Genomic DNA, 549983 nt, shown 5'->3' on the forward strand with positions numbered 1-549983 from the left:
TGCCATCAGGGTAGGCGTCACAAAGAAGGGATCAGCTGAGGAGTTAGGTTGAAGGGTGGGTAAGGGTTGTTGAGAAGAACAGTGAAAAATGATAATTTTTCAAGAAAAATAAATGATTCATGACATGTTAAAGACAGCAATTCAGCAAAAGTTATATATACAGTAGTTTTAGATGATTTATAGAAATTTGATTCAGTTTAGTAATACAGGGAAAGTAAAAGATTTCGGGCCAGGTGCAGTGACTCACGCCTGTAATCCCAGCATTTTGAGAGGCCAAGGCAGGTGGATCACCTGAGGTCAGGAGTTTGAGATCAGCCTGGCCAACATGGTAAAAACCCCATCTCTACTAAAAATACAAAAATTAACTGGGCGTGGTGGTGCACACCTGTAATTCCAGCTACTTGGGAGGCTGAGGCAGGAGAATTGCTTAAACCTGGGAGGCAGGGGTTGCAGTGAGCTGAGATCATGCCACTGAACTCCAGCCTGGGCGATAATTGCAAAATTCCATCTCTAAAAAAAAAAAAAAGAAGAAAGAAAAAAAGAAAGAACAAGAAAAAGAAAAAGATTAAGTATACTTACATTTACCAGTGAAAAGTGTGACATATTTCTTTATTTTATAAAGTTAGACATTATCTTCCTAAGTAAAACTTGTCATTTTCTGCACAGTTGTGTCATATTTTTTGGTCAGGAATTTGTCCTAGATGTAATATAATTTGTTTGTGTTGTGATATTACCACCTGTATTTTCTTTTCTTTTATTTTTTCTTTCTTTTCTTTTTTTTTTTTTTTTTTTTTTTTGAGATAGAGTCTCACTCTGTTGCCCAGGATGGAGTGCAGTGGTGCGATCTTGGCCCACTGCAACCTCCGTCTGCCGAGTTCAAGTGATTCTCGTGCCTCAGCATCCTGAGTAGCTGGAGCTACAGGTGTGCACCACCATGCTTGGCTAATTTTTGTATTTTTAGTAGCGATGGGATTTCATCATATTGGCCCGGCTGGTCTCAAACTCCTTGACCTCAAGCAATCCACCCTCCTCCACTTCCCAAAGTGCTGGGATTGCAAGCATGAGGCACCACGCCCAGCTGTGCACCTGTATTTTCTTACTGGATGTGTATTAGGAAGATCGGTATATATTTTGACCTCAAAGTGATTGTGCAGATGAGTGGCATGTCTGAGCAGACAAAGACAGAGACCATCACTTTTTTGTTGTTGGCATTAAAAAAAATATTTCCATAGGTGTTTGGGGAACAGGTGATATTTGGTTACATGAGTATGTTCTTTAGTGGTGATTTGTGAGCTTTTGCTGAACCCATCACCCGAGCAGTATACATTGTACCCAATTTATAGTTTTTATCACTCTTCCTCCTTCCCACTCTTTCCTCCTGAGTCCCCAAAGTCCATTGTGTCATTCTTATTATTGGGGGAACCTGCCCCCGATAATTCAATGTGGGTCCTTTTCTATTTTCCCTAAGTGTTGGCCGGTCTGAGAAATAAAGGGAAAGAGTACAAAAGAGAAATTTTAAAGCTGGGTGTCTGGGGGAGATATCACATGTCAGCAGGTTCCATGATGTCCCCCAAGCCACAAAACCAGCGAGTTTTTATTAGTGATTTTCAAAGGGGAGGGAGTGCACGAATAGAATGTGGGTCACAGAGACCACCTGCTTCACAAGGTAATAGAATATCACAAGGCAAATGGAGGCAGGGCCAGATCACAGGATCAATGTGAAATTAAAATTGCTAATGAAGTTTTGGCCATGCATTGTCATTGATAACATCTTATCAGGAGACAGGGTTTGAGAAAAGACAACTGGTCTGACCAAAATTTATTAGGCGGGAATTTCCTCATCCTAATAAGCCTGGGAGCGCTACGGGAGACCGGGGCTTATTTCATCCCTTATCTACAATCGTAAAAGACAGACGTCCCCAAAGCGGCCATTTTAGAGGCCTCCCCTTAGGGACACATTCTCTTTCTCAGGGCTGTTCCTTGCTGAGAAAAAGAATTCAGCGATATTTCTCCTATTTGCTTTTGAAAGAAGAGAAATATGGCTCTGTTCCACACAGCTCTCAGGCAGCCAGACCTAATGGTTATCTCCCTTGTCCCTGAACATCACTGTTATCCTGTTCTTTTTTCAAGGTGCCCAGAATTCATGTTGTTTAAACAATTTGTGCAGTTAACACAATCATCACAGGGTCCTGAGGCGACATACATCTTCAGCTTACGAAGATGACGGGATTAAGAGATTAAAGTAAAGACAGGCATAGGAAATCACAAGAGTATTGATTGGGGAAGTGATAAATGTCCATGAAATCTTCACAATTTATGTTCAGAGACTGCAGTAAAGACAGGTGTAAAAAATTATAAAAGTATTAATTTGGGGAACTAATAAATGTCCATGAAATCTTCACAATTTATGTTCTTCTGCCATGGCTTCAGCCGGTCCCTCCATCATTCAGGGTCTGACTTCCCGCAACACTTCTGCCTTTGCATTCTCATAGCTTAGCTCCCACTTCTTCTTTATTTATTTATTTTTTTTAGATGGAGTCTCACTCAGTCGCCCAGGCTGGAGTGCAGTGGCATGATATCAGCCCACTGAAAGCTCCGCCTCCTGGGTTCATGCCATTCTCCCGCCTCAGCCTCCTGAGCAGCTGGGACTACAGGCACCTGCCACCATGCCCGGCTAATTTGTTTGTATTTTTAGTAGAGACAGGGTTTCACCATGTTAGCCAGGATGGTCTTGATCTCCTAACCTTGTGATCTGCCCGCCTCGGCCTCCCAAAGTGCTGGGATTACAGGCATGAGCCACCACGCTCGGCCAGCTCCCACTTCTGAGTGAGAACATGCAATGTTTTCCATTCTTGAGTTACTTCATTTAGAATAAGTCTCCAATCCCATCCAGGTTGCTGCGAATGCCATTAATTCATTCCTTTTAATGCCTGAGTAGTATATCATCATATATACATTGTTTCTTTATCCACTCATTGATTTGTGGGCATTTTGGTTGCTTCCACATTTTTGCAGTTGTGAATTGTGCTGCTATAAACATGTGTGTGCAAATATAGTTTTTGTATAATGACTTCTTTTCCTCTGGGTAGATACCCAGTAGTGGGATTGCTGGATCAAATGGTAGTTCTATGTTTAGATCTTTAAAAAATCTCCACACTGCTTTCCACAGTGGTTGTACTAGTTTACATGCCCACCAGCAGTGTAGAAGTGTTCCTTTTTCACTGCATCCATGGCATCATCTATTATTTGTTGATTATGGCCATTCTTGCAGGTGGTAAGGTGGTATCTCATTGTGGTTTTGATTTGAATTTCCCTGATCGTTAGTGATGTTGAGCATTTTTTCATATGTTTCTTGGCCATTTGTATATCAATTTTTGAGAATTATCTACTCATGTCTTTAGCCCACTTTTTGATGAGATTTTTTTTTTCTTTCTAGTTTGTTTCAGTTCTTTGTAGATTCTGGATATCAGTCCTTTGTCAGATGTATAGAATGTGAAGAATTTTCCCCACTCTGTAGGTTGTCTGTTTACTCTGCTGATGTTCCTTTTGCCATGCAGCTTGCCAGTCACTGTCTGTATTCACACATCCATGTTCTGATTCTCAGACACCAATTTCATCATTCTATAAGTGATTATTTTGATTTCTTTAGTTCTTTAGCTCTTTAGTTTAATTAAGCTCTTTTTTTCTTTAGCTCTTTAGTTTAATTAAGTTCCACCTATTGAACTTTGTTTTTATTGCATATGCTTTTGGGTTCTTGGTCATGAAATCCTTGCCTAAGCCAATGTCTAGAAGAGTTTTTCTGATGTTATTTTCTATAAGTTTTACAGTTTCAGATCTTATATTTAAGTACTTGATCCATCTTGAGTTGATTTTTGCATAAAGTGAGAGATGAGGATCCAGTTTCATTCTCCTACATCTAGCTTGCCAATTATTCCAGCGCCATTTGTTGAATAGGGTGTCCTTTTCCCACTCTATATTTTTGTTTGCTTTGTTGGATATCACTTGGCTGTAAGTATTTGGGTTTATTTCTGGGTTCTCTATTCTCTTCCATTGGTCTATGTGCCTATTTTTATACGAGTGCCATGCTGTTTTAGTGACTATGACATTATAGTATAGTTTGAAATCAGGTAATGTGATGCCTCCAGATTTGTTCTTTTTGCTTAGTCTTGCTTTGGCTATGTGGGCTCTTTTTTGGTTCCATATGAATTTTAGGATTGTTTTTTCTAGTTCTGTGAAGAATGACAGAGACCGTCACTTCTTCAATGTAGCCCACATCTACACTTGTGCTAATTGCAAATGGCCCCTGGATTTCTAGACTTAAAAGGTGCTTTAGTAAATAATCTAGAATCAGGTCACTCACTTCCTTCAGACACTCTCTCCTCAAGGCATTCAGAGAGATGCTTCTCATTCAGATGTGGCATGTCACTCCCTGGCTTAAACACCTTCAGTGGCTCCTTGTTGTTTATATAAAACCTGAACCCTGTGGCCCCAGCAGCATGACCTGCAGGTTGTGGCCCCTGCACACTCCCATAGCCCATCTCACAGCCCCTCCTCCTTCTGTTGGGACTCCGGCCTCAATCACTTCTTTGTCCTGGGAAACCCTGAGCTCCAGTCCCTTCCATAGTCTCCACACCAGCTCCTCCTTTGCCTGTTGGGAGAAGATGGGCTTCAACTTGAAGTCAGAATGTAAGCTTACATTTTGTCCACGTTGTTAAAAGCAGATTATATACCACATTGTTAAAATCAGGTTACATACCAATTAAAAGCAGGACGTATACCTCTCATCACAGACATAGATTTTTTTAGACAGTGATTATCATGGAAACTTTTGAGTTATATAAATATACTGAGAATTGTCTAATGAATCCTTGGCACCCATCAGCTAGCTTTGACATCATCAGTGTGATTCATCTTGTTTAATCTTTCAACCCTTTTTACCCATCATCTTACTCCATCGCTGGATGATTTTACAGCAAATCACAAACATGATCACTAATGCCAACATTAGTGATCAGCCTTGTCCTCATTCTGGAGCCCAGAGATGCTCAGGAAGGCCTTTTTGGAAAACTGATAGCTTGAGAATCAGTCCTACATCCCTGAAGGTGTATATTGGCTTCTATGGATCAGAGGTTTGGGGACAATTCCTGTTCATTTTTGGTACCAAGACACAATCCCAAGACCCTTATTGCTGCTGCTTCCAGTGCAGGAAATGGTGACTGGTTTAGCCACAGACAGACTGTGCAGGTTACCAAGTGAGTTCTGACTGCCCAGGACCCTGAGAGTCAGGAGAGAGACACAGGGTGAGGGAGGTGGCTCAGTAAGCCAGGGGAGCAAGGCAGAGCCCTGGTCCTCCCAGTGCCATCCCTGCCTCCCTGTCTCCAGCTACTACAGGAGTTATTAATAAATAATTTTTAGGCAGCAAGAAAGGGTGAAAGTTCTTGGTGGAATTTTCTTTTAATAAAAAGCGACCCCCAAACCATTTCTTTGCTAACAGAAAGCAACAGAAAGCGGCTTGAAAAAGCAGACTGGCAAGCATTGATATGCAAATGCTGGTGGCTAGAAGCCAGGTCCACCCAGTATGGTGGCTTTCGCCCTCTTCTCCTTGTCGCCACATGTGCCAGGTGTCATGGCAGCCTCCACATAAAAGCCACATGTGCAGGACATCATGGCAACCTGAATTTGCATATTAAAAGACTAGGGTGGGAGGGCCAGTTTTTTTACAGGCTACGTGAATGACACACCTGGTCAAACAAATTCCCTGGGCCCTGTGCAAATCAGACACTGCCTCCTCCAGCCTCCCAATATAACCAGCTGCTGTCCACCGCATGTGGGGTTTTCCATTCGGAGCCCTTCTCCCTCTCTATGGGGGAGCTGTTTTTCTTCTTTCTTGCCTATTAAACTTTCCACTCCTTAAAACCACTCCACATATGTCCATCCGTGTTGCTAATTTTCTCAGAATGAGACAAAGGACCCTGGTGTTTCTCCAGTCATCAGAGCCGTATCCTTTCTGGTGCCTTGGCCGGGAATCCAAGGTACAACATTCATCGGCGTAGTGATTAGAGGAGTGAACTCAAAGTCTGTTCTGTCATTCAGAGGTTCTTGGCCTCTATTTTAAGATCAAAATCAAATCAATGATGGGCATCCATTAGCTGTCTAGATACGCTTATCATGGCTGTTGTTCTAAAGACTTGAGTGTCAGGCTTGCTGGTGAGAACATGGAGAACCCGCAATACTCACGGGTCATTGGGAATGTTGGTCATGCTTCAAATCAGTTTCTTTTCAAGGGTAAACTTAGCCATCACATGAGGCTGGGAAAAGTTCTGAAGCAACTGAGAATTTCTGGCCAGGGCACACCCTGGTGTTATTCAAAGTTTTCTGTATTGGACCCAGCCTCCAACAGCCTGCTCTGGACGTTGGTAAAGGATCCCTAGCTATCCTGTCGCAAAACTTTCTTCCTTTTCTATCCATGGTCGTTATGTCTCATACTCTGTGTGTCAAATGTGCGGGAATTTTTACAGCATAGGGAAGTAATCCTTGTAGGCAAGATCAGAAAATGCAGTAGTAACCGGGGAGATAGCTCAGGAAAATGCCATTGCAATCTTCTAGGAACAGAAGTCTTCCTTTGCCCCTCAGTGAGGTTACTCCCTAAATTTCCTCTGGTGAGCATATGGTATTTCTAAGCCAACCTAGTGGAAATAAAAATCCTCTTTATACGACACATTGCTGATCTCCGCGGTACACCACAGCTTCCCAATTTTTTCTTTTTGCACCTTTCTACTGGAAACCAGGATTTATGCTGCTCCTGTGAATGGGAAAATTCTGCTTTCAACTATTAGGAGTAAAATTCCTCTGCAGCCAAATTTGTGCCCAGATAGATACTGTCCCATCAGCAGGAAAATCGCCATTAGGTCCCCATGTTCCTTTAAGACACCTATTCTCTCTCCGATTAAAACAGTACTTAATTAGTAAGGAGATTTTAAGTCTGGAAGTTAACTGGAACCATTTTTCTAAGGGTAAATGCTTTAGCACATGCCATAATGGCAGGCAATCTAGCACATTCCCTCCATTAAAGAAGGCTTTCCTCCTATATAGTTTTTGCCAAGATCTTTTTTTTGGGGCGGGAGGAGGGGAGACACACAGATCACACAAGTCCAGGAAGTCAAAGGGAAATCATAGGCAGAGGACTAGAGCTGCTTGGGGTAGCGCGACTAGGCCCAAAAGCTTAGTTCCTCTGGTGCCATGGCTTGGAGGGTCACGCTTGCAACCGTGGGTGGCACATTTAACAGGGTGCCAGGACCTGGGTGATTCTGGAAATTAAAGGAAGGAAAGTAGACTTCCTTCTAAATACTAAAGCCAATCTCTCTCTTTTCTCCTCTCTAATCCAGGCCTCCCCTCTTCTCATAGCATTACCATAAGGAGCATCTCAGGAAAAACTCTAGTACAATATTTTTCTCAACGTTAGTTGCATTTAGGAGGACCTATTTACACATGCTTCCAAGCCATTGTCGTGATAGCTTTACTAGTTAGAAAAGCCTCCAAATTAATCCTGGGAAAGAACTTAACTGTTTACACCCCACATAATGTGGCAGGATTACTGTCCTTTAGGGGGCGCTTTTAACTAACAGCTGGTAAAGCAAGAAATACATAAGGCAGGATAAGCAGTAGTCACTCTAAACAACATCTCTCCCCAGACACAAGCACTTAATTAGCTGAACTAATAGCTCTTACGAGAACACTTCAATTAAGCAAGGGAAAGGTAGCCAACATTTACACGGACTCCAAGTATGCTTTCTTAGCTCTCCATACTCATGCTGCCATTTAAAAGGAAAGACATCCTCTTACCACTAATGGATTTCCTGTAAAATATCACCAGAAAATTAGCAGGCTATTATCCTCACTTTTTATTCCATGAGAAATAGCAGGGATGCATTATAGGAACACCAAAAGGCAACAAATAAAGTAGCCAAAGGAAATAGATTAATCAGGCAGCTAAGTCAAAGGCAAGGAAGCCTCAAGGCGTTAACACACTTCAAGCCCCTTCTAATCTAGGAATGCTCCATAACAGAAATTAAACCTCAGTATTTTCCTGCAGAAACAGAATAGGCCACTTCTCAAGGGTATGCTTTTTATCTCTCAGGATGGCTACAGCCAGAGGATGGCAAACTCCATTTGCCAGCCTCCAGCCAAGGGAAAGTTCTTAAAATCCTTCACCAAGCTTTTCACTTAGGAAAGGATAAAACTTTTCAATGTGCCCAGAGACTGTTTTCAGGCAGAAAACCTATAAATTGGTTAAGCATGTAACCTCTCTACCTCACTTCCAACAGAAATTGACACAACTGGCAGAAGCCCAACCCCAGGAAATAGAACCACCTTTATTTAACCCAGGAGATTTGGTACTAGTGAAAACTCTCACCTCTCTCTCCTTCCCTAAGTCAAGCTGCGAAGGGCCCTACACTGTTCTCTTTCAACCCCCTTGGCAGCAAAAGTTACAGGTATCAACTTCTGAATACATCATACTCAAGTCAAAGCCTGAATGCCTGAGGCAGCAACCCCTGACAGCCCAGAGGAACGTCCTGAATATCAAAGTGGAGAAATAGAAGATCTTAAGCTGAAAATCATAAAAGATAAATAACTGAGTGAGGGCTACTCATCCTACTCAGTCCCACTCCTGCCTCACCAGATGCTTTTTATTTATTTATTATTTTTGAGACAGAGTCTTGCTCTGTCACCAGGCTGGAGTGCAATGGCATGATCTCAGCTCACTGCAACCTCTGCCTCCCGGGTTCAAGCGATGCTTCTTCCTCAGCCTCCCTAGTAGCTGGGACTACAGGTGTGCACCACCACACCCAGCTAATTTTTTTTTTTTTTTTTTTTTTTTTTGAGACAGAGTCTTGCTCTGTCGCCCAGGCTGGAGTGCAGTGGTGCGATCTCGGCTCACTGCAAGCTCCACCTCCCGGGTTCACACCATTCTCCTGCCTCATCCTCCCGAGCAGCTGGGACTACAGGCGGTCTCGATCTCCTGACCTCGTGATCCACCTGTCTCGGCCTCCCAAAATTTTTTTGTATTTTTAGTAGGGATGGGGTTTCACCATGTTGGCCAGGATGGTCTCAGTCTCTTGACCTCGTGATCTGCCCACCTCAGCCTCCCAAGGCACTGGGATTACAGGTGTGAGCCACCACGCCCAGCCACTTTTTATTATTTCTACCCCTTCCTCTAAAAATTTGCCACCAAATATTAGAACTTCTTTTTTAATGCATATTTGCAGGGAGATTTTGATTATTCATAGAATTGCATTTGTAACCTTGTAGATTCCCAAAGGGAAATGTTATATCTTGGCAAGTAAAGTTTTCAGTGGAAATTATTTACTATGCCAGTCTTGTGGGAATTGTTACAGTCACACTACTATTTGCAATAGAACTATACACTATGGCACTCACAATGTGGAATTCTGGTTGTAAAATTCTAATTGCTGTAACATCTTGCCTAATTATCATCCTTATAACAGGATTAACAATTGCAGGAAAGATTTAGTCAAGGCTGTTTTGCTTATAGCAGGAGTAATAGTTATGGATATAGCACGAAAGTTTTACTATCATTAAGTTTGATAGGACTTTTTATTGAAGACTGGTTGTATGGTGCACTCTAAGCTATAGAAAGAAGGTTATAAAAGAAGGAACTTTATATAAGAAAAGATCTTGTGTGGGAAATTCTTGTCCTAAAAGGAAATGACTGGTTATTTAGAGGAAGGATGTTTAGGACAATTCAGAAAGTTTGAGTATGTTGTGAGAGAGTCTGTGAAAGTCATGAAAGAATTTAATAATTAAAGAAAAGGAATTGTCAAGATTAACACTAAAGTTAATTTAGCCACCCAATAATGTATTTCTCCCAATTATATTGCAAGTTATAAAAATGGTCTAAGCCTAAAACTATTCACTAATGGCAAGTAAAGGGGGAAATCTATGGTTTTCTCAAGGAAAAATGTCACTTTTGTATTAATCTTTCTGGTAATATTCAGTGACATCTAGTGGAGACAACCCAGTATTACAATCCATTGGTGTAACCAACAAGTATCAAACTCTGCTGTCATAGTCGTGGTCTATAGTACCCCCACTAACAGTGGTAATCTTAATACTCATATTCTAACCCTATATTTTAAACCTTCTTGTAAGATTTATCTCTTTTCACCTAGAAGCAATCAAACTCCGAATAATGCTGCAGACAGAGCCACTCATGGACACGCCATTCTTCAGAGAACCCTTAGATCAACCTCAGGAGGAGGCCCAACTACTGTCCCCCACATGACACCCCTTTCCAGCAGGAAGTAGCCAGAAAGATTGTTGTCCAACATCCCCTAACAACAGTTAGGTTTACTTCTCCCGAGGGGGAAAATAATACAGGAGTCATTAAGAAATAATTTTTAGGCAGCTAGAAATGGTGTAAGTTCTCGGTGGAATTTTCCTTTAATAAAAAGCAACCCCCAAACCATTTCTTTGCTAACAGAAAGGAGCTTGAAAAACCAGACTGGCGAGCATTGATATGCAAATGCTGGTGGCTAGGAGCCAGGTCCACCCAATATGGTGGCTTTTGCCCTCCTCTTTCTGTCACCACATGTGCCAGGTGTCATGGCAGCCTCCAGATAAAATCGACATGTGCAGGACATCATGGTGACCTGCATTTGCATATGAAAAGGCTAAGGTGGGAGGGCCAGTTTTTTTACAGGCTGCATGAGTGACACACCTGGTCTAACCAATCCCCTGGGCCCTTTGCAAATCAGACACTGCATCCTCCAGCCTCCGAATATAATCAGCTGCTTTCTGTTGCATGTGGGATTTTCCATTAGGAGCCCTCCTTCCTCTCTATGGGGGAGCTGTTTTCTTCTTTCTTGCCTATTAAACTTTCTGTTCCTTAAAACTACTTCATGTGTGTCCATGTCACTGATTTTCTCGGTGTGAGACAAAGGACACTGGTGTTTCTCCAGTCATCAGAGTCATGTCACAGCCACCTTTGCAGAGACTCAGGAGGGTGAGGAAGAGAGGGTCCAGGCCATGGTAGAGATGTATCTAGTGCTCTGCTTCCTGAGCCACATAGATTAGGGGGAACAACCCCTCTTCTCTGGTGTCTCTTAGGGGAGGGGACTCAATGAAAATCTATCCTGACCCCTGGCTGTGCCCCTCACATAATATGCTGAGTCTGGTTTTTCTTTTTGAGGAGTAGGTGGGTGGGAGCTAGGAGGGTGTGGTCAGTGATGCTCCAGGCACCCTGGGAGGACACAGCTGCTGGGCCCTGTGAATGCTAAACAGCAAATGGCAGACAGGTGTGTGGTGTTCCAACTGAGTCCTTCCATGAACTCACTTCCCAGGCTGCACAGAAATCCATGGGTCTCTCTTCCTATTTGATTCCTCACTAGATCAGCACATAAGGCAGAATGGTAGGAATTGGGGAAAATTGACTAGTATATTTGTGTGGTTCACTGGATTTGTTAGAAACAAGAGCTCAGAGTCACAAGAAAAATGAGCATTCAAACAAAGGATTTCTCAGCAAGACAAATTTACTTCTGCAGAAGGGTGCCGCTCATACTTCTGGCTGCTGTGAGAGCACACCAAATGAAGGAGGGAAGGGTTTTTCATCCCTAACGTGGTTAGTCCCTGCTTCTGTGTCCTGTCCCCACTGGCTGGAGTTGTACCGCACAATCTAAACTGACCCGATTGGCTACTGTTTAAAATTGAATATGGCTATTAGGTGGGAAGGGAGAGGCTGTCTGTTATGGTACAAGGTATGTTTGGGCAAGTCAGGGTGTGGCAAAGGCGGGAAGGGTAGTTTCGTGGGAGGGTTAGTTTACAGAATGGGTAGCCAGGAGTAAAAGAGGACTCTTTCCAAATAAGGAAGAGATGTGAGTTACAGATTGGGACTGGTGGGAGAAGTTGTTTACAGAGAAGGTAGCTTAGGAAAAGGGACAAGGAAGTTGATCTCAGGAAGAAAGAACAAGGAAGTCAGAAATTAAGCCTTTGAAGATGAACTTACTGTATCTGACAATTTCCCCCTTTTGATTTTTATAATTCTTCCTTTTCAAACCTTTTTAACATGCCTCAAATCTGTTGTTCTGCTTGGTTTTTAAAAGTGGGGGCTTATCTGAATAAGGCGGGGGGGGTGGATTTGAAAAAGGTTTTAGCAAGAGTTGTTTCAATAAGCCTTTGTAGTAGGCCTCAGGTGAGGGTATGATACAACATTCTACAAGAATAAGCAAACCTATTACTATGTCAAGAGAAGTAAAGATTGAGGACATAAGTCTTTTCCATTTGCTGAACCATTTCTCCATTAAATTAGTGAAGGGGTCGTTTATTCCTGAATTTTTAGCTAGTTCATTGGATAAAGCAGTAAGACCTTGTAATGCTTTTGTTATGGTTCCATCAGGAGCAGTATTATTAGGTATAAAAGTACAACATTGAGTTCCAATTATAACACAGACTCCACCTTTCTCTGCTAGTATCATGTCTAATGCTATTCTATTTTCCCAAACCATTTGGCTGGTGGGTCCTTACTGTTTAGCTATCCTTTTAATAGCACCTCTAGTATAGTTAACAAATCCTTGCTGGTTGTAATAGATGTAATTTATCCAATCTACATTTTTATTTACAGTCAACCACCAGAATACTATGGACTCAAACCCTGCAACTATCTTATTTTGGGCCTTAGATTCATCTGGCACTCCTCTCTGGATTCCAATGGCATCTATATAAGCATGAGAGTCAAAGGACCCATGAGGAGCATCTTTTGTTTTATGATGCTTGTCTTTATCCTTTTTGGTTGACAAAATGCCAGAGTGAAAGGGATGGCCAATTAGATCAGAGTGTAACTGCCGCTCCAGTTACTTGGAAGTGTCTAGTAATGGTCCGCGACACCACCACCATACATCTGCTCAGGGATGGATCAGGGCAGACTGATTGATCAGCTCTTGGAATGGCTTAAGCTCACTGCATCACTGCATCCCTTTAGGTCTCCAAGAAATGCTAAGTTTCCCCCTTGTCGTGAGAGACACGAGTAAAACTTGCATCAGGAGACAGAAGCTGGATGGCCCTCGGGGGCTGACCCACAGGGTGCTGGACTTCAGGAAATAGCAGAGAGAGAGCTCAGCATAATTAATTACCCCAGGCTGTGGGGTGTTGGAAGACAGCTACCATACAGTTCATGCCTGGTCGGCAGGAGGACCTTCCAAGTGGAAAGGGGACAATCAGGGCCTCTGGCCTACCATGCACACAAGTGTAACAATCGCTTTTGTTTAGAGTGTGGACAGGATATTTAATCCATTCCAGCCAGGCATTTGCATCTTTGTACCCTGTCTCTAGAGCTATAGTCTGCTTTAAATCTTTTACCTCCACAACCATTACCTTAGTTGGCTCATTCTGGAGATGGGAAGAGAATGCTGAGCCTGATATGTTTGGGGAGAGCATTGGCTCCCATAGGTTCCCTGGACTCTGGGTCTGGATTTCTTTATTGTTTTTAACCGATGGTCTAGCCAACCTCAGAGAGAAGATTTCTATGGGGTCCTGTCCTGTAACATCTGCTCCTAACCTATACCATTCGAATATGGAGGGTTCTTGGGTCATTATTTGGGGATTATCTATAATTAGCAATAAGGGGTTACACTGCAGTGACTTACAATTTGGTGGGGTGTTACCACGAATAAGTTGGAGTTTCTGTTTCAGTCCTCAGAATTGTTTGAAAAAGGGGGCCTGGCTGTCCACCCTCCATATTGGGTGGTCCACCAAACATCCGTCCAGTCACCACAGGGACTTTTTAAGGCTCTATACTTATACTTGGTTGACTCACTACGGTATGGACACAGATACTTATCTACATTTGATAGCTGCCTTTGAGCTTGTTCGTCTCTACATGAGATGACTGAACAAGTGTCGAACTGGAGGGTTAAGGGATGATTAGTTTGAGTCACACTGATGATGAGGTGACTTTCTGTTGGAAAGAAAAGGGAAAATAAACAAATGATTATTCAGCCCTTTTTAGAGTTAATTTGGTGGGGGTGGGCCCTGGGGTGATGGCCCATTTTTCTCTCGCTGTGAAAATCACTCCTTTCACTTGTGTGTGAGGTGTCCATCCCCTTTCAGGCATGTGGACAGTGATTTCTGAAGTTAGAAGCACTAGATAGGGTCCTTCCCAAGCCGGTTTGAGTTTTCCTTCTTTCCAGCTTTTGATGAGAATGTGATCCCCAGGCTGATGCTGATGTGCTGGGAGCTCCAAGAGTGGTGTTTGTGCTAAAAGGCCTTTAATTCTGAGGGAAGAGAAAGTGGAAGACAGACCAATTATACAGTTCTTGAGAAATTGATCTTTAGTTTCAAATGTAGGAATGTCAGCAGTGGAGTGTAAATAAGGCAACTCATATAGCATTTCATAAGGAGATAAGCCAATATCTTTCCGAGGGGCAGTTCAGACCCTCAATTAGGCAATAGGAAGGCATTTGGTCCATGGTAGTCGAGTCACTAAAACTAATTTGGTTAGGTGGCTTTTTAGGGTTTGGTTCATTCTTTCTACTCTTTCTGATAAAGGTGGGTGCCAGGGATATGGTATTCTCATCTTATTTCTAATACTTGGGCCAGCTTTTTAATGACATGTGCAGTGAAATAGGTTCCATTATCTGAATCAATATTTTCTATTAATCCAAACCTAGGTATAATATTTTTGATTAATGCCTTAACTACATTACTGGTGGCTGCACTTGAAAAGGGAATAGCTTCTATCCAGTGAGTAAGGTGATCCATTATTACTAGTAGATACTTCAGGCGATCTGTTGAGGCCATTTTTGTGTAATCTATCTGGATGCTTTGGAATGGCCTTAATCCTGGGTTTCTTCCTCCAAAGGGTGGTTTTCTTAGGGTTTGCTTATTAGTTTTTTTGCATATTAAACAACTATCTGTAGCTTGTTTTGCTAGAGTATAAATTCCTATACATCCATAGTCTCTAAGAACTACATCATACATAGCTTGAGGTCTCCAGTGGGTTCCTTGATGCAGCTGAGATAAAACCTCCCTCATGAGAGGTTTGGATAGCATTTCTCTTTGTTCTGGTAACACCCATTTCCCTTCTGAGTTTTCCTTGGTTCCTATTCTTATTAATTTCTCCTTTTCAGCAGGGGAGAAGATGGGAATGGCGGTTGGGGGAGAAAGGCAAGGGGTGAGGTGAAACACTGGCGTTTTGGAGGAAATGGAAGCTTGTTTGGCTATTTGGTCTGTGAGGTTATTCCCTCGGCTTTCAAAAGAAAGGTTTTGTTTTCTTTTTACTACCTCCCCAGGAGTTTTTAATTTGGGCTTGATTGGAGGAACTGTAATTTCCCCCAATTTTCTTCTTTTGACCATGTGTCAGGATGGATACGCTCTTCATCTGTGGTGGTGAGTAGGTTTAAGGAGATGAGAAATTTTCCCTGATTAATATAAAGGCCTAAGCCAAATTTTAGTATTAAATCTCTCCCAGTAGATGTGTTCCTGCCTCTGGAATTAACAGAAATTTAATATTAGCTGATCTGCTTTTATATATGACTTTTGTTTCTTTTTCCCATTCAGGACATTCTCTTTTGAAGTGACCTATTTTTTCACATTTGAAATATTTGTTTCATCCTCTTTCTCTCCCTCTGCCTCTCTTTCTCTCCCTCTCTGTCTGGCTCTCCGACTTTTCCTCCCTCTTTCTCTCTGTCTCTCTGCCTCTCTGTCTCTCCCTCCCTCTCTCTCTGTCTGCCTCTGTATCTCTCCCCGCTCTCTCCCTGGCTCCCTCTGTTCCCTCTGTCAGTCTTTCTCTCTCTTCTCCCTGCCCTTTTGTTCCCTCTATAGGCCGATATTTCCAGGTCTCTATTTTCTGTAATTTCTTCGTGATATCTGGCCAACTATTAGTAACAAAATGGAGCTTTAACATCCCCTGCCTAAGGGGATGCTTTATGTTTAAGCCTGCGTATTTTCTCATCTGTTCCTTGAGTCTGTTTAAAAACTCCACAGCTCCCTAGTCTTTTCCCTGCTGTATATTAAATGCTCAGGAAATATTTTGGGTTTGAGGCACTGATCCCTGAATCCCTTTAAATATAATTTCCCTAAGGTCTTTCATGTTTTCTCAGTGGGCTGCATTGTTATTATCCCACTGGGAGTTTTGGGACAGAAATTTTTGTTCTGCTGCAGGGGTATTTTGACCAGGAGGACATTTGCACTCCCAGGATATCATAGTAGCCCTCTGTATCACGGTTCTTTCCTCCTCCAGAAAGAGAATACTTAAGATGGACATTAGCTCAGCCTAAATGTATACTTGTGGTCCTACAAATTGGTCAATTTGATCCACGACCCCAAAAGGATAATCTAATAGTGGTTTAAGTTCTTCCCTCAGGTTTCTGACCTCTGAACTAGTTAAGGGGGCATTTCCAAAGCCAACTCCCTCTCCTCCTAGAAACACTTCCCTTAAGGGAAAAACGGTTGGGGCAGACTCTTTTGAGGAGGAGGGGAAAGGGAAGTTTTGAATATCCTTTTTACATTGTTCTATCTCACGTTGAAGCTTTCTTGGGGGAGGACATTCAGGTTGGGGACAGCCCCAAGAGTCAGGATTATAAGGAGGGAGGGTACAATGTGAGCAGGGGAAGGATCCGGGTGGCTGCTTGAGAGAAGTTAGGGGTATCTGGTGGAGGCAGATGGTCTAAGGGATCCCACATGGATTGCTTAGGGGAGAGGCCTTAGTTTCTATAGGGGATTTAGTTTCTGGCTTATTCTTACTAGTTTTAAGGGGGTAGAGGAGGACCGGCTCCTGCCACCAAGACACAGCAGAGTCTATTTCCTCTTGGGAAGCAGGACTTTTGCCATTTACATACTCTATTAAAAGTTGACAAATCCAACTCTCATTTGATCCAAACCTTGGCCAGAAAACTGAAGGTTTGAGAATAGGTTCTTTGGTCCAAATAAAACAATTCCCATATTTGATCATTTGTTGCTTTTTCTTGTGTTTAGTCCTTTCATTATCCCTCCAATATTTTAACATGAGACCTAGAAGGCTATCAGAGGGAATTGTGTTATCTCCTTTGCCCTTTGTAGTTCTTGTTTTACTAGGGCATTTCATATCCTGGAAGTTAATGGGGGCTCAATCTCTTGTATTAGAGATTTCATGCACTCCCGTCTCGGAGGTTAATGGGGGCTCAATCTCTCGTATTAAAGATTTCTTGCACCCTTTTCCCTGGAGGCTCAACCCCTGCTACTGGAGGTTTCTCGCTCTCCTTTCCCTGCTGAGTGTGTGTGGGGCTCAACCTCTCCTACTAGAGATTTCTTGCACCCTTTCCCTGGGGCTCAACCTCTTTTACTAGAGATTTCTTGCACCCTTTACTTTACTCCACACTCACTTTGCACTTAATTGTGCATCTCATTCACACATTTTCAACCTGCAGAATGTCCCAACCACCAAGGAAGTACTTCACTGCCCTAGTGGTTTTTCTTACCTTTGTGCACAGTTACCTGGTCGCCATGGTAATGGTAGGCCTTTTCTTCCTGTGTTGCTGAGAGTCTGGGTTTATTTATCATGCTGGGTGGGTCCTGATTCCTTACCCCTGAGGCCACTGCAATGAAGCAGTGGGATGCATCTCCTCCTAAGAGGTGATCAGAGGCCCTTCCCCAGAGGAGAATGGGAATCCCAGACGACCCCCTATTTTGTTAGAAACAAGAACTCGGAGTTACAAGGAAAATGAGCACTCAGACAAAAGATTTCTCAGCAAGGCAAACTTATTTCTGCAGAAGGGTGCCACTCGCACTTCTGACCACTGCAAGAGCACACCGAACAAAGGAGGGAAGCGTTTTCATCCCTAACGTGGTTAGTCCCTGCTTCTGTGTCCTGTCCCCATTGGCTGGAGTTGGACCACACAATCTACACTGACCTGATTGGCTACTGTTTAAAATTGAATATGGCTAATTAGGTGGGAAGGCAGAGGCTGTCCGTTATGGTACAAGGTATGTTTGGGCATGTCAGGGTGTGGCAAAGGCAGGAAGGGTAGTTTTGTGGGAGGGGCAGTTTACAGAATGGGTAGAAAGGAGTAAAAGAGGACTCTTTCTAAATAAGGAGGAGATGTGAGTTACAGATTGGGACTGGTGGGAGAAGTTGTTTACAGAGCAGGTAGCTTAGGAGAAGGGACAAGGAAGTTCATCTCGAGAACAAAGAACAATAAAGTCAGAAATTAAACCTTTGAAGAGGTACTTACTGTGTCTGACAGATTCACTGGAAATACAGAGAACCCTGGAAAGGAGAAGAAGAAGGTGCTGGCTGAGGTGAAAAAACAGAATCAATCAGCTTCAGCCTTCTTCAGTTCTAAGCATATCTGAGAGGTTCAAGAAAGAGATAAAAGTATGAGTGTCAACTTCAAGGACAGATGCAGAAAAAATGCCAATGAGTTTCCTGTTATAAAGCCCTTGATAATTAACTCAGGAGATTAGAGGGGAGAAGTGGGTGGTAGCAAAGGGAGAGAGAACCAAGAAGGGAATTCAGGAATCAGAGATGTGGAAGGGGAGAGGGTAAGGAGGGGCCACATTATAGGAAAGGCTGAAGGAGGTGCCTGTAAGAGTGTTGGACAGGAGCCAGAGGGAAGGTCAGGTTTGTTGTTTGTTTGCTTTTGTTTTTGCTCTCAAAGAAAGGGGAGTCTTTCCTAGCTTTGCTGCTGTCCTCCCTGGTCATCTCCCTCCATGGAGTGTGGGGTTCTTCTATCATCCAAGCTAGTAAGTTCCCTATGTCAGAGATTTCTCCTAGGTTCTTGCCTGCCAAGGGTTCTCCTTATTTTATACTAGTCTTATGGATATGTTGTTGTTTTTCTTATTATTATTAGAGACAAGGTCTCACTCTGTTACCCAGGCTCAAGTGCAGTGGCATGATCATAGCTCACTGCAGGTTTGAACTCCTGGGCTGAAGCTCTCCTCCTGCCTCAGCCTCCTTAGTACTTAGGGCTACAAGTGTACAGCACTATGCCTGGCTAATTCGTTTTTTATTATTTAAAAAAAAACTATAGAGAAAATATCTTGCTATGTTGCTTTTGGCTGGTTTCAAACCCCTGGCTTCGAGTAATCTTTTTGCCTCAGCTTCCCAAATTGCTAGGATTACACATATGAGCCTCCACTCCTGGCTGGACTTGTTATTATTCAAATATATATGTGGATTTTGTGTGGCAGGCACATGTGAGAAATGCAGAGATTGTGTCCTCACTCCAGACCCACTGAATCAGAATCTGCATTTTGTAAAATCCCCAGATAATTTGTATGCACAATAGAGTTTGGGAAGTACTGTTCTAACACATGCATAAAGACATTGACGTAGTTTTCAATATAAGTTGTTCCTCGTACCTGAATCTATTATGCTCCAGCAAACATGAGCGGGAAATTCTTGTTTCTCTATTTTCTGCATTGTGAAGTCAGGCATAATGTACTCAAGGCTTTCCATAGAAAATTGTAGGCATTTTGTTTGACTTCACTAAATCCACAGAGATGACCAGGAGCATTTTAATAATAGCCCAATATCACATCTTTGTCTGACAAGCAAACAATTTGAATTACCCCAAATTATAATTTTTCATTGGTATTCAAATAAAAATAAAATTAGCAACTACTCAAATATTTTACCCTTTCAAATAAATGGAAAACTACTTACATTAACATTAAATGACAGAGAAAAAAGATGTATAAAACCAGAGGAATGAGCACAAGGTTTGATAACCACTGTGAAAATATTGACAACAAAGATGAGAGAATGCATCCAAATGAAGAAATGTACTTCTATTGATTATCTGGGATAAGGTAGCTTTGCAGAGAACTTGGTGATTTTTAATACTTTCTGATTTCACATAATAGGCATGTATTGCTTTGAAAGTAACTCAATAAAACAAACTTTAGAAATATACAAAAGTAGAGTTTCTTCTCTTTACTCTTAGCTCAGAAAGCCCATACTTTGAAGATGCTTCTTTCTGGAGGAAATGCATTTAGCCTCAGCCTTTAGATCTGATCCAGCTGTTAGTGCTCCTTTTAGAATACAAAGCAATAAACTTCTGATTTTTTTTTGATCCAGCTCTTCCCAGATCATTCTCACATTTCCTCCACTTCAGGGCTTAAGCAGGGATAGGAATCAATTCAGATCCTTTCCTTCCCCTTTCTATGGCTGGTCCACATGTAGGCTGCCTTGAGAGCTGGTGTGCGTGATCATATGATCTTCATATCACAAGGGCCTAGGGTGGTTTATGTCTTGGTTCCTCTTCTGAGTCTGTCACTGTGCCAAGCACCACTATGGTGCAGTAAGCAATAGTACTCAGCTTTGCCTCTCAGGCTGCACACCCAAGAGTGTCTTGGCAGCTTTGCTCCCAAGGACTGAGCCTGAGAACCGGGCAGGGGTCCAGGAGTGTTTGTTACTTGCATGATAAATCAGTGTCCTGGGGGCTTGGCCAGGCTTCTGCTGCAACCAGTAAGGATAATGACCCCCATTGACTGCTCCAGTGCTGGAGCCACAGGTGAGAGTGACTGTCCCTCCTGGGGACAGAGTCAGTGAGGGTTCCTGAGTCACCACAGCCTAAGAATTCGACCCTGAAACAAAAAACAGACACATGTTAGGAATTAGAAAGGGAGACACAGGAATCCCTCCAAAGGCTGGTATTTGAAATCTCTATTAACCTGGGCAGCAAGTGAGGAGGTACAGGGGGAGAAGGAGAAGGAGAGGAGTCCAGGCCATGATGCTGATATTAGAAGGGACTCCTGGCTCCAGAGTTGGGGCTGGATTCTGATGGCTCTTTATGTCCTACTGAGCTCCCTATGTGGAGAGGGTGTGTTGTGTGGTACTTTATGCAAATCTTTACTACTTTTAGAACCACTCAGGTTCTTAGCCCTGAGAGCATCTACACTGTGAAGGGCCAGACCAGGGTGACTGTGTGCTGTGGATTTGCCGAGTGGGAGGAAGCAACTGCTCTAGCATTTTACATGAGCCAATGAGCAACTGTGCAGGGTTTATTAAGTTTGAACCTCTTGAGCTTCTTAAGATGCAGAAGACTCAGACTGCCCTGTGATGGCTTTCCTGGACTGAGAGTGCCTGGTCTTTCACTTATTTAACAAATAACAATTGATTTTTCTTTTTGACATTACCATGGTATTTCCAGGCCAATTCACACCAATTACTTGTCTATTCTTTGCTCATTCCTATTTGTACTACTTTTTCTTGCCATTGCTGAAATCCTGTCCCTGTGACTATAATTCAATTTTTGTATTACATGGTGTTATTTTTTATCTGAATGTTTTGAATGACTAAAGAAATTGTTTTAATGACCTACTGACTTTTTGAAACTGTTTATATTGAGCCTCATATTGGATAAACAGCTGTCTTAAGTGAGAATTTTAATAATAATTTACTTCAGAGAATTTTTAAAAAGAAAATAACCAAAGATTGAAGGTTTAAGTTTTATTGTTAATTCAATGGAAACTCAAGTGAGCCTTGAGGATGATCAACAAGGTCTACATAACAACCCCACTCTCACCCAGACCACCCCTTAAAAGCCCTCTGGACACCAAGCTTGGGTGAGCTTTCCTGGTTGGCTCACCCAGGAAATAGGTGTTTCATACATAGAATCACACATTGCTGTGAACAAAATGAAGCATTGTCTATTTCTCCATTGGGAGAGGATAACTGGGTGCTTGTGCTTGGAATTCTCCTGAACTCTGCCCATGTGCCTCTTTCCTTGAATTATCTTAATCTGTATTCTTTTGCTGTAAAAACTTGTATCAACAAATGTCACAGGTTTCAGGGAGTTATGTGAGTTTTTCTAGGGAATCATAAGAAGTGAACGGCTGTTGGGGAGCCCTTAGCTTACAATTAGTGTCAGAATTGAGAGTGCTCTTGGGAATCCTCAGAACTCACAGGTTCCAATATCACATTATTCTTTTTTTTTTTTTTAACTTCAAAGAAAGCTTTAATTTGGGAAGAGTTTCTCATTTTGTTAAAACTGCAAACAGACTTCTTATACAATTACACTTCTAGAGGTCTAGTAGTTTCAGAGATCTCAGTGTTCAAAGTTGTATTTCCAAATCAGTAATAGAACCAAACCCACAGCAAAAGGAAATCACTTTTAGATTGGTTTGGAATGTACTACCATTGATTTTACGTGTTCTCAGAAACAGCTTCACCACTTCTTTGGAAAACAGGTGGCATGGAGTCAGTGCCCACAGAAGAAAATGTCTTTAAATATGTTAGTTACTTGGACAAGATTATTCACTCCTTAGAAAATACAGTAAGATAACAAGTCCCAACTGGCAAGGTATGCAGTACAGCACCAGTTTTACAGAGGGATTACAAGATCTTGGGATGAGCAGTTGTTGGCTTATGGCACAGAATATAAGAGCAGTCACTGGAAGTGGAAGAAGAATGATGATGAGCAGGGTGTCTCTCACAGTCCTACTCAGCCTTTTAACTTGGTAAATGGATAGGCTATGTTCTGTAGCATCTTTGGGAGAACACTTAAGACAGTTCAAAAACAATAACAACAACAAAAGCCACCCAATATTATTCCCCAGAAAGTCCATATCTGAAAAGAAAGAAGGACCTGTTCAGGGTTCCCATGGAGGACTGTGCCCCCCATCCTCTTTTGTCTCCAGAAAATACAAGACATCAGCCAGAGTGTGCTCTACCACAGCATCCCAGCCCTTGTCACTCACAGGGCAGTAAGTGAGATTCTTTGGAGGATACTTGGAGCACAGTCCAAAGTTAATGGAAACTATGAAGCTCTTGTCCAGTGAGATGGCTGAAATTAACCCCCTAAAAATATCTTTTTAAGCCACATCTTGATTGACACCATTTTTATAAAATATTATTTTACTATGTGGAGTCTGTTTTAGACTCTTCCCTGCTTTAGCCACAAAGTCTTTTTCCACAAAATAAAAATAATTGTTGAACTTTATCAAAACCTTATCTTGGTAAGTGTCAGGCAATAACTTGGCTGTCTCTTGGGTTTTCAGGAAGATTAATATAAAATCCTGGGATGTCTCCCTGTCCATAGCTAAAACAGTAGTGTTTACCAGTGGACTGGTGGAACTTGATTCCCTTTTGCTCTGCCAAGAATAACTAAATTTATCATAACCTAAGGGAGCTTCATGGTTACCTTAGGGCTGAGATCAACCCAGTCTGGCAGTGGTGTCTGGTGGCATCTCATTCATGGTGAGTTCAAAGTACCAGGACCCTTTCCATATCCCATGAGAGGTCTGCACCATAAAGTAGACCTTCTTTCCAACCACAGTCAGCCAGCCAGTCACTGGAGATCTCTAACTGGGGAGCTTAATCATGTTGGTCTAACAAAACCTGTTCATAGAAACAGTCACTGTAGAGGTCTCCAGGAATAGGTTTTCTTGCCCAGCAGTTAATTTCAAGCTTCTGAGGACCAACTGTGTGAGGATCAGTCTAAGTTAGACTATACCAGTAGCCATCTTCATTAAATGTGTGATCCAAGGGGTGTGAGGAGGACAGCACTGAGCGGAAAACAAAAAGTCACTCTGGGCCTTCTTGGTGGTCCCTGTGGTCTCCCCATCCTGCTGTTTGCACTGAGCTCCTCTTCCTTTTTTCTGCTGCTTCCTGCTGCAGTTTCCGGACTCAGATTCCCACCGTAGACACAGCGCTGCTTTGGTTTTGGTTGTCATAAACAGGGTCAATGTTACCAAGACCTGATCCAAAAGTCCAAATCTGGGGTAGTGTTCTTTCCAGTCTTTACCCCCTGGATCCAGGTGTTCCTTTACCAAGAGCACATCTCTTTTTTTACTCATTGTTTTAACAATGTTATTCAGCCAAGTCATTTTTCCAGGTGTCTGAATGGTCATCATGCACTCCCAGTATTTATCAATAAATGGTATATCTTTATCTTTGGAGAACCTTGTCTTTGGATATTCATTCAGTGTTGGGGACTGCCATGCCTGGGTTGACCGAAGCACTAAGGGAAATTTCCTTCATGTTTGCTTGCTGCTGGATAAAATATGCCACTCTGATGGCATACTTTGCAATAAAAATTGTAGTTGATTATGACAGGTAGACAGGATGAGATTCTGTGCTAAATGTATCAACTGTGAACCATTTTGTACAAGAGCAGATGCCCCACTCCAGCTGGAGGGGCTGTTACTGCTGCCATCAGTTTCATCTCCCCCTTTTTGGCAGCTGCTGCATTTGCGGCTGCTCCTGGGCTGGGTCAGACACCCGCCACTCACATCTTGGTCACTCCCAGACTTTCTCACATTATTCTGAGTCACCTGTAATGAGGCGCTTCCAACTCTATTGGCCTCTTAAGATGCTGCAGGGCTGGCATAAAAGGAAGGGTGTCCCAAATACTCAGGCACACTCTCCTAATCCTGTATGTTTTGATTGTTCTTGGAAGAGAGACTACACTGAATATAAATCTTCCTCTTTTGGACAGTGGTAAATTATTCAAACACAAATTTCATTATTTTAACCATTTTCAAGTGTATACTTCAGTGTCATTAAGTAAATTAACACTGTTGTACAACCACAGTACGAACATTTATCTCCAGAAATTTTTCATCTTCCCAAACCAAAACTTAATACCTGGAAAACATCATTCTACTTCTTGTCTGTATGGATTTGACTACTCTGGATACCTCATGTAAGGGCAAGCAAATAACATTTGTCCTTTTGAAGCCAGCTTATTTCTGCTGGCATGATGTCTTTAAGGTTCATCAATGCCATCGCATGAATCAGAACTTTCTTTTTAAGGTTGGATACTATTCCCTTGTGTGTGTATACTATATCCCGTTTATCCATTAGATGACACTTGGGCTGCCTCCACCTTTTAGCTATTGTGAATGATGCTCTATGAACAAGGGTGTACAATCTTCTCTTTGAGATTCTACTTTCAATTATTTGAGGCACATACCCAGAACTGAAAATTCTGATAAAATGGCAATTCTATGTTTAATTTTTTTGGGGAAATGCCATAAGACCTCCACAATGCATGCATCACTTTATAGTCCCTCCAGCAATGCATAACAGTTATAATTTCTATACGTCTTTGCTAGATCTTGTTATTTTCTATTATTTTGGTAATGCCATCCTAATGAATGTGGAGTTGTATATTATTGTGGTTTGATTTTCACTGGCCTAATGATTAGTGATGCTGAACATCTTTCCATGTGCTTATTGCCCATTTGTAGATCTTCTTTGGAGTCTACTCAATATGAACTCAAGTTTTTTGCCCATATAATTCAGATTGTTTTCATTTTTGTAGTTACTCTCAAGTGGTAGGAGTTCTTTCTACAGTCTGCGTCTCTTATCATATGCAAAATTTGCAACAATCTTTCCTATTCTATGATTCAAATGTTTGCTCAGTTGATAGTGTCCTTTGATGCCCATAAGTTTTACAGTTTGATAAAATCCAATTTATCTATATATATTTTTTCTATTTTTTTCTGTGCTTTTGGTGTCATATTTAAGAAGTCATTTCCAAACCCTATATTGTGAACCTTCTCCCTAATGTTTTCTTTTAAGATTTTGACAGTTTTGGCTCTTCCATTTGGGTCTTTCATCCAGTTTTCATTCATTCATCTAGTGAATATTCTAGTGGATATTCATCTAGTGAATATTCTAGTGGATATTCATCTAGTGAATATCCAGTTTTCTCAACAGTATTTGTGAAAAAGACTGTCCTTTTCCACTAAATGGTCTTGACAACTTTGTTTAAAATTATTTGACTGTATAACTAAGAATTTTTTTCTAGGCACTCAGTTCTGTTTTATTTGTCAGTATGTCTGTCTATATGTACCACTCTGCTTTGATTAGTGTAGCTTTGTAGTATGTTTTGAAATTGGTAAGTGTGAGACCTCCAACACTGTTCTTTTTTTACAAGATGATTTTGACTATTTCGATTCTCTCAATATTATATATAAATTTTAGGATTAATTTTTTTCTATTCTTTTTGTTTGTTTGTTTGGCTTGCACTTTTTAAAAAATATATACTTCAAGTTCTGGGATATATGTGCAGACCGTGCAGGTTTGCTACATAGATATACACATGCCATGGTGGTTTGCTGTACCCGTCAACCCATCATCTACATTAGGTATTTCTCCTAATGCTATCCCTCCCCTAGCTCCCATCCCCAACAGGCCCTGGTGTGTGATGTTCCCCTCCCTGTGTCCATGTGTTCTCATTGTTCAACTCCCACTTATAAGTGAGAATATGCAGTGTTTGGTTTTCTGTTCCTGTGTTAGTTTGCTGAGAATGATGGTTTCCAGCTTTATCCATGTCCCTGCAAAGGACACGAACTCATCCTTTTTTATGGCTGCATAGTATTCCATGGTGTACATGTGCGCCATTTTCTTTATCCAGTCTATCATTGATGGGCATTTGGGTTGGTTCCAAGTCTCTTTTCTATTGTGACTAGTGCTGCAACAAACATACGTGTGCATGTGTCTTTATAGTAGAATGATTTATAATCCTTTGGATATATACCCAGTAATGGGATTGCTGGGTCAAATGGTATATCTGGTTCTAGATCCTTGAGGAATCATCACACCGTCTTCCACAATGGTTGAACTAATTTACACTTCCACCAACAGTGTAAAAGCGTTCCTATTTCTCCACATCTTCTCCAGCATCTTTTGTTTCCTGACTTTTTAATGATCTCCTTACTAACTTGGAATTTTGACAGAGAATGCGATGAATCTGTAGATTCCTTTTGGTTTGTATAGCTAGCTTAACAATATTGAGTTTTCCAATAAATGAACAAAGGATTTCTTTCCATTTATTTGTGTATTAATTTCTTTTTGCAATGTTTTATAGTTTTCAATGTACAAGTCTTTCACCATTTTGATTAATATTATTCTTAAGTATTTTACTCTTTTATCTTTATTTATTTGTTTATTTGAGACATTGTCTCACTCTGTTACCCAGGCTGGAGTACAGTGGCAGGATCTTGGCTCATTGCAACCTCTGCCTACCATACTCAAGTGATTCTTGTGCCTCACCCCCAAGCAGGTGGGATTACAGACATGTGCCACCACACCTATCTAATTTTAAATTTATTTATTTATTTATTTTAGTAGAGACAGGGTTTCACCATATTGGCCAGACTACTCTTGAACTTCTAATCTCAGATGATACCCCCAAATCAACCTCCCAAAATGGTGGGATTACAGGCATGAGCCACCATGCCCAGCCATATTTTACTCTTTTGAATGATGTTGTAATTTGATTTGTTTTCTTAATTTCATTTTGAGTTGTTTCCTGTTTGCTTGTTTAAGTATAGAAATATAAGAGATTTTCTTTCTTTCTTTCTTTTTCTTTCTTTCTCTTTCTTTCTTTCTTTCTTTTCTTTCTTTCTCTCTCTCTTTCTTTTCCTTTCTTTCTTTCTTTCTTTTTTTTTCGCTCTCTCTCTCCCCCCACTACCCCCTACCGCTTTCTTAGAGACAAGGTCTTGCTTTCTTTCCCAGGCTGTTCTTGAACTCTTGAACCCAAGAAATCCTCCCACCTCAACCTCTCAAAGTGCTGGGATTACAGGCGTGAGTCACCATGCCTAGCCATGAGATGTTTTTACGAGGTGATTATGTATTATAAAACATTACTGAATATGTTTAATCATTCTAGTAATTTTTTGTGGGACATTCAAGGGCATTTTACATATGACATTATGTCATCTGAAAACAGAGATTTTATTTTTTATTTCTAATTTTTATTCTGTTTATTTCTTTTTCTTGCCTAATTACTCTTGCCAGGTCTTCCAATACTGTTTTTAATAGAAGTGGTGAAAGTGTGCATTGTTGCTTTGTTCCTGATATTACAAAAACCTCTTTGGTCTTTTAGATTGCATATGATGTTAGCTGTGGGATTTTCATAGATGGTCTTTACTGTGTTGAGGCGGTTTCATTCTATTCCTAGTTCATTGGGTGTTTTTACCATGAAAAGATGTGGAGTTTTGTGAAATGATTTTCTGTAGCCAGGGTCTTACTGCATTACATCTGGAAGAGCCACTCTGCTCTATACCCACCCCTACCTGCTCCACTGTATACCTGGTGTTAGAGAGGAATAAGTACCTTGTGTTCACCAGGGTCCAGGGGCCACTCAACTAGACCCACAGTAGAGGTCATGTGTGTGAAGGGGTGGGGGAGCTGAAGAGGCCCTCATGGGTACAACTGTGGACTCTGCTTCAAGTCATAATAGCTGTAGATGTAGACTTCTTTGTAGATGTTGACTGGGATGGAGCTATCCCTGCTACCCTGGACTCAGACATGGGCAAGGGGTCCAGGGAAAACAGAGGCATGGACCAGAATCAGAAGCAATAAGGTGAGGGGACTAGGCTCAGGTTCCTGTGAGTAGTTGGGGGTGACTATTATAGCAAGTCACCCCATTTGCCCCAGAGTTGGTGGTTGTGTTGAAGAGTCTCTCAAGGAAGCCAGTTTCTCCCTCACTCTGACCACCTCCTGCTGATGGCCTTTCCTGTAGATTGATCAGGAATGAATCCTTCATAACTCCCAAATTTAGGAGACCAGCTAGAGTTCTATGGATGGCCCCAGAGTTTCCATTAATGAGTTTTAGATGAAAGGGAAGGATTTGGAACTCGAACTGGCTCTCCACTCACCAAGGGTGACCTAGCTATGGCCAATGCTGAGTGCCCAATTTGCCAGCAGCAGAGACCAACCCTGAGCCCTTGATATGGCACCATTCCTTGGGGTGATCAGCCAGCTATCTGGTAGAAGGTTGATTATATTGGAAATTTTCCATTATGAGAAGGGCATAGGTTTGTCCTCACTGATATAGACACTTATTCCATATATGGGTTTGCCTGTAAGACTATCATCCATGGACTCATGGAATGCCTTATTCACCATCATGGTATTCCACACAGCATTGTTCTCATCAGGGCACTCACTTTATTACAAAGAAGTGCAGCAGTGGGCTCATGCTCATAAAATTCACTGGTCTTACCATATTTCCCATCATCCTGAAGCAGCTGGATTGATAGAACAGTGGAATGGCCTTTTGAAGTCACAATTACAATGTCAACTAGGTGACAATACTTTGCAGCGCTGGGGCTAAGTTCCCCAGAAGGTGTGTATGTTCTGAGTCAGCATCCAATATATGGTACTGTTTCTCTCATAGCCAGGATTCATGAGTCTAGGAATCAAGGGGTGGAAGTGGAAGTGGCACCACTCACCATCACACCTATTGATCCACTAGCAAAATTTTTGCTTCCTGTTCCCGCGACATTATGTTCTGCTGGCTTAGAGGATTTAGTTCCAGAGGAAGGAACACTGCCACTTGGAGACACATCAATGATTCCATTAAACTGGGGAAGTTAAGATCACCACCTGGACACTGTGGCCTCCTCCTACCTTTAAGTCAACAGGCTAAGAAGGGAGTTACAGTGTTGGCTGGGGTGTTTGGGACAGACTATCAAGATGAAATCAGTTTACTACTCCATAATGGAGGTAAGGAAGAGTATGCATGGAATACAGGAGATCCATTAGGACATTTCTTAGTATTATCATGCCCTGTGATTAAGGTCCATGGAAAACTACAACAGCCCAATCCAGGTAGGACTACAAATGAATCAGATGCTTCAGGAATGAAGATTTGGATCACTTCACCTGGAAAAATATCCACAACCTGCTGAGGTGCTTGCTGAAGGCAAAGGGAATACAGAATACAGAATGGGTGGTAGAAGAAAGTAATCATCGATGCCAGCTGTGGCCAGCTGCAGAAATGAGGAGTGTAATTGTCATGAGTATTTCCTCCTTCTTTTGTTAAAAACATGTTTGTGCATGTATACCCTTGTCCTAAGAAAATATCTTCATGTTATTTCCTTTCTCCTTTATCATGTGACATAAGATTTATTGACTTCACATCAGCGTTTAAATATTGTTAACTTTATGTAACAGTATTTGGGTTGGGGATTGATGTGTTTCTGTTTGTATGAATAATAGTTGTATTATGTTAGGTGTAATTATGACCTTATTATTGTCTTTATTTGAAGATTATGTGTGATCTCAGAAGATATATATGGGTTGAAGTTGACAAGGGGTGGACTTGTGATGAGTAATACTGAGTGTCAACTGGATTGGATTGAAGGATAAAAAAGATTGATCCTGGGTGTGTCTGTGAGGGTGCTGCCAAAGGAGATTAGCATTTGAGTCAGTGGGTGGGAAATCCATGCCCACCCTTAATCTGGGTGAGAACAATCTAATCAGCTGACAGCATGGCTAGAAAATAAGCAGGCAGAAAAATATGAAAAGAGAGATGGGCCTAGCCTCCCAGCCTATGACTTTCTCCCATGCTTGATGCTTCCTGCCCTCAAACATGGAACTCCAAGTTCTTCAGTTTTGGAACTCGGACTGGCTCTCCTTTCTCCTTAGCCTGCAGACAGCCTATTGTGGGATGTTGTGATCATGCTATATATACACACATTCCATTAGTCTGTCCATCTAGAAAACCCTGACTAATGCACTAATTCACAGGAAGGAGAAAGAGGAAATTTTTCCTAAATTATTCTTTGTAGCCAGTGTCACCCTCATACCAAAATGAGGAAGGACATAACAAAACCAGAAAACTACAGAACAATATCCCTGATGAACATAGATGCAAAAATCCTAAACAAAATACTAGCTAACCAAATCCAACAGCTATCAAAAACATAGTCTACCATGTTCAAGTGGGTTTCATACCAGGGATGCAGGGATGGTTTAACATATGCAAGTCAATAAATGTGATATACCACATAAAGAGAATTAAAAACAAAAATCACATGATTATCTCAATGCATGCAGAAAAAGCACTTGGCAAAATCCAGCATCACTTCATGGTTAAAAGCCTTTGCAAAATTGACATAGAAGAGACATACCTTATGGTAAGAAAAACCCACTATTTCAAACCCATAGTCAACATTATACTGAAAGGAAAAAAGTTGGAAACAATTCCCCTGAGAACTGGAACAAGACAAGAATGCCCACTTTCACCACTTCTATTCAACATAGTACTGGAAGTCTAAGCCAGAGCAATCAGACAAGAGAGACAAATCGAGGACATCCAACTTGGTAAAGAGGAAGTGAAACTGTTGCTGTTGGCAGATAATGTGATCATATACCTAGAAAACCTTAAAGACTCATCCAAAAACTCCTAGAACTGGTAAATAAATGGCCAGGCACAGTGGCTCACGCCTGTAATCCCAGCACTTTGGGCGGCCAAGGCAGGCTGATCACAAAGTCAGGAGATCGAGACCATCCTGGCTAACACGGTGAAACCCCGTCTCAACTAAAAATACAAAAAATTAGACGGGCATGGTGGCAGGCGCCTGTAGTCCCAGCTACTCGGGAGGCTGAGGTGGGAGAATGGCATGAATCCAGGAGGTGGAGCTTGCAGTGGGCTGAGATTGCACCACTGCACTCTAGCCTGGGCGACAGAGCGAGACTCCGTCTCAAAAAAAAAAAAAAAAAAAAGAACTGGTAAATAAATACAGCAAAGTTTCAGGATACAGAAGTAAGGCACACAAATCAGTAGTTCTGTTATACAATAACAGTGAACAAGCTGAGAATCAAATCAACAACTCAATCCCTTTTACAAATAGCTGCAAAAAAATATACCTAGGAATATACCTAACCAAGGAGGTGAAAGACCTCTACAAGGAAAACTACAAAACACTGCTGAAAAAATCATATGTGATTTTTTCATCCTCTGCTCATGAATGGGTAGAATCAATATGTTGAAAATGATCATGGTGCCAAAAGCAATCCACAAATTCAATGCAGTTCCCACCAAAATATCACCATCATTCATTACAGAACTGGAAAAAACAATCCTAAAATTCATATGAAACCAAAACAGACCTGCATAGCCAAAGCAAGACTAAGCAAAAGGCACAAATCTGGAGGCATCACATCACCCAACTTCAAACTGTACTCTAGTATAGTTTGACTCTATAGTCACTAAAACTGCAAGGTACTGGTACAAAAGTGGGCACATAGACCAATGGAACAGAATACAGAATCCAGAAATGAAGCCAAATAACTGATCTTTGACAAAGCAAACAAAAACATAAAGTGGAAAAAGGACATCCTATTGAACAGATGGTGCTGGGATAATTGGCAAGCCAAATGTAGAGGAATAAATGTAGAGGAATAAAATCTTCATCTCTCACCTTATACAAAAATCAACCCAAGAAGAATCAAAGACTTAAATTTAAGGCCTGAAACTGTAAAAATTCTAGACATTACTTTAGACAAATACTTCATGACCAAGAACCCAAAAGCAAATGCAACAAGAACAAAGATAAATAGATTGGACTTAATTAAACTAAAAACCTTCTGCACAGCAAAAGAATCAGCAGAGCTAACAGACAGCACACTGAGTGGAGGCAAATCTTCACAATCTATACATCCAACAAATGACTAATGTCTATAGTCTACAAAGAACTCAAACAAATTATGAAAAAAAGCAGTCCCATCAAAAGATGGACTAAAGACATGAATAAACAATTTTCAAAAGAAGATATACAAATGGACAAAAGACATATAGAAAAATGTTTGACATTGCTAATGATCAGGGAAATGCAAATCAAAACCACAATGTGATACCACCTTACTACCACAAAAATGGCCATAATCAAAAAATAAAAATAATAATAGATGTTGGCATGGATGTGGTGAAAACAAAACACTTTTACACTGGTGGTGGGGAGGTAAACTAGTACAGTCACTACAGAAAACAGTGTGGAGATTCCTCAAGGAAATAATAATAGATGTACCCTTTGATCCAGCAATCTCATGACTAGGTACCTACCCAGAGAAAAAGAAGTCATTATACAAAAAAGATACTTGCACACGCATGTTTATAGCAGCACAATTGTAAAAGCATGGAACCAGCCCAACCGCCCATAAATCAACAGGTGGATAAAGCAAATGTGATGTATACATACACATACCATGGAATATTACCCAGCCGTAAAAGGAACAAAATAATGGCATTCACAGCGACCTGGATGGAACTGGATGCTGTTATTCTAAGTGCGGTAACTCAGGAATGGAAAACAAAACATTGTATGTTCTCACTTATCAGTGGGAGATAAGCTGTGAGAACACAAAGGCGTAACAATGATACAATGGACTTTGGGGACTCAGGAGAAAGGGTAGGAGGGGTGTGAGGAATAAAAGACTACTCATTGGGTACTGTGTACACTGTTTGGGTGATGAGTGCGCCAAAATCTCAGAAATCACCACTAAAGAACTTTTTTATGTAACAAAGCAACACTTGTCCCCCAAAAACCTATTGAAATAAAAAAATTGAAAAATAATCAAAAAGAGAAAAATCACTAAAACCCTTAAAAACCCAAATAAATCAGTAAATAAATAAATATATAAATAAATGAAAGATGAGAACCTCTTCCACTCTAGAGAGAATCAGAAGCAAGAGATGAAGAAGCAAGAATCCCGACAAGTCATCACAGACTGTCCTGTCACCTTAGATGAACATTGCCCCTAAAGTTTGACTTGGATGCACAATAAATTCAAACTTTAAAATAAATACATAAATAAAATCAGAAAAAAATGGCCTAAGGACCTTCAAAGATAGTAATGAGCCCTCTACGAGATGGGCACAATGCAGCAACAACAGCGAGAATCTCAAAAGAAGTGTGCAGACTGAAAGAAGCCTGAACAAATGGGAAGATAACGTTTGATAACACTGATACATTCCAGAAAAGAGAAACCAAACAGTAGTGACAGAGGCAGATCTGCAACTTCCAAGGAGGGTGGTGGGGGAGGGAGTGAGGTGACAAGGGTCATGAGGAGCTATTGGGGTTGGTCACAAGTTGTATGTTGTATAGCTCCCGGTGGTGGTGATGTTTTCGAGAATCCAGAGAAATGCCAAAAATTGTCTAATTCCCTATTGTAAATATGGGTGGCTTATTATATGTGCATTATTCCTACATGAAAGGAGTTTTATTAAAAAAAAGAAGAGGCTGGAGAGAAAGGAAGCACAGGGATTCACACTGAGGAGCAGGGGGAGGAAGACACCACTCTGGAAACTCCTGGAAATGGGAAAAGGAGGATGATGGCGACACAGGTTCCCCATCAGAGGTGGGTCTGTGACAACACAGCTGGACCTGCCACCTCAGCCCAGGACTTCAGTGCAGAGACCCTGTGTCCCAAGCTGCAGGGAGCAGGATGTTCTGTTTCCTGGATGTCCTGTTCCTGACTCTGAGGATGAAGGGGAGGAGGAGCCTCCATTCTCAGACAGGGCCCTGGATGCCCCTGGACCCATGAAGGAAGCTACAGCAGCAGAAGCCACAGGCCAGTCCTGAGCAGAAGCTGCTGCGGCTCACCCTCCTGGCAGAGGGGGAAGGGGGTTCTTGTGTCACTTCCCCATGGGCCTGGAGCATTGTGGGACCACTCAGGCTGTCATCCCATGCTGCACAGTAATAATCAGCCTCATCCTTGGACCGGAGCCCACTGATGGCCAGGGAGGCTGAGGTGCCAGACTTGGAGCCAGAGAATCGGTCAGGGACCCCTGAGGGCTGCTGATTATTATCATAGATGAGGTGTTTGGGGGCCGTTCCTGGGAACTGCTGGTACCAGTGTACATAATTACTTCCGATGTTGGAGCTGCTTCCAGAACAAGAGATGGTGACCCTCTGCCCGGGGGTCCCAGACGCTGAGGGTGGCTGAATCAGCACAGACTGGGCCCAGGACCCTGGAAGTGAGAGAGACACAGACATGGTGATTGACAAGAGACAAAAGGAGACAAGAGGAGAAAGCAGGGCCCCATGGGCTTCCCAGGGCCCCTCTCTTGGTCCCCATCCTGTCACCTGCACAGTGAGTGAGGAGGGTGAGGTGGAGAGGGAAGCCGGCCATGCTGGAGATTGTCCTGAGTCCTGGCTTCTCTACCCACAGCTGAAGCTGAGCTTCCCCCAGATCTCTCCCTCTCTTCATACTCTGAGAGGGGGAGAGTCCATCCATGCAAATCAGACTCCCGGTTTGTGACCCCACCCTGAGCCCTGGGTCAGGCTCCTTGGTTTGAGTATGTCAGGGGGTGGCAGGGGTGGAGCTTGGTGGTCCCAGGGGGTGGGGAGGACACAGGACACAGCTGTCAGCCCTGAGCAGAGGACATCAGGCAGGGCAGGTGCCTGGTTCTGCTCTGATTAACCCCAGTCTTCTCAGAAATGGTCCCCAAGCGCCCCCTAGTGTCCAGACTAAGGCAAACCGTTCTATGATCAGGTGACCAGAGCCTCTGAGATTCACCGCTGCCTCCACCCTGCCCCGGTTTCTGGCCACTGCCCCCACTCTCAAGTCCCGGCCCAGTAAGGTGGCACCTGTGTCTCCCTCCTGTGACCTCAGGGCAGTCTTCACGCTCTACTGGACTCCTCAGGAGTGAATCTGTCCATGGCTCTTTGGCTGTACATTGTAGAGGATTCAGGTGATGTCTACACAAAGTCCTTTTATTTCAGGATCAAGCCCAGAGCGGGGACCGGCCCCATGGACTCACTTCCCACCAGTGTTTGACACCGGGTCCTCTCCTCTCATGTGGCTTCTTCCTGGTGGCCAGGGCTCCACTTCCTCTGTGGATCCTGCTGCGCTGAGGAGAAAGGGAGCTCTTCCCTCTGGGATGTCCTGGGGAGGAATTCCCAGAGGGTGTTTCTGGTAAATCGTTGTTCTCCCTCTACTTCCCCAGATTTGCAGTCATAGTCATCTGGATACTGTGACCAGGGATCTTGCCTAGGAGTCTGTCCTCCAAGCACTGAATGCCAGTCTGTGGGGGATCTTGGCAAATGTCTTTGGAGGGTCTCACTTATGAGCAAAAAGAGCAAAGATGCTCAGTCTTTGAAGATGGGAAGAATTAAAATTTTAACTTGGTTTGACAACCAGAGTCTGTCCTCAGGTGAGTCTGATATGTGGTAGCTCTTAGCATCGAGCACCCCAACTAGGATTTCCAGGGAAATATTATGGTTCAAATTCAGTAGTGAGTGTTGTGGGGGTGGCTTGAAGATGATGGAAATTATTCATCTTTGATCTGTAATGACATCTAGAATCTAATAAACTGAAAACAATAAGCTTAAGAAAAAAGATAATTCTGTTAATCAAAATGAAAAATGAAATAATGTCTATGACTTCATGAGTTCTGGCATGATACACCCTGGGCTCTTAACAAATATTTGTTTGGGGAATTTTATGGGGATGGAGGAAAACAGCTGGATGGTTATGTTGATATTTATATACTGGTGAATGTATCATCAGGCAGTTGCAATACAATGAGATTATGTATTTATTTATTTATTTATTTATTTTGATCCGGAGTCTTGATCTGTTGCCCAGGCTGGAGTGCAGTGGCACCATCTCGGCTAAATGCAACCTCCACCTCCCAGGTTCAAGCAATTCTCCTGCCTCAGCCCTCCAAGTAGCTGGAAATACCAACGCGCGCCACCATGCCCGGCTAATTTTTGCATTTTTTTAGTAGAGACGGGGTTTCACCATGTTGGCCAGGCTGGTCTCCAACTCCTGACCTTGTGATCGGCCCACCTCGGACTCCCAAAGTGCTGGGATTACAGGCGCGAGCCACGGCGCCTGGCCACAATGAGATTTTAAATGCTCCATTTAAACAACCAAATAGTGAGATTTATTGCAGGCATTTAAATAAAACCAATCCGTATATGTAACTGAAATAAAATGGATGCTGTGTTTTGGGATTGCATTTCAAGTGTGTCAGTGTTTTAAATGTTCCTTTTAGTGTAAGCCATGTTCCTTTACATAATTTTCATAGTTTTTATAAAAAGTTTATTGTGTTTATATAACACATCAGGCATATTGTTTTATCTATTTCCAAGTAGAAATAAACTATTAGAGCTGGGTTTCACTTCCTGTTTCTTCTCATTGCTTTTTCTTTGATGATGCATAGATGTTCACAGTGAATTTTGTTTTCCTTTCCTCCCACGTTAATGAACAAGGGGTTAGCGAGACTGAGCAGAGTCTCACGTACAGGACAAGGCTGCCCATGGCCCCCTCCCTGCCCACGGATGCGCTTCCTGGTGGATGCCCCATCAGCTCTTAGGCTGAGGGCACAGAGAGGAGCAGATCCACAGCTAAGGAACCTGGACACCCAGAGGATCTGGAAGGAAGGGGCAACAGTTGCGACAGTGAGCTCTGGACAGAAGACACTGACTGTGGATTTTTTATGTGATTCTCCTCAGGGACCCTCACAGACAAACCAAACCCCAGTCTCTACGTGTCTTCGCAGTGCCGGTCCTTCCAGGTCCTCTTTTGTCACTGCCCTACGCCCCAGGCCTCCTCCTCCTATGAGTCACAATGGACAGTCTCCTCTTCAGGCTGCACCCTCCTTACCACATCTGACCCCACACCCATCTCCTCATTCCTCATAAACCATCCCCTGCTCACTTCCATTAGCATTTTTACATCATTCTAGGATCACAGCCTCCCAAGGATGTCTCTGCAGGATATCCATGTTGCAGAGAGCTCAGACCTTTGACAGGACCACTGTGCCTGGGCCACCTAAGGCTGAGCATCTCTCTTGCTTCTCTTCTACACCAGCTCTAGGCCAAGCCAGATCCAGACCTCTCAGAATGCTGAGCCCACGTTTTCTTAAGCGTCAGACTTCCTCTCTCACATATGGGTCTTGGGTCACACAGGCTGGATTCTCCTTTCTTGTCATCTTTCCCACAGTTTCAGAGCTCAGGAAATGGTCAGCACACCTGCACCAAAACGAGAGGACACCTGTGGCACCAGGCCAAATGCTCCTGGACTTCTGGGTCACACTGGCTGGATTCTTTCTTGTCATCCCCACCTCATCCACACCTACCATGTGTGGGCAGCTCCTTTTGCTTCTAGAAACAAGTTGATTCTGTTTCCATTGGGGAGACCAGTAAGAAAAGGAGTTATTGTCACTGAACCCTTGCTCTGCCTTAAGTAACACAAGTGACAGCAGAAGTCTTGGCATGAACTGGTGTTGGTCACAGGCAGGGATAAAGGAGGGATGGGGCAGAGAGGATGAGTGGGGAAGATCTTTCTCTCATTTCCACATGGAACGGGAACCCTTGGTAACATAGAGTCAGGATGCAGCTGTGTGACAGTGATAACCAGCCAGTCCTCAGGCTGGAGCGCAGAAGTTGTCCAGGAGGCTGTGGGAATAAACCCAGAGCAGGAGAATCAGGCTTGGACCCATGAGGGACAATCACTGATGTCCTAAGTCACAAAATTAGGGGCTCTTTCTGGGAGGGAATGCCCAATGTTTCTGCTGCTCCCCATGCAGAAAAAGGTGACATTTAGATGGGGGCCTTCTCAAGAGTTTCCTGGGGAGGAGTCACTTGAAGCAAACCGTATCTGTACCCAGATGTTCCACAGACTCACCACTAGAACCTGACTCAGTGAGAACCTCCAATGGTGTAATAGAGAAGAAGAGAACACAGGCCCTGAGAGATCAGGAAACCCACCCTCAGCAGTCCCCATGATCCTGAGTGGGATGAGCTGCAGGAAAGTCAAATCCATGGGACCTACTTCCCACGTGGACAAGGAGCAGCCTCAGCCTTGTCTCAGCCATGGTGGAGCCTCCCCTTGACTCTCCTCTCATGTCCTACATAGAGGTTTACTGGCCTCAGGCCCCCAGTTACCCTCAGACCTAACCCCATCTCCTGACATTGCCACTGAAATGCAGGTTCCCAGGACTGAGCCAGGTCAGCACTACATCTGGAACTCCGTGACCTGCGTCCTCATGCAGCATTTTGTATTTGAGTGCCTTGTTCCTGGGACACAGTGAGCCTCAGACAGCCCTGAGCACAGACTACTGGGGATGGAAGGGGAGGTCTCTGCTTGTTCGCTGGAAGAGCAGAGTCCATGCTGCAGGGGACTGTTCACCTGCTCGATGTCCCCAGGCTCTGACCATGATGTGAGCTAGGAAAGGCTCATTTTGCTTCTTTCAAGAACAAAAGTCCAGCTCCACAGGCACTGGTGTTAGCACATATGGACAAGCAGCCAACACTTCAGGGTCATCAGGTGCTTTGGTTTTGTTTTGTTTTACTGAGACTTCGGAAGAATGGATGGGAAATTGAGAGAAGAGCCTTTTACAACTAGAAAGTCATTTCCAAATTTAGTTTGTCCCTTGGCCGGTTATTTTAAAATTTAAAAAGTATTACAGAACAAGACCCAGATCAGGGTGAGGTTTTCATCCCACTTCCCCGTCTGTGTGTGTCACTGTGAGAAGTGCTGCTGTGCCAAATCATACAGTAATAGTCAGCCTCATCCTCAGACTGCAGCCCAGAGATGAGTAAAAGGCCTGCATTGGCCGAAGCATCTTTGGATCCAGAGAAGTGGTTGGGGACTCCAGAGCCGTGGCCCTTATCTGAGTCTGAGTAGTAGTTCAGGAGATACCGGGGAGGATTCCCTGGCTTCTGCTGGTACCAGAATATCCTGTAGCTACCAACGTTGATGCCACTGTGCAAGGTGCAGGTGAGTCTGGCTGATGCTCCAGGAGACGCTGAGAGGGAAGTTGGCTGAGTCAGCACAGGCTGCGAGAGGGAAGCTGGAAACACAGGCATTTATAGGCTTTAAGGCAGAAACCAAGGTAATATTTTTTTGGTGATCTTTGACACAAGAGTCAGAATCAGGCTGTGTGGTTGACCCTGGTCTCTGAGGCCTTTTCCTACCTGTGCAGTGAGAGAGGAACAGGAGGAGGAGAGGAGTCCAGGCCATGGTGGACACAGCCTATTACCCCGCAGTGGGACTGGACTGCTCCAGGCCTCCTTTTCTTCCCACCCTCTGCAGAGGAGGGGCGGCTCATGCAAATGTGTTTCCACCCAGGGATTGCCAGGCCCCTCCTTGAGACCTGGGGATGCAGCTCAGCTCTCTGCAGACTAAGCAGGAGGAAGCTTTGCTTTTCTTTTTGCAAGGCCCTGGGAGGAAGCACCTGTTGAGACCATACACAGTTCTCTGCTCAGGGAACTCTGCCAGGCCAGAGGGGACACAGCTGCCGAGTCTCCATCAGTGAGCGCAGGGCCCAGCCCCAAGGCCTGGATTTCTTGGAGTGAATGCTCCTTACTGAGCAGCTGTGTAGGAACCACAGGGTAGCCTCACAATATCTGATGCTGGTCCCAGGACACACACTTTCCCATGGCTCAGAGACTTCAGAACCCGCTGGTCTCTGTAGCTCTTTAGTCACTGTCTGTATTCACATATCCATGGTCTGATTCCTAGACACTGCTTCTATCATGCTATGCATTATTACCGTGATTTCTCACTCCCAGAAGTAGTCTTGGTCTGTAGGATGTGCAGCCATGTATATATATAACTTTTATAGGTGTCAGCACCCCTGCATGGCATTCTAGAAAAATCAAATTGCCCACATGTGCCATCAGGGTGGGCATCATGAAAAATGGGTCAGCTGAGGAGCTAGGTTGAAGGGCAGCTAGGGGTTGTTCAAAAGGACAGTGAATAATGAGAATTTTCCAGGAAAAATAAATGATCCAATACATGTTAAAAGCAGCAATTTAGCAAAAGTTATACATCTAATGGTTTCATATGTTTTATAGAGATTTGACTCAATTTTGTGATGTAGGAACATTAAGAGATTTTGTAGACTTTCCTTTACCAGTGAACAGTGTGACATATATCTCTGTTTTATGAGGTTAGCCATTATCTCCCTAAGTAAAACGTCACTTTCTTCACAGTTGTGTCATATTTTTTGGTAAACAATTTGTCCTAAATGTTATACAATTTGTTTGTATCTTGATATTGCCACCTTTACTTTTTTACTGGATGCTTTCAGGTTATTTGAAATATCAGTATTTATTTTACCTGCAAAGTGTTTTTGCAAGTATTGAATGCCAGAGGAGACAAAGGCAGAGACCTTTTACTCTTGTGCTAACTGTGCAAATGGCCCCTGGATTTCTAGACTCACAAGGTACTTTAGTGAATAATCTAGAATCAGGATCACTCACTTTTCTCAAGCACTCTCTCCTCAAGGCATATGGAGAGAGATCCCTCATATAGATGAGGCAGGGAAGGTACTACCTGGCTTAAACCCCTTCAGTAACTCATCATTCTTATTATAAAATCCAAATCCTGTGGCCTCTGAAGCATGCCCTTCACACTGGCCCCTGCACACACCCACAGCCCAACTCACAGCCCCACCCTTGCTTTTAGGGCTCCAGGCTCACTCACTTCTCTGTCCTGGGAAACCCTGAGCTCCTGTCTTTTCCATGTTCTCCACACCAGCCTCTCCTCTGCCTGTTGGGAGAAGATGGGCTTCTACTCAAAGTCAGAGTATAAGCTTACATTTTGTCCACATTGCACACCTGTTAAAAGCACAACAGTTACAAACAAGGATATTTTAAACACTAGTTAGCATGAAAACTTTTGAACCATACAAATATACACATACTTTTCTAATGAATTGTTTGCACCCATCAGCCAAATTTGACCATCATCAATGTGGTTCATCTTGTTTAATTTTTCAACCCATTTTACCCACCTACTTACTCCTTCGCTAGGTGATTTTTACAACAGATCAACGAAGCAGTAAAATATAATTGGTACATAAATTAACAAATATATACATTTGAAGTGTTCCATAATTTTTGTGAGTTAAAGCAACACATTCCAAGGACTCTCACATTAATTGATCTGTTTTTTAATCATCTATGTCTAAAGTTAATTTGTTGCAGTAATTGGGAAACTGAAGGAAGCACAATGAATGTTAACAATTTGCAGATGCAGGGCTCACAGCATTGCATATTGGATTAGAATAAAGTCCAGTTGGGCATCTACATTCCTAATTATTTATTGGCTGTACCCACTTCTCCTCGGGGAGAAATATCTCTTCTGTGGACACAGAGTTCACAAACCCATCATTCTTCCTTCAAGAATTTCCTCATCAAAGTCTGCTATGGGACTTGGGGTTGATGAGTGTAATGTTTGAATTGCATTGATCATATGGCTGATTTAAAGCTCTGTTACAAATATTGTGAAGGAAGGATATCTAATGTAAAGTTTCTTAGTTATATAAATATTGCCAGAAATTTTCCCAACTCACCCATATTTGCAGTTTATTTGCTCTCGAGGGTTTTCTGTCCCCAGAATTTGCTTTATGATCTAATTTTTTCCTGTGGTTTCTTTAAGCAGGACTGGAAAAGCCCATCACCTTCTCTCCAATTTCTCCACATGAACCCATGGGACCCAGCATATATGGATCCATGGCAATCAGACCATAAATGAGTGAACAGAGTCTGTGATTGGCAGCTGCAGAGACCAGCTGGGCTTTCAAGTCTCTGGGCCATGGGGAGGTATGTGTGATATATATTTACATTTTTATATCCATATCCTTCTCCTGCTAACCAAATCCAAAGGCAAAGTTCTTACTTAGTATCTTCCATTGAATGAACTTGGAATCTCAAACACAAAATATTCAGAATTTTTAAAAAAATTATTATCTTGACCTCAGATTTGTACCTCTTCCTGGGATTGCAATGTAGGTGAACTCACATATTTAATAAACGTGCATTGAGTCTGTCCTTAGTGCCAGGAAGTGTTTTCGGCAATGACAAGACAGAAAACAGCCAATAAACAATCTCATGGAGGTTGGATCTCAGCAGGGGAAACACAATGAATAGAGTCACTAACTGTAAACAAACATCTTCATGTGGATGATCCCATCCTGACAAGTTAGTCACCCTGGGGATTTGAAGCCCATTGCTGACAGCTGAGAGACATGCATTTCTATAACCCTGAAGAATGGGTTGACTTGTGCAGAAGTTGATGGTGTTTTTTTTGACCATGTGTGTTATAAATAATCCTGCATCAACAGGATGGGGTCAATCGCCTTGGCTTCACGAATGCCTGGGATCTTACTGTAAGGGAAAAATAAAACAGAACATTCCCATCCTCAGGAAGAATTCCTAAGGACAATCAGACAACTGAATGTGAAGAGGGAATTAGTCATCACATAACCTCTCTCTCTTGCTCTCTTTGTGATGGAGAAAGAGCAGCAGAGATACAACAGCCCTGGAACCCTGCCCTGGGAAGGAGACGAGGAAGAAGAGAGGTAAACAGAAATGTAAATAAGGATGCCTGGGCAGGAGCTGAACATCCATCCCTCACCCAGACACAGAATCCTGCCTGTCCACTGCTCTCCAGCTTTTCAATTGACCTTTACCCCCACACATGACTGAGGTGGTCACAAGGACCCTGGCACATAAACACACTTCAGGAATCTCTTGCCACTGCTGGGCTTCAGCCCTCACTGTCCCACACCCCCAAATCAGGGCTGCACAGACCGCAAATCAGTGTGCCCCCAAATCAGCTACTTCAGCACTGACACCTCCCCTCTCATAGTTTCTGACAGAGCTCTGGGATGTTTGATCGTGAGCTTTAACAGCAGCCCCTTGAGTGTGTATGGCATCATCCCATGTGCTCTACAGTGCTCTGTCCCAATCCTTAGTGCTTTTGCTCAAGAGAAAGTAAGCAGGTCTCTGTCCAGGTGTGAAAAGTGATGGTTCAAATAAATCTCACTGAATAAGAGGGAAGGGGAGCAATGAGTCCTGAGTCCTATGAGCTTTCCAGAAAGAAGAGGAGAGTGACATGCTTGATCACAGCTGCAGGCTGTTGTCAGGTTTCCATCACAAGGACAAGCTCAGGGCCTCAACCTAGTGACCTCTTTCCTCTAGTCCTTCTCACCATGGTGTGGGTCATGCACACTCCTCCCAGCTCAGCTGCTACATCAGATGCTAGATACCTCATCTCTCATGTGCACAACGCCACTGCTTTCTAACTGGACCTTTTGCCTTCACACTGTCCCCACTTATTTTTTGCCTTCCTTGGAGAAGCTGGGCTTTCCTCCTAAATCTCAAACAAAAGGCTGTGTCTTCCTTGCTTACAACCCACTAAAGGCATCCTATCATTCTCCCCCTTCTGGCCAGTGTCACCTCTTTGATACACCAAAATATGCCTTATTCCCATTGACTTCTTGACCGTCTCTCTTTAGTTTGGTGTCAGCCCTATGAAGATAGAAACCTTGTCTGTCTTGGTAACTCTGTATCCTGAGCCCTCCCCATAGCCTGGCACATAGTAGGTGTTCAGTAGACAATAAGGATGATTAGACCTCTGCATTAGTGCATGTGCCTGAGAGACAGCCACCTGGAGTCTGTCCCTGCCTCCCCTGACCCATCTTGGGTCTGTCCCCAGAGCAGCCTGTTCCTGGAATCAAAGGCTTTCTGATTCTTTTGAAGCAGTCTGACAACGTGTTGTTGCTAAGGGCTCCCTCTGCAGGCTGGCTCTGAGAGAACAAAGCTGCATTCTCTAGATCATTGTCCCTGACTTGAGTCCTGGGCACTGGTTACTGGCAGCAGCAGGAAACATGCACACAAATGGTAAAGAGCCCAACTGTCCTGACAGTGGGTGGTGCTGCAGGTAGCCCATACTCATTGGAAACCTGGTGTGCCTTTGTCTCACTTTCCCAGACTGCAGCACTGTGGGGACCTCGATGGAGCTGTCTAAAGCCAACAGTAGAGATCAGCCTTGTCCTAAGCCTGGAGCCCAGAGATGCTCAGCAATGCCTCCTTGCCAGACTGGTAGCCCGAGATTCAGTCCTGGATCCCTGCAGGTGGATATTCGCTGCAGGATATGGATATAAATATATGGATCCGTATATATGTATCAGAGGTTTGGGGGCACTTCCTGGTCATCGTTGGTACCAGGACACAAGCCCAAGACCCTTATTGCTGCTGCTTCCAGTGCAGTGCAGGAGATGGTGACTGGTTTAGCCACAGACAGACTGGTTAAACTATTACATTAACTATTATCTATATAAACTATTATATTGAACTCCATTTAAACTCTTGTGTCTGAAGAGTGAACTCTATTTAAATACAGGGATATTGTTTGTGGTATCCTTGCAGTGATTCGTAAGATGCAGTACACACTTACATTTATTGGCACTTTTTTTTCTCGATATCGCTGGCCTTTATATGACAATGTGCTGTAAATGAAGAGTTAGGATCATCAGCCTAGGGTTGATAACTGAGCTTGGAAAGGTGAGGAGAAACTAACAAGAGTATATTATGTGAAAAACGACTAGCACTGATGACATAAGATATTATTGAGTAGTGACAGAGCACCCCAGGAAGGACACTAAGAGGAAGAGTCCAATGTGGGGGAAAAGCAGGAGAGATCACTCAGGGCTCTTAATTGTAGGCTTTGGATCAGATCAGGCTGACTCTGACTCCAGCTCCTAGGACGCAGAGGAAGAGGGGGACTAGGATAACACTGCTGTGCCCAGGACCCCATGAGTGGAGAATCTCAGCAGCAGCCCCCAGATGCCTGGGGAGCAATTGTGTTGGGATGAGAGTAGATGGGGCCTCACAGGGAATGTATGGCCAGAGGGAGAGCTCATTGTGCTAAGCCCCTGGGTTTGGTTGTCACTTCAGGAGGGGCGGGTAAAGAAGAGGCACCTGTGTGCTGGTGGTCAGTTGTGCCACTGGTTTCACTTCTTTTTAAACTTTAAAAAATTTTTATGGTTACATAAGAGTTGCTTAAACTTTCATTTTTTGAACTTTCTCTATTCTCATTATTAACTGTGGGAAGAGGAGACTATGATGAACCTTTTTTTTTTTTTTTAATGCTGCTTTTAAAAAATAAAAATGGGATCTCAGGCTGGTCTTGAACTCTTGACCTCAAGTGATTCTCTTGCCTTGGCCTCTCAACATGCTGGGATTACAGGCATGAGCCACCACGCTTGGCCTAAAATGTTTTGATAGAAGATGTCATAATTACTTTTTCTTCCAATATTTTTTGTTATCTTAGCCTTGTATAATTTCACATATTTCTTTGCAGCTATCTTTGTGACTTTGTTTTTTGTAGAGAAGAATAAAGATAAATCATATAAGATAGGCTTGTTTCAGAGAGGAATGAAGCTTGTCTCTCTAACACTCTTACCCTGCAGACATTCTTGCCCTGTGCCATCCATGCCCCCCTCTCATCGCAGAACCTCCACTTCAGGGCCCTCAGGAGACTGTGCAGAGTCCTGCGGAGTCTCTGGAGGGAAGATGCACTGTGGCAGAGAGGCTGGCGCTTTTCTACTGTTGTGGCGCTGAGGTTTTCCTCCAGCAAACAGGGAGGCTCGGTTTTGGTACACTGGATTAAGCTGTGGAGAAAGAACCTGCATTTACTGTGTATGAAGAGTGTTAAAGTTATGTAAACTTTATGTTTTGTATTATATTTTGTAAATTAACTCAGTTCTGAGGGATTTTAAAAATTTTTAATTTTTTTTAGAATTTTCTAAAATTTGGTGAGAGGGAGATTTTTTTCATGTTTCCATTATGTTTCTTCAAAGCTTTATATGGTCCATTGCTATGTTTATCATTATACATAGGATCATTGTTGTGTTGTGTCAGTAATATCAAACTTTGCTCCTGTAATTAAATTCTGGCCTGCCTGAATCTGCGTGTGTGTATGTGTAACTTTTTATTTTGCCACTCCTATAAATAACTCATAACTGTGCAATTGATGACAGATCTTAGTATTGTGCTTTATGAACACATTGTTATAATAACATTGTGGGTTAAAAATAAACATTTTGCAGCTTAGAAGAATATATGTAACCACTTTCTCTTGGGCCCTGGAGAACCAGCGTCAGGAGCCTGTGTTAGCCAGAAGCAGCAGCAGCCTCTGTGTGAAGAAGATGGAGATGTTAGGAGCACAAGGTGAGGCTGAGCCAGGGTGTGTGTGTCTGACGTCCCCATCTCTGCATGGGGTCCCCACTTGATTCTCACACTCTGTGCTTGAAGACAAGGCTTCCCTCACCATCACAGGGGCCTAGGATGAAAATGAGGCTGAGTATTATTATGTTCTGTGGTAGAGCAAGCAACCATCTCCACAGTGACAGATGCAGATACTCTGATATATTTAAAAATATTTTCAGTATAGGTCTAGTTTTCTACTTTTTAAGGTAGGAGGGTTTATATGAAAATAACAGTATTATAAGCTGAACTTCCCTCTCCTCTCTCTTTTTTTTTTTTTCAGATTCTCCTCTGCCCCTGCAGAAAAAAAAAAAAGTGTCAAGACTTCTTACCTACGTTGGTACCTTGGCACCCAAACAAATTTATTTATTAAGAGCTTAATGGGGGAAGAGTTTATAATGTTTATATCTACAAGAATATATTTGCCCAGTGTAATCAACCAATGTAATTACCCAACGTAATATCAACCTAAAGAAACAAAGGGAAATATCAACCAAATTATCAACCAAAGAAACATAGGGAAACTGTTTAGAACTCACACACCTAAACCTGAGGAAGTAAACCAGGGATGAGTCTGAGATCCATGTCCTTAATGAGGAGGGGTCACCCTATACCTGGAAATTCAGGAGCTCCTCAAGAGTACAATCTCAAGAGAAAGAGAAACTCAACTTCCCTGAAGTTTCAGAGTTCAGGGAGTAACCAGCAAAGACTGGGCCAAGAGCAGGGACATGTATAGGCCAGGAATGGGGCCGCACATGCTGGACTTCTGCTCTAGTTGTCATCCCACCCAGCAACCTGAAAGGCTATTTGTGCTTAGGGGACAAGATGATTCTGTTAGCATTAAGAGGCCAGTAGAAAGGGAGGTATTTTCATTGAGTCTATAAACATAGACCAAGGATTGGGTATGAGAGGAGTTCAGGCAACAAGCCATGGTGGACACAGCCTCTGGACCTCACAGTCGGGCTGGGCTTCCCCAGGCTTGACTATTTTTCTTTCTGCCCCCAGGGAAAAGAAGAAGCTGTTCATGCAAATCCACTCCCTCCCTTCTGGCTAGATGAGATCCTACCTGATCACTGATTCAGGAACCCAAGAGGGGACGTGAGGACAGAGGAGGCTGAAAAAGGAGCTGCTTTGAGTGTAGGCCCAGGAGGGTCCTCGAGGGAGCAGCTGTTGGGAACAGGCACAGGACCCTGCCCAAGAGGCTTTGCTGGACCCTGAGAGCACCAGGCTGCTGAGTCTCATCAGTGAGCACAGGGAGCAGCTCAGCCTCTGCCAGCCTGTGGCCAGTGGGGCTCACCCAGCTGTGAGCAGCCCCAAGGCAGGGCCTGGGACAGTTACCCATTGCTCCTGCTGGTCGCAGCCCCATCTTTTTTGTCTACAAGGGTCCTCAGGCTTAATGCCTGGGAACTGGAGTCTGTAGTGGAGGTAGTCTCGAAAAGGGTTATTAACCTGTGAAATTTGACCTCAATCCAGGTAGTTGTCATCGGAAAGCATTGCAGAGTTATTCCACCAGAGCTCTCTCCCTGCATGTGAAGGAATTCATTCTGTGAAGGCAGTGGGGGCCTCTTTCAGAATCTCAGATACAGAGCAGGCTCACATTCTCCTATCTTCAGTGTGTGTCCATTCTCTCTTTCTAGGACAGCCAAGCAAATGCACCATGAGAGCTCTGTGCACATGGAGGTGATTGGAGATGGCTGAAGTCCACGTCAATTATGTGACCCTGTGAGTCAGGGTGAAGGCCCTGTGTCTCCAGGGAAATTGTCCATTCCCATCATTGAATAGGCAGCTCACAAATGCTGAATATGGACAAAGGTAGTGGGAGCTGGTGATGGTGATTTCCCTATAAATGCACCTGTGAGCAGCTCTACAACCTGGAAACTTAAATCCCATCAGGGGACAGGTGAGTGGCAAAAACCACAAATGTTGGTGTGCAAACTTCAATGTTTCAAAAGCTCTTGAGAAAATGTTTACACACAGGAGACATATGCTGTGAATTAGAACTCCAAAATGTCTAGGAAGGTGAAAACTTCAAATACAGGGTTAAGAGACAGCCCTCTGAAATGTGAGTCAGGCCAGTGGGAAGGAAGTGTGGACAGAGCAGATCAGCTGGGAGGTTTTTGTCTCACTTCCCCTCTGCCTGTGTCACTGTGGGTTACACGAAGTTGCTCCCACTGCCATGGTCTGCCCCACAATGGGTCACTCTCATCCTCTTCCTGGATGTTCTTGATGGTCAGGTACCGATTCAGGCCTGAGCCTGAGCCTGAGAAGCGATCAGGGATGCCATCCCCCTTGGATCCCACAATCCCACCAGTGCCCACTCGCATCACAAACCGGGGGCCCTTCCCTGGTCTCTGCTGGTACCAGTCCACTATATAATTACTGTAGCCGCTGCTCAGGGTGCAGGTGAGTGTGACCGAGGCTCCAAGGGAGGCCGATGCAGAAGGTGGCTGAGTCAGCACAGGCTGGGAGAGGGACCCTGGAAACACAGACACCCGTGAGGGCTCCTGTTGGTGGGTGGCTGATGAGCTGTTGGAGGAGGAAGAGCAGGGATGGGGAGCTGGAGGCTGGGAGGTGAGGGTCCCTTTGGGGGCCCAGCCCACTGCCCACCCTGACCTGTGAGGAGACTGAGGAGGGTGAGGAGCAGAGGAGCCCAGGCCATGGTGGAGCTGCTGCAATGCTGGGTTCTTCAGTCTCTCAGCTGAGCCCGATCCCACAAAGCCTCTTATCCCCTCAGTGAAGAGGTGGGCAGGGGCATCACATTCCATGCAAATCGGCTCCCTCCCAGGGCTAGTGATTAACAAGCGCAGGGCTCAGAGCAAGAGCTTGGGTCTCTTAGGATTCACAGAGTTTGCCTCTCCCTAGTGGCCAGGTGCTGCGTCACACTCAGGGCTCAGACAAGGCCTTCCTGGGCCCCTGCTTCACCTGGAGCCCATGTGGGTGTCCTGGAAACTTCTCAGGCTTCATTTCTAATGTCTCAGGAATCTCCACAGTGCTTCTTTCCCTCTGGGGTCCCACAGTGGGATGCAGTGACTAGATCAGTTAATCCTGGAGCCCGCCCAAGGCACCTGTTCCAACTTTCATTATGGGATGGGCGAGCCCTTCAACTGTTACTCCACACAAACTGAAGATGTGTCCACACTTGTAGATGACCACCTTCTCACTGTGTCCATTTTCTAATATCCTCCTCTTATAAGGATACCAGTCATGATCTCATTTCATCTTAATTACCCTCTGTAAGTCTCTGTCTCCAAATACAGTAACATTGGGGGTTAAGGCTTCAACGTGAATTATGGACAATTTAGTCCGTAATGATCAGTACAGTACTTTTATAATTGATGAGAATGAGTTAGAATAGGATAAATATATAAGCGTGAAAAGAAAAATTTTTGAGTATAACATTCTATATATGTTGGCATTTGAACAAGTATATTTTTAATTGTCATAAAATATATATAACATAAAATGTGCCTTTTAAATCACTTTTAACTGTAAAATTCAGTGGTGTTAAGTACATTCACAATGTGACAGAATTGCCTGGCATGGTGGCTTGCACCTGTAGTCCCAGCTACTCAGGAGTCTGAGGCAGGAGGCTTCCCTAGACCCACTTGCCTAGACCCACGAGTTCCAGGATGCCATGAGCTATCATTGCACCACTGCATTCCAGCCTGGGCAACAGAGCAAGTCACCATCTCTTACAAAAAAGCAATAGAGTCATTACCATTATCAATTTCCATAACTTTCTCATCATCCCAAGTGAAAAGTTTGTACCCTTTAAACGTTTATTTCCCCTCCCCACTCCCCTAGCCTCTGGTAACCAGTGGAGAAGAGGGGGATTGGGAAACTGGGTGAGGGAGAACTCAGGGCTCTGGGACACAGTCCAGGAAGAAGCAGAGCAGAGACAACACCCATGCTGGCTCTTGGAAGATGCTGCTTGGGCAGGTGAAAGCTTTCTGTGGCTGGGTTTCTATCCCTGGATGACCACGTTGATGCAGGCTGCCCACTGTGGGATGCAGGATCAAGTCTCGTGGGTCCCATGGCAGTGTGTCCTGTGATTCCACCTTTCTCCCCAACAATGTGTCAGAAACAAACACTGACAGCCTTTTGTTGGGGCACTTGACACATAATTCACTACCTCTTCCTATGTGCATTCTCTCCAACAGTCATGTTACGTATCCTCCAGAGACTTCAGAAATGTCCTGCTTTCAGTCCAATTCTTTCATGATGGTCAAGGGGAATTTTATCAACAGAACATGGATTCTGCTTGCCAATATGCTAAAGAGAGTTTGAATCTATGGTAAAAACAAATGAGATTGTACTATAATTTTGATATCTAATACTATTCATGTTGACTGTGTGCCATTCTTTTCTGGGATCAGAAATAACTTTGGACCATGTGCTCTCTATTTTATGTCCTTTGGAAATTTTCTTCATGTTTGCTAGCACTGTCTCACGATGCTACAGGGCTTGGACTTTTGAATGAAGATGTTTGATCATTTGATACACACATGCACACACACACACACACACACACACGAGAGAGAGAGAGAGAAAGAGAGAGAGAGATCTGTGGACAGTTGAGTTAGCATAGGCTGGCCTAGGACACAACAAGTAAGGAGAGAAGGCAGGTAGAATAACAAGACCCTCAGTGTCCTTATGTTTGCCCCTGAAGGACCTTCTTGTCCAGTGATTGAATCCATTTCTAGCACCAAGACATCAGCCAGAGTGTACTCTACCACAGCATCCCAGCCCATGTCACTCACAGGGCAGTAAGTGAGATCCTTTGGAGGATACTTGAAGCACAGTCCAATGTTCATGGAAATTATGCCATTGTTTTCCGGTAAGATTGCTGGAAAGTAAAGACCCTTGAAAATATCTTTGTAAGCCACACCTTGACTAACACCATTTTTATAAAATTTTATCTCACTGTGGGGAGTCTCTTTTAGGCTCTTCTCTGCTTTAGTCACAAGGTGTTTTTCCTCAAAACACAAATAATTCTTAAACTTTATCAAGGCCTTACCTTTGTGAGTATCAGGCAATGACCTGACTGTCTTTGTTTCTTCAGGAAGATTCATATAAAATCCCAGGATGTCTCCTTGTCTATAGCTAGAAGAGTAGTGTTTGCCAGTGGACTGGTGGAGCTTCATTCCCTTTAATTCTCCCAAGAATAGTTAAACTTATCATAAACTAAGGAAGCTTGACAGTTACCTAAAGACTGGGACCAAGCCAGTCTGGCAGCAGTGTCTGGTGGCATCTCCTCCATGGTGATGTCAAGGTAGCCCATGAGAATCCCGTACCATAGAGTAGCCCTTCTGTTCAACCACAGTCAGCCAGCAGGTCACTGGAGACTTTTAACTGGGGAGCTCAATCATGTCAGGCTAACAAAACCTGTTCATATAAGCAGCCTCTGTAGAGGTCTCCAGGAATAAGGAATTTTGCCCAGCAGTCAGGTTCAAGCTTCCGAGGACCAAGCGCGTGGGGATCAGGCTCAGCTAGAATATACTGGTAGTTATCTTTGTTCAATGGGTGCTCTAAGGTGTATGAGAGGGAAGGCACTGAGCAGAAAACCCTGGGCCTTCTTGGTGGTCCCTGTGATCTCCCCATTCAGCTGTTTGCACTGAGCTTCTTTTCCTTTTTTCTGCTGCTTCCTGTTGCTGTTCCCTCATTCAGATTCCCACTGGTAGACAAGGTATTGCTTTGTTTTTGTTGCATAAACAGGACCAATGTTACCAAGGTCCTGGTCCAAAAGTCCCAATCTAGGGTCATCTCCTTTTGGTTCTTTACTCCCTAGATCCAGTGGTTCCTTTACCAAGAATATATCACTTTCTTTACTCATTGTTTTCACAATTGTATTTCGTCAAGTCATTTTCCCAGGTGTCTGAATGATTGTTACGCACTTCCAGTATTTACAATAAATGGTATAATAACCTTATCTTTGGAAAAGGTTGTCTTTGGATATTCATCCTCTGTTTGTGACTGCCATGTCAAGTTGGCCAAAGCACTAAAGCACATTTCCTTCATGTTTGCTTGTATCTGGAGGAAATAGGTGTTCTCACTATGACTGCATATATTGCCATGAAAATATAGTTAGTCACGAAAGGTAGGCAGGATGAAGTATCTATGCCAGATATTTCAACTGTGAACCATTTTGGAAAGCAACAGATGCCCCTTTCCAGCTGAAGCAGCTGCTACCACTGCCACCAGCTTCACCTCCCCCTTTTCTGCAGCCCTTGCATTTGTGGCCACTCCTGGGCTGGGTTCGGCACCTGTGTGCTATCATTATGCCCCCACCCCACCCCAGATTTCTTCACATTATTCTGAGTCCCCTGTAATGAGGCACCTCCTGCTCTCTTGGATTGTTAGGATGCTGCAGGGCTGGCAAAAAATGAAAGATGTCCTGGGTACTTGTGCACACTCTCCTGCTACTGTATCTTTCTACTGTTCTTGGAAGTAGAGCAACTGTGCCAAATATAAATCTTCCTCTTTTTGACTGTGGTAAAATATTCAAACATAAAATTTATTATCTTCACCATTTCATGTGTACACTTCAGTGTCATTAAGTAAATCTACTTGTTGTACAATCACACTGCTACCATCCATCTTCAGAAATTTTTCATCTTCCCAAACTAAAACTTCGCAACCATTAAAGAAGAACTGCCCAGCTCGGTGTGGTGGCTCACTTCCTTAATTTCAGCACTTTGAGAGGCTGAGGTTGGTGGATCACTGGAGCCCAGGAGTTCAAGATTAGCCTGAGCAAAATGGTAAAACCCCATCTGTACTAAAAAATACCGAAAGTTAGCTGAACATGGTGGTACATGCCTGTAATCCCAGCTAATTGGGAGGCTGAGGCATGAGACTCGCTTGAACCCAGGGGGCAGAGGTTGCAGTGAGCCAAGATTGTGCCACTGCACTCCAGACTGGGTGACAGAGGGAGACTCAGTCTCAAAAACAAAACAAAGCAAAACTAAACTAAACAAAAAACAAATAACTGTCCATTCTCCCCCAACTCTCCACCCCAAGCACCTGGGAAACATCATTATACTTCTTGTCACTGTAGCTTTTACTACTCTAGGTACCTCATATAAGGGTAGTCAAACAATTTTTGTTCTTTTGAAGCCAGCTTATTTCTGCTGGCATGATGTCTTTCAGGCTTATCTGTGCCATAGCATGGGCCAGAACACTCTCTTTAAGGCTGAATACTATTCCCCTGTGTGTGTATACTATATCCCATTTATCCATTAGATGGACACTTGCACCTGGAGTGCAGGGAATAGCTAAAAGATGGACACTTTTAGCTATTGTGAACAAAGCTGCTATGAACAAGGGTGTACAAATTTCTCTTTGACACCCTGCTCTCAATTCTTTTAGGCACATACCCAGAAGTGAAAATTCTGTTAAAATGGTAATTCTATGTTTAATTTTTTGAGGAACTGCCATAAGGCTTCCACAGTGGATGCATCATTTTATAGTTTCGCCACCATTGCACTAACAGTAATAATTTCTACTCATCTTTGCTAGAACTTGTTATTTTCTATTATTTTGGTAACGCCATCCTACTGGGTGTGAAGTTGTGTATTATTGTGGTTTGATTTGCATTTCTCTAATGATTAGTGATGCTAAACATCTTTTCATGTGCTTATTGGCCATTTGTTGATCTTCTTCGGAGAAATATCTATTCAAGTCTTGGACCCATGTTTTATTCAGATTGTTTCTATTTTTTTATTCCTGTTGAGTTGTAGGAGTTCTTTCTATATCCTGGACACCTTACCAGATACAATGTTTGCAAAATATTTTCTGACTCCATGATTTGCATTTTCACTCTGTTGATAGTGTCCTTTGATGCACATAAATTTTACAATTTGATGAAATCCTATTTATCTATATTCTTCTTTTTCTTTTTTTTTTCTTGTGCTTTTGGCATCAAATACAAGAAATCATTTCCAAACCCAATGTTGTTAAACTTCTTCCTAGTGTTTTCTATTAAGATTTTTACCATTATGGCTCTTCCATTTGGGTCTTTTATCCATTTCCACATTGCATGTGCATATCCAGTTTTCTCAAAAACATTTTTTATGGAGTCTGTCCTTTCCCCACTCAATAGACTTGCTACCCTTATTTAAAATCATTTGACCATATATAACTAAGAGATTCTTTCTAGGTGCTCAATTCTATTCTATTTGTCTCTGTGTCTGTCTATCTGTACCACTCTGCTTTGATTGGTGTAGCTCTGTAGTATGTTTTGAAATCAGGAAGTGTGAAATCTCCAACACTGTTCTTCTTTTAGAAGATTATTTTGGCTATTTGGGGTCCTATGATAGTCTATGCAAATTTTAGAATTAATTTTTTCCACTTTTGCAAAAAATATTATTGGAATTTTGATAGACATTGAAATGAATCTGTAGATTTCTTTTGGTTTGTATTGATTTCTTAACAACATCAAGTTTTTCAATTCATGAACAAAGGTTTTCTTTCCTTTTATTTATGTATTCTTTAATTTCTTTTAGCAATGTTTTATAGTTTTCAGTATAGAAGGGTCCCCTTCTTGATTCTTAAGTATTTTATTCTTTCTGGTGCTGTTGTAAATTGAATTGTTTTCTTAATTTCACTTTGGGTCTTGTTGTTTCCTGTTTGGTTGATTAAGTATAGAAATATAAGAACCCTGTTTGTTTGTTTGTTTGTTTGTTTTTGAGACAGGGTCTCACTTCATTTCCCATGCTGGTCTTGAACTCTCTTGATCCTAACCAATCCTTTCACCTCAGCTTCCCCAAGAGCTGGGATTACAGGTATGAGCCTTCATGCCTGGCCATTAGATGGTTTTATGTGTTGATTTTGTACTCTGAAACATTAACAAATGTATTTAATAGTTCTAACAGTTTTTGTTTTGGTGGGACTTATTTTATTTATTTATTTATTTATTTTACTTTAAGTTCTGGGATACATGTGTGCAGAACGCGCAGGTTTGTTACAGAGGTATACAGTGGGTGATGGAATTGGTAATTTTTTTTCTGACTGGATCTCAAAATTTCTACAGACACATAACTGTCAAACGTCTCCAATTCCTTCCCTATTATTTGAATTGTAGTGTCTATTGTTATATCCTGCTCCTGCCTTATAATTATCTGTAGAGTTTTCTGGAAGGAGTTACATTATCTTTTTAGTGGACAGAACTCTGCACTGAAGAATTGAACCCAGGTGTAATCCCTGAGATGCTATGATCACCTGGGATTAATTTAGTTGAATAAATTCTAAAATTCAAATCTTATCATGATAACACAATAATATACATTGAAAGTTTCAGGAAGGGTTTGAGTGAGTTTAGCATGTGGAAAAGATGTGAAACATTAGGAGACACAAGGAATATTGAGCTACATTGTAACATTGTGCTCAGTGCATTATGCCCTTGTTTACACCCTCTATGCAAACACATTGACTATGTGCTTATCCATATGATTTAATGTGACTGACTGAACATCACAAGCATGATGCAAATAGAGGCTTGGGGAGCATTTGCATATTGGGACTTCCATTTAGAAGGTTGCCTTTTAGAAGCTGGTAGCCACATAAGGGAGCTCAGCTACATCATATGTTGCAAAATAATTACCAAATTTATTTGAATCAATATGTGAAATCATAAAAAATAATATATTGTTAATGTTTTAAGTCACTACTACATTTCAGTTTGTTATTCAGTAATAAGTTACTGTCTAACATAACTTACTCTGAGAATCAATGTTGAAATATGTTGGATACAAAGATACTCATGGCTACTATTTATTGGTATTTTCTGTGTGGTAGACATTGCATGAAGAACTTCATAAATATGATCTCAATAAATCTTTAAATCATCTCTTGAAGATGAATATTATTTACTTTAGGATAACAATTTTATACATGAGGAAATAAAGGTGTAAATTTGTATCTAAATTTATCACATTCAGAGCTAGTAATAGGTGATACAATTGGGATGTGAACCTAGGTTTATTCTAATTCCAATATCTCGGTTCTCATCTGTTTTTCAATATTACTCCAAGGATCCCAGTTTTGCATCCTGGTTGCAAAGACATAGGAAATTCTTTTCTCTTCTTTTTTTCTGGTGAGTAAACGTGTGGATCTCTTGGTTTCTGAATTGGTGAAAATTTTATTTATGCTTTTCAGAGAGTACTTCCCTTATAATTAGTAGGGGACCTTCACATAGTCAAACCTAGTGCTAAAGCTTCCTCAAACAGCATTGAATAAACCCTGGATGTGTGTTGCATCCCCTCTGTGGGTTCAGTCTGTGTCCTTGCTTACAAACGAGATGCCTATTTCCTTCTCTGCAGCCAATGCTTCCCAATACAAAGAAAATTGCAACTTCCTTCAAAAACTCTGTTTTCAAAAATGACTCTTCCAAGATAATTGGTAATTGCTTCATCTCCAGATGTGATGGTATACAAATGTTTTGGACTGATTTTGGTAAATATCCTTTTCTTTATATATCTCAAACTTCTCAGGCCAGTTTCTGATGCTGGTCATGATTGAGATAGATGAAAGAAAGATGAGAGAAGTAGGAAGCGTGGAAATTGGAGGTGGAATTGGAAAGGTTGATGTGAACTAAAATAATCAAGTTAATCTTGTTTCCCAAATATGAAGACATTTAAATACTAGAAATATCTGACTTTACAGCCCATATATTAATAAAAATCTAAATTAAAGACTAAATTAAAGTGTAATACATTTTATATTATTATAGTGGCCACTCTACCAAAAAATAAAATGCAAAAGTCTATCTATCTGTGGAAGATGGTAAGTTATCCAGAAAAGTTAAAATACACAAACGTATGCATTCTATTAAAGAAAAAGTTTATGCCAAAGACAAGTACATATATGACACCTCATATAAAATATAAAATAATATTTATATTTTGAGAACATTTTAATTTGTGTATTAAAAACTCATGTTAAAAAAGAAATTTAAAATGCTGAGGTCATATGTGACATGAAACATAGTAGAAGTATGTTCATTATTTAATGTATAACAAAGAGAATTTGTATTTAGGCAATGCCTTGCTTTAAAAAACAGTAGAAGAAATTCTCTAAAATATTATCGGGGTTACCTGCACAATTTCCAAAATACATCGGAGACTTAATTTTGGCTTCTTTCATGAGGCATAGTTTGTATTTTATTTTAATTGTCTTTATAATAAACATAGATACTGAAATACCAAGCACAATATATATCTTTTTCTTCACTTTTCAAAGTGTTTGATGTTATTTTTCTTCCATGTGTGTATGTATTTTGAGGTATTTGTAAAGCTTACATTGAAAATTGCCCCCTTGTGAAAAGTTGGCACTCAGATTTTTAGTTTTTAAGGAGTCACATTTATGCTAGTTTTAAAAAATGAAAACTCCTTATGAAATCATGTGTGAAATGATTAGCTTTGAAACAGAAGTTAATATTAGACTATCATTCAACATGTTTCAATAATGTTTATACTTTCTTTTAAAGAATGGTTGTTTGCTCTTAACTTGTGTCAATGCTCTGGTTCCACAGTTGCTTACATTTTGACTGGTTTGTTCCAAACTTATTTTTCCCTCAGGTCTTTTTATTATTAAGTGCATTATTTTGCAGAATATGATGCTGTTGGGGAATGCATACATTGCGTTAAAGCATAACTGGTTACATTTAGTTGGTTGCCTAGCATTTATAAATTGATCAACACAATTTGGTAAATGAAAAAATAAAGTGTCTCCAATCCATTGGACCTCAAATTTTAGCGTGCATCAGAATCATCAGAAATTCTTATTGAAACACAAATTACCATGGCTCTCTCCTACAACGTTCTGATTTATCGAGTCTCTGGTGAGGTCTAGAAATTTACAATTCGAACAAGTTCCCAGGTAATGCTGCTCTAGGGGGTCACATTTTGAGAACCACTGCTCTAAACCAACTGTTTATTCATTAATTCTCTGAGCTCTGCTCAGTGTAGAAGCCAAAAGATTGTAACTCATTGAGAGATAAGATGGCAGAGAGCATTCTCTTCTTTAGAATATCTAGATATATGTTTGGAAATTTCTTAACACAGAAGTATTTGAAAAGCCATAAGCTTGCTCACTGCAGAAGTGTTATTCAAAATAAACATAAAATGCAACACTTTATTAAAGTAAAAGTATCTTTACTATTAATATACAAATGGTGAAGTGTGACAAGTTTGATATACTGTAAGCCATACTTTCAATGTCTCTCATAAATACAAAACTTCAACATTTGCAGTATAATTTTTACAGTTTAGACGTATATATACAGCATTTCATTGGGACATACCATATTGAAACAATAAGAAAACATTGTGGTAGCTAACTTCAGAATATAGAATTTGAAAGGAATATATAAATTAAAGAAAATAAAAGATAGTATGTTTCAGTACATACTGAGCACAGCATACAGTTCACATACCAAAAAAGTTTTTTTTTAAAAAAAAACCTTTATTTCTAACTTTACATATTTCTAACAGGGTTTAGAGGCAAATGCTAAACCATGAATATTTCTTTAAGAGTTGGAACAAATAGGTTTGTTCTTAATAGTATCATTTCTTTTATAGTATGCATGTTGTTCTCTAAAAAAACTATTTGCAAAATTAAATCATAGATTCTATCTCTGTTAACTTTCTCCTCTGTGTTACACTGTTTTCTCCTTTGCATCAGTGTAATCAGCCATAATTTTTATCTAAGCAACGTTCCTAGTCCCTGGTCTAGCACTTCTCAAAGTCAGGTCCTTCTTAGCTATTCCAAATATAGCAATTCAGTTTGCCTTTCTAGATCCACTCATTTCTTTGTTTCTCTACTCTCCTGTGTCGGGTTGTGATTTGAAATTCTCCAACAGTGATGGTTTTGCTTACTGTCTTCCATGGGAGGCTAAAAACATATGCCAAAAGATACATGTTTTCATTTCAGAAAAGAAAAAAAAATAAGTAGCAATATTTAAATTTACATGAGCAATAATTCTGAATGTTGTGTGGCCAGAATCTCAAAAATTGTATAAAATGAAAATTTAAAGAGGTAATACCAAATAATATATGTATATTATAGATAAAATCCTAAATAAACTATTTTTCTAAGAATATTAAGTGTGTTATCAAATAAATATTTAGCATTATATATAATATAAAATTCTTTGCCTTTATATGAGAGGACATAATTAATCTATTAGCATTCTTGTATAATTGTAAATAGCTGCATCTACAGGGGTAAATTCAATTTTTCAAAAAGGAAGGGTGGGAGCTGGAAGAAAATTATGTTTGTTCAGCAACTACTATATGTGGGTCTTTTTATAAATTTCTCATTTGGACATATAATTGTTTCATCTTAAGACATTATTAAGTCCGTGAATAAAATACTTTCTTGAAAATTTTACCTTTTAAGATGAAGTATTTCATTTCTGCGACATCCATAATTTAATTTTAGCCTATGTTGATACATCCATATGCAATTTCAATGTGAGTGACTAAGTATTAATGCTTCAAAGGGTTAATAAACAGATGCAAATATTTTATCTCTAAAGATAAATAAATAATGCTAACAAACTTATTGTTAAAAATATATCCAGATACAAAGTTTGTGGAATAAGCACATTATGTGATTATGATTATGAGTATGAGTATGAAAAAACTTCATGGGGGATTTAAGTTGAATGTTTACCATATTTTCTGTGAAAAAGAACATTGTGAATCTCATAAATAATTCTAATATGCTATTCCAATATTTCCTAAATTAACTAATGGAAAATATTATTTCTACTACTTGAGCTGTACATATTTTCATCAGTGATAATCTTACTGCCAAAAATAAAGGTTGATTTATTATTCTAAATAAAATATATATATAAATGGAATAATGAAGACCCAAGAAACACCATAGTAATTTGCTTGATTTTCAAAAGTTATCTGTTGTCTTTGTCTTACAACTGGCAAAATTTAATTTCAACAATATCTAGAATGTATTTATTGTTTAGAAAAGCAATACAGAACAAATTAAGAATATTTCATGTGTGTGTATAAAAAGAATTGTTTCGACATGAATTAAAGTAAATTATACAGTATAGTTTATTATATTTAGATTTTATATTCAAGGTAAAATAGTTTGAATTGAACTTATTTACTGACTGTAAATAAGACAGCATCATTTGAGTATCTCAAATCTAAGCAAAATATACTAGTAATGATGTTAATTGTAGTTTTTTCTTTTAATAAAGCAGACTGTCATGCTAATTAAAAGGCACAGATACATCTTAATTATTTAAAATAAGAAGCATAAACAAAGGTATGATCATAAAGTTACAATTAATTGTTGGCACACAAATAAATAATTTGATTAATAAAATCTATTTATATAAATATCTAATTCAAAGACTAAGATCCATATGAAGTGTGCTGGATCAAATAGCCTTTGAAAAATGCTTTTATAGTTATTAATATTAAAAATAAAAGAAAACAAGAAACATTACATTAATGTTAGACATTAGTATCAATAGAATGATAATGTCTTAGCCCACAAAAATAATAAATAAATCTTTAAAAATACAATTCTTAATTAAATTCCTTTGACAATCATTGTAAAATATATTGACACATTAATTTGTGTCAAAATTCTGATATTACTCTTTCCTCTTATATGTTGTTGAATATAGATTGTCACTGCCTAATTGCACCTAACCTATCAAGAAATACCAAGTTTTAGGTGATATCTTTGCCTCTTGGTTTAAAATATCATAGGTTTCAAATTATTTTAACAGTACTTATATTCAGTCAGTTCTTTTGACACTTTATACTAATATTTAAGAGTACGCTCAGACAATAAAAATAACATTTATACGGTTATATGTATATGTTTAATCTAGAATAAGAATGAAACAGGTTATTTCAGTTCTACTCATATTTTACAATTTACTACAAGCCATCTTTTATTTTGAAATTTTTATAAATCATTTGGAGCATTCCATTGAAATATTAAAAAAATACTTTATCACAGTATTGCCTTGCTTCAGCATGGCATGGATTTCAAGGACAAGAGGTAAGGACCACCCGGGCAACTGAAACAGTGCACTTGAAATAGTCCGAATATAATTAGCTTCAGATTATCTGTTAATTTCAGATCATTACTCCAAATGAGTGGCAGGAAATTTAACATCATATATATATATATATGTACATATATATATATATGAAATATATGTCAATTTCTTTACAAGGAAAATCCAAATAAATGAGAGAAACAGAAATGTCAAATTGAGAAAACACAAAAATAGTTTGTTATTTATTATGATTTCTGCACTCTTGAAGTAAAGCACAAATATAACAATAGTAAACATGTGAAATGACTTTCTCAGTCATGGTAATTCTTTCCCCATCATTAGTTTAAAACCATGTGGCCCTATTTAGAAATAATTAGCATTCATGGCTATTGCTTCATGGACACTTTACTAAGCTTGTACACTTTGCACAAACAAACTAATTCAAGTATTTTGACTAGTTTTAGTACACTGGTACAAAACAAAACAAAACAAACAACAAAATAAAACACAGCAAAATAAAGCAAACTGGATGATCAGACAAACATAAACCAAATATGAACAGTCAAATCTGTCAAAGACCAGTTGGATAATCAAGTCAGTTAAAATGACCTAACTGCTTTGTTTGTTTAGACACTACTCAAATTCTTAGGTAGGCACAAGAATTCTGTTCTTTTCTTCAGAATATGCCAGACAGGAGAGCAAGGAGAGATTCCCACATTTAACCCTGCAATTTATGGCAAAGACACTGTGATGATTTGGTGCCTTCAAATGAAGATGGTCATATTCTGTCCTGCTGTAGCCAGAAAAGTGATGAATTTTATAAAATTACTTAGTTTGCTCTCCTTGGCTGAGTTTCAAGCACTTTGTAAATAAAAATATTCATGAGTTGCCTTAATTTTACATTTAATAATCATCAGGTTATCTCTACAGAGAGACACACCCAGAGCAGGTTTCTGCAATGTTAAAATTGCTCCAATATTCCTTTGGAACGCATTCCCTGTCCTGTCACTATTTGAGCTATAATACCACCTGAAACACCAAAGGTTCTGAATGTTACAGGGCCCAAGGTAACCTTTGGCTCTCAAGGTTAATAAACCTGCTCCCAAATGGTATGTATGTTTATAATCATAAATACTTTTTTAAACCTTACATGTAAGTTAAATCATGTGTCACTCTATTACCTCTGGGAGCTTGCATAGCTTGGAAGTAAAGAAGAATTTTATTCTGGTATAACCCTAACAAAAGATATTAGAAAGTTTGTGTTGAATACTTAAAGAATTTCTTCAACCAAAGTTATCAAAATCTTAAAATGACTTCTAGCTAGAACATCCAGAATAGAACACATAGTGGCATTTAATTGTTTATCATTTACACTTTTATGGCACATTAAAATGTTAAATAATTTCTTCTTAATTTGGTCAACCTTAAAATTTTAATTTTCATTAGCCAATTACATTTAATGGTGAACCTATAACAGTGGTAAAATTAGTTCTTAAAGAATATATAAAACCACGGGCTAAAAATATATCTGAGGATATGATTTGAAGTATTTGAACACTAAAGACTTGTTTTTTGATAAATTATTTTAAAAATAAACGATAATCACATATTTATAAATGTATCAAGACACCATATTGATATTGTTCCCATTTCAATTTACTTTATTTGAAGCTGAGGGCAGAAATCAATATTATTTCACTTGCAATACACTTTTTTTTGTACAATCCATTGCGAATGAATAGGACATATATAAAGAGATGAGATTTAGAAAGTCTTTCTAATCTAATTTTATATACAACTAATATTCTTTCAAATGGGTAACAATTTTGATCTGGCACTTCAGTCTATCAAAAATCAATGTTGAAAATGCACTGAATCATAACTTGAAATGAGTTCTCCAAAGTTTTCAATTTTTAATACCTGCTAAAGATAACTGGCTCTTTGAAGCCTACGTTCCCTGAAATTCCCCTGATAAAATGATTAACCATTATTAAGTGCCTTCATCTTGAAGTTGAAAGCCACTTTAAGAATCTATTTGCCCGGAATAGGACTCATACACATGCAGGGCCTTCTTATACATGTAGCTCACGTTTTTTTCCTTAATCCGTATATTTGTTGGTGGTATTAAATATAGTTCTTAATAAATAGAGCACTTTAGCCACATAATAAATTCCAGTACTTCAGTCATAGAATCAGATTGAATACCAAAGTGTTGGTGCCAGTCAGTCTTGATATTGAAATTCTTAACAAAATTAACAACAACAGCAACAACAACAACAATAACAAAAGGGAATGGATCATGGGCAGGAGTATTTGATCATATGTATATGTGTACAAGCTATTCCAAGCTAGAAGTTTCCCAAGAAATTAAGGTCAAGGGAATAGTTTTGGTCATAGGGTCACTGAAATCCAAATGCTCTTTGTAGTGTTGTTCAAGCCCCTGTAATGTTGTTGTTATGCTTTGCTGTCGTCTTCTTTTGATTGAATGATGTCGTTAGAAACTTTAATTTCTATAGCTTCTGGATTTAGAGCTTCTTTCCCATTTTCTTCCTTTAAAGGCAATTTTCTGGAAGATAAAAAATAATAAGCTTTATTTTCTGAGGTATTTAAGGAGATATACCTTAACATTTAAGTTACTGTTTTGTAAGGATAATATGCTCCAATAATATGCTAATATTTTATATATGCTAAATGAGTTACTATTTTGTAGAGAAAATGTGCTACAATAATTAGAAAGGAAAAATTAAATTTATTAACATAATATAAAATAGATTTATAAAGATCTAAAAGAGAGTAAAAACAATTACTTGGCCTTTTAAAAATGTAATGCAGAATGATGAATGAAACAATATATTTGTAGATTCAGATGCACCAAATTGTTCACTATAGGGTGGCTTAGATTTGGTAACTAGTTGTTGATCTCCAAAATATAATTACATGTTATGGAAGGTAAAATGCCAAAATATTTTTAAATGTCAATGATATGATTTATTAGCACTACATTTTCTCCGGTGAAAACGATTAATAATTGTTGCCATATTCTGTTACATAAAATTCAGAAACCAGGCTGGGCGTGGTGGCTCATGCTTGTAATCCTAGCACTTTGGGAGGCCAAGGCGGGTGGATCACTTGAGGTCAGGAGTTCAAGACCAGCCTGGCCAACACGGTGAAACCAGGTATCTACTAAAATTACAAAAATTAGATGGAAATCACTTGAACCGGGAGGTGGAGACTGCAGTGAGCTGAGATCATCCCATTGCACTTCAGCCTGGGTAACAGAGCGAGACTCCATCTCAAATAATAATAATAATAATTAAAATAAAATAAAATTCAGAAACTGAGTGAATTAACAATATTCCTTGGAACTTAATGCAAATGAACATATTTTAGGACTTGCTCACTTTTTAGTATTTATTGTATATGTTTTCTTTTGTCTCTTTTCACATTGTTTTTCTTGTCACTTTTATGTCACTTTGCAACACAGATTTTGAGTTGTTTGCAATTGTAACTTATGAAGCAATAACAACTTTATTTCTTAATATCAAGACAGCGTCACAAACCTTACTTCGATGCCAATGAATTGTGCTTTCTAGATTTTCCTAAAACTTGCAAATTCAATTGTTTACCATTGTGTACATGACATTTGGAGATGAGTTTTTCTCCCTTAACAACAAACTTTTCCCACATCAAGAAAATTAAGTTAGAAATAGTATTCCAGGCCAGGCGCCATGGCTCATGCCTCTAATCCCAGCACTTTGGGAGGCCAAGGCAGGCGGATCACATGAGGTCAGGAGTTCGAGACCAGCCTGACCAACATGGAGAAAGCCTGCCTTTACTAAAAATACAAAATTAGCTTGGTGTGGAACCATGTGCCTGTAATCCCAGCTATTCAGGAGGCTGAGACAGGAGAATCTGGGAGGTGGAGATTGAGGTGAGCTGAGATTGTGCCACTGCACTCCAGCCTGGGCAACAAGAGCGAAACTAGTCTCAAAAAGAAAAAAAAAAAAAGAAAGAAAGAAAGAAAGAAATAGTATTCCAATCCATCTCTGTGACTTTAACCTTACCATGTTATAATGGAGTGAAAGTGCATCTGGGATTTATTTGTAATTTATTTTATATTTTTCAATGAGAAGGGTAAAACATATTCTGCAGATCAAAGCTATCAGAACTAATCAAAGTAAGTAATAGGCAAAAACTAGTAATATCCATTGCTGGGAATGAAAAAAACATTAAAAAACATTGTACCAATGAGAGCAGGCTATTTTATATATGTTATAAATAGTGCAGTCTTAGTTATTCCTTTTTAGCATTCACAAGTACTGAAAATATTGACAATACAAGGTCATAAAAGCAATGTGTCACCTCAAGCATCAAACTGCAGAGAAAGAGTTCTGATTAGAGTTCTGATAGTAAGTTAGCATAATACTTAATATATCTCTTACTCATGAAATATATATTAAGTTTTTAATGACCCAGTGCTTTCACCAAATTGATAGTTTGTTTCTGGGTATAGAATTTCTCACCACTTATGTACAGGTAAAATATGTTTAAGATTACTGTTAATCATATTATTTTATATTGATGATTTATTTTCTATAATTGTGACATAGTTATTAAATTACCCTTTTTTCCCAAAATATAGCCCAGTCCAAGAGCATATTCTTAACTAGTTTTCATGTTCACCTCTTATTTCTAAAGTGGAGAATGTAGAACCCACATCTAATACAGTTAATTTGAATTTACATTGTAATAATCTCTAAATGCAATCACTAAAATTGGCCCGAGGATTTATATTACATTTTTTTCTATAGAGTAGTACTTTGCACTTGTGTAAATATTAATTATTTCAGCCCCTTGTGGGAAGATAGAGGGAATTTATGAAAATAAAATCATTTTCTTCATCTGTGACAACATTTTGTCTTTGATTTAGAATGAGAAACCTAAATCAGTTTACTCTGTAAGAAAATATTAGGTGTTATAAAAATAAATATTTGTTCTGAAAAATAATAAAATTAAAAAGTTATTTTGGTGCACAGTAAAGAAGTGTGTGATCACCATGGTTTTGTTAGTATCACATACATCCAATAGAATACTACTCTTACTACTTTGTAATAATGCCTTTGCTTTGAATTATTCTAATTGTCCTGTGCATGAATCTAGGCATATATTCATCTTTTCAGATTTTGTTATCTACTATAGTTTTAATAGAGCTATTAGAGATGCAAAATAAATAACATCAAGAATGGAAACCAAGCATCGTGTACTACATAGATATTGCAATGATAAACACTTTAATATTATTTTCTCCTCTGTACAAACATTATTTCTTTTAAAATAGCCTTGCGTATATTTCACTGATGTTTGTATACAAAGCGATGACAAATTTCCTGACATATCTTTATTTCAGTAAATATAATTATTTAATTTTGAAAGCGAAAACAACACTATCTTAAAAAGAAAGACTATTGTTGAAAATCTCAACTCTGTGAGATACTTATCTTTCTATACTCTTGCATTAAATTATAGATATATGGTTTAACCAACTTTCTCTGACATTCATACAAAGTTTTCATGAAAAATGTCTCAGTAGAAAATGGATTTTAGATATTCACATGTACTTTCATCGAAAAAGTAAAAGCACAAAATAATTAATATTTAAATATGTAATACAACAATAATAATGTGTTATCATTTTGCCAACACCCATTTGAACATAAGTAAGCACTCCAAGCCACATACTCAGGTTCTGTTAGTGGTGTGGTTTCATTTGGCTCATTTACTGGGCTCCCATCTTCGTGATTAGTAATTCTTTCATCCTCTGTTCTCATGTCCACTATTGGTTCTTTTGATCCATCTTTCCTAGAAACATAAAGAGAAACATCTCACCTGTGTAATGTAAAAATGGATGCATTATGGAAAAAACAGAGTTTAAAATCACTCAATTCTACCTTCCTCCAAATAAATCCAACTTGGTTAATTTAAGAAAACCACTGAGAAATGCTTTTCCATTTAAATTTATCTCACCATATATTATCACTCAGAAAAAAAGAAAGAAATTCCATTCTTTCTAGATGTCTTTTTCTCATCAAAATTCTATCAATTATTTTGCAAAATTGGTAAACATTTTAAATCCTATTGTACACTTTCTATTTGAAAAAAATGAAAATATTTTAATAACATGTATAGCATCAAGTAGCTTTCTTTCCCCTAAGTAGCCACATTTTAAAATATCAAAATATTTTAAAACTTTTTAAAATAATAAAAAAGAAACATATTTTACAATTTTTAAACATTTGAAATACTTCAGAAATGTTGCTTTCATTTCAAAATTTAGAAGACGAAACTTGTATGTGTTGTTTTCTTTTAAATATGTCTATCAATTTGTATGAAAGATCTTAACTGTAAAATGATTATGGACTTCTAACATATTCAAGTTTTTCAAGAAAATAGTTTAAATAAAGTAATCTTTCTAGCATACATGTATACCTTTTCATTGATAACTTCATACTCCAATGTCATCTTTATCAAATTTCAAATATATATGACAGTGAATGTAATTTTTCATAATTGATGAAAAATAGAAAACAATACAAAGTTTCATGCCTCATAACTGAACAACAACCAAAAAAGAATAACAAGGAAGTTATTTGGTGATGACAAGGAGTAAAGTGAGATAGAACACTAGGGAATGAGGTACTTCTAATAAAGATTTAAATAGGTATAGAAAAAAAAAAACTAAAGAAGGGTTGGGGACTTCAATTTGTATTCATTCAACAGTCTTCATATAAATGTGTACAGTAACACTACTTATAAATTGCCAAAAATTGTAATCAACTTGTCTTCCAATACGTGAATGGATAGTAGGTAATGGATAAATGTGCTGTGGTCCATCAGAAAAATTGAAAATTACTCATAATAAAAAAATAAATGAGCTACCTACCATGAAAATATATAGAAGAACTTTAAATATTGTTACTAAGGCAATTAAGGCAGTCTGAAATGACTAAATACTTTATAATTACAGCTATATGACATTCTGGAAATGACAAATCCATAATGACAATAATAAAGTCAGTAGTTGCCAGGGGCTAGAGGAAGGGTGGGGCATTTAGAACATTCAGGGCAGGGAAACTGTTATATTTCTTATCATAACGGTGGATATCAGACATTAAAAGTTTCTCTTAAGAAGCATGTAAACTAGGATTATGCACACAAAAAAGCAGGCAAACAACAAATCTACTATGGTCCAAAGACTGAACAGACTCTACAAATGCTAAGACTTAATAGAAAAAAAATACTAAGGCTATAAAACTCTTTTGATCAGATCACAGTTACATATTGTTGCTCTTATCTGAGTAGGTAGGTACCTCACATACACATGCATCATAATTTGAAGAATGGGTGTTGATAAGAATAGAAGAAAATCCAGAAGTGAATACACTTTTTTAGCTCTGAAAATCAGATGTCTCTAAGAGACAGTGATTCAGACCGATTTAGCAACATTCTCTGATCAGGGGCCCTAAGTAAGTAAGATCTATAGAGTTAGTAAAGATGGATGAAGAGCCCACCACCACTGGATCTTAATGTTGTTTGGTCTGTTTGTCTGTGTGTTAGTTTTTTGTTATTCTTCAATTGATTCTTTTAAAAATTTCTGCATGATGCCAGTGTTTGTGATGACATACAGGATTATACTATTTGTGGAAATGTGGCTATTGATGATTCTTAGCAAGAAAAAGATTCAAACATTTTCTTATATTAACAATTGGTACAATTGGCACAATGCAGAGAGAAGAAAGGACTAGTGAATTCTGATTTTAGTTGTTTTCCTTACTAAAAATTAATATGCAAATATATTTAAATTAAAAACAATGAAATAAATATTACTGAAAGGAAATTAAAGATTAACAAGAGAAAATGGCTAGTAGCCTTTACAATTCTTATTTTTGTTTTTGGTGATCTTTTTAATTTTAATTTTTGTTACATTAATTTTTTTCCAGAGACATTCTACACAGATATCAGCACATATGAATGAAATGCATATAGTTATTTTTACACAAATGATAATATACTAACTGTATATAATTAAGCCTTTTGAACTAACACTGAGTTTTAGCTATAATCTATAAAAGAATATTTAGAGTTGTCTCTTATTTTTTCATGTTGCACACTATGCTGTTGTATGTATGTACCGCCATATATTTAACCAGTCACCAACTGACAAACATTTAGGTTATTTTTAACTTTTGATTATAATAAATACCATAAAGTATTATCAAGTGAATATTTTACTTAACCTTTGTTGGCTATATTTGAAACACACATAATTTACATGTCGAATCTCCTATCCATTGTAAGTTTTATATATATATATAAAACATGACATGGTGGTTTGCTGTACCTATCAACCTGTCATCTAGGTTTTAATCCCTGTATGCATTAGGTATTCATCCTAATGCTCTCCTTCCCCTTGCCCCCCACCCCCAGACAGGCCCTGGTATATGATGTTTCCCTCCCTGTGTCCATGTGTTCTCATTCTTCAACTCCTACTTATGAGTGTGAACATGCAGTGTTCAATTTTCTGTTCCAGTGTTACTTTGCTGAGAATGATGGCTTTCAGCTTCATCTATGTCCCTGCAAAGCACATGAACTCATTCATTTTTATGGCGGCATAGTATTCCATAGTGTATATATGCCACATTTTCTATATTCAGTCTGTCATTGATGGCCATTTGGATTGGTTCCAAGTCGTTGCTACTGTATATAGTGCTGTAATAAACATATGTGTCCACGTGTCTTTAAGGTAGAATGATTTATAATCCTTTGGGTATATACCCAGGAATGGGATTACTGGTCTCAAATGGTATTTCTTGTTCTAGATCCTTGAGGAATCACCACACTGTCTTCCACAATGGTTGAACTAATTTACACTCCCATTGACAGAGTAAAAGCATTCCAATTTCTCCACAGCCTCTCCAGCATATGTTGTTTCCTGACTGTTTAATAATTGCCCTTCTAACTGGTGTGAGATGGTATCTCACTGTGGTTTTGATTTGCATTTCTTTAATGACCAGGGATAATGAGCTGTTTTTCATATGTTTGTTGGCCACAAAAATGTCTTCTCTTGAGAAGTGTTTGTTCATATCCTTAGCACATTTTTTGATGGGGTTGTTTGTTGATTTCTTGTAAATTTGTTTAAGTTCCTTGTAGATTCTAAATATTAGACCTTTGTCAAATGGGTAGCTTGCAAAAATTTTCTCCCATTCTGTAGGTTGCCTGTTTACTCTGATGATTGTTTCTTTTACTCTGCAGAAGCTCTTTAGTTTGATTAGATCCCATTTGTCAATTTAGCTTTTGTTGCCTTCGCATTTGGTATTTTAGTCATAAAGTATTTGCCCATACCTGTGTCCTGAATGGAATTGCCTAGGTTTTCTTCTAGGGTTTTTATGGTTTTGGGTTTTACATTTAAGTCTTTAATCCATCTTGAGTTAATTTTTGTATAAGGTATAAGGAAGTGGTCCAGTTTCTGTTTTCTGTCTATGGCCACCACTTTTCCCAGCACCACTTATTAAATAGTGAATCCTTTCCCCATTGCTTGTTTTTGTCAGGTTTGTCAAAGATCAGATGGTTGTAGATGTGTGGTGTTATTTCTAAGGTCTCTGCTCTGTACCATTGATCTATATAGCTGCTTTGGTACCAGTACCATGCTGTTTTGGTTACTGTGGCCTGGTAGTGTAATTTGAAGTCAGGTAGTGTGATGCCTCCAGCTTTGTTCTTTTTGCTTAGAATTGTCTTGGTTATCCAGGTTCTTTCTTGGGTCCACATGAAATTTAAAGTAGTTTTTTTCTATTCTGCAAAAAAAGTCAGTGGTGTCTTGATGGGAATGGCATTGAATCTATAGATTACTTTGGGCAATATGGCCATTTTCATGATATTGATTCTTCCTATTCATGAGAATAGAATGCTTTTTCATTCCTTTGTGTTCTCTCTTATTTCCTTCAGCAGTAGTTTGTAGTTCTCCTCGAAGGGGTCCTTCAAGTCTCTTGTAAGTTGTATCCTACGCATTTTATTTTCTTTGTAGCAATTGTGAATGAGGGCTCACTCATGACTTGGCTCTCTGTTTGTCTATTTCTGGTGTGTAGGAATGCTTGCGATTTTTGCACATTGATTTTTTATCCTGGGACTTTGCTGAAGTTGCTTATCAGCTTAAGGAGTTTTTGGGCTGAGATGATTGGGTTTTCTAACTATACAATCATGTCGTCTGCAAACAGAGACAATTTGACTTCCTCTCTTCCTATTCGAGTACACTTTATTTCTTTCTCTTGCCTGATTGCCCTGGCCAGAATTTCCAATACTATATTGAACAGAAGTGGTCAGAGAGGGCATCCTTGTCTTGTGGTGGTTTTCAAAGTGAATGCTTCCAGCTTTTGCCCATTCAGTATGATATTGGCTATGGGTTTGTCATAAATTCCTCTTATTATTTTGAGATATGTTCCATCAACACTTAGCTTATTGAGAGGTTTTAGGATGAAGGGAAGTTGAATTTTATCAAAGGGCTTTTCTGCATCTATTGAGATAATCATGTGGTTTTTGTCTTTAGTTCTGTTTATGCGATGGATTACATTTATTGATTTGTGTATGTTAAGCCAGACTTGCATCCCAGCGATGAAGCTGACTTGATTGTGGTGGGTAAGTTTTTTGATGTGCTGCTGGATTCAGTTTGCCAGTATTTTATTGAGGATTTTCGCATCAATGTTCATCAAGGATATGGGCCTGGAATTTTCTTCTTTTGTTGTGTCTCTGCCAGTTTTTGATATCAGGGTGATGCTAGCTTCACAAAATGAGTTAGAGAGGAGTCTCTCTTTTTGTATTCTTTGGAATAGTTTCAGAAGGAATGGTATCATCTTCTCTTTGTACCTCTGGTAGAATTCAGCTCTGAACCTGTCTTGTCCTGGGCTTTTTTTGGTGGGTAGGCTATTAATTACTGCTGCAACACCAGAACTTGTTAATGGTCTGTTCGCAGATTCAGCTTCTTCCTGATTTAGTCTTGGGAGGGTGTATGTGTCCAGGAATTTATCCTTTTTTCTAGATTTTCTAGTTTATTTGCATAGAGGTGTGTGTAGTATTCTCTGATGGTAGTTTGCATTTCTGGGAGATCAGTAGTGATATCCTCTTTATCTTTTTTATTGTGCCGATTTGAATCTTCTCTTTTTTCTTATTTATTAGTCTAGCTAGTGGTCTATGTAGTTTGTTAATCTTTTCAAAAAACCACCTCCTGGATTCATTGATTTTTTGAAGGGATTTTCACATCTCTATCTCCTTCAGCTCTACTCTGATCTCAGTTATTTCTTGTCTTCTGCTAGCTTTTGAATTTATTTGCTCTTGCTTCTATACTTCCTTTAATTATGATGTTAGGGTGTCAATTTTAGACCTTTCCCGCTTTCTGATGTGGCATTTAGTGCTATAAATTTCCCTCTACACACTGTTCTAGTTGTGTCCCAGAGATTCTGGTATGTTGTCTCTTTGTTCTCATTGGTTTCAAATAACTTCTTTATTTCTGCCTTAGTTTCATTATTTACCCAGTAGTCATTTAGGAGCAGGTTGTTCCATTTCCGTGTAGTTGTGTGGTTTTGAGTGAGTTTCTTCATCCTGAGTTCTAATTTGATTCTCAGTGGTCTGAAAGACTGTTTGTTATGATTTCCATTCTTTTGCATTCACTAAGGATGTCTTACTTCCAATTATGTGGTCGATTTTGGAATATGTGTTATGTGGCACTGAGAGGAATGTATATTCTATTGATTTGGGGTGAAGAGTCCTGTAAATATCTATAGGTCCACTGGTCCAGAGATGAGTTCATGTTCTCTCTTATTTCCTTGAGCAATGGTTGTAGTTCTCCTTGAAGAGATCCTTCACATACCTTGTAAGTTGTATTCCTAGGTATTTTATTTTCTTGTAGCAATTGGGAATGGGAGTTCACTCATGATTTGGCTCTCTGCTTGTCTAATGCTGGTGCATAGGAATAGTTGTGAATTTTTCACATTGATTTTGTATCCTGAGACTTTACTGAAGTTGCTTATCAGCTTAAGGAGCTTTGGGGCTGAGACAATGGGGTTTTCTAAGGGTGGGATATCCTTGTTCATTTTCTGTCTCATTGATCTAATATTGACAGTGGAGTGTCAAAGTCTCCCATTATTATCATCTGGGAGTCTAAGTCTCTTTGTAGGTCTCTAAGAACTTGTTTTATGAATCTGGGTGCTCCTGTATTGGGTGCATATATATTTAGCATAGTTAGTTCTTGTTGCATTGATCCCTTTACCATTATGTAATGCCTTTCTTTGTCTTTTTTGATCTTTGTTTGTTTAAAATCTGTCTTATCAGAGACTAGGATTGCAACCCCAGCTTTTTTTTTTTCTTTCCATTTGCTTGGTAAATATTCCTCCATTCCTTTATTTTGAGCCTATGTGTGTCTTTGGACATGAGATGGACTTCTGAATATACCACACCAATGGGTCTTGACTCTTTATCCAATTTGCCAGTCTGTGTCTTTTAATTGGGGCATTTAGCCCATTTACATTTAAAATTAATATTATTATGTGGGAATTTTATCCTGTCATCATGATGCTAACTGGTTATTTTACACATTACTTGATGCAGTTTCTTCATAGCATCATTGGTCTTTATATTTTGGTGTGTTTTTGCAGTGGCTGGTAGCAGTTTTTCCTTTCCATATTTAGTGCTTCCTTCAGGAGCTCTTGTAAGGTAGGCCTGTTGGTGATAAAATACCTCAGCATTTGCTTATCTGTAAAGGATTTTATTTCTCCTTCACTTATGAAGCTTAGTTTGGCTGGATATAAAATTCTGGGCTAAAAATTCTTTTCTTTAAGAAGTTGAATATTGGCCCCCACTCTCTTCTGGCTTGTAGGGTTTCTGCAGAGATATGCTCTTAGTCTGATGGGCTTCCCTTTGTAGGTAACCCGACCTTTCTCTCTGGCTCCACTTAACATTGTTTCCTTCATTTCAACCTTGGTGAATCTGATGGTTATGTGTCTTGGCTTGTTCTTCTCGAGGAGTATCTTAGTGATCTTCCTTGTATTTCCTGAATTCGAATGTTGGCCTGTCTTGCTAGGTTGGGGAATTTCTCCTCCTGGATAATATCCTGAAGTGTGTTTTCCAACGTGGTTCCATTCTCCCCGTCACTTTCAGGTACACCAATCAATTGTAAGTTTGGTCTTTTCACATAGTCCCATATTTCTTGGAGGCTTTGTTCATTTCTTTTCATGCTTTTTTGTCTTCTCTTGTCTTCACACCTATTTCAGTAAGTTGATCTTCAGTCTCTGATGTACTTTCTTCCACTGGTTTGGTTCAGCTATTGATACTTGTGTATGCTTCACGAAGTTCTGCTGTGTTTTTCAGCTCCATAAGGTTATTTATGTTTCTCTCTAAACTGATTATTCCATTTAGCTGTTCCTGTAACCTTTTATCAAGGTTCTTAGCTTCCCTTCATTGGGTTAGAACATGGTCCCTTAGCTCAGGGGAGTTTGCCATTTTGGTGGAAGTTTTATGGATTTTCTACATATGAGACTATGTCATCTGAAAACAGAGATTATTTTACCTTTTCATTTCTAATTTCTTTTCTGTTTATTTCTTTTTCTTGGCTAATTGCTCTGGCTAGGTCTTCCAATACTATTTGGAATAGAAGTGGTGAAAGTGCGCATCCTTGCCTTGTTCCTGAAATTACAGGAAATATCTTCAGTCTTTCAGATTGCACATGATGTTAGCTGTGGGAGTTTCATAGATAGGCTTTACTATGTTGAGGTAATTTCCTTCTATTCATAATTCACTGAGTGTTTTTGTCATGAGAAGTGAGGAGGGATCATTCATTCAGAATTATATCACATGTATTTCATGCTCACTGATGTGCTCACTTGAGTGTACCTTTGTTAGAGAAGCTCTGTCTTTGTAGTTAAGCCCCTAGACCCAGCATCAGTAAGGGGAAGCCTGCCCCAGCTATGCCTCTTCCAGGTTGTGACACTGTGTGGACTTGCCATATAAATTAAAGGGTACCCAGTTATGTTTATATTTAAATACACGATATTGTCTGGGAGATACATATACTGACTCTTTTTTCTGTTTCTGTTTTTGTTTTTTTTGAGTCAGAGTGTCACTCTGTTACTCCACCTGGAGGTAGTGGCCCGGTCTCAGCTCACTGCAACCTCTGCCTCTTGGGTTCAAGTGATTCTCATGCCTCAACCTCCTGAGTCACTGGGATTACAGGTATATGCCAAGAGGCCCAGCTAATTTTTGTATTTTTAGGAGACACGGGGTTTCACCACGTTGGTCAGACTTGTCTCGAACTCCTGGCCTTAAGCAATCCATCAAACTTGGCTTCCAAAAGTGCCAGGATTAAGGTGTGAGCCACGGTGCCCAGCCTACATATTGATTCTTCATCACTGTTTTACTGAATTCAAATTTAACTGACCCCCAGTGTTTACATTTGATAAATTAGAGAACGCCATCTCCAGGCCACAAACACTTCCTCTTCAATCAGGACCACTGCCTGAAAAGCAATAATCGGGCTGTTGTCATGATTACATGAAGTCACAGTCTCAGGAACTAAAAAGTTGTTTGTCAATAGTAAGGTTGTAGCTGTACTAAAGAAAACATAATGTGGTTGCCCACACAGACACAGACCCCTTTGTTTCTACACACAGACCCAGGCTGGGAGGGAACATAAGTATCAGCATCCTTGGTCACTTCAGCTGAGAGAAACCAACAGGCCAGGAGACAGGATGTAGGAAGAGGAAGTGCTTTCCATAGTTCTTATGTGGCATCTAGTTTGTGTATTACCTATTTAAAACCAAGAGAATAAAACAAAATTGCTGAATAATGACTAGAGGTGAATACGTAATAGCATAAGATGCAAGCAGGGCTGAGCATCACTGGAGAGAGAAGATTAAATGCCTACAGGACTCAATACTGTTAAGGGCCCCAGAAAATACATTGATTTTTTAAAATTCAGATAAAAAGGATTATAGGCTACTCTGGATTATATATGTGTGTATACAAATGCAGGAATGGCCATGAAAGGCAAAATGGCTAGGGATGCTCAAAGGTACTGATGAGCCCTTTATGGGATGACATGCAATTCAGCAACAACAGGGAGAATCTCAAAACAAGTGTGCAGAGTGAAAGAAGCCTCAACAAATGGCAAGAGAATGTTTGTGAACACTGATACATTCCAGAAAATGGAAACCAAATGGTAATGACAGAGGAAGATCTGTGGCTTCCTGGGAGGGCATTGGGGTAGAAAGGGAGATGACAAAGGGTCATGAGGAGCTGCTGGGGTTGGTCACAGCTTGCACAGCTTGGTGGTGGTGATGCTTTCAAGGATCCAGAAACATGCCAAAATGGGTGTCATGGTATATTATAAATATTTTCTCGTATGGGCATTATTCCTCCTTGGAAAGGGTTTTATTAAAAAGAGTAGGCTGGGGAGGAAAGAAGCCAAGGGATTCACCCTGAGGAGAAGGGACAGAAAGCCAACAGTCAGAATTTCCAGAAATCAGGAAATGAGGATGGTGGAGACACAGGCGCTGCATCAGAGGTAGGTCTGTGATGACACAGCCAGACCTGACAGCTCAGCCCAGGACTTCAGTGCAGAGACTGAAGTCCCAAGGCACAAAGAGCTGGATGTTCTGGTCCCTGGAGGTCCTGTTCCTAGGAAGGAGCTGCTGTGCATGATTCTCAGAACAGAAAAAAAGAGAATCCTCTACTCTGAGGCAGGGCCCTGGATGCCCCTGGGCCATGGGGGAAGCTGCAGCAGCAGAAGCCATAGGCCACGCCTGAGCAACATCAGCTGAGTGGTCACCCTCCTGGCAGAGGAGGAAGGGGGTTCTTGTCTCACTTCCCCCTGAGCCTGGAGCACCGTGTGAGCACTCAGGCTGCTATCCCATGCTTCACAGTAATAATCAGCCTCATCCTCAGCCTGGAGTCCAGTGATGGCCAAGGAGGCTGAGGTACCAGACTTGGAGCCAGAGAATCGGTCAGAAACCCCTGAGGGTCGCTTATTATTGTCATAGATGAGGAGTTTAGGGGCTGTTCCTGGGAGCTGCTGGTACCAGTATACATCATAACTCCCAATGTTGGAGCTGCTCCCAGTGCAGGAGATGGTGACCCTCTGCCCTGGAGCCCCAGACACTGAGGGCGGCTGCATCAGCACAGACTGAGCCCAGGACCCTGGAAGTGGGAGAGACACAGGCATCATGATTCTGCTTCTAGAGACAAGAGGAGAAAGCAAGAATCCATAGGCTTCCCAAGGCCCCTCCCCTGGACCTGTATCCAGTCACCTGTGCAGTGAGCGAGGAGAGTGAGGAGGAGAGGAGAACAGGCCATGCTGGAGATTGTCCTGAGTGCTGCCTCCTGTGCCCACAGCTGAAGCAGAGCTTCCCCAAATCTCTCCCTGCCCCTCTTCATACTTGGAGAGTGGGAGGGTCCATCCATGCAAATCAGACCCCCAGCTTTCTAATCCCACCCTGGGCCCTGGGTCAGGCCCTTATGCCTGAGGATGCCAGGGAGTGGCAGGGGTGGGGCTGTGTGGTCCCAGGGGGTGATAAGGATGCAGCTGTGAGCCCTGAGCAGAGGACACTAGGCAGGACAGGTGGCTGGTTCTGCTCTGATCAACCTGTCTTCTCAGGAATGGTCCCCAAGCGCCTCCTGGTGTCCAGACCAAGACAGACCATTCTATGACAAGGTGACCAGAGCCTCTCAGAGACACCGCTGCCTCCGCGCTGTTCTGTCCACTGCCGCCTCTCAGGGCCAGGCCAGGTGGTGCTTGTGTCTTCTCCCTGCGACCTCAGGGCAGTCCTCCCGGTTAACTGGGCTCCTCAGGAGTGAATCTATCCTTGGCACCCTCACTGTTTATTGTAGAGGACTCAGGTGGTGACTACACAATGTCCTCATAGGTCACAATCCAACCCAGAGCAGGGACCGACTTTCATGGACTCACTTTCCCACGTGTGGGGACACCGGGTCCTCTCATGTGGCTCCCTCCTGGTGGCCAGAGCTCTCCTTCCTCTGTGGATCCTGCAGTGCTGAGTAGAAAGTGAAGCTCTGCCCTCTAGGATGCCCAGGGCACATTCCCAGAGGGGTATTCTGGTCAATCTTCATTCTCTACTTCCCCAGAGTTGCAGTCATAGTCATCTGGATCTTGTGACCGGCTGAGCCGTGTCTCATATACAGGACAAGGCTGCCCATGACCCTCTCCCTGCCCAGGAATGCTCTTCCTGGTGGAGGCCCCATCAGCTCTTAGGGTGAGGGCAGAGTGAGGAACAGGTCCACAGCTACCTCTCCCAGTTCAGCCCCATCCTGGGTCCAGTATAATGTGTCCCATGTGATAAGAGGTAGGTCTCTGTCAAATAGTTACTGAGCACATATCTTTGGCTGGGCATAGAGCTCAGCGTTGGAAATGGCATGTTGATCTAGACAGCCAAATCCCTACCTTGTGCAGCTGACCCTGATGAAAACACAGGCATAAGAGGGGCACAGGAGTCCTCTCTTCCACCCCCTTAATCCCTGGGGCAGAGACTGGAGAAGTCCCTGCTGCACTCCAGGGTCTGAGAAGAGACCTCGACTAGGTGGGATCACAGGGGAAGAAGGAAGAAGGGACTATATGAGGACCAAGGGAATGTGGGCATGAACTGAAGATTCCTGGTGTTCAGGTGAAGATGTAGGGAAGTCCTCCAAGTAGATACAGATGAATAACATTTGATAAATTACAGGATTTAGGAGAAGTGGACTCCCAGGAAGGAGCGATTGGATTGAGAAAGACACCCTGGCAGGGCAAGTCCTCAGAAATCCAAGAAGATATACTTTTGTTCCCCAAGTCCAGGAGCTTGTTCACTGGTTGGGCATGGTCTGCTGGGGCTACTGGAGAGGAAGGCAGGGAGGAGCCACGTGTCAGCAGGAGAGGTGAGGAGAAGGGGAGAACATGGGCAGAAGAAGAGGAGATGCCACTTTAGGAAAGCCTGGATGGGAGGTGTGCGATAGGAATGTCTGCATGTACAGGAATATTTCTAGATATTTCATATAAGTGGGATCATGTTAATTTTTAGATTGCTGTGAGAGAAGAAGACAAACTCAAACTATCTTGCTATTATTCTAAAAGACAGTGTATCTTCAGCCAAGAAAATTTGCTTCACAGGTGCCATCCTGGTAGACTGTAAGCACTGTGTTTTACAAAGGCTTTTTAACATTTCTTTTACCATCATACTACTTTTTTTTCCCAGAAATATATATACCAATTAAAATTGATGACATAAGTTAATACTACATTTTTGTGAAAGTTATGCACTTATCTTTTTGAAATGTATACTCTGAACCTTTCAGAGGTTATTCATTGAGAAGACCAAGAACATTCACTACCTAATGTGTTCATGCTGTTGTTTCTGAGGAGTAGACTCTTGAAGCTCTGGAATTAATTTTCTTAGATCTTGGAATAATTCTTAAGAGGTAATGAAACTTCTCTTTGCTAGCCCTGTATTTATCTAAGGAACCCTCCCATCTCTCTTTTTTGTGACAATGGGCTGTAGATACGTGGTTGGCATCATTAGCTGCTGAGTGGAAAATGGACCATGACCGGGAATGAGAACAGAAGAGTGAATATAGAATTTTGGAAATCAAATAGCTCTAGACCTGAGGAAATAACATGAAATTATTTGGTAGAGGTGGCACTTTCTAGAAGGACACTGAGAAGGAGAATCTAAGGTTTGAGAAATCTAGGAGAGTTCAGTTAGGCTTTAATCATCGGCTTTGTGTTCTGAAGGGGCAGGGTCACAGCTGAACCAAAGCCAGGTTGCTGCTGATCCCAGACCCTGTGACCAGGACTGAGGGAAGACTCTCAGCAGTGACACGGCTGACGTGATGGAGCAGTCGCCTTGAGATGAGAGCAGAAGGAGGCTCCCTATGCAGTGTGTGGGCAGAAGGGGAGGTGCAGATGCTGTCCCCTGAGTCTGGTCCTCAGTTGAAAGAGGGGCAGTTGGAGGACAGGTGCCAAGGCGATGGTGATCAGTGGCTTCTAGTGTGGCTTCTTGAACTTCTTTGCCTTTTTTTTCCTCCTCTGAGCTTAGGAGGCCAACATGAGGGTGTTTATCTGCTTCTTGTCTCTCCTGAGGCTGCCTGATTCTCCTATCAACGCTTCCTTGATGAGTATGGATGTGTCTTGGCCCAGAATTGATGTGTGAAAAGAATATCAGAAATGCCAGAGAGCCCATGATGGAGGTTTGTGAATCAAGACTCTCTTGCTTGTGTCACAGCCCAGCTCTCAGTTTTCACAAGACAACACCCATCACAAACTGAAGATGAGGGTGGAGGATAGAGTGATTCACACAGTGTGGCTACTTAAGCAGAGCTCCTGGTCTTTTTCCTGTCATGTCTGGACCCCAGATCTTCCAGCCCTGAGTTCAGCATGTAAGTGTTCCCAGCTGCAATGTTAGGGACAGGCAGTGTGTGGCCCAAACCCATAAGATAGGCTCCCTATTCCCCATGATGCTGTCATGGGAGATGGCATTAATGACTTAGTTTGGTTTTCCTGAAGGCTGAGATTCCTCACCAGTGGGTGAGGGAGGGCACATCTTTCTCATTCTGGAACATTTTTTAGTGAGGATGTCTTATGTAAAACTGGGGAGCCATTTTGTTTCCAAATAGGAATTCAGCCAGGGGACAGGAGAAGTTATGGAGAAGTAACATCTTATATATCTCAGAGATAAGTTTTCCTCTCCCCATTGCCATGTGGACAGGAAAAAGTCCTGTGACACCTTTGAACAAGGCTGGGGAGCTGTTGTCTAAGTTTTCATTGTGACAATGAGCTCAAGCCTCCCTGCAGCCCCCTTGCACTTGAAGGACCCCTCAGCAGTGTGATCACTGTGCCCCACTCAGGTCCTAAGGCCGGCCTTGAGCCTCTCCCCTCACCCAGGCTTCAGTCCCTCCTCCCCAGACACTGGTGCTGAAGCTGACCACTCTCTCGCAGTGACTAGAACTGGTCCCATGGCCTTCACACTGCGTACCTCCTTGTCCATCTTCTCTGAAGCATCTGGAGTTTTCCTCACAAACTTACCTGAGATTCTGTATTCTCCTTGTCCAACCCTCTAATGGCTGCTCTACCCTCCCCCACTCAAGCTCGCCTGTCCTCACCGTGGGACACCACCTTATCACATCAATATTTTAACTTGATTCTCTTTTCCACAAGATGGTGTCAGCTAGAATATTCTAGGCTTATCTATCAGCCTTCATCCATTTTGGTATCAGTGCTGGGCTCTGCTACAAGGGCATAAGTCTTAGATGTCAGAGTCTGGGAGCTTCAGTACAATCAAAGTCCCTTGAAAGCCCCCAATTCTATTGGCTTGAGAGGGAGGCTTAGCCTCACTTCAATGCCTGAGTGGCCAATAGTCCCCAACGAATTCTTATCTGAGGAAAGGAACCTCTTCAGACTTTTTTTTATCCTATTCTTCCCGAAACTGGATCACAAGAAGAAATGAGTAGATGGCTCAGGAGATCTGGTCCACCATCTAAGCCTCAGTTTATGCCACCCCTCCTCACTTTAGTAAGAGGGTCCTCACTATTTTCTGGTCCCAGACACCTCCACCTCCTCCCTCCATCATCTGGGGGGACTGACAGGCTCTGCTGCCTGGTATAATGCCTGGAGCTTCCCTTGCCCTCTGTGGCTGCCTCCTCTTTATTTCTGTGGAAGGAGGAAGCCAGGGGGAGGCTGGGAGAGAGGAGAGAGGGGAGCCTTGGGTAGGCTTCCGATTTCTAACTCTTTCTTTTCCTCATTGTTTCACTGAGAGGTGATGAGCAGTTTGCAAGGGGTGGGGTTGGTGCCCTCTAACCCAGTCCTGGGCACATAGAAATAAATCTTTCTACAGATTCAGAGACAGCCCTTACAAAGTTTGGAAACAATGCCTGGGATGGAGGCTCTGGGCTGAGCAAGGTCCTCAAGTAGCCCTGAGCCTCACTTGGCCATAGCTACAGTGAGGAGAGTGATGGGAGGAGGGTGAAGGAAGGAGTCCTGGTCTTGGGGAGCACCTCTGCTCCTTCAGGTCTCTAGTGAAGCTCAAAGGCCCACACCTTCTCACCTCCGCCCCACACCATGGGCAGGCACAGGAAGGTCTGTGAAGACACAGTTGGACCTGCCACCTCAGCCCACGATTTCAGTGCAGAGACCCTTGTGTCCCAAGCTGCAGGAGCAGGATATTCTGTTTCCTGTTCCTCACTCTGGGGACAAAAGTGGTGGAGCCTGCACTCCTAGGCAGGGCCCTGGCTGCCTCAAGACCCATGGGGGAAGCTACAGCCACAGAAGCTACAGGTCAGGCGTGAGCAGCAGCTGCAAGTACTCACCCTCCTGGCGGAGGAAGAAGGGGGTTCTTGTCTCAGTTCCTTATTGGCCTGGAGCACTGTGCGAGCACTCAGGCTGGTATGCCATGCTAAGCAGTAATAATCGGCCTCATCCTCAGGCCGGAGTCCAGTGATGCCCAGGGTGGCTGAGGTGCCAGACTTGGAGCCAGAGAATCGGTCAGAAATCCCTGAGGGTCGCTTATTATTTTCATAGATGAGGAGTTTGGGGGCTGTTCCTGGGAGCTGTTGGTACCAGGATACTGCATAATGCCTGATGTTGGAGCTGCTTCCAGAGCACGAGATGGTGACCTTCTGTCCTGGGGCCGCAGACACTGAGGGCGGCTGCATCAACACAGACTGGGCCCAGGACCCTGGAAGCAGGAGAAACAGACATGGTGATTCTTGGTCTAGAGAGAGAAGGAGAAAGCAGGGCCTCATGGGCTTCCAGGACCCCTCCCCTGACCCTGTGTCTGGGCACCTGTGCAGTGAATGAGAAGGGCGAGGAGGAGAGGGGAGCAGGTCATGATGAAGATTGTCCTGAGTCCTGCCTTCTGTGCTCACAGCTGAAGCAGAGCTTCCCCAAGTCTCTCCCTGCCCCTCTTTATACTCTGAGAGGAGGAGGGTCCATCCATGCAAATCAGACCCTCCAGCTTTCTGATCCCACCCTGGGCCCTGGGTCAGGCTCCTCTGCCTGAGGATGTCAGGGAGTGGCAGGGGTGGGGCTATGTGGTCCCAGGGGGTGGAGAGTTGACATCTGTGAGCCCTAAGCATAGGGCACCAAGCAGGACAGGTGGCGCTGGTCCTGCTCTCATCACACCCAGTCTTCTAAGGAATGGTACCCAGCAGCCCCCTAGTGTCCATTTTGATCATTGTACACCACCATTGTATGACAAGGTGACCAGAGCCTCTCAGAGACACCCCTGCCTCCCCATTGTTCTGTCCATGGCCCCCTCCATCAGGGCCAGGCCAGTCAGCCCCCTGAGTCATTTTTTTTGTGAGCCCAGGGCAGACTTCATGTTCTACTGGTTCCTCAGCGGTGAATCTGTCCATGGCTCCTTGGCTGTTCACTGTATAGGACTCAGGTGGTGACTACACAAAGTCCTCTTATGTCAGAATGAAATTGAGAGCACTGAGCAGCCCATGGACTCATTTCCTCACCTGTGGGGACACCGGGTCCTCTCCTCTTGTGTGGCTGCTCCCTGGTGGCCAGAGCTCTCCTTCCTCTGTGGATTCTGCAGTGCTGGGTAGATAGGGAGCCCTTCCCTCCAGGATGCCTGGGGCACATTCTCAGAGGGTTATGCTGGTAAATCTTTGTTCTCTCTCTTCTTTTCCAGACTTGCAGTCATAGTCATCTGGATCCTGTGACCAGCGATCTCACCTAGGAGTCTGTTCTCCATCACTGAATGCCAGTCTGCAGGGGATCCTGGCAAATGACTTTGCAGTGTTTTGCTAAAGAGCAAAAGAAGCAAATATGCTCAGTATTTGAAGATGGAAGAGTTAAAACTTTCGCTTGTTTTGACCGGAGTCTGTACTCAGGTGAGCCTGACACGTGGTAGCTTTTAGGATCAACCATTCCAACTAGGATGTTTAGGAAATAATACTGCTCAAAATCACTAATGAGTGTTTTGGGCATGTCTGAAAGATGAGAGAAATTATTCATCTTTGATGTGTAATGAAACCTAGAAGATGATACATTAAAAACAATAAACTGAAGAAAAAAGATAACCCTATTTATTAAAATGAAAAAGATTGTATATGTGACTGCAAGAGTTCTGGCATGATACACCTTGGACTCAACAAATATTTGTTTGGGGAAATCCCATGTGGTTGGAGAACAGCAGGATAGTTATTTACTCTGGTGAATCTGTCACCAGGCAGTTGTAGTACCACGAGGTTTTAAATGCACCATTTAAACAATGTACTAGGCCGGGCATGGTGGCTCATGCCTGTAATCCCAGCACTTTGTGAGGCGGAGGTTGGTGGATCACTTGAGGTCAGGAGTTTGAGAACATCCTGGTCAACATGATGAAACCCCGTCTTGGGCCAGGTGCAGTGGCTTATGACTGTAATCCCAGCACTTTGGGAGGCCAAGGCAGGCAGATCACAAGGTAAAGAGATCAAGACCATCCTGGGCCAACATGGTGAAACCCCATCTCTATTAAAAATACAAAAATGAGCTGGGCATGGTGGCAGGTGCCTGTAGTCCCAGCTCTCGGGAGGCTGAGGCAGGACAATTGCTTGAACCCGGGAGGCGGAGGTTGCAGTGTACCAAGATTGCACCACTGCACTTCAGCCTGGCAACAGAGGGAGACTCCATCTGAAAAAAAAAAAAAAAAAAGAAGGAAAAAAATAAACCCCATCTCTACTAAAAACACAAAAATTAGCCAGGCATGGTGGTGTGTGCCTGTGGTCCCAGCTTCATGGGAGGCTGAAGCAGGATTATCACTTGAACCTGGGAGCTGGAGGTTGCAATGAGTCGAGATTGTGCCACTGCACTCCAGCCTAGGTGACAGAGCAAGACTTTATCTCAAAAACAACAAACGAGCAAACAAACAAAAATCCACAATGAAGTAGTGATATCTAATATAGACATTTAAATAAAACCAGTCAAGATATGTAACTGAAATCAAATGTATGCTGTATTTTAGGATTGCATTTCAAGAGTGTCATTATTTGAAATGTTCCTCTTTATTGTAAGCCATGTTACTTTAAATATTTTTATAGTTTTTGAAAAATGTTTGTTGTGTTTACATAACACACCAGGCACATTAAATTTTATTTTTTTAAAGTAGAAACGAATTGTAACTGGGCTTGCACTTCCTATTTTCTTGTCATTGCCTCCTCTGTGATGATGCATAGATGTTCACAGTGAATTTTGTTTATTTTTTTCTCCCACCTTCATGAACAGAGGTTCCCTCGGCCTCAGCAGTGTCCCCCATACAGGACAAGGCTGCCCATGGCCCCCTTTCTGCCAAGGGATGCTCTCCCTGTTGGAAGTCCCATCAGTTCTTAGCCTGAAAGCAGAGAGAAGAGTATTTCTACCGCTGCCTCTCCCAGTTCATCCCCATCCTGGGTTCAGTATAATGAGGCCAGCGTGATGAAATGTAGGTTTTTCTCAAATAGTTCCTGAGCACCTACCTTGCGCTGGGCACAGAGCTCAATGTTGGGAATGCCATGTTGATCTAGACAGCCTCATCCCTGCCTCACGAAGCTGACCCTGATGGCAACTCAGGGGTAGGAGTGGCAAAGAGGACCTGAGCAGTGTCTATGTCACTAAGCATCTGAGTCTCAGGTCTCCACACAGCTGTCATGCCCTAGACTCCCCTGCCCAGCCCACTGTTGCTTTACAAGACAGTGCTGGAGTTCAGCCTCCCTGAGGAGCCTCCACTGGGGACCGCAGAGCAGGAAGACCAGCAGGGACAGGGCAGTGCTTGCCTCCAAGACACCAGGAGCTGCTCGCTCTTTTCCCTCCCTGGCTGACCAGAGCCTGCTGCTAGAGGACTGGGACTTGTCCCCAGGCCCAGCCTCTCCTTCTGTGCCTTCCCCTTCCTCTCAGGTGCTCACTGAGAGATTGCAGACAGACAGACAGGTAGGTAGGTAGGTAGGTGGAAGGTAGGAAGGTAGGAAGGTAGGTGAAAATATTTGCGCATCTGAAGAATAAATTCTAGAATAATGTAAACACCAAGTGCAATTAATTAATTAATTAATTGTTTTATAGCCCCTGCCACTCCCCAACAGCCCTGGTGCATCGTGGCCCTGGCGCTCCCCCAGAATCAGGCCCTTTATGGCTTCAGGCTGTCCCAAGCATCTCTCTACCAGTCTGGCCTCCAGATTGGGTGTTGTCAGTTCCTCGACCCTTCAAGCACTCTGGCCTCCAGTATCTAAGCTTCCATCTCCTAATAGCAATGGAGTGACTTTGTATTAATCCCATTTTATCTTCCTAAAACCTTTACTAAGTGGGTATTTCCATCATTATCTCCATTTTTCAAGTGAGGAAAGAAAGAAAACTTGGGTTGCCCAAAGCCACATGGCCAGTAAATGCCAGGACACAAGCCCAAATGATTGCTTGTTTCTTTGTTTAGAGATAAAGTGTCACTCTGCCACCCAGGCTGGAGTGCAGTGGCGTGATCACAGCTCACTGTAACTTCAAACTCCTGGGTGTAAATGATCCTTCTGTCTGAGCCTTCCAAAAACTTGGGACTACAGGTGCGCACCACCATGTGTGACTTCAAGCCCAAGTCTTAAGATTCAAGATCCAATCCTCATTCTGCTTTATACTGTAAAACTTACTCTCTTTCTAGATTTAGGATTAAGCCCCAGGATTATTTCATCTAGGCCTTTCTAGACTTATCTATCAGCCATCTTCCATTTTGGTATCAGCACTGGGCTCGGCTAAGGGGGCTTATGCCTTAGATGCCAGAGTCTGGGAACTTCAGTTCTATCCAATTCCCTTGAAAGCCTCAAACTCTTTTGGCCTGAGAGCGAGGCTCAGTCTCCCCTCAACTCCTGAGTCAATCCTCTAAGGATTCTCAGCTGAGGAAAAAAAACCTCCTCAAAGACTTTTTTGTCCTATTCTTACCCAAGCTGCAACAGAAGAAAAAATGAGTAGATGGCTCAGGAGATCTGGTTCACCATCTAGGCCTCCATTTATACCAGGCCCCTCTTCGCTTTAGTAAGAGGGTCCTCACTATTCCCTGGTCCCAGACACCTCCAGCACCTCCCCACACCTTCCAGGGGGACTGCCTGGCTCTGCCGCATTGTATAATGCCTCGCCCTCCCCTTGCCCTCTGTGGCCACCTCCTTTTTATTTCTGCGGATAGAAGAAGCCAGGTGGTGGCTGGGAGAGAGGAGAGAGGGGAGCCCTGGGTAGATTCCTGATTTCTAACTGTTTCTTCTCCTCACTAGGGCCCTGACAGCTGATGAGCAGCTTGCAAGGGATTGGGTCAGTGCCCTCTAACCCTTTCCTGGGCACATAGAAATAAACATTTCTACAGTTTCAGAGACAGCCCTTACAGAGTTTAGAGACAATGCCTGGGGTGGAGGCCCTGGGCTGTGCAAGGTCCTCAAGTAGCCCTGAGCTGTCACCTGTCCATAGCTGCAGTGAGGACAGCAATGGGAGGAGGGTGAAGTAAGGAGTCCAGGTCTTGGGGAGCACCTATGCCCTTTCAGGTCCCTAGAGGGGCTCAAATGCCCACACTTGCTCACCCACCCCTTACAACATGGGCAGACACAGGACATTCTTCTAAATCTGGCCTTCTCCACTCAGCTGTGTAAGCCCCACTCTGGGCATGGAAGGTGAACCTGCTCCTGGGGGCTGGTCCTGAGAAAGCGACTTCAGGGAAGAACCCTGGATGCCCAGAGGCTCTGGAAGACACAGTAGCTGGGACCAGGAGCACTGGACAGAGGACACTGACCATAGTAGTTTTGTTATGTCATCCTCTTCAGGGACGCTCAAGAACAGACCCAAGCCCCTGTGCCTCTGTGTCTCCAGGGCTCAGGTCCTTCCAGGTTTTCTATTTGTCACTGCTCTGGGCCTTGGGACTCTTCCTCATAAGGCTCCCAAAGACAGTCTCTTCTTCAGGCTGCACCCTCCTTACCACATCTGACCCCACACCTTTTGCCTCATTCCCCCATAAACCATCCCCTGCTCACTTTAAATAGCTTTTTTGCATCATCTTTAAATTGCAGCCTCCTTAAGCATATCTCTACTAAAAACCCACATTGCAGAGAGCTCTGTCCCTTGACAGGACAGCTGTGCCTGGACCACCCAAGGCTGAGCATCTCTCTTGCTTCTCTTCTACACCAGCCATAGGCCAAGACAGAGCCAAAGCTTTCAGAATGTTGATTCCGTGTTTCCTTAAGTATCAGACTTCCACTCTCACATATGGGTCTCTGGGTCACACAGGCTGGATTCTCCTTTCCTGTCATCTCCCCAGCAGTCTCAGAGCTCAGGAAATGGCCACCATGCCTCCACCAAAGGAGAGGACACCTACAGGGCCAAGCAGAGGGCACCTGGGTCTCTGGGTCTTACAGTCTGGATTCTTCTTTCTTGTCATCCCCACCTCATCCACACCATGTGTAGCCTGCTCCTTTTGCATCTAGAAACAAATTGATTCTGTTTCCACTGGGACACAAGTAAGCAAATAGTTCTTTTCACTGAATCCATGCTCCACTTTCTGTAACACAAGTGACAGCAGAAGCCTTGGTATGAACTGGTGTTGGTCACATGCAGGGATAAAGGAGGGATGGGGAAGACAGGAGGAGTTGGGGACAAATCTTTCTCTCATTTCTCCATGGATCAGGAGCTTTTGGTGATATGGAGTCTGGATGCAGCTGGATGACACTTATAATCAGCCATGTCCTCAGCCTGGAGCCCAGAGCTGGTCATGGAGGCGATGTGGACAAAGCCAGAGCAGGAGAATGAGGCTGGGATCCCTGAAGGTCCATCACTGTTGTCCTAGGTCACAAATAGAGGGGTTCTCCCTGGGAGCCCTCAGTAGCCATTTTCATGGGACTACCCAATGTTTCTGCTACTCCCCATGCAGGAAAAGGTGATATCAAGATGTAGACCTCCTCAAGAGTTTCATGGGGAGGAGTCACTTGAAGCAAATATTGGGCAGTTTCTGTACCCAGATATTGCACTGACTAGACCCTGACTCAGTGAAAAGCTCTAATGGTGTAAGAGAAGAGAAAATAACACAGTCAGGCCCCAAGAGATCAGGAAAACCACCCTCGGAAGTCCCCGTGATTCTGAGTGGGATGAGCTGGAGGAAAGTCTCACCCATGGAACCTACTACCAATGGCCCAGGAGCAGCCTCAGCTTTGTCTAAGCCATGATGGAGACCCCCACCCCCCACCCATTTATTCTCCCATGTCCTACAGAGTGATTTGCTGGCCTCAGATCCAGTTACCCCCACACCTCATCTGCTCTCCTGACATTGAAACTGAAATGCAGGTACCCGGGACTGGGCCAGGCCAGCTTTATGTCTGGAATTCCTCCCTGACTCGTGTCCCCATGAAGCATTTTACATTTTAGTGCTTTAATCCTGGGACACAGTGAGCCATGGACAGCCCTGAGCACAGACTACTGGAAATGGAAGGGCGGGTCTCTGGTTTGAACCCTGGAAAAGCAGAATCCATAATGCAGGGGACGGTTTACCTGCTAGGATGTTCCCAGGCTCTGACTACAATGTGAGCTAGAAAAGGCGCATTTTGCTTCTCTCAAGAGAAAAAGGCCCGGCTCCACAGGCACTGGTTTTAGCACATCCACGGACAATCAGCCAACATTTTAGCATCATCAGGTGGTTTTGTTTTGCTTTTGTTTTACTCAGACTTCAAAAACAATGAATGGGAAATTGAGAGAAAAGCCTGTTACCACAAGAAAGTACTTCAAAATATACTTTGTAAATAGAAAAATTATTTTTACAAGTTGAAAATTGTCACAGAACAAGAGCGAGAGCAGGGTGAGGTTTTTGTCCCACTTCCCCATGTGTGTGCCACTGTGAGAAGTGCTGCTGTACCAAATGGCACAATAATAGTCAGCCTCATCTTCAGACTGCAGCCCAGAGATGAGTAAAAGGCCTGCATTGGCCGAAGCATCTTTGGATCCAGAGAAGCGGCTGGGGACTCCAGAGCCCTGGCCCTTATCTGAGTCTGAGTAGTACTTCAGGAGATACCAGGGAGGACTCCCTGGTTTCTGCTGGTACCAGGATATCCCGTAGTTACCAACATTGATGCCACTGCACAAGGTGCAGGTGAGTCTGGCTGATGCTCCAGGAGATGCTGAGAGGGAGGTTGGCTAAGTCAGCACAGGCTGCGAGAGGGAACCTAGAAACACAGGCATTTATGAGTGATAAGGCAGAATGGAGGGTAAAGTTTTTCAGCGATCTTTGCCAGAAGAGTCAGAATCAGACTGAGGTGCTGGCCCTGGTCTGTTAGGCCTTTTCCTACCTGTGCAGTGAGAGAGGAGCAGGAGGAGGAGAGGAGTCCAGGCCATGGTGGACACAGCCTCTTACCCTGCAGTGGGAATGGGCTGCCCCAGGCCTCCTTTTCTTCCCACCCTCTGCAGAGGAGGGGCTGCTCATGCAAATGTGTTTCCACCCAGGGACTGCCAGCCCCTCCTTGAGACCTGGGGATGCAGCTCAGCTCACTCTGCAGACTAAGCAGGAGGAAGGTTTGCCTTTCTTCTTGCAAGGCCCTGGGAGGAAGCACCTGTTGAGACCATACACAGGTCCTTGCTCAGGGATCTCTGCCAGGCCAGAGGGGACACAGCTGCCGAGTCCCCATCAGTGAGTGCAGGGCCCAGACCCAAAGCCTGGATTTCTTTGAGTGAATGGTCCTTACTGAACAACTGTGTAGCAACCACAGGGCAGCCCCACAACATCCGACGCTGGTCCCAGGGCACACACTTCCCCATGGCTCAGAGACTTCAAAACCCAGCTGGTCTCTGCTGCTCACCAGTCACTCTCTGGATTCACATATCCTTGATCTGATTCCTAGACACTTCTATTATGCTATGAATTACTACTGTGATTTCTTACTCCCAGTAGTAGTCTTGGTCTGTGAGATGTGCAGACATGTGCATATATAACTTTTACAGGTGTCAGCACCACCACAGGGCATTCTAGAAAAATCTAATTGCCCACATGTGCCATTAGGGTGGGCATTATGGAAAAGGGATCAGCTAAGGAGCTGGGTTGAAGGGTAGCTTGGGGCTGTTCAAAAGGACGGTGAATAATGAGACTTTTCCAGGAAAAATAAAAAAATTCTTGACATGTTAAAGGCAGCAATTTAGCAAAAGTTATATATGCAATGGTTTCATGTTTTATAGGGATTTGACTCAATTTAGTAATATAGGAAAATTAATAGATTTGGTAGACTTACCTTTATCAGTGAACAAGGATGTATTTCTCTATTTTATGAAGTTAGCCATTATCTCCCTAAGTAAAACTTGTCATTGTCTGCACAGTTGTGTCATATTTTTTGGTCAAGAATTTGTCCTAGATGTTATACTATTTCTTTGTAATGTGATATTGCCACATGTATTTTTTGACTGGATGTTTTCAGTTTATTAGAAAGATCAGTATGGATTTTGCCCTCAAAGTTCTCTTGCAAATGAGTTGAATGTCTGAGGAGACAAAGGCAGAGACCATCACTTCTCAAATTACCACGTCTACTCTCGTGCTAACTGTGCAAATGGCCCCTGAATTTCTAGACTCACGAGGTGCTTTAGTGAGTAATCTAGAATCAGGATCACTCACTTCCCTCAAGCACTCTCTCCTCAGGGCATTGAGAGAGATCTCTCTGATTCAGATGAGGCAGGGAAGGCACTCCCTGGCTAAAACCCCTTCAGTAACTCCTCATTTTTATAAAACCTGAGCCCTGAGGCCTCCGCAGCATGCCCTTCGCACTGTGGCCCCTGCACACTCCCACAGCCCAACTCACAGCCCCTCCTCTTAATTTGAGGGCTCCAGACTCACTCCCCTGTCTTCCCTGGGAAACCCTGAGCTCCTGTCTTTTCCATGTTCTCCACACCAGCTTCTCCTCTGCTGGTTGGGAGAAGATGGGCTTCTACTTGAAATCAAAGTGTAAGTTTGCATTTTGTCCACATTGTACACCTGTTAAAAGCAGAACACAACCATCTCATCATAAACAAGGATACTTTCAACACTGGTTATCATGGAAACTTTTGAGTCACACAAACATACTGATAATTTTCTAATGAATTGTTTGTACCCCTCAGCCAACTTTGACCATCATCAATGTGGTTCATGGTGTTTAAGTTTTCAACACCTTTTACCCATCAACTTAGCCCCTGGCTAGGTGATTTTTACAATAGACCAATGAAGAGGTAGCGCATCATTGGTATATAAATTAACCAATATATACATGTGAAGTGTTCCCTAATTTTTGTGCATTAAAGCAACAGATTTCAAGGATTCTCACATTAATTGATTTTTTTGATCATCCATGTCTAAAGTTAATTTATTGTAATAATTGGGAAATTGAAGGAAGTACAATGAATGCTAAGATTTGCAGATGCAGGACTCACAGCATTGCATATTGGATAGAATATAGTCCAGATGGGCACCTACATTCCTAATTATTTATCGGCTGTACCCAGTCCTCCTAGTGCAGAAATCTCTCTTCTGTGGACACAGAGCTCACAAACCCATCATTCTTCCTTCAAGAATTTCCTCAACAAAGTCTACTATGGGACTTCTGGTGGATGAGTTTAATGTTTGAATTGCATTGATCATATGGCTGATTTAAAGCTCTGTAATGAATATTGTGTTGAAGGATATCTAATGTAAAGTTTCTTAGTTGTATAAATATTACCAGAAATTTTCCCAATTCACCCATATCCTGCAGTTTATTTGCTCTGGAGGGATTTCTGTCCCAAGGATTTGCGTTATGATCTACTTGCTTCCTGTGGTTTTTTAAAGCAGGACTGGGAAAGCCAACCACCTTCTCTCCACTTTCTCCACATGAACCCATGGGATCCAGCATATATGGATCCATGACAATCAGACCATAAATGAGTGAACAGAGGCTGTGATTGGTAGCTGCAGAGATTGGCTGGGCTCTCAAGTCTCTGGGCCATGGGGTGGTATGTGTGATATACATGTATTTTTATATCCATATCCTTCTCCTGCTAACCAAATCCAAAGGCAGAAATTCTTGCTTAATATCTTCTATTGAATGAACTCAGAATCTGAAACACAAAATATCCAGAATTTTTTAAAAAATTATTATCTTGACCTCAGATCTGTATCTCTTTTTGGAATTCCAATGTAGGTGAACTCACATATTTAACAAACATGTACTGAGCCTGTCCTTGGTGCCAGGCAGTGTTTTTGGCCCTGTAGGTACAGCAATGACAAGATAGAAAACAGCAACAACTACAGTGAAGACTCTCATGGAGGTTGGATCTCAGCAGGGGAAACACAGTGAATAGAGTCACTAACTGTAAAGAAAGCTCTTCATGTGGCTGATCCCACCCTGACCCATTAGTCACCCTGGGGATTTGAAGCCCATTGCTGACAGCTGAGAGACATGCATTTCTATAATTCTGAAGAATGGATTGACATGCTTAGAACTTGATGGTGTTATTTGACTATGTGTGTTATAAATAATCCTGTGTAAACAGAATGTGGTCATTCTTCTTGGCCTCACAAACCACTGGGTTCTTACTGTAGGTCAGAGATAAAACAGAACATTCCCATCTTCCAGAGGAATTCCTCAGGGTAACTAGACAACTGAGTGTGAGGAGATAGCTTTGCCATCAGATAACCTCCTTACTGCTCTCTTTGTGACAGAGGAAGAGCAGCAGAGACACCACAGCCCTGGAAGCCTTCCCTGGGAAGGTGGCAAGGAAGAAGGAAGGTAAAGAGAAGAGTGAATAAGGATGCCTGGGTGGGGGCTGGACCTCCTTTCCTTGCCCAGACACAGAATCCTGCCTTTCCACTGCTCTCCAGCTTTTTAATTGACATTTACCCCCACCTATCACTGAGGAGGCTACAAGCGCCCTGCCCCATAATGACACCTTGGCAGCCGTTTGCCTGTGCCGGGCCTCAGTCCTCAGTCTCCTGCACCTGCACATACTATAAATCAGTGTGCTCCCAAATCAGCTACTTCAGCACTGACACTTCCCCTCTCATGGTTTCTGACAGAGCTCTGGGAGGTTTGATTGTGAGCTTTAACAGCAGCCCCTTGAATGTGTAGGGCATCATCCCACGAGCTCTACAAAGCTCTGTCCTGACCTTTGGGGCTTTTGCTCAATAGAAAGTAACCAGAGAGGTGGTTTGATCGCATGTGAAGTAACCACTGAGCTAAATGCAGCACACCCAGCATGGCACATGTATACATATGTAACCAACCTGTATGTTGTGCACATGTACCCTAGAACTTAAAGTATAATAAAAAAATTCAGAATACTATAAATAAAAACAGCATATATATTTTATTTGTATAAGATATATATAAATCTATGCAAGTATATATCAATACCAATATAAAATATATTTGCATATATATTACACATATATATATAAAAGAAAGTCACCAGGTCTCTTTTCAGGGGTGTAAAGTGATGGTTTACATTAATCTTATTGAATAGGAGGGAAGGGCAGCAATGAGTCCTGAGTCCTGTGAGCTTTCCAGAGAGAAGAGGAGAGTGACACACTTGATCACAGTTGCAGGCTGTTGTCAGGTTTCCATCACAAGGACATGCTGAGGACCTCAACCATTGGCCTCCTTCCTCTAGTCCTTCTCTCCATGGTGTGAGTCACACACAGTCTTCCCAGCTCAGCTGCCACATTACTTGCCAGAGGCCTCATCTCTCATGTGTACAAAGCCACCATGTCCTAACTGGACTATCTGCCTTCACTCCATGCCCTCCTTTTTCATCTTCCTTAGAGAAGCTGGACTTTGCCTCCTGAATCTCAAACCAGAGTCCGTGTCTTCCTTGCTTACAACCTCCTAATAGCTTCTTGTTGCTCACTGCCTTCTGGCCCATGTCAACCCTTTTATACCTCACAACATGCCTTATTCTCATTGACTTGTTGGCGCTCACTCTTCTGTGAGGCATTATCCCTGTAAAGGCAGGAACCCTGTCTGTCTTGTAAACTCTGTATCCTGAGCACTCTCCTGGGCCTGGCACATAGTAGGTGTTTAGTAGACAATAAGGATGGACAGACCTTTGCGTTAGTGCACATGCCTGAGGCAGACCCAGCTGGATTCTGTCCCTGCTTACCCTGACTCATCTTGAGTCTGTCCCCAGGGCAGCCTGTTCCTGGAATCAAAGACTTTCTGATTTTTTTGAGGCAGTCTGACAATGCTGTTGCTAAGGGCTTCCTCTGAGGGCTGGCTGTGAGAGAACAAAGCTGTATTCTCTAGATCACTGTCCCTGAACTAAGTCTTGGGCCCTGGTTAGTGGCAGCATCAAGAAACATCCACACAAATGGTAAACAGACCAGCTGTCCTGGTTGTGGGTGGTGCTGTTGGAAGGTCATGCTCCTAGGAGACCTGGCATGTTCCCATCTCACTTTCCCAGACTGCAGCACTGTTTGGACCTCCAGGGGGCTGTCTGAAGCCAACAGGAGTGATCAGCCTTGCCCTCAGCCTAAAGCCCAGAGATGCTTAGGAAGGCCTCCTTGTAAGACTGGTAGCCTGAGCATCTGTCCTGGATCCCTGCAGGCAGATATTTACTTCTATGAGTCAGAAGCTTGGAGGCACTTCCTGGTCGTTGTTGGCACCAGGTCACAATTCCAAGAACCTTATTGCCGCTGCTTCCAGTTCAGGAGATGGTGGCTGGTTTAGCCACAGACAGACGGTGCAGGTTACCAGATGAGCCCTGATTGCCCAGGACCCTGAGAGTGAGGAGAGAGACACAGGGTGAGGGAGGTGGCTCAGTGAGCCAGGGGAGCAAAGCAGAGCTCTGGTCCTGCCAGTGCCAGTCCCTGACTCCCTGTCTCCAGCCACCTGTGCCGTGACTGAGGAGGGTGAGGAGGAGGGAGTTCAGGCCATGTTAGAGATGTCTCTAGAGCTCTGCTTCCTGAGCCACATGGATTAGAGGGAACAGCCCCTCTTCCCTGGCCTCTCTTAATTGAGGGGACTTAATGCGAATCTATCCTGACCCCTGGCTGTGCCCCTCACATAAGATGCTGAGTCTAGTTATTCCTTTTGAGGAGCGGATAGTTGGAAGTTGGGAGAGTGTGGTCCATCACTGTCCAGGAAACCTGGAAGGACACAGCTGCTGAACCAATGAACAGTAAAGGGAAACAAGGAGACAAGTGTCTGGTTTGCAAGCTGAGGCCAGCCATGAACTCACTTCCCAGGCTGCCAGAAATCCATGGGTCTCTCTTCCCATGTGATTCCTCACTAGATCAGCACATAAGGGAGAGAGCTGGAGCTTGGGAAGAATCAGTTAGCCTATTTGTGTCATTCACTGGATTCACTGGAAATGCAGAAAACCCCAGGAATCAGGAGAAAGTGCTGGTTGAGGTAAAAAAATAAAAAGATAAATATAAAAGTATTAGCCAGCTTTGAGCTTCTTCAGAACTAAGGGTATCAGAGAGTTTGAGAAGTACACTTCTAATACATGCCTAAAGACATTGTATGTAGCTTGGGGTATAAATTGTTCCTCGTACCTGAATCTCTTATGCTCTAACATGAGCAGGAAATTTGTGTTTCTCTATTTTGCGCATTGGGAAGTCAGGAATAACGTACCCAAGGCTTTCCATGGAAAAGCACAGGCATTTCCTCTGACCTCATGAAATCCACAGAAATGACCAGGAGTGTTTTAATAACAATATCATATAACATCATTGACTAGCAAACAATTGAAATTACCAAGAAGCTAGAATACTTCACTGGTACTCAGTTCAAAATACAATGATCAACTATTAAAATATTTTAACCTTTTAAATAAATGGAACACTACTTACATTAACTTTAAATGACAAGAGCATAAAGGTGGATCAAACCAGAGGAATGAGCACAAGGTTTAATCACCATTGTGGAAATATTAAAAACAGAAATAAAAAATGCATCCAAATGAAGAAAAGTACTTATTTTGATTGCTTGGGATAAGGTAGCTTAGCAGAGAACTTGGTGATTTTTAATACTTTTTGACTTTATATAATAGTCACGTATTACTTTGAAAGTAACTCAATAAAATAAACTTTAATAATATACACATGGAGAGTTTATTCTCTTTGCTCTTAGCTCAGAAAGTCTATAGTTTGAAGAAGCTTCTGTCTGCAGGAAATGCATTTAGACTCAGCCTTTAGATCTGATCCTGCTGTTTCTGGTTTTTTTTTTCATATAAAACAAATAACTTTGGCTTTTTCTGATTCAATTACTGCAAATCACTCTCACATTTCCTCCACTTCAGGGCACAGGGAGGGATAGAAATCAATTCAGACCCTTTCCTTCCCCTCTCTATGGCTGGTCCACATGTAGGCTGCCTTGAGAGCTGGTGTGTCTGATCACGCAATCTCCACATCATAAGGGCCTAGGGAAGTTTATGTCTTGGTTCCTCTTATGAGTCTGTCACTGTGCTGAGCACCACTATAGTAGAGCGAGCAGTAATCCTCAGCATCGTCCTCAGGCTGCGCACCTGACAGTGTCAGGGCAGCTTTGCCCCCAAGGAGGGAGCCTGAGAACCGGGCAGGGGTCCAGGAGTATTTGTTGTTTGTACTATAAATCAGTGTCCTGGGGGCTTGTCCAGGTTTCTGCTGGAACCAGTTTGGATAGTGCCCACTGGTGACAGCTCCAGTGCTGGAAGCACAGGTGAGAGTGACTGTCCCTCCTGGGGACACTGTCAGTGAGGGCTCTTGAGTCACCACAGCCTGAGAATTGGACCCTGAAACAAAAAACAGACACATGTTAGAAATTAGAAGGGGAGACACAAGGATCCCTTCAAAGGCTGGTATTTGAAATCTCTCTTAACCTGGGCAGCAAATGAGGAGGAACTGGAGGAGGAGCAGAGTCCAGGCCATGGTGCTGATATTGGAAGGGACCCCTGGCGCCAGAGCTGGGGCTGGATTCTGATGGCTCTTTATCTCCTATTGAGCTCCCCACATGGAGGGGGTGTGTTGTGTGCTGCTTTATGCAAATCTCTACTGCCTTTATCACCACCTGGGTCCACAGTCCTGAGAGCAGCTACACTGTGAGGGGCCAGCCCAGGGTGGCTGTGTGCTGTGGATTTGCCCTGTGGGAGGAAGCAGCTGCTCTAACATTTACATGAGTCAGTGAGCAACTGTGCAGGGTTTATTAAATTTGGACCTCTTGAGCTTCTTATAATCCAAGAGACCCAGACCGCCCCCTGGTGGCTTTCCTGGACTGAGAATGCGTGGTCTTTCACTTGTTCCACAAATAACTATGGATTTATCTTTGGACATTGCCACAATATTTTCCAGGCCAATTCACACCCATGAATTGTCTATTCTTTGCTTATTCCTATTTGTACTATTTTCTCTTGCTGTTGCTGGAATCCTGCCCCTGTGACTATAATTCGATTTTAGTGTTACATGGTGTTCATTTTTATTTGAATGATTTCAATGGCTAAATTGTTTTAATGACCTACTGACTTAATGTAACTATTTCTGTTGAGCCTTATATTGGATAAACAGCTGGTTTAAGTGAGAATTTTTTAAATAATTTACTTTAGATGATTTTTTTTTAATGACAACGGTGGAAGGTTGAAGTTTCATTGTCAATTCCAATCGAGTGGAAACTCAGGTGAGCCATGAGGATGATCAACAGGGTCTGCATAACGATCCCACTCTCACCCACCCCACCACTCCAAAATCCTCTGGACACCAAGCCTGGGTGAGCTTTGCTGGTTGGCAATGCTTCCTACATAGAATCACACATTGTTGCCAGTGGAATGCAGCATTGTCTGTTTCTCCACTGGGAGAGGACAACTGGATGCATGTACTTGAAATTCTCCTGAACTCTGCCTGTGTGCCTCTTCCCTTGCATTATTTTAATGTGTATTATTCCACTGTAGAAAAATTATATTAATGAATATCACAGTTTTCAGTGAGTTATGTGAGTCCTTCCAGGGAATCATAAGAAGTAAAGGGCTGGTGGGGAGCCCTGAGCTGAAAATTAGCTTCAGAATTGAGAGTGCTCTTGGGAAGCCTTGGACCTCCCAGGTTCCATCTCACATTATTCTTTTTTTTTAACTTCAAAACAAGTTTTATTTGGAAAGAGTTTCTCATTTTGTTAAAGCTGCAGGTAAGCTTCTTTCACAGTTACACTTGTAGAGATCTAGTAGTTTCAGAGATCTCAGTGTTCAAAAGTATGTTTTCAAATCAATAACAAAACCAAACACACTCCAAGAGGAAATCACTTCTAGATTGCTTTGGAAGGTACAGCCATCAATTACAGGTGTTCTCAGAAACGGGCTCACCACTTCCTTGGAAAACAGAAAGCATGAAATCAGTGCCCACAGAAGGAAATGTCTTTAAATATATTAGTTATTTGGACAAGAGTATTCACTCCTTAGAAAATACAGTAAGATAAAAAGTCTCAGGTGCAAAGTATGTGGCATGGCACCAGTTTTACAGAAGGATTACAAGATCTTGGGATCTGTAGCTGTTGGCTTATGGCACAGAATATAAAAGTAGTCACTGGAAGTGGAAGAAGAATGATGATGAGCAGGGAGTCTCTGACAGTCTTACTCAGCCTTTCAAGTTACTAAATCAATAGGCTATGTTCTGTAGCAACTTTGAGAGAACATTTGAGACCATTGGAGAACAACAACACAAAAGCCATTCAGTATTATTTCCCAGAACATCTATATTTGTGAAAAACTGTCTTGTTTCCACTGAAAAGTCTGGACAACCTTGTTTAAAATTATTTGACTGTATAACTGAGTTTTTTTCTAGGCACTCAGTTCTGTTTTACTTGTCAGTATGTATGTTACATGTATACCACTCTGTTTTGATTAGTGTACCTTTGTAGTATGTTTTGAAATCAGAAAGTGTGAGACTTCCAACACTGTTCTTCTTTTACAAGATGACTTTGACTGTTTAGGTTCCCTTCACACTCTATATAAATTTTAGGTTTAATTTATTTCTATTCTTGCATAAAATATTATTGGAATGTTGATCAGAGATTGCAATGAATCTGTCGATTCCTCCTGGTTTGTTTTGCTAGCATAACAATATTGAGTTTTCCAGTACATGAACAAAGGATTTCTTTCCATTTATTTGTGTATTCTTTAATTTCTTTTAGCAATGTTTTATACTTTTCAATCTACAAGTCTTTCACCTCTTTGAACAACTTTATTCTTAAGTATTTTACTGTTTCATTTTTATTTATTTGCTTCTTTGGGCAATGTCTCACTGCCACCCAGGCTGGAGTACAGTGGCAAGATCTTGGCTCACTGCAACCTCTCCCTCCTAGGCTGAAGTGATTCTTGTGCCTCGGACCCCTGAGTAGCTGGGATTACTGGCATGTGCCACCACAGCTAGCAATTTTATTTTATTTTTTCTTGTAGGAACGAGGTTTTACCATATTGGCGTGGCTGGTCTTGAACTTCTAACCTCAGATGATCCCTCCAAATCGGCCTCCCAAAGTGCTGAGATTACAGGCATGAGCTACCGTGCCCAGCCATATTTTACTCTCTCTAATGATGTTGTAATTCGATTTGTTTTATTAATTTTGTTTTGGGTTGTTTTCTGTGTCCTTGAATAAGTATTGAAATATAAGAGATTTTCCAAGTATTGAAATATAAGAGACTTTCTTTCTTTCTTTGTCTTTCTTTCTTTCCTCTTTGTTTGTTTGTTTCTTTCTTTCTTTCTTTCCTCTTTCTTTCTTTCTTTCTTTCTTTCTTGCCCCCTCTTTTCCTCTCTTTCTCTCTCTGTTTCCCTTTCTCTTTGTTTCTCTTTCGCATTCTTCCTTTCTCTTTCTTTCTTTCTCTCCCTCTTCCTTTCTTTCTCTCTTTCTTTCTTTTTTCTTCTTGAGACAGGCTCTTGCTTTGTAGCCCAGGCTGTCCTTGAACTCTTGATCCCAAGTAATCCTCCCCCCTCAGCCTCTCCAAGTGCCAGGATTACAGGCGTGAGTCACCATGCCCAGCCATGAGATGTTTTTACATGGTGATTTTGTATTCTGAACATTACAGAATACATTTAATCATTCTGACAAAAGCTGTTTTGTGGAACTTTTAAGGGTATTCTACATATGACATTAAGTCCATTGAAAACAGAGATAATTTTACTTTTTATTTCTAATGTTATCCTGTTTATTTATTTCTCTTGCCTTATTGCTGTGGCTAGGTCTTTCAATACTGTTTTGAATAGACGTGGTGAAAGTGTACATTGTTGCTATGTTCCTGATATTACAAAAACATATCTTTGGTGTTTAAGATTGTGTATGATGTTGGCTGTGGGATTTTTATAGTTAGCCTTTACTATGTTAGGGTAATTTCTTTCTATTTCTAGTTCATTGAGTGTTTTTATCATGAAAGGGTGTGGAGGTTTGTGAAATGATTTTCTGTAGCCAGGTTCTTACTGCTTTGCATCTGGAAGAGCCACTCTGTTCTACACCCACCAAACCCCCTCCAATACATGCCTGGTGTTAGAGAGGAATAAATATTTTGTGTTCTCCTGGGACCAGTGGTCAGTGGCCACTCCACCAGACCCACAGCAGTGGTCACCTGTGTGAGGGGATCGGGGAGAAAAAGAGGCCTTCATGGGTAGAACTGTAGACTCAGCTTCAAGCCATAGTAGCTGTTACTTCTGTATAGATGATGACTGGGATGGAACTACTCCTGCTACTCTGGACTCAGACATGGGCAAGGGGTCCAGGGAAAACAGAGGCATGGACCAGAACCAGAAACAATAAGGTGAGGGGACTAGGCTCAGGCCCCTGTGAGTAGTTTGGGGTGACTGTTATAGCAAGTGCCCCATTTTCCCCAGAGTTGGTGGCTGTGTTGATGAGTCTCTCAGGGAAGCCAGTTTCTCCCTCACTCTGACCACCTGCTGCTGATGGCCCCTCATCCTGTAGATTGATCAGGAATGACTCCTTCATAACTCCCAAATTTAGGAGGCCAGCTAGACTTCTATGGGTGGCCTCAGAGTTTCCATTAATAGGTTTCAGATGAAAGGAAAGGGTGTGCAATGGTTTCTTCAAGCAAATCAGTCCCCTCTTCTTATCTCCCAACCCCTTCATAGAACCGCAGTTGAAACACTCACTGGAATACATTCCCCAGGTTGGGTGGAGAAGGCCAGGTTGATTGAATCTGGTTATCTGTGAGGACATAGCTGCTGAGCCCAGTGAGCAGTGAGCAGATGATGCAGGATGACTTCCCAGCTGTCAGCATCTGTAGACCCCTCAAGGACAACTTTATAGCACCCAGTGCTGCCCCAGTTCCAGACCTACTGAGTCCTTCAGTTTCTTCCTGCCATTGTCTATTTTCTCCTTCACCAAAGATACAACAGTGAAGGCCCCTGTTAAGCTACATTTGTACTTATTGCTCTACACAGAATTCAAGTACTGTGACATACCTTTCTGGTCTGTGCTGCTATTTTTAGTTGAATCCTGGAGTCTTGGTCTTACTGAAGGAGATTCTGTGATAGACATCACAGCGGGGAGCCCAGTTTGGTGAAGGAGAAGCCACCAGAAGAGCAGGCCTGTGCCCAGAGATGCATGCTTCTTCCACACTCGAGAGCATAGCCCCTATTCGGGCTGCCAATTCTTGTCCTGAATACTCAGAGCTCTCAGGGTGGGGCTCCTCTTGCTCTCAGCCACCCACCTTCAGAATAAAAGAACCCTGGAATTTGGTGTCTCACTGCACAGAGGGAGAGCCAGGTTGAGTTCTTCTGTCTCTTACATGTCACTTATGCACTCCTGGCTTAAGCCCCTCTGTGTGGGGACCGAGGAGCACCCTTGCATCTTGTTTTGAAAGACATATGAGGACCCTCATTCAAAATCCTGGCTGCTGCAATGTTTGGGGAGGTCTTGAGTATAGAGATTTGAAGAATAATAGAAAGAAGAATTAGAAAAGTGAGTAGGCATTATTGATTGGGCATCATATACCGTGTATTTAGTGCTAACCGATGTGCTCACTTGAGGGTAGCTGTGTTAGAGAAGCCCTGTCTTTGAGGTTCAGCTCATAGACCTGGCATCAGGAAGAGGAGACCAGCTCTAACTCTGCCTCTTCTAGGCTTTGAACCCTGTGTTCAGTTGGCAGATGAACTACAAAGTAAGTTTGTATCTCAAATGAGCAATATTGTGTGGGAGTTACACATACTAATTCTTTGTCATTGTTTTACCGAATTCAAATTTAACTGACCTTTGGTGTTTTTATTTGATAAACTGGAGAACCTTCCATCCAGGCCACAAGCACTCAGTCTCTAACCACGACCTACTGAATGAAAAGCAATCATAAAGCTGTGGTCAGGATTAAATGAGGTCACACTCTTAGGAATGCAAAAGCCGTTGGCCAATAGTAAGGTTACAGTGGTACTAAATCTTGAAAAAACCTATAAAAACCTCTGGGATACAGCAAAAGCAGTGCTATGAGGAATGTTTAGCATTAAATACGTACGTCACAAAGTCTGAAAGAGCACAAACAGACAATCTAAGGTTACACCTCATGGAAATGGAGAATCAAGAACAATGCAAACCCAAACCCAGCAGAAGAAAGGAAATAGCAATATCAGACCAGAACTAAATCAAATTGAAACAAAAAATGATAGAAAAGATAAATGAAACAAAAACCAATTCTTAGAAAAGATAAATAAAATTATGTATGCCATTAGTGAGATTAACCAAGAAAAGAAGAGAAAAGATCCACATAAGCTGGATCTTAGTGTGAATCACCTCACCTGAGGTCAGGAGTTCGAGACTAGCCTGACCAACATGGTGAAACCCCATCTACACTAAATACAAAAAATTAGTGGGGAGTGATGGTACATACCTGTAATCCCAGCTACTTGGGAGGATGAGGCAGGAGAATTGCTTGAAATCAGAGATGGAGGTTGCAGTGAGCCATGATTCTGCCATTGTACTTTAGCCTGGGCAACAAGAGTGAAACTCCATTAAAAAAAAAAAAAAACCCACAATATTGCATCCCTGGAGGGATTGCAGAGATTAGTGATACCATCAAGGACTTGAAAAACGCAGGGGTGGTGATTCCCACAACATGACCTTTCAACACTCCCATTTGGCCTGTGCAGAAGATAGATGGATCTTGGAGAATTGTAGTGGATTATCAGAAGTTTAACCAAGTGGTGACTCCAGTTGCAACTGCTGTACCAGATGTAGTTTCCTTGCTTGAGCAAATTAATGCATCTCCTGGCACCTCATATGCAGCCATTGACTTGGAAAATGCCTTTTTCTCCATTCCGGTCCATAAGGCCCACCAGAAGCAATTTGCGTTCAGCAGGCAAGGCCAGCAATATACCTTTACTGTCCTACCTCAGGGGTATATGAGCTCTCCAGCTGTGTGTCATAATCTTATTCAAAGAGATTTTGATTGCTTGTCTCTTTTGCAAGATATAACACTGGCCCATTAAATTGATGACATTGTGCTGGTTGCATCCAGTGAGCCTGAAGTAGCAAACACAGTGGACTTATTGGTGAGACATTTGCATGCAAGACGATGGGCGGTAAATCCAACTAAAATTCAAGGGCATTCTACCTCAGTAAAATTTCCAGGTGTCCAGTGGTGTGGGGCCTGTCGAGACATTCCTTCTAAGGTGAAGGATAAGTTGCTGCATTTAGCCCCTCCTACAACCAAGAAAGGCACAATGTCTGGTGGGCCTATTTGGATTTTGGAGGCAACACATTCCTCATTTGGGTGTGTTACTCCAATCCATGTATCAAGTAACCCAAAAGGCTGCCAGGTTTGAGTGGGATTCAGAACAGGAGAAGGCTCTGCAACAGGTCCAGGCTGCTGTGCAAGCTGCTCTGCCACTTGGGCCGTAGGATCCAACAGATCCAATGGTACTTGGGGTGTCAGCGGCAGATAGCAAATCTCCTTGGAGCCTTTGTCAGGCCACCATAAGTGAATCACAGTGGAGGACTCTGGGATTTTGGAGCAAGGCCCTGCCATCTTCTGCAGATAGCTACTCTCCTTTTGAGAGACAGCTCTTGGCCTATTACTGGGCTTTGGTGGAAACTGAACATTTGACTATGCATCTTAAAGTCCCCATGCAACCTGAACTGCCTGTCATGAAGTGGGTGCTTTCTAACCCATTTAGCCATAAAGTGGATCATGCACAGCAGCACTCCATCATTAAATGGAAATGGTGTATATGTGACCGGGCTGAAGGCACAAGTAAGTTACATGGGGAAGTGGCTCAAATGTCCGAGACCTCCACTCTTGCCACCCTCCCTTCTATCCTCCAGCCTACACTGGTGGTCTCAGGGGGAGTTCACTATGATCAGCTGACAGAGAAAGAAGACTAAGGCCTGGTTCACAAATGTATCTGCATGATATGCAGGCACCACCGGAAAGTGGACAGCTGCAGCTCTACAGCCCCTTTCCAGGACATTCCTGAAGTACAGCGGTGAAGGGAAATCTTCCCATTGGGCAGAACTTTGAGGAGTACACCTGGTTGTGCACTTTGCATGGAAGGAGAAATCTCCAGATGTCTGATTATATATGAATTCATAGGCTGTAGCCAACATTTTGGCTGGATGATCAGGGACTTGTTGGAGGCAGAAATAATGAGGGTCATGACCAACTCAGTATACCACTGGAGCAAGCAGCAAACTGTTCTCATGAATGCAGGTTGTTGGCAAACTGACAAACTGCATCTGCCACCAGAAGGAATGCTGAGAGCTATCATGCCCCAAGCATAGTGTTTCTTGTGATTATCTGCAGCACATCTGAAGAATGTTGTATAAAGAAAGCAATCTTGTGAACCTGTGATAAATCAAGCAGCTGACCAACCATTACCTCCTCCTCCCTGTTCTTTCTACCTAATAAATATGAAGGGCTGCAGAAGCTCAGGAACCTTGTTCACTAGAAGCAAGAAGTCCCCTGACCCCTTCTTTAAAACAGATCCCTTTGTCTTTGTCTTCATTTTTGTGTTAGTCCCCCCTCATTCAGTCCCATAGTAACTGTCACAGGGACTAAGAAGTATGATTGGAAAATTGATGACGAAGAAATTTGGGAAAGAGATATGTGGATGGACCTCTCTGAGTGGTCAAAAACTGTGAAAGTATTTGTATCCCATGTGAGCGCTCACCAACAGGTGACCTCAGCAGAGGAGGATTTTAATAATGAAGAGGATAGTATTACCCGTTCTGTGAACAAAACACAGCCTCTTTCCCCAGCCATCCCTGTCATCGCCCAATGGGCCCATGAGGGAAGTGGCCATGGTGGCAGGAATGGAGGTTACACATGGGCTCATCAACATGGACTTCCACTCACCAAAGCTGACCTAGCTACGGCCACTGCTGAGTGCCCAATTTGCCAGCAGCAGAGACTAACACTGAGCCCTCGATGTGGCACCATTCCTTGGGGTTATCAGCCAGCTACCTGGTGGCAGGTTGATTATATTGGACCTCTGTTGGGATTCACTCAGGATGGTGGCAGAAATATTAAAGGGAAATATTAGGGTAAGTTATAGGGAATAGTCACAGACCTTTTGGAAGGCTAAAATGTTACATAGCTTGTAATAATTGTACAGGCTGAGGGCAGCTGGTTCTTGCCTTAGAGCATTAGGTCATAGGATAAATGCTAGGGACAATGGAGGCTTTCCCAGTTAAGCCTGTTTACCCTACCTCCATTAACTAACCTTTGAGTCACATGGTCCTCTCGGTGGGAGGTCAACCAAGGATATTGCCCCCTAATGGTATTTACTTTAGACCAGGGTACCTGAGGTTTAATCATTCATAGAACTACTCTCTTAACCATGTTAATTATCCACAAGTGTGTTTACTCAAAGCTTCTGTTGTTAATTGTATACTAAATAAATGCCTGGAGTACCAGGTGCTCAGGGCCTGCCGCAGTGACAAACCTCTCCTGGTGTGTATGTTGTCTGACACTCAGAATCAAAGAACTCAGCAGGACTGGCCAAACAGAATATCTGTGTGTCAGTGTCCATTTTTATTCATCCATCGTTTGGGTCAGGGTCTGCGGGCAGACCCCCGTAGCTAATGCTGTTTTGTGAGGAGCAATATCTCAACTGGTGCCCCGTGTGAGGAGAAATACAACAGACCTCTTCCATCACAGGAAGGGCAGAGGTTTGTCTTAACCGAAATAGACACTTATCCTAGATATTGGTTTGCCTATGAGACTACCATCCGTGTACTCATGGAATGCCTCATTCACTGTCATCATATTCCACACAGCAATGCTCTGACAAAGGCTCTCACTTTATGACTAAAGAAGTGCAGCAGTGGGCTCAAGCTCACAAAATTCACTGGTCTTATCATGTTCCCATCATCCCGAAACAGCTGGATTGATAGAACAGTGGAATGGCTTTTGAAGTCACAATTACATTGCCAACTAGGTGACAATACTTTGCAGGGCTGGGGCAAAGTTCTCCAGATGGCTGTGTATGCTCTAAATCAGCATCCAACATATGGTACTGTTCCTCTCATAGCCAGGATTCATGGATCCAGGAATCAAGGGGTGGAAGTGGAAGTGGCACCACTCACCATCACCCCTAGTGATCCACTAGCAAATGTTCTGCTTCCTGTTCCTGAGACATCATGTTCTGCTGGCTTAAAGGATTTAGTTCCAGAGGAAGGAACACTACCACCTGGAGACACAACAATGATTCCATTAAACTGGAAGTTAAGATTGCCACCTGGACACTTTGGGCTTCTCATACCTTTAAGTCAATGGCTAAGAAGGGAGTTACAGTGTCAGCTGGGGTGATTGACCCAGACTATCAAAATGAAATCAGTTTACTACTCCACAATGGAGTTACCGAAGAATATGCATGGAATCCAGGAGATCCATTAGGGCATTTCTTACTATTACCATGCCCTGTATTAAGGTCAATGAGACCCTTCAGGAATGAAAGTTTGGGTCACTCCACCAAGAAAAAAAACACGAACTACTGAGGTGCTTTCTGAAGGCAAAGGGAATACAGAATGAATAGTAGAAGAAGGTAGTCATCAATACCAGCTACGGCCAGCTGCAGAAATGAGGAGTGTAATTGTCAAGCGTATTTCCTCCTTCTTTTGTTAAAAACATGTATGTGCATCTATAAACTCGTACTAAGAAAATATCTTCATTTTATTTCCTTTCTCCTTTATCATATAACATAAGATTTATTGACTTCACATCAGCATTTAAGTATTGTTAACTTGATGTAATAGTATTTGTGTTAGGGATTCATGCGTTCTGGTTGTATGAAGGATAATTGTGTTATGTTAGGTGTAATTATGACTTTATTATTGTCTTTATTTGAAGATTATGTATGACATCACAAGATGTATATGGGTTCATGCTGACAAGGAGTGGACTTGTGATGAGTAATGCTGAGTGTCAACTTGATTGGATTGAAGGACAAAAAGTATTGGCCGGACTCAGTGGCTCATGCCTGTAATCCCAGCACTTTGGGAGGCTAAGGCGGGCAGATCACAAAGTCAGGAGATCGAGACCTTCCTGGCTAACATGGTGAAACCCCGTCTCTACTAAAAATTGAAAAAAATTAGCCGGCCGTGGTGGTGGGCACCTGTAGTCCCAGCTACTCACGAGGCTGAGGCAAAGAATTGCTTGAACCCTGGAGGCGGAGCTTGCAGTGAGCAGAGATCGCACCACTGCACTCCAGCTTGGGCGACAGAGCAAGACTCCATCTCCAAAAAAAAAAAAAGTATTGATCCTGGCTGTGTCTGTGTCTGTGAGGGTGCTGCCAAAGGAGATTCACATTTGTGTTAGTGGGTGGGAAAGCCACACCCACCCTTAATCTGGGTGGGAACAATCTAATAAGCTGACAGCATGGCTAGAAAATAAGCAGGTAGAAAAATATGAAAAGAGAGACCGGCCTAGCCTCCCAGCCTACATCTTTCTCCCATGCTGGATGCTTCCTGCCTTCAAATATGGAACTCCAACTTCTTCAGTTTTGGAACTTGGACTGGCTCTTCTTGCTCCTCAGCCTGCAGACAGCCTATTGTTGGACCTTGTGTTCATGTGAGTTAATACTTAATAATCATATATATATAAAATATATATATATATATTCCATTATTTGTGTCCCTCTAGAGAACACTGACTAATGCATTAATCCACAGGAAGGAAAAAGAGGGAATCCTTCCTAAATTATTCTATGAAGCCAATGTCACCCTAATATCAGAATGAGGGAAGAACAGAAAAAAACAAGAATACTATAGACCAATACCCCTGATGAACATAGATGCAAAAATCCTAAACAAAATACTAGTTAACTGTATCCAACAGCTATCCAAAACATAGTCCACAATGATCAAGTGGTTTTCATACCAGAGAATGCAGGGATGGTTTAACATACACGAGTCAATAAATGTGATATACCATATAAAAAGCATTAAAAACAAAAATCACATGATTATCTCAATACATGCAGAAAAAATACTTGACAAAATCCACCATCACTTCATGATTAAAACTCTTTGCAAAATTGACATAGAAAAGACATAACTTATGTCCTCTATTAAGCCCTGTATTACAAACACACAGTCATCATTATATTAAATGGAAAAAAGGTGAAAACATTTCCCCTGAGATCTGGAACAAGACAAGAATGCCCATTTTCACCACTTCTATTCAATATAGTACTGGAAGTCTTAGCCAGAGCAATGAGACAAGAGAAACAAATCGAAGATATCCAAATTGATAAAGAGGAAGTCAAACTGTCACTATTTGCTGATAATATGAACATATACCTAGAAAACCTTAAAGACTCATCCAAAAAGCTCCTAGAACTGGTAAATAAATACAGCAAATTTCAAGATACAAAATTAAGGCACACAAATCAGTAGCTCTGTTATACAATAAGAGTGGATAAGCTGAAAATCAAATCAAGAACTCAACCCCTTTCACAAATAGCTGCAAAAAAATATACTTAGGAATATACTTAACCAAGGAGGTGAAAGACCTCTACAAGGGAAACTACAAAACACTGCTGAAAGAAATCATAGATGACACAAACAAAAACACATCCCATGCTCATGAATGGGTAGAAACAATACATTGAAAATGATCATACTGCCAAAAGCAAGTTACAAAATCAATGCAATTCCCATCAAAATATCACCATCATTCATTAGAGAATTGGAAAACAATAATCCTAAAATTCATATGGAACCAAAAAGAGCCTGCATAGACAAAGCAAGACTAAGCAAAAGGAACAAATCTGGAGGCATCGCATTACCCAACTTCAAACTCTAGTAAAGTTTGACTCCATAGTCACTAAATCTGCTTGGTACTGGTACAAAAATGGGCACAAAGACCAATGGAACAGAATAAAGAATCCAGAAATGAAGCCAAATACTTACAACCAACTGATGTTTGACAAAGTGAACAAAAACATAAAGTGGAAAAATGACACCCTATTCAACAAATGGTGCTGGGATAATTGGCAAGCCAAATGTAGAGGAATGAAACTGCATCCTCATCTCTCACCTTATACAAAAATCAACTCAAGATGAATCAAATAATTAAATCTAAGGCCTGAAACCATATAAATTCTAGAAGATAACATCGGAACAACCCTCCTAGATATTGGTTTAGGCAAATATTTCATGACCAAGAACCCAAAAGCAAATGCAACAAGAACAAAGATAAATAGATGGGACTTAATTAAACTAAAAAAAAACCTGCACAGCAAAAGAAATAATCAGCAGAGTTAACAGACAACCAACAAAGTGGAAGAAAATCTTCACAGTCTATACACCCAACAAATGACTAATATCTAGAATTTACAAAGAACTCAAATTAGCAAGAAAAAAATAAACACTTCCATCAAAAGGTGGACTAAGGACATAAATAAATAATTTTCAAAAGAAGTTCTACAAATGGCCAACAAACACATACAAAAATGTTCAACATCACTAATAATCAGGGAAATGCAAATCAATACCACAATGTGTGATACCACCTTCCTATCTCAAGAACGGCCATAATCAAAAAATCAAAAAATAATAGATGTTGGCATGGATGTGGTGAAAACAAAACACTTTTACACTAGCGGTGGGAAGGTAAACTAGTACAATCACTATGGAAAACAGTGTGGATTCCTTAAGGAAGTAAAAATTGATGTACTCTTTGATCCAGCAATCTCATGACTAGGTATCTACCCAGAGAAAAAGAAGTCATTATACAAAAAAGGATACTTGCACACGCATGTTTATAGCAGCACAATTTGCAATTGCAAAAACATGGAACTAGCTCAAATGCCCATAAATCAACAAGTAGATAAAGCAAATGCGATGTATACATACACATACCAGGGAATACTACACAGCCATAAAAATAAACAAAATAATGGCATTCACAGCAACCTGGATGGAACTGGAGACTATCATTCTAAGTGGAGTAACTCAGGAATGGAAAACAAAACAGTGTATGTTCTCACTCATAGGTGGGTGATAAGCTATGAGAACCCAAGGGCATAACAATGATACAATGGACTTTGGGGACTCGGGGGAAAGCATGGGAGGGAGGTGAGGGATGAGAGACTACTCATTGGATACAGTGTACACTGCTTGTGTGATGACTGCACCACAATCTCAGGAATCACCACTAAAGAACTTATATATGTAACCAAACAACACTTGTTCTCCAAAAACCTATTAAAATAAAATAATGAATTTTAAAAATAATTAAAAAGGGAAAATCACTAAAACCCTTAAAAACCCCCAAAATTAAATACATAAATAAATAAAAGATGAGAACCTCTCTTCCACTATAGAGAGAGCCAAGAAAAGACTAAAGAAGCAAGAATCCTGACAAGCTATCACAGACTGTCCTGTCACCTTAGATGAACATCACCCATAGAGTTTGTTTGATGAACAATACATTCAAACTTTAAAAGAAATACATGAATAAAATCAGAAAAAAATGGCCTAAGGACCCTTAAAGATAGTAATGAGCCCTCTATGGGATGGGTGCAATTCAGCGACAATAGGGATAATCTCAAAGCAAGTGTGCAGAGTGAAAGAAGCCTGAACCAATGGGAAGATAACGTTTGATAACACTGATACATTCCAGAAAAAAGAAACCAAGCAGTAGTGAGAGAGGAAGATCTGTGGCTTCCTGAGAGGCGGTTAGGGGAGGGAGGGAGGTGACAAGCGTCATGAGGAGCTGCTGGGATTGGTCACAATAGCTCCCGGGGATGGTGATGTTTTCAAGGAACCAGAAAACTGCCAAAACTTGTCTAATTTCCTATTATAAATATGGGTAGTTTATTAGATGTGCATTGTTCCTACATGAAAAAAAAGTTTTATTAAAAAAGAATAGGCTGGAGAGAAAGGAAGCACAGGGATTCACACTGAGGAGCAGGGGGAGGAAGACACCACTCTGGAAACTCCTGGAAATGGGAATAGGAGGATGATGGAGACACAGGTTCCCCACCAGAGGTGGGTCTGAGATGACACAACTGGACCTGCCACCTCAGCCCAGGACTTCAGTGCAGAGACCCTGTGTCCTAAGCTGCAGGGAGCAGGATGTTCTGTTTCCTGGACGTCCTGTTCCTGACTCTAAGGACCAAAGGGGAGGAGGAGCCTCCACCCTCAGGCAGGACCTTGGATGCGCCTGGACCCATGAAGGAAGCTGCAGCAGAAGAAGCCACAGGCCAGGCCTGAGCAGAAGCTGCTGGGGCTCACCCTCCTGGAGGAGGAGGAAGGGGGTTCTTGTCTCAGTTCCCCCTGGGCCTGGAGCACTGTGGGACCACTCAGGCTGTCATCCCATGCTGCACAGTAATAATCAGCCTCATCCTCGGACCGGAGACCAGTGATGGCCAGGGAGGCTGAGGTGCCAGACTTGGAGCCAGAGAATCGGTCAGGGACCCCTGAGGGTCGCTGATTATTACTATAGATGAGGAGTTTGGGGGCCGTTCCTGGGAGCTGCTGGTACCAGCTTACAGCATTACTTCCGATGTTGGAGCTGCTTCCAGAACAAGAGATGGTGACCCTCTGCCCAGGGGTCCCAGACGCTGAGGGTGGCTGAGTCAGCACAGACTGGGCCCAGGACCCTGGAAGTGAGAGAGACACAGACATGGTGATTGATAAGAGACAAAAGGAGACAAGAGGAGAAAGCAGGGCCCCATGGGCTTCCCAGGGCCCCTCTCTTGGTCCCCATCCTGTCACCTGCACAGTGAGTGAGGAGGGTGAGGACGAGAGGGAAGCCGGCCATGCTGGAGATTGTCCTGAGTCCTGTCTTCTCTACCCACAGCTGAAGCTGAGCTTCCCCCAGATCTCTCCCTCTCTTCATACTCTGAGAGGGGGAGAGTCCATCCATGCAAATCAAACATACACACCCCCCCCGCCCACCGGGTTTGTGACCCCACCCTTAGCCTTGGGTCAGGCTCCTTGGCTTGAGGATGTCAGGGGGTGGCAAGGGTGGAGCTCTGTGGTTCCAGAGGGTGGGGAGAACACAGTTGTGAGCCCTGAGCAGAGGACAACAGGCAAAACAGGTGGCCGGTTCTGCTCCCATCACCGCCCACCCCCGCCCCCAACGCGTCTTCTCAGTAATGGTCCCCCAGCGCCCCCTGGTGTCCAGCCAAGGTAAACCTTTCTATGATAAGGTGACCAGAGCCTCTCATTTACACCACTGCCTCCCCTCTGTTCTGTCCACTGCCCCCTCTCTCAGGTCCAGGCCAGCTCAGGTGACATCTGTGTCTCCTCGCTGTGACCTCACGGCAGTCTTCACGCTCTACTGGACTCCTCAGGAGTGAATCTGTCCATGGCTCTGTGGCCGTACATTGTAGAGGACTCAGGTGGTGTCTACACAGAGTCCTCTTATGTCAGGGTCAAGCCCAGAGCGGGGACCGGCCCCATGGACTCACTTCCCCACCTGTGTGGGACACCTGGTCCTCTCCTCTCATGTGGCTCCTTCCTGGTGGCCAGAGCTCTCCTTCCTCAGTGGATCCTGTGGCGCTGACGAGAAAGGGAGCTCTTCCCTCTAGGGTGCCCTGGGGAGACATTCCCAGAGGGTTTTTCTGGTAAATCTTTGTTCGCTCTCTACTTCCCCAGACTTGTGGTCAAAGTCATTTGGATACTGTGACCGGGGTCTTGCCTAGGAGTCTGTACACTGAAGGCCCATCTGCAGGGGATCCTGGCAAATGACTTTGGAGTGTTTTACTTATGAGCACAAAGAGCAGAGATGCTCAGTCTTTGAAGATGGGAAGAATTAAAACTTCAACTTGGTTTAACCAGCGTCTGTCCTCAGGTGAGCCTGATACGTAGCAGCTGTTACTATCGAGCCCCCAATGAGGATTTCTAGGGGAAAATTATGTTTCAAATTCAGTAGTGAGTGTTGTGGGGGTGGCTTAAAGATGATAGAAATTTTTCATCTTTGATCTGTAATGACATCTAGAATCTAATTAACTGAAAACAGCAAGCTTAACAGAAAACATAATTCTGTTGATCCAAATGAAAAATGAAACAGGTTATGTCTACGACTGCATGAGTTCTGGCATGATACATCCTGGGCTCTTAATAAATATTTGTTTAGGGAATTTTAAGGGGATACAGAAAAACAGCAAGATGGTTATGTTGATATAAGTTGCAATACAATAAGATTTTAAATGCTCCACAGCACTGCCCCTGAGTAGCTGCAGCACACACTCGCCCAGGACCTATTCAGCCCTCCCAAGGAGTGGGAAGCCTCCGGAACCTGGTGCTCTCCGAGGCACGACACGCAGGAAGCAGGGCAGGTGTCCTCCCTGGCCCCTCACCCTTCCTAGCCAGGCTGCAGCTGATCTGAGGTGGTTCCTTGATCCTGGAGTCCGAAGGGACATTGAGGGACTACCTGTGCTCCAAACAGACCAGCCCCCTTCTCATCTGCTTCACACACAGGGGTTCTGGGTAAGATTTCACTTCATTTCTTTGAAACACCACTCTGCTGGGCCAGCCAAGTCCAGTAGACCCCACCACTTGTACCCCTTGACCTCAGCAACAGGACCACAAGCTGCACCCAGCCATCCTCACCTGGACTATGAGGATGGTACTGCTCACTGGCTCTGGACAGCTGTGTGACTCCAGGGGAGCCAGCTGTGGCTGAGATCTCGGGGGTCTTGGTAAATCTGGTAAACTACTTGTGCAGTTCTAGTGAGCCCAGTGTGAGGACTGCCTGTTGGCTGGGAGCCCTAAATCTGCTTGGGTTTCATGAGGATCTTGCCCTGAGTGACCTCCAGCTGGGGAGATCACCCTCCACCTGCACCAGGGAGAGCTTGGTCATTGTCCACAGGAACCCAACTAGTCAGGATGGGCTTCCACGAGGAGACAGATTTGAAAGTATGCTCTCTTCAGGAAGCAGTAGCTTTAAACAGGACTAACTCTTATATAATGGGCACTGTGTCCCTAACAAAACCAAAATATGGTCCAATAATGGCTTCTTTGAGGGAAGCACAGGGCAGTTGGGTTGTCCAAAGCCTTCTTTGGAACTTCACAGGTTTAAAAGATGATGGTTCAAGAGGCCTCAGTATTATTCAGCCATATAAAGGAATACATAAACAAAAATGTGGCCTAGCCATACAGTGGAATATTATTCAGCCATAAAAAATAACATTCTAATACCTGCTACAACATGGAAGAACCTTGAAGCATGATGCTGAGTGAAAGAAGCCAGACACAAAAAATCACATATTATGTGATTCGACTCATATGAAATATCCAGAATAGGTCAATTCAAAGAGACAGAAGGTACATTAGAGGTTGCCAGGGGCCAGGGAAGGGAGAAGTGGGGAGTGACTGCTAACAGGTTCTGCTTTAGGATAATAAAAATGTTCTGGAATTAAACAGCGATGATGATTGCACACCATTGTGAATGTACTAAAACCAATTAATTCTACCCTTTAAAGTGGTGGATCTTATGTGAATTATATCTCAATTATATCTAAATAAATAATAATTTGTAAAGGCCTCAGGAGAAGAGCTGATAATCAGGACTTAATCCCTGACTTGGCACACTACCCTTCACCCACTGTCTCCAGTCCCTCATAATCATCAGGAGCCTTGTGCAACACCACCTTTGCACTTGAGGCTTCCTCTGCTTGGAATGCTGATCTGCCTGCCCCAGCATGTCCCATGAGCCTGCCCGGCTCAGCTCAGTGACTCTTGGCTTCTGCTCTCCTCATTCCAGGTATCACAGCTTGTATTCTGCTTTCAGAAATCAGGTAGTCAATCTTGCTGGTGCCTAGAGGACTGGCATTCTGTCACATAGAAAGAGTGGGTGACCACTGGGCATGGTGGCTCATGCCTGTAATCCCAGCGCTTTGGGAGGCCGAGGCAGGCAGATCATGAGGTCAGGAGATCGAGATCATCCTGGCTAACATGGCGAAACCCCATCTCTACTAAAAATACAAAAAAATTAGCCGGGCATGGTGGCGGGTGCCTGTAGTCCCAGTTACTTGGGAGGCTGAGGCAGGACAATGGCATGAACCCAGGAGAGCTGAGATCACGCCACTGCACTCCAGCCTGGGCAACAGAGCAAGACTCCATCTCAAAAAAAAAAAAAAAAGAAAAAGAATGGGTGACCAGCATTAGAGCATCAGGGAACACCCTCACCCAGGCACTCACCTGTGGGATGAAGCCACAGCACATTGCCATGTGGAAGCCAAACTTGGTCACATACTGAGGCTCAGCACCCTTACCTCTTCAGCCTGTTGACAGAGATCCTTGGCCTGAAGGAGCTGTTTGTCTTTCTCTTAAATGCCAGACCTCAGCAGAGCATCGGTACAAGCCTGGGCTGCACATGCTAGAATATGGGTGGTCTAAGGATGTACTACATACAGTAGCAATTAGTCAATATATGGATCTGCCAGGACACTCCTACCTGAAGCACATTGGACAGCAGGGTTGGGTATAAAAGGGGTTATTATTACCTCAAGCACACCAGACAAGAGGGCTGGGTATAAAAGGGGTCATGTGCCAATTCTACTAGCTTATCAGCTCCATCAAAATTCTTATTTAATAATGTCATTTTCATAATGTAGTGTAAAGGGAGATGGTATACAACTCAACCTATTATTGAAATGCCACCAAGAAGTACCATGAGCACCAATCTAGGGTAGACAATGTGGCTGGGTCAAGGTACCCAAAAGCAATCTGAACATACCTACTGTGTTCTCCTCCTTCAACTTCTCCCTGAGCTTCTGGTTGTAAAGGTGCAAATCTGCCATCTGGTCTCCAAGTTTTGATGCTTAATGGAGGAAAGAAGAAATGCCCCTAATTAAAATAACAAATAAACAAAAACATTATCCAGTTTGTTCCATTTTCAGAAATGTTTTAATTACATTAAAAACTACTCTCCACTCTTTAAAAAGTAAAAAATGAACCCCAGGAAATGACTCTTTCTTTTCCTATTTCTTTTTTTTTTTTTCTCTTTTTTGAGATGGGGTCTTGCTGTGTCATCCAGGGTAGAGTGCGGTAGTACAATCATGGCTTACTGCAGCCTTGACCTCCAGGCCTCAAGCAATCCTCCCACCTCAGCCTCACAACTAGCTGGGACAACATGCATGTGCCACCATTCCTTTTTTTTTTTTTAAGAGATGGAGTCTCCCTATGTTGCCCAGCTGGTCTTGAACTCCTGGGCTCAAGTGATCTTCCTGCCTTGGCCTCCCAAAATACTTAGATTACAGGTGTGAACCACTATGCCTAGCCCCGGCAGTGATGCTTTCCAAAAAATAAAATCGTGTGATCACAAAGAGGAATTAAGCAAGTGACCTTCAACAGAAGTCTTAGGAGGTACCAGGAATTAAGGGAGGAGTACTGAAAAAGTAATGATAAGTGAAAATGCAGGGTCAGGCACAGCAGCACAGTGGCTCAGGCCTATAATCCCAGCACTTTGGGAGGCTGAGGTGGGAGGACTGCATGAGACCAGGAGCTGAAGACCAGCCTGGGCAACATAGTGAGATTACATCTCTACAAAAAATTTAAAAATTAAAAAAAAAAAAGTTAGCTACAAATTTTTTGTGAAAACCAATGTAAATCACATATAGGAAAAAGACTGGGGCTGGGTGTGGTGGCTCACACCTGTAATCCCAGCACTTTGGGAGGCTGAAGGGGGTGGATCACTGAGGTCAGGAGTTTGAGGCCAGCCTGGCTAACATGGTGAAACCCTGTCTCCACTAAAAATACAAAAATTAGCTGGTTCAGATGGCAGGGTACCTGTAATCCCAGCTACTCGGGAGGCTGAGGCAGAAGAATTGCTTGAACTTGGGAGGGGGAGGTTACAGTGAGCCGAGATAGTGCCATTGCACTCCAGCTTGGGTGACAGAGCGAGACTGTCTCAAAAATCAAACTGTCTGAGCAGGGTGGCTCACACCTGTAATCCCAGCACTTTGGGAGGCTGAGGCAGGTGCATCATGAGGTCAGGAGATTGAGACCATCTTGGCTAACACGGTGAAACCCCGTCTCTACTAAAAATACAAAAAAAAAAAAAATAGCTGGGCATGGTGGTGGGCGCCTGTAGTGCTAGCTCTTAGGGAGGCTGAGGCAGGATAATGGCATGAACCCAGGAGGCGGAGCTTGCAGTGAGCCGAGATCGCGCCACTGCACTCCAGCCTGGGTGACAGCTAGACTCCGTCTCAAAAAAAAAAAAAAGAATTGCATGTTTGTTTGTTTTGAGACAGGGTCTCGCTGTCATCCAGGAAGGAGTGCAGTGGCATGATCTCGGCTCACTAGAGCCTCTGCCTTCTGGGTTCAAGCGATTCTCCTGCCTCAGCCCCGGAGTAGCTGGGATTACAGGTGTGCGCCACCACACCCTGCTGTGTTTTTGTGTTTTTACTAGAGATGGGGTTTCACCATGTTGGCCAAGCTGATCTAGAACTCCTGGCCTCAAGTGATCCACCTGCCTCAGCCTCCCAAAGTGTAGGATTGCATGTTTAAAAAAAATCAAACCTCACGAATGAGACCAAAGCGTCTACTGGCGCACAAGAAAAGAACACCCTTTACTTGAAAGTACCCCAGGGAAAACCCAGGCACAGCCTCCCCAGCCTGGCAGCCCCTGCCAGCCTGTACCTAGGGTGGGTGTGAGCGTCCACAGCTGGGAGAGCAGCCGGCACACCCCAGCCCTGCTCCCAGGGTGAGCCCCACATGCACCAGGCAGAGAACTCCTGGGCTTCGGGCTGCTAAGCCCCAGGGGCCCCAGTGTCACCTGCTCTCATGCATGGACTGAGCACCTACTGTGTGCAGGCCCTTCTCAGGGGTTGGAGGGAAGGAGTGGTCTCACCCTGCAGAGCTTTCAGGACAACTGAGGAAGTTTCCCAGGGCCCATGGGAAGTCTGAACCAAAAACTGCTTCCCAGTGAGTCGGACTCCTCACTTTGAGGGATTTGGGTTCTGAGCCAGTAGAGCAGGCAATGCAAGAGGATCCGATCCCATGCCCAGGCTGCATGGCTCTGGGATTCCTCCTGCCAGCACTCCACCAGGACCCCTGCTGCCCCTCAGAGCACCCCCCACCAGAGTATGCAGGGCCTCCTGAGCCCACTTGGGCCAGGAGGGCACCCAGGTCTCCCTTTCCCTGCCTGCCTGCTCTCAAGGCTTAAGCTAACTTTCTCCATTTGTGCTAACATTTTCCATACATTATTATTTTTTTATTTTTATTTTTTGAGACGGAGTCTTGCGCTGTCGCCCAGGCTGGAGTGCAGTGTTACCATCTCAATCTAGGCTCACTGCAACCTCTGCCTCCTGGGTTCAAGTGATTCTCTTGCCTCAGCCTCCTGAGTAGTTGGAATTACAGGCCTGCGCCACCCCTGCCCCCACTGGCTAATTATTGTATTTTTTAGTAAAGACAGGGTTTCACTGTGTTGGCCAGGCTGGTCTCAAACTCCTGATCCACCCACCTCAGCCTCCCAAAATGCTGGGATTACAGGCATGAGCCACCACACTTGGATTTCCATACATTCTGGCCATTGGGACCAGCTGTGCACCCAGGTGTCACATTGCCTGGGTAGCTTGGAGGATCACAGCCCCTCTGTTTAGGTGGTGGGACTGGGCTAGCCCATGCTGGTCTCCTGCTCCCAACACTAAACCTGGTTGTCTCCTCCACGCAGGGCCCCCACAGGACCTCCAGTCCATGCAGGGCCCCCATGAGACCTTCTGGTCTGCACAGGGCCCCCAGAGACCAGGAAGGGTCCCCTCGCTGGGATTTGAGTCCCAGCCTGAGAGTTGGGCCATTGGTGTTTGTTCTCCATGTCTGACTCTGCAAACAGCTTTCCCTCCTGGTTTCTGTATTTTTTTTTTTTTTTTTTTTTTTGAGACATGGTCTCGCTCTGTTGCCCAGGCCGGAGTGCAGTGGTGTGATCTTGGCTCACTGAAACCTCCACCTCCCGGGTTCAAGCAATTCTCCTGCCACAGCCTCCCAAGTAGCTGGGATTACAGGTGCGTGCCACCACGCCTGGCTAATTTTTTGTATTTTTAGTAGAGATGAAGTTTTGCCATGTTGACCAGGATGGTCTCAAACTCCTGACCTCAGGGGATCCACCTGCCTCAGTCTCCCAAAGTGCTGGGCTTACAGGCGTGAGCCACCGTGCCTGTCCTGGTTTCTATCTTGGGTATGGTCCCCAAACTCTTGAGCACAGCCCCACACCTGCACCCAGTCATTCACATAGACCCTGGGGTGCGTGGAGGCAGAGGGTCACCCTCAGAGGAGCTGTCCGCATGTCCATGGTGGACTCAGTGTGGCTCCTCTGCTCAGCCCAGGGCGTGGTGGTTCCATCACTGCTTTATGTGGTAGGGCTCAGGAGGAATTCTGATATAACAGGGATGTCTCCACATGTCTTCCTGCCTTAGCATCTTGGGGTGTACGTGGAAAAACCCCTGGCAGGGCTCACTCTGACAGAGTCCCAGCCTCTGACACTGAATCACCCACAGTCTCTCTAGTTTATGTGGTAGGGTTCGGGATTTATGAAAATCATATACTAAAAAATGACTTCCTTGTCTCTTTGAATTCAACTTTGATTAATGTTTGATCCTATTTATTAACTTAGACGATGAAATTCCCTCAAGTATTTTAAATGGAATTAACATACATCGCATATTTGATTTTTCTTTTCGTATATCAGTTGTTTGGCTAGCAAACAGACCTTCCAAGCATTTAAACAGTACTTGTAAATCTAATAAATTAAGCTAAAAATATGAAGCATCTTTAATTCTCTGGATTTTAATGTACTTTGTGAGCTTAGTAACATTTTTCTATTCCTCTTAAACTTTTTAAAAAAAAAATTTGAAAACTAGGCCAGGTTCAGTGGGTCATGCCTGTAATCCCAGCACTTTGGGAGGCCTAGGCAGGTGGAACACCTGAGGTCAGGAGTTCAAGACCAGCCTGGCCAACATGGTGAAACCCTGTCTCTACTAAAAATACAAAAATTAGCCAGGTGTGGTGGCACATGTGTGCTGGTAATCCCAGCTACTCCGGAGGTTGAGGCAGGAGAATTGCTCCCAGGAGGTGGAGGTTGCAGTGAGCCGAGATTGTGCCACTGCATTCTAGCCTGGGCAACAAGAGCAAAAGTCTGTCTCAAAAAAAAAAACAAAACAAAACAAAAAACAAAAAAAACCCTGGAGACTAATATTAAAGAGCACAATCTAAAGTGTATGGCTGGAATGAATGAATGAGCCCTCTAGGCGAGCAAAGCCTTTCAGGGCAGGTGTCCTTTGGTCCCGCGAGCCAGGCCTCCGGAGGCTGAGCAGTGAGTGCTGTCTGTCTGACCAGGACATCATCCACTCAGGCAGCACCCTCCTGGCCCCGGCCACCAGGGCGGCGTGGGAGCAGATCCAGCAGAGCGAGGGTGGGTGGCATGGCACAGTTGCTCCAGCACCTCGAGGGCTACTTCAGCAACGTGGCACACAACGTGCGGTGGATGTACCTGCGGCCCTTCATCATCGTCACCGCCAACATGAGTAAGGCACTGGCTGCGTTGGGGGTGGAGGCCTGTAACCCTCAGGAGTGCACCCAGGAGCTGGGTCCCCATGGGTGGAGCAGGTGGGCTCCCGGCCCCCACTTGGCCATGCTCTTAGAAAGACGATTCAGAGGCTGGGCACAGTGGCTCACACCTGTAATCCCAGCACTTTTGGAGGCCGAGACAGGCAGATCATGTGCAGTCAGGAGTTGGAGACCAGCCTGGGCAACATGGTGAAACCCTGTCTCTACTAAAAATGCAAAAAGTAGCCAGGCGTGGTGGTGCATGCCTGTAATCCCAGCTACTTGGGAGGCTGAGGCAGGAGAATCACTTGAACCTGGGAGGCAGAGGTTGCAGTGAGCCAAGATTGCACTGTTGCACTCCAGCCTGGGTGACAAGCGGAGACTCTGTCAAAAAAAAAAGAGCCGGGCGTGGTGGCTCACGCCTGTAATCCCAGCACTTTGGGAGGCTGAGGAGGGGCGGATCACAAGGTCAGGAGATCGAGACCATCCTGGCTAACATGGTGAAACCCCGTCTCTACTAAAAATACAAAAATTAGCCGGGCGTGGTAGCAGGTGCCTGTAGTCTCAGCTACTTGGGAGGCTGAGGCAGGAGAATGGCGTGAACCCGGGAGGCGGAGCTTGCAGTGAGCTGAGATGGTGCCACTGCACTCCAGCCTGGGCGATAGAGCGAGACTCCATCTCAAAAAAAAAAAAAAAAAAAAAGATTCAGCTGCAAGGCCTCCATTTCCTCATCTGTAAATGGAGCCTTTGGGAAGACAGTCTGTGATGACACACCCATGGCTACGAGGGGACAGGTCCTGGGCTTGGGAGATGTTAGGCCATGATCTTGGGGGTTTGGCAGGCCTTCCAGACCCTCAGGTGTGAGACTCTAGAAGGGTGAGTGTCGAGGGTCCTGTCTCACTTCAGGCTCACTGCAGACAGGTGTAGGTACACGTGGGATGCAGGAAGTTGGAAGTCGATTCTCTTCTAAAGATGGTTAGTCAACTGGATATGGTGGTTCACACCTGTAATCCCTGCATTGTAGGAGGCTGAGGCGGGCAGATTGCTTGAGCCCAGGAGTTCGAGACCAGCCTGGGTGCCATAGCGAGACCCCCATCTCTATTAAAAAAAAAATTAGCCAGGTGTGGTGGCATGCTCCTGTATTCCCAGCTACTCAGGAGGCTAAGGTGGGAGGATTGCTTGAGCCCAGGAGGTTGAGGCTACAGTGAGCTGAGATTGCACCACTGCACTCCAGCCTGGGTGACAGAGTGAGACCCTGTCTCAAAAAGTACATATAAATAAATAGGCTGGGCATGGTGGCTCATGCCTGTAATTCTAGCACTTTGGGAGGCCGAGGGAGGCAGATCACTTGAGGTCAAGAGTTTGAGAACAGCCTGGCCAACATGGTGAAACCCAATCTCTACCAAAAATACAAAAAATTAACCGGGTGTGGTGGTGCATGCCTGTAATCTCAGCTACTCCGGAGGCTGAGGCAGGGGAATTGCTTGAACCCAGGAGGCAGAGGTTGCAGTGAGCAGAGATCGCACCACTGCACTCCAGCCTGGGCGACACTGTGAGACACCGTTTCAAAAGAGTTAATAATAAAAAATAAATAAATAAATACATGTCTAGCCAGTGTCAGTGTGACAATTGTGGTCATTTTGAAAACAGCAAGGGTTCACGAAAGCTCTGAGAGTTATGTCTGATTAAAGGAACTGTCCCTCCAGTTCTTGCTGTTGACATCTTTGACAAGTTCATCTTCATGGGAGCCAGAGTCCCATGGTTCGACGCCATTCATGAAGAGTTCCCCACGGAGCTGGAGTCCTCCATCTCCTTCCCAGCTGACTTCTTCAAATCACCTGAAGAAAAAGGTAGAACCACTTAGAAACCTGCTACTTCCCTCGGAGTCCCCAGCATTCAGGGAGGGGAGGGCCGCCCCTGCGGACATCACAGGAGGATGAACATGCCATACTCCCTGCGCCCTGAAGATCCGGGGCTGGAGTGTTCCAAGTGTTTGCTGGCACCAAGTCCTATTGGTGACAGCGGGTTGTTTCGTCCAAGTGCTTAGGTACAGGTTGAGCATCCTAACCCTGAAATCTGAAATGCTCCAGAATCTGAACCTTCTTGAGCACCAACCTGACACTTAAAGGAAGTGCTCATTGGAGGGTAAGTATGAAATGATACTTTAAAATTTAAAAAAAATCAAAATCCAGGCCGGGCACAGTGGCTCATGCCTATAATCCCAGCGCTCTGGGAGGCCGAGGCAGGGGGATCACCTGAGGTCAGCAGTTCGAGACCACCCTGGCCAACATGGTTAAACCCCATCTTTACTAAAAAATACAAAAAATTAGCCAGCTGTGGTGGTGGGCACCTGTAATCCCAGCTACTCAGGAGGCTGAGGCATGAGAATCACTTGAGCCCAGGAGGCAGATGTTGCAGTGAGCCAAGATGTGCCAGCCTAGGCTACAGAGTGAGAATCTGTCTCAAAAGAAAAAGAATCCAGAATGTTCCTAAGCATTTCAGCTAAGGGATACTCAGCCGTGTAACTGATATTGAGAAAGAAAAGAGAACTGAAATTTGTATGTGAGCTGATTGTCTTTGATGTGCAGTGAAAAGCTGCTTCTAGCCGGGCGTGATGGTTCACACCTGTAACCCTAACACTTTGGGAGGCTGACATGGGGACGATTGCTTGAGCCCAGAAATTCAAGATCAATCTGGACAACATAGGAAAACCCCATCTATACTAAAAAGGTTTTTTTTTTAATTACCTGGGCATGGTGGCGCATGCCTGTAGTCCAACCTACTCAGGAGGCTGAGGTGGGAGGATTGCTTTAGTCCAGGAGATAAGGCTGCAGTGAGTTGTGATTATGCCTCTACAGCCCAGCCTGGGCAACAGAGCAAGAACCTGTCTGGGTGGGGGGAGGCAGGGGAAGCTGCTTCTAAATAGAAATAGAAATTTTAGAATCACCTTCCCTTCCCTGCAAGAAACAAACAAACAAACAAAAACAAACTAACAAACAAAAACAAACTAGAATGCTGTCTGTGTATGTACAAATCTTCAATCCTGGGTTGAGATTATGATACAAAACAGTTTGAACATTTTGAACTTTCTTAAGGTGCTTTTTTTTTACAGATCCGTGACAATTACTAAAAACTTCACCAAATAAAAAGGACATGAAAAGGTAAACTCCATAATGGACAGTTTAAAATTGGAAACCTTGTTAGTAAATGGATTTTGTCAGGTATATGGTGTTATCTCATGTGTCTTTTTTTTTTTTTTTTTTTTGAGATGGAGTCTCGCTCTGTCGCCCAGGCTGGAGTGCAGTGGTGTGATCTCGGCTCACTGCAAGCTCTGCCTCCCGGGTTCACACCACTTTCCTGCCTCAGCCTCCTGAGTAGCTGGGACTACAGGCACCCGCCACCATGCCCGGCTAATTTTTTGTATTTTTAGTAGAGACGGGATTTCACCGTGTTAGCCAGGATGGTCTCAATCTGCTGACCTCGTGATCTGCCCACCTCGGCCTCCCAAAGTGCTGGGATTACAGACATGAGCCACTGCGCCCAGCCCTCATGTGTCTTAAAAAGAGGGGTGACTCTGATGTGGGGTCATGCTTGAAACTGAGAGGACAAGGTCCCCGACTCTCCATTGCAGCCAGCTCTCTCTGGAACTAACAGAGTGAGAACTCGCTCATTACCAAGGGAAGGGCACCAAGCCATTCATGGGTGCCCTTCAAGGGCACCCACCCCCATGACCCAAACAACCCCAACCAGGCCCACCTCCAACCCTGATCACATTTCAACATGAGATTTGGAGGGGCTGGACATCCAAACTGCATCAGATACATTCATGTTTAAGCAGTCCATCTCCAGAACTCTTCATCCTGCAGATCTTAAACTCTAGCCCACAAAACACCAACTCCACTCCCCAGCCCCTGGTGCCCACCATTGTTTCTGTCTCTGAATTTGACTCCTCTAGGGACCTCTTATAAGTGGAATCATACAATATTTGTCCTTTTGTGATTGGCTTATTTCACTGAGCGTGATGTTCTCTAGGTTCACCTGTGTTGTAGCAAATGCCAGACTTTCCCTCCTTTTGAAGGCTGAGTAATATTCCATTGTGTGGATGGAGCATGTGTTGTTTATCCACTCACCTGTTGACCCATGCCTGGGTCGTTTCCACCTTTTGGCCTGTGTGAATGGTGCTGCTGTGAACGTGGGTGTAGACGTATCTGGGTCCCTGCTTTCAGTTCTTTTGGGTGTATACCCAGAAGTGGGCTTGCTGGGTCATGTGGTAAATCCTATTGTTGATTTTTTGAGGACCCACCGTACTGTTCTCAGTGGGACATCTGTTGGGTTTCGAGAAGCACCTGCTGGCACTGACAGCTGTCTTGGGGAACACAGGTGTTCCTGCTGGAGTCCTCATGCTCTGCTTACGTTGCAGAAGGCCCCCTGGTAAGGCCAGCCAGCCAGAGGACCACCCCACAGACCACACGCCCAGGGCCTGGCACCAAGGGGGAGGCCCCGATCAGCAGGTGAAAGCGACACCCTGATGACACTGGCCAGTTCACCTTCACTCTGGTCATCATTTACTGTACCCTGGGGCAGCTCCTGCCTGAGCCCTATGACCCCAACTGCCACAGCCTCTGGTAAGGCCTGGGTATGGGGCACATGAAGAGGGCCCATTCCAGAGGCTCCTAAGGCTTCCGCAAATCAAAATCCTGATCCTGATCAAGCACAGGTCTTCACAGTGACATTTCACTGTGACCCTGGCCCAGAGACAGAGATCACTGCCCTGTGGTGTCCCTTGAAGGAAGATTCTGGGTCTGCCACAGGACACCACACCCTGGAACATTGCACACCCTTTGCCTGGCCTTATCCCAGTGTTTCTGTCAGAAATGCCCTCTCCCCAGCGTACACCCCATCTTGTGCCCCGAGGGAGTCCGTTCTCTCCCCACACACCCGACCCAAGGCTGTTGTGGGTAGTGCCTGCTGCTGGCCCCGGGGTTAGGGCTGCCCAGCCAGTCCTGGCTGGAAAGGATGAATGTCCCAGAAGCAGCTTTGGGGCCTGCTCGGTGGGAGCAGCCCGAGGCTCTGCCCTTCCTCCTCCTGCCATTTCCCGCTTCCCTGGTTCTGGGGTCCTCGTGTTCATGTGGTTCTGTGACTGGGTGATTCACCCCCATGAGCTGTCATTATTTTGGTGTCTTTTGCTGGACATTTAAGCCATTCCTTGTGTTTCTGCCATTAGCTATTATGGGCTGTAACATCTTTGCACCTGTGCCTTCTTTCTTTTTAAATTTCTGAAGTCCCAGTTTGACCCAAAGGTGACACATCTCCCTGTGTGCCCTGTCAGTGATGAAACCTGCTGTGGGGATGAAGATGCCATGGGGCCCGCAAATCCGAGCTCTCGGAGTGTGATTCTGTCTCCCCTAGAAACACATCCATGGCATGTCCTCAGGGCATTTGTGGGTGGGATTAAGCAAATGTTTCCTAATCATGTTTGTCCCTGTGCTCTGGTGTCTTGACCTCAGGCTGCCTCACTGGCCCATCATTAATACCCCGACAGTGAGCGCACTGGTGTACAGCGAGGGGGCTCCACTTCCGAGACCCCTGGAGAGGCCCGTCCTGGTGGAGTTCACCCTGCTGGAGATGGAGAAGCAAACCAAGCCTGTCTGTGTGTTCTGGAACCATTCCCTGGCATAAGTGTGATGCCGGGAGTTCTGCATCTTCATGTGAGGGCTTTGCCAAAGCAGAGAGAACCCGCAGGGTTGGTGGCTCAGTGGCAGATCGTCCCACAGGGACAGTCTCTTGTGGTCTGTGTCTCCCCCTTCAGCCCCCTGTGGGGCAGTGAGCCTCCTGCTCTGCTTCTGTGGGTGCATCAGAGCCCCCCAGATGCCTACACACAGATGCACACAGACCTGCACATGGAGACACAGACAGCGCACACACAGGCCCACACACCAGCACGCGCTGACCTGCACGTGGAGACACAGACATGCAGGCACACAGAGAGATCCCTCAAGGCTGACACCCAGGAAGGGGCCCCTCACCTGTGGGACTCCCGAGATGCAGTGGCCAACACTAGTGTAGTGCGCAGTTCACTGCTGGATAAGACAGAGGCCTGTTCTGGTCACACATGGGAGGCAGAATCCAGAGACTGGGCCCAGGAGCCCTTCCGCTGACAGTGGGAACTCCCAGCTACATATGGGGGTCCCCATACCAGACAAAGCTCCCTGACCTTAGTCTTGCCCGAGCGGCCAACACAGCCCAGCTTTGGGGACTGGCTTTACCCCCAAGAGGCCACACCTGGCCACAGCACTGTTTATCTGGCCTGTTTCAGAAGCACTGTCAGAGTGGCGAAGGCAGGAGGTGGTGCACAAGAGTCTACGTTCTAGCATCCATTCAAGCGAGGGAAAGGCATTTCGTACTTAGAAAAATGCAAAATTAGTGATTCTCACCCACACATGAGACTGTGGATTCACCCATGCATGACATAGTGCATTCAGAGCCGCACTGTGGCTCTCATCTGCTGGGAGCCAGTAGTGTTTGTGCTTTGGTTTTGCTTTTTTAGCTGCATGGTTTATGTGAGGTGCAGACTTACTTGAGTTGCTCTGTCTTTACAGGGAGTTTGCTTTTTCTCTGCTGGTTTGTTTTCACTTTTGCTGTCTGTGTTTAGAAGAAAACATTAGAACTGGGGTGTGGTGGAAGGATGGGAACACGATCTGGGAGGGGAAGACCTGCTGTCTCTCCACATACCAGGAGGGAGTGGCAGGAAGCGGAGATGCTGTGCCCGACTCAGGGAGTCAGAGTGTGAGCAACCCCAGGCTTGAATCTGCTGAACGTTGTGCATCTGGGGGCGCCCGTGCAGCAGGAACACTCTCCCCATAACAATTCCTCTGGGCACAGTGGAAAGCCATGAGTCGGGGCTATCCTGGGGGCTGTACTATGGTGAGTAAGCCCATGGCAGGAGCCAGTTCAGCCCAGCCTCATTCTTCTTCTGCTTCTTTGCTTTCCAAGTTCTAGTTCATAAGCAAGCAGCACGGTACCTGGAATGTAATAGGTGCTTGGCTTATAAAAGAGAGAAGCAAGGAACCCCTTTTACCACGACGGACATCAGGCCCAGCTCTCTGTCCTGGGCATTCATCTTTGTTCTGGCAATTAGCTCCAGCTCTAATGACCTGCCGTCTGCTTTATTTTGCACCTATGATTTCCAGATTGTAAAGTTTGTGGCAAATGTATTAACATTCACATCCCATTTACAGATTAGCAAACTAAGGATCTGAGAGGTTATGTGATTTTCCCTGAGTCTGGCGGGGGGCAGGGCCCTGTCAGAAGCTGAGACACACCTCGTAACAGCTTGTTATTTGGGGCTTCCCATCAGTGAGGTGGGAGTCATAATGGGGCCCTGGCTTCTGGGCAATTCCCATAAAACATTGTGCCACCTGAAGATGGAAGTGTCAGAGGAAGATGAGATGTTATTTCTGAAAGCATCTACCCTCAGAAAGAGACAGGAGTGCATCGCAGCTGTGTGAACCCCGGGTGGTGGTTCCAGCAGCGGGGCACGTGGTGGACACGAGACGGCCCCGTTTGAGTTTTGCTGCTAGATGACACGTAGAACTTGAACTTCAGAGGGTGCTCCTTGGAGGCCGTGATGAGAGAGACACAGAAGGGAATGGAGACTGTTCCCATGGTCCTGCCTCTGCTGCAGCGAGGCTGCTGCTCTTGCAGCTGGGTGGCTGTTCGGTGCCGGGGGCCGGTGAGGAACACTGTGGGGAGCAGCCTGCGAGGGCGCCGGGCTTTCAGCACTCACGATACCTGCTGTTTGGTTTGGCCAGGATGGCCTGGGAGTCCCCAGGGCCAGGCAAAGACTGCCCCCAACAGACTTATGGGCAGAGGGAACCGTCTCACCCCTGCCTCTTCTCCCTTCTCCACACAGTGTCAGTGGGACGGGAAGGTGGTCTGCCCGGGGCTTCAAGCTCCTGTCCAGGAACCGGACACATGTCATATGCCAGTGCAGCCACACGGCCAGCTTCGAGGTGCTCATGGACGTCTCCAGGTGTGAGATGCGCATCTTCCTGTGGCCACTAAGCCCACTGAGCCTACCCCCAAACCTGCTCCTCCTCAAACTAAATCTTCCATTCTAAGTGCTTTGAACAAAGCAAATCAACCGATTAAAAAAATGTATTCCAGGATTGGCCAGAGTCTGTGAAGATTTCCATAACAAATCCCCGTTACAAGGGTTTTCAGAGAGCCCTGGTTGTGCATTAAACCCCAGGATGGAAGACCCGAAGCTCAGGCTCTGAGGAGCTCCTGGAGTCTGCCCCTCGCTTCAGAGATGGTCTGTGCGAGGGTGCCGCTCTCCTCCCGCTTTGATCATAAGGAAGGTGACAGCTGCTGGGGATGGTAGGCACTCTCCCTAAGGGCCACAAGCTGGGCTGGGCAGCTAATGTTTAACCTCTGGCATTTTAAGCAGCCTGGGAGTGTGAGCGGGCTGTTGTGGGCCTGCAGATGAATTGGGGAGTGGCCTGAGTGCTGTCCTGTTATCCAGCCAGGAAGTGAGTGGCAGCCAGCCTGGGAGTGGCCTATGTGGGACCCTGCTGTCTAGGAGTCAGAGCCAGAGGCCTGGGTGGCCTCCCCTGGCCCCTCCCCAGGGCTGCGCTGTAGCTCAAGGGCCCAGGCCACCATCCTTCCTGAGGGCTTTCTGATGTGAAGTGGCCCTGGTTCCTGTCACATTCTTGGAAGGGTGAGTCAGCCCTGGGGCAGGGCTGGAGGAGGGCTGTGGCTTCCTCTGCAACATGCAGGTGAAGCTGCCCCGCCTGTGCCCCCATCTCATGGGCAAATGGCACTCCCCAGCAGGATCCAGCCTGGAGGGGGGTTCAGTGATTAGTGGACTTTGTTCATATAAGGGCAGGGTTGGGGGTTGTCTCGTGGCCAGGACGCTGGGCAACATGTGGGCCAAGGAAGCTGAAATTGAGGCAGAAGGAAGGAGGCTGGAGTGGGAGTCCGAGGCTGCCAAGGCCTGGGTGCCCCAAAGCTAGCTGTCTCTGAACAGCCCCGAGCCAGTGGAGGGAGCCTGGGGTGCTGCTGCTGGCCCCAGGGATGTCCAGGGCCCGGGCATTGAAGGGATCTCAGAAGGGGCAGTTCCAGGCCCAGGGCTGTGAGCACTCGGCCTCCCCGGCCCAGCCAGGTCTTGGCTTCCCAGCTCATAGTTCCACATGGTAAGCAACACCTTCCAGAAGTTACCAGAGAACCAGAGCTTGTTGTTCCCCAAATGCAGAAACTCCCCAGGGACCTGGGTCCTGGACAAGTGTTCTGGTTTGTAAAAGCACAGGAAACACAGTAATGTGAATCTACACACTGCTGAACTGTACACTTCAAAGTGGCCAAGATGATATGTTTTATGTCATGTATATTTTAGCACAATTTTCCTTTTTTTGTTTTTTGAGACAGAGTTTTGCTCTTTTCGTCCAGGCTGGAGTGCAGTGGTGAAACTTTGGCTCACTGCAACCTCGGCTCACTGCAACCTCTGCCTCCTGTATTCAAGTGATTCTCTTGTCTTAGCCTTCCAAGTAGCTGGGATTACAGGCTGCAACCACCATGCTGAGCTAATTTTTATATCTTTAGTAGAGACGGGGTCTCACCTTGTCGGCCAGGCTGGTCTCAAACTCCTGACCTCAGGTGATCCACCTGCTTCAGCCTCCCAAAGTGCTGGGATTACAGGTGTGAGCCACTGTGCCCAGCCTGTTTTTTAAAGACATGTTCACTGCCTGTAAGAAATGCATAATAAGGTTGGGTGTGGTGGCTCACACTTGTAATCCTGGCACTTTGGGAGACCGAGGTGGGCAGATCATTTGAGCTCACAAATTTGAGACCAGCCTGGGCAACATGGCGAAACCCTGTCTCTACCAAAAATACAAAATTTAGCCAGGCATGGTGGTGCATGCCTGTAGTCCCAGCTACTTGGCAGGCTGAGGTAGGAGAATGGCTTGAGCCTAGGAGGCGGAGGCTGCAGTGAGCTGAGATTGTACCTCTGCAACAGAGCCAGACCCTGCCTCAAAAAAAAAAAAAAAAAAAAGCATAATAAGGGATCCGGAATTTAAAAAATAGGTCCATATAACAAGCTATAATAGAGACATGCGCAGCTGGCACAGGACATCCATCCACTGGTGATAATGATAGAACACGTCATATTGCACGATAAGTAGGAAAAACAGGATGCATGGGAAGGGTGCAGATGACCAGCGCCATAGCAATCTGAAGCATCGAGCCTGCCAGTCCACATAACTGAAACCTGAAGCTCTGCCCCTGCCCAGCTCCGTGACTTCTGGCAAGTTGTTTAGCTTCTTTAAGCATTGATTTTCTCACCTGGAAGATGAGGGTCGCATTCACACTCTCCTCATAGCTGTGATCTAAGGATGATACGAAACGATGCCCTTGGCAGATCTATCAGAACCCCTACCACATAATAAGTGCTCAGTAAAAGGTTTTGCTGAACAAAGGAAATTACATTCGTGTTGTATTACCACAATTACCCACTTTCTTTGTAAAGCAGGAGTAAGTCTTTCAGCCAAAAGAATAAGTCCACGATGGGATTAAGTGAAAGCCCAAGAGGTACTGCGTGCACCTGCGGTGGAGATGTGTTTATCTTTTGCATAAGCTGAGGATGTATTTGGAAGGTTTCTGCTAGCCCAGAATTTTGGGTGGACAGGCTGAGCCCCTCCCAACAGCAGGATTCACTTGTGGGCTTGGCTTTGGGTAGACAGGCTGAGCCTGCCCCATGGAACTGTAGGAGCTCATGATGGCATTTCGTTTGGGGAAGGAGCTCATCCAGGAGGACTGGGATCTCTGGTTATATGTGACTTCTGACCTCTGGGCATGGAGGTCTCGCTGCAGAGGCCCAGGCCTGGGCACGAAGGGAGAGAGGCTTCCATTGTTCCACACGGGCCTGAATGCAGACTGCGCATCCCCGATGCCTTCGGGAACCCTTCTCTGATCATCAGGATTCTCTTGGACTCTGGGTTCCTTATCCTGCTCAGGCATCCCTGCCCCCCTCTCCATGAGGGCCCTCAACACGATCTTCTCTGGACATGAGTCTGGGGACAGCCGGGTGTTGTGGGCTCCAAAGGATTGACTCCTTGCTCCTGGGCCCCACAGAGAGTCCTTGTGCTCAGTGCACTGACTGAGCTGCAAGATATCCTGGAATTCGAAGCACACAGTGCTGGCTTGCTGCGGTACCTGTGCAGTCAAATTGAAGGCAAGATCACCAGGAAGGAACACACGGCTTGCAAGATCACGGAAAACCTTCTTGGAGTTGTTTTGACACACCACTGATGCCAAGTGTCTGGGTACTTGTAGGATGGACTGCCACTCCATCCAGGGGCAGGAGCAACAGGGAGATCCCACAAGCAAAGTGAACTGGGGGATGGGGTGAGTGGGCTCCAGGCAACAGAGCCCTACTGGCAGGTCCTCGCCCTCTGGCCCGGGACAGGAATGAGGGGCACAGAGTGCCCAGGTAACCGCTCCTGGGAACAGTGGGGAACTGTCAGATGCTCGAACTCTCGAGAGCTGGCCTCTGAGCATCCTCGTGGAGCTGCCCACTCGGCCAAAGGCTAAGTGAGCAGTTTCTTCTGTTGCCGGGCAATGTGCCTTCTAAACTGGAGCGAGTGGGTGCGCATGCAAAGAACGGGCGCGAGTGACAGAGCGACCTTAACGGATTAGCGTGGCAAGGTATGCAAGCAAGTCACCTGTGGCAATTTGGGGGTGGGGAGGGGGAGGTGCGCAAAACGTACTGGAAGGAGAGGCACGCACACAAAGGATGCAGGAAGAACAGGTGTGCACAAAGGCACAATGGCTGCAGATCTGCCCGTGGATCACTGAAGATTCCTGCTCTCCGGCTGAGGTGGAGATTGCAGTGAACTAAGATCACACCATTGCACTAGAGCCTGGGCGACAGAGCAAGACTTGGTCTCAAAAAATAAATAAAATAAAATAAGTACAATAAAATAACAAAATAAAACAAAACAAAGTAAGGGGAGATGATGTCTGGTCATGTTTTACTGCCATCTGGTAAGCTAGATTCTTCCCTTTGGTTTTATTGCCAATCAGTGATTAGAAAGAAGCAATTTGCTTTTGGCTTGTTTTTCCCCTCAACTAAATGTAAGAAAAAAAAGAGTCAAAAATACTGAAGCTAATTTAAAAATGTATATATAGAGAGAGACTTGGTATTACCTTGTCATCCAGGCTGGAGTGCAGTGGTGCCATCACGGCTCAGGGTAGCCTCGACCTCATGGGCTCAGGCAATCCTTCCACCTCAGTCAACCAGATAGCTGAGACTACAAGTGTGGGACACCACACCCTGCTAATTTCTTGTATTTTTTATAGAGTCGGGGTTTCACCTTGTTGCCGAGGCTGGTCTCGAACTCCTGGGCTCAAGCAATCTTTCTGTTTCTGCCTCCCAAAGTGTTGGGATTATAGGCATGAGCCACCATGTCCCGCCTAAATATTTTTGAGATTCATAGAGATGAGTAGGTCATTATAACAGTGCACAACTTGTAGTTATATTTAATGTCTTTTAAAATTACTCGGCACCCCCATTGTAATTTAAATGATTTGTTCCTGACCTGGTTTTACTTTGTTTGTGAGGGTTGCAGATCCCTTGAACAACAACATTCCACGAATGAAGCAGTGATAATAAACCTGCAGCTGCCCCGAGGGGGCGCTGTGCGGAGGTTCACAAAGGGACCTGGTGCTCCATGGTGCGGATGTGGGGGCCGCCTCCATTCTGCGGATGTGGGGGCCGCCTCCATTCTGCTTTCTGACACCGCCACCGCGGGGCCAGGCTTGATGTGACCCCATCACTGCTCAGTTCACTACACAGTTTCATCTTTTGATATGGAAGATTTGACTCCTTCCACGTTCCTTAGGAGGTTACTGGAAATGACAGCCCTGTAAATTTCTGGATACATGAGCAGCCAACGTTTTTGGGAGCTGTCACACAACCACACCGCCCTTCCCTCTGCCTGAAAACCTTTAGGCCTGATTGACCCAGAGAAAACCCATTAAACTCAGCCCCCACTGACTTGTTCATTCCCACTCAAAAGTTTCTGACAGTCCCAACACAAGGCTTGTCCTCCAAGGGACAACTTGTAAACACTTCTAAGAGAAAGGGTTGACTGGGCCCGGTGGCTCATGCCTGTAATCCCGGCACTTTGGGAGGCCGAGGCGGGCAGATCACTTGAGGTCAAGAGTTTGAGACCAGTCCGTGATCTTGGCTTGAAGAGGCAAGACCCTATAGTTTATTGAACATTTTAAGCCCATTCCTTGATCTATGAGCTGCAGAATGGATGTTGTATTAGCAAAAATGAAAACAACATTAATCTCCTTGTAACATCATTAGAGCTCCTGGCTGACTGGTTACATTGTCAATGAGCAGTAATATTTTGAAAGGAACAGTGGGCTTAAAATGTTCGATAACTATGCTGTCAACAGATGTGCTGTCATCCAGGCTTTGTTGTTCCATTTATAGAGCACGGGCAGAGTAGATGTAGCATAACTCTTAAGGGCCCTAGGATTGTGGGACTGGTAAATGAGCATTGGCTTCCACTTAAAGTCACCAGCTGCTTAGCCCCTAATGAAAGAGACAGCCTGTCCTTTGAAGCTTTGAAGCCAGGCATTGACTTCTCTGTAGCTATGAAAGTCCTAGATGTCATCTTTTAATAGAAGGCTGTTTTATCCACATTGAAATTTGTTGTTTAGTGTGGCCACCTTCATCAGTGATTTTAGCTAGATCTTCTGGGTAACTTGCTGCAGCTTCTATATCAGCACTTGCTGCTTCACCTTGCACTTATGTTATGGAGATGGCTTCTTTCCTTCAACATTATGAGCCAACCTCTGCCAGCTTCAAACTTTTCTTCTGCAGCTTTGTCACCAAACTCAGCATTCATAGAATTGAACCAACCTCTGCTAGCTTCAAACTTTTCTTCTGCAGCTTCGTCACCAATCTCAGCATTTATAGAATTGAAGAGAGTTAGGGCCTTGCTGTGGATTCAGCTTTGGCTTAAGGGAATGCTGTAGCTGGTTTGATCTTTTATTCAAGGCAGGAAAACTTTCTCCATATCAGCAATAAGGCTGTTTTGCTATCTTATCATTTGTATATTCACTGGTGTAGCACTTTTAATTTCCTTCAAGAACTTTTGCTCTGCATTCACAACTTGGCTAACTGGCCTAGCTTTCAGCCTTTTGGCTTTTGCCATGCCTTTCTCAATCTGCTTAAGCATTTCTAGATTTTGATTTAAAGTGAAAGATGTGCGAGTCTTCCTTTTACTTGAACACTTAGAGGCCATTGTAGGGTTATTAATTGGCCTAATTTTAATATTGTTACATCTCAAGGAATAGGGAAGCCCAAGGAGAGGGAGAGAGGCAGAATGGCTAGTCAGTGGATCATTCAGAACACACACAACTTTATAGATTAAGTTCACTGTCTTATATGGGCACAGTTCATGGCACCCCAAAACAATCACTATGGTAACATCAAAGACCACTGGTAATACATCACCATAACAGTTATAATAATAATGAGAGAAAGTTTAAAATATTGCAAGAATTACCTAAATTGACCCAGAAACATTGAAGTGAGCACATGCTATTGGCAAAATGGTACCAACAGACTTGTTTGATACAGGGTAGCCACAAACCCTCAATTTGTAAAAAACGCAGCATCTATGAAGCACAAGAAGGTGAAGTACAATCTGAGGTGTATCTGTATTTTCTTCCACGTTGTTAGGTGTCTTCTTATAACCTAAGTTTTAAATTTTCCTAGACAATAACTTAAATAATTTTAGAACATTATAAATTACTTCTCCCTTGAAGGATTACTTGTGGTCAGGAGTTTGAGACCAGCTTGGACAACATAGTGAGATCTTCTCTCTACTAAAATTAAAAAAATATAGCCAGGCATGGTGGCGATCCTCCCACCTCAGCCCAGCTACTTGGAGGGCTGAAGCAGGAGGATTACTTGAGCCGGGGAGTGGAGGCTGCTGTGAGCCATTATCACACCACTGCACTCCTGCCTGGACAACAGAGCAAGATCCTGTCTCCAAAAAAAAAAAAATTATTTCCCCTTTGATTATAGAACTTTGTCATGTATCAAGTTGATTAAATGAAGATAATTCAAACATTAAGTAATTATTTAATGCCTTTTTGTGTTCTTCTAGTTTAAGTTCTATGATTCTATGATCTTAAGATATTTACCTTAATATATATAGAGACATATATATTAATTATTATATAACACAAATCAATTATTTCAATTAATAATTTGAAGTTTTTTTCCATTTACTTGGTACTTAGAATGCAGGGGGAAATATGATATAGGATGGTTAATCATACATAAGGAAAATTCTTTTTGTACACTTGACAGTCTTTGCTACAAACCCAATTCTCTGCTTTCTTACTTCCTATGGACACTTCTTTGATGATATATATGTATGGCTTGGCAGAGGCGGTTGACTTTTGTTTCCTGTGAGACAGATATCTAAGCTCCATAGATATCTGTTCCTTCCCTTTAGAAGCAAAGAGGATACTGGTTCTTTTATTTCAAGATCTGTAAGTTAAAATTGGACAGTCTGAAATGCATAATCTTTTCTTTTTTGAGATGGAGTCTCACTGTCACTCAGGCTGGAGTGCAATGGTGCAATCTCAGCTCACTGCAGCCTCCACCTCCCTCCCAGTTTCAAGTGATTCTCCTGCCTCAGCCTCCAGAGTAACTGGGATTACAGGTGCCTGCCATCATGCCTGGCTAATTTTTGTATTTTTAGTAGAGACGGGGTTTCTCCATGTTGGCCAGGCTGGTCTTGAACTCCTGACCTCAAGTGATCCACCTGCCTCAGCCTCCCAAAGTGCTGGGATTACAGGCATGAGCCACTGCACCTGGTCTGAAATGCATAATCTTTTAAAACTGAAAGCCATATCTAATAGTGCTCTAAATTTGTCAAGAATCATATAAGAAGTGCCAGCGCCCTTTCCCTGTCTAGCTATAAGTGGATGATCATGCCCATCCTTTGGAGCCAGCAGTTTTGGTTCAGTCCCTTGATCTCTGACTACTCACAGTCTGCAGGAAAGGACAGGTTGTGACACCTGACTAGCTTATGAGAGCAGAAGCTGTTATGTGACACTTAGCACATACTGCTCTCAGAGGCCCCAGATGGATCATTAATGCTTGGAACATGTGTGCTTTATGGAGAAGCCATCTAATCAACGGAGATAGATTCCCTAATACCCATATCATCTTTCATTAACTCTCTTAAGAGTCACCCTAAAATTACTGTGCTGATGATCACTGTATTTCATTAAGTATCCATTACAAAACAAGCCCTTATGAGTTTAGCTTTTATTTAACAAATACATTGTTCTCTTTTAACTTGTGCCTTTTATCATCCATTGAAGCTTTAGAATAGTAGAATATTCATGCTGAAAATGTCTTGGCATTCTGGTTTATTGTCAGGTTTACAGATCTGGGACTGAAACCCCCACAAGGATAAATGGCTGCCTCAAGGCTGTCTTGTGAGTCCAGGGCATTATGTAACCAGCTTTCAGTACTATTGCTTTAAGGGTTGGGTCTTCCTTTTTTTCTCTTTTTAAAAAATCAGTGCCTCTGTTTATACACAATTATGTTTTTAATTTAAATATGTAGCTAACTGTAATAATTTTTAAGTGCTTATCGTGAGAAGGGGTAATCGAGTTCCCATTTCCTTATCTCTAAAATTTCACTGTCCAGGGACAACCACTTAATTTTTTTAGCTGTTGTCTTTAGGGATTGATGGTACAAGATTGGTAATCCAAGAATAACCAACCAGAATAGAGAAGATGTTTACACATTCAGCAAACTTTTCTTTGGTTTTAGATTTTCTATCTATGAGCTTTGGCTGCGTTATTGTTTTCTTGCTCTGGAAAACCCTAACTGAATGTAATCAAGATGCCTCTAAAGGTTCAATTGAGAGAGCTTTATTTTGAATGAAAAATCTCATTGTTTTTTGATAAAACGCTAGACTTAGAAATGGATTGGTTAAATCTGAAGAATAATGAAACTACTTAATCTAGTACAAAATACTTCTAATAAATGAACAAAAGATTTTAGTGCTGCCTGAGGTAATTTAATCTCAGATTAACATTGAGAATGCAGTTTTATTGGGGGATGTACTTCATGAATGTGTGAGCCACTGAAGAAAAGATTGGCTGTTTCTTGCTGGAGATGAGTGGAATCAAAAGAATTAATGAGCTGGAATGGTTTAGCCGGCATATATTTGTGTGTTTTGCTTTACTTGCATTCTGAGCTTTTTTTCCTAATATAAAAGCTAATAATTTGGCCGGGTGCGGTGGCTCACGCCTGTAATCCCAGCACTTTGGGAGGCCAAGGCGGGTGGATCACGAGGTCAGGAGATCAAGACCATCCTAGTGAACACGGTGAAACCCCGTGTCTACTAAAAATACAAAAAAATTCGCGGGGTGTGGTGGCAGGTGCCTGCAGTCCCAGCTACTCGGGAGGCTGAGACAGGAGAATGGCATGAACTCGGGAGGCAGAGCTTGCAGTGAGCCGAGATCGCACCACTGCACTCCAGCCTGGGCAACAGAGCGAGACTCCGGCTCAAAAAAAAAAAAAAAAAAAAAAAGCTAATAATTTGTCAACTAGTAACCTCTGTGTCAGGTAGTGTGCTGACTATTTAAATAGAAGTTAGGAAATAAAAATAGTTTCTATTCTCAGGAAGTTTATAGACTAGTCAGTAAAAAATACATCAGTAATTAAAACTCAGTAAAGCAAAACTTTTGTTTATGGTTATAACAGAATATCAGACCAAATCTCTGATGAGACTACTGTAAAAACTGTTTAAAATACAAAAACAAATATCTTTGATGGCACTGGGGACTAACCAAGGCAGCCAGGTCAAATTTGGCAGGAGCTAAAATTGTAGAGAAAAATCCTATTGAGTTGAGCCCATATGTACCCCTGCTTTTTTCCCTTAGGGTGGTGGCTAACTCTACACATGGGGTGGAGGCCAGACAAAGCAGTGGTCCAGAGTTTATTTCATAACCGCTAAGTGGTGGGAGTAAAACTTGAATTGAGGGATTCTAAGGCAGCCAAGATTTGAGGGTCCAAGATCCTAGGAAAAAGACAACCTCAAGAGTAGTGAACTCAGCCAACATGGTGGCACATGCCTCTAGTCCCAGCTACTCAGGAGGCTGAGGCAGGAGGATTGCTTGAACCCAACAGTTCAAGGTTACAGTGAGCTTTGATCACACCACTGCACTCCAGCCTGGGCAACACAGTGAGACCCCATCTCTTTGGGAAAATAGAGAGAGAGAAAGAGGGTAGTAAACTCAACATTTGACTTAGCTTTTGCTGTTAAGGTATTTTTCAAAGTCAGAAGGAGAAATTCAGTAGAAAACTATTACCAAAGCCTAAAAAACATAAGCACAGTTTTGGTTCTCACAGGAGTAGGTTGACAAAAAAATTAGACTTCAAGGCCAGCCAAAGAGGAATGACAATGGGAAATACTCCAGGCCTTCGGCTGAGACCTCAAAAGAATTATGACCTACAAATAAAGGTTGACTAGAAGTTATCAGCTTGAAATCCAGCTTCAAAACTTTGATTGGATCAGGCTGATCAGCCCTTATTCTAGTTACCTGCCAGAAGAAACTTAGCCCCTATATTCTTTGAAACATACTATTCTGCATTCCATCAAAATACCAGGCATGGCCGGGCGCAGTGGCTCATGCCTGTAATCCTAGCACTCTGGTAGGCCAAGATGGTAGGATTACTGGAGGCCAAGAGTTCAAGACCAACCTGCCCAACATAGTGAGACCCTGTCTCTATAATTATTTAATTAACTAAATACCAGGCATGCCAATAAGCAGGATCTAGTGAATGAAAATCAAGAGAAAGAATGAGTAACAGAAAAAGAACTTGAGGTGATCCAGATACTGGAACTCTTAGATAGGCTTTTAAAATAACTGATTTATGAGTTTAAGGAAACAGATGAAGAGATAGAGAGTTTTACCAGAGAACTGGAATCTATAAACTAGAATCAAATGAACATTTTATTTTATTTTTTATTTTTTGAGATGGAGTTTCACTCTTGTCACCCAGGCTGGAGTACAATGGTAAAATCTTGGCTCACTGCAACCTCCGCCTCCCAGGTTCAAGCGATTTTCCTACCTCAGGCTCCTGAGTAGCTGGGATTACAGGCACCTGCCACCAGGCCCAGCTAATTTTTTTTTTTTTTTTGTACTTGTAGTAGAGATGGGGTTTTGCCATGTTGGCCAGGCTGGTCTTGAACTCCTGACCTCAGGTGATCCTCCCAAAGTGCTGGGATTAGAGGCGTGAGCCATGGCACCTGGCCAAATGAAAATTTTAGGACTAAAAATACATTAGCTTGAGTTAGGAACTCCTATGCATGTGTTTCACAACCACTCAACACAGAAAAGATTTGTGAATTAGAGGACTGATCAGTAAGAAATATCTACAGTGAAGCACCGAGAAATGAAAGGATGAAAAAAACATAGTGTAATGGAGACAAGGGACATAATAGAAGGGTTAAGGCACATACAATTGGGTTATACTAAGAGAAAAGAGAGGGCTAGGAGTGTCATAATAAAAGTGCTAAAAGTCAAGGACAGTGAAAAAAATCTTTAATTGATAGAGAAAAAAGATACTAGGTTAAGAGGAATAATAAGATTGGCAGCTGATTTCTCAATAGATAACAAAAAGAGGATTTGTCACCAGCAGACCCATTCTGAAAGAAAAAGGAAGTTCTTGTAGCAGAAAGAAAATAATCCCAAAGGGAAACAAAATTTCAAGAAGGAATAAAGAACAGTGGAAGAGTAAATATGAAGGTAAATATATATGAAATTGACCGCAGCGTAATAAAAATGTCTTATTTAAAGATACATGTAGGTTTAAAGTTTAAGATAAAATGGTTCAAAAGTTAGGAGGGGGACAGTAAATAATTAAGGTGTTGCAAAGTCTTTGAATTGTTCAGAAGTTTAGGAAATTAATTTGTCGTAGACTCTGAATAAGTGAAGGGTTGCACATTGTAAATCTCTAGGGCTACACGCTGCTACAGTTGACATTCACTGCACAGAGTTACTGAGAACTCAAATGTGGCTATTCTGAATTGAGATGTGCTGTGATTATAAAATAAACACCAGATTTTGAACACTTAGAAGATTTAGCATAGAAAAAAAGAATGTAAAATGCCCCATTTAAAAAATACTGATTACATGTTGAAATGATCTTTTTTTTTTTTTTTTTTTTTGAGATGTAGTCTCGCTCTGTCACGCAGGATGGAGTGCAGTGGTGCATCTCGGCTCACTGCAGGCTCCACCTCCTGGGGTCACACCATTCTGCTGCCTCAGCCTCCCGATTAGATAGGACTACAGGTGCGTGCCACCACCCCCGGCTAATTTTTTTTTTATTTTTAGTAGAGACGGGGTTCCGCCGTGTTAGCCAGGATGGTCTCAATCTCCTGACCTCGTGATCCACCCACCCCGTCCTCCCAAAGTGCTGGGATTACAGGTGTGAGCCACTGCGCCTGGCCGAAATGATCATATTTTTAATATATTTGATTAAATAAGATATATTAATATATATTTTTAACTTTTTCAATGTGGCTACTATAGTATTTAAAATCACATATTGTTAACAAAGTAATAAAAGAATGGAAAATAAGAGGCTAATAGAAGAGAAATGGAATATTAATACTTGATTCATCCAAAATAAGGCAGGAAAGGAGAGAAAAGGAACAAAGAACTAAGGGTATAGTAATAGATGTAAACCCAAATATGTAAAAATCACATTATAGGTAAATAGGCTGAATATTCTAGTTAAAAGACAAAGATTTTCAGATTAAAGACAATAGACCCAACCATAGTTTTGTACAAAAGACCCACTTTAAATAGAAATACTGCAAGTAAAAGAGTTGGAAAAGATGTACTATGCGAGCACTAACCAAAGGACTGCTGGAAGAGCTGTACTAATTTCAAAGCGTCATTTCTCAGAAAGAAATATTACTAGAGACAGAGATTGTCCGTAATAATAAAGGATTAAAACAATAACAATAGCCAAGGCACTCTTAGAAAACAATGTGGGAAGACTTCACGCTGCCCAGTAAGACTTCAGAGGCACTAAGAGCACATCGTAAATTCATATGTATCAGGTAACACAGCCCCAGAGAATATAAAGGGAAACTGATAGAACTAAATACGAAACAGGCATATTTGGAAATTTTAACACACTCCTCTCATTAACGTAGAAAAAGCAAATGAAATTTAGTAGAGCTACAGAACATGTAAATAATGCTATTAACTATTTTGTCCTGACTGATCCATAAAACACTGCACCAGACAACAGCGAATTGCACATTCCCTTTGTGTGTGTGTGTGTGTGTGTGTGTGTGTGTGTGTGTGTGTGTGTGTGTGTGTGTGTGTGATGGAGTCCTGCTCTGTCACCCAGACTGGAGGGTAGTGGCGTGATCTCGACTCACCACAACCTCTGCCGCCCGGATTCAAGCAATTCTCCTGCCTCAGCCTCCCGAGTAGCTGAGATTACAGGCATGTACCACCATGCTTGGCTAATTTTGTATTTTCAGTTGAGACGGGGTTTCTCCATGCTGGTCAGGCTGGTCTCGAACTCCTGACCTCAGGTGATCCACCCGCCTCAGCCTCCCAAAGTGCTGGGATTACAGGTGTGGGCCACCGCGCCCGGCCTGCACATTCCTTCTAGTTGGCCACAGTATATTCATCAGAATTGGCCACATGCACTCAAAAGATTTCAATGAATTAAAGTCCTTCAGAGTAAGTTCTCAAAGTGGAGGGAAAAATGTGATCTAATCAAAGTGATGAACAAAAGCATTTGATAAAATTCAACACCTGTTTATTAGTTTCCAAAAAAACCCCACAGAACAAATTTCTAACAAACTGGGAATAAAGGGACTTTTAAAAAGATGATAAAGGGCATCTACACAAAATAATATTTATAGTGGACATTAAACTTAATGGTGACATTGAAAGCTTTCTTCCAGAGATGAGGAAAGAGACAAGACCCTGCTCTCATCACTTCTATTCAGTGTTGTATGTAAAGCTCTACTGGGAGACTGAGGCAGGAGGATCTTTTGAGGCCAAGAGTTCAAGACTCACCTGGGCAACATAGTTAGATGCCTGTCTCTACAAAAAATTAAAAAATAAAGTTCTAGTCAGGGCAGAAAGGCAGAAAGAGAGATAAGAGGTATAATACTTGGAAAGAAAGAAAGAAAATTCTATTTGCAGACATGATTATGATGTAGGAAATACTAACAAAGATGCATGTAAAATATGAGAATTAATAGCAATTGAAAAAAATTTCAGGATCTAATTTTTATTAGCATTTAAAAAATAAAGTACAGTGGCCAGGCACAGTGGCTCACGCCTGTAATCCCAGCACTTTGGGATGCCAAGTTGGGTGGATCACAAGGTCAGGAGTTTGAGACCAGCCTGGCCAACATAGTGAAACCCTGTCTCTACTAAAAATACAAAAATTAGCCAGGTGTGGTGGCATGTGCCTGTAGTCCCAGCTACTTGGGAGGCTGAGGCAGGAGAATTGCTTGAACCCAGGAGGCAGAGGTTGCAGTGAGCTGAGACCGCGCCATTGTACTCCAAAATGAGCGACAGAGTGAGACTCTGTGTCAAAAATAAATAAATAAATAAAAATTGTAGCCAGGCTTTGCTATGCCTGCAGCAGATTAGACACAGAATGCCTCATTTTAAAAGCTCATAATACCAAGTGTCGGCAAGGAAGCAGAGAAACAAGAACACTTGCACCCTGCTGAGAGGGCTCTAAACTGTTCTCACCAGTTTGGAAAACGTTGGCAGTATCTGCTGAAGTTGAATAGTCTCCATAAGAGTCAAAAGCTGGAAACAACCCAAATAATCATCAAGACGTGAATGGACAAATGAATTGTGACATATAAGGTACCACAAAACAAGCAAAAAAAAGAACAAACTGTTGCAACATGCAGCAGCATGGATGAATCTCACACACATAATATTGAGTAGAAGCAGCCAGATGCACAGGAGTCTGAACTATGATTCCATTTAAATGAAGCCAAAACAGTGGTGGGAATTAATCTGTTATAATATGTCAGAATAGTGGTTATCTTTAGGGGAATTGAGGGATGCTTTCTGGGATTCTGATTACATTCTGTATCTTGATTTGGGGGAGGCAGCTACATGGTGTATTCACTTTGTGAAAATGCTTTTAGCTGTACTTATCGTTTTTGTACTTTATGTATATTATACTTCAGCAAAAATTAATAAAAAATTATTTTGGTGTTGTCAGGAATGTTGTTCCCCCAATTATCTGTGGTTTTGAGGTTTTTATGTCACATGTTTCTGATATTTTACTCTTCATTTATTCCAGATGATTTATTAAAATCCATTAGGTTCATTTTCTTTTCTATATAAAACAAATTATTTATAGTATAGTGTATTCATTTTCTATTACTATTGAAATTACTACAAATGTAGTAGCTAAAACAACACGTATTTTTCATCTTAGAATTGTGTTGGTTAGGAGTCCAACATGGCTCTTACTGGACTAAAACCAAGGTGTCAGCAGAGCTGTGTTCTTTTCTCAAGGCTTTAGGGGAGAATCTATTTCCTTGCCTTTTCCAGCTTATAGAGACAGCCATGTTTCTTGGCTTGTGGCCCCTTCCTCCATCTTCAAAGACAACAGCTGGTCAAGTCGTCACATTGCATCACTCTGACCATAGGTTATCTGCTTTTAAGGCCTTGTGTGATTTGATTGGGTCCACCTGGACAATTCAGGATCATCTTCCTGTCCTTAAAATTCTTAATCACATCTGCAAACTCTCTTGCCATGTAAGTAAACATGTTCATAGGTTCCAGAGGTTAAGACATCAATAGCTTATGGGGCTACCACAGATACTTTATAAAATTATCTCCTGAAAGTTGAGTTTCTAGGATTTAGTTGTGTTTTTTTTTTATAACTCCCATACCATACAATTCACCAAGTTGGACAGTTCATTGGTTTTTAATATATGCACAGAGATGTATAACCATCATCACAATAAATTTTAGAATATTCTCACCACCTCACAGCCCTAGGCAGCCACCATAGGTTTGCTTGTCCCAGACATTTCATGTAACAGGAATCATTTGTGGTCTTTTGTCACTGGCATCTTTCACGTACCATATTTTTGAGGTTCTTCCATGAGGCATGTGTTAGTACTTCACACCTTTCTATGGCTGAATGATTTTTTTTTTTTTTTGAGACAGAGTTTCGCTCTTGTCACCCAGGCTGGAGTGCAATGGCGCGATCTCAGCTCACTGTAACCTCCGCCTCCTGGGTTCAAGCGATTCTCCAGCCTTAGCCTCCCAACTAGCTGGGATTACAGACAGGCACCACCACACCCAGCTAATTTTTGTATATTTTTTTAGTAGAGACGGGGTTTCACCATATTGGCCAGGCTGGTCTCGATTTCCTGTCCTTGTGATCTGCCCACCTCCACCTCCCAAAGTGCTGGGATTACAGGTGTGCACCCTGATAAGTGACAAGTGCTGATTAATTGGCATTTCTCCCATTATGAGTTAGGTTGATCATCATTTTCTGTATTTTTGTGTGTGTGTGTGTGTAAATTGATTGTGTGATTCATTCATTTTGCTCATTTTTCTGTCTTTTTTTGGTCTTTTTCCCTTCAATTTTAAAGCATTTTGTATGTATTAGGGACCTTAAGCATTTATTTGTGAGATATTGCAAATATACTTTCCCAGTTTTCTGTGTTTTTAAATTCTATTTATGATGGTTTTTTCGTCATGCAGTAACATTTTCACTTTTTTAATTAAAAGGATTTTTTATTTTTAAGATTTTAATTTTTATGTAGTCACATCGATCAAGTCTTTGTTTTACAATTTCAGATTTAAAATCATAGTTAGAAAACCCTGGACTTTATATTTGATATGGTGTGAAATAGGTCTCAGCATTTATTTTTGCCCCCTTGGTGTATGCACTTGACCTAGCACTATTTGCTGGAAAACTCTTGTTTTCTGCATTGCTGCTTTGGTTATAAATCACATGTCTATAAATATACAGCTTCTTTAGAGAGTCTGTTTTACTAGTTTATTCTTATGCCAGTGCTGTATTATCTTAATTATTATAAATGCAAAGTTTGTGATTTGGTGCCCTTGTGTATATTTAACTTTGTCATTACCCAAAAGCAAATTGTAACCAGAGAAGTGTGATGAGTAATCCACGTTGACAGGACAATCTAGGGTGGTTTTCAAGGTAATTATTATCAAATGAAAGAATATTTAACTTACAGAGGAAGAAAGATTAGTTCAAAGACAATTTTACTTTTATTAGCAGGATATAAAAGAAGATTGAAAATATAAGAATATGTTGAGTTTATTTACTGGCTAAGAGAGGAGGGACAAATTGGCAGGAAAGCGGTATGACTTTCATTGTGTGACTTTTTGGCATCATAGTTGATGGCCAGTTTTTGTGAACAGAAACAAGTCTTAAAGAATATGAACAGGCCAGGCATGGTAACTCACACCTGTAATCCCAGCAGTTTGGGAGGCTGAAGCAGGTGGATCACTTGAGGCCAGGAGTTTGAGACCAGCCTGGCCAACATGGCGATACCCCATCTCTACTAAAAATACAAAAGTTAGCTGGGCATGGTGGCACACGCCTGTAGTCCAGCTACTCAGGAGGTTGAGACGGAAGAATCGCTTGAACCCAGGAGGCGGAGATCGCAGTGAGCCAAAATCATGCCACTGCACTCCAGCCTCAGTGATAGAGCGAGACTTTGTGTCAAAAAAAAAAAAAAAGAAAGAAAGAAAAAGAAAAAAGGCTAAGCACGGTGGCTCATGCCTGTAATCCCAGCACTTTGGGAGGCCGAGGTGGGTGGGTCACCTGAGATCAGGAGTTTGAGACCAGCCTGACCAACAAGGTGAAACCCCATCTCTACTAAAAATACAAAATTTAGCTGGATGTGGTGGTGCATGCCTGTAATCTCAGCTACTCAGGAGGTGGAGGCAGGAAAATCGCTTGAACCTGGGAGGTGGAGTTTGCAGTGAGCCGAGATTGCACCACTGCACTTCAGCCTGGGCGACAAGAGCGAAACTCCGTCTCAAAAAAAAAAAAAAAGAATATGAACAGTCCTTGAAATTAATGAAATTAGTGCAGTGTCTCCCTCTCTTTTTATGTATTCTAGATTTCATAATGTGACAGCCCTAAATCATAAATCACCAGAGTTGAATTCTGTTTAATTCACTGAAAATATTGACCCCTTTTCCTGCCTCTTTTTTTGGGGGGCTGGTGAGGACAGGGTCTCACTCTGTTGCCTAGGCTGGAGTACAGTGGCGTGATCACAGCTCAGTGCAGCTTTGACCTCCTTGGCTCAAGCAATCCTCTCATTTCAACCTTCCCAATAGCTGGGACTACAGGCATGTGCCACTTTGCCCAGCTAAATTTTTAAATTTTTGTAGAGACATTCTCCTTATGTTGCCCATGATGGTGTTGAACTGGGCTCAAGTGATGCACCTCGGCCTCCCAAAATGCTAAGATTACAGGCATGAGCCACTGTGCCCAGCCTTTTCTGCCTGTTCTTAACCTAATGGTACTGTATTAGAACTTTCATAATTGAACAACAGAAATACACTCCATATGGAGTCACTGACATTTAGAACTGGAAGAGACTTTAGAGATTGGTTACTTATAAACTACTTTGATTTGTAGAAATAAATTCAGTATGATTATCTGAGAGAGGGCATGGTTCCAGATAGGAGATAGTGTAAATCGGTTGGCTAACTCATGCCAAAGAGACAAAACTTTTGGGTTCTTTTTTTAAAAAGTAGTTTTTCTTTTTTTTCCCCACAGATCTTTAAGTCCCTGTGTTCCCTTCATTTCTAGAGGAAGTGAAAACGTTTTTTCACTACTTTTTAGAATAATAAATTTACAGCCAATTTATTATCCATAGTTTTTTTTAAAGCTCATATTTTAAAAATTGTCTTTATAAGATATAAATATTGCAAATGGTCTTTATCAAGTAATATGATCATTTAGACAGCATAACCCTTGCTCAAACTGTAAAGTCTCTAGTTTTTTATTAATATATTATGCATGTTTTAGAAAATACCTCCTTTCAATGGTGACTAAAATTTGACTACTACAGAATTATAAGGTAAAAAACATAAATTTCAGAATAAATTCTTTTTTTTTTTTTTTTTTGTGACAGAGTCTCACTCTGTCACCCAGGCTGGAGTGCAGTGGCGTGATCTCGGCTCACTGTAAGCTCCGCCTCCTGGGTTCATACCATTCTCCTGCCTCAGCCTCCCTAAGAGCTGGGACTACAGGCACCCACCACCACACCCGACTAATTTTTTGTATTTTTAGTAGAGACGGGTTTTCACCATGTTAGCCAGGATGGTCTCGATCTCCTGACCTCATGATCCACCCAACTCGGCCTCCCAAACTGCTGGGATTACAAGCGTGAGCCACCGCCCCCGGCCCAGAATAAATTCTTTTAGATACTGGCCTCATCATGAAATCACTTTAGAGCAATGATGATTATTTGACTCTCAATGATATCTTTCTAGAAATTGCAAGATGACACTTCCTGTGGCATTACAGGATTTTCCCAAGATAGCTCATGTGCTATCCCCCATCATCTGAATCTGGCATGTGTGGACACATCGCAGGCTTCCATAAAGTCTTTGATTACATATATGTTTTTATTGTTTTAAAAAGAAGTACGTGATTTGGCCAGCCGCGGTGGCTCACTCCTGTAATCCCAGCACTTTGGGAGGCTGAGGCAGATGGATCACAAGGTCAGGAGTTCGAGACCAGCTTGGCCAATATGGTGAAACCCCGTCTCCACTAAAAAAAAATACAAAAATTAGCTGGGTGTGGTGGTGCATGTCTGTAATCCCAGCTACTTGGGAGGCTGAGGCAGAAGAATCGCATGAACCGGGGAGGCAGAGGTTGCAATGAGCGGAGATCGTGCCACTGCACTCCAGTCTGGGCGACAGAGCCAGACTCCATCTCAAAAGAAAAAAAAAAAAGAAGAAGAAGTACGTGATTGTTTATAAACCTGTAAAGAAGTTCTGTTTCTGTAGTGCAGTATGGTGTGCTGCTTACTACCCATCAGAAAGTTTTGGTAATAGGGCTCTTGAACTCAGTATAAAAGTCATGAGCTTTGTTGAGTCTCAAAATATCTAATCTTGCTTGATCTAGTAAATTTGTTTTTATTTTCTGTTGCTTCTAGACCAAGAGCAGTGATGACTTTTGCCTGGAATGGCCGGAGGGGTAAGGGTGACTAATGGTGTTAAAGGGAAGAAAAGCACCTGCCCATCTGCAGCACTTTTGGCATCTGCCTCTGCCATGACCACCGTGGAGAACAAATCCAAGATTAGCACAGGTATCGGTGACATTCAGTCTGAGACTTCAACTGCTTTTTTTGTTTGAATAGGCAGGATGCATTGGTGTTTACAGTGTTCCATCTCATTATAGGAAATTGTAGACATACAAAAGTAGATGGATTGATATTTCAGCCCAATACACTCATCACGCTCATCACCATTATCCACTTACAGACAGTTGTAACTCCTGATACCCACTGTTCCCTCTTATTATTTTGAAGCAGATTCTGGACATCATATCATTTCATCCATAAATATTTTATTATCTTGGAAAGAGAAGGATTCTTTTAAAAATATAATCATAATACCATTATCGTCCTTAAAATAATTGATAATCATTCCTTAAATCATACCTTATTCAATGAGTATTTAAATTTCCAACAGTCTTATAAATATTTTTGTTTTATTTACTATTTTTATGTTTGGATCAGGACTCACATAGGTCCATATATAATTGGCTGATGTGGCTCTTAAATCTTCTTTTTTAAATCTATGGGTTTAACCCGATTCTTGCAGCTTAATTTTTGTGGAAGCTGGTCACATGACCTATAGAGTTTCTGAGCATGTAGATTTTTATATCACAATATCCCCATGATGTTTTTGCCCATCACCCTTTGTTGTTTGTATTTATTGTAAATAGCATTGGAGTCTTATGGGACAGATTCAGGCCCCCTGTTCCCCCAATTTGGAAAAAAAAAAACCAAAACACCATGTTGGCCAGGCTGGTGTCGAAACTTCTGACCTCAGGTGATCCGCCTGCCTTGGCCTCCCAAAGTGCTGGGATTAGAGGCATGAGCCACCGCATCATTTAAATGTACTGAAAGTCCAGGCATGGTGGTTCAGAGCTATACTCCTAGTACTTTGAGAGGATGAGACAGGCAGATCACCTGAGGTCAGGAGTTGGAGACCAGCCTGGCCAACATGGCAAAATCTTGTCTCTACAAAAAAAAAAAATTAGCCCTGCATGATGGCGCATGGCTCTAGTCCCAGTTACTTGGGAGGCTGAGGCATGAGAATCCTTTGAACCCTGGAGGCAGAGGCTGCAGTGAGTTGAGATGGCACCACTGCACTCCAGCCTTGGTGACAAAGCAAGACCCTGTCTCTAAATAAGTAAATGTTGCCGGTAATCCTAGCACTTTGGGAGGCTGAGGCAGGTGGATCACCTGAAGTCAGGAGTTCGAGACCAGCCTCACTACTATGGTGAAACCCCATCTCTACTAAAAATACAAAAATTAGCTGGGCATTATGGCATGTGTCTGTAGTCCCAGCTACTCAGGAGGCTGAGACAGGAGAATTGCTTGAACCCCGGAGGCGGAGGGTGCAATGAGCCGAGATTGAGCCACTGCACTTCAGCCTGGGCGACAGAGTGAGACTCCGTCTCAAAAAAATTAAACAAAATAAAAAATAAAAATAAATAAATGTAGTAAGATTGCAGAGTTGTGCAGTGGAAGCATGTGCTGGTCCTATCCATGTAGTGAAGGCAGATTTCATACACAAATCTCAGAAGAACTTTTAGCCCCGATTGCCTTCCAAAGAAGCAGTACGTGGACTAACGCATGGGCTGTCCCTAACAGCTCTGGAAAGATAAACAGAAAACAGAAAATGACACGCTCAACCCTTGAGGCCAAAATGCCCTTCCCCAGAGCAGCTGCCAGAAGACAGGGAGCAGGATTGGGTTGGAGGTCACTTCTGGGTGTGGGGGAGAACAGTCAGACCCGGGGCAGGGGTGTTGCAGCCTGGTCGGCCTCACTAGAACAGAAGAGAGCTGCTTCGTGATGCTCAGCTGACAGGCAGAGCCTTGCATAACCCAAGTTCTCACGGTTCAGAGAGGCCAGCCAGAGCAGGGACAAAGACAGGCACACACAGAAATGGTTTCCTGGAAGACAGCCCAGTTGCATCTCTCAAATGGGACCAGATTGGAAGGGAGACCAGCTGCTTTGGGCAACCGAGGCTGCTTCTGGGTGAGCTCCCAAACTGGATGGTGCCAAGGGCCCTGGACCTGGCAGCTGGGCTGGACATCACACGGCCCTGTATTCCGGGAAAGGGCATCTCAGTGCTTGTCTGGCCATTTCTCCAAAAGAACCATCCACAGGCCATTTTTCCATTCCCCTCCTATGCACAGACTGGGCAGGGCCTGACCAGAAACTCTCCCTTAGGGTTTTCAGTCACTGCCAAAACTTGAGCCCAGCAGTGAGGATGTGATGTTAAAATGTGACTCTGGGCCAGGCGGTGGCTCATGCTTGTCAACCCAGTGCTTTTGGGAGGCTGAGCTGGGAGGATCACTTGAGGTCAGCAGTTCAAGACCAACCTGAGGAACATAGAGCTCTACAAAAAAATAAAAATAAAAATTAGCCAGCTCTGGTGGAATGCACCTGTAGTCCCAGCTACTTGAAAGGCTGAGGTGGCTTGAGCCCATGAGTTCAAAGCTACAGCTATGATGGTGTCACTGCACTCCAGCATGAGAAACAGAGTGAGACCATGTCTTGAAAAAAGGAACAAACAAACTAGGCATAGGAGAAACATACCTGAAAATGGCCAGGCCCAGTGGCTCATGCGTGTAATCCCAGCACTTTGGGAGGTTGAGGTGGGTGGATCACCTGAGGTCAGGAGTTCTAGACCAGCCTGGCCAACATGGTGAAACCCCATCTCTATCAAAAGGACAAAAATTAGCCGGGCATGGTGGCGGGCACCTCCCAGCTACTCGGGATGCTGAGGCAGGAGAATCACTTGAACCTGGGAGGCAGAGTTTGCTGTGAGCTGAGATTGCACCATTGCACGACAGCCTGGGTGACAAGAGCCAGAATCCATCTCAAAAAAAAAAAAAACCTAGAAATAATAAAAGCTGTATACGACAAAGCCATAGCTAACCTACTACAGAATGGGGAAAAGTGAAAAGCATTTCCTCTGTAAACAGGAACAAGATGAGGATGCCCATTCTCACCACTCCTATTCAACAACACACAAACATGCAAGAGAAAAAAATAAAAGCCACTCACACTGGAAAAGAGGACATCGAATTATCTGTGTCTGATGAAGATGTGATCTTGGATCTAGAAACATGTAAAGGCTCCGCCAGAAAACTCTTGACTTGATAAATAAATTAATACAGTAATTTGCACGATACAAAACCAACATAAAAAAATCAGCAGCACTTTATACACCAATAATGGTCTAGGAAAGAAATTAAGAAGGCAATCCCATTCACAATAGCAACAAAATGAAAAATGATATGCCACAGAGGAAATTTTACCAAGGAGGTGAACGATTTCTACAAGGAAAACTACAAAACACTGATGAAAATGTTTAAGAGGATGGAAAGAAATGGATAGTCATTTCATGCTCACGGAAGGAATTCATAGCATTAAAATGATCACACTGCCCAGAGCAGTCTAGAGATTCAATACAACCCCTACCAAAATACCAGTGTCATCACTCACAGAACTGGAAAATCATAAAACTCATATGAAACCAAAAAAGAGCTCAAAGAGCCAAAGTCATCCTTGGCAAAAACAACAAAACTAGAGGCATCCCATTTCACTGCAAATTAGAACTACAAAATTTTTGACAAGTGCATGGTAACCAAAACAGCATGGTCCTAGCATAAAACTAGACACATAGATCAAGGGGATGGATGAGAGAGCCCAGAAAGACAGCCGCATAGTCTTGGGACTTGTGTCTCTCCTGCTGTACATCCATGATGGGTGCTTTACGTACAACAGGCAGACAAGAAGTCCCTGTTTCAAGTGAGGACAAAGTGTGGGAAGGCCGTGAGGGTCTGCAGTCCCAGATGGCCTTGGCCTCACCCTGCAGTGCACTCTGGCACCAGAATGCCACCTCCTTCTCCAGGTCCAGGTCTTCAGCAGTGGCCCTGGACCCCAGCTGTAAGGGAGGTGGCAGCATCAGAGGCTCCCCTTGCTGGAGTGGCAGCAGAGGAAACTTGCGTCTATGGGGCCTAGAGGCCTGGGATGTGGGGGAGCCATTCCTGGGGCCAAGTGTCTACCCTGGTGCTGCATCTGCTGCCTTTTCACACTGGGTGAGACCCCAAGAGACAACCTGAGGCCAGTCCTCACTCACTGTCTTTGAGGACCTGAGGGGCAGCCGACAGTGGGATGAGGCTGGCCCCCTCCTCTTTAGTGACAGGAAGCCTCCCGTGGAACTGTAGGAGCTTGTGATGGCATTTCGTTTGGTGCATGAGCTCGTCCAGGAGGACTGGGATCTCTGGTTATATCCGACTTCTGACCTCTGGGCATGGAGGTCTCTCTGCAGAGGCCCAGGCCTGGGCACGAAAGGAGAGAGGTCTCCATTGTCCCGCAGGGGCCAAAATGCAGACTGTGCATCCCCGGTGCCCTCGGGAACCCTTCTCTGATCATCAGGATTCTCTTGGACTCTGGGGTCCTTGTCCTGCTCAGGCATCCCTGCCCCCCTCTCCATGAGGGCCCTCAACACGAACTTCTCTGGACAGGAGTCTGGGGCACACTGGATGTTGTGGGCCCCAAAGGGGGTGACTCCCTACTCCTGGGCCCCACAGAGAGTCCTTGTGCTCAGTGCAATGGCTGAGCTGCAAGACATCCTGGAATTGGGAGCACACAGCACCGGCTTGCTGTGGTACCTGTGCATTCAAATTGAAGGCAGGATCGCCAGCAAGCAACACAGGGCTTGCAGGATCACGGAAAACCCTTGGAGTTATTTTGACACACCACTGATGCCAAGTGTCTGGGTACTTGTAGGATGGCCCTGCCATTCCATCCAGGGGCAGTGGCAACAGGGAGATCCCACAAACAAAGTGAACTGGGGGATGGGAAGAGCAGGCTCCAGGCAACTGAGCCCTACGGGGAGGCCCTTGGCCCCCAGGGCTGGGACAGGGGTGACAGACACAAAGTGCCCAGGTAACCGCTCCTGGGAGCAGTGGGGAACCATCGGATGCTTCAACTCTTGAGAGCTGGGCTCTGAGCATCCGCCTTAGCTGCCAACTTGGCCAAAGGCTATGCGAGCAGTTTCCCCTGTTGACGGGCAATGCATCTTTCCAACCTGAGCAAGTGGGTGTGCGTGTAAAGACAGTGCGAGTCACGGATCTGCGAGGGAAGAGCGACCTTAAGGGATTGGCACGGCCAGGTATGCACACAAGGCACCTGCTGGCAATGTCTTGGTGGGGAGCGGGCAGTGCACACAAGAGGTACTGGAGGGAGAGGCATGCGGGAAGAACAGGCATGCACCATGGCTGCAGATCCACCTGTGGATCACTGAAGATTCCTGCTGATGCTTAAGGCTGCTGGGCTGGAGGACTGTATGGTCCATGCATTGTAGTGTCCCCTTCTCTCCCTGGCCCGGAGCCCTAAGAGCTATCCAGACTCTGTCCAAGACCTGGTTCTGGCCCAGCAAAGAGGTCTCAGCAGGGGAGCAGGATTCCCGGCCCAGCAGCTGGCTCAGGAGGTGACAGCTTTGGGATTCGCATCTGAGCGTCCTCCTGCTCTTCTCCTAGGAACTCTGTTGGGGAGGGTTGCTCAGAACAGAACTGCCTGGGATGCCCAGATCCTGCTGGAGTGGCAGCTGGGGTGATGGCCAGGGCAGGCTGGGAGGGACATACTTTCCATAGGACCCAGTGCTTTCATCTCCATGCAATTGACTAAGAGAAACCAAACCCAAACTCCTTCCTTTACACAGACCTATTTGAGGGAGGCCGGGTATTGTTTGTGTATTTCAACCTAACAAGATTTTGAGATAGTTGGAATGCAGAAGGAGACAGGAGGACGCAAGTGTCCTCTCTTTTGCAAAAATGTCAAACGTAGCTACTCAGTCTCTTTTTTGTTTGTTTTGAAGACTATGGTTATTTTGCAAAATATGCATTATTTGAGTTTCTCTGTGTGCTATTTTTAGATAAATTAATATACTTTTTTATCAGCACATGAAACATTCTTCAAAACAGATCTGTTGTTAGTCCACAAAAGCTGTCCCTACACATTTTAAGAAATCACAATCATATCATTCCAATTATCAGACAACAGAGGAATAAAACTAGAAATGGATATCAAGGCAAACTACAGAACCTATACACATACATGAAAATTAAACCCCACCCTCCTGAATGAGCACTGATTCAATGAAGAAATTAAAATGAAAATCCGAAAATGTTTTCAAACAAATGAAAATGGAAACACAATATACCAAAAGCTTTTGGATTCAGCAAAATCAGTGCTGTGAGGGAAGTTTGTAGCAATAAATACCTACATCCAAAAAGTAGAAAGATGACAAATTAATAAACTGATGATGCACCTTAAAGAACTAGAAAAGAAAGAACTAGTAAAGCAAGAACAAAGCAAAACCAAAATTAGCCCATGAAAAAAATAATAAATATCAGAGGAGAACTACATAAAATAGGGTCTCAAAAACAACACAGAAATCAAGAAAAGGAATTACTGGTTCTTAGCGAGAAAAACACACTTTGGGTGTTTCCTTTTTTTTTCTTTTTTTTTGGAGAAAGAGTTTTGCTCTTGTTGCCCAGGCTGGAGTGCAGTGGCAAGATCGCCACTCACTGTAAGCTCCACCTTCCAGGTTTAAGTGATTCTCCTTCCTCAGTCTCCTGAGTAGCTGGGGTTACAGGTGCTCACCACCATGCCCGGCTAATATTTGTATTTTTAGTAGAGACGGGGTTTCACCATGTTGGTCAGGCTAGTCTCGAACTCCTGACCTCATGAGCTGCCCGCGTCGGCCTCCCAAAGTGCTGGGATTATAGGCATGAGCCACCATGCCCGGCCTCAAAATATTCTTTTGAGGGTCTCTTGCATATGAGCCCCAAGAGGCAGGTGCAAAAATGTCCATAGAAACACAGTAATAGAAAAAAAGAAAATCCAGACTGATTCAAACGTCCATTAACAGGAGAATGAATAAATTAGTTGGAATCTTCTTTTTTTTTCTTTTCTTTTTTCTTGAGATGGAGTTTCGCTCTTGTTGCCCAGGCTGGAGTGCAATGGCACAATCTCAGTTTACAGCAACCTCCGCCTCGGGGGTTCAAGCCATTCTCCTGCCTCAGCTCCCTGAGCAGCTGGGATCACAGGCATGCACCACTACACCCGGCTAATTTTGTATTTTTAATAGAGATGGGGTTTCTCCATGTTTGTCAGGCTGGTATCGAACTCCGGTCCTCAGGTGATCCGCCCACCTCGGCCTCCCAAAGTGCTGGGATTACAGGCGTGAGCCACCGCTCCCGGCCTTAGTTGGAATCTTCTTATACAGTGGTGAGATCGAATCAACTACAGCTTCATAACAGAATGGGTGAAGCTTAGAAGTAATGTTGGGTTTAAATGGCCAATCCCAGGCCGTTACATTTACCATTTGCAATAACAACAGGAACTAAGGTAACTGAAGAATCTAACAAAAACTAGGCAAGACCTGTACTGAAAAATTATAAAACTTGATTGAAAGACATTTAAAAAATCTAAATAAGAGAGATAATATATAATCTACTCTGTGGATTGGAAGATTCAGTATTGTAAAGTTGTCGATTCTCCCCAAATTGTTCTACAGATTTAAAGCAAATCCAACAAAAAATTCAGCAAGAAGCCGGGCGCGGTGGCTCAAGCCTGTAATCCCAGCACTTTGGGAGGCCGAGGCAGGCGGATCACAAGGTCAGGAGATCGAGACCATCCTGGCTAACATGGTGAAATCCTGTCTCTACTAAAACAATAAAAAAAATGATCTGGGCATGGTGACGGGTGCCTGTAGTCCCAGCTACTCAGGAGGCTGAGGCAGGAGAATAGCATGAACCCGGGAGGCAGAGCTTGCAGTGAGCCGAGATCGTGCCACTGCACTCCAGCCTGGGCGACAGAGCGAGACTCTGCCTCGAAAAAAAAAGAAAAATTCAGCAAGGGGTGTGTGTGTGTCTGTGTGTGTGTGTGTATGTGCAAGCCATACACAGAATACTTTTTTTTTTTTTTGAGACAGAGTCTTGCTCTGTCACCCAGGCTGGAGTGCAGTGGCTTGATCTCAGCTCACTGCAACCTCCACCTCCCAGGTTCAAGTGATTCTCCTGTCCCTGCCTCCTGTGTAGCTGGGATTACAGGTGTGCACCACCACATCTGGCAAATTTTTGTATTTTTAGTAGACACAGGGTTTCACCATGTTGGCCAGGCTAGTCTCCAACTCCTGGCCTCAAGCAATCTGCCCACTTCAGCCTCCCAAAGTGTTGGGATTATAGGCGTGAGCCACCAAGCCCAGCCAGTACACAGAATACCATTTTTTTACTTAAGTATATTAATCTAGAAGAATTCTTTAAAAATACAGTATACCATTTTTATTTATAACACTTAAAGACACTCAAAGCCAAACTATGCTGTTTCAAGATACCACATACTTAGAAAAACATCTACAAAAAGCAAGAGAAACATACAAATCAGGCCCATCTGGAGACAAGGGAGTGAAGCATTGCGCTGATACAGGGATAAATGCTGGTTGGGTAGACAGGCAGTCCTTATGCTTTTGGCTGACATAGATGTTATGTGCTATTTCATGTGTTATCACACACTCCAGTAAACACGTAACATAAGAGAATAATTAACCACCATCAAGCGTTCTCATCTTGAGACAGGAAGATGTAGAGGAAAGACCTTGATGTGGGTGTCAGTTACAAGGATGTACACCAGTGACTGACATGACTTGGTGCAAATCTTGGGTAGAGACCTATACTTAAGCTCCTCACCCCCACCTGCCGAGGCGTAAGGGCTCAGAGGGGGTTCCATGGGGTGGGCGGGAGTGGTAAGGGTCCAGGTGCAGCCACAGCCTGGTGCCCCCCACCCCATGTGCACACCCTCTCCCTCCCCCCCGCCTCTTGTGCACACCCCTTCCCACCTCATGTGCACACCCTCTCCTTCCTCCTCACTACTTCTGCACACCCTCTCCCTCCCCCACCTCATGTGCACACCCTCTCCCTCCCCCGGTCCCATGTGCACACTCTCTCCCTCCCCCAACTCATGTACACACCCTCTCCCTCCTTTCCCATCTCATGTGCACACCCTCTCCCTCCCCCACCTCATGTGCACACCCTCTCCCTCCCCTACCTCATGTGCACACCCTCTCCCTCCCCCGGTCCCATGTGCACCCTCCCCCTCCCCCACCTCATGTGCACACCCTCTCCCTCCTTTCCCATCTCATGTGCACACCCTCTCCCTCCCCCACCTCATGTGCACACCCTTTCCCTCCCCCGGTCCCATGTGCACACCCTCCCCCTCCCCCACCTCATGTGCACACCCTCTCCCTCCTTTCCCATCTCATGTGCACACCCTCTCCCTCCCCCACCTCATGTGCACACCCTCTCCCTCCCCTACCTCATGTGCACACCCTCTCCCTCCCCCGGTCCCATGTGCACCCTCCCCCTCCCCCACCTCATGTGCACACCCTCTCCCTCCTTTCCCATCTCATGTGCACACCCTCTCCCTCCCCCACCTCATGTGCACACCCTCTCCCTCCCCCACCTCATGTGCACACCCTCTCCCTCCCTCACCTCATGTGCACACCCTTTCCCTCCCCCGGTCCCATGTGCACCCTCCCCCTCCCCCACCTCATGTACACACCCTCTCCCTCCCCCACCTCATGTGCACACCCTCTCCCTCCTTTCCCATCTCATGTGCACACCCTCTCCCTCCCCCACCTCATGTGCACACCCTCTCCCTACCCTGGTCCCATGTGCACCCTCCCCCTCCCCCACCTCATGTGCACACCCTCTCCCTCCCCCACCTCATGTGCACACCCTCTCCCTCCCCCACCTCATGTGCACACCCTTTCCCTCCCCCGGTCCCATGTGCACCCTCCCCCTCCCCCACCTCATGTACATACCCTCTCCCTCCCCCACCTCATGTGCACACCCTCTCCCTCCTTTCCCATCTCATGTGCACACCCTCTCCCTCCCCCACCTCATGTGCACACCCTCTCCCTCCCCCACCTCATGTGCACACCCTCTCCCTCCCCCACCTCATGTGCACACCCTCCCCCTCCCCCACCTCATGTGCACACCCTCTCCCTCCCCCACCTCATGTGCACACCCTCTCCCTCCCCCACCTCATGTGCACCCTCCCCCTCCCCCACCTCATGTGCACACCCTCTCCCTCCCTTCCCACCTCATGTGCACACCCTCTCCCTCCCCCGGTCCCACGTGCACACCCTCTCCCTCCCCCACCTCATGTGCACACCCTCTCCCTCCCCCATCTCATGTGCACCCTCCCCCTCCCCCACCTCATGTGCACACCCTCTCCCTCCCCCACCTCATGTGCACCCTCCCCCTCCCCCACCTCATGTACACACCCTCTCCCTCCTTTCCCATCTCATGTGCACACCCTCCCCCTCCCCCACTTCATGTGCACACCCTCTCCCTCCCTTCCCACCTCATGTGCACCCTCCCCCTCCCCCACCTCATGTGCACTCCCTCTCCCTCCCTTCCCACCTCATGTGCACACCCTCTCCCTCCCCCGGTCCCATGTGCACACCCTCTCCCTGCCCCCTGCCCCTTGTGTGCACCTTCTGTACCCCCCTTCCCGCCCCAGCCTGTGTTTGCTGCAGGGTGGCTGCAGCCTTCGCCTCCCACGACTCCTCGAGGTCAGAGGGCTGGGAACCCCTTGGATGTGGCTGAGATGAGGACCCTGCCCCTCCTCAGGCATTTCTGGGCAAGGCGCACAGAGACACAGCGAGCCCAGCAACTGAGCCCCTCCTATCAGGCCACATGGGAAACTAAGGCATGAAGACAACCCCAGACTGGAAATAACAAAGCCATCATGTACTGTGTGCCTACTGAATGGCAAGCCCTATGCCCTATTCTTTAATGTCATCTTTAACGAGATGTCTTCACTCACTTCACCACGATAGTAGACAGGTATTTATGATGTGCCTACTGCATGCTGGGCACTTTTCTGGGGAGGTCAGCTCAGGGGTCTGGGAGGCAAGGTCTCCTAGAGTAGACTAAGCTGGCCGCTGCCATGGTAACACACACCCTCCCAGCCAGCCACTAGTCCTGACAGGTGAGGAAACTGAGGCTAGGTGTTTTCATGAGGCTTTTGAACCCAGAACCCAGTACCCAGTGTCCTGAGCAAAGCCCAAGCCAGACCTGCCAGCTTATGTGTACAGAGGCCCCACTATGCAGCCTGCACTCCTGGGGCCTAAAAGGACCATCACCTCCCCTTCTAAGAGGCTGGGCACAGGGGCTGGGCCCCAGCCAGGCCAACCTCCCTCCTCCTCCAAAGGCCCAGCAGCAGCTGCTCCCAGAGCAAGCAGCACAGTCACAGCAAAGGTTGGACAAGTGTCCTGTGCTCTGTGGTCTGAGCAGAGGGCCAGGGGCCGTGACCCACATGGCCCCTCCAGGACCAGCTCCAAGATGAGCCTTCCTGTCCCGACCAGTGTGTCCAGGACCTCAGGGCAGACCAGCTGTACCTGCCGGCTGCTCCTGTTCCTTGCTCTTCCTGGGGCTCCCCACCACCTTTGGGAGGCAGCTCCAAGACCCTGCTGCCTCCCTTGCTTACCCTCAGGCACCTGCTGGGTGTGCCCCCTCCCCACACAGACCCCTGAGCCAGCTTCAAAGACTCTGCCTGCATCTCTACATCCGCTCTGATGACCGTGAAGCTACAGTCACACTCTCTGCCTCCACTCCTGCCCTGCCGGGTCCCTGCAGCGCCTCTCAGAGGCCCGCATAGCCCCCTCCCACACACAGAGCTCGCATGGCCCTGAGCGCTCCCCTGGCTCCCAACTACCCTTGGGCTCTGGGACATAAAACCTCCTGCCAAGGTGGCTGCCAAGTTTTATTTAATAGCCATAGAGCACAAAAGGGATGACAATTAAGTCACACGGAGGGACTGCCCCATCGGGACCCCTGGCCAAGCTAAGCAGAGGAGCCCTGGAGTTTCCTCTGACCCCCCACTGTGAATGCATTACTGAGGGGCAAGGTGGCCAGTCGCCCACCCAGCCTACACGTCTGCATGCACAGAGCTACAGCCTGGGCCCAGGGACAGCCCTAGGAGCTGGTGGCTTCCCACAGGCACAGCCAGCCTCCCCACCCCCACCGTGCCTGGCCCCTGGCCCAGGGCACACTGAAGGGAACAGGAGGGGAAGGAGTAGGCCCTGCACTGGAGCCTCAGTCAGCTCCTCTGTGCCAGGGGCAGCTGGGGCTGGCTGAATTTGAGGAACTTCCCGGAGGAACTGGAGAGCAGACCTGTGTGCGCGCCCCGCTCTGCCACGCTCCCTGAGGGACACACTGCTTTGGCCAGCCCCCACCCCATCTCCTCTCCGCCAGTCCCCAGTGTCCACCCCAGCCCCGCTACCTATGAAGCTCAAGCCAGGGTCCCCACCATCTGCTTCATGGCCATCTCTGCACTTGAGCTCAGGGGCTCAGAGTTGTGCTGACACGCCTGCTTGTCCATCCCTCACCGACACCTCTGCGGTCCTCCTCAGGGCCCAACAGGGTCCCCAGGACCCCGCTCCCATTCTGCCCTTGCTCCTGCCAACCTGTCTTCTCTGTGCCCATGACTTTGGGACCCTCTGCCACATGTGCCAGCCCCCACATCTGTAGCCCCTGCAGGAACAAGCCCTAATCTGGACTCATTGCAAAGGCTCAGCTTCTCTTCCAGCCTGTCCATAAACCTCCAGGCAGAGATCACAAAACTAACAGCTCTTTCTGCAAATCTGGACTCTCTCCTGCACCTTCTCCACCATCCAGGCCTCCCTGTCACCCCTCCTGGGGACCTCAGAGATCTCTTCATTTCACAGGTGAAGACTTGGCTCAAAGAGGGCACAGCCCCTGGGTCACACAGCCCATCTCCAGCAGGGAAAAGAACCCAGGGCTCTCTTGTTGGCAGTGTTTTAATGACTGGGGGGAGGGAGAGAATGGCTAATGAGGCTCTAGGGATCAGTAGAGCCAGATGCTGGAGGTCCCAGAGGATGGGTGACTCAGCAGGAATGGGGGAGTCTGAGGGGTTGACAGAGTGCCCAACTCTCACCTCCTCCTGCACCTTCCAGAGAGACGGGCTGCAGGGAGTGATTGAGTGGATGAAGGTGACTAGAGGGACCCAGCCTTCTCCTCAGCAGCTGCTTGAGGACAGTATTAGCGGTCCCCTCAATCCCCCCCACCCACACATGCACATGTGCACTGACCCGCAGGGGCCAGACCCCGGTGGACCCAGGGACACAGCTTCCAGGGGCTGTCTTGCCATGTCCCTTCCCAGACCCGCCTGGATTCATGCCAGGCCACCCTCCACAATTTGCTGAGGGAGGCCCCAGGGTCCAGGGCACCCGGCCTGCTAACTAGCCCCTGGGGGTACAGGGAGAACAGCATGCTGTGTGGGGGATACTACTCTCTGCCCGTACCTAGGGCCCTGTGGCGGCCACAGGCAGCACTGCTTATGCAGAGGCACTGGGGTGAGAAGGAATAGGGTGCAGTAGTGAGGGCTCCATAGAGGGTGGAAGGGCTGCAGGGGAAGCAGGGAAGCCATGAGGGCCTCAGATGCCAGGCTGCAGAGGTGGACGGGCTGGCCAGCTCCTCTCCCCAGCCTCCTACTGTAAAATGGGAGAGGATCCCAGCCCTGCTGATTCATCCACTCACTCCACGGCAAGACAGCCACTGATAGCTGTGTCCTGGGGCCCACCCGGGCCTGGCCTCTCTGAAGGCTAGCACTCAGCATGCTTAGTGCCACACTCGGCCCAGGAGAAATGACCCAGCCCTGGGCTCAGAGACCCCACAGTGGGTGGATGGAAAACAGAGTCATTTAAATACAGGGTGCTGTGGAGGAGGGGCTCGAGGTCCCCAGTGTGGGACGGGGCGGTCATGGAACGTTTCCCTACCCAAGTGGGAAAAGTGTGAGCCACTAGGAAAATGGCAGGGGTCGGGGGGAGAGGAACTATGCAAAGACCCAGAAGGATGAAGAAGACTGTTGGATTAGAGGAGGTTAAAGACACAGACAGACTCGGACATGGTGGCTCATGCCTGTAATCCCAGCACTTTGGGAGGCCAAGACAGGAGGATCACTTGAGGCCAGGAGTTCAAGACCAACCTGGGAAACACAGTGAGACCCTATCTCTACATAAAAATAAATAAATAAAAATTAAAAAAAATTAGCCAGGCATGGTGGTGCACACTTGTAGTCCCATCTACTCAGCAGACTGAGGTGGGAGGATCGATTGAGCCCAGGAGGCAGAGGCTGCAGTGAGCTATGATTGCACCACTGCACTCCAGCCTGGGCAACACAGCAAGATCCTGTTTATAAAAACAAAACAAAACAAAAAAACCCAGCTTGAGATGGCCAGGGATTTCCAGAGGCTCTAGGGGAGCCGCCTTGGAGAGCAAGGGAGACCCTGAAGAGCTCGCATGGAAGGGCCAGCAGCTTGGGGCTGGAGATGCCACCTGGATGGATTCCTCCAGCTGTGTGGACTAGGGGACAGGGTGAGGGGATAATGGCCTGGACTACGGAAGGACGTCGCCCTGAGCCATTGAAAAGGGCTGTGGGGTCCACGACCACTCCTGGCCTTCCCTTGACTATGATGGAGACAGTAGCTTCCAGTGTAAAATGTGAGCTCAGTTCCTGACTTGTGTCTAGCGGGTGGTGCCTGGTCTTTGGCTGGCGATGCTCTATGTCACCTATGCCCAGAAACTGGGCCATGCCCACAACGTCCTCGTTCCCGCAGGGTCCCCTGGGAACCGGGCTGCCCGGGACCCCGCCCTGCAGGGGTTCCCTGCGCCCCAGGCCGGAACCCCCAGGGCTTTGGTCGTTCCCACAGCCGTCCCGCGGGCCCCCTCCACGGTGCGTCGCCTGGGCCCCAGCGGTCGCTAGGCTGCAGCCTGGGGCTCCCGGCCATCCCGGGCGCTGGTGGCGGTGGAGGCAGCAGGGCGGATGGCGGAGCCCGGCCGCCCGTGGGCCCAGGCGCGTAGTGCGTACAGAGCCACCGAGGTGCTGCGGCGCGGCCCGGGCCGCCGGCGGGACCCGGGGCCGCAATCCAATGGGCCGGGCCAGGAAGACGCCCGAGCCCCGGGCCGGCGGGCTCGCCTGCGCGGCCAGCTCTGGGCCGAAGCGGCTTTGCGGTCCGTGGTGGAGCGTGCGGGGGCCGGGGCGGCGGGCGCGGGCGCGGGCGAGAGGACCGGCGCGCACAGCCGCGGCTCCGTGTGCTCGGTATGCGGGGAGCCCCGCGGCGGGGCCACCTACCCGGCGAGGGTCCTGGAGGTGAGCGAGCGGCGGCTGCAGGAGGGCCTGGCCGCAGTGCGCGAGGAGCTGGGCGCCGGGATTGAGGCGCTGCGCGCGGAGCTTCGAGCGGAGCTGGACGCCCTGCGCGCGCTGCTGCTGCCGCCGCCGCCGTCCCCGCCTGCCCGCCGCGAGCCCCGCGCCGTCCCCCGCGCCGCGCCCCGCGGCCCGACCCTGCTGCGGACGCTCGGCACCGTGAGCGCCCTGGTCGCCGCCTCCAGGCCCTCAGACGACGCCCCGGACGGCCCAGCAGAAGGCGGAGCGCACCGAGCCCCGGCCAGGAAGAACCACAAGAAGATGCCAGTGCCGCCTGGGGCCCCGCAAGGTGGCGGGGACTGAGGGCGGCCGCACAAGGGCAGCCTAGGCGAGGTGCGGAAGGCGTCGCGCTGGCTACTCTGGTACCCCCAGGACGGGGCAAGTGAGCAGATCGGTCCCCCTCGTGGAGCGTGGCTCTGAGTCAGAAGGGTGCCCGGGTGCCGCCAGTTAGGGCTCAGGTACTGGAGGGAGGGGGTGGGCGTGGGACGGGCGGAGGGTGGGCCACGTGCGTCTGGGGAGTGCGGATGGCAGCCGGGGTCCTTGCCAGAGCCTGAGTCCGGCTAGAGAACGGGGTGGAGCCCCTTTGGACCTCAGAGCTGGGCCTTTGGGCCTTGGGTCTGGGTCAGGGCTGGGTCAGCCTCCAGGGGAACAGCCGAGACTCCCCTTCCTTGGAGTGACTGCAGGTTCTTTTTCTTTCAAGGTCTCAGTGAGGAGGCAGGGTCTCCACGCACTGGAATAGTGTCAAACCACACACAAGGGCACAGAACCCAGGGACACAGGGCGGCTGAGACACGCAGCTGGTGATGTCCCTCAGGACGGTGTCAACCAGTATGTAATCACATTCCACACGGCACCCACCTGGACAGCGGCCTCCGGTCAGCCTCACTCTGACTGCAACCCCCCTCTCACTGGACAGCATCACCTGGGCACAGAGCCTCACCTAGTCTGTGTCCCGTGGACCCAGCTTTGCTTTGGACAGTGACACCAAGAATACTCACCCCTTTACTTGGCCAGACCACAGGCAGCCACCTGGACACAAACATCTCTCCAGAGTCACCCTCCACGCAGACTCCACAGCAGAACTCCCAGGGAGGCACTGGGGCATGGCTTCGGAACACCAGGCAGCCCTCCACGGTGCCCAGCACCGGCTCAGCCAGGGCAGCCTGCAGCGGAGCCTGGAGCCAGCAGCTTCTCATCTCTTGGCCTGGGGAAATGTAGCTGGAGTCATCATTTAGCAGAGCACAGTGTCCCTGGGTTGGTCACCCAGCTTAGTTTTAAAATAAAATAATGTAATCTTGGTCTAATGGTGGAATTTCTGACTGCTACATTTTCTCCTTCCGTCTGACCGGGAGATTCAGACACAATGTATAGGATGAGGGTGGGGGCCCTTCTCCCTCTGAGAGGAACCTGGAGAGGCCCGGGTTCTGGTAAGGTAGGAGAGGGTCACTCAGAGGGCTCCCACGGAACAGACAGGCACACTGAGGCCTCAGCGGGATTAGGGCAGGAAATGCCCATCTTGCAGTGGGGGACCGCGCCAGCTCACGCACCCACCCCCTCCAGGCCACATTAGGCTAAGGTCACTCTGTGCATTATTTCATTATTTCACATGGAGGGTCGCCCACGGTTGACAGAACCACAAGCTGAGCCCCAGGCCCATCAGAGCACAGTGCACACCTGCTAGGGTGGGGGAAGAGCGGGGGTCTGCTGCGGGGACCGAGGCTCTGGGGGAGGCCAATACTGCGTGCCCCTTAAGAGGCTGCTGTGGGCCGGGCGCGGTGGCTCACGCCTGTAATCCCAGCACTTTGGGAGGCCGAGGCGGGCGGATCATGAGATCAGGAGATCGAGACCATCCTGGCTAACACGGTGAAACCCTGTCTCTACTAAAAATACAAAAAATTAGCCGGGCGTGGTGCCGGGCACCTGTAGTCCCAGCTACTCAGGAGGCTGAGGCAGGAGAATGGCGTGAACCCGGGAGGCGGAGCTTGCAGTGAGCTGAGATTCCGTCACTGCACTCCAGCCTGGGCGACAGAGCGAGACGCCGTCTCAAAAAAAAAACAAAAAACAAAAAAAAAAAAACAAGAGGCTGCTGTGGGCGGAAGTTATCCGTGAGCGGTATGGGGTGAAAGTGGGAGGGTCCAGCCTGGGGCACGGTGTGGAACAGGGTCATCTGAGGGTGCAGGGCAAAGAGATCAAAACGGGGTGGAAGAGGGGCAGCCCCTGCGGGAGGAGCCAGACAAGGCCCGGTGAGGGGTGTCGGGGGGAGGGGGGACGGTGGCTCCACCTGCACCCACCGGATGGGTATGGGGTCCTCGAAGACGGTCCAGAGCACCGCGCGCTCGCAGTCAGGCGGGGTCAGCGACCTAGCGAAGCGATAGTAGCTCGAGGTGTTCGGCCGCATCGACGCCAGCGGGAAGGTGGACATCAGATTCACTGAGATCCCCGGGCAGCGGAGGGAGGGGGATTGGAACCAGCCTCCCCGTGCCCTGCTGGCGCCATCCCCAGCAACCCCCGCTCCCCGAGCCGGAAAACGACCCGGTGGCTCCTCACCCGGCTCAGGCACCTTCCTCAAGCCTGACACTATGGCGCAGAAGTTGGTGTTGCTACAGTCCTGCTCCTGGGAGGGGCTCCAAGTGCGAGGGGTTCTGAGTGGGGGAGTCTCTGAAGAGGGAACTCGGCTGGGGTACGCTAAGCAGGAGGCTCCCAGCGGCAGGAGGCATCTGGCATCTGGGAAATGGGCTGGAGGGTTCTCGCCCCCACTGGCCCTGCCGATTCAGGCATTCCCACCGCCCCATCCTCCCACACAGATCCTATAGCCCCTAGAGATCCCCGCACAGACTCCACAGGCCTGGCCTGTCCACTTCCAGGATCCCCATGGACCCCTTTTTTGGAAACATACATAGAATCACAGCCCCGCCTTCACCGCCAGCAGCACCGCCAGCAGCACGGCCAGCACTGGAGCCCATCACCATGGTGTGGCGCCTCCTCCATGCTCTGGTACTTTGTGTTACTGTGGACCACGTGCATCTGGGGGAAGGCACAGATCGTGGGAGATACCCAGCTGCCCCCACCTTGCTCTCTCTCACCTCCGTGGGAGCACTCCGGCCACCCCACCTTGTGCCCGAGTCTACCTCCATAGCCTGGCGCTGCCTGTCCAGGCTGTGCTCCGAGTCTGCTCGCCTCGGGCCCCCCCACCAGTTGAAGTGCAGCTGCAGTGCGCGGTAGACAGGCAACAGCAGCCCAGCCTCCCAAATCTCCAGGTGGTTCTGAGGATCAGGGTCCATTCAGAGTAGCAATGAAGGGGAGGAGGCACACGACACCCTCTCTACCTCAACACCTGCCCACCTTCTGCCATTAGGGCACAGGGTATGAGCAGAGGCCCTTCTTCAGGCCAGGCTGCTCCCCAGTGGGGCCCCATTGCCTCCATGGAATGGAACCCATGGTGTCCAGGGCTCCTGCTGGTCAGCAGAGCAGAGCTCCACAGACTGCAGGGGAAACCCTCCCCCCCACACCCAGCATGGCATGGAAGAGGGCAAAGGGCAGCCCTCCTGGGGTGGGGCTCTGAGCCCAGCTGTGTGTGGTCAGGGATCCTGGCCCTGCCAGAGACCCTGACTCCTGGTCCTCAGGGGCCATGGCTGGTTGTGATTTGTAGGGTGGGACCTGGCACCTACATAGAGGGCGCATTTGGACTGCTGTGTGAGGATGCTCCTTTCATGTGAAGCTAGCCCCTGTGGAGGGTTTTTGGCCCTGTAGGGTGTCTCAGCTCCCGTGTGTAGGGGGTCCTGGTCCCTGTGTACACGCAGGAGCTCTCATGCCCTGTGTGGGGCTCCTGCCCCTGCCTAGGAGGGGTCCTGACCACAGGGTGCTGACCTGTGTGGCTGTCATTCTCCAGGGTCCAAGGGCCTGGAGGTGCTGAGTCATAGCCCTGGAAGATGAACGGCCCTAGGGTAGAGTTCCACCAGACCCTGTGAAGGTCAGTGTCGATGGGGGACTGGCCTGGGCCCCCACAGGCAGGGGCCAGCTTCTTCCAGTGGGTGGGGACTGTGGGAACAAGGACTGGGGCCTTTGGGGTGGGGTCAGGGAGGCAGCCTGGGGGTGCAGCAGAGAGTGGCCCCCATACACCCAGAGGATAGCCCAGCCTCAGGAAACCCAGCTGCCTGCTTCCCCCACACCTGAACAGGTCACAGCGCCCCCCTTCTCTTGTACCCTGCATCTGACCTATCCATCTAGTCTCCTGGTTGGCTGCCCCATGGTGAGATGAAGGCGGAAGGGTCTCCGGCACACAGTTGCACACCCACACTGGGACCTCTATCACCTGCACACACTTGGGCTGGCCACAGTAACAGGCACACCAGCCTTGACTGACTCGGGACCAGTGATCACAGCAGTCCCAGACTCACACACAGGGGGACAGTCACGCACTTGCACCTGATGCCCAGTTAGTCTACTGGGGCAGAGGACTACAGACAGAAACCTGCAAAGAGCACAGAGTGCAGGGTGCAGACTGTCTCTTGGCCACTCTTGCACCACTGGCACATGCTCTGGTGGTCCCAGGACACAGACTGATCTCACACAGCCTCACATGACACTCTGTCCTCACCGCACGTGGGGTCCTGGGAGTCGTAGCACCAGGCCCTCTAGAGACAGTGGGCAGGAGGCTGAGCTGAGGGCCAGTCATCTGGGCCCTCTCCAAGCCCCATCCCATCAGCTGGGGTCCAAGAATGAAGTAGGCCAGGGGCTTAGGCCAGGGGAGGCCAGTGAAGAACCTTCTCTCCTGTCACCCCTATCCCAGTATTTTCTCTCCCCAGTCCCTCCCCACTCCCAGTGGCAAGACCTAAGGGGTGGTGGAGCATGGCAAGAGGGTAGATTGGAGACCAGACGGGCAGAGTCCTGGTGCTCACTCTCAGAGTCTGCACCACACCAGCTGCACCACAAGGCGAGCTTGATGCCAGGGGCGCGCGTGGCTCAGTGGCAGCTGCAGCTAGGAAGGACTAGAAAGTGGCTAGACCGAGGAGCCAGGCTGCTGGGCTAGGGGCGTGGCTGTTGAGGAGAGGATGGGAGGGGTCGGTTCCCAGGCAGGGCCACCAGGAAGAGAGCGAGTGCTCCAAACTCACCCAGGTGTGCTCTGGTCCCAGGGCTGCACTGACTGCCAGCAACAATCGCTGAGGTTAATCCTGCAGGGGAGGGGTGACCTATTATTATCCCCACTTACAGTCCAGGAAGCAGAGGCTGGGGACCAGAATGACACACCAAAGCCACCAGCAAGAAAGGTCAAATAGTGAGAGCACCTTGGACCCCAGCGCCCATGACTTTCGGGGCAAGGATGGGAGGAAGGTGTAGGATGTCTCTTGCCCCACTGTGGGCCCGGAACTGCCACCCTATCCCAAGACCACAGCCTCCCTCCTACCCAGGCCCCCTGCGGATCCAGGCCAAGACGGAGCCCTGCAGGAGGTCAGAGGAGGAGACTTCTTTGCACCCCATGCCTCTTTCCAATCACCAGAGAGCAGGGCCCTACCCACATTGGGGATGGGAAGACAGCCCCTACCCAGAGGCAGGGCTCGGGGCTCTGTCCAGAGTGCTGACAGTGACCTGTGCACCTGGGACTCAACACCACCACTCCACTCCTGCCCCAGCAGATGGGATAAAAAATGAGGGGCCACATCCTTGAGGCTCCCATCCCTGCCAAGGGACTTACCAGTTCCTTTCCTAACCCTGACCCCTCTTGTGTCCGGCCGCAGGACTTCCCCCTAGTATACACACCTGGAGTGCCCCCAGAGCAGTGCATGCAATCACACTTCCTGGACCCCCACCCTCTGAGACCTAGAGATGGCACTGCTGGACATGAGCGAAGAGGCCCCAGAGGACCTAGGCTACTTTGTAACACTAGGTGGCTTGGACTGGAGGGAGGGGCTGTTTCCAGCCACCTGGATGATGAGGGGAGCTTAGAGGAAATGGGGCTGATGGCCAGGTTCCAAGCTCTGCCCTACCACCCCGTCCCATGCTAGCTCTCAGATGGTGTCAAGCAGCCCTGCCTCTATGTGGATCCTGTGCATGTCAGCAACACCTGCCAAGGCAGCAGCCAATGCCCTGAGCAGGGCTGGGTGCTGCAGGATAGCTGTAGGCAGCTCAGGGCTGCTGCTCTCCCTGCACATCCCACCTGGGGGCTCCAGGCTCAGCTCTGCCTGGTCCTCAGGGGGTTTGATGGACGCCTGCAAGGGCTGCAAACCCTAGGAGCATTCTGCTGAAAGGTGGGTACCCAGCCTCTTCCACCTTAGCCTGTGGCAGCCGTGGGGGTCACACCAAGGACTGACCATGCCTCTTCCAGAACACAAGTTTATTTGGCATTTGGATGAAATGATTCTCACAGCATCTTAAGAAAAGTTAGTGTCAACCCAACCAAAAACTAAAAACCCTTAATGAAAGGAAAACATGAAAAAACAGGCATCAAGACAATGTACAGTATCAAATCCCACCTCCACATGGCAGGTCAGAGGGCACCTGGGCTCTGAGAAACCGTGGCAAGGTGGTCCTGGGGGAGGAGGACCCCTGGAGCACAAGGTTCAGCAAGGGTGACCCCGGGACTTGCTGGTCAGACTGGGGGCTGCAGCAGGCCTTGCAAAGGGGGCATTCTGGATGGCGGTGCAAGGACAGATGAGCGAGTCCAGCTCTCCTCATGCCCCCAAGGGCCTCCTGGAACCACAGTGGCAGAGGTGTTCCAGGCAGCCCTGCCATGTGGACCTTCTGCCTGGCCCAACGTGCCAATGGCCTGAGTGCTTGTGGAGGCCCATGGGGAAGGGGCCACCCAGCAACCCCTGGCCAGCCCAAGGCCCACCCTCTGCAGCCTGCATGGTCCACTTTACCCCGTTTCCTCACTGCCCCCTACATGTCTGACCGGCCCCTAATGTTCCTCTGGTCCCCAAAGGAAGCATCCCAGTCCCACACGTCTTGTGTCAGCCACCCTGTCCCGCACACACAGTTCTGAGGCCCAGCAGGAACCCTCTGAGCTCTCAGACTCAGGCCCGTGGGGGACTCTGCTGCACGGTCCTCGGGCCCTCACTGGCCACCTGGCACCCATAATGCACGTGCCTTCTGCTCTGGAACCTGGCTGCCCTGCCCCAGTGCATGTGGGATACACAACGTGCTTCCTGCTTCGTCCTCTGCAGCCAGTGGGGGACTCTTGTGGCCAGGATTTCCTTGTTAAGTAGCAGCCCTTCTCCAAGGGGAGTACAAGCCTGCCCGCACACAGCCTCCAGCATCATGCTCCAGCAGGACAAGCTCAGGGACGGGCAATTCAGTGACAAAACTCACAGCTCTGGACAGCTCTGGCACAAAGGTCAAGTCTGTCTGTGGGCAACTCAAGATTCTCATTCCACACGGGATGGAAAAAATGGGTCTCCAGCCACACTGTGAGAATGTGTCAAGAAGTGGACTGTGCATGGAGTCCGTCCCCGAGCAGCGCCACAGAACTGCATGCTTCAGCCAGGCCTCCCAGGTGCTGCCCCTGCTGGTCTGGAAAGACTGAGCGAGACAGCACTGCCTCAGCACAGCCCAGGATGCATCGATGACCCTGGAAGAGTGGGCCCCCACTGACCTGCTAAGTCCCACGTGCCACCCTCACCTGCAGACGCTTGGCCACATACACACACAGACACACAAACATACAAAGGAAAGATCCAGACATTCAACGTAGAAAAGATATGGATGTGCTAAAAATCGCACAGAACCCGCTTAATCTCCAAACCTCAGAAATGTTAAAGGCCCTGTGTCAGGCAACAAGACCACTGCCCAGGAGCAGGCAACAGGGTCCGTCAGGCAAAAGGGTGCCAGGAAGGTCCCCCGGCCACTGCGCTGCTGAGGAGGGGCCGGGAGGTGTGCATGCGGCCGCTGGGCACTGAGGTGCAGCAGTGGAGGTGATGTAAGGAGTGGACTTTAAGTAGATAGATGCAGCCCAGGATGGTGGTTTCAGCCACCCCTCCTGCAATGAAGCAACCCTTTATGGCACAAATGGGACTGGGGCCAGGCCCAGGGGCAATTCAACAGGAGGCAAGAGCCCAGGGCTCCAGAGTAGAGAGACAGGAGGCAGCTCAGTCCCCAGACCCCAGCAGAGCATCTGGGGCCTCGGCCCCACTCCAGAGCTTCTTCCTGAGGGAGACATGCACAGCAATGCTGGGAGGGACTGACGGGGTGGGGTCAGGCCTCCTGCCGCAGAGCTGGGCTGCAGAGCCCAGATGGAAAGACACAGTGAAGAGCTCAACCTCCTTCCAAGCTCTCCTTCTCAGGGCTTCAGGTTCCAGAGCCCCAGGGGAGCTCCCAGCCAGGGGCAGGGTCACCTTGATATTCACAACTGGGCTTGTGGGGGCCATCTTTAGTGCAGCCGTTGTGGCAAAGTCAAGAGGCTGCCTCCCTGAAGCAGACCCACTGCCTACACCACACTGACAGTCCAGAGGCCCCCTCCTAAGGGCGGCCAGCAAGGGGCACCGTAGCAGCTCCCGCTGTGCCCGTCCCAGACTGGGTCAGGAGGTCTCTCTGGACAGTGCACTGCACCGAGCAGGCCCACCAAAGACGCGTCAGGTGTGGCCATGGCCCACAGTACCTTCTTCATTCCCTGCCTCTAACATGTGTGGTCTGAATGAATTTTGTCACTCTTCCGCCATTTATAAAGGAGAAGACAGTGATCCAAAGCTATGCATGTTTCTGAAGCCCTCAAGGAAGCTCGGTGCAGGCCATCACTTCTTTTGGCAGGAGGCGGGCTGTGGTCTCTATGTACACACGCATGCCCGCCAGTGATGTGCGGCAGTGTGCGGCGTCCAGGCTGGGACAGGGGCCTTTCAAGTCTCCCCAGGGACCGGTGTTTTCGACAACAGACAGGTGCTCCCAGACCGTTGGGGTACAGGCCGGGCCGTCTACACCACAGTATTGAGGGAGCTGCGGCTGTGGCGGCCGCCCCCTGGCAGTGCCTCTGCAGCTGGGATGCTCCCGCTCTGGGCAGGGTCAGGGGGCACGAGCAGGGCGCTGCTGCTATCGGCAGAGTCTTCCAGGTCTGCCAGAGAGGCCCCCGCAGTGGGCAGAGGCTGCTCCAGGCGCCGGGGTAATGCACCTTCACTCCCACCATCCCCAGGGGCTGGCAGGCTGACCTCTGCAGGCTCAAAAGCATCATCGTCTGCAGGAAGAGACAGAGGGGTGTTAGAGGCAGGTACGGGCCTGGCACAAGGGATGCAGGGGAGCTGGGCAGAACCAGGAGACACTCCTCCTGCCTGAAGGCCCCCCTGAAGCTGGGTGGTGAGCAGGACCTGGGTGGCTCTCCCGGGCCTCAGATTTTGAAGGAGGAGCCTGCCCTCCTTCATGACATGGCACCTGTTGTACCTACTGCTCCCTGTGGCTGGGAACCTGGTATATGCAAGGTGCAGGGCACATCTCAAAAAATGGCAGACACGGGCCTGTCCCACCATTGGTGTGAGGTAGGGGAGACACACTGACCAGCAGTCACTAGAACAGAGGGGCCCAAAGGGAAACCGTCTCAGACTTAGTAAGGGTGAAGACCCAGCTCAGCGGGAAGGCAGGGGCATTTGTCATCAGGGAGGCACTGGGCCCAGGTGGTTGGAAGAACATTCAGGGCTGCAGCTGGAATGTGGCAACCGGAGTGTGGGCAACAGGGCTGCAGTGAGCCACCTGGAAAACCACACAGGTGTTTGCAGGAAGCTCTGATCCAAGGCAGGCTGTGTGGCAGGGAGTCGACTTGCTTTGTTTTGCCCTATCTTTATTACTTGCTTTTTTTTTCTTTTAAGAGACAGGATCTTAAAAGATCGCACACTGGTGTGCACTGACGTGACCATGGCTCGTGACAGCCTTGAATTCCTGGGCTCAGCTGAAGCTGTAGAAGGATGGGAAGCAGGGGCATCACTTATTGGGCCAGAAGAGCCAGGTGAGAGCCAAGGACCTACGTGGTGAGAGGTCCATGCAGGCCAAGGGAGAGGAGATGTGACAGGAGCATGAGTCGGATGAGCTGGGGTCTGGAGGGAGCGGACATTGGCAGCAGAAGGTACAGAAACTGTACCCACCCCACAAAATGGCCCCAGATCCTCTGGGGCCAAAGTCCAGGGCAAGGGCTAAGGAAGTGGTCAGAGGCCATGAAACAGGGCAAAAGCAGGAAGTACACAAGGAAGAGGCTTGGCCCCTGCCTCAGTCTCTGGGCGTTTGTCTGGCTCCCCTGGGGCAGAAGACAGTTCTAGCTGGGTGGGCCTAAGCTCTGGATGCAGGGACAAAAAATTGGTGGTAATTGATGAGAGCAGAAAGACCCAGCACAGGGGTCCCAGGAGGTTCTGGTAGCAAGTCCAGACCAGTGTTCGCAGGCAAACCTCCTGCAGCCCCAGCTCCTCCCCCCACAGGAGGCCACAGGGCCGGGATTCCAGTCCCAGCACTGCCCCTGACTCAGCGGGTAACCTTGGCAACATCCCTTCCTTCTCTGGCCTCAGTTTCTCATCTCTACAGTGGGAGAATTGGTCTAGATATTTCCTAAGGACCTCCTGGTTGTGAAATAAACCCAACAGAGGCAGCTTTCAAAGATCTTCTTCCCCTTCTCCTTCCAAAGGGCTGGCAGGGAGGTTAAACCAACTTTGAGCCTCTCTCTTCTCTGCTTAAGAATTGAAGATTTCTATGAACTGGACTTTTTGATTTACAGTCCCAAGTGGTGTAGGGGGGAATAATAAGCTCTTTAGACTTGGAAGCTCCTGCAAGAAATGATGGATGTCCTCAAGGAAACGTACATCCAGGAAGGTGTCCCCAAACTCCCAGCAGGAATCAATCTCCCTGTCCCCTGAATGCTCGACATCTCCCTAATAGCATTTTCTACCTTGTGTTTTGTGCAGCTGCTTGTGTGTCTCATATCCCCCAACTAGGTCACAAGCTCCCTGAGGTCAGTGACTGTGCACCTTGGGCTCTCGGGCAAGATTCATGGCATGGCTGCTGACCGGCTGGACAGATGGGACTTCTCTGATTTTTAACCAAGCATTCTTCCTGAAGATGAAAGTGTCCCACGTCATCTTGTTGGGATGATGTACCAGGATCTGTGCTGCTTTAAAAATGCACAAAATCCCTGGTACTTTGGAGTTCTTTGCAAGTAGAAAAAAAAAAATTGATGGAGGGTGGAGCCCAAGTGGAAGTTGGAATGAGACCCCTGGAAGCTTTGTTGCTTGTATCTGAGGTCCTGACTCTGTTGACACTACAGCACAGACCTCTGAAGACTGGGCCTCCCAGAAGCCTACTTGCCACTTTCTAGTATTGCAGGTCCCCCAAGAGCTGGGACCTGGTGGCATCATATGCTAAATAAGAAAAATAATCATTAACAGCGAGCTTACTTTTTTGCAAAGCCTGCTAAGCCCTTTAGCCACTGGTCCTCATTACAGCCCTATGATGGCAGAAACTATTGTCATCCCCAATACACAGATAAGGAAACTGAGGTCCAAAACCACACAACCAGGGACATTTTTCCTCTGACTCCTCACCTGGGTCCTCCTCATTCCCGAGGCCTCTCTTTGAGCATCACTTCCTCGGTCTGGCCTTTTTCACCACCCTCAGTCAAGAGGCTTTTGGCAGCCTCATCATTCTGTATCAGAGGTCATCAAACTTGAGCATGCACCTGAGCCACCTGGAGGGCTTGTTACGGCACAGGTTGTTGCCCCACTCACCCTAGAGTTTCTGACTCAGTAGGTCTGGGGTGGAACCTGAGAACTCACATTTCTTTAGTTTTTAAGTTATAATTTGTGTGGGTACATAAAAGGTGTTCATATTAATGGGGCATGTAGGATATTTTGATACAGGCACACAATGTATAATAGTCACATCAGGGTAAATGGGTATCTGTCACCTCAAGCCCCATCCTGTGTTAAAAACAATTCAATTATACTCTTTCAGTTATTTTTAAATGTACAATTAAATTATTATTGACTATAGTCACTCTGTTGTGCTTTCAAATACTAGATCTTATGCATTCTTTCTATTTTTTCTTTTGTACCCAGAACTTGCACTTCTAACGTGCTCCCAGATGATGTCGAAGCTGTTGGTCCGGGGACCACACTTCAAGAACCATTGCTCATAGCACTCCATTGATTTCCTTTAAAACACTAATCAGAGTCTGTAATTATTTAATTTGTTGATTTGCTTAATTGATTATTGTCTCTTCCACCAGATTGCACGTTTCGGGAGGACAAGGACAGTACCTGTTTTGTTCAGTTCGCTATTGCTAGCTCCCAGCACAGTACCTGGCACATAATAGGTACTCAATAATATTTCTTGAATGAATGAGCACAGTGGTGGAGCTGAGACTAGGCCCAAGCCAAGCCTGCCTGACTGCAGAGTCTGTGCTCCAAACACACCTCAGGACTGTGTCCCTGGATTTTAAAACCTCCAGTGGGGCTGCCTCATTAAGAGGTAAATGGACACCAAATCTTTCATTGTGGCCAAAGTGAGAGTTCCGCCACAGTCCAGTCATGTGTCTCCTGGAGACCACCCTAGAGAGACCAGGTGAGCAGTATGTGAGGTCCTGTGAGAGGCAAGGCCTTTGATTTCTGGAGTCCATGTGTGCCAGGGCAGCTAAGCAGCTAAGGGCCCAGGGTGAAGTGACTCCCACCCTCCCACATCATCAGCCCATCTGGTTCTGCTGAGGCTGTGCAGACACAGCCCAGGAGGCCCCAGGTACCCAGGTCTGACCACGGAGAACAAGCTGATGGCATCTGATGCTTGGCTACACGTTCAGGAAACATCCTTGCAGATGTTTCCTCCTGAAGAGGAAGGCACAGGAGAAGAAAAAGGAGAGGAAGGACAAAAAAGAATATAATAAAATAAAATTGCTTGCTGTGCCTCTTTTTGGCAAACTAAACCCTCGTTGAAATTAAGATAAGCTTGACAGGCTTTCGTTAGCAGTTTTTTGGGGCCTATCTGAGACTATCTTGCCTTGAGAGACTTCTATTAGAACCGGCTCCACAACTAATAATGTGGTCTCTGTCACTTAACTCAAAAGTCCCTACTGGACTCGTACAGTGAAGCATTAAGGAAACGAAATCTTTTTTCTTTTTTTCTTTTCTTTTCTTTTTTCTTTCTTCTTCTTCTTCTTTTTTTTTTTTTTAACATGTACAGCAAAGTTTGATTTGTTGAGAACATTTCTTCAACTGACAAGTTACAAGCCATGTCTGAGAGGCCCACCGGGAACTTTCAAAATTTGAGCAGCAGTTTCTAATCACTGACGATCATTAGCATTTTAGCGAATAGATTTTTGATAAGAAAAATCTTTGCTCTGTGAGAAGAAAAAAAAACCCTGACATTTGATAATGCAAACAGAGTAGCAATTTTAATTAGGCCTCCAACCCTCCTTGGCATAGCAAACATTGCACAAGATCCAGATGTTTCCCACCTTGTAGGATGTGAACTTAAGGCTGCGTCAAGGTCATTGGTACCAGGTATTATGCCACTGATTGAATCTCCGAGGCAAACAATAATAACCATTATTTCCTGAGCACTTACTATGTGCCAGATGTTCTGCTATGTCACATGCATTATCTCAACTGATCCTCATCTCAGTCTTAAGAGAGCTACCATTTTTATCATTCCCATTTTACAGATGGGAAAATTAAGCTCAGAATGGTTTGCTAATCCAAAGTTCCCCAGCTTATTAGTGGTGAAGACACTAACCCAGGTTTGTGTGTGACTCCAGAGTTTCCACATTGAGCTTTACTGCCTCCCAGATGCCATTCAAATGGGGACAGGCTGAGTGACCAGGGAGGAGCATTAAGACCTCACCCTGGCTCTGTCACTGAGTGTGCGACGAATCATGTGATCTCTCCTGGCCTCAGCCTCCTTGTCTGTAGACTGGGGATACTATCAGACATATCTCCTTCACTAGACTCTTGTGGGGCTCTGGGGAAGGTCTAATTGTGCTTTGGAGGATGTTCTTTCCTCTCATGAAACCAGACCCAGACACCATCTTCTTTCCGTTGATCTTAGCACCACCCTTTGGGGCTACCCAGAAGAACTCTGGTTCCTTGCCCTGAGATCTTCAGGAATTTATAATCAACTCTTGAGTCTTCTCAGTTTTATATTCTCCAGATCAAACATCTCTGATTCCTTCAACCAGTCTCCATATGCCATGACATTGAGTTTCAACACCTCCTATAGCAGAGATCTGTCATCAGCCCAGTGGGGATAATAATGGTCATTGTGAAGATTAAATGAATAAATGTATGATGCTCTGAGAACAAGGTCTGGCATCCTAATATTCATTCTCCCCTTTTACTTAGTGATGGAGCCATGATATTATTTGGAGCATCTTTAGGACATTATTACCTGGCTTTCCTTGCTGATAGAGGCTGACCCATGAGGTATAATTTACATACAATGAACTGTTCAGATCTTAAATCTGTCTCATCAGTTTTCATGAAAGTAGATTAAATCAGAACTTTTTCAGGCAATCCTCACCCTCACCCCAAAACAACCATGAATCTAAGTTATACTACTACAGGATAGTTTTGCCTATCTTAGAATAAGTGGAATCACACGTTATACACGTTCTGAGTCTGGCTTCTTCCCTCATCATAATATTTTTGAGATTCATCCATATTGTTGCCTGTGTCTGTATCATGAGGATACCACTGGAAGACAATACTGTAGCTTACTTAGTTATTCTCCTGTTCATAGACATCTAGGCTGTTTCCATTCTTTAACTACTGTGGATACAATTTCTATGACAATTCTCCTACCAGCCTTTTTGTGGACATAGGTTTTTATTTCTCAGGTGAATAGCTAGAAATGAAATTTCTGAGTCATAGGGTAGATATATGTTTAGATTTCAAGAAATTATGAAACTGTTTTCAAAAGTGGTTATACTATATTACATTCCAAATTGCACTATATGTGAATTACGACTTTTCTACATTCTCTCCAATGTCTCGTGTTGTCAGCTTTTAGCATCTTAGCCATTCTAGACAGTAAGTAGTGATCTCTCATTGTCACTTGCATCTTCCTGATGACCAATGATGCTAAGTGACTTCTTGTACACTTATTAGCCACTTATATATCTTCTTTTGTAAAATGTCTGCTCAAGTCTTTTATCTTTTTTAAAATAAATTCTGCTGCCTGTCTTTATTACTGAGTTGTGGGAGTTTATATATTCTGCATACAAGTCTTTTGTCAGATAATTGTGGTGTTAATATTTTCTTTCATTCTGTAACTTCCTGATTTATTTTCTTGATGGTACTTTTTAATGAGCAGAAGTTTTAGTTTTGATCAAATTCATTTTCTCACCTTTTTCCTTTTATGATTTATGCTTTCTGTGTCTTTTCTAAGGAATCTTTGCTTACCCCAAGGTCACAAAGATATTCTGTTTTCCTTTAAGAACTTTATTGTTTTCACTTTTACCTTTAGGTCTGTAATTCAGCTTGAATTTATTTTTGTGTGTGGTGTGAGATGGGGCCAAGATTCTTTGTTTTCATATGGATTTCCATTTATTCCAGCACTATCTGCCAAAGACATTTTTCTTTCCCATTTAACTGTGTTGGCTTCCTTGTTAAAAATCAAGTGACAATATATGTGTGGACCTATGTCTGAATCCTCCATCCTGTTCCATTGATTTATTTGTCTATGCTTTCACCAAAGCCACACTGTTTTGATGGTTATAGCTTTATAGTAAGTCTTGAAATCTGATAGCATAAGTCTCCTCATTTTGTAATTAATTTTCAAGATTGTTTTGGCTATTATTGGTCTTTTGCCTTTCCAAATAAATTTTAAAATCTTTTGGACTGGGATTAAATTGGTATTTAGATCAATTTATGGAAAATTGATGCTATAATAATATTGTCTTTCAATCATGATTTTAAAATTTAATTGTTAATTTCCTTAATTTATTTATGTCTTTTAAATTCCTTTCAGCATTGTTTTATAGTTTCAGTGTAGAAGGTCTTCATCTTTTAAGCTTCTCCTTAAGCATTTGATGTTTTTGAATGCTTTTATACATAGTATTTATTTTTAATATAATTTTCTAATTGTTCACTCCTAATGTACAGAAATACAATTGATTTTTATATTTATTTTGTATATCGATTTATTCTAAATGGATTTATTAGTTCTAGTAGGTTTTTTGGGGGTAGATTCTTTAGGATCTCCTATGAACAATCATGTCATTTGAAAACAAAGACAACTTTAATTCTTCCTTTGTAATCTACATGCCTTTTAATTTATTTTGCTTGTATTATTGCACCAGGTAGGCTTTTTCTCTTTAATGCATCTCAAGACACTCTTGATTTTGGTACAAGTCAGTCTTTGCACAGGTCTCAGGTTTTTCTCCTTCCTAAGAAAGCACAATCAATCAGTTGCCAAAATCCATTTTCCCTAAAAAGTTGGTGTTTTTCCAGATGTAAGGACACACTCAAGGATTTGGCTTTAATTTTTCTTCTTGGCATGGGATGAACTTCAACTTGCATAGTAGTTTTTAGTTCTGTTTGTGAAGTATTGCCAGTCCTCTCCATTTTCTGGGCACAGAAGATTTGCAATTCCTGGATGCCTTTTGGGTAAGTGGGCCTGTATGATTGGTTTTGGCCAAAAAGTAAGCCCTGAAACGATACATCACCTCTGCACCAAGGAATTGAACTACTGATAATGCAAGAGTTTCCAGAACTCTCTTTTCCTCTAGCACATTTACCTGTGATGTTTGAGGTGAAAGCTACTTCCTCTGCCTGGGTCTCTGAATGAGCACAACACTCATTCAGAGTCACAAAGAGGGGCAGATAACATGCCTGTCCTGGGAAGCCCAGAACAAGTTGCCTTATTACTAGGGGAGTGAGAAAGGCTGCTTATAAGAGGTAGTGCTTGGGCCAGGCCTAGAAGGACAGGAAGAACTCTCACAGGTGGGTGTTCTTCTGCCTGGGTCTACAATGAGCATAACACTCCCCTCAGCTCCTGCTGACCCACAACAGACATATGGCTTGAGGTGGAAATAAAATGCTGTCTTAAGGCACTGAGATTTTGGGATTATTTGTTACAGCAGCATTACCTAGTCTGATGTAACTTATGTGAATTTCCAAAAGAGCGGTGGCCAAGCAAAACACTAAGTGGAGGCAATGTAAGATTACATATTGTTTTCTTCTCTGGATGAGACAAAGGGCATACACCCTCAGAGAAATCAGTGGCGAGCTAAGGCCCAGAATCTTATGCAGATCTTCCCCATTGCCCAGCACGTAGTAGACATTCCAAAAAAAACATGCTTATATTCAGTTAAGCCAGAGTTCTCCTTTCCTCTTGAGGTCTGTGTAAGTAGAAGCACAGTACTTCTCTCACTCTCTCCTAGTATCTCCTCCGTGCCTGCAAATGGGAATGACAAAAACAACTTGTCCTCGAGAACTGTTGGGAGAAATTGTGCTGATTACAAAACACTGCAAAATGTAAAATCCTATCTAAGTGGCAATTTTCTCCATTGCTCTGCCAATTGTAATAAATAAATATTGTTTTTTAGAACTGGCTCCTGGCTTGCTTTCCCGCGGCCATCCCATCAAACACTCCAGCACGCCTGGGGTTATTGTCCACTCTGGATTTGCATGTGTGTGCGCGCATGGTGCTTATGTAATGCTATTTACTGAGGAGTTGAGTAAGCCCATCTTGTAGCAGTAAAACTCGAGAACTATGTCATACCCCATTGGAGAGGTGATGGGTCAGAACAACTCACTCATGACAACTGTACTATTTGCTCCCAAGGGCAGGGGGGCTTGTTTCAGTCATTTCTGCAGCCCTAGTATGCCTGGATTAGGGAATATCCTTTGTGGTTATTAAAATTTTTTAATTCTTGACCCAGCTTGGATTGGGGCCCTAGGTTTCTGGCTCATGTTATAGCCATGGGTAGAGTCCAGGAACTCCTATAAACTGCACCTGCCGATGGTTAAATTCATGTTTGCTGACCACTTACTGTGACTATATGTGAGGAACAATGAAGGATATAAAGATCACTGACAGTCCCTGACCCCAGCAAGCTGCCATTTAGTACGGGGCTGGGGGAGCCTTTCATTTATTCATTCATATACCTATTCCGTCATTGACTCTACCAACAGTGATTCCACTAATTTTGACTGGTGTTTCAGGTGCCATTCTAGCTACAAAACAAAGTCTCAGGCTTCAGGGAGCATATGTTCTAATAGGAGGTTACAGGCATTAATCAAATACTTTTAATAGTAATAAATATTTTACCATAATATGCAATAAGTACTGTTGAAAAAGAGTTTAGAATGCTGTGAACACAAGAAATCAAGGGGAAGAGACTTTTTCAGGGGGAGGCAGCTAAGGAAGGCTTCTCTGGGCAAGTAACCTTTGAGTTGAGACCTAAAAGATAAAATTAAGAATCACCCAGTCTGGAGACAGGATGGAGGTAGAGAGAGCAAGTCAGGCAAAAGAAACAATACATTTAATACAAGACAGACTATATGATAAGTCACAAAGAAGGGCAGATAACATGCCTGTCCTAGGAGGCCCAGAACAAGTTGCCTTATTACTAGGGGAGTGAGGGAGGCTGCTTATAAGAGGCAGTGCATGGGCCAGGCCTAGGACAGGAGGGACTCTCACAGGTAGGTGTTCCAGAGGAAGGAGGAGGAACAGCACAAACAAAGACCCAGAGGTAGGAAAGAGAGGATGAGGAATTCAGGGCAGACTGTGAAGAGTATAGACTGCTAGGCTAAGGAGTCTGGACTATTCCCCACTGATAGTAGGGAGTAATTGGAGGCTTTTGAACAGGAGAGTGATGCGATCAGAGCACTTGAATGAAAGAGACTCCTTTGTCCCTCTTGGAAACAGTCTTGTGCATAACCCAAAAACATCTCAGAGCCTCTGGCCCCCCTTGAGCCTAAAGAGGACTTCCAGTGGTCTGGAAATTTCCTCTGCCCACAAGAAGAAACACCAAGACCCTGAGAAGACAGTGCAGGAGAGGCAGGAAGGGACACAGGGGCCTGTTACTGGGGCCTTCTTCCCCAGTGATGAAAGAATGTGTGTGTGAGCTTTGTACCCAAAGTGTCTCAGAGGAGGGGGCTGTGTACATGCCAACTATTGTGTAAAATAGGCAGACAGAAGGAAAGGCATTGTACTTGTTTTGGAACTTCTTTCAGGTACAAGGGGGGAAAAAATCCCAAATCAATCTAAAAAATAGAATAAAGAGAATTAATTGGCCCATGACCCTGGGTACATCCAGGGGATGGCACTGGCTTCAGACACGGCTGAATCTAGGGCCTAAACCAAGTGATCGGGTTTCTCTTTCTCTCTCCATTTCTTGGGTTTGCTTCCATTTGTATATTGACCTCATTATTTCTCATTGCTATTGAGTTTCCTCAGTGCAGATAAAGAAAAGAGCCTTTGAAAGCTCTAGCCTGGCATTGCAGCAGGAAGAAGGAGTTTCTGTGTATATAAGACCCAGGGAAGCACTCTGATTGGTCTTGATGGATCACATGCCCATGCCCATCTCTTGGACCAATCACTGTTGCCAGAGGGAAGAGGTACTATGGGTGGCCAGGCTTGTCCTGAGACTGACTGGCAGTTCTAGCTAAATCACAGACAGTGAAGGAGAACAGAGCACCAGTGGAAGCAAATCTGAGCTAACAAAAATAACCCAAGAGCCTTATGGTCCTTTTCTCAGGCTGTCCACTGTACAAGAAATGATCCATGGGGGAGTGTTTATAAATCAGAGTCTTCATCCCAGAAATCTGGGAGCCCAGGTCATTTCAAGAAATAATAATAATAAATATATAAAAATATATTTTAATGAGCTTTTGAAAACAGTCATGGTCATTTATTTTATATGACAAGATTAATTAAAGCTGAGGAATTCTGTTTTCAGTGGGGATCCAATTGCTCCCCCATAGGGTTTTGACACCAAGGGGACAGTGGTTCTGCTATGTTGCGGGAAGAGCCCTGGTGGGAAGTCATGTGACCTGGGCTTTTGCTCTGGGCCTGCCTCTGGCTCACTCTGTGATCTTGGGCAACTCCTTTCCTCTCCCTGGACCTCAGTTGACCTATCTTTACTGTGAGAAGGGTGATGTCTGCTGGTAGACCTCATGGTCTTTGACCCACTCCTATAGTACTGGCTCTCTCTTAGTTAAGTCTCTTTGCAGGAGACATTCACTGTCCCCACAAGCCCTGGATGCCCCTACAAGGAACAGGTGAGTTCTGTCCCCACCAGCTTTCTTCTGAGGACTGCCGGGGCATATCATTTGTGCTAAGGTTAGGAATAAACTAAAATTCAGTGTTCCTGGAAGTTCCCAGCCCTGGCCCCACTAACAGGAACCCACAAAAAGGGCGATTACCAGCTATGATTTCTAAGAAGCAGATGCATAGGGTCAGAGACCTGGGCTGGAAGGTCCTAAGTGGTTCCTGAGCCAAGGCTCCCATCCTATGCTAGAGGCTCCTCCCCAACTCCAGGAGAGTGCTCCTCCAGTCGCTGTTGTAAACCGCTGCCCATGACACTGGGCTCACCTCCATCCTTGGACTCCTTGACAGTCCAATTTACCTGTGACATTTCCCTACAGGTCCCATTGCACAGAAGGGGATCCCAGGCAGAGGGGATATTGTGTGCCAAGGCCCCAGTGTTAGGGGTGAAGGAGAGGAGAGAGAGATAGAGAGAGCTCAGAGGGAGCTAAAAGCTCAGTGGCAGGAGCAGGAAAAAAATAGGCAAGATCTCAAAGGCTGAAAAGGAGCCTGAATTCTGTGCCTCTGAAGGGAGTCAGGGGAGAAGCTTTGCCCCTTGGAAGGTCACCCAGGTGTGGTGTGGAGGAGAACTGTAAGCCCGAAGGAGGTGAGAGATGTCTGCGCTGGGGAGTTGATGGGGGATAGACAGGTGGGAAGGCTGAAAGGTGGGCTGTGCTGCCTTTGGTGACACATTAGGTACAGGATATGCTCAAGTTGGAAGGTGGGGCTGCAGGTGCTGCTGGCTGGGATGGGGAGCCCAGGGAGGCTCTGGGAAGGAGCTATGTTCACTTGGGCACCTGGGGACATGGGATGTGCGGGGAGCCTTCTGGAGGTTTCAGGTAGTAGAGGTGGGAGTTTCAGACCAACCTTCCAAATTCACGCCAGGGCCAACAGAGGCCTCAGCAATGTCTTACAGGCCCTGGGCCTCTGAAAGAAAGAGTTTGCCCCACTCTAGTCGGTGCCACCATTTCTGAGCAGGCATCCTGTTTAAAACAGGAATTTCATGAGCATTTTGGGAGGCTGAGGCAGGTGGGTCGCTTGAGCCCAAGAGTTTGAAGACCAGCCTGGGCAACATGGTGAAACCTCAACTCTACCAAAAAAACAAAACAAAACAACAACAACAACAACAAAAACATTGGCCAGGTGTGGTGGTGTGTGCCTGTAGTCCCAGGTACTCAGGGGTGGGGAGGCTGAGGCTGGAGGATTGCTTGAGCCCAGGAAGTCAAGGCTGCAGTGAGCCAAAATTGTGCCCCTGCACTCCAGCCTTGGTGGAGACAGAGCAAAATCCTGTCAAAAAAGAAAGAAAGAAGAAAGAGAAAGAAGGAAAGAAAGAAGAAAGAAAGAAAGAAAGAAAGAAAGAAAGAAAGGAAAGGAAAAAAGAAAAAAGAAAGAAAAGAAGAGGAGGAAGGGAGGGAGGGAGGAAGGAAGGAAGGAAAAAGAAAGAAAGAGGGAAAGAAAGAAGGAAGGGAGAAAGAAAGAGAAGGAGAGAGGAGGGAGGGAGGAAGGAACCCAAACAAACAAAAAACAAGGACTTCACTTCATTGTGGATCTTCCTCTGGAAACGGTCTGGATCATGGGGTCCTGGGGGGCAGTAGGACCTGTGGAGTGTGGCCAGCTGGGGACCTAGGCAGCCCAGAGTCGTCCCTGACTCTCTGGGGACAGAAAGATACCCTGCCAGTTCCCTTCCTCTGAGGCAGCTCCAGGCCAGCTTGGAGGGTGGGGTTTGGAGGCTGGAAAGGGAGGGTGGCTGAGGTGCCAGCTTCCCTTGTGTAGTCTGCCCAGTGGACAGGGCTGGCCACCAGCACGATCTGTGAGCATTCATTCCTCGTTTACTAAACATTCCTGGTGGAACATTTCTCATGGGCAAGGGGCCACCTGAGAGAATATTAGCACCTACCTCTGCTTGGAAACAGAGACAAGCTCCTTGGGTCTGAATGAAATGAAATCAGAGTTAAGGCCCTTTAAAGGGCTTAGGAACTGCCAAGAGGGGGAAAAGAACAGATCTGAAGGCTGTAAAAGTGAGTTTACATAAAAAGAGAAAAAGATGTAAAATTATCAGGCAAGCAAAACATTATTTTATTTGTGAATGAGAAAGTGTAATGTGGACCAGGTATGGTGGCTCACGCCTGTAATCCCAGCACTTCGGGAGGCTGAGGCGGGAGGGTTGCTTGAGTCTGGGGAGTTCAAAGTCAGTCTGGGCAACACAAGATCTCCCTGTCTCTACCAAAGGAGAAAAGGAGAGCACGTAGGTCACGGCCTCCCGCTTCCCTTTAGGCTTGGGGCAGGGAGGGGACTGGGTTCCCCACCCTGGTCTAGGAGGCCCAGCCGAGGAGGCCCCCCGGGGAGGGAGGCTGGCCCCCAGCTGGCAGGCCTGACGCTCTCTCGCCTTGGCCTTGGGCCGCCTCCTCCGGAAAATGGGACGAGGGGAGGCACCAGCAGGAACGGAGTAATGGGGGTGTTGCTGGCAGAGGGAGTAGCGGGGGCCGGGCTGGTGACGACATAGAGCAGGGACGAGGGAGCTGCTGGAAGCTGGTAATTAATAAATGAAATGCCCTGGGACTACTGCCGAGCCACCTCAGATGACATATCTGTCGCGGGCTCGGCAAACCATTAAATGACCATTTTCTGACAGAACGACTTCCCTGCCGCTGCGAGCTGCCAGGACTCGCCGGGACTCATTTTCTCTCTCTCTCTCTCTCTCTCTGCTCTCTCCCTCTCTCTCCCTCTCTCTCTCTCCCTCTCTCTCCCTCTCTCTCCCTCTCTCTCCCTCTCTCTCTCTCCCTCTCTCTCTCCCTCTCTCTCTCTCCCTCTCTCTCTCCCTCTCTCTCTCTCCCTCTCTCTCTCCCTCTCTCTCTCTCCCTCTCTCTCTCCCTCTCTCTCTCTCTCTCCCTCTCTCTCTCTCTCTCTCTCCCTCTCTCTCTCTCTCTCTCCCTCTCTCTCCCTCTCTCTCCCTCTCTCTCTCTCTCCCTCTCTCTCCCTCTCTCTCTCCCTCTCTCTCTCTCTCTCTCTCTCTCCCTCTCTCTCTCTCTCTCTCTCTGCTCTCCCCTCCCCCCCACCAGCTTTTCTGTGTCTGGCTCAGCCTCCCCCTCCCCGCGTCCCCCCTCCCCGGCTGCCTGACGGCTCCAGTTCATTTCTGCCTGTTTAATTGGGCCCCGGATGAGTTTGGTCGACAGGGCCATTCATCATGTGGCCGCGGCTGGTGGCAGAGCCTGGGGGAGCGGAGCTGACAGCTCAACAAGGCTGGGATGCGGCCTGCGTCGGGAAGTTCACATATTTGGGCATTAGTGCAGCTATTAGTTTAACAAGCTTCGTTTATCCTTGTCACTACCACTTCAGCTTCCCATGTAATCATTTGAAATGTAGATTACAGCCAAATGGGACAGCGCAGGACGCGCAGGGTGGAGGGAGTGACACGCAGCAGCTCGTTAGGGCCGCCTTCCCAGTCCCATCCCTTCTCAAGCAAGGCTTTGATTAGCTTAATATTCGCATGATTTCAGTGGGAAGCTCCTGTCACCTATGCCGGTGGAGGTGCCTGGGGTGCGTCCAGGTGAGGGTTCAGGTCCTGCCAGGGTGAGGTCCAGTGGATCCAAAGGCCCCCCCAGCCCTGCAAGGAAACACGTGGGTGGCCAGGGCCTGCCCCCGGAATCCCTTCTGAAGGGGTCTTCCTTCCAGGACGAGGTGGCTTCAGCCCCTGGTTATTTCCTTTCTCTTCTCCCTGATCCCAGTATGCTGCCTCTCTGTGTGACCTGAGCAAGATCTGGCCCTTTCTGGGCCTTGTGTCCCCGTCCAGAAAATGGGGGTTCAGATTCACTCGTGTAGGTTCACTTCCCCCATTCGGCTGGCGAGCTCACCATACCTTAGTTCCTCCGAAGGAGTCACCTGCCTCCTGCCCGATTTCTATTCCCCACGCTGTGGAAAAAGGGCTCTTTTACAAATGTAAATCTGGCTGTGTCCAAAGGCCCTCTGGCCCTGAAGATAAAGACAGAACCCCTTAGTGGGGCTTGGGGTGGGGCAGGGAGGGCTGCAGTCCCCGGTGCCCCCTTCACAGCTTTCTCTCCCCGACCCCTCCCCTGTGAATGCACTTCAGCTCCCTGGTCCCCGGGCAGGGGGGACAGCTGTCAAATGCCCCCACCCCGTACTCCTGATCTGGCTCACCTCTAGGGGTTTGTACCTGCTGTTTCCTCTGCCAGAAACACCACTGTCCCTGCCTCGCTCCCCCAACTCCTTTTCTCGGACATCTCTTTCCCGTCCTTCAGATTCTCAGTTTGGTTGTTTCTTCCTCTTGGCCCCTCCACCCAGCGCCTCTCCTCCTCTGCTGCTCAAAGCCCTGTGCCTCCCACAATAGCACCTAACCCCTGACTGTAAACTCCATGAGGACAGCGCCTGCCTAGCATGGAAACGGGCCCCTGGAAGCCACCCAGCCAAGGCTTGTTAAAGGAATAGAGGAAGCACGTGCAGCATCATGCTGCAGAAGCCTCCTCCACAGGGGCAGCCGTGCATCAACATTTCTCACGGAGCATTTGCACGATGCCCCAGCTCCCGTTTCCATCCCTGACAGGCACACAGCCCTGGGAGGATCAGGCTCCTCTGAGTCAGTGCCTCTCAGGAGAAAATGGTCAGCCTACTCAAAGAGTTAAAGGGAGGAGAGTTTAACGATGAGACAGTGTATCGTGGTGCAAACTGGCAGGGCCCAGGAACCCACTATGGGAGGGTGCAGCCCCAGCGGGGAGCTGCGACCACCCTGAGGCCTGAAGGACAAGAGGATGGAATGTTGTTGCCAGAACCTGGAGGAAGACCGGGAGCCGTGGAAGAGGGCCTGCAAGAGGATGTAACTCCTGAAGACAGCCACTGTCAGAACTGGGGTGAGGCAAGGAGGGAGTGGGGAAAAATTATCCGACCTCTCACTCCCTTCTCTCCAGTCTTCTGCTGCCTCCCATTGGCTGGATCCATCCCACCAGAAGCTAGAGGGCCAGGGAGTCGGGGTGAGGTGGTCTGCAGAGATCAACCTCCTGAGATGCAGAGCAGGGCTGAGGAGAGCCATGGAGCTGGTGGGGTTGGGGGCAGATGGAAAATACCCAGCACGCCAGTCCCCTCAGAGGGAGGCCGTGACCTCTTCAGAAGAGCCATGGAAAACATATCTCAGGACCAAACGGAGATGCGTCTACAGAGGGCTCTGATGGTGTGGACACAATCACCACTGCCTTTTGTATTCGTCCCCTCACTGTCACATCTCCCTGCCCAACCCAGCTGGGCAAGAGCAGTCCTGCGCTCCGAGCTTCTTTCTTCACCTCTCCTCCTGCTGAGGAGCTTGTCTCCGTTTCCTTCCTGACACCTTCTGAATAATGACACCAGACCTTGAAACCAACCAGTCGTGAATCAAAGTGGCTTCTTGCTATCATAAAAGAGATGTTCTAAACCCCAAACATAAAGATCGTTTTATCTTTATTAATAGTTTAATGCATCTGAGAAAGCTATTTGACATTTTTTACACCTCCAACTCTTTCCTTCATGCATTGCTGGTCAGATTACACCAGGGTTCAGCCACTTAAATCCACTTAATAACTGACTAAATTCTACACTGAATTTACATTGAGCTACAAGCTGATTCTAGGATACAGATGAGTTTTCTAGTGGGAAAAAAAAACCACCCAACACCTGACTCCAAAGTTGTAAATCTGTTCTAATAATGAAAAAGGAATTAGTCAATCTATTGGGATTGATGTGGTGTTTAACGGCACTTGGTGAGGAGGACTCTGCCGCACAGAGTGAAGGGATGGGCCTTGATGAATAATTGGGAGTGAGACATTTTCTTCACCTACATAATTAAAGCACCACACGTGGAAACACACACGTGAAATTAATTGAAAACACATGGAATTTGGGGCATGGAGAACAATTTGACCCTTCCCAGCTGCTGGCAGGCCCCACACACGTGCGTGCCTGACATTGTGAGGAGAGAGGCTTGGTCATTGATGACATCTGAATTAGAATAACACCACACACACACACACACACACACCCCACCACCATCACATCACAAACATGTATCTAATACATAGCACTATACCTAACATGTTCATGTCCACACACTGTAGCCCAGTGCCCCCACACAAACATGTAACCCCACAGCCTGCACACACACATTCACGTGTTTTCTCAATAAGAGAGGCACACGCATGGGCCCATATGATGCTCACACATACTTTCAGGCAAGACTTAGTGGGAAAAAAGGGAAAAACGTGTTCTCTGCCTCTCCCCAACTTCCCAGAAAGAAAAAAATCGTAATTGTCAGAAATGTGATAGGACTGTCAAAGACATATGGAAGAAACCCAGACAAACCATGGAACTTGTGAAACATAAATCCCAATTCTATTTGTTCTACGACAGTGTATAAACCACACATTTTTCATCAAGATAGAAAATTAAAACCCTCACCAGGCTCAGCATTGCTGGGGAAGTTGGACAGAAACCCTAGTGTCCTGGCAGAAGGAGAAGCAGCTGCTGGCTGGCCTGGGACTGAAAGATGCTTCTGAACCATGGACCAGACCGCAGAGTTTAGCTGCCTCCCTGTCTCTACATTTTAGTTCTGCTGTGACTGTGTCCACACACCCACAGCTGTGATTAGCCAAACATCCCATGGGCATAGTCCCTATTTTGAAAGTCCCTTGATAAAACATAGGTTCAGCTTCTGGGGCTCTCCCGAGCAGCCTTAATGTCCACGTGGCTCCTGAACTGTGTCTTCTACTCCTCCAAGCCCATAGCTTGGAGTTCTTTTTCCCCCACTGAAGCTCACCTGATTCACTTCAGACCTCCAAGTAGCCTGGCAGCCCCTCCAGAGCCTTACTTAATTCCGATGGGCTTAACTCCTTTCTCACAAGAAATTCTCCCTAAAAACTACCAAATATTAATTAAAACCAGTTAATTCCAGTCTCTAGAGAATTAGATAATGCTACTGTTTTCTATTCAGAGAAAAGTCTATTTTCCCCTACTTTGGGCTTTTCTTTCCCTAAGCCAGTGTGTTAATCATGAGGAAATGTCCCAAGACTTCTTGAAAAATGCTATGTTTTTAGTGGATTTCTGGGGGAATGTCTACAAAGGCATTTGAAGACTAAATAATAACATCTTTTGGTTTATTCTCATTCAGACATCATTCTTCCTCAAAGCCTCCCGGATCAGGCAGGCAGGCTTCTCTTTGCAGAAGCCACACTCCTTCCTCCATAGTTTGGACCTTATGAACCCGCAAGTTACCATTTTTTATAGTTCCCCTTTGGAAAACTTCTGTTGACAGGCAGTCTGCTGTATTTTACTTTCTGCCTAGCCTTTGGGTGGATGCTAGTGTTCACTGAGACCTAGCTCTTTGGCTCAGCAGAATAATGTGCCTGGGGGCTTCAGATGGCCTTTTGAGGGATGAGGGTCACCACAGGGAAGCCCAGCTCCAAGGGGCCCTTGATGTCTTTGATCTCTCACCTTTGACTTTCAGGCTTCATAATGAATGCTTGGTCCCTTGACTATGAGTCATTTAGAACCACACACTCATTGAGATTTTGAGATGGAAGGACTGGAAATCATGTGGCTCAAACTCATGTCTCTGGCCCCATTGCTCAGATGGAAAGACCAAGTCCTAGGTGAGGGCCTTCTGATATAGGTATGAGAGTAAACAGGCAAGGTGATAATAGTTCTCTCTAGGGCTCGAGGCCGGTGGTCTTAGCTGGTCCCTTGTGAATTTTTGAAGCAGATCTGGGTCCTCTGTTATCTCCACACAAGTCCCTCCTTCTGCCATCTCCCTTTAATTCAACAAACATTTATTCGATAGCAATTGGTTGAATAAATGAAGAAATGTGTGTCTACTCTGACCAACTGGGCAATGGAGATAGAACAGAAACTGCTACTCACAATCCAATATCCAGTCTCTCCTTTTCCCAGAATAACAGAATTTGTAGCTGGACAAACAGGGCCACTCAGAGTAGAGATCCCCTTTCCCAGCCTTCCTTGCTGGCAGATATAGCCTCAGGATGCGCTTCTGGTCCATGACATACATGCAGAAGTGCCAGGTGCCAGCCTCCTGGAACCTTACTCAGAGACAGCAGGTTCTCTTTCCTTTGTCTCCTCTGTCTTGCTGTCTGGAATTCTCATGCTGCCATCTTGGGCCTTGGGGCTGAGGGACACAGCCTCAGGAGGGCCACAGATGACTGAGTCTGGTCCGTGTGGGCCTCCTCGGCCAAGTTGCTGTATCAGCCATGGATCACTGGCCTCCAGACTCTGAATGTGAGAGAAGATAATCTGTCCTGTTTTAGCCACTGCTGTTCTGGATTTTTCAGTCATTCATAGCTGATCTAATTCTGACTACTACAGGCAGTAAAATAAATATTTAACATGGGTTTGAAAAAGAATACTATTCTTTCTAGCTTTGCCAAGAAAAAGTTGGACTTCCTCAAAATGCAATTTTACAAAGAAACGAGACTCTGAGAATATTTTAAATAAAGAGATATGTGTATATACACACATACCCGCAATATCTCTATGTATATGTATATATAACATATGCATCAATTATCTCTGGAAGAACACACAGAGACTACAGTCATGGAAAAGAGACCTGGGAGCCTCGGGGTTGGAATGGAAGTGATATCCACTGCCTATTTTTTTTGTTCTGTTTGAATTTTGTTTTTTTGAGACAGAGTCTCGCACTGTCACCCAGGCTGGAGTGCAATGGTGTGATCTCGGCTCACTGCAACCTCTACCTCCTGGGTTCAAGCGATTCTCCTGCCTCAGCCTCCTGAGTAGCTGGGATTACAGGTGCCCACCACCACACCTGGCTAATTTTTTTGATTTTTAGTAGAGATTGGGTTCCACTACATTGGCCAGGCTGGTTTCGAACTCCTGACCTTGTGATCTGCCCACGCTGGCCTCCCAAAGTGCTGTGATTACAGGCGTGAACCACTGCACCTGGCCTCTGTTTGAATTTTTTAACTGTGTGTGTGTGTATGATGTTTTTTTAAAAATACCAAAATTTAATACCAAAATGAAAACCCATTCTACACATAGAGGCCCACAGTCCAATCTTTATCAGATGAGACTTTTTGGTGTTGCCAAGTAAACATCCAGCTCTGGCTTGGGCTTCTTAGTGACAGGGTGCTCACTTCCTCCCCAGACAGCTTGATCTGAACCCATTTCCTCATCTGGGGAACATACAGATGCTCCTTGCAGGACTGTGGGAAGAGCACATCCTACCTGCTCAGGAAAGGTGCTGGTTACCAGTGACACACCACCATTCCCGTGTGGTCCAGTAGAGCCTGTCATTCCCACCAGACCCACAGTGTCTACCTCCTGAGATACTGCTCATAGACTCACAGATCTGCTGTACGGCTATGGATTTGCTCCCCCGCCCCACCACATGGGGCACTCCCTGAGGGCAGGGACCATGCCTGTTCCTCTTTGTTCCTGGGGTCCCTGTGCCTAGCCGAGACCCTAGCATGGAACAGATATCCAGGAGTGTTTATGGCCAAAAGAAGGAGAAGACAGCCGGCAATTCATTCTAAAATGCAGATGCTGACAGCAGTTTCAAGTCATCCCAGTTGATCCATGATTTTTACTGGAATTTTAGTTTTTCCTGGATTTGACTTCCAGCTGCATCAGAGCTGCCTAGGTGAGGCACAGTAGGAGAAGAGCCCTGGAGACTCTGCCTGGAGGTGTCACCAGCCAGTGCCTTTCTTGTGAAGGGTAAGAAAATGCCCTGCCATCTCCACTGAGCCTTCACTACCTGCTGCAGGGCCCAGATGCTGGGAGTTTGTGGGCTGAATGGGCAGCAGCAACTCTTGGGGACCCTCAACTTGGGGTCACACACAGCCTGGCTTCAAGTCTTGGCCATGGCTTGCCAGCTGTGTGACCTAGAGTGAGACAGCTGGGCTTTTCAGCCTGAGTCTCTCCACCCATAAAAGTGAGGATGGTAATAATTGTCAGGACCTCATAGTGTTCTTGTAAGGAGTAAGTGAGATCCTGCATGTGAAGTCCATTTTATAAAGGGGTCTTAATTCTTTGGGGTGTAAATATGACATAAGTTAATTTCCCCACCCCCCCCTCCCCCCCAGCTGTGCTACATGGAACTATCCTCCTTCTCGAATTTCTGGTAGCGTGGTGGCACCTTTATTGAAATCTTGGTCAGATTCCAGAACATTTGAATAACTTTCAGTTATTAGAACAGTTTCATTTTGGTATTTAACAGTCTGTCCTGTTCTTTTTGAAATTTCCATCTCAAACATAATCCAAAGCCGGAGTTCTCTGCCATCACCTGGGGATGACTGGCCCTTGCTGTGGCTCTGGCAGCCTGTGGAGAAACTACATTGGTTTTCTGCTGCTCCATAACAAGTTACCAGAAACCCAGTGGCTGGAGACAACGTGCGTTGATTATTTCAGCTTCTGTGGGGTAGGAGTTGGGGTGTGACTTATCTGGGTCCTCTCCCTGGGGTCTTACAAGGCTGCATCAAAGTGCCAGCTGGGGCTGTCCTCTCACTTAAGGCTAGGGTCCTCTTCCACATTCCCTGCGTGTTGACAGAACTTGGGTCCTTGTGGTTAGACAGCTGAAGCCCTCAGCTCCTAGGGGGCTGCCCGCCAATCCCTGCTGTGTGGTCCTCTCCACAGCCTGATCCTCTGCTTCTTCAAGGCCAAAGGGAAGGAATCTGTTCTCTGACTGCTAGACCTTCTTTTAAAGAGATCACCTGATTAGGTCAGGCCCACTCAGGATCGTTTCCCTTTTGATTAACTTAAACTTAGCTGATTGGGGGCTCTCATGACGTCTACAGGATGTGTTGTCTTTGTTCTCATTTGGTAATCCCATGTGCCTGCCCTCTTTGACCCCTGCAGGCAGGTCCTGGATGGTGGGAGACGTGGCTCTGTTCCTTCTCCCAACCCTCATCAAAGACCATCCACCGCACAGCTTCCAGATGTTCCTGGTCCAGGGAGAGGCTTTTGGGGTGGGGTTCCCGCTGGGCAGTGGGAGGGTGGCTCTCATCAATGGTGTCCTACAGCTCACAAGGCACATGCATATCTTTACCCATTCTCCTTTCCCCTGTTTCAGGAAATGTAAGGGCAGGTCACCAAATCTGTTGGCCAAGCAGATGCCCATACAGACGGTAAAATCTCAGGCTCCCCTTTTTGAAGGTACCTCCAAACTTCCCAGGGAGTCTCTTAAAGCCATTGACCCCTGGCTTTGGACAGAGGAAACAGCAGCCCTGCCCACTAGTCTCTCTCCTGAATCTGCATCTTCCTCAAGCTGATGTCTCTTCCTCTCTCAGTCTTTACTTGTGTGGTGATGGTGGTGGTGGGGTGAGTAGGGGGTGTTATTGAGTGGTCAAGTTCATTCTCTGAATTGTCACCTCCCCACCCTGCAGGAGGTGACTGGACCCAACTATTGGAGGCTCTGTGAAATTACAGTTCTCAGCTTTGGCCTTGGCTGTGCAATTCTGGGACAATGGGAAAATTTTCACTAAGCATCAGTGCCTGGCAGATAGTTATAATTAGTGCTCAGTAAATGCTAACTGACATTCTTGCTCACAACTCAACCCAAATAGTCCTATGTTTAGAAGCAAGGCAGAAGATCAGAGTAGACCAAGAGCAGGGCTGATGATGACAAGCCCTGGGACTCCCTTCAGTTCTTTCAGGCCAGGAATGTGCTTGTTCTCCAAGCCTGGGGTCAGCGTGAGTTCACGCGAGAGCAGGACAAAGGTGAGGAGCAGGGGGCTGAGCTGGGTCAGGCATGTGCATGCCATTGTTTTGCATCAACTTATTCTGCCTTCCACTGCCCCAGAGTTGGTAGAAAAGAACTGAGCAAAGCTGGGGTCGAAATTCTGGAATTCATGAGTGTCATGAAAATACTGCTTGGCTAGCTGTCCCACAGACCCATGTCCTCGTCTTCCTCAGCACAGAACTAGACTGCATTTCTCAGCCTCCTTGCAGTTGGGTAGGGCCACAGTACTGGGTTCTGGTCACTAGAATGTGAATGGAAATGATGTCTACCACTTCAGCCCTGCCCATGAACACTCTCCAGTGGCTGATCCTCCGTGCTCTCCTTTTTTGCAGGCCTGATGCAGACAAATGAGGTAAACTTGGAAGCCATAAGGTTGAAGATGGCAGAGCCAAAACAAGAAAGGAGGCTGGATCCCCGAGTCACCTTGTGGAAGGCTGCCTGCCTACCAGGAATGCTACATTTAACATGGGGTAAGACTTATGTGGGTCCTCTCCTTGGGGTCTCACAAGGCTGACACGTGAGTGAGAAACAGATGTTTATTGTGTTAAGACGTTGAAGTTACGGGATATGTTTCTTACATCAGTTGATATCACCTTAACCAATACACCAGTTTGCACTGTGAATGAGAAAATGAGTCTGCATCCACAATGTCCATGCTTTAAGAGCTTCTAGGAGTTTTAGAAGTTTATTTGCCATGCTCTGTAAAGTCTGCACAATGTTTTAATTCCATTTCACAGAAAGGTTTTCTTTCCAAACCCTCTTCAGGGGCCTTCCCTATTAAAAAAGCCCATTTATAGAAACTACTACATAGCATTTTTAGAACTTGTTATCCTATTCAGCAGAGTCTAAGTCAGGAGGCTTTGAACTCGGACAATTACTGCTCTTGATTAACAACAAGAACTGATGAGTTGGCCTTTCCAGTGTGCTAAGCAAACTCAGCCAAGCAGAAAATATCACTGAAGGGGAAACAACCGGAAGTGATTTTCTTGGTTGCATTACACGCCGTCACAATATTTACACGTTTGTGGATAATGTGGGAACCTCTGCTGCTTGCATGCCCTTCCAGATGATACCACTGGGCTGTAAATGTCATCCTGTGACTGCAGGCAGCCAGCCCAGGGAAAAACCACAGCACTGGGGGTGGTCAGGCCCCCTGCAGGATCCCCACTCCAACCCTTTCAAGTCCTAGCCCCTCCAGGTAACCTGGGGCCAAGCACCTAGGCCTAGAGATTTGTTTGTTTGTTTGTTTGTTTTTTAGAGATAGGGTCTTGCTGTGTTGCCCTGGCTGATCTGAAACTCCTGGCCTCAAGCAATCCACTCACCTTAGCCTCCTGAGTAGCTGGGATCACAGGCATGAACCACCCTACCCAGCTGGGGTTAGAGAGTAACAGCAGCCTTGGCCTCATATTGTAAGACAGCTCAGTGGCCAGATAGAGGGGTGTTCATTTCTTCTCACCCTCGCCAGCACTAGGTATTTTTAAAAAATGATTTTTGTGAAGTCAAATAGTGTTTTCAGTGTTGGATTGAACATTGTGCTCATTTATGAGTGTTCTGTGGATACCTTTACCCATGTCTCTATTGAGGGTGGTAGGATTTTTCATAAAATTGTGTGCACATTTTTCATGTATTAAAGGCATTATACCTTTTCACATTTCTTAGATTTTTCCAACTTCTTTATCTTTGTATTTTGTTAAATGATTTTGGATATATAAAACTAAAAAAAGCAAATCATAAGATTAAATGTTTCAATTTTGTCCTTTGAGACTTTTCCATCTTTTTAAGCTTATAAAGTCCTATTTCATATAGAAATTTGAAATATATTCATCTATAACCCCATTCATTTTATTTAAAACTTTTTAAAGAAACTCTTGGCTCCACTAGGAATTATTTGGATGGAAGGCATGAGGTAAAGATCTTCCTGGGGGCCACATTTGGGAGTTGAGATCTGAGGGGCAGAAGCCTCTGGCTTTGGACAAACAGGGGCAGATGTCGCTGGTTAGGGGTGGCATAGCACGGGCAGAGGTAGTGTTGATGGGTGAAGAGCAGATCCCAGCTGGGACTGCTCTCGGGATCTGGGGGTCTCTTTCTTCTCAAATGGTGTTATGGACTAAATTGTGTCACCCCAACATTTATATGTTGACGTCCTAACCCTCAGTACCTTAGAATGTGACTATGTTTGGAGACTGGGTCTTTGAGAGGTAATGAAGTTAAAATGAGGTCTTTAGGGTGGGCCCTAATCCAGGGTGACTGATGCCTGTGTAAGAAGAGATTAGGACACAGACGCATCCAGAGGGAAGGGGGTGTGAAGACACAGAGAGAAGGCTAAGTAACCAACCCTGCCTGACACCTTCATCTTAGACTTCTAGCCCCAGAATTTCGAGAAAATAAATTGTTTCAGCCACCCAGTGTGTGTTCCTGTCCTCTGTACCCTAACAGACTCACACAGGCAGGTTCTTTGCTAAACGTCCTCAGAGCTGGTCTGTAGTGGATCTTGCAGAGGCCCCCATCACTATCTGCTGGGAAGACCAAGCAAGGAGAGCAACATCAACTTTTAAAAATTATCTTCAAATTGTGTGTAATGCATGTGCACTGAAGAAAAATCAGGACACGTAGATGAATAAATCACTAAGATCACCTGGGGTGCTAAAGGCCCCAGTGGTCTAAAATCATAGCAGCTGTGTCTCCTGCAGAGTGGACCTCCTAGTGATAGCCTCCGCCTGAGTGTCTTTGCAGGCCAGGCATCCCTCCCAGAGACAGCTATTGAGGCAGTGTGCTCAGTCGGCCAGAAGGGTCCCCTTCCCCACATCACCACACAGCTGGCCAAGAGGCTCCACAGCTATTGGATCTGGAGCAGGGCTGGAAATCCATCTGGTCCCACCCCCATCTGAAACACGCTCCTCTCCGCTGCCTCCTAAGGAAGATGTCAGCCTCTGATTGCATTTGCCACCTCCTCTCCTCCTTGAGCAACCCGATCTGCTTGGAAATGACGTGAGCCTAGGCTAGCCCTAACCTTTGATCCAGAACCCAGGCTACCCTTTACCTTCAACCTGGTGGCACCCACAGAGCCTCAGAAGGTAGGCTTGGGGAAAAGGTCACAGTGCCTGGTTAACTCAGAGGTAAACGGTTCAGTATCTCCTCCCAACACACCCGTTTTCCCATCTGTGGCGCTTTGTTCACACTGTTACCTGTGCCTGGAATGCCATCCCTTCCTGTCCTCTCTAAAATTTCCTGTTAAAATTCTGCCCACCCTTCACAGCTCAGCTCAAAAGCCATCTCTTCCAGGAAGCCTTCTCTGACTACCCCTCCCACAACTGAAAGGAACCCCTCCTGAGACCACACCTCCCTGCCTGCTCCAGCTGTAGGTGATACTGGCCGTGTGATGCCTAGAATTAAAATACACACATCACCTGCCCCCAGAGAGCAGGCTCCTGGTTGGTTATTTCTGCATTGTACCCTCCTTCTGTACCCAGCACAGAGGAGGTTCTGACTAGAATTTGACCTTGGGGTGTAAAATTTTGACTTCCTTACAGTGGAGAAGACATCCTGGCAAAACTCCCATTTGTCATTTGGAAAAACTTTTACACAATGCATAACACTTGTTTCTCATAACACTCTTGAGGTAAGTATTATCAGGTTTATACCCATTACACAGCTGAAGAAATCAAGGCTTCTCGAAGTTAAGAGACTGCTTGTATCAGCAAACTGACCACCAAAACCTGGAATTGAGACTCCCAGGCATGGCTTGCGGGAGGCTTGATCTTTCTGCCCTGCAGCAGTCTCACTCCCCTAGGGGTTTCTTCTGTCCCCAGCACCCAGCATGGGGCTTGGCTCCCCGGGGAGTTCGAGGAACCCCTCCCATGGCACATCTCACTCTGTCTCTGCTCCTCTTTCACTGTCCCTGAGTGCAGAGGGGCTGCTGGAGGCTGCCTGAGGCTGTCAGGGTTGGTACTTCCACCTCCATACCTGGAGGCCTTGACCACTGCCTCCATTCTGCTGTCGTGTGGGGGCTGCACATGCCCTGCTTACTGCAGAGACTGGTGCCCTCTTTCTGGGGAGGGCAGGTCTGAGGCTTCTGTCCCCAGAAAACCAAGGACAGAGCCACAGTGTCAGGAAACGAAGCACCTGCCCTGCCTCGCCAGTTCATAGGTTTGGGGTCCGATTTCAGTTAAAAAACACGCCTACTTCTCTTTGAAGTTTGTGCTGTAAGTCAGGAGCACTGAGAAGGGAGGAGCCAGGCCAGCACTCTGCCGTGCCTCACTGTCTCTCCCTCAGGAGTCACCTTCACCACCATCCATTGCAGAAATGAATGGAGGCCGTGCAGCTGCTTTCTTAAATATGAATGAGTTGCTGTCCACGGCCCCCACGCGGTCGTTCGCCCACTCCATCTCTGGCATTACTGAGTTGCACACACTGTGCCAACGGGCACAGCGGTCCCTGCCTGCCCTTGCACACTCTGACATCCCCCGGCAGGGGCAAGGCTCAAGTCTGCAGCTGCCTTACCCGCTGATGAAAAGCCACCTCTGGGCTCCTTTGCACCTGAAATTTTCAGTTCCAAAGGCTTAAGGACAGGACAGAAGGATTGTGGACTCTTGCTCTCCGAGGTCTGACTGGATATGGCCTGTGGCTTTGGGGCCCAAAGGCGAGGTCTTCTGGTGTGAATGGCTTCTGAGTTCTGTCTGGTTCCAGGAGGCTCGACAGGATCAAAGTGAAAAGCACGTATGGGATGGGGGCGGTGGCTCATGCCTGTAATTCCAGCACTTTGGGGGTGCTGATGCAGGAGGAAAGCTTAAGGCCAGGAGTTTGAAATCAGCCTGGGCAACATAGTGAGAGCCTGTTTCTACAAAAAGTTTTTAAAAATTAGCTGATAATATGTTAGTTTGTAAGTAGGGAAAAATTATTTAAAAAACTGGCTGGGCCTGGTGGTGAACGCCTGTAGTCCTAGCTACTTGAGAGGCTGAGGCAAGAGGGTGGCTTGAACCCAGGAGTTCAAGGTTGCAGTGAGCTATGATTGTGCCACTGGTAGCACAGTCCTTGTTGGCCCTGTTCACTTCTGTGTCCCCAGTGCTGGGGACAGAATAGATGCTCGATCAGTATGTGCTGAATGAATGAATGAGGTGGGAATTACCATTTGGGAACTGAAGAAGTTGACATTAAATCACAGCTAGGAGCCAAACCCAGAGTGGAGGCTCACCCATGACTCAACCTGCCAAGCCTGGGGACATCTCAACGGTGGATTCTGTGCCTGCTGCCCCCTGCCCAGGGCAGAGCCCAATTCTGCAACATGGATTTGTTTTGACAAAACAATCAAATCCATGCATGACTATGGTACAGTCAAAGTTGTCAAAGATCATCCTCAAACTAGTAAAAACAAACAAGATCAAATTCTTTTTCTGAACCTAAAAAATTACTTTTATTTTAGGAACGAATAAAATTATGGGAAATATTTACAAATAATTATCTCACATAAAGGTCACATAAAATCAATTCTTCACAAGTAACAGCCACTCATGAAAAGACACACAGATATTGAAACTACGCCAATCTTATTGCATGTTTCTCCAACTAATCTAAAATAAAGGTGTTGCAGTCAACCATTTAATTTAAAAGGAAGCCACAAATTTCAGGTTTGACGGGGAAAAAAAGGTAAAAAAAAAAAAAATAAATAAACAAAAACCCCACCCCTATTTTCTCCCAAGTCCCACCCTTAGCCCTGCCCTCCTCCCCAAAAAGAAAAATATGTCCAACATCTTTGGCAAATTGGCACTGCTGTAATTACATTCAAATATTATTACACACAAAAGCAACACACGTCACTAAGAAAAAAACCACCAATATTTCAATCAGTTATTTTCTACTAGAAAAAAGGAATACAAAACATACACGTTTTTTAAGAAGAATTTTTTTTTTCAATCCGTTGGAGACAGATCATCTCCCACTTTCAAAGGCAATTCAATTGTGGTTTTTGTTGTTGGTTTTTTTGTATTTTTTTTTTACAAGCAAGTGTCTATGCAGGCATCACAAACTTTGGTGGATACAGTAGATATGTATTTCTTTGATGCTGAAAGGTCAGTCCCTAAGACAAAATCAAATGTCTCAAAGAATTAAAAGCAAAATCCATGTGTCTTCCTGGCAAAGGTTTCCAATACAATTGCCATGTTTCAGCAGGCCCTCAGTAGAGATGGGGTTTCTCCATGTTGGTCACGCTGTTCTCGAACTCCTGACTTCAGGTGATCCACCCGCCTCAGCCTCCCAAAGTGCTGGGATTACAAGGGTGAGCCACCGCACCTGGCCATTTCCATATTTTTAGTAGAGACGGAGTTTCACCATGTTGGCCAGGCTGGTCTCAAACTCCTGACCTCAAGTATTCTGCCAGTCTCGGCCTCCCAAAGTGCTAGGATTACAGGCGAGAGCCACCACACCCGGCCTAGCCGCCACGCCTGGCCCATTTATTTCTAAATAGACAATACATTTGTATATTTCAAAATTCGGAAGGCACCATCTCAACCCCGTCCCTATTCCTGTAGTTTCTCAGATACAACCAAATAGATTTAGTTTCTTGGTATCTTTCTAGAGCTAGTTTATGAATATAAACAAATATCCAAATAAACAAATATGTTCTTTTGCTTTTTTTTATACAAATGGTACCTTATCGTACCTATTGATCTGTTCCTTTCTCTTTCTTTCTTTTTATAATTTTATTTTACTTTATTTTTTGAGAGAAGGTCTTGCTCTGTGGCCTAAGCTGGAGTATAGTTGTGCAATCTGGGCTCACTGCAGCCTTGACCTCCCAGGCTCAAGCAATCCTCCCACCTCAGCCTCCCGAATAGCTGGGACTACAGGGACATGCTACCAAGCCCGGCTAACTTTTTGTATATGTTGTAAAGGCAGAGTTTCACCGTGTTGCCCAGGCTGGTCTCAAACTCTTGGGCTCCCGCGATCTGCACAGGTAGGCCTCCCAAAGTGCTGGGATTACAGGCATGAGCCACCACGCCCAGCCTCCACCTCTTACAGTGGACCTGATATTATAATGCCCACTTCCTATGATGAAAAGGAACTGAATGAGTGTGGAATCTCTAGGACCACGCTGGCATATAATGGGCCCTTGGGGTTTAGTTTAGTAGCAAATTAAAAGGTGCCCATTCCTCAAAACCTTCTATAGACATCTTTCAGGAAACTGCCATGGATAAATATCTGCAAATCAAAGCAAAACTTTAGGGACAAACTACATCAGTCTTCACTCGTGAATTTTGCATCTGTGATGCAAATGACATCCCTCTAAGGTGTTACCCTTCTGCAGTACACTACCTTTGCAACTGTCCTCAGCAAAGAGGGAGTAATCTGCAGTAACTGAGTGGTGGCTGCCCCCTTTACAGAGGCATAAGTTCTCAACTTGCCACAGTCTGCACCATTCCGCTTTGTGCTGTGCCTGGCCCATTTTACTCACTGATATTACCCAACCTCTGAAGGTGTTTAAGTTTGACCATTGATCTCTCATTTCACAGTGAACCTCAGAGAGGTGAAAGGATTCACCCAAGATCACTCAGCAAGTGTGCAGTGTCAGCAAGTTAGCAGTAAGTCAACACTAGGCCTTAAGGCTCTTGTCATTTCAGAGCAGGACTCTTACTGCCATGCAGCTACCTCCCTCACCAGATGGTCCAAGGCATTTGGTTGTCTCTCGCTCTGGTGGTTGTGGGAGGGGTGGATCAGAGATGCCCTGGGTCATGTTATGGCTCTAGGCCACACGCAAGCAAGCTGGAAACTGAATTGCCTCTGCAGCTGCAGAAGACTAATTTCTATATTGATATGTGGAAAAACTAAAAGCTAGAAAACACCATTCTACTCATTTTTAAAAGTAAGATCATATTAAATGATGTTACATGCATCATTTATATATTGCTTGCAGCGCCAGCATCCTCAAATATGGTTTTAATTTTGGTAGATATCTTGCTAGGGGGAGCACATTTCTAAGTTATCCAGATATAGGGCCCTCTTTCCTTCTCTTTCTGTCCACATGCAACCAGATGCTTTGTGGAGTTAAAGTTGACATTTATTTAAATGCTACTTGGTGTCTGGTTTTTTCACCTTTAATTTAGGGTTTTCTATCTGGGATGTAAAAGAATCACTTGGAGAGATTTTTCAAAATACCAATGGCCAGGCCACTAGCCAGTCAATCAGAAGCAAAATCTCCTTGGATGGGACCTAGAAGTCTTTACAGTTTTCCAGCATTTTAATGAATATCCCTGATTAAGAACCACCGGGTCTTAAGAGTGTGGTATATGTATTTTTCAAGTTCTTAGAGGCTCTCCAAAACAGAAAAAAAAAGAAATCTGCTTTATTCTCTGCTTGGTGTTGATGGATCAGTCTCTTTAGCCATTAGTCTGATCCTGGAAATTTATGGTCATAATTTGTTGAGCAACCTTGGGAATGGCTTCTTCTTTTGCTTTTTTCGTTTTGAGACAGAGTCTCACTCTGTCGACCAGGCTGCAGTGTAGTGGCGTGATCTCCGCTCACTGCAGCCTCCACCCCAATACTTTCATTGTTAAATATTATTTATGGAATCCAGATTTGCATAAGATGGACTGGGTCAATGGCCATGCCCTTTATAAATCAATATTCTTAAGTTCTGCAAATTCAGTTTCCTAAAGAGCCAAATCACATCCTACTCATCAGCAAGGCGGGTAGACATCATCTTCACAATCACTTCTAATTTTTGACCATTGTAAAAAAAATGAAATATGTAATCACTTTCTTATTGTAAAATAAACAATTTACTTTTGCAGGACCTACTGCCTCCCTGCTCCCTTTTTTTTTTATTTCAAACAATCTTGAACCCTTTGTCATGGGTCAGTTGGCAAGAGAAGCCTGTTTGTTGGTTTGACAGCAGTTCATGCAGACAGAGACCACTTCCTCTGAGAATTCATTTGCTTCCCCAGGATGGAATCCGGCTGGGCCCCTGACCTTGCTGGTCACGTGGGCCGGGGCCTCCATCAGTCATACCCTGGACTCCTATCTGTGTCTAAACACCACGCCCCACCCCGAACTGCATGGCAGCCACTTGCATAGCACTCTGGGAGGGCTCTGGGCATGAGCAGCCAGGACTCCATCAGCAGCTCCTCAAAATAAGCCCTGCTAATGAGGGTGGCTTGAGAAGTGGCTTTGATGTGCTCCTAAATCCAGTTGCAAAACAGAACTAAAGTTAAGGCCTCAGCACAGCACTAACTTTGAAGTATTCTTACTCTAGTGTCCTGTGTGGTGGTACTGGAATTGTCCATTGCTAAGACTCAGAGGAGAAAAGCACTTAGCATCACAGGACTTGGAGCACTGGTGCTGAGGCAACCCTTCATTCATTCGTCAGATGTTTGTTAAGGCCTAGGCCTAGGGCAGGGGTCAGGGATTCTCCTCTCACACAGCCTGTAGGTGGCAGGACCAATACCGGGTCTGATCTCCCAGCTGGGGGCACAGGCTGCTAACCTCAGGCCTGGAATCTGTCAGATGCCCTTCCTGTGCTGACTTGACTTAGACAGGCCTCCTGACCTTCCTGCAAAGATCATGTGTGATTCACAGGGGTTCTGGCCGCTTGAAAGGTTCCTGAGAAAGTACATGCAATGAGGACAGAGCTTGCAGAGGGAGGACAGGCATGCAGAAGGCTCTGTGTGCAGCCCCAGACCTGGGTACCTTCGTCACCGTCCTCACCCCGCCTCCGGGTGTGCAGATAGGGAGCAGGTCTCCTGTGCTATGGCCCAAGCAGGGCTGTTGGGACACTGAGAACATTCCCTCCTCCCGCAGGAGAGAGAGGTCCAAGGTGCCCTACATCACGCGCCAGTGTGTGGAGGAGATCGAGCGCCGAGGCATGGAGGAGGTGGGCATCTACCGCGTGTCCGGAGTGGCCGCAGACATCCAGGCACTGAAGGCAGCCTTCAACGTCAGTGAGTGTCGGCCTGCACAGGACGGGATGGAGGTGTGGGCAGTGGTGTCCACGATGAGACCTTAGAGTGCTCCATGGCCCAGGCATGTCACATCCTTCTGTGTGTCTTTTCTTCATTTACTGTTTTATTATTTTTAAAAAAGAGAAAACAAGAGTTGTACAAACAGCTTCTATAGAAGCCAGTTTTTCTGCCTCCATCTCACCAACCCTCACAGGCTTTGAAGGACCCGGATATGCCTCAAATGCCAGGGGAGGGCACTGAGACCCCAGAGGGTCCTTCCCAGCATCTTCAAAGTGACAGGATTTTGTGCCTGCAGACCCTTCTTTGCAGCACACACCACCCACCCTGACCAGGACCCCTAGAATGCCCAGCATCCCTGGGAGGGCCCTGTGGTAGTTTCAGCTCCCTCTGGGGGCCCAGAATGGACCTGGCCTGTGGTAGGGAGGTAAGTACCAGTGGCCAATTGGGTCCAAAGGAAGACACCGGTTCAAACACTAAACCAGTCAGATTCTCCCCCGGCCTTCCTGCTATGGGAAGACACTGGTGCAGGGGTGGTTGCTGTGTACAGGGCAGAGCCACCCAATCCCCACACAGGCGCTGTGTCCTGCCACGCTGGCCTCCTCCTGGCCATCACATCGGGCCAAGCAGGGGAGGGGAATCGGAATGCCCACGCACCCCTATCAATTCTGCAGACACAGAACCATGCACAGCTCTTGGGAGGAGTCACATGAGCTGCTCAAAGCCTGGGAGGGACCACACAGTGGTCAGCGTGGCAGGGACGATGCTTTAGCCAAGGCAGGGATGGCGGGCGACTCACTCAGGATCCTCAAGGAGGCTGCTGCATTTCTGTGCTCTTTCCAGATAACAAGGACGTGTCGGTGATGATGAGTGAGATGGACGTGAACGCCATTGCAGGCACGCTGAAGCTATACTTCCGTGAGCTGCCCGGGCCCCTCTTCACTGACGAGTTCTACCCCAAATTCGCAGAGGGCATCAGTGAGCACTAGAGGCCTTGGCCTCGTGGGAGACGTCTCCTCCACGTGCACTGCTGCCCTTGGAGGCTGTGAAAAGTGAGGTGTGGGAAACCGAGCTATGCCCCCTCTGCCATGGTCGGGGACCCTGCTGCTGCTGACCCCTGCGAGGTACAGAAAAGGTGATCAGGTGGTTCACACCCCACACAGGTGCCCCTCACAGGGTCCTCACTGGTGGCCAGCGCTGTGGGTGTGATGATGATGATGAGCCTAAACTGCGCAAGGACTCGTGTCCCGGGCGCTCCATGTGACCATCTCGGGAGAGGTCTCCGGCTTGTTGTAACCCAGAGGAGTAACCCACTGCCTCCTGCAGCTCTTTCAGACCCAGTTGCAAAGAAGAGCTGCATGCTCAACCTGCTGTTGTCCCTGCCGGAGGCCAACCTGCTCACCTTCCTTTTCCTTCTAGACCACCTGGAAAGGTAGCCCAGCTCTCTTGTGGCTGCCCAGGACTCCAGGTCTCCAGGCCGTGGGGTGCCCCTCTGCTCCCACCAGACCCCCAGCACCAAGGACCTTTTCCTCTGACCCCCATCTGCAATAACTCACTGCTTCTAAGGACTAGCACCGCTGCCACCCCCGCCCCTGTCTCTCCTCTTTGCCACCCTCCTCCCTCTGCACTGTGGCCTTAACAAAGAGCTCAGAGCTTTGGCCATGGCCAGCAGTGCACTTGTACCCCCCTCTTCCCTCCCAGTCACATCAAGGTGGAGACCTCCCCACCAGCCCAGAGTTGGCCCCTTGTCCTGGGCCACTGAGATCCAGAAGTACCAAGGCTGGAGTCAGCTTGCAGCACAGCCAGGGTCGAGGTCACTCCCTCCCTGAGGACTCTAGCACAGCACAGCCCCTCTGCCTCTCTCCTGGTGGTGGCGTTGAAACAGCACCCTCTGCTTCGGTCCTCTACAGGGTGGCAGAGAAGGAGGCAGTCAATAAGATGTCCCTGCACAACCTTGCCACTGTCTTTGGCCCCACGCTGCTCCAGCCCTCCGAGAAAGAGAGCAAGCTCCCTGCCAATCCAAGCCATCACCATGACTGACAGCAGGTCCTTGGAGGTCATGTCCCAGGTATGGGAAGATAGTCTAGCCAATGCCACCCCAGCCTGACAGAGGTGGCCTCTGCCTGCCCCACCCCCAGTCCTGCCCATTTTCCGACTTGCATTGTATGTGGTGGTGGCTGAGATTCAGAGAGAGGGACTTGCCTAGGTTTGCACGGATGGGAGTGATAGGGGGTGCACAGGCCACCTCCTGGTCCTGCTGGTGCACCTTCCTGGGGGCTTAAAATCACCCCAAGTGTTCGGGTGTGGTGGCTCATGCCTGTAATCACAGCACTTTGAGAGGCCGATGCAGGACAACCGAACCCAGGTGTTTGAGACCAGTCTGGGCAATGTAGCAAACCCCATCTCTAGAAAAAAATACAAAGAAAAATTAGTCAGGCATTGTGGCACACACCTGTAATCCTAGGTATCTGGGAGGCTGACACAGGAGGATTGCTTGAGCCCAGGAGTTAGAGGCTGCAGTGATCCATGATGGAGCCACTGTACTCCAGCCTGGGGGACAGAGCAAGGCCCTGGGCATCTCTAAAATAAATAACCACCCCCCACCCAACAAGTCATGCCTTGTCAGGACCCCACCCCACCCCCATCTCACTGTAAGGGGTTCATGACACTAGCGGGGGTTTCTAGCACCTGAGGTGGACTTGGGGGCTTGGGCCCCAAAGACCTCCCCACCAGCAGCCGTGAGCCCCCCTCTGAGCCACTCTCCTCTTCCCCACTCTGCCCGGGCAGGTCCAGGTACTTCCTGCAGCTGGAGGCCATCCCTGCCCTGGACAGCAAGACAGAGCATCCTGTTCTCCACCAATGTCTAAAGGTCCCAATCCATCTCCTGGAGGCGGACAGGCAGCCTGGAAACCTCTGGCTAATCGGGCCATCTGTAGAGTGGGAATCAAGATTTTCTGAGGCATCCTTGGGCCACTCCCAAGTGTCAGGCCATCTGCCAAGAGACAGCGGCCCAAAGCAGAAGGACAGGTGGCCTGGGCAGATCCTGCCCAGGTCTGAAAGCCCCAGGCTGGCCTCAGACTGTGGGTTTTTATGTGGCCACCTGAGGGTGCCCCAAGCCAGTTCATCTCGGAGTCCAGGCCTGGCCCTGGGAGACAGGGTGAAAGGAGTGGTTTTTATGAACTGAACTTATAGAGTCTAAAAGATTTCTACTGGATCACTTGTCAAGAAGCGCCATCTCTGAGGAGAAGGGAACATGACCGGATTCCCTCATTGTTGTATCTTGAATAAATGCTGCTGCTTCATCCTGTGGGGGCCATGGCCTGTGTGGGTGGGGCCTCTTCCCTTTCCCTGACTTAGAAACCACACTCCACTTAGAATAGGGTTTGAGAGGCTTAGTCAGCACTGGGTAGCGTTTTGACTCCATTCTTGGCTTTCTTCTTTTTCTTTCCAGAAGGATTTTTGTGCAGAAATGGGTCTTTTGTTGCCATGTTTGTCCTCTTTGGAAGGCAGCTCAGAAGCCCCGTGAAATGTCGGGGGACAGGACCCCCAGGGAGGGAATCCCAGGCTATGCACTTTAGGGATCCTTCTCCAGGGAGAGCAACCTCGTCCCCTGATCCTGACCGCCCTTCCGGCCCACGCTCTCCTGTTTGGCTTCCACAGGCCTGGACTTCTCTGGCTTCTCTGCCCACACACTCCCTGCCCCAAGTGTTCCTGACCCTGCCGCAGCACAGGTGACTTCATTTCTGTCCTCTCAGCTCAGTGGACTCGCTCAGCTTTTGTATAAGTCTCCACTTGGTGGTAGCAGCTTGCTGATGACTTGTTTTAAAACTTTCATCCTAAATAACCTTTTGATGCTTGAATATTTTTAAGTTTTATACATACTTTCTAATTTTTTTCCCAACAGATCCAAATACCTAATAAGATGCTGGAATGTAATCCCTGGACAATCCGTGTCCTGGCAGCATTTGGTCTTCCTCTGAGCACCTGGCTCCGCTGTTCTCAGGAGTGGGTTCCGAAGTCTCTGGAGAACAGGATACGTGGAGGGTTAGGAAGGGGCCAGGCCTAGAGATGGGAGACTCCCTCCCAGAGCAGGTGGAGGCACAGGACCATTTGCTACCCCATCTGCTGGCACCTGTGGGGGAGCCCAGGCATTCTTTGTAAACCATCCTGACCACCTGGCTCAAAGAAAACAGAAGCGTGGAGGCCGCCAAGTGTTTTCGAGAAATAACCCCATGAACATTGCATCACTTTTTTAGAAAGAGGGGCTTGGGGCAGGCAGAGGAGAGAAGGGAGAGCAAACTGAGAGCCAAGTTTCCAGATGGTCCTGCAGGAAGAGAGGATGCAGCTGCCCAGAAGGAAGCAGGATCACATTTATGGAAGTGTGTGGGGTCCCTGGATGACACCAGCACCCAGTGTGGCTCTGTCTGGCAACCGCTCCCAAGGTGGAAGGAGTGGGTGTCCCCTGTGTGTCAGTGGGCAGCTCCTGCTGAGCCAGCAGCTCATCAGGGAGCCTGACAGAGGGGCCATGCGCCTGACACTCCTCTCTGCTTGTGGACCTGGTGAGGCAGGGAGCAGAAAACAGAGCCACTTGAAGGCTTTCTGTCTGCGTCTGTGTGTGGTGTGGATTTAGTTGTGCTTTTTTCTTGCTGGGAGAGCACAGCCACCATTTACAAGCAGTGTCACCCTCATGGGTGGTGATGACAGAACAGGAGCCTCTGCTCTCTGTACCTATCTGGGCCAGGTGGGCTCCCATGCCCTGGCTTCCATCTCTGTCTCAGCGACCATTCAGCCCTGCACAGGAACACATGTTGCTTAGAAAAGCCAAATCCAGCCCTTGTCTCAGTCTCCTCTGGTCTCATGATGTGCATCTGTTACCTGGAAACTGGAAACCAGTCTATCAATGTCTGTGCCAATTTTTTATTCCCTCCCCAACCTCCTTCCCCATACGACTTTTTATTTATGTAGGATGTGTGCTGTCTAATGATGGGATGACCACACTTTTCCATGTTCTAAAAGTGCTCCTCTCCCGCAGGGTCCCAGGGCTGATGGTTGCTTTGGGCCTACAGCTACGTCTTACCTGCCTCCTGCCTCAAAAGCCTGTGTGGTGGCAAAGCCGGTGTGGGGCTGGGGAACGAAGCGTTCTCCAGGAGGGGGACCCGCCTCTCCTTCTGCAATGCAGGCGAAGGCCTAGATGCCAGTGTGACCTCCCACAAGGCATGGCTTCCAGACTCCCCGACCAGAAATGATGCTTTTCTGCCTCGGGCCCGGGGTTTGAAGCAGCCTGGCTTTCTCTCGGTAAGTGGCTGGTGTCTTAGCAGCTGCAATCTGAGCTCAGCCACCTACACACCACCGTGGGGGAAAGAACTGCTGAGACTTTCATTAAAAAGTTTCCTGAGACGACTTGAATGCGTGTTGATTTCATGATCTGCGCCACTGGGAAGAACCCCTGAGCCGGTGAGGTGGGGCTAGAAGCAGCAGGTGCAGTGATGGGGCTGGGTGCCCAGGAAGCCTCAGTGCTCAATCAGGCCAAGGTGGCCTAGCCCAGGCTGCAGGGAAGGCCAGCCTGGGGGGTGTGGGGTGAGCACAGGCAGGCGCCAGCTGGGCAGTGTTAGGATGCTGGAGCAGCATCCCTAACTCCACTGAGTCGGGTAGTCTGGTTGGGGCAGGGACCACTGTTGCTTTGGCAGAGAGAGATGATCCCCACTGGGGAGAGGCTGTTCTGACTCTGCAGGTGGGTCAGGGACAGATGGCCACCAGGGTGACCCAGCTGGTCTTCCTTTGCTATGCTAAGCCCTGGGACATGGAGGATTCCCGCCACACATAGCCTGGGCCCGGGTTCTTACCTGTGGCCACCGCTCTGGCACGAGTCCCTCAGTCTTGGGTGGTTTCTGTCTGGTCCGGGATTTGGTGTTGCTGCTGAGTCCAGCCTTTCCATCACCTCCGCATGGGCCGTGGGTGTTGTCAGCCGCCTCCCGCCTTGGCTTCAGTAGCTCACCCAGCTTACAGGGGAGCTGCCCTGGGCTGGAGATGGGCGTGCACCCTGGGTCCTACTTGAATGAATGCAGCTTGAGGAGACCCAGCCATATCCACTGGGCCACAGGTTACCCTCGGCAATGCCCACATCAGCCGTCAGCCTGAGCTTCCCCAGGAGAGCAAGGCTCACACGACAAAGGCTGCCCGTGGCCAGTGAGGTGGCTGAGCCCAGCCAGGACCTTTCTCAGACTTCTGGGATGTGGCTCTGCTCATGAGCTGCCTGGTCAGCTCTCTCGGGGTGAGAGGGGCTTGTCACACGGGCCCCTGCCTGCAGTGTGACTCTTCTCAGCTCCTCTCAGCAGCCCTGCCTGCGGAGTGTCACCGTCACCATGATCATTTCCCTGACACTGCGAGGGTGTGGGGATGTCCTGGGTAGAGACAGGGCCCATGGCAGCAGCAGGCTCAGGGGCGCCCTGCACTGGCGGGCTAGGGACATGGTGGAGACCACACCAAGGGCTGGACAAGGGGACAAGCCTCCATCCTGGCCTCTGCAGGCCTCAGCAGCCCCTCCCACAGGCAGAAGGGTTCATGCTGGGTTCTGCCCTCACTGCAATAGCTGCCAGTGCCACGTGCTGTTCTGCCCAACTTGGTGTCTGCAGGTGAGGAAAGGGCTGCCGCTGGCCCATTTCTGAGTGTTCAGCACCTAAGGGTGACAGCACTGTCTGTCCCTACCCTCCGAGTCCTGTTTGAAAATCAAACCCATGCTCGCAGGCCGATTTTTTTTTTCTTTTAGAGACAGGGTCTCACTTTGTCACCCAAGCTGGAGTGCCGTTGTGCAGACCCGGGGCAGGGGTGTTGGAGCCTGGTTGGCCTCACTGGAACAGAAGAGAGCTGCTTCATGATGCGCAGCTGACAGGCAGAGCCTCACATAACCCAAGTTCTCACAGTTCAGAGAGGCCAGCTAGCGCGGGGACAAAGACAGGCACGCACTGAAATGGTTTCCTGGAAGACAGGGCCCAGTTGCATCTCTCAAATGGGGCCAGATTGGAAGGGAAACCAGCTGCTTTGGGCAAATGAGGCCACTTCTGAATAAGCTCCCAAACTAGATGGTGCCGAGGGCCCTGGACCTGGTAGCTGGGCTGGACATCGCACGGCCCTGTATTCCAGGAAACGGCATCTCAGTGCTTGTCTGGCCATATCTCCAAAAGAACCATCCACAGGCCATTTTTCCATTCCCCTCCTATGCACAGACGGGGCCGGGCCTGACCAGAAACTCTCCCTTAGCGTTTTCTGTCACTGCCAAAACCTGAGCGCAGCAGTGAGGATGTGATGTTAAAATGTGACTCTGGGCCAGGCAGTGGCTCGTGCTCGTCAACCCAGTGCTTTTGGAAGGCTGAGTTGGGAGGATCAGTTGAGACCAACAGTTCAAGGCCAACCTGAGGAACATAGATCTCTACAAAAAATAAAAACTAGCCAACTCTGGTGACATGCACTGGTAGTCTCAGCTACTCAGACGGCTGAAGTGCCTTCAGCCCAGGAGTTCAAAGCTGCAGCTATGATCGTGCCACTGTATTCCAACACGAAATACAGAGTGAGACCATATCTTGAAAAAAGGAACAAATAAACTAGGTATAGAAGAAACATACCTGAAAATGGCAGGGCTGTGTGCAGTGGCTCATGCGTGTAATCCCAGCACTTTGGGAAGCTGAGGTGGGTGGATCACTTGATGTCAGCAGTTTGAGACCAGCCTGGCCAACATGGTGAAACCCTATCTCTACTAAAAGTACAAAAATTAGCCGGGCGTGGTGGCAGGCACCTGTAATCCCAGCTACTCAGGAGGCTGAGGCAGGAGAATCGCTTGAACCCAGGAGGCGGAGGTAGCAGTGAGCCAAGATCACAACATTGCACTCCAGCCTGGGTGGCAAGAGCAAGACTCTCTCTCAAAAAACACAAACAAACAAAACAACATTACTGAAAATAATCAAAGCTGATACAACGAAGCCATAGCTAACCTATTATAGAATGGGGGAAAGTTGAAAGCATTTCCTCTGTAAACAGGAACAAGACAAGGATGCCGTTCTCACCACTCCTATTCGACATCACACAATCAGGCAAGAGAAAACAATAAAAGGCTTCCACACTGGAAAAGAGGACATCGAATTATCCTTGTCTGATGAAGATGTGATCTTGGATCTAGAAACATGTCAAGGCTCCACCAGAAAACCCCTAAACTTGATAAATAAATTAATACAGTCATTTGCAGGATACAGAATCAACAACAACAACAAAAAAATCAGCAGCATTTCTATACACCAATAATGGTCTGGTTGGGAAATAAATTAAGAAGGCAATCCCATTTACAATAGCAACAACATGGAAAGATGTATGCCACAGAAGAAATTTTACCAAGGAGGTGAAAGATTTCTACAAGGAAAACTACAAAACGCTGATGAAAATGTTTAAGAGGACACAAAGAAATGGACAATCATTTCATGCTCGTGGAAGGAATTCATAGCATTAAAATGACCATACTGCCCGAAGCAGTCTAGAGATTCAATACAACCCCTACCAAAATACCAATGTCATCACTCACGGAACTGGAAAGTCCTAAAATTCATAAAAAAGAACCAAAAAAGAGCTCAAAGACCCAAAGTCATGCTCAGCAAAAACAACAAAACTAGAGGCATCCCATTTCACTGCAAATTAGACTACAAAATTTTTGACAAGTGCATAGTAACCAAAATAGTATAATCCTAGCATAAAACTAGACACTTAGATCAATGGGACAGATGAGAGAACCCAGAAAGACAGACACATATTCACAGCCAATTGATCTTTGACAGAGCCGACAGAAACACACACTGGGGAAAGGACACCCTCTTCAATGAATGGCACTGGGAGGGTTGGATAGCCACATGCAGAAGAATGAAACTGGACCTTTATCTCTCAGCATATAGAAAAATCACCTCGAGATAGATTCAAGACGGAAATGTGAATGCTAAGATACGAAACTACAAAAATATTGGAAGGAAACATAGACACAACTCTTCTGGACCTCACTCTAGGAATTTATTGGATTTTATGATGGGCTCAAAAGCCCGACGTGGAGAAGGATGAGCTGGAGGATGGCGCATTGGACCTGTGTCCAGCAGAACTCCTGACAGCGCATGAGGGAACCTTAGAAGCCAGGTTCCTCCTTGCTGTGCCCACGCGGGAAGTGGAGTTGCTAGGGTCAGAGGATGGCCCAGACTTGCACGTGCAGCCTGCCTTGTTTGCAGTGGCACTGGATCCCCGACTTGCAATTGCAGGCGTTGGTTTAAATGGTCCCCCAGGGATGTGATGGAAAGTAAAGACAGAAGTGCCACCCAACAGAAGTTGCTCCCCGTGCCAGGTCCCACGGTCACCATGGAAGTGCTCTGCCTGGGGGGCCCCCTGGGTGTTCAGGCCCCCTCATGCCCTATTTCCTTTGGTCCTTTCTCTTAAAAGATTTTCTTCTGACGGAATGCAGACGTGGATCCAACTCTACTCCGAATTACCGTGGGTGCGGCTGTAGGGCTGCAACTGGCTCCAGAAGTGCCAGGCTGTGGGCTTCTCATGCTTCCGTCCATGCTTGCAGCTGGGAAGGGGGCAGGAATCTGCCACATGACCTGGGCTGAGTACCAGAAGTACCATTAGTAGAAAAAGGTGGTAGGAGGGGGATATGAGGAGGAGAACGTGAGGGGGCCTGGTGGTCTGTGCTCCATGCCAAACACAGGAGCTGTAGAGGGGGCCCCTGCAGCAGAAGCTAGGGGGGCCACTGGGCCCAGGCGGTCTTGGGACTTGTGTCTCTCCTGCTGTGCATCCATACTGGGTGCTTTAGAGACAGTGGGCACACAAGAAGCCCCTGTTGCAAGTGAGGACAAAGTGTGGGAAGGCCATGAGGGTGTACAGTCCGAGATGGCCTTGGCCTCAGCCTACAGTTCACTGTTGATGCGCTGGAATGCCGCCTCCTTCTCCAGGTCCAGGTCTTCAGCAGTGACCCGGAACCCCAGCTCCAAAGGAGGTGGCAGCATCAAAGGCTCCCCTCGCCTGCGTGGCAGCAGGGGAAACTTGCGTCTACGTGGCCTGTCGGCCTGGGATCTGGGGGAGCCACTCCTGGTGGCCAGTGTCTGCCCTGGTGCTATATCCGCCGTCTTTTCACAGTGGGTGTGACCCGAAGAGACAGCCTGAGGTTTGTCCTCACTCACTGTCTTTGAGGAACTGAGGGTCACCTGGCAGTGGGGTGAAGCTGGCCCCCTCCTCCGCTTTAGCCCCGGGAGACCTCCCGTAGAGCTGTAGGAACTCGAGATGGCATTTCGCTTGGTGCACGAGCTCGTCCAGGAGGTCTGGGATCTCTGGTTATATCTGACTTCTGACCTCTGGGCACCTGCTTCAGCCGTGGCTGCGGCCCAGAAATGTGAAGGGCCTCCATCCACTCCATTCAGTAGTGACCCCGACATGGGGTTCAAAGTGGAGGGGGGAGGGGCTGCTGCGGCAGCTGCAGGAGCAGAAGTGCCAGGCCTTGTTCTTCTGATGCCCACATCCATGCTTGCAGCTGGGAAGGGGGCAGGAATCAGCGAGGTGACCTGGGCTGAGTCCCGGGAGTGGGAAGAGGTGGCAGGAAGGGGATCTGAGGAGGAGAACAGGGGGCCTGGTGGTCTGTGCTTCTTCCCAGACACAGGAGCTGTAGAGGGGACCTCTGCAGCAGAAGCTACGGGGGCCACTGGGCCCAGGCAGTCTTGGGACTTGTGTTTCTCCTGCTGTGCATCCATACTGGGTGCTTTAGAGACAGTGGGCACACCAGAAGTCCCTGTAGCAAGTGAGGACAAAGTGTGGGAAGGCCATGAGGGTTTACAGTCCGAGATGGCCTTGGCCTCAGCCCGCAGTTCACTGTTGATGCGCTGGAATGCCGCCTCCTTCTCCAGGGCCAGGTCTTCGGCAGTGACCCGGAACACCAGCTCTAAGGGAGGTGGCAGCATCAGAGGATCCCCTTGCCTGCGTGGCGGCAGGGGAAGCTTGCGTTTACGGGGCCTAGAGGCCTGGGATCTGGGGGAGCCATTCCTGAGGGCCAGTGTGTGCCCTGGTAATATATCTGCCGTCTTTTCACACTGGGTGTGACCCGAAGAGACAGCCTGAGGTCCGTCCTCACTCACTGTCTTTGAGGAACTGAGGGCCAGCTGGCAGTGGGATGAGGCTGGCCCCCTCCTCTGCTTTAGCCCCGGGAGGCCTCCCGTAGAGCTGTCGGAGCTCGAGATGGCATTTCCTTCAGGGCACGAGCTCGTCCAGGAGGTCTGGGATCTCTGGTTATATCTGACTTCTGACCTCTGGGCACCTGCTTCAGCTGTGGCTGAGGCCCAGAAATGTGAAGGGCCTCCATCCACTCCATTCAGTAGTGACCCCGATGTGGGGTTCAATGTGGAGGGGGGAGGGGCTGCTGCAGCAGCTGCAGGAGCAGAAGTGTCAGGCCTTGTTCTTCTGATGCCCACATCCATGCTTGCAGATGGGAAGGGGGCAGGAATCAGCGAGGTGACCTGGGCTGAGTCCCGGGAGTGGGAAGAGGTGGCAGGAAGGGGATCTGAGGAGGAGAACAGGGGGCCTGGTGGTCTGTGCTTCTTCCCAGACACAGGAGCTGTAGAGGGGACCTCTGCAGCAGAAGCTAGGGGGGCCACTGGGCCCAGGCAGTCTTGGGACTTGTGTCTCTCCTGCTGTGCATCCATACTGGGTGCTTTACAGACAGCAGGCACACCAGAAGCCCCTGTTGCAAGTGAGGACAAAGTGTGGGAAAGCCGTGAGGGTGTACAGTCCGAGATGGCCTTGGCCTCAGCCCGCAGTTCACTGTCGATGCGCTGGAATGCCGCCTCCTTCTCCAGGTCCAGGTCTTCGGCAGTGACCCGGAATCCCAGCTCTAAGGGAGGTGGCGGCATCAGAGGATCCTCTTGCCTGTGTTGCGGCAGGGGAAGCTTGCGTTTACGGGGCCTAGAGGTCTGGGATCTGGGCGAGCCATTCCTGAGGGCCAGTGTCTGCCCTGGTGCTATATCTGCCGTCTTTTCACACTGAGTGTGACCCGAAGAGACAGCCTGAGGTCCGTCCTCACTCACTGTCTTTGAGGAACTGAGGGCCAGCTGGCAGTGGGATGAGGCTGGCCCCCTCCTCTGCTTTAGCCCCAGGAGGCCTCCCGTAGAGCTGTGGGAGCTCGAGATGGCATTTTGTTTGGGGCACGAGCTCGTCCAGGAGGTCTGGGATCTCTGGTTATATCTGACTTCTGACCTCTGGGCACCTGCTGCAGCCGTGGCTGCGGCCCAGAAATGTGAAGGGCCTCCATCCACTCCATTCAGTAGTGACCCCAATGTGGGGTTCAATGTGGAGAGGGGAGGGGCTGCTGCGGCAGCTGCAGGAGCAGAAGTGCCAGGCCTTTTTCTTCTGATGCCTGCATCCATGCTTGCAGCTGGGAAGGGGGCAGGAATCAGCGAGGTGACCTGGGCTGAGTCCCGGGAGTGGGAAGAGATGGCAGGAATGGGATCTGAGGAGGAGAACAGGGGGCCTGGTGGTCTGTGCTTCTTCCCAGACACAGGAGCTGTAGAGGGGACCTCTGCAGCAGAAGCTAGGGGGGCCACTGGGCCCAGGCAGTCTTGGGACTTGTGTCTCTCCTGCTGTGCATCCATACTGGGTGCTTTAGAGGCAGTGGGCACACCAGAAGCCCGTGTTGCAAGTGAGGACAAAGTGTGGGAAGACCGTGAGGGTCTACAGTCCGAGATGGCCTTGGCCTCAGCCCGCAGTTCACTGTTGATGCGCTGGAATGCCGCCTCCTTCTCCAGGTCCAGGTCTTCGGCAGTGACCCGGAACCCCAGCTCTAAGGGAGGTGGCAGTATCAGAGGATCCTCTTGCCTGTGTTGCGGCAGGGGAAGCTTGCGTTTATGGGGCCTAGAGGCCTGGGATCTGGGGGAGCCATTCCTGAGGGCCAGTGTCCGCCCTGGTGCTATATCTGCCGTCTTTTCACACTGGGTGTGACCCGAAGAGACAGCCTGAGGTCCGTCCTCACTCACTGTCTTTGAGGAACTGAGGGCCAGCTGGCAGTGGGATGAGGCTGGCCCCCTCCTCTGCTTTAGCCCCGGGAGGCCTCCCGTAGAGCTGTGGGAGCTCGAGATGGCATTTTGTTCAGGGCACGAGCTCGTCCAGGAGGTCTGGGATCTTTGGTTATATCTGACTTCTGACCTCTGGGCATGGAGGTCTCTCTGCAGAGTCCCGGGCCTGGGCACAAAGGGAGAGAGGCCTCTGTTGTCCCGCAGGGGCCGAAATGCAGACCGTGCATCCCCGGTGACCTCGGGGACCCTTCTCTGATCGTCAGGATTCTCTTGGACTCTAGGGTCCTTGTCCTGCTCAGGCATCCCTGCCCCGCTCTCCTTGAGGGCCCTCAATACTATCTTCCCTGGCCACAAGTCTGGGGACAGCCAGGTGTTGTGGGCCCCAAATGGGTGGCTACCTGCTCCTGGGTCCCACAGAGATTCCTTGTGCTCAGTGTAGTGGCTGAGCTGGAGGACGCCCTGGAATTTGGCGCACACAGCACTGGCTTGCTGTGGTACCTGTGCAATCAAATTGAAGGCAGAATCACCGGGAAGGAACACAGGTCTTGCAGGATCACAAAAAACCTTCTTAGAATTGTCTTGACACCACTGATGCCAAGTTCCCGGGTGCTGGTAGGATGGCCTGCCACTCAGTCCAGGGGCAGGAGCAACGGGGAGATCCCACAAGCAAAGTGAACTGGGGGATGGGCTGAACGGACTCCAGGCAACTGAGCCCTACTAGCAGGTCCTCAGCCTGGGCCCCAACAGGAATGAGGGGCACAGAGTGCCCAGGTAACCGCTCTTCGGAGGAGTGGGGAACCGTCGGATACTTGAACGCTGGAGAGCTGGACTCTGAGCGTCCTCGTGGAGCTGCCAACTCGGCCAAAGGCTAAGCCAGCAGTTCCTTCTGTTGCCGAGCAACGCGCCTTCTAAACCTGAGGGAGTGTGTGCGTGAGCTCATAATGGCCCCAGAGACGGAGTGACCTTAAGGGATTAATAAGCGCAGCAAGGTACCCGCGCAAAGCACTTGCTGGCAATGGCGGGAGGCGGATGTGGGGGGGCATGCAATAGGTACTGGAAGGGGAGACATGGGCACAAAAGTCACGGGAAGAACAGGTGCCCACAATGGCTGCAGATCTGCCCGTGGATCACTGAAGATTCCTGCTCTCCTGCAGAGGTGGAGATTACAGTGAGCTGAGATCGCACCATTGCACTCCAGCCGGGGCAACAGGAGCAAAACTCCGTCTCAAAATAAAAAAAAAGAAAAAGAAAAAAAAGAGGCCGGGCGTGGTGGCTTATGCCTATAATCCTAGCACTTTGGGAGGTCGGGGCGGACGGATCAGGAGATCAGGAGTTGGAGACCAGCATGGCCAACATAGTGAAACCCCGTCTCTAGTAAAAATACAAATTTAGTCAGACATGATGGCACGCGCCTGTAGTCCCAGCTACTCGGGTGGCTGAGACAGGAGAATCACTTGAACCCGGGGGCAGGGCAGGGATTGTGACGCCACTGCACTCCAGCCTGGGTAACAGAGCCAGATTCTGTCTTTTTTTTTTGAGACGGAGTCTCCCTCTGTCACCCAGGCTGGATTCCAGTGGCCTGAACTGGGCTCACCGCAAGCTCCGCCTACCGGGTTCAGGCCATTCTTCTGCCTTAGCCTCTGGAGTAGCTGGGACTACAGGCGCCCGCCACCACACCTGGCTAATTCTTTGTATTTTTAGTAGAGACGGGGTTTCACCGTGTTAACCAGGATGGTCTCGATCTCCTGACCTCGTGATCAGCCCGCCTCGGCCTCCCAAAGTGCTAGGACTAAAGGCGTGAGCCACCGCGCCCGGCTGAGACTCTGTCTTAAAAAGAAAGGCCGGGCGCGGTGGCACTTTGGGAGGCGGAGGCGGGCGGATCACGAGGTCAGGAGTTAGAGACCAGCCTGGCCAACATAGCGAAACCCCATCTCTACTAAAACTACAAAAAATTAGCCGGGCATGGTGGCGGGCGCCTGTAGTCCCAGCTACTCTGGAGGCTGAGGCAGGAGAATGGCGTGAACTCGGGAGACGAAGCTTGCAGTGACCCGAGATCTCGCCACTGCACTCCAGCCTGGGTGACAGTGTGAATCTGCCTCTCAAAAAAAAAAAAAAAAAAAAAAAAAAAAGAGAGAGAGAGAGAGACAGAGAGAAAAAGGTTTATTTATTTAACGCACTTTTATGCTTGTGTTCTTCAATTTGCTTAGGAAACACCCATAAGAGAGCTGGGACTGTGGCCCTGATTGTGGACATGAAATATATGGTTTCTTGCAAAAAATGGACACTGAATAATTACGATTTAGTTGAGCTAGAAATCCATTTGGTTTCTTCCATATGTTTCCAAAATTTTCATCCTTTTCTTTTAATTTTGAGATGGAGTTTCGCTCTTGTCCCCCAGGCTGGAGTGCAATGGCGCGATCTCAGCACCTGCTGGCAATGGCGGGAGGCTGCGGGACGCTCGCGCGATAGGTACTGGAAGGAGAGGCACCCGCACAAAAGTCATGGGAAGACCAGGAGCCCACAATGGCTGCAGATCCGCCAGTGGATCGCTGAAGATTCCTGCTCTCCTGCTGAGGCAGGGGTTGTAGTAAACTGAGATCGCACCATTGCACTCTAGCCTGGGCAACAAGAGCGAAACTCCATCTCACACACACACACACCAAAAAAAACCACACACACACAAAGAAAAGGAAAAGTAGTGGCCAGGCGTGGGGGCTCACGCATCCCAGCACTTTGGGAGGTCGGGGCAGGCGGATCACGAGATCAGGAGCTGGAGACTAGCCTGGCCAACATAGTGAAATCCTGTCTCCACTAAAACTACAAAAATGAGCTGGGCATGGTGGCACGCACCTGTAGTCCCAGCTACTGGTGCGGCCGAGGCAGGAGAATCACTTGAACCCAGGAGGCGGAGGTTGTGGTGGGCCGAGATGGCGCCACTGCACTCCAGCCTGGGCAATAGAGTGAGACTCCGTCTTAAAACAAATTTTTTAAAAAGAGGGTTATTAATTTAATGCACTTTTATGCCTGTGTCTTCAATTTGCTTAGGAACTAGAAATCCATTTGGTTTCTTCCATATTTTTCCAAATTTTTCATCCTTTTTTCTTTTTTTGAGACGGAGTTTTGCTCTTGTCCCCCAGCCTGGAGTGCAATGGCACGATCTCAGCTCACTGCAACCTCCGCCTCCTGGGTTCAAGCGACTCTCCTGCCTCAGCCTCCTGTAATCCCAGCCACTCAGGAGGCTGAGGCAGGGGAATTGCTTGAACCCAGGAGATGGAGGTTGTGCTGAGCCGAGATTGCACCATTGTATTCCAGCCTGGGCAACAAGAGTGAAACTCCGTCTCAAAACAAAACAAAACAAAAATTAGCTGGGTGTGGTGGCAGGTGCCTGTAATCCCAGCTACTAGGGAGGTTGAGGCATGAGAATCGCTTGAACCTGGGAGGTGGAGGTCACAGTGAGCCAAGATCAGGCCACTGCACTCCAGCGTGGGTGACAGAGTGAGACTCAATCTCAATAAATAAATAAATAATGTTAAGACAAAAATCATAAAGACATTACATAAACCATGTTATGCCAGTGATTTTTGAAAATATCAAAACAGTTTTATAGAAAACTATAACTCAGGCCTGGTGGGGTGGCTAGCGCCTATAATCCCAGCACTTTAGGAGGCCAAGGTTGGTGGATCACCTGATGTCAGGAGTTCGAGACCAGCCTGGCCAATATAGTAAAACCCCAACTCTACTAAAAATACAAAAATTAGCTGGGCCTGGTGGCACATGTGTGTAATCCCAGCTATTCCGGAGCCTGAGGCGGGAGAATCACTTGAACCTGGGAGGCGGAGGTTGCAGTGAGCTGAGATCGGGTGACTGCAGTCTAGCCTGGGCATCGGAGAAATTCCGTCTCAAAAGAAAAATATGACTTCATAAAAATGAAGTAGGAAGAAACAGAAAATTTTGTCTAGATCTAGAACCATTAAAGGAATTGAATGTTTATTTTAAAATCTGTATCCCATCCCGTCAAAAATCTCACAAAAAACAAAACCAAAGGAAAGCACCTGGCCCAGATGATTTATACATAAGTCCAGCAAACATTAAAAAAAACAGAAAGTCTTTATCTTCTACAGAATTTTTTTAAAAATAATTAATTAATGTATTTATTTCTGAGAGGAAGTCTCCCTCTGTAGCCCAGACTGGAGTGCAGTGGCGTGATCTCCGCTCACCGCAAACTCTGCCTCCCAGGTTCAAGCGATTCTCCTGCTTCAGCCTCTACAGTAGCTGGGATTACAGGTGTGCCTGGCTAATTTTTTGTAGTTTTAGTAGAGACGGGGTTTCACCACCCTAGCCAGGGTGTTCTTGAACTCCTGACCTCAGGTAATCCGCCGCCTCGGCCTCCCAAAGTGAATAAGCCACAGTGCGCGGCCTACATAATCTTTTTTTTTTTTTTTTTTTTTGAGACGGAGTCTCGCTCTGTCACCCAGGCTGGAGTGCAGTGGCGCGATCTGGGCTCACTGCAAGCTCCGCCTCCCGGGTTCACGCCATTCTGCTGCCTCAGCCTCCTGAGTAGCTGGGACTACAAGCACCCGCCACCAAGCCCGGCTAATTTTTTGTATTTTTAGTAGAGACAGGGTTTCACCGTGTTAGCCAGCATGGTCTCGATCTCCTGACCTCGTGATCCGCCCGCCTTGGCCTCCCAAAGTGCTGGGATTACAGGCATCAGCCACCGCGCCCAGCCCCGGCCTACATAATCGTCCAGAAAAAGAAGCAAATGGAATTCTCCCCAACCCATTGTGAATTTATTATAAGCTTAATACCAAATCAGACATAAATATACAAGGAGGCAAAAGTATAGACTAACTTCTTATGGATATATATGCAAAAATGCTAAATAAAATATTAGCAAATAATCCAGCAATGGATTAAACATGTATCACGACCAAGTTGGGTTTTCCTAGGAGACTAAGATGATGTAATAAAAGAAAAAACTATTAAAGTAGTACAAACTATCAAAGGAAAAAACCTGTATGATCATTGCAACGGGTTCATTTGCGACATAATATAACTTTTTTCTTTTTTTTTTTTTTAAGTCTTTTTGGCTGTAAGTTTATTCAATGCAAAATAATCCTCTCCAATTTTACTGAGGCGGCTGACCACATCCACGACGAAATCTGCCTCTAAACTGGAATTCAGTAGCTGACCCAGCCCCAGCCTCGGCTTTCTTGTCGGCACCAGGGGGCACAGCACTCCCTCTGTAGGTATCTCTGTCGGCTTCCGCTCTTGTGAGTCTTGCAGGTCGCTCACCCTTCAGACCTTTAGACCGAGGCCTGCCAGTCCCTGGACGGCTGCAGCGTAGGGTGGCAGGCAGAATCTCCAGGGGCAGATGAAGGTAATTCCGGAGATACTGGATACCCTCATTGGTAAGGTACGAGTAGACATGTCTCCAGGCAAATTGTTCCTTCACGTAGTAGCCTCGGGACTACATGACAAGAAGGTTGGGCATATTTTTTTTTTTTTTTTGAGACGAGTCTCACTCTGTCGCCCAGGCTGGAGTGCAGGGGCGCGATCTGGGCTCACTGCAACCTCCATCCCCTGGGTTCAAGCGACCTCCGTCCCCTGGGTTCAAGCGATTCTCCTGCCTCAGCCTCCTGACTAGCTGGGATTACAGGGAACAGTGTTTTCTTTTGTCAAAAGAGCCTCTTAAGCCATTGATAATATTTCCCAAGCTTATAACAGATACAAGCCTTTAAAGAATGACATTTGCAGTCACCTAGTAAGACATATCTTGAGATGAAATCAGAGTTGCAGGCTTTGTAGACAACAGCAGTCATTTCTGGTGGCTTCCGGGAGTGGAGGGGGACTGCAGTTTCAGCAACATAGGTGATACCAAAAAGACTACAGTAATTTTTTCTTAGTAATTAAAAACCAGGCTGGGCGCAGTGGCTCGTGCCTGTAATCCCGGCACTTTGGGAGGCTGGGGTGGGCGGATCACCTGAAATCAGGAGTTCGAGACCACCCTGACCAACATGGTGAAATCCTATCTCTACTAAAAATACAAAAATTAGCCGGGCGTGGTGGCGCATGCCTGTAATCCCAGCTACTGAGGAGGGTGAGGCAGGAGAATCGCTTGAATCCAGGATGCAGAGGTTGTAGTGAGCCAAGATCGTGCCATCACACTTCAGCCTGGGGGACAAGAGCGAGACTTTGTCTCAAAAAATAAAAATAAAAAAGTATACCAGCACTGATGACAACATGGGACAAGTAGACAAATCTAGAAGGGGCAGATTGAGCTGTGTAGTTTTAGTGTTCTTACAGTTTGTTTATATGTTGTGAAATATTCATTGAGATCAAAATCTGGCATTCCTAACTTGTGTTGTGTGTGTATTGGAGGCCATATAGAGTGGCAGTAGTGAAGTGGGGTTTGAATTCAGACCGTTGTTCCTCAAGAATGAATTGACCTGGAGAGAATTACTTGCAATCTCTGATCTTTAGTTCCTTCATCTAGACATACCCACCTGGGATCACGTGAAGATTCAGTGAACTGTACAAGGTACTGCACAGGACATCGCGCTTGCTGCCTGGGAGAGGCTCAAGGCCTTCAGTGCCTTTCCCTGTTATTTTGGAAGCATTGCATCTATTTTGGTGTGTTTTAAGAAACACTGTTTGACAAATACACGAGGCATACTTCATGGACTATTGCTGTTTCAGATTATTCTTAGAACACAGAGGCAGGATCCACAATGTTTTTATGAGGAGAGCTACTTTTTATTCCCCCAAACCTTGACTTTCCTGGACTAGAGGTCTCAGTGATGTGTGCTGATGTGACACCCTTGAGCAAAGTTGGAGAAGAGATAGTGGTAATTTCCACCACTTCCCCTTCTCCAAGACACTGGAAGTGCTGTGAACTGTGCTCCTCCGCTCCTCTGCTCTGTAATCTCTGCCTGGGGGCTCTAGAGGGGCTCTAGGGAGGAGTGTCAGCCAGTGATTCCTCCGTCTCGACCAGGCGGGGACCCAGGATCTTCTGGTGAATTCTGATTTTTTACTTAAGGTAAACCTCTACTTACAGCTTAAACTATGAATGTGGAAATGTCTCCCATATTGTTAAGTAAAATTAAGTAAAATATACAAGATAAAACGATCTATGTTTTTAATGTTAATATTCTCTGTTAAGTGTATTCAATTCAACAATGTTTACTGGTTACCCAATATGTGTGAAACACTATGTAGGGGTTAGAGACAAAACAAAGAACAAAGTCCTTCTACTTATAAAGCTCATATTCTAGTGAATCTGTGGCTCGGACTTCGGGAAATGTCCTAAGTCAGACCATGATGTGTCAGTGTGGGACAGCCCATGCCCCTGTCAACAGGGGTGGTGTTTGTCATGTCAAGATATCCTTGGATGTGGTCAATCTTAAAATGTTCTTGAGGTCAATCTGAGAGTCGGATATGAGACTTTAGAAAGTGTGGCTAAGAGTAAAATGAAGAAACTGTATACTCTTTTTCTTCCACTAGGAGTCAGTTGAGCCCAGACTCTGGGCCTAAATATACCTAGAAGATTTTAGTGATATTGATGACTGTCCTGAGACATGAGAAGAGCCTCAGAGAAGTAGCTTCTAAAAGACACAAGGATAGCTCTGGGCTGGGAAAGGGTCATAGTTACCCTGTGTGCTGTGTTTTTCTTCTTCTATCCCTGGAGCTCAACAAAACCTTGTGAAAAGTTAAGAGTCTGAGAGATCATGGAGTAAGTCTGTGAAGTGGTACAGGCTGCATAATATCCTGAGCACAAGCAGTGCCCTTGGCTAGGGTCAAAGTGATTGTGCCAAGAAGTGGGAAATCTCAAAAAAAAAAAAAAAAACAAAAAAAGGCTGTGGCAAGAGCATGGGCTTCACAAGCCGGTGGGGGCAAAGAGACATGAGATATTGGTTCACGAGAGGTCCAAGAACATGATCACATATGGGGAGTAGGAAAGACACTGAGTGGGGCTCGTTCCAGTGATAAAGCCAGAGTGGGCTCAGGCCTTCAAAGAAGACTGGACAGACAGATGTGCTAGAATTTAAGCTATGGCTATCTCAGGGAGCTTTTTATGAGTGCTTTTCATTTTCCTCTTTTTATTTGTTCATGTTTCCCAAATTCCAAATTACAAAAAGCAAATTAGAGTTATTGCTTTTAAAGAATCCAAAATGTTTTAAGAAAATTGTGTACATTATAAGTAACTACATGTGACATTTGACTCCTGTCCCTAGGCAGGGGCTGCTGAAACATCTACCAACCAATATCCATATTCAAACTTCCAATATCCAAACAACCAATATCCAATATCCCAGGAAGACTTGGTGGATCAGTTCGTGAGGGCCAAGGGTTCACTGATGGTGCTACCAGAAGTAAGAATAAAGATGGGGTGCACCCATCACTTCTCACACAAGAAGCCCATGACTATCCAGACACACCCGTGTTCACGGATGAACCCCAGCAGAGGAAGAGGTGAATGTCGTATTTGCTAAAACAAATGAGTAAGCCTCAGTCCTTTGAAAACCAGACACTCCCTCTTCCTATGGGCATTCAGTAGAAGCAAAATGCTACTGATGCCTGGCAGATCCCTTCCAAGATTTGGTTTAAATCAAAAGAGCAGTTATTACCCGAAAATAACACAAATCACAATCTGAGCATGTGCCTCCTGTGAAATGGAGATAATCAGAATTCAACATGGTGCGCATAATGTACTGTAATGGGCCTCAAAGCCCAGGTATTAGTGAGCACAGCAGGAAGCAGGAATTCTGGATAATTCAAGAGGCCCCAATCACTTGAATTTAATATAGCTGCAAAATTAAAAAAAAAAAAAAAAGCATTTTAGTCTTAGTAGACTTGCAGCCTCCCTCACTTAAAGGGGAATTTTCAAAATTTGAAAATCACATCAGATGTTACAACTGAGGATTTTAGACTCATTATTTTTAAAAGGGTGACCTTTTACTGTACAGCAGGAACCTGTCTGTGTGGTTTGGGACAAATGACAATGAAGAGATGGATATGTTCCTAGGATCATATTTAGGCTATAAAACATCTATCTGTGCCCTTATCACACTTTTTGTACCGCTGTAGTTAGCATCTCCTATCATTATTAGCTGTGATAAAAGAAAATGCTTCATGAAATATGACATACAAATAGAATAAGCAGCATTGTTCTCAACTGAAATATAGGAGGGGGAAAACAACTCATTCCTCATCTGGGAAATAAGAAATATCATGTTATCTTTAATAAAAGATAAAGGGATCTGACTTTTCAGACAGCTCTTACACAACTATCTTTGGCCCCTTCTGGGTAACAGGTAAAATCGTACATTTCTCTGTCATTTTCTGAGTGGCTACCCTGATGAATAGGCATATCCTTAGATGATATCTTCTGCTCTAGGCCTTATTAGCTTTATCCAGTGCTTTTTACTTTTCTTTTCTTCTATTCTTCTTCCCTTCTTCCTTTTTTAGGAAAGTTACTTATGTCTTATTTCTTTGCCAAACAAAATTCAAGTCGGCTTATAAAAGGAACACATATATGCAGAAAGGAAAGTGAGGCTCTAAAAAGAAGAAGAAAGCAAAGAGGCCAGCCAGTTACTGGAAGAATCAGACAATGCCACAGGACAATTGTGCATTGTCCATTTGGTCTGTATAGCAAGCTTCATTTTTGTTTTTTCTAGTGGATAGTGTAGAAATATCAAGCTCTGCTGTAATAGGAGATGTTCCTATGTGTAATTAAACACATCTTCAAATGTCCATTGAACTCTGGCCTCATTATGTTTGTTCAAGTTCTACAAGATAAAAGACAGAAATTCTAATTAGATTTCCAGCTGCCTTTTGTATTTTCCTTAATAGCTGACAACTCTAATAAACAATATATAGTTAAAAAGCCAATCAGATAAAAATGAGAGAGGTCACAAAACTCTGGGACTGGCATTTATAGATGCATGTGCTGTCCAGCAAAAACCAAAAATGGAATTAGGACAGACAGAGCACCTACTGGTCTCTAACAAACGTACTGTGTTGGCATGATGCCGACACACCAGGTATGAATCCCAGCTCTGCTCCTCAGTTCTGCTGGGAGTCTTAGGGGCTTCATCTGTGAAGTGAAGCTGACATCCCTCACCTGGAGCAGTGTTCATGCTTTTAAATCAAATGTATCTGGGTTTGAATACTGGTTATCTCTCCTATTCGCTTCATGATCTGAGACTTACATTTTTCAATGTACAGTCTATTTCTTCAAATTTTCTTTCTTTTCTCTTGGAGTTCAGAATAACATATATCAAGTTCTCAACATGATGTTCAGCACATAGTTGATGCTCAGTAAATGTGAGCTTTCTTGCCCCCTTCCTACTTACAAGAACTAAATGAGAGGAAAACATCCAGCATGGTACCTGGGGGGGACCCAACTGATTAATGCTCATGTGTGATAGTTCTTTTTTGCTGTAACTGCAATATAGTGATAGAGGTGGGAAGTGAAGGCAGCCAGAAACTCAAACCTGAAAAAGCCTTTATCAACGGGAAAGATGGTCTGAAATAATGGCAGACATCCTGGGGGAAATACCCCCTACTTTGGCAATGAAAACTTCAACGTATGGCCTTCATGAAGACCTTTCAGTACATTCTAGGTTTGGGGACTTTGTTGTGCAGAGCAATTGGATAATTATACAAGTCAGTGGAAACAGTCACTTGTTGCATTACAGAATGCAGTATTTAAATGCAAATGCAACACCAAAAACAAATAAGGTGAGGAGTAAAAGAAGAGTGTGGCTAGCTTCTAGGTTAAATAAGACAGTTGGTCCCAACAGGTTGGATGTGACAGGACTGCGCTGGATGGCACTGATCACTTTGAATGGCAGACGTCATAGAGGAACATGTGCAGACTTCTCACTTTCTGTATACTAGAGCATTCCCAAGGGGCAAGGGGCCGCCAAAAGAGAGATTCCTGGTGTTATTAAATATGTAAGATATGCCAGGCACAGTGGCTTACGCCTGTAATCCCAGCACTTTGGGAGGCCGTGGCGGGTGGATTACTCGAGGTCAGGAGTTCAAGACCAGCCTGGCCAACATGGTGAAACCCCATCTCTACTAAAAGACAAAAACTAGCATGGTGGTGTGCCCCTGTAATCCCAGCTACACAGGAGGCTGAGACAGGAGAATTGCTTGAACCCGGGGGCAGAGGTTGCAGTGAGCTGATATTGCACCACTGCACTCCAGCCTGGATGATAGAGGGAGATTCCGTCTCAAAACAAAATAAAATAAATAAATAAATAAAATAAAAATAAATGTACAAGATACCATAATTTTGGTGGATCTGCTGTAGACTGAATGTCTGTATCACCCCCAAATTCATACGGGAGGTGATTAGGTAATGAGGGCACGGCCCTTATGAATGGAGTTAGTGCTTTTATAAAAGAGGCTCCAGAGAGCTCGCTCTCCCCTTCTGCCATGTGAGGCCACAGCGAGAAGACAGCCATCCATGAACCAGAACGCAGACCCTCAGCAGACACAAAGGCATGAGCATCTTGACCTCGGACTTCCCAGCTTCCCAAACTGTGAGAAATAAATCTTCCTGTTGTTTGAGCCACTCAGTCTACTGCATTCTGTTATAGTACCCTGAATGAACATAGATAGGGTACCAACAGAATATAGGCAAAAATAAATTCCTCCCTTCTAAAGAAAAGCTCCTAACACACTGAAATGAATACACAAAGAAAACTATAGTTCTTGCTCCTCTCACATGAAATAAGTAGAACTACATATAAGATTCCCCATGTACACAGCTATGAAGCTCTGGCTGCAGTAGCCAGGGTGTGGGATGAGAGCAGGTACCCAAAGATATGAGGACTTTGTTTCTTAAGCATTATTTATAATATAAAATGCACGTTTGCAAGATGAATGCTTGGGTAATATCTATTATCTTGAAACTAGGCCAAATCAATCAATCTTGTTAGATTTATACTTAATGGCTCCAAACTATGACTTCTTGCATATTATCATCAGAGTGTTAAATATATCTCAGAAACCTAGAATGTTTTTATATAGTGGTTTACTAGCACTGGAACAATAATAAAGTGGTCATTTTTATTTATTTCCTATGGACATGACAGCTTGCTCAGTGGACAATAAAATATATATTTTATAGGTTTATAGGTTTGTAAGGGTCTTAATGGTTATTTGCAAGGGATATTTTAAATGCTTCTACCCCTTCCCTCTACTGAAGCAAGATTGTTGTTTGAAACAATTTGAAGAGCATACAGAAAAGATGTTTTTATTGACCTGTAATATACGAGTTGAAATACATAGGAAATTGCTCTAACAAAATGGTGTACCCAGAATGCAACAGGTAAATATAATATCAAATCCAAGGAAATACAATACTTTATTCCAAAAGACATTATGTAATGTGCCTTTGGGTCAGTTGCGTCCATGCCTCTCTTATGGTTGCCCGCCATTTACGCAAAAGCAGAATCCAGCTCTGAAATAGTTGTTCAAAAAGGTGCAGGAGTCTGCTGCAGTGGCTCATACCTGTAATCCCAGCACCTTGAGAGAGATCCCTTGAGACCAGAGTTTGAGGCCAGCCTGGGCAACAACCCCGCCTCTCAAAAAAAAAAAAAAAAAAAAAAAAAATTAAAATCAAATAACTAAACGAATAAATATCAGCTGAGTGTGGTGATACATGCCTGTGGTCCCAGCTATTCAGGAAGCTTAAGCGGGAGGATCACCTGGGCCTGGGAGGTCAAGGCTGCAGTGGGCCCTGATTGTGCCACGGCACTCCAGCCTGGACAACAGGAGAAAGACTCCAAATAAAAAAAAAAAAAAAAAAAAAAGGAGCCGACACACAGCATAGAGGTTGTACCTACTGTGCTTTTATTTCAAGGTTTTTGTGTGACTTTAGATATTCACAAGTTTCTCTCCTGTTAATTTTCCGGTTGTAAATTGATGAGATGTCTGCCTGGCTACCTCATGATATTGATATGATAATCAAATAAAATAATCTAATTAAGGCTGGGGCCCATGGTTCACGCCTGTATTCCAGCGCTTTGGGAGGCAGAGGAGGGTGGATCACCTGAGGTCAGGAGTTTGAGACCAACTTGGCCAACATGGTGAAACCCTGTCTCTACTAAAAATACAAAAATTAGCCAGGAGTGGTGGCTAATCCCAGCTACTCAGAAGGCTGAGGCAGGAGAATTACTTGAACCCGGGAGGCTGAGGTTGCAGTGAGCCGAGATCACGCCACTGCACTCTAGCCTGGGTGACAGAGCAAGACAGACTCTCAAAAAAAAAAAAAAAAAAAAAAAAAAATCTAATTAAATGATTTGGAAAAGCATAAGACAGTTTGTAAGTCCAAAACATTATCAAAGATAACAGAGACATTCCTTTTTTTTTTTTTTTTTTTTTTGAGACGTAGTCTCGCTCTGTCGCCCAGGCTGGAGTGCAGTGGCGCAATCTCGGCTCACTGCAAGCTCCGCCTCCCAGATACATGCCATTCTCCTACCTCAGCCTCCAAAGTAGCTGGGACTACAGGCACCCGCCACTGTGCCCGGCTAATTTTTTTTTGTAGTTTTAGTAGAGACGGGGTTTCACTGTGGTCTCGATCTCCTGACCTTGTGATCCACCCGCCTCAGCCTCCCAAAGTGCTGGGATTACAGGGGTAAGCCACTATGCCCGGCCAGAGACATTCTTTACTTTCTCAGTTCTGATGCACCCTCACGTTCCTTGGGCTGTAATTTCATTGGCAGTTTAACTAAATTCCTGGAATACAAAGGCCATTTGTAATGGAGTTTTATTAAATTAATTAACAAGATTTAGAGCACTTTCTTCTTCAGAAGACTTGTGGCAGGCTTGGGAGGCAGATGACAGACTCTATATAATGGTGTGCACAATGGATTGATTTAATTAATTCAGTGATAATTAAGTTACTTGATCCAGTTGTTTGATGGTGTGTAAGCAAAACATCTGGTTGATTTGCCTGAATCTTGATTTTCACTGGTATTTTTACAACAGATATTGCTTCTAGAGGAAGAAACTTTGCAGGTATTTGTCATTAAGTTTTTATCCTAGATAAATTATATTTATCCTTAATCTTATTCTTCTATCTGCATTTTAAGCCATTTTATTTACACTGGGTTTTGTTTAGATAAAGAACAATTCATTTAAAATTTCTTTCTGTTCACTTTCTCACATCCATTTAAGAGAGCACAAACTGAATCATCAGCTACCATAAATCTGATGCCACTTCAGTGAATTCCCATTAATCAAAAAAACAAGTGATTATTGAGAATTGATTGACTGTGGCACTTCATTTGATGGCTGGAGAGGGTTTCTGTCCTCTGCCATTATGTTGCTTAGATTCAACTGAAGTGATGAGACCAACATACATAAAACAAAAAATAAAAGATAATTAAACTAAGCAACAGATGAAGTAGTATCAAATGCAAATATTCTTTCAGCTCATGGCAAAGAAAAGCCACTGGGGGCTGAATTATGGAAGAAAGGCTCATGGAATAGGCTGTATTTGAAGACTAGTATAAAAATTGTATGCATTTAAAAAAATTCCATTCAGTTAAATGTGCTTGCACATATTCAGAGTTTTAAAAATTTGGCCTACATAAAAATACAATTAAGATTCTGGCCCACTTGCATGTTGATTCTTTTAAGTATCACAAAACATGGTATTAAAAGCACTTTTCAGAGGAAGGAAAAAAAAAAAAAACCCAGAGAAATTAATTTGCCCAATGCCTGTAACCAGTAAGTGCTTGAAACAGGATTGAAGCTCAAGCATGTCTGCAAAGCTCATGACCCTCTTCAATGCCAGGATTCCTCTCAAGGAATGCTGAAAACTCAAGAAGCAAGGGATGATGGAGAGAAGGAAAAAAGATGGAGCAAACAGCTGCCACTCAAAGAACACAGAAATGCGGCCGGGCACGGTGGCGACACCTGTAATCCCAGCATTTTGGGAGGCCGAGGCAGGCGGATCATGAAGTCAAGAGATTGAGACCATCCTGGCCAACATGGTGAAACCCCATCTCTACTAAAAATACAAAAATTAGCTGGGCATGGTGGCGTGCGCCTGCAGTCTCAGCTACTCAGGAGGCTGAGGCAGGAGAATAGCTTGAACCTGGGAGGCGGAGGTTGCAGCAAGCCAAGATCACGCCACTTCACTCCAGCCTAGGCAACGGAGCAAGACTTCGTCTAAAAAAAAAAAAGAACACATAAATGCATAACGTTCCTTGATACCCAGGAGTGACAGCAAGACTCATTTCAAATACTCCACCAGCAGGCAGGAGGCAGGGCCACGTGCCCAACAACCTACATTATCAATTTCTACTTCTACTTATGCATTCTATTTTTTTTCTTAATTTCCAAAGGTTTTTGGGGAACACATGGTGTTTGGTTATATGAGTAAGATTTTTAATGGTGATTTGTGAAATTTTCGTGCACCCATCACCTGAGCAGTATACACTGAACCCAACTTGTAGTCTTTTATCCCTCACCTTCCTCCCACCCTTTCAGCCTCCCTGACTCGCCAAAGTCCATTGTATTATTCTTAAGCCTTTACATCCTCATAGCTTGGCTCCCTCTTATGAGTGAGAACATACGACATTTGGCTTTCCATTCCTGAGTTATTTCACTTAGATAATAGTCCCCAGTCCCATCCAGTTTGCAGTGAATGCCATTAATTCATTCCTTTTTATGGCTAAGTAGCATTTCATCATCATCATATGATCATATGTCATACTTCCTTTATCCACTTGTTGACTGATGAGTATTTTGGGCTGGCTCCATATTTTTGCAATTGCAAATTGTGCTGCTATAAAAATGCATGTGCAAGGATCTCTTTCCTCCATGAGGCATGAGACACTTGGGTAGATCAGGGTGGAGACGATTCTCATTTGTTAAGAAAAAAAAAAAAAAAGTCCAGAAAAGATGAAAGAGCCTTATTCCAAAGATTCTTAAGATCTGAAGCAGAGTTTTCTCCAACCAAGCTAAATAATGTGAAGAACCACCCCATTCCAAAATAGGTATGGGATTGAACCAAGTGATTTGTATTTTTAAAGCTCCCTTGGAAAAATCAGATGATCATGCAGACTTCAGAACAACCAGACCAAGCGGCACATGAATACCAGATTTTCCAGGCTCCCCAGGATGGAAAGTGTGATTTCCATGGGTAAAAAGAGAAAATAGAAGGATGGGCACAGCGGCTCACACCCGTAATTCCAGCACTTTGGGAGTCCCAGGCAGGAGAATCGGTTGAGGCCAGGAGTTTGAGACCAGCCTGGGCAACACAGTGAAACCCTGTATCTATAAAAAATTAAAAAATTAGTCAGCCCTGGTTTTGCCAGCCTATAGTCCTAGCTATTCGGGAGGCTGAGGTGGGAGGATTCTTATGAATATATTCTTTTAATAAGAATTTTAAAATTAAAAATTTTTAAAGAGCCAATAGAAAAACAACACATCAAATCAAATCAGACTCTTCAGACTGGCAAAATTTTTTAATGTGCCCGGACACAAGGTTTCTTTTTTCATCATTTTGATAAAAATGTTTTGAAACATGAGGGAAGTGGTGGTTGAGCAACACTGTGAATGGACTAAATGCCACTGAATTTTTCACTTTAAAATGATTATATTATGTGAATTTCACCTCAATAAAAAAGACATATTTAATATTAAATAAAAGAGAATGAGAGATGTATCACCAAGAAATCCCCAGTGGATGTTCTCTTTAACTTTCACTCCGGAACCAGAGACACCATAAGCAGATCAGAGTTATGGGGCATGTCCAATCAATGAACTAATTTCCTTTCTGCTTAGGGAATTATATTCCCTCGTTAGTCTGGGTGACAGATACCACAGTAAAGAGGGTTAGAAAGAATGTCAACCGACAGGGACACACGCAGCACACCTGGGGTTCTTAACCACTTTAAGCCATGAATAAAAACGACTCACCCGCACAATGATGCCCATACGTTTGCTTTCATAGGTGAAAGGAAGATCTGCAGGACAGTGAAGTTCAGGATCTGGTCACCAGGGGTCCTCAGCTGCATGGAAGACTGGTCCCGGCCCACCAGGCTTAAGCCCACACTTTCGGTCCACTGTACCAGGGCCACCTAAACGTCACACAGGGTCGAAGGTCAGATGCACAGCCAAGAATCTGGGTTCACAGGCTGTGCCATGAACACAAAGGCAGAAGGGGAATCACAGTAGTCACTGCCCTTAGGGACGCCAAGTGCTCTGTGCTGGCCCATGACAGTGTCTGTTCCTCTGGGTTTATGAGGGCTCCCACACTGAAAGCTGCCCCTCTATAAGGCACAATTCACCTTTTCTAGGCTCAGAGCAGGCTGCACACCAGAGGCATGGCGGAAAGAGACGGCAAAGGATTAAGAGTGATTGCAACTGGGTGCAGTGGCTCAGGCCTGTAATCCCAGCATTTTGGGAGGCCGAGGTGGGTGGATCACATGAGGTCAGGAGTTCAAGACCAGCCTGGCCAATATGGTGAAACCCCGTCTTTACTAAAAATACAAAAATTAGCCAGGCATGGTGGCGGACACCTGTAATCCCAGCTAGTCAGAAGGCTGAGGCAGGAAAATCACTTGAACCCAGGAGGCGGAGATGCAGTGAGCTGAGATCACGCCATTGCACTCCAGCCTGGGTGACAGAGCGAGACTCTGTCCCCGTCCCCCCCCCGCCCCCCGAAAAAAAGAGCGATTGGCACAATTATGGATCACTCCTGAAAGTATCTGCAACAAGCTAAACAACAAAAAAAGAAGGAAGAGAATGCTGACTGACACAGCCCTTCACCTTCAGACTCTCCTTTCAGCCTCACGCACTGCACTGGGGGAGCGTTTTCAGTGGTTCTCAACTGGGTGATTCTGTCCCCCAGGGGACCTGCGGCAACATCTGGGGGAATTTGTACTTGTCACAACTGGAAGGAGGTAATGCTGGTATCCAGTGGGCAGAGGCCAGGGATGCTACAAAACATCCCGTAACACACAAGACAGACCCCACCAGAGAATGATCTGGCCCCAAATGTCAATAGTACTGATGTGGAGAACACGGGTCCACACAGAAGAGGAAACTGAGGCTCAGAGCAGTTAATGAAGTTGCCCAAGGTGACAGCGCTGGCATGTGGCAAAGCTAGGCCAGGCTGGCACCTGGATCTGCCTGGTGTAAAGTTCCACAGCACACACTCTTCCCTTCCAGGAGGCATCGCGTGGGTGTCGAGTCAGAACCTTCTCATGGCCTCAGCCAGACGTACTCAGCTTAAGGTCAAAGGCATGAGGGTTGCAAACTCCAAGACAGGAGCCAGAGTGTTGATGCAAATAGCAAAGAGGGCTGAGTGGGGGCTGTGGCAAGCAGGAGCCCAGCCCCAGCCAAAGGGGCTGCTGCCACTATACACACAGGTGGCGGTTACTGCCCTGCAGGGACGATGGCCAGGGTGGATGGAGCTTCCAGTTTCTCAAGAAAAAACAGAAATTTAGACTTCTCCCCGAGACAGTCCAACTTTTAAATGTAAGCAATTGGCCAGGTGCCGTGACTCACACTTTTAATCCCACCACTTGGGGAGGTTGACGCAGAAGGATCACTTGAGCCCAGGAGTTTGAGACAAGCCTAGGTAACACAAGGAGACCCCATCTCTAAAAAATTTTTTTTTAATTATTAGGGTGGTGGCTCATGCCTGTAATCCCAGAACTTTGGGAGGCTGAGGCAGGCAGATCACTTGAGGTCAGGAGTTCGAGACCAGCCTGGCCAACATGGTGAAATCCAGTCTCTACTAAAAATACAAAAATTAGCCGGAGGCGGTGGCATGTGCCTGTAATCCCAGCTACTCAGGAGGCTGAGGGAGGAGAATCTCTTGAACCTGGAAGGTAGAAGTTGCAGTGAGTAGAGATCGCGCCACCCCACTCCAGCCTGGGCCACAAAGCGAGACTGTATCTCAAAAAAAAAATTATTATTAGGGTGGGATGGTGCATGTCTGTCGTCTCAGTTACTCAAGAGGTTGAGGTGGGAGGATCACGATCTGGGAGATGGAGGCTACAGTGAGCCATAATGGTGCCACGGTACTCCCACCTGAACAACAGAGTAAGACCCTGTCTCAAAAAAATAATAACAGAGCCGGGCGCGGTGGCTCACACCTATAATCTCAGCACTTTGGGAGGCTGAGGTGAGTGGATCACCTGAGGTCAGGAGTTCGAGACCAGCCTGGCCAACATAGTGAAACCCCATCTCTGCGAAAAAATACAAAAAATAAGCTGGGCGTGGTGGCAGGCACCTGTAATCCCAGCTACTAGGGAGGCTGAGGCAGGAGAATCACTCGAACCCAGGAGGCAGAGGTTGCAGTGAGCCGAGGTCGCGCCATTGCACTCCAGCCTGGGCAACAAGAGCGAAACTCCATCTCAAAAGAACAAAAAAAAGAAGAAGATAACCAAACACTTCCAGTGGAGGTGACGCCTTCCGAGTACCCCTCTCCCTATCACCTACCCACAGCCCCTGTCAACACCCTCCTAAAACCTGCCTCCCCTACTCCCCCTAAAGATTAAGCTTTATGAGAGGAAAGTGGGAGGGCCTTCCTTTTCTTCTTTCTTGATTTTTTGTGGACACTCTACCTTTGGACTTGGATGGGAATAAAGTGACAGCTTGTTTGGCATTGAAGTTGGAAGCCCTCCTGTATTCCTTCCCTGTTGTTGCTGTATCAAATTACTGTGCATCTGTTTTTTGTTTTGTTTGTTTTGTTTTCGTGATGGAGTCTCACTCTTGTCACCCAGGCTGGAGTGCAGTGGTGCGATCTTGGCTCATTGCAACCTCCACCTCCCGGGTTCAAGCAATTCTCCTGCATTAGCCTCCCAAGTAGCTGGGATTACAGGTACCTGCCACTACATCTGCCTAATTTTTGTAATTTTAATAGAGATGGGATTTCACCATGTTGGCCAGATTGGTCTCAAACTCCTGATCTCAAGTGATCCACCTGCTTCAACCTCCCAAAGTTCTGGGATTACAGCCGTGGGCCACCGCACCGGCCAGCATCTGTTTTAAAATGAAATGAAACAAATAGATTTTCTTACAGTTCTACAGATCAGGGGTGACACGGGACGAGGGTCTCACTGAGACAGGATCAAGGTCACTTGATTACCATTGCTGCGTTGCTGCTGAGGCTCTAGGGGAGCACCTGTAGTCCCAGCTACTGGAGAGGCTGAGATGGGAAGATTGATTGAGCCTGGGAGGCAGAGGCTACAGTAAGCTGAGACCATGCCACTGCACTCTAGCCTGGGTGACAGAGTGAGACTCTGTCTCAAAAAAAAAAAAAAAAAAACAACCTGGGGTTCCTCTTGAGTTCCTGTTCCTTTTACCAAGAGAGCTCTGCAGAAGCCACGAGGCAAAGGTATGCAGCGCTCCACCCCCAGTCCTTTCTTTCTCTGGAACCCCTGGATGTCATCTTGGCTGGCCTGCTATACCCTGAAGAAGAGATCAAGCTGGAGCTCAAAACTGGGGTTCCAGTCCCCGCTCTGCCACCAGCCCCCAGCCCCCACAGACCTCTGCAAAATAAAGATCTTGGAGTAGATGACTATTTCTCATTTCTGCTCCAGCTCTGAAAATGCATCTTTATGCATCCTTAGTCTACTATGCTCAGATATCGAATTCAATTTCTGTTGCTTCTATTAACTAAATTTACATTAGCAAGAAATCATTTTTCAAGACTCTCCCTTATTTAAGTTCAAGTCATAATGAGTCAGCCAGCACGAACTAGCTTTGAGCTTTGACCAATGGAAGAAACTGTCATCCTGACCTCTACCTTTCAAAGAAAGGACCAATCAAGTAGTGGGTTTTTCTGTTTTTTGTGTGTGTTTTTTTAGTTTTAGTTTTTGGCTACTGGCCTGCCTAAGTCGTTGAAAACTCATTCACTTAGTCATTTGTTGAATTTAATGGCTGTGCTATAGACAATGTTTATGTCCCTAAAATTCATGTGTTGAAACCTAATCCCCAATGTGATAGCAGTTGGAAATGGGGCCTCTGGGAGGTGATTAAGTCCTGGGGGTGGGGTTCCTCATGAGCGAATGAGTGCCTTTATAAAAGAAACCCCAGAGAGCTCCCTCGCTCCTTCTGCCGTGAGAGACGGAGTGAAAAGAGGGCCTTTTATCAGCCAGGAAGCAGGCCCTCACCAGACACCAAATCTGCCAGTATGCTGATACAGGACTTCCCAGCCTCCAGAACTAGGAGAAATAACTACTGTTGTTTACATGATACCCAGCTGATGGTATTTTGTTATAGCAGGCCAAACAGACTAAGACACTCTAACTTTCAGTATAGCCCTGTTTTGTCTGCTAACAATTGTCTTCCAAAGTTTAAAATTAACAAATCAGTAATGATTCGCAAATATAAAATCATACCAGCCAGGCGCAGTAGCTCATGTCTGTAATCCCAGCACTTTGGGAGGCCGAGGCAGGAGGATCACCTGAGGTCAGGAGTTCAAGACCCAGTCTGGTCAACATAGTGAAACCCCATCTCTACAAAAATACAAAAATTAGCCAGGCATAATGGCAGATGCCTGTAATCCCAGCTACTTGGAAGGCTGAGGCAGGAGAATCACGTGAACCCCAGAGGCAGAGGTTGCAGTGACCTGGGATGGCGCCATTGCACTTCAGCCTGGGCGACAGAACAAGACTCCGCCTCAAAAATAAATAAATAAATAAAAATAAGAAAAAAAATCATCCCATCTATGTAAAAAAGCTTGGGTGCAGTGTAAAAATGTTTATAGAGTGATACACATGGAGAGAATTACTTCTAGCTTTTTTTTTTTTTTTTTTTTTTTTGAGACGGAGTCTCACTCTGTTGCCCAGGCTGGAGTGCAGTGGCGCAATCTTGGCTCACTGCAAACTCCACCTCCTGGGTTCATGCCATTCTCCTGCCTCAGCCTCCCGAGTAGCTGGTGCCCGCCACCACACCCGGCTAATTTTTTTTTTTTTGTATGTTTAGTAGAGACAGGTTTCACCGTGTTAGTCAGGACGGTCTCGATCTCCTGACCTCGTGATCTGCCCACCTCGGCCTCCCAAAGTGCTGGGATTACAGGCATGGGCCATGGCGCCCGGCCACTTCTAGCTTTCTATACCACTGAAATGTTTCAAACATGTATATGTATTTCTTTTATGTTTAACTTTAATTAAATAAACATCCCAATATAATTCAAATATTACAAATACCTAGTTCTGTACAAGCTAAAAACCCTGACTAAATTTATATCCTTCCTTATATACCTATTTAGTAATAAAGTAAAAAAAAAAAATTATTCTTCAGGTACTTTCGACACTTATGGAAATGATTTTTTTATTCCTATTCTCAAGCAGCTATTACTTCACCTGTTAATTGTCCTGAAAAGATGTGAAAAGTCTGTGATACTGGGCTTCCAAGAGATACATTAATTCCCCAAAAGACTGCTCTTAACTTCAATCGAGAAAGAACCTGTAACTCCAGAACCAGAAGAGGCTTCCAGGGCTGGGCAGCAGAATCGGCCAGCTCAGCATGCCCAGCTACAGACCCCACAGGCCCATGTTAGTGGAAATGTTGAATAACTATAACCTGAAATGATCAGAAATGACAAACACTTTTGAGGAAAGATCAATTACAGCTGTATGTAAACATCTTTTAGCCTTGCTTTCTTCTAGAGCAAGCCTCTCAGTGGAGCTTAGGAGCCTACGACAGCTATCTCTGTAGCCGTTCCCCACCCCTGGGATCCACCATCCTAGTCAAAACCTCTAAAGGGTCTGGTGAGGTGGCTCAAACCTGTAATCCCAGCCTTTGGGAGGCCAAGGCGGGCAGATCACCTGAGGTCAGGAGTTTGAGACCAGCCTGGCCAACATGGTGAAACCCCGTCTCTACTAAAGATACAAAAATTAGCCAGGCGTGGTGGCAGGCACCTATAATCCCAGCTTCTCAGGAGGCTGAGGCAGGAGAATCACTTGAACCCGGGAGGTGGAGGTTGCAGAAAGCTGAGATTGCACCACTGCATTCCATCCTGGGCGACAGAGAAAGACTGTCTCAAAAACAAAACAAAACAAAACCAAACAAGAACGTTCTCAGTCTCTTTGGGAGCTGATTCCAACAGGATCTGAGCCCTGCAGGAAGTCTTTCCTTCTCCCTTTCCACTCTCCTCCACTTTAGCTTAAGTCAGTGTTAATTTAAAGCTACTTTCTAACAGGACACATAACATCCCCCAGAGTCCTACTCAGGGAAGACCAGTTTAGAAGCGGGGTACTCACTAACACCTCTCGATTGCGGGCCAGACAAACATCTGGGGAGTGAGCTGAGATAACTGCATTCCCTCCCAAAACACAGTGATATACAACAAGGTTACTTTAGTAACACTCTGGCTTCTGTTCAAAGAAATCACCCCTTAACACACAAGATAGAGGATTTCAGGGGCTTGCATCTCACTGCTGTTAACAGCCTCAGTTAGGGTCTCAATAACTGCAGGTCAGGCCAGTAGCAGAAAACGCAACCTCGTTAAGGTGGATGAATGAACAGATACATTAGACGCGAGCTGGATAAAATGCTGGAAAGGTAGAAAGGGCGGGGAGGGGATCCTGTCTCAGGAGTCTGTTGTGTTTTCTCCTCTGGGTGACAAGAAACCAAAGGGGCAGAGCCCACACCTTTCCCTTCCTCAAATGCCCATGTGAGGGACTCAGGCCAGAAACCATCCGTGAAAGGGCTTTTTCATCATTTCTTGGTCAGCAATAAATCACCTGTGACAAGTTTTTAAAGTTTTCTCTTTGTACCTGGGATGCTGTGCTTGGGAAATAAGTCAGATCATGTTCAGTAGTCTTGAATTCTTGTCAAAAGCGGGATACATACCAAATCATCAGAGCACGTATGATACGAGGCGGGAATGTGACATCTGATAAAAGGGGTTATTTGGTGGCATTCAATAAGATAAATACTCAAGCTCACAAAGAGTCACCGGTCAGCCCTAATCCAGCCTTTCAAAATTATAAATCTATCCACAGACCCACGGTTTTCTTCACTCAATACGAAAATACATTCAAATGCACCAGGCAGTGGTTGCAGGTTCAAATGCCGACAGGGGTTGGGAGACGAGCAGACAGGAGCAGGGCAGGGCCATGTGGGGGTCAGAAGAAAACTGAGGCAGCAGCTGCCCAGCTTGGCCAACCACTGCCAGGTAGAAGTTGGGCCCACTATTTCCAGACCTGATCTTTCTTGAGTAAAACTAATTTTGATATAAAATCAAGTGATTTTTAAATACTGCTTCAATTTTTTCTTTTAACATAGCATGAAACAAACAAAACACAGCCTGCTAGGAATCAGCGGAAGAGACAGTGGCATAAAAGGTCACTTCTTGCCGGGTGCAGTGGCTCATGCCTGTAATCCCAACACCTTGGGAGGTTGAAGTGGGTGAATCACCTCAGGTATGGAGCTCAAGACCAGCCTGGCCAACATAATGAAAACCCATCTCTACTAAAAAAAGTACAAAACATTCGCTGGGCCGGTGGGTGCCTGTAATCCCAGCTACTCGGGAGGCTGAGGCAGCGGAATTGCTTGAACCCAGGAGGTGGAGGTTGCAGTGAGCTGAGATCACACCACTGCACTCCAGCCTGGGCAACAGAGCAAGACTCTGTCTCAAATAAATAAATAAATAAATAGTCACTTCTTGATCCAAATGTCTTGTACTTGAAATTGAACTTCCTATCACTTGACTGATAAAAATAAATACTTAAGAAGAAAGAACAGCATCATCTTCCTAAAACGTGATCATTAAGAAATCACTATTTATGGGCCAGGCACGGTGGCTCACACCTGTAATCCCAGCACTTTGTGGGGCCAAGGATGGTGGATCACTTGAGGTAAGGAGTTCAAGACCAGCCTAGCCAACATGGTGAAACCCCGTCTCTACTAAAAATACAAAAAAATTAGCCAGGCGTGGTGGTGCACGCCTGTAATCCCAGCTCCTCAGGAGGCTGAGGCAGGAGAATCACTTAAACCCGGGAGGCGGAGGTTGCAGTGAGCTGAGATTGTGGCACTGCACTCCAGCCTGGGCAACAGAGCAAGACTTCATCTCAAAACAAACAAATAAACTAAAAATACAAAATTAGCCAGGCATGGTGGCATGTGCCTGTAGTCCCAGCTACCTAGGAGGCTGAGGCGGGAGAATAGCTGGAACCCAGGAGGTGGAGGTTGTAGTGAGCCAAGATTGCACCACTGCACTCCAGCCTGGGCAACAGAGCAAGACTCTGTCTCAAAAAAGAAAAAGAAAAAAAAAAGAAATGACTATATATTAACTCTATTCTGAGCCAACACTAATATTACACAGGACAGAGCTTTTGCCTCTATGGCCCATGGATAAGCTAACACTAAGGGAGGCACACCTGACAGTTTCCTACAGTGTCTGTAAAACACTGTCCAGCCCTGCTCAAACTGCCCCCGCTGTCTTCTTCTGAACAACCACAGTCCTGTTTTGAGACCCCACTTCGGTGGCTAATCAATAACTGGATGGAAGAGCTCCCCTATAGCTCCTGACCTCTGTTCTCTGACCTTACCCCCTGGGTCCAAGGTCATGGCAACGTGGCGGTAAAACTCCAACACCCTCCTAAATCTTTCTGCTTCACACTCCGAGCTCATTTGTGTACACGTCTGAATGCTGTCATTGTCTGGACCTGAGGCTGAGGCTCAGGCTATGCCCAGGCATTGAGGAGAACTGCATACATCTTATGGTTCACCAAGAATGCGCTCATAAAAAAACAAACCAACCAAACTCGTAGCCGCAGAAGGACCGCGAGATTGTCTGCCCTCCCCAGCGCCATGTACTTGAGCTCTCTGGCAGTTTTTACACTCACGTTCAGCAACAGGGTTAGGACGAGGCAAAAGGAGACAACTGGAACCTTTTACACACATGGTCAAAGATGTGCAGACAGAACATGGAAGGCAACTCATCGTGGAATGATTTATGATAGCCAAAAGGGGGAAACCTCCTAAGTGGTAAGCTTGGGAGATAGAACAAATACTCTGTGGTGTACGTAGGCAGAAGAATATTGTATAGCCATTAAAAATCCTCTTATTGGCCCAATGCAGTGCTTATGCCTGTAATTCCAGCACTCTGGGAGGCTGAGGCAGGACAATTGCTTGAGTTCTGGAGTTTGAGATTGGCCTGGGCAACATAGCAAGACCCCCATTGCTACAATAAAATACAAAAATTTATCCAGGTGTGGTAGTGTGTGCCTCTCATCCCAGCTACTTGGGAGGCTGAGGCGGGAGGACCACTTGAGGCCAGGAGGTCAAGGCTGCAGTGAGCCAAGACTGCACCACTATATTCCAGCCTGGACAATACAGCAAGATCCTATCTCAAAAAAATAAGCAAAACACATTAAAAAAGAAAGAAATTCTCTGACTTGCAGCAACATAGATGGAACTGGAAGTTGTTAAGTGAAACATGCTCATTTTAATTTTCCTTTCTAAGGGATGAATCCTAATGAGGTGGGTGGTAAAGGCAAGATACTCAGAAGGTAGGCTGCCAGGGTCTGGCAGAAAAAAGCTTATTTTCACCAAGCTCGGAAGCTTCCCCAGATGAGAAAAGAGGGAAGAGACCAAAAAATAAAAAATAAAAAATAAAAATTCCACTGCACTTGGGAGATGCAGAGTGTCTGAACATTACCTCCAAACAGGGTACCCTGTTTGGCTAAAAATAGCCAGAGACTGTAGAACTTCATCCAGTATCAGCCCTGAGTCTCCCAAACAGGCATCTTCACTCTCTGGAGCGCTTCAGGAGTTTACAAAGCACTTTCAAGCCATCATCCCCCGGGGAGGAAAGTGGTATTGTGCGTTGCATAGTCCAGACTCTAGGCGTGGGCTGTCTGGTTTTAATCTTCCCAGCTATGTGACCGTGGGAACTTTCCTTAGCCAACTTACACTTCATCTGCAAAATGGGCACAATCGTTGTGACTCTATCATAAGAGGGGCTCACAGCCCAGGGCCTGGCACAGAGCAGGTATTCAATAGGTGGTCATTTCTCACTGCCGTCAGTACCACTGTTATCACCATTACTAAATCATCTTTAGCAAGGACCTGTGAGGTCAATGGCCCTAGCCCCTCTTTACCTTTGAGGAGGCTGAGGTGCAGCAATGATTTCCTTAAAATCGCACAGCTAGGCCAGGTGCGGTAGATCACGCCTGTAATCCCAGCACTGTGGGAGGCCAAGGCGGGCAGATCACTTGAGGTCAGGAGTTCGAGACCAGCCTGGCCAACATGGTGAAACCTCGTCTCTACTAAAAATTCAAAATTAGCCGGGCGTGGTGGCAGATGCCTGTAGTCCCAGCTACTTGTGAGGTGAGGCAAGAGAATCGCTTGAACCTGGGAGGTGGAGGTTGAAGTGAGCCAAGATCGTATCACTGCACTCTAGCCTGGGCAGCAGAGCAAGAATTCGTCTCAAAAAAAAAAAAAAAAAAAAAAAAAATCACACAGCTGATTGAATTGAAAGTTACAAGTGAAACATGGCCAGCAATTGCACTGCAGAAGCAGGGAAGGCCAATGTGATGCCCTCACCTTCCATGAAAGTGAGTAGACAGGGTCTTGAAATACAGACATGTGTTTATGCCACTGGGAGGCTACAGGAACCCACGGCAGATGTTTCAGTAAAACTCAGCCCTCTGCTGAGGTCACAGTGCAATGATATTCCATGTCCTGGCACATTTGTAAAAACAGAGCTACTAAAAGCAAAGTGCAAAACTGCATCTGTAATTTACAGTTGTGCTTTTAAATTTTAAAAATACTTTAATAGGCTGGGTGCGGTGGCTCATGCCTGTACTCCCAGCACTTTGGGAGGCCAAGGTGGGTGAGTCACAAGGTCAGGAATTTGAGACCAGCCTGGCCAATATGGTGAAACCCCGTCTCTACTAAAAATACAAAAATTAGCTGGGCATGGTGGTGTGCACTTGTAGTCCCAGCTGCTCGGGAGGCCAAGGCAGGAGAATCACTTGAACCCAGGAGGCAGAGGTTGCAGTGAGCCAAGATCGTGCCACTGCACTCCAGCCTGGGTGACAGAATGAGACTCCATCTCAAAAAAATAAATAAATAATAAAAAATATATATATATATATTTTAATGAAGCGTGAGGGTAATTCTAATACATGCAAAGAATTATCTCTGCAAGTATACTCAGATATTAATAACAGTGGGTGCCGCAGAGGAAGGAGCCTGGGAGAATGGAAGTCAGGGAAGGAGAGTGACAGGCTTCTCACTCTGTGCCATGAGCATGTGCTAGCCATGCAGACACTCTGCATGTTACGTAGAACTGCTGATTCATTGCTCTGGAATTACTCAGCTATTCAAGGCCCAGTGAAATACAGCAAGCAGCTTTCATTCATACACGCACATGTGCATCCATGTGCACACACATACTAACATGGCACACGGGCAAATACATCACACACACACACACACACACACACACACACGTATACCTGCACACAAGCGTAAGTCCTACAGAAATGTGAAAGTCATGTGACTTTCTTTTTTTTTTTTAATTTATTTTTTTGCGACAGTCTCGCTCTGTTGCCCAGGCTCGGGTGCAGTGGTGCAATCTCGGAAAGCCATATGACTTTCTAAAGGAAGTTACTTAATTCACCCTCCTTCCTGTTCAATTATATGTACTACAGCATGATTCTGTACTCATCCTCTCTCTCTCTCTCTCTCTCCATATATACATATATATATACACACACAAAGTAAATATTATTTTATATATTTATACATTATGTGAATATTTAAATTATTTACATAATATATATTTACATATTTATTTATATAATATATTTTACATAATATATATTTTACATAATATATAAATTTTACATAATATATATTATATAATATATATTTATAATTAATATATATTTTATAATTAATACATAAAATATATATTTTATAATTAAATATATATTATATAATATATATTTACATAATATATATTTATTTACATAATATATATTTGTTTACAGAACATATTTATAATATGTAAATATTTACATATTATATAAATATAAATGTGTATATCTTATATAAATACACATAAAAATATATATATATATATTTAAATATGCATACATTTAGAAGGAGTCTGAGAAAATCTATACCAGAACATAAACAGTAGAGTTATCGCCAGGTGGTAAGAATCACAGGTTATTTTTTATCTTCTTTTTGATTCTACAATTTCTCCCTTTTCTGTAGTGAAGACAATAGTACTTGTGATTTTAAAAGCTTTTTTGGCCGGGAGTGGTGGTTCACGCTTGTAATCCTAGCACTTTGGGAGGCCGAGGTAGGTGGATCATTTGAGGTTAGGAGTTTGAGACCAGCCTGGCCAACATGGTGAAACCCTGTCTCTACTAAAAATACAAAAACTAACCAGGCATGGTGGTGGGCACCTGTAGTCCCAGCTACTCAGGAGGCTGAGGCAGGAGAACGGTTTGAACCCAGGAGGCAGAGGTTGCAGTAAGCCAAGATCACACCACTGCACTCCAGCCTGGGCGACAGAGCGAGACTCTGTCTCAAAAGCGCCTAGCCAAAAAAAGAAAAAAAGTTTTTTAAATATGAAAAATTCATGGAAAAGACAAGTGAATGAGCCATGGACAGAGCTGATCCTAGCTGCTTGCAGGACAGCACCTCCTGGCTCAAACCAAGAAACAAAGGCTTGGAAAGCTGCATTATCACCACGGCCCCACTCCCACTCCCCACCACCCACTCTCGACACTGGAACATCCTGGAAACGGTGGGATGCTGTCAGGGCTGAGGCCTGCTCGCTCCAGCATCTGAGCAGCGCTCCGCTCCTCCGGGTCCGATCGTATCTATTTCATTTCCTCCATGAGTTACTGTAGGGTGGCAGGGAGGGCCCAGAGCCCCCAGGCTGTAATCGATAGCTGAATAAAGACACTTCAAGGTTCCCCAACTGGAATGTGCACAGGAAACAAATTTAGGAAATCCTGCTTTCTGTTACAGGAAATGAATCCTACGCCAACTGGTAGAAATTACTCCAGCAGCTCCCAAGTAAAATGCATACTGGTTTCTATACGTGTTCCATAAACTGATCTTGCCTAGGCTAGCAATGTTTTATTGATATTGAATTTCAAAGGCACGATTCTAGAGCCAGCCAAGTCTATGTGGAATCCTACAGGGACCTGGAAACAGTACGGCTTTCTGAAAGATTTCACCTGAACTAGATTTAGCCTCCTTTGAGCCTCATGAGGCATTTATACAAACCTATTCATATTTGGCGGTAGGCGGCCTCTGAAGCAGTTTAGAAGGCTGATCAGGAAGACTTTAACAATGACTATACCTTTAGTAAGATTATGGGTTACTTTTTACTTTTCTGATCAATGCATTCATGTGTTCTACTATAGACAAAAAATAACTGCAATACAAAATAATAAAAGTTGGAAAAAAAAAAACACAGCAAGGCTAGTCGCGGTGGCTCACGCCTGTAATCCCAACACTTTGGGAGGCCAAGGTGGGCGGATCACGAGGTCAGGAGATCGAGACCAACCTGGCTAACACGGTGAAACCCCATCTCTACTAAAAATACAAAAAAATTAGCCGGGCATGGCAGCGTGTGCCTGTAGTCTCAGCTGCTGGGGAGACTGAGGCAGAAGAATGTTGTGAACCCGGGAGGCGGAGCTTGCAGTGAGCCGAGATCACGCCACTGCACTCCAGCCTGGGTGACAGAGCAAGACTCCATCTTAAAAAAAAAAAAAAAGAAAAAACCACAGCAAAACGGTAACACTGGCTTCTGAAGACACCAAAGGCCAAAGGAAAGTAGTTCTTTTTTTTTTCTCAGTCATGATTCAGAATCTTAGAAAAACAAGACAAATCTGAATTCAAGTGCAATTCATCCACAGAAGAGATAAAGTACCATTCACTTTAAGAAAAAGGGGCCGAGAAGTGCAAAGCATTCCATGAAAGATTTACCCTCATGGAAAAATCTTTGCACAGCCCTAAAACAAACACACCAAAGTCCAGTGGGAGCAGAGGAGTGGGCGACAGGCATTAAAGCCTGCAGAGATGCCAACAGGAGCATCAAGGGCCTCAGGCAGGACTTGCTTCTCAGATCATCAGCATTTGGGGCTTGCTCAAATTTGAATTCCGCTGAGTGCGGTGGTTACGCCTGTAACCCCAGCACTTTAGGAGGCCGAGGCAGGCAGATCACTTAAGCTCAGGAGTTTGAGACCAGCCTGGCTATCATGGTGAAAACCCTGTCTCTACTAAAAATACAAAAATTAGCCAGGCATGGTGGCGCACTTCTGTAATCCCAACTACTTGGGAAGCTGAGGCACAAGAATCACTTGAACCCAGAAGGTGGAGGTTGCAGTGAGCCGAGATCATACCACTGCACTCCAGCCTGGGCGACAGAGCAAGGAAAAAAAAAAAAAAAAAAAGGCCTGGCACAGTGGCTCACGCCTGTAGTCCCAGCACTATGGGAGGCTGAAGGATCACTTGAGGTCAGGAGCTCAAACAAAATAAAATAAATTTGAATTCCATCAAATACCCACAGGTTACTAGTTCCCAGTCCATAGCTACCAAAAATATGGCCCTCTCTGACATCGCTATTCCACAGTATCATTCCCAAAGGGAAAAACAGACTAAACCTGCCAAGCCACAGAAAGAAGAAATGATGATAAACCTGAAATTGTCACTTACTATGGCACAATCCAAGTAGATCAGGACAATCACCCAAACCTACCCTCCCTCCCCCTCTCTCTTTCTGCACACAATTCCCATCTCAGAAGCTGGCCAGGGGGCTGCAACATTTTTCACTCCTAAAAAGCCTGGTTCAAATGTCAACAGTCATGGATGAACTAGGTTTTATAGCTTGAGCTGTTCCACAAACACCCTGCAGGCTGGAAGGAGGAGTCTCTCAGGTGACAAATTCCACCGCAAAAATTCCACCGCCTAAAAAAGGGAGAAAGAAGCACCAGGACAGAGAAGATGACACTCAAGCGTTCTTTCATTTGTGAACTTTGGGAAAGATTTTCATTGTGCCATCCCCCAACCGCCGGGAACCACAGGCTCACTGATACTTGCAAATTGGTCCAGAACTTTAGGAGCCCCATTCTTCCTAAAATGGATTAAAAAAAAAAATTGGGATTCCTCCCAATGTTGGTAGAAGAGTTAAATGTTTAAAAAAAAAAAAAAAATTCTGGGAAGCACTTTGGCCATAGTTACCATGAGCATTATACTCATTAAAAGCTGGGCATGGTGGCACACGCCTGTAGTCCTGACTACTCAGGAGGCTGAGGTGGGAGGATGGCTCGTGTCCAGGAGTTCAAGGCTGCAGCGAGCCATGATTGCACCTATCAAGAGCTGCTGCACTACTCCAGCCTGGGCAACATAGTGAGACCCCATCTCTAAAAAAATACTCATTCAATTTGACCCACAAGATATACTGACTGCCTACTTGGGGCTTCACAACAGCCCCACTGTGGGGGTTCCATGGCACAGATCTGGAGGCACAGCAAGCATAAGTAACTGCCCAAGTGTGGAGCTGGATCCCGGGAGTGAGTCACACACTACACTGTGTCACACAAGCCTCCTCCCTAGGGGCCTGGGGCTGTCTTGTTAGCACTAATATCACAGTGTTAGTCTACTCAAAAGTATCTCTTAAATTCATAAACCCAATCACACCACTTCTAGAATTATAAGGTGTAAGGATGTTCATTGCAAAATACTTATAAATATCATTGCTAAAAATTAGGAATAACCTAAGTTCCTACAGTATGAGAAGTTCCAATTATGAGAACAGTTAGGATATTAGGGCACATGCATAGGTAGCAATTCTTAAAGAAAGTTTTTAATAATATTCGAGATGATTAGAAAACAGAAATGATAAAATAGTAAGTGAAAAAAGGAGGATACAAACTATATCAATAGGAAAATTCACGTTTTAAAAAGTAAATTAAAAGATATTGAAAGGTGGCCGGGCGCTGTGGCTCACACCTAAAATCCCAGCACTCTGGGAGATGGAGCTGGGAAGATCGTGCCACTGCACTCCAGCCTGGGCGACAGAGCAAAACAAAAACAAACAACAAAAAGAAAAACAGACAAAGTAAAAATGGGTAAAGGATATGGATAAAACATTTTTCCAAAGAAGATAAACAAATGGCCAAAAAGCATACGAAAAGATGCTCAACATTAGGAGCCATCCGGAAAACACAAATCAAAACCACAATGGGATACCGCTCCACACTGACTAGAACGTCCAGAATCCAAAGAACTGACAATAACAAGTATTGACCAAGATGTGGAGAAACGGAAGCTGTCATACGTTGCTGGTAGATACGTAAAATAGTGCAGACACTTTTGGAAAACAGACAGTTCCTCAAAAGGTTAACTATAGAGTCACCATATGACATTGCCAACCCACTCCTAGGTATATACCCAAGAGAAACAGGAATCTACACCCACTCAAATACTTGTACACAACTGTCCATAGCAGCATTATCTATATAGACAAAAAAAAACCCCAAACGTGCATTAATTGATGAATGGATAAATAAAAGGTAATATATCCATAAACAGATTATTATTCAGTTATAAAAAGGAATGAAGCATTGATGCATGAATATGCATGGATGAATCTTGAAAACATTACACTAAGTAAAACAGGCCAATCACAAAAGGCCACCTATTGTATGGTTCCAGTTGTTTGGAGTGTCTGTCATAGGCAAATCTATAGAGGTAGAAAGTAGATTAGTGGGTGCTTTAGGGCTGGAGGAATGAGGAAGAGAAGGAGGTACAGCAGGAAAGTGGGTATAGAATTTCCTTTGGGGTGATAAAAATATCCTAATTTGATTGTGATGATGGATGCCAAAAAAAAAAAAAAATCCCAAAATATACTAACTATATTAAGAAGCCATACTCACCAACGCAGTGGCTCACACCTGTAATCCCAACACTGTGGGAGGCCAAGGCGGGTGGATCACCTGAGGTCAGGAGTTCGAGACCAGCCTGGCCAATATGGTGAAACCCCATCTCTATTAAAAATACAAAAAATTAGCCGGGCGTGGTGGTGGGCGCCTGTAATCCCAGCTATTCAGGAGGCTGAGGCAGGAGAATCGCTCGAACCCCAGTGGGAGGTTATAGTGAGCCGAGATCACGCCACTGCACTCCAGCCTGGGCGACACAGTGAGACTGTATCTCGGGGAAAAAATAAAAATAAAAAAGTCATACTTTAAATGGGTAGACTGTATGGAATGTGGAGTTTATCTTAATTAAGATCTTAATTATTTACATCTTTTTTAAAGTACGTGGTTTAAATGGGACCTTGTGCCCTGTTATGCTGGCCTCTTGAGTTACAAAACAAAATCTCTAACTTTCCTAATTCAGGCTATACCTCAAGTCCAAGGCTACTCTTTTTAGAGGAAGAGCGGTTCTTTCTTGTATTTGAAAACACGTCTCCCAGCAGCCCTGCACCATCCTGGCTCCTGTCTGCCCTGACACATTGCTTCCTTAGAAAATGCCTAATTCCAGCACAGAGAAAACAACTAGGGCCTCCCCACGCCTTGCCACACCTGCCCAGGTTTACCTCATCGGGGCTGGATGCCTGGTACACGCGGCAGGAGTCTTCGTACTGCTTCTCGGCCTCAGCCTGATCGGTCACACCGTTGGACTCAAACACAGGAGTCACGTTGTGGCAGAGCGCGATGGCCTTCACGGCTTCGTGCACGCGGCTGCTCATGGTCCGCCGGACCTTAGTGGTGAGCGTCGGGCCCTTCTGAGCTGGTGGGTCCTGGGATTGCTACAGGAAGGAGAAATGAACAAGGAAGATGACCAGAGGCAGGAATGATTTGGAGAGTGTGGAAGAACAGCCGTGCAGCTATTGCTTTTCTTCTACTGTTCCAACACACAGAACTCTTAGATATATCTACAATGATGTTGCAAATAAATGACATGCAATTTTCAGGGTTTGTCATTTATGCTCGGCAAAAAAAAAAAAAAGAAAAAGAAACAGAGGAAAAAATTACAATTTAATGAACGAGAATGATTCTACCTGCAGACTGAGTGAATCTATCTTCCCTGGGGCTTTTGACAGAATGAGGACCCCACTGCACTGAAAGGGATCCCGGTAGTTCAGAGCGGGGCTTCCCAACTTGGGTACTCCTATGTTGGGGGACATTATAGGGTGTTCAGCAGCATCCCTGTCCTCCAGCCACCAGATGTGCTGGATGCCAGCAGCTGTCCCCTAGTTGTGACAAGAGATGTCACCAAATGTCCAATGGAGGCCAAAATCACCCTCGGCTTAGAACCACTGTTTAAGCTCACAATCTTCTCGGTTTACAACAGAAGGCAACAACTTCATTGGGTACCCTATGCAAGTAACAACCATCAACAACAAGCAACCCAGGGCAGTCCAGCAAGGCGTCAGGAACAGCTGGAGGAAACCCTGTCCGGACGGGACTCACTGCAAAATGGCACCTGGCCCTCCACTGAAGCTAGACTTTCAGGTGTAATGGTAACTGCGCTCAAGTTTTGCCTTGCAGGCTGACTTTAGACCCCAGCTCTTGCCTGAGAGGCAGCTCCATGGCATACACTGGCCTTCTCCATCCTTCCTTTACAACTGGCAACACAGCTGAGCCTCTGAAGGGCTGGGAATGGGTTAAGTCTTGGAAAAATGGTTTTGAGCAACATGGTAAAAAGAGCACTGAAGGGGAACCAAAGCTGAGCCTTATTCTTGGATGGGTGGTAAGCAGCTAGGAGACCTGCAGCAAGTGGTGTCTGTTCTCTGAGCCCGTTTCCTGTCAATGAGAGGAGTGAACTGGAGGTGGTTTTTAATCCATGCTCCACACTGAGCCCCAGGAATCCTGAGAAACCCACTCAGCAGGATGGGAGATGCAGCCTGCAGCTCCGTTCCTCTGTCACACATCAGGTGCTACCTATGCTTCCTTTTTTTTTTTTTTTTTTTTTGAGACATGAGTCTTACTCTGTCACCCAGGCTGGAGTGCAGTGGCGTTAGCTCACTGCAATGTCTGCCTCCTGGGTTCAAGTGATTCTCCTGCCTCAGCCTCCCCAGTAGCTGGCATTACAGGAGCCCACCACCAAGCCCTGCTAATTCTTGTATTTTTAGTAGAGATGGGGTTTCACCATGTTGACCAGGCTGGTCTCGAACTCCTGACCTCCAGCGATCCACCCACCTCGGCCTCCCAAAGTGCTGGGATTACAGGCATGAGCCACCGTGCCCGGCCCCCACCTAGGCTTCCTTTGAAGAAAGGGTTCTACTGCTTTAGAATATAATGAAAATTAAGACCACTGGGGGGGAAAAAGGCACTTGTTAACAATCTACGGCTCATTGTTCAACACAAGCCAAATGCCCTCGCATCTGATCAGCACCTGCCTGCATCTCCAGCTGTCCCTCAGGCCATCTTCCTCCTGTTCCCCTCTGCTCCAGCCATGCTGGCCTTTCTGTTCTTTGGGCACTGCCAAGCTTCTTTCTGCCTGAGGGCCTCTGCACTTGCCGTGCCCTCTGCCTGGAACCCCATCCCCCAGCTCACTGCAGGGCTGGCTTGCTCAGTCTCATCATTCAGGCCTCAATTCAACTTTACCTCCTCAAAGAGGCTCTTCCTGGGCCCCCCAATTCATGGCACTCCGCTTGCCTTCCCATTGCAAGTCACATTTCGGCAACACCCTGTGTGTTACTCTCTTCATTGTCTAAATTGGCCTATTTACCTGACGGTTCCCTCTCATTAGACCATAGGAACAGAAGGCTCACCTGAGTGAGTTACTCATCACTGTATTCCTAGTACCCAGGGCAGTGTCTGGTATGTAACAGATATTTGCTGAACAATTAAATTAATAACTTAATATTCCCAAGGTGGTGGTAGGGAGTCTTCAACTGACATGATTTTTTTTTCATTTTCAAGAAGAAACAACTATGAAATCAACATCAGTTTCAGATTTTAAATCACAGATTTAAACAAGGGGTCACCTACAACAGTCTTATTGAATCCACAGCTAACTGAATCGTGGGGGCTAGAAATGTGTATGGAGTTACCAGAGTCTACATTCTATTAAAAACATATTTATCCAACAGGAGAGAAGTGATCTGATCCTTTAAAATGAGTCGCACTTTACACCCATGACACCCGATTGCCCAAAATAGAGAACAGATGGGTTACAAGAAACAAGAAAATGACTTTCATTTAATTTTTTAATACTATTTTTAGTAGTAGCATTAGACTCCTCAGGTAATTAGACAATTACTAAATTATTCTGGTCACTGCGGGGACACAGTGCTCTAGCTTCCTGCTCTGTTAACCTCTGGTGTCAGGAGCACATGAGTTTCACTTCCAGGCCAAAGGGCTCTGCATGGTAACAATAATTAGAGTAATGAATCAGAACTCCGGTTTAAATGAATCATTATTTGCCAAGTGCTTTTAATTATAAAGAATTTAACTCTAAAATTATTAAGAAAAGATTTACAGAAAGGTTCTCTATTGGAGAGACTAAATCGAGAACCTTTTTTTTTTTCAATTCTATAATTTATGTTCTAGCCACGAACACGTGTCTTCATTTCTGTCCGCATTCCTCAGCACCTGGACCAAATGGTTATTTAACATTAGATGCAATAACAAGACCTTTGACAAAGTAATTACTGTGGTTGGCAAGTTTCAGTAACCATGGATTTAAATGAAAAGCTGTACTGAGGGCATCCTTCATGAACTTCTGGATTTTGTAAAGCAATCTGCTTTCATATCTACAAAAGTCAAATGCTTCTACTAATATTTCAAACATGGGATAACACAGAGCCACGGGATTTTGTATTCCAGGCGAAACAATTCCCAAGCAAGGCAAAAAGAGAACCACAGACGGTCAGATGTTCGCGAAGGCCTCATAGCTCAGGGCACCATCTGACAATGAATGAATTGGAAGACAACTACGATAGCCTGACCAACATCACAGGCCACAGGTTCAATGCCTCCACCCACATATCTTTATTTCTCTCTTAAATTAATACTTTCCCACCTTTCCTACTAAAATGTTCCAGGAAGGAGAGGAAATACTCATTGGTGCTGAAACTGCTTCTTTTAATTGTTAAATAAAGTCTCATTTGCACACCAAATGGTCATGCGCGTACATCCTTAAGGCACTGAAACTGACCAGGGGCTGTGTTTGGATGATGCCTGTCTTAGGCCTGGTCTTCAAACATCCTCACATTCCCCATATGGAAGAGTTTCACATTGTACAGTGTTTATCTCTAACCTCCTCCCCATAGGCCCTTTAACCTACACACATTTCTTCTTACTTAAAAAATACCAGGGGAAAACAAAAACAGATGTGGCATCCACAGAGGCAGGTTATGACTCTTTTTGCCCTGGGGAAAAACCACTGGGGTCCCCTTATGGAGGGAGGGAGGGCAGAACAGCTCCACACGAGGTCAGAAGTGACTTCAGAACCAAGCACAGGTCACTACTGGGAGAGGAATTAAGATCTCCAAATACAAAGGGCCCTGACTTGGGCCCCTGGGCGGGTGTCTCAAATCCTATAAAGCCCCTGAGTCATTTATAGCATCCCAGCCAATAAATGAGACACCAAGGCAGGGAAAATAGGCTTCCCTTTCCCATTAGTAATCCACGGCTAGGGCCATTTCCCGACAAGAACTACAGCCTGTTATTACAGAAAAGATTAATACAAAAATTAAACGTTGAGTCACCAGGAATGCCAATTTTCTTTCCAAATGCAGTTAAAACTTCACCACATATGGGCATTCATACTACTAATGGATACCAGGAATGGGTTGCAGTTGACTGAAATACACTTTTTTTTTTAAGACAGGGTCTCACTCTGTTGCCCAGGCTGGAGTGAAGTGGCATGATCACAGCTCACTGCAGCCTCAACCTTCTGGGCTCAAGTAATCCTCCCACCTCAGCCTTCTGAATATCGGGACCACAGGCGTGTGCCACCATGCCCAGCTTTTTTTTTTTTTTTGGTAGAGACAAGGTCTCCCTCTATTGCCCAGGCTGTTTTCTAACTCCCAGGCTCAAGTCAACCTCCCGCCTCGGTCTCCCAAAGTGCTGGGATTACAGGTGTGAGCCACTGCGCCCAGCCAGAAATACACTATTAAAGATAAAGAATTTCTGTTATGATAACCCTAACTAACCTGCCACCTCAAAAAAGCTCAGAGCTGATGACTCATTCACCTCAAAGGGCCACCATCAAAGAGACAGGCTCAGAGCTGCTACCTCCAAATGAATCAGCTGAGCTACAGGCTGATTAAGTGACTGAGGAAATCCAATGTTTACTGTTTTAGAGCAGACATCATCATGCAACACAAAGTCAATAAATTTTAATGTACCCATATATCATCATCATTCTCAACTTCGATGATTTTGCCCCTCATTTGGTCATGTCTGGAGACATAACTGGTTGTCACAAATGTGAGGGGACAGGGGTGCTATAGGAATCTGTAGCGTGCTGCTTAACCTCCTACAAGGCACAGGACAGCCTCCCATGACAAAGAATAATCCAGCCCCAATACGTCAATAATGAGAAGCCTGATAGCCACTGAAACTATAAACCCAGGAATAGGACCAGGGTGAGTTAGCAGAGCTGAACTGTGCTAGCCCAAGGTTGGACCTTGCCTTCATTTAAAATCTCAGTATTTCATTCTTCATGAATGTCTTACACTTGAGTTTTTAAAATATTGCACCATGCCGGCTGCGGTAGCTCACGCCTGTAATCCCAGCACTTTGGGGGAAGACAAGTGGATCACCTGAGGTCAGGAGCTCGAGACCAGCCTGGCCAACAGAGTGAAACCCCGTCTCTACTAAAAAATACAAAAATTAGCCAGGCATGGTGGCAGGTGCCTGTAATCCCAGCTACTCGGGAGCCTGAGGCAGAATTGCTAGAACCGCGGAGGTGGAGGTTGCAGTGAGCTGAGATCGTGCCACTGCACTCCAGCCTGGTTAACAGAGCAAGACTCTGTCTCAAAAAAAAAAAAAAAAAAAAATTCACCAAAATATGATTTGCTTTTTTTTTTTTGGCACCTGGTTAAATTTGCTATGTGAGTTCCTCACTTGTCTTACTCTAGTCTGGACTGTGTTATGAAACCATTAAAAACCTTGACATGAGTGAAAAGAAGGAAGTTAAATAGTGTTATTCTGGCAGTGGTTCTTAACCAGGAAGGCTTCTCAGAATAACCAATTAAGATTTTTTAAAATATACACACCGGGCACAGTGGCTCACACCTGTAATCCCAGCACTTTGGGAGGCTGAGGCGGGCAGATCACCTGAGGTCAGGAGTTCGAGATCAGCCTGGCCAACATGGTGGAACCCCGTTTCTACTAAAAATACAAAAATTAGCTGGCATGGTGGCAGGCACCTGGAATCCCAGCTACTCAGGAAGCTGAGGCAGGAGAATCGCTTGAACCCATGAGGCAGAGGTTGCAGTGAGCCAAGATCACACCACTGCACTCCAGCCTGGGCAGTAAGAGCTAAAACTCCATCTCAAAAAAAAAGATTTTTAAAATATACATACTTAAGATCCAGACCCAAAGAATGCAGTAGAGCCCAGGCATATATTTGTATTTATATTTTTTAAACTTTACAGGCAATTCTGGTGATCAACTCTAGTTAAAAAAGAAAGGAATATGATGGGTTCTCATTGAAAAGAAAACAGAGACAGAGAGAAATAAATAACACATCTATCCAGACACACAAAGGCAGAGCCTTTGGCATTTTATCCACCCAGGTGTTAATACTGGTTACTGCCGAATGATATGAATACAGGTGAATTCAATGTTTTGTCTTTCTGTTTAGCTGTATGATTTATTTTTTCTGCAAAAAAATTTTCATAAATACCAGCAAGTTTTTCAATGAGTAAAAAATGAAGTAGGTTCCATGTCCCGGAGAAAACCACACCAACAAAAAAAATTCTTCCTCAAGAGAATGTAAACTTGGTGGCTCATGCCTGTAATCCCAGCACTTTGGGAGGCCGAGGCAGGCGGATCACGAGGTCAGGAGATCAAGACCATCCTGGCTAACATGGTGAAACCCCGTCTCTACCAAAAATACAAAAAATTAGCCGGGCATGGTGGCAGGCGCCTGTAATCCCAGCTACTTAGGAGGCTGAGGCAGGAGAATGGCGTGAACTCGGGAGGTGGAGCTTGCAGTGAGCAGAGATCGCACCACTGCACACCAGCTTGGGAAACAGAGCGAGACTCCATCTCAAAAAAAAAAAAAGAGAACATAAACTGAACTTTGTATCTGTTTTCTGTGGATGCAGAAAGAAAGAAGAACGCTCTCTGGCAATCAGTACTGATGAACTGAGTGCATCCTGTGCATATATGTTGTGTGTAGAAAAATAAATCATAAACTCACACGCTCATAAAAAAAAAAACCTCAGTAAATGAAAAATGACAGTTCACAGACCAAAGTATGTGGAATAATCCCAATTATGGTTTGAGACCGTCTTGCTCTGTCACCCAGGCTAGGTGCAGTGGCACGATCTCAGCTCACTGCAACCTCTACCTCCTGAGTTCAAGCAAGTCTCCTGCCTCAGCCTCCGGAATAGCTGGGATTACAGGCGCCCGCCACCACGCCTGGCTACATTTTGTTTTTTGTTTGTTTGTTTGTTTGTTTGAGACAGAGTCTCGCTCTGTCGCCCAGGCTGGAGTGCAGTGGCACAAGCTTGGCTCACTACAACCTCCACCGCCCGGTTCAAGCAATTCTCCTGCCTCAGCCTCCCACGTAGCTGCGACTACAGGCGCGTGCCACCATGCCCAGCTAAGTTTTTGTATTTTTTCAGTAGAGACAGGGTTTCACAATGTTAACCAGGATGGGCTCGATCTCCTGACCTTGTGATCCACCCGCCTCGGCCTCCCAAAGTGCTGGGATTGCAGGCATGAGCCACCACACCCGGCCTAATTTTTCCATTTTTAGTAGAGACAGGATTTCGCCATGTTAGCCAGGCTGGTCTCGAACTCCTGACCTCAAGTGATCCACCCACCTTGGCTTCCCAAAGTGCTGTGATTACAGGTATGGGCCACTGAGCCCGGCCCCAATTATGGTTTAAAATATGAATTTATGTGTACAAAGCAGGCTAGAGAAACAGGCGGACGTGCTGGCCACGTGTCTCTGGGCAGGGCACCACAAGGCTCCCATTTTCTGTAGTCCTTCATGTTTTCCTCAGATGCATCTATTAACAAGAATTCAAGATATTTCCACTTGCTGGGAAGAGTAAAATAAACTACCACAAGCTCTAGGTAATACAGACTAGTTGTCTTGAAATATTTTGATCATGTAACATATTGGGAAAAGTTTTTCTTTTTTTTTTTTTTGTGAGATGGAGTTTCGCTCTTGTTGCCCAGGCTGGAGTACAATGGCACCATCTCGGCTCACTGCAACCTCCGCCTCCCAGGTTCAAGTGATTCTCCTGCCTCAGCCTCCCGAGTAGCTGGGATTACAGGTATGCACCACCACGCCCGGCTAATTTTGTATTTTTAATAGAGACAGGGTTTCTCCATGTTCTCAGGCTGGTCTTGAACTCCCGATCTCAGGTGATCCGCTCACCTCGGCCTCCCAAAATGCTGGGATTACAGGCATGAGCTACCATGCCAGGCAGGAAAAGTTTTTCAAGTACCTTCCATCTATATATATTGATCTTTGTATAAATACTGTACTACTGAACATTATAAAACAAGAAAAAAATTCTAAAGTCCTATGATAAAAATGAAAAACAGGGCTGGCTGCAGTGGCTCATGCCTGTAATTCCAGCACTTTGGGAGGCTGAGGTGGGCTAATTGCTGGAGCCCAAGAGTTCGAGACCAGCCTGGGCAAATGGTAACACACCCTCTCTACAAAAAATACAAAAATTAGCCAGGTATGGTGACACATGCCTGTGGTCCCAGCTACTTGGGAGGCTGGGGTGGGAGGATCACCTGAGCCTGGGAGGTCAAGGCTACAGTGAGCTGTGATGGCACCATTGCACTGTAGTCTGGGTAAGAGAGTAAGACTCTGTCTCAAAAAACTAAAAATAAAAATGAATAAGAAAACAAAATGGAAAACAGCATTTCTCACACAATTAGCTAATATCTCAAAATAACATATACTCGGGGTAAGGAGCACTGAGAATTATAGATTTAAACTTAAATTTCTTTTTTTTTCCTTTTGAGAGGAGTCTCGCTCTGTCACCCAGGTTGAAGTGCAGTGGCGTGATCTCGGCTCACTTCAACCTCTGCCTGCCGGGTTCAAGCTATTCTCCTGCCTCAGCCTCCTGAGTAGCTGGGATTACAGGTGCCGGCCACCACCCCTGGTTAATTTTTTTTTTTTTTTTGTATTTTTAGTAGAGATGGGGTTTCACCATGTTGGTCAGGCTGGTCTCAAACTCCCGATCTCGTGATCTGCCCGCCTCGGCCTCCCAAAGTGCTGGGATTACAGGCGTGAGCCACCGCACCCAGCCTAAATTTAAATTTCAAATCGTCATACCTGTTATTCAGCTACAAAGAAGAATAAAGTACATACACCTGCTACAACCAGGAAGAACCTTGCAAATACTCTGCTAAACGGAAGACTGGCCAGACACAAAAGGTCACATATTGTTTGATTCTATTTATAGGCAATGTTCAGAACAGGCAAATCCAGAGACAGAAAGTAGACTGACAGCTGGGGGGATAGAGCAGGGGGGGTTGGGAGCTCAAGGGATGTGGGCTTTCTTTTTAGGGGTGATAAAAATGTTCTAAAATTAGACAGTACCAATATCTGCACAGTGTTGTGAACATATTAAAAACTACAGAATCATATGCTTAAAAGAGCAAATTTTATGGTTTTTAAATTGTATCTCCTTTTTCCATTAAAAGTACTAGTAAATGGCCAGACGTGGTGGTTCAAGCCTGTAATCCCAGCACTTTGGGAGGCCGAGGCAGGTGGATCATCTGAGATCAGGAGTTCGAGGCCAGCCTGGCCAACATGGTGAAACCCCGTCTCTACCAAAAATACAAAAAAAAATTAGCCAGGTGTGTTGGCACATGCCTGTGATCCCAGCTACTAGGGAGGCTGAGGCAGGAGAATCTCTTGAACCCAGGAGGCAGAGTTTGCGGTAAGCCAAGATAGCACCACTACACTCCAAGATGGGGCGACAGAGTGAGACTTTGTCTCAAAAAAAAAAAAAAAACAGTACCAGTAAATGAATAACCCAGGGGAAAAATCATCACAAGTCCTTAGCTGGTTACAGTTTTCTCTCCTAATGTGTTGGCCATTTTCTTACTTGGCCTTGTATTAATAATCTGAAGCTTTCCTGCAGGAATCTTTTCAAACCACCTGCTCTCTTTATGAGGCCAGTTTAGTTCAACCACATCCTTAGAACAAGTCACCTGGACACTCATAAACTGCGGCCTACATTTCAACACTGGGAAAATAAACAACTGTGGAATTCCAGCCCCTTCCGCAGGACACCTCAAGGACCGGACCTGACAAGTACCTGTCTGATACATGGAGTGAGGGCCCCTGGGTCAACCTCAATAGTATTAGTAAGATTTTAATTTTGCATTAATTTTGGAGATGAAACTGAAATATAAAGAGGTGCTTCCTGTACCCCAGTGGGTCATCTTGCAAACTCTTCCTTGGAGTCCACAGGTTTAGATACCCATGCTCTGAACAGGGATGAAGCTCAGTTTCACAGCAGCTGTTCTCCAACACTACTGTACTCTGGAAACACCTGGTTCACCTGTTAAAACTGCAGGTCTGGGCACCACTCCTTGTGCTTCTGACCCTGGCCCAAGTGATCTAGCCCAGGGGTTCCAAAGGCTGTACTTTAAGAAACACTGGGCCGGGCATGGTGACTCACGTCTGTAATCCCAGCACTTTGAGAAGCCAAGGCGGACGGATCACCTGAGGTCAGGAGTTTGAGACCAGCCAGGCCAACATGGTGAAACCCTGTCTCTACTAAAATACAAAAATTAGCTGGGCATGGTGGCAGGTGCCTGTAATCCCAGCTACTAGAAAGGCTGAGGCAGAGAATTGCTTGAACCCGGGAGGTGGAGGTTGCAGTGAGCCGAGATCGCACCCCTGCACCTCAGCCTGGACAACAGAGTAAGACTGTGTCTCAAAAAAAAAAGAAAGAAAGAAAGAAAAAGAAGAAAGAACCACTGGTATGAGAACCCCTTACGAAGCTCTAAGTTGGGAGGAGTGACTGCAATGGGAGCAGGGGTGGTGGGCATATTCTAAGATCAGATATTTGGGATGGTTCCACAGCTGTAAATTTACTAAAAGTCACCACACTGTGTATTCAACATGGCTGAACTTTCAGGTATGTAAATCATCCCTCAATAAAACTGGGTTTAAAAAAGCATGCAAAAGCTTCCATATGTCCCATCACACACGTGTTCCTGTGCTTATGCCAGGATTTTTAGACATCACGAGAGAAAGATGCACACAGCCTCACTTGGGTAGATCTGTACTGGAATTCTGAGCTCACCCCAGCCTCGCACAGCTAACCCTAACCCCACAACACACAGCTATGTGAGACTCAAGGCCGGAATGGGCAAATTGATTTATGAGCTTCCCCTAAGGAAGGAGTATGAGGTGGGGTTCACGGTAAGAAGTGTGGTTTTCTGAATTCCAACACTTTACAGAGTGTTATCTGTGCTAAGCCAAAAATGAACCATAAAAGCTAAAATACACAAACATCCTGAGATGGGACGGCTTCTGTAAACACCAGGAGCTCTTAAAAATACCAGCAACATGGCATGGGTGTAACTCCCACCAGATGCACACACCGCCACCTGTGAAGTTGTCTAATATAACCATCAAGAGTCAGCGCAGCCGACAGGGGGCTGGGAGCTATACAGGCATGCAGCTGGGTGCTGATATGCATGACAATCCAATCAATGAGCCCCCCAAGAAGGAGCCTGGTGGGCATTTGGGGTTGGTGGCTCCAAGGGAAGGGTCTAATTTAAGACACAGAAATGAGGCAGCTCACCCTGCCTGGAAGGCTGAACTGCGGGAAAGGGGAGGGGATGAAGACCAAGGCTAGACCCCACTGGAAGTCTCAGACTCCACCACGGAGCTGATGGTATGGAGAGGCTCCTGAGAAGAGGGCAAGAAGGAAAGCTGGGCAGCTTTCCTGTGCAGGGGGTCACAGCAGACAGGCGAGGGAGGGGGTCACCTTGCTGAGTGAATAAGAAGGGATGAAGACGAAAGGCCAAAGGTGGCTGGGTGCAGTGGCTCATGCCTGTAATCCCAACACTTTGGGAAGCCTTTGGGAGGTGAGGGGATCACTTGAGCCCAGGAGTTAAAGTCCAGCCTGGGCAACACAGTGAGACCTTGTCTCTATAAAAAATAAACCAAATTAGCCAGGTGTGATGGTGCATACCCAGTACACACTTGTAGTCCCAGCTACTTGGGAGGCTGAGATGGGAGGATCGCTTGAGCCCAGAAGTTTGAGGCTGCAGTGAGTTATGATTGCACCACTGCACTCCAGCCTGGGTGACAGAGCGAGACCCTGTTACAAAAGAAGGAAGGGAGGTAGGGAGCGGAGGGGAGGGGAGAGGATGGGAGGGGAGGGGAGGGGAGGGGGGAGGGGCTGGGGGAGGGAAGGGAGGGGAAGGGAAGGAAGGGAAGAAAGGGAGAAGAAAAAAAAAAAAGGCCGAAGGGGTGATCTAGTGATTGGGTGGGAGCAGGTACTGGAGAAGGGGCAGTGGCTGTCAGCTGGGGTGACGAGGGTACCAGGATGGAGGGCGTGGTGTGCACTGAGACAAGGAGCCCTGGGAGAGAATAAGTTTAGGAGATGAGGGAAGAAAGTCAGGAGGGGTCCCAGGTACGGCATCCTTATGAGCCACATGCAGCAATGCCAAACATTCGGCTACATTATAATCCAAAGCTCCAGGTCAGGCCTAGAGATGGAGATGGAGACAGAGCCATCAGCATCCACAGAGCGATGGAAGCAGGGTGAGGGGCCATCCGGGAGCAACATTACAAGAGTCCAGCACCGAGCCCCAGAGACACCAACCCCAAATCACCACGCAGAGGAAGACGGTCAAAGACACAGAAAGGAAACGGGGGCTGTGCGGCACATCCTCCCCGTTCAGGGAAGCTCCTCGTGATTTCTTAATGGTGCTAACGTACATCTTTGAAAAAGGTCCACGGATCCATTTGGAGACCAGCCATGACGCTTCCCCATGGAGCCTGGAACAGCAACAAGGGCTTTGTTGCTGGTTGTAGATGATGACAAGAACTGTGTCAAGTCAGCTGTTCTAACTTAACATCCACTCCCACTGTCACACTGTCCCCTGTTCTGCCATTTTCAGGAGACAGCCTGGAAATCCAGCCCACTGACTAATGTTCCAGAAAATTAAATGTCAATTATGACCGTATCAAGAAGTATTCAGGGATTCTGCCTTTAACCTATATACAGAGATAATTCATTCATATTTCTTACTGGTCTTCTGACTATGGGAATGTTCTCTATTTCGACGAATTTAAGCAAAATATGACCTCCTTATTCTCTTGTTATCACCAAACAAGTGCTGCAAAATGGAGCTGGTCTAATGCAGTCTGGCTCAGCCTTGGATGTGCCTCAGAATTAGCAAGGGGTGTGTTTGTCTTACTTTTAAAACCCAAAGCCACGCCCTGCCCTAAGTCTTAATGAGTAAGAATCTCCAGGGTATCAAGCCCAAATAAATGTCTCGTTTTTGTTCTGTTTTGTTTTGAAACACCACCAGCAATTCTGACACACAGCCAAGATGGGGACCCACAAGTCTAACACTTTAGGAATATTAGGCTATTTGCCAGTAATACTTTCTCTGAAAAGTGACTGGTTTTGGGAAACTTGGTAGGAAAAATAAAGGTAGGAACAGATAAACTGCAAGTCATCTCTGATGAACTAATTTCTTCTTCATGATTGTTGAGTTGAATGTAGATGAGAAACTAAAGGTAATCAATAACGTCATGATTATTTCATAAGCAGACCATTTGTTATTGGTGCTCCGGCTCATAGCCAGGGAAAGGGAAAACATCAACATGGTTGTAAACTTGAAGTATAATCAACCAGCAGGTTCCTTCTGGTTCTGTTTATTGGGCATATAATTTTCTCACAGGTTTTTCCTAATGTCCATCCGCACTTCAGAGGAGCAGATTAGCACTGAAGATGAGGAAGATGGGGAAGGACCCCAACTGCAATTTTATTCAAAGTGTAAAGGAAGTGTGGATGTCATGGGTATAGAAGGTAGGTAGTGGGGAGTGACTGCTGATGGGTAGAGGGCTTCTTTTTGGGGTAAACATAAAATCGATTGCAGTGACAGTTGCTCAACTCTGAATATGCTTAAAAAAAAAACAATGAATTGTACTCTTGAAAGGGTGAATTGTACGGTATTGTGAATTATATCTCAATATAGCTGTTAAAAAAAATGTCAAGGAATTGTTTTGGGTGTTGAAACGGAAGGCTTTACCTGGGTGTAAATGCTGAAGATGTGGCTTTGTACTTCATCCATTGAGTCGAGGCCATAGGCTACTGTTCCAAGATGGAGCCGTTTGAAAATCATCTCGCTCTGGGTAAGAGTGCCTAAAACGTGAGACAAATGAGTGGCCGGCCTGTCTCTCAGGATGTCTGTTACTATTAACAGTAATGACAGTTGCCGTCTTTGGAGAGTTTGCTGTATGTCACACACTGCAGTCAGTACTGTCCCTGCTGGGGTAGACACCTGCAGTGTTTTGCCTGCCTAGAATCCCATTCCCCTTTTGAAAATGGCTTCCTAGCTTTCCCAGGGGAAATTAACCACACCATGCCCATTCCCTAAGGTGGCCCAAGAGGACTGTCAATCAGGGGCCTGGCCCATTCCGTTGGCCAAGAGGGTGACAAATGACATACACTAGAGCAATCAGATTCTATCTTGAAGGATTCTGACCCTTGAGTAGAAAGATACATCCCTAATGGCAGAGCCCTGCAGAGAGCACCTGGAGGGTCCTAATGCTGACTTGTCCAGAACTTTCCTGGTTGCTCTCCTTCCAGAACCTCATTTTTCTCTGATTTGGTGAGCCGCCCAGGATCTTTGCATTATCTTCCCTTCTACCCCATGGACATTAAGTGGTAGAGATAAGGCTTAAACTAGATCTTCCCCCTCCCAATCCTTGCTCTTCACCACTCTGATAGCCTAATGCCTGGACAGGCATTAAGCTGTGTAGCAGTATCAGGGTGTGGTCAGAGATCAGGCCTGACTGCCTGAGTTAAAGCTTGCTTTGGCTACTGTGAGCCCATGACAAGTCACTTACCCTCTCTGGGCCACATTTCCTCATCTGTGGAAGGGGGACAGAAACACTACCTAACTCACAAGGTTCGGGTGAGGACTGAAGGAATGACCGCACTGAAACTCCCCAGAATTGTATTCTGCACATAATTCACCCTCAGTAAGGGTTTGCTGCTGTTATCATCATCTTCATCACCAAAGAATCTTCATCAAAAGATGAAGAGAATAAAATAGCAGCAACACGCATCTCTCATATGTCCAGCGAGAGCCCAAGAGTTTCAGCCAAAGCCCTCAGGCATCTTCTCTCACCGGGAATCCTGTGTAGGTCCCAGAAAGCAGCTCACCTGTCTTGTCTGTGAGTAAGTACGAAATCCTGCCCAGCTGCTCGGGAATCGTGCTGGAGCGAACCATGGTCCCGGGGATTTTCGAGTCCCTTCGAATCACCCAGCTGTACACGATCTTGCCCATGTCCAGGTTCACGCGCAAACTAGTCACAAAACCAGAGCAAACAGGTTAACAGGAAAGATGTAAGGCTCCTTGTATCTTTATAAAAACATGGACTGTAAACACATTTGTGCCATCGCATCTGGACTCACTGCCTGCAGAAGCACACTGCTGGAGCTGAACGCACAGACTCAGCAAGAGCCAGCACCACCATCAAGTCACACACGGAACAAATCCATTATTGTCACAAAGCTCATGTTATGGACTGAAGTCACTTAAAATACAGAGAGGGTAGTGGTTTCCATCTCACCTTTTAGAAAAATTACTGATCCCTTAAGCTAATATATTTTTGATGCTATATTCATTTTTTTAATTGCGGTAAAATATACATAACAGGAAATTTACCATTCTATAGTACTGAGTACATTCACATTGTTATCAGCCATCAGCATCATCTACCTCCGTAATTCTTTCATCTTCCCAAACTGAAATTCCACACCCATTCAACAATAACTCCCCATCCCTCACCAACCCTAGCCCTGGCAGCCCCTGGCAACCAGCACTCTACTTACATTTCTATGAATTTGACTACTTTTTTTTTTTTTTTTTTTTTTTTGAGACGAAGTCTCACTCTGTTGTTCAGGCTGGAGTGCAGTGGTGCTTTTTCAGCTCACCACAACCTTTGCCTCCTGGGTTCAAGCGATTCTCACACCTCAGCCTCCAGAGTAGATGGGATTACAGGTATGTGCCACCATGCCCGGCTAATTTTTTGTATTTTTAGTAGAGATGGGGTTTCACCATGTAGCCCAGGCTGGTCTCAAACTCCTGGGCTCAAGCGATCCACCCGTCTTGGCCTCCCAAAGTGCTGGGATTACAGACGTGAGCCACCGTGCCTGGCCAGAATTTAACTACCTTAGACACTGCATGTAAGTTGAATCATACACTTTTTCTGACTTTTTGGGGGGCTTATTTTTCTGGCTTATTTTGCTTAGCATAAAGTTCTCAAGGTTCACCCACACTGTAAGGTGCATTAGAATTTCCTTCTTTTTGAAGGCTGAAGAGTATTCCATTGTATGTATTATATTCATTTTGAACTTTAATTTTATTGCACAAAGTAAATAGAAGTCTTCACATTAATTCAACATCCTATAAACTAATCAAATTGCTTGCCATTTTACTGGCTAGCCCTGGGACAAATGAAGAGTCGACTCACCAATTTTTTATCATGTTACAGGTAGAACTTTGAAGGCTACCACGTCACTTAGATCGAATACTTGTTTTGCTAGCAGTCAAGTCACTAAAGTGGAGGTATTTATCCTCTGAATCCACTATCCAGAGCATGCTGACTTGGGCACAATCCCCCTGTCCTTGTCACACTATCTTACACAAAACGACAATCTCTGTCCCCAGAAAAACACAAATTCTCACCAAGATGATCTAAATATGCAAAATAGCAAGACAAAATATAAGATAATATGTCAAGTATAAGAGAGAGTATAAGCACTGAAAGTTTCAGGGAAAAAAATATGTAGTTTAATATTTACTAATTATTATGGGGAAAAAGTAGAAGCAAACAGAACAATATGGGGAAAAGTAGACTGCTAACCCACATCACAGAGAAGCTCTAAAAAATGATGGGACACACATACAAGTGATGTGAAAAGTTATTCAAAACACACTGCTCCAATTTTTTTGTAAAGGCAGATTTTAGTAGACAAAACTCCCCTTTTTCTAAAATCAAAAGCACTCTAGAAAAAAGCATATCCCAAAGTATTAACAATGATTATCCCTTGGTAGTGAGAGCAGAGGTGATTTATATTTTATTCTTTTGCTAATATGGGCTTTCATTTTTTTCTACTATGAAAATCTATTATTTATATCACTTTAAAAAACCAGGCCAGGCGCAGTAGCTCACACCTGTAACCCCAGCACTTTGGGAGGCTGAGGCGGGTGGATCACTTGAGGTCAGGAGTTCCAGACCAGCCTGGCCAACATGGTGAAACCCCAACTCTACTAAAAATACAAAAATTAGCCAGGCGTGGTGGCAGAAGCCTGTAATTCCAGCTACTCGGGAGACTGAGGCAGAAGAATCACTTGAACCCAGGGTGTATAGGCTGCAGTGAGCTGAGATCGCACCACTGCACTCCAGCCTGGGGGACAGAGTGAGACTGCATCTCAAAAATAAATAAATAACCATTTATTCAACCTCCAAATCAGGTAGGCAAATGATTGGCATGTGCCACCAAGCTTTCATTGCACACCTACAGCAGACACTGCTGTCAATCACAACACCATTTCCCTTTGAGCCCAGATGCAGGCTCAGAATCCTTCTCAACACAGCAGTCCCGACAGCCACTATCAACCTTGCAGAGCTGGCTGATGACAGGAGATCTAAATGGCATCCCTAGCATAGGGAGACAAGGCAAGGAAAGATCTCTGATTCAAGAAAGGATGGCTTGTGGAGGAATGTGATCTTCTGGTGCTAGAGACTCAGTGTGGTTCACACTCCTGACTCTGATTGCTCTTGGTCCTCACTCTACAAACAGATCTGCTCCTTCTAAAAGCCGATGGGCGCGGTGGCTCACACCTACAATCCCAGTACCTTGGGAGGCCGAGTCAGGCAGATCACCTGAGGTCAGGAGTTCAAGACAAACCTGGCGAACATGGTGAAACCCCATCTCTACTAAAAATACAAAAATTAGCCGGGTGTGGTGGTACATGCCTGTAATCCCAGCTACTTAGGAGGCTGAGACAGGAGAATCACTTGAACCTGAGAGGTGGAGGTTGCAGTGAGCCAAGATCGCACCACTGCCCTCCAGCCTGGGCGACAAGAGCAAAACTCCATCTCAAAAAACAATAATAATAATAAAAGCCACAGAACCATCATCTTTGAATGAGTAAAGAGAAGAAGGAGTCACAGCAGCCAAACTCAAGCTCGTCGCCTGCTTACCTAATGGGGATGATGTTGGAAAACAAGAGGAGGAAGCGGATGATCTGCAGGTACCAACGACCTGCAAAGTGCTGAAGGGCAACCATGACCAGCGAGACCACCACCAGGGCACCAAAGAGGATCTTGGTGAGGCAGTTCACTTCCAAGTCGAACAGGCCGATCTGTGGGACAAAGCACAAACCAGGGCTTGAGATTAGCTGGTGCAACTCACAGCTTGCCGGAGAGCTGCTCCTTCCCCTGCAAACACCTCTACCCCAGGTAGGACAGTGGGATCCATCGATCCTCATATCTTTGGTCTAAGAACACTGTGCTTCCATGGGCTGGAGTTCATAACAGGCATCCAAGGGAACTCAAAGAATTCTGAAAATTCAAAAAAATGTTTACAACTAAAGAAGATTTACACTTGGAAATGTATCAGCGAGTTACCGCTGTGCTGGCTGGGTTGTGCACTGCATAGCCTCCACCACCCTGCAGAGTGCCCCTGGCCTTGTAAAATGACTCAGATCCTAAACTCTTAGCACCCTACCCGACACCAACTCGGTAGTGCCTGAAAGTCTGGGGCGCACACCAGTGGTGGCACCTGATTTTTAGGTGGTGCATTAATGGACATTATTTTATTATTTATTTATTTAGAGATGGAGTCTCGCTTTGTCACCCAGGCTGGAGTGCAAGGGCACAATCTTGGCTCACACCTCCTGGGTTCGAGCGATTCTCCTACCTCAGCCTCCTGATAAGCTGGGATTATGGCGCCTGCCACCACACCCAGCTAATTTTTGTATTTTTAGTAGAGACAGGGTTTCACCATGTTGGCCAGGCTGGTCTCAATTCCTGGCCTCAGGTGATCCACCTGCCTCGGCCTCCCAAAGTGCTGAGATTACAGGTGTGAGCCACCGTGCCCAGCCCTGGACATTATTATTTTAATAATAATACATTTATTTTCATGTGTAGTCTTTTAAAAAGTAGCAAATCATATCCATAACTTCATAGAAATATGCCCCAGGATAAGGCTAAAACATTAAACAAACAATTTTATAGTTGTAATGATGGCTATAACGTCTAATGGTGGAGCGACCACGACTGAAGTTTAGGAGACACAGCATTCTTTCCTGCTACTGACAAAAGACATTATTCTGTAACGTTCTGACTCTTAAAAATTGGAGGAGGGGTAAGCTGGGACAGCGGGTCACAGTTTGAATCACATGGGCCTGCCCCGTCCTCACTGTGTAGCCTGGACAGGGCACAGTGCTTCCTGAAGCCATTTCTCATGGATAAAGGAAGCACTGCACTCACAGGGCTGTTATGAGGATGAAATGAGATGCATGTGAAGGGTGAAACACAAGGCGTGCAAATGGTACGTGCTCCATAGTTGAACCTAAAAGCACAAAAAATGCTGGGCGCCATGGCTCATGCCTGTAATCCCAGCACTTTGGGAGGCCGAGGAGGGAGGAACACTTGATGTCTGGAGCTTGAGACCAGCCTGGCCAACATGGTGAAACCCCATCTCTAATAAAAATACAAAAATTAGCCAGGCATGGTGGTATGTGCCTATAGTCCCAGCTACTCAGGAGGTGGAATTGGGAGGATTGCTTGAGCCCGGGAGGCAGAGGTTACAGTGAGCCAAAATCGAGCCACTGTATTCCTGCCTGAGCAACAAAGCAAGACCCTGTCTCAAAAAAAAAAAAGAAAAAAAAAAGGCACAAAAAATGTCATATATCCACAAACATGTGACTACGTATTTATGTACTGTATTACATATGTGTATGTATATGTATTTATTGTATACACACACACACATGCATATGCATAAAAAGATAGGATGTCTGTATAAATATCACTCTTAGGTGTTCCTATTTTAATATCTCGTCACTCACCCACCAGAACCAACCAGCCCACAGCCGGTCAATGTACCCCATGACCTCGTACACACCTTACTTTGGGGATTTGAGGTATTCATGACACTCCGGAGTTCTCTGCCAGTGTAAAGAACAACACCCACAACAGTACCTAAAATGGAAAAAAAAAAAAAGAAAAGAAAAGAAATATTAATACAGACAGGCAGGCTTGCAAATAGAAGAGTCTGATCTTCTTGAGAGACTCAGTTCTTTTTTTTCTTTTTCTTTTTCTTTTTTTTTTTGAGACAGAGTCTCGCTCTGTTGCCCAGGCTGGAGTCTGGAGTGCAGTGGCACAACACAGGCTCACTGAAAGCCTCCCACCAGGTTCAAGCGATTCTCCTGCCTTAGCCTCCTGAATAACTGGGATTACAGGCGTGCACCACCATGCCTGGCTAACTTTTGGTTTTGTTTCGTTTTGAGATGGAGTTTTACTCTTGTTGCCCAGACTGGAGTGCAATGGCACGATCTCGGCTTACTGCAACCTCTACCTCCTGGCTTCAAGCAATTCTCCTGCCTCAGCTTCCCGAGTAGCTTGGATTACAGGCACCTGCCACCATACCCGGCTGATTTTTGTATTTTAAGTAGAGACAGGGTTTCACCATGTTGGCCAGGCTGGTTTTGAACTCCTGACTTCAACTGATCCATCCGCCTCGGCCTCCCAAAGTGCTGGGATTACAGGCATGAGCCACTGCGCCCAGCCTCAATTTTTGTATTTTTAGTTCAGATGGGGTTTCACCATATTGGCCAGGCTGGTCTTGAACTCCTGACTTCAACTGATCCATCTGCCTCAGCCTCCCAAAGTTCTGGGATTACAGGCATGAGCCACCACACCCAGTCTCTTTTTTTTTTTTTTTTTTGAGAGAGGGTCTTACTCTGTTGCCCAGGCTAGAGTGCAGTGGGACAATCATATTAATAGCTCACTGCAGCCTCAACATCCTGGGCTCAAGCGATCCTCCCACTTCGGCCTCCCAAGTAGCTGGGACCACAGGCACATGCCACCATGCTTGGCTAATTTTTGTGTTTTTTGTAGAAATGAGGTTTCACTATGTTGCCCAGACTGGTCTTGAATTCCTGGATTCAAGGGATCCTCCCACCTTGGCCTCCCAAAGTGCTTGGATTACAGGCATGAGCCACCTCGCCTGACCCAACAGCCACACTATGAGAACATCAGAGGTTTTTTACATTAGGGCCAAACCAATGATCTGTGGCTATACTGACCAATAGAACAGCCACTAACCACTGAAAACCCTTTAAGTTTAAATACAGTTAAATTAAATACAGCGCCTACCCTCCCTAGCCCTATTTCATAGCCACATGAGCTTGTAGCTACCTCATGGAACAGTGAACACCCAGAGCCTTCTCCTTTTACCGCAAAACTTGTACTGGTAAATGCTGGTCTACGAGGCCCAGCAGCTTCTAACGGAAGGAGACTGGGGAAAGGGGTGGCTTGCCGTTTGTGCCCCTGGTCATACAGGCTTCCAGAGGTGCCTAGAACATTCCTACCTTCATTAATTATTATGGAAACTTGGAAACAGATGCTTCTTTTTAGAGCACATTCTTCCTGTGAAGTCTGATCCCGTTCAGTCTAACTTGCCCATTTGGGGGATGTCTGTCCCAAGGACAACTCTTTCCTAAGAACTCCCCCACCCCTTCTATCCTCCAGACACAATAAGAAAAGGCATGAATCCTTCGAAAGTCAACAATTTACTCAAGAAATAAACATGGCCAGTGAACAAGAGGAAAATGCTCAATCTAGTAAATAATCAAAAAATGCAAAATAAACCATTTTTATCCCAATTAGATTGGCAAAAATTTAAAAAACTGAGAACAACCAGGGTTAGCCAATAGCAGAGAAAGCAAATCCTGTGGTACACACTGCTGGCCGACTGGTGTGATCTATTTTGGAGAGAAATTTGGCAGTATCTGTCAAAATTTCACTTCTCTCCCCTTCTCAGTGTGTGCCAAGAAAATCAACACAGCAGGAAAGATAGAGAATAAAGAAGGAAACCAAGAAACACGGCATCACAGGGAGTGAGCAGCACTAGGCTGAAAGTCAAGTCAAGTGGAGAAACAGACAGGACCGGGTAGCGGGGCCGGGGGCAGGGGGTGGTGGGGGGCAGGCAGTTTGTACTGTCTCCATTCACGTCATCTGAGCTGTAACTTGGAACACGAAGGAGCCAGCCCTGCCAAGCTCTCAGGGAAGATCCCAGGAATACAAGCAATTTGGTCTCTGCTGGAAAGAGAAAACACCTCCTTCTCTGTGCTCTCTCCCTCTCACTCTCAGGAATGCCACTGACAGGAGATACAAAAATCCAAAGAGGCTGAAGCACATCTGCGGTAAAGAGCCCGCCCCCAAACGCAGCGCTGGGACCACATCCTGGACAAAGAGCCCTAGGAGGAGGCACTGAAGTCCTTCCAGGGTCTAACACACTCAGCCAGGCAAACAATGTTCTCCAGCACAATGCAGTTCCCTTCCAGGGAGGCTCCCGGCAGATGGCAGGCCAGGGAGAGCTTGCGGTGGCTTCTTGGCAGATGGCAGGCTCCTGTGAACACAGGTAGTCCCTCCCTTCAGGCCCCTGTCACCACAGCAGATGGCTGGACAGTGGGAACTGAGCCTGGGCTGAGCTTGGAATGACCACACCACCACTGCATCCACTCCTATGCAGATGCAGCTCAGCCTCAATCCCCAGAGCCCAGGGTTAGAGAGGGCCCCAGTAACAAGGAGGACCCCAAAGGGAGTATCCCCCACACCTGGCCTAGCCAAACTTGATGCCATCAAATGCTGCTGAAAATGGCCTTTCCCATCCCATGCCTTCTTGTGCTCAGGACACAGGCTCTGCCTCCACAAGATCCAAACCCCAGCCTCATCCTCAGTGAGACCACCAACCGGAGAGGATGCACACACCGGATGTGTCTTGGCTTGGTCTGCACGGTGCTTTCAAGGTTCTGAATAACTGGCCACTTTTAAATTCAGGAGCTTGCCTATCTAGAAAAAATAAAAAAATAAAAAAATAAATGAAGCCTGGCACAGTGGCTCATGCCTGTAATCCCATCACTTTGGGAGGCTGAGGCAGGCGGATCACCTGAGGTCAGGAGTTTGAGACCAGCCTGGCCAACGTGGCGAAACACCGTCTCTACTAAAAATATAAAAATCAGCCGGGCATGGTGGCTCATGCCTGTAATCCCAGCTACTTGGGAGGCTGAGGCAGGACAATTGCTTGAACCCGGGAGGTGGAGGTTGCAGTGAGCCGAGATCATGCCACTGCACTCCAGCCTGGGTGACAGAATGAGACTCTGTCAAGAAAAAAAAATTCTAAAAAAAAGAGATCTCTGGCTTTTCCTGGAAGAGTGGAAGATCTGATGACACCGAGTCCACGTTCCTCATGCTACACTCAGGGAGTGTTGAGGAACAACCACCTCTTAGACAGGCACATGCTCTGAGCTCACCATGGTCCCCATCCGCCACTATCCACTCCTTTAAATCCTCTGCCCAATTTGTAACTGTTGACCCGAAAGTATCCACCCCCAGGCCTCTGATCCCCTCCTTCCCCTGCTGTCACCTCTGCAGCCCCTCCTTGCTCTCAAGGTTCTCTTCACTCCCACCCTCTGCAGCCTGCAGGCCACGCAGCCCTTTCCATTCTCCCAGCCAGTGTCCATCTGGTTTCTCCAAAAGGCCAAGAGGTCATGGTCAGGCATTTCACGGAGTTCTAACTGACTCTCTGGAACAGTGTGGTGCTGCCAGAGGTCAGGGCTACTCTGTGACCCCTTTGTTCCTCATCCACAACAAAATAAATGCTGAACCCGAGAATCAGGGTTTGGAAATTTTTACAGCAATTAAATATTGCTGCAATATTCGAGCATGTGATCAGAGCAGTCGTCTCATCAAATGGGGTATAGACCATGGAGGCACCATCAAACTGTTGTGGGCCAGGCACGGTGTCTCACGCCTGTATTCCCAGCACTTTGGGAGGCTGAGGCGGGTGGATCACTTGAGGTCAGAAGTTCGAGACCAGCCTGGCCAACATGGTGAAATCCCATCTCCACTAAAAATATAAAAAGTATACAGGCGTGGTGATGGGCGCCTGTAATCCCAGCTACTGGGGAGGCCGACGCAGAAGAACAGCTTGAACCCAGGAGGTGGAGGTTGCAGTGAACCAAGATCGCACCACTGCACTCCAGCCTGAGCGACAGAGTGAGACTCTGTCTTACAAAAAAAAAAAAAAAAAAAAAAAAAAACTTGTGGCAAGGTGCACATAGTGTGGCTGCTTATTACTCATGCACAGAGGCAGGACCACAAATTGATCTTCTACACATTAGGGGGAAAACCCAACAAACTGGTTCCTCTCCACTAAAAGTTTGACAAGAACTGGGCTGGAGCACCAGTTCTTCTCACCTTCTAAGAGGTGGCTGTTCCTCAACCTGGGCTCTGTAACATCCAGGCCACCTTCTCTGCCAAGTCCCTGGTCCTCCTCCATCCCTTCCCTTATCCATCACTCTTGTGCTGCCTCAGCCTTGCAGCCCTGCATTGGCTACCATGGCAACCACATCTTCTACAGATTAATGCCAGCTGATGCAGCCGGACCTCAGCACTGCCTGGCAAGCTTTTTTATTTTTTTTAAACTTCCAACAGATAACAGCAGACCTGTTAACCGAGAGGCAGGAGTTACAGCCTATAGGGAACACAGAAGTGAAATCTCACATAATTAAGATGACTCTTGCTGGCTGTTCCTTGCGTTAAGAACTAGAAGGAAATGGCTTGTGTTTATGTTAGAATCAGAGGGCAATTAGATGTCTACTCAGTGAGATGCAGGGGAAACTGAGGCCAATTAAGGAAGCAGTCAATGCCCAGCTGCTCATACTGACTCCAAATCATACACCCACTAAGGGGCAGGGCAGGCAATGCCATCAGATCACTGCTGTGCTCTCCCTCCCCTACCGCACCCCCCACTAAAATAACCAAGCACACAGAGAGGAATTCAGACAAGGGAAAACGTATCTTTAACTCCACAAGGCATCTCCCATGAACTGTCTGAAATACCTTTCTTCTTCAAGATGCCAATATGCCTTCCACTCTCCTCCTCCCAGGAGATGACCTCTCCAAGGCATGTGACCTTGAACAAGCTGCTTAACCTGAGACTCAGTGCCTCATCCCATTAAATGTCCTCATGTAATGTTACGAGACCAAAGTAAGAGAATGGCAGCAAAACACTTTGTCAATTAAAAGTAAGTGATAAGTGAAGACTTAATTAGCATTGCTCATCTCTGAGACTAAGACTGACAAGCCCTTCCAACATTGCTCCTTCCACCTCAGATTTCTCTGCATTTGCAGCTCAGCTCAACTGTTTTCCTTTTTACTGATTTTGGAGGAAATACATAAAACTCTCTCCCATTTCCTCTATAGCCCATCCTAAATTTTTTTTTGAGGAGTCTCACTCTGTCGCCCAGGCTGGAGTGCAGTGGTGCAATTTCGGCTCATTGCAACCTCCGCCTCCCAGGTTCAAGCAATTCTCCTGCCTCAGCCTCCCAAGTAGCTGGGACTACAGGTGCGTGCTACCACACCCAGCTCATTTTTGTATTTTTAGTAGAGATGGGGTTTCACCATGTTGGTCAGGCTGGTCTCGAACTCCTGACCTCAAGTGATCCACTCGCCTCAGCCTCCCAAAGTACTGGGATTACAGGCGTGAGCCACCGTGCCCGGCCTCCATCCGAAACTTCTAATAAACTATAAATCCCATGTTGTAGGCACACGCATCTGTCTCCTAAGGCACTACCATAGCACTGGGACCAGCAATGGACCTCAGCACCGAACAGGTGTGCTCTTGCTGCATGAAAAGGAGGAAGGAAGGAGAGAAGAAAATCACCAGAATGAAAAACAAACAGGCATATGAAAATGCATTTATTACTGAAACGCTAACATTTTCAGTAGCCAAGGTGGTGGTTACCCTTGGGCGGGTGTGGGGCAGCTAGAAGGGAGTGGAGGGAGCTTTTTCGGGGGTAGGGGGTGATAATATCCTGTTTCTTGATCTGGGTGCTAGTCACACAAATGTGTTGCCTGTGTTAAAATCCATCAAGCACAGGGTGGAAGGAGGGTGAGGATCAGAAAACACTACCTATTGGGTACTATGCTTACTGCCCGGGTGACAACATCATCTGTACACTAAACCCCCGCAGCATGCAATTTGCCCGTGTAACAAACCTGCACATGTACCCCCAAACCTAAAATAAAGCTGGAAAGAAAAAAAAATAAATCCACCAAGCACTATGTTTAGGATTTTCTGTGTATGTACTATCCTTCCACAAAAGGTTTAGAAAAGAAGAAGAAATGGTGAACTGTCCACAAAAAATGAAGTACACCCTATTCACGTGGCTGTCTAGTAAGGAGACGGGCACATGACAGGTAGTCATGAATTTCCAGCCCTGCCTATGCCAGATGCAACAGGACATGACAACTTTAACCTCATCTTTCTCATTGCTTTTAACGCCTCTTTATTCCACTCAAAGAGAAAAGCATTTGACACAGACATCCTCTGCTCTAAAGTGTGTTGCTTTTCATTGTATCTTTTTTTTTTTTTTTTTTGAGACAGAGTTTCCCTCTTGTGGCCCAGGCTTGGGGTGCAATGGTGCAATCCTGGCTCACTGCAACTTCTGCCTCCCGGGTTCAAGTGATTCTCCTGCCTCAGCCTCCTGAGTAACTGAGATCTCAGGCACGCACCACCACACCTGGCTAATTTTTTGTATTTTTAGTAGAGACAGGGTTTTACCACGTTGGCCAGGCTAATCTCGAACTCCTGACCTCAGGTGATCCAGCCGCATTGGCCTCCCAAAGTGCTGGGATTACAGGCCTGAGTCACCGCATTCAAGACCAGCCTGACCAACATGGTAAAACCTCATCTTTACTAAAAATACAAAAAATTAGCCAGGTGTGGTGGTGCACGCCTGTAATCCCAGCTACTCAGAAGGCTGAGGCAGGAGAATCGCTTGAACCCAGGAGGCGGAGGTTGCAATGAGCAGAGATTGCACCATTGCACTCCAGCCTGGGGGACAAGAGCGAAACTTTTTCTCAAAAAAAAAATAATAATAAATAGAGTCTTTCTCTGTCACCCAAACTGGAGTACACTGGTGATCACAGCTGACTGCAGCCTTGACCTCCAAGCTCAAGCAATCTTCCCACCTCAGCTTCCTGTATAGTTAGGACCAAAGGCATACAACACAACACCTGGATGTTTGTTTGTTTGTTTGTTTTTGAGACAGAATCTTGCTCTGTCACCCAGGATGGACTGCAGTGGCGCGATCTCAGCTCACTGCAACCTCCGCTTCCCAGATTCAAGCGATTCTCCTGCCTCAGCCTCCCGAGTAGCTGGGATTAGAGGTGCCCGCCACCACGTCCAGCTGATTATTATTATTATTATTATTATTATTATTATTATTATTATTTTGTACTTTTAGTAGAGACGGGGTTCACTGTGTTAGCCAGGATGGTCTCGATCTCCTGACATTGTGATCCACCCGCCTCAGCCTCCCAAAGTGCTGGGATTACAGGCATGAGCCACCGCACCCGGCCATGTTTTTATTTTTTGTAGAGATGGGTTTTCACTATGTTGCCTAGGCTGGTCTCAAACTCCTGGACTCAAGCGATCCTCCTGCCTTGGTCTCCCAAAGTACTAGGATTACAGGTGTGAGCTAATGCGCCCAACCTCGTTTTACACTTTCACTCCCCATAAGGCTGCTTGTTCACACGGGGCCAGAAATGCTGACTGGGCCTAAGGGTCTGGAGCCTGGAGTCTGACCTGAGGTAATATTCCCATGCCAGTTAGTTCTCCTAACTCTATTCCTTAAAGCAAGTATTTTAATGTAAGACTATATAAACACTCCAAAAAGAGTCAGTGGATATTTTTATAATTTTAGAGCAGGGAAAATTTTCTTAGCACGACACAAACAACAGAAACCATAAAGAAACAAAAGATCCCAGCCTGGGCAACATGGCAAAACCCCATCTCTACAAAAAATACAAAAACTTAGCCAGGCGTGGTGAGGTGCGCCTATACTCCCAGCTACTCAGGAGGCTGAGGTGGGAGAATCATTTGAACCCAGAAGGTCGAGGCTGCAGTGAGCCCTGATCATGTCTCTGCACAACAACCTGGGTGACAGATCAAGACCCAGTCTTGAAAAGAAAAAAGATCAATAGGTCTGACTAGATAACAACTGCAAACTTTAGTTCCAAAAAACAAATGAGATCAAGTGAAACAGTCATTGCAATTAAGGCAACAAAGATTAATATTCTTATGACATAAACAATTCTTACAAATTATTTTTTAAAAACCAACTCATAAGCAGAAAAAACCAGCACAGGACACAAACTGGTCATTCACACATATATTTAAGAAAATACGGCCAGGCGCGGTGGCTCATGCCTGTAATCCCAGCACTTTGGGAGGCTGAGGCGGGTGGATCACGAGGTCAGGAGATCGAGACCATCCTGGCTAACACAGTGAAACTCCATCTCTACTAAAAATACAAAAAATTAGCCAGGCGCAGTGGCGGGCGCCTGTAGTCCCAGCCACTGGGGAGGCTAAGGCAGGAGAATGGCGTGAACCCGGGAGGCAGAGCTTGCAGTGAGCCGAGATCGCGCCACTGCACTCCAGCCTGGGTGAAACAGCGAGACTCTGTCTCAAAAAAAAAAAAAAAAGAAAGAAAAAAGAAAATACAGGCTGGGCGCGGTGGCTCACTCCTGTAATCCCAGCACTTTGGGAGGCTGAGACAGGTGGATCACGAGGTCAGGAGATCGAGACCATCCTGGCTAACACGGTGAAACCCCGTCTCTACTAAAAATACAAAAAAAATTAGCCGGGCGTAGTGGTGGGCGCCTGTAGTCCCAGCTACTAGGGAGGCTGAGGAAGGAGAATGGCATGAACCCAGGAGGCGGAGCTTGCAGTGAGCCAAGATTGTGCCACTGCCCTCTAGCCTGGGCGACTGAGCGAGACTCTGTCTCCAAAAAAAAATTAAAAAAAAAAAAAAACAAATAAATAGTAAACTTAAAGGAAGATGTTTGCACAAATAATTTTTCTAAAGGCAAATCAATATGCTAAAATTTGTTCAATGTCTATCACATGGGCAAAAATTAGAAAGCCAAACACACTGCTGGTTAGGTACACATATAAGTCAAGATTATCAGGAGCATGAAGAAGAAGAGGCAAGTTTCCTGGGTGAATCAAACCATAAAATATATATGGCCTTCCAACAGTCATCCTGTTTTCATGAAAACATAGGTACACGCCTGTAATCCCTAGCACTTTAAGAGACTGAGGCGGGTGGATCATGAGGTCAGGAGTTTGAGACCAGCCTGGACAACATGATGAAACCCCAACTCTACTAAAAATACAAAAAAATTAGCTGGGCATGGTGGCAGGCCCCTATAATCCCAGCTACTCGGGAGGCTGAGGCAGGAGAATCACTTGAACCTGGGAAGGTGGAGGTTGCAGTGAGTCGAGATCACAACACTGCACTCCAGCCTGGGAAACAAGAACCAGACTCAGTCTCAAAAAACAAAAAAAAAAAAAAAAAGAAAGAAAAAGAAAAAAGAAAAGAAAAGAAAAACAGACACAAAAAAATGCTCATCATCCCTGGCCATCAGAGAAATGCAAATCACAACCACAATGAGATACCATCTCACACCAGTTAGAATGGTGATCATTAAAAACTCAGGAAACAACAGGTGCCGGAGAGGATGTGCAGAAATAGGAACACTTTTACACTGTTGGTGGGACTGTAAACTAGTTCAACCATTGTGGAAGACAGTGTGGTAATTCCTCCAGGATCTAGAACTAGAAATACCATTTGACCCAGCCATCCCATTACTGGGTATATACCAAAAGATTATAAATCATGCTGCTATAAAGACACATGCACATGTATGTTTATTGCGGCACTATTCACAATAGCAAAGACTTGGAACCAACCCAAATGTCCATCAATGATAGACTGGATCAAGCAAATGAATAAAATACTATGCATAGAATACTATGCAGCCATAAAAAAGGATGAGTTCATATCCTTTGCAGGGACATGGATGAAACTGGAAACCATCATTCTCAGCAAACTATCGCAAGGAAAGAAAACCAAACACCGCACGTTCTCACTCATAGGTGGGAACTGAACAGTGAGAACACTTGGACACAGGATGGGGAACATCACACACCGGGGCCTGTCGTGGGGTGGGGGAGGTGGGAGGGATAGCATTAGGAGATATACCTAATGTAAATGACGAGTTAATGGGCGCAGCACACAAACATAGCACATGTATACATATGTAACAAACCTGCACGTTGTGCACATGTACCCTTATAATTAAAGCATAATTTAAAAAAAAAAGAAAATGTAGGCAATAAAAAAATTTTAAATTTCTATATGGTAAAAGAAAATAAAGCCCAACACAAACACAAAAGACAAACAAAAAACTGAAAAAATATTTCTAACCCACAAGTGAAAGTTTGATATTCTTTCCTCTATAAAGCATTCTAACAAAGTAATGAGAAAAAGAAGAACCACAAAGGAAGGTAGATAGACCAGAATATTAAGAATTAGCTGACAGGTAGAAAGACATTCAACTATATTTGCAATTAAGTCAAAATTAAAACAGTAGGCTGGGTGCGGTGGCTCATGCCCGTAACCCCAGCACTCTGGGAGGCCGAGGCAGGTGGATCACATGAGGTCAGGAGTTCGAGACCAGCCTGGCCAACATGGTGAAATCCCGTCTTTACTGAAAATACAAAAATTAGCCAGGGGTGGTTGCACACACCTGTAATCCCAGCTACTGGAGAGGCTGAGGCAGGAGAATCACTTGAACCTGGGAGGCGGAGGTTGCAGTGAGCCAAGATGGTACCACTGCACTCCAGCCTGGGCGACAGAGAGACTCTTTTTTTTTTTTAAGCCAACTAATAACTTACAAAGAAACAAAACCGGCAGATGCAAATATGACCACCTGCCAGGTAATCTAGGAAATTCAAACTGAATGAGATAATTATTTTTCAGTCAAATTATCAAAGAATAAAAAGAGTAATTAATTATTTGTTAATAAATTACTTGAAAGCAGGAAAAAATTGGTTCAGATGACATGGGTGGAAAGTGGCGAGGAGGGGCAGGATGTGACCGTCCGCATGCTGCGTGCCCTGGGTGGCTGTGCCCAGGCGTGGCCCAGGCATGACCATGCAGAATTTCTCGCTCTTTAGTCATCGGGGGACTGAGAGACGTACCAAAGTATGATGAAAATAAAGGCAGGCAGTGGAAATGAAATGTAGCAAAAAAAACCTCAAGGGAGAGTGCACCTCTGCCTATTTGTATTAAGTAGTGCACATGTGGATGGTGACACATGGTACTCCAGGGATAGTTTGTGCTGCTTCATTCCCTCTCCTTGCCACACAGGATCCTAATCGAGCGTCTACTACTGTACTAGAGAGCGACAAAAAAGGAAAAGGCAAGGTGGTTTACACCCATGATCCCAGCATTTTGGCTGAAGCAGAAGGATCACTTGAGTCTGAGAGTCTGAGACCAGCCTGGGCAAGAGTGAGACTCCCATCTCTAAAAAAGTATTTAGAAATTAGCTGGGCATGGTGGCATGCACTTGTAGTCCCAATGTTTGGGAGGCTGAGACAGGAGGACTGCTTGAGCCCAGGAGTTCGAGGCTGCAGTGAGCCATGATTGCACCCCTGCACTCCAGCCTGGGCAACAGAATGAGACCCTGTCTCAAAAAAAAAAAAAAAGAAAGAAAGAATGAATGAATGAATGAAAGAGAGAAGCAACCAGCAGAGGAAAATGGCTTGATGGTGGGGAGTGGAGAATACTATGTTTGAAGAGAGGAAAAAAAATTGATTCCTCTAATAGTAAAGACAGAAAGTCACCAGCAGTAGAATTATAATACTAATTATACTATTAAGTTAATAATATCACAAAATGTAAGAAAATGATGGCTACACAGTAAGTTCTGTTTCTGGAGCAAAATGCCTAGGTTCAAGTTCCAACTCTGCCTTTTACCTGCTGTGTGACCTTGGAGCAAGTTACTTAACCTCACTCAGCCTCAGTTCCGTCATCTGCAGAATGGGCATAATACGAATAATAGTATCTACCCTCATGGTGCCGTTAGGAGGGTGGGTTAAGTGCAGTGTGTAACACACATAAGCACCCAGCACAGGGTCTGACACATGGGCTGCATGCCGCTGATGTTAACCACTGCTATCGGGGGTCATATTCAGCCCATGCAGTCCTGATCACTGTCATCCCAGCACTGAAAGACACCAATGGGCCAGGTGCAGTGGCTCACATCTGTAATCCCAGCACTTAGGGAGGCTGAGATGGGTGGATCACTTGAGGTCAGAAGTTTGAGACCAGCCTGGCCAACATGGTGAAACCCCGTCTCTACTAAAAATACAAAAATTAGCCAGCGTGGTGGTGCGGGCCTATAATCCCAGCTACTTGGGAGACTGAGACACAAGAATCATTTGAACCCGGGGGGCGGAGGCCAAGATTGTGCCACTGTACTCCAGCCTAGGTGACAGAGTAAGACCTTGTCTCAAAAAAAGAGAAAAGAAAAAAAAAGAGAAAAAGAAAAAGAAAGGCACCAATATCCACTTCCTCTTGGTGTTTAAACACAGAAGCTCCAGCTCAAGCCCATGCCCTTTCCTAGGGCTCCGGTGCTGGCAGTCCCAGCGCGACATTCCCTGCAAACACAACCTCCAGCCAGAACATCCAGGCTGCCTCCCGCTGTGGTACAGATTAGAATGTCAATCTGAAGAGGCAATCAGAGCTATTCCCAGCATGGACGCTGCAGAAAGGTCCACAGGCCACGCTGGCTTCTCCTCCAGGTGTCTCTAAGTGTCCCAGCTGCAATTAGATGTCAGTTTAATTCCCTGGAGGTGTCGGAACAAGTGGAAAATGCCATTTGACTGAGCACTCATTTTTCCAACTGACAGATGATTATTCTAATTACAAAAGGATTTTCTTTCCTTTTCAAATTGCTACCACATTCCTCAAAATGGCGCCTCACCTGATGCGACCACAGTGCCAGCCCACAGCGTGTTCTCTATGCTCAGGCTCTCGCTGATCGGGGGGTCGCTGTCTTCCTGGAAAAGACCAAACGGACACACGTTCACCCCCCAAAGCTTCCCCAGAATCCACAGGCTGCTTCTAGCCTGGTCCGCTCGAGACAGAAAGAGAGGCTCCCCCTGATGAAACTGGAGGCCCAGTTTGGAAGCCGACGGCTCCACCACAAGGGGAGGGCCGAGCTCTTCCACTACTGCCCTTGGGGTTTTCATCTCCCACAGAAATACGTGAAAAAGTTGGCCTGTGATTTAAGAAGCGCAGGCCTCTTAGCACTGAAAAATATTTTATGAGGTAAGAATCAAAACATAAAAGCAAACCAGTCAGGCTGTCTGCAGGCCAGCTTTGTTTGTGTCTTATAGAAAGAGAATGTGGACAATGTAATGTGGGTTCTAGAAACCTGTTGACCCATATTCCTAAAATAATTTTTTTTTTTTTTGAGACGGAGTCTTGCTCTGCCGCCCAGGCTGGAGTGCAGTGGCGCGATCCTGGCTCACTGCAACCTCCACCTCCCAGGTTCAAGCAATTCTCCTGACCTCAGGAGATCCGCTCACCTCAGCCTCCCAAAGTGCTGGGATTACAGGTGTGAGCCACCACGCCAGGCCTCCTAAAACAAATTAAATCCAAATTAAATTTCTCTTCTGAAAGATCTGGAAGGGGCTTAAAAATTATGAAAATGGCAGATACGACTTGTATGAATAAAAGAGGACAAAGTCAGGTGCGGTAGCTCACACCTGTAATCCCAGCACTTTGGGAGGTCAAGGTGGGTGGATCACCTGAGGTCAGGAGTTCAAGACTAGCCTGGCCAACATGGTGAAACCCCGTCTCTACTAAAAATACAAAAAATTAGCCAGGCGTGGTGATGCACGCCTGTAATCCCAGCTACTCAGGAAGCTTAGACAGGAGAATCACTTGAACCTGGGAGGCAGAGGTTCCAACGAGCCGAGATCGCACCACTGCACTCCAGCCTAGGCGACAGGAGGAGACTGTCTCAAAAAAAAAAAAAAAAAAAAAAAAAAGGCCAGGTACGGCGGCTCATGCCTGTAATCCCAGCACTTTGGGAGGCTGAGGCGGGTGGATCACAAGGTCAGGGGATCGAGACCATCCTGGCTAACATGGTGAAAACCTGTCTCTACTAAAAATACAAAAAATTAGCCGGGCGTGATGGCGGGCGCCTGTAGTCCCAGCTACTTGGGAGGCTGAGGCAGGAGAATGGCGTGAACCCGGGAGGCGGAGCTTGCAGTGAGCCAAGATCGTGCCGCTGCACTCCAGCCTGGGCGACAGAGCGAGACTCCGTCTCAAAAAAAAACAACAGAGGACACAGATCCATCTGAAGGACAGAGAAAGAAAAACTCTTTCAGATGCCAGCGTTCACGTGAATTACAGCAAATGCTTGCTCTAAGTTGTCGGGTCAGTCAAGCTGTTCCAAGGCCGGGAGAAAATTCCAGTTTTGCCGACCTTACTGAGAAACAATATGCTGGCTTTCAAGGTGGTGCCTTCTTTATGTCCCCACCCGGCATAAAACTACTTCCTGACAAAGAACTGTCAGTACTTCTCGGCCTTCATCCCTTACACACTCCCGGACCCGGTGTGAAGGAAACTCACTTACTCGGGTAAAAGTTCCCATGAGGTTGTGAATGTCAATATTTGGCTCTTCTGCATACACATACGATCGAATCTGAGGAAGGTCCTGTTCAACAGAAGTCACATTTGGGAGTCAAAGTCAGTTCACAATGCAAGACTTCAGGAGGCATCCACTATGTTTCCAAAGCAACTATATTTCCCACACACAGCAAATGGCCCCTCAAAATTACAGGGAAGGTGGAAAGAAGAGGAAAGTCCTCTGTTAAGTAAGTTGAGGAGTCGCTGCATACAGTATCTCAAGGCACCCTGACAGAATCTACAGTGAAGACCCCGTGTTTCTGTTTACTCAGCACTTTCCAGACTTGATGGGGTGATGCTACACACCTACAAATACCCTGGAAAGTGGCAGATCCTCCTCTGCTAAATTCTGGCTTGCAAGACTTGTTTGTACCATTGAAAATACTCATTCAGGCCAGGTGCAGTGGCTCATGCCTGTAATCCCAGCACTTTGGGAGGCCGAAATGGGCGGCTCACTTGAGGCCAGGAGTTTGAGACCAGCATGGCCAACTTGTTGAAACCCCATCTCTACTAAAAATACAAAAAAATTAGCCGGGTGTGGTGGCGGGCACCTGTAGTCCCAGCTACTTGGGAGGCTGAGGCAGGAGAATGGCGTGAACCCGGGAGGCGGAGCTTGCAGTGAGCCGAGATCGCGCCACTGCACTCCAGCCTGGGCGACAGAGCAAGACTCCGTCTCAAAAAAAAAAAAAAAAAAAAAAAAAAATTAGCCGGGCATGGTGGTGTGTGCCTGTAATCGCAGCTACTCAGGACGCTGAGGCAGGAGAATCGCTTGAACCCGGGAGGTGAAGGTTGCAGTAAGCTGAGATCGCGCCACTGCACTCCAGCCTGAGCGACAGAGCGAGACTCCGTCTCAAAAAAGAAAAGAAAATACTCATTCAACAAATGGTTACTGGGCATCTACTCTGTATAAACCTCTGGGAAGAGCTGAAAAAAGTAAGAACGCCTCCCACCCGTAAGGATGGCTGCTATCAAAACAAAAACAAGTGTGATGAAGATGTGGAGAATCTGGAGGCCCTGTGCACTGTTGCTGGGAATGCAAGATGGTGCAGCAGCTATGGAAACAGCACTTCCTCAAAAAATTAATCAGAAAACTACCAATAATCCAGCAATTCCACCTCCGACTATATACCCAAAAGAACTGAAAGCAGGGACTTGAAGTGATCATCTGTCCACCCATGTACGTAGCAGCATTATTCACAACAGACAAGAAGTGGAAGCAACTCAAACAAGCATCAGTGGATGAATGGATAAACAAAGTGTGGTCTGTCCATACAATGGAATATTACTCAGCCTTAAAAAGGAAGAAGTTCTGACACATGCTACAATACGGATGAACCTTGAAGACATTATGCTAAGTGAAATAAACCGGTCACAAAAAGACAAAAACTAGGTGATTCCACTTACAGGAGGAACTTAGAGTAGTTTAATTCATAGAGACAGAAAACAGAAAGATGCTTGCCAGGGGCTGGGCCGAGGGGGGAATGAAGTTACTGCTTAATGAGTCCAGAGTTCCAGTTTTGAAAGATGAAAAAAGTTCCGAAGATGAACACGGCTGATGCCTGCATAACAAGGTCAATGGACTTCATGCCACTGAGCTGTACACTTAAAAACGGTTACGATGGTAGATTTTATGTTATGTGTCTTTTAGCGCGATTTTTTAAAAAGCAAACAAGAAGTCAACCTTAGGTGATAAGAAAGCCCAAAAGTGAAAGCTCTTGGCAAAAACTACATTTCAAAGCAGCATATATGAAGTGGCGTAAGACAGGTAGTCAGGGGGAGCAGCAGTCACTGTTAGAACAGTGAGTTTCTAACTACTGGCTAGGAGCCCCTGGGGACTTGTAGCAGTCACCATCATGTGAAGTGGGGCCGGAGGGGGAGCGTGGGGTCCTGGAGAGCCCCTGGGAGGTGGTGGCTCATGCCTGTAACCCCAGCACTTTGGGAAGCTGAGGCGGGTGGATCAATTGAGGCCAGGAGTTTGAGACCAGCCTGGCCAACACGGTGAAACCGTGTCTCTACTAAAAATACAAATATTAGCCAGGCGTGATGGCGGGTGCCTGTAATCCCAGCTACTCAGGAGGCTGAGGCAGGAAAATTGCTTGAACTCAGGAGGTGGAGGGAGGTTGCAGTGAGCCAAGATCATGCCACTGCACTCCAGCCTGGGTGACAGATAAAGATTCCGTCTCATAAATAAATAAATAATAAAATAAAATTCCCGGTTTAAAATTAACAGTAATAATGGTGTTATTTCACTTTTTATTAGCCATGAAAAATCATTCATAGAGTGGCTACATTTCTTGTTATGTCAATCCCGCCAAGATATGGAACTTTCCTCCTCCCTCAGGGGACACAGTAAGGAGTGGCTTCGATCCATGTGACATGAGCACAGGGAAACTTCTGTGTTCCACTTCATCCTTCCAGACCACAGTGGGGCATGCCACTCACTGGGCACTGAAGTTACACATGGCCAACTACTGTGGCCATCCTCTCAGCGAGGACCTGCACCCCGTCATACACACTGGGGATACGGCAGAGAACACAACAGGCAGAACCCACCCGCAGGGACACTGCCTGGAAGTGAGTGAAGCAGGGATGCAGGGAGAGGTGGGCAGAAAGAGCCTCTCCGATAAGGAGACTCGTGAGCAAAAACTCAGTGGAGTGTGCAGATGCCCTGCCAGGCAGATTCGCCAGGGATCAGAGGGCTCCCAGTGGAGCAAATGGCAACAGTAAACATCCAGGGACAGAATGACAGACCCGACAGGCTGGCAGGCAGAGGAGAGAGGGTCAGGCACTGAGGTCGGAGCCTCAGCAGAGAGACAAATGGGAAGGAGCTGAAGACGACAGCAAGCACCGCAGAACTGATTCTCAGTAAGGTAAGAAATCTTTGGAGGGTTTTTTTTTTTTTTTATGGTTATTACTTTTATTAGATACAGGTGTCACTACGCTGACCAGGCTGGAGTGCAGTTGCTATTCCCAGGCACAATCATGGCTCACTGCAGCCTCGAACCCACAGGCTTAAGCAATCCTCCCGACTCAGCCTCTTGAGAAGCTGGGACTACAGGTGCATGCTGCTGAGCCCTGGCCTACCTTCGTAGGTTTTGAGCAGAGGAGTGACATGCTCTGGCTTACCTTTTCAATTTTGGTGAGGCCCCTTGGCAAGGCTCCTTATGGTTTTCAGCTTCCCACGGGAGAGCTCACTCCCCGCACTCAGGGTCTGCTTTTGGCCATGTCAGGGAAGCCAACTAGTCCCAGGGGCGCTCCAGGACCCCATGCTCCCCTACCGGCCCCACTTCACAGTTGCCATCCCATGCCAAGGGACGGCCCCCAAGGTATCTGGGTTTGAGAACCCTGCTAAGACAGGTTGCCCGCATGGGCTTCTGCAGGGAAAGCTACTCATGGCGGCCGTGGGGAGCCTCTGCATGCAGGCCACGGGAAGCCGCAGCTTCCAGTCCGTCTCCCCATCCAGCTGATCCGTCCGCAAGAAGCATGACCCTGTGGAAGGAAGTCGGGTGCCATCACCTGCACCTCAAGCACCCTTCCCTCGGCAGCTCTGGGCAGCGTCTGCTCTGGTCCTTATAAAAACAGCCAACCAATGGCCAGAGACCACAAGGGAAAATACATATCCTATCTCCCATTTCTTCCATAATAAGCTCGGGGGTCAGAAAGCTCAGAGTTCAAATCCTCACTCTGCCACTCTCTCTGAGTGGAATCCCCAGCTAGTTTCTTGGACTTGTCAAGCTTTAGTGTCTGTAAAATGTGGAGAAACATAGACTTCGCAAGCTTGCTGTAAAGATTCAATGGGGAGATAGAACGGGGACGAGCACAGGGTGACCAGCATTCCGAACCGTCTGGCCAGGCATCGCCAGCACCTTCTCAGGACCCAAACCACCTGAGTGCGGGTCCAGGCTCTGCCACGTAATAGCTTTGTGCCCTGAGAGTTGCCTATCCTCTCTGAGCCTCAGTTTCCTTGTGTGTAAAAGTAGAGATAGGAACAGCACTGACCCTGTAGAGACGCTGTGACAATTAAAGAGCTGATTCGTACACAGAGTTCAGAACAGGACTGATCGATCCAGGCAAGCACTAGGTCATTATGGGCTGGCATATTTCAGAGGTGTATCTTTCAGTCTGACATACAGATCCATGCAAGTAGTCAGCTGTATACTCCATCAGACACAGAACATACCCCATTCACTGACACTGCAGTTCAGTCTTTGAGAACTATTAAAGTAGAACACTCATAATTTTGGTGTTTTTGGTTTTTTTTTTTTTTTCAAGAAAAAAAGAGCATGTCAGAGGCCCTACTCCATAATGCTCTGTTTTCACTAAATAGCGCACAAGAACGAATTTAAAGACAAAGCTGCAGTTTTTCAAAGGCTGTTTTAATCTAGTGCCTTTTACCTCCTGTCCTGATTACATATTAGTATAAAATTTTACTTGTACTTTAATTCTATTCATAATGAAATACATTGCAGCATCCTCAAAGGAATACAAATGTAACTTTTTCACGTGTTCAAAAACCTCCGATCATGCCAGATAAGAGAAAAACAGCCTTATTTCCTCAGAACAGCTTAAATAACAAAAATTAAAAGTAAGGCCATTTTGGCCAGCTGTGGCGGCTCACACCTGTAATTCCAGCACTTTGGGAGGCCAATGGGATCACTTGAAGTCAGGAGTTCAAGACTAGCCTGGCCAACACGGTGAAACCCCGTCTCTACTAAAAATACAAAAATTAGCCGGGCATGGTGGTGCACAGGAGGCTGAAGCAGGAGAATGGCTTGAACCCAGGAGGCAGAGGTTGAGGTAAGCCGAGATCGTACCACTACACTCCAGCCTGGGCGACAGAGCAAGACCCGGTCTCAAGGAAAAAAAAAAAAAAAAAACTAAGGCAATTTTAGTAGACTGATAGGGTGGGCAGGCAACGGCAGCTGCCACCCTAGGGAACAACCGCAAGGAGTTAAGGGCCTTGTAGGAGACTTCAGAGATTCCCACCCCGCAAACTCAGGCTACAACAAATAAATCAATAGGTGCTATGGGCAAGGTCCCCCAACTCATGAACAAAGGGCAGAAAAGACGCCCACCTCTCCCCAGTTTCTGTACTGCCCCCACTCATGACACATCTGCTGGTATCAGCTTAGGAGAGAGAGGATTTCTGTTTACTTCTACATGGTAGAGACACTTCCTCGTCCCAACTCCTGAGGTTGAGCTTAACAGCCCGGAGAGGAAATCCAAGGCCACTGTACGCGTGACTTTACCAGCTGTGAGTCAGCCGGTGTTCCACAAACTGTATTTTTTAATGATCACAATCTATTGACTTTTAAAACACCAACAACACTGTTTTAAAAGAATGGTCTATTTAAAAAGATGCTTTTGATTTCCCTCCATGGCTCCAAAATGATAATCTACTTTGTGACATTTTCAAATGATTATTCTGCCAAATTACCACTGAAAGGTTAATGGTTATTTTCCAAATTGATCTCAGATGTTTACCATTTTTTTCTGATGTCCTCAGGAAGATCATGTCGGCAGGGACCCGCTGGTTCTGTGTTACGAAAAGAAAGACTGTTACTGTGAATGAATGACCATGTGCTGGGCAGCGGGGAGGGGGGGTGGGACTGAAACTCACAGCCTCTTTTACGTTTCTGCCTTTGTCAAAGACAGATTTGGGGATTTATTTTGTTTTGAATCTGAAAAATCTTGCACACTGCTGCTACTTTACTAATCCCCTATCAAAATCTTATCTTGGAAAGAGAGCTTCTAGTTTTCTGGCACATTCAACCATTACCTCCCCAAATCCCAAAAGCCTGCCTCCCCAGCTGGCTCTCTTCCAGTCTGTCTGCTGAGACTCAAGACAGACCCGCCGCTCTCGCTTTCTGCTTCTACCAACTTCCCAGCTTGATGTTTGGCTTTTAGTGGATTTTAATAAGCAAGGAAAGTAGTAAGAAGCAACAAAAGCCATTCTCAAAAAAACTAGGGGGGTGCGGGGAGCCAGTAGCCCCCATTTAATTATGAACAGAAAAGTATGTGATAACATAGAGGGGGTTGTGTGGTTCTTCTGAGCTGCCACCCAAAAGAGTTTCACTTTACCTTAAAGCAGCTCTGAGTTCTTGGATTTAATCCTTTTAAAAGAGCATAGCTCAATTTCTACAGAAACAAGTTAAGACACAACCCTTTTCTGATCAAATATTATTCCAAGCCTCTCCAGAGCCACCCCCCAAAATCCAATACCTTCCAAATATACACACTAGAAAAAGATATGAGTGTTTGCTAAAGTAACAAACATACTGACACGGCTATTTTTTAAAATGTATTTTTGGTCTTTTTACTGTTCTCAAGTTACACTTAACCCCTGCTCCCCATAAAATAATAGACAAGCACAATGGTTAAGTCAGGAAATGCAAGCTAAATGGCTCAAAAGGTAAATTAGATAAATATTTTAAGTGTCTATGTAGTAAGCAGACTTCTAGGAAAGATTTTATGATATTTTTTATCCCAAAATAATAAGCACATCGAACAGGAAATCAAAACTTGTACTTGTATTTGTAAGCAGGATTTCTGGCTAACCAACACATATAAACCTTGAAAAAATATGTGTGTGTGTGTGTGTGTGTGTGTGTGGGTGTGTGTATGTGTGTGTGTGTCTCACAGGAAAGAGATTTTCCTCCCCAGGCAAAGTTTTTGGATAGAATCCCAAAATGCATCACTCACTTCGTCTACCAGATACACAAATGACACGTTAGGACCCATGAAGTGGTATTCACACACAAGCTTCTAGATTCTGCTCACCTTTTCAACGATGATAAGGTCTCCAACTTGGATGTTAGAACTCTTCACCTTCACTGTGCCTGCAAAGCAACAGGTTCAAGATACATCACCATCTTAATTCATTTCAATTCAACGTGTCTTTACAGAGTGCCCAGCCTGCAAACACACAATACACCCAGAAGTACATGCTCCCACACACGGTTGCCAGTGACTCCAGCACCGTTATTTCCTGCCTCTCCAGGAAAGGGCTCAACCGCTGCAGAGGCCGTTGCAGAAATAAATGCCCACTTCACGGGGCACTGGAATAACTTAAGCCCTTCATGAAAGATCATTTATTTGCCTTCAGAGTGACTTAGATGGAAAGTACTGGGGGAAAAAAGTCTTAATTTTCAACACCACTTAACAGTGACTTAGATGCAAAGTACTGGGGGAAAAAAGTCTTAATTTTCAACACCACCAAAAAGAAAGAAGCTAACTAATTCCAAATGACTGATTTACTTTTTAATTTATAACTGCTATATGCTTTGATTTATAGGATTATGATCAGACTATATAATTTTTGCTGGATGTTTAGATAAACAGTAAAAGCTAACATTAAATGCTAATTCTGTGCTCAGAACTGTACAGATCTTGATGGTTTCATTTAAGCTTCACAATAGCCCTCAGAAGAAGGTAGTTCCATCTCCAGCTTTCAGACAAGGAAAGGAGACTCAGGATGTCCCACCTTCCCCCAAAGTCTCAGAGTTAGAACAAGCCAGTGCTGGGATTCACATCTGCATCTGACTCCAGAGTACAGAATAAAAGCAGTGAGTTCCATTCAACCCAAAAAACATGACTGGGCCAGGCACAGTGGCTCACATCTGTAGTCCCAGGACTTTGGAAGGCCGAAGCAGGCAGATGGCTTGAGCCCAGGAGTTCCAAACCAGCCTGGCCACATGTCAAAACCCTGTCTCTACCAAAAATATAAAAATTAGCTGGGTGTGTTGGCACATGCCTGTAGTCCCGGCTATTCGAGAGGCTGATGTGTGGGAGGATCGCTTGTGCCCAGGAGATAGAGGCTGCAGTGAGCCGTGATCATGTCACTCCAGCCTGGGCAACAGTGAGACCCTGTCTCAACAGCCAGACAGCATTTACTGAACACCTGCTGTATGCCAGGCGTTCTAAGGGCTGGGGATACGTGAAACTCAATTCCAGTGGAGGGGAGGAGGCAATAAACAAATAATGGATGAAAGGGGTTGGAGAATCAGAGGGGTGGCTGTCAACAAACTCTCTGTCGGAGAGCTGAGGCCAGAATTAGACAGACGAAGGACACTGTGTTTACCAGTAACTGACAAAAGGCACCCTGAGATGTGAGAAAATGGGACAGGTGAATAAGCTAACAGCATGCACACAGCCAAAGGCCAGAACTCCCTCAGCAAGACATGAAGCATCAGGAAAGCAGGGAATAGCGAGAGATCAAAGTGGAAGGGGCCAGTTGGGGCCAGGTGGCCCCACACCATGAGTGAGCCCAGAGAGGAAGAGAGAATTTATTCTGGTGATAGGTGAAATTCACATACGGGAGCAACACCACAAAATCTTTATGATGCTGCTATCTTGTAACAAGCCCATGTAACTTACAAATGTTCAGCTAAGAGAGAGATAAAAAGTAATTACAGGCCGGGCACCACGGTGGCTCCCCACGTCTGTAATCCCAGCACTTTGGGAGGCCGAGGCAGGTAGATCACCTGAGGTCAGGAGTTCAAGACCAGCCTGGCCAACATGGTGAAATATTGTCTCTACTAAAAATACAAAACTTAGCCAGGCATGGTGACAGGGACGTGTAATCTCAGCTACTGAGGCAGGAGAAACACTTGAACCCGGGAGGTGGAGGTTGCAGTGAGCCAAGATCTCACCCTTGCACTCCAGCCTGGGCAACACAAGCAAAACTCCATCTCAAAAAAAAAAAAAAAAAAAAAAAAGAACTTAAAGACTTAAAAGACACGAAATAATATAAGTGCACAACTCTGGATTTTTAGTGTCTCACATATTTTACATTTTAATATAATTTAATATCATTTATTTTTTAAGTATTTCACTACCATTGAGATTTTTCAGAGCATTCCAATGTTTTCCTATTGAAACAACTCTCTTTAATCAGTTCCATAAGGTTTGTTTTTAACTAATTTTTGTATGTCGTTAAATCTTGTCATTAAACAATAAGTAGAACTGGCATCAAAAGGTCTGATATAAACACTACTGACTTCTTTTTTTTTCTTTTTTAGACGGAGTCTCGCTCTGTCACCCAGGCTGGAGTGCAGTGGCATGATCTCCTCGGCTCACTGCAACCTCCACCTCCTGGATTCAAGCGATTCTTCTGCCTCAGCCTCCAGAGTAGCTGGGACTACAGGCACCCACCACCACGACTGGCTAATTTTTGTAGTTTTAGTAGAGACGGGGTTTCACCATATTGGCCAGGCTGTTCTCGAACTCCTGACCTCGTGATCCACCCGCCTCAGCCTTCCAAAGTGCAGGGATTACAGGCATGAGCCACCACGCCCGGCCAACACTACTGACTTCTAGAAAGCACCCAACTAACAATGGCAAGCTGAACTAACCCTCGATTGCTGGTAAGACTTCTGGACTCTCCTAGTGTGAGTATTTCACCCTACTAAGTGAGCATCTAGCATCTAATGGTACCTCATTTTCATAAAATGTGATGCTAAACTCAATCCAATGACCGGAGCCCTGGCCTGCTAGAGAGAGATCCACTGGCCTCCTTTCATTACGTCTTGGGCTTTGGTCAATACATTTACAGAGAAACTGGAGAACATCCAAGCAGATGATTAGAAATGGGTAAAGAGGCCAGACGCAGTGACTCACACCTGTAATCTCAGCACTTTGGGAGGCTGAGACAGGTGGATCGCTTGAGCCTATTAGTTCAAGACCAGCTTAGGCAATGTGGCAAGACCCTGTCTCTACAACAAACACAAAAGTTAGCCAGGTGTAGTGATGTGCGCCTGTAGTCCCAGCTACTTGGGAGACTGAGGTGGGAGGAATGCTTGAGCCCAGGCGGTCAAGGCTGCTGTGAGCCGAGATTGTGCCACTGTACTGCAGCCTAGGCAAAAGAACAAGACCCTGCCTCAAAAAAAGAGAGAGAGAGAGAGAGAAAGAGCGCCGGGCGTGGTGGCTCACACCTGTAATCTCAGCACTTTGGGAGGCCGAGGTGGGTGGATCACCTGAGGTCAGGAGTTTGAGACCAGCCTCACCAACATGGAGAAACTCCATCTCTACTAATATTAGCCGGATGTGGTGGCACATGCCTGTAATCCCAGCTACTCGTGAGGCTGAAGCAGGAGAATCGCTTGAAGCCGGGAGGCGGAGGTTGCAGTGAGCCCAGTTCGCACCATTGCACTCCAACCTGGGCAACAAGATCGAAACTCTGTCTCAAAAAAAAAGAAAACAGGGAGCGAAAGAAAGAGAGAAATGGGTAAAGAGAGGGTCTAACTGGCAGAACGATTTCATGGCCTGAACCACTCTTCTTGCTCCACTAGGGGGCAAAAGGGAAAACAGACACAGACGTGTCGTTTTTCTGGGAGCTCAGGAAGGTATTACTTGAAAGAAGACCGTAAATTCAATATGGCCCTCAGCGCCAATGAACTTTTCCTTCACCTGAGCTTGCCCCAACTTTCCCAAACATAAATTTACACATTGTCTTTGGTTTTATTACTAAAATTTATGCTGCTGGCCTGGCCCAAATGATCACACCTGGGTTCAGATCTTCAAGCTCTAGTTACAGGTTCCCTCTTAAAATCTAACTCATAGAAGAGCATATGTTTTCATTCTTATTAAATAATAATCGCCTATGTACATGTGTGTACGTTAGCAGGACAGAGGACAAAATCAGGGAGATTCTACTAAAAGGATCGGCAGGGCTTTCTCTGGCACATATATTTTCCAAATTTTTCACATGAATTGTTTTTCCATTAAGCATAAGGTTGCTTTCCTAAGAAGAAAAAAAAATAATTAAAATTAGCTCAAAGTTTTAAGTGACCAGACCCAGATTTTTCCCTTCTGCAAGTGAGTCCTGATTTATGATCCATTCATTTGAACTCTGTCTCTCTCTGTGCATCTGTTCTGCCTCAACAAAAACCCCTTTAATCCTCTGTGTTTGCAGAGCAGTTTCTGAGTAACCCCAGCAGGCCAATCCTTCATGCAAACACACCTACTGTACCCAACTGTCCGTCAGCCAACAGGGCTCTTGCTCCACCTCTAAGGGAGGAAGCAGGAGCCACACCATCATGAGGTCACTTGGGATTTTTAGCCACGGCCATTCATTAGCATTGCAGTGTTTTGGGGGATGAGCCTCAGATCTGCAGCTTGAACAAACACAGATTCCCAGACTCTCCCCTTCTGTTGAGCCACTGCAGAGTGCTGTCAATTTGCCCCATGTTGCCTGTTCTTTTGGTGATCAAAAACATGTAGTCTGGCTGGGCACAGTGGCTCCCAATCCTAGCACTTTGGGAGGCCAAGGCGGGTGGATTGCTTGAGCCCAGGAGTTTGAGACCAGCCTGGGCAGCATGGCAAAACCCTGTCTCTATTTTTTAAAAAAAGTTAAATTAGGCCAGGCGTGGTGGCTCACACCTGTAATCCCAGCACTTTGGGAGGCCGAGGCGGGTGGATCATGAGGTCAGGCGTGCGATATCAGCCCGGCCAACATAGTGAAACCCCGTCTCCACTCAAAATATACAAAATTAGCCGGGCATGGTGGCAGGCGCCTGTAATCCCAGCTACTTAGGAGGCTGAGGCAGGAGAATCGCTTGAACCTGCAAAGGCGGAAGTTGCAGTGAGCAAAGACCATGCCACAGCCCGGGCGACAGTGCGAGACTCTGTCTCAAAAAAAAAAATTAAATATCTGTAGGTACATAGTTTGGGACTTCATGCTTCATGGTGTGTGTGTGTGTGCGTGTGTGTGTGCATGTAATGAGAGAAAATACAAATAAAACCAGAATGAAAAGGAGAAAAAGCAGCAAGAAAAGAAATAAAAAAGCAGATACTGTTATTTATATTCCCATATTTACTAGGAGTTTTCCACCAGCCAGGCCCTAGGCTTGGCTGTCAGTATTTGACTAAAATGTCCCTCTCTAATGGAGCTCTCAAGTTGGTAGGGAGAAAGAGGGAGAAAAGAGAGACCAAAGTCAGAAGTGAGGAATCACTGGGCATTCAGTGGTCAGAACTGACTCCCAGAATGAAAAAATTGGCAAGGGTGTGGAAAGGGCTCAAAACACATGATTTTTCTAACTTCACAGCAACCACTGTTCTGAGTCTTTTACGAACATTGTTGCAAAAAAGGGGAAGAACAAGATACGGAGAAGCAACCTGACAGAAAGGTTCTTGTCTTCCTAAGAAAGTAACAGGAGAAAGAAAAAATAGCACATTGATAGCAATTGTTACCAATCTCAAAAAAGGGCAGGAATTCTCCCTACCGTTGATCTGACAGGAAACAAAATGCCCTCCCAACAGGCCTCCGGCAGGCACACTTCCCAAGCGCTCCTTGGTTTTTTTGTTGTTGTTGTTTTGTTTTGGTCTCATCTTCCCCAGAGACTCCTAAGATGGAAAAGGGACCAATACACAGAGCTCCCAGCTTGGGCGATGCTTCACTGTTAATGTCTTAAAATTCTTGGTCAGTTTTGTGTTTTTTTAAACTCAAGATCTAACCACCTGATCTTAATACTTTTTGAACAACCCCACCTCCCACCGCAATTTTCATTTTTCACTGGTTCCCACAAATTATGTAGCTGGTCCAGAAGTGAAGTAAAAACACCCAATATCTTCTTCATCAAGTGCACAGGAAAACCTGGCCCTGTCCTAAGAACCGAGGCCACAGAACTCTGAACTTCTCCTGTAACACCCCATCTCCAATATCGAGGCTCTAAGATTTTTAAACGCATTTGCAGAAATTCTACAAAAGGTAAGAGATTTTTGCAAAAGTTAAGCGGAAAATTCTCTGCCTGCCACATCCTAAATCATTGAAAGTCTTCTAATAAATCTATCCCTTTCAGCTTTCGCCACTTCACCCAAGTCGTCTCTCAATCAGAGTTTATAACGGGGAACAAACTTCCAATTATTAGAGCTGTTTATTTCTGTAGCGATGGACCCCCAAGCCTTTCATAAGCAAACCTATTGAGCCCAAACCATGCCTTTCATGGATGACAGCTTCAGAATAAGAGCAGTTTGTCTACATTGCAGGGAGAAACCAGATGTTTCCCTTGAGTCGAAACAAGCAAATGACAATTCAGTCAAACTGCAGAATATCCTACCAAAAAAATTTTTTAATAAATTCCAGGGCAGTAGTATGTGCGGGCCTATTTTTTGATCCTGAACACCTCCAACTATAACTTGTATTTTTCATTGTTCATGCAGGACATTGATTGCTTTTGTAGATCTCTAACAACAGTCTCCATGCACTAACCCTGGTTAATGTATTACTCTTTAACTCACACTCTAATCTAACCGTGACAGTGATGAGTTGTAAATTCTGCTTCATGTGTACATTTCCTGGGGTTGACATGAAAACGCCTCTGCAGACCCAGCAGAGTTCAGAGTTTTAAAGTTGAAATTTTCATATTCAAATAGAGTTGTCTGCATTCCCCAAAGCCAAAGAAAAGACTTATTTGAAAACAGGCAAAGAGTTGAAAGGATTATTATAAATAATCACTACCACTTCCTGGGGCTTTTGTTTAAATAGTGGGAACTTAAAAAAAAAAAAAAAAAAAAGGCTGCAGTTTAAATGTAACAAGTTTATACCCAACAGTGGCTTTTAAAATAAATATATAAATGGTCTTGCCGGTTTATGGTGCCCAGAAATGATGACGCAGACGAACACCCTTACAGGGAGAAATAAATACCTTTTGGGAATAACAGTGCAATTTGCAAGTTTGAGTTTTTGGTGTTTTTTGGTTTTTTTAATTAAACAATAGATCAGTTCACCAATGACTTGTACTAAAATGAAATTGAGTACTTTGAAAGGAAAATCTGAACTTTGTGGATCTTAAATAACTTTATATCTGGGCCGGGCGCAGTGGCTCAGGCCTGTAATCCCAGCACTTTGGGAGGCTGAAGCAGGCAGATCACCTGTGGTCGGGAGTTCAAGACCAGCCTGACTCACATGGAGAAACACCGTCTCTACTAAAAATACAAAATTAGCTGGGCATGGTGGCGCATGCCTGTAATCCCAGCTACTCAGGAGGCTGAGGCAGGAGAATCGCTTGCACCCAGAAGGCAGAGGTTGTGGTAAGCCGAGATCGCGCCATTGCACTCTAGCCTGGGCAACAAAAGTGAAACTCCATCTCAAAAAAAAAAAAAAAAAAAAAAAAAACAACAACTTTATATCTGTACCAGGCAGTATGAAAAAGTATTCAGCAAAATCTGTTATAAATAAGACTCACTCGTACCTGCTGATGCTCTGAATCTTAGACAAGGGAAGTTTGGGAAGGGAATTCTTTGCTCACTGAATTGTCTTTGAGGTCCTTAGTGAAGGATCTTTGCAGCAGTTTTGCTGCAGTAACATTGAAAAGTCTATCAATACCATTCTCTTCTTTAAAAAAAATCATAATGCATATCTTAGTGTTCTCCATGTCTGGACAGAGTTTATACTTTGAAACATAAGTAGTACTTGTGTTTAGGAATATAAAGTTTCAATTTAGTTAATTATTGGCTAAACAATTCCCCATTAATGAATGTACCTTCCCTACATTATTATACCTTCTGATTAACCACAATGACATACAACTCCAAAAGAGAAAAAGGTGCATTCTTAGGTCTTGAAATTTAAGTCACATTAATTGCAATCCTAGATAATGGTACAACATGGGTTTTGTGCTACACTGAAAAAATTGTTGTCTCTTGTTACTCAAGAGATCCTTGAGGTTACAGGTGATTCTGTAAATGAGAAAGAGTAAGCAGAGAGCATTGCTCAACTATCTAAAAAGAAGTGGAAAAGGAAAGATAATCAGGTCGATTTTTTATACCACATATGTAGGAGAAAGCTGAAGATATGCAAAAGAGCATAGACCTTTGGCTTATGACTTATGGTCAGCCTGCCCAGATGTCCCCAGCAGGAAAGAAGCATCAGCAATTGTGTTAATTATGCCTCTGTTTGCACTTCTTTCAAGGCTAATTGTCCGCTTGCTTCACTTAGCCGTTGATCAGAAGTTAGTCTGGGAAAGCATTCCTGGTATGAACACCCATGGAATTCATCTTGTGAAAATGCAAAACCCATTTCCCTCACCACCTGTGATAATCGAGGCAACCCCCCACCCCCATTAAACTTTTGGTTTGGGGAAGGCAAGTATAAAGAGAAATAATTCCTTCACTAATTATTCTTTTCCAATCCAACCCAATTCTCTTGAGTAACAAAACCAAGTTTTGCTGGGTCTGCTACATCTCCAAGATCTTCTCCTTTCTGGCTTTATTTCCAGTGCCACTGAATGCTATTAATTTAGGAAGACAGCTCTATAATTAAAACCATAAAAACTCATAAAGGTCTAAGAACTGCTCTTAAGTCTCTGATGTTTAAATGTGAATTTTTAAGTAGGAGGAAAGGGATGCTTGTTTATCCAAAAGCACTACCCCATGTGGCTGTCAACAGTTTGTCCATCTGACAATGAGGCTAGACTGATAGGTTTCTTTGGACTCAGAGATATGTTTTAAAATGACTCAAATCTTAAAAGCACCTCTGTAGCATATGTATTAAGGCTGAACACTGTAGCAATTGTTGAGATATTATATGCAAAAGTGCTGAGCTCAGCTCCTGGCACATAGTAGGTACCTTGACTTAAAGGCTAAGGTTTTACATGTAAACAAGCCTGGGTTCACATCCCAGCTCTGCCCTTTGCTAGCTCATCATCCCAGACAGGATGCTTTTCCTCTCTTTTGTTATAGGGGCCCTCAGCCATGAACCTACCAATGAGTGAGAGAAAGAAATTTTTTCATTCCCTACATCCACACCCATAAAAGCTACCTTCACAGGGCTATCTAGAAGACTACAGATTAGGCTGGGCACGTTGGCTCATGCCTGTAATCCCAACACTTTGGGAAGCCAAGGCAGGAGGATCACTTGAGCCCAGGAGTTCGAGACCAGCCTGGGCAACCTCATCTCTACAAAGAATTAAAAAGTTAGCCAGGTATAGTGACATGCAACTATGGTCCCAGTTACTTGAGAGGCTGAAGTGGGAGAATCACTTAAGCCTGGACAGTAGAGACTGCAGTGAACTGTGACTGTGCCACTGTACTCCAGCCTGGGTGACAGAGTGAGATCCCATTTCAAAAATAAAGAACAAAAAGAAACTACAGACTAAACCTTATCTAGCACCTGGCTAGCTGATGGCAGGTAGCCTTTCTTCATTTTTTCTCCTGCTTCTTAATTTGAACAGCAGTTTTTCAAACAGCTCAGTGCCACCTTTTTCCTATAGCATGCCTGTACTGTATATGAATTCTTGAAACACAGAATCAACCATAGCCTCAGGTTCTCACTGGCCTGTGTGGTCTTTTCTGGAGAGGCTCAAGAAACTTAGCCTAATTGGGAACAGCAACCTGGTATTGGAACCTGAGGTTCTGTAGCCTGCCACCCCAGCTGTCACAGGCTGCAGCTTTGCATTCGACTTGATGCTCTTTTTGGAGAACTCTTTACCAAGGCATGCCATCTGAGTCCTGGCCTGAGTTCCATGTTCAGGAGGGTCCCGTACTTGGTCTAATGCCCTGCTGTTGCCATCTTGAGATTCTTAATAATTTCTGAATAAGGGTCCCACATGTTCATTTGCATTGGGTCCCACAAATCATGTAGCCAGTCCTGCTCTCTTCCTTCCTCTAAGACTCAAGATGAAGGTCACCTCTTCTGGAAAGACATCACCAGATTCTCTCTGATGGACTCCCATCACCCCTGGCTCATACCTCCATTAATCCACCCACTGACACTTAAGAAATGCCTGCTTCAATACCATCCACACTGGCCTCTCTCCACAATGCCAAGTCCCAAGGCACAGTGCTGAGCCCTTCCCATGCAAGAGCTTCACTTACAGCAACCCTCTAAGGTAGGTGCTATCATTTTCCCTGATGTAGATTCATTTACTGAGAACTTAAAGGATCTACCCAGGTGGAAGCAGGACTCCTGAACCCTGGCACAGCAAGTTTGGAGCCACTACTTTCAAATCCTGGGAACAATGCTCAGAACCGAGAATGCAGTGGACAGAAAGGGGACATTCCTTATGAGGATCACCACACTCATACCACTTTTTGTAATTATCTGTCTACAGGCCTGAATACCTCACTGGATTATAACTTCCTGGGACCCCAGGCTCTCACGTTCATCTCTGTGATGCAGAAACCTAGCATAGACTTGGTACATGATGAAGTCTCAACTGTGCGTGTGCGCGTGTGTGTGTGTGTGTGTGTGTAGCGTGTATTTTAGAGATGGAGTCTGGCTCTGTCCCCCAGTCTAGAGTACGGTGATGTGATCATGGCTCACTGCAGTGTTCAACTCCTGGCCTCAAGCAATCCTCCTACCTCAGCCTCCCAAAGTGCTGGCATTACAGGCATGAGTCACTGTGCCCAACCAAATATTTCCTAAAATAATGACTAAAAGGTCATTTCCATGTAGATAGCTAATTTGATTATCAAAGTACTTCAAATACATTTTATTAAGCCATGGCAGTTGTATCAAAAATTAATCCAATTGATGTTGTTCGAGATACACCTTGGCTGGGCACAGTGGCTCACACCTGTAATCCCAGCACTTTGGGAGGGTGAGGTGGGTGCCATCACTTGAGCTCAGAAGTTCGAAACCAGCCTGGGCAACATGGCAAAACCCCATCTCCAAGATTAAAAAAAAAAAAAAAAAAAGATATACCTTGATTGAAATAAGATTATCTAAAATGTTGAAAACTAAAACAAAGCAACAACAATAAAAAAAAAAACCTGTCATCCATTTTTCCTCCCAATAATGAGTTCCTATTAATGAGGATTTTAATTCAGCTGTTTAAAATTACTAGCCAGGCGTGGTGGCTCACACCTGTAATCCCAGACCTTTGGGAGGCTGAGGTGGGCGGGTCACTTGAGCCTAGGAGCTCGAGACCAGCCTGGCCAATATGGCGAAACCTCGTCTCTATTAAAAATACAAAAATTAGCCAGGCATGGTGGCACACACCCGTAATCCCAGCTACTTGAGTGGCCGAGGCAGGGAGAGAACTGCTTGAATCCAGGAGGTGGAGGTTGCAGTGAGCTGAGATCACACTACTGCACTCTAGCCTGGGCGACACAGCAAGACTCTGTCTCAATAAATAAACAAATAAATAAATAAATAAATCTAGTTTTGAGGCCACATCCAACAAATACAAATGGAGGGACAGGACACAAAGTAACTGCTTTGAAACCGGCCTGTCCTCTTCGAAATGTCAAGATCATGAAAGACAAAGAAAACCAAGGAGCTCTGCCAGGCTAGAGGAGACCAAGGAGAGAGGACAACTAAATATAACTGACAAACCTGGTCTGTTCCTGAACTAAGAAAAAAATGCTATCAAAGGACATTTTATGGACAAATGGCAAAATTTTAAAAAGGATTGTAAATTAGATTAATAGCAATATATTGATGCTCAATTTATTTGATTTTGGTAATTGTACATAACTGTGTTATATAAGAGAAACGTCCTTTAAGGAATTAAGCACTTAAGTATTTAGGCACAAAAGGGAATGTCTGCAACTTGTCTCAAATGACCCCAGATATATCTATATGTATATGGACATGGGGGGAAACAAAGTATTAAAAAGCAACTGTGGCCAGGCACAGTGGCTCACACCTGTAATCCCAACACTTTGGGAGGCTGAGGTGGGCGGACTGCCTGAGGTCAGGAGTTCAAGACCAGCCTGGCTAACATGGTGAAAACCCGTCTCTACTGAAAATACAAAAATTAGCAGGGCATGGTGGTGCACACCTGTAATCCCAGCTACTCGGGAGGCTCAGGCAGGAGAATTGCTTCAACCCAGGAGGCAGAAGTTGCAGTGAGCGGAGATCGCGCCATTGCATTCCAGCCTGCGCAAGGGGGTTCGGTGGGGAAGAAAAAAAGCAACTGTGCAGCCTGGGCAACATGGCAACCCCATCTCTACAAATAAAAAATAGAAATTTAGCAGGGCATGGTGGTGTGCACCTGTAGTCCCAACTACTCAGAGGCTGAAGTGAGAAGACTGCTTGAGCCTGGAAGGCGGAGGTTGCAGTGAGTCCAGATCCCACCACTGCACTCCAACCCGGATGACACAGTGAGATCCTGTCTCTAAATAAATAAACAACTGTGGTGAAATATCACAATTCATGAATCTGGGTTAAGGGCATATTGGAATTCTCCATACAATTCTTGCAAATTTTTTGCTTGTTAGGATTTATTGCAAAAACAAATTTTAAAATTTAACTATAATAATACAAGTACTGCTATTATTATTCATCATAAAAAGATGTAGCAGGTAGGTAAACACCATGGCCTATAGATTCTGACTCCTGGCCATTTTCACCCCACAAAATACTGTTGAAAAGAACATTTTAAGACCTCATGTGAGGCCAGGCGCAGTGGCTCACACCTGTAATCCCAGTACTCTGGGAGGCTGAGGCAGGTGGATCACCTGAGGCCAGGAGTTCAAGACCAGCGCAGCCAACATGGTGAAACCCCATCTCTACTAAAAATACAAAAAAATTAGCTGGGCGTGATAGCGGGCGCCTGTAATCCCAGCCAGGAGGCTGAGGCAGGAGAATCGCTTAAACCCGGGAGGTGGAGGTTGCAGTGAGCCGAGATCACGAAATTGCACTCCAGCTTGGGCAACAAGAGCGAAACTACATCTTAAAAAAAAAAAGACTTCATGTGATAGAAAGAAAACAGTCCATCATGAATATACTCATACATACTTATTTCATTTTGCTTTGGAACTTACTAAGTGAAGATGGTGAAGTTTTGCTCAAGGAAATATTATGAAGGAATTCGACAGGAAAGTCAAAAAAGGCTTCTTTTTCTCCCTCTTCCCTGCAATCTCCCAGTTTAGGTTTGCTACCCTGGCCGTCCCCGCAAAGCGTATCAAATAACTAAACTCGCCTCATCACTTTCCAAGCTGACAGTTTCTTCAGTGTTTTCTTGGGCTTTCACAACAAACTGCAGTGCTAGGGTCTGGGTTAATATTCAGAACTGTGCTCTGTTTTCCCTACAGTGGCATTGGCATGACAATGGACACCAGGGGCCACAAAGGGAGACCCACAAAGGAGACAAGTTTTTAATGCTAGAGCCATCTGCCAATTCTCCTTAGGATCTTTTCAAGAGCTGAGTGAAGTTAAAGTAAGAGCTGCGAAGGGGTGTGCAGTGGAGGGCAGAAAAATCATTCACGGGAAAAGCAATTGCAATATGAAAAGAACCAAAGGAGGGTCGAAGCCTGGATGGATGAATGAATGGAATCCAAAGGCCTCTTCTCTTGAGCTCTAAAGAGATCCACCGCACTCTCTCCGATGGGGCTTTTGTTGGTTGCCAAGCATTTTAAATGTCATAGTAAGAATATGTTATTAAAGGAGGATTTAATATACACGAACCACACACAAAAAAAGCCCTCCAGAAGGGTCTTCTGACTACTCACGCGGAAAGCCCAAGCCACCTGCCTCTGCAAAGATTACACTGATTCTTTTTCTTTTGGTAGCAACATGTCCTAAATACAGTAGTTTAGCATGAATAAAGAATTTCTTTACCAACTCTAAATTCCCCCTTCTCCCAGAGACGTGCATATTTTTAAGACCACCAACTATGACAATGTATTCAAATACACTAAAACAAAGTATTTTCATACCCTTGGGAAATATAATTAAAATCTGCATTTTTTTTTAGCCCAAAACATACACCTCTGACATTTTTCCCAAAAAGGAAAACTCTACTGAAAACCCTGAAGGAACCGTGTGGATGGACTGCTTCCTTGGAAGCATAAAGCACTTAACAGCAGTTCAGACCTTGACTCAGGTGCTAAGTCCCTTGGCATCTAACCATCTTCTCTCTTTCCAAATTCTCAATTTCCTGAAGGCAAGGCACAGCCTTTATTCCCCTCCACCTCTTTAAACAGCATTAATCCCTGAATGGGATCAGTCATCTTAGGGGACAATCGAATAGACTTTCCTTGGCCAGATTAGCAAACTTTAGGTAACATTCTCTCATTTCTGAATGCAACCTTACAGTAAATCTATTGTAGTCAGAAACAGACGTCAACACTGGCTGGGCTGTTTCGCGGCCTTTTCACCGTGTGTTTGAGTGGGTTTTTAAGTTCTAGCATTTAAAATGCACATATCTTGCGGGGGCGGGGGAGGGGGTCAGTGATTAAAGGATTTTCATATCCCTGGGAAATGTTATTAAAATTTCAATTTCAATTTTTTTTTCTTTTTTTTTTTGAGATGGAGTTTCCCTCTTGTCACCCAGGCTGGAGTGCAATGGCATGATCTTGGCTCACTGCAGCCTCCGCCTCCCAGATTCAAGTGAGTCTCCTGCCTCAGCCTCCGGAGTAGCTGGGATTACAGATGTATGCAACCACGCCCAGCTAATTTTTTTTGTATTTTTAGTAGAGACAGGGTTTCACCGTGTTAGCCAGGATGGTCTCAATCTCCAGACCTCGTGATCCGCCCTCCTCAGCCTCCCTAAGTGCTGGGATTACAGGCGTGAGCCACTGTACTGGGCCAAAATTTCAATTTTTTGTTTTTGAGCCCAAAACATATAACTCTGACATACACAACTAGTCATTTATTTTTGGATCAGACTCCATGCTCTGCAGGCCTCAATTTCCAGAATTTATAAAATGCCTTCAAAGAAATCTTCACGGATGCAGTTATTTACCTAAATCGGTTGCCTTTCTAAAAAGTAAACTAGCAACAGTTTAATCACTGCTGAAAGAGTATCTTTGAAAACGGTTTGCAGCCTCCCATGTGAACAGCAGGGGCGCCCTCCTCCCCGCTTCAGCCGGCCGGCAGAAAGGGAAAGGGATTAGCCAGCCGGGATGCCAGCACACAAAATGTAATTCCAGGTTGATGACACGTAGTTATTTGACAAGACCAACACCAAGAGGCCTGTGGATGCCGCCAGGGCCTGGTGGGACCCCGTCAACCTGTCATCCAGGGCAGATGGAGGCCTCCCTGGTGCTGGAGTAACCAAGCGACTGTTCGGCCACGTGGCATTCCCACACCCGCGGCCCGGGCCTTGAACTCTTCTCCCCTGACTGTCAACGGCCCGTGATTGAGCTGCAACCCTGTGGCCCAGGAGCCAGAAGGCTGACCTCGTGCTGTGAGCCGGCTGTAGACCTGGGAGTTGACTTCCTTGTCCCACACGTAGCATTGGATCTCCTCCACCGCCTCACGGATGACAGTGATGGCCAGCACGAAACCCTGCAGAGAGACGACATGAGTCTTGCTACAGGCAGTGAGCCCTGCTGCAGCCAACCATCCCCTCCTGGTGCCAGGGGCAGAAAAGGCGAGAGGCCACTTGAGAGGGCAGGGGGGCAGGACCTGTGAATTATTCCAAATGCACACGCCGCTGCAAGCCCCCCTCTCTGAATCTGTCTTAGGGAACACGCACTCCCGAACACAACCTGGAGAAACACTATCCTAGAGAAACACTCACTGCCACACACGCACAAGCAAGTCCATATTCACCACCTCAGGGAGAGGGTGACACACACAGGAACACTCAAACTGTCCCTCCACAAGCAAGCAATGGTGACCGCTAACACTGTCTCTCACCCACCATGTGCTGGGCACTATTGGAAGTGCACTTCATCCTCACAACAACCCTGAGATATGCTCCTATAACTGAGATCCCCATGCAGATGAGGAAACTGAGGCACAGAGAGGCTGAGTAATCTTGCCCAAAGACATAAAGCTACTAAGTGATAAATGGGAACTGAAATGTAGGAAATCTTAATCTTTACTGACACTGTATCTAGAGAAACTTAGGTGGATGGAGCCAGTAAGAGGGACCACCAGGCAACAGTTAAACAGAATAAGATACATCCATTGCATTCACAGAGCCAAGTGGAAAAAATCCATCTTTCAGGACATACACTAGAACCCCATTCATATAAATAGCAACAAAGATTCTATACAATTAAATGTTTTCCAATTTCCTTAACTACAGGTTAGATTTCTCTACCAGGAAGGAGACTAGAATCAGGACAGGGAGGGACTGAAAGGAGCTTCAGCCTATCTGTAATGTCCTCAGATTTTTGTTTTGTTTGTTTGTTGGAGTCTCACTCTGTCGCCAGGCTGGAGTGCAGTGGCTCGATCTCGGCTCACTGCATCCTCCACCTCCCGGGTTCAAGTGATTCTCCTGCCTCAGCCTCTCGAGTAGCTGGGACTACAGATGCACACCACCATGCCCAGCTAATTTTTGTCTTTTTAGTAGAGACCAGGTTTCACCATATTGGCCAGGATGGTCTCGATCTCTTGACCTTGTGATCCGCCCACCTCGGCCTCCCAAAGTGCTGGGATTACAGGGTTTTTTTGTTTGTTTTGAGATAGGGTCTCGTTCTGTCACCCAGGCAGGAGTGCAGTAGCATGACCTTGGCTCACTGCAATCTCCACCTCCCGGGCTCAAGAGATCCTCCTGCCTCAGCCTCCGGAGTAGCTGGGACCACAGGTGTGTGTGCCACCATGCCTGGCTAATTTTTGTATTTTTGGTAGAGATGGTTTGTTGTTGTTGTTGTTGTTGTCGTTGTTACAGAGTCTCACTCTGCTACCCAGGATGGAATGCAGTGGCACCATCTCGGCTCACTGCAACCTCCGCCTCCTGGGCTCAAGCGATTCTCTTGCCTCAGCCTCCCTAGTAGCTGGTATTACAGGTACCCACCACCATGCCCAGCTAATTTTTGTATTTTTACTAGAGACAGGGTTTCACCATGTTGGCCAGGCTGGTCTTGAACTCCTGACCTCAGGTGATCCACCCGCCTCGGCCTCCCAAAGTGCTGGGATTACAGGCGTGAGCCACCACGCCCAGCAGAGATGGGTTTTTGCCATGTTGCCCAGGCTGGTCCTGAACTCCTGAGCTCACGCAATTCACCCACCTCAGCCTCCCAAAATGCTGGGATTACAGGCATGGGCCACTGCGCCCAGCTGTTTTAAGTTTTTATAAGGAAACTCTATTAAAGTATTAATTGCATAAGTAGAAACTAATAAAAATTTAAAACTTCCCCAACCTTCCTCTGAGTTGGGAACCCCAACTCATAAAATCTGGTTGGGTGGAGGGAGTCACCCATAGCAGAATCTACTTCCAATCTAGATTTTTTTCCTCTTGTAATCAATAAAGCCAAAATCATTCATTCATTTTACTTATGTGCTTACAGTCATTCATTTTCCTTGTCATCCCTCCCCCATCCCCTTTTAAAGCTTGCCAGGACAGTTATTTTTTAAATACGGTCAGCATAACCACCCAAGGGTTAGCAGTTGTGGTTCTTGGAGAATTTCACTTTCATACTGTTTACCCTGTGAAATATATTAACTTTGATTCAAAGGACTTTAAATCTCTTATGTAAATCTATCCAGAGATGTGCTGCTTTATGAAACTCCTCCCAACACCCATACATCTTTACAATCAAAGGATTACTCCTGTTTCCAATCAGATGTAAAGTACACACTGCAGCCAAAAGAAACTGGTACATATCAGAATCAAAGCATAACCAGACCACATAGGGAGTGAGAGAAAACCTGTTCTGCGAGGAGCACAGACCCGGTGTGCAGGGCTGCTATTTTGTTGTTCTGTGCCAAAACCCAAGTTGTTGTTGTTGTTTGTTTTTTCGAATGTTCCAGTTTCGATTTCTCTCTGCGTGGGCCTGGCTAAATCCCATTGATGTTCATGGAAAGTGTGTGCTCATACAAAGACAGGAGCCGCTCACTAACCTCCCTGCTGCAAATAAATACCATCTCCTAAATTATCACGTCTCCCACCACATATACACACACAGTTCTCATTAATCCTAGTGGCCATGCCATGCCTTAGTATTTTTACTAGAGACAGGGTTTCATCATGTTGGCCAGGCTGGTGAAATTGCTTTACAAAGAGATGCAAATGAACCATCCAGTTTAGGAGGTCCTTAATATCCATTCACAGATATTTAGAAAGAAGCTTTAATGGGCGGGGGAAGGGGGGCCGCTGAAGGAGGCAGCTGTCGGAGCTGGTGAAGAATCATAGGCAGTGACAACTCAGACAAGCAACTCTGAAAGTGCAAGCCTCTTTTGTTAAGTTGTACCTCAAAAATAAATTCACTAAAGCAAAGCTAATCTATGGGAGATAGAAATCAGAAAAGCGGTTGCCTGGGGTGGTGGGGGTGGGTGGGGTGATAGGAACAGGCACTGGGGAACTTCCTGGGGTGATGGAAATGTTCCATATCTTGATTGAGGTGGTATTTATGTGGAGGCTGACAAATGTCAAAACTCAATGAATTGAAAACTGAAGATCTGTGTATTTTATGGGTATACAGATTATATCTCAATACAAAAATACCCTACATTTATTTGGTCATCATATAATGTTATAGATTATTTCTGCTCTCCTGAGTTACTTCTCCCCTAATATATTAGTACCAAGAAAAAACTTATTAAAAGCTAAAACATGGCTGCGTGTGGTGGCTCACACCTATAATCCCAGCATTTGGGGAGGCTGAGGCGGGAAGATCACTTGAGCCCAGGAGTTTGAGACCAGCCTGGGCAACATAGGGAGACCCCATCTTTACAAAACTACAAAAAGAATTAGCCGGTTTCTACAAAAGAAAATAGAAACCTGAAACTGAAAAAAATAAAATAAAAATAGCCGGGCATGGTGGCTCGTGCTATGGTCCCAGCTACTCAGGAGGCTGAGGCGGGAGGATTGTCTGAGCCCAGGAGGCAGAGGTTGTTGCAGTGAGCAGAGATTGAGCCACTACACTCCAGCCTGGGCGACAGAATGAGACTCTGTCTCAGGGGGAAAAAAATTAAAACTTACTCTGAACAATGAAAAACATGTCATTAGTGGCAGAATTTAAAAATTCAAATCAGAATGTTTCCTGAGAATTCTATACAGCCACATGAAGCATTTTTACTTGCAGTAATTCATTTAAACCTCCCAACAAACGAAGGCAGTAGAAAGGGTCATTCCTTTTTACAGATGACAAAACTGCGGCTCAGAAAAGTAGCCTTGGTTCAAATTACACGACTTCTCAGAGCGCAATTAAGAGCTAAACCAGGTCAGCTGTCGTGGCTCACACCTGTAATCCCAGTACTTCGGGAGGCCGAGGTGGGCAGATCACCTGAGGTCAGGAGTTCGAGATCACCCTAGCCAACATGGTGAAACCCCTGTCTCTATTAAAAACACAAAAATTAGCCAGGTGTGGTGGGCACCTGTAATCCCAGCTCCTCAGGAGGCTGAGGCAGGAGAATCGCTTGAACCTGAAAGGCAGAAGTTACAGTGAGCTGAGATCTCACCACTGCACTCCAGCCTGGGCGACAGAGCAAGACTCTGTCTCAAAAAAAAAAAAAAAAAAAAAAAAGAGCTAAACCCAAACCACTTGGCTCCACAGCCCTCATTCAGAACTGCTGCACTTAAGAGCTGGGTTTGAAATGAGGCAACTTTCAGAGTGGGAAATGTCTTCTAGCCAAGAACTGAAAATTGACTCTCTACATAAAAATCTATTAAGGAAATCAGCTATGGTCACCTAGAAGTAGATGCTAATTTATTTTTCACCCCAAACCCTTTTTTCTGTAGTTCTTGGAAAGAGAGGAAAAATACAAGACAAATATCCCCCAACTTAGCCATCACAGGAAAAGCTGACTAAAAAGGGCCTACAACGTGGAGACCGACTGCTAGAAGCGCCAAAACCTAGAAACAAGCTATATTAATATACCTATTAATAGCTATAGTCAAAGGGAATAGCTATAGTCAAAGGGAAAACAGGCCAGTCAGGAGACAGCAGAGGTGGGGGCAGAGAAGGCCTCAGTGGAAATAAATTTTTTAAAAAATCATAATTGCCGGGTGTGGAGGCTCATTCCTGTAATCCCAGCACTTTGGGAGGCTGGGGCAGGTAGATCACAAGGTCAGGAGTTCAAGACCATCCTGGCCAACATGGTGAAACCGCGTATCCACTAAAAATACAAAACTTAGCCAGGCATGGTGGTGCATGCCCGTAATCCCAGCTACTTGGGGAGCTGAGGCAGGAGAATCACTTGAACCCGGGAGGTGGAGGCTGCAGTGAGCCGAGATCACGCCATTGCACTCCAGCCTGGGTGACAGAGCGAGACTCCGTCTTAAAAAAAAAAAAAAAAAAGAGAGAAAGAAAGAAAAGGAAAAATGTATGCCAAACATGGCTAAGGTCTCCTCCCAACATGCATGCCAATTATAGTGTAAATGAGGCTGCAGGGCTGCTCATGTCTGTACTCCCAGGAGCTGCTCACATGTGGAATTCTACTGCAGCCAGGGCAATGGATAAGGGGAGGTGGCAGAGACCAGACTACACATCACGCTTGAGATATAAAAAGCAGGGAGACGGAGAGACACGTGGCTGCCTTCGAGGACACCTTGGGATCCCAAATCTATAAAACATGCATCTGCAGAATATATATGATTTAATGTAAGGTATGTTATAGTGTACATAAAATACATGCATAAGTAAGAAGGCACTGGAAGGAAACACACCAGAATCATAAATGGGATATTTTAGGGTAGTAGCTACACAGGTGATTTTCATCACCCTATATGTGTGTGTGGGTTTTGTTTGTTTGTTTGTTTTGGTGCTTTAAATATTTCTCCAATATCATGCGATCTTTTCTATTTGAAAAAAGAACAGTGAACAGGAGCAGCTTTGGAGGGGTAGGGGGCAGAGAGAATGGCAGGATCTGGCTTTTAAGATAATTCAATAGATGTGGCTTGAGTCGAGCGCTCACACCTGTAATCCCAGCACTTTGGGAGGCCAAGGTGGGCGGATCACATAAGGCCAGGAGTTCGAGACCAGCCTGGCCAACAGGTGAAACCCCGTCTCTAAAACTACAAAAGTTAGCCAGGTGTGGTGGCACACATCTGTAATCCCAGCTACTCGGGAGATGGAGGCAGGAGAATCACTTGAGCCTGGAAAGCGGAGGTTGCAGTGGGCCGAGATCGTGCCACTGCATTCCAGCCTGGGCAACAGAGCAAGACCCCATCTCAAAAAAAAAAAAAAAAAAGAGGCCGGGCGCAGTAGCTCATGCCTGTAATCCCAGCACTTTAGGAGGCTGAGGCAGGTGGATCACAAGGTCAGGAGTTCGAGACCAGCCTGACCAACATGATGAAACCCCATCTCTACTAAAAATACAAAAATTAGCCGGGCTTGGTGGCGCACACCTGAAATTCCAGCTACTCAGGAGGCTGAGGCAGGAGTATCACCTGAACCCAGGAGGCAGAGGTTGCAGTGAACTGAGATTGCACCACTGCACTCCAGCCTGGGCGACAGAGTGAGACTCTGTCTCAAAAAAAAAAGAGAGAGATGTGGCTTGAGAGATGGCGTCTGGAGCATTCCTTGCTGGGGGCCAGGGAGGGGCCTCCTGAGCTCAGAAGCACAGGGGTGAGGTAATATGAAAGCCCCTCACCTTCAACAAGAGCAGAGAGGACAAGGGACAGCCTGAACATACAGACCACAAGGAAAAGGGATGGGTCCAATTCACATACTGCTTTTAATTGTTATTAATGAGTTGTTGATGTTTAAAAATCAAGAGAAAAATATACTAAAAATTTTTAAAAATGATTAAAAACTATGTGTATCTTATTTTTTTCCTAAAAAGAAACATGAGCCAGGTGCAGTGGCTCACGCCTGTAATCCCAGCACTTTGGGAGGCCGAGATGGGCGGATCAAGAGGTCAAGAGATCGAGACCATCCTGGCCAACATGGTGAAACCCCGTCTCTACTAAAAATACAAAAATTAGCTGGGCATGGTGGCACGCACCTGTAGTCCCAGCTACTTGGGAGGCTGAGGCAGGAGAATCGCTTGAACCCAGGAGGCAGAGGTTGCAGTGAGCCAAGATCGCACCACTGCACTCCAGCCTGGCAACAGATCAAGACTCTGTCTCAAAAAAAAAAAAGAAGAAGAAGAAACGGGCTGGGCACAGTGGCTCATGCCTATAATCCCAATACTTTGGGAGGCCAAGGCAAAAAGATCACTTAAGGTCAGGAGTTCAAGACCAGCCTGGCCAAAAATGGTGAAACCCCCATCTCTACTAAAAATACAAAAATTAACTGGGCGTGATGGCACACGCCTGTAATCCCAGTTACTCAGGAGACTGAGGCAGAGGAGAATCACTTGAACCCGAGAGGCAGAGGTTGCGGTTAGCCCAGATCATGTCACTGCACCAGCCTGGGTGACAGTGAGTGAGACTCTGAATGAGTCAATCAATAAAAAGAAAGTTGTAAGAATTTTTATTCATTGTACTTTGTTCATAAAGCAACTCTGGAGGGAAGGACAAGAAATGAAAGCAAAACTGGATGGAAGTAGACTCTTCAAAAGGAACATTTGTATATTTCTTGAGTCATGTGAATGTACTACCTTTCAAATAACTACACTTCAAAAAGATAACCAATAAAAGGCAATATGATGAACGATATTTTATATACATTGTAGACTAACTTTGTTAAAGTAACTTATGGTTTGATTTTTATATAAGTATATAGTAAACAGTTATGGAACTAAAAAACTAAAATGAAGTTAGAGTATTTCACATAAAACTATAGAGTTTGTAACTCTTGGGTCTGGCAACTCCTGGTCCCTGTTTGTACCTGACTGGGCGGAGTAGCCGACAGGAGCTCCTCATTCTCCCATGACTTTACTGCATCAGCCCAGCTCTAGGGCATCTCAGTTTATAAGGTAAAGCCAACAGTTTCCTAGGCCTAGTGCAGTGGCTCACACCTGTCATCTCAGCTTTGGGAGGTCAAGGTGGGCGGATCACTTGAGGTCAGGAGTTCGAGAGCAGCGTGGCCACCGTGGTGAAACCTCGTCTCTACTAAAAATACAAAAATTAGCCGGGTGTGGTAATGGGTGCCTGTAATCCCCGTTACTCAGGAGGCTGAGGCATGAGAATCGCTTGAACCCGGGAGGTGACGGCTACAGTAAGCTGATATTGCGCCATTGCACTCCAATCTAGGCGACACAGTGAGACTCTGTCTCACAAAAAAACAAAAACAAAAATCGTTTCCTGATGATCACAATATCAGTGCTTAAAGGCGCAGGCATCACCTGGCACTTGGTTAAGCATGCCACCTGACACAGGCAGGAATGTCTGTTATCAGAGGGGGAGGGATGCTTGGATGAAGGGCCGCTCTAGCTCTTAGGATGCTACTTCACCCCAAAATGACTCAGAGCAGAAAAGAACTATTCTTGTCATTCCAGAAGCACCTGCATTGCTTGTGTGGAAGAAATGACCTCCCTTCCCCTCTTCTCAGGGCAAGAGCTGTTGGCGTCACTTGTCTGATAATGTGGCACATACGGCATATGCACACCCACTCCCTGGTCCCTGAGCATCTGGCTTCCTCCGCTCCATAAGCACCTCTACACCAAATCTTTATCATCCCTCACCTGCTGCCCACAGCAAAAAGGCTTATTGTTTTTGTTTCTTTAAGGAGAGCCTAAATCTTTTTTATGTTTACAACTTTCTCTTAGTCAAAAAAATTTAATAAGTTGGGCATGTCGGCTCATATCTGTAATCCTAGCACCTTGGAAGGCCCAGGTAAGTGGATTCCTGAGCCCAGGAGTTGGAGATGAGTCTGTGCCACATAATGAGATCCCGTCTCTACATAAAACTTTAAAATTAGCCAAGAGCATCATTCTTCACAGAATTAGAAAAAACAATTCTTGGGCCAGGCGCGGTGGCTCATGCCTGTAATCCCAGCACTTTGGGAGGCCAAGGTGGGTGGATCATGAGGTCAGGAGATCGAGACCATCCTGGCTAACACAGGTGAAACCCCGTCTCTACTAAAAATAAAAAAAAAAATTAGCCAGGCATGGTGGCAGGCGCCTGTAGTCCCAGCTACTCGGGAGGCTGAGGCAGGAGAATGGCATGAACCTGGGAGGCGGAGCTTACAGTGAGCCAAGATCACACGACTACACTCCAGCCTGGGTGACAGAGCGAGACTCCATCTGAAAAAAAAAAAAGAAAAAGAAAAAAGAAAAAACAATTCTAAAATTCATATGGAACCAAAAAAGAGCCTGCACAGTGAAAGCAAGACTAAGCAAAAAGAACAAATCTAGAGGTATCACACTACCTGATTTCAAACTATACTATAAGGCCATAGTCATCAAAACAGCATGGTACGGGTATAAAAATAGGCACATAGACCAATGGAACAGAAGAGAGAACCCAGAAATAAACCCAAGTACTTACAGCCGACTGCTCTTCAACAAAACAAACAAAAACTTAAAGTGGGGGAAAGGACACCCTTTTCTACAAATGTGCTGGGATAACTGGCTAGCCACATGTAAGAGAATGAAACTGGATCCTCATCTCTCATCTTATACAAAAAATCAACTCAAGATGGATTAAGGACTTAAATCTAAGTCCTGAAACTATAAAAATTCTAGAAGATAACATTGGAAAAACCCTTCTAGACATTGGCTTAGGCAAGGATTTCATGACCAAGAACCCAAAAGCAAATGCAATAAAAACAAAGATAAATAGTTCGGACTTAACTAAACTAAAGAGCTTTTACACAGCAAGAGGAACAGTCAGCAGAGTAAACAGACAACCCACAAAGTGGGAGAAATCTATACAATCTATACATCTGACAAAGGACTAACATCCAGAATCTACAAAGAACTCAAACAAATCAGTAAGAAAAAAACAAACAATCCCATCAAAAAGTGGGCTAAGGACATGAATAGACAATTTTCAAAAGAAGATACACAAATGGCCAACAAATATATGAAAAAATGCTCAACATCACTAATGGTCAGGGAAATGCAAATCAAAACCACAATGCGATATACCACCTTACTCCTGCAAGAATGGCCATAATCTAAAAATCAAAAAACAGTAGATGTTGGTGTGAACAGGGAACACTTCTACACTGCTGGTGGGAATGTAAATACAACCACTATGGAAAACAGTGTGGAGATTCCTTAAAGAACTAAAAGTAGAACTACCATTGATCCACCAATCCCACTATTGGGTTCTACCCAGAGGAAAAGAAGTCATTATACAAAAAAGATACTTGCACACACATGTTTATAGTGGCACAATTCACAATTGCAAAATCGTGGAACCAACCCAAGTAGTTGGGATTACAGGTGCCCGCCACCATGCCCAGCTAATTTTTTGTATTTTTAGTAGAGATTGAGGCCCATCAATTGACCAGTGGATAAATAAACTGTGGTATATATATTCAACGGACTACTCCTCACCCATAAAAAGGAATGAATTAACAGCATTTGCAGTGACCTGGATGAGACTGGAGACTATTATTTGAAGTGAAGTAACTCAGGAATGGAAAACCAAACTTCATATGTTCTCACTCTTATGTGGGAGCTCAGCTATGAGGACGCAAAGGCGTATGAATGATGCAATGGATTTTGGGGACTTGGGGGAAAGAGTGGGTGGGGGGCAAGGGATAAAACACAACAAATAGGGTTCAGCGTATACTGCTCGGGTGATGAGTGTGCCAAAATCTCACAAATCACCACTGAAGAACTTACTCATGTAACAACATACCACCTGTACCCCAATAACCTATAGGAAAAAAAATGAATTAAAAAAAATTATCCAGGCATGGTGGCATGCACCTGTAGTCCCAGCCACACAGGGGGCTGAGGCAGGAGGATTCCTTTAGCACAGGAATTCAAGGCTACAGTGAGTTATGATTGCACACTGCACTACAGCCTGGCCAAAAGCAAATTCCTTTTTTTTTTTTTTTTGAGATGGAGTCTCGTTCTGTTGACCAGGCTGGAGCGCAGTGGCGCTCACTGCCACCTCTGCCTCCCGGATTCAAGTAATTCTCCTGCCTCAGCCTCCTGAGTAGCTGGGACTACAGGCTCTCGCCACCACGCCCAGCTAATTTTTGTATTTTTAATAGAGACGGGGTTTCACCATGTTGGCCAGGATGGTCTCGATCTCTTGACCTCTTGATCCACCCATCTCGGCCTCCCAAAGTGCTGGAATTACAGGTGTGAGCCACCGTGCCTGGCCTAAAAGCAAATTCTTTAATTAAAAATAAAAATAGAGCCAGGCGCGGTGTCTCATGCCTATAATCCCAGCACTTTGGGAGGCCGAGGCAGGTGGATTGCCTGAGGTCAGTAGTTTGAGACCAACCTGGCCAACAGAGTGAAACCCTATCTCTACTAAAAATACAAAAAATTAGCTGGGCATGGTGGCGGGCGCCTGTAATCCCAGCTACTTGGGAGGCTGAGGCAGGAGAATCGCTTGAACCCAGGAGGCGGAGGTTGAGATGAGCCGAAATTGTGCCATTGCACTCCAGCCTGGGCAACGAAAGCGAAACTCCATATCAAAAATAAATAAATAAATAAATAAATAAAAATAAAAATGTTAATGAGATTTATGAACAGAGAATCCAAGTGTTCCCCCTGGGTCCCACTTGTTGAGAATATAAACAGCAACTGCATTTCATAATACCTCAGTTTGGAGAAAACAGGGTATCCATTCTGCCCTCTCCACAGCTCAGTTACATTGGACCTCTTTCTGTTTCTCAAATGCTCTAAAAGCACATGCCTGCTACAGGGCCTTTGCATCGCTGCCCCCTAGAATATTCTCCTCCTTCTCATCACACCTCAGGAGGCCTTTCACAGCCACACAGGCTAAGGCTGCCCCTTCACATCTCCTACCCTTCACCTTCATTCATGCAAAAAAATACTAAACGTATCTGGGATACCCCATCTGTCCTACGACCTTATTCTGTTAACTTCAGAGCACTTTTCACAATTTGTAACAATTTCGTTTATTGGTTTATTGTCTATCCCCTCTGAATGTCAGCCCCACAGGGCAGAAATATTTGTCTACTCTGTTCATTGCTGCACCCCCAGAACCCAGCACAGGGCCTGGCACACAGCAGGTGCTCAACCACCATCTGCCAAATCAATGGAGAAAGAAAAGGAGGCGAGGGAAGGAACAGAGGGGCTGCTTGGTTCTGCTACACATCACATGCACAAAAGCATAGATTCTGCTACTTTTCCAACCCCTCACACTCAAATACTCTACACTGGATAAAAAGAAAATGTGATCCCAGGAAACAATTCAAATACAAGGTGAGCATCCCTGAGGCAGAACGTTTGGGAGCCGAAGTGTTTGAGATTGCAGATGTTTTCAGATTGGGGGACATCTGCGCCATCCTTACCAGCTGAGCATCTCAAATCCGAAAATCTGAAATCCAAAATGCTCCAGTGAGCAGTTCCTTTGAGTCCCATGTTAGTGCTCAAAAGTTTTAGATTTTAGATTTATTTATTTGGAATTTTTTGTTTTTGTTTTTGTTTTGAGGCAGGTCTCTCTCCATCACCCAGGCTGGAGTGCAGTGGCGTGATGTCAACTTACTGCAACCTCTGCCTCTCAGGTTCAAGCGATTCTCCTGCCTCAGCCTCACAAGTAGTTGGGACTACAGGCGCATGCCACCACACCCCACTAATTTTTATATTTTTAGTAGAGATGGGTTTCACCATGTTGCCCAGGCTGGTCTCAAAACTCCTGGCCTCAGGCAATCCTCCCACCTCGGCCTCCCAAAGTGCTAGCACTACAGGCATGAGCCACCATGCCTGGTCAGATTTTAGACCATTTGAGATTTTGGATTTGGGATGCTCAACCTGTGATATAATCCATGAGGACAGGGGATTTGTCTTTCTCATTTGCCACTGTGTTCCCAGAGTCTAGACTTGTGCCATATACAATAAACATACAATAAATCCTTGTTGAGATAATGCAAGACCCAACAGCTAAATGAATAAATGAATGGCACAGGCTTTGCTATAGTTTGATCCAGGCGATATATGAAATGGAGCTTCAACGTTAAAGTCCCAGAGACTCCCAATGTGTTGGCCTAAGGGCATCCTTTCCCTTACAAGGCCACCATCCCATTCCAGATGCCTGAGTGAGAGAAACAAAGAACTTTCTGTTTCCAAATCTCTAAGGTTACTGAACAAACAATGCCAATTAACTTACCAGGGGAACCCAGTAGGTATAGAGTGCACCAAGTCTCATTTCGGGAACAAACTGAGAGCAGGCAAGAAGTAAGAAATAGAGGCTGAAAAAGTATTTGAACTGGTTGAACAGCACCTGGAATGGAGGGAGACAACAGAGAAAGACACTCAGGGCTTGTCTGATGAGATCTGGAACATTTGGCGGGAAATGAATAACATTTAAAAACATTCCTGCGGCCAGGCGTGGTGGTTCACACCTATAATCCCAGAACTTTGGGAGGCCGAGGCGGGCAGATCACCTGAGGTCAGGAGTTCGAGACCAGCCTGACCAACATGGAGAAACCCTGTCTCTACTAAAAATACAAAAATTAGCCAGGCGTGGTGGCAGGCACCTACAATCCCAGCTACTCAGGAGGCTGAGGCAGAAGAATTGCTTGAATCTGGGAGGAGGAAGTTGCGGATCGTACCATTGCACTCCAGCCTGGGCAACAAGAGCGAAACTCTGCCTCGAAAATTAAAAAAAATAAAATAAAAATAAAAATTCCTGCTTTAGAATACAATTTACATGATACTTTTCACATAGAGCTTAAACACTTCCATATGTCGTTTAGAAAAACATACATGGGTAATAAAAGTATCATTTGTAAAAGAAAGAGTAAATAATTTATACATGGAAATTGTAAACACCAAATTCAGAAGAGTAGTTACTTCCTGGGGAAGGAGTAAAATCTAACATGGAGGGGCACACAGGGGCATCAACTATGTTATGTGTGTTTTGGGGTTTGGTTTTGCTTTTTGAGACCAGGTCTTGCTCGGTCACCCGGCTGGAGTCCAGTGGCGTGATCGTAGCTCACTGCAGCCTCGAACTCCTGGGCTCAGGCAATCCTCCTGTCACAGCCTCCCAAGTAGCTGAAACCACAAGCATGCACCACCATGCCCAGTTAAATTTTTTGCTATTTGTAGAGACAGGGTCTCCTCCTATGTTGCCCAGGCTGGCCTTGAACTCCTGGGCTCAAGCGATCCTCCCACTTCAGCCTCCCAAAGTGTTGGGATTACAGACCTGAGCCACTGCGTCCAGACTGTGTTATTTCTTTTTTCTTTGTTTCTTTTTTTGAGATGGAGTCTTGCTTTGTTGTTTAGGAGGAGGTTTTTGTGGAAAATGCTTATGCTATAAGGTTGAGTGCAAAAAGAAAGATAAAAAGTTATGTCCAGCCAGGCGCAGAGGCTCACACCTGTAATCCCAGCACTTTGGGAGGCTGAGGCAGGCGGATCATGAGGTCAGGATATCAAGACCATCCTGCCCAACAAGGTGAAACCCCGTCTCTACAAAAATAAAAAAAATTAGCCAGGCACCTGTAGGCTACTCAGGAGGCTGAGGCAAGAGAATCGCTTGAACACAAGAGGCAGACATTGCAGTGAGCTGAGATCGCGCCACTACACTCCAGCCTGGGTGACAGAGCAAAACTCCATCTCAAAAAAAAAAAAAGTTACATCCACGTCATGTCCAGACGTGGTGGTACGTGCCTGTAATCCCAGCACTTTGGGAAGCTGAGGTTGGCAGATTGCTTGAGCTCAAGAGTTCGAGACCAGCCATGGCAACATGGTAAAACCCCATCACTACAAAAAATACAAATATTAGCCAAGAGTGGTGGCATGCACCTGCAGTCCCAGCTACTCAGGAGGCTGAAGTGGGAGGATCAATTGAGCCCAGGAGGTGGAGATAGTAGTGAGCCGAGATCATGTCACTGCACTCCCACCTGGGTGACAGTGAGTCCCCCACCTCAAAAAATAAAGTGAAACCCCATCTCAAAAAATAAAATAAAATAAAAAATAATTTTTAAAAAGTTACATGGCCGCACACAGTGGCTCACGCCTGTAATCCCAGCACTTTGGGAAGCCGAGGCGGACGAATCACGAGGTCAGGAGTTCAAGACCAGCCTGACCAACATGGTGAAACCCCGTCTCTACTAAAAAATAAAAACAGTAGCCGGATGTGGGGGCACGCGCCTGTAATCCCAGCTACTCAGGAGGCTGAGGCAGGAGAATGGCTTAAACCCAGGAGGTGGAGGTCGCAGTGAGCTGAGATCACACCATTGTGCACCAGCCTGGGCAACAGAGGGAGACTCTGTCTCAAAAAAAAAAAAAGTTATGTCCACAATATGACCTCAATTCCATAAAATAACACAGTCAAATCTTCCCCTGAGGAGCAGCTGGGTGCTAGTGTGGTTCTGACCATTGGCATGCACCCGAGAGTCAGACTGACACCACATGACTAGTTTGGGCCAATAGGTAATGAATGGAAGTACTGTGTCTCCTTGAGGCTAAGGCAGCTAAGAGCCATTGGTGCCTCTTGCGCCACCCTGGTGACTTTGGTGGCCACATATTCCAGGTGGCATAGCCAGGAAATGGAGGAGTGTGGCCCAGTCTGCATCAGACTTTCCATGAATGAGAATAAACCTATTCCTCACTTAAGGTACTGAGAGTTGGGGAGAGTTGAGGAAACTGGCAATGAGTATAGTCAAAATCAACCTTAAAAACATTCATGGCTGGTCACATTCATGGCAATGAATATAGTCAAAATCACCCTTAAAAACATTCATGGCTGGGCACCTATAATCCCAGCACTTTGGAAGGCCAAGGTGGGTGGATAACCTGAGGTCAGGAGTTCGAGACCAGCCTGGGCAACATGGTGAAACCCTGTCTCTACTAAAAATACAAAAAATTAGCCAGGTGTGGTGGTGGGTGCCTGTGATCCCAGCTACTTGGGAGGCTGAGGCAGGAGAATTGCTCAAACCCGGGAGGCGCAGTTACAGTGAGCCAAGATGGCTCGCTGTGCTCCAGCCTGGGCGACAGAGTGAGACTCCATCTCAAAAAAAAAAAAAAAAAAAAATTCAAATTGCTGTTTGGGAGGCTGAGAGAGGAGCATGGCTTGAGCCCAGGAGTCTGAGGCTGCAATAAGCTCTGATCATGCCACTGCACTCCAGCCCAGGCAAGACAGTGAGATCTGGTCTCTAAAAAAAAAAAATTCCAATTGACCTTGAACCCGACTATGTAATAGATTTGTGCGTCTGTACTACCACTCAATATCTAACACTGCCATTATGTTCCTTTCTGTTTTGGAGCTGATTGCTACTGTTGCTTCTCAAAGTCAAGTGGTGTGTGTTTGGAGGCCGTGCTGGATAAAAATAGATATTTAATTTATGTGCATGTTGGGGGAAAGGTTTGCTGAGTACATGTCTATGGATTAGTGTAAGTTAACGTGGAAGTGTTATGCCACCAGAAACATTTATTATTAGCAAAAATATTAATGAAAATTCTCTCTATAGATGGCAAAATTAAAATGCCATCTTTATTTTTTCTCCTCTAAGCTATTATCTCCCAACTTGCCAATACTGACTACATGTGTCATGGTGGGGGGAAATTTAAGCACTGCTGACATTCTTTTCTGCTGTTTTGGTCATAATGCTAGGTCCCCAGAATGTCTTTTTCATTCTTAGGCTTAGCACACCAAATACATATGAAGTTACTCTAACTGAGCAGGTGGGGTCACACAGCCTTGCAGACAGAAGGCAGGTGCCCCCTCCACCCCACCCCACCTCCAACCCCGCCACTACCCAGTGCTGAACCCAGGGAAGATGAACAACCAGGGACTAAGGTGGCACAGAAAAGTCACCGACATCTGCCACAGGGAACTCAGTCTTTTAAGACTGTACTGGCGGGCAAGGTGGCTCACATCTGTAATCCCAGCACTTTGGGAGGCTGAAGTGGGTGGATCACCTGAAGTCAGGAGTTCAAGACCAGCCTGGCCAACATGGTGAAACCCCATCTCTACTAAAAATACAAAAATTAGCCAGGCATGGTGGCACATGCCTGTAATCCCAGCTATTCGGGAGGCTGAGGCAGGAGAATCGCTTGAATTCAGGAGGCGGAGGTTGCAGTGAGCCAAGATTGCGCCACTGCAGTCCAGCCTGGGTGATAGAGTGAGACTCTGTCTAAAAAATAATATGACATGACATGACATAACATCTGTACCAACGCATGTATTTGTGATTGAAAAAAGAAAAGAACATGGTCCCTGCCTGCACGTACCCCAGGAAGAAAGGCGAAGAAATTGTACTTCTGATTGTTGATGACATTTCGAGGATACCTCTGGTCTCTCTTCTCGGGGTGCCCCAGCCAGACAGTGCGGGGCCTGGCCTCCCCTCCACCGCAGCATCTCAGCCACTTCCAGCACCTGTGGGAAAGAAAGACCCATGCATCAAGGCCACGCCCACACATCAAGGCTGTGCTCATGTCTGTCCACTCTTCACAGAATGCTTTTCTCTACAGCATCTTCTCTGGCTCAGGACCACAGCCATATTTGAGGCTTCATCTTTCAGTGAAACAAGAAAACAGAGCAGAAGCTCCCATGAAGCTGTGGTCCAAATAAAAGATGCTTCGTCCCGGCCAGGCGCGGTAGCTCACGCCCGTAATCCCAGCACTTTGGGAGGCCGAGGCGGGCGGATCACAAGGTCAAGAAATCACCACCCTGGCCGACATGGTGAAATCCCCTCTGTACTAAAAACACAAAAATAAGCCAGGCATCGTGGCATGTGCCTGTAATCCCAGCTACTCAGGGGGCTGAGGGAGGATAATCGCTTGAGACCGAGAGGCGGAGGTCACAGTGAGCCAAGATCGCACCACTGCACTCCAGCCTGGCGAAAAAGTGAGACTTTGTCTCAAAAAATAAGTAAATAAATAAATAAAAAGATGCTTTGTCCCCAATCGCAAATTATTTACAGTCATGCATTGTTAAGCGACAGGGATACGCTCTAAGAAACTCATTAGGCTGTTTCGGCACTGTGGGAACATTCTAGAGTGACTTACACAACCTGGATGCTATCACCTGCTATGCACTAGGCTGGATGGTACAGCCTATTATTCCTCAGCTACAAATCTGCACAGGATGAGACTGTACTGAATAAGACAGGCAGTGGTAGCACAACGGTAAGTACTTGTGTCTCTAAACATATCTAAACATAGAAAAAATACAGTAAAAATACAGTATTCTAATCTGATGGGGCCACTGTTATATATGTGGTCTGTGGTTGATATGTCATTATGTGGCACAAGACTGTGTTCCAAAAAGTAGGATTCGGCCAGCCACGGTGGTTTATGCCTGTAATCCCAACACTTTGGGAGACCAAGGCGAGAGGATCATTTGGGGCCAGGAGATTGACACCAGCCTGGGCAACAAAGTGAGACACTCATCTCTGATAAAAATTAAATTTTTTAGCCAGGCACGGTGGCTCATGCCTGTAATCTCAGCACTTTGGGAGGCCGAGGCAGGCGGATCATGAGGTCAGGAGTTCGAGATCAGCCTCACCAAGATGGTGAAACGCCGTCTCTGCTGAAAATACAAAAATTAGCCGGGCATGGTGGCAGGCGTCTATAATCCCAGCTACTCAGGAGGCTGAGGCAGGAGAATCGCTTGAGCGCAGTAGGCGGAGGTTGCAGTGAGCTATTGCCACTGCACTCCAGCCTGGGCGACAGAGCGAGACTCTGTCTCAAATAAACAAATAAATAAAAATAATAATAATTTTTTTAAAGGTAGGCTTTATTTTAGAATAAAAGGATTTAAGAAAATAAATATATCACAATAAGTACTATTATTACATCTATGCTTCAAAGATAAGAGAGAAGCTTGGGCCAGGCGAGGTGGCTCGTGCCTGTAATCCCAGCACTTTGGGAGGCCGAGGCAGGTAGAGTACCTGAGGCCAGGAGTTCAAGACCAGCCTGGCCAACATGGTGAAACCCCGTCCCTACTAGAATTACAAAAATTAGCCAGGCGTGGTGGCGGACGCCTATAATCCCAGTTACCCGGGAGGCTCAGGCAGGAGAATAGCTTGAACCCAGGAGGCGGAGGTTGCAGTGAGCCGAGATCATGCCACTGCACTCCAGCCTGGGTGACAGAGGGAGACTCCATCTCCAAAAAAAAAAAGAAGAGAGAGAAGCTTGGAACAGCTAAAGCACCCAAGTTTTCAGAGACGTGAGAAACAGCTGGGTCTGGCCTTGAACTGTGTCAGCCTTGTTCCAAAGCCTAGTGTCTTTTCCCCACCCCATGCTGTCACAGCTGCTGGTTTCACCAAGATTGCTATATAAAGGGAAAGGGGGAGCGGGGGAATCTCCTCTCCACCCCTGGCTTTCCTTTTCAGCAACACATTAGAGGAGCAAGCCACAAAGATGATGTCTCAGAGCTCGATATAACCTGGAGAGATGCCAGCACACCAGCTGTCGGCAGAACGACCCCAAGGGCACCCCCAACATGGTTTTCCCAACAAGGCAGCTCATTGGTGCCAACATCAGCACCCCACTCCCAGGTCACCCTCCCACGAGGCAAAGGAACACCTAGGAATCTGGGCTGCTCTGGCAAAACAAGGTGCCCTGAGGACCCCAAAAAGGGCAGCTTGTCCTTCAGGAGAGCTTTATTAAATAAGGCATTCTGAGAAGTGCAAGCTCCCAAAAAACTGCAACAAAAACGTCCCTCACTGGACCGCTCACCTCACTGCCCCAGCACTCAAAGGCTGAGGCAAGGTCCCAGCCCTGCCAGCCCCCTGGGATGTCGCCAGCTGAGGTGAAACCAACAACTCACATATTACTCGTCCACCACAGACCTTCCTTCCTCCCTTCTTGCCACAGAGCAGGACCTGGTGGGTGCTGGGGTACAGAGCTAAGAAAACACAGCCTCTGTCCATCAGGACCTTAAAGATGAGTGAGCCAGCAGGCTGCCTGCTCAGATGCTCAAAATTTCCATGATGAAACACAATGCTCTTTCTTAAAAATAGCATCCTCATTCCAGTAAACCAGCATTCATGGTGGAGTGTGGCTCTGCTAAGGTTTCACTTCTAGTAACTCATTCTTGTTGGCCCCTTTCTAAGTTGTCCAAAAGCCAGAGACGCACAAAGAAGCCTCAAGGAGTCCAACCACTCTCGCCACTCCTGCTCCCAAGCGCAAATCGCCCATGCTGGCCATCAGTGGACACTCAAACTGAATACATTTTGAATGAATGGAGGAAGCAAAGAGGGAGGGGGAGAGGAAAGTGATGGGAGAAAAAAGGGAAGGAGGAGAGGATGGAAGGAAGATTCATTTGACAGAAAGCGCATCACTGTATTTGCAGAAACCTTACTGGATGGTGAAGACTAACTCCTCTATGAGCCAGTAATTCTCCCCCTATCCTATAATAATCTAGTAATGACTGTTTTCATAGTTGTATGGTTCTAATGAAAGATGAAAAATGAATTTAAGAGAATCACAAACTGTCAGGTTAACTGTATACAAAATTTTTGTTCTGTTTTAGCAGAAGTTTCCACACATCAAGCTATCCGGTTACAGTTAAGCTATTTATTAATTACTTAGCCTATCACCTTTGTGCATTTGCACAAAGTACAGGTCACTCACTGCACAGTGGGAGCAAGAGATTGGAAACAAATCTAACCATTTGTTTCAGTCCCTTCCTGCTACTATAACAAAATACCTTAGACTATGTAATTTACAAACAAGGAAATGTATTGCTTATAGTTCTGGAGGCTGCAAAGTCCAAGATGGAGACACCAGTAGATTCAGTATCTGGTAAGGCCCATTCCTTATGCCCTTTTTTTTTTTTTTTTTTTTTTTTGTTTCCAGACAGAGTCTAATTCTGTTGCCCAGGCTGGAGAACAGTGGCATGATCTCCACTCACTGCAACCTCTGCCTACTGGATTCAAGCCATTCTCCTGCCTTAGCCTCCTGAGTAGCTGGGATTACAGGCATGTGCCACCATGCCCGGCTAATTTTTGTATTTTTAAGTACAGATGCGGTTTCACCATCTTGGTCAGACTGGTCTTGAACTCCTGACCTCATCATGATCTGCCTGCCTTGGCCTCCTAAAGTGCTGGGATTACAGGCGTGAGCCACTGTAGCTGGCCTTTTTTTTTTTTTTTAATTAAAAAATCACTGTATTACCCAGGCTGGTGTACAGTGGTACAATCACAGCTCACTGTAGCCTCAAACTCCTGGGCTGAAGCAATCCTCTTACCTTAGCCTCCCAAGTATACGGGACTAAATGCATGTGCCACCATGCCTGGCTAATTTTTTAATATTTTGTAGAGTCAGGGTCTCACTGTGATGTCCAGGGTGGTCTCAAACACCTGGCCTCAGGGATCTTGCATTTCCATATGAATTTAATACTACCATGTCAATTTCTACCCAAAGAGCACTGCTCTTTTAATTGGTATTGTGTTGAATCTACAGACCAATTTAAAAGACTACTACAAGATATTAACAATATTGAGTATTCCAATCTATAAATGACATCACTTTCTATTTATTCAATTTTTCTCAGCAATATTTTATTGTTTTCATTGCACAGGTTGTGCATACATTTCATTATATTTATTGCTAAGTATTTCAATCTCCAATTATTCATGCTAATATACAGAAAAACAAATAACTTTTGTATAGGACCTCGTGTAAACCTTGACACTGCTCAACTCAAAAAGCTTTTATGTGGACTCCTTAGGATTTTCTACATAAATGATCATGTTATCTGCAAATAATGACAGTTTTACTTTACCCTTTCCAAACTTGTATGCTGTCTTTTCTTTCTTTTTTTTTTTTTTTTTTGGTCTTATGCAATTGCACAGGGTAAGAGCTCCAGCAAAATGCTGAACAAAAGTGGTGAGAGTGGGTATCCTTACCTTGCTCCTGATCCTGGTGGGAAAGCATTCAGTCTCCAGATTAAGTATGATGCTAGCTGTGGAGTTCCCACAGGTCTCCTTCTACTTCTAGTTTGCTAAAGAGTTTTACTATGAATGGGTGTAAAATTTTGTCAAATAGTTTTCTAAAGATGTTGAGATTAATGTTGTTTTTTTTTTAATTTTTTTTTCCTCTTTTATTGTGTTGAGGTAAATTTTAACCTTGCACCCCTGGGATACATCACACTTGGTAATGATGGATTATCGTTTTTATATATTGCTGGATTCAGTTTTGTTAATGTGTGCTTTTATATTGCATCTATAACCATCTATAATCATGAGGAATACTGGCTAGCCGTTTTCTTTTTTTGCAATGTCTTTGTCTGGTTTTGCTATCAGACAATGCTAGCTTCCTAAAATGAACTGGAAAGTCCTTCTACTCTTCTGTTTTCTGAAAGACTGTATAAAATTGGAATTATTTCTTCCGCAAAGGATTGATTCAATTAACTAGTAAAACCACCTGGGCCTAGAGTTTTCTATGTGGGAAGCCTTTTTATTTTAAACTTTTATTCTGAAACACGTATGGATTCCCAGGAAGTTGTAAAGACAGTACAGCAAAGTCCCATATACTCCTCATTCACTTTCCCCCAACTGTCTGTGGATAATGAATTCCCTCAGCTTTTATTTGCCTAAAAAATTTTAATTTTACTTTTTTTTTTTTTTTTAAATACACAGAATTCTAAGTTGACAGGGTTTTTCTTTCACATTTGAAGATGCCATTTTGGGCTGGGCACAGTGGCTCACTTTGGGAGGCCGAGGAAGGTGAATCACCTGAGTCCAGGAATTTGAGACAAGCCTGGGCAACATGGAGAAACCCCATCTCTACTAAAAATACAAAAATTAGCCGGGCGCCATGGCATGCACCTGTAGTCCCAGCTACTCAGGAGGCTGAGGCAGGAGAAGAATCACTTGAATCCAGGAGGCAGAGGTTGCAGTGAGCCAAGGTCATGCCACTGCATTCCAGCCTGGGCGACAGAACTAGACTCCATCTCAAAAAAAAAAAAAAAACCCAACCATTTTGTTGTCTTCTGACTTGCACAGTTTCTAACTAGAAGTCTGTGATCATTCTCACCTGCCTGTCCTTAAGAGTTTCTTATCACTGTTTGTCACCAATGCCTTAATGGGCATGGGGATGAGGGTGTTTGTATATTTATATATGCTTATCTTGCTTTAGCTTCCTGATTTTCTTGGATCTATGAGTATATAATTTCCATCAAATTTGGATGGATTTTGGCTATTATTTCCTCAAAAAAAAATTTTTTTTAAAGATGGAGTCTCCCTGTGTCACCCAGGCTGGAGTGCAGTGGTGCAATCTCAGCTCACTGCAACCTCTGCCTCCCGGGTTAAAGTGATTCTCCTGCCCCAGCCTCCCAAGTAGCTGGGACTACAGGCACACACCACCATGCCTGCCTAATTTTTTGTAATTTTAGTAAAGACGGGGTTTCGCCATGTTGCCCAGGCTGGTTTCAAACTCCTGAGCTCAGGTGATCTGCCCACATCGGCCTCCCAAAGTGCTGGGATTACAGGCGTGAGCCACTGCGTCCAGCCTATTTCTTCAAATGTTTTTTCAGACACACTTCCCACTCTGCCCCCTGACCCGCCTTTTTTTCTTGGGCTCCAATTTCAGGTATGTAGGACCACTTAATTTCATCCCACAAGTCAGGGGTTCAGTTCATTTTTTTCCCCAGTCTTTTTACCTCTCTGTTACTCATTATGGACAGATTCTACTGCTATGTCCTCAAACATACTCATCTTTTCCTCTATTTTTTTTTTTTTTTTTTTTTTTTTTTTGAGACGGAGTCCTGCTCTGTCGCCCAGGCTGGAGTGCAATGGCACAATCTCAGCTCATTGCAACCTCCGCCTCCTGGGTTCAAGCAATTCTCCTGCCTCAGCCTCCTGAGTAGCTGGGATTACAGGCACACACCACTGTGCCTGGCTAATTTTTTTGTAGTTTTAGTAGAGATGGGGTTTCGCCATGGTGGCCAGGCTGGTCTTGAACTCCTGAACTCAGGTGATCCACCTGCCTTGGCCTCCCAAAGTGCTGGGATTACAGGCATGAGCCACCGCACCTGGCCTCCTCTATTCTTTTTCATATCTTTCACTTCTCTCTTCATCTGTGCATGCTTCCCTTTACATACTTAAGCAGAGATCATATTTACATCGATGCATGCTAATCCTATCATTTCTATCCGTTCTAGATCTGCATCTATTGACTGATTTTTCCCCTGGTTATAGGTGACATTTTCCTGCTTCTTCATTGTCTAGTAATTTTTTATTGCATGCCAGATTATGATGGAGTCTTATATTTTGCTGTATTCCTTTAAAAATTATTACTTTGGCAAATAAGTACGCTACTGTATTAGTTACCTATGCTGCATGACAAATTACTTCAAATCTTTAGTGGCTTAAAACAATCCATTTATGATCTCATAGTTTCTGTGGGTCAGAAAGCTTAGCGGAGTGCCTCTGGCTCAAGGTCTAGCACGAGGAGGCAATCAAGTTGTCAGCAGGGCTGCAGTTATCTCGAGGATCGAAGATCTGCTTCCAAGCTCATCTACATGGCTGCTGGCAAGCTTCAGAAGATCTGTTCCCACACTTCCTAATGTGGGCCTCTCTGCAGGGCTGGCTCACAACATGGGAACTGGGATTCCCCGGAGTAGGTGGCTCTAAGTGATAGCAAGAGGAGCATTCAAGGCAGAAGCAAAGCTTTTCGTAACTATTTTAGCAGTGATAACCTTATCCCACCACTTCTTTTGCTTTGCCATATTCACTGGAAGCAAATCACGAGCTGCAGCCAACACTCAACAGGAGCAAATTACACAAGGAGCAACTACCACCAATTGGGAATCGCTGGGGAACATTTTAGAGGCTGCCTACTATAGCTACTTAAGGATCTCCTTGGTCCTTCTGCATCTTATTTTTAAAGATCTTTTACGGCAAATCTAGAATACTATTTACTCTGAGGGTATTTAGTTCTATGATACTTTCAGGTGTGGTCCTTTAGGAGTCTATAATGAATGCCATCTATTCAAAGAGGTGTCCCACAGTGGCTGGTGGGAACTCAAATGATTTCCTGCCCTAGGTGAACTACCAGAAGTGTTTGCCTGATAGCTCCCTGTTCCTGGAAATTGTTCCTGGAAAATTATTCTTGCGGGGCTGTTCCTGGAAAATTATCCTTGTGGGGTTTCACCCAATGCAGGTACAGGTTGGTATTCAGGCAGACTCAAAGGGATGCCTGTGCAGATTTCTATGCTCCTTTCTCTATGCAGCTCCCTCCTCCCAGTATCTGCCCTGCAAATTCGAGCAGTCGCCTTCTCCTTGAATGTTGATTTGTGTTTACTCAGATCCAATTGGTTTTCTCTTCCCTGCTCCATGTAGGTTCATCTTCCCTGCACCACCACCTGGAAATTGCCTCCGGGAAAAGACTGTGGGCCACAGTAGGACTTACCTCATTTTAAAATTTTTGTTCAGGGGTCACAGTTACGTACAATGTCTGAAAATAATTGCTTCTTATATTTTGTCCATCTTTCTATTAATAGTTGTTTGTGATGGCAGAATAATCCAGCCTGTTACTCCCACATAGCTAGGAGTAGAATTCCTACCCAGAGAGTTTTGAAAAATGAACAATCCCAATCTTAGGCCCCAGTCCCCAGAGATTATGATTTACCAGGATGAGGTCTGGGAATTTTACGTGTTTAAAAACTCTCCACATGATTTTTATATACGATTAGGTTTGAGAAGCACTGTACTAACTAATCATGTACTAAAAAGCTACTGAATGTAGCTTATAAGTATTAGCTTTTTGCAACTTGTAGAAATATTTTTCACCTCCTATCTTTACAAAGATTTACAAAGTGATGCCTCGTACATTAAACGTCAACTGATAAACACCACTTAAAGAAAGTTCATCTTATTTGAAGTTTATTACATTTGGCATCTTTATTTTGCTTTTATCTATATTTTCAGAATTTTAGATGAAGTTTGATTAATAGGGAGCACATAAAAAAGCATTAAATCAGCTGCGCACAGTGGCTCACGCCTGTAATCCCAGCACTTTGGAAGGCTGAAGAGGGCAGATTGCTTGAGGTCAGGAATTTGAGACCAGCTTGGCCAACATGGTTAATACCATCTCTACTAAAAATACAAAAATTAGCTGGGTGTGGTGGTGCACACCTGTAATCCTGGCTACTTGGAGGCTGAGGCATGAGAATCACTTGAACCCAGGAGGTGGAGGTTGCAGTGAGCCGAAATCATGCCACTTCATTCCAGCCTGGGCAACAGAGTGAGACTCTGTCTCAAAAAAAAAAAAGGTCATTACATGGTGGAACAGTATTCCCTTCCCTTCTTTTTAAATTACGACATGATGTCAGGCATGGTAGTTCATGCCTGTAATCCCAGCACTTTGGGAGGACCAGGCAGGTGGATTACCTGAGCTCAGGAGCTCAAGACCAGCCTGGGCAATGTGGCAGAACCCTGTCTTTACCAAAAACACAGAAAATAGCTGGGCATGGTGGTGCACGCCTGTGGTCCCAGCTACTTGGGAGGCTGAGGTGGGAGGACTGGTTGGGCCTGGGAGGCAGAGGTTGTGCAGTGAGCCGAGATCATGCAACTACACTCCAATCTGGGTGACAGTGAGACCCCGTTTCGGGGGAGGAAAAAAAAAAAAGACATAACATCTTGTATATACATGCAAATACAAAGCCACGAACTCACAATATAAATGCAGAGGGAGTACACTAGTAAACACAGCACAAATGTCTCAACTCGAAATGAAAATGCTCCCCAACACCATTATTTTAGGGAAGAGGTGCAGCCAGGGCTACCCTTTATCACAGGATAATGAGGTTTAGGCAATGTTTCCTTTGGCTACTCTCACCTATGTGGAAATACTCCGCCTCAACTATACTGTCCAAAAGCGGCTAAATAAAATGCACAATGAGCGGCCTCTTGAGCACTACTGAATAGCCCTCTGCCCCGCTTCTCAACTGCATTCCACAATGGCATGGAGGAGCAACTTTTAAACTTGTTTCTAATGTATCAATAATGACCTGTGCCGGACCGGTTACAAAACAGCCCTCATGAATCACGCTTCTCTGAATTCATGCCTTGTGCACCCCTTCCACTCTGAATCGCAGCTGCCCTGTGACTTGCTTGGATTAAAATAGCAGGACAGAAGTGTCACTGTCCAAGTTCCAAGCTTAGGTCTTCAGAAGCTTTGCTAACTTCCATTTTCAGTCTCTTGGAGCTGGAGATAACCATGCTGTGAAGGAGCCTGAGAAGACAAATCACATGAAGAAAGCGGCCCAGGAATCCTGTTGAGCCCAGGCCCTATCCCACCTTCTCTATGAATTCAACTGCAGGAATGAGCCCAGGAAAGCCAGCAAAGAATTGCCTAGTCAACTCAGAGAAATGTGAAAACTAACAGAACTGTTCTTTCAAGCCACTAAGTTCTGAAGTGATTTGCTATGCAGTAAAGGCTGAGACATGGCAACCACATATTCTACTCAAGAGACACCTCTGTGTCTTAGTGCAGTGACTAAAGTCACTGAATCCAGACAGCCTAGCTCTGAACCCCCACTCTACCACTTAATTGCACGAACCTCGGCAAGTTACTTAACTTTTCTGGGCCTCAGTAACCACATGTGAAAAATACAGATAAGAACAGTACCTAATACCCAAGAGTTGTAAGGATTAAATGAGTTAACATTATAAAGCATTCAGAACAGTGTAGAACACATAGCAAGTGTTCAATTGTTGCTATCATTATTAGAGTCTATCAGAATAATACAATTTACACTTATATAATTTATCTCTATTAAAGATACTTACAGTATTTTAGGAAACAAATTCTAGATACATCCCTGCTGAGGTAGTCATTTACCCAACTAATACAGGTGTATATGACTGTGAAGAAAAGGCTTCAACTTTCAGATTCTGAGGCCCTAAGAGCCTCCTGTGGTTCCAGGCACTCACCTGCATAGGGGACACAGCTGCTGCAGGAGGGGTTTTCATAGGACTTGGGCTCAGGGGTGTTCGAGGAATTGCAGCTGCAGCAGGGTTTGGTACTACAAAAACAACAAACGGAAATAACGTCACTGTACAGTGGAAGCTTAACTGGTCTCCACTTAAGGACTCGCCTGATTACCCAATGCTCTCAAACCCTGCTGGACACTGTCTTGGCTGACGTCTAGCCTCTGCTGAACATCTGTAGCCGTGTCTTAGCACACAGGTGCTTTTCCTCCCATCAGGTGAATTATTTGCATCCGTAGAGTAGTCATGCTTATTTCTAACCCTTGTTATGGCAGTCATTTTGTTTTTGTTATTTAATTATGTTATGTAGTTAAAGTGCTCCATAAAGCAATGAAATTCAAGTAGTAAAACCCAAGAGGAGTATTTACATAACTATATCAGGTAAGAAGCCTGGCAGGTAAAGGATGTTCAACAGTTGCATATTAAACAAAAGAATGAGGAACTCCTGCTTGTCTTTCCTCAATTCCTCCTGCAGAGTCCATCACTTCACATATATTTTCTGATTTGTATTTAACGCAGGGATGTGGAATCACTTGTTGGCATATCAGTCTCTCTCTCTCTATAATAAACTGCTGAAAAGTAGTTTATGTTTTTAGAATTTATTAATTTCCAGACAGTTGAGCATAGCACAGATTCTGGTAAAGGCTGCAAAAATGATTATTCATTTGATGCTGAATTAAATTAAAAATGGGATACAAACACACAGTGTGGAAAGATGAAGCAGATCACTGTGGACTTTTTTAATGCAGCCAATATAAACATGAATATATTTACTTACATTTAGAATTGATATCTTTAGATGTATTCTCACGTACTAAGACAAAATTCACAAAACATAAAGTTAACCGTTTAAAAATGTGCAGTTCAGTGGCATTTAGTGCATTCACGATATTACGCAACCATCACCTCTACCTAGTTACAAAACATTTCATCATTCCAAAAGAAAACCTAGTATCCCAATAGTCACTTCCCATCCACTGTCCTGCCAGCATCTGGCAATCTGCTTTCTGTCTCTATGGACTGACCTAGTGTGAATATTTAACATAAATGGAATCTTACAATATGTGACCTGTTGTATCTGGCTTCCTTCAATAAACATAATGTTGTAAAGATTCATCCATGTTAAAGTATGTGTTACTACTTCATTCCTTCTTGTGGCTGAATAATATTCCATTGTATGAATATACCACATTTTGTTTATCCATTCATCCAATGCATGGATACTTGGGTTGCTTTCATCTATTAGCTATTGTGAGCAGAGCTGCTACGAACATTTAAGTACAAGCACAGATGCTTCTCGATTTATGATGGAGTTACGTCCTGATAAACCCATCATAAGCAAGTCAAAAATGCATTTAATACACCTAACCTCCCAAACATCCCAGCTTAACCTTGCCTACCTTAAACAAGATCAAAACATTACATTAGCCTACAGTTAGGCAAAATCATCTAACATGAAGCCTATTTTATAATAAATGGCTATGTTGAATAACTCATTTAAATTACTGAATGCTGTACTGAATGTGTATCACTGGCACTACTGTAAAGTCAAAAAATCAAAAGTTAAAGTATCGTTAAGTCAGGGACTGTATTTGTCTGATTATCTATTTCAGTTCTTTTGAATATATAATTAGAAGTAGAATTGCTGGGTCATTTACATATATTTTATTATAAAATAACATGAGGCTTTTTAAAAACATTAGTATGAAGCAGTTTTGTGCATTAAAGCATGCTTTACTAACATTTTGAATAGGTGTATAATTTTAATTTAATGTAGACATTCCATTATCAATTTGATTTTCAAAGCATATATATATTTTATTCTTTAGAGACAGAGTCTTGCTCTGTTGTCCAGGCTAGAGTACAGTGGCTATTAACAGGTGCGGTGATAGCATGTTACCGCCTCGTCCTCGTAAGTAGTTGGAACTACAGGCACTTGTCAGCTCAAAGCATATATATTTTAAAGTTCTCCTTTCATCTTACCCCATCATATTACCCAGAGGTGGCCACTAACAACAGTTCTGGGTACATCTTTCTTGCACTTTAAATGCAAAAACATTTAGTTATCTAAGTACCTTAAAAAAACAAGACCACACACACTATATATGTACACACACACATATAGGTATATATAGATATATACACACATATATATATGTACTGGCCTGCAACTTACTATAAAGGATTGCAGCGCACAGAGCCACTGCTCTGGTGGCACACTTGAATAAAGGACCACAGACATGTTTTAACATCAGTACTTTGAGATCTATGTCATCCTTATTAAAATATGCATAGTATTTTACTGTATTAATTGGTCATAACTGTCTTAATCCTTTTAGTAGGTGTTTAAGCAATTTCTAGGTGTTCCATTTTTCCAAACAATGCTATACTGAAAACTCTGTATATGTATACATATGTATACATACACATATACAGAGTTTTTCATACATAATACTATCTTTATACATAATACTTGTGCCAGTACTAAGTATAACAACTTCAGAGTCTGTAAAGATAGTATTATACATAATACTATCTTGTATTATACATAATACATATAAAGATGGTATTATACATAATACCATCTTTATGCATAATACTTGTGCCAGTACTAAGTATAACAACTTCAGAGTCTATGAATATGGCATTTTAAACTGGAAGGTGTTGCCTAACAGTCCTCCAGAATGTCTACACCAACAGTGTGTAGGAGTATACATGTGGCTTTTGCTCTGCTTTTAAAGTCAATGAAAACTCATTTGTGTATAATCACAGAATACAGATTCTAGTAGCCTGTTAATAAAGTTTAAAGAATTTCTAGATAAAAATTTGAGCTTCAGGACATATTACAATTAACTGTTTGAAAAAACCACAACGCTTTTCCTTTCCCAGAGCTGAGGAAGTTAGATGAAAAAAAGTCAGTCATTTGAAAGTGGGAAGAGTAAGCCTCTAGAGCTTGTATGAAAGAAAGCCCGGCTTGATTCAGAACCTGAAGTGCCGTGTAGGACTACAGTGAGTGAGGGAAGAGTGGTTCAACTGAGGCAAAGAGTAGGCAGGGGTCAGACCATGGAGGCATTTGGGAATCTGAATTTCATTTCAACTATAATAAGCAACTGAAGGACTTTAAACAAGAAAAGATATTTTTATCACGGGATGAAACAGGGAGATTAATTTGGAGGTTACTGAAATTACTGGTTGATGGTGGCTTGAACTAAAGCTTGTGCCACTAGAGATGGAGAGAAGACAAAGCAAAGATATCCATGATGTAGGCTGTATCAACAGAATTTGCTAGTAATGGACTAGATGTAGTGGTAAGAAAGAACAAGAATTTAAGGAAGATCCCCAGACTTTTGGCTTAAGTAACTGGGTAGAGTGATGCTGCCATTGATGCATGGGGAGGAGGCTGAAGATGGCAGACAAGAGTTTGGTTTTTGGATGTCAGATGTCCAGGAGACACCTGAGGGTCCATGTCAAGTAGGCATCTGGATAGACATGACTGAGGAGTTTAGAGGAAGGGAAGAGCTAAAGTTATACATCTGGAAGTTCTTAGGCATAGAAAACCTACTTAAAGTAACAGGAATGTGTGTGATCCACCGAGGGTGAGAAGACACATCTCTGCTTGGGATTAAGGCTTCTGTCTAAGACTAACACCTCTGAAGCTGAAGAGATCTCAAACCTTCTATTAAATATCACCTTCTGTTAAGTCTAGTGCATTAATACTATATGAAAGTTAATGGGACTAAGAGTAAGACAGTAAAGAATACCAAATCAGACCAGAGAATATAAGGTAAGTAAACACAACCGCATGCAGTAGGCACAATGTAGGAGAAATTAATTACCTTGAGATGCACTGTCAAAGGACTTGATGAGGGTTTTTACTGTAGGAGTTGGCTCTGAGGAAGTCGAGGACCTTCTACTCAGTCCCATTCCCTGCCTTAAGGCTGCCAAATCTCTCTCAACGGCATTCATGTAATTGTATACCCAGCCTCGCTCCTCCTCTTGCCTGAAAATAATATTGAAATCAGAGCATTTTTACATAGGTACTAGAACATACACACTTTCCCTGCCCAGCTGAAAGGCACTAAAAACTATCAGTTTAATGGCCGGGCGCGGTGGCTCACACCTGTAATCACAGCACTTTGGGAGGCCAAGGCAGGAGGATCACGAGGTCAGGAGATCAAGACCATCTTGGCTAACACAGTGAAACCCCGTCTCTACTAAAGATACAAAAAATTAGCCAGGCGCGGTGGCAGGCGCCTGTAGTCCCAGCTACTTGGGAGGCTGAGGCAGGAGAATGGCGTGAACCCATGAGGCAGAGCTTGCAGTGAGCCGAGATAGTGCCACTGCAGTCCGGCCTGGGTGAAAGAGCGAGACTCCATCTCAAAAAAAAAAAAACTATCAGTTTAAAAAAATTGTATCAGTTGAGCTTAGTAAATTACCTGGTCTAATGTTCTCATTTGCTTGGTAAATACCAGGAAATGATGCTGAAATTTTTATATCAGGTTATCCTAAGTAAGTTAAGCAACCATCAAATTCCATTTTCATCTGAGTAAGTGTAAGGTAAGGACATCAGTAATCAATTAGCAGTAAAATAGGAGGTAGACTGGCTCAGAGCTGAGACTCCCCAGGTCCTGTGCTGCCGAGAAGGCCCTTCTCAGGAGTCTGGAGGTTCACCAGTACCTGATACTGTATAATATTAATTTATACTGGTATAATATTAATCTATACTGGCTCTAGCTAATACATCATGCTTAGCCCACACTCTTTAAAAAAATAAAAATAAAAACGAGGCAAGTGGTGTAGACTTCAAATAGAATTCTACAAAAAAAAAAAAAGCCCAGACCCATATTAGTAACATGAGTCCCCTAGAAGCTCAGTGTGATGCATCCTGAGTCATCTGAAAAAATCAATTCCATTTCATTTCTGGCACATTCTAAATTCACTATGCTGACTAACACAGAATTCTTTCATCTGGAATGAGATTACAATTGCAGAGTTTGTACATGTCATATAACTATCAAGTACGTGAATAAAAATTAAGCCAGTCCTTAGGAAAAATCCGTCTTTGGTGGCCATTTGGCCTTCTGACAGTATTTTGCCTCAAGATGTACCACAGGCTCTTAAGGTCATTTAGCTGTCATGATTACAACTTTCTTTTCTTTTTTTTGAGATGGAGTTTCGCTCTTGTTGCCCAGGCTGGAGTGCAGCGGCGCATCTCAGCTCACCACAACCTCCGCCTCCCAGGTTCAAGTGATTCTCCTGCCTCAGTCTCCCGAGTAGCTGGGATTACAGGCATGTGCCACCACGCCCGGCTAATTTTGTATTTTTAGTAGAGACTGGGTTTCTCCATGTTGGTCAGGCTGGTCTCAAACTCCTGACCTCAAATGATAACGCCCACCTAGGCCTCCCAAAGTGCTGGGACTACACGCATGAGCCACTGCGCCCGGCTGATTAGAACTTTTAATAAAAAATCTATAACAGTGATTATCAAACTTTTTGATCTTAGAGCCCCTTTCTACTCCTAAAAATGAGTAAGGACCCCAAAAAGCTTTTGTTTATAATAGCTGTCTTCCATTAAAACTAAAAATACATAAAAATATTTAATCATCTAAAAATAAAAATAAATACAGGGCTAATATATTTTTATGAAAAATAACTATGTTTTCCAAAACCAAAAAAAAATTAGTAAGGAGAGTAACAGGGCTTTGCATTTTTAAATCATCTCTTTAATGTCTGGCTTAAGAGTAAACAGCTAAACTCTCATTTCTTCTGTATTCAACCTATTTTGATATGAAAAAAAGCAAGTCTTACATAGATAAGGCAGGTGGAAAAGGGAAGATTTTAATAGCCCTTTTAGATAACTGTAGCTGTTCTTCTTTGATAACTGCACTAAAATGCAACAAGTAGTAACTTAAAAGTTAGCTCCAATGTGGAATCTGCAACCATATAAGTGAACTTTTCCTATTCTGCCCATTAAAATCCACTGGTCAATCTTGTTTAACATCACAGACTGGCTGTAAGGAAAATATTAGTTCACTGAATTACACAGATTTTCTAAATTCTGTCATTATACATTTTTTTAAGTCGCAATGATCTCATCAGAAGACACCTTATGGGAAGCTGCCAAACTCACCAATGGTAAATTACAAGTTTTCCAAAATCCTAACATTCACTTCAAAGCCCACATTTTATCACTGGCAACGAATACTGTCAGTTGTTTTCCTTTAAGTGATAGGCTGTCTTAATTGTTTTCACAAAATATCCACCAAATAACACCAAAGTCTGAATGATGCACAGTTTGTCTGTCATTCTCAAGTAAAAAAATGGCATTCCATGAAAAAAGAAAGCAGTTCAAACTAACCACAGCACTTTCCTCAACGTGACCTCACTCTTCAGTATAGTCTTGAGTTTAGCAGATAAAGCACAAGTGCTTTTTCTGTACTTCCCATTTTGTCACACAGAATGCTAAAGAGTGTACTCAAGGACCAGGATTTAGTAAAATTAATAATTTACTGTTTTACCAAGGACATCTTTAAGTGAAACCTACATTAAAAAAAAACTGCAAGTATGTGGTGGTGAAGAGTATAATGACTATGAGTGCAATTTATTGCCAAGACCTTGGTTAATCAACAGTTTACACTTGCTTTTCACTAACAGTTTAGAAGTCAACACAGTGAAAAGGGCAAACAATGTGATGGTATTATGAAGACAGTTTGACCTCACAGAGTCCTTAAAGGGCCTTAGGGACACCCAGCAATCTGCAGGCCTCACTCTGAGAACCACTGCCCTACAAGATGCTACCTCTTTCAGAAAGCATTTTAAAAACATGTGTCTTAAAGTCTTATGAATTTTTGAGATCCAAAGGAATGAAACTTTAACAGTAGAATTTCATTCACTCAGGATAACTACAGAATGAAGCATTTCTGATACGTTATTCGTTTAATAATATAAAGAAAAAAAGTAACGTAATACATGTTTTATACTAGTAGAGAAACAATAATCTGTCTCATTCCATGTTCTGCTTAAGGAATCCAATGAAAAATGCTTAGCAATACTTTTCTCTGACCCATTTACTAGAGCAAGGCAATAATAAGACCATTTTTTAAAGATATACTGTTAGTTTTCTAAATTTCTTCCTATGCCCACTTAATAATTACTCAAACTAAGGAATAATCAAATTCTTAGTAATAACCTCAAACACAAAAATACTATCCCCTACTCTTAGATGGAGTCTCACTGTGGAGCTCACATGTCACGACTGTCATTTCATCTAATAATTTTCATCAGTTTCCAATGATGTCTATGTTACATGGGGGAAAAAAACCTACTGCGGAGATTCATGTGATTATAAGATAAAACAAGTGAAAATTCCTCAAGTAAGTGATAGAGAGAAACTCACTTTGCATTCTTTACTTGGGTCTCCAAAAATACCAGCTAAAGTATACTGATCATTGGCCTGAGCACTTGGCAGGCATTATCTTATTTAATCCTTATGACAACACTGTAAGGCAGGTAGTATTGTGTCATTTTCAAGATGAGAAAACTGAGGCTCAGGGAAGTCAAGACTTCTGACCAAGATTACAGCTAGTAAGAGGCAGAGCTGGACATGAGCCAAGAATATCTGTCTCCAGAGTCCACATCCTTAATCATGAGGCTACACAATCTAAAGAAAATTAATAGGGCTGGACTGTGGGGCTGGGGGAAAGGAGAATCATGTGAGAGACCATCCTGGCTCCCTCCAGAGTTGTGGATCACTGATACTGACAACTCTGAAAGATCCACATAGACGGTACTAGTTTACATGTGCCATAAAATGAGGCCCAGAAAAGCTGAGTAACTTCCATCAGATCCAAACTCAGTAAGTATCAAACTCCACATTTTTTCCATAGCACCACATCAAAAATTGGGATTTAAGTGTTCTCTACTGAAACATAAGTACACAACAGGTTTCTCAGAACTTACTTGCGTGACTTTATTTCCTCCAATTCTTTTGTGAGTTTCTCATTTTTTTCTTGAGCCTCATGTAACCAGCGCTTCAGATCACCAATCTCCTCTTGGGCTTCAGATTTAATGTCATTTGCAATGACTACTGCAGTCTGGAGATCAGCCTGAAACTGCCGCCATTCCACAGATTCTTCCTATATTAAAAAACTAACTTTTTATGTCCAAAAGAGAGCAATCAAGATTTATTTAAAAGCAATAAAATTTGTTTATGATTGGATTGCTATAACGCACTAATGCTTCCAAATGATGATTAATTTTTTTAATCCCAGAGAACTGCTATTATCTAACAGGCAATGCAACTATTATTAGTGAACTTGTTCTTAATAAAGAAGATTTTCCAGCTGATCTGCCTACTGAGGCATCAAGTACTCAGAGTGCTCAACAGATATTAATGATAATAATGTCAAGCTTCCCTTCTTCATCAAGTTTCAAAGCAAGTCTTATGAAAATAAACATCATCCAGAATTTATGGATCTTTACCTCTGAAAAGCACAAGAAGGTATATAATGGTATGTGAACCATACAGTGAAAAACTATAAATACCCTGACATCAAAACCTAACAGGAAAAAAAAAAAAAAAATCAAAAGAAAAGGAAGAGGAAGAGGAAGCCAGAAGAAAAACACTAAACTCAATATAGGCAGGCAAAATTATACAAAGAGGCAGTAAGGAACTACGTGGTCTGTTGCTTCCCACAGTCATGGAGGATGCGGGTGTGTCCGGGTGGGGAAGTCTCCCTGGGACTCACCTCCATCAGAGCCATAGCTGGGGCATGCCTGAGCCCCATGCCCCCCATACCTGTAAAGCAATTTTCTTACACCATGAAAGCAGCCTGAGCAACTGTGGTATGACCCAAACGACTGAGTAGCTTTCTCCCTACTCCCTGCAGCATGGCTGCATTGCTGTTGGCAAGATGGATCATGGCCACAAAATGAAGAAAACTTGTATGAAAACAGACTAGTTTGGGGCACCTTATAACCAAAAGCTAATAATCTTTCTTACACTTTTTCCCCAAATCTGTCTTTCTAAAATTACTACCCATAAATTTCTACAGGTCGAGTATCACTTATCCAAAACCATTTCAGATTTAAGATTCTTTGGATTTTGGAATATTTGCACTATACTTAACAGCTAAGCATCCCAAATCTGAAAATCCGAAATCCAAAATGCTCCAATAAGCATTTCCTTTGAGTATCATGCCATCACTCCAAGAGTTGCAAATTTTGGAATATTTTAGATTTCAGAATGTCTGGTTAGGGATACTCAACCTATAGTACATTCTTCTACCCAAAATCTAGCACCAATCCCAATTTGAAATGATAGCATTTGCTTTCTGCCCAAAGCCCAATGGGGCCAGTATTATCACTGTATCCAAAACTTAAGATGAATGATAACATGGTCAATGACTACACCTCAGATTTCAGAAAACTGTTTTCTAACAAGACAATACATGAAGATTTATCCTACCCGAAGTCTTCTGTGGAGTGTCTTTATTTCTCTTTCCATGTCGTGCTTTTGATCCTGGAGTTTTTTAACTGTATCTGAAAAGATCACCAAAGTTTAAATATCTATTCTCACAACAATCTTCAGAGTAATAATACAAAGAAAAGGGGTACTTAAATATGACATTCAAAAAAACTTATCCTGTCCAAAGACTATAAAAAATTTTAATACAAAACTTTAACAGAAAAAATGTTAAATCCAAGTAATAACCAATATTACTTTCCTTGGAAAATATCAAGTTAAAAATCACAATTTCTAAATCACTTCCTTCCACAGTATCTTAATTTTGAAACAAAAAGTAAAACCGTTAGAAATTCACTTTGTTGGTACATAACCAATCAAAACAATATTGACTGTGACTACAATATGAACTTTTAATCATAAGTATTATTAATCTGCAGTATTTATATAAGCATATCTTTCCTTATACACTGGAATAAATTCCAGAAAAGAAGTGAATTAGTAAAATCAAAATTAGTAAAAAATATAATACCCAGGGTAGCTGCTGTTTCAATTAATCCTATAAAAATCTTCTTAAAAAATAAAGAATATATTTATAAAGTAAATCAATAATTCCTCGAATTATTTATCCCATAATGTGAATTTTCTTAGAAAAATTTCATTCACTCTAAAAACATTCAATGAGCACCAATAAGATGCAAAGTACCATTCTAGATAGAGTGAGGATACAAGGATGAAAGTGTAGCACAGGCTAGTCTCCCTGGAACCAGAAACGTAAAGGGAAGTCACCTTCTCTTTGGAGGTTCTACTCTAAAATCCATGCATAAGAGATAATGCTTTAGGAGGGTGCTATGCTGATAGCTGCCACTAAGTAAACCGCTCACGGCTGGTTACTTTGACAGCTCAGGAACCAATCACTTTTTGGTTAAGGGCAAGAAAGGGTACTTACACAACTGGTGGCAAATCCTTTACCCTGATTTACTTACAGCCCCACCCCAGTAGATCCCTGGCTGTTGTGTGTGTGTTCCAAGTGTGTCTTACACAGCCTTGTACCATGTTGCCGCCAATATTACCACATCTCGACACATCTGTCTCAACCATTAGACTAAAAACACTTCAAAGGCAGAAGCCATGTGATGACCTCACAGACTCAGTAGTTGGAACATGGTATCTTTAAAATGGAATAAATTTATAAATGTGCCCGCTAATGGTAGCAGTAATAAAAAGTAATGCTGAAATCATTACCTAGGGTTTTTTTTTTTGTTTTTTTTTTTAATAATTATCCTATTGACAGAACTTAACGATTTATCATTAGGGACAACATAACTATAGACATTAGTGTTTCTGGGTAAATAACATTCTCTCCCATTCCTTATACTTAGTAGCAGGAATTCAGGCATAGTGAACACCTGCTTGCAATGACACATGTAATCAAAAAATTATTCCTCTAGCTAATACTTTATTGGCTTTTAATCAGGACCCTAAAGTATGAGTATGCTGATGTTTTTTCTTAGATGGCTCATCATCTTCTTTATCCCTGTTCCACTAGAATCTTCTCTTCTAAAACTTTTTTGCCATTATGCTTTACATTTGATGTTGGTATATGTGTGTTCTGATTTTTTTTTTTTTGAGACGGAGTCTCAATCTGTTGCCCAGGCTGGAGTGCAGTGGTGTGATTTCAGCTCACTGCAACCTCTGCCCCCTGGGTTCAAGCGATTCTCCTGCCTCAGCCTCCTGTGGAGATGGGATTACAGGTGCCTGCCACCATGTCCAGCTAATTTTTGTATTTTTAGTACAGACGGGGTTTCACCATCTTGGCCAGGCTGGTCTTGAACTGCTGACCTCATGATTCACCCGCCTCGGCCTCCCAAAGTGCTAGGATTACAAGCATGAGCCACTGCACCCGGCCAGTGTTCTGGTATTTCTAAATGGCATAAATTCACTTTAACAACATAGAGCCTACAATATTTACAACAATTATATGTGGAATAATAATTACTACAAATAAATAATAATGCTGTATTTTCTAAAGCTGGATCAGAAATAAATGGGATAAAACGTTGGTGGCAGGGGCAATTCTGGTAGCCAGTAGTTAACTTGCTCTCATTCATTGCCCCAAAACTGTGTAACAAAGTCAGGTCCTGTGAAATAAAAAGGTTCAAAATTTACTCTTTAATTCGATAAATGTGTCATATGTACCAACTTTGTACCAGGCTTTTTTCTAAGTGCTTAAGATGTAAAGGAAAGGAAAAAGATATAATCTTCATCCTCTTAGAGACAGAAAGGCTAGTCTTGTGTTGAGACAACAAAGGTAGATGACTTCATAAGCAAAAGATTAAACTTTAAAGCCTGTCTCACATATAAGCTACTTCAGACTCAACCTGCAAACTAAGAGTCAAACAGACCATCTAATCTGGTTTGGGTAAAGCAGACACCAAGCTGAGTAGACGAGTCTAATGCCCTGATCCTTATCTCTGGAGGCAAGGATGGCTCTGGAATCAGCAAGGGAACTTGGTTCCTTGCGACCTCACACATAGACAAATTCAGGGTTTTGGACATAGACGAGGAGTAAGGACAGAAGCTGAAAAATTTCTAATGTTGAAAACACTGGGAGTTACACCTTTCATTTACATTGTATCAATTTATATGCAAGAAATATTTCATAATCAAAACAGGCGGTCAGGCGTGGTGGCACAGGTCTGTAATATCTGCCGATCACCTGAGGTCAGGAGTTCGAGACCAGCCTGGCCAACGTGGTGAAACCCTGTCTCTACTAAAAATAAAAAATTAGCCGGGTGTGGTGGTGGGCGCCTGTAATTCCAGCTACGCAGGAGGCTGAAGCAGGAGAATCGCTTGAACCCGGGGGGCAGAGGTTGCAGTGAGCCAACACGGTACCATTGCACTCTGGCCTGGGCACCAAGAACGAAACTCCATCCCAAAAAAGCAAACAAACAGCAAAAAACAGGCAAGCAAACAAAAAATGTTAGGAGTGTAAGTTCTCTTGAAATTTGCTAAAAATTGTTTTCTTTTTCTTGTCACAAAGGACATGACACAGCTACTTATTGTTAAACATAATACACACAAGACAAATGACAGCAAATCTCAGGACAGCTCACTTTTAACATTTGGCATTTTGATTCTCAGGCGACATTTTAAGCTACCTGGTCATCTTAGACTGATCATAAATTCTCAAGTTGCATTCATTCCTTTGCTCTTTTTCTCTTTATTGACCTTTTTTCATTCATGGCCACAGAATTCACATAATCACTGTTCTTTAAAAGGTGTTTTTCTGCTCCCTGGCACTACATTTTTATTATTGTCACCTCTTAAAAATAAATAAATAATCCTTTTAAATAAAAGGGAAAGTGGCAGCCAGTGGAAATATTCAGACAGAATAAAGTGCACTAAAAGTGTCTGTAGGGATTTGATTTAAACTTTACAATCTTTACAATCATGACTACGTTTTTACTCTGAAATGGAATGTATTTTTTTTTCCTGGAAACAAAGGAATTTGTGCTTAAGTTCTTGTTGTGAAGACTAGTTTGCAAAACTGCCATCTAGCACTATTTGTGGTCACACAAGAAAGCAGCATTACTCTTCGACTCTCAAACCTCTAACAGCAGTTTCCTTCCTCTTCAGTGTTCCTACTGTGAGGGACACTGCCATCTACTGTCTTCAACTCAAAAGCAACATTCAAGTCTACCAAGGAAAAGAACTACTACTATGATCTTCCTATTTTTAAATTACAAATTATAACTCAATTTTTACAATGTTATTTTTATTCTAGAGATCAGGCAAACTGCTGTTCTCAATGTTATTAGACCAACTTTGTTCTGAACAACTCTGGGCACTGCCCTACTCATTTAACAATGGGTTCATAACTTTTGAGTCCCATTATTGATTATGAACCCCATGATTCTCTGACAAAAAATAATCCATTCTCGGTCTGGTTATATCCCCATCAATCATGCTGATATTGCCAGGCAGTTACCATGGACACAGGATCAACCTGTGACTTTTTCTTTTCTGTTCTGAGATAAAGTGTCACTCTGTCGCCCAGGCTTGACTGCACTGGCACAATCTCAGCTCACTGCAGCCTCCACCTCTTGGGTTCAAGCGATCCTCCCACCTCAGCCTCCCAAGTAGCTGGGATTACAGGCACCTGCCACCACACCCGGCTAATGTTTGTATTTTTAGTAGATATGGGGTTTTACCATGTTGGCCAGGCTGGTCTCAAACTCCTGAACTCAAGTGATCTGCCTGCCTTGGCCTCCCAAGGTACTGGGACTACAGGCGTGAGCCACTGCGCCCAGCCTGGTTCGGTTTTGAACTCCCAAAGTGCTGGAATTACAGGCATGAGCCACCGTGCCCAGCCCTATTTTATTACTAAATGCAAATTATCCCCACATGTTTAAAAGAGTAGGACAAAAAAGAATGAAAAGTTATCACTTACGCTCTAGATCAGAAATAATGAGGTTGTCATGAAGTTTCACAGCACGATGTTGTTCTACTTCATCTTCAAGTTCAAAGATGGTTTCTTTCATGTCACTCCTTTCTGTTTCTTTTTCATCCAGGTCTGATCTTAATTTTTCTAACGTCATATTCAAATCTTCAATTTGTTTCTTAGCTTCTTCTTGGAAGGCTCGGTATTCATCCTCTACCTATGTAAAATTGATGATGCAGATTTAGAAAAGTTAAGAGTTGTTCTAAGGTAAGTTCCAGAATTGAGGTACACACAGTTTCCAAGGGGAGCTAAGTATGAGGCACTATGGATAAACTAAAACAACCTGTGTAATAACTGTTAAAAAGTATGAAAAAGCACTCCATGGTAAGATTTTATATAATACACTTAAACATAAACTGTTGCTGTAACACTGACTGAAATTATATTGATGTATCATTGAACTTAACCAGATTATTTACAAGGAAACTTTGGAAATTTTCGTTTCTCCAAAGTTTGGACTGAAAGCATGTACGTTTGATTAATGATTAACATGTTGTCCTAACAAAAATGATGTCATATTTGTGACGGTTCCAGTATCAAACTGAAATAGGGAAAACAATTCTCAAATAGTGTTTTTACGAAATTATTAGTTCACAGTAGCCTCTCAACATATATGTGCCAAGAAATAATACAAATCTCCTAAACCGTAACTTTAAAAGTGATCACTAAAAAAACCCTAAAATCTAAATTACTCAAATTGTGGCCAAAGATATATTAAAATTTATTTTAAAATCATTGCACTAAAATAACAAATAAATAAAATGTAAGCTAGAATAACTAGTATAACTAGAATAACTCATGGAAATAAACAGTTCATCAGCAACCACATGGGGTATAGATCCCTGGCCAGAATGCCAGGGGCCCTGGGTAGCAGTTCCAACTGAGTCCTCACTATTATGCTGGAGGCATGTAAAACAAGGGGCTGGACTGATAATTGCTAAGGTCCCTGCCAGCAATAAATCACAAGCCTCTGAGAAACAGGTGCCTCTATATGCCAAAAATATTTTTTAACTCTCAACAGATCTCTATTTGAAAAACTATTACTATAGCAAGATAAGAGGAAACATGCACTGCTGATGCTACAGACTGGAATACTGACTCTCCACCTATATTACACCAAAACAGATTTGAGATGAGGTGGGGGGAGGTAAAATTTCATGACCCACTCCATAGGCATACTCAGAACTAGGGACAAATTCTGGTTTTAGCTGTAATACCAGCCACATCGTCTCACAGGCAGGAAAACAGAACAAGTGAGAGAAAGTGACATTATCTTAAGAACACTTTTCACTCTATTCCAATAAAAGGAAACCATTCTCAAGTTTTAAAAATATGTTTTAAAAAAAAGCTAATAACACACCAAACCAAACCAGTGACCCAGGTTCTCAGTAAACACTGTGCACGGCAGCTGCCTAATGCTGTCCGGAACATTTTAATCTATTTAAACAATACCTTAGCAATGGCATCCTGTAATCGATTGGCATCATTTGGGGTATGAGCCAGATCTTCCTGCAAGCTACTAGCCAAAGTCTCTGCTTTTTCTTTGTCCAGCCTGACACTCTCCAGGAGGTCCTGAATATCAGATTTGTCTCCAGAGTTATGGATAGAATACAGCTCTGCCACTTTCTGCTTTTCATTCTCCAGCTGGGCCTTCAGGCGATTCATCTCTATCTGGTCACTGGCCACTGTGGCTTTGTACTCCTCTAACGTGGCTGCCAAGGCTGCTTTCTCTTTCTGCTCAGACTCAATAATTCGCTCCATATGGTGACTGCGTTCTTTGAGTGCCCCTATCATTTCTTGAGCTTCCTTATTGTCTTGTTCTGCCATTTTCAAAGTATTGCTTAAATGCTGCTGGACACCAAGAAGCTGCTCCCGTTCACAACGGGCATTCTCAGCGAGGTCCATGTAACGTTGTTCTAATTCCATATAGCGCCCACTTTTTACATCTTCATCTATGACGTAAGAAATGTGATGCTCATCTAGAAGAGAGCGGAAGTATTCAATCTGTCGACTAAAGTGTTCCAACTTATCACTCTGCTGACATAAAGACTCCATCAGAATAACCTTCTCTTCTCCAAGCCTTTCGTTTTCACTATTCAGTTCCTGGGTAATCTGCTGTAAATCAGCTAGCTCTTGCAGGGTTGCCTGGAGTTCCTCACTTGTACTGTGCTGGTTCTCTTCCATCTGGTGTATCCGTTCAGTCAGGCAAGCCACGGACACTTCACTGGCGTTCCCGCTGCTCCCCTTCCGGGAGCGCTCTATGCTGGGGATGCCTTCCGACTCTGAGGAGGATGGTACATCCAGCGCATCATCGCTCGATGTGAGGGGCTGGTAGACCTCACTGCACTCACTGTCTAAATTGTCCATGGAGTTACTGTGCTGATGGTCCATTAGCGTATTTTCATCCTGACTCAAGAGATCCTCCACTGAGCCAGGGGCAGAGCCTTCCACTGAAGAAGTCAGAGTTCCTCCTCCATCGCTCTGGTTACCAGGGGTGATTTCTGGGCTCAGGGACTGATAGCCAAACAGTTTTTCAGAATTGTCTAACCTCTGCTCTAGGGAAAAGCCCAATGCATTCAACCTGTCCTTTAATATTCTGTTTTCATTTTTCAGCTGGTTGAGTTCTTCACGGATGGCAGTATTCTGTTCCTGCAACTGCAATAAAGTGGACTCCACATCAGTCGGCTGGTGAGCCATAATAGTTTCCTTCTCAGATTTTTCATCACCCTCAGAATGATCCTCATTAATGCCCAGCTGGGCACGCATGTCTCGCAGTTCATTTCTCAAATGTAAAATTTCTACGTCTTTGGTTTTTGCCAGTGTGAGAAGATCCTTCACTTTGGCCTCCAAAGCAGCTCTGTCAGTGATCTGATTGTCTGACTTAGACTTGCTCATACGAACGTCACATTCTGTAGCAGTTCGACTGTGGGAACGTTTGGCCAATGCCATGTCATTAGCTCCCTGACCTGCAGAAGGTAGTTTTTTGCTCTGGTTTAATCGGGTACGTTCACGTAATCTTTCTCTAGTAGAACTGGATTCTTTATTACCTGTAGAAGTGCTCCGCTTGGTTGAAGAAGCTGTGCCTATGTGTTTAATACAAAAAATGTAAGGCAAAAATGTCAGCAATAAAAGGCTACATAGAATACACAGTTCCTGCCCCAGGTGTAATGAGATGAAATCCAGGATCTACACAATGATTTATATCTACAATAATCTTGCCTTAGAGTCTGTTACTTTAAAGTTCAATTTCTTCAATACCAGAAGATCATTCATCTTTTAATTATCAAGGAGAAATAAGTTATACACTTTGTTTTACACGTTTTTAAGAGAGTAAATTTTATGGAATGTGAATTACATCTCTATAAAGCTGTTACTGAAATGATATACATTAACTTGAATCCAGAAGCAGGGTTTTAACCAGTTCGCCAGAGGCATAATATTCTAGGGCAAGACAGGCGAAGGTAACTCCAGGATTAGCCAGTCGGTGGTAAACTAACTGCACACAGATAGTGAAGGGAGATCATAGGTGGGCAAGAAGGGAAAAGCAGTCTCTGAGCAAACCAAAAATCTAAGCTACCTACTAGAAACACAAAAATTTTACTCTGACCAAAGTAAATGCAAAAAAGTTTTAACACCATAAAATGCCACATAAATAGTAACAATTATAACAATAGCTAACGCATACCTAGCACTTGGTTATACAAATACATTAACACTTCACATACATTAACTTATATAAGCCTCATTAAACACTTGAGATAGGTGCTATTATCACCTTGTTTTACAGATGAAGAAACTCAGACACAGATGTTAAGTAATTTGCCAACATGTCACAGGTAATAAATAGATGAGCCAAAATTGAAACCCAGGCAGTCTGGTTCCAGATTTTGCACCTTAACCAGTATGTTATACTGTCTCTCTAAATGTAAAAAACGAAGCACTAATGTTAAATAATGATGATGTGTCAATCAAATCTACGTGAATCACATGATTACTTAACTACTAAAATTTTAAACCTGTGAAAACTGACACAATCATTTGTTTAATACAAAAACAACAGGAAGTTTTTTTTGTTTGTTTGTTTTTTGAGATGGAGTCTCTCTAGACCGTCACCCAGGCTATAGTGCAGTAGAGCGATTTCGGCTCACTGCAACCTCTGACTCCCAGGTTCAAGCGATTCTCCTTCCTCGGCCTCCCAAGTAGCTGGGATTACAGGCACGTGCCACCATGCCTGGCTAATTTTTTTGTATTTTTAGTAGAGACAGGGTTTCACCACGTTGGCCAGGCTGGTCTCAAACTCCTGACCTCAAATGATCTGCCCGCGTCGGTCTCCCAACGTGCTGGGATTACAGGTGTGAGCCACCGCACCTGGCCAGGAATATGTTTAAATACCTGTAAATACTTAAGAAATACTGAATTTTTATGTTAAAAAATAAGATCCACATCTAATCAATAAGTATTTTTAAAGACCCTGCTGGTTCATTAGGTGGTGGGATCTAGGCTGTAGAGGTAAACAGGGAGCAAATGATCTCCACAGATAGAGGGAGATAGCCACTAACAGAACAGGTGTACAGGAGGATGCGGAATTCAGGCTGGCAAAAAGACAGACAAGGAAAGGAAGCAGAAGTGAACATGGCACACAGAAAGGAAAAGTACAGTCACACAGTTAACGGAAGTTGCTGGGGAATGTTCATACAGAGTCCCAAAAGATAGGCAGAATTCAGTGAGTCACACTAAGTCAATAAATGATCCTGAGTAGGAAAGAAATGTAAGGAAAAGTACATTTTATGAAAATTAATCTAGAGGATACTAATATGGTTTGGCTGCGTCCCCACCCAAATCTCATCTTGAACTGTAGTTCCCATAATCCCTATGTGTTTCGAGAGGGACCTGTTGGGAGGTAATTTAATCATGGAAGCAGTTACCCTCACGCTGTTCTCGTGATAGTGAGTTCTCATGACAGCCGATGGTAAGGGGCTTCCCCTTTGCTTGGCTCTCATTCTTCTCCTTCCTGCCACTATGTGGAGGAGGACATGTCTGCTACCCCTTCCACCATAATTCTAAGTTTCCAGAGGCTTCCCCATCTCTGTGGACCTGTGAGTAAATTAAACCTCTTTTCTTTATAAATTACTCAGTCTGGGGCAGTTCTTTACAGCAGCATGAGAATGGACTAATACAGATACTCAGTGGAATACATAAGGAAGAAAGCAGAGCAGCAGAGGAGGAATGTGGGCAGGTAGACCAATGAGGTAAAAGAGGTCCTACATTCAGGGGTGGCAGTAAGAACACAGAAGAGGCAAGAAATCTGTGACAGATATGAAAGGCAAAAGTAATCAGACTGGGAGAAACAACTGTATACGGAGGCCAAAAATGGAAAAAGATGGCATAACTCTTTTTTTTTTTTTTGAGGCTCTGTCACCCAGGCTAGAGTGCAGTTGTGCCATCACAGATCACGGCAACTCTACCTCCCAGGCTCAGGTGATCCTCCCACCTCAGCCTCCTCAGTAGCTAGGACGACAAGCACACGCCACCATACCCAGCTAATTTTTGTATTTTTTGTAGAGACGGGGGCTTCACCACGTTGGGCATGTTGCCCAAGCTGGTCTTGAACTCCTAGGCTCAAGTGATCCGCCCACCTTGGCCTCCCAAAGTGCTGGGATTACAGGCGTGCACCATCGCACCTGGCTGGGGTAACTTTTTTCCCCAACATTAATTCCTTTCCCTAGTTCTGTAAGTGGTACCGCATCCTTATCTAAATCAAAAATCCTTACAAAAAAGAAAATCTGTTCATGTTTGAAAGATAAAAGAAGAAAAATTCCTCTCTGGATTACTGTAATGAGTAGACAGAATAATCTGAGGTAAAGACAAGTGAATTGATACACGGAAATCAAACAGTCTTAGGAAAGTCACTGGAGGAGGTAAAGGTAGAGCAGATGAACTGAAGAATAAGGATGTTGTTATAGGCTGAACTGTGCTCCCACAAAACACACAAAATTAATATGTTGAAGCCCTAACCCCAAAACCTCAAATGTGACCGCACCTGGAGACAGGATAATGAAGTTAAAGAGGTAATTAAGGTAAGATGAAGTCATTAGGGTGGGCCCTAATCCAACACGACTGGTGTTCTTGTAAGAGGAGGAGATGAGGACACACACACATAGAGGGACGAACCAGTGAAGACACAGAGAAGGCAGCCATCTGCAAGACAAAAAAGATATCTCAGGAGAAAGTAAATCTGCTAACACCCCCATCTCAGACTTCTGGCCTCCAGATTTGAGAAAATAAATTTCTGTGGTTTAAGCCATCCAGTCTGTGGTATTTTGTTATGACATCCCCAGCAAAATAAAATAAACGTACAAAGCCATACTGGGGCAGCTAATCCAGAGAGGTGATAACTGAATCCTGAGGTCAGGTAGCATCAGTCAGCAAGAAACTAAGTATATAAACACATGGAATCTCTCCCAGTACAATTCTAAAGGCAGGAAACAGGAAGACATGCAAATGGCAAGAGTATTTAATTTCCTTCCTACCACATAAGCTACAATGGTAAATGTGGTGATGACCCCAGGCTTGGGAGTAAAGACCTTGCCTCACCACCAGCCTTGTGGCCTTGTCAAAACACATCCCCAATAAATATTTACTGAGCAAATGAATGCACGGCCTTGGCCAAGACACTTAAGCTTTCTCATCTCTAAAATGAGGATACTAGTTCTCACAGGGCTACAGTGAGGATAAAATGAAATCATGCCTGTAAATCACAAAGCAAGGACTTCAATATTCCTTCTTGTTAATCACACCTATTATCATTAACAGGGGGGCCCAATCTGAAATGGAAGGAAGAATCTGCATAAAGCCAAAGCAAAAATGAAGACAGTAGGTAATCCTGGGCTAGAAGAGTCTAATACACACAAGAGGGGCTAAGAGCCTAAATTATGATGACAGAAAAGGATCTGATGTAATTTTTACAATTTGCCTTCATAAGCTTTATTACAAACACTTGATCTTATGTTTACTAGAAGTTTTAAAGTTCTTTTTCTATAAATGTAAGAAGTAAAATATGAGAGAATTACTCCTTGGACTGTAGGATAAATTAATTTATCAACTCCATCAATCTAAAAACAAATACCTGTTACTGAATGAAGAAAGATGGCAGAATTAGAATGAATGGATCTAGGCACTGATCATCAGAGGCTTCTAACATCATTTGAAGAGGGACAATCAGAAACTATGTGTTTCCTGATGGGTGGACACACCACCACCTATGAAGGAGTCTTGTATTTTGGTTGTTTTGTTTTCAAAATAGGGGGACAGGGGACCTGAATCTGTCCCATAAGGCTCCAATGCCATTTACAATAAATACAGACAATAAAGGGTGATGGGAAAAAACATCATGGGGATATTGCGATATAAAAATCCACATACTCAGAACTCTACAGCTCATATGACCAGCTTCCACAAAAATTAAACTGCAAGAATCAGGATAAACCCATAGATTTTAAAAAAGAAGATTTAAGAGACACATCAGCCAATTATATATGGACCTACATGAGTCCTGATCCAAATATAAAAATAGACAGTAAATAAAACAAAAATATTTATAAGACTCTTGGAAATTTAAATACTCATTGAATAAGTTATGATTTAAGGAATGATTATCGGTTATTTCAAGGACTGATAATGGTATTATGATTATATTTTTAAAACAATCCTTCTCTGGCCGGGCGCGGGGGCTCATGCCTGTAATACCAGCACTTTGGGAGGCTGAGGCGGGCGGATCACGAGGTCAGGAGATCGAGACCATCCTGGCTAACACGGTGAAACTCTGTCTCTACTAAAAATACAAAAAACAAAATTAGGTGGGCTTGGTGATGGGCGCCTGTAGTCCTAACTACTCGGGAGGCTGAGGCAGGAGAATGGCATCAACCCAGGAGGCGAAGGTTGCAGTTAGCCGAGATCGTGCCATTGCACTCCAGTCTGGGTGATAGAGCAAGACTCCATCTCAAAAAAAAAAAAAAATCCTTCTCCTAGGCCCGTTGTGGTGGCTCATGACTGTAATCCCAACACTTTGGGAGGCCGAGGCACACAGACCACGAGGTCAGGAGTTCGAGACCAGTCTGACCAACATGGTGAAACCCCATCTTTACTAAAAATACAAAAATTAGCCAGGCATGGTGGCGCATGCCTGTAATCCCAGCTACTCAGGAGGCTGAGGCAGGAGAATTGCTTGAACCTGGGAGGCGAAGGTTGCGATGAGCCAAGATCAGGCCATTGCACTTCAGCCTGCATGACTAAGACTCCGTCTCAAAAAAAAAAAAAAAAAAAGAATCTTTCTCTTTCCAAGATAATAAAGTATTTATGGATGAAATGATATGATGTCCAGAATCTGCTTCAAAATAATAAGAGGGAACAGTGGGTATCAGGAGTTACAACTGGCTGTGAGTTGATAATGGTGATGAGCGTATTGGGCTGAAATATCAATCCATCTACTTTTGTATGTCTACAATTTCCTATAATGAGATGGAACACTGTAAACACCAATGCATCCTGCCTATTCAAACAAAAAAGAAGTTGAAGTCTCAGACTGAATGTCACCAATACCTGTGCTAATCTTGGATTTGTTCTCCACGGTGGTCATGGCAGGGGCAGATGCTGAAGGTGCTGCAGATGGGCAGGTGCTTTTCTTTCCTTTAACACCATTAGTCACCGTTACCCCTCCGGCCATTCCAGCTAAAAGGTCATCACTGCTCTTGGTCTAGAAGCAACAGAAAATAAAAACAAATTTACTAGATCAAGCTAGATTAGATATTTTGGGACTCGACAAAGCTCATGACTTTTATACTAAGTTCAAGAGCCCTATTACCAAAACTATCTGACAGGTAGTAAGCAGCACACCATACTGTGCTACAGAAACAGAACTTCTTTATAGGTTTATAAACAATCACGTACTTCTTTTTAAAATAATAAAATTGTACATGTAATCAAAGACTTTATGGAAGCCTGCTATGTGTCCACATATGCCGGATTCAGATGATGGGGGATAGCACATGATATCTTGGGAAAGTCCTATAATGCCACAGGAAGTGTCATCTTGCAATTTCTAGAAAGAAATATCATTGAGAGTCAAATAATCTTCACTGCTCTAAAGTGATTCCATGATGAGGCCAGTATCTAAAAGAATTTATTCTGAAATTTATCTTTTTAACCTTATAATTCTGTAGTAATCAAATTTTAGTCACAATTGAAAGGAGGTATTTTCTAAAACATGCATAATATATTAATAAAAAACTAAAGACTTTACAGTTTGAGAAAGGGTTCTGCTATCTAAATGATCGTTATTACGTGAGAAAGACCATCTGCAATACTTATATTTTATAAAGACAATTTTAAAAACATGAGCCTTAAAAAAACACTATGGATAATAAATCGGCTGTAAATTTATTATTCTAAAAAGTAGTGAAGAAACGTTTTTACTTCTCCTAGAAATGAAGGGAACACAGAGCAGTTAAAGATATGTGGGGGAAAAAAAGAGAAAAACTACTTTTTAACAAAAGAACCCAAAAGTTTTCTCTCTTTGGCATGAGTTAGCCGACTGATTTACACTATCTTCTATCTGGAACCATGCCCTCTCTCAGATAATGATACTGAATTCATTTCTACTAGTTAAGATAGTTCATAAGTAACTAATCTCTAAAGTCTCTTCCAGTTCTAAATGTCAGTGACTCCATATGGAGCATATTTCTGTTATTCAATTATCAAAGTTCTAATACAGTACCATTAGGTTAAAAAGAGGCAGAAAAGGCTGGGCACAGTGGCTCATGCCTGTAATCTTAGCATTTTGGGAGGCCGAGGTGGATCACTTGAGCCCAGGAGTTCAACACCAGCCTGGGCAACATAGGGAGATTTCCGTTTCTACAAAAAATTTAAAAACTAATTACCTGGGCAAAGTGGCACATGCCTGTAGTCCCAGTTATTGGGAAGGATGAAGTGAGAGGATCGCTTGAGCCCAGGAGGTCAAAGCTGCACTGAGCTGTGATCACACCACTGTACTCCAGCCTAGGCAACAGAGTGAGACCCTGTCCCCACCCACCCCCCAAAAAAAGAGGCAGAAAAAGGAATAAATATTTTCAATGAATTAAACAGAATTCAACTCTGGTAATTAAGGGCTGTTACATTATGAAATCTAGAATACATAAAAAGAGAGGGAAACACTGCATTAATTTCAAGGACTGTTCATATTTTTTTTTTTTTTTTTTGAGACAAAGTCTCACTCTGTCACTGAGGCTGGAGTGCACTGGCATGATCTCGGCTCACTGCAATCTCCACCTCCCGGGGACTAGTGATTCTCCCACCTCAGCCTCCTGAGTAGCTAGGACTACAGGCATGCGCCACCATGCTCAGCTAATTTTTATATTCTTAGTAGAGATGGGGTATTGCCACGTTGGCCAAGCTGGTCTCGAACTCCTGGCCTTCAAGTGATCTGCCCACCTCGGCCTCCCAAACTGCTGGGATTACAAGTGTGAGCTACCATGCCTGGCCTGTTCATACTTTTAAGACTTGTTTCTGTTCACAAAAACTGGCCATCAACTATGATGCCGAAGTCACACAATGAAAGTCATGCCACTTTCCTGGCAATTTGTCCCTCCTCTATTAGCCAGTAAATAGCCAGTAAATAAACTCAACACATTCTTACATTTTCAGTCTTCTTTTGTATCCTGCTAATAAAAGTAAAATTATCTTTGAACTAATCTTTCTTCCTCCATAAGTTAAATTCTTCCATTTGACAATAATTACATTGAAAACCACCCTACATTGTCATGTCAAAGTGGACTACTCATCACACTTCTCTGGTTACAATTTGCCTTTGGCTAATGACAAAGTTAAATATACATAAGGGCACCAAATCATAAACTTTGCACTTATAATAATTAAGACAGTACAGTGCTGGAACAAGAATAAACTAGTGAAACAGAGTCCATAAGGAAACTGCATATTTATAGACACTTGATTTATAACCAAGGCAGCAAGGGAGAAAACAAGAGTTTTCCAGAAAATGGTGCTAGGTCAAGTGCATACACCAAGGGGGCAAAAATAAATGCTGAGACCTATTTCACACCATATCAAACATAAAGTCCAAGGTTTTCTAACTATGATTTTAAATCTAAAATTGTAAAACAAAGATTTGATCGATGTGACTACATAAAAATTAAAATCTTAAAAATAAAAAATCCTTTTAATTAAAAAAACGTTAAAATGTTTTGTACGACCAAAAAACCATCATAAATAGAATTTTAGAACATAAAAAACTGGGAAAGTATATTTGCAATATCTCACAAACAAATGGTTAAGGTCCCTAACACAGAATGCTTTAAAATTGAGGGGGAAAAGACGAAAAAAAGACAGAAAAATGAACAAAATGAATGAATCACACCATCAGTTTACACACACACATACACAGAGAGAGAGAGAGAGAGAAAATGATGATCAACCTAACTCATAATGAGAGAAATGCAAATTAAGCAGCACTTGTCACTTGACAGATTGGTACACATGCTCTTTTGGGAGGAATATGGGGAAACAGGCACTCTCCTTAGTTGCTGACGGGATGCACCTTGACATAAGCCTTATGAAAGGAATCATGCAATATCTAACAAAGTTACACATGTATTTACCTTCTCCCCAGCAACTTCACTTCTAGGAATTTAACCTGAAGATACACCTCCAATAATACAAAAATACATATGCACATGGCTAATTATTCACTGCAGCATTGTTTTTTATTGCAAAATACTGGTACGCCTTAAATGCCTATATATACGCAGGAAAGCATATGAAGTACACTTTAGTGAATACAATGAGGTATTAAACAGCAACAAAAAATAAGAAAGACTGCTACCAATTGGTATGGAGAGAGATTTCTAGAGTACATTAAGTGAAAAGATTAACAGAGTGCAAAAGAATATATTTTGCCACCTTGTGTAAAAAAGGATGTAAAAAATGTGTATTTGCTCATTTATGCAAAAAGAAACATGAGAAGAATAAACAAAAACTAAATTGCCTGTTAACCTCTGGGATGGGTGGGAACTGAGTAAGAGGGAACAGGGGAGGGGAGGGGCACTTTTCTGAACATATCTTCTCATATAGTTCTGACTCGTGGAGCCATGCTAGTGTTTCATATGCTGAAAATAAACAAATAAATAAAGATAGGAGAAACCTAAAATGGAATAGGATAGGAACAAACAGACTAACCGTATTTCAAATGAACAACACAACCCAAGTATTTTTTCAACACGGTAGTATTTTGACCATAAATCCTCAAACTGTCAAGCCAAAGACAAAAGTATGCAAATACTGAACTTCAGGCCAGTCACAGTGGCTCACGCCTGTAATCCCAGCACTTTGGGAGGACGAGGTGGGTAGATCACGAGGTCAGGAGTTCAAGACCAGCCTGGCCAACATGGTGAAACCCCATCTCTACTAAAAATACAAAAATTAGCTGGGTGTGGCAGCATGTGCCCATAATCCCAGTTACTCAGGAGCCTGAGGCAGGAGAATCGCTTGAACCCGGGAGGCGGAGGTTGCAGTGAGCCGAGATCTCGCCGCTGTACTCCAGCCTGGCAACAGAGCTAGACTCTCAAAAAAAAAAAAAAAAAAAAAAATTGAACTTCAGTTGATAAATTGTTTTTCACAGTTGTACAGATAATTCTAAAACTATTTTCTGTACATTCTAGAGTGGAGAAAATAAGTAAATATAGACTGTAGAAGCCAGGTGTTTCAGTGTTGGATAAATGGATTACAATTATAGGATGTGGAAAGGCTGTTATGAACCTTTTAAGTCAATGGAATTGGAAATATCAGTGTGAACTCACACATTTTAATAGATACAGCTACAGAAATTGACACAGATATGTGTGTGTGTGTGTGTGTGTGTGTGTGTCCCAAAAGCAATGAACACATCTAACCTCCAGGTCTTGGTTTTTAAGTACTATCCTCCACTAAAAAGAACAAGGCCTCCTTGAAGAAATGGCTGATTCTAGGGCTGGGACTGAAAAGGTACAAAACTTATTGTGCCAGAAATGAAGGAAGTGCTCAAAGAGTAATAGGAACATGTCAAAAGGACACAGGAACCAGCTTGATGGGGCTCCCAGTGGACAAATCAGGGATAATCTAGGCATAAAACTAAATGATCCTAATAATTTATACCCCACTAAGAATCTATGAATTTACAGTAATATAAATGAATATATAAACCAAGGGAAAGTGAAAACTCTTCCTTGTAGCAGAATGCCAACTAACACATGTAGAAGGAATGACGGAATTAGAAAATTGCCATGTGGCAAAAATCACAATACTAACTGATTTGGGAAAGAACTATCCAAAAAAATGCTAAAACCAGGGTGAAAAGTCTAGTGAAAAAAAGGATAGATATATGTACAAAGTTTCAAAGTATCTCTGACAAGCTACTTATTAATTACAAGAGGGAACACAGTAACCTGACAGTGGAGAAGCCTAGCCAAAGGAAGTTAACATCCCCCACAATGGAAAACATGGAAGCCTTTCGCTCTTTAGAAATGTCAAGGTGATAAAAGACAGAGTGAGAAACTATTCCAAATTTAAAGAGTATGAGGAGCATAACAACTAAATGCAATACATAATCCTGGATTGGATCCTGGGCCAGAAAACAGATTTTTTTTTCCTCTTTTGCTGTATCTGAAATTAGCACAACTGGCGAAATTTAATGAAAGGTTATACATTAGATACTAGCATCCTATCAATGTTATTACTATGGTTATAAAAAAGAATGTCCTTATTTTTCTGGAAATACACACTGAAATATTCAGCAGTAAAGGAGCATTATGTCTATAGTTCATGCTGAAACAGCCCCCCCACCCCCAAAAAAACTATGTGTGTATACATGGTATATACAGGAAAGTGATAATCATGACAGGTTAACATATGAGGAATATTGATAGAGTATACTGGAATTCTTTGTACTAGTCCTTCAGCTTTTCTGTAAGTCTAAAATTATTTCAAAATAAAAAGATTTTACATGATTATTTCCAGACAGATTGAGGATCTAAACAGGAAATTTAGAAAAACACTTTTAGAAAAAAAAAAATAGGGGCCAGGCATGGTGGCTCACACCTATAATCCCAAGGCTTTGGGAGGGTGAGGCAGAAGGATCTCCTGCAATCAGGAGATTGAGACAAGCCTGGGCAACATAGTGAGACCTTGTTTCTACAAAAAGAAAAAGAAAAAAACATAGGCAACTATTTCATTTGACCTAGGGATGGGTTAAGATTTCTTAAACAAAACACATACACATATACACGTACATACATACACACATACACACTCACATATACACACAGACACACATACCCCATAAAGAAAAGATTAACAAATTGGGCTACATTAAAATAAATAACTGCTGTTCATGAAGATACCTTTAAAGGTATCATACCTTTATGAAGTGGAGGGGAGGGGAGGGGAGGGGAGAGAAGAGAGAGAAAGCAAGGCAGAGTGGGGGAATATACGTGCAGCATGTATAAATGATAAAGGGCTCACATCTGGAAGAGGTAAAGAACCACAAATCAGTGCAAAATGACACTGTACCCTCTCACACCCACTAGAATGGATACTATCAAAAAACAAAATAACAACTATTGCAGAGGACGTGAAAAAATTGGAACCCTTATGTACTGCAAATGGTGTAGCTGCTAGCAGTGAGAAACAATAGGCAGTTCCTTAAAGAATTAAAAATGGACTTGCCATATGATGTAGCAATTCCACCCATGGGTATATACCCCCCCAAAATTGAAAGCAGGGCCTTGAAGAGATCTTTGTACACTCATATTTATAGCAGCACTATCCACAGTAGCCAAAAGGTGGAAGCAACCCAAGTGTTCACTGACAGATGAATGGATAAACAAAATATAGCATATACATACAATGAACACCATTGAGCCTTAAAAATGGAAGGAATTCTGACACATGCTACAACATGGATGAACCTTGAGGACATGACGCTAAGTTAAATAAGCCAGACACAAAACAAGTGGTGTATGATTCCACTTATATAAGGTAGCTAGAGCAGTGAAATTCACAGAGATAGAAAGTAGAATGGTGGTTGTCAGGTGTTGGAGAGAAGAGGGAATGTGGAGTCATTATATAATGGGTACAGAGATTCAGTTTAGCAAGATGACAAGTTCTGGAGATGGATGGTGATGACGGTTGCACAACAATGTGAATGTATTTAATGGAACTGAACTGCACACTTAAAAACTGTTAAGATGGCTGGGCACAGTGGCTCACACCTAAAATCCCACCTTCACAGGAGAATTACTTGAGGCCAAGGAGTTAGAGACCAGCCAGGGTAAAAAAGTGAGACACTGCCTCTAAAAAAATTTTTGTTTTGATTAGCTGGGTATGGTGACACACATCTGTAATTCCAGCTACACAGGACGCTGAAGCCTGAAGACTGCTTGAGCCCAGGAGTTCAAGGCTGCAGTGAGCTAGGATCACGCCACTGCACTCCAGCCTGGGCAGGCAACAGAGTGAGACTCCATCTCTTAAAAAAATTAAAAAATTAAAATTAAAAATTAAAAGGCCAAGGTGATGAATGTTGTATGCATTTTTCCACAATAAAAAAAAAAAAAAGTTCGGAAAAAAAAAAGACAACAGAAAAATGGGCAAGTGACTTGAACAGGCACTTCATAGAAGTGGGTCTAAATGTCCACTGAGCACATAAAAAATGTATAAGGCCGGGTGCAGTGGCTCATGCCTGTAATTCCAGCACTTTGGGAGGCCAAGGTGGGCAGATCACCTGAGGTCGGCAGTTCAAGACCAGCCTGACCAACATGGAGAAACCCCGTCTCTACTAAAAATACAAAAAATTAGCCAGGCGTGGTGGCACATGCCTGTAATCCCAGCTACTCGGGAGGCTGAGGCAGGAGAATCACTTGAACCCGGGAGGTGGAGATGGCGCCATTGCACTCCAGCCTGGGCAACAAGAGTGAAACTCCATCTCAAAAAAAAAAAAAGATCGTATGAAAAAAAAAAAAAAGATCGTATGAAAAGGTATTCAATCTTACTGGTAACGATGCAAATTAATGCCACTGCTCCATCCCTTTATACATCCGTGAGTGCTTAACATGAAAGGAATAACAATTTAAGTACAGGAGAGAATGTGAAGTAACCAGGAGTGTAAACTGGTAACCACCTTGAGAAATGATTTTCTTCTATCTATAATATTAAAGCTGAACATAGGTATACTCTATGGTCCAGTAATTTCACTCCTCGTTCTAGAACCAACACAAATGGGTGCACATGTGTATTAATACACACGTATAAGAATGTTCATAACAATAATACTCATAGCCACAGAGAAGAAACTCTAAAAGTCTGCCAATAGTAGTAAAAGTCTGCCAATAGTACAAGAGATGAACAAACTGTGGTATATTCATCCCATGGATTACTAACCAGCAATGAAAAGGAAGTGACCACTGCTAGATGCAACAGTACGGATAAGAAACCAGACATACATAAAAAGAACACAGTGTATGACTACGTTCCTGTAAAGATCAAAAACTGGCAAAAATCATCTCTGGTGCTAGAAGTTAGAATGGTAGTTACTTTTGGGGAGGACAGGAAGGGCAATGATTAAGCAGAGGCACGGTGGAAGCTTCTGAGGGGCACGTATGTTCTGTTTCTTTAACTAGGTGGTGACTGCAGGGTATGTTTCATTTTGTGATGATTCACTAAGCTCAACACCTATGCTTTGTGGACTTTGCTGTACATATGTTTTACTTCAACAAAAAAAGTAAAAACAAAACAAAACACAACTCTGCATTTTCCAACTTACCTTTTACCATAAGCTACTAGCAGGCTCTCTGCTATTTTTCCCTATTTCTTTTAATTTTTGCTACAAAATTCTGTAAAGGCATGTGCATTCCCACACATAAACATCCCCCATCGGTAAGTCTAAAAACATGAAACTGATGAAGGAATAAATATTCAGCCTACTCTTTGTAACTGATGCAAAATGCAAATAATTTGGTACAAGCATTCTGGACACAAATAATGAAATACTACAACCAGGTACATATACTTCTCAAGGTCAAGCCCAAGTTTCACATGTATCTTTCTCTCAAATTTGAAGATTTGTTATCAAATTTTACCTTTCAAGTTTCAGAGGTGGATTGTACATACTATTAACAAACGTTTACACTGTATGACCACAAATAATCATGGAGAGTTATCAATTATAGATTCTAACTGAAGCTTATTAATTCATGTCTGTAATTTTTAGAAAAAATTATCATCGGTATAATGGAAAAGTATATTACTTCAAAAGAACTAATCATGAACACCTGAACAGTAAGTGAACCCTGCAAAGTGTAGGCATGCAGGAAACCCTCTCTACATGGAAAATAATCCTCTCCACTGACTGTGACAAAGGAGAATTAAGCATACAAAGGCTGCAAGCCCAATGACACAGCTCCTGACAGAAGTGGGAATAATGTCCCCAAAACTCACTGTGAGCAGCAGTAGTGTTTTGTATTTACAAAAGCTCCAACCAGCAGTGAAGTGTTCTGGATCAAAAGAGTCCTTCCCCTTAACCCTCAACTACATCTAGCCTCAAACAATACTTGAAATGAGAGGTGAAGAAATGCATATCCTGTACCCTATCACTACAAGAAGAGAGTCATGAGAATATTGTGCAGTGACAGACACACAGGTGTGGGTGTCCATAAATGAATGGGTGTGTGCACATGCTGTCTCAATAATTAAGCCAAACACTTCATTCATCTGGCTAATCATCAATGCTCCATGACAGTTAAAGGAATTCAAATTGTAGGAAGTATCTAGATGCCAGAGAAGCACAGGAAAAAAAAATGTTAGAAAAATAAAATAACACTGTGGGGTCTCAAAGCCCTTCAATGTTTTCCTTTTTTTTTCACTATTTTCTTCTTTCCTTCTCTGTTTTTACTTTAATCTCCATTTAATGACTTTTTCCTTCCCCTCTCTTAGGTGAAGGCAATTGCTCCACTCCAGGAAAAGTGTTGCCAAATAGCTTTACCTCTGCCCTGACCTTCCTGCTATACACACACACACACACACACACACACACACAGACACCCCCTACTTAAACAAACTTGTCAACGCAGCAGAGCCAAAGCTATGGACAGCTGGCATGTGCTGGCAAGAGTAAGTGTACAGTTTTGCTTTACAGTGGAAAAGTACTCACTGTTCAAGACCAAATTCCCAGCAACTCCAGATCCAAGACTCAGAAGATGTAACATGCCTGCTCAGTGCACATTCCATAGTAAACCTCCAAAGACACTGCCTGCCTCTGACGAAGAGGCCACAGAAGGAAGGCAGCAGTGCACATCTAATGCCAACATTTCAACCTGTTCTTCCAGTCACATACATAACAGGTCACCTAGTCACACAGGCACTCCACGCCAAAGAGAGCCCCAGCAACTGAATAACCAGTTAGGTCAGAAAATGCCACCTGTCTTACACCAAAGAGCAGCAGCACTGCCACCAACAAAATGATTCAGTGTGTTCACTGAGACAATGGAAGCTGGGCAAGGGTCTATTCCTGGTACCATCCTCCAGGTCACAGAATGATACCTAACAATTCATCAGGGCCATAGCAAGGAGAAAATCTGTGTGCATCTCCGAGCCAAGGGAATAAGCCTGGGTTCAGTTCCAACAACCTTAGAATAGAAAAACCAGCATTTCCTGTTAGATCTTTCTACACATATCAGGAAGTTCCTCATTGGCTGTTCCTGAGTTCCTTCTTAAAATAATTAAGCCATGATCTATCAGGGCCCTGCCTAGAATGAACAGATCATGTTTCCAGTTGTGCATGCATACGCACACCCCTAGTCCAGCTATTTGAGAGGCTGAGGCAGGAGGATCCACTGAACCCAGGAGACCAGCCTGGGCAACACAGAACTCATCTATTTAAAAAAAAAAAATGGTAATAGTAATAATAATATCTCATCTCTTTTTAAAAAAATGGTAATAATAATAATAATCATCATCATCGTGGACCAGCTGCCAGAAGAACAGCAATTTGTGGTGGTGAAGGTGAGGGAGACAGGCAGATAAAAACACCCGTCTAGGGGTCACAGGACTGCCAGACTTGACTCACATGACCTTTTCATAAAACCTTCCCAGGCTTGAAACAATATTTACTTACCTGAAACTGTTCACAATGCTTTACTGCTCTCCCAGGGTATCTGACATTCTCCCTGGGTATTTTCATTATTCATGTTTGTGCCTTGCCTCCATCCTTTCCTCCACAAGCTCCCTGAAGGCAGACTGTACCTCCAGCTCACACAATCACAGCATCCTGCACAAGGCAGGTGCTCAATTATTGTTTCATGAACAAGCCTATTGTCTGGTTTCATTCAAAAAGACAGATCAAAAACAGCAATTAGGTCCACCCCACTGTAAGCTCTGTTCAAAGGCCAAGTGTTCCCAGCACCAGAAGAGGGCACACCCCTAAGAATGCTCATTTAATATATTAAACATCATATTTAAATTCAGTCCTCCAAAAACCCATCATGTATTCAAACATCACATGAATACCTTTGACAATGATGCTGCTGTTCCAGGTTTTACAAGTTTGCCTCCCGTAGATGCTGAAGAGCTGTTTTCAGGTTTAATTTTTTCTGCTGTTTGCGTTTTACTTACTGCAGACACTTTAGGCACTGAGCCAACACTCCTGCTTGCTTTCTTCATTCTGAGCTGCCTCTTCGTGATGCATTTACAAGCAAATCTGTGGGAAAAAATGGTATTACACTGAGAACATAACTGGAAGGAAGTGCTTTAGAAGTTTGTTTCTGAAGAATTTTACCATGTGATAAAACTGAAAGCTAGATGTCACTACAGAAAAGTTGAAAAATTCTTTTTTTTTTGAGACGGAGTCTCGCTCTGTCGCCCAGGCTGGAGCGCAGTGGCGCGATCTCGGCTCGGCTCACTGCAAGCTCCGCCTCCTGGGTTCACACCATTCTCCTGCCTCAGCCTCCCGAGTAGTTGGGACTACAGGCGCCCACCACCACGCCCGGCTAATTTTTTGTATTTTTAGTAGAGACGGGGTTTCACCATGTTACCCAGGATGGTCTCGATCTCCTGACATGATCCGCCCGCCCCGGCCTCCCAAAGTGCTGGGATTATAGGCGTGAGCCACTGTGCCCAGCCCTGACATATCTTATAATACGGGTGAACCTTGAAAACAATACATAGATGACCCCGACTTACTATTTTTAAACTTTACAATGTTTCAACTTTACAATGATGTGAAAGCAATAAACCTTTAGAAACCACACTTTAGAGTACCCATACAACCATTGTTTTTCACTGTCAGTACTGTACTCAATAAACTACATAAGATATTCAACACGTTATTATAAAATAGGCTTTGTGTTAGATGATTCTGTCTAACTGTAGACTAATTTAAGTGTTCCAACCATGTTTAAGGTAGGTTAGGCTAAGCTACGATGTTCAGTATGTTAGGTACAATAAATGCATTTTCAACACATGACATTGTCAACTTATGAGGGGTTTATAGGATGTAACCCCATGTTAAATAAAGGAGCATCTGCACCAAGTAAAAGAAGACCACGTAAATGTCTTCTTTTGAGAAGTGTCTGTTCACATCCTTTGCCCAATTTTTGATGGGGTTGTTTTCTTCTTGTAAATTTGTTTAAGTTACTTGTAAATTCTGGATATTAGACATTTGTTAGATGGGTAGATTGCAAAAGTTTCTCCCATTCTGTAGGTTGCCTGTTTGCTCTGATGATAGTTTCTTTTGCTGTGCAGAAGCTCTTTAGTTTACTTAGATCCCATTTGTCAATTTTGGTTTTTGTTGCAATTGCTTTTGGTGTTTTTGTCATGAAAGTCTTTGCCCGTGCCTATGTCCTGAATGGTATTGCCTAAGTTTTCTTCTAGGATTTTTATGGTTTTGGGTTTTACATTTAAGTCTTTAATCCAGCTTGAGTTAATTTTTTATAAGGTGTAAGGAAGGAGTCCAGTTTCAGTTTTCTGCATACAGCTACCCAGTTTTCCCAGTACCACTTAATGAATAGAAAATCCTTTCCCTATTGCTTATTTTTGTCAGGTTTGTTGAAGATGAGATGGTTGTAGATGTGTGGTGTTATTTCTGAGGTCTCTGTTCTGTTCCATTGGTCTATATATCAACATCACTGTTCTGTTCTATTGGTCTATATATCAACATCACTGATCATCTGAGAAATGCAAATCAAAACCACAATGAGATAACATCTCATGCCAGTCAGAATTGCAATGATTAAAAAGTCAAGAAACAGCAGATGCTGGCAAGGCTGTGGAGAAATAGGAATGCTTTTACACTGTTGGTGGAAATGTAAATTACTTCAACTATTGTGGAAGACAGTATGGTGATTCCTCAAGGATCTAGAACCAGAAATACCCCAGCAATCCCATTATTGGGTAGACACTCAAAGGAATACAAATCGTTCTACTATAAAGATACATGCACACGGTATGTTTATTGCAGCACTGTTTACAATAGCAAAGACATGGAACCAACCCAAATGCCTGTCAATGATAGACTGGATGAAGAAAATGTGGTACATATACACCATGGAATACTATGCAGCTATAAGAAGGAATGAGATCATGTCCTTTGGAGGGACATGGATGAAGCTGGAAGCCATCATCCTCAGCAAACACAGGAACAGAAAACCAAACACTGCATGTTCTTGCTCATAAGTGGAGTTGAACAATGAGAATACAAGGACACAGAGAAGGGAACAACACACAACAGGGCCTGTTGTGGGGTGGGGAACGAGGGGAGAGAACTTAGAGGATGGGTCAATAGGTGCAGCAAACCACCATGGCACACGTATACCTATGTAACAAACCTGCATGTTCTGCACATGTATCCTGTTGTTTTTTTTAAAATAAAGAACAAAAAAACACAAAGGCCACAAAGGACCATGTATTATATGATTCCATTTGTACAAATTATCTAGCAGAAACAAATCCATAGAGATAAAAAGAATATGAGTGATTGCCAGGGGTTGGGATAGGGAGTATAGAGGCTGGCTACTAATGGATACAGGGTTTCTTTTTGGAGTGATGCAAAGTTCTAACATTAGATCACGGTGATAGTTGCACAATCCTGTGAATATATTGAAAACCACTAAGTTTTACACTTTAAATAAGTGCATTGTATGACATATAAATTACATATCATTAGAGCTAAAATTTAAAAAAAACAACCGTAAGTTTTTCCTAAACTTATGATGAAATAACATTGTAAGTCGAACAAGGACTTCTGGAAAATATATCCCAACGCTGTAAAATATGTGATAAAGAGAAAGATTATGGTTTTGCAGAGGTCCAAGAGGAGAAAAGAAACACAGTCAAAGCTTTAAAGATGCTGAGATGCAGACTGTTCAAGGAGGCTGGCAGCTTGAGATCACTTAGACTGCTGGTTCTTAGCCATATCAGACCCAAATACCCACTGCGCACCTTTTTTTTAAGACAGGGTCTTACTCTGTCACCCATGCTGGAGTGCAGTGGTGCAGTCACGGCTCACTGCAGCCTTGACCTTCCAAGCTCAATGGATCCTGCCACCTCAGCCTCCCGAATAGCTGGGATTACAAGTGTGAACCACCATGCCTCACCCCCGTTCTTTAAAGACTATTAAAAATATACCTTTACTATCCTGAAATAAAATTCAGAAATAACTTATGACATATATATTCCAAAAATATCTACTTAACACAGCAACTATAATATAAAAACAATTTTTAATAAAATAAATATAAATTTCAATATGTAAATTTTCAGGCAGAAGGGTCAGAAATCCACATCTCTAAGTTGAATCACTGAATTTCACAGCTACAAATACTCTTCACTTGGGTATGTCATTTTGGCAACTCAGATACCACACTACCTATCATGAATGCTATCAATAATGTGATTGATTCTTCATTTACCTAAAAAGGTAAATCACTCTTAGTGTGATGGTTAATTTATGTGTCAATCTGACTGCATCATGGAGTGCCCAGACATTTGGTCAAATATTACTCTGGGTGTCTCTCTGAGGGTGTTTCTGGATGAAATCAATGTTTTACTCAATGGACTGTCTAAAGCAGATTAACTTCCCTAATGTGGGTGGGCCTCATCTTATCAACTGTAGACCTGAATAGAACAGAAAGGCTAAGTAAGAGGGAACCCCTCCCGCCTGACTGCTGAGCTGGGACATCTCTACTTGCCGTCTGACTCAAACTGAAACAAACATTGGTTTTCCTTGGGTCTAAAGCCTGCTGGATTTCAGACAGAAACTTACATCAGTGGCTCTCCTGGTTTTCAGGCCTTCAGAACCAGATCAGAATGACACCATCAGCTCTCCTGGATCTCTAGCTGGCCAACTGCAGATCTTGGGACTTCTCGGCCTCCATAATTGCATGAGCCAATTCCTTTAATAAGGATCTTGTTATAGATAGAATGCTTCCCCCCTTTATCCGAGGGGGATATGTTTCAAGAACCCCTACGGATGCCTAAAAATGCAGATATTGCCCAACTCCATATATACTATGTTTTTGCCTATACATATAGATGCTCCTCAACTTATGATGGAATAAAAATATCCTAAGTTGAAAATATCACAAGTCAAAAATGCATTTAATACACTTTACCTATTGAACGTCATAGCTTACCTAGCCTATCTTAAACATGCTCAGACCACTTACATTAACCTATAGGTGGACAAAAATCATCTAACACGAAGCCTATTTTATAATAAAGTATTGAACACCTCATGTAATTTATTGAATATTATACATTACATTAAAAATGTGACAGTTTCACGCCGTCATAAAGTTGAAAAATCTTAGGTTGAACCACAGTAAGTTGGGGACCATGTATATACATACCACCTGTGATAAAGTTAAGTTGATAAATTAGGCACAGTAGGAGATTAACAACAATAACTAATAATAAAAGCAGCAATTATACAATATGCTAGCATCACTACTCCTGCACTGTGGGTCCATTAGTAAGTGAAATAAGGGTAATAAGCACTATGATACCAGACAGTTAATCTGATAACCAAGACTAACGGTCTATTGGGCAGGCAGCACACACAGCATGGATACATCGGACAAAGTGAGGACTCATCTTCCAGGTGTGACAGTGAGACTGCACAAGATTTCATCATGTCATTCAAACAGTCCACAATTTAAAACTTGCCAACTGTTTGTTTCAGGAATTTTTCCATTCAATATTTTCGGACCGTGGTTGACCATGAGGTATTCAAAGCATGGAAAGCAAAACCATAGATAAAGGGCAACTGCTGAATACTTATATTTTCTCCAGAGAAACAGAACCAATAGGATGCGTGTGATACAATCATACATATTGGTTAAATATAGTTAAATATACTATATATACAAACATATCTCACTCTCTCTTTCCTACTGGAGACATATGTACAGAGAGAGACATACATATATATATATATATATATATATATATATATATCGGTTCTGTTTCTTGAGAGAACCAAGACTAGTAATACACTTAGTAAAACTAAGAACAAGATGAGATAATTTCCCTTCAAAGTCTAGACTAATTCCATTTCCTGAAATTTCCATTTATACTAAATTACATTTAAAAAAATCCTTTATGTAAAATGGAATTCAGTTATACGTTCAGCCTTAAACAGTTTTTTTCTATCTACATAAATTATTCAGCAAGATATTCTAGGCCAGGCACAGTGGCTCATGCTTGTAATCCCAGCACTTTGGGAGGCCGAGGTGGATGGATCACCTGAGGTCAGGAGTTGGAGAACAGCCTGGTCAACATGGTGAAACTCCGCCTCTACTAAAAATACAAAAATTAGCCGAGCGTGGTGGCACATCTCTTAATTCCAGCTACTTGGGAAGCTGAGGCAGGACAGTCGCTTGAACCCAGGTTGCAGTGAGCTGGGATCACACCACTACACTCTGTCCTGGGTGACAGAGTAAGACTCAGTCTCAGAAAAAAAAAAAAAAAAAAGATATTCTAAAGCTGTGCAGATCATAGGAAAAGTTCTATTTTACAGAACTGTCACCACACTAAGCCTTGAATTCCATGGGCCCTACCTATTAAATAAATGCCTATAGCACCCACCAACCATTGAGACAATCACAAATGCTTCCACAAATTCTTAAAATGACCCTCAGGCTCAAAAAAAAAAACAAATCAGAATTCACCAGAAGATCCTGGGTCCCCACCTGGTCGAGAAGGAGGAATCACTGGCTGACACTCCTCCCTAGAGCCCCTCTAGAGCCCCCAGGCAGAGATTACAGAGCAGAGGAGCGAAGGAGCACAGTTCACAGCACTTCCAGTGTCTTGGAGAAGGGGAAGTGGTGGAAATTACCACTATCTCTTCTCCAACTTTGCTCAAGGGTGTCACATCAGCACACACCACTGAGACCTCTAGTCCAGGAAAGTCAAGGTTTGGGGGAATAAAAAGTAGCTCTCCTCATAAAAACATTGTGGATCCTGAAACAACAATAGTCCATGAAGTATGCCCCATGTATTTGTCAAACAGTGTTTCTTAAGAACATCAAATAGATGCACTACTCCCAAAATAACAGGGATAGGCACTGAAGGCCTTGAGCCTCTCCCAGGCAGCAAGCACCATGTCCTGTGCAGTACCTTGTACAGTTCACTGAATCCTCACATGATCCCAGGTGGGTATGTCTAGATGAAGGAACTAAGGATCAGAGATTGCAAGTAATTCTCTCCAGGTCAATTCATTCTTGAGGAACAACGGTCTGAATTCAAACCCCACTTCACTTCTGCCACTCCATATGGCCTCCAATACTCACATAACACAAGTTGGGAATGCCAGATTTTGATCTCAATGAATATTTCACAACATATAAACAAACTGTGACAACACTAAAACTACACAGCTCAATCTGCCCCTTCTAGATTTGTCTACTTGTCCAATGTTGTCATCAGTGCTGGTATACTTTTTGTTTTTGAGACCAAGTCTTGCTCTTCTCCCCCAGTCTGGAGTGCGACGGCACGATCTTGGCTCACTGCAACCTCTGCCTCCCGGGTCAAGCGATTCTCCTCCCTCAGCCTCCCGAGTACCTGGGATTACGGGTGCCTGCCACCACGCCTGGCTAATTTTTGTATTTTTCGTAGAGACAGGTTTCACCAGGTTGGCCAGGCTGGTCTCGAACTCCTGACCTCAGATGATCCGCCCTCGGCCTCCCAAAGTGCTGAGATTACAATTGTGAGCCACTGGGCCCGTGCTGGTATTCTTAATCAAAATTTTTTATTTTGATTATTTAACATAAAACCTTTCTTAGAGCAGAATATCTATTGCCAGGTCTAGATCAATATGTATTAAATTAGAGCTGTAAAAGTAAAATTCTTAGTTGTAATCATACTAATTGGAAGAAGGGAATGAAGGATGGGCATGAGTTGAAAAACTATGCTCACTACCTGGGTGACGGGATCTGTATCCCAAACCTCAGCATCGTGCAACATACCCATGCAACAAACCTGTGTGTGTACCCCTTGAGTCTAAAATAAATTATTGAAATGTACTAAAATTACTTTTTTAAACAATTATTGAAATTATTTTAAAAATCATACTAATTTATATATATCTACTTTTAAATTTAAAATATTTGTCATAATTGAATATTAAAATATCATTTGGGTGAGACACAAACCACTCTCATTAGAGAAATAAACCCTTCATTTATGAGGCTGCAATCTGGGTGGCCTGAACGCTCACTAGAATGTCCCAGTGCTCCTCAGGACAGGGTTCACAGCTCTGGGAGCCCTGTCCAAAGCTAATTACACATTCACAGCCACAGAGGAAGCTCCAGAGTTTCCTTTAGTTCTACAAGGACATCACATAATTAAAACCTCCTGAGGAAAACAAAGGGCTATCTCTTACCTTCCACATAAGGTAGACATAATACTATTTAAAAATCAACTCACAGATTCTTTACTAGAAATGAAAAATATCTCGGAAGCCATTTTACAGGAAACTCTATGTGCAACATCGACAAAAAAATACTCTTGTAGTTACAAGTCTACTGTGCTAGGATCCTGACTACTAAAAAGTTATGAGGCAAGTCATTGTGGGCACATTTATTTATCAATAAATGTTTATTCCGTGTCCAGGCAAGCCAAGCACCAATTCTCTGGGAACCTAGTCAAGGAGGGCTCAAATATATGGGCATATGAAGACTAGGACAGGCCAGCCACAGTGGCTCATGCCTCTAATCCCAGCACTTTGGGAGGCCGAGGCAGGTGGATCACTTGAGGTCAGAAGTTTGAGACCAGCCTAGCCAACATGGTGAAACCCTGTCTCTACCAAAAATATAAAAAATTAGCTGGGTGTGGTGGTGCGTGCCTGTAATCCCATCTAATCGGGAGGCTGAGGCAGGAGAATTGCTTGAACCCGGGAGGCAGAGGTTGCAATGAGCCGATATCGTGCCACTGCACTCCAGCCTGGGCGACAGAGCGAGACTCCATCTCAAAAGGACTAGGACAAAAATATCTACTTTCAAGGAGTTCACAGTCTACAGGAATAAACAGGACATGTAAATGAACAAAACAGGTCCCCATCCTTTATAAATCTACTTTAAAAACAAAACACAGGGCAAGTATATGTACAGGACACAATGGAAGCAGAAAGATCCCCAATTCTGCCTTACTTTGGGCAACAAAGTAGGAGGTACACCTCAAAGGTATGAGAGTAAACACAGGTTCAACTGAAGAACTCTAATGACTTGGCTAGAATACAGTATGGCTACAATACAGACATGTCAAAATGAGGACTGGTCGGCAAGGGCCAGAAGACCAGTCAAGCCCCGGACTTCATGTGACACAGGACGGTGAATAAAAGCCGTGCAGTCCTATAACTTGACTTGCAGTTCCCAAAGACTAACCTGCGCTGCTGTACTGAAGATACAGAATGGGAGGGTCAGGGATGAGGAAAACAGAATAGGCATCTAATTCCCTGTAATGTCTTTGCTCTCCCTTAATCTAAGCTTTATATTCAAAATAAAAGTACCACTCTTACTCCACAACTCCCCCAATATCTGAAGACCACCATGGAGCTTCCCTAAATTGGCCCTTCTTCCAAGTCAGCACCACACATTCCCCATCCACTCCTCCAGATTTCAGTACCCTGTATCCACTGGCATCAAAGTACAACAGGCATCAAAGTATAACAAAGTATAACCTCGGAAGTGGGCACAGATACAAGACAGATCTGATCTGGCAAGCACAGAACTCAGCAAGACTATTATTTCCCTCCATCTAGAAACTGAGCTGCTACCTTAATCTAAGAAAAAAAAAATCTGCTTTTCTAGGAGCTTCCAGAGGCTCATAAGTTCATGGTTATCTACTATTTTCAAGTCTTTTACCACACAAACTGTTGCTAAGCTACTTTTCTCTTTTATCCCCCTCTTATTTTTTGTTTTGGAGATGGAGTCTCGCTCTGTCGCCAGGCTGGAGTACAGTGGCACGATCTTGGCTCACTGCAACCTCCGCCTCCCGGGTTCAAGCAATTCTCCTGCCTCAGCCTCCCAAGTAGCTGGGACTACAGGCGCGTGCCACCATGCCCCGTTAATTTTTGTACTTTTAGTAGAGATGAGGTTTCACTATGTTGGCCAGGATAGTCTCGATCTCCTGACCTCGTGATCCGACTGCCTCGGCCTCCCAAAGTGCTGAGATTATAGGCATGAGCCACCATGCCCAGCCTCCCCTAACGTTTTATTATGAAATTTTACAAACATGCAGAAATGTTGAAAAACTGTACAGTAAGCAACATCCCACTTCTTTCCTTTTCTTCTTAATTTTTTTTCTCTATAATAGCACATTACAGCCTGAGCTCCGCCTCAGCCTCCCAAGTTGCTGGGATTACAGGAGCAAACCACCATGCCCAGCGTTTCCTCTTCAGTGCTGTGTAATCTGTATTCTAAAAAATCTAAACCTTTATCTGTTAAAATTCGTATTTGGTAAATCAACACCCAAGGTTCCAGCCTTTAGGATACTTTTAAATTCTGACTTTCACTCAAAACCCATTAGTCTTCCTTCTAACAAGTGCTGTCTTCAATCTAAGTCACTTGGCCACCCAGTATTCTCATCTACAATAAAAAGGAAGTTGGATTCTAAGGCACCTCTACGACACCTTCTGACTCTTGTAATGTCAGATAATTCACATAACTGATGATGTTACATAGGACAAAGCAATGGTAAGGCTATGTGACACACCAAAAGAATCTCCTTCCAGGTCTCCCATACAGTGAGTAGAGAACTGAACTTAAAGGTCAAGAGACCTGGGTTCAAGCTCCAGTTCTGCCATCCAAGTTGGGTGACTCTGGACAAATCACTTAATCACTTTATGTATCTGCAAATCTGTTTCTTCTCCTATAAAAAACTGATAAAATCTAGTTTATAGAGTTCTTTTAAAAAATAACATGTGTAAACCAACAAGAACATAACTCCTGATATCCCACTTCCACAAGTTATTTCATCACAGATCAAAGGTCAAAGGAAAAATGGTATAACAGTCCAAGGTCAGGGATGGCAACTTATTTCAGTGGTTCAGAAACCCCACCCTCACCAACCATCCACCCATGAAAAACACACCAATCAAGTTTCAGAAATATGCCAAAAGGACATTATAAATTTATCTTACTGTCATACTGCATCCAGAAGGATCCACCCTGATTAGAGGACAACACAAATTGTCCTGGAAACCACAAGGGAGCTCCAAGGCCGTTCCCTGGCTGAGAAGCACCTTCAGCCCTGGCACAGGGTGGGACACGAACCCTTCTTGGCAACTACAGGGGCAGTCCCCAATCTCTCCATTCTGTAGTCACACCAGGATCTTGATTGCTGTCACTACTTTCTTCTTTCAGTTCCTCCTATTCACCTCCATTAGAATCTTTTCCCCTCAATGTTTCCAAAACGTACTGCTATTTAAAACCATTTAAATTTCCTATTTAATTAATAATTCTCTGTGCTTATTCAAAAACAACAACAAAAAGAAAACACTACTATCCAGGAGACTGCCCAACCACGTATGATCAAATCTGTATCCTTCTGTATCCTTGGGTAAGTTAACCTCTCTGAAATCTGTTTCTTCATTGTAAAAGGGAGCTGGTAATACTATGTACCTTCCTTATAAGGATGTTGAGAGGATTCAATGAAATAATGAACCTAAAGTGGTTAGCAGGTTGGCAGCCCACAGTAAAGACCAGATAACATGGGCTATCATAATTTACAGAAGAATATACTGCATGCCCCATGTATGAATACTGCCTTATTAAAATAAAAGCAGCAATTCAAAAGACACTTTGTAAAAGAAACCCTTTATAAGGAATGACTAAAGATTGTTTTTACCTACTACTTATATTAGATTATATACCATGGCCCATAGATGTCAACAAACAACATTAGCTTCTGGGTTTTTCCCACTGAAAATTACATATTATGAAAATATATAGTATGGAGTCCACTGGAACAATAATCAAGAGACCTGGATTGCGGTCCCAGGTCTGGCACCATCTATGTGACCTTGTGCAAGTCACCCACACTCTGTGAGCCTTGTTTATAAAGGAGAGTGGATTAGTAGCTTTCAGAAGTTTGAAAATTTCATTTCATAATCTGTACTTTTAGAACATGGAATCAAACAATTTCAAAGGAACTGCTTATTAATTATGACTTTCTATGCCTATCAATACCCACTGAAAATCCAAAAAGGGTTTTTAACCTCAGCAATCTAAATATATTTATCTCTCTTATTTCACAGACTTCATTTTCAAAATGTAGAGATCATATTAAAATTGCAAATTAAGAACAGACTTAAAACACTGAGAAGAAAGAATCACACAGTCAAGGGAAACTGTAACTCAGGGAAAGGGCCACTTCAGAGTCAGAAAGTGAATGTTGCTAAATGAAGCAAAATCAACAATCAATTTGATAAAAACATGTGTCTTACCAAAAGCCAATCAAAACTTTCAAAAGAAACCCAGTAAGAAGTGTTTAAATCAAATAAATCATAATGTAATGGATTGATCCTATATTCTTCCACATATACATAACCTTTCTTATGGTGAATTATGACACACATTCAGAAAGGTGCATTTTATGTACACATTTTAAAGACTTGGAGTGAGACTCCACTGAAAAAGTCAAGGAAAGTCTGAGCCTTGTCATGTCAAAAAACTGCACATGTGCAAGTCGGCATATATTCAAGGTGCATGAAACAGACAGGAGGGAGAGAGAAGCAGGGGTAAGATGCCTTCAGATATTTGATTCTCTGCTCAGTCTGAATCCAGACAGAAGTCCAGTACTGCTCAAAAAACTTCAATGCTTACTGACTGAGGAGGCAAAACTTTTAAATGCTTGTTTTATAAGACAGTACTTTCTTAATTTTTAAAGACAGATTTTATACTACGCCTAAAATTGTTAACATGTAGTACATTTAACAGGGTAGTTTCCCATTTCCAGGAATCAACGATATTGATTATGACTTATGAGGAAAGATGGCATCCAGATCTACCTCCCCTGTTTCTACCTCCAACTCCAAGACGAAAGAAACTGTACTCTATGTCCTCTCCCCACTCCAGGTAGGCACTCCCTCTTAAACACCCTCATGGCCACGGAAGGAAAATGCAGCTCCTTTCTGCTTTAATCCAGTTCTTCTCACAATTCCCTCCTTTCTGCCTGTCCAACCAGTTAAGGAAGTCTCAAGGTGAATCCACAGGAGAAAGACTGCTCAGTCATGCCTGAGTGGCCACTTTAATCAAGATAAGGAGGTGATGGTGAGCAGGGCCAACGAAGCCCCAGTGAAGGGATGGAGGCCAAGTCATGCTGCAGTGGAGTGGAATAAAAAGCTGAGTAGGAAAGAAAAGGATAAAGAACTTCTCAAAAATGTGTGAAGGGGAGAGAGCCAGGGGGTAATGAGGAGGCAGAGACACTTTGTTGATGTTGCCATTGTCGTTTAACTATGAAAGTAAGCTGCCTGGAAAGCACCAGCCAGACAATGTGGAAAGCCCACACTGCACAAATACTAGGGCACTGATTCTCATAATTACCCCACGTGGACGGAAAGGAAAAACAAATTTTGGTTAGAGAGAAAAGCAAGCACAACTACATATAGGATGCTACACCAACCACAACTACACATAGGATGCTAAAAAAAAAAAGGAGGTAGTTATCAGTAATACCAATTCAAACGGCCACTAAACAGCACAACTGTATTCCCACTTGTTTTGGCCAACGAAAAGCTTACTCACACTAACTTATGATTTATATTATTCTATGAAGCTTAACACAAGAAAATAATTAGAAACGATTAGAAGCTTCCTGGATTTTTTAAACTTAGAACCACATAAGTCTTCTCCTTCTTTCTACTTTTTGAAAAATAAAGAAATGAAAGTCCTAATCTTATGCCAAGATCTCTTCAGATCCATTTCTGGAGATCTTCTCTCACTTTAATGCAAGCTGCTGGAAAGGACGTTAAACTACTGACAACACTTAACATTCCAGACAAGTGACAAGCCTGGAAAAGGACAGCCTAAAAGAATGTCTGGCAACAGTACATAAGTGATTTTTCCAGATTTAGTCGAAAACACATTGGTTCCCACAGTTCAAACTGCCAGAATGCAACAAATTTTGCGTCTCCTCTGGCCACTACCTCCTTAGCCAAAGTTTCTGAATATTTACAAAAAGAAAACGTTTATTCAGGATCCTTTCAAACCACAGCTTTATGCTCAGACTCTTGGCAGGCAAGTTAAAACTTGCACAATTTGGTATCGATAAAATTAACTGTCGGCCATAGTTTTAATTCAAAACATCAATCTATTTGTACATTTGTAACAACCTCTGATGTGAAATACTAAATGAAACATTTCATTTTGCACTTCATTAATGGTTCAAGTATAACAATGTAAAAAATCCTTTCTAAAAAGCTTATAATTTGCCGGGAGCAGTGGCTCATGCCTGTAATCCCAGCACTTTGGGAGGCCAAGGCGGGTGGATCACAAGGTCAGGAGTTCAAGACCAGCCTGACCAACATGGTGAAAACCCGTCTCTACTAAAAATACAAAAATTAGCCGAGTGTGGTGGCAGACACCTGTAATTCCAGCTACTGAGGAAGCTGAGGCAGGAGAATCGCTTGAACCCCGGAGGCAGAAGTTGCAGTGAGCCGAGATCACGCCATTGCACTCCAGCCTGGGCGACAGAGCAAGGCTATGTCCCCCACAAAAAAAAAAAAAAAAAAAAAAAAGCTTAAAATTTTGGATTTGAGAAGTCTTTCTAAACTAAATAAGTTAAAATAGAATTCAAATTCAGTGTAGTAAAAACTAAGTCTTTTTTTCAACAAGCATTTCGCTGGTTAGGTTAAAAAGAAATTAATAAAAAATGCTAACAAGTTCTTTTTCCCTGTGTCTAGTGAGCATAAAGCAGCGGTACCTAATGAGGGGTAGGGGAAAATTTTGTACCCTGGGGGATATTTGGCACTGCCTGTACACATTATTCGTTGTCACAACTGGGTGGGAGGCAAGGTGCTACAGACAGTGAGTGTGTAAGAGGCCAGGAATCCTAGTAAACTCCCTACAACACACTGGACAGCCCCCCACAAAGAATTATACAGCCTAAAATATCAATACAGCCAAGGTTGGGAAACCTTGGTATAAGGGGACTGGTTAAACTTGGAAGGAAGGCTTTGTCTTTCTGTAAACCATCCCATAAATAAGGTCTCATGTGTACAGACAATCTGCTAAGAAAGCCACAGTTCTGGCAGCTGGTAGAGCTGAAAGAGAAGGGAAAATCTATGCACAGGGCCCTTGGATTTCCACCCATATTCCCCAGGAAAGGATACAGTTCCAGGAAGGGCTCTCTCTGATCTCCCGGAATGAAATCTGAGAATGAACCACAGGGCCTCATTGCTTACCTGTACCTCCTTTTTGTAGTCTCCAGCTGGCCTGGCACAGTCTGACAACCCCAAATGGACGGTCGAAATCCACTGTTCTCCAGTCCCTCTCAAACCTCACTGGCAAGAAGGAAAGAAACTAAACCCCGAGGGCCCATTATATTCCAGTGGGGTCCTAGGGATTCCACACTCATTCAGCTCCTTTTCATCATAAGAAGTGGGTATTATAATATCAGATCCACTATAAAAGGTGATCCCAAAGCAAATGGGAGAGCAGGAGTCTGAATAGGGGTACATCCAAAAGCCACACCCATCCACCACAGCTCCCAGGGGTTTCTTTCTAATCTCAAAGGTGGCCTATACCCTGGGACTATAGAGGGCCTTGGTGTGCTAAATCTTCACAGACATTTTTAAACGGTCAAGACGCCTCTTGGCGGCTGGAGGAAGTTCCTGACCTCGCGGCATTCCCTCCTTCCCATCCCCACTACCACACCAATCCTATGCCAACCTGTCTGTGTCAGGGAAGAAGTCCAGCTGGACAACTCTGGCAGCCTCCTGCCGCCCTCCCCTGCCAGCAATCCTTCTGTGCCACAGCTGTGTGTCCACACTCTAAAGCACACATCCCACCAGGCCACTGTCCTGTAAAATAATGCCTCACTGTCCCAGACCAAATACCCCAGCGCCGATACCTGCTTCTTCAAATCCAGGCTGCAACCCATCCCTCCATCTCATTTCCATTCTACGTGCACACGTAGTCATACACTTTCACATACCCACACTTTGGCTCCTACTGTTCCTACCCCTGAAAACCCCTTACCACTTTCTTCCCTGAGAAATAACTGCTCGTGCGTCACTTCAGGACTCAGCTCCACCGCCGTGTCCTTAGTGATACCTTCCCTTGTCTCTAGTTGGTTGGCCCCCCATCCCTCTTACCTTTCTGGCCACAGCACTCACCTAAGTGTCTTTTATCCAGACAACATTTAGGGTATACTTATACCAAAAAAGTCATCACTATTTATCTGAAATTCACATTTAGTTATTTTTAATTTTCATTTTTCTGGAGACAGAGTCTCGCTCTTTAGCCCAGGCTGGAGTGCAGTGGTGCGATCTCAGCTCACTGTAACCTCTGCTTGCAGGGTTCAAGTGATTCTTCTGCCTCAGCCTCTTACTTGAAAAACAGACAAAAGCAAAGCTATGATGTGAATAGCCTGAATTACTGCAAACAGTACATGAACGTCAGAAGTAAATCCTAACTCTTACTAGATAGGTCAGTTAATCAGTGACACAGTTCATGGCCTGTTATTAAGATATCCTATAACTGAGTCTAGAACTTTGCTCACTTCTTAGTGGTAGGACAAAGATATAAGACAGAAAAAGAGGAAAGCAGTAAAAAGTACTTCCTTTCAAATTCAAAATGTCATGGTCCATACTTCCTTGTTAAAATGCCGAAACACACCATATGACTCAATTATTAATACACTAATTTTGCTGTTACCAACCTAGGATAAGCTTCACCTATGTCTTTATCTCAGGAGCAATGTATTGCAAGTTCAAGCAATAAAGTGTAATTACATGCGAGAATGTCAATATAACATAACTAATCAGGTACTAAAAAAACAGAACATGTAAAATAACTATGATGTTTCTTCCCAATATTTCATTCTCATTTTTAAAAAGTAAACTTTCAGAACAATATTGTGTGACATAAGCAAACTTTGACTTTCAGTAAAAGGTTACTACTAACGGCAAGTGTCAAGAACAGACTACCATGCAGATTTCAATGCAGCTTACCCCCACTTTATCAGATGGAAGTCTTAAATCTAAGCCTTCGAAACTATATTCTAGGTTACAAACATCACCAAAAAATCACCAAAGCCCTACACACATATACATGCCTCTGAGAATGTTGCCTGTCGAATGTGATTTACTGAATAAATGAGTAACGATTATTTTAGTTTAAATAAACAATCCCTTCTAAGGACTTCAAAACACAAAATCAAGATTTTCTTTTTAAAAAAGAACAGCGTGCCAGGCGCGGTAGCTCACGCCTGTAATCCCAGAACTTTGGGAGGCTGAGGCGGGCGGATCATGAGGTCAGGAGTTCGAGATTAGCCTGGCCAACATAGTGAAACCCCGTCTCTACTAAAAATACAAAAATTAGCCAGGCGTGGTGGCGGGTGCCTGTAATCCCAGCTACTTGAGAGGCTGAGGCAGGAGAATCACTTGAACCCAGGAAGCGGAAGTCGCAGTGAGCTGAGACCGTGACACTGCACTCCAGCCTGGGCGACAGAGCAAGACTCTGTCTCAAAAAAACAAAACAAAACAAAACAAAACAGAACAAAACAAAACAAAAAAACAGTGGTATTGTTTTAGGTCATAACACTTAACATAGACCACGTGATACACAGAAGGCAGCTCTTTGAATACGAGCAGCCTGGTACATTTGCTAGCTTGTATTCGTGAATTTACATACCAAGTGGAAAGAACTCAGACTGTGGTTGGGTAGAATACGTGTTCAAATGCTAACAACTCCACCACTTATTAGTTATCTGGCTCTGGGCATATTACTCATCTCCAAACTTCAGTCTTTCATCTTTAAGCAGAAACAGCTAACACATAGGATGCTATAAGAACCACATCAAACGATGTGTGGAAACTAACAAGGAAAATGCTCAGCCCACAGAATTACAGTAGGCATCCATCTCCTTTCCTTCCCACTACAACCAGAAGGACAAATTTCCCTTTATTCTAAACTTACTTTCTTCTATCTCATCATAGTACTAGTAGACATATAGCTCTCCCTTTCCACTACAATCCCCCAGGGCTGCTTCCACTCCGACTTAAGCAGAGAAACTTCAGAGGTTCTTCTGGACCGCTACAAACTTTGTCACTCCAATCTAAGTGTGTGCCACCCTCTTCCAATCCTAACCACCACAGCTTTGATCACTCTAGAGTTTAATTCAACACAGCTTTCTTTTACCTTCCTCCATCTTCCTCATTCAATCAACTACAAACTTACACTTACTTTTCCTTTGATTGTCCCTGGTGACTATGTGTCTCTCCCCTTCTCTTCTCATCCACTCCCTCTACTCTGCATGAGTCACTCCACTGGCCTTTTATCAGGCTTTCTTGACTGACACAGATCTCTCTGATCCTTTCTGTATTCTTTCAAATTGTCCTCCTTCTTTCTGAACTGTTGCTTTTTAAAGATCGGATAATAGTATTGTGGTGGTTTTTTTTTTAAAAGATTCTCAGCTGGGTGTTGTGGTTCACGCATGTAATCCCAGCACTTTCAGAGGCCAAGGCTGGCGGATCACGAGGTCAGGAGATCAAGACCATCCTGGCTAATGCGGTGAAATCCCGTCTCTACTAAAAATACAAAAAAATTAGCCGGATGTGGTGGTGGGTGCCTGTAGTCCCAGCTACTCGGGAGGCTGAGGCAGGAGAATGGCGTGAACCCGGAAGGCGGAGCTTGCAGTGAGCCGAGATCACGCCACTGCACTCCAGCCTGGGCGACAGAGCAAGACTCTGTCTCAAAAAATAAATAAATAAATAAAAGATTCTCTATTAATGAAATTACAAAATAATGCAATATCTCTGGAAAATTCCAAAATACTCACGAACTCACATACTTCTAAATCTATGAACTAAAGAAGAAACCAAAAGGGAAATCAGAATGTGTTTTGAACTTAAAATGAAAACATAACATATCAAAATTTGTGGGCTACCCTTAAAGCAGTAAAGGGAAATTTATAACACTAAATACCTATGTTGGAAAAGAAGAAGACTCAAATCAGCTCCTACTTTAAGAAACAAGAAAAAGAAGAGCAATGAAACACAAAGTATGGAGAAGAAAAGAATAAACATCTAAGTAAAAATCAATCAAATAGAAAACGTAAAATAGAGATCAATGAAACAAAAAATGGGTTGAGAAGATCAAGAAAACTGATAAACCTCTAGCCACACTCATAAAAAAGAGAGGACACAAATTACCAGCATTAAGAATGGAAAGGCTAACAACACTACAGATTCTACAGCTATCAGAGGAAAATAAGAGACTATCAGGAACCACTTTATGCCAGTAAATTCAACAACTTGGATAAAATAAATGAATTTCTTGAAAGACAAACTATCATAAAATAAGTGAATTTCTTGAAAGACAAACTATCGAAGCTCAAACAGTGATAAATAACTTGAATAGCTCTATATTTATTGAAGACATTGGATTTGTAGTTAAAAACTTTCCTACAATGAAAACCCCAGGCGTAGATGGATTCACTCAGGAATTCCACTAAAGAAGAAATAAAACAAATTGTTTACAAACTCTTCCAGAAAACTGAGAAGAATATTTCCCAACTCATTCTATGAAGCCAGCATTACTTTGATACCAAAATCTGACAGACATTACAAAAAAAGAAAACTACAGACCCATATCTCTTGTGAAAATAAATGTAAAAATTACAAGCAAAATTTTAGCAAACTGAGTCTAACAATCTAGAAAAAAAGGATAATATATCATAACCAAGTAGGGTTTATCCCACAAATGCAAGGTTAGTTTAACATTCAAAAATCGGCCAGGCAGGCTGGGTGTGGTGGCTCACGCCTCTAATCCCAGCACTTTGGGAGACCGAGGTGGGCGGATCACCAGGTCAGGAGATCGAGACCATCCTGGCTAACACAGTGAAACCCCACATCTACTAAAAAGACAAAAAATTAGCCGGGCATGGTGGCCAGCGCCAGTAGTCCCAGCTACTCTGGAGGCTGAGGCAGGAGAATGGCGTGAACCCAGGAGGAGGAGCTTGCAGTGAGCCGAGGTAGAACTACTGCACTCCAGCCTGGGCGGCAGTACAAGACTCCATCTCAGAAAAAAAAAAAAAAAAAATCGGCCAGGCACAGTGACTCATGCCTGTAATCCCAGCACTTTGGGAGGCTGAGGTGGGTGGATCACCTGAGGTCAGTAGTTTGAGACCAGCCTGGCCAACATGCTGAAACCCCGCCTCTACTAAAAATACAAAAATTAGTCAGGCATGGTGGTGCACACCTGTAATCACAGCTATTTGGGAGGCTAAGGCAGGAGAATTGCTTGAATCCAGGAGGCGGAGGTTGCAGTAAGCCAGGATTACGCCACTGCACTCCAGCCTGGGTGACAGGGTGCGACCCCGTCTTAAAAAAAAAAAAAAAAAAAGAAAAAAAATTGAAAACTCAATGTAACTCACCACATTGTAAACTAAAACAGAAAAGCCATATGATCTTCTCAATACACACAGAAAAACACTGAACAAAACCCAACATTCATTCCTTATTTAAAAAAATGCAAAACTCCACACAGAGGATAACCTACTAAACCTGATAAACAGCATATATGAAATATCTGTAGCTAATATCATGCTGAATGACCTAAGACTGAATATTTTCCCCATAAGATCAAAAATGAGACAAGGAAATCCACTTTTACCACGATTGAAACTGCCTTTGCAAAATTATGACTGAGACAGTGAGAGATCTAACTTAACCGACTCCATCTTGCTTCTAACCTCCAAGTTGTCCTTGCTCATTCCTGGGTGTAGACTGAACTAACTTCGGGAGAAACTTAGTTTATAGTTGATAGTTTAAAACAAAGACGGTAACAGCCCTTTCCCAAAGCAGACCTCCTTCTTGCCTGGGCACCAGACTGCCTTCGTAGGACTCACATTAGCCACAAGATTAGAAATTATGGTTTAGGAGTCATGCAGCTGAAGGCTAAAGATTCTGACCCTCCCTAAACTGCTCTTAAGATCAGTGCTTGAGAAATTTTGCAGACCCTGCACTTGATGGATCAGCTGGCACCATCCAGATCGATTAACTGGCTCATCTGATCTTGTGGCCCCCACCCAGGAACTGACTCAGCTCAAGAAGAAAGCTTCAACTCCCTTTGATTTCATCCCTGACCAATCAGCACTCCTGGCCCATTGGCTTCCCCCCACCTGCCAAGCTGTCCTTAAAAACTCTGCTCCTTAAATGCTCAGGGAGACTGATTTGAGTAATAATAAAACTCCGGTCTCCCACCCAGCAGGCTCTGCCTGAATTACTCTTTCTCTATCGCAATTCCCATCTTGATGATTCGGCTCTGTCTAGGAAGTGGGCAAGGTGAACCCATTGGGCAGTTACACGTCTATTCATTATGTACTTAGAAGTTCTAGCCAGTGCAGTAAAGGAAGCAAAAATAAATAAAAGGCATTCAGAGTGGGAAGAAAAAAGTACAACTGTCTTTATTCACAGACAATATTGAAAGAATAGCCAATGGAATCCACAAAAAAGCTTTGAAAATGAATTACATTAAGGTCTCAGGATACAAGATTAATATACAAAAACCAAGTATTATTTTTATATATTAGCAATGAATAATGGGAAGCTGAAATTCACAGTATCAAAATATATGAAATAGGAGTAAATCTGACCACATCCCTTCAAAAAACTGGAAAGATCTGTACACTGAAAACTACAAAATATTGTTGAGAAAAATTAAAGAAAAACTAAATAAATTGCGAAGTATACCATGGTCATGGGTTAGGAGACTTAATTTTATTAAGAAGTCAATTCTTCCCCTGAAATTATCTACAGACTCAAAACAATCCCAACAGAAATTCCAGGAGCTTTTTTGTAGAATGTGACAAGTTGATTCTAAAACACAGAAATGCAAAGGACCTACGACTGATAATTGTTGAAGGTAGGTGATACATACATCACTTGGTATTTCATTACATTTTTCTCTCTACTTTGTAAATGTTTGAAATTTTCCATAGTGAAAATGTGTTGTGAATAAAAACTCAGATGCTTCCAGGAACACATATAAATACAAAACATCCTTCCTTTAAAATTTTCATTACATTACAAAAATGGTTTCCTCTTTCATACTACTTTAAGTCTAACTCCCTGGCTTGGTTTCCCAGGCCCTATAACCAGTCCTCTCTGCTTCCTGTTCTTCTATGACAGGGGTCAACAAACCACAATCCGGGGCCAAATATGACCCATCACTTGTCTTTTTTCGGCCCAAAAACTAAGAATGTTTTGCACTTTTAAATGGTTGGGGGAAAAAAAATCAAAAGACTATTTTGGGCTGGACACTGCTCATACCTGTAATCCCAACACTTTCGGTGGCTGAGTAGGGTGCACAGCGTGAGCCCAGAAGTTCAGGGGTTCAAGACCAGCCTGGCCAACATGGTGAAACCCCGCCTCTACAAAAAATACAAAAATTAGTGGGGCGTGGTGGTGTGTGCCTGTAGTCCCAGCTACTTGGAAGGCTGAGGTGGAAGGAGCACTTGAGCCTAGGAAGTCAGGGCTGCAATAAGCTGTGATCATACTGCTGCCCTCCAGCCTCAATAACAGAGTGACACTGTCTCAAAAAAAAAGAAGAAAATGTTATTGAAACATAGTCACATTCATTCACATCTGTAGCATCTGTGGTTACTTTTGCACTACAATGATGGAGTTGATTAGTTGCAACAGAGACCTTAAGGTCTTCAATGACTAAAACATGTACTGTATGGCCCTTTACAGACAGTCTGTCAATCCCTAATTTATTATATGCCTTCTTCCCCCTCAGCTAACTAATTGCCTCACCCCAGGAATGTTCATTACTACCTCTTCTTTGTTCAAGCCCCAGCTACTCCTCAAAACCCAAAATTCCCTTCTTCCCCTTTCCCAAATCTTAACCATATCAGCAGTTTGTGTGGAAGTAGGTAAGCAAAACACCATTCGTTATTATGTAAAGCAAGGCATTGGAGATGCAGTCCCTACATGTACAAGGGGAGGCTGATTACCCCCCCGATTCATTTCCAATTTCTCAAAGCAGGTTGGCAGGCTAGCACCTAGGAAGGAGAGAGCGAGCAGACGATGCAGATAGAGCACTGAGAAATTCCTCAGTAACGCATGAGAGTTCATGTGTCAGTCCCGTTGTCTGCTATGTCATCCTTTAAACACCAATTCAAGACAGCAAACTTCGAAAAAGAAATCAGGAAGAAAAAGGTGATGAGGGGCAGAAGGAAAAGAGAGGAGAACTTGTCACTTCACAATGTAGAGACTGTCACAAACTGTGGTGAATGGAAAACTATTCCGTTCACCTGGGCATGGTGGCTCACGCCTGTAATCCCAGCACTTTGGGAGGCTGAGGCGGGCAGATCACTTGAGGTCAGAAGTGCAAGACCAGCCTGACCAACATGGTGAAACCCCGTCTCTACTAAAAATACAAAAAATTAGCCGGGCATGGTGGCACATGCCTGTAATCCCAGCTACTTGGAAGGCTGAGGCATGAAAATCGCTTGAACCCAGGAGGCGGAGGTTGCACTGAGCCAAGATCATGCCGCAGCCTGGGTGACAGAGTGAGACTCCGTCTCCGAAAAAAAAAAAAAAGAAAAGAAAACTATAGAGACTCTAGCAAGCAAAGAGGTAGTCCTCCATCACTGGGAGGCCCAAGCAAAACAGCCTATGAAGGAGGGGGCATAGCAGAGCTTTACCTTGAACATCTCAACTCATCAGGTGTCCTGATCTGTTGAGTTAGCACACAAAATGAAGTGGCAAAATCTGCTGGCTTAACACTCAGGGATTACTACCTTCCTTGCGTGCCATTTGGAAACAAATATTTTTGTTTGTTTGTTTGTTTGTTTTGAAACAAGGTCTCACTCTGTCACTCAGGTTGGAGCACAGTGGTGCAATCACAACTCACTGCAGCCTCAATCTCCCAGACTCAAGGGATACTCCCACCTCAGCCTCCTGAGCAGCTGGGATCACAGGCGAGTGCCACCATGCCCAACTAAATTTTTTATTTTTAGTAGAGACGAGGTCTCACTATGTTGCCCGAGATGGTCTTGAACTCCTGGGCTCAAGCAATCCTCCCTCCTTGGCCTCCCAAAGTGCTGGGATTACAGGTGTGAGCCACTGCACCCAGCCTGGAAACAAAAAAATGAATTTCTGTAACTGAAGTCCCAAATAGGAACGCCTGAGCTTTTGGGGATACTTAATTTTTTCATCTCCTAAAATTTAAAGTGGCAAATGAGGATGGTCATGGTGGCTCTGGCCTGTAATCCCAGCACTTTGGAAGGCCAAAGTCAGGAGTTCGAAACCAGCCTGGTCAACATGGTGAAACCCCCATCTCTACTAAAAATATAAAAATTAGCTGGGTGTGGTAGCGCTTGCCTGTGATCCCAGCTACTCAGGAGGCTGAGGCAGGTGAATCACTTGAACCTAGGAGGCGGAGGCTGCAGTGAGCCGAGATCGTGCCACTGAACTACAGCCTGGGCAACAGAGTGAGACTCCATCTCAAAAAATAAATAAACAAAGTGGCAAATGAGAGAGGAAGCAGGTTTTGGAAGTGCATAGATGCCTCAAAGGTCAGCATTTGATCTTACTGCCTATGAGTTCCCAGTAAAACCAGAACATCTGAAAGGACTCTGAGGCACAAAAATACAGTTGGATAGTCCTGGGCAGGCAAGAGGAAAGTTGAGTAAATGTGTGTCTAAAACGTGCATTTCTAGGCTGGGCACAGTGGCTTACACATATAATCCTAGCACTTTAGGAGACTGAGGCAGGAGAATCACTCCAGCCCAGGAGTGCGAGATCAGCTTGGGCAACATAGTGAGACCCTGTCTCTACAGAAATAAAAATTAGCTGTGGTGACGAGTACCTGTAGTCTTAACTACTCAGGATCCTGAGGCAGGAAAATCACTTGAGCACAGGAGATGGAGGCTGCAGTGAGCTGTGATTGCACCATTGTTGCCCTCCAACCTGGGCAACAGAGCTAGACCCGTTTCTAAAATAATAATAATAATAATAATAATAATAATAATAAAATGTACATTTCTAACTTCATTTCAAAGTTAAGGCCAGGTGCAGTGGCTCATGCCTGTAATCCCAGCATTTGGGAGGCCGAGGCAAGGGGACCACTTGAGCCCAGGAATCCGAGACCAGCCTGTGCAAAATAGTGAAACCTTGTCTATAAATTAAAATAAAATAAAAGGTAAACAAAGTCAATTTTTTTTTTTTTTAATCAGAACAGAAATGTTTAACTGCATTACTTCTATGCCCAACAGAGCCGGGGTTAGCACAGGCGCAACCAGGTTGCATATCTACATACAATCTGCCCTGGCAGGAAGGACATCCTTTTCTTCCAGGCTTAACCACTCTAGGTGACCCAGATTATTTTAAATTATAGCGTCAATAATTTAAAGCAGGTTTTACTGTAAGGCACAATCTCAATAATTAATAGGGCAATATAATAAATACATAAAAGCTCAGGGAGAAAACAAGACTCTTGAATGGGCCTGGAAGTTTTGCCACGTCCCCCAAAAATACTCTCAGTTGCATCCTTCGGAACCTTTCAACACATACACATATACCTCCCTCATCCTTTTGTGAAGAGTGTCTATTAATCACTAGATTAAGAGGATTTGGATAAAATTTAGAAATCTACAAACTTTGCTACCAAGGACTGACACATTTACTTTTCTAGCTCATCAGTTTATGTACTAGAAAAACTCCAGATCCACATTAACCAGCTGTTTTCTATTTTTCATTTTATGATGCTGTTTCCACTTTCACCTGCAAAGTGAGTAACAGTAATACTTATTACAGTAATTTAAGTAACACCATTTAGAGTAATTTCGTCTTTAGTACTGTATTTATACTACTAAGAAAGCTGCCAACGATTCAAGCTGCACTCACTGGTGAAATCCTATGCTATATATGTAATTAATTTATTTCCTAAATTCTTACCTCCCTCCACCCCCTCCATTGGAAAATAAACTCTAAGAATGAAACGTTTTTGTGTGTTTTTGTTTAACACTTAGAGCAGTGCCTGGCACCTAACAGTCAATATCTGCTAACTTTGACGAATGAATGGTATATCTATATTATGCAATATTACTATGAAGCCATGAAACACAATGAGTTAGAGTAGTACCAACTAATTTAATGGAATTTCCAGAAGTATGAAACTAAGAAAACAAGAAAAGTGTCAAAAATATCATCCCACTTTTTTTTTCTTCCCTGAAACGGCGTCTTCCTCTGACACCCAGGCTACAGTATAGTGCTGCCATCATGGCTCACTGCAACCTCAGACTTCTGGGCTCAGGGAATCCTTCCACCTCAGCCTCCCAAGTAGCTGGGACTACAGGTGTGTGCCACAATGCCCAGCTAATTTATTTTAAATTATTTTTCGTAGAGACAGGGTCTCCCTATGTTGCCCAGGCTGGTCTCAAACTACTGGGCTCAAGTGATCCTCCCACCTCAGCTTCCCAAAGTGTTGGGATTACAGGTGTGAGCCACTGTGCCCAGCCTAATCCCACTTTGTAAAAAGTACACCCCCAAATCCATACACTGGTGAGGAAGTGGAGAACGTGGAATCCTCATACACAGAATGTAAAATGGTACAGCTCTGGAAAACATTTTAGCAGTTTCTCAAAATGTTTAACATAGCTACTACACGACCCAGCAATTCAACTCCCAGATATACACCTAAGAGAATTGAAAGGATATGTCCACACAAAAATTTGCAGAGGAACTTGTACACACTTCACAGTAGCGTTATTCATAATAGACCAAAGTGGCAAAAACGCAAATGTTCATCAACTGATGGACAAATAAAGTATGAACTATCATTCAGCCATATAAGAAATGAAGTGCTAATACATGCTACAACAGGGATAGACCTTGACAACATTTTGCTAAATGAAAAAAGTCAAACAAAAGGTCACATGTTGTATGATTCCATTTACATAAAAATACCTAGACTAGGCAAATCCATAGAGACACAAAGATCAGTGACTGCCCAGAGCCAGAGGGAGTGGTGAATGTGAAATGACTACTAATGAGTACAGACTTCTTTTTGAGGTATTGAACATGTTATGGAATCAGATGGTGGTGATCAATGCATAACTTTGTGAACATACCAAAAACCACATGAAAGGTACACTTTAAAAAGCCTGAATTTTAAGGTATGTGAATTATATCTCCATAAACCTATGATTTTGTTAATATACGCTTATTTGCAAATGAATACATGGATAATGAGGAATAATATGAAAGGTTAATGACAACCTTGGTGATAGGGTACACGAGACTGGGAGAGGAAGATAAGTGTTGAGGTAGAAGAAGACAAAAAATAAAAGACTAAAACAATAATCCAGGGCCAGAGGCCATGAGTTGGGAGATGGAGCAAGACGAAGTGTACAAAGAAACGAGCATAAATCATAAAAAGGAGGGAACTAGGGTTGAAAAATCCAGCAAGTAGTTTGTAATGGGGGAGACGAAGCAAACCTAAGTAACTGCAGTGATTCAACGGAATTTGCAGAAAATGCAGAAGGGCGAGAAAAACAATGAAAAGATGGATCAGAAGATTTAAAATTGGCTCTACCCCACCAAAGTTTTAAAAAGCAAGCAAGAAGAAAATTCAGTTGCTCCTGGGCAAGAATTCTTGGGCCCAGTGGGGTAGAATCAAACCATGATAAGGAGACACCAGTGTTTTGTAAGCAAGAGAATACATTAAAGAGAGAAAAGGGGCATTTATTGGGAGAAAAGGTCTCACTGTGATTGTTCTGGAATAAAGTAGCCCCATCAGACTGCCTCAGGAACTCACGGTGGAAGAGGTGCCACTGGAAAATGGCTTCGTCAGGATCTTCCCCAAGAACACTAGAAGAGAGAGAGGAAGAATAGAACAGCTTTAAATTTTAGCAGATATTTCTTTTTCTTAATTAAAATAAACGTTATTGACCTAATATTTTTGAGACTGGGCTCTTGCAATGCTGCCCAAGCTGAACTCAAACTCCTAGGCTCAAGAGATTCTCCCACTTCAGCCTCCTGAAAAGCTGGCACTACAGGTGTGCACCACTGGGCCCAGTATAATGGCAATTTCTTGACAAATCTTGACAATGCCACCAGTATGTTTTTCTTTAGAGACAGAGTCTCTCTTTGTAGCCCAGGCTGGAGAACAGCGGTGTGATCCTAGCTCACTGCAGCCTCAAACACCTGGACTCAGGAGATCCCCCTGCCTCAGCCTCTCAAGTAGCTGAGACTACAGGTACGCACCACCACACCTGGCTAATTTTATTTTATTTTTTTATTATACTTTAAGTTCTAGGGTACATACACCTGGCTAATTATAAAATGTTTATTTGTACAGACCGGGTCTCGTTATGTTGCCCAGGCTGGTCTCAAACTCTCAGCCTCAAGCAATCCTCTCCTCTTCACCTCCCAAAGCCCTGAAATATGCCCACATCCAGTCTGCCACCAGTTTCTTTGCATACTTCTTTCCTAGGCTTGACCAAGACCTTTACTTTCTTCTGTGTACAGCTCAGCATTAAAAAAAAAAAAAAAAAAAGTTTAGGCTGGGCACAATGGGTCACGCCTGTAATCCCAACACTTAGGGTGGCCAAGGCGGGAGGTTTGCTTGAACCCAGGAGTTCCACACCAGCCTAGGCAAGATGGCAAGACCACATCTCTCCAAAACAATTTTTGTAAAATTAGCCAGGTGTGCTGGCACGGGCCTGCAGTCTCAGCTAGTGAGAAGACTAAGGCAAGAGGAACGCTTGAACCCAGGAGTTCAAGGCTACGGTGAGCTGTGATCACCTCTCCAGCCTGGGTGATAGGGTGAGACCCAGTCTCTGAAAACAATTAAAAATTTAAAAAGTTGAATAATGAGTCTTCTTTTTAGAGGCAATGCATTTTTCCTCTTTAACTTTTTGTTTTCCTTAGGCTATATGCACAATAGACAAAGTTGAAATTTAATCTTAATCTCTTAAACCCTTACTGTCCAAACACATCAAACTCAAAAAAAAAAAAAAACCAAAAAAGGTGAAAGGTGTACAAGAGAAAAAAGGGAAGTAATCTGTGCCAAATGTACATTCCTTCCACAATTTGGGACAAAAATGATGCCTACCTGGTCTCTGGGTGCCAAAATAAGACATCAGAGACACTCCCCTCCTTCAAGAAATAAAATTGGAATCAGACACTAAGATACAATTAAACAGACTTTGAAAGTTGGTATGCACTACTGGGAGGTGTCTCACAGCTGGCAGGGTCAATTGCAACTAGAATAAAAGCTCCTAAGGGCAGAAACTAAGTGGCTCACTTCCTCTGTAACACTGCCGTGCCCAGCACTGTACCAGCACCCCAGCAGAGTCAACAACTTTCCGTCAAGCCACACACTTAACGGTCTCATCCAGTGGAGGCCGCAGACGAGATATAGTGTGCCAAATCCCAAATGCACAGGGTGCCAGACAAGTCTGCAGGAGGCAGGAGGACTAGGGAAGCCTTCCAGGCAAGGTGATGCCTGAGCTGAGTTGTTTTTCTTTTGAGTTTGGAACATTAATTTAATTGGAGAAAAACAAGGGACATGAAAAGGGCAAGGAAATAAGAAAATGAGCTGAGTTTTGAAGGCAATCATCAGATGAAGTGAGAGAAGAATATTCCAGCAGAGGGAAACACGGAGACTGCAGAGATTTTAAGGGGCCAAGAGCTGTTTGGTGCAGCTCAGTGAAGCACCTAAACAGAGGTGGGGGAAGGAGAACAGGGGTCAAAGCCCAGTATTGAAGTGTTCTGGATACCAAGCTAAGGAGACCTTATTAGAAAGGTAGTGGTGCTGTTGAAGGGTTTAAATGGGAGAGTGATTTTGAACAGATTAATAGTTTGGAAAGATACAGGCAGAAGTAAACCTCTGGATTTAACCAAAAAATAAAGGACAGAACCACAATGAAGATGTTGGAAAAGATCAGGAAAAACACTGTTAAAAGATATTCACTCTCTTCTCTTATTTACAGATTTCCTTTATGGAATTACCAAATTATTCTTTGAAAATAGAGAACTCAGAAGTGGCTGAGAGCAGTCAGTCAGTCAGTCTTCAGAATCTAAAAACTACTATTCTGAAGAAGTAGATATTACATTATTAATTTCATTTCAAGATGCTTTAAAAATGTGCCTTTTGATACACTGCAGGATTTTTAAGAGTATGTCACAATAACTCTAAATCTTACTTGAAATTAACAGAAGAAGAGCACTATAAATTTTAAAGGCTTCACAGACACAGGGATCATCTGTTATGTTCACTTTGGAACAGATCATAACTGTCCCTCCCCCTCAACATACCCAAGATACATTGTTTAAGGCTACTTTCTTAATGGTCATGTTATTTCACAGTAAAAGACTGAGGTCACAATGATTTCTGAGCTGATAGAAAACCCCATGGGGGTTCTTTACCTGGCAGCTAGTCTATTCAGTACTAACAATTCCAACCACCGGAAGGAATTTCCCTGCCTAGGCTTATTTGTTGGCACAACACAAAAAAATCTCCTGGGGCCCGGTGAGGTGGCTAGTGTCTGTAATCCCAGCACTTTGGGAGGCCAAGGCAGGTGGATCACCTGAGGTCGGAAGTTCCAGACCAGCCTGACCAACATGGAGAAACCCTGTCTCTACTAAAAATACAAAATCAGCCAGGGGTGGTGGCACATGCCTGTAATCCCAGCTACCTGGGAGGCTGAGGCAGGAGAATCGCTTGAACCTGGGAGGCGGAGGTTGCAGTGAGCCAAGATCATGCCATTAGACTACAGCCTGGGCAACAAGAGCAAAACTCTGTCTCAAAACAAAATATCTCCTGACATTTTATATCTAATAAGAAAAGATCTATTTAACAGATCAGAATAGGAACATCTTTAATGCCACGCAAATTTAACAGCTTTCTCAGTGGATTTCTCAGTAGACTGTGACAAATGACCTCAAAATAAACTCATATTTACTCTTAAGAAATATTCTATATTTGAATCTTCTTAACAGCAAAAGCCCCAGGAACTTTTTCCTGAACTCCCTAACAGCAGCAGCAAAACGAGATTCTCGGTTCTTTTTATTTTTACAAATCACAATAACTACCCTTGAATTTACTATTTACGTTTACCATATATCACCATTTACTATCACCATCATTTCATAAGAGAAGCTTTATTTTAACACCAAGAAAGCAGAACTTTTTTAAAGAAAGGATAGTCCTTCAATCAAACAAATTGAATTGTATAAGACTCCCAATATTGTCCTTTTTTTCTTATTTCTGTTCCCTTACTGAGCTGAGCAGTTTGTGTAATACCACACACAGGTTAGTCATGTGATTTAAATATGTATATGATAGTAATTTTGATACTATCACTTAAGTCATTTGAAATATCAGATGCACTGCGTGTCAAGTCAATTATAGAGAACCACTGCTTCAGAGAAATCACATCTGAGGAGGAAACACCGCAGATACACCCCCTAAAAGTTCACCTTTGAAACAGAAATTTTGATACAAACTTCACTTTAACTACAACTGTAATTGTAATTATTACAGTTATTCTCCACTCACTAGATACTGTACTTGACACTCAACGTTATTTGGTTGGCTACCAACGTGCACCAGTGATAAAGCTTTCCTATGGCACAACATTCACTTTCTTACTGAAAATGTCAAGAAAACCCCTACACACCTGCAACCCTTAGGAAGCATTCTCCAGCTATCAAAAAAGTCACTGAGTCGGCTAAGCGACTCTGTGTGGTGTACACTAAATCAAAGGGGAAAAGGTGTTTTTATGGAGGAAAAAATACTGGATCAGCCATTTATTCATAGAAACAATTTTACCCACAACAATACTTCTCCTTTCACTATACACCCTTCTATATTGGTTTGGTTATTTTACAACATACATGTATATTGTAATAGCTCTTTTTTTGTTTGTTTATTTTTGAGACAGAGTCTCACTCTGTCGCCCAGGCTGGAGTGCGGCGCAGTGGCGAGACCTCGGTTCACACCCTCCGCCTCCTAAGCAATTCTCCTGCCTCGGCCTCCCGAGCCGCTGGGATCACAAGCGTGTGCCACCACGCCCGGCTAATTTTTATATTTTTTGTAGAGACCTGGTTTCACCATGTTGGCCAGGCTGGTATCGAACTCCTGACCTCAGATGATCCGCCCGCCTAGGCCTCCCAAATTACTGAGATTACAGGCGTGAGCCAGGGTGCTCGGCCTTTGTTGTCTGGTTTTTGTTTTTTTTGAGATGGAGCCTCGCTCTGTCGCCCAGGCTGGAGTACAGTGGCGCGAACTTGGCTCACTGCAACCTCCGCCTCCTGGGTTCAAGCGATTCTCCTGCCTCACCCTCCTGAGTAGCTGGGATTACAGGAGCGCGCTTTTTGTATTTTTAGTAGAGACAGGATGTCACCATGTTGGTCAGGCTGGTCTTGAACTCCTGACTTGAGGTGATCCGCCCGCCCCGGCCTCCCAATGTGCTGGGATTACAGGCATGAGGCACCGCGCCTGGCCTGGTTTTTAATTACGAAGAAAAAATTACTATAGTCCCTTTGGTATCACCCACATTGGCAAAACTGCAGTCCCCCGCCACTCCCCGAAGCCACCAGAAATGACTGCTGTTGTCTACAAAGCCTACAGCTCTGATTTCATCTCAAGATGTGTCCTACTGGGTGACAGCAAATGTCATTTTTTAAAGGCTTGTATCTGTTATAAGCTTGGGAAATATTATCAAAGGCTTAAGAGGCTCTTTTGACAAAAGAAAACACTGTTCCCTGAAATCACCTGGGCTGTATTCACGGAATCTTTTCCTCGCCCTTCGGGTACTTCGGACAAATGATCAAGGACATCAACAAATCACGGTTCCCTGCATTTGAATGATCACAGAATTTTTGCATGTTCTGTAAATGGGCTAAAACTACTGGAAACTGATTTCTTTTCGTCATCTCCAGGGCAGCTTGCCCAACGTGCCGTGACTATGATGTCTTAGACTTAACTACTTAAGGTAATATAATTACCAAATTCCTGGAAACGCAAAACGTCCTCAGACAGGTACCGGATTATTCACATCCAACCTGATGCAATTAACCACGTCTCAAGAAGAAAGGACGTTCCGTCTGCCTCGGGCGCCGGCCACAGCAGAAGCAGCACCCGCAGCAGGCCCGGGTCCGCCGCCTGTGGCCCCTGCTCCTCTGCGCTGCGCCCTCGGGGCCACCGAACAACGCTGTCCCCGCCCCAGGCAAGGGACCCGGACGATGGGGCGGTAGCCCAGCCTCTACCGGAGCACCGGAAAGGCAAGCACGAGGGTCGCACCCGGCCTGTCTGCACACAGACAAGCCACAAGCAGGATCCCAAAACCAGCTGAACCCCAACATCAACGGACGAAGGCCCGTGGGTCTCGGCGGCGAAGCCTGCGGGTTGTCCCAGGAGCCCCGAAGCCCAGAACGAGGACGGCGCGGGAACGGAAAGGCACAGGCGCGGGACACACTGGAGGGGCCCAGGAGCAGGGACGGCGTAGGCGCCGGGCCTGCCGGGGTCTGCCGGGGTCTGCCGGGGTCTGCGGGGACGCCCGGGCGCAGCGCGCGGGCGGCGCTGAGGCGATAAACCAACCCGCCAGCGAACACTGCGGGAACCCGGCCGTGGCTCTTACCGCGCGGCACCGCATCGCTCCCTCACAGTCTCCTCGTTTGAGCTGGGCGGTGAGCTCACCCGCTGGCTTAGCCGAGACCCGTTGAGTCCGGCCTCAGGGAAGCAGCCAGGCCCGCCGTGCCGCTTGCCGGCCCCCGCCCTTGGCCAGCCCCTTCGCGCCCAGCAGGGCTGCGGCCGTCTGCGCAGGCGCCGTGGCCGTCTGCGCAGGCGCCGTGGCCGTCTGCGCAGGCGCCGTGGCCGTCTGCGCAGGCGCCGTGGCCGTCTGCGCAGGCGCCGCCTACATTCCTTCACTGCGCAGGCGCCGCTGTCCCCCCCCACCACCACCACCCCCTTCCCCCCCACCACCACCACCACCCCCTCCCCCCCCACCACCACGCCCTCCCCTTCCCCCATCTCCAGCTCCCGTCAGTCTGGGCACTGGGTCGCACAGGCGCCGTGTCACTTGGCCGGTCAACAAAAAAGTAGCCGGCCAGCCGGTGCGCATGCGTTAGGCCTTGGGCTAGAGCCTGGCAAGGCGGGTCCCTTCAGAGGCCCCACTGGGCCCAGCGGAATGATGCTCAGAGTCCGCTAGTCCCAAGATTCTCCTCAGCGTGTTTACCGTGTGCCAAGGACTGTGCTCTGCATGAGCCAGACAGTGGTGAGGAAAACACAAATCCCTGTCCTCCTGGCACTCCCGGTACATAAGAGAACAGACAAAAAAATAGGCGAGCAACATATATATATGTATATACACACATATATACATATATATGTGTGTGTATAGATATGTGTGTGTGTATATATGTATATATATAAAATATTAAAGAAATTCTGGTGGAGTTCGAGTTCCATCGGCCCCCATCCGGGCCACCCTGCCGCCTTAGTGGCTGCTCCTCCCCAGAATGCTGATGCCTAAGAAAAACCGGATTGCCATTTATGAACTCCTTTTTAAAGAGGAAGTCACAGTGGTCAAGAAGGATGTCCACGTGCCTAAGCACCTGGAGCTGGCAGACAAGAATGTGCCCGGCCAGGCAGGCGCGGTGGCTTACACCTGTAATCCCAGCACTTTGGGAGGCTGAGGCGGGCGGATCACGAGGTCAGGAGTTCAAGACCAGCCGGGCCAAGATGGTGAAACCCCGTGTCTACTAAAAATACAAAAATATTAGCCAGGCGCGGTGGCAGACACCTGTAATCCCAGCTAGTCGGGAGGCCGAGGTAGGAGAATTGCTTGAACCCAGGGGGCGGAGGTTGCAGTGAGACAAGATCGCGCCCCTGCACTCCAGTCTGGGCGACAGAGTGAGACTCATCTCAAAAAAAAAAAAAAGAATGTGCCCAGCCTTCATGTCGTGTAGTCCCGAGGCTACTACGTGAAGGAACAGTTTGCCTGGAGACTTTTCCACTGGTACCTTACCAATGAGGGTATCCAGTATCTCCGTGATTACCTTCATCTGCCCCTGGAGATTGTGCCTGCCACCCTACGCCGCAGCCATCCAGGGACTGGCAGGCCTTGGTCTAAAGGTCTGGAAGGTGAGCGACCTGCAAGACTCACAAGAGGGGAAGCCAACAGAGATACCTACAGAGGGAGTGCTGTGCCCCCTGGTGCCGACAAGAAAGCCGAGGCTGGGGCTGGGTCAGCAACCGAATTCCAGTTTAGAGGCAGATGTGGTCGTGGACGCCATCAGCCACCTCAGTAAAATTGGAGAGGATTATTTTGCATTGAATAAACTTACAGCCAAAAAGACTTAAAAAAAAAAAGAAAAAAAATTGTATTATGTCGCAAATGAACCCGTTGCAATGATCATACAGGTTTTTTCCTTTGATAGTTTGTACTACTTTAATAGTTTTTTCTTTTATTACATCATCTTAGTCTCCTAGGAAAACCCCAACTTGGTCATGATACATATTTAATCCATTGCTGGATTATTTGCTAATATTTTATTTAGCATTTTTGCATATATATCCATAAGAAGTTAGTCTATACTTTTGCCTCCTTGTACTATTTATGTCTGGTTTGGTTTTAAGCTTATACTAAATTCACAGTGAGTTGGGGAGAATTCCATTTGCTTCTTTTTCTGGAAGATTATGTAGGCTGGGGTCGTGTGCGGTGCCTTATGTCTGTAATCCCAGCACTTTAGGAGGCCAAGGTGGGTGAATCATGAGGACAGGCGTTGAGACCACCCTGGCTAACACGGTGAAACCCCGTCTCTACTAAAAATACAAAAAATTAGCCGAGCGTGGTGGCGGGCGCCTGTAGTCTCAGCTACTCGGGAGGCTGAGGCAGCAGAATGGTGTGAACTCGGGAGGCGGAGCTTGCAGTGAGCCGAGATCGCGCCACTGCACTCCAGCCTGGATGACAGAGCGAGACTCCATCACCAAAAAAAAAAAAAAAAAAAAAGATTATGTAGGCCGGGCACTGTGGGTCGTGCTTGTAATCCTAGCACATTGGGAGGCCGAGGTGGGCAGATTACCTGAGGTCAAGAGTACGAGAACACCCTGGCTAACGTGGTGAAATCCCGTCTCTACTAAAAATACAAAAAGTTAGCCAGGCACACCTGTAATCCTAGCTACTGTGGAGGCTGAGGCAGGAGAACCGCTCGAACCTGGGAGGCAGAGTTTGCGGTGAGCAGAGGTCAGGCCACTGCGCTCCAGTCTGGGCTACAGAGGGAGACTTCCTCTCAAAAATAAATAAATAAATAAATTATATTTAAAAAATTCTGTGGAAGATAAAGACTTTCTGTTCTTTTTAATGTTTCCTGGACTTATCTATAAAATCATCTGGGCCAGGTGCTTTTCTTTGGTTTTGTTTTTTGTGAGATTTTTGACGGGATGGGATACAGATTTCAAAATAAACATTCAATTCCTTTAACGGTTCTAGATCTAGACAAACTTTTCTGTTTCTTCCTACTTCGTTTTTATGAAGTTATATTTTTCTTTTGAGACGAAATTTCTCTGTTGCCCAGGCTAGACTGCAATCACCCCATCTCGGCTCACTGAAATCTCCGCCTCCCAGGTTCAAGTGATTCTTCCGCCTCAGGCTCCCGAGCAGCTGGGTTTACAGGTGTGTGCCACCACACCCAGCTAATTTTCGTATTTTTAGTAGAGTTGGGGTTTTACTATGTTGGCCAGGCTGGTCTCGAACTCCTGACATCGGGTGGTTCGCCAACCTCGGCCTCCCAAATTGCTGGGATTATAGGCGTTAGCCACCCCACCTGGCCTGAGTTATATTTTTCTATAAAACTGTTTTGATATTTTAAAAAATCACTGGCATAACATGGTTTATGTAATGTCCTTGTGATTTTTGTCTTAATATTGTGTATTTATTTATTTATTGAGATTGAGTCTCACTCTGTCGCCCAGGCTGGAGTGCAGTGGCCTGATCTTGGCTCACTGTGACCTCCACCTCCCGGGTTCAAGCGATTCTCATGCCTCAGCCTCCCCAATAGCTGGGATTACAGGCACCTGCCACCACACCCAGCTAATTTTTGTTTCATTTTGTTTTGAGACGGAGTTCCGCTCTTGTTGCCCAGGTTGGAGTAGAATGGCACAATCTCAGCTCAGCACAACTTCCAACTCCTGGGTTCAAGCAATTCTCCTGCCTCAGCCTCCTGAGTGGCTGGGATTACAGGCATGCGCCACTAGGCCAGGCTAATTTTGTATTTTTAGTAGAGATGGGATTTCTCCATGTTGGTCACTCTGGTCTCGAACTCCCGACCTCAGGTGATCTGCCTGCCTCAGCCTCCCAAAGTGCTGGGATTACAGAGGTGAGCCACCACGCCTGGCCATTTTTGTATTTTTAGTAGAGACGGAGTTTCTACTAAACTCCGTCTTGACGTTAGGAGTCCGAGGCCAGCCTGTGCAAGATGGCGAAACCCCGTCTGTATTAAAAACACAAAAATTAGCCAGACCTGGTGGCTCATGCCTGTAATCCCAGCTACTAAGGAGGCTGAGGCAGGAGAGTCGCTTGAACCCAGGAGGCGGAGGTTGCAGTGAGCTGAGATCGTGCCATTGCACTCCAGCCTGGGGGACAAGAGGAAAACTCTGTCTCAAAAAAAGAAAAAAGGATGAAAAACTTGGAGAAATATGGAAGAAACCAAATGGATTTCTAGTTCCTAAGCAAATTGAAGACACAGGCATAAAAGTGCATTAAATTAATAACCCTCTTTTTTAAAATTTGTTTTAAGACGGAGTCTCGCTCTGTTGCCAAGTCTGGAGTGCAGTGGCGCCATCTCGGCCCACCACAACCACCGCCTCCTGGGTTCAAGTGATTCTCCTGCCTCGGCCACACGAGTAGCTGGGACTACAGGCGCAAGCCACCATATCTGGCTAATTTTTGTATTTTTAGTAGAGACAGGATTTCACTGTGTTGGCCAGGCTGGTCTCCAGCTCCTGATCTCGTGATCCGCCTGCCCCGACCTCCCAAAGTGCTGGGATGCGTGAGCCCCCACGCCTGGCCACTACTTTTCCTTTTCTTTGTGTGTGTGTGGTTTTTTTTGGTGTGTGTGTATGTGTGAGATGGAGTTTCGCTCTTGTTGCCCAGGCTAGAGTGCAATGGTGCGATCTCAGTTTACTACAACCCCTGCCTCAGCAGGAGAGCAGGAATCTTCAGCGATCCACTGGCAGATCTGCAGCCATTGTGGGCTCCTGGTCTTCCCATGACTTTTGTGCGGGTGCCTCTCCTTCCAGTACCTATCCCGCGAGCGTCCCCCAGCCTCCTGCCATTGCCAGCAGGTGCTGTGATCGCGCCATTGCACTCCAGCCTGGGGGACAAGAGCGAAACTCCATCTCAAAATTAAAAGAAAAGGATGAAAATTTTGGAAACATATGGAAGAAACCAAATGGATTTCTAGCTCAACTAAATCGTAATTATTCAGTGTCTATTTTTTGCAAGAAACCATATATTTCATGTCCACAATCAGGGCCACAGTCCCAGCTCTCTTGTGGGTGTTTCCTAAGCAAATTAAAGAACACAGGCGTAAAAGTGCATTAAATTAATAAATCGTTTTCTCTCTGTCTCTCTCTCTCTCTTTCTCTCTTTTTGAGACGGAGGTTCGCACTGTCACCCCGGGTGGAGTGCAGTGGCGAGATCTCGGGTCCCTGCAAGCTTCGCCTCCCACGTTCACGCCATTCTCCTGCCTCAGCCTCCGGAGTAGCTGGGACTACAGGCGCCCGCCACCACGCCCGGCTAATTTTTTCTAGTTTTAGTAGAGACGGGGTTTCGCTACATTGGCCAGGCTGGTCTCCAACTCCTGATCTCCTGATCCGTCCACCCCGACCTCCCAAAGTGCTAGGATTATAGGCATAAGCCACCACGCCCGGCCTCTTTTTTTTCTTTTTCTTTTTTTTTATTTTGAGACGGAGTTTTGCTCTTGTTGCCCCAGCTGGAGTGCAATGGTGCAATCTCAGCTCACTGCAATCTCCACCTCTGCAGGAGAGCAGGAATCTTCAGTGATCCACGGGCAGATCTGCAGCCATTGTGGGCACCTGTTCTTCCCGCGACCTTTGTGCCTCGGTCTCAGCACATGCTGAGATCGCGCCATTGCACTCCAGCCTGGGGGACAAGAGCGAAACTCCATCTCAATGGAACCCTTAAGGTCACTCCATCACTGGGGCCATTATGAGCTCACGCACCCACTCCCTCAGGTTTAGAAGGTGCGTTGCCCGGCAACAGAAGGAACTGCTGGCTTAGCCTTTGGCCGAGTTGGCAGCTCCACGAGGACGCTCAGAGTCCAGCTCTCCAGCGTTCAAGTATCTGACGGTTCCCCACTCCTCCGAAGAGCGGTTACCTGGGCAATCTGTGCCCCTCATTCCTGTCGGGGCCCAGGCTGAGGACCTGCTAGTAGGGCTCAGTTGCCTGGAGTCCGTTCAGCCCATCCCCCAGTTCACTTTGCTTGTGGGATCTCCCCATTGCTCCTGCCCCTGGACTGACTGGCAGGCCATCCTACAAGCACCCGGACACTTGGCATCAGTGGTGTCAAGACAACTCTAAGAAGGTTTTCTGTGATCCTGCAAGACCTGTGTTCCTTCCCGGTGATTCTGCCTTCAATTCGATTGCACAGGTACCACAGCAAGCCAGTGCTGTGTGCCCCGAATTCCAGGGCGTCCTCCAGCTCAGCCACTACACTGAGCACAAGGAATCTCTGTGGGACCCAGGAGCAGGTAGCCACCCATTTGGGGCCCACAACACCTGGCTGTCCCCAGACTTGTGGCCAGGGAAGATAGTATTGAGGGACCTCAAGGAGAGCGGGGCAGGGATGCCTGAGCAGGACAAGGACCCTAGAGTCCAAGAGAATCTGGACGATCAGAGAAGGGTCCCCGAGGTCACCGGGGATGCACGGTCTGCATTTCGGCCCCTGTGGGACAACGGAGGCCTCTCTCCCTTTGTGCCCAGGCCCGGGACTCTGCAGAGAGACCTCCATGCCCAGAGGTCAGAAGTCAGATATAACCAGAGATCCCAGACCCCTTGGACGAGCTCGTGCCCCGAACAAAATGCCATCTCGAGCTCCCACAGCTCTACGGGAGGCCTCCCGGGGCTAAAGCAGAGGAGGGGGCCAGCCTCATCCCACTGCCAGCTGGCCCTCAGTTCCTCAAAGACAGTGAGTGAGGACGGACCTCAGGCTGTCTCTTCGGGTCACACCCAGTGTGAAAAGACGGCAGATATAGCACCAGGGCAGACACTGGCCCTCAGGAATGGCTCCCCCAGATCCCAGGCCTCTAGGCCCCGTAAACGCAAGCTTCCCCTGCCGCCACGCAGGCAAGAGGATCCTCTGATGCTGCCACCTCCCTTAGAGCTGGGATTCCGGGTCACTGCCAAAGACCTGGACCTGGAGAAGGAGGCGGCATTCCAGCGCATCAACAGTGAACTGCGGGCTGAGGCCAAGGCCATCTCGGACTGTAGACACTCACGGCCTTCCCACACTTTGTCCTCACTTGCAACATGGGTTTCTGGTGTGCCCGCTGCCTCTAAAGCACCCAGTATGGATGCACAGCAGGAGAGACACAAGTCCCAAGACGGCCTGGGCCCAGTGGCCTCCCTAGCTTCTGCTGCAGAGGTCCCCTCTACAGCTCCTGTGTCTGGGAAGAAGCACAGACCACCAGGCCCCCTGTTCTCCTCATCAGATCCCCTTCCTGCCACCTCTTCCCACTCCCGGGACTCAGCCCAGGTCACCTCGCTGATTCCTGCCCGCTTCCCAGCTGCAAGCATGGATGCGGGCATCAGAAGAACAAGGCCTGGCACTTCTGCTCCTGCAGCTGCCGCAGCAGCCCCTCCCCCCTCCATATTGAACCCCACATCGGGGTCACTACTGAATGGAGTGGATGGAGGCCCTTCACATTTCTGGGCCGCAGCCACGGCTGAAGCAGGTGCCCAGAGGTCAGAAGTCAGATATAACCGGAGATCCCAGACCTCCTGTACGAGCTCGTGCACCAAGCGAAATGCCATCTCGAGTTCCTACAGCTCTACGGGAGGTCTCCCGGGGCTAAAGCGGATGAGGGGGCCAGCTTCATCCCACTGCCAGCTGACCCTCAGTTCCTCAAAGACAGTGAGTGAGGACGGACCTCAGGCTGTCTCTTCGGGTCACACCCACTGTGAAAAGACGGCAGATGTAGCACCAGGGCAGACACTCACCACCAGGAATGGCTCCCCCAGATCCCAGGCCGACAGGCCGCGTAGACGCAAGTTTCCCCTGCTGCCACGCAGGCGAGGGGAGCCTTTGATGCTGCCACCTCCTTTGGAGCTGGGTTTCCGGGTCACTGCTGAAGATCTGGACCTGGAGAAGGAGGCGGCATTCCAGCGCATCAACAGTGAACTGCGGGCTGAGGCCAAGGCCATCTCGGACTGTACACCCTCACGGCCTTCCCACACTTTGTCCTCACTTGCAACAGGGGCTTCTTGTGTGCCCACTGTCTCTAAAGCACCCAGTAGGGATGCACAGCAGGAGAGACACAAGTCCCAAGACCACCTGGGCCCAGTGGCCCCCCTAGCTTCTGCTGCAGGGGCCCCCTCTACAGCTCCTGTGTTTGGCAGGGAGCACAGTCCACCAGGCCCCCTCACGTTCTCCTCCTCATATCCCCCTCCTACGACCTTTTTCTACTAATGGTACTTCTGGTACTCAGCCCAGGTCATGTGGCAGATTCCTTCCCCCTTCCCAGCTGCAAGCATGGACGGAAGCATGAGAAGCCCACAGCCTGGCACTTCTGGAGCCAGTTGCAGCCCTACAGCCGCACCCACGGTAATTCGGATTAGAGTCGGATCCACGTCTGCATTCCGTCAGAAGAAAATCTTTAAGATAAAGGACCAAAGGAAATAGGGCATGAGGGGGCCTGAACACCCAGGGGGCCCCCCAGGCAGAGCACTTCCATGGTGACCGTGGGACCTGGCACGGGGAGCAACTCTGTTGGGTGGCACTTCTGTCTTTACTTTCCATCACATCCCTGGGGGACCATTTAAACCAACACCTGCAATTGCAAGTCGGGGATCCAGTGCCACTGCAAACAAGGCAGGCTTCACGTGCAAGTCTGGGCCGGCCTCTGACCCTAGCAACTCCACTTCCCGCATAGGCACAGCAAGGAGGAACCTGGCTTCTAAGGCTCCCTCATGCGCTGTCAGGAGTTCTGCTGGACACAGGTCCAATGCGCCATCCTCCAGCTCATCCTTCTCCACGTCGGGCTTTTGAGCCCATCATAAAATCCAATAAATTCCTAGAGTGAGGTCCAGAAGAGTTGTGTCTATGTTTCCTTCCAATATTTTTGTAGTTTCGTACCTTAACATTCACATTTCCATCTTGAATCTATCTCGAGGTGATTTTTCTATATGCTGAGAGATAAGGGTCCAGTTTCATTCTTCTGCATGTGGCTATCCAACCCTCCCAGTGCCATTCATTGAAGAGGGTGTCCTTTCCCCAGTGTGTGTTTCTGTCGGCTCTGTCAAAGATCAATTGGCTGTGAATATGTGTCTGTCTTTCTGGGTTCTCTCATCTGTCCCATTGATCTAAGTGTCTAGTTTTATGCTAGGATTATACTATTTTGGTTACTATGCACTTGTCAAAAATTTTGTAGTCTAATTTGCAGTGAAATGGGATGCCTCTAGTTTTGTTGTTTTTGCTGAGCATGACTTTGGGTCTTTGAGCTCTTTTTTGGTTCTTTTTTATGAATTTTAGGACTTTCCAGTTCCGTGAGTGATGACATTGGTATTTTGGTAGGGGTTGTATTGAATCTCTAGACTGCTTCGGGCAGTATGGTCATTTTAATGCTATGAATTCCTTCCACGAGCATGAAATGATTGTCCATTTCTTTGTGTCCTCTTAAACATTTTCATCAGCGTTTTGTAGTTTTCCTTGTAGAAATCTTTTACCTCCTTGGTAAAATTTCTTCTGTGGCATACATCTTTCCATGTTGTTGCTATTGTAAATGGGATTGCCTTCTTAATTTATTTCCCAACCAGACCATTATTAGTGTATAGAAATGCTGTTGATTTTTTTGTTGTTGTTGTTGATTCTGTATCCTGCAAATGACTGTATTAATTTATTTATCAAGTTTAGGGGTTTTCTGGTGGAGCCTTGACATGTTTCTAGATCCAAGATCACATCTTCATCAGACAAGGATAATTCGATGTCCTCTTTTCCAGTGTGGATGCCTTTTATTGTTTTCTCTTGCCTGATTGTGTGATGTCGAATAGGAGTGGTGAGAACGGGCATCCTCGTCTTGTTCCTGTTTACAGAGGAAATGCTTTCAACTTTCCCCCATTCTATAATAGGTTAGCTATGGCTTTGTTGTATCAGCTTTTATTATTTTCAGTAATGTTGTTTTGTTTGTTTGTGTTTTTTGAGACAGAGTCTTGCTCTTGCCACCCAGGCTGGAGTGCAATGTTGTGATCTTGGCTCACTGCTACCTCCGCCTCCTGGGTTCAAGCGATTCTCCTGCCTCAGCCTCCTGGGTAGCTGGGATTACAGGTGCCTGCCACCACGCCCGGCTAATTTTTGTACTTTTAGTAGAGATAGGGTTTCACCATGTTGGCCAGGCTGGTCTCGAACTCCTGACATCAAGTGATCCACCAACCTCAGCTTCCCAAAGTGCTGGGATTACACGCATGAGCCACTGCACACAGCCCTGCCATTTTCAGGTATGTTTCTTCTATACCTAGTTTATTTGTTCCTTTTTTCAAGATATAGTCTCACTCTGTATTTCGTGTTGGAATACAGTGGCACGATCATAGCTGCAGCTTTGAACTCCTGGGCTGAAGCCACTTCAGCCTTCTGAGTAGCTGAGACTACCAGTGCATGTCACCAGAGTTGGCTAGTTTTTATTTTTTGTAGAGATCTATGTTCCTCAGGTTGGCCTTGAACTGTTGATCTCAACTGATCCTCCCAACTCAGCCTTCCAAAAGCACTGGGTTGACGAGCACGAGCCACTGCCTGGCCCAGAGTCACATTTTAACATCACATCCTCACTGCTGCGCTCAAGTTTTGGCAGTGACTGAAAACGCTAAGGGAGAGTTTCTGGTCAGGCCCGGCCCCGTCTGTGCATAGGAGGGGAATGGAAAAATGGACTGTGGATGGTTCTTTTGCAGAAATGGCCAGACAAGCACTGAGATGCCGTTTCCTGGAATACAGGGCCGTGCGATGTCCAGCCTAGCTGCCAGGTCCAGGGCCCTCGGCACCATCTAGTTTGGGAGCTTATTCAGAAGTGGCCTCATTTGCCCAAAGCAGCTGGTTTCCCTTCCAATCTGGCCCCATTTGAGAGATGCAACTGGGCCCTGTCTTCCAGGAAACCACTTCAGTGCGTGCCTGTCTTTGTCCCCGCGCTGGCTGGCCTCTCTGAACTGTGAGAACTTGGGTTATGTGAGGCTCTGCCTGTCAGCTGAGCATCATGAAGCAACTCTCTTCTATTCCAGTGAGGCCAACGAAGCTCCAACACCCCTGCCCCGGGTCTGCACAACAGCACTCCAGCCTGGGTGACAAAGTGAGACCCTGTCTCTAAAAGAAAAAAAAATCGGCCTGCGAGCATGGGTTTGATTTTCAAACAGGACTCGGAGGGTAGGGACAGACAGTGCTGTCACCCTTAGGTGCTGAACACTCAGAAATGGGCCAGCGGCAGCCCTTTCCTCACCTGCAGACACCAGATTGGGCAGAACAGCACGTGGCACTGGCAGCTCTTGCAGTGAGGGCAGAACCCAGCATGAACCCTTCTGCCTGTGGAAGGGGCTGCTGAGGCCTGCAGAGGCCAGGATGGAGGCTTGTCCCCTTGTCCAGCCCTTGGTGTGGTCTCCATCAGGTCCCCAGCCTGCCAGTGCAGGGCGCCCCTGAGCCTGCTGCTGCCATGGGCCCTGTCTCTACCCAGGACATCCCCACACCCTCGCAGTGTCAGGGAAATGATCATGGTGACGGTGACACTCCGCAGGCAGGGCTGCTGAGAGAAGCTGAGAAGAGTCACACTGCAGGCAGGGGCCCGTGTGACAAGCCCCTCTCACCCCGAGAGAGCTGACCAGGCAGCTCATGAGCAGAGTCACATCCCAGAAGTCCGAGAAAGGTCCTGGCTGGGCTCAGCCACCTCACTGGCCATGGGCAGCCTTTGTCGTGTGAGCCTTGCTCTCCTGGGGAAGCTCAGGCTGATGGCTGATGTGGGCATTGCCGAGGGTAACCTGTGGCCCAGTGGATATGGCTGGGTCTCCTCAAGCTGCATTCATTCAAGTAGGACCCAGGGTGCACGCCCATCTCCAGCCCAGGGCAGCTCCCCTGTAAGCTGGGTGAGCTACTGAAGCCAAGGTGGGAGGCGGCTGACAACACCCACGGCCCATGCGGAGGTGATGGAAAGGCTGGACTCAGCAGCAACACCAAATCCCGGACCAGACAGTAACCACCCAAGACTGAGGGGCTCATGCCAGAGCGGTGGCCACAGGTAAGAACCCGGGCCCAGGCTGTGTGTGGTGGCAATCCTCCATGTCCCAGGGCTTAGCATAGCAAAGGAAGACCAGCCGGGTCACCCTGGTGGCCATCTGTCCCTGTCCCACCTGCAGAGTCAGAACAGCCTCTCCCCAGTGGGGATCATCTCTCTCTGACAAAGCAACAGTGGTCCCTGCCCCAACCAGACTACCTGACTCAGTGGAGTTATGGATGCTGCTCCAGCATCCTAACACTGCCCAGCTGACGCCTGCCTGTGCTCACCCACACCCCCCAGGCCGGCCTTCCCTGCAGCCTGGGCTAGGCCACCTTGGCCTGATTGAGCACTGAGGCCTCCTGGGCACCCAGCCCCATCACTGCACCTGCTGCTTCTAGCCCCACCTCACCGGCTCAGGGGTTCTTCCCAGTGGCGCTGATCATGAAATCAACACGCACGCAAGTCGTCTCAGGAAACTTTTTAATGAAAGTCTCAGCAGTTCTTTCCCCCACGGTGGTGTGTAGGTGGCTGAGCTCAGATTGCAGCTGCTAAGACACCAGCCACTTACCGAGAGAAAGCCAGGCTGCTTCAAACCCCGGGCCCGAGGCAAAAAGGCATCATTTCTGGTTGGGGAGTCTGGAAGCCATGCCTTGTGGGAGGTCACACTGGCATCTAGGCCTTCGCCTGCATTACAGAAGGAGAGCCGGGTCCCCCTCCTGGAGAACGCTGCGTTCCCCAGCCCCACACCGGCTTTGCCACCACACAGGCTTTTGAGGCAGGAGGTGGGTAAGACGTAGCTGTAGGCCCAAAGCAACCATCAGCCCTGGGACCCTGCGGGAGAGGAGCACTTTTAGAACATGGAAAAGTGTGGTAATCCCATCATTAGACAGCACATATCCTACATAAATAAAAAGTCGTATGGGGAAGGAGGTTGGGGAGGGAATAAAAAATTGGCACAGACATTGATAGACTGGTTTCCAGTTTCCAGGTAACAGATGCACATCATGAGACCAGAGGAGACCGAGACAAGGGCTGGATTTGGCTTTTCTAAGCAACATGTGTTCCTGTGCAGGGCTGAATGGTCGCTGAGACAGAGATGGAAGCCAGGGCATGGGAGCCCACCTGGCCCAGATACGTACAGAGAGCAGAGGCTCCTGTTCTGTCCCCGCCACCCATGAGGGTGACACTGCTTGTAAATGGTGGCTGTGCTCTCCCAGCAAGAAAAAAGCACAACTAAATCCACACCACACACAGACGCAGACAGAAAGCCTTCAAGTGGCTCTGTTTTCTGCTCCCTGCCTCACCAGGTCCACAAGCAGAGAGGAGTGTCAGGTGCATGGCCCCGCTGTCACGCTCCCCAGTGAGCTGAGGGCTCAGCAGGAGCTGCCCACTGACACACAGGGGACACCCACTCCTCCCACCTTGGGAGCGGTTGCCAGACAGAGCCGCACTGGGTGCTGGTGTCATCCAGGGACCCCACACACTTCCATAAATGTGATCCTGCTTCCCTCTGGGCAGCTGCATCCTCTCCTCCTGCAGGACCATCTGGAAATTTGGCTCTCAGTTTGCTCTCCCTTCTCTCCTCTGCCTGCCCCAAGCCCCTTTTTCTAAAAAAGTGATGCAATGTTCATGGGGTTATTTCTTGAAAATACTTGGCGGCCTCCACGCTTCTGTTTTCTTTGAGCCAGGTGGTCAGGATTGTTTACAACGAATGCCTGGGCTCCCCCACAGGTGCCAGCAGATGGGGTAGCAAATGGTCCTGTGCCTCCACCTGCTCTGGGAGGGAGTCTCCCATCTCTAGGCGTGGCCCCTTCCTAAACCTCCACGTATCCTGTTCTCCAGAGACTTCGGAACCCACTCCTGAGAACAGTGAAGCCAGGTGCTTAGAGGAAGACCAAATGCTGCCAGGACACGGATTGTCCAGGGATTACATTCCAGCATCTTATTAGGTATCTGGATCTGTTGGGAAAAAAATTAGAAAGTATGTATAAAATTTAAAAATATTCAAGTATCAAAAGGTTATTTAGGAAGAAAGTTTTAAAACAAGTCATCAGCAAGCTGCTACCACCAAGTGGAGACTTATACAAAAGCTGAGTGAGTCCACTGAGCTGAGAGGACAGAAATGAAGTCACCTGTGCTGCGGCAGGGGCAGGGACACTTGGGGCAGGGAGTGTGTGGGCAGAGAAGCCAGAGAAGTCCAGGCCTGTGGAAGCCAAACAGGAGAGCGTGGGCCGGAAGGGTGGTCAGGATCGGGGGACGAGGTCACTCTCCCTGGAGAAGGAACCCTAAAGTGCATAGCCTGGGATTCCCTCCCTGGGGGTCCTGTCCCCCGACATTTCACGGGCCTTCTGAGCTGCCTTCCAAGGAGGACAAACACGGCAACAAAAGACCCATTTCTGCACAAAAATCCTTCTGGAAAGAAAAAGAAGAAAGCCAAGAATGGAGTCAAAACGCTACCCAGTGCTGACTAAGCCTCTCAAACCCTGTTCTAAGTGGAGTGTGGTTTCTAAGTCAGGGAAAGGGAGGCCCCACCCACACAGGCCATGGCCCCCACAGGATGAAGCAGCAGCGTTTATTCAAGATACAACAGTGAGGGAATCCGGTCACGTTCCCTTCTCCCCAGAGACGGCGCTTCTTGACAAGCCATTCAGTAGAAATCTTTTAGACTCTATAAGTTCAGTTCATAAAAACCACTCCTTTCACCCTGTCTCCCAGGGCCAGGCCTGGACTCCGAGATGAACTGGCTTGGGGTGCCCTCGGGTGGCCACATAAAAACCCACAGTCTGAGGCCAGCCTGGGACTTTCAGACCTGGGCGGGATCTGCCCAGGCCACCTGTCCTTCTGCTTTGGGCCGCTGTCTCTTGGCAGATGGCCTGACACTTGGGAGTGGCCCAAGAATGCCTCAGAAAATCTTGATTCCCACTCTACAGATGGCCCGATTAGCCAGAGGTTTCCAGGCTGCCTATCCACCTCCAGGAGATGGATTGGGACCTTTAGACATTGGTGGAGAACAGGATGCTCTGTCTCTTGCTGTCCAGGGCAGGGATGGCCTCCAGCCGCAGGAAGCACCTGGACCTGCCCGGGCAGAGTGGGGAAGAGGAGAGTGGCTCAGAGGGGGGCTCACGGCTGCTGGTGGGGAGGTCTTTGGGCCCCAAGCCCCCAAGTCCACCTCAGGTGCTAGAAACCCCTGCTAGTGTCATGAACCCCTTACAGTGAGATGGGGGTGGGGTGGGGTCCTGACAAGGCATGACTTGTTGGGTGGGGGGTGGTTATTTATTTTAGAGATGCCCAGGGCCTTGCTCTGTCCCCCAGGCTGGAGTACAGTGACTCCATCATGGATCACTGCAGCCTCTAACTCCTGGGCTCAAGCAATCCTCCTGTGTCAGCCTCCCAGATACCTAGGATTACAGGTGTGTGCCACAATGCCTGACTAATTTTTCTTTGTATTTTTTTCTAGAGATGGGGTTTGCTACATTGCCCAGACTGGTCTCAAACACCTGGGTTCGGTCGTCCTGCCTCGGCCTCCCAAAGTGCTGTGATTACAGGCATGAGCCACCACACCCGAACACTTGGGGTGATTTTAAGCCCCCAGGAAGGTGCACCAGCAGGACCAGGAGGTGGCCTGTGCACCCCCTATCACTCCCATCCGTGCAAACCTAGGCAAGTCCCTCTCTCTGAATCTCAGCCACCACCACATACAATGCAAGTCAGAAGATGGGCAGGACTGGGGGTGGGGCAGGCAGAGGCCACCTCTGTCAGGCTGGGGTGGCATTGGCTAGAGACTATCTTCCCATACCTGGGACATGACCTCCAAGGACCTGCTGTCAGTCATGGTGATGGCTTGGATTGGCAGGGAGCTTGCTCTCTTTCTCGGAGGGCTGGAGCAGCATGGGGTCAAAGACAGTGGCAAGGTTGTGCAGGGACATCTTATTGACTGCCTCCTTCTCTGCCACCCTGTAGAGGACTGAAGCAGAGGGTGCTGTTTCAACGCCACCACCAGGAGAGAGGCAGAGGGGCTGTGCTGTGCTAGAGTCCTCAGGGAGGGAGTGACCTCGACCCTGGCTGTGCTGCAAGCTGACTCCAGCCTTGGTACTTCTGGATCTCAGTGGCCCAGGACAAGGGGCCAACTCTGGGCTGGTGGGGAGGTCTCCACCTTGATGTGACTGGGAGGGAAGAGGGGTGTCCAAGTGCACTGCTGGCCATGGCCAAAGCTCTGAGCTCTTTGTTAAGGCCACAGTGCAGAGGGAGGAGGGTGGCAAAGAGGAGAGGCAGGGGCGGGGTTGGCAGCGGTGCTAGTCCTTAGAAGCAGTGAGTTATTGCAGATGGGGGTCGGGGGAAAAGGTCCTTGGTGCTGGGGGTCTGGTGGGAGCAGAGGGGCACCCCACGGCCTGGAGACCTGGAGTCCTGGGCAGCCACAAGAGAGCTGGGCTACCTTTCCAGGTGGTCTAGAAGGAAAAGGAAGGTGAGCAGGTTGGCCTCCGGCAGGGACAACAGCAGGTTGAGCATGCAGCTCTTCTTTGCAACTGGGTCTGAAAGAGCTGCAGGAGGCAGTGGGTTACTCCTCTGGGTTACAGCAAGCCGGAGACATCTCAGAGGTGGTCACATGGAGCACCTGGGACATGAGTCCTTGCGCAGTTTAGGCTCATCATCATCATCACACCCACAGCACTGGCCACCAGTGAGGACCCTGTGAGGGGCACCTGTGTGGGGTGTGAACCACCTGATCACCTTTTCTGTACCTCGCAGGGGTCAGCAGCAGCAGGGTACCCGAACATGGCAGAGGGGGCATAGCTCGGTTTCCCACACCTCACTTTTCACAGCCTCCAAGGGCAGCAGTGCACGTGGAGGAGACGTCTCCCACAAGGCCAAGGCCTCTAGTGCTCACCGATGCCCTCTGTGAAGTTGGGGTAGAACTCGTCAGTGAAGAGGGGCCTGGGCAGCTCACAGAAGTATAGCTTCAGCGTGCCTGCAATGGCGTTCACGTCCATCTCACTCATCATCACCGACACGTCCTTGTTATCTGGAAAGAGCACAGAAATGCAGCAGCCTCCTTGAGGATCCTGAGTGAGTCGCCTGCCATCCCTGCCTTGGCTAAAGCATCGTCCCTGCCACGCTGACCACTGTGTGGTCCCTCCCAGGCTTTGAGCAGTTCACGTGACTCCTCCCAAGAGCTGTGCATGGTTCTGTGTCTGCAGAATTGATAGTGGTGCGTGGGCATTCCCATTCCTCTCCCCTGCTTGGCCCGATGTGATGGCCAGGAGGAGGCCAGCGTGGCAGGACACAGCGCCTGCGTGGGGATTGGGTGGCTCTGCCCTGTACACAGCAACCACCCCTGCACCAGTGTCTTCCCATAGCAGGAAGGCCGGGGGAGAATCTGACTGGTTTCAGTGTTTGAACCGGTGTCTTCCTTTGGACCCAATTGGCCATTGGTGCTTACATCCTCACCACAGGCCAGGTCCATTCTGGGCCCCCAGAGGGAGCTGAAACTACCACAGGGCCCTCCCAGGGATGCTGGGCATTCTAGGGGTCCTGGTCAGGGTGGGTGGTGTGTGCTGCAAAGAAGGGTCTGCAGGCACAAAATCCTGTTGCTTTGAAGATGCTGGGAAGGACCCTCTGGGGTCTCAGTGCCCTCCCCTGGCATTTGAGGCACATCCGGGTCCTTCAAAGCCTGTGAGGGTTGGTGAGATGGAGGCAGAAAAACTGGCTTCTATAGAAGTTGTTTGTACAACTCTTGTTTTCTCTCTTTTAAAAATAATAAAACAGTAAATGAAGAAAAGACACACAGAAGGATGTGACATGCCTGGGCCATGGAGCGCTTTAAGGTCTCATCGCGGACACCACTGCCCACACCTCCATCCCGTCCTGCGCAGGCCGACATTCACTGACCTTGAAGGCTGCCTTCAGTGCCTGGATGTCTGCGGCCACTCCGGACACGCGGTAGATGCCCACCTCCTCCATGCCTCGGCGCTCGATCTCCACACACTGGCGCGTGATGTAGGGCACCTTGGACCTCTCTCTCCTGCAGGAGGAGGGAATGTTCTCAGTGTCCCAACAGCCCTGCTTGGGCCATAACACAGGAGACCTGCTCCCTATCTGCACACCCAGAGGCGGGGTGAGGACGGTGACGAAGGTACCCAGGTCTGGGGCTGCACACAGAGCCTTCTGCATGCCTGTCCTCCCTCTGCAAGCTCTGTCCTCATTGCATGTACCTTCTCAGGAACGTTTCAAGTGGCCAGAACCCCTGTGAATCACACATGATCTTTCCGGGAAGGTCAGGAGGCCTGTCTAAGTCAAGTCAGCACAGGAAGGGCATCTGACAGATTCCAGGCCTGAGGTTAGCAGCCTGTGCCCCCAGCTGGGAGATCAGACCCGGTATTGGTCCTGCCACCTACGTGCTGTGTGAGAGGAGAATCCCTGACCCCTGCCCTAGGCCTAGGCCTTAACAAACATCTGACGAATGAATGAAGGGTTGCCTCAGCACCAGTGCTCCAAGTCCTGTGATGCTAAGTGCTTTTCTCCTCTGAGTCTTAGCAATGGACAATTCCAGTACCACCACACAGGACACTAGAGTAAGAATACATCAAAGTTAGTGCTGTGCTGAGGCCTTAACTTTAGTTCTGTTTTGCAACTGGATTTAGGAGCACATCAAAGCCACTTCTCAAGCCACACTCATTAGCAGGGCTTATTTGGAGGAGCTGCTGATGTAGTCCTCGCTGCTCATGCCCAGGGCCCTCCCAGAGTGCTATGCAAGTGGCTGCCATGCAGTTCAGGGTGGGGCGTGGTGTTTAGACACAGATAGGAGTCCAGGGTATGACTGATGGAGGCCCCGGCCCACGTGACCAGCAAGGTCAGGGGCCCAGCCGGATTCCATCCTGGGGAAGCAAATGAATTCTCAGAGGAAGTGGTCTCTGTCTGCATGAACTGCTCTCAAACCAACAAACAGGCTTCTCTTGCCAACTGACCCATGACAAAGGGTTCAAGATTGTTTGAAATAAAAAAAAAGGGAGCAGGGAGGCAGTAGGTCCTGCAAAAGTAAATTGTTTATTTTACAATAAGAAAGTGATTACATATTTCATTTTTTTTACAATGGTCAAAAATTAGAAGTGATTGTGAAGATGATGTCTACCTGCCTTGCTGATGAGTAGGATGTGATTTGGCTCTTTAGGAAACTGAATTTGCAGAACTTAAGAATATTGATTTATAAAGGGCATGGCCATTGACCCAGTCCATCTTATGCAAATCTGGATTCCATAAATAATATTTAAAAATGAAAGTATTGGGGTGGAGGTTGCAGTGAGTGGAGACCGTGCCACTACACTGCAGCCTGGTCGACAGAGTGAGACTCTGTCTCAAAATGAAAAAAGAAAAAGAAGAAGCCATTCCCAACGTTGCTCATCAAATTATGACCATAAATTTCCAGGATCAGACTAACGGCTAAAGAGACTGATCCATCAACACCAAGCAGAGAATAAAGCAGATTTCTTTTTTTTTTTCTGTTTTGGAGAGCCTCTAGGAACTTGAAAAATACATATACCACACTCTTAAGACCCGGTGGTTCTTAATCAGGGATGTTCATTAAAATGCTGGAAAACTGTAAAGACTTCTAGGTCCCATCCAAGGAGATTTTGCTTCTGATTGACTGGCTAGTGGCCTGGCCATTGGTATTTTGAAAAATCCCTCCAAGTGATTCTTTTACATCCCAGATAGAAAACCCTAAATTAAAGGTGAAAAAACCAGACACCAAGTAGCATTTAAATAAATGTCAACTTTAACTCCACAAAGCATCTGGTTGCATGTGGACAGAAAGAGAAGGAAAGAGGGTCCTATATCTGGATAACTTAGAAATGTGCTCCCCCTAGCAAGATGTCTACCAAAATTAAAACCATATTTGAGGATGCTGGCGCTGTGAGCAATATATAAATGATGCATGTAACGTCATTTAATATGATCTTACTTTTAAAAATGAGTAGAATGGTGTTTTCTAGCTGTTAGTTTTTCCACATATCAATATAGAAATTAGTCTTCTGCAGCTGCAGAGGCAATTCAGTTTCCAGCTTGCTTGCGTGTGGCCTAGAGCCATAACATGGCCCAGGGCATCTCTGATCCACCCCTCCCACAACCACCAAAGCCAGAGACAACCAAATGCCTTGGACCATCTGGTGAGGGAGGTAGCTGCATGGCAGTAAGAGTCCTGCTCTGAAATGACAAGAGCCTTAAGGCCTAGTGTTGACTTACTGCTAACTTGCTGACACTGCACACTTGCTGAGTGATCTTGGGTGAATCCTTTTACCTCTCTGAGGTTCACTGTGAAATGAGAGGTCAATGGTCAAACTTAAACACCTTCAGAGGTTGGGTAATATCAGCGAGTAAAATGGACCAGGCACAGCACAAACCGGAATGGTGCAGACTGTGGCAAGTTGAGAACTTATGCCTCTGTAAAGGTGGCAGCCACCACTCAGTTACTGCAGATTACTCCCTCTTTGCTGAGGACAGTTGCACAGGTAGTGCACTGCAGAAGGGTAACACCTTAGAGGGGTGTCATTTGCATCACAGATGCAAAATTCACAGGTGAAGACTGATGTAGTTTGTCCCTAAAGTTTTGCTTTGATTTGCAGATATTTATCCATGGCAGTTTCCTGAAAGATGTCTATAGAAGGTTTTGAGGAATGGGCACCTTTTAATTTGCTACTAAACTAAACCCCAAGGGCCCATTATATGCCAGCGTGGTCCTAGAGATTCCACACTCATTCAGTTCCTTTTCATCATAGGAAGTGGGCATTGTAATATCAGGTCCACTGTAAGAGGTGGAGGCTGGGCGTGGTGGCTCATGCCTGTAATCCCAGCACTTTGGGAGGCCTACCTGTGCAGATCGCGGGAGCCCAAGAGTTTGAGACCAGCCTGGGCAACACGGTGAAACTCTGCCTTTACAACATATACAAAAAGTTAGTCGGGCTTGGTGGCATGTCCCTGTAGCCCCAGCTAATCGGGAGGCTGAGGTGGGAGGATTGCTTGAGCCTGGGAGGTCAAGGCTGCAGTGAGCCCAGATTGCACAACTATACTCCAGCTTAGGCCACAGAGCTTCTCTCAAAAAATAAAATAAAATAAAATTATAAAAAGAAAGAAAGAGAAAGGAACAGATCAATAGGTACGATAAGGTACCATTTGTATAAAAAAAAGCAAAAGAACATATTTGTTTATTTGGATATTTGTTTATATTCATAAACTAGCTCTAGAAAGATACCAAGAAACTAAATCTATTTGGTTGTATCTGAGAAACTACAGGAATAGGGACGGGGTTGAGATGGTGCCTTCTGAATTTTGAAATATACAAATGTATTGTCTATTTAGAAATAAATGGGCCAGGCGTGGTGGCTAGGCCGGGTGTGGTGGCTCTCGCCTGTAATCCTAGCACTTTGGGAGGCCGAGACTGGCAGAACACTTGAGGTCAGGAGTTTGAGACCAGCCTGGCCAACATGGTGAAACTCCGTCTCTACTAAAAATATGGAAATGGCCAGGTGCGGTGGCTCACCCTTGTAATCCCAGCACTTTGGGAGGCTGAGGCGGGTGGATCACCTGAGGTCAGGAGTTCGAGAACAGCGTGACCAACATGGAGAAACCCCATCTCTACTGAGGGCCTGCTGAAACATGGCAATTGTATTGGAAACCTTTGCCAGGAAGACACATGGATTTTGCTTTTAATTCTTTGAGACATTTGATTTTGTCTTAGGGACTGACCTTTCAGCATCAAAGAAATACATATCTACTGTATCCACCAAAGTTTGTGATGCCTGCATAGACACTTGCTTGTAAAAAAAAATACCAAAAAACCAACAACAAAAACCACAATTGAATTGCCTTTGAAAGTGGGAAATGATCTGTCTCCAACGGATTGAAAAGAAAAATGCTTCTTAAAAAATGTGTATGTTTTGTATTCTTTTTTTCTAGTAGAAAATAACTGATTGAAATATTGGTGGTTTTTTTCTTAGTGACATGTGTTGCTTTTGTGTGTAATAATATTTGAATGTAATTACAGCAGTGCCAATTTGCCAAAGATGTTGGACATATTTTTCTTTTTTGGGGAGGAGGGCAGGGCTAAGGGTGGGACTTGGGAGAAAATAGGGGTGGGGTTTTTGTTTATTTATTTATTTTTTTTACCTTTTTTTCCCCGTCAAACCTGAAATTTGTGGCTTCCTTTTAAATTAAATGGTTGACTGCAACACCTTTATTTTAGATTAGTTGGAGAAACATGCAATAAGATTGGCATAGTTTCAATATCTGTGTGTCTTTTCATGAGTGGCTGTTACTTGTGAAGAACTGATTTTATGTAACCTTTATGTGAGATAATTATTTGTAAATATTTCCCATAATTTTATTTGTTCCTAAAATAAAAGTAATTTTTTAAGTTCAGAAAAAGAATTTGATCTTGTTTGTTTTTACTAGTTTGAGGATGATCTTTGACAACTTTGACTGTACCGTAGTCATGCATGGATTTGATTGTTTTGTCAAAACAAATCCATGTTGCAGAATTGGGCTCTGCCCTGGGCAGGGGGCAGCAGGCACAGAATCCACCGTTGAGATGTCCCCAGGCTTGGCAGGTTGAGTCATGGGTGAGCCTCCACTCTGGGTTTGACTCCTAGCTGTGATTTAATGTCAACTTCTTCAGTTCCCAAATGGTAATTCCCACCTCATTCATTCATTCAGCACATACTGATCGAGCATCTATTCTGTCCCCAGCACTGGGGACACAGAAGTGAACAGGGCCAACAAGGACTGTGCTACCAGTGGCACAATCATAGCTCACTGCAACCTTGAACTCCTGGGTTCAAGCCACCCTCTTGCCTCAGCCTCTCAAGTAGCTAGGACTACAGGCGTTCACCACCAAGCCCAGCTAGTTTTTTAAATAATTTTTCCCTACTTACAAACTAACATATTATCAGCTAATTTTTAAAAACTTTTTGTAGAAACAGGCTCTCACTATGTTGCCCAGGCTGATTTCAAACTCCTGGCCTTAAGCCTTCCTCCTGCATCAGCACCCCCAAAGTGCTGGAATTACAGGCATGAGCCACCGCCCCCATCCCATACGTGCTTTTCACTTTGATCCTGTCGAGCCTCCTGGAACCAGACAGAACTCAGAAGCCATTCACACCAGGAGACCTCGCCTTTGGGCCCCAAAGCCACAGGCCATATCCAGTCAGACCTCGGAGAGCAAGAGTCCACAATCCTTCTGTCCTGTCCTTAAGCCTTTGGAACTGAAAATTTCAGGTGCAAAGGAGCCCAGAGGTGGCTTTTCATCAGCGGGTAAGGCAGCTGCAGACTTGAGCCTTGCCCCTGCTGGGGGATGTCAGTGTGCAAGGGCAGGCAGGGACCGCTGTGCCCGTTGGCACAGTGTGTGCAACTCAGTAATTGCCAGAGATGGAGTGGGCCAATGACCACGTGGGGGCCATGGACAGCAACTCATTCATATTTAAGAAAGCAGCTGCACGGCCTCCATTCATTTCTGCAATGGATGGTGGTGAAGGTGACTCCTGAGGGAGAGAGAGTGAGGCACGGCAGAGTGCTGGCCTGGCTCCTCCCTTCTCAGTGCTCCTGACTTACAGCACAAACTTCAAAGAGAAGTAGGCGTGTTTTTTAACTGAAATCGGACCCCAAACCTATGAACTGGCGAGGCAGGGCAGGTGCTTCGTTTCCTGACACTGTGGCTCTGTCCTTGGTTTTCTGGGGACAGAAGCCTCAGACCTGCCCTCCCCAGAAACAGGGCACCAGTCTCTGCAGTAAGCAGGGCATGTGCAGCCCCCACACGACAGCAGAATGGAGGCAGTGGGCAAGGCCTCCAGGTATGGAGGTGGAAGTACCAACCCTGACAGCCTCAGGCAGCCTCCAGCAGCCCCTCTGCACTCAGGGACAGTGAAAGAGGAGCAGAGACAGAGTGAGATGTGCCATGGGAGGGGGTTCCTCGAACTCCCCGGGGAGCCAAGCCCCATGCTGGGTGCTGGGGACAGAAGAAACCCCTAGGGGAGTGAGACTGCTGCAGGGCAGAAAGATCAAGCCTCCCGCAAGCCATGCCTGGGAGTCTCAATTCCAGGTTTTGGTGGTCAGTTTGCTGATACAAGCAGTCTCTTAACTTCTAGAAGCCTTGATTTCTTCAGCTGTGTAATGGGTATAAACCTGATAATACTTACCTCAAGAGTGTTATGAGAAACAAGTGTTATGCATTGTGTAAAAGTTTTTCCAAATGACAAATGGGAGTTTTGCCAGGATGTCTTCTCCACTGTAAGGAAGTCAAAATTTTACACCCCAAGGTCAAATTCTAGTCAGAACCTCCTCTGTGCTGGGTACAGAAGGAGGGTACAATGCAGAAATGAACCAACCAGGAGCCTGCTCTCTGGGGGCAGGTGATGTGTGTATTTTAATTCTAGGCATCACATGGCCAGTATCACCTACAGCTGGAGCAGGCAGGGAGGTGTGGTCTTAGGAGGGGTTCCTTTCAGTTGTGGGAGGGGTAGTCAGAGAAGGCTTCCTGGAAGAGATGGCTTTTGAGCTGAGCTGTGAAGGGTGGGCAGAATTTTAACAGGAAATTTTAGAGAGGACAGGAAGGGACGGCATTCCAGGCACAGGTAAGAGTGTGAACAAAGCCCCACAGATGGGAAAACGGGTGTGTTGGGAGGAGATACTGAACCATTTACCTCTGAGTTAACCAGGCACTGTGGCCTTTTCCCCAAGCCTACCTTCTGAGGATCTGTGGGTGCCACCAGGTCAAAGGTAAGGGGTAGCTTGGGTTCTGGATCAAAGGTGAGAGCTAGCCTAGGCTCACGTCATTTCCTAGCAGATCGGGTTGCTCAAGGAGGAGAGGAGGTGGCAAATGCAAGCAGAGGCTGACATCTTCCTTAGGAGGCAGCGAAGAGGAGCGTGTTTCAGATGGGGGTGGGAGCAGATGGATTTCCAGCCCTGCTCCAGATCCAATAGCTGTGGAGCCTCTTGGCCAGCTGTGTGGTGATGTGGGGAAGGGGACCCTTCTGGCCGACTGAGCACTGCTGTGGCCTCCTGAGCACACTGCCTCAATAGCTGTCTCTGGGAGGGATGCCTGGCCTGCAAAGACCCTCAGGCGGAGGCTATCACTAGGAGGTCCGCTCTGCAGGAGACACAGCTGCTATGATTTTAGACCACTGAGGCCTTTAGCACCCCAGGTGATCTTAGTGATTTATTTATCTACATGTCCTGATTTTTCTTCAGTGCACATGCATTACACACAATTTGAAGATAATTTTTAAAAGTTGACGTTGCTCTCCTTGCTTGGTCTTCCCAGCAGATAGTGATGGGGGCCTCTGCAAGCTCCACTACAGACCAGCTCTGAGGACATTTAGCAAAGAACCTGCCTGTGTGAGTCTGTTAGGGTACAGAGGACAGGAACACACACTGGGTGGCTGAAACTATTTATTTTCTCAAAATTCTGGGGCTAGAAGTCTAAGATGAAGGTGTCAGGCAGGTGTCAGGTGTTACTTCTCAGCCTTCTCTCTGTGTCTTCACACCCTCTTCCCTCTGGATGCGTCTGTGTCCTAATCTCTTCTTATACAGGCATCAGTCACCCTGGATTAGGGCCCACCCTAAAGACCTCATTTAACTTCATTATCTCTCAAAGACCCAGTCTCCAAACATAGTCACATTCTAAGGTACTGAGGGTTAGGACGTCAACATATAAATGTTGGGGTGACACAATTTAGTCCATAACACCATTTGAGAAGAAAGAGACCCCCAGATCCCGAGAGCAGTCCCAGCTGGGATCTGCTCTTCACCCATCAACACTACCTCTGCCCGTGCTATGCCACCCCTAACCAGCGACATCTGCCCCTGTTTGTCTGAAGCCAGAGGCTTCTGCCCCTCAGATCTCAACTCCCAAATGTGGCCCCCAGGGAGATCTTTACCTCATACCTTCCGTCCAAAAAAATTCCTAGTGGAGCCAAGAGTTTCTTTAAAAAGTTTTAAATAAAATGAATGGGGTTATAGATGAATATATTTCAAATTTCTATATGAAATAGGACTTTATAAGCTTAAAAAGATGGAAAAGTCTCAAAGGACAAAATTGAAATATTTAATCTTATGATTTGCTTTTTTTAGTTTTATGTATCCAAAAACATTTAACAAAATACAAAGATAAAGAAGTTGGAAAAATCTAAGAAATGTGAAAAGGTATAATGCCTTTAATACATGAAAAATGTGCACACAATTTTATGAAAAATCCTACCACCCTCAATAGAGACATGGGTAAAGGTATCCACAGAACACTCATAAATGAGCACAATGTTCAATCCAACACTGAAAACACTATTTGACTTCACAAAAATCATTTTTTAAAAATACCTAGTGCTGGCGAGGGCGAGAAGAAATGAACACCCCTCTATCTGGCCACTGAGCTGTCTTACAATATGAGGCCAAGGCTGCTGTTACTCTCTAACCCCAGCTGGGTAGGGTGGTTCATGCCTGTGATCCCAGCTACTCAGGAGGCTAAGGTGAGTGGATTACTTGAGCCCAGGAGTTCAAGACCAGCCTGTGCAACACTGTGAGACCCTGGTCTTTACAAAAAGCAATTAGCTGGGCATGGTGCTGTGTGTCTGTAGTCCCAGCTACTCAGGAGGCTGAGGCAGGAGGATCACTTGAGCCTAGGAATTTGAGGCTGCAATGAGCCATGATAGCACCATTGTACTCCAGCCTGGGCAAGGAGCAAGACCTTGTCTCTAAAATAAAAAAGAAAAAGAAAATTACTAACCTTTGCTTCCTGCTCCTACCACCACTTACTGCCCTCCCATAGTTAAGCTGGAGAATTCCAGAGATTTATAGTAAATCTTCCCTATATTCCCGTTCTTCCAGGACACACTCAGCTACCACGCCTACCCATACTTTACCTGGAAGAAGGATGAGTGCGAAAGCACCATTCATGTTTCTGATTGCATTTTAACCTAACACTCATGATATACAGAGTTTGACCAGTCAAAGATGTAAATCATTCCCAAATGTGCTGGGTTCCTGTGTTTAATGAGAATTATAGGACTTGCTATCCACCTTGAGGTCTGCTGGAGATAAACCAAAGAAAAATATGAGCAACAGCTCTTTTTCATGAATAGGTTGAAAGCTTGCCCAATATTTCTTGGCAGTTCTAGGACAAGACCCAATTTTCTACTTGCAGCCTTGTTTGAGGTCCCAGGTTGAAAAAATTAAAAATCAGATACTGAAGCACCCCACCACCTTGATTCACAAATGCAGTTTCTATGTGTTACAACCAGAATCAGGATGCGAGAAACTTCAGGACAAGAAAACCGGACTTTGTCCAAAGTGTGATTTTGTCAGAGGTTAATGCTTCTGTTCCCAATACCAAGTAAGAAATTGATTGGTTCAGATCTACAGAATAAGAATGAGGAGGCACTGATGCTGCTGAGAACTCAGTGCATTGCATGTCACACCTAAAGCACACGTTTATTTTTAAAGATCTCAACTCAATCATTCTATTTGCCAGGCACTGGGCTGTGAGCTTTCTGTGAAGTATTTTAATTAATCCTTAACACACACTTTGTTATGTGGGGGCTATCATTTTACACATGAGGAAACAGCTAGTGTATCCAAAGCTAGAACACACCCCAACACTGGGCTATTTGCAAAAAGTTAGAAAAAGTGCGTACCTGGGGACAACTCCTTCCTTCTCCCCTATGCCTTTATGGTCAGGAGTATTTCTATGAGAGGTGGTCCTGTGAGTGTATGATGAAAACTTAAAAACAAACTGTAAAGCTCCTTTTAGTGTGTTCAGAAGTGAAAATGTTTTCTGTGTTACTAGACTCCAATTCACAGAATTTTTTTTTTTTTTTTTTTTTGAGACAGAGTCCCGAATTGTCACCCAAGCTGGAGTTCAGTGGCACGATCTCGGCTCACTGCAACCTCCGCCTCCCAGGTTCAAGTGATTCTCCTGCTTCACCCTCCTGAGTAGCTGGGATTACAGGCCCCCACTACCATGCTTGGCTAATTTTTTGTATTTTTTGTAGAGACACAGTTTCAATATGTTGGCCAGGCTGATCTCGAATGTCTGACCTCGTGATCCACCAGCCTTGGCCTCTCAAAGCACTGGGATTACAGGTATAAGCCACTGTTTCCGGCTCACAGAAAATCTTAGAAGGGAGATATATGAGAAAAGAGAAGGAATCCTTGTCTCCTATTACACATTGGAAGCATATAACATTCTCTAGCATTTTTATATCGTAACTGAAAGCAAAGCTCAGAAGTCAGTGGTGGGAGATGAGTTCGCTGCTGCAGTGTAGATACTTCAGCCATCACAGATTTGGATGGGACTTGTCTGGTTCTCTGAGTGACAGCTTCCTTGGTCAAGGCTCCATGAATAGCCTCCCGGGACTCCACACATACAGAAGAGTTCAACCACTGCAGAGGGAAGACCAGGCTTTATTCCAAGGTTTATGAGTTGTTGCAGGCCTCAAGATGCCTGGAGACTAGGAAGGGGAGTGGACATCTGTGTCAATGCCAATGCCATAATGCTAGCCAGACCATGATAAATACCATAAAAGGGCACTAGGGAAATACAAGCATTCACAGAAAGGAGTGTGCAGAGCGACGGTGGAGGGAAATCCACCACAGAGCAGGGAGAGGGGCTTCAGCTGTCACTCAGAGTTAAACCTGGGAAAATCAGATGTCTACGAAGACTGAACTTTATTTAGCGATGGGAGCAGCAATAGTTGGGGAGGGGGAAAAAGCATTGCAGGAAAAAGGAACAGCTACAATCAAACACATCAAGACGGAATGTACGGGACAAGTGCAGAGGCCCATTTAGCTAAGAATAGTGAACGAATAAGAACGGCTAAAAATTTAAAGAGCAGTGATTCTTTCTGCAAGTAATTTACATGCAGTATCTTATTTGGTCTGCTATAAAGTAGGTGCTATCAGTATAAGGCAAGAACTATCACTACAGCCACTTTACAAATAGGACCTCAGACTTAACACCTTTCTATGAGAGGAGGTCCTGTGAGTGTATGATGAACACTTAAGTCAACTGGCTAATGTGCCTAGACAGTAACAGAGCAGATGCAGCCTGCTCCCAGGTCCCCTTTGTTATTATGACTTCCTTTAAAGTACAATATGGGAGATAAGGTTGTGAAGGGGAGTTGTGGCCAGAAGTCAAGAGTCCTGGAACATTATCCTAAGATAGGATTGAGAAGCATAGAAAGCCTTGAAAGTGTTCAACAGGAGTTAGATATGATCAGAGCTGAGCTTTGGAAAGACCGAAGCTACCCAGGACATTGTTTTAAAAACTGAGTTACTGGTTTGCTTGCTTGTTTAAGCCCCCACTTCAAGGATGAAGGGAAAAGTGCTAATAGTTATTTCTGAGTCAGTGTCTTCTGAGCCAGAATCCTCAAGCTCATTTCCTCACTCCCTCTAGACTCATTTCAGTTGCCTAGAAGAGTTTTATCAAGTTTTCTAATTGGCTGAGGATCCTAAACCCAGAAACAATAAATGAAAGTCTGAGATTTGGGCTCAATCAATGTCACAGGAAACAAGGCACTGGGGCTTATATTTTTACCTAAAGATGCTGCATTTGGGGTAGTCAAAGCTCACACATTCTGCAGTCACCCCGTTACAGGAAATGGTGGGCCTTGGATATGGCTGACTATAACATTAGCTTTATGAGGAAACAGACTCTGCTCTGAAGACTTATGACCCGAGGGAAAGATGGACAAACAGAAGACCGAGGCCTCATGGTGGGCTCCTCTGATAGCCTCCTGTGCTGCTTTCCTCTTCAGAAATACTGAGGTTGGACGTGAGGCACTCTTCAGCAAAAGGACATTTCTGCCTTTCCAGCACTAAAATGGCCATGAGTAAAATTGATATGTCACCATCTCACCAAAGAAGTGAAAAACTGAAGAGGGCTCCTAAGGCCATGCATGGAATGAAACTGTTTATGCAAGAAGCATTTGCTGAGCACCTGGTGTGTGCTCTGCTTGATTGATGTGGATGAGAATCATGAATGATATGAACAAGTGCCCTGCCCTCAAGGGTCTTACATTCTAGTGCAGGAGGAAAGACAACTATAACAATCAAGAGATAATAAAATGCCTGTGAGAGCAAAATCAGATCAGGTCATAAAGTAACAGAGCAGTAGGCTACTCCACAGAGCTTGCCAAGGAAGGCCTCCCTGAAGAGGTGATGTGTGAGCAGACACCAGAGTGACGAGAAGAAGCCAGCGTGCAAAGGGTCAGGCAAGCGCATCTGATGGAGACAGTTCAGCAAGTATAAAAGCCTCAAGGCAGAGAATGTGTTTCCCATGTTCAAGGAAAATAAGGAACAGGAGCCTGGAGCCTAGACAGGAATGGCGTGTACAACAGAAAATGGAAGTAAAGGGGGCCCCACTGGCCAGATCATCTAGGGCCATATTTATAAATTTGGGCTTTATTGTAAATATAAGAAGCCCCTTGAAGGTTATAAACAGTGATGTAATTAATGGTATTAGTAGTATTAAAATAGCACTGTGCATGTTGAGTGCAGAATGAATAGCACAGAAGCAAATGTGGAGACAGAACACTCAACTGGGTACTGCAGAAGTTCAGGTGAAAAAGCCTGGTGGTTTTGAATAAAGGTGGCAATGGGGAGGTAGAGGAATGAGCAGATTCAAGATACATTTTTGGAGACAAAGACAACAAGACTTCCTAGGCGACTGAAAGGGAGGTGGGAATGGAGGAAGAGAGAGTGATTAAAGCCAATTACTAGGTCTTAGTCTTAAGCTTAAACAACTGATTGGAGAGTGTCATTTGCTGAGTTAGGGAAAAGTGGGGAGGAAAAGGAGGGTCGAGAAAAATCCAGAGGTCCAATTGAGTTGCCTTATGTTTGAGATGCTTACTGGTAAAAAGACAGATATGTGAATTAGGTAGTTGGATACATAAGTCAAGAGCCTAGGACAGGAAAGGCATGGTGGCTCATTCCTGTAAGCCCAGCACTTTGGAAGGCCAAGGCAGGAGGATTGCTCAAGGCCAGGAGTTCAAGAAAAGCCTGGGCAATATAGTGAGACCCTATCTCTACAAAAAAGATAGAAAAAAATTAGTTGGGTGTGGTTACAGGCATCTGTAGTCCCAGCTACTTGAGAGACTGAGGCAGGAGGATAACTTGAGCCCAGGAGTTTGAGATTGCAATAAGCTATGATGCTGTCACTACACTCCACCCTGGGCAACAAAGCAAGACCCTGTCTCTAAAAAAATTAAAAAGTAAAAAAGAAAAAAGAAAAAAGATTCTAGGAGACAGTTGAGATTGTTGAGGGTTAGAGATATAAATTTGGGAATCATAAAAACTTGGATGCATTTGAAGCCATAGAACCAGCTGTGACCACTCAGAGAGAGATTAAACATAGAGAAACAACCAGGCCCCAAGAGCAAACCCAGGGAGTTCATTCAGCACCTGTAGGTTCGTAGAAGGTGAACAGTCAGCAAGGGCCCAGAAAGTAGAAGGAAAACCAAAAGTGTACAAGAACACAGAAGCCAAGAAAAGAAAGTGTTGTTTAAGGAAGGAGGACATGGTCAACAGGGTAGAGAGAGTGATTAAAGCCAATTACTAGGTGACATGTGGCCTAAGATAAAGGCAGTTTTGAGCTCCTCCAAAGGTATCTGTTTCCTTTGTTTTGATATTGTTTCCAAAAACTACATATCAGGTTTGATACGATACCAGAATCCAGTTAAAACGTAATCAGTTTATTTACCCAAGATGCATGGGATTATAGAAACATTTTATCAATTACCATTTCCATTTATAACTTGTGCATCAGTTATAGATCCTATTGTAAGATTGATATGCGGCCAAACTGTGCTATATACCTTCAATGTTCACTGTGTAAGATACTAAAGGGCTTATTACACTGTAGCCCAGCCTCAAGACACATGCTAATTATCTTCCATCATGGTGCCTGCACTGGCTGTACTTCTACTGAACTATAAGCTGTATCATGGTGGGCATGTGCCTGATATGTTCAATCAAACAATAGTTTAATGTTTAGTAGTTTTGTTTTTTGTTTTTTGTTTTTTGAGACAGAGTCTCACTCTGTGGCCCAGACTGGAGTTCAGTGGCGCAATATCGACCCCCTAGAAACTCCACCCCCAGGTTCAAGTAATTCTCCTGCCTCAGCCTCCCAAGTAGCTGGGACTACAGGCATGCACCACCATGCCCAGCTAATTTTTTTGTGCATTTTCAATAGGGACGGGGTTTCACCATGTTGGCCAGGCTGGTCTCGAACTCTTGACCTCAAGTGATCCTTCCACCTCACCCCCCAAAGTGCTGGGATTCCAGGTGTGAGCCACCAGGCAGATTTTTAAAACTTTGGCTGATAAAGTGATTTAATCATTAATCAGTCAGTGTTAAGAGATTAGCCCTCCCATTTGACATGCTGAAAAAAGGCAGCTGGTGACTAAGCAAAGTCTCACAGGCAGAACACCTCCACTAAATCACAGTCTAGCTCCAAGGACCCTTTGTTATTCATAATATTTACTGCATATTTAGTCCCCACAAGCACATGATTAATTACTGTACAGATTCAGATGGACAACATGTGACCTACAGTTTCCCTCTGCACAGTAATTGTAGAGGGAAATGTAATAATACCCAGTCAATCTAAAAAGCCTGTTAGTCCAATTCTCCACAAAATTCCATGAAAATATAACATCACAGCCTGTTGACTTCCAAGAAATAGTTTACCAAGAGTTTCCATAAACATTAGTACATTTTAGTTTTAGTGATAGGGTACTTGGCAAATATACATAAAATCATACACACGAGGCACTTTGATAGGCACTGAAAAATATAAGACATACTTCCTGATCTTAAAGAATCCTAAAATCTAGTTCGGTAGATGCTTTTCATAACATGAGAAGCTAACTAATAGTTAGACATTGAAATGAGAAAAACAAAATGTTATGAGGTTCTATAGAATTGACAGCTATTGATGTGGGCCAGGTATGAGGTGGATATGAATCTTTAGTGGAATCTTTGATAAACACAGAAAGTGGGCTGGGCGCGGTGGCTCACACCTATAAACCCAGCACTTTGGGAGGCCAAGGCGGGCGGATCACGAGGTCAGATCCAGACCATCATGGCTAACACAGTGAAACCCTGTCTCTACTAAAAATACAAAAAATTAGCCAGGCCTGGTGGTGGGTACCTGTAGTCTCAGTTACTTGGGAGGCTGAGGCAGGAGAATGGCGTGAACCCAGGAGGCAGAGATTGCAGTGAGCCGAGATTGCACCACTGCACTCCAGCCTGGGCAACAGAATGAGACTCCATCTCAAAAAAAACCAAAAAACAAAACAAAACAACAACAACAAAAAAAACACAGAAAGTGAAGGATAAACAGAGTAACATAAAGTGTGTGTGTGTTTTGTTCTTCCTCAAAATAAAAAATTATCAGTCCTAGATTATTTTATGTGAGAAACCCACCTTGACACCTGTTTCTCATTGTATGGCAACTACAAAGAAGTATAATGCTGAACAGTGGATCTCTAGAGAACAGCTTCCATGTGGGACAGTGTTTCCAAACAGAGAATACATTTTCTATTCCTGTAATTACTCTTCTATTATAGTAAGATGTCCTTTGACACATAGAATGGCATTGTAGAGGAGCACTAGATCAAGAGTCAAAGGGTTTCAGAACTCCTGACTCCGCTGTGAATTTGATGTGTGTCCTTGCCATGGATAGGACAGCAGGGCATGTGAGTCAAGAGCTCTCCAGACATACCTGTCATTCACTATTTGTGTGATTGTAGGCAAGGCATTTCGGCTTTCTCAGACTTTATTTCATCATCTATAAATTGGGAAGAACAGTGTCTCCGGAAACTCAAATGCATGTTAGTAAGTGAAGGAAGCCAATCCGAAAAGGCTACATACTGTATGATTCCAACTACATAACATTCTGGATAAAGGCAAAAATATGGAGACAATAAAATGATTAGTGGTTGTCAGGGGTTAGAGGAGAGGGATGGATGAATCGGCAGAGCACAGAGGATTTTTAAGGCAATGAAACTACCTCATATGATTCTATAACAGTGGACACACATCAGTATAAATTTGCCCAAACTATAGAATGTACAACACCAAGAGGGAACCCTAATGTAAACCATGGACCTTGGGTGATAATGATGCCTCTATGTAGGTTCATTAATTGAAAAAAGTGTACCTCTCTGGTGGAGTATGTTGTTAATGGGGGAGATTATGTACATATACGGATACGGGGTATAGGAGAAATCTTTATAACTTATCCTGAATTTTATCGTGATCTTAAAATTGCTCTAAAAAATAAAATACATTTAAAACAATCATAAAAGAACAGTACTTCAGCCATAGAGTAGTAATAATTAAATGCAATAAATATGTAAAGGACAGCACAGAGCCCCCTAAATAGTCAATGTTCAATAAATGCCAGCTATTACTCTGATCCTGTTTCTTAGCCTACAGCAGATCAAAAGCTGCTGATTGGAATTAAAGGTCAGAGCTGCTAGAAGTTATACTGATGGTGGCCAGATGTTACAGGAGGATACAGAAGAATGCTAGGAAGGAAGCATCAGAACTCAGGAAACGTTTCTTCCAAGGCTATACAGGGAGGGAGCAAATAATGGTCTCTTTGTTTTTTGTTTTAGACACTGGTTCTGGCTCTGTCACCCGGGCTGGAGTGCAGTGGCACGATTATGACTCACTGCAACCTCCACCTCCTGGGCTCTAACAATCCTCCCACCTCAGCCTCCCAAGTAGCTGGGACTACAGGTGCACACCACTATGCCGAGCTAATTTTTTAAATTTTTCTGTAGAGACAGGGTCTTGCTTTGCTGCCCAGGCTAGTCTCAAATTCCTGGCCTCCAACAATCTTCCTGCCCCCCAAAGTGCTGGAATTACAGACGTGAGCCATTCCTGGCCTGCTCTCTATCTTAACAGATCAGGAAGCATTAGTACACTGCAGAGCCACAACCTATAGCATTGTGATGTAAGAAAAGCAGGAACATTTGCCTAAGAAGGGTTGGGTTGGAATTCTTGCCCTCTGTTGGCCCCGTGCTAATTTTGGGTCCTTGACTAAGTCCATTAATGTCCCTGAACTGGGTCCCTGCCATCACCATGTGCAATAGGCACAGCTCAGCTACTGTCCACTCTACCTTAGCAGACAGGACTAGGACTTTTCTGGCTCAGCCCATCCTGTTGTAAATAACTAAGCATGCCCCATAGGACTCCAAAGAATAAAAAATCATACTCCATTTGTCACAGCTGTGATAATCACTCACTTTAACTCTAAAAATGGAGACAGTATGCACCTCACCAGGCAACTGAGAGAATTGAATGAAGTCATGGCTTACAAAGCATTTGGGACACACAACCCCCAGCTCCATCAATGTTAGTGTGACTATGAATGTTTTCTAAATGATAATTCACACGCTCAGGTGCCAGCATAGAGCTATACTTGCTACTATTCTGACCTGGGTATTGTGTCTCCATTCTGAAAATTGAGTATTCATCCCGTTCCTGAGCCTTAGTTTTTCCAGGTCTTATGAACTGGCTTCTTCCTAACCCAGCATCTCACACTTTTTTTTTTTTGAGACGGAGTCTCGCTCTGTCACCAGGCTGGAGTGCAGTGACGCGATCTCAGCTCAGTACAACCTCCGCCTTGCGGGTTCCAGTGATTCTCCTGCCTCAGCCTCCCAAGTAGCTGTGATTACAGGCACATGCTACCACACCGGCCTAATTTTTCGGTTTTTGTTTGTTTGTTTGTTTTAGTAGAGATGGGGTTTCACCATGTTGGCCAGGCTGGTCTCGAACTCCTGACCTCAGATGATCCACCCACCTCAGCCTCCCAAACAGCTTTTTTTTTTTTTCTTAAAGAAAGAATGGAAAAATGCATACATACCGTGCTCTGGTCCACATTTACTTGCTTTCATTTTGGTAATCCTCTGGGTTCTGCTGTGTGCTTGCTAGTCCCTTATCCAGAGCCTGAAGCCCAGACTCAGAACAGAGTCTGCTGGCTGGGTTCTTCTCCTCATTAGAGATCTCCCAAATACCACTCCCATCGCTTGGACATACAAGTAGACCATGTCCCACCTCTCAATCCTTGAACTTTGTTCTTATGGTAAGATACCCTATTACACTATTTCTTCTGAAAATTTCCATTACTAATTGTTTCCCTGCATCAATGATTGCAGTATGATTTGGTTGCGTGCCTATCTGTGGCACTCAATTTCCACTATCAGCACCTGCAAAAGGCTCAGCTCAGTCACCACGTGCTCCATCTGAACAGGCAGGACTAGAACCTTTCTGGCCTGGGCCATACTATTGCAAATAACTAAACAGGCCCTGTAGATAGCCAAAGTACAATAAATCATGCTCTGTCTCACAGCTGACATGACCCCTGGAATTCAACAGTCTAGATATATCAAGTAGATGGGTGGGTCAGGTCTACAAGAAGTCTATCTACATATACATGGTATTGAAAAGTCTCCTGTGCGGAAAAATCACTCTCAAAGAAAAAGGAGTCAAACTGGGTCAAGCACAAAACTTACACTACAGAGAAGAGACATGCTTCTATGAGTTCAAATCTGTTTTCCAGTCTAGGCCTCCCACATATTCCCAACTGAATTCTAGTAAGAGAGTAAGAGAAAGAGGCTCTATGTAGTAAAACAGTGGAATGCACTGCAGGGCCACATGGGAAACATTTGGAGGGAGAGAGGGGTATTCCCTCTACTTCTGTACCGCCTTGGCACACGAAGGACATCAGAGAACCTGGCATCTCTTAGGCATTCAAAACACATTGGTGGCATTATCATCAGGAAAGAGACAGCAGCAGCTAAAAGAAGTGACAGCAGCACCCTGTTGAGGCAGATGGACAGAACAGGAGTCGATGGGAGTCAGAACTACCCTCTGAGAGTAGCTCACTTGTGGATCCTGGAAGCAAAGGTGAGGCATTTTCATGCAACTTTGCATCCATCAACAACAGAGAAAGGAAGATTATACCAGGAAAAGTGGAGAAATAATGAATGTCACTTATTCAATGACTGGATTATTATTGCACTCAGTGATAATAAACATCCTGCCTAATTGATCAGCAGGAAAAAAAAATGTATTGAATGAAGTAGTCTAGGGATCATGACTCCACAATTATTAATTGAGGTCAAGAGCCAATAAAAACATGATTATCTAGCTACTCTGTTGATGATAGCAGAAAAATTATATTCATTTATTCATCTATTCATCATTTAAAAATAACCTGTAAGTACCTAACTGCACATCAGGTTGCTGTGACAAGCAATGTGGAAACAGATGATTAAGTTATTCTCCGAAGGCATCTCATAGGTAATGATATGCAGGTTGAGCATCCCTAATTTGAAATTCCCAAATCGGAAATGCTCCAAAATCCAAAACTTTTTGAGTGCTGACATGAGACCACAAGTAGAAAGTTCCACTTTATTTCCTGTTTCACACATAAGTACTTAACACAAACTTTGTTTCATAAGTATGTAACACAAACTTCATTTCCATTTATTTAAAATATTGTAAAAATTATTTTCTGGCTATGTGGGTAAGGTGTATACAAAACATCAATGAATTTTGTGTTTGGATTTAGGCCCCATCCCCAAGAAATCTCATTATGAATGTGCAAACATTCCAAAATCCAAAAAAACGCCAAATTCAAAACACTTCTGGTCTGAAGCATTTTGGATAACAGATAGGCAACCTGTACAATAGAATTTCAGGTTCCATGATAGAAATATACTTGAAGAGCTATAAAAGCTTGAATTAATCTACTGAGGAAAACAGCAGTTCATAGTTTGACTGAGGAAGCAACCTTTGAATTGGACATTCTCAAGCAGAATAAAGGCAAAAGAAAATATTATGGAAGTGGATTTTGTAGGAGGTAATATTCTAAAGTATGTCCACAACAGAAAAATCAGGTAAAGTTTATTCTTGTACATTCCTTAAATCATCCATGAAATATACATGAATTTGTGTGTATAACCTTATAGGATTTTTAACATTAAAATTTGAGAACCACTAGTCAGGTCTAAGGACATCACAAGAAACTGTCCACATGGTCTACGTATAAAGATCACTCTGTTTTTAAGATAACTTCTTAACAAGAAATAAACAGAAATTTCTATTGTTTCTATTTGTCTGAAGGATTTACTCTATTTTATTTTAATATGAAATCTCTATGGCCACCTAACAACGGAGGTTCAAAATTCATGAAGCAAAAACTGATAGAAGTGAAAAGAGAAATAGAAAAATCCAAAGTGATGACTGGAGATTTCAATTTCAACCACAACTTCTCGGCGGTTAATAGAAGAAATAAAAAATAGGTAAGGATATAGAAGACCTGAACAACAGTACCAATCAAGTGGATCTAATGTCTATAGAATATTCTACTCAACAAGAACAGAATATACATTTTTTTAAAGTGCTTTTAGAACTTTCACCAAATTAGACCATATTCTGAGCTATAAAACAAACTTTAAAAAATCATGAAAACTAAAAATCATACTAATTATGTTTCCTGCCTGAAAGATTAAAATAGAGCTCAATTACAGAACAATAGCTGGAAGGTCCTCAAATGTTATGAAATTTAAAAACACATTTCTAAATAACCATAAGCCAAAGAAGAAGTCATGAAAAAAATTAGAAAATATTTTGAATTAAATAAACACAAAACCACAACATATTAAGTATTGTGGTATGCATTCAAGACACAGCTTAGATGAAAATTAATACCACCAAATGCCTAAATTTTTAAAAGAGCATCTAAGTTTCCATCTTAATAAACTAGAGAAAGAAAAACAAATTAAACCCAAAACAAACAGAAGGAAAGAAGTAACAAAGTTAACTGAAGATATCAATAAAATTGAAAGCAAACAAACAAACAAACAAAAGAACCAACGGGAAAATCAGAATCTGGTTCTGAGAAACAAATGAATAAAACTGACAAACTTCTAGCCAGATTAACCAAGATAAACAGAGAGAAGTTACAAATTATCAATATCAGGGAAAAAATGGGAAACATCACAAAGACATCATCAATATTTAAGGAATAATAAAGGAATGTCACAATCTAGATACTTAACCACTCTGACTCACTCAAAAAAATTTTATGCTCACTCAAAAACCTGCTTATGAAAGTTTATAGAGGCTTTATTCATAATTTCCCAAATGTGAAAACAACCCAAATATCCTTCACCTGGCAAACAGATAAACAAATACTGATACATTCATAAAGTAAAATAGTTTCAAATTTTGATTAAGTCCAATTTATCAACTGATGCAAAAGACCACAAGAAACAACATCTAAGATTGTTTTTTTTCTAGCATTTTTACCTGATTGCTATGGTTCTTCTTCAAACTTCTTTTCCCCCAAATTACATTTCCTAACCATATTTTTTTTTTTTTTTTTTTGAGACGGAGTTTTGCTCTTGTTGCCCAGGCTGGAGTGCAATGGTGTGATCTCGGCTCACCACAACCTCCGCCTCCCAGGTTCAAACAATTCTCCTGCCTCAGCCTCCTGAGTAGCTGGGATTACAGGCATGCACCACTATGCCCGGCTAATTTTTTTTTTTATTTTTAGTAGAGACGGGGTTTCTCCATGTTGGTCAGGCTGGTCTCGAACTCCCAACCTCAGGTGATCCACCTACCTCGGCCTCCCAAAGTGCTGAGATTACAGGCGTGAGCCACCGCACCCAGCCATCTAACCATAATTCTTATCCAGTACTAGCATATGGCTATGACAATGGATTCAATGTTGGATAAGACAGAAATGTAAGCAGATGATGGGTCTTGAGGTCTTTTGTGGCAACTGTTCATTTGCCAAGTAACATGATTCACTCATATTATTCTCATAGAAACTTCAGCTCCCTTAATAACAAATCCTACATACTTACTGAAAAGGTTATAATCAGAGGAAAGGACCCAGTATAAACCTCTGTGATTTTTTTTTTTTAAGGCAGGCAAAAAAGGAAAGGCAGATGTTGTGAAGGAGTGAAAAGAGAAAAAGGGAGAGTGTAGTGTTACATAAAATCTCAATTCAGGCTGAATATCCACCAAGATTCTACTGGAAATCAAGCATTTTACTCTCATTTCATTTCCCTAGGAATCCTGTGAAGCAGGTAATAGCTCTCCATTTATAGATGAGGAAAATTCAGTTTAGAGTGATAAATGACTTGTCCAATGCTATATTGCTAGTTAAGTGAAGGAGGTAAGATTTACTCTCAGAATTAGAGATTATACACTTTTTCTCAAGTGCCACTTTTGGGAGGAAAAAAATGATTAAATATCAGTATAAAAGTATTATTTTGAGGAAAGAAGGCTCCTTAAAAAGGTACTCCAGTTGTTTGGAATAATTGAAGTCTCGTTTCAGTCTCAGCTCTATATGCAGTACAGCTTAATAAAGGTGGAATGCTAAAGTTCTAATCTTTTAGCCTCATGGCTGTTGTCCCACTTAAGGGACACAAAATGGCTTTATAAAGAAATTAACATTAACCAAGTGTATACTGCCATTTATCTCTCTTGCCTCATTTCTCAATAAAGAAACCTGAAAGTTACCTTCTATGGCTAGCTTCACCTTGAAGCATGTTTGTTTTATCTAATAAAGGAATTGTTTAACTTAATTCCATTACTGATTTTGGTGTTAGATCACAAGATACAAGCTAACAAAGATCTACATCATTGATTGCATTGCAACATTATCTGAAAATGAAAGTGGGGTAGGAAGGGAAGGAGAAACGGGAGATAAAGAGAGGATGGTAAATGGGTACAAACATAAAACTAAATAGAAGGAACAAGTTGTAGTGTCAGCAGAGTAGGGTAATGATAGTTAAAAATAATTTACTGTATATTTCAAAATATCTACAAGATTTGCAATGTTCCCAACACAAAGAAATGATAATGTTTTGGGAGATGGATATCCAAATTACCATAACTTGATCATTACACATTGTATGCATGCCATCAAAATACCACAGGTACCCCTTAAATATATACAATTATTATGTGTCAATAATGAAAAAAGTTAGAGTTTTATATAACTTCTATTATAGTCCTTTTCTTTTATCCTCACACACACACACACACACACACACACAAAACAGACAGACCTTACACAATTATACAGAAAGTTTTCTACAAGGATGTTAAGATTAATAACCAATCTACTTTTTAAATAGTTGAGTGGGTTTTCAGAAAAAAAAGTATCCAATAAACAGGAAATATGTGCAAGAATAAAAAGAGAACCTTAATTATAATTATATATTTCTTTTCAGCAGAGTGTTAAACTATGGTAATAGAAAAAATACAATTTTTTTCTTTTAATCCATGGACATTTTATTTACAAAATCTTATGATCATAGGTTTATTAACGATCCTCAGACGTTTTACTACAAAAAATGCTTGAGATTATAAATCATGACAGAAACAATTAAAACCACCTCATAATAGTCTTGGAACACTAAGAAAAAGTCCTAAGACTGATATTAATTGACTTCTATGTTCAATGGTTCTGTGACATTATTGTGTGACCTTAGGTAGTAAATTAGCCACTCCACAAATTTGTTTACTTATTTAGGAAGAGAAGTAGTAAGAATTCCTTTCCTATTACCACCTCAAATAATTATTGCCAAATTATATGAGGAAATACACACCAAAATACTTTGAATGCTTGGAAATTCAGCAGAACTTCAAACTATCAACCAAACAATATACAAGTGCTCCAGTTCCCCTACATTCTCACCAACATTTGGTCTTGTCACTTTTGAATTTTTTTTGAGACAGGGTCTCACTCTATTGCCCAGGCTGGTGTGCAGTGGTGCAATCATAGCTCACTATGGTCTCAAATTCCTGGGCTCAAGCAATCCTCCCACCTCAGCCTCCCAAGTAACTGGGACTCCAGGCACATGCCACCACACCAAGCTAATTTTATTTATTTATTTATTTTTTTGTAGAGACAGAGTCTTGCTACATTGCCCAGGCCGAACTATTTTTATTTTACTGTTCTGATAGGTAGGTATGTAGTGATATATCATTGTGATTTTAATTGTTATTTCCCTAGGTGTTGGACATCTTTTTATGTGCTTATTTACTATCTGTATAACTTTGGTAAAATGTTTATTTATATCTTTGCCCTTGGTCTAATTGTTTGCATTCTTACTGTTGTGTTGAAAGTTCTATAGTCTATATTCTAGATACTAGTCCTTTGTTAGATATGGGGTTTACCATTATTTTCTTCTGGTCTCTAGCTTGCCTTTTCATCCTTACTTAACAGAGTCTTCCACAGGACAAAAGGTTTTAATTTTGATAAAGCCCAATTTATTCACTTTTTTCTTTTATAAATCATGCTTTTGGTATCAAGTCTTAGAGCTATTTGCCTAGGCCTAGATTCTGAAGATTTTTTTCTTTTTCTTTACACGTTATATAAAGTTTTACATTTTATATTTAAGTCCATGCTCAATTTTGAGTTAATATATTTAATTTTTGTGTAAAGTGTGAGACTTAAGTTGAGGTTCATTTATTTTAGTCTGTGGACATTTAATCGTTCTAGTATCATTTGTTGAAAGGTGATGTTTCCTCCATTGAATTGCTTTTGAATCTTTGTCAAAAAAATCAATCGGTCAGGCCGGGCACGGTGGCTCACGCCTGTAATCCCAGCACTTTGGGAGGCCAAGGCGGGTGGATCACAAGGTCAGGAGATCGAGACCACGGTGAAACCCCATCTCTACTAAAAATACAAAAAATTAGCCTGGTGTTGTGGTGGGTGCCTGTAATCCCAGCTACTCGGGAGGCTGAGGCAGGAGAATGGCATGAACCTGGGAGGCAGAGCTTGCAGTGAGCCAAGATCATGCCACTGCACTCCAGCCTGGGCGACAGAGCGAGACTCCATCTCAAAAAAAAAATCAATTGGTCATATCTGTATGGGTATACTTCCATACCATCTATTGTGTTCCAAACTATCTATTCTGATCACTAGTGGATTTATGTGTCTGTTCCACTGATAATCTGGATACTATAGTGACATAGTAAGTCTTGAAATGAGGCAGATTTATTTTTATCACATTATTTTTCTTTTCAAAATTGTTTTAGCTATTTTAGTTCCTTTGAGTTTTCATACGAATTTTAAAATAATCTCAATATTTATAAAAATTTTGCTCATATTTTGATAAGAATTATGTTAAATCTGTATGTCAGTTTGTGAAGAACTGACACTTTACTATGTCAAGTCTTCCAATCAGTAAAAATTGCATTTATGTCCATTAATGTATATTTTGTGTCCTTCCTTTTGTCAGTACTGTAGTTTTCAGCACACAAGCTCTGTACATTTTGTAAGATTTACACCTAAATATTTACTTTAAAATTTTTCTGATTATTGTAAATGGTGTTATAATTTAAATTTTGATTTTCATGTGTTCATTGCTATGATAAAGAATACAATAGATTTTTGTATGTTTATCTTCTATCTTATGAATTTGCTGAACTTATTTATCAGTTCTGTGGATGTTTTTGTAGATTTTTTTCATTTTCTACATAGACAATTATTCCATCTGAAAATAGTTTGTTTTTTTTCCTTCCTGGTTTGTATGCCTTCCCCCCACCCCCATCTTATTGCATTAGCAATACCTTCCAGCACTATGTTGAATAAAAGTGGTGGAACCTGTTTCTAATTGAAGGTTAAAAGCTTTCAATCTCTAGCCATTAAGTGTAACGTTAGCTGCAGTTTTCTTGCAGAGGGGATAGATGTTCTTTATCATGTTGTGAAAATTCTCCGCTATTGCTATTTTTTTTTTTTTTTTTTTTTTTTTGAGACGGAGTCTTGCTCTGTCACCAGGCTGGAGTGCAGTGGTGTGATCTCGGCTCACTGCAACCTCCATTTCCTGGGTTCACGCCATTCTCCTGCCTCAGCCTCCCAAGTAGCTGGGACTACAGGTGCACACCACCACATTCAGCTAATTTTTGTATTTTTGGTAGAGATGGGTTTTCACTATGTTGGCCAGGATGGTCTTGATCCGTTGACCTTGTGATCCACCTTCCTTGGGCTCCCAATGGGCTATTGTTATTTTTATGAGAATTTTTATCATAAATGAGTATTTAATTTTGTTAAATGCTTTCTCTGAATTAGTTGATATGATCATGTAAGCCTTTTTTTCTTTAGCCTGTTAATACAATTAAACACATTGATTGATTTTCAAACAATGAATCATCCTTGCATTTCTAGAAGAAATCCCACTTTGATTATTATATATAACTCTTTATATGTTGCTGAATTCTATTTGCTAATATTTTGTTAAAGATATTTTTATTTATATTTAGGAGATATATGGGACTTTAGTTTCCTTTTTTGAATTGCCTTTGGTTTTGGTTCAAGGTAATACTACTTCGTAAAATGATTTGAGAGGTGTCTTCTACTCTTTTGTCTGGAAGAGATTGTGTAGAATTGGTGTTAATTTTTCTTTAAGCTTTTGGTTGAATTCTCTGGTGAAATCATCTGGACCTAGATATTTCTTTTTGGGAAGTTTTAGATTATAAATTTAAGTTGCTTAATAGAGGGCCATTCAAATTCTCTATTTCATGTTGGTTTACTTGTAATTTGTTTGGAATTGGCCTGCTTCATCTAAGTTGCCAAATTCATGTGTATAGTGTTGTTCATATGCGGGCAGGGGTGCCTCACTACCATCTGGAGCAGAAATGTAAATTCAGGCTCCTTCCTGGGCTTCCTCTGTCATCACCCTGGTGAGGGTGTTTGGTCTCATCAGAGCCTCACAAGGGTCAAAGTCTACGTTTTCTACTCAGGCTTTGCTAACATGAGTAGAGGTGGGGTCACACTTCTTTCTGTGGTGTTTGGCTGGAATAGAAATCTTATTGTCTAAAAGCTCTCTATCTTGCCAGCCTGTCCCTTTCCTGATCATTTGGCTAGAGAAAACAGATGTGTGTGTGTGTGTGTGTGTGTGTGTGTGTGTGTGTGTGTGTGTTTGGTTTGCTTTGATTTTGATTTGGCTTGGTTTTATTTTCTGTCTGCACCTGTCAGGATTTCCAGGATTCTAGTTCTTCAGCATTAAGAACTCACTGCTATTTGGTTTTTCAGGTCCCAAAGACCCCAGCTTGAATGTTTCTTTTCTCCACTTTTCAGAGTCCTTTATGTATGTTTTATGCATAATGTTCAGAATTTTTACTTAGTATACAAAGTTGTACTTAGTTGGATGAAAAAGGAAAAGAATGTCTACTTCAGCTTCTAGAAACAGAAGTCATCCAAGGTTTAGTTTTAAATGAATTGGCCAAGATGAATTTCTGGTACATAAAGTAGGCCTAATCAAAACATGAATATTTATCCATGAAACAAATTCCTTTTTGTGACATTTTCCCTTGGTGGACCAATCTGCTATTCTCCATCAGAAAATAGCCCAGGTGAGAGAAGAAGAAAATAGAAGAAAACAGAAAATCAGGAGGACTTTCTGTTTCTCACTCCTCACTTCATTCCTGCCTCACTCCCAAGGCAAGTTCAGAACCCCACAGTACCAAGAGTTTAGGAAAATCCAAGGGCTGAATTCAACATCCATCTAGCCAGTAGAGATATTTTAAAAATCATAAATATATACTGACTTGAAAAAATATTTTAAGCACCTACTTTTTAAGTACTCTTATGCTAAACACAATGGAGAAAATTAAGGTACAAAGGCATAGCCTCTTTCAGAAAATCCATAAAACCTGTATCCAAAGAACTATAATAATGGGCAGGTTCTGAAGATTGACATAGAATGGGCCACACATCTCTAGGATAGGATTTAAAATGTCATTTAAATATAACACAAACGTTTGTATTGGGAACTCTAAATTGTCCTTGTCTAAGGCCTTCTTGCTTCCCTTTCTTACAACCTATAAGATCAGACTTAAGTAAACTCCTAAGCTAATTTTGAGTCATTTGTCCTCCCTAAGCCCATAATCCCATGGCTAAGCCAAGAATTATTCTAGCCTAATTCTCCCTCAAGACCTCATCCATTGCTTACTGCTCCTGAAGATGGTCCTGAGTATCCCCCTGGACCTGGGCCTCAGACTCTCTTTGCCACCCTCCTGTGTTAGCACATGGAGTTGGTCCCCGCCATGTTTGGTCAGGTCTCCTAGAATGATAACTTTTAACATCCTGGATCCTGAAAATTAGCTAATGTGATTTCCAACTACTGTGTCTCATCTAGCTGATATTATCAATCAATTCATCCTGCCTGAATTTATAATACCACATTTGGATATGGTGTTTAGTTGTTGAACATATGCTCAATAAGCATAAATTAAATACATATAGACAAATGGTCTAGAGCAGTCTTCATCATACTTCTCCGGAAGGACCTAGAGTACCTACACAATTTGAGAAGACTGGGTTTCATGCCAAGTAGGGGCAGGGTCTGGAAACAGGCAGTATACAAACACTTGAATGTATGTTAAGACTGAGACTTCTGCTACAGAAAGTCAGAGGAAAGAACGTGACTTTCAGGTGAGATCAGCAAAGAAGGATTCTCTCTGCCACAGAATAACACTGTCTTTCCAAGAAACTCAGATTTCCTTTGATATAATTCACTATTAATTTTCACTCTAGGAGATGAAGCATCTGAATGAATATTCCTGGAATATGCTTGGAACATGTGAGTAAATCATGCTAGTTGATATGGAAGACAAATACAACATTGCCAGCAATACTCTCTTAGAAGTTCCCTCATCACCATTTAAATTGTTGATTTTCAGCTGTTATGTAGAAATCTCTAGTTCTGGATGAACATAAGCACTGTCTATATTTGTTAGACAGCACAATACATATTAGTCTTTAATTTATTTCACCTACACCAAACCTACATTTTTTCTTCTTCTAACTTTATTTCCTAATTTTCTTTACTTAATTTTGTCTACATTTTCGTCATCATTTTCTCTTAGATTTTTGTTCAGCTTTCCTTGAAACCCAACACAGGCAAAAACTACATTGAGAAAAGACAAAACTTCACATCCCACATTCTACAGCTTGCTATTTCTGGGCACCAATGGGCATTCAACTGAAACATGATTTGTTAAATAATTTTATCAGTATAATAGACTCTTGGACTTGAATTATGAAGCCTAACAACTGCTGCTAAATCAGATGAAATTGTGAAGAAATGTCCGCAGTGTAGCTCTAACTAAAAGCTGTATTCTAACAAGTCAGCAATGGAGCCTCCAACTTTCTCATGCCTCTGGATGTAATTTATTCCCTAAACTCAGTAATGGAAATTTAAAATGAAGCCATTGACTTTCAGAAAATGAATAATCTAAAAAAACTGCAAAGGCAAGGGTTTTGTTCTTTAAAAAAAGAAATGAAGCTAACTTCTGCTTATGGCAATGGAGATCAGTTTATTTTGCACCAATTTCCTACTGAAAATAACTATAAAGGCTGAACAAAATGTCCAAAACCCATCTGTTTGAAGTCATCAGAGAGCCATCAAGGTAAAGAGGGGCTTCAGGGCAAATAATCTGAGAGAGGGAAGTCAAGAGATGTTCACCCCCAAAGCAGTTACTAAAGGCTTGGAGTTTGACAGGAGTATTTAAAAGTCACACTGTGAAGGACAACACAAATTTGAGTTTAGTGCCTTCCAGGAATGAAAAATCCTTGGATAAAGACTTAGGATATCAGTCTGGAATCTATAGGGCTTCACCCTGCAAGTGAATGTAAACAGAAAATAGAACAAGCCTTATAAAGATTTAAGAAAAGTTTTAGGTCAGCTCAATTCCTAAAGGATTAAGGTGATTGGCATCTCACTTAGCTGCCTGGTAGAAGCAAGTTGAAGTCCCACCTGGAGAAAAACATTCATTTAAGCCTCAAAATGCCTTGCAAGTTTTCATCTAAAATGTATGACATTCAATGAAAAATTAATAGCATATTAAATAGATTTGACCAGCTGGGTGTGGTAGCTCATGACTGTAATCCCAGCACTTTGGGAAGCTGAGGTGGGCAGATCACCTGAGGTCAGGAGTTCGAGACCAGCCTGGCCAATGTGGTGAAACCCCATCTCTACTAAAAATACAAAAATTAGCTGGGCATGGTGGCAGGCACCTGTAATCCCAGCTACTCAGGAGGCTGAGGCAGAAGAATCACTCAAACCCGGGAGGCAGAGGGTGCAGTGAGCCGAGATCGCGCCATTGCACTCCAGCCTGGGCGAAAAGAGCAAGACTCCGTCTAAAATAAATAAATAAATAAATAAATAAATAAATAAAGATTTGACCAGCTAACAAGAGGGAAAGAAAACAAGAGAGTGCAAAAATATCCATGAGAAATGCAGTTGTTGTATTTATCTGATAGGAACTTTAAGATAACAGTGATTAAAATGTTTAAAAGATTAAATAAGGCAATACAATTCAGTGAAGTACAAAAAATTATAAAAACAAAGAAAATATAAATTCTAGAACTGAAATTAAGAACTTTCCAGATAGACGTAACAATAGGACATACAGGACTATGGAAAAAAAGAGTGAATTGGAAGATGGGTCAGAAATAAATATTGAGAACAAAAGAGGGAGAAAAAATTACAGAAAATAAAGAAAAGAGCATGCACAATTTATGGGACAGGCACAATGAAAAGATCTAATACACATGTAATTGAAATTTCAGTAAGACAATGAAAAGAAAAATGGGGCACAAGCAATATTTGAAAAGATAGTTGCTGAGGATTTTTCCAAACTGATCAAATACTTTATTCAAGAAGTGCTATGAGCCTTAAGAAGAATCAGTACAAAGAAAACCACATAGCTAGATGCATTATAGTTAAATTTCTGAAAACCAAAGTCAAAGAGAAATCTTAAAAAAAGAAAGAGATAGAGAAAAAAGTGTATTAACTTCAAAGAGGGAACAATAAGAATGACAGCTAATAGCTGACTTCTTAATTGAAACAATGGAAGCCAGTAGAAAGATATCTTTGGATATCTTTGGAAAGACAGTAGAAAGATATCTTTAGAAAGGGGTGGGGGCAGAGGTCAACCTGTAATTATGTATTAGTATTAAGTGCAATACAAAAAGTCACAAAATAAAAGCATTTTCACACAAATAAAAACTGAATGCACCAGCAGCAGATGAACAGAGAAAATACTAAAGGATATTCAAGAAGAAGTAAATTTGTACTAAAAAATGTGTAAAAAAACCCCATCTGTTTGAAGTCATCAGAGAGCATGGAGAAAAACATTCATTCAAGCCTCAAAATACCTTGCAAGTTTTCATTTAAAATATATGACACTCAATGAAAAATTAATAGCATATTAAAAATATTTGACCAGCTAACAAGAGGGAAAGAAAAACCAGACAGTGCACACAAATATCCATGAGAAATGCAGTTATTGTATTTATCTGATAGGAACTTTAAGATAACAGTGATTAAAATATTTAAAAGATTAAATAAGGTGATACAATTTATTGAAGAACAAAAATTTGGCGATGCAGAAAGGAATGAAGAATAACTAAAAGGAGTAAATATGTGGATAAACACAAGTGAATATTGACTATAAAACAATAATACTAAAGTCTTATGGATTCTTAAGTATTTAGAAAATTGTAACACATAAGAACATAAATTAGAGTATGGGTAAATCAGGCTAAAGTGTATTCTAACTCTTGCATTGAGTTGGTGTTGGTAAAAATAGTAATTTATGTTAGACTTGAATTTCAGGGATGTATTATATTTCATAAGCTAGGGTAAGCACTAATACAATGGTAAAAGAATGTGTATCTGACCAGCTAGTACTGGGGAGAAAGGGAAAAATAAATAATATTGAATCCATCCAAAAGAATGTAAAAAAAAAAAAAAAGAAGAAATAAGGAATATGCTGGGTTAATTACAAAATAAATGTAAAGTTCTAGATTTTAAACTTAATATATCAATAACATTAAATGTAAATGGACTAAACACTCCAATTAAATAACAAACATTTTCAGGCTGGATTTAAAAACTAATTATATGACACAAGAGACTCACCTTAAATATAAGAATATAAAAAAGTTGAAACTAAAAATAGAAAATATATATACCATAAAAATACTAATCAAAGTATCTTAATCTCAAAGTAGATGGTATAGCAAGAAGCACCACTAGATGCTTTCCAAAATGATAGAACAGTCAATCCATGAGGAAGACACATTTTAAAACTTGTGCACAGTTAATAGTATCAGAATATACAAAGGTAAATTATCAGAAGTAAAAGGAGATATATATAAATTCAAAATTGTAGTGAGAGATTTCCATACATATACTTATTAACTGATGGACCAGGCAGAAAAAAACAATCAGTAAAGAGATAAAAGACCAAAAAAAAAAAAAGATTGCAAACTTGATCTAGTTGAAATATTCAAAACATTACTACTGTATAATAATATTCTTCCAAAATGCATAATTTACCAAAATTAAACATTATCTATCTATCTATCTATCTACCTACCTACCTACCTACCTAGTTTCAAAGGTTTGGAAATGTGAAGTATATTTTCCAACCTAAATGGAGTTAACCTAGAAATGGGTAAGAAAAATAAGTAGAAAATATCATGGACTTGGAACATAGACTATTTTTCAATAATTCAAGAGCAAGAGAAGAAATTACAAGGGAAATTTAAAAATAGTTTGAATGAAATAATAATGATAATGTAACATCTCAATACTTGTAAGGTTCAGATAAAGTCATGCTTAGAAAGAAGTTTATATTTAATATATACATGAGACAAAGGCTGAAAAATCAACGATTAAGCACTAAACTCAAAAAATCAACAAAGAGCAAATTAAATGCAAATAAAGTGAAAACTAGAAAACAATAAAAAATAAGAGTGGAAATCAATATAACTGAAGCAAACACATAATAGAAGAATAACTAAGAAAAAAGGTGGTTCTTTGAAAAGGCTAATATAGTTGTTGATAACTTGTCAATACTGATCATAAAAAAGGTAGAAAAAAATCCATAATGAACAATGAGATTATTACAGATCACATAGGCATTAAAAAGGTAATAGAATATTTTGAATAGCTGTATGCCAATGCATTTGAAAACTGACATAAAATGAACAAATTTCTGAAAAAACACAAGCTAACCAAACTGACACAAGAAAACTTGTATCATTCCTAAAAATATGAATATTTCTATATTTGTGAAAGAAAATACATTTATAATTTAAAAACTTTTCATAGGAAAATCTATAACCTCAGTGTTGTTACTGGTAAATTTTACTAAACACATTTGGAAAAACAAAATACCAATCTTACATAAGTTCTTTCAGGAAACAGAAAAAAACGTGGAACATTTTGCAGCTGTTTTTTTGAGGTTACCATAGTCTTCATACCAAACCTGACAAGGACTTTACAAGAAAAATCAAACACCAATCATTGTCATAAACCCATATGCAAAAACATTAAAAATGTGTGCTAACCAAATCCATTAATATAGAAAAAAGACAATATATCACAACCTAGTTTGGTTTATTCCAAGAATGGAAAATTGGTATAACATGTAAAATCAGTTAATGTAATTCACCATCTTAAGAGAATAAAAGGAAACAATCATCTCAAGAAATGTAAAAAAAAAGAAGTCATCTGATTATTTATCTGATTTATTTATGATAAAAGCCCTTAGCAAACAAAGAATTAAAAAAAGGACCTTATTGGCCGGGCTCATGCCTGTAATCCCAGCATTTTGGGAGGCCAAGACGGGCGGATCATGAAGTTAAGAGATCAAGACCATCCCAGCCAACATGGTGAAACCTCACCTGTACTAAAAAAATACAAAAATTACCTGGGTGTGGTGGCACGCCTGTAGTCCCAGCTGCTCGGGAGGCTGAGGTTGCACTGAGCTGAGATTGTGCCACTGCACTGCAGCCTGGTGACAGAGTGAGACTGTCTCAAAAAAAAAAAAAAAAAAGGACTTTATTTAGTAAACAGTATCTAGAAATATCTTCCAGCAAACATTAGACAGAATGGTAAAATATTAAAAATTTTTCCTCTAAAATCAAGAACAAAGTAAAAAATGACCGTGTTGTTTACATTTGACATGTACAAGAGGTCCTAGTCAATGCAATAAGGAAAGAAAAAGCCAAAACGTGTGAGGATTTTAATGGCATGAATGACAGAAGTCTAGTCCTCTTCCCTTTCAAAGTAAGCTGTGGCTTCCAGAAAAAAAAAAAAAAAAGAGAAAGGATGATGGGAATGAAAACAACAGCAGACATCTGCTTTGTTTCTCTAGATGAAAATAAATATAGTTACTCTGTTTTTAGCTGACAACTAGTCAGTGTCAGGATATTGATGAACCTCAGTCCATCAATCAGAAAAACTACTGTTATCATCACACAGAAGGGGTCAGAATTCAAGCTGTACTGCCTGCTAGCTGTAGGACCTTTGGCAGGTCACATAGCATGTCTAGCATTTAGATCTTTCATCTGCAAAATGTGGGTGGCAGAAGTACTTGCTTCCTCTGCCTGTATGAGGATTAAATAAAATTACACAATGTAATAACCCTAACATATAAATATAAAATAAACATTAGATGAATTTTATTGAAATTATTAGTAACAACTCCAAAGCCTTGGTTCCTTCAGTTAAGGTGACCACTGAAGTTAATCTCATGTGAAAATAAATTATACAGCCGGGCGCGGTGGCTCACGCCTGTAATCCCAGCACTTTGGGAGGCCGAGGCAGGCGGATCACGAGTCAGGAGATCGAGACCATCCTGGCTAACACGGTGAAACCCCGTCTCTAATAAAAATACAAAAAATTAGCCGGGCGCGGTGGCGAGCGCCTGTAGTCCCAGCTACTCGGGAGGCTGAGGCAGGAGAATGGCGTGAACCCGGGAGGCGGAGCTTGCAGTGAGCCGAGATCGCGCCACTGCACTCCAGCCCGGGCGACAGAGCGAGACTCTGTCTCAAAAAAAAAAAAAAAGAAAAAGAAAAGAAATTGTACCTAATCTAGAGTCCTGGTCCTTCTGGACTCGGGTGTGAATGCGCCGTGGCCATGCGTGGGTGTGGTCATGGCCCCTCTACAACTGCCAGTCAGAGAACTGCCCAGGAGCTCCCACTCCTCCTCTGAAGACCCCAAATCCCACCACTGACCAAGATAGTCCCCTGACCACAGTGGGCTCCCCCAGCCACCACGATGGTTCGCCAACTGCTATGAAAGGTCCCCTGACCACAACAGGCACCCTGTCCAGCATGATAGGCCGGCCACCCATCTACTCTGAGAGCCCCCTTCCCCGACAGCCCTACCCAAGGCTCCTGTACCCCCAAATTTAACACAAGCAACGGTAACAGGTGATCTGGAACTGAAAATAATAACAAAAAATTAATGAAGCTTACATTAATGAGATATTTAAATATTACCTTACTTTTTTCACAAAGTGTTCCTTTTCTGTCTCTTTCCCATGATTTTTTAAAAAAAGCTTTTAATTGCTGCAAACTGGCAGAAAAATACTTATTTATATCTTAAAGGTACAGCTCAACGAATTTTCACAAACTAAACACGTCCATGTAACGAACACCCAGATCAAATTCTTCCCATGACTTGATCATTCAGAAAATCTTTGACAAAGAGGTTGACAAACTCAAGCTGGAGTCAGACAACCCAGATGCTAATTCTGGCTCTAATAGGGATGCACTGGTTGACTTAAATTAGCTCCTTCCCTACATCCTTTGCATCCTAATTTTTCTCATGTGGAAACTAAGAGCAACACATTCCCCTGCCCCTCCAACCTCTTGTTTCACAGTGGAGTTCCAGGACCATAACTGTAGGCAACCAAAACCGTCTTCCTAAAGCTCCCTCTCCTTTAGCTTCCATGCCTCTAGACCTTCCTGAATTTCATCCACTGTCCCCGGATTATTGCTTAGTTTAGTTTCTGTTCATCTTTGAATGCAGACATTTCCCAAGATTCTGTTCTGCCCCCAACTCTCCTCAGTTTCTCATTAAATTTCTCACTGCACTTTCTCATTCAATTCCTCTTTAGTTTCATCTGATCACTTCCATGTCAAGACTTCCAAGTGTAAAATCCAACCCTAATTTTTCTCCCCAACTCCAGTCCAAGATTTTCAACTACCTGCTGATATCTTCAAGTCCTGTTGATACACCAGTCCCAATCTATTAAAAGAGAAATCATCTTTCCTCCCCATACCTTCTCCCTATGTTATATTCTTTACTTTGATTACCACTTCTGATCACCTCTGTAAGACATCTGGGAATCATCAGCTTTCTCTGGTTCACTTGCCAAATCTTGTTAATTCTACCACCAATATCCTTTGAAATGTCCCTCTGTCACTATGCCTACCCCACTTCTCTAATTCAGTTCATCTTCTGCCTGAGGGATTTCAAGAGTTTCCTGACTGATCTGCTTGCTACTCATGGATCTAATTTCTGCAATGCATCTTTCATTCTCTAGTGGACTTCTTTTCCTAAAGGTGTGTCAGATCATGAAAATTTCCTGCTTTTAGTCATCCTACATAAAAGCAGAATAAAGAACAAACTCCTTTGCCTGTCAACCTGAAAGGACGGTTCCTTTCCAGAACCATCCACCATGAAATAGCATCATACAAATTACACTGGAGCCTCACCAGAGTGTGCACCGTTCCTGCATTTCCATGAACCCATGCTTTTCTCTCTAACTTTCTGCCTCTTCTGTACTCACCAAAGTGGTATGTATCCTTAAATTTCTTCCCCGGCCTTCCCAATCAGAATAAAGTAGCCCTTCATTTCAGAACCAACAGCACTTATTTTAGTACATATATAAGAACTTAAAAATTAAACTACTTTTGTCTACTTTGTGTCAAGCCTTTGAATAGGTACTTTATATGCTATAATTCATTTAATCCTCATTAGTTTAATCTTCACAGCAACTTTACATTTTAGAGATGAGAAACTTGGTCTAATTAAGACTGAATGATTCACCCAAGGTTTTACTAAAGTGAAGTAAATGTAGGAGCCAGGATCAGAATCCAAGACTTTGGGGTTCCGAAGTCAATTTTCTTTATACTTTGCAAAACAGTTTCTACAGCTAATTATTTATACGTGTCTCCCTAAAAGATTGCAAGCTCTCAGCTGAGAATGTGAATAATCTATTTCAGCCCACTACCTCAACCCTGCAACCACACACACACACACACACACACACACACACACAGAGAGAGAGAGAGAGAGATACAACAATTTGACTCTGTAAATGCTGAGGAGGTGAATGAATAAATTATCAAGGTTCTTACATTAATACCTACTCAGATCTTATGACAGATATTAATGACAAAAGAGGTATTTCTGTACCTGTCTCTGTGGGACTTGCAAACATAGAAAAGAACAATAACAAAATAACATCAGTTGTAGCATTTACTAGTCCAGAAATAGCTCACCTATGAAACAAACACAATTTTAATTCATTTTCCCCATCCCCTAATAGGAAAAGAGTTCTTTCTGTGGGGGCCAAGGGAAAACTTCCCTGTCACACTCTGAAGGTTCACTGAAAATCACTGACAAAAGGCAGATTAACAAGAGAAAAGGCATACGAATTTATTTGGTCATAGTTTTGCACGACACGGGAGCCTTCAGAATGAAGAGCCAAACAGACAGGAGAAATTGTCCATTTTTATGCTTAGATTCAACAAAGGATGAACAGCTGTGTAGAAACACGACTGGGCAAAAAGGGAATGATCTAATGGTAATAGACTGAGTGGGGAAGCTCAGCAATGCCTGTCTGTTTAGATTTCTGGGCCTCTCTGCAGCTTTCCTTCCTTCTGGGTATGAGGCAGGCCCCTCTCTGGAATGCGGGTGTTACGACCTACAGTCAAACAAGTCAGATAAGTTCTTTACGGCTAGTTTTTATACAGAAGTGGGGAGGAGTGTGGGGGCAGTTAGAGTAGTATTTTTAGGTTTTATGGCTGGCTTTAGGGGAAAGGGGTTCTGGCTTCTATGAGCCGCCTTCAGGAAGGTGAATTCCAGTTTCTATGCCTAACCTTGGGGGAGAGTAAGAGGCCAGAGACAGGGTGGAACGAGGTCAGAGAAACATGCTTCTGAGTCCCTCATATTGGGATATCATTTTCTGAGCTTTAACATTTCTGTAAGAATCATGACAACTAATTTGAGGTGCAGCACTAAAAATAGAAGGAATCTAGCAGCTCTTGAGGGGTCCATCCTGAGTTGCTTTGTTCTGATCACTTAGCATGTGATCTTGCTACCTAGAAAATTATTTTACCTGTGTTTTTTCCTCATTGAAACCCAGGCCATAAATTCCATCCTGCACTATCTTCCTTTCACTTGATCACATCTGCGTTTTTTGGCTGCCACGAGACTTACCTTGAGTTCTGCTTCTTTTTTGATTTTTCTTTTTTATTTTTGAGATGGAGTCTCACTCTGTCACCAGGCTGGAGTGCAGTGGCATGATCTCGGCTCACTGCAACCTCCACCTCCCAGGTTCAAGCAATTCTCCTGTCTCAGCCTACCATGTAGCTGGGACTACAGGTGCCTGCCACCACGCCTGGCTAATTTTTGTATTTTTAGTAGAGACGGGTTTCACCATGTTGGTCAGGATGGTCTCGATCTCCTGACCTTGTGATCTGCCCATCTCGGCCTCCCAAAGTGCTAGGATTACAGGTGTGAACCACTGCGTCCGGCCTGAGTTCTGCTTCTTTCCAAGACAGATCCTCTGGTATTCTGTTGATTCTGTGAGCACCAGGTACTCCAAAGAATATCATTTCAACAAACAGTTTTCTGTTTAAACCAATCAAAGTAAGATCCTATGGCTTGAAATTAAGAATCCTGCCTGACATAATCCCTGTCTCTTGATAAACACAAATAGGCAATCACCAAACCAGTGCCATAACCCCACAACTCAATTTTTAAAAATTAAAATATAATAAATCCCCTCTCTTTTCATTTATTCATTCGTTTATGGCAGGTACATTTCTAGATAATGAAGATATAGTTACAAATTTTGATGGATTTTACAATCTTCATATCTTTGTTATTGGCAACCAAAGGGTGTAACATGCACAGTCCAGATAAGGAAGTTAATTGGAAACAGTTAAAACTTATCTTCCCGAAATGATAACCTGAAGGTCAAATACAACAGGAGCTACTCTTGCCCTTTCAAATGGCCAACAATCTGAAGATATCAACTAAATGCCAAATATTACCAAAAGTAAATACTATAGGAGTTGCCCAGTTTGTTAGGTGAGAGTTTAAAGGAAACTTTAGAAAGAATGAGCCTGAAATGATGGGAGGAACACAGGTGTGTATAGAGGAGGAGGGATGGAACCATTTATGGTGAAATTTTCTCAGAAATGGCACAAAGAAAGGAGCTCAAGAATCACAGTCAACACCCAAGGAAGAGGGTAATTCATTGGATTGAAAGGATCCCAGAGGAATAAAAAGTTGTAGAAGAAAAGACCAAACTGTTGCATTTGCTCACCAAGCTCTAGAGAATTATTTTATCCTCTCGGTCACAGGGATGGGCTGGAGGGGGTGTGTAGATGAGATGTGGTGTGCAAGTTCTTAAAATATGTACTGCATAACATACATTTTAGGTAGGTATTGTACAATTTTCTTAGTGAATAAAGAAGAAACTCATTTAGCAAAAATCAAAATTAAGGTAACTCTAGCATTCTTTTTCCCTTCTCTCTGAAAAGGTAATAATTGTGATATCTGCCAATTTATAATAGAAATGTTTAAAAACAAAAGAAATTTAGAGAGTTCTCTTTAAAAGTCAGACAAATTTATCAATAAAAAAGAAGAAACCATTGTCTCAAGTGGCTTTGTTGTTTCTTTATTCTTCTTATTTTCTGCAAAAAAAAAAAAGAATGAGCCTATGAAAAGCAATGTTAATGATGGCACACTCTGGGGTTTTCACTAATGTTTTAAATAGGCTTTACATAGAGCAGCAATTATGTGAGATGATATAGTTAAACAGTATCGATAATAAAATATTCCATTTGAGCACCTCAAAATACTTTGGACTAATTCATATTTGAACATCTTGCTATCAGAACTGTTGAGTTTAAAATAATATACACATATGTATATGTATACTCATATTATATAAACACATAGTTACACAAAAGTAAATTATTTATTAATAGATTCATCCCTTTTTATCTGTGGTCATAAAATTCAAGAATCAGTAATAGAATCCATAGATCCCCTAAATTCATTTGTGATTTTTTTTTTTTTTTTTTTTTTGAGATGGAGCCTCATTCTGTCAACAGGCTGGAGTGCAGTGGTACCATCTTGGCTCACTGCAACCTCCGCCTCCTGGGTTCAAGCGATTCTCCTGCCTCAGTCTCCCAAGTAGCTGGGATTATACCACCATGCACACCACGCCCAGCTAATTTTTGTATTTTTTTTTTTTCGGTAGAGACGGGGTTTCACTATGTTGGCCAGGATGGTCTTGGTCTCTTGATCTCACGGTCCGCCCCCCTAGGCCTCCCAAAGTGCTGGGATTACAGGCGTGAGCCACTGAGCCCGACTGCATTTGTCATTGTTTTTTAACATTCTTCTTATTCATAAACCAATTAGCTAGTGGGGACAAAATTAGCATTTGTAGGATATACTTTTTTTTTTTTGAGACAGAGTCTTATTCTGTTGCCTAGGCTGGAGTGCACTGACACGACCTTGGCTCACTTCAGCCTCCACCCCCCAGGTTCAAGTGATTCTCCTACCTCAGCCTCCTGAGTAGCTGGAACTACAGGCATGCAACTACCACACCCAGGTAATTTTTATATTTTTGTATTTTTAGTAGAGACAGAGTTTTGCCATCTTGCCCAGTCCAGTCTCGAACTCTAGACCTCAGGTGATCCACCCACCTCAGCCTCCCAAAGTGTTGGGATTACAGGTGTGAGCCACCGCACCTGGCCAGGGTATACTGTCTTGATTTTTTCCTAATCTTAACTTTAAAGATGCTCCTATGAATAATACTCATAAGGTCCCAGGTAATGAGAGAGAACAAAGGGTAAAGAGTCTTGGTAATTCCCAGGCTAGACAAATATTAATAGACCTATGGAGAGGTACAAGACAGCTGACTTGTTAGAACTGTGCAGTTTGTTACTTAAGCCAAAAATTTGGCAGTAATTTCTAGACAGTAATTTCATAAGTGCTTTTTTTTTACATTTATGCCCCCATTTTTAACCCACTAGCAAATTTAGTTGATTCAGCCCCCAGAACACACCTGAGATAATCTATTTCTAGGCATCCCCATTATAATCACCCTGGTCCCATGGACCATTATCTCCAGCCTGAACTAATGCAACAGCTTCTTAACTGGTTTCCCTGTTGCCATTCTTACCCAGTTACGATCCATTTGCCCTGTGACTTAAAGAATGAACTTTTTTTTTTTTTTTTTTGAGACAGAGTTTCGCTCTGTCACCAGGCTGGGGTGCAGTGGCGCAATCTCGGCTCACTGCAGCCTCCGCCTCCTGGATTCAAGCTATTCTCCTCCCTCAGTCTCCTGAGTAGCTGGGATTACAGGTGCCCACCACCACACCTGGTTAATTTTTGTATTTTTAGTAAAGACAGGGTTTCACCATGTTGGCCAGGATGGTATCAATCTCTTGACCTTGTGATCTGCCCGCCTCGGCCTCCCAAAGAATGAACTTTTAAATACTTAACCAGAGGGCTTCATTCTTCTTTTAAAAGTTTCTCATTGGGTTCACATTGCCATCAGTAAATTAGGAACTTCTTACGTTGGCATACAACGTGAGAAGATGGAACTGCCATCTATGTGCCCAATCTTATTCTTTGTCACTGTCTTTTTCATGTACCATACTCCCAGCTGCCCTTCCTCAGTTTCTCAAACACACCAATCCTATTTCTTCCTTAGGTCATTGGGGTTAGCTCTCACATGATTTGAAACTCTCTTCCTGCTCACCTCTCCATGTTAACCCTAACTTAAATGTCACCCCTTAGGCCATGTGAACACCCAATTTAACATAATTCTTCAGCCGCATTACATGGGTCACCTTTAATTCTCTCGATAGCTCTTAGGGCTGTCTCAATTTACCTTCTTTCTTCCTCCCTCCCTCCCTCTTTCTCTCTCTCCTTTTCTTCCTTCTTTCTCTCTCTCTCTTTCTTTCTTTTTTTTTTTTTTTTGAGACGGAGTCTCACTCTGTCGCCCAGGCTGGAGTGCAGTGGCGTGATCTCGGCTCACTGCAAGCTCCACCTCCTGGGTTCACGCCATTCTCCTGCCTCAGCCTCCCGAGTAGCTGGGACTACAGGGGCCCACCACCACGCCAGGCTAATTTTTGTATTTTTAGTAGATACGAGGTTTCACCGTGTTAGCCAGGATGGTCTCGATCTCCTGACCTTGTGATCCACCGCCTCAGCCTCCCAAAGTCTCTTTCTTTCTTTCACTCTCTCTCTCTCTCTCTTTCTTTCCACCTTTCCCTTCTAAAGATCAAGAATTATGCATGCTTTGTTCATCATTGTGCTGGGTATGGAGTATGCACTTTAAAATGCATATATATATATATGTGTGTGTGTGTGTGTGTGTGTGTGTGTAAATATACAGGCATGTACATATAGTTTACATGTTGATATCATACAGACAGATAGCTATGAAATCTGATTATTCGTTCAGTGAAGGTTTACTAAACACCTATATATTCCGGGCACTGGAATATGGGACAGACAAGACTACTGTCTTCAAGCAGCCCACATTTAGCTCAGGGAGACAGAGAACTAACAAACAAATGAGCAAACAAAAGAAAATTTCAGGCTGTAATAACTGCTAGGAATAAAATTAAAAAGGTAATATCAAAGAGAGTTATAATGGGCTTGTTCAAAAAGCTTCATTAACCAAACGCACCAAAAGAATCAATTGAAATGTTCAAGTAGAAGACATTTTGCAATTTTTAAATATCTTATTCTCCAAAATCTTCCACACGTTTGGAAGCAGTTGTCCATAAACTACCTTCGAATGAAACATCCACTAAATTGCTGCCACTGGAAAAAGAAAAGAATGGCTCAATGCTCAAGATTAAAATGCAGGCTGACACTTTCTGCTTTACTTGTTTTGGGGTTGTGTGGAGAAATGCTGACATCTTTGCCTTTTTTTTTCTTTGAGATGGAGTCTTACTCTGTTGCCCAGGCTGGAGTGCAGTGGTGCAATCTCTGCTCACTGCAACCTCTGCTGCCCAGGTTCAAGCGAGTCTCCTTCCTCAGCCTCCTGAGTAGCTGGGATTACAGGCACTCACCACTGCGCTCGGCTAATTTTTGTAGTTTTAGTAGAGATGGAGTTTCACCATCTTGGCCAGGCAGTCTTGAACTCCTGACCTTGTGATCCACCCGCCTCGTCCTCCCAAAGTGCTGGGATTACAGGCGTGAGCCACCGCGCCCGGCCCATCTTTGCCTTTTTTGAAAATAGAAAGAGTAGTAATTCTTGCATTGAGAATATGACATAATCCCAACCCCATACCATGAGTCTCATGCCCGTGTCTAAGCCACACCCTGACGATAGGGTTGGGATGACTACGCCAGGCTTAGTAAAGCATATGGATGGACAGGAGGCGTTTCGGAACCACACCACGATACTGCTGGCAAGAAAGATGGGAAAACGGCAGCAATTCTGTCTGCTGTGCTTTGTGTGTGTGTTCTACCTGGCTGATTGAATTTCCTCCCAACACCTACCTCAGATGTGTTGTTTAGGTAAAAATAAGCACTTCAATGAGCTGGTCTAATTTTAATCCTCAGCCCTTCCCAGTCAGCCCCACCCCCATGTAGTTACCTCCATCATGACAAAGAGGAACATCCCAGGTGCAAATCTAATGCAGTTTCCCTATTACACCTGTGTCCCCCTCCCCATCTTCACGCCAGCATCAGAAACAAGAGTCCAAACATCCTCGGCAACACTGCAGAAGCTGTTCAAACAATCCCTGTGTTCCTTCTAATTTGCCGATGTGGTCTGGCAAACAAAGAGATTTCTCTTAAGGTTTCTTAAGAGAAACCTTAAGAGATTATAAACACAATTAACACAGAGATGGCCAGGCAAGGTAAAAGAATGCTTGACTGTTTTAACTGCTTATCCGGTGCTGTAACAGCTTACCTAAGAGATGTCAGAGGGACGGACAGAAACCTATCAGCGCTCAGGCAGGACAGGTGCTCCAGTGGAGGTAAGGACTGTGCCTGCATCTGTCCATGCAGAAACTATGTTCTCATGGATATAGGCTGATGATAGTAAATTCGGGTGGGCTATTTACCGGTGGAATGTCTGTTCCCAAAGAAAATTAATTATTAAATCAGTGTCAACTTAGAGAGATCTCTAGTGGTCTGCCACAGGGCATTGTCTGAGGCACTGTCCACTCTGCCACTTTTAACAGTGCTTTGATGGCCTGGGGCACACAGATGACACACTTATCTATGTGTGATAATGCTCAGCCTAGAAGAACACAGAATGTATTGAATAAAGGGATCTGATTCAGATAAGTGGGCATAATGGAAATTTAGCAAGGTGATATTTAACAAACCCTGAGCTTAACTTAAAAATAAAAATGAAATCCCCATGAGAATGGATGGGGAGAATGTAATAAACATTAGTACAAATAAGACTTACGAGTTTTAATTTACCATTAATAATAGTAATTATAATAATGATAATAGTAGGTAGCACTTATCAAGAGGTTATCATGTACCAAGCACTGTTCTAATAATTTAAAACATATCATTAGAGGCTGGGCGTGGTGGCTCCCATCTGTAATCCCAGCACTTTGGGAGGCTGAGGCAGGAGGATCACTTGAACCCAGGAATTTAAGACCAGCCTGGGCGACATAGCAAGACCATGTGTGTACGAAAAATTTTAAAAATTAGCTGGGCAGCCTGGCATGCACCTGTAGTCCCAGCTGCTCAGGAGGCTGAGGTGGGAGGATTGCTTGAGCCTGGGAGACTGAGGCTGCAGTGAGCTGTGTTCATGCCACTGCACTGCAGCGTGGGTGTCAGAGCCAGACCCTGTCTCCAAAAAATCAAATAATAAAATAAAGAAAATTAAAATAAAATATATTATTAACTCATTTAATCTCGACAGAATCTTTAGAGTATCTTATTGGCATTCCCATTCTATAGGTGAAGAACAGATGTAAAGTAACTTAAAATGAATCAATAATGTAATGTCATTGTCAAAAAGTATTAATGTGATCTTAGATGTTAGAGAATAGTGTCCAGAACATGAGAATTGGTAAAGCTTCTCTAACTGCACTTAAATTACTGTACTCTGTTTTGGGCAAAATGGAGCCTTGAGGAAAAAGGTTAGCATGACCAGGAATGCAACCACATATATATTTTTTTTCTTTTTGAGATGGAGTCTCGCTCTGTTGCCCAGGCTGGAGTGCAGTGGTGCTATCTCGGTTCACTGCAACCTCTGCCTGCCGGGTTCAAGCAATTCTCCTGCCTCAGTCTCCTGACTAGCTGGGCTTATGGGTTTATACCACCATGCTCAGGTAATTTTTGTATTTTTAGTAGAGACAGGGTTTCACCAAGTTGGCCAGGCTGGTCTCGAACTCCTGACCTTGTGATCCACCCACCTCGGCCTCCCAAAGTGCTGGGATTACAGGTGTGAGCCACCACGCCTGGCTCCAGGAATGCAACCATTTTTAAAGAGGAACAATGAATGGAAAAGTCTGATGGATTTATGGCTAAATAACAGAAAGAAGGTTAGAACATGAGAGTTTGAGTGAGGACTTCAAACCCTTAGTAAAGTTTGGTTTAAATGGCATGAAACATGTGCCCTGCTGCTTTGGAGTGTGGCCACGAAAATAATAGCAAACACATTCCGTGGAATATTTACTATGACTTCCTCAGATTACAAAGTACAAGGATTCGATGTGAAAAAGAATAAATAGAAGCTCAATAAAAAGCAAAGCTTTCTAGTGGGATTGCTTTGTGAGATGGGAATCATGCCTCACTGAGGACGTGCAGGCAGTGGCTGGAATCAGATGACACAGGGCGAAGGGACCTCCCCGGATCTCTACTCCATGAGTCTATAAGGAATAAACTGCAGACACTATTTTGGTAATAGATCAACATAAGAAAATTTAAGGCTAGAAGTCAATTGTGGTAACCAAACTAAATGTCCTCTGAAAAGGCCTCCGCCTGTACTTCTAAGTGTTTCCATAAAAGTTAGTAAATATTGGCCAGGTGTGGGGCTCATGCCTGTAATCCCAGCACTTTGGGAGGATGAGAAGGGTGGATCACCTGAGGTGGGGAGTTCAAAACCAGCCTGGCCAACATGGTAAAACCCCGTCTCTACTAAAAATACAAAAATTAGCTGAGTGTGGTGGTGCATGCCTGTAATCCCAGCTACTCGGGAGGCTGAGTCAGGATAATCACTTGAACCCGGGAGGGGGAGGTTGCAGTGAGCTAAGATGGTGCCACTGCATGCCAGACCGTGTGTGTTTATTCAGTAGGCTATTCCCTTGCCCACCCAGACTCCACCATGAAATGAAAGGCAGGCATAGCATAATATCAGTCAGATAAAGTCTCATATTACGTGGGAAACATGCCATTTTATTTCTGAAACAGCAACTTCATTGTGAGGTTTAGAAATCCCTGAGCTTTGTGGCAACTGAAGACCCGTCACCATCACCCTAGCTCGAGTAGTGAGCAACATGAGGTGGAGGGACAAAAGCCATTCCTTTAAGTGTCCTCTGTACCTGACAAAAGAAGACATCACCGAAGACCTAGTATATAGTTGGTACTCATAAAGGTTGGCTGAATTGAGGCTAATTTTCTAGCTGCGGCACCAGTCCTGTTTATAAAAACCAGTCAAATCAATCTTCTACGAGGAATTGAACTTCGAGCACTTCGAAGTTTCTAAAAGGAAGTCTGTATGTTTCATCAAGCTTAAAAAACAGTCCAAGGCATTGATGTAGCAAGGCGTTGCGGTATCATAGAAAGGAAACTGGACAAAGAGTTAAAACAAAAACGGAGTTGAATCATGGTCTGTCTCAATGCCTCAGCTTCCTAATGTGGAAAACAATTTTATTTTTCACAAGATTCTAAAAATCCAATATAATCGTGTTAGGTGAAAAGCATTCTGTGTACGGTGACAAGTTATACAAGTATAAATAGTATCATTGCTAACAATTACATTATTATTAGTTGAATGAGTGTATTCACCCATTAATCATTAACTACCAATCATTATTAATTATTACATGTGCATTATAATGATTATTATTCAATTATATGTATTCATTTATTATACATGTAATAATTGAATAATAATAAATTATTCAATTATAATTAATAAATAACAGTTAATTATTACATGTGTAATAAGTGAATATATGTACTAATTGAGTAATAATAACAAATACACATGTAATAATTGGATGCACTGAAGGAAGTGTATTCATTTATGGTTTATAAATATTCCAACATCAGATATGTAATATTTGCCTCTTTGTCATTTAGAATAATCTGTATCACTAGTCAAGCGTTTGTATCCAAAACCCAGGAACAGGGTCGACTTCGTGGGAGTGTCACCTGAGCGGTGACACAGGGTTCCAAGCTTAAAGGGCCTTGTGCTTTGTTTAATGCTCTGCTGCTTCTATCCTGAAATTCTTATTAGCGTATGAATAAGGGGCTCCGCATTTTTATTTTGTGCTGGACCTCACAAATTATGTAGGCAGTCCTGTGGTGTGAATAAAAGCTGAATCTGAAGCTGCCAGGGAAGGAGAGTTGGAGGAAAAGGTGGGCTTACAGGAGGAAGCTCCTATCTGTCTGCACAGGAGGGCAGTACTCAGTTGCATCTGACTGCAGTGCTGAATCAGAATCTCAGGGACCTTGGATATCATTCAGACCCATCTCTCATTTCAACTGAAGAAATCAAGAGTCCCAGAATTTCGGCCATTTGCCCAAGGTGCCCAGCTCACCAGCAGTGTGTCCTCTACATTCTGTCTAATGAATGAATGTCCTGCCCTGGAACATAAGTAGGGCTTACATGTTGTTGCAGGACAGCTTTGTGTTCCAGATCACAGATGTCTCTTTCATGATCAACACCTCCTCCCACTGCTGTGTGGGCCACAGCTCCGGTTAGATGGTAACTCTTTGACTTTTTCTCAAAGTCCCTGAAATCAGTCACAGAGAAAATGGACTGATCCTTTACATCAGTCTGAGTGTCCTTGTGCGTGTGTTTCATTTTGCTTTATATTCATCCTCAATGATTGCCAACCTGCAGCTCACTGCAGCTTTGACTTCCCAAGCTTAAGCGATCCTCCCACCTCAGCCTCCCAATTAGCTGGGACTACAGCTGTGTGCCACCATGCCTGGGTAATTTTTTCTACTTTTAGTAGAGACAGGGTCTCACTATGTTGCTCAGGCTGGTCTCAAACTCCTGGGCTCAAGTGATCCTCCTGCCTGGGCCTCCCAAAGTGCTGGAATTACAGACATGAGCCACCATGCCCAGCAAGAAAAATAGCCTTTATATTTATCTATGTATTAACAATGTCTTTTACTTGCCTCTCCAGTAGATCTAATTTTCTATCTGGTATCATTTCCTTTCAGCCTGAAGACCCCCTCCCTGAGCATTTCTCATGTTATAGATCTGTCAGCAACAAATTCTCTTGGTTTTTATTTATCTTAATTTTTTTATTATGCCTTCATTTTAAAAACATTATTTCCTTTAATATAGAATTCAAGATTGACAAGGTATTTTTTTCAGCCCTAGAAACTTATCATTCCATGTTGTCTGGTCTCAGTTATCCAATGACATGCCAATTGTATAAGCTAGCTTAAACAATTCTTGTCATTTTTATTCAATATATAATGTTTCTTTTTTCTTTGGCTGACTTTTAAATTTTTCTTTCAACTTTTGGACTTCAGCAGATCTGCTTAGGTATGGTTTTCTTTATTGACTGAGATTCTTGAATCTGTGGGTGACTGTTTTAGGCCAAATTTGGAAAATTTTCAGCCAAAATTTCTTCAACTATTTTTTTCTTCTTCATTTTCTCTCTTCATCAAGGACTACAGATACAAGTATATCAGATCACTCTATACTGTCCCTCAGATCATTGAGAATGTGTTCATTCTTAAAATCTTTTTTTAAATTTGTGACTCATTTTAGGTAATTTCTATTGATTTGTGACCAAATAAACTGCTCTTTTTGTTGTGTCTGGTCTGCTGTTAATCTCATCCAGTGCATTTTTTAAAGCTTCACCTATTATATATTTCAGTTCTTAGATTTACATTTGCTTTATTTTTATATTTTTCTTATTTTTCTTGAAGTTCCCCAATTCTTTATCCTAACTATGGATAGTATAACTTTAACCATTATATCTATCTTTTCCTATGGATTCTTTATATGCTTATCATAGTTAATTTAGAGTACTTGTCTGCTAACTCCAATATCAGAAATATTTCTATAAAATTATTTTTTCTTGACTATGTCTAATAATTTTTAGTGTGCCCTGGTCAAAATAACTTTTGATTGTATAGTGGCATTGTGGATGATTCTTTGTAAAATTTTAGAATCCATTATCTCTCTTTGAAGAGTATTGAGTCTTGTACTAGCAGGCAATTAAATTACTAATGAATCACCCTGACTATGTTGAGACTTGATGTGTTTCATGAGAATATGTCTATTTTAGTTATGCCCTTAGTTTTAGGGCAAATCTCTCAGTCTTGATACATGGTATTTATTACTAGGAGTGGCCCTTATAGGTTTTCAGTGAAAAGTTCAACATAATTATCAATGCCCTCTAACTTGACAGGACTCAAACTTCAAACACTGGCTCTTAGCACCAGGAAGTAGTTGAAATCTCTGTTAGGCTCTTTCAGCCTTCTGACTGTTGGTTTCCTCTAGGGCTCCTTGAATATTTCCCCAACAAATGAGCAGGTCAGGAGTCAACCAAGGACTTGAGAGGAGTTTACGTTCATATTTTGCACCCCCTCCTTCTATGTCTCTCTCTTTTCTAGTATTTCTTCCCCCAGTTTCCAGCTGCTCTGGCTGTTCTAAACTTCCTTTCTAACTCCTCAGGCAAATATGACTTCGAAATTTTTTTTTGGCTTCAGTTCTAGCCACCCAAGAGATATTATTCAGGAAGTCCTTGTAGGGGAAAACAGTGTGAATCTTAACCAACGTCATTCCCTTGTTTGAAGCGTTAAATGCCCTCTAATTCCATCTGCATTTGGTTGCTTTCAGTAACTTGAAAATTCTTTTTCTATTTTTCCCCAGAGTTTATAAGTGTTATCAGTAGAAGGCTTAATCTTATACAAGCACTTCTACCACCTCCAAGACCAGAGTGCTCCATTGGTTGAATGTGTAACCATGAGTGAACAAAATTATTTCAAAAAATAGATAAACCTCACTGAACCTCAATGAACACTGAAAAATAAGAATAAAGGCCGGGCACGGTGGCTCACGCCTGTAATCCCAGCACTTTGGGAGGTTGAAGGAGGTGGATCACGAGGTCAGGAGATCGAGACCATCCTGGCCAATATGGTGAAACCCCATCTCTATTAAAATATAAAAAAACTTAGCCGGGCGTGGTGGCATGCACCTGTCATCCCAGCTACTTGGGAGGCTGAGGCAGGGGAATAGGCTGAACCTGGGAGGTAGAGGTTGCAGTGAGCCGAGATGGTGCCACTGCACTCCAGCCTGGGTGACAAAGCGAGACCCTGTCTCAGAAAAAAATAAATAAATAAAATAAAAATAAGAATAAAAATAAAAATAAATAAAGAAAGAAAAATGAGAATAAAAAGAGGTAAAACATGGTGTTTCATCTTATAAATTTAAAATATACCTGATTTGGTACTGATTATAACTAAGTTTTTAAACAGTGTTCATGATGTGACTCTAAATCCAGCTCACTTTTAGAAAAACATTTTTACCAACCCAAACGGTATCCTACTCAACACCAGTTATATTTGTGGGAAGACAGATAGAGTTTTCTGGGGAAAGGCCCACTCTTCTAAGAAAATATATGGTTTTCTTTGCACTACTTTTCCTTCTTTATTCCCTATTCATGGTATTGAACATGTCTATCCCAACCCTTTTTCTGGTCACATAATCCAGGTCTGACCACTTGGCCTTCTTCTCAATGTAATTGATTTAAGAATGAGTTTGTGGCTCAAACAAATGGAAAGAGATATAATCCTGGGAATCTGAATGAAATAATTGGTAAGATAAAGTTTTCTTTTCACTGAGGTAGACAGTAGAATATAAACTTGGAACTGGTATGGCCATCTTGTCACCTCTTGAAGACAGCCTGCCTAAGAATGAAAATCAATGCTGAGAAATGTAGAAGGACAGAGTCCTGACAATGTCAGTTAAACCTGAATCCAGCAACTCTGATAGCTATCCCTGATTGCTTAGTTATTTGAGCCATTTCATTATTGTTAATTGCCCTTACGGCATTTTCAGCTGAGTTAGTGTTGTAGAATGAACATTTGTGTCCTGCCACAAATTCATATGTTGAAGTTCTAACCTCCAGTGTGGCTGTATTTGGACACGGGGCCTTTAGGGAAGTAATGGAGGTTAAGTGAGGTCATAGGGGTGGGGCCCTGATCCAACAGGATTGGTGTCCTTATAGAAAGAGCCACTGAGCTTGCTTTCTCTCTCCAGGCGCACATATTGAGGAAAGGCCACATGAGGACATAGTGAGCAGGCCACCTGCTATGAGCCAGGAAGGGACCCCCTCACCACAAACAGAATTTTCTGGCTCCTTGATTATGGACTTCTAGGTTTCAGAACTGTGAGAAAATAAATGTCTGTTGTTGAAGCTACCCAACCTGTGGTTTTTGCTGTGGCAGCTGAGCAGACTAATTCAGTTGGGGTCACTTAAAACTATGAGTCTCCAGTCATCCAGGAAGTAGGGGTGCAAAGGCAGATTTGTACTGTGACCCTGTCATGCAATTCACTCTACTGGCAAAAATTTCCCTCAATTAAAACCCAAATGATTTCAAAACACCCCATAATAGGATCAGCAAGAGACTCCACCAAGACTGAAAATCCACGGTGCAACAAAAGCCTTCTAAATGCATGTTTTAGACTTTCCTTTTACCTTTTCAACTGGCTTACTGGCAAAATCAAGGTTCTAATTAAATCTGAAGGGCTATCCAATCACACGGTTGGCACCAATTACTCATTTAACTATGTATGTGTGAAGCATAAGCTAATTGCCTTTCTCTCAAACCAGAGCCAGTTCAGATCAGGCCATTCAAGAGCATTTAAACTTGGCACAAGAGGGTAGCACTGAAAACTGACAATAAAGAATTCTCTCTTGCAGGAGAAGCTTTCAGGAGGCTTTCAATCAATTTTTGCAAGTTCCAAAACTCAAAGGAGCAAAGCTAACTATTTAGTTGGTGTATTTCTTTCTAGATCTTGAAGCATTAATAAAAAGATGGACTCATTTGAGAATCAAATATCTGGTGAAACTATACATAAATAGATATATTTGTGTGTCTCTGTTCGTGTGTGTGTGTGTGTGTGTGTGTCTGTATATAATTGCATGACGTTCTTCCTCACCCTCAAATTCTGACAGATTCTAAGGAGGAAGGGCACAGATGTGTTTCCTGCAAAAGAGCCCCGAGTATCTTTTTTCACCTCCCTTCCTCCCTTTTGTCCAGAGAAGAATCTTTGTTTTAGGGGAAATGGGATTTAGTATGTAAAATTTATTCTCAGTGAGTTTCACCAAAATAGGAACCGTATCTCTAACCTTATATTATTATAATCTGTACAACACATGTCAAATGGAGCCCCCAGTAAATGTTAAAAGCACTTCACACCCATTGGGAAGGTGAGTGCATTTCCCTAATGTATTTTAGAGTATCATTAACACACAGTGCCTAAGACAGAAAATCATTTTTGTGTGTTCAGCTAAACACTCAACTCCACATAAGTTGCATTTGATATCGGGTTCACTCAGAGAAATGACTCTCACACTTGAGCCTGCGTCAGAATCACCTAGAGGGGCTGTTGAAACAGACTGCTGCTCTGGGTCCTTTCCCCTTCCCCCTGGGTTTCTGACTCCTTAGACTTAAGTGGCGGGGTCCCAGAATTACAATTTTTGTTTGTTTTTTTTTTTTTGAGATGGAGTCTCACACTGTCACCCAGGCTGGACAGCAATGGCACAATCTCGGCTCACTGCAACCTCCACCTCCCAGGTTCACGTGATTCTCCTGCCTCAGTCTCCCAAGTAGCTGGGATTATAGGCACACACCACCACACCTGGCTAATTTTTTTTTTTTTGTATTTTTAGTAGAGACAGGGTTTCACTATGTTGGCAAGACTGGTCTTGAACTCCCATAATTAGAATGTTTAACAAGTTTTCTGGGGATGCTGCTGCTGCTGGACTGGGGAACCACACTTTGAGAACCATTGGCTAAGAAGCTATAGCACAAGAGAGGCAGCTTGCCAGCAGGAAAGGCATTAAGTGCTCTGCTTTCTGGGGGAGTTTTGCAGTAGTTCACCCACTGTCAGGAGCTACAAGGCTCACATCCAGCTGGTGTGAGGGCATCATGACTTAAAAGCTACATGCCTCACATCTCTTGTAAAAATTTCATAGACATAGTGATGTGGTTTAGCTGTGTCCCCACCCAAATCTCATCTTGGATTTCCACATATTGTGGGAGGGATCCGGTGGGAGGTAACTGAATCACGAGGGCAAGTTTTTCCCATGCTGTTCCTGTGGTATTGAATAAGTCTCATGAGATCTGATGGTTTTAAAAACAGGAGTTTCCCTGGACAAACTCTCTCTGTTTGCCTGCTGCCATCCATATAAGATGTGATGTGATCCTCCTTGCCTTCTGCCATGATTGTGAGGCTTTCCCTGTCACATGGAACTGTAAGTCCAATTAAACCTCTTTCTTTTGTAAATTGCCCAGCCTCAGGTGTGTCTTTATCAGCAGCATGAAAACGGACTAACACACAGAGCTTGCAGGGACCCCACTAGAGATGTGCCAGTTATCTGAGTCACAGTCTGAGAAGGCCAGAGTTATGGCTTCCTTTCAGGTATTTATAGGTCACCCAGTACAGGAATGACACCCATTAGTACCAGTCAGGGGTCACTTTACAATGTTGCCTAGTGACAAAGTAGAACCATACCACCTTTGTATGTTTGCAGAGAAACAGAGCTAGAAAGATGAGGTCAAATTTTCATGCAGAAGGGGAAAGAAAGCATTCCTTTGTTAAGCCTTTATTCACAAGGTACATATCTTTACTCACATTATGCCCCTATTTTAAAAGCTTAAGAGATGTAAACATTATGTCAAAAAGGTCCTCAATTTTTCATTCTTGGTTTAGCTGAATCTCAAAGCCACCAGTTGGAAGGATCACGCCAATCAAGGAAGTAGATGGCTTGCTTTGGGCTTCTTAAAAAAATCACCTAGATCCTAAATTGCTGTTTCTGTGACAATCCATATTGTCTGTTTCTGTTGTACATGATACCACAGGACTTGCTAATCTCTAACCTAATTTGTAAATAGGAAGTAAATTTCTACTTCAGAGCTTTTATCATCTAGTTTTTCTTCACCTGACTGCTATATGGTCTGCTTCATTTTGTTATGTTGCTTACTTGAAAAGACCATGGAGAAAACGTATTTGTTATTTAAATAAATACCCAAATTTGCAACTCCAGATTTTAACTCTGCTAATAAAAGAAACTTCTAAAAGAAACAATCTCGGCCTAAGTAAGGCATTCTTACCCTTGTTACATAAACCTAGAGATCTTAAAGAAGTAATTATTAGCCCTAGTTGCATTCACTTGAAGATCTTTTTAAAAATACCGAAGCCTGAACCATACTGCAGGCCAATTAAATCACAATGTCTAGAGAGATAGGGTCCAGGCGCAGAATGTTCTTAAAGCTCCCCAGGTAATTCTAATGTAGAGCCAGTGTTAAGAACTTTTGAAACTAAAGTCTATCACTGAGAGAAAATTATTTTTCCTTCCTGTCACCCTTCCTCCCCTTCTCCTTTTTTTTAAGAAAGAAAATACTGGGAAAGAAATCCGAGGCTGTAATTATGAGGGTTGGTTATAACTTTCTTTACAAACACTCCTGGGTTATCAGAAGAACTGCTGTAACCTTGGGGCAGGTAGACTCTTCCTATAATGACATGTAATTATTAGTATTATTAATACTTTTACAATTATATTAATAATTAAGGTTCTTTTGCAATAAAAAAGAGACATGGGCCAGGCAGGTTGGCTCATGCCTATAATCCCAGCACTTTGGGAGGCTGATGCAGGAAGACTGGCTTGAGCTAAGAAGTTCAAGGCTGCAGTGAGCTATGTTTGCACCACTGCACTCCAGCCTGGGTGACAGAGAGAGAGAGAAGAAACAAAAGAAAGAAAAGAAAAAAGAAGGAAGGAAGGAAGGAAAGAAAGAAAGAAAGAAAGAAGGAAAGAAAGAAAGAAAGAAAAAGAAAGAAAGAAAGAAAGAAAGAAAAGAAAGAAAGAGAAAGAAAGAAAGAAGGAAAGAAAGAAAGAAAGAAAAAGAAAGGAAGGAAGGAAGGAGAGAGAGAGGGAGAGAGAGAGAGGGAGGGAGGGAGGGAAAGGAAGGAAGGAAGGAAGAAAGAAAGAACGAAAGAAAGAAAGAAAAAGGAAAAGAAAGAAAGAGAAACAAAGAAAAGAGAAAAGAAAAGATAAGAAGGAAGGGAAAAAAGAAAGAGGAAGAAAGAAAGAAAGAAAGAAAGAAAGAAAGAAAGAAAGAAAGAAAGAAAGAAAGAAAGAAAGAAAGAAAGAAAGAAAAAGAGACATGAATCTAAGCTAAAAAATTAGAGAGACAAAGATTAGGTTCTGCACTTCAGTTTAAAAAAGAAGAAATAAGTACACAAATCTATCATTTAATGAGAGCAAATATTTATGTCTCCATGTCTTAAAAATGCAGATGTGGCATAGACTGGCTAGATGCTCACTCACCTGTTTCCTTTCTTCCTGAGCATGTGCCTGAACATTTCCCAGCTTCCTTTGTCCATGGATACAGGGACGTGACTGAGAATAGTCAGTGGAATACGGGCAGATGTAAATATCACATCCAGAGCTGGTCAATGAAGCGTACTCATACATGACTGTGATAGTTAATTTTATGTGTCAGCTTGGCTGGGCAACAATGCCCAGATAAGTAGTTAAACATTATTCTGGATGTTTCTGTGAAGGTACTTTTGAATGAGATTAACATCACATCAGTGGGCTTTGAATAAAACAGATTGCCTACAAGAATGTGCCTCATCCAATCAGTTGAAGGCCTGTATATAACAAAAGACTGACCACCACCAAGCAAAAAAGAATTCTGTAGGAGATGGCCTTCGAACTTGAATGGAAACATCTACTCTTCTCTGGGTTTCCAAAGTTCTGGCCTATTCTATAAATTACAGACTTGCTAGCCTCCATAAACATAAGCCAATTCCTTAAAATAAATCTTTCTTTCCTTTCTCTCTCTCTCTGTCTTTATACACACACACATATATTTTATACTCACACATATACACTTTATACACACACACATAGACACACCCATATTCTATTGGTTCTGTTTTTCTGGAGAACCCTGACTAATACAATGAATTTCTAGGAACAACTCTTAAGAATGAGGAAAGAATTGGGTTTCTTTGTTGGAAGTCCTCTTGCCAACCAGGGACATCCACATGGACTTAGCATGAATGGGAAATAAACTTTCATTGTGTTAAGCTACTGAAATTTGTGGTTGTGATTGTTATAACTGCCAGCATTACTTGATCTAACTAATATAGCAGATGTTGAATGAGATGGTTGTTAATTTCCCTTTATCGCTGACATTCTAAAGCAGTGGTTCTCAAACTTAGCTCTGCATAAAAAAATCTTAAAGCTTTAAAAAAGTACTCATACTTAGTCTTCACCCCAAAATTATGATTTCATTGGTTTCTGAGGTATAGCCCAGGCACTGGAATTTCTAAATTCTCTCCAGGTGATTCTAATATGCCGATAATTTGAAGAACTACTGTTCTACAGGATGACTGAGACCAGAGTTAAAAGTTCACGGATAAGAGAAACCAAGAGGGTTCTGCTGGTGAAAGCCTTCATCTGGATGAATGGTATGATTTTCTGGCCTCAAAGCAGAGCTCTTGAGCTATATAATTATTGTTATTATTAATAGTACCAAGAGGATACATGCATTATCTTACTACCTTGCTAAATTCTCACAATAAAACTCTTCCATAAATATTATGATTCTCACATTTTAAATGAAAGAAGCAAAGCTCAAACAGAGATTAAGGTAACTTGCTCAAAGTCACACAGCTAAGGAGTAGAGCCCATGCTCCCAACTCTAACCTGTAATACCTCTCATTATCCTAAAGAAAATGCTATCCCACCCCCAGTCCCCCACCCCCTGACAGGCCCTGGTGTGTGATGTTCCCCTCCCTATGTCCTTGTGTTCTTATTGTTTAACTCCCACTTATGGGTGAGAACATGCAGTGTTTGGTTTTCTGTTCTTGCAATAGTTTGCTGAGAATGATGGTTTCCAGCTTCATTCATGTCCCTGCAAAGGACATGAACTCATCCTTTTTGATGGCAGCATAGTATTCCAAGGTGTATATGTGGCACATTTTCTTTATCCAGTCTATTATTGATGGACATTTAAATAACATATAGTTTCCCAAGCCGTTTAGCAGGAGAACCTGCTATAGATCGAGAACCACTATAATTGAGAACCACTGCTTTAGAATGTCAGCAATAAATGGAAATTAACAACCATCTCATTCAACATCTGCTATATTAGTTAGATCAAGTAATGCTGGCAGCTATAACAATCACAACCACAAATTTCAGTAGCTTAACACAATGAAAGTTTATTTCCCATTCATGCTAAGTCCATGTGGATGTCCCTGGTTGGCAAATGTCCTGATTTGCTAAGATTTGTCCTGATAAAGAAAATGTCCTGATCAAAATAAGTAAGAATCACACTGTGCAACTTGTTGGTCAGATACCTGAAATATTGCATTCAATTCCAAGAGTCCCAGTTTAAAGAAGAAGATAGTAAAATTGTGTTCAGAGAGGAGCAAGTAGGTTGTTGGAAAGCCTGGCAAGCAGGAATAAGTGGAAGAGAAAGAAAGTGTTAGATCCCAGAAAGGCAATGCTAAAAAAGAAGGAATGATTAAAGAAAGAGAACATAATAGCACCTTCAAATATTGTAAAGGTTGACATGTGAAAGAGGAATTAGCCTGTTCTCCCTTTGTCCAGAGGGTTAAATCAGATCATAAATTAGACATTGCAAAAAAAAAAGAAAATTCTGCTTGGTGTAAAGAAGACCTTCTAATAATTAGAGCTTTTCTGAAGACTAGCAGGGTTGCTAGAATTTAATGAGAAAATATGTTCTATAAATGCATATAAAACACTGAGTACTTTTGTTGCTATTATCATGTAGGTGAGTGTTCCATTCATTGAAATGTTCAGGTACATACTGAAATGGTGGTTCTGCACAAGATAGGAATAAGTTTGATGGTCATTAAGGTCCATTCTAATCCTAAGATTTTATCCTCACATATCTCAGGTCCCTCCAAAAAAAAAAAAGTGTTTTATAAAATGCCTTGTCTAATGACTGGTGACCAATATATATATATATACCATATATATATATTTCTTTAATTTATTTTTAAATTATACTTTAAGCTCTGGGGTACATGTGCAAAACATGCAGTTTTGTTACATAGGTATACACGTGCCTTGGTGGTTTGCTGCACCCATCAACTCGTCACATTAGATATTTCTCCTAATGCTATCCCACCCCCAGCACCCCACCCCGCAACAGGCCCTGGTGTGTGATGTTCCCCTCCCTGTGTCCATGTGTTCTCATTGTTCAACTCCCACTTATGGGTGAGAACATGCAGTGTTTGGTTTTTTGTTCTTGTGATAGTTTGCTGAGAATGATGGTTTCCAGCTTCATCCATGTCCTTGCAAAGGACATCAACTCATCCTTTTTGATGGCTGCAGAGAATTCCAAGGTGTATATGTGGCACATTTTCTTTATCCAGTCTATTATTGATGGACATTTAAATAACATATAGTTTCCCAAGCCATTTAGCAGGATATGCAATCTCTTTCTTCCCACCATAAAAGTTAAAGAAAATCTACAGCAATAATTTGGTCAATTGTGGTTTACTGAAAACTTACTAGGAGGCTAACTTTGAGATATTCACTTTACTTGAATATAAATATCATAAAGTACATATAGTGGATAGAGTATATCCACATGGGCCTTCCTGAGACAGCACGATGGCCCATGTCTGTCCCCTTTAGCCCCTCCCATAGTCAATCATTCTGTTGAGTTGTTCAGTCTGCATTGTCTCATCTTCTCCATGGCAAGCTTTTCTGAACAGGCCCACTACGCTTTGGCATTCTCTCCACAGTATAGCGCAGTGATTGCCACACCATAGATGCTCAACAAAAGTTTGATTTGGAGATGACCTAGACCCTACAAAAGTTGTTTGTGGTCCTGCACTCACAGCATGATAACTGAGGGATAATGTGCAAGGAAAAATGTGGGGTTTTTTCTTTTAAAAAATTTTATATAAATGTAAGGGATGCAAGTGTAGTTTTGTTACATGGATATATTGCCTAGTGATGAAGCCTGGGCTGTTAGTGTACCCATCTCCCAAATAGTGGACATTGTACCCGTTAAGTAATTTCTCATTCCTCATCCCCCTTGTACCCTCCCACTTTTCCAAGTCTCCAATGACTATTATTCCACTCTCTGAATCCATATGTACACATTATTTCACTCCCACTTATAAGTGAGAACATGTGGTAAGAAAAATACATGTTAGATATATCTCTGTAATGAAAGGAAAAGTAAAAGAATCAGTCTTAAATTACTGGAATAATTTATGCATTTCTTCCACATGTGGCAAATATATCAACTCTCTTTAGGTATAATATACCTGACCTCATTGCTGATAGCATAAGAGCTTTAAACAAATATTTAAATTCAATACTTAGCTTTTTCTCTCATAAAATGGAACAAGATATACTAGGGTAGGGAGGACCCTTCTCACGTTCACTGCTGTATCCTCAGCACTTGGTACATAGTGTTTGCGTCACAAATACTGGCTGGATGAATCAGTGAATGAATGAATGAATGGGAGGCTGTGGATGTGAAATGTTTGATATGCCTTTTAGAGAGATATTACAGGCCTTTGAGTGACTATGGTATTTTCACCAAGCTTCTCTTTGAGCGTATGACTTAGTAAGCATCTTAAATTTCATGTTGCCAGACAGGGTGAAAGTATGAATACTTTCTTGAGCTTGGTTATTTCTAACTTATTAGGTACAGTTATCAACAGTGATAACAGTCCAGCCTGAGCTAGATATAAACAAGAACTGTATGCCAGCTTTCAAATTGCAGTTTCCATGATAAGCTGGCTCTGTTTTGCTGCCACTGAATAGAGTGCCATTTAGCAGTGGTGAGAGTAAGAAAAAGTGATCCTTTGGTACTAAACAGTTGAGACCTACTCAAGGGAGCTGACATTTTCAACACCACTTGAAACTTGGGCTTGGAGCCAGGAGAAAGTTTACACACAATCAAGAGGGCACTGCTGCATCTGCAAAAGCAGTTTCCTGTAGCTAGATGGTAAACCAAGAGTGATGGAGATGAGAGCACCCAAGTTCATAAAAATTCCCTAATATGTTCATTTGTAAAAGAAGAAAACAACATTGGCCAAAGAAAGATGTTCTCCTAGAAAAAGGAAAAGAAAAAAAGGAAATCCATCTTAGCCTCTAGGTGAAAAACACAAATAAAATGTCTGCAGGAATATTAAATGCTTTTCCAAAATGTGCAAAACAATAAGCTTCCTACTTTCCTGGTGTGCAATGTTTGAGAGGAGGCTGGAGGAAGGAGCATCCTTGTCTATGGGCACCTGCTTCTGCCATGCTGGAGAGAAGGCAAATCTCAAAGGGTCTGGTGGTTAGGATGATTGGATAGAGAGATATCTCTATCTCAGTCTAAAGGATTGGAAGTACTACACATTCTTCCTTCAGTCCACCTTTTCTGAGCACCTGTTAGCAGCCAGGCAGTGTAGTAGGAATGAGGAGATAATCAGTTAGCCAGACCACCCCTGCACTCATGGATCTTATACAAAAACAGAGGTAAAAGACAATCAACTATGAACTGATTCCATTACAATGAAGATAAGTGTTAGAAGAAGAAATAGTACTAGGAATTTACATAGTGGTGAAATCTGACCTACTTAATTCCATGAGCAGGTGACACTGAGCTGAACATTGATGCATAAGCAGAAATTGACAAAAGGAAGCCATTGCCACCATTGATAGGAATAAGAAATAACTATTTCCCAAATTCTTTACATTATCAAATTATTCTCCACACAGGTGTTTTGGCTTTGCTTTTTTAAATTCTGAAGTCTGAAGTTTCAGAAACTACATTGTAATTGAAAATAGGTACTCCCCTTTTTTCTTCTCTGATCCTTTCATTAAAAATTCTCATGATCTTTTTATGTTATTTATTTGGACCTTAAAATATATAAAAATATGTGTGGTTTTTGCTTGCAGAAGGCACACTTGGGATCTGAAGCAGCAATAATTATGAACTGACAATACAAAGGTTGGTTGGCTCTGATGAGGAACTCCAAGGACCTTAAAATTCACTTATGTCAAGAGGGGAAAAGGAGGAATCTATGATAGCAAAATAAAACGCTTGTACAGGATACACCCACATGCACACGTGCACTGAGAGAAAATGAGAGTTGTAGGGGGCTGTAGGATCCTGACCATCTCCTGCCTACAGTGAGAGGTTCATAGAGATTAAAGAGATTGCTCAGGTTGTCCAGCTTGGAAGTGACAAAGGCTGGGAGTGCTGAATACTGGAATGTAATGGAATCCATCTACAGGTAAAAAGCCTATGGCAACAATTCGAGGGAGAGGTAAGGTCTCTGAGGTGGCAGGCAATTGGTATGGAGCCTGAAAGCCCAGGACAGAGTTTTATTTGCTTTCAAGAGCAAATAGGCTCACACTTATAATCCTAGCACTTTGAGAGGCTCAGATGGGAGGATGGTTTGAATCCAGAAGTTCAGAGCCAGCCTGGGACACACGGTGAGACTCTGTCTCTACAAAAAAAAAAAAGAACAATTAGCTGGGCATGGTGCTGTGCACCTGTAGTCCCAGAGGCTGAGATGGGAGGTTTGCTTGAGCCCAGGAGGCTAAGGCTGCAGAGAGTGAGCCATGATTGCTCCACTGCATTCCACTGCACTCCTAGGTAACACAGCAAGACCTTGTGTCACCTCCAAAAAAAAAAAAAAAAAGCCTTAACAAACAGAAGTGAAGGTACCCTGAGGGAATATTCTATTTGGCTGGGGACTCCTTATCATTATTTTACTTAGTGTTGCAGCAGACTGTGTGTTTTCTGAAGGTACGTGTTCCCCTTCAATCTCTCTCATCCCACCGGCCCTTCTCCAATGTGACCTTGCCATTCCTCGATCAAGAGGGGAACTCTAACTTGCCTCCCTCTTTGGATCTAGGCTACCTTATGAGTTGCTGGTCGCCAACAGGAGGTGGTGGTGGAAGTGGCACTGAGTGACTTCTCAGGCTATGCCAGAAAAGCCATGGGGCTTGTGCTTGATTCTTTTGGGACACTGGCTCTGGGGAAGCCACTGACCACGGCAGGTGACTCACTAGCCTGACGCTGCTATTTTGAAAAGGCCACATGTTGATGCTCTAGTCAATAGAGCATCAGGTGAGCCCAGTGTTCTGTCCACCCCGGCCACAATGCCAAAACACGTGAATGAGGAAACTTCTGTAGAAGTGATCTCCTTCCAGCCATTTACATTTCCACCTGAGCCCCCAGAAATCATGGAGCTAAGATAACATGGCCTGTCTAAATTGCTAACACACAGAAACAGTACACATAACAAAATCACATAAATATAGATAAAATCCACTAGGTTAAAAGGAGTTTGTTATACAGAAAAAAAATGACTGAAATAAATGTTATATTATGTTTCTGTAAAGGTTGCTATGGGCATTGAGCCCGCTGAACAGATGAGAAACCCAAGGTACAGAGAGATAAACCCAATTAGATGATAGAATCATAAGTAGAATCTTACAAATGCAGCAATAAAATGATCATAAAAGTACATGTGAGGACACTGACATTCATAGAAAAATGACTTGGATCCAGATGCACAGTTAATAAAGGCAGATCCAGGAAAAGAACTTAGATTTCCTGAAGAGTGCTGGAATCTGAAGCTCTTTCCAAAATATTAGATCAAGCACGGGGTAGTTAAAAAAAAAATCACATGCTTTGGCATCAGATCTGGGCTGATTATATCCCTGAGGTAAGTTTACTTTATGCCTGGGTGCCCCTATCTTTAAATAGAAAGAAAACAGAGAAAGAATAATATGAATAAAACAATGAAATTTGGAACAGGCTTGTAGTTTAATAGGATCATACTAATGTTAATTTCCTGGTTTTGATTATTCAACTATGATTACATGAAATGCTAATAGCAGCAGCAGCTGAGTGAGGGGTAAGTAGGAAACCTCTGTACTATTTTTGCAACTTTTTGTAAGTCTAAAATTAGATCAAAATAAAAAATCATAAAGAAAAAAAAAGAAGGAAAAACCATACCTAACTTGTGGGGTTTTAAAAAACAAAGTTGGAAAATGCAATGCCTGGTACTTTAAAAAGATTTCAGATCTAATTCTCCTCTTCTACCCTCATTCCAGCTTTCTGATAAAGCCAGAACAGATGGCCCGCTGACTTCTGGTTCAGGCCTTGCTCCCCAAGAAAAAGTCCCCTCATAATGCAGGTATATGCCAGCACTCTGCAGCTAGAACACTTCTGAGAAAATGAATTGAGGAAGCAGATGATGGGAAACTTCCCACGGTAGTGAAATCTCTAAACCTCTTCTCTGACCTTTGAATTCTTGGCAGCCACAAGCTACATTCTTGCCGAGTCCTCACACGTGTAGCTTCCACATCTCCTCGCCCTCATTTAGAGGGTAGACTTCCTCCACACTCCAGTCATCCGGTGCCATCTGTCTGTGGCCATGAACTAGCTGAAAGCTCTCCGAAACCGCCTTCTCAAGGTAATTGAGCTGCTCTAAATATCTGAAGAGACAGCAACGGGGTTATACCAATGATGGTTTAACAAAATATTGAAAGAGCTTTTTTCTAATGGTGTAGTAGTCCACTTCCTTCTTTCCTCCCCCAGGGAAATATGCATCTTATCAGTTTATTATCCGAATTGAACTTAACTGGTCTGGGAAATCGGCCACACCGTCGGGGGAGAGTGAAGGAGAAATTTCCGGGAACTGATCAGAACTATTTTAAAATCATTTTGCCAGTGCAAATCTTGAAATTCCGGACACATTCATAAAACTTATCTATGAAGATAAAGACTGAACATAAAGAATAGCAATGGGCTTGGCCTCCTACCTTAAAACCATAGAGATTGACTATGTTAAAATATATTATTGAGGATCTATAATAGGAAACAGATAACCTTGGAAGCTACTGCACCAGTCAGCTTCTGGCTACAAGAGGATGAGTCCATCAGTTCACAAAACCAATGACTTCCATCAATTTATATTTAAGTTTTTTTTTTCACTGAATAATTCTGTCCTTCTAATATGAATCTGACTTTTCTAACCTTGCCTTATACTTCTTGGAAATTCCTACTTAACATGAGTCCACATAATCAGAAAACATGATTAACTTTGGGGCACAAAAACTCACTGTTATTTATTTATTTATTTATTTATTTATTTATTTATTTATTTGAGAAACAGTCTCACTCCATAGCCCAGGCTGGAGTGCAGTGGTGCGATCTCGGCTCACTGAAACCTCCGCCTCCCAGGTTCAAGCGATTCTTGTGCCTCAGCCTCCTGAGTAGCTGGGACTACAGGTGTGTGCCACAACGCCTGGCTAATTTTTGTATTTTTAGTAGAGAGTGGGTTTCGCCAAGTTAGTCAGTCTGGTCCTGAACTCCTGACCTCAACTGATCTGCCCACCTTAGCCTCCCAAAGTTCTGGGATTACTATCATGAGCCACCACACCCGGCCAGGGCACAAAAACTAATTTTTCTACAAACAATTGCTGGGTATGCCACGGGGCCCATCAACAATGAAGCCTACTTTGACTCACAGTTCTGTGCTCTGAGTGAGCAAAAACATTAACCTCAAGGCCTGTACAATGCCTGAGCATTTTCTGAATCATTAAGTACAATGACACAGGGAATGAGAGGACAGGAAGAAGGCTGGGACCAGGCCCCCTTCACCCTAGTGTTCTGTCCTAGGACCGTGAGTACAGCTGCAGTCTTAGGTGTGCTTGTAGGTCGGGAGGAGGCAGGAAGCTTGGGAAGGAAACAGACCCTTTGGTTGTCCCCATATTGCTTCTGGACCCCTCATGGTGCTCTAAGAAGGAGAGAGCAAATTTGTCTACTGAGAGGGACATTGTAGTGGACATCAAGATGCAACTTATTGCTTTATAAATTTATATTTCCTCATCTTTTCAAGTTTTACCTCTGATCATGATAACTCTGTTGGTTGTTGGTCGCACTCCCTCCTATTACCCTTGACAAGTCTAGAAATCACTCCTCCCTAAGTTCTCTACCCTTTTCTCCTTTTCTTTAGGCCAAAATGTTCTCAAGTTGCCTTTGATGAAACTAGATCTGAAATGACTTCTAGTTGATTAATTTGTTCATACAATATACTGTGAAACTGGGCAAGAGATGATATAAACACTCCTTGAAGCTAGCTGGGGAGGACTCTGCCACTGTTTTTTCATTTTACAAAATGAAAAAGCATCTATTTATAGCTTTTGATGACATAGAATAGTCTATTTGATAAAAATTAATAGTATCCCCTAGTTCTAATAAAAAATTTATTTATTATGACAATATCTTTATAAATGTGGAGCGTCTTCCTCTTAATGATTTTCTGGAACTCTAGTGGTAAGATCACATTTTGATTCATGCTAACCCTGGGAGATCATTGAAAACCAGAACAGAGCAGCTTGATTAGGTGATTGTTTATAGTGTAGACCAAGAGTATGCCTTCTGAGAGTTATTTCACATCTTAAGGAGACAGTAAGATGTGATCTACTTTTACAAATAATATAGTGATTAAATAAAGACAGGTATAAGAGAGAGAACATGCTACTCAGAACAGTGCACAATTGAAAACTTATGAATTGTTTATTTCTGAAATTTTCCACTTAATATTTTCAGATCACAGTTGACCACAAGTAACTGAAACTGTCAAAAGCGAAAGTGCCAACAAGGGACTGGGGTTGTGGAGGGTCAGGGGGACTACTGTATCTGCTTTCTTTTCCTATAGATTTGTCTGTTCTGGCCATTTCATATAAATGTAATAATACAATATATAATCTATGAAGTCTGACTTCTTTCACTTAGAATTATGTTTCCGAGGTTCCTTCATTTTGTAGCACACCAGATAGTTTGCTCCTTTTTGTTGCTGAATAATATTCTATTGTATGCATATGGCCCATTTTGTTTAGTCACTCACCGCTTGATGGACATTTGGATTGTTTGAATCTTTGGCGACTGTGAATAATTCTGCCATAAACATGTTGGTACATATATTGGGGTGGATATATATTTTCAATGCAGCTTAGGTAATGCCTTAAGGATTCATTTTTCTCTACATCTTCACCAACATTTGTCATTGCCTTTCTGATGATAGGTTTTCTAGTGGAGGCGAAGTGGTATCACACTATGGTCTTAATTTGTGACTCCTTAATGACAAGCGATATTGAGCATCTTTTCACGTGTTTATTTGCCATCTGTATGTCTTCATTGGCTAGTATCTGTTCAGGTCTTTTCCCACTTTTTAAAAAAGTTTGTTTGTTTGTTTCAGACACAGTTTCACCCTGTCACCCAGGCTGGAGTGCAGTGGCACGATCTCAGCTCACTGCAACCTCCACCTCCTGGGTTCAAGTGATTCTCCTGCCTCAGCCTCCTGAGTAGCTGGGATTATAGGCACACACCACCATGCCTGGCTAATTTTTGCATTTTTAGTAGAGACAGGGTTTTGCCATGTTGGGCAGGCTGGTCTCAAACTCTATAGGCACACACCACCATGCCTGGCTAATTTTTGTATTTTTAGTAGAGACAGGGTTTTGCCATGTTGGGCAGGCTGGTCTCAAACTCCTGACCTCAAGCGATCCACCCACCTTGGTCTCTCAAAGTGCTGGGATTACAGGCGTGAGCCACCATGTCTGGCCTCTTTTTCCATTTTCTAATCAGTCATTTGTCTTATTGAGTTGTAAGATCCCTCTGTGTATTCTGAATACATGTCTTTATCAGATAAATGATTTGCAAATATTTCCTCTCAAGATATGGCTTGGTTGTTTTCTTAACAGTATCTTTTGAAGAGCAAAAGGTTTTAATTTTGACAAAGTTCAGTTTATCAATGTTTCTTTTATAGATTATGGTTTTGGTGTTATACCTAAAAACTCATTGCCTAACTAAAGATCACAAAAATTTTCTACCATGTTTTCTTTTAGACGTTTTATAACTTTTGCTCCTCTGCTTAGTTCTATTACTCATTTTGAGGTAATTTTATGTATAGTGTAAGGTAAGGATTTAAATTCACTGCTTTTTATATGGATATATAATTGTTCCAGCACTATTCGTTTAAAAAACAATGCTTACCCCCTTTGAATTGCCTTTACACCTATGTTGAAAACCAACTGACCATACATATAAAGGCTTATTTTGGGATCTCTTCTGTTCCATTGTTGTGTATGTCTATTCTCTCTCTCTCTCTCTCTTTTGAGATGCCAGAGTGCAGTGGTGAGACAGTAGCTCAATGCACCCTTGGACTCCTGGGCTTAAGTGATCCTCCCATTTCAGCCTCCTGAGTAGCTGGGACCACAGGCTTGAGACACTGTACTCAGCTAATTCAGCTAATTTTCAATTTTGTTTTGTTTTGTTTTGTTTTGTTGTCGAGAAGGGATCTCATTTTATTGCCCAGGCTGGTCTCAAACTCCTGGCCTCAAGCAATCCTCCTGTCTCAGCCTCACAAAGTGTTGGGATTACTGGTGTGAGCCACTGCACTGGGCTTATATGTCTATTAAGCCAAAACCACATTGCCTGATAAATGTAGGCTGGTCATAAGTTTTGAAATGAGTGGTGTAAATCCACTAACTTTCTTCTCTTTCAAAGTTGCTTGGCTGTTCTAGGTCATTTCCATTTCCATATATATATTTTAGGAGCAGTTTGTCAATTTCTGGGAAAAAAAAAAAAAGGCCTGGGGGGAGCTTAGATAGGGATTGGGTTGAATCTGCAGATCCACTGCAGAATGACAGTCTTAACTACGTAGAATCTTCCTATCTGTGAACATATAATATCTCTCCATTTCTGTAGATCTTTAATTTTTCACATCCATGTTTGTAGTTTTCAGTGTGTACTTCTTGCACTTCTTTTCTTACATTTATTCCTAAGTGCTTTGTACTTTTTGATGCTATTTTTATTGTTATATTGTCCATTGCTAGCATACAGGATTAAATTATTGTAGTTTTGTAGGCCATTGGCTTATATAAAAAAATCTTACAATCTTTTTACAGGAATCATATGGTGACATGAAAAGGGTTCCATAATATAGTCCCCACCTGCTACTCCAGCATCACTCCCCAGCACCCGTAACTCAGAATGTACGTTTCCCTAGCACTGAACTTCTAAAAATTGATACATGTTAGATGTACATATTTTCAGGGTCCACGTGATAATTTCGTACATTTACATAATCAAATCAGGGTAACTTGGATATTCATCACCTTAATTATTTATCATTTCTTTATGCTAGGGACATCCAAATTATTATCTTCTAGTTATTTTGAAATGTACAATCAGCTAATATTAACTCTAGTAACTTTACTAGAGTTAATGGAACACCAGGTGTTAGGTCTTCTTTCAAGCTGTGTATCTGTACCCATTAATCAACTTCTCTTCCCTCCTCCACACTACCATTCCCAGCCTCTGGTAGCCACCAAACTACTCTCTATCTTCATGAGATCCACTTGCTAGCTCTCATAGTCTCACATATGAGTGAAAACATGTGATATTTGTCTTTCTGTGCCTGACTCACTTCCCTTAACATAATGACCTCTAGTTCTATCCATGTTGCTGCAAAGGACAGGATTTCATTTTTTTTATGGCTGGGTAATATTCCATTGTGTACATCTACCACATTTTTCTTATCCTTTCACCCACTGATGAACACTTAGGTTGACTCCACATTTTGGCTATTGTGAGCACTGCTGCCAAGTACATGTGAGTGAGGATATTGCTTCAATATATTGATGTCATTTCTTTTGGATATATACTTAGTAGTGGGATTGCTGGATCATACAGTAGTTCTATTTTTTAGTTTTGTTTTGTTTTTTTAAGGAAACTCCATACTGTTTTCCACAGTGGCTGTATTAATTTACATTCCTACTAGCAATGTATGAGGGTTCCCCTTTCTCCACATCCTCACCACCATCTGTCATTCCCTATCTTTTTTATTTTAACTGGGATGAGATTATATCTCACTTTGGCTTTGATTTGCATTTCTTTCATCGTGTGCGCTGAACTTTCAGCAGTACCCTGCAACCTTATGATGTTTTTACTTAAATTTAATTTCAGCCTCAAGTCTCAGTTTATGCATTACCTCATCCTAGAAGCCTTCCCCATTTTCTCTCTACTTGCGCTACGCTGCATACACTGGGGAATGCATGTGTGCATGGACACTGTCATTTCTATACCAAATTTTAACTAATTACTTACATGTTCATCTGGAGAAACCTGTGTCACCATGTATAGCAAAACCTGCCAGTTGTTTATCGATATCCATCTTCTCTTTCCAAAACAATAGGACCCCTAATTTTTTGCTAGGCATAAAGCAAAAGAAATAAAAACCATATTTCCAGCCCCCCTTGACATTAAATTCAGTGGTATGATTATCTTGCATCCAGTGAGAGAAGCTCATCGGGCAGCTCCCAGAAACCTTCCCTCAAAAACAGCCAATGCCTGTCTTGTTTTTCTTTTTCTTTTTTTCTTTTTTTTCTCCTTCTTGCCAGTTAAACCAGATCTGCTAAATGAGGCTAGACCAGCCAAAGTGAAGTGACTGTGGGAACAGAGACCCACATGGAGCAAAGCAACAATGGGAGGGGAGCCTGGGTCTCCATATCCCACCCTGGTCTGCCTACTTCTGGGCTTTCCATGAGAAAGACACATAATTCTCCCTGCTTTAGGCTGTTATTTTCATGGGTCTGTTTTACCTGTTGCCAAACTTAGTCGAAAGAGGTTTATACCACATCCTATTGCATCCTCAGTACCTGGTGCTGTGCCAAACACATAGTAGTTATTTAATTGATGTTTGCTAATTTACTGCAAAGGGATAGCAAAAGTTAAAAAAAAAAAAAGGAAAAAAAAGCTTAATGGAATATTACCTTCAAATCCATCCTGCTCCACATGGTTACCAAATCTCTTTCCACGATAATAAAATCATAACATTTTAGGCATACAATTTGGCCTTCAAAGGCCTCCTAGCTTTTTAAATCTAATTTCTATTCTAATTTATTCATCATGATGTTAATAAGATGTTTGGTTTTTCATGTAGAAGGAAAAGCAAATTTATACAATGATTCCATGGATATTCAAGAGACAGAAGGCCTGTAATTGACTATAATAATAGATCTCACAAAATCATAAAACTGATAGTAACAATGGGATTCAAGCAATTAAACAATTTTGATTCCACAGATGAAAAAGCTGATGTTCAGAGAGGTGACACAACTAATTCCAGGCCACACAAACATTGAATGGCAGATCTGATGTCAGAACCCAGATAATCTGACTTCCAATTTGGTACTCTCAGAATCAGTTAGAGTGCCTTTGGTTGTCAAGAGCAGACTAACTAACACTAGCAAAAATCCTTTTAAAATCTTAGAATTTACAGGATCCAAAGCTTGGAACAGGCAGGAACCAGGCAGCTCTGTTCCTGCCTGGTTTCCATGGCAATATCAGCTACAGAGCTCATACTGATTTAGCTGACGGAATGAATGAATAAACTCCAACAATGGTTATTGTTCTGTTTTTCATTCTGATTGTAGAATGCTTCTTTTCCTTTTCTATTCTTTTCTTTCTCTTTCTTTCTTTCTTCCTTTCTTTCTCCCTTTCTTTTTCTTTTCTTCCTTTTTTCTCTTTTCTCTCTTTTTTCTTTTTTTCTCTCTTTCTCTCTTTCTTTCTCTCTCTTTCCCTCTCTTTCTCTTTCTTTCTCTCTCTCCCTTCCTTTCCTTTCTTTTCCTTTCCTTCCCTTCTCTTTCTCTCTCTCTCTCTCTCTCTTCATTCCTTTCCACCATTATTCTTTGCTTACTGAATCTGCTTCCCAGAACAGTGGCTGATGAGAAGCCTAGGCACCAATTTTCTCATTCCCATTTCCCTCAACCTAATATAGGGAGTGAGATACAAGGGCAAATCCCTAGAAGATGCACTTTGAGAAAGAGAGAGAGAGAGAATGAGAAAGACAGACAGAGACAGAGGAGAGGAGAGAGTAAGAGTTAGTTCTCTGGCTTTCCTGGCTTCCTCTCATTTTCTGTTTTTATATGCATTTTATGTGTTTACATGATTTTAAAGTCTGCAGTTCGAGACCATGAGATGACAAGGAGAGAACTGAAAGCCAAACTTTTGAGAATACTTGAAGGGAAAGTTACCAAGTGCCTGAGTCTTCTATGAGATCACTGAGCAAATGACGACGCACCCCCCGCCCCATATTTTAGAAACAAATAACTGAATGCATGCATACCATAAAGGAAGATGAGTACACACATGTAAGCACTTAGAGAAACAAGAAACCACCTTGTATTTTTATCTGCAAACTAATAAAAAGCAAAATGCATCCAGGAATATTATATGACATGCAATTTCACAATTCAAGGTTTTTCTTTTTCAGTGTGTAGAGTTAGCCATAAAGCAAATTTACAGATACTGAATGACCTAGTTAAATCTTCCATGGATGCTAATATCTCCTGTTAACACCTTGTAGCTTGACTCTAAGGACTTCTGCGCACTCATCACATGTATAGTATGGTGTTTATTTCTTGATATATTTTTAATATATCATATTAAATTTATTATATGAAATATAATTTATTATATGAAATAAATATATCATATTAAATTGATATATAATTTAATATTATGTATTTTTATATATTTATATATACATTTATATATTTTATATATTATTTATATATATTTTATATATATAAATAATATATATATTTATTATATATATTTATATATTTGTTATATATATTTTAATATATATAATATATATGTATAATTTTATATATATATAATATTAATATATATCTTATATATTTTAATATATAATAAATATTTATATATTTATTATACATATTTATTATATATATTATTAATATATAAATATATAATATATAATATATTAAAAATATATATTTATATATTTTTAATATATAAACACATTGGTTATAGACAAGAAAGACCTTCTGTCTTATTAAATGACTCACATGATTTGCCTCGAAACCACAAGCTAAGTCAAACTTGTGCTAAGCATGGTTTAATCTGACAGAATATAAAGATTCTAGGACAAATCAAACCCTAGTGAAAGTTTCCAGTTTTATTGTCACACCCAAGTTCGATAAAGAAGCAATATGAGCTTGAATTAAACTTGCAGCTGAGAAAGGTTAAAACTTGGATATAGTATTGAGCAGAAAGAAAACTTTCCATGGATCAAGGACTCAACATAATTCTAGGATCTACAGGAAAAAAATCCATCTGATCTTCAATGTGTGTACATTCTAGGAGTAAAACCTATGCTTTGTTAATATTACAAAGTAAAGCAATCTTCTTTCTTCCCAACAGCATTGCTTTGCCCATTTTAGTCTGTTATGTGGCATTATCCATGAAGAGCAGGACAAGGGAAATGTACAGCAAGCACTTGTTAATGGTCTTTGGAGAAAATGATTTAAGTGCACAGGCAAATGCTGGGTCAGAGGTGATTGTGCAAGCCAGAGAAGGAAGAAAAGAAAATATTTTTTTAAATTAGCCAATAATCCATTTATAAGGACAACAAAAAATAGAAGCTTAATGACTTTTTGCCATATTACTAAAACATGTAAGAATTACACGTGACTTCTGGAACACAAAATTCTTAATCCCAGGTCAGAATAATTAATTCAAAACTAATTTGTTTTCAGAGAACATATCTAAGAAATAATAAAATGTAGGGTCTCAGCTCACATCCACCCTTGCTCAGATGAATGATCATAAAAATGTCCTAGGCAGGCCATGGGTTCTGCCTGGCCGAGGGCTTTGTGCACAGGACCATATACCACAAGCAGTGAGTTATTTCAAACTCCAGCTAGGGGACCAGAAACTCCTTAGGAGTCCGCACCAGAATGTCTAGAGGGGCAAGTATATTTAAGAAGCATATTTTACGCTTAAAAAAAAATTAACCACAGAAACTGAGATTCCACCAAACTTCCTTGATAGGAGGGAATACACAGAAGATAAACCGTAAAAGTTTTACTGAAGGATTTAATTTTTTAAATTAAGCCATTTAATTTAAAAAATGAGACTTTTAAAATAATGTTGAGAAACACACCCTTCACCAGAAGAAGAAAGGGGAGTGTGGCCAGGGAACCAGAGCAGTTCCACCTGTACCTGGTTTATGCAGTGCATTTCTGAATATTGTCTTCGAGGAAAGGTTAGGACAGGAGAAAGCCTCCAGACACCACCGTTCAAGTATAATTTGAGCCAGGAAAGCTGTCAGTGCAGCTTTTTATTGTGTTCTAGAATCCTTCGGGAAAGAAATCTTTTCTTGGGTTCCTCTGAGAATTCTGACTGAGGCAAAACCAGATTTATCAGGGGTTTTGCAGATATCCTGAAATAAACAGTCTCTCAGCATGAGTCTAAAACTCCATCCGCCAAGACCGTCTCTGGGACTAAGCCCTGAAGCTGAGTGATCATTTGCTTCCTCTGCTCCTCTCTCATAAGAATTCCTTCCCTCAAAGGCCTCACAGGCTAGATAGGGAGGCAGACACACCAGAGAAACAACAGTGAAGCATGCAAAGTGCTGTGAGGAAGTGTTGTGCAGGTATTGTAGAAGCTCAGATTGGGAGTGCCCAGGGCTGACCGACCCAGACAGTCTTTTATACTGGGCATGTGTGTGGGTACATGCATATAGAAATTTGGGGAGGAGAAGAAAAAGAAATAAAAGGAAGTAATAGTGGCTGCAACTTCTGCCTACAGATACTATGACTTGTATAGGTAATGCTTTTGTGACTATACTTGGCCTTGCTTGCAACCCACCATCTGAGTCCTGCTAACTGAGGACCGACTACTTTGGAACAAGCTACACTGTGCCACCAAAACAGACCTCAACAACAGCTTTATTACATACACAATTGCCCCAAGAATTTTTATAAATACTATTTTCCTTTGCGGCAACTTTACTTGCCCTCTCTCTCTTTTTCCTTTTAAAATTTTTAGAGGAGTTTCACTCTGTCACCCAGGGCTGGAGTGCAGTGGTACAATTATAGCTCACTGTAGCCTCGAACTCCTGGGGTCAAGTGATCCTCCTGCCTCGGCCTCCTGAGTGGCTAGGATTACACATGTGTGTCACCAGTCCCAGCTACTAAGCTAGTAACCCTCTCTTAAATACAATCTACTAAATCTATTGAATGATCCAGGAAGAAACAATATGAAAAAAAAAAGAAAATTAAGAATTTCACAAAGCAAATATATGTATAATGTCTAGAAGAATCAAAGATGGAAAGATAATATGGTAATTTGACACTAAAGAGCCTGATGAACTTTTTGATTTGTTATAAAACATTTTAAAATTTTCCTTCAATATTTAATTGGCCAATGAGTCTCCAAATAGCTATTGCCTCTCTCTCTCTCTTTTTTTTTTTTTTTTTTTTTTGAGATAGAGTCTTGCTCTGTTGCCCAGGCTGGAGTGCCCTGGTGCGATCTCAGCTCACTGCAACCTCCGCCTCCCAGGTTCAAGCTATTCTCCTGCCTCAGCCTTCTGAGCAGCTGGGACTACAGGTGTGTGCCACCACGCCCGGCTAATTTTGTGTATTTTTAGTAGAGACGGGTTTCATCATGTTGGCCAGGATGTTCTCGATCTCCGGACCTCGTGATCTGCCTGCCTCGGCCTCCCTCCCAAAGTGCTGGGATTACAGGTGTCAGCCACTGCGCCCGGCCCTCCCTCTCTCTAACTCTTAATCCACATTGCCATGCATTGGTTCCCTGCTATTAACCTCTTTGGTTCTAATCTAGATGACGGCATCTGCTGGTCGGTGTCCTGGTCCAATGTGGATCCCATCCAGCATGCTCTCCACCCTACATGCAGAGCAGTCTTTGTAAATTACAAATCTCTTCATGTCTCCCCTTCACTCAAACACTTAGATATCTTCCCCAAACAGCCTTTCAGGATAAAATCCAAACTTTTTAGCCCTCCATAATCTGACTCTTTTCTTGTTACTTGCTCAATTTGGGACATGTACTCTGGACAAATGAACTGTGTCATACCCCAAGCACGTCATGGTCTTGTGTGCCTTCATCTTTTTTACTCTCTACTCCTTACCGGGGATGAACTGCCTCCCATTCTCAGTCTAGATCCGTGGTTCTCAAGGTTCTCAAGGGAACAGTGGCAACAGCAGCAAATGGGACATGTCAGAAATGCAAATGATCAGGCTTCATCTCAGATCTCCTGAGTCAGAAATTGTGGAGAATGGACCAGCAATCTGCAAATAAGGACTGTAGATCTTATACCACAGAAAAGTTACGCAGCGTGCAAAGAACTAGCGTGCCATCGATGACTTCTTTGCCTGCAGTTCAGCAAATATGCAGCAGAAGTGAAGACCACTAGGTCACTTAGTCAAGCTAGTCATAAAACAGAAGTGGCTCAAGGAGAATAAATTGATTATATGCAGGGACCCCTACAAGTATTCACTATATTTTATATATCTTTATCTATGGTTTTGCTTTCCATGCTTTGAGTACCTCATGGTCATCCATGGTCTGAAAATATTAAATGGAAAAATTCCTGAAACAAACAGTAAGTTTTAAATTGTGGACTATTCTGAACGACATGATGAAATCTCGTGCGGTCTCACTGTCACACCTGGAAGATGAGTCCTCACTTTGTCCGATGTATCCATGCTGTGTGTGCTGCCTGCCCAATAGACCCTTAGTCTTGGTTATCAGATTAACTGTCTGGTATCATAGTGCTTGTAACCCTTATTTCACTTACTAATGGACCCACAGTGCAGGAGTAGTGATGCTAGCATATTGTACAATTGCTTCTTTTATTATTAGTTATTGTTGTTAATCTCCTACTGTGCCTAATTTATCAACTTAACTTTATCACAGGTGGTATGTATATACACGGTCCCCAACTTACTGTGGTTCGACCTAAGATTTTTCAACTTTATGACGGCGTGCAACTGTCACATTTTTAATGTAATGTATAATATTCAATAAATTACATGAGGTGTTCAATACTTTATTATAAAATAGGCTTCGTGTTAGATGATTTTTGTCCACCTGTAGGTTAATGTAAGTGGTCTGAGCATGTTTAAGATAGGCTAGGCTAAGCTATGACATTCAATAGGTAAAGTGTATTAAATGCATTTTTGACTCATGATATTTTCAACTTAGGATATTTTTATTCAATCATAAGTTGAGGAGCATCTATATGTATAGGCAAAAACATAGTATATATGGAGTTGGGCAATATCTGCATTTTTAGGCATCCATAGGGGTTCTTGAAACATATCCCCCTCGGATAAAGGGGAAGCATTGGTATATAATAAGATCCTTATTAAAGGAATTGGCTCATGCAATTATGGAGGCCGAGAAGTCCCAAGATCTTCAGTTGGCCAGCTAGAGATCCAGGAGAGCTGATGGTGTCATTCTGATCTGGTTCTGAAGGCCTGAAAACCAGGAGAGCCACCGACATAAGTTTCTGTCTGAAATCCAGCAGGCTTTAGACCCAAGGAAAACCAATGTTTGTTTCAGTTTGAGTCAGACGGCAAGTAGAGATGTCCCAGCTCAGCAGTCAGGCGGGAGGGGTTCCGTCTTACTTAGCACTTTTGTTCTATACTCCCTACCCCAACCCCTGGCAATCACTCATATTCTTTTTATCTCTATGGATTTGTTTCTGCTAGATAATTTGTACAAATGGAATCATATAATACATGGTCCTTTGTGGCCTTTGTGTTTTTTTGTTCTTTATTTAAAAAAAACAACAGGATACATGTGCAGAACATGCAGGTTTGTTACATAGGTATACGTGTGCCATGGTGGTTTGCTGCACCTATTGACCCATCCTCTAAGTTCTCTCCCCTCGTTCCCCACCCCACAACAGGCCCTGTTGTGTGTTGTTCCCTTCTCTGTGTCCTTGTATGGTCATTGTTCAACTCCACTTATGAGCAAGAACATACAGTGTTTGGTTTTCTGTTCCTGTGTTTGCTGAGGACGATAGCTTCCAGCTTCATCCATGTCCCTCCAAAGGACATAATCTCATTCCTTTTTATGGCTGCATAGTATTCCATGGTGTATATGTACCACATTTTCTTCATCCAGTCTATCATTGATGGGCATTTGGGTTGGTTCCATGTCTTTGCTATTGTAAACAGTCCTGCAATAAACACACCGTGTGCATGTATCTTTATAGTAGAATGATTTGTATTCCTTTGAGTATATACCCACTAATGGGATTGCTGGGGTATTTCTGGTTCCAGATCCTTGAGGAATTGCCATACTGTCTTCCACAATGGTTGAAGCAATTTACATTTCCACCAACAGTGTAAAAACATTCCTATTTCTCCACAGCCTTGCCAGCATCGACTGTTTCTTGACTTTTTAATCATCACAATTCCAACTGTCATGAGATGGTATCTCATTGTGGTTTTGATTTGCATTTCTCTGATGATCAGTGATGTTGATATATAGACCAACAGAACAGAACAGTGATGTTGATATATAGACCAATGGAACAGAACACAAACCTCAGAAATAACACCACACATCTACAACCATCTGATCTTCAACAAACCTGACAAAAATAAGAAATGGGGAAAGGATCTTCTATTCATTAAATGGTACTGGGAAAACCGGCTAGCCTATGCAGAAAACTGAAACTAGACCTCTTCTTTACACCTTATAAAAAATTAACTCAAGCTGGACTAAAGACTTAAATGTAAAACCCAGAACCATAAAAACCCTAGAAGAAAACCTAGGCAATACCATTCAGGACATAGGCACGGGCAAAGACTTCCATGACAAAAACACCAAAAGCAACTGCAACAAAAACCAAAATTGACAAATGGAGTGCAGCCTGGAGTGGCCTGACTGCCCACCTCAGCATGCTTTATATATTGAGGGTGGGCAATGGGGTTCCTGGACTACATGTTCTGATTGGATGAGAGAAAAGCCTCCAGGCCTACTCTGATTGGACTTTATTATCATGTTCTGACTGGATGAGAGCAAGTATTAGGACAACCAATCAGAGCATGAAAATAAAGTCCAATCAGAGTAGGCCTAGAGGTTTTTTGTCACATCCAATCAGAACATGTAGTGCAGGAACGCCCATTGCCTAACATCAGTGTATAAAGCATGCTGAGGTGAGCAGTCAGGCCATTCCAGGATTTTTGGCTTACGCGTGACCGGCTGTTCCGTGCTAGCTTAGGAAGCCGCCTACTGCACGCTGGAGGCCGGAGGCTGGAGCCTACGGGCACTGTGGCTCTCCTCATGCCTTGCCACGCTTGCCTCGCTGCAGCGCCTCGGGAGCGGTAGGAGGGCCGCCGGCAGGGAAAGCTGCTCCCGTCGGGCTAGAGGACGAGATGGGAGAGCTACTTGCTGCATGTTGAAGGCTGGGGCCTGTGACATCGCATCTCGCCTCGCTGCAGTTGGTGGCGGCCACGGAGACGGCAGCGCAGCCAAAGAGGTAAGAGGGGAGAAAATAGTTTTGGGGTAGATAGAGGGGTAAAGAGGGTGGTGAGTGCCAAAGGGAAAAAAGGATGGCGAGCAGGAGAAGGCATTGCAGACAGAGGGTGGGGAAAAAGATGGTGGGAAAATAAGTTTTGGGGTAGATGGAGGGGGAAAAGAGGGTGGTGAGTGGCAGGAGTGGAGAGAAGGCTTTGAGAAAAGATGGGGGAAAATGTTTTTGGGTAGATGGAGGAGCAAAAAGGGTGATGAGAGCGCGAGGGGAGAAGGAGGGTGGCCAGGGAGAGGAGAAAAAGATGGTGGGGAAAAGGGTAGTGAGCGGCAGAGTAGAGGAGGCTTTGCGAAAAGATGGTGGGGAAAAAGTTTTGAGGTAGGTGGAGAAAGATAAAAGGGTGGCGAGAAGGGAGGGGGCTGAAGGCAGTCGGGAAAAGAAGGTGGGAAAATAATGGTGGAGGGACAAAGGTTTTGGGTAGATCTTTTTCTGATTTTTAAATAAGTTTATTTGTATTTTTGCTTTTGAGTAGTCTTTCTATATTTTGTGTATGAACTGCTTGCCTGATGCATAATTTACTAATACTTTCTTCCGTTCTCTGGATTGTTTCTTCCTTCTATTGATTGCTTCCTCTGCTTTGCAGAAGCTTTTAAGTTTAATGTAATTCCATTTGTCTATTTTTGCTTTTGTTGCTTGTACTTCTGATGTCTGTTTGAAAATTCCTTGTCCTAACCAATTACATTAAGCATTTATCCCATGTTTTCTTCTCTAGTAGTTTCATAATTTCAGGTCCTACATTTAAATCTTTGAGTTGAATTTTATGTATGATAAGATAACGGTCTAGATTTATTCTTCTACATGTGGGTGTTGGGTTTTCCTAGCACAGTTTGTTGAAGATATTGTTATTCCAGAGGGTGTGTTCTTGGTACGTAGGTTGAAAATGAGTTGACTGTAAATGCGTGAATTTATTTCTGAGTTCTCTATTCTGTTTCATTTGTCTGTCTGTCATTTGTTTCTCTCTGTCTCTCGCCTGCCCCTTTTTTTGATAGTACCATGCTGTTTTGATATTATACTATGGATTTGCAGTTACTATGGATTTATAGTATATTTTGTAGTATATTTTGAAATTAGGTAGTGTGATGCCTCCAGCTTTTCTTTTTATTCAAGATTTTTTTGTCTCTCTGAGGTGTTTTGCATTTCCACGTGAATTTTAGAATAGTTTTCTATTTCTATGAAGAATGTCTTCGTAATTTAACGTGGATTGCATTGATTCTGTAGGTCACATTGAGTGATAGAGATATTTTAACAATATTCTTCTAGTGCATGGCCGTGGGATATCTTTCCATTTTCTTGTGTCTGCTTTAATGTCTTTGATCTATGTTTTATAGTTTTCATTGTAGGATCTTTCAGCTTTTTGGTTAAGTTTATCCCTAGGTATCATTATTTTGGAGGGTGGGGGGGTGGGTAGCTACTGTCCTGATTTCTTTGTGTTTCACTATTGGTGCATGTGTGTGCACTCATTTTTGTATGTTGATATTGTATCTTGCAACTTTACTAAATTTATTATTTCTAATAGGTTTTTTGTGGAATCTTTAGGGTGCTCTATGTATATATGATCATGTCACCCTGCAAACAGAAACAATTTGACTTTTTCCCCCCCCCAATTTGGATGGGTTTTATTGCATTCTCCTGTCTAATTGCTCTAGCTAGGACTTCCAGTACCATGATGAATAAAAGTGGTAAAAGTAGCCACTTGTTCAAGATCTTAGAGGAAGAGCTTTTAACTTTTTCCCCATTGATTACGATGTTAGTTGTGGGTTTGTCATATATGGCCTTTATTGTGCTATGTTCCTTCTGTACTCATTTTGAGTCGTTATCATGAAGGAATGTTGAATTTTATTTTTTTCAGCATCTACTGAAATGATTATATGGTTTTTGTTCTTGATTCGCTGAATATGACGTATGACATTTATTTATTTGTGTTTGTTGAATCATTCTCATGTTCCTCTGATGAATCCCCAAGTCTTTTGTTAGGATTTTTTGCATCTGTGTTCATCAGGGATATTTGCCTGTGGTTTTCTGTGTTGTGTCCTAGTCTGGTTTTTGTAGCAGGGTAATACTGACCTCATAGAACAAGTTTGGAAGTACCCCTTCCTCTTCATTTTTCGGGGAATATTTTGAATTAAGTTAGTATTACCTTTTTAAAAAATGTTCGGTAGAATTCAGCAGTAAAACCATAATTATTCTGTTTTTCTTTGATGGGAGATTTTATTTTTATTACTGCTTTAATTACATTGCTCATTATTAGTCTGTTCAGGTTTTTTATTATTCTAGCTTGTGAAATTGCTGTGTTCCCAGAAATTTATTCATTTCTCCTAGATTTTTCAATTTGTTTGTATATAGGTGTTTTTAGCAATCTCTTACGATCCTTTGTGTTTCTGTGTTATCAATTGTAATGTCTCCTTTTTCATTTATGATTTTACTGCAGTTTTCTTTTTTCCTAGTCTCGTTATAGCTTGTCAATTTTCTTTTTCAAAAAAAAACCGCAGCTCTTTGTTCGTGTTTTTGTAATTTTTTATTTCTATTTTTAAAATTTCTTCTCTAATCTTCATGATTTATTTCTTTCTACTAATTTTAGCATTTGATTTTTCTTGCTTTTCTCATTACTTGAAGTGTACTGTCAGGTTGGCTATTTGAGATCTTTCTACTTTTCTGATTAGACATTTATAACTATGCACTTCACCTCTTACAACTGCTTTTGCCGCATCCCACAGATTTTATGTTGTGTTTCTAATCTTATTTGTTTCAATGAATTTTTAATTTCCCTTATTCATTTCAATGAATTTTTTTTTTTTTTTTTTTGAGACAGAGTCTCGCTCTTTGGCCCAGGCTGGAGTGCAGTGGCGCGATCTCCGCTCACTGCAAGCTCCGCCTCCCGGGTTCAAGCCATTCTCCTGCCTCAGCCTCCCGAGTAGCTGGGACTACAGGTGCCTGCCACCACGCCCGGCTAATTTTTTGTATTTTTAGTAGAGACGGGGTTTCACCATGTTAGCCAGGATGGTCTCAATCTCCTGACCTTGTGATCTGCCCGTCTCGGCCTCATTTCAACGAATTTTTAATTTTTTCATTTATTGGTTGCTCGTGAGCATGTTTTAATTTTCACATATTTGTACAGTTTTTAAAGTTCTTGCTTTATTGATTTCTAGTAGTATTCCACTGTGATCAGAAAAGATACTTGCTATAATTTCAGTTTTTAAAAATGTGCCGTTACTTGCTTTTCTGTCTAACACATAGCCTATCCTGGAGAATAATCCATGTGCTACTGAGTAAAATGTGCGTTGTGCAGTCGTGGAGTCGTGCAAAGCTGTGTAAATTTCTGTTCGGTCCATTCGGTATAGAGTACAGCTTAACTGATGATTTTTTGTTGTCTGGATGATCTGCCCATTGACGATAGTGGCGTGTTGATTATAGTGGAGTGTTGAGGTACTCTATTATTATTATTATTAATTTTTTTTTGATGGAATTTTTCTCTTGTTGCCCAGGCTGGAGTGCAATGGCGCAATCTCAGCTCACTGCAACATCCGCCTCCCACGTTCAAGCGATTCTGCTGCCTCAGCCTCCTGAGTAACTGGGATTACAGGCATGTGCCACCTCGCCCTGCTAATTTTTTGTATTTTTAGTAGAGACTGGGTTTCTCCATGTTGGTCAGGCTGGTCTTGAACTCCCGACCTCAGGTGACGCACCGGCCTCGACCTCCCAAAGTGCTGGGATTACAGGCGTGAGCCACCGCGCCCGGCGGGAATCTGAAAAAGTTTAATACATGGAAGCGCAGGGTAGGATGGTGGTTACCAGGGACAGGGAGGTGGGAGAAAAGGGGATCTGTCGGCCCAAGAGTACAAAGTTGCAGTTATGTGATTATAGTTACTAATACTGTATACTGGAAATTTGTGAAGAGAGCATATTTCAGGTGCTGCCATCTAACTATATGAGAAGATAGATGAGTTCATTAGTTTGACTGTAGTAATTATTTAACTATGTATATATATGTATATATACAAATACATATAAAGATTTTCACATATATGAATCAAAACAGGCTGTCCACTTAAATATATTCAATTTTATTTTAAAAATAAAAATATGAAACAAAGAAAAAAAAGCATGCATAGTCTCAAACTCAATTTACCGATATATATAAGCGCACTGCTAATCAGAACAGTGAATTAAATGTCAGTTATATTTGTTTACATTGTAACCTTTCCTTTTATTTTCATGTTTTCTATTTATAATAATGAAAATATTTAAAGAGTTCACAGTGCAACTATGTATTAAATATCCTTAACATATTTTAGAAGTGTTGAATGTTGCTGGTTTTACGTCATAGTCACTGTAAGAATGTTCCCTTGGGAAGTGTTATTTTCTGTTGGTTCGTATTTTAGTAACATTCACCACTACCAAGAGAAAGCCTGGGTTTTTCTAATCTTTACCCACCATAAATAATGTTATGATGAATGCCTCTGAGCATCTATCACTATGGGCAATTAAGCATACTTCTGACAGCTTCTCAGATTTGGAATTGCTGATCCAAAATCAATGAACATGTTAAAATATGACAATTACTTTTCACCCTCAAATATGCTGGTAAAAATCGCGTTTTCATTAATTTTATGTAATAGTACCAGTACCAATTTTCCCACACGTCACACTACAATTAAATACTATAAATTTTATTAATTCTTATCTATATTACAGGCAACAAAATCATCTCATTGCTCTTTCAACTTGAAGTTTCTGATTACTGTAATTCCAAATGTACCGTGACATGTTTATTATACAGTTTATATTACATTTTGTGAACTCTATTTTCAGTCTCCTTTACTACAAAAGGGAGTATGTGTGGAAACAAAATTGGTGTTATACAAGAGTATCTTTTCCTTGTCTAAGATTTGTTTGAGGCAAGAAAAAAAATGACATATTCATCCAAACAGTACAATATCTGTGTCCGTTTCACAGTAGCAATACAATGTGAATAGAATCACACTCATATCTCCCATGACAAAACTAATGCGTTATTTACATTCATTTTGCATTGAAAAATCATTTTTTATTTTTTCAGCTACATATGGTCAATTTCTCTTTGTATGTTGCATAGCTTCCAATTGCCTGTAGGAGTCTTTTATTTTTCAATCGTTTTGGGATACAGGTGTTTTTTGCTTACACGAGTAAGTTCTGTAGTGGTGATTTCTGAGAGTGATTTCTGAGGTTTTGGTGCACCCATACCTGAGTGGTGTATATTGCACCCAATACCTTTCTCTGCGAGTCCCCGAAGTCCATTATATCATTCTTAAATGCATTTGCATCCTCACAGCTTAGCTTCCACTTACAAGTGAGAACATATGATACTTGGTTTTCCACTCCTGGGTTACTTAGAATAATGGCTTCTGGCTACCTCCAGGTTGCTGCAAAGGCCATTATTTCATCCCATTTTATGTCTGAGTAGTATACCACTGTGTATATATGCCATATTCATCCACTCGTTGGCTGATGGACATTTAATTGATGGGCATTTAGTTGATGGGTATGGTTGATGGGCTTCATATTTTTGCAACTGCAAATTGTGCTACTATAAAAACATGCATATCCATCTGTCTTTTCCGTGTAATGACCTGTTTTCCTCTGGGTAGATACCCAGTAGTGTGATTATTGGATCGAATGGTAGTTCTGCTTTGAGTTCTTTGAGAAATCTAGGAGTCATTTTAATATAGATAATTGAATTGCAGTTAATTCTCCATCCAGTTTTCCACGTTGGTTACTTACTACCACCGATTTGAGGCCGTTTTTCATTTATATTACTCGACCATTTTATTCACTGTCGCATCTCTAACAGTATATGCTGTTTCCAAAGCATATCATGTGAACAGTTTAAAATTCTCAAAGTATAATTCTTTGTTGAAGCATTTGTAAGTTTTACACAAGCCCTTATATGATCTGTGTTTTGATTTTTAAATCATCGTCTCTTCTATTTTACTTATATTTACTTTTCTTGTGAGATGTAATCTTATACAAACTTTATAGATAGGAAGGTGTTGGGAAACTATCACATGGTCCGTTGTGTTATTTTAATAGGCCAAATTATTTGATGAAAAGAGAAATCTTGATAGTTTTATAATTATGTAGGACACTTGGCATTATTTTATCAGAAAACCGTATGTTCAAAATACTGCATTGTTGTGTATAGGTAGAGTGGCATGGATTCAACTTTGTATGCATAAATTAAATTTGTAATGTTTGAGTAGTGGATTAGAATTTTAACATGCTTTCACTTCATTTGGTCCTGCTAGGTAAGCAAGGGATCTTGTGTGTTGGAAAAAGAATTACTTTGGTGCAGCCGCCCAAGAGGAGCTTGGGGAGGGCGCTGGCCCGCGAGGCTCGTCGCAGACAAGGTGGCGGTGATGTCCGCGAGCCAGGTGAGTGCCGCGGCGGCAGCGGCGGGGCCTTTCGCGTGGCAGGGCAGCCTGGGCTTCGGCCTCCCGCCGGTTCCCTGGAAGCGGGCCCGCGGCTAGCGCGGGAGCAGCAGCAGAGATGGAGGCTCCAGCACGTCTCTCTCTTCCCCGTCAGCCTGAGCCAGGGGAGGCCAGGCGGCTCGGGTATCTGGAGTCGGGGGTCTGCTGCCCGAGAATGAGAATTTTCTTCCCCAGAACATGGAGACTGTTCGATCACCAGGAGCACAAAGTTATCATTGTTGGGCTGGATAATGCAGGTAAAACTACCATTCTTTACCAGTTTTCTATGAATGACGTTGTACATACATCTCCTATAATAGGAAGTAATGTAGAAGAGATAGTGATTAATAATACGCGTTTTAGCCTAATGTGGGATATTGGTGGCCAAGAATCTTTTCGTTCTTCCTGGAACACTTACTATACCAACACAGAGTTTGTAATAGTTGTTGTGGACGATACAGAGAGAGGATTTCTGTAACTAGAGAACAACTCTATAAAACGTTAGCGCATGAGGACCTAAGGAAAGCTGGATTGCTGAGTTTTATTAATAAACGAGACGTTAAAGAATGCATGACTAGCAGAAATCTCCCAGTTTTTGAAGCTACCTTCTATTAAAGATAACCGTTAGTGGCATATCCAGGCATGCTGTGCTCTAACTGGCAAGGGATTGTGCCAAAGACTTGAATGGACGATGTCACGACTTTAGATTAGATGATCTCTTCTAACCTCATAGACTTTGTATAAATGAAGTGCTGGACTTTACCTGAAAGCTGCAAAAATTAATGGTTTAGATATATTTATAATAAACTGATTTAGACTTTTTCTATAAGAAGAAAAATTAAGACCACTTATTTGCAAAGAAAGATGGAGAGGGAGGAGGAAGAAGAGAAAACGGCCGGGTGGTGGCGGCTGTAGGTTGTGCAGCGGCGGCTGTAGGTTGTGCAGCGGCGGCTATAGGTTGTGCAGCGGCGGCTGTAGGTTGTGCAGCGGTGACTGTAGGTTGTGCAGCGGTAGCGGCTCTCCCCCGCGGCGGACGATGGACAGCCAGGACAGGAAGGTGGTGGTGTGCGACAACAGCACCGGGCTTGTGAAGTGTGGATATGCAGGCTTTAACCTTCCAGAACACACTCTCCCAGCTTTGGTTGGAAGACCTATTCTCAGATCAACCACCAAAGTGGGAAACATTGAACAAGGATCTTATGGTTGGTGATGAGGCAAGTGAATTATAATCAATGTTAGAAGTTAACTATCGTATGGAAAATGGCATGGTAAGAAATTGGGATGACGTGAAACACCTGTGGGACTACATGTTTGGGCCAGAGAAACTTAATATAGATACCAGAATTTGTAAAATCTTACTCACAGAACCTCCTATGAACCCAACCAAAAACACAGAGAAGACTGTAGAGGTAATGTTTGAAACTTAGCAGTTTTCCGGTGTATATGTAGCCATCCAGACGGTTCTGACTTTGTACGCTCAAGGTTTATTGACTGGTGTAGCAGTAGACTCTGGAGATGGTGTGAGTCATATTTGCCCAGTATATGAAGGCTTTTCTCTCCCTCATCTTACCAGGAGACTGGATATTGCTGGGAGGGATATAACTAGATATCAGGTTGCTTCTATTGAGAGGATACGCCTTCAACCACCCTGCTGATTTTGAAATGGTTTGCATGATTAAAGAAAAACTGTTACGTGGGATATAATATTGAGCAAGAGCAGAAACTGGCCTTAGAAACCAAAGTATTAGTTGAATCTTATACACTCCCAGATGGACATATCATCAAAGTTGGGGGGGAGAGATTTGAAGCACCAGAAGTTTTATTTCAGCCTCACTTGATCAATGTTGAAGGAGTTGGTGTCGCTGAATTGCTTTTTAACACAATTCAGGCAGTTGACAGTGATACCAGATGTGAATCTTACAAACACATTGTGCTTTCTGGAGGGTCTACTATGTATCCTGGCCTGCCATCACGGTTGGAATGAGAACTTAAACAGCTTTACTTAGAACGAGTTTTAAAGGGTGATGTGGAAAAACTTTTTTAAATTTAAGATCTGCATTGAAGACCCACCCCGCAGAAAGCACATGGGTGGGTGCAGTTCTAGCAGATACGATGAAAGACAAAGACAACTTTTGGATGACCCGACAAGAGTACCAAGAAAAGGGTGTCCGCGTGCTAGAGAAACTTGGTGTGACTGTTCGATAAACTCCAAAGCTTGTTCCCATCACACCCGTAATGCTTTCTTTTTTCCTTTATTGCCAATCTTTTGAACTCATTCAATGCCAGGACATGGAAGAGGCCTCTGTGTGCCTTTTGACTGGAAAGGTCAAGTTTTATTCTGGTGTCTTGAGGAAGCTTTGTTAAATTTTTGTTAATGTGGGTAAATCTGAATTTAATTCAACTGCTTCCCTACATAGACAAGCGGGCTAAGGGTCCTGTCTGCTGCTTTGTTTCTTCTAAGTAGGCATTTAGTTCATTCCTGTAGGCTTCCTATTTTCACTTTACTGCTCTAATGCCACTAGTTGTAGTCTTTAGCACACTAGGTGGTATGCCTTTATTAGCATGATAAAAAAAACTTTAACAGGAGCTTTTACGTATTCCTGGGATGGGGGGTGGTTCGGGATGGGCAGCTGCTGAACCCTTTAGGGCATTTCCTCTGTAGTATGGCACTTTCAACTGTAGCTTTAAGTACCCTAAAGCTTCTCCTGTGAACATCTTAGGGAAATGTTAGTTCAGAACTAAAGTGTTTTGGGTGGTTTTTGTTAGGGTCGGGGGGGTAACAGTGGGTGGTCTTCTGATTTTTATTTTTGAGGTTTTCTCACTGGAGTACGTAGAGGAACTTTATTTACAGTACTTTGATTTGGCAGGTTTTCTTCTACTTGTGCTCTGCCTGGAGCTGTTTCCATATGATATAAAAAGCACAAGTGCAGTATTCCATTACTATGTGGCTTAGGGATTTATTTGTTTTTTGAAATCAACTATGTTAGCTGGGACTAGATTCTCTACAATCTATCAATGGAAAAGTAACATTTAAAAATCCTTTTGGTAATTCAAATTACAGATTTAAAAGTGCTTAAGATCTGGTGTTTTGTTAATGCTTCTGTTTATTCCAGAAGCATTAAGGTGTAACCCATTGCCAAGTATCATTCTTGCAAATTATTCTTTTATATAACTGACTAGTGCCCAATAAAACAAGCAGGTACTTACAAATAATAACTAGCAGTAGGTTATAATTGGTTTAAAAATAACATTGGAATACGGGACTTGTTGCTAGTTGGGTAATTTTCATTATTTTTGTTTGTTTTGATTTGAAAACTGGAAGTAGAGTAAAATTCGACTGTTTAAAATGTTGACCAAAAAAAATCAAGATTTAAAATTGTTATTTGTACTAAAAAACTAATCATAGCTGTTAATTCTCAGCCATCTTTGAAGTATGAAAGAAGAGTCTTTGGTATTTTCTAAATGTTAGCAGGCTTTCCTGCCAGTGTCAGAAAATCCTATTTATGAATCCTGTCGGTATTCCTTGGTATCTGAAAAAAATATCAAATAGTACCCATATATGATTTATTTCTAAGTTTGAAAAATAAAAAGAAATTGTATCACACTAATTACAAAATACACGTTCTGGAAAAAATATTTTTCTTCATTTTAAAACTTTTGTTAACTAATAACAGCTTTGAAAGAAGAGGCTTAATTTGGGGGTGACTAAAATCAAAGAAATTATTGACGAGGGTCTCTGTTTTGTAGGAATACATAATTAGCTTAAATAAGCAGCAAAAGGTTAGTTTTAATTATGTAGCTTCTGTTAATATTGTGTTTTTTGTCTGTCTTACCTCAATTTGAACAGATAAGTTTGTCTGCATGTTGGACATGCCTCAGAACACATGAATAGCCCGTACTAGATCTTGGGAATGTGGATTTTAGCGTCACTTTGGAATAAGTTCTTGTATAAATACCCCCGACCTTTTGAGAATGGAGCTTGTTAAATGATGCCTATGTAGGGCCAGTGCCTCCTGGCAGTTGGGTTCAGGGAAACAGGATTGACTTGGCCTTTGGTCCTTTGATCATAATTTTAAAATATGGGAGTAGAAAACAACAAAGAATGGAATGGACTCTTAAAACAATGAAAGAGCGTTTATCATTTGTCTCTTGAATGTAGAATTTGTTTTTGATTTAATAATTCTGCTGGTAAATGTGACAGTTAAAATGGTGTATTATGTATATATATTGTAATTTAGAAATTCCATTTTATAATGTTACTATTCCAAGGTGAAATAATGCATTTAAATTTGATATTTGGGTGGAGTATTATGTTTAACTGGAGTTGTTGTCAAGTGTGAATCCCTCAGGGAAAAAAAAAGTCTGTTTTAAAAAGCAATCTGATTCTTAGCTCTTGAAACTATTGTTACTTAAATTTCCAGTAATTAAAAATTATAAATTTTTAAATTAGACTTGCCAATACTTTGATCTTTGAGAAGGGTTTCTTAGAAATACATTTAGTAATGTCCCCAAGAATTAGTCTTACATTGAAACCTTTTTCTTTAAAACATGGTATTGGTTGTTCACTTTCACACAGTTCTGAGTACTGTTAACATCTGGAAAGTATCTTGAGATAGTGGAAAGCTAAACAGTCTAAATTTAACATGAAATACTTCTTTTTGATTCAGAAAATAAAATCAGATTTTTTCAAAGTCAAAGAAAAAAAGAAAAGAAAACAAAGATGAAGTTTCACCTTCCGACTTGCTTTCTCATTAGTTTTTTCCAAAGTAAGTTATTAAAGCTGTGATTCACATTTTTCTCTTAATGAATCCTCTCAGGACATTGTGTAGCCTGTGGTAGGTGCAAAGGGAGAGGAAGACGTTTTGAATTTTAAGAACTTTATTATCAGCATAACTCTCCCTAGTTGAGTGTTGTTTTCTTCTCGTTCCATTAAGTCAAAATACAAATCAGCACAGATAACTCAGTTTTCAATATTTTAAAATGTGGTGTTACTTATGAAAAGTATCTTGGTTAAGGTTGTGTGTGTATCTTCTATGTACCTCAAGTTCAAGTTAATGGCATTGATTTATGTTCTAAAGAAAAACAAATAACACAAATATTAATATCCTTCATAATAACCATAATGAGGTAAGTACTGGCATTGGTGTTCAGTGCCATTTTATACTTTCTCCCTATGTTCTCTGTATTGTACTAACCAACCTCCCAAATCATTGAGCTGTTTGTTAAAAAAAAAAAAAAAAAGAAAAGGAAAAAGCATGACATTGTGTATTGATTTTTTGTTCTTGACCAAAATCACACACATGGAAACATGTAATTCAACAGAGTGGGATAGCAATCAGATTCTTGGCTTAGTATTACTAATGGGCAGGATTGTACAACGAGCAACTATCAGATTATTCCTTTCAGTGATTCTTATGGCATCTAAATTACTGAATAAATTATTAATCAGTGAATCAAATTGATTAAAATTATTAAATGAATGCTCAGCATTAATTGAAAACTGTTGTGTGAAACATGTCTACCCAGAAAGGTAACATTCTATAAATACTATTAAACAACTTAGCTATATTATTTTTAAGTATTAAGTTATATGTCAAGCAGTTAAAGTGAATTTCAGAGTAAAAGTAAGGCATGTTTCTGAGCAACATTGATAATTACTTAATTTGCAAATTTCTTCTTTCTTATTTGGGTACTTGGAATATAGTGTGAGATTTTTTATTTCTAAATTTTGTTGTATCTTCTATTACATAACTGCATTGACAATTATAAAATGCAAGTGTTTTTTTGAATGATTTTAAGAATTTGGCTTAAAAATTGATTGATACAATGTATTATTTGTACTAAAAAGTAACTTGACCCAAAACACCCTTTATGTATGCTTAGGGTATTTTTCTTCAATGCCTGAAAGTCAAAGGTATTCCTATCACAACTGTAAACAAACTTACCCTAATTGTGTTAAAATATATTCTTGGGTACTCTATTTGTGTATCTTTCGTGCCTTGAAAATCTGAAGGTTAATCCAAACTCACGTGTTTTAGAGTATTTGAGAAAAAAAAAACTACTTTTAATATCAGCCTTTTAAATTTCATGAAGATTTTCGTGAGGAATAATAGTATATGCTTTAAGTATTGACAAAACTTTGAAAGTTTCTTTCTTATAAAATGGGAAATACTCAATATCTAAACCCAGGTCAGGCATGGGAGATCAGTATTTATTTAACGTTGGATGTTTTGTGTTTTATATTTATAATGTTCAAAAATGCAAGCATAACATTTAATCTTTGTCCACATGGTTTTACAAGAGTAAATCTTAAATTACCAAGCTTTTCTCATATGTTCTCATACTTTCTCAAATCACTATAAAGAATTACTTGTTATCTATTAAAAATCCCCTTCACTCAAGTCTGTATTATGGTTTCACCAAATATGCTGTGATGTAGCCCAGAAAATCCACACCTTTTATCCTTTTTATTTTTTAATTTGAATAATCATGTGCTTAGTCCCTTGGATTGCTGCCACATCAGTTTAACATGACATCAGCACATTCCCATGTCATCAAGGTGTTGGCTCAGATTTATTCTTAATCGGATGTTTAAAGCATACACTACCTTGTTACAGTTGGTTTAGTATAGTAGATTATTGACATGACACCATGAGAAAATGTGGGATTTTATACCACATTTATAAAACATGATTTTGTTTTCTAGCCTTCAAGGTAAACATGAAAAGTAAGGTGGTATCTGTGTACTTCTACATAAATCCAAAATTATAGTTGGGAAAAAAGAAATTTATATATGAAAATGTCAAAAAAATTACTTTGGTGCAAGAAAGAAGGTTAATTGATTATTAGGACTTTTGATAATTTAGCAAATCAGATACTGTTTTCAAATCTTAGGTTCAGTATTGGGCTAACAATAGTTCGTTTTAAGGTTTCTATGAGGACTAAATGAGAGAACTTACTAAAAATGCATTCAATATGTGTTTATTATGTCTTTATCTTGTTACTCCCTTTTTAGGGTTTATGAATCAAGTCTCATAGAAGTTTAAATCACTTGTCAAATGTAACCTATTTCAGAATCACCAAGGACTTACGCTATTTATTCTAAAAACTGTTTTGTAAAATGTAGAATAAATGACCAGTGCCATTATTCAGTCCAATTTGTTTATTTTACATCAAAGAAATCTGAGTCACAGAAGGCTTACTGTATCAGCCCATGGCCAGGCCATTAGGTTTTGAGTAGGTTGGTTGAGTAGGTTGGAAATTGTGATGATACATACTTTTATATTTTGAGATGTATTGATATTGTGAGTACAAAAATGATGATTTGATAACAGCATAGAGTGTGGTAATCCAGCAAAATACATTATATTTGGAAATAGTGAAGAATATTACTGATTTTGAGTTTGTGTTTTGTTTTAATCTATGAGAAATATTGCATCTCACATTTGACATGTTTAAAAATGTACGCTTATCTGGCTGGGCGCAGTGGCTCAGGCCTGTAATCCCGCACTTTGGGAGGCTGAGGTGGGCAGATCACGAGGTCAAGAGATAGAGACGATCCTGACTAACATGGTGAAACCCCGTCTCTACTAAAAATACAAAAAAAAAAAAAATTAGCTGGGCGTTCTCCATGCAAAGCCTGTGGTGGGTCTTGCTCTGGGACTAGTTGAGCAGCATTGCACTCATGTTGGATGCAGGAGTTTCATGGTTTGTTCTTTCGGTGTGTCTTTGGCCTTTTATTAAGAGTTCCTTGACTTCAGAATGATTGAGAAGTATACTTTTCAGGTTCCCAAATACATATTTTTGGGGGAGAGGACTGTATTGCATTTGGCCTGAGAGTATGTGAACTTTCAGTTGTTGAGGGACTGGTGTGTACACCTGGGGGCTCGGTATCCACTTGGAGGTTGGGTGTCCGTGTGGAATCTGATGTACCTGTGGACCTGGTTGCTCACATGGGTCCTGGTGTCCACCTGGAGCCTGATGTTTTCCAGGGCCCTGGGTACCACTTGGGTCCCGATGTTCATCTAGGACCTGGTGTTCACCTAGGCCCTGATAGTCACCTGGGGACTGGGTATGTACCTGAGGCCTCATGTCCACCTGTGCTGTAGGTATCTATGCATGGGCTGTGTGCCAACCTGGTGCCTGATATCCTCCTATGGATTAGATACCCAACTAGGGTTTGGTGTTCACCTGGAACCTGATGTCGAATGGGGCCCAAATTCTCCACCTGGGGACTGGTGTCTGGATGGAGTCTTACAGCTACCCTGGGGTGTGGTGTTCTCCTGAGGTGTGGCTGTGAACATGGGGCCTAAAGTCTACTTAGAGTTCAGTGTCTACCTGGAGCCTAATGTGACCTGGGGCCCTATGTAAACCTGGGGCTTGGTATTTAGGTCGGGTTCGGGCGACCACCCAGGGATTGATCTCAGCTGGGGCCTGATGTTTTCTTAGCGCCTGGTGTTCACCTGAGGCCCAGGTGTCAACTTGGGACCAGAGAGCCAACTGAGGCCTGAGTGTTTCTTGGTGACTGAGGACTTCCTGGGACCCATATTTCCTGGACCCGGATTTTCACATGGGGCCTGATGTCTGGAGTTCTGAGTTCTAGGTGTTTACTTGGGACCTAGATGTGCACCTTGGCAGAGCCTCCCTAACAAAGGCTTGGGGCCACCAGGAGGCTGTGAGAAAGAAGCAGGGCGTCTCTTTCCCCAGACACTTGTGAGTTTGTCAGAACCTTCAGCGACAGAGCAGGTGCCCTGGACATAGGAGCCCGGGCACCTGGGCACTGACATCACCCCAAGGCCTACTTGTGCCCCAGGCTAGAGTCTCCTGAGCCACCAGGGGGTGCGCGGAGTGGGGAGGGCATTTGTTCATGCGCAGTGACCTCTTGCCACTGCCATCCGTCTCCACAGCTAAGTTGCAGGACCTGTGGGAAGGAGGGAGAGGGCAAAGGTCATTGTCACACCACCTGGGCCGCAGGTGACAGGCAAGTTCCCACTGAGGCTGCATGGAAGTCCCCACAACCTTGGTGGAGGGTAGGTTCCAAGGTGCAGCCCCAGCCCTACCCTTAGCCTGGGGTGAACACCTGGGCCTGGGAGGGGCAGCAGTTTATGGCGCTGCTGTGTCCCAAGGTCTCAGGAAGCCTGGGGCTCCTTGTGGGTGGAGAAATCAAAACGATATGCCTGAGTTTTCAGAATAGCCCAGGGCTTGCCCCAAGTTCTCGAATAAAGGTAGTTACCCCATTCCAAGACAGAGCTAATCAGGGCTGAGAGGAACGGAGGCGGGAAGGCACCAGCACACAGAGGTCCCCAAATCCCCAGCAAGGCCCCCTTACTCAGGCCTCTGCCCCAGAGCCAGGGTCTCCCAGGCACCTCTGATGTAAGCGCAGGCTCCTGACCCTGCGCAGGTTCCTGCCCTCGCCCTGCAGTCCCACCCCGTCCTCCAGGCCAGCCCTCCTGAACCACTCTTGCCCCTGACACTTCTTTTCCAAGCAACAACCAGAAATATTCCTTTAAAGTGAAAGTAAATCTTACCATCTCATCTTGTTTAACGCCACCCCACCCTGGGTTCCCATCATTTCCCAGTAATGCCCAAAGTCCTGGGCCCCTGGCTTGGGCACCTCAAGACCAGTGAGTGTAGGATGCTGGCGGCCCTCAGCTAGGCTGGTCATGCTCTGCTCAGCCAAGCCCCTGTCCTTCCTGCAGGTGCCAGTCCTTCCCTGCCTGGCCAGCACCCCCATGCCCACGGGCCCCTCCCTCCCTCTGGGGTGCCTGACTCCCCTCCCCAACCAGCCTTGCAGCCTTGCAGCCTTGCCAGAGCCACTACTAACACCCTCCTCCTCCTCCTCCTCCCCCCCATTCCTCCTTCTCCTTCCCTCCACCTCCTCCTCCACCCCCTTCTCTCCCTCCTCTCCCTCCTCCCCCTCCTCCCTGCTTCCTGGCATTTGGTTTCAGTGCCATGTCATTTAGAGTAGCAAGAGTTGCTGCAGCTGTGAAGTCTACTGTGATAAAGTCACCATGATCTCCCCGGCCCCGGGAGCAGCTCTATGGGTCATCTGACTTCATATTCAAAGCCCGATTAAGTCAGTGACCATAGAGAGAGCTTGGCTTCATGGCCAACAACATCCAGAGCCTCCTTGGGGCTCCCCAGAGGTGCTCAGACCCTCAGGGGCAGCTCTTCGAAGCCTGACTCATGGGAAAGGACAGGGTCCACTCAGGTCCCGGGAAGGGGAAAGGCAGAGCAGTGGTCAGTGAGCCGCATCCCAGAGGCCTCCGCATCAAGGGGCCTCAGCTGTCCTCTTTCCACTTGGCTGCTCAAGGAGCAATCCCTGGGCCAGGAGCCCCCGCCAAGAGGTCTTCCCTCCCACCCACTCCTGGGCAGCCACACATGGGCCAGGGACTCCACACGTGCTGCCAGCGCCCCTGAGGCTGCAGCTCAGGGATGGGAGCTGGCAGGCAGGTATGCTCTGGCCACCTTGTGCTGACACAGAGATGTGACAGAGGAGGGTGGAATGTTATTGTGTGACTAGGGAACAGGCAGGCAGTACGTGACCCCCTGCCTGGGACAGGGAGCTCCTGGGCCCCTGGCTTGGGCACATAAGAGCAGTCATGAAGTCAGCCCCAGGACCTTCAAGCTGAGGCTCGGCTACAGCCAGGCAAAAGCCATCCCCAAGGGGGACCCCACTCTCTATGCTAAGGCAGGGGCAGCCGCCAGGGCCTTGCCCAGGGCAGAAATCCTCATGGCAAGGAACAGCAAGCATGGCAAGGAACAGCAAAGCTCCCACCTCCTCCTTTCTCGGGAGCACTGCTGGGACTCACTTCGCCATGCACTCAGACGCCTCCATCCTCCCTGGGCCTCTCACGGTTAGGCCAGCACCACTCCCCATGGCATTCATTTGGGGCGGTGGCCTCAGCATCTCTCCCCAGAGTAGAGCCCATGGGCCTTGTGACAGGGAGGTAAGTTAGGAAGTCAGATCTCTAAGCAGTTCCCTGCACTAGAGTCTGTGTGACTGGTCACTCCTAGCCAGGCAGGCCATTCTACAGCGTGGACATCAGACCAGCGCTGGGAAGCCCAGCTCTATCCTCCCGGCTCAGGCCCCTCTGAAGGCACAGAGCAGCAGAGCTGGGTGGGCGTCTTCATTACACACCCCTGTGAGGACAGGAGGGAGGGAACCCTGCTTACTTCCCAGAGCTGGAGCAGGGCCCGTGCAGACAGCAGCCGCCAGCAGTAAGAGAGGTGCAGCCCTTGCAGGGCAAGGGACTCAGGCTCCTAAGGACACAGGTGCCCAGGACCACTTTGGGAAAGGAATTTTTTTCATACCAGAGGCACCTGAGAGGAAAGCCCCATTGTGAAACCAAGTCCCCACCCAGACCACTTCTGAGGACACACAGGCCATTGGTTATTCAACTAGCAGCTCAGCAAAGGCTGCAGCCAAGGGCCCAGGCGGCTGTGAGGCCCACAGGGCACGCTAGGGACACAAGGGGGTGCTGGGGCTGGAGCACCCCACCTTCAAAACAGCCAATCGCAAGGCAGGGGCTGGGCTCCCCTGGCCATTCCTTCCTGGGCAGCTGGCAGCTGGCATGTTGAGACAAGGCATGAACATTTCTTTCCCAGAGCTGGAGGCCTCATGTGACTGCCTTGCCTTCTCCTTCGCAGGCCAGCCTCCTGGGGAGGGACAGAGCAAACACCAAGGCCTGACAAGGTCCACAGAAGGACTGTCCAAAGCCTCACGTGGGTCAGGCCCAGCTGCTCTCAGGGTACAGGGGACCCAAATACATAGGGAGACATAGGGAGATCCCATCTTTACAAAAAAACTTGAAAATTAGCCAGGTATGGTGGTGCATGCCTGTGGTCCCAGCTACTTAGGAGGCTGAGATGGGAGGATCACTTGAGCCCGGAAGGTTGAGGCTGCAGTGAACCATGGCACCACTGCACTCCAGCCTGGGCAACAGAGCAAAACCCTACTTTAAAAAAAAATGTTTGAAGGAAATCAAGAATAATATTTTGTGACACAAGAAAACTATATGAAATTCAAATTATGGTGGCCCTTCTAAGGCAGAGTGAAGCCGCTGTGGCAGGGAGGGTCTGGCCCAAGGCTGAGTCTGTGCTACCTGGCTGTTTACACAAACGTTTCCTGACCTGATGGGGGAAGGTCTGCTACAGCCTCCCTTCTGCAGGGATTCCTGACCCGCAGGCAGGTCCCACTGCCTGACCCTTGCCTGGCCTCAGCCTGCCCTGCAGGAGTGGAACCTCTCAGGCCTGGCCCCTGCCCCAGTGTCAGTGGAGAAGGGAATTGAAGCCAGGAGCAGTGTGGCAGGCTGGCCTGGAGTCGGCTCCTGGAGGCCACTAACCTGATACAGAGCCCCTTCCCTGGGCAGTGAGTGTAGAGGGCAGTTGGTACCACCCTGATGCGCCCTCCTGGGCATCAGGACAGAATAACAAGAATATGTTGCCCTCCACTTCCTGGAGCAGTGCCTGGCTCATGGGAGATCCAGGCAAGACCAACCATTCTTCGCAGAGTGCTTGATTCATGTGCTGGTGCTTATGCCTCTCCAGGCGGTGGGCTAGATAGGGCCAAGGCCATTCTGTGCTCGGCCTCCTCAGGCCTCATGCACACCAGGCCTCCCATGAAAGCCCAGAGCTGTCATCCGCATGAAGCAAAAATGCAAGAACTCCAGGCAGAACCCAGGAGGGTTGTCGGTAGTTGGGCTGACTAAGCTCTCCTAGCCTTGGCCTCCGCCCAGCTGAGGCTGAAGCCCAGCAGCCGGACACGTCCCACCTGTTCCCACTGGGTGCTCTGGGGTCATTGTCAGAACGCCTGCAGACACCGGGTAGGCCTTACTCCATCTCCTTGTGCTCTGCCTCCTCCGGGCTCAGATCCCCCTCCACTCCGGAGACCAGGGTGGAGCCAACACCGAAGGCCCTGTTGTGCTGGATCTCTCCTCTGCCCCCACTCAGGGAACCACTGTCCCCATGGGTCCTTGTCCCTTCTGTGAGGACTCACACCCAACCTCAGTGCTATTGTCATGGAAAACCTGGGACTTTCCTAAACGCTTCTCAAAAATTTCTGCTTTCAGGCAAGGGTGGGCCTTAACGCTGTCCCCATCCAAGGCAGCAGCTCAAAGCTCAGCTCCTGCAACCTGATACTCCTGTGGCAGGTATGATGGCTCCACTGCCCTGGCACCTCACAGACCTTTGCTAGCTCAGCAAGAGGAATCTCCGTACAGTCCAGAGGGTGAGGGAAGGACCCCCCTCTGGCCTGCCCACAGGACCAGGTTCTAGTGAGCAGTTCCCAAGCCCAGGACCTGGCCTCTGTCTTCTTCCAGTGCTGAGGCTGCCGACAGCCATGGGGCCACTAGCAAGGCAACAGCACAGACCCCATGGAGGGGCTTCCCAGGGCACAGGCAGGACCCTAGGGGAGCCTGGGAGAAGTCATATGTGGACGCCCTGACTGTTCCAGGTACCCATAGCACCATCCCTGAGCCCTGGCAGTTGCCTCAGGAAGGCACCCAAGGACAGCAGACCTGACACATGCCTCAGCAGACACAGAACAGCACCTTGGCATTCCCTTTGGCAGACCGGGCACCAAACTCCACACCCAGCTCTGCTGGCTTCTCAGTGCAATAACTGTTCTTGAATATGACAAGAAAGCTTAGGGCTGTGCCTAGAGAAACCCGACCTGGTGCGTTCCTAGTCCCCGCTCCATCCCAGCGACACTTAGGGCTGTGCCTAGAGAAACCTGACCTGGTGAGTCTCCTCTCCATCCCGGCCACAAGGTGGGCATGGCTTCTGCATGGCTAGTCCCTATCCCACCCAGCTTCCACCTAGGATGTCCGTTCTTGCCCTGGGCAGGGACCGGTGGCTGGCCACTCCCTCCCCTGGCATTCCTGCCCTGCTGCCTCCTCCTCTTATTGCAGCACCACCAGCACTGGCTGCTCTTTCTGGATGCCCCTTAGATGTGGGCACTTCCCAAATCCTCCACATCGCCATCCCTCCCCTTGCCAGTTCCTCTACTTGGGGATGTCCCTTGTCGCCCTCCTGTCTGCATGGCCTGGGCTCTTCGCAGCCACAGCTTGACCTTAAGGCATCCTTGTGTGTACAAGCACAGCAACAACCTCCCAGAGGCCTTTATCTGTCCAGTTCAGCTCCTCCTTCCTCCACCGTCCTCCGCACTCCCACCACCACTGGTCCTAGGCTGACCATGACACTCTCCGTGGGATTCAGGCCAACAGTATCTGACTCTGATTTCATGGACCTCTGCCCTTGCCTCCCACCCGCCGAGGCGTCACCTAAGCTGCAAGTGTGGCTCAGTGCTTCTCATCTCACACCGCCCCCAGCCTCCCCCCACCTCCTGGTGAGGCCAGGGGTGCAGCCCCAGACTTCTGCACAGTCTCACCTGAGAAATCAACACCACCAGACCCCCGGCGCCAACAAATGGACCCTTGCAAACTCTTCCAGGGTCATCTGGAGATAACCGTCATCTCAGCTTTATGGAAACAGCTATCATCCCCCAACCCCCAATCCAGTGGCGCACAGAAGAGCACAACCTGGGTGCACAGCAGCACTATTCACAACAGCAAAACGGTGCAAACAGAATGTGATCTATCCATACGGTGGAATATTATTAAACCATAAAAAGGAATAAAGTACTAATGCATGCTATGACATGGACGAACTTTGAAAATATGCAAAATCAAAGAAGCCAGTCACATGCATGGAATTGGAGGAACTTAAGTGAAATGAGACAACAGAAAGTTAAACACCGCAAATTCTTGTTCATACATGGAAGCTAAAAAAAGCTAGCCTCATAGAAGTCAAAAGTAGAACAGAGGATAGTAGAGGCTGAGAAGGGCAAAAAGAAGGGAGGGAGGGATGTGTTGAAGGATACAAAATTACGGCTAGATGGGAGGAATAAATTCTAGTGTTTTACACCAATGTAGGATGACTCTAGTTAGCAATAACATATTATGGGTCAGGCATGATGGTCACGCCTGTAATCCCAGCACTTTGGGAGGCCTGGGCAGGTGGAATCATTTGATCCCAGGAGTTCGAGACCAGCCTAGGCAACATGGCAAAACCCCATCGCTGGAGAACATACAAAAATTAGCCAGGTGTGGTGGTACATGCCTGTAGTCCCAGCTACTCGGGGGGCACTGACGCAGGAGGATCACCTGAGCCTTGGGAGGTAAGAGGCTGCAGTGAGTCGTGACGGTGCCACTGCACTCCAGTCTGGGCAACAGAGTGAGACGCTGTCTCAAAAAAACCAGCAAAACAAAACAAAAATTACGTATTTTCAGATAGCTAGAAGGAGAATATTGAGTGTTCATAATGTAAAGAAATGATAAATGTTGGAGATGATAGGTATGCTAATTACCCTCATCTGATCACTGTACATTACATATATAGAAACATCACAACGTATCCCATGAAAGTGTACAATTATTATGTGTCAACTAAAATATAAAAATAGCCGGGTGTAGTGGCTCACACCTGTAATCTCAGCAGTTTGGGAGGCCAAGGCAGGAGGATCACTTGAGCCCGGGAGTTCTAGACGAGTCTGGGCAACATAGCAAAATCTCGTCTCTACAAAAAAATACAAAATTAACCAGGCATGATGGTGTGCGTCTGTAGTCCCAGCTACTCAAGAGGCTGAGGTGAGGGGATTGCTGGATACCAGGAGGTCGAGGCTGCAGCGAACTATGATCATGCCACTGCACTCCAGGCTGGGCAATGGAGGGAGACCCTGTCTCAAAAATAAAATAAAAGTGAATTTTTAAAAAAGAAAGAAAGATGCCAGACACAGATGGCCACAAGTTGTGTGGTTCAGTTTATATGAAGAGTTCAGAATAGACAAACCTATAGAGACAGAAGTCACACGAAGACAAGCCCATAGTGTAGCCTGGTGACTGTGGCACTGGTGAGGGCCTGGAGGTGGAGGACAGAAGGAGTGGGAGGGGCTGCCAAGGCCCACGGAGTTTCTTTGGGGTCTGGAAATACTCTGGGGCTAGATAGTGGTGATGTTTGCTCAACCTTGAGTATAGACTAATAAACCATTCAATTGTGCCCTTGAAATGGAAAAATTGCATAGTATAATGCAAAAGGTAATGAATAGTATAATGAATTATATCTCAATAAAGCTGTTATATTTTTTAAAAAAGCAAAAGGCTCAAAGTTATAGCATTTGCTTCAAGGAAGCCTGTGGCCTTGCACAGAGGTGAAGGTGGGCAGGGCTCCAGAGAGGGCAGAGAGAGAGGCAAGGGGTGCAGGGATCACAGAGATCACCACTCACGTCCAGACCACAGCGGGGCAGGCCGAGCGTCAGGTGCCCAGGCCCATGGGAGAGCCCACCTGTGAGGATGCCTGTGGGAACTGAAAGTCACTGGCTGCGTGTGACAATCAGTGTAACAACTGAGTTTCACAGGAGCTCTGTTAACACTAGGAAGCAAGTCTTATGCTCAGCTGGGGACTCTTGGCAGGTGGCTACCCTGAGCCAGCTGATGGCTTTTTTTTTCTTTTCAAAGAGACAGGGTCTCTCTCTGTTGCCCAGGCTGGAGTGCAGTGGCATGATCACAGCCTCCTGTAGCCTTGAACTCCTGGGCTCAAGTGATCCCCCCGCGTCAGCTTCCCAAGTAGCTGGGACTACAGGCTGGACTACACTCAGCTAATTAAAAAATATATATATATAGTAGAGACAGAGTCTGGCTATGTTACACAGGGGCTCAAGCAGTCCTCCCACGTTGGTCTTCCAAAGTGCTGGGATCCAGGCGTGAGCCGCTGCGTCCAGTCGTGGATTATTTTGAAAGAATGATGCCCCTGTCCAGGGCCAGAGGATCCAGGTGGGAGTTGATGGTGGGGGGTCCTCAGGGAGATGGGCTGGATAGGAGGTTAGTGCTGGGGACAGAGGGGTGGCTTCTGTTCTCCAGCTCAGGAGACAGGCAGATCTGAGAGGGCCAGACTTGGGCATATGGTGGCGATCCAGCTGCTGGGTGCTCCCGAGGTTGGGCCGATTACCACGGCCTGCCACTCCCAAGGAGGAAGCCGACAAGAAACAGATCTTCAAAGGTAGAGAGGCTGCGGTGCTGCCTGTCCGGCCCCCTGGGGACACTGCAGTCAGCCGCGCTCAGAACTCCTTCTGTTCTCCCACTTGCACTCATTCCCAGTGAGGTAATTGTTTCTCCTCAGCGGTGAGCATGACATTGGAGCTGTGGCAAAGTCATTTTTTTGCCATGTGCCTCTTACCTTTACTGAAATATTTGTTTCTTTGCTGGAACCATGGCTCCCTGCATTCATTCTCATTTGTTGCATTTTTGCTGCTTGCCGTGTGGCCACTTTCACTGATAATATTTGCTCTGTCTGCAGGCGAAGGAATTCATTCACATTCGTTTAATTTGCAGTTTGTCTTTCTGTTATCAGCTTGCACCAAACCTGGGCTGCTGGGTATATAAATTCCCTCATCGGTACGTTATCCCCTTATCCACTCCATGCTGCCATTCACAGATCCTACTTGAGTTCTATTTAGCCATGTCATTTTATTCATTTTTTTCAAAGCTAGTAAAATGTGATTGCATTTCCTGAAGTTAACATTGTCTGCTAGATCCCAGAACACGCCACTATTTATGTGAATACAATCATACTTCACCACTTGATCATTTTCAATGCATGTATGAGGAAAGGTATTTAGATCCTCACACCCCTGCCAGATTGTTCCCTTGCAAAATTAGGGTATATTCTGTTGACAAGCATGGTGTTCACAACCTTCCCATGCAGGAGCTACAATCACTGCTCCATTTTATTCACGGGAAACTGAAGCTCAGAGAGGAGGAGGGACTTGCCCAAGAGCCCACAGAAATAGTTGAAGCTGTGGTCGCAGTCCTCAGAGACATTTCCCTTTTTCAAGAGTCAGATGTGTGCTAGATCCCTGGAGCCCGCACCACCCCTCTCCCCCGGGGAGATGCAGGTGGTTGGCACTGGGTGAGCCCAGGCTGGCATTGTCCTGAGGGCCTGCAGGCCAGGGATCAGGAATGTGGGAGCCCAGCTGAAGGGACCCGAGCCCTCCGGCAATTGGAAGGGGAGGTGCTGATGGGGTTGAGGCTGGGTAAACCTGTGCATCTTTGTGGCTGATGAAGTGGGATTGTGCATGTGAAGAGGGAGGCACGCTTGGGGTGCAAGACCGCTTTGCTGGATGGAGCAGACATGAGCCTTGGGAAAGCTGAATGCCACAGTGACGACAGCAGCTGCATTGACCCCAGATGTTGTGATGTCCCAGGCATGCCCCACGTGGGAGCACATGGACTGCAGAGGGAGACTCCAGGTGCTGGCTTTGTGCCAGACGGGGTTTGGGACTTCTTCTTTGGGGAAGTGAGAATGATAATAATGCCCGCCCCCCCCCCGCACCAGGTTATTGTCAAGGTTCAGGGGGAACCCACATTGTTTAGCACAAGCTCCAGCACCCACTAAGCACAATAACCCAGAGCCGTGATCTCTCTGCCTGAGCAGGTAGCGGGGTGGGGGACTGAGAGGCTGCAGAAAAGCCTCAGAGCCTCAGACTCCCTGCAGGCTGGGAGGGGCCCTGGGGAAGGTCGGCTGCTGACTTGGAGAGGTCGAGGCAGAGCTTGAGCTGGGCGGTTTACAGGTAGGGGTGCTCCCTGTGAGATGCCCCAGCTGGCATCAGTCTTGGGGCCCCAGACAAGGCTGAGCCTCCCAGAGCCTTCCTGTAGGGTGGCTGAGTGCCTGTGATGGCCAGGCACCAGGGACCTTGTCAGGAGGGCTGACAGATCCCAGGCAGAATCTCAGAGGGCCGCCCCTTTCAGAGGTGGAAGGGAGGTCAGAGGACATGCCACACGGGCTCCTGTGGAGTCGAGATGCTTAATGGAGCCACATGTCTGGTAATGCGAGGCAAGCCACCCAGGATGGTTCACCCCATGTCCTGGCCACACCCTCTCTTCAGCCCATCTGAGGTAGTGTGTGCATCTGGAGTGGACCTGGTAACACCCTTGTGAAGGTGGAGCTCTCCTCAGGGAGGGGTGCCCCGCCATCCTCTGAGGCCCCCCCCCAACCCAGCTTTCTGCAAGGTAGGCAGTCCCTGATGTGCAGGGATAAGTTTGTCTACTGTCCCCAGAGCTTGACCTGGCCTTGTGTGCCCCGCCGGGTGCCAGCAGGGCTTGTAGCTTCAGCACTGACTATGCCTCCTGGGCACCCACTCAAGGATTTGGGGGCTTCCCAGAGGAGGTGACAGCTGAGCTGAGACAAGGAGGACCCAGGATGGTGAGGGAGAACCAGGGTCTCAGGGGGCACAGGGAGACATTCCAAAAGGCACAGGGAGATCTTGGCCCAAGAGGGTGAAACCGGCATCCCCGCCCCCAAGCCTGCCCCACTCTAGCCAGGGCAGGGTCAGGGTGGAGGGCTGCAGACCCCACTTCTCACTTTTTTGCCATGGACACCTCCATGCCCCTGTCTTCCTCCAGCAGCACGGGAATCCCTGAGGGCCCCATCAGTCCCAGCTCCTGAACCAGAGGTCTCAAACTGCAGGCTCTGCTGGAGGTCCAGGCATGGGGGGTATCGGGGGCTCCCACGGCCCCCCTCCCAGGTGTCAGAATATCAGCCACCTGTGCCTTCCAGCAGGGTCGCCAAGGTGAGTTCCTTTGGGTGGAGGACAGGGACAGACAGTGCTGTGCACATCACAGCTGAAGGGTCGGGCTCTCCTCCTGTCCCAGAGCCCTTCAGGGGCTTCAGGCCTCATGCAGAGCCTATCTCCTTGGCTGGTGTGGGAAGCGTTTCAGCCCCAAGTCTCAGCCAGTGGTCGCTCAGCAGCACCGTCAGAGCCAGGCCTGCCTGGTTCCCTGGGCTGGCACTCTGAGTACAAGGTGGCACCATTGGGCAGTGACCGCTTCCTGAGCCCCCAACCTCTGATGTCCTAGGCACTGGCCCGAGCCATGGCTCCTGAAAAGGAAAACCTGGGAATTCCTTCAATGTCCACCATAGGTGATGATGGGCTCAGAGCACCATGGGGTGTGCCCAAGATGATGAGCCCCTCCCTGCATGTCAGTAACAGGAACACACATCCCTGATGTGCGGGGAAGGAAGAGTCTGAGTGTGTGAAGCTGTCTGCCCATGCAGGCTACATGTAGATGGAGGGGGCAAGGACACGGAACTGAGGAAGACAGGACTCAGAGGACTCCCATCTTATGTGCTAATGTTTTTGCATCGACTGCTCTTCTGTAAAGACTCACCATTTTTTCACAAAGTAATAACGCCGTGAGATAATCCTGTAGTTTATCTTGTAATGTAGAACATTCAGGGCCAATTGGAGATGAGCATCCCTCTGAAGCTGACCCGTAGCAGGGGCCGCTGGAGCCAGGCCCTTCGGGGTATTTGAGATTTCTTTAGCCAGGCCTGGGGGACACTGGCAGGGAGCGCCTCCAGAGCTGTTCACGGCCTTTGTCTCTCCCCTCTGGGAAGGGCTCCGAGTGGAGTCAGGTGAGGGGCCCGTGCTCGCCCACCAGGGTTGTTCCGAACACAGGCAGCCGGACTCCCTGGCAAGCTCACGGGTGCCCTGTGAGCAGCTCTGACGTCGGTGGACAGTGTTCCCAGTGAGTCTGTGGTCAGTCCTTGTGCCCAGCATTGATTTTCCTCCTGCGGTCAAGCTAGGCTTTGTTGTTGGTACTCGTTCTACCTCCAGGTGCTGAGCAAGCTGACCTTGGCCTCCCTGGCCCCACGGCTGCATAAGGCTAATCTCCCCCTACACATCCCGCCCCTCTGCCCCCGCCAACACCAGGGCACAGAGGGGCTGGCTGACGGCTTTCTTGAAATGGTGCATTTCATTTCTGATTATAACACTAGGGCGTGCTTTGGTAGACAGTGTGGTGGATATGGGGAAGGATAAAGGAGACAACAACTTGGTCTGACATCCCAGCATCCAGGGCAGGGATCCAGAGGGGAGATTTGGGTGTATTTCTCTCCATTGTCTTCTCTGCAAGCATGACACAGGTGTGCACAAACACATCATGTGGACATGTGCAGATACAGCACACCCATGTGTGCATAAGCACGAACACATGTGGGACATTTGCCCTGCCCCGCAGTGTGTGTGAGGCATGTGCACATCCACTGCCCTCTGTGGAAGGCGTGTTCACACCTGTGCACATACCTGAGGCCGCTCTATCACTGCAGGCCCCTGTGCATTTCCTGGGAGGCATGTTCCCATTTCATTAAGAATTCTCTGTGATGGATCTACTCCAGGCCCTGCCTCACCATCACTAGCCACACAGCAACTCACAGCCAGTGCTCTCCTCACAAGAGTCTGAATGGCAAGGAGTGAGCCCCAGGATGACCCAGGGCAAGTGGCAGTGACAGGGTGAGTTCTCGGGATGCTGGACAGGCTGTGTGTGGCTCCCTGCTCTCAGCAGATTCAGAGATCCCGGGAAAAGCCATGAGATGCCTCCTGCACTTGTCCCACCAGCAACTTGCAGGGGTGGGTGGAATCAAGAGTGACAGCAACCGCAGACACCTAGACATTCCCCAAAAAGAGCAGGGTGGGGGGCTCTGGATGATGTCCTGGAGGGGGCAGGAGCCGGGAGGGAGGTCTGGGGCACCAAGGGTGTCTCATCACATGGGCTCTGTCCTAGCCACAGTGCTGTCTCTCCCTGAGCCCTGCATGGCCTCCTAGCCCATAGGTGAAGACCCAGCCTCAGCTCTCTGCACGCAGCAAACCCACTCATCCATCCATCCATCTGTTCATACCAGGAAGCCCAGAGGCAGGTGGACGGCCTCTGTCCTGGCCGTGCAATGTTACTGGAGGCATCCTCCACGAGTCACCCAGCCCCACAGACACTGATGGAGGACAGCAATGGTGCTTCCTGACAGTGACCACCATTCACTGAGCGCTCAGCAGGGGTGGGTGTCAGGGTCAGCCTCCACCATGTCACTGTAGGAACAGCCCCAGGACCGGCTAACCCATTTTATACATCAGGAAGGAAGCTCAGGAGCACGGCACACTCTCCAGCTACCATGGGGCCAGCACACTGTCCAGCCACCTTGGGCCAGTGAAATGGGAAAAGTTCCCTTGTCGCCCTTGCAGGGTGTGACAAGGGGAGTGGCTCGCTTCTTTAGTGCTCCGCTGCCCAAACCTCTAGCGGAGCTTACAGACGGGCAGGCTGTGAGGCTCCCACCCCGCAGCAGTGTCTAGGGGTGAATGTTTACAGCTGAAGCCCCAGGGGGCGTGTGTTATGGGGGCTCTTTTAGTTTGCCGTCTATAGGGCGGCTTGTGTTAGTCAGAGGGTTTTCTGTATTCTGGGGTTCTTTCCTTGGTGTTACCAGAAGAATCAGATCACATGTGGTCTTGGAGAATGAGTGCAAGGTTTTATTGAGTGGAAGCCAGAAGTGGGTGGAGTGGGAAGGTCTTCCCCTGGAGTGGGGCCGCTGAGTGGCTGGGCTCTCCTCCAACTGCCCTAGCCAAAGTCTGTGTGGTTCTGCCAGTTGGTGGCCTGCCAGCATGGCGGTGCCTATCAGTGTGTTTATCTCGACGTCCAGCCGCCTGTGTGTGTCTCCGCTGATGTGCTCCTCTCCACGTCCAGCTGCCTGTGTCTGCCTGCTAGAGTCTCAGGGGTTTTTATAGGCACAGGATGGGGGTGTGGCAGGCCAGGTTGGTTGTGAGAAATGCAACATTTGGGCAGGAAGTGCTTGTCCTCACCTAGGTCCGTTGGGTTGGAGCCCTGTCAGGGGCCACGCCCTCCTCTACTCAGCACTTCCGTTCTGCGCTTCCGTGTCATTTAAATGAACTATGTTTTTCCCTTCCCGGCACTTGTCTTCAATATCAGTAGCACAGTCTCTAGCCACTGTGGGGTCAGCAAACTCCGCAGCCATGTGGGGCCAGCAGCGGCTGGGCTCCAACTCAGGTCTGCACCAGACCTTCATTCTTAAACCCCTGAGTCTCGGCCTGCCCATGTCCCAGCTTCCCCAAGTCTTGACTCCCAATGTCCCAGCCTCCTTGAGGTCTCAGCCTCCCTATTCCAGGTCGCAGCCTCTTTTGAGTCCCTGCTTAGCCCAGTTCCTACCCCCATATCCCTCTCCCCAGGTCTCTGCTACCATGGCCCACCCAGCCGCACCCCCACCCCACACTCCTCCTGGGACCCAGGAGGCCACTCATGGGCCAAGCCTGGTGGCATCCGCGTGTAAATCTAGCTCTGAGCACATCCCTGTGGCTGTGGCTGCTGACTTTCACTGTGCATATTAAATGCCATTAAGATGGATGCGATTGGTTTTCAGTGTCCAGAGGACTGCAGCACATGGAGAAACAGCCGCCCTGAAGGGCTTTTCCCCGAGCTCTGGCGGGTGAACCCTTGTGGGAGGGGCTGGGGAGCTGGGACCCATTTAGGGTGTGTGTCGGGGAGAAGGCAGGAGGCAGGTGGGACCCTCCCCGGAACCTCTCCTGAGATACCCTAAGGGCTAGGAACGGGAGCTACTTGGTGGGGGAACCCAGCAGGGGTTTCCTGTCCCTGGGCTGTGGCCATGCCGAGGACCCTCCTGCTGCTGCCTCTCCCAAGGTCATTCGGCCCCTGCTCACTGTGTGATCTTACACAGCAGCTCAGCCTCTCAGCCCCTCTGTTGTCTTTAGCCACGGGTCACAGGAGTCCCCTGGGAGCCGCTGGCTGAGGCAGGGCTGGGCAGGGGGTAGACATGGGCTCTCACTCCTTCAGATGCCCTCAAATGGGATTCAACCCTGTCTTGGCTCCTGAGACCTCCCAGCCTGGGCTCTGAGGGTCTGTCCAGACCTGCAGGTAAATGGCTGGGCCTGCAGGGACAGAGGCGGCTGGCGGAGGGCAGCAGAGGGCCGCAGAACTGAGCGGCCGGCGCTCACCAGGCGGGGATGTGTCCACCCTGCATGCGAGTGGCTCTGCCTCCGCCCTGGGCCTTGTCCCACCCCAGGACACCCCAGGACACCCCAGGCCCTGGCTCAGCTGCCGCAGGGAGGCCAGACCTCACCCCTCTTCCTCCTGATACCTGCCCAGCCACTGGCCTGGGCCACTGCCCTCCAGGCCTCTCCTGCTACCCACCCCAGCACCAGGCCCCCTGATGCCCCTGCTTCCCTCCCAAGGATCCCTCCTAGATACCATCCTGGCCCAGCCAAGATGCCAGCACAGGATCTCCCCAAAACACTCCAGGCCCTGGAGGACAGGGTGAGGCTCCAGCACCTTCCAGGTGGCACTCATGATGGACAATCTCAAGGGCCACGCACCCTGGACCCATCTCCCCCAATGCAGAGACCCCCACCGCAGGCGCTCAGCCATGAGTATGGACACACAAGGCTCCCGGGACATGGGCAAAGGGTTGACACTGGCTCATAGTGTGGGCACCATGGAACAGGGCAAGACGGAGACTCAGCCCCCAGGGTAGCGGCCAGTGCTGACCTTGGGCTAGGCCAGGGCCTGGCCACGCTGAACCAGGTGTGAGCATCCTCAGAGGCCAGCGTCTCCCTGTGGGGTCCCCACAAAGGTGGCCATGGGCTGGGCCCACCTCAAGCTCAGCACCTTGAGGGCCACAGAGCCTCGTGGCCTGGGCCACTAGTGGTCCCTTTGCATCCTCTGGTGACAGGAAGCCCCCCTTCCCGTCAGCCCCGTCTGTCAGCTCCCTCTGCCCCGGGGTGAGGCCTCTATGGTGAGGCCCATGGTCCTGGCTCCAATCTCGCACTCCTCGGGACCCGCTCCCATGCCCGGCTCCCTGCCAGACCCACACACCCAACCCAGCTAACACCAGCCCCACCCTGTCCTGCCCCACGGGGGCAGTGCCCTCCACTGTCCTTCACTGGGCCCCTCTCCGTCCTCCTCCCACCCACTCTTGAGAAACCTCCTGCACATGAGCACCTGTCCGTCCCCACACCTGCTCACCAGGCCTGGCTGGGCCTGACCCTCTCCCGAGGTGAGGGCTGCAGCCTGGTCGGCTCGGCTCATCGGCACAGACTTGTTTCTGTCACAACAGCTGGTGAGGACTGAGCAGACCATGGGCTAGCCAGGTCTCCACGGCCTGCCCCGGGCACCGTGATGCTCCAGGATGGTAAAATGAGGGAGGAGGTCCAGGTGGCTGACAGCTGGCTGAGGCAGAATGTGCTGATTGGCGCTGCCCAGAGGGGAGGTGGGCCCCTGGGCTAAGGGAGCCCCAAGGAACAGAGCTGAACCCACCACTAACAAAAGATGGGCCAGAGCCAGCACCGTATGCCACAGCATGCAGAACAAAGGCCTTGTGCCCTGTCCCCGGCTGGCCGCGTGTCCCCTCCAGGCCCATCACTGGGCTTCATGACCGCCTCATCTCCACTGTCCCTGGTAGCCACCCTCACTGTACCCTTCTCCGTGGTGCCCTCTGAATGAGGCCACCATGTCCGAGGGGACATGGATGACTCCAGCTGGCATGGCCTTGCCCATCCCTTGGGGCTGCAGCACAGTGACCACCCTCTCCTCACTGCTGGGAATGTTCTGGAGCTGAGTTGGTGCAGGGAGGGTGAAGAGGCCCCAAGCCCTCCGCACACCCACCTCTGGCAGTAGTTAGCAGCGGCTGGGGAGAGAAGGGTGTGAGCTCTTGCAGACATGACACCCGAGGGTATCCTGTGCCAGGGGACACTTTGGCCATGAAGGGGCTGTCGGGGCACGGCAAGCTCTGGGGGGCATCGAGGGTGCACTGACAGCATTTGTAGGGGGGAGCAGGGTCCCAGTCTCTGCACTGTCCAGTCAGATGGGCCTGGCCTGAGTTCCAACTGCCTCTCCCAGCTGTTTGACCCCAAACATCATGGTTTTCTGGCCTCTGGAATGGAGCTGGGGAGAGATGAAAGCGTCATTGGAGGTGGAGGAGGAACCATGAAGTCCTGTGGAAGTGCATGGCAGCTGTGAGCTTTTCATTCGGAGTATCTGAGACCCAAGGAGGGGCTGGGCGCTCGTCTGGGTTGAAGTCTCACAGTGAGGGGCGGTGGCTGCAGCCAGGATGTACTATTCATTGCCATTGAGGAGGTCTGGGAAGAGAAGTGGTTTGGGGGACATCATCCGGGGTCCTGGGCCGGAGGGTCCCGTCTTTGGAACGGAGGGGCCGGGGGCCATTCCAGAACAGTGTCCAGGAGAGAATGGGCTCTAAGCCGGCTGCCCAGCCTCCTGCTGTGTGGGGCTCTGTGCTGAGTGCATGACCCCCCAGCCCCCGGCCTGTTTGATGGCTTCTCCCCTCCCCTCTCTGCTGCCTGGTCCCCTGGAGCTCTCCCTTCCCCACCATGGGGTTCAGTTAAAGAAAAAACTGATTCCAGCAGATGAGGGGAGGAACAGCCCTGCTGGAGGCAAGGTGGGCATGGGGGGAGTCTGTCTCCCCTGACGCACAGACAGTGGCTGGGGGAGCGTCTTCGGGGCTGGGGGATGAAAGCTCAGACTCTGGCCTATGGGTCCCAGCTCTAGGCTTCCCAACACCCAGGCTCCCCAAAAGGTCTGTAGTGTCCTGGGCACCCAGGCCCCAATCTCGGGGGCAGGGGGCACAGTGCCTCCTACAAGCTGCTCTCGGCCCAGCCTCAGGGCTCCTCACGCACACCCAGGGCCTCTGGAGTGGGCAACTCCTGCACCCTCCGCTTCCCTCAGCTCAAAACCAAGGCAGGTTCGAAACGCGCGTGCAGCTCATCGTACACACAGGTTTGAAATTTCCAACTAGGTGCCTCCAATTTCACAAAATATTACCCCACTTTAGACATTCTCAAGGAAAGGAAATGGGGGCTGGGAGGGGCCAGGGCCTGTGGAGGGTGGGGCTGGGGGAAGCAGCCCTGGGACCCTTTCCCCGCTCCTTTCAATCTGGCTCAGATATTTTTTAGATGAAATAAAATCTGACTCAGTGGTGGTCTCTGCACTGCCCCCAGGGTCTGGGGTCAGAATTCCTCCGCTGGGGCACAATAGGTGCCATTTCCCATGCTTGGGGGCTCAGGGAATGGGGTGTGAGCCATGAGGGGAGGGGCTTGGGAAGGTGGGGATGGGCTGCTGGAGGCTGTGGGTCTGCATCCTGGTGTGGCAGCCTCTCCCACGGTAGGCGGGTCATTTGATGCCCAAGGCCCAGGGCCCCCTGTCCAAGGTGAGGAGCCGTGGCTGGGTCTCTGGGGAGGCCAGGATGCCTGCAGTGGACCAGCTGTACCCTGGAGCCCCATGCTAATGCCCATCCTCAGATGCTCCCAGCTCCGGCTTGCCTCAGGGTCTTGGCACTGATGGCCCCTCCCAGGCTCCTGCCCTGTCTTCAGAGCCTATGGCAGCAGCCCCACCTGAGTTTCAGCTCTGCAGAGTCTGCTTTGGGCCGTGTTTCCTCATTGCAGGCCCAGCTGGCTCTCAGCATGGTATCTGCCCGGGTGCCCGCATCACAGAGACTGGGGTATGGAGGATGGCAGGCTCCCAGGGACCCTCTGGGCCGCTCTCCAGGTTGGGTGCATGCTGGACGCTCACTCCATTCTGCCCTCCATTTGCCCATGCTCCGTCCACCCAGCTGGGCCCGGAGAGTCAGGGGTGTGTGGGTGGGTGCTGCTCAGAGGCCCTGGCTATGGGGCAGGGGGTCCAGCCTCAAGACTGAGGCCTGGACCTGAGCATGGGCACAGCCTGGCTCCCCAACTCTCCCTCCCCATAAATAAAAGATTCCCTTCTTCCTCCCAGCTTGCGCAGCCGCTGCCTGCTCACCAGCCCGACCCTTTGTGCCCACGCGTTGCCATGGAGATGGGCGATTCAAAGGCCTGGCACTTCAAGGCTTCCCTCCTCTCCCGGTGGGCCAGGGTGGGGGTAGCCGGGATGGTTGCCCGAGCCCCAGTGGGTGCCGCCTCCTCTCTCCGTCCAGCAAAATGCCAGATCCTGCCAGGGCTAGGGCACCCACCAATTCTCACTCTGGTGTGGGTGGCTGACTCTGGCCCCTACCCTGAAAACAGATGCGCTTTTACAGGGACCTTCTTCAAAGTTTGATAGAATAAGGGAAACTGAGGCACAGCTGGTCCTTTGGCCACTGTGGGGAACATAGAGCCGACTCCCTGTCTCATGCACCATTCACACAGTGGGCTGCTTTCAGCTGTGTGCTGGCCAGGGTCATCAGGCTCCAGGATGTGGCCCTGGGGAGAGGCTGCCCTTCCTCCGTCCCGGCATGGACGGCCCAGGGCTGGAAGCTGGGATTTGGGGTGAGCTGCACGGGGATGACTAATCCAGACACAAAGCCATCCCCTCCGCACTCTGCACGCCATGCGGGTTGGAGCTATCTCTGAGTCACCGTCGAGACGTTGAGAATGTCGCAGGGTCTTTGAGGCTCTTCCGCTCCCCCTAGTCCTGTTCCCCACTCATACTTTTTATTTCCCCACAATCTGCCCTTTAATCATCGCCTAAGACTCACGCAACTAGCAGAATCGACAGCAGCACTTTCTGGTTCAGCCACTGCCTGCCACCTACCCCATTGTGGCAGCCACTTGGCATTTGTTGCCTGCTCACTGTAGCAGCCAGGCAAGTCTGAGACCCCTTAGAGCCTCGGTTTCCTCTCCTGTGTAAAGGAAGCAGTCGTCCACTCTTAACAAATGTCCAGAGATGTCTGGGGGCCAGGTCTCTGTGCTGGGCCTGGGAACAAGACACCTGATTTTGGGGGAGATTCTGTTCCCCCTGCTCCACCCCATGAACTCTGGTGAGGGTGACCACCACACACCACAGTTACTTCCCGGTCCCAAGTGGCTGGCCCATCAGGGACTTCCCAGGAGTCACAGGTTGGAGGGAAGGAAGCCAGGGAGAGGTGGCAGAGCCGGCTGCACCTCAAGGGTGTCTCCAAGGGGCCCACCTTTGGCCTCCATCCACCCCTCCCTGGCCCGGACCCCTGTCCTGCCTCAGCAGCCCAGCCCATGGCAGCTGTCCCCTCACAGGTTGCACAGATGGTGGCCCTTGTCCTGGCCGTGGAACAAGCAAGGCGTCTGGGACACAAAGAAATATGGTTGTGAAGTGGCCAGGCCATGGAGGAAGCTCAGAGAACCTCAGTGTCTACATTAAGACCTCCCAGGAGTGGGTTGTCCCTTCTGGAAGGGTGCTGGGGACAGCCGTGTGGCCCTTTTCAGTGGAAGTATCCCACATCCTCAGGCAGTGCCATCACATCCCCCGAGAAGCCCTGAAACCCAGGCATGAGGATGCAGCTGGCCCGGCCCCGGCAGGGAAGGGAGCACAGCAGCTGGGCTCTGGCTCGCCTACGCGCTGATCACCAGTGTCCTGGGTCAGAAAGCAGGAGGCTTTTGTGCACACATGGACCTCGGGACTGGGTCAGGGCTCAGGCTCCCCAGACGGGAGAAAGTGCATGCAGGGCCACCGGCTCCCCAGCTGAGAGAGGCGTCCTTGCCTTCTGTGCTCAGAGCCCTGTCTCAGGTGCTTGGCGCTCTTCTCTGCATTTTGGGTTTCCAGCAGGCCTGCCCTGCCCCAGGACTTGTGAGGAGGCTGGGACTGACCGCGATCCCCCAGGAACAAGGCAGATGATTGATAGAACTGGGCCCCGCCTGCTCTCTCAGCCCCCAGAGCCCCCAGAGGTGAGCTCCAGATGTCACCAGGGCTAATTTGGGAGCCCCTGCCCCGTAGAGGAAACCTCCTGCACCAGGCAGAGCCCCGCTTGGCCCCCGCTTCAGCCGAGGGCTGCGGCCCACGCTGCCACCTCCCCTGCCGTGCAGCGGAGCTAGATGATGGCTGTTCTGTCAAGGGGGCCCTCGGCCTAGAGCATCAGCGCCACTCGGCCAGGACTAGTTCAGCTGGTAGTTCAGAGCTTTGACCCTGCCCTGTCTGATCTGCGGGCTGAGCATCCCCCACCACACTGTTTTCTACAGGGTGGAATGGAAATGAGGCCAGAGACCGGGAGACCCAGCCACAGCCACGCAGGAGAGGGCTGGTCAGGGCTGAGGCTGCCGCCCCTGACCTGAGAGCAACGGCACCATGCCCCTCCATCTGCCGTCTGCACACGGGGTCATCTCCAGCCCACAGGGCAAGGGGGCCAGGGCTGGGTCCTGAGTGCAGGGGTGTCTTTGGCAGGGTAAGAGTCAGCCTAACTCAGACTCCACTGCCACACTTTGCAGTGAGACTGACAGGTGGAATAAACCCACCAGGCCCCCCAGCACCAGGAAGAGCTCTTCAGAGTGGCCCAGGCCTGGCCATGTCCCTGAGGGGGAGGGGTGCTGCAGGTGCGCCCTGAGCAGGGGGTGGGCTACTACTGCTTTGTTTTCTCTGTCTTGGATTTTTGCTAATAAGCCTGTCTTTTTTCTTTTTTTTTTAAAAAAACAAACTTTTTAACTTTAGAACAGTTTTATTTTTGCTGAAAAATTGAGAAGACAGTACAGAGAGATCGCATCTACCACACGCCAGTTTCACCGTTGTGAGCATCTCACATTGGTAGGTTAGAGTTGCTGACATCGTCCATGCAGTGTTCACATTTCCTTCGTCCTTACCAATGTCCTTTTCTCCATACCAGCATCTGACTTTGGTCATTGAAATTGCCAGAAACAAGGGGACACAGGAGTGTGTTTGGCCAGGTGGGCCACCTGCTGCTGCCGCCCCCAGATGTTCATCCCAGCCCCCCACACACTCGGGGGACTTTTCAAAGGGTCTCACGTGTTGGGTGCCAGAGACACCCTCCTGGGGCCTCAGATTCCTCCTCTGTGATGAAGGCCGGGGCTGCTGGCTCCTCCACACCACGCTCGGCCCCCAGCAGACAGGCAACCGGGACCTTGTCCCACTGTAGCTGTGGTCAGGTGGTCCAGGGCTGGACGGTCCTACAGGGAGCTGAGGCCCCCACCTCGAGATCTCCCTGCCCAAGACACCAGTGGGGTTGGAGTGGGTCAAAGGCCTGTTCCTCCAGGGGCCATAGGAGGGGCTTCTTAATCTGAGGGTGAGAGGGTTTGGGAGGTGACACCCCAACTCCCACCCCAATTCTCACCCTCCACTTCTTACCCCACAAGCTATCACCATGACTGCCCACCTCCACTTCTCACCCCCACCTCTCACCCCCACCTCTCACCCCTACCTCTCACCTGCCGCTCTCACCTACCACTTCTCACCCCCAATTCACACCCCTACCTCTCACCCACACCTCTCACCTGCCGCTCTCATCTATCACTTCTCACCGCCACCTCTCACCCCTACCTCTCACCCACACCTCTCACCTGCTTCTCTCACCTACCACTTCTCACCCCCACCTCTCACCCCTACCTCTCACCCACACCTCTCACCCACACCTCTCACCCCTACCTCTCACCTGCCGCTTTCACCTACCACTTCTCACCCCCAATTCACACCCCTACCTCTCACCTCCACTTCTCACCCCCACTTCTCGCCCCTACCTCTCACCTGCCACTATCACCTACCACTTCTCACCCCCAATTCACACCCCTACCTCTCACCCACACCTCTCACCTTCCAGCTCTCACTCCATTTCTCCCCTCTCAGCCTCTTCCTGCCCTGAGCTCAGCCTCCACTGAAAAGGTGGCCTTTTCCTCAGATAGCTGGGCAGGGGCTGCACCGGACAGATTGCTGGCAGGCGAGGCACACGCGCTCTTCTTTGGTGAGAGTGGCTTTTGCCTCCTATGATCCTGGAGCTCAGGCCTGTCCAGCACCCCTCCTGGAGGCAGCAGTGTGGGTGTGTTCCTGCAGACATGGACAGCCCACCTTGGCACTTAGGGACCAGCGATTCAGTCCCTCCTCCAGGCAGCCATCCTGGATCATTCTGCGCTGCTGTAGCCGACTGGCGTCTCAGCACCTCCCCAGGGAATGTCCCCAGACCCTGCAAACTCAGTCCTGTCAGCCCCCAGCCCGCTCTGGGACCCCTCAGGAATGCTCCTTTCCTCGAGTCCTCTTCCTCCCACGGGCTCCATTCCTGCGGATTCTCTGCTAGGAAGTAGATCTCACCCCATTTCACCATCCACGGTCTCCATTCCCGCGGATTCTCTGCTAGGAAGTAGATCTCATCCCATTTCACCATCCACGGGCTCCATTCCCGCGGATTCTCTGCTAGGAAGTAGATCTCACCCCGTTTCACCATCCACGGCCTCCATTCCCGCGGATTCTCTGCTAGGAAGTAGATCTCACCCCGTTTCACCATCCACGGCCTCCATTCCCATGGATTCTCTGCTAGGAAGTAGATCTCACCCCGTTTCACCATCAGGGAAACTGAGGCTGGGAAGGTAAAGATACTGCCCAGAGCCATGCCTATGGGAGGCCTGGGACTTGCTGGTGGCCTGTGATGGTTGGGCAGGAGGGGACGGCTGGAGTCCCCAGGACCACACCTGGCAGTGGAGGCCTAGGGCGAGGGACTGGGGCCGAGCAGGGCCTCTGTGCTGCCACTGTTGAATGTGACACTGCTCCTGAGAAGCAAGACCAGAGACAAGTTAAGCAGGCCTCTGCTAATGGGGCGCTAACAAAGACAAGAAGGGTGAGCAGGCATCAGGAGTGCTTGGGGACTCACGGTGGGACGGCCATGAGAACTCGGCCCACGGCCATGTCAGTGGTGGCAAGGAGAGGATGGATGTCAGCTGATTTTTATTTTATTTTATATTTTATTATTTTGTTTTATTTTATCATTTTTCTAGAGGGTCTTGCTCTGTTGCCCAGGCTGAAGTGCAGTGGCACAATCATGGCTCACTGCAGCCTCGAACTCCTGGGCTAACGTGATCCTCCCACCTCAGCTCCCAAGTAGCTGAGACTACAAGCATGCACCGTAACAGCCAGATAATTTTTTTTTTTAATTTTTGTAGAGACTGGGACTCACTATGTTCCCCAGGCTAGTCCCGAACTTCTAGCCTCAAGGGATTCTCCCGCTCTGCCTTCCAAAATGCTGGGATCACAGGTGTGAGTCACTACACTTAGTCTGTTTTATTTTAAAATATATACATTTCCTGTTTTGAACGGGTATCCTCTCCTTCCACCCTATCTCCAGTGACCTGACACCCCCAGCTGTACCTGCAGGCGGTCCCTCTCCTCACCCCCACTAGACATATCTGTGAGTGCCTCACCCCAGCCCCACCACACCTGCAGGCCTCTCCCTGCCCTCCAACAGCCAGACCTGTGGGAGCCCCTAAGCAGCCCCCCTAGGGAACCCCCAGCCTGATGCGGCTGCCATCCCTGTGGGTGAGGGGCAGCTTCTCACTGCAGCTTATATCTGCATGTTTCTCATTCTGAGTGAAGGTCAGCAGGGGGTGATGGGAGGTTCCTTTCATGCCTTTGCCTATTTTTCTCTTGGGCTGTTGCTCTTTTTCTTACTGACTTGTATTGAGAACCAGAAATGGCCCTTTGTGAACTGAGTTGCCGATATTTTTACCGTTTGTTGGTTATCATTTTATGGCGGTTTTTTCTCTACATGCATCTGCCTTTTATTTTCACGAGGTTGAATATACCCATCTTTTACTTTATGGCTTCTGGATTTTGTATAATTCTTAGAGTGACTCAAGATTGGTTTTTTGCATTCCATGCTTTCTTCTAGGAGTTTTATGGTTTCATTTTTACTTTTTAAATCTTAGTTCCACTTGGAACTTGTTTTAGCGTCAAGGAGTGAGGTAGGAATCCAAATGTTTCCTCCATATGTCAATTCCGTTGTCTTAAGGCCAAGTGTTGATTGTGTATGTGGGATTATTTGTTGAATATTCCATCTCTCCTCTTGGATTTGACCTGCCTCTTCTCATATTTGCATTTGAGCCTCTTTCTGGACTCTTTCCCATCGTGTGACTTCCGGGGTCTGTGTTAATTATCACGGTCTTAGAATATAAGGCGTTTCATGATGCGCCATGGCCCGTCTCGCTCCGTATGCTCATTCTTTCATGTGAACTTCGCAATTGCTCTGGATGGGCCTCGTGATTCATTCAAGGAACAAGCAGTCAGGCTTTGGTCAGGCCAGAGAATGGGCCGTGGGTCCCAGCACTGGGCTTTCATCTGGGTTCCATCCCATTGGCCTGTGCCCCGGGGCCGGGCTCCTCGGGACTCAGCCAGTCCTGCCGGTGGAGTGCGCGGGCGTGATGCTGAGTGCTGGACTCTGTTTCCACGCGAAACCTTGGGGTGTAGGAAACCCAAGGGAGTGGCCGAGGCAGAGGACCCTCTTTCTGGATGTCCTCACTTGCCCGTGGGAAGGGAGGTGGTCCTGGCTGAGCCACAGGGCCCTGCAGGCCCAGGCCCTGCACACATGCACCTTGGCAGAGCCAGCCAGAGAGGCCTGATGACCAGAGCACCTAAGCGGCAAGGGCAGGCAGGAGTGTCCAGGAGGGAGCCAAGCTGTGGCCGCTCTGCTGAGCCATCCATTCCAGCAGGCAGCAGGCAGCGGACTGAGAATGCTCAGCTCAGAACTCGAGCCTGGGCATGAACCAGAGCCTCCAGAAACCTGCCCCTTAAGCGGGCCAGCTAAGAGTGGCAGCTGGGAGCTGGAGACCCAGGACCCAGGCAGCCCCCAGCAGCCCATGTGGCCTGTTCTCAGCCACACTCCCAGGGCCCCACCATGGCCGGCCTCCTGGGAGCCCCTCGCCTGGCTGGATGGGCTAGTGAGGCAGGGGCATTAAGCAGAGTGTGGTGGGGCTGGCAGACCCCAGATGTCCTGATGCAGGCTAGGAGAAGCGCCTCCGAGGCTGGCAGCAAACCCTAGCCAGCCTGTATAGTCAGCAGGAATCCTGGCTAAAAAATACCCCCATCTCAGAGGCCCGCCAGCTGCTGCAGCCTTCTCAGACCCCCCTCCTCCCACTGGCCACCGCCCATGTGCCCCTCCACCTCCTTTGCAGGCAACAAGGCCTGCGGACACAGGAGGAAACTCAGGCCCCGTGCCAGCGAGTCCCAGCCCCAGGGCCTGGCCTCCAGGACTGCCCACAGAGGCCCCCATCTCACTGCAAGGCCATGGCTGGCCCCGCCCTGCTCCACACCCGTGAGACTGGGAAGGGGTCAGGGCAGGCCCCATCAGGACCAGCTCTGGCAGGGGCACAGGATCTGCTGGCCCCACCCTGCACAGCTCCCTGTCCCATGGCTCTCAGAGGCAGAGCCACTGGCTGGGGGGCAGAGCCCCAAGGACTTGGTCTGAGTCACCCTGGCAGAATGTGGGGTGCTAGGTGGGCTCTTCCCAGTCACCCCTGTGGGCTTCAAGTGACCACACAGCATGGCTATGCCCTTTATCCTTGAATCACTGGGTGGGGGACTCAGGCCAAGGCCCTCCTCCCTGGCGCTGTTTCCCCACCTGTACCCAGTGGGGATATGCGGAATGGGGGTCCAGCAGAAGTATGCGGGGTGTTACAGCCTGCCTCCCAGAGTGTTTGTTGAGTGACTAAATAACTGAGGAAGTGAGCAGATGAAGGCAGTGAGGGAGGCTGTGAAGGGTGGGACCACTGAGCTCAGAGCAAGCCCTCAGCCTCTCCATCTGGGAAACGGAACAAACCTGCATGCTGCATGGATTGTGGTGGCCCAGAGTGGGGAACCCAGGGACCCAGGGAGCTCCTACAAGAGCAAGGCTGGGCACTGGCCAGCCGAGGCATCCTAGGGGCCATCTCACTGTGGCCCCAAGATGGGTTTGGCAGTCCACCCTTCCTTCCACTCCTCACCCACTCCTGCTGACAGCTATCGCCATGCCTTCCCTGCCCCACTGGGAGCTCATGGGTGCTTTCAAGGGGTGCCCCACCCCCCAACCCAGTTTTGACTGCCTGCTGGGCTCCTGGTGTGAACAGTGGCTCCCAATTTAGCTGTCACTGCCAGATGGGTGGCTCTAGAAGGATCTGCACTCCCTGCAGGGGCAGGGGAGGGGCATGAAGCCACAGCGGATGCCTTGGGCATAGCCCAGGGACCCCTGCCTTCCGGAGCTCTGCCGCTGCACCAGATTTGGGCCTTCAGGGACCAGAAGCCTCCTACTCCCCAGCCCCACCCAGCCGGCCTCCCCAGAGACAGGCCACCAACTCGGTTGTGCCCACTGAGACAAGACCTTGAGCCCATCTGCTGGCGAACACAAGTGGCCCGAGCTCATCTCAAGGTCCACAAGCCCTGGGGACTCACCCCTTCCTCTGGGCACCAGGAAGAGTGGCAGACCAGGGGTCCAGGTGCCAGCCCTGCATGTCCCACTTGGCTGAGTGTCCTTTCATCTCCTTTCAGGCTCCCATTCTGGAGATGGGCCACAAGGGATCCAGTCCAGGGCTGGGGGAGGCAGCCTTGTGGGAGGAGGCTCCCCTGTGGGAGGAGGCCCTCGCTAGTGAAGGATCAGAGGCATTTGGAGATGGGCAGGCCCAGTGGGATTCTTGGGGCCACTGCCAGGGTTTGGTTGTCGATCCCTTCCTTGTGCAGGCCCCCTTTGCTGCTGCTGTGGCTTTGATGAATAAGAGATGAGGAAGCAGATTAATTATGGCTTCACATGCACCAGAGTTGGGCAGAGGGACTCCTAGGGATGGGAGTCCTCAGGGGTGCAGAGCTGATGGGGGAAGGCCAGGACACCCTCTGCAGCCCTGGGGATGGGGGATGGTGAGAGGCTTCTGGAGGAGGCAGAGGCTGTGGACAGAGAGAGAGCAGAGAGGGGCTGCCAAGATGTGGGTCCACCTAAGCTCCCCAGACCTCCTTATCCCCTCTGGAAAATGGGTGGTGGTAGTAGTGTCTACGCTGTAGGACTGAATGGGATGACTCACTCAGCAGGCCTGGCACAGAGTCCTCTCAGGCCTTGGGCATGCAGCCGCCCTCCACGGTGAGAGCAGATGGCAGGCCGACGCCCCCCAGCTCCCTGGCATCGGGACCACATCCCCAGCCGCCCACTCAGAGTGCAGGGAAGGTCGGTCACATTGACACACTTGGGCAGCAGGCATGTGCTTGCCGCATGACCTTCTAGCTTCCTCCTTGGTGTCTCCTTGCATTGGCCTGGAGTGGCCCAGAATGTGTGGAGCAAAGACCCAGTTTCCTTGCTGCCCCATCCCTCCCCAGGAGACACTGAGGGTCTGAATGTCCGTGGGTACCGCACAGGCATGCCAAGGAAAGCCATGGCACGCCTATCTCTCCAGGCGGGAGATGAGCCTCCCGAAGCCCTGGGAAGCAGTGGCCTTCCAAGGAGGCTGAACCGTGTCCCTGTCAGCCCAAGACGGGCCACTGCGAAAGGTCCCCTCATCTCAAGCTGGCTTCTGTGGGCAGGCCTGGAGTTTTGAGTGAAAACCCTGCATGATCCTCTTAGGGGACAGGAGGCGTGAACAAAGGAGGGATGGGGACCAGCTGACCAGGCCCTGAGGCATAAGCGTCTGACTCATCCACATGCTGTGCAAGCTCAGAGAGGCCAAGGGGCTGGGCTGAGGTCACACAGCTGGGCAGGGCCCTCACAACCGGCATGCTGGTCATGGAGGCCGAGCCCCAGGTTGGGGGTGGGGGTGGGAGGTGAGGCAGCCCCTGGCCTCACTGGAGGGGGGGGCGGTGGGCTGGGGAAGCTGGCAAAGGATGTGCTCTACATGGTGGGTGTGAGGTGGAGAATGATTCAGGCAGATGCCTGTGTGGCCCTGCTAGTCCCGGCCCAGTCCAGGCAGGGTGTGACAGGTCTGCCCAGCCCTGAGGGCACAGCTGTCTGCAGTCTCCAGCTCACTCCTGATCCCCAGGGCCACGTGTCCAGAAAACCTGGGAGCTTGCATCAGCTGGACACAGATGGCCTCTCCTCCCAGCACCCCTGCTGGGGCTTCCTTTCCTAGGAACTGGTTGGTATAGGCTCCAGGCAACAGACAGTCAGGCTATGCCCACAGGGTCCCTGGCTCCTCCCACGAGGTCACCCAATAGAACTGGCTGTGCCCCTTGACCAGGGGCTCCAACCCTCCCTTGCTGCCCTCCCTCCCTTGCCTGTTGGGCCCTGGGGGGTGATGGCTCTGCAGTCGCCTGCCCAGAGAGTACACCACTCCCCATGCTGCCCCCCACCTGGCTACACCGTGAAAAATGTGGCTTACCAAACCCTCCCACATGTGCAGCCTAAGAAGCGGGCTGTGCCTTGCTGGTAGCAGACTGACTGGCTGCCTAGCCCTGCTCAACTCTGCCTCTGCACCCCCATAACTCCCTATCAGCGCTGGCCCACACCTAACCATCCCAGCCAGCACCCAGGAGTGGGCTCAGCTTCCAGTGGGTAGGGCACTGGCCAAGGTGCTGACCAAGGTGGCAGACACAGGAAACCAGCCGGTTCCCCAGCGCTCCCTCTGCGGGCCTCGGCCCTGCTCCCACTGCAGACAGGTGGGGAGGTGGAGGCCCAGGTCCCAGCCCAGAGCAGCTGGGAATAGCCGGACTTGATGGCTGGGGAGGGCTGTGGTGCCAGAAGCCTGCAGGTTAGCCCTGGCTCCCCATTTCACCCCATGCCCATCCCATGCCCCAGAATGGTCACTTTGGCTGCTGCAGGAGGGCGTGGGAGGGGCTTTAAACCTATGAGATAGGGTGTGGGGTCACAATCTTCAATTGTAGTAGGCTGCTCTGGGTCACTGGTAATTGAAGAGACGCCTGCGTAGTAAGCACGCAAGTGTCCTCTCAAGGCCTCTCTGCAAGCACAGAGCAGCCTGAGACTGGAGCCTGGTCCACCCCAGCGCTGTCCTCAGACTGATGGCCAGTGCCACATGACTCGTCTGAGGGTCTGATACATCCCTGTGGCGAGAGCTCAGTTCCTAGTCTGGGGGCTGCTGTGTGCAGGGACCCTGGAGGAAGACTGCTTGTTTGGGGGTCAGGCCTCAGCCTCCCACTGGCTCTGTGAGCTTCGCCTGAGGTTCCCCATCTGTGCAATGGGTGATGACATCTTGGTGTGGCTCTGGGAGAACCCATTGAGCCACCTCAGGGGCTGAGCTGGTGGCACTCGGCAGCCAGCACCTCCTGGGGAGGTGGCAGTGTGTGCACAGCCCACCCCTTCAGGAGGCCAGCGGGGAGAGTGGCTGGGGGTGTCTGGGCCCCACCTCACCTTCTGTGTGGCTGGGAATGGCATGTACTCCACAATGCCCTGGTAAGCCTAGGCTGGGACAAGGGTGATAGGGATAAAGCAGGCCAAGGTGATGAGGGCTACAGAGCAGCAGCCAGAGGCATGTGGGCAGCGCAGCCTCCACACCAGGCAGAGGGCCCACCCAGCATGGCTCCGCCCCGTGAAGCTGCCTGCCACTGAGTTCAGATGGGAGCACAGGGGCTCTGGGAGGTCCTCACTTCCTCTGGACAAGGCAGGCAGGTCACCAGCCCTGCGCCCTGCTCATCTCCTTCAGGGCTACCTCCATGGCCAGGGGCAGGCAGAGAGCACAAGGCTGCCCAGTCACCAGGTCTCTCTGCTTCATATCAGTGGACCTGGGCTCTGAGTGGGGCCATTAAGTCATCAGGCTGGCCCACTCCGTCCTTGAGTCAGGGTCCTACAGACTGACACCAGGTTGGCCTGCAAGACCATGGTCCTGTCATGCAGGGTGGGCCTGGGGAGGACCCAGCCCAGCTGAGCTGACTCCCAGCACTCCTCCAGGTGCAGGGACAGCCTGGCAGTTGTCTGAAGACCCCGGGATGCGCTTAAGAGCTCATCATCATCGGATGCGCCCCTAGCAGAAGACGGAGAAGGAACACCCGCACCCTGTGTGGAGTGTGTAGGGGCGTCACTGGGTTCTCTGGCTCCGTGACCCCCCCTCCAGTGGGGGCTGGCTTGGTAGAGTGGGGGATACTAAGCAGGTGGCCTCGGAGAGCGTCTTCTTGGTTTGGAGGCCCCATTCCGCAGGAGGGAAGAGGTGGGGGACCCCTGCACAGTTATGAGTAACATCAGGCCTGGGTCCCCTCCCTGGGGTGGTGCACAGAGGACCACAAAGGCCCAGGAGGGCCCCCAGAACTCTCTTAAGCCTTGAGCCTGTTTCTTACTGAAAAATAGGGGCGATCGTGCTCCAGCAAGAGGCTTCTGTGCGGTGGGGGGTGGGGGGGCGCGGGGGGTTCATGGGTTTCGTGAGGCCAGGAAGGGAGTGGGTCGGGCAGAGGCCATCCCCAGGCCTCGGGACAAAGTCCTTGCCCACTTGGGATCGGGCCAGCCTAGGCCGCCACACCCTCGGGCCCGCTCCGGCCCGGGCCGCCATCCCCTCCGCCAC

At 44.8% G+C, this 549983-nt stretch overlaps 4 protein-coding genes, 2 long non-coding RNA genes, 7 pseudogenes and 7 gene segments (V, D, J or C); 8 read left to right on the forward strand and 12 right to left on the reverse strand.

Annotated features, from left to right (window-relative positions):
- Positions 1–22584: 22584 nt before the first annotated feature.
- LOC129023688 (set1/Ash2 histone methyltransferase complex subunit ASH2-like) lies at positions 22585–28114 on the reverse strand (annotated as a pseudogene).
- A 6131-nt stretch (positions 28115–34245) lies between these two features.
- Positions 34246–34912, reverse strand: LOC129023690 (immunoglobulin lambda variable 1-47-like). The segment is given in 2 exon segments: positions 34246–34706; positions 34822–34912. Coding segments are annotated over 2 exon segments (507 nt in total).
- Positions 34913–39168: 4256 nt separating this feature from the next.
- LOC129023691 (probable non-functional immunoglobulin lambda variable 5-48) lies at positions 39169–39715 on the reverse strand. The segment is given in 2 exon segments: positions 39169–39539; positions 39664–39715. Coding segments are annotated over 2 exon segments (417 nt in total).
- Positions 39716–45210: 5495 nt separating this feature from the next.
- LOC129022812 (immunoglobulin lambda variable 9-49-like) lies at positions 45211–49405 on the reverse strand. The segment is given in 3 exon segments: positions 45211–45247; positions 48900–49222; positions 49360–49405. Coding segments are annotated over 3 exon segments (406 nt in total).
- A 380-nt stretch (positions 49406–49785) lies between these two features.
- On the reverse strand, positions 49786–54547 carry LOC129023692 (set1/Ash2 histone methyltransferase complex subunit ASH2-like; annotated as a pseudogene).
- A 9696-nt stretch (positions 54548–64243) lies between these two features.
- LOC129023693 (immunoglobulin lambda variable 1-40-like) lies at positions 64244–91169 on the reverse strand. The segment is given in 5 exon segments: positions 64244–64339; positions 67570–67648; positions 76279–76343; positions 77691–78022; positions 91124–91169. Coding segments are annotated over 5 exon segments (618 nt in total).
- On the reverse strand, positions 80566–84220 carry LOC129022810 (immunoglobulin lambda variable 1-51-like). The segment is given in 3 exon segments: positions 80566–82296; positions 83177–83544; positions 83652–84220. Coding segments are annotated over 3 exon segments (429 nt in total).
- A 7030-nt stretch (positions 91170–98199) lies between the features above and the next one.
- LOC129023694 (immunoglobulin lambda variable 7-43-like) lies at positions 98200–98694 on the reverse strand. The segment is given in 2 exon segments: positions 98200–98540; positions 98628–98694. Coding segments are annotated over 2 exon segments (390 nt in total).
- Positions 98695–113365: 14671 nt separating this feature from the next.
- LOC129023695 (immunoglobulin lambda variable 1-47-like) lies at positions 113366–114043 on the reverse strand. The segment is given in 2 exon segments: positions 113366–113826; positions 113942–114043. Coding segments are annotated over 2 exon segments (507 nt in total).
- Positions 114044–122401: 8358 nt separating this feature from the next.
- On the forward strand, positions 122402–124580 carry LOC129023696 (cadherin EGF LAG seven-pass G-type receptor 1-like; annotated as a pseudogene).
- Positions 124581–127134: 2554 nt separating this feature from the next.
- Positions 127135–157067, forward strand: LOC129022817 (uncharacterized). The gene is made up of 4 exons (XR_008496571.2): positions 127135–127341; positions 128224–128424; positions 151006–151158; positions 154074–157067. It is a non-coding gene; the product is annotated as an uncharacterized LOC129022817 (long non-coding RNA).
- An 8947-nt stretch (positions 157068–166014) lies between these two features.
- Positions 166015–167694, forward strand: LOC129022802 (protein FAM246A-like). Of its 3 annotated transcripts, none has more exons than XR_008496569.1 (2): positions 166015–166853; positions 167096–167694. XR_008496569.1 is itself a non-coding variant. In XM_054469052.1 (2 exons), exon 1 carries the CDS (start codon positions 166015–166017, stop codon positions 166696–166698), a length of 684 nt encoding a protein of 227 aa, XP_054325027.1. In that variant the 3' UTR covers positions 166699–166728; positions 167096–167687. The 3 variants fall into 3 exon arrangements, 1 of the variants encoding a protein (XP_054325027.1); XR_008496568.1 differs by having other exon boundaries at positions 166015–166777; positions 167096–167687; XM_054469052.1 differs by having other exon boundaries at positions 166015–166728; positions 167096–167687.
- Positions 167695–209489: 41795 nt separating this feature from the next.
- On the forward strand, positions 209490–213013 carry LOC129022814 (breakpoint cluster region protein-like; annotated as a pseudogene). The gene is made up of 3 exons (XR_010125865.1): positions 209490–209710; positions 210189–210346; positions 212183–213013. The product of XR_010125865.1 is annotated as a breakpoint cluster region protein-like (transcript).
- A 3009-nt stretch (positions 213014–216022) lies between these two features.
- On the reverse strand, positions 216023–226781 carry LOC129023698 (putative POM121-like protein 1-like). Its single transcript, XM_063662928.1, is given in 5 exon segments — positions 216023–218630; positions 218633–218707; positions 218709–221849; positions 222345–222404; positions 226656–226781. Coding segments are annotated over 5 exon segments (3828 nt in total). The 3' UTR covers positions 216023–218204.
- Positions 226782–229447: 2666 nt separating this feature from the next.
- LOC134739258 (cytospin-A-like) lies at positions 229448–406879 on the reverse strand. Of its 8 annotated transcripts, none has more exons than XM_063662787.1 (21): positions 406052–406278; positions 400803–400906; positions 373879–374068; positions 362875–363028; positions 355729–357359; positions 354226–354433; positions 349776–349849; positions 348269–348444; positions 344146–344309; positions 340253–340344; positions 329598–329742; positions 325531–325644; positions 297383–297441; positions 296087–296138; positions 275887–275963; positions 273960–274120; positions 270910–271052; positions 269771–269883; positions 255919–256131; positions 238299–238459; positions 229448–231139 (listed from the first exon to the last, which is right to left on the reverse strand). In XM_063662787.1, the coding sequence occupies exons 3-21, from the start codon at positions 374029–374031 to the stop codon at positions 231133–231135; spliced, it is 3897 nt and encodes a 1298-aa protein (XP_063518857.1). In that variant the 5' UTR covers positions 374032–374068; positions 400803–400906; positions 406052–406278; the 3' UTR covers positions 229448–231132. The 8 variants fall into 8 exon arrangements, 6 of the variants coding, with proteins under 6 accessions (XP_063518857.1, XP_063518856.1, XP_063518855.1 ...); XM_063662786.1 differs by having other exon boundaries at positions 229448–233949; XM_063662785.1 differs by lacking the exons at positions 229448–231139; positions 400803–400906; positions 406052–406278 and adding exons at positions 236560–237653; positions 406684–406879.
- Positions 406880–408074: 1195 nt separating this feature from the next.
- LOC129023699 (putative POM121-like protein 1) lies at positions 408075–415994 on the forward strand. Its single transcript, XM_063662929.1, is given in 4 exon segments — positions 408075–408188; positions 412502–413965; positions 413967–414035; positions 414038–415994. Coding segments are annotated over 4 exon segments (2364 nt in total). The 3' UTR covers positions 414755–415994.
- A 4164-nt stretch (positions 415995–420158) lies between these two features.
- Positions 420159–423184, reverse strand: LOC129022818 (breakpoint cluster region protein-like; annotated as a pseudogene).
- Positions 422495–424336, forward strand: LOC134739259 (uncharacterized). Its single transcript, XR_010125868.1, has 3 exons — positions 422495–422621; positions 423279–423596; positions 424296–424336. It is a non-coding gene; the product is annotated as an uncharacterized LOC134739259 (long non-coding RNA).
- Positions 424337–509955: 85619 nt separating this feature from the next.
- LOC129022821 (ADP-ribosylation factor-like protein 5A) lies at positions 509956–510889 on the forward strand (annotated as a pseudogene).
- Positions 510890–511007: 118 nt separating this feature from the next.
- Positions 511008–512587, forward strand: LOC129022820 (actin-related protein 2-like; annotated as a pseudogene).
- Positions 512588–549983: the final 37396 nt, after the last annotated feature.

The sequence above is a fragment of the Pongo pygmaeus genome, chromosome 23, assembly GCF_028885625.2.
Source record: "Pongo pygmaeus isolate AG05252 chromosome 23, NHGRI_mPonPyg2-v2.0_pri, whole genome shotgun sequence".
In the NCBI taxonomy this organism is placed as follows: Eukaryota; Metazoa; Chordata; class Mammalia; order Primates; family Hominidae; genus Pongo; species Pongo pygmaeus.

Bases quoted from the DNA above. Each gene is read 5' to 3' on its own strand.
- LOC129022802 (XM_054469052.1), top strand. From the start codon at position 166,015: ATGGCGGAGCCCGGCCGCCCGTGGGCCCAGGCGCGTAGTGCGTACAGA.
- LOC134739258 (XM_063662785.1), bottom strand. From the start codon at position 374,031: ATGAAGAAAGCAAGCAGGAGTGTTGGCTCAGTGCCTAAAGTGTCTGCA. The intron at 340,345-344,145 runs GTAATTAATTTC...TTGTTTTTGTAG, and splicing joins CTTTGACAGTGCATCTCAAG to TACCAAACCCTGCTGCAGCT. The intron at 237,654-238,298 runs GTGAGTCGTTTT...AATTTTTTATAG, and splicing joins GTATGGGCATCATTGTGCGG to ATACAGGGTTTCACTGTGTT.